General features: G+C 45.1%; 4 protein-coding genes, 3 long non-coding RNA genes and 1 other non-coding gene across 25 annotated transcripts in view; 4 read left to right on the top strand and 4 right to left on the bottom strand.

The window, feature by feature from the left end:
- The window catches only part of HIPK2 (homeodomain interacting protein kinase 2), a 195,666-nt gene extending 21,926 nt beyond the window's left edge, over nt 1-173,740 (bottom strand). For 6 of the 15 annotated variants that reach the window (XR_012002448.1, XR_012002449.1, XR_012002446.1 and 3 more), the window contains exons 1-13: nt 173,526-173,718; nt 114,894-115,977; nt 46,540-46,663; nt 46,158-46,277; nt 44,036-44,122; nt 42,034-42,218; nt 36,448-36,610; nt 32,424-32,550; nt 31,398-31,519; nt 22,075-22,217; nt 19,180-19,359; nt 15,557-15,838; nt 3,775-4,019 (exon numbers count right to left, since the gene is read on the bottom strand). Coding sequence is in view for 10 of the 15 variants with exons in the window: in XM_072762902.1 (XP_072619003.1) it covers nt 3,775-4,019; nt 15,557-15,838; nt 19,180-19,359; nt 22,075-22,217; nt 31,398-31,519; nt 32,424-32,550; nt 36,448-36,610; nt 42,034-42,218; nt 44,036-44,122; nt 46,158-46,277; nt 46,540-46,663; nt 114,894-115,977; nt 173,526-173,544 (2,881 nt within the window). In the remaining 5 variants the exon portion in view is untranslated. Of the gene's footprint in view, nt 1-3,774; nt 4,020-15,556; nt 15,839-19,179; nt 19,360-22,074; nt 22,218-31,397; nt 31,520-32,423; nt 32,632-36,447; nt 36,611-42,033; nt 42,219-44,035; nt 44,123-46,157; nt 46,278-46,539; nt 46,664-114,893; nt 115,978-145,919; nt 146,036-173,525 lie in introns of those variants that run through there. The other 9 variants (XR_012002447.1, XR_012002445.1, XM_025982135.2 and 6 more) reach the window with 4 other exon arrangements.
- On the top strand, nt 25,975-26,081 carry LOC112907074 (U6 spliceosomal RNA). Its single transcript, XR_003232691.1, has one exon. It is a non-coding gene; the product is annotated as a U6 spliceosomal RNA (small nuclear RNA).
- Nucleotides 173,741-174,273: 533 nt separating the features above from the next.
- Nucleotides 174,274-177,181, top strand: LOC112907013 (uncharacterized). The gene is made up of 3 exons (XR_003232679.2): nt 174,274-175,883; nt 175,970-176,193; nt 176,461-177,181. It is a non-coding gene; the product is annotated as an uncharacterized lncRNA (long non-coding RNA).
- A 27,001-nt stretch (nt 177,182-204,182) lies between these two features.
- Nucleotides 204,183-366,889, top strand: TBXAS1 (thromboxane A synthase 1). 3 transcript variants are annotated; one of them, XM_025982180.2, is made up of 14 exons: nt 204,183-204,312; nt 213,065-213,233; nt 249,397-249,490; nt 252,299-252,351; nt 281,579-281,675; nt 293,858-293,974; nt 309,317-309,405; nt 311,104-311,252; nt 312,988-313,118; nt 317,403-317,717; nt 357,948-358,039; nt 362,340-362,477; nt 364,075-364,237; nt 366,714-366,889. In XM_025982180.2, exons 2-14 carry the CDS (start codon nt 213,145-213,147, stop codon nt 366,786-366,788), a joined length of 1,602 nt encoding a protein of 533 aa, XP_025837965.2. In that variant the 5' UTR covers nt 204,183-204,312; nt 213,065-213,144; the 3' UTR covers nt 366,789-366,889. The 3 variants fall into 3 exon arrangements, with proteins under 3 accessions (XP_025837965.2, XP_025837964.2, XP_072618995.1); XM_025982179.2 differs by lacking the exon at nt 204,183-204,312 and having other exon boundaries at nt 212,967-213,233; XM_072762894.1 differs by lacking the exons at nt 204,183-204,312; nt 357,948-358,039; nt 362,340-362,477; nt 364,075-364,237; nt 366,714-366,889 and adding an exon at nt 353,691-353,994 and having other exon boundaries at nt 212,967-213,233.
- Nucleotides 366,890-369,611: 2,722 nt separating this feature from the next.
- On the bottom strand, nt 369,612-408,931 carry PARP12 (poly(ADP-ribose) polymerase family member 12). The gene is made up of 12 exons (XM_072762893.1): nt 408,114-408,931; nt 404,070-404,205; nt 400,826-401,126; nt 399,120-399,221; nt 391,551-391,674; nt 387,854-388,049; nt 384,145-384,286; nt 381,114-381,210; nt 374,928-375,003; nt 372,967-373,097; nt 371,922-372,073; nt 369,612-370,732 (listed from the first exon to the last, which is right to left on the bottom strand). Exons 1-12 carry the CDS (start codon nt 408,440-408,442, stop codon nt 370,407-370,409), a joined length of 2,112 nt encoding a protein of 703 aa, XP_072618994.1. The 5' UTR covers nt 408,443-408,931; the 3' UTR covers nt 369,612-370,406.
- A 96-nt stretch (nt 408,932-409,027) lies between these two features.
- Nucleotides 409,028-422,382, top strand: LOC140599604 (uncharacterized). The gene is made up of 4 exons (XR_012002444.1): nt 409,028-409,384; nt 411,114-412,305; nt 414,736-414,826; nt 422,269-422,382. It is a non-coding gene; the product is annotated as an uncharacterized lncRNA (long non-coding RNA).
- On the bottom strand, nt 420,149-498,528 carry KDM7A (lysine demethylase 7A). 2 transcript variants are annotated; one of them, XM_072762891.1, is made up of 20 exons: nt 498,208-498,528; nt 464,437-464,522; nt 458,104-458,221; nt 455,184-455,344; nt 452,833-452,974; nt 452,337-452,523; nt 450,988-451,150; nt 447,309-447,396; nt 445,735-445,841; nt 441,806-441,897; nt 439,492-439,581; nt 432,158-432,367; nt 430,584-430,708; nt 430,217-430,371; nt 428,697-428,794; nt 428,033-428,181; nt 427,689-427,897; nt 426,276-426,361; nt 423,139-423,412; nt 420,149-422,555 (listed from the first exon to the last, which is right to left on the bottom strand). In XM_072762891.1, exons 1-20 carry the CDS (start codon nt 498,399-498,401, stop codon nt 422,461-422,463), a joined length of 2,829 nt encoding a protein of 942 aa, XP_072618992.1. In that variant the 5' UTR covers nt 498,402-498,528; the 3' UTR covers nt 420,149-422,460. The 2 variants fall into 2 exon arrangements, with proteins under 2 accessions (XP_072618992.1, XP_072618991.1); XM_072762890.1 differs by lacking the exon at nt 420,149-422,555 and having other exon boundaries at nt 422,866-423,412; nt 498,208-498,521.
- Nucleotides 498,529-547,288: 48,760 nt separating this feature from the next.
- LOC140599603 (uncharacterized) lies at nt 547,289-574,474 on the bottom strand. The gene is made up of 4 exons (XR_012002443.1): nt 574,428-574,474; nt 568,629-568,735; nt 567,182-567,267; nt 547,289-547,458 (listed from the first exon to the last, which is right to left on the bottom strand). It is a non-coding gene; the product is annotated as an uncharacterized lncRNA (long non-coding RNA).
- Between the last annotated feature and the right edge of the window lie 2,242 nt (nt 574,475-576,716).

Here is a 576,716-nt window from a genome sequence, read left to right as displayed (position 1 = left end):
GTGTGGCTTCCAGTGGTCTAGGTCCTGGGAATTCTGGGTCCTGCTCAGCCTGGGATGTGGTTGTTGAAATTTCCTTCAGCCTTCTTGATTCCTTCCAATGAATTATGTGTCTTAAGGCAGCACAGAGTTCATTCTGTTGCCTTCCAAAAGAACCTCAACTCACCTAAGGGACCCAAGAAGGTTATGTGAGCAATCCCCAAGGCTCCTTCCCAAGCTGAGAACCAAAGGAGGGGTGAGTTCTGGGAGAAAACTTGCCTGCACAGCATTTGTCCTGACTTGAACCCAGGCAACACCTGGGAGCTCCAGTTGTGGTGGTGGGGGGTAGGAGGGGCTATGACCTGGTCACACTGGGACCTCTCTGGGCCAACTGGGCACTGAGATGCTGAGGAAGGCTGCTTTCCTGATGGTTCTGAGCCTTGGATGACTTTGTAATGAACGGTATATATTCGTGTTGAGAAACACCACAGGCTGGGGATGAGTAGGCACCAGCATGAAGTTCCTGCTTTTTACTTGTCCCCAGAAGGACTGTGCAGCATGTCTTCACAGGGGAAAAGAAATCTCTCTTTACAGGGAAAGTTATACCACGGGGCTCCCCAGAGACAGCAGCACTGGCTGCTTTAGAATCAGTAGCCTTACCACAGAGAATGACCCCCCCCCCCCTTTATTCTTTTCGGTCAGAAACATCCCTCTGAGACTCTCAGCTGTTCAGATATCACGCAGTTCTTGTGGAAAGGCAGTGGGGGTAAGCGCTCAGAGCCGCCCCCTGCCCACGAGCAGTGGGCTGATGATGGAAGTGGTTAATGTAACTTGAAAGGCGTGAAATGTGAGCTCCACAAAGCTGTCTTCTCCTGCCTTTGTGGTTTCCAGACACAAAACTGCTGTGATGCTGACAAAGCCAGCCGGTCCTCAGTCTCATCGCCTGTCTTCACTAGGGGTTGGATGAGGTGGTCTAAAAGTTTCAGTAACTCTCCTCAGAATTGTGTCACCTTCCACAGAATGGCACCAGGACCAAAGGCGGACAAAGCTCCAAGCTGGAGGATTTCTAACGTGTGGAAATCTGGCCACTCTCTCATGCTGATTTAAGAGGCCAAGAAAAATTTAGCACCAGCCACCCTTAAAAACAATTAATTTGTAGATGACCTCAAGAAGATCTGTCTTGAGCCAATTCTTATAAACCATTACCCATATTTTAAAGCGAACGTTACAGTTCCCCCAAGGTGTCTCAGAACAGGGGCATTCTCAGTGGAACAAAACTCACGGACTTGTGCTGTAGGTCTCAATCTGTGATCTAAAATCCCTGAGGTCACACATTTTTGAAATTCAGAATTTCAGATTTTAGAAAGGTTCAATATATTAGGTTATGCCCCACAGAGTCTTGGGCACCACCCTGTAATCAAAGACAGGAAGGTTTCTGCTCCAAAACCCAGGGATATTTTACTAAGCGGCACAAATGACTATGAGGAAGAGACTGTGAACAGCTCCTTGCTAATCTGGGTTGGGCTTCACCACTAATGAGTTTGCTATAAACTTAAAATTTGTTTTTTGGAGAGGTTTTTTTAAACTTAAAAAAAAATATTTATTTATTTGAGAGAGAGAATACAGGAGTAAGGGGAGGGGCAGAGGGAAAAGCAGGCTGCCCACTAAGTAGGGAGCCCCAAGGGATCATGACCTGAGCTGAAGGCAGATGCTTAAACTTAACCTACTGAGCCACCCAGGTGCCCTGGTTTTCGGATGGCAGATGAAGAAGGACTATATCCTCTTCCTGCTCAATAAAAGGGTCAGGCTTCCTACAACATGGTCTTGAGATGTTACTGTTAATGAAGTAGGAGAGCCCTTCACACCAAGCTGTATGCATTGCAGGTTGCAATCTAATTTTTTTTTTTAAGATTTTATTTTTTTAAGTAATCTCTACACCCAGCGTGGGGCTCGAACTCACAACCCTGAGATCAAGAGTCATACAGTCTTCTAAGTGAGCCGGCCAGATGGCCCCTCAAGGGCTACAATGATAAGCCAGCACATGTAGGGCTTCTTGAGGACTCGAGGGTATTTGGTAATAAAGACTTAAAGGGTCAATTTCCATATTTTGAGTTAGCAAATGTTATCTTTCCTCAACTGATTCACCAGCACTAACATCCATTGGCTTTCCTTTCCTACCTTCTCCCTCACATCCACGTGTCTCCCATTGCTTCTCTCTCTGGGAAGTTACTACGGTGTACTGCCTCCAGGTGTGAAAACCCTGACCAGCTCCTGAGGGACGGACAGTCCCTTTTTAGCAAAGTCAAGCCGTCTTTGGTAAGAAACACTGAAGACAGTCCAGTCTCATTTTATTCAGGCTACAGGCTCTTTGGAAACTCTCTACTCTATTCATCCATTCATGAAACAAAATTCAGAGGTGAGGTGGCTGTCAGAGGGAAGCCACTTCTGACAGGGGTGAATCAGTGTAGCCACTTGGCTAATGACAAGGAGTGGCTGCTTCTAAGGCAACAGGGCTGTGTCCCCCTGTATTGGGTAAGTTGAATCTGTAGCTCCGAGGTTTTGACAAACATATTTAATACTTCAACAGTGACACAACATATGACGGAAATGATATCCTTTGCCATATCGAAACTTAAAAATGTGCGACGTATATAGTTTGAAACAATTATTTCAGGGACAAATGAGTAGAAAAGTCTGAGGGCCACTGCTCTAAGGAGTCCTGTCTCCTGGGTGAACAACTTTGTTTGCCTTACAGATTCCTTTGGTTCTAGAGAGTGTTCTTCCTGCCAAGGTTTCTACTAAACCCTTGCCTGAGTAGAGATAGAGGGTTCTGGAAAGAGATGTCCATGTGTCCCGCACTATGTGGACTGGCCTATGGTACTGGGCTGGAAAAGCCCCGAGAAAGACCCCATCCTGAATTCTGCTCTTCACTTTCACGTCACTCTCAGTGGCAGAACCTGAATGGCCCATGCCCAGCGGGTCTTACATGGTGGTGACCACCCCAAGAAGGATCTGAGGTGACATAGACGGGGGTCCTTCCTGATGACTAGCTCCCTGAATCTAAACAAAATCTTTTTTGCCCGGTCATACCTCTTTCCTTCTAAAGAGTGCTATTGTGAAGGTGCTGCCTGCCTTGAATGGCCTGATGACAGTTCATGGCAGAAAAGCAGATGGCTTCTAGTTTATTCCCTAAATTCTTCCACTGGTGAGATACTACCAAAGCTGAGGGGAGCCACTAAGCTTATTTGGAAGGTTACGCTCTCAGCCTTTATTCTAGTCCAATTTTCAGGCCTTCGTGGGATAGAAGGGTTCCTTTTACTCAAGCAGCGTGTCAGGAGATAAGCACACTTGTCACTACGACCTGTCCTCCCAACAGCGAGCTCTGAGGGGATACCAAAGTGAGCCTATGTGTCACCCTCACCCGGCAGGACTCAGAGAAGGTTCTTCCCACACAGGAAGCTGCTCTACCACTAGGGCTTCTTCATGCTCAGTCGGTCAGGAGCAGCCTAAGCCAGGAGGGAGCTGGGTAGCTTTTATTTCATATTTATGCACCTAATCAGTGGGAGATCCACCGTAAAGGCAGCGAGGGATTAATTATAGAATGAAAAAGTGAAAACACCGCTTCTACAAGGTGACATTAAACAGAACCCTACCCTGGCTGCTTGAGCGTAATCCTTGGGTAAGGAGCTACAGTAACTGGGGCTCACTAGTTCTCCCACAACACGGCTGCTTGTTGGCAGAACCCAAAAACACCAGCCTGCAGACAGGTGCTCCTGGCCTGCCCCGGCCCCAAGTTACCTGGCACCAGGCTATCACATTCCACCAGCACTTCGCTGGCCTGGGTTTTCAGGGGGGGCACGATGATAGTTCGGGGGTTCCCAGTGCAGTGGTTCTCCAGGCTCCCCTTGGCGTCACAGGCGTTGCCGTGGTGCCCAGCGCGGTGCTGCACGGAGTAGGGGCTGGTGTTGCTGGAGGAGTCAGAGTACGGAGAGTCGTGGACTGTGACACAGCTGATGACGTTTTTTCTCTGCTTGGAGACAGTGCTGAAAACAGAAAGGGAGAAATCAGGATTGTGAGGCAGCTGTGAGGTGAGACACCAACCAGCATTCCAGAACCAGCCATGTGAGAAGCCCCTTGGTGCTCTGGGACACGTGTGTGTGTGTGTGTGTGTGTGTGTGTGTGTGTAGGAACGTGACGTCTACTCTCCGGACTCTAATGTGGAGACTAGGGACACAAGTGTTGCCCATCCAACCAGCAGGGGGATGTGTGAAGACATGAGAAGGGCTGGAGCTGGGGCCCCGGCACTTCTGGAAACGGGAGAAGCTTCCAAATGGCCCTGGGTTCTCCCCCAGCAGGAGAACTGCAGGGGAGGTGCCTATAGCCCACAGCTGTGTGGCAGCACCTTCTAAGCCACCACAAGGGGACATCCTAGCATGTAGAGAAAGCCCAAGAAGACCTTGGCAACTTAAGGCCCCAGTTTGCAGAAGGACACCTCTGAGAGGAGAGCCATCGTCAGCTTAGGTTCAGGGCCTGGGAGATCCACTGAACTTGGGTGCGAGGGAGCAAAATGTCCAAGGGGAAGCAGGATGCAGAGAGAGGCGTGCATGAAGAGCGGGGTCTCAGGAGGCTGACCACACACAACACAGTTCAGAGACACTGGGAGAGAAAAACTGGGAGCTGGACACCACACCATTTGCCACCTCTTTGCTAGGACGTCATGTGGAATGAGTGGGTGGTGCAGGCTGCCAGGACATCTGAGGGTCCTCTTCTCGAGGGGGAGGCCTGGCCCCTCTGCAGCCTCCCTAGAGCGGGAGCCAAGGGTCAGGGAGGGGACAGCATGGTGTGTAGGTGAGGTCAGAAGGGCTCCCTTGGGGATGACGCCTACGAGAGTGTTGCTCAGCAGCTGTGGTTTTCCTCCTGTATCGGAAACTTTGTTCTATGCTGATAGGGAGGAACCAGCTTTGGATGGCTCCTGGCCAGCACATTTTCTTTCTTGAGATATTTATGTTGGTGTGGCTACTTTGGGAACCCATTCTGGCTGCCTCCAGGGCAGGTGGGTGGGATGATGGATAGGGAATTTGTTGCTTATTGTGAGGGTTTTAAAAAAAGATCTACATCTATTTTTATATATTGATCATCTATTTTTAAGAAATATTGATTGCCTAGGTAAGACAGGGTCAGTTTCCAAATAATTTGCTAAGAGAAGCAGCTGCTATTTATGGAGGGCCTAATGGAACCACCACCCCCACCTCCAGGTGTCTTGCCCAAGGTCACGTGGCCAGTCACAGGCCAGACTCTTTCCAAGATAGATCTCTGCCACCCTAAGGGCAGCAGAGAAGTGGGCAAACTCGAGAGCCCCAGGCAGCCGGGTAGAAGGTAAGTGGAAGTTCATCCAGGCTGCTAAAGGCTAGAGGGGCTGGGAGGTGAACCCACAGAAGGTCTGAGCCCCTGCTCCCTGAAGCCTGGCACTACTGACATCTAGGCTGAAATATTCTTCCAGTGGCTGCACATTTTGTCCTTCCCGGTTCAAGGTAGAAGAGTCCCTCCCTAACTGTGTCCGTGGGTCAGAACACAGGCCCTGCAGCAACTACTTCGCAGTTGCTGGTTGTATGGCCTTGGGCAGCTAGCTATGCAACCTCTGAGTGATTGTCTGTCTCATCGATCAAACGTGGATAATGACACTACCTACGTATATAGGCTTATTTTGAGAAGTGAGAACATACAGGGAAGTGCTCTGAATAGTGTACATATGAAAGTTTGTGGCTATTATCACTGTTACTGGTTGTGCTACCTCGTTTAACATGTGAAAACAGGATTGCAAAAATAGATCCAGGCAAAGGGGATTCTATCAAGGCATGGATTGGATGGAGAAGTTTTTAGTCTACGAATAAACCAGAAGATTGATATGAAAGAAATGAAAACTCGTTAGTTAGATATCTTGGAGATCTGTGGTAGGTGCCACGGGGGATTCCTGTACAAAGAGCTATAATACATGCCTCTGCCCTGGAGGTGATTAAAATTTCAGTGGGGGACTGTATAAAAACATGACAAGTTAAATAGTAAAAGCTTTAAAATAATCGGTTAAAGAGAATAATGGATGTCACAAAGCCTTCTGTGATGAACTGTCAAATGAGCTGTACCGGTGACAATTGCTAGGAACTCAAAGGCAGATGAGGAATGAAGTGACTGCATATATTTACAGCTCTTCATATTAACTTCGATAAAACAGATACATTTTAATTAGTAAAGACCTATGCTTCCCACTCATAACAGTTGGAATGCAAAAAATCCCTATATGCTTGTTTCTCAAAAAGCCACATAATTACCATATGACCCAGCAATGCCACTGGAGGTATTCATGCAGAGGAGGGGAAAGCAAGGACCAAAATAGATCCTTGTGTGCCGGTGTTCACAGCTACATCATGCATAAGAGTGTAAAGGTGGAATTAACATAGGTGTCCATCAACAGACAAATACGTAAGCAAAACGTGGTCTATCCACACAATGGAATTTTAGCCATAAAAACGAATAGAGTTCTGATATGTGCTACAGCATGGATATACCTTGAAAACGCGCTAAGTGAAAGAAGCCAGACCCAAAAGGACAAACACTGTGTGATTCCACTTACATAAGGTATCTAGAATAACCAACCTCCTAGAGAAGGTAGATTCAAGGTTACCAGGAGCTGGGGAGGGTGGGGCATGGGGAGTGATTACTTAATGGGTACAGAGTCCCTGTTTGGAGTGATGACAAACTTCTGGAAATAAGTGGTGATGGTTGTACATGCTGTGAGCGTACTTCATGTCACTGAAACGTATACTTGAGAATCAGAAAAGCAGATGGGATCTGTGGGGGGTGGAAGTGGGTGGGGGGCATGGAGATCTGGCATAAGAACTAGGACATGGGGCATAAGGAGATAGTCCCTGAACCTGGAAAGTAGGGAGGAGGAGTCCAAGAGAAGCAAGAGGTTGTGGAAAGCTGTGGCAGGAGGACGTGGGGCCGCTTCCTGGGGCGATGGAGCCGGATGACAGAACCGACCTCTCTGTGTATGGTCTGCTGCGTACTAAGATGCTACCGAGGGGGATCCCTGGGTGGTGCAGCGGTTTGGCGCCTGCCTTTGGCCCAGGGCACGATCCTGGAGACCCGGGATCGAATCCCACGTCGGGGATTATATGAAAGTTTGTGGCTAAGAGGGAGCCTGCTTCTCCCTCTGCCTATGTCTCTGCCTCTCTCTCTCTCTCTGTGTGACTATCACAAAAATTAAAAAAAAAAAAAAGATGCTACCGAGGGCCCCTTCTCCCTCCATGCATACACCATCAAAGTGGTCCCAGGACCTGGGGAAAAGGCCCCGGAGGCCGTAACTCTGTATGGTGTCCAGTTCTGTAGGGGCTGCAGGGAGATGTGATGCCTGTCCTTCACTCTCGGCTTCCATCATAGGTCATAGCCAGGTCTGCATAATTAACCCACATACACAGTGGCTTAGCAGGTCATCTTACCAAACACAGGTGTGTTCTGCTGCAGGCACACAGTCTGTGGGTGGTGGACCCCACATGAAGAACAGAGGCTGGCTTCCAACCCCAGTCCTGGGAGCTGGTGTTCTGGTCCTGGCTCTACTATCCATTCACTGGTGTGACCCTGGCCAGTGGCCTAGATATTAGTGTGACCCTAAACGTCCCTCTACTTCCAACCTGCTCTGACATCCACTGGGGAAGAGTGGCATGAAAGGATCCACTGCGAGGGTCCCCTAAAGACTCACTATTAAAGACATTTAAAATAAGATTTGGTTTACTCCTAATTTGGAGAGGAAATAGATGTGTATAGTTAGTGTGCCTTACATGTAGACCCAGACCTGGCCAGTTCCTGCTGGCCAGATCTTCCTTGTGTTCCAAGTTGTTTCGAAAATGAGCAAATTAAACAGACTCATGGACACATAGCCAAGCTGTAATAAAATTCAAATTTGGAAATTGTGGAGAAGCTTCAGCTCAGTAGGAGTAAGAATTTAAACACACAATGGGGCCGCTTCATGAACCAGTGAGCTTCTTGTCACCAAAGGATGGCTTGTGGGCAAGAATCTTTCAAAAGTTGATAGTTTAGTCTGGATGACCTGTGAGAATTTAGGGCCATCTCCTGCTGGAAACCCAACAGGTAGTGAGCCTTTCTACAGAGGCTGAGGATCCTGCATGTCAGTATCTTAATATCTATCAACGAGTGTGGGATAAAATCTCTATAAAACAGCTCATGGGTCCCATTCCTTTGTTTTCAGAGCTCATTATACCTAATGAGCAAATAGGTATAACACAGTCCAGGGCTAATTTACCTACCTCTTTGGATTTGCCCGTGACAGGCTTGGAAAAGGTGAATTAATCTGATAGCTCTGTTTTTAATCTCTTCTGCTGTTAAAAACATCTCTGTGCTCTACCCGAATATACTATGCAGATTTGAGAACAAATGGGAAGCTGTTAAATGAGTCACTTTGAAAATGAGCATACATTTGACATTACCGCTATGGGTTCTTTAGGCTCATATGTACTGATTCTACTGGGATTCATTCCACTACAGTGTCTAATTATTATTGATAGTTTATCAATCTCATTAATAATTGGTTAATGGAACTGAGAGAGAGGAGCAGAATGAGAAATATTTCCTCAAGTGTCCTCGGCCAGAACATCACTTCTGAATAAAGAACAAAGCTTCCAGAGTTCACAAATTGCTTTGTGTTGTCATGGCGATAGCTGATTTTCATCATTTTAAAATGATGGAAAGAAATAAGGAGCTTGGAAGTAGAGAAATCAGCCCCAGTGGAGGAAGCCCTGCCGGAGCAGCGGACACAAGCCTGTGACTCCTGCCCTGTGGGGCCCTACCTGGAACGTGTCACTGATTTCTAGTTGTCAATCTCAGTCAGCTCCAACCTTCGAGACCAGGGTCAAAACTCATCTCCACCAATAAACTTTACATGACTTACTTCACTGCCCTGATTTCCAGTCAATGCTGTGAATGAGAAACACCACTCTTCTCTTACTGCAAACACTGATTAATAACCACAGGTAACATTTGTTGGATGTACGACTACTGGTCGAAGGGCTCTGCACTGTCCCCATGCTCCCCACTGCAAAACTGTAAAGAGTGTTGTAATATACTGACTGCATGAGTACTTAACTGGAGATCTACCCTCTTAACAAAATTTTCAGCATACAATACAGTGCTGTTGACTAGGGTCTAAGTGTTGCCTAATTCAAGCGGATGGCAAGGGAGATCCCACTGCTTGATTCTATGAACTTAACTATTTTAGAAGCCTCTTGTTAAGAGGTTTTTTTTTTGCATATTGCAGAATTTCCCTCTTTTTTTTAAGGCTGACTAGAATTCCACCGTGTGTACATGCTGCATTTTCTTTACCCATTTGTCTGTGCACTCCTTTGATGGACACGTAGGTTGTTTCCACATCTTGGCTATTGTGAATAATGCTGTGATGAACATGGATGTATAGTTATAGCCTCGAGGTCCTGATTTTGCTCTTTTGGATAAATTCTCAGAAGTGAATTGCTGGATCAATGGTAGCTCTATATTTAATTTTTCTGAGGAAACTCCATACTGTTTCCCAGAGTAGCTGCACCAGTTTGCATTCCCTTTCCACCAATAGTGTGCAAGGACTTGAACCTCCCTGTATTCTCATCCACACCTTCTTTTGTTCTTTTGCTAACAGCCATTCTGACAGGTGTAAGGGGATATTGTGGTTTTGATTTGTGTTTCCCCGATCATTAGTGATGCTGAACATTTTTTCATATAGCTGTTGGCCACTTAGAGTCTTCTTTTAAGAAATATCTATTTAGGTCCTTAGCCCACTTTGTAGTCAGGTTATTAGGTTTTTTGCTGTTAAATTAACCTGGGCTTGCACTCACTTAGTCACTATGCCATACTTTATCTTTTATCCTCCCCCCTCCTACTCACAAGCACTGAAAATGTATATCAACTGTGCTCCTCCTCTGGTCCCGATGACAGTGGTCTTTTCTAAGCATGGGGCATGGGGCTGTTCGCAGGGGCAGCTATCTCAGCTGATGGAGATGAGAGCTGCTGACCCGGCCACCTTCAAGGGGATGTGTATGGCTTGCTGTCCTGTTCCCATCCCCCTCCACCCAATTAGAGATACGTGGCTGAGTGCACTTAACTTTGTGAGCAGAGGGGCCAGAAGCCAATGTCTCCAGGCCAATGTGCTCCTTCCCATGTATCACACAGCTCTCAATTTAGAGTCATTAGGGAGAACAAAAAAAATCTACAATTTAAATTTGGTGCATACATTCAAGTTATATTATCCACACATTGATATCTATGTGTATGCCTCTCTCAATGCACGTGCACACATGTACATATCACTGAGAAGATTATCGCACATGACCATCTTCTAGAGAAATCAGAAGCAAGGAGTGGAAGGAGCCATGGGCCCAGTCCCCTACACACAGCAGGAGTAGGTATTCAATGTCCTTCCACTTCCTTCAGTGATCTGGCCACTGAGCATGGCTCTGACCTGTGGTAGCTAGCCATTTGCCCTCTGCCTCTTCCCCCTGCCCTAGGGAAGTTGCGACGTGTCAGTGAGGGCTCTGTAATGTGCTGAAGTGTCAGGACAGGCTGCTGGGGATAGTCAGGTGTGGTGTTGCTTCTTCAAAATGCAGCCCTTTCGTAAAATGCGGCCCTTAACCACACTACTCAACCCGCAGGGGTGTTTTGAAGGAACAAGAGGAGGTGAAGAGGATGCAGTGAAGTCCACTTTGACAAAACATCCTCCCATCTCCCGAGACGAGTCAGATGATTGAACTCTCTCCTTCAACCTTGGGATATCTGACAAGTCAACACTGCAAAATGACAAAGCCTTCAAGTGGTACTGTGTGTTGGGTTCCTGTTTCTTCACTCCAGCTTATGAAGCAGGAGGAGGAGGAAAGGAGTGATGCAGTGGGTTGCAGGTGGCCATGGACACGGGGTCCGCTTTGAGTTGACTCTGCCTGTGTAATAATAAATGAGTGTGTGTGTTGCTCTCTGTTAAGCAGATGTTAGTTTTCCAGGCCAAAGTCTTTTGTGGAGCAGTTTATCAGTTTTCCGACTGTGCCTTTTAAATAGAGTAATTGCTCTAGATGTTCAATTTAGTATAAAGAACAACATTTTGGGTCAACTAGTTTTTGTAAAACCATTTTAAGAATGATCCCTCTTCAAAATACTGGGGGATGTGAATGCATCAACTTTCTTCAAGTTTTTGTCTTGGTAACATTGGTTGTCATACTCTGGAGCAGCTGCTCACACACACAAAGTGATGCTGAAAGGAACAGTGCCCCGATGACCACAGGAAAAGAACCTGGGTACCAGAAATATCCAGATAATTAAATGAATGAACAAATGAGCGAATAAGGAGACTGGACGAAACAGTTTCTAGTTGATTGGCTGAAGTGAGCCACTTTAGCGACACACTTTAAAAATTACCCTCATGACCGGAGGTTGTGTGGTACGGCCTTGAAAGGACAGTTTCAGACCAAGGCAAGGTTAGCAGAGGGTCTGAATAAGACACGCACCAATAAACTTTGTCCACAGAGATTTCAAGGGAGAGAAGATGGCTTATTCAGCACATATAGACAGTCGGATGCTCCTCTCATCAAAATCATTTATAAATATTTAAAATCAGACTGGTTCTACTACTTCATCCTGGGGGACCCAGAAAAATACCAGTTTGGGTTTTCCATCTTTAGAACAATTCTCTAACCATAGCCACAGGGTCCCCTATTCCAACAGCAACTCACTGAGAAAAAGCAGGTTGCTGGGCTGTGTTGGCCTCCTCATTTTAAAATACTTTCTCGAAGAATCAGAAGAGCTGACCTCTGCCCTTCTTGCTGCTAGAGCTTCAGCACTCTGACCAACGCATGGCACCTGGTCAGGACTCGTGAACATACTGTGGATTCCCCACAGCCTTGGCCTGGTGCCCTGCACACAGTGGGCGTGACCCTGGGGGAACATGGAGGTGGTTGGAGGAGGGGGCAGGCCACAGTTTACATCTGTCGAATTAATGACTGAAGAGAAATCAGTTGTTTTTGCTAATAATCGAGACTGCTGTGTTTTCAACAGCATGGGAGCGGATTCCCGATTCTCCTATTTAGAACCTTCATCAATTAGGGCGAGTCACTCACTTTTCCTGGGTCTTAGCTTCCTCACCTATCAAATGGGAGTGGAACCACTTGCCTTGTACATCCCATCAAATAATGCATGGGACAGTGCAAATGAGAACACTTAGTGTTCTAAAGGGGAGGGGTCCCCTTTCATCTGCTCTCTCCCAGCCTGGCCTCTCTTGCTTTGGGGTCTTCCTCGTAAGTAGGAACTGCTGACCATCCTTCTGCTCTGGCAACTAACAGTGCCAAGTATTGGGGGTCAGGAGAAATAATTTTGCTTTGGCATTCGTCTAAAAATTCTAGGCACTGTCATCTGGTCCCAGAGATTTAGTGACACCCTCAATCAGGTCTAACATTGTGAGGATGCCATAATTTATCTCACGCTGGCTCTAAAAGATATTGGCGTGCAGGCACTGCTATGTGATGCCACGATCACTATCCCTGTAGTGTCATCGGCCCCTTCACTCTTGACTTGCTGTGCTGAGGCTGCGTCATGTTAGGGCAAACAGCATTTTCGACAGAGTCAGGGTGCTAGTCCTGAGGTGAAGAGCAAATAGGAAATGAGGTTGGGAACACAGCAGATCAGAATCAAGATGGTCACAGTGCAGGAGAAATCAGGTTTGGGACAAGCAGGGAAGTCTTGCTTGTTCAAATGGCAACACTGACAGGCTAGAAAAGCTTCCAGCTGGATGGGGGTCCAGCGGCTCCCCGATAGGCTGCACTTGGGGGTACATCCTTGTTTTCCCAGGATGGATGCTTTCCTGTGAGCTTCTCAGTATCTCCTGAAGCTGACCATCTGCACTGAAGGGGAGACCCTCAGATCCTCTTTCTATTCTGGAATCCCTGTCAGCCTTGCCTCCCACTCTCACTTTGATCAGCTGCCCATCTGTGCTCCTGGTCCTACCAGCCTACCTCTGAGGCTCCAGCTCCACCACCTGTCTCACTGGAATCGGCAGTTTCACCCCCTTGCTTACTTATCCACACCCTTTGGCCCTTTGACCTTAGAAAATCCCTTTTTCCCTTCTCTTTCCTTAAGCTACTTTCCCTTTGAAAATCCACAGTACTCTGCTAGTTATTACGGGGCTGATATTCCATTTTGGGTGATGATTTGTATGTGTTGTATCTCACTTACTACCCTGCAAACCTCCCGAGGACGGAGACTGTCTACCTTATTTATGTAACACTTGCATTCCTAGCATCCTATCTCACACTCACAGGTCCAGTAAATATTTACTGTGTTGAATTTTATAATTCTGATTTTTAAGAACAAGCAATTATATTTCCTCCCCGTTTTTCTCTCCAAAATGTAGTCACGATAACATGATCACATTATACAGTGGTTTCTCTACAAATAAAACAGCTACGGGGTTCTGTTTTATCCTGCTCAGACTCAAATACGCTTTCCTGTCTTCTTGTATCTTAAAACATTTTTTAAGGCAACAGTCATTCGATCTCTCCAGAAAACGTGACCATCTCTTTCTGTGAGTTTCCCGTCACAACCAGACAGCTGGAGCCCTTCATGATTACTCTCTGGCTTCAATTTACAGTTCTCCTGTTCGGTGTAACATCTCAGGTGGGCCTCTGCATTTTTCATCTTATGAAGCTTGGTCCTCAGCAGCCCGTGTCACTACTGGTGGTGGTTCCTCAATGTGCACCTGCCCCTTGACTTGCTCCCTGCCCTCCCCTGCTGCTAAGAATTTCAGTTTGGTTTCTCTCTGGGGCTGTGGGGATGGCCGCAGAAACAGTGTGTGTTCGGCCCTGGCAGCCGTGTGCCTGGTGGAGAGATCACTCTCTCATCCTCTTTCTTCTTCCTCAGACACAGTATTCAGTTCTCTTCTGAGCACATATGTTGAGGTTCTGTGTCAATTCAAATCTCATACTTAAAAAATGCTAGGGCCAATCTAGTTGATTGTCAGATTTTTAAATTGCTTTTTCTTTTCCACAGCTGTAGCAAAGGGCTGTGTGGGGCTGCCCGGCCTGTTTTATGGCTAGTGCTACAAACATGTGGACCGGCTGCTCTGGGCTCAGAGAAGCCTTTCTCTTTGGGATGGGACCACCCGAGCCCACAATATTCCGGGGCTGGGGAGCATGGCATGATGGTGAAGACGGAGTATTCACTCAACTTCGGGTTGTTATCAAAAAAAGGAAACGGAGATGCCAGTCCCAGCACAGGTAGGTGGGGAGCGAGGAACTGTGTCTGGTGTCCCCAGTGCCATGGCCCCTCTGGCATGAATGATGGCAGGACCAGAAGGGCTCTAAAACATCCTCTTCTGAGATGCCCTTAGGACCAGGGCTGAGACATCAAACAAGGACAAGGGACACTAGAATGAGACATATACTAGTTCTCTCATGGAAAATAAGCAAAATACTGAGTTCATTATAAAGATGGGGAGGGGATAGCCCAGGCAGGAATAGCTATAGGGAAAGTGTTTTAATTAGCCTATCTGTACATTGAGTAATGATTTCAAGTGTGAGAATTTATTATTTAATCAAGAAGATTTGTGATTACTAATTAGTGACATTGTATCCAATCAGGAATTAATCATTGAGGCCTAATTGTGAATGGTAATGCTATGCCTAGTCGTGGTCTGTGTGCAGGCCGCTAGCGCTGGGCTCAGCAGTGGTGGGCCTCCCTCACCTTCCCTGACTCTTGGTCCCAGTTAGAGAGGCCAGCAGGCTGGAGATGGGGTTCTGAGGCTTTGGGATCTACAAGGGTCCCTCGGGGTGCAGAAGGCCAGGGGACTGACTGTTCCAGAAGGGCATGGTCCAGGGGCTCATCAGGCAGCCCAAGTACAAACCGCACTCTATTCAGGTCTGGCTGGGAAATGCAGGACAACAGGCTTTGGTGCCAGGGTTAATAGTCTTGCAAATACAATAAATATTCCTTTCCTCTTCCCAGGAAGCATACACAGCGTAAAATGAGTTCTTGCTACTTTGGAATAAACAGTAATGCTCTCTGAGTGAAGAGCCAACTGGCAGTTTGAAAGATTGGGTTAATCAGACACAGAGAAATTTCTGATTAATTGGACAATTATTTCGAATTCTGAGAGCCAAGGCAATGCTAGAGAAATATCCTGACCAACTGGGAAAAAATTCAACAGCCCAGGGCAGAGATTTTTAAGCTTACAGGAGTTGAGATACATTGGCACTGCATACAACTGGTCTCAAGTCCCCCAAATGTATAGAGACTATAAGTGTTTTTCAAAACCAAAGTGATTCAAAATTATTTCGGCATTGAACAATTACGGAAATCGGTCTGACATTCTCTTGAAATCACTCTAGGACTCTAGGACATGGCAAAACCAAAAAGTAGAGGCCAGGAGAGAGGGAGAGAGATCGTCGTGTCCAGGTCCATGGAGCACTGCGTGTGTGAGCCAGCGGCACACAGCGCGCCCCCCTGTCCTGCCCCTTCCTGCAGTCTCAAGGTGGCACGGCCTCACCTGGTGGGGGCATGCTTCTGTTCCTCCTCCTCGTCCGTGTCGCTGCTGATGGTGATGACGCTGACCGTGGGGCTGGGGGTGTCAGGAATGACAATTGTCTGCCGCTGCCTCTCCCTGGTGGTGCTGGAGGCCCCGTCGCCCCACCCGCACGTGACTGAGGAGCTGCAGGCTGGGCTGCTGTGCACCAGGGCGCAGCGGGGAGGCGTGTTCTCCTTGACGCGCTTGGACCGCTGAGGGGAGCTGATGGCCTGTGAGGAGGACACCTCACAGGTGGAGACGTTTCTGTAACGACACAGGCACACACGCTCGTGGAGGCCCCGCACCTCCTCCCAAGGAGCCCAACTGTCTAGAAACACCAGCTTTGCCAAATCTCCATTAAAAAGTTAGAAGTTCAGGGGGTGCCTGGTGGGGGGGCTTGGTAGGTTCAGCGTCTACCTTTGGCTCAGGTCATGATCCTGGGGAACTGGGATGCAGCCCTGCTTTGGGCTCTCTGCTTGGGGGGCGGGGGGGGGGAGTCTGCTTCTCCCTCTCCCTTTGCCCTCCACCTGCTTGTGCGCTTTCTCTCTTGCGCTGTCTCTCAAATAAATAAAATCTTAAAAAAAGTTAGAAGTTCAGAACATTCAGATGTTTTCTGTAACTGCAGAAATGGCTGCCTCTTGAGCTCTTTCTTTCAGCTACTTGCTACACAGATGGCGACAGCGACCTGGCTTCCCCTGGCCTCAGGTCTAGTGCCATGTGCCTATTCCCAGCAGGAGAAAGGGAGCAGCCAGGGGTCTCGGGAGAGAGAGAGGACGTGTATCCAGGATTGGGCTGTGGGAGCAGGTGCAGTGCACAGGGTCTCAGGGTTGCCGGCCCCCCGCCCCCCACTCTCAGGGTCAAGGTCTGACTTCCTGAGCTCTGTCCTGTCATTCTCCAAAAGTACATGGGTCTTGTTTTGAAGGGACTTGAAAGAAGGAAGTGTTATTTGCCACATAAAGCTTTGGTTTCCTTGCTGATGGCTGTTCTGCCACTTATGAAACTACAACACTCATGTCTTTGACATCTGAGCCTCATAGGAAGTTTACCAGTCTGTCTGAACTGTAACGGGAAAAGTGGGCAAAATGCAAGAGGAAAAGGCGTAAACAGGGAACTTTTAATCTTGATTTTGATTGACTCGAGACCCCTTATCAAATTAGTAAACGTAGTTTCTGGTAACTTAAGGGAAAAAAATACCTACCTTTACCCCTCCCCACCAACTCTTGCTGACCTTGGTTGTATCTGTACCGTGAGAGCCCAACAAAACTTTTAAGACTCTTATGTGTCCTTGGAGATTCTAGCACTTTCTAGCTAAAAGGAAAGCAGGAAGATGAGAATAATTCTGTAGCTTTATTTAATTCTCTATCTAGCTGGTGTCAGATATGTTGCTTGTGCCTTTCTGGGGGCTGGCAAGATTTTTTTCTTAAGATTTTATTTATTCATTTAAGGGAGAGAGAGAAAGAACGAGAGAGAGGACAAGTGAGAGGAAGGAGCAGGCTCCCCATTGAGCAGGGAGCCCAATGTGGGGCTCGATCTCAGGACAACCACCCGAGCCCAAGGCAGATGCCCCACACAACTGGGCCACCGAGGCACCCCACAATAAGTTTTACTGATAAGACTGTTCCACTGTTTGCACTTAGCATAAACCTATAAATTTATTATTGTTACTATGTTGCAACTTTGAGATGATGTTTTCACCACTTCAGCAGTTAAAGTATCTCCACTTGCTGTTGTTAAAGCAAAGTGTGCCTGGGTGCACCACCCAACAAGGGAGAGCCTTCTGTTTTCCTTAAGGCATTGGTCTTAAAAATAGGCAAATACAAAACTTTCCGTATAATTATATTGATCTTGAAATGCACTGGCAATAAGCCTTCATAAAGCCAGCTGGGGTGGGGTGGGGGGGCAGTGAGCAGGCAAGAGGGAGGGACTTGTCAACAGGTTGGGAGGCTAAGTGTTCTTACTGCCCCTACTTGACAAAGTGAGCCATGAGGATGCCGAAGCTCAGCCCAGGGTCAGACTGGTATTGTGTGATCACCCACACCAGGACAGAGCAAAGGGTTAAGATGGTGGCCTCTGTCACCACCCAATCTAATAATGACATGGGTGTGTTGTCACAGGGCTGCCACAGATCTGAGATGAATTTCCCTGAGTTGTCAGAAACACCCAAATAAAGAATCTTGAAGAAGAATGACAACTCAAAGGAAGTCATTCTTGGGTTAATCTTCAAAAGAGAATGAAAAAAAAAAAAAAGGGCAAGCCTTGTTTCTGGCACCGGGTTGGACGAGGAAGTAGGAAACCAAAAATCACTAGACAGTTTATATCCTGGACTTTTTTACCTTGATTAACCTATTCCAAATAAGCAATTAAGTGCTTTCAGGTCAGTGACTCTGGAGAAAAACAGAGGAGCAATTCTGCAGCTACACAATCTTGATCGCAATTTTTTTAAGTTTGGAGCTCTCTTGTTTTTTGTAATAATCAAGCTTATTGAGGTATAATTCACACATAATAAAAGTCGCCCTTTGGAAATGTTTGATGAGTTTTGACAAATGTTCTTGTAGCTCCTGACAATCCAGAGAACTTTGTCATCACCCTGAGAGATCCCTGATGCTCCTTCCCTTCCACTGTTTCCCCCCCATCCCCGTAGTCCCTGGCAACTCCTGATCTAGTCTTGCCTTTTCCAAAATGCCATATAAATGGGCTCATGCAGTATGTGGCCTTTTTCTTGTCTTGATTTTTTTTAAAAAAGATTTTATTTATTTATTCATGAAAGACACAGAGAGAGAGAGAGAGAGGCAGAGACACAGGCAGAGGGAGATCCTGTGGGGGTCCCTGTGGGGATCACGCCCTGGGCCAAAGGCAGCCGCTCACCTGCTGAGCCCCTCAAGGCATCCCTCGGTCTTGATTTTTAAGAGTTCATTGTGATGAGACTGGATTGAAATGGAACCAGAGAGATTATTCCGGAGGTAATGTCTTGGATTAACCGCAATTATTGCGTCTACTTGAAGAAGCAGCTAAATGAGTCATATTTCTGACCTTCGATTTCAAAGAAAGCCTATTTCTCTCCCATTTTAAAAAAGAACATTATGATTTCCAAAGTGCAACTTCAGAGGCGAGTCTGGGGTTTTTTTTTTTTTTTTTTCCTCTTACAGAAGTGAAAGGACACGAACGGGCGGCCCGGGTGGCTCAGTGGTTTAGCGCCACCTTCGGCCCAGGGCGTGACCCTGGAGTCCCGGGATCCGGTCCCACGTCGGGCCCCCGGCATGGAGCCTGCTTCTCTCTCTGCCTGTGTCTCTGCCTCTCTCTCTCTCTCTCTCTGTGTCTCTCATGAATAAATAAATAAAAATCTTAAAAAAAAAAAAAAAGAAAGAAAAAAGGCAGGAACGGTTTCAGAGCCAGGCGCTGAGCCCGCAGTCCCGGCCCTCCCCGGGGGTGCGGCAGGGCAGGGCAGCGAGCGAGGTGAGGGCCTCCTTCGAGCCCCAGCCCGTCGGCGGCGGCCGGGCACATTCTGCGGGCCGCTGCCTGTCTCGTGCCTGGGACGCAGCGGCCATGCGGAGGCTCCCGAGCGCCGGGGCTTCGCGCCCCAGAGGAGGCCGCCGCTCACCACCCACCTGGCAGAGGACTGGTGCTGCTTGCTCTTCCGGGAGGAGGTGGTGCTGGTTGGCTGCTGCCGCATCACGTGGGCCACGCCCACATTCAAGGGCTGGGCGGCGGGGAGGGTCACATGACCAGTCAACAGCGCGGGCTGCTGCATGATGGGATTGTAATGGCTGCCGTGAGCGTGCGTGTTCCTGAGTGGGAGGCGGGAAAACAAGGCTCTTTTATTGGTTTGAAGCATATGCGGCTTTTTTTAAGATGAAAGTCCCCCACCCCCCGCCCCAATTAAAAGCCATTAAAAAAAAAAAAGCCGGTCCTCACGAGCTCACGGGGTTGAAAAGATGAGCTCGCCAGGTGGTTTAGGGGCTGCTCTGAAGGAGTTCGCGGGAGCACAGTCGGTGAGTGAGGAGGCGGGCACTGCAACTGGGAAGAATGCAAGCTGCGAGTTCAGCTTACGTTCTGGGGAGAGGAGACAAATACTCCTCCCTCTACCTTTCAAGGTCCCCAAACAGGTGACCTGTGCATTTTATTTTAAACCTACAAGTGCCTTTAATGGGTTCTTGCGCTCTGTGACTAGGGTGTCTGTGGCAATGCCATTTTATAAGTGAGAAATTCATAGCTTATGTTTACAACAAAAAACAACAAACCCTTGAAATCTAGGCGTTGTAATGTTTCTGCTGTTTGGAAATGCTGACATTCCTTTGAATTCTTTCCGTGGCTCGCACGAGGCTCAGGCATGGAGCAGCTGATCAGTTAATTACATGGTTGCTGAATGGACACATTAACCTGAAGGTTGACTAGACGTGTATAGAATTTGGTACTAAGTCAAAATTAATAAAGAGACGCATGGTGATAGAAGTCCTACTGGCAGCCATTATCCTCAAAGTGGGTTCTCTTTCCAAGTTTTAGGATCTGGGTTGTGGTGGAGCTCAAAGGCTTGTTTTCCCACAGAAATATTTAAAGTGATAATCGATTAATTCAGAGACTTGGCCGTGAGAGCCCACTGAGCACATAATAAAATTAAAAAGTTAAAGGAGAATTTCTTTGCATTTAGAAAATATTATGAAATTCATCACTGCAAGTTGAGGGAAAGATGAATAGGAAAAAAAAGAGTAGGTAGCCACTTTTGTCAAGATTTTGATAGTGTCTTTTGGACATTAGCATTTAGAAACTGTTGTTACAGCTGCTTTGCAGTTGCTGTTTCTTCTCCAGACATGGCATTCTTTTGATGTAAGTCTAGCATCAGTACTTCTCTTTTGTTTATTAGCCATGATTATGGATGTTCTTTGGCCCACACATGAAATGGAGAAGAGACTGCAAAGAAAGTCGGCTTTAAGCGTTTCTCCTGTGGTAACCAGGTAAGAGCTGAGGAGGGAGGAGGAATAGGAAAATCTGTGAGTAGGTGAGTTTTGCTGGAATTAAGTGAGCTATATAAATGCTGAAAGACAAGGGGAAAAAGTAGCATAGGATGTATGTGTGGTCTTTTAGGAGAAAATGGGGTGAGAAAAACAGTGGTCGGATAGGTATCCACTTGGTTGCTGTTCTAGTGAGCTGGGGAGGAAAGGCAGTTTCACCCAGCATGAGCCCATGTGAATGGGGGAAGGGAAGAGAACTGATGATTTATTGCCTGTCATGTACCAGGTGCCAATATAATACAGGTGAGATACAGGTCACGTGCTTTGTATTCTATCTTTATTTAAACCTCCCAGCAATTCTGTGAGATAGGATTCTCCCCACTTTACTGAGGGAGATACTGTGATTCATAGAGATTAAGCAACTTGACCCAGGTCATGCAGAGCCAGAATTGAAGCCAGTTTTACCTTCTTTGAAAGAGCTTCCAATGAGTGGGGGTGGACGTGGTGGGTATTGTCAGTGGGAAGTGAGTGGTGCTACAGGAGAGAGCCTGTGTCCTCTCCTGTTCCTACCAGTCAGGAGATTAAATGGAGGACTAGAGGGAGCTGCATTTGAGGCCTGACTGGGAAGGTTTCTCTCTCCACCCCCCGCCCCCTTCGTTTTTACAGAGAGCTCTTCATTCACAATAGCCTTCTAGACAAAAAAAGAACTTCAGGGAGGCTCCGTGGTTGGGTATGGAGACTGTCAAAAGATGGGGGGATGCCCTGATGTTGGTATGGAGAGAGCCTGGAGGGTCATGGGAAGCTGGTGAAGGAGGCACAGTGATGGTGCTGGAATGGTATGGTGGAGAGTACAAGGAAAAGTGCAAAGTGGCCATAGAAACAACAGAGCAAGGTGTTGGTGAGAAAGTCAGTGAGTAGGATGGTGGGGTGCTGGAAACAGATACAGGGGGTGTGGTGTACTGGTAGCTGTCAGCCGCAGGCCTCTGGGGTCTGTGGAAAAAGGACTTTGAGCTCTCAGATATGACTATTCACCGAAGAGACACATGCAGCAAACATGCGACAGTTTACCCTTCCAAGTAAGCCCCATTCTGTCAAGCTTTCCCCTGACAGGTCAGATATAACTCCAGTGTGCCCACGTCTCAAAACACTTTGAGAACACCTTCTAGAATTGCTTAGGAGCCTCAGGAACTCCCATCTGCAGTCTTTAACTGCTGACACATCTTTGTTTTTTGGGAGTGGAATTTAATTCTGAGACAAAAACCAAAAATCATCCAGAGGCAAGTCCGTGAATTACACTGGTGATCAAACGATGTAACTGAATTTATGGTTGAAAATGGCAACTGACCATAAAGTAATGATGCTGATTTTCTTAATATCCTGGTACATTTATTTAAAAATTAACTCCCATTACACTGCAGTTATATTCCACATAATCTTTTTAATTTAAAAAGTTCTCAACAAACCACAGAATTCACAGTACAGGCCAGCCTGGCAGCTCTCTGAATGAGCAGCGGACATGCCTCCCATCCTAGACATACCTACTTTGCTGCTTACCTCCAGTCAGCCAACTGCTGGGTGCCTGCCATTGTCTCGGGAATCACAGTTGCGTGCTGCACGGATGTGTGGGTGGCCACTCCGGTCAACTGCTGCCATGCCGGGGGAAGCAGGATTTGCTGGGTCCCACTTGGCCAGGCCTGCTGTAGAGCAGAGGATGTATGCCATCAATATGTGTGTTAATCACATAATCTGTCTGCCTGAGTCAAGTCCTTATTGTGTGCCCAGGGTTGTGGTAGACCCTGTAATGAGTGTGAAAATGGAGACCTGGTCGCAAAAATTAAGTTACGGGGAGATAAAATTAACATCTGTGACCTACCTACATAGAAGATAAAAAGTAGTACATGAGCAAAGAGTCGTATGGAAGGGACTTATTTGTGTGGAAGAATGATTTGTTTATAAATTTGCTTTAAGAACAACACTCAAAGTTTTCAAAAGTTCACTTATTGGGCCACACAAAGGTAACTTTTTGCCAAGAAATTTTCCATCTAATATCCTCTATTTATATTTTGCCTTTTTATTAATTAGAATCTAGACCTCCAACTTGTGTGATCTGAATCTAAAGTAACATAATTATGGGGCGCCTGGGTGGCTCAGTCAGTTAAGCATCTGCCTTTAGCTCAGGTCATGATCCCAGGGTCCTCGGATCAAGCCCTACATTGGGCACCTTGCTCAGAGGGGAGCCTGCTTCTCCCTCTCCCTCTGCTTGTACTCTCTCCGTCAAATAAATAAATAAAAGTTTAAAAAAATAAAGTAACATAATTCTGAGATCACCAGATACTTGCCCACATCAGAGAGCAAGCATCAAGTAAAATTCTTAGCTGGGACCCTAAGCTTAATTAAGAACTACCTTGATCCATCAGAGCAAAAATGAGATGTAGTTAGAAAGTCAGATTGATTCTTCATAAATGTTAAGCTTTTTCTAAGAACTCTGAAATGAACTTTACTGATTTTTTTTCCTTGAATAGAGTCACTGGGGGCAGGAGGGTGTTTGGGGTACCAAGCTTTCTATATCTTCAGTCACTTTTCTGCTTGCCTCTGGTTATTCAATGATTCAGACTGAACACAGCTGTCCAAACTTGGACACTTAAAGGAATACCACTGTGGTAAAATACTTCTTGGGCAGGTCAAGAATTTAAAGATCCAGTTACTTGTTCTTTGCATTGGGCTGGGTATCACTAACCTTGGATAATTTATTTAATATAGTGCTCCACAAACTGCATCTTTAATATGTGTGTTTTGGCTCATATGTACTAACAAGCACTTCTGGAAATGAATCACAAACGTGAGTCAGAGCTTAACAAACAGTGATGTGTATAAAATGATACAACGACATTTTAGATCTGAGTGGCGGGTTCACCTGGTCCAGTCCTCTCAGGGGGCAGATGAGACCCCGTGAGATCTCTTATACTTTTTCACATTGCCTGTTTGCTTTTTTTTTTTTTTTCCTGTTTGCATATTGGTGTGTTTTGGATACAGGCAAAAAGCTCAGGGACCAGTTTATATAGTAAGTGCTTAATTAATAAATGTTTGTTGATAAAATGAAAGAAGCAATTCAACCAAGGCAATTAATTACAGTTAACTATATTTCAAGTTTACTGAATTCAGACACAGCAGAAAAATAACTGATTAAAACAGTTTATGCGCTCAAAAAGTTAAATGAGTGACAATTTCATTGGCATAAGATTTATATTGACTTTGAGACTCACTTCAGCTTTCATGAAAAGCATGTATTCTGACTATTATACTTTTAAAAAATAAATCTTGATATTAAGCCAAGGACATCATTTTTTCCCTCTACTTCCCTAAAATGGATAACATTTTACCTCAGAGAGAAGTGTAAAGGCTGTTTTAATTTTTGACCCTCTCAGTGAATGACAGGTTCGACTCAGGTGAGATGATACTTCACACTTGTGTAATTACTTGTACACACTTATGTAGACTTATAATTTATTACTACTTTAGATAAGATTAGAGCCAATACATTTTTTTAAAGATTCTATTTATTCATTTGAGAGAGAGAGAGAGGGAAGCACAAGCAGGGGAAAGGCAGAGGGAGAGGGAGAAGCAGGCTCCCTGCTGAGCAGGGAGCCTGACGCGGGGCTCAATCCCATACCCTGAGATCATGACCTGAGCCAAAATCAAGAGTCGGACGCTCAACCAATGGAGCCACACAGGTACCCCAAGTTTCTGACTTCATCTTTTTTTTTTTTTTTTAGATTCTATTTATTTATTCATGAGAGACACAGAGAGAGAGACAGAGACACAGGCAGAGGGAGAAGCAGGCTCCATGCAGGGAGCCCGACGTGGGACTTGATCCAGGGACTCCAGGATCACGCCCTGGGCTGAAGGCGGCACTAAACCGCTGAGCCACCTGGGCTGCCCTCTGACTTCATCTTAACACCAGTTCTGTGAGGTAAGGGCTGTTATTTCTCCCCATTTGTTAGATGGGTAAACTGAACTGCAGAGAGGCTAAATAACCTTCCCAGAAATATAGTAAATTAAATATTTATTGCTCTTTGTAGCAACTGAAATGATAGCAAAGGAATAAAACAATACAGAGATCCATAAGGACAAAGACAATACAGTTAACAAAATCCTGGAAGCTGGAAAACAGAAGGGCAATTACTGAGTTAGAAGACTAGGAAATCTACAGGCAAGTCTGCACATTAAACCATGACATTCCTTTATTCCTCAGTTTGCAGACCCTGGTGGGTGGAGGATTCTCTCTAGGAAAACTGAGAGTCCAAGAGAAAAAACTACAGATACATTGGAGGATCAGGAAATTTGCCAATGAAAATGCTGGGTTCGGGGCACCCAGGTGGCTCAGCAGTTGAGCATCTGCCTTTGGCACAGGTTGTGATCCTGGGGTCCTGGGGTCCTGGGGTCGGGCTCTCCACAGGGAGCCTGCTTCTCCCCCTGCCTGTGCCTCTGCCCCTCCCTGTGTGTGTCTCATGAATAAATAGATAAAATCTAAAAAAAAAAAAAAAAAAGGAAAATGCGGGGCTCATTCCTTGTCAGACTAGAGAGAAGCCCTCATTCAATAGTCCTTTCCCTCCTGTAGCTTTCAAATTAGTTTTTTGTGCTTCAGTCTTAGAAATGAATGAATAGCCAGATAAAGGTAGCTTCTAACATGGAAGAGTCTAAAACAAAAAAAGAAACTCAGAGAAAACAAAAACAGTGTAGAAATCAGAAGAAAATTTCCAAAAACTGGGCAGCCCCAGTGGCTCAGCGGTTTAGCACTGCCTTCAGCCCAGGGTGTGATCCTGGAGACCTTGGATCAAGTCTCACATTGGGCTCCCGGCATGGGGCTTGCATCTCCCTCTGCCTGTGTCTCTGCCTCTCATGAATAAATAAATAAAAAATCTTAAAAAAATTTTTTTCCAAAAACTTAAACTGTCCTCACAGAGTCAAAAAAAAAAAAAAAGTGTGTGTGTGTATACATACAGATGAAACATCATATACAGGAATATATATCTATATCTCCATATCTATATTCAGAGAATAAGAAAGAATTCTTAGAAATGAGAACTGTAACAAGTTAATTCCATAGAAGGTTTTAATTTTTGTAAATTAAAAATTTTTTAAAGATCTTATTTATTCATGAGAGATAGAGAGAGGCAGAGACATAGACAGAGGGAGAAGCAGGCTCCTTGCGGGGAGCCTGATGTGGGACTCGATCTCAGGACCCCGGGATTACGATGTGAGCCAAATGCAGATGCTCAACCACTGAGTCACTCAGGCATCCCTCCATAGAAGGTATTTTAAAAAAAGTTGAGAAAATGTCTTGGAAAGAACAGCAGATAGAACAGAGAGAGAAATGGGAAAAAAAGATGAAAATCATTAGATTAATTCAGAAGTACCAACACCCAATTAATTATCACATAGAGGAAACAGAAAGTGCTGGCTTGGGCAGCACATATACTAAAATTGGAACAATACGGAGAAAATAAGCATGGCCCCTGCCAAAGGATGACACACAAATTCATGAAGCATTCCATATTGAAAAAAAGGAGGAGAAACAGAGAAAGTAGAAGGGAAAAAATTAAAGGTAAAGAGAAAGAAAAACTTCTAGACTAAAAGGGCAGTGTCTAAGACAATGTGTGAAAAAAGACCCATGAGGAAGCATATAGTCATGAAATTTCAGACCACCATGGACAACGAGAGTCTTAAGAGTCTTAACCCAATGAAAAAATGAAACCACCATTAACTCCAGAAAAAACAAGTTGCATAGGAAAGGAACAGAATCCTAATATATTATGAGGCTCAGCTGAGAATAATATTATATAATAACGATAATAATTATGTAAATAATGCAAAATGGTTGAATAAGAAACTTCCATGGGAGGAATGGGAGAAAGGAAGAGAGAGTGAGAGACAGAGTGCATGACTAGGTGGGTACTGTGAGGATGGGGTGGCTAAGTCTTCATCTTCCACAGCAGGAAGACAACTGATACCCAAAATGGAAATAGTAGTAAAAATTAGTGTCAGTATGTTATTTAGAAACTTGGGAGTTAAATAACAAAACAAGACAGTTAAAAAGTTATTTTGGGGGATTGGGAAGTGGGAATGGGATAGAGCAAGAGCTACTATTTTCTAGTAAATTTGTGGACTCATGTAACTTTAAAAATTAGGTATATGTATTATTTTGAAAGAAAAATTAAATTCAAAAATAACTTCCTTTTGGATAAATTCAAAAGTCCTATAGCTGGTAAGTGGTGGGACTGGCCTCTGACTTGTAGGCAATCAAATTCTAGAGCCCATGCTCTCAGCTAGCATACTGCCTCTCTTTATGGAGAGGATACACAGAAATGATGGCTCTGTTGAGGACCAGGGACTCGTGGTAAATGCATAAAAGTAGCATGGAAAAGTCTTTATTCAGTAACAATTCAAGCAGCATGCAAGACAGAAGCAGAGAGCAAGACAGAATGGTTGGACAGACTGGTTGCTGAAAATGTTACCAGAGGAGGTTTTGTTTTGTTTTGTTTTTTTTTTTTCCAGAGGAGGTTTTGAATGAGAAGCATTGAAGTTTTGTAATTTGGACAGTTTAAGAAGTTCCAGCCAAATGTTTGTCCTTAGGGAAATGTTTAAAGGGATTCAGGTGCTATGACTGGACTGGCTAGGAGAGGGCAAAAACCATCGTGGAAGGCTACAGTCTACAAGGATATGGCAAACAGGAATCTCCACGTTTTGGGAGGTGGGAGGGCACTCAGAATTTTTGTTCCAGCCTTTCTAGTAGTCAAAGGGGGTTTTGGATCCTGGCATTTGGAAAATGAGATAAATTCAGTATTGCCTCATTCAAGAACTGGATTTCCCACCTCTCTACCTTTACCCACTCATTCACAATTCCTGATGGTGGTCAATATGTGAGCTCTGGCTTGAGGCTTGGGAGGACAGGGGGGACAGTACCGACAAGGCTGTACTCGTAAGGACAGTCTGTGACGCTCACTTCCAGATCACTGAAACAAGAGGGTGTGATTTCACTCCAGCTTTACATGCACATATCCTTGGGGGCACCCCAGAGAGATGGTTTCCCTTTGAAGGATGTGGGATGCTGCTGGAAGGTGGGGAGGAAAAGGCAAAGCAAATAAAATGAACATGAGGAATGGATTCAAAAGACTCCGACTCTAAAGTTTCACAAGTAAAATCCTTGGAGAGCTTTAAATTTTAGTAAAAAGAGTGATACCCACTTTTTGGATATACTTAAAGAATAACATTTGAAGTGCCTTTGCCTGATACCTAGAAATTTACCCAGAGAAAAATGAAGGCACTAGTTTAAATGTTTAGTTCTTGAAGTTAGCTTACTTTCGTCCTTTGAAGGGACCACTTAAAAATACCTAGGAGAAAGCTGCACCCTTCCAGGTTAACATCCTGGCATAGATTAAGTGATAAACAGAGAACGAAAAAGCAACCGATGGACAGAAAGACACATGGTGATACTGGATAGCACAGGAAGTTCTTTTAACCCAATATAAGAAATCTTTGCATGTCAAGCCACATTGGTCTACCATGCCCTTTTTAATAGCTACACGGTGTTCCATTTTATGCACACACATCAATTTATCTAACAAATCTCCTGCTGATGAACATTCAAATTGCTTCTAGTAGGTCCCTGTTAGAAACACTGTAGTGACTAAACTCTTTGTACAAGTATTTTTTTGTTCCCTCTCCCAATTACACCTTTAGATTAAATCCACTCGGGAGATTTACAGCACTCTAGGGACTCTTTTTCAAGTAGGCAAAAGGTACAGCTCTTCCCTGCTATGAATAAAGGATAAACAAATTCAGAAATGCTGAGCCTACTGGTTTTCACCAAACTGAATAATGAAGAATGTCTAGGTTAACTAAGAAGAATGTTAATTATTGTTTCTTTCAGAACTGATTTCTGGCCTGCCAGGGTTAAGTGGGCAAACAAAAAAGATCTGTAAGTATGTGTGAATTCTATAGGTTCTGGCTCACAGAGGAGGAGCACTGGGAGGCTCATCTGGATTTCTGCCACTCAGAGAAAATAGGAACAAGCTCCTTGGCCCCTGAAGTGAGCTTGCAGTTCTTTCTCTTGGTCCTTCTTGGCTTTTTCCAACCTTCCTACTACCAAACTGTGTGAGCAAAAGGAAGCTATGAGGACCAGTGGGACAGGTAGAAGTAGAGGGTCTGCGTACAGAAGGTTCTGTGTATAAACTTTCAGCAACACAACTTTGTGTGCCATCAGAAGCTGGTGTCAGTGGTCACTGGAGTGTCATTTTTGACTTAAGAACAGAGATAAAGAATAGTTAATATCCACCTTTAACAAGCTGTTCCAGAACATAGAAGGAGAGGGTAAGAATATCCAACATATTTTATGAGACTGGGGTGACCTCGATGTTCAAATTAGATAAGGATTCTATAAGAGAGAGAAATTATATGCCGTTTCTCACTTCCGAACACAGACGCAAAAACACTAACCGTGGTATATACCAACAATCCAGTATTGAAAAGCATAAAAGCCTGACAAACAAATATGATCAAATACAGCTCATCTCAGAAATGTAAGGATAGTTTAACATTAAAAATCTGTTAATGGGGGCACCTGGGTGGCTCAGTGGTTGAGCGTCTTCAGCTCAGGGCGTGATCCCGGGGTCCTAGGATCGAGTCCCACATTGGGCTCCCAGGAGGGAGCCTGCTTCTCCCTCTGCCTGTGTCTCAGCCTCTCTCTGTGTGCCTCTCATGAGGAAATAAATAAAATCTCACAAAATAAGGTATTTTTAAAAAACCTGTTAATGTAACTTTTCACATTAACAGATGAATGAACAAAAAAAACACATGAGTATTTTAATAGATGCAAAAAGAGCATGTGATACAACTCAGTTCATGCCCCAAGTGGGGAACTCCTGCTCAGCAGGAAGTCTCCCTGTTTTGTTGCCCCTCCCTGCTGCTCGTGCTCTCTCTCAAAGTATTTTATTTTTAAAAATATTTATTTGAGAAGGGGAGGGGCAAAGGGAGAGGGAGAAGCAGACTCCCGGCTGAGCAGCGAGCCAGATGCAGGGCTTGATCCCAGGACCTAGAGATCAGGACTGAGCTGTAGGCAGATGCCTAACCGACTGAGCCACAGACACACCCCTAAATAAAACCGTAAAAGGACTACTAAATAACAAACTCAATAGGCTGAAGTCAGGTTTCATCCTAGAAACCAAAAACAGATAATTGGACAATAAAATTAATAAAATTATTAATAGCAACAAAACCTGTAAAATATTTCACAACTATTCCAACAAAAGAAACCTTTAATGAAAAGAGTACAAGATAAATATAGTTATGCTGTGTTCATTCATGAAATTACTGAATACTGTAAGGATGTCAGCTTTTCCTCAAGTAAATATAAATTTATCCCAGGCCCGGCAAATACACATCAGGGCTTTTTGTTTTGAAGACAGTTGCTAACTGCTGTGTGATTCTGAGCCAGTGCTTGTTTTGTTTGTAAGAGTGACACGGTTAGAGGCGCCTGGGTGGCTCAGTTGGTTAAGCGTCTGCCTTCAGCTCAGTCATGATCTCAGAGTCCTAGGATCGAGTCCCTCATTGGGCTCCTTGCTCAGTGAGGAGTCTGCTTCTCCCTTTCCCTCTGCCCCTCCTCCTCCCCCATTCTCTAACAAAATCTTAAAAAAAAAAAGTGATGGTTAAATTCATATGGAAATGAAGGGACAAGGATAGCAGGGAAATTTTGAAGAATGAAGTGGGAATAGGACTTTCCCTACCAGACCACAAAACATGTGTTAGTTGTAATAGTTAAGACAGCAAGACATTAGAAAGACCAATGGAATAGAGAGCCCAGACAGACCTATGCAATTCCATTATTAAAATTAAAACCCCAAACTTCTGGTTCAATATAAGATACCATAAATAAAGTGTCTGTAGGAACACTTTGAGAAAAGGCTTTGGGAACCTACCTTATTTTAAAATAAGTGTGCTTTCAAACTAACAACATTTAGGTTAAGCTGTCCTTGCTGCCCAGTGATGGAAATGATTATGTAGAAACAGTATAGCCTGGTGGTTGAACACAGATGCCAGCATCAGACTCCAGGGTTGGTGTCCTGGTTCTGTCACCTGACTGTCGTGGGACTCTGAGCCAGGGATTGTGCGCACTTCCCCTGTTTGTCAACTGGAAACAAATACCTTACTTATCTTGCTGTTGTGGGGATTAAATCAATTAACAACTATAAAGTGTCTGGCATAATGATGATGTATTTGTTCGAGTGCCATTAAGGATTGATTACTATTATCATTGTGTCACTCTGTCACCTTAAGTTTCCACAACACTTGACACATTTTCAACCAATTTCACCTCTGTGTTCTCATTCTACCACTGGAGTACCTATGTGAACGGATAAGGAAGGTTCCCGCTCACAGCTTCTGTGATCCTGGTTTTTCGACTATTATGAAATAAGGAGATAATCTCCAAGGCTCCTTTTGGCACTAAAAAAAAATCATTTCTATTTTATAAGAAAGAAATTTGAGGCAAAGAAACATTAACTGACTTGCCTTAGGTCGCAAAGTTATTAGCAGAGTTAGGATTAAAACCTGTGTCTCCCATATTAATTTACATTATAAAGCTACAATAGTAATAATAATAATTTCCCCAGACTCTCCCTGTGTCTAAATTTCTTCTTGGAATTATAAGCAAGATACCCAGGAAGGTGATTCACCTGGGGATCATTCAGAATATTACTGATATATTCTAATGAGTTGAAGCACCTAACTCATCACCAAGGAGGGAATTAGCAGAGATCTATCTCTTTTGAGAACATTAACATGGATAATGGCAATACCAGTAATAATAAGGAAAGAATTACCTGGGCAAGCAGACCTGGTTGGATCTGAAGAGGCTGTGCTCCCGGGGCTTGAGTGACGATGGGCACCGCATTCTCCATTCTCACGGAATAGCCAGCGTGCTTAGAGGGCGAGGCCTGCAACCCTATTTCAGACCCGGGTGAGGGAGAGAAGAGGGGTTGTTGAGTGGTCAGAGACCACTGGATGCAGAGAACCTTCCTAGCCAGCTGGGCAGGTCTCATCTCCCCTTTAGTTTCTAACTTAAAATTTTAAAAGCCACAAGAAAACAACTTTGAATGTTTTCAAAGACTAGAAGGTCAAATTAGGGAGTCTGTGAAAACCAAAAGTGGAATAGCTCTGCTGGTAAATTACAGCAGAAAAATGGCTGCTGACATGAAAATACACTTGTGGTATGTCAAAGCCAGGGCTGTTGGGAAGAGTGCCTGAATCCACTGGAAAGGCACGGATTCGAAACCTGAGCAACCACACACAGGCTTACACCAGCAGGATTTGCTTTGCAGAAGCAACTACTTGAGCTTTCTGTATACACTGTAACTTCATACCCAGTCAACTCCTGCTTCTTAGAACTTTCAAGAGAAGAGTGTTGGGGTGCATGGCTAAAGAATCATCTGGGGGACCGGCCTGGGAGATACTTTTCAGACAGATTGATATTTTTCATGAGAATGAGGCGAGGCTGGCTGTCCAGAGTGGCAATTCCCCATAGATAACCCGTCCAGAGGACAGCTCACTGGAGGAAATTTAAGCTGACATCAGCGTAACAGTAAGAGCACAAACAGCACACTTATTTACAGATAGCTGGGCCTGGGACAAAAGCACCAGCAGGTGGGGAGAAAAACAACTTGGTGCAGAAGCATAAGTCCTATTGTTTCTAGGCTGGCCAGAGCAGGAGGCGGGCCCTTCAGTTCAGTGATGCCAGTGCTCTCAGGAGAGTGAGGAAGCCTTTAGTCCAGGGACGTCACTGCGGGGACTGGTGCCCCAGAGGTCCCCCGGTAAGAAGCAGGTGAGGGGCTGTGTCTGCTCAGCCTTACCTTGGAAGCCGGGCGGACACACGATGAGAGCTTGCTGGAAGGGGTCGGGCCGGGCACAGATCTGGGCTGTTCCCGTCTGCAGGGGCATGCTCCGCTGAGCCACTGCAGCCATGGACGCTGCTGAAGGCTGGTAGAGTGCAGATTGGTAGTTTAGTATGGAGACTTCGGGATTGGCTAAGGAAATAGTGGCACTGGTGGAGGTGGGAGCCTAAAGGAATGATGGGGATTAAACAAAAATAAACAAAAATAAAAAATGAGGGAGGTGGTATGTTGGGAGACACGAGTCTAAATCAAATAAATGAACTCAAAAAAGAGCAAATGAATAAAAACCAAGAGCAAAAAAGCAAAGACAGAGGGGAGTGGAGACACAGCTGAAGTCTCAGGGAAAAGCAGGCACCTGCAGCCACAATAGAGAGAGTCACCGCTGGTGCTCCTCCCCAGGCCAGTTCTTCACATTTGTGGGGCCTGGACAGGAGTGCAGTTGGAAGCTTGCATAATGTCCTTCTAAAGACAGCAAGCAACCTGGAAGGCCAGGTTTGAATTGAGGACTCTTGGATTCCTTGGGTCCTACACTGGAACATGGTGATGGGCGGGGGGATGGGCGGGGGCTGGTGGTGGTGAGAGGTGACCTCCTGCCTTCCTTCTCCTGCCCCAGCTCTGTCCCACAGATTGGGGGCTTTGGGGGCACATATTTGGACCTGCCAGCCTGCATGTGCAAGCTCTGTTCATGCTCCTCTTCCATTGGGCCTGCTGGTGCAGTCCGCACTTGGGAGGATGACCCCAGGAAGACGCCTCTCTACAGAGGGGCCCAGGGACCCAGGGGCCCAGGTCCCCAGAGCTTGGCATGGAAGCACATACACACAGAGGAAGCCTGAGACAGGCCTTGGAAGGGGATCACCTGCTCAGGTCTAAGGGGGAGTACTGTTTACAGATACCCTCAGATGGCTGCAGAGCACATTACTGAAAATCAACACACCATAGAAATAGAGCACCAGGGAGAGGGACCCACTGAGCCTGGAGTTTCTTGTTTGAGTTTGGTGCGTTCTTACGCTGGTGTTCAGCTACAAAGTCTGAAGGCCAGAAAGGAGAGATGCCGGAGGGTCAGGAGAATTTAACTGGAGAGGAGTTAAATAAACTCTGAAATTATGTCCTCTCTCCTGTCTCTCTTGGAAAGAGACAACATTTGGGAATGAGCTTCCACGGGAAGCAAGGAATCTCAGTTCTGAATTGGGAATTCTCTGGCTTTGCCCCATCTTAGCCTCTTCACACTGATCCTGCAGCAAGATAGGTGGAGGTCACCAGTATCTTTGAATTCAACAGTTTACTACAAGTCTTGCTATTAGAGGTTACCCAGACTGAAGGCTACGGGGGGAAAGAGCCGCAAGGGTATCCTGGATACATGCAGAAATAGAATTTTAGGAAGGGTATGTCTACATGTCAAATTTGATAAAAGGGATAAAGTCTCATTTTACATTTTTTACTAATACTTAGACTTTACACTGATTTTTAGTGCAAAGCAAATTGGTTTGTTTGGAAGTAATCACTCCGTTAGGTAACGCACGTGCTTGTATTTTAAAATACACAGTGTCACAGTAAGTGGCTCTTCTGGGGCTCCAGGTAGTGTGACTGAGAATGCACGTGTGATGTGTGCGGGGTGTGTGTTTTGTTACTGATGATGTGCCTTGTGTTTCCTCTCTGTCCTCCCAGCAGCCCCACTTGTCCTGGAGGCTCCCCACCACACATTTCCGTCCCTTGGGCTTCTCTCGTTGGGGACTGGTATCTTCCAGGGTGCCACATGGGTACTCGACTGTTCCACCTCCTGCAGCTGCCTCCTCTGAACTGTCCCTGGAATCTCACTCTTCAATTGCTACTTCCTTAGCTGAAAGTCTCTCCCCTGGTGCCTGGACTCTGTTTAGTGAAGTCCTGGCCTCCACTTTTTCCCTTCGATTCTTCTTGGGGAATGAGGCTAGAACATTCTTTCCAAAAGACTACTTTGAGCATGTCACCACCTCTGCCCCCAAATATCCAATTACTGTCTAATAAACACTATAAATGCACTTTGCTCTGGCACTCCTTTCCCATGGTTTGGCCAAACCTCCCTTCCAAATTTATCTCCTTCTGCACTCTGTGCTCCTGGCACCAGCCAGAGTCAACTCACTGTTCGCAGAGCATGAGTGCAGTTCCTGCTGACTCACACAAAGCATTCTCCGGCCCACAGCATTCTCTCCAGGACTCTGTGCTTCAGGGTCTCGCCTGGGTCCCATGTGCCCCACACTGAAACTCTCCCTGACACTCTCAATTTAAATGAACTTCTCTGTTATATTAACCCATCTGGGGGTGCCTGGGTGGCTCAGTCAGTTAAGTGTCTGACTCTGGATTTTGGCTCAGGTTGTGATCTTAGGGTCGTGAAATGGAGCCTCGCGTCAGGGTCCACTCTCAGCATGGAGTCGGCCTGTCCTTCTCCTCTCTCTCAAATAAAAAAACAAAACAAAACAACAAAACAAACCCTTCTGCCTGCTGATGTAATGGTGTTCTGGTGATGAAAGACAAAACCATGGTGGTATTTGGTCAAGGAGCTCATAGGCCTGGCTACGGACACCTTAGCCTGAGCGCTGGGCCAGGCACTGGGAGAGACCGTTTGTTCCTCTGGACTCTGGGTCTTAGAGAGCATTAGCTCTTCCCCCTAATGGGAGTTTTAAGAATACCAATGGCCCCGGTGGGGGGTGGGGGGAGTGGGGGCAGATTCCAGGTGGCCTCTCCTGGATATAGGCAAGGGGAGAGAGGCCACGGAGGAAAAGCTTGGTCTCAGCAACTCAGGGTGCTGCAGGACTGGCCTAGAAAATAGGCAGAGGAGGGGAGAAGGAGATGCGGTGGTGCTGGAGGCTGGGGTCAGTGCCTCTACAGTGACAGTAGGGGACCTGTCAGAAGAGAGTGGAGAGTGGAGGGCCAGGCAGAGGTATTCATATTTCAGGATTAGAACATATACACTCCCTTCCTCCGCAGGGGTGTGTGCGCACGTGCATGTGTGTACACACACACACACACGAATGTTGAGGCCATTGCAGACTGATAGTAAGGCTGAAAAAAATTTAGGGACAGTCTTTTGGGGAAGTGGTTAAGACTAGAATTTGGGAATAAAAGTCAAAGTCTCTTAGATGTCAGAGGGAGGCAGCCTGGACTAGGATTTGGAGGTTATTCACTCTGTAAATATTTCCTGGCTATAATTCATATATTTTTTAAAGTTTTTTAAAAAAATTTATTCATGAGAGACACAGAGAGGAAGAGAGGCAGAGACACAGGCAGAGGGAGAAGCAAGCTCCATGCAGGGAGCCCGATGTGGGACTCGATCCTGGGTCTCCAGGCTCACGCCCTGGGCTGAAGGCAGGCGCTAAGCCGCTAAGCCACCCAGGGGTCCCCTATAATTCATATTTTAAAAAGCCTGTTAGGTGTGGGGTTCTGCTCTTTTTTTTTTTTTTTTTGCAAGAAGATGGAAATCTGTGAGAAGAAAACCTCACTTTCCGGGTCCCCTCTGGTTCCAGCTGCTGGGGTTCTACTGGCAGACTAATGAATTGGTTTTCCCTGTAACTTGGAGAAAGGACAGGTTTTATCTGTCCCAAGAGGAGACTATGTGTGCAGGGACAAGGGGGAGGGGTCTGAAACTGCATGATCGCCAGTGTCCCCTCAAGTGCTAGAATTCTTCCCCAGGCACATATGTCAGACATAAAAACATGACAGGAGGAGGCTTTACATCACTCTCACATCGGGATAGAGGGAAACAGTAAGAGGTGCCATCTCCGTGGGACCAGCAGTCCATCCAGAGTGTAGGTCTCTCCAAAGAAATAAGCTTGGAAGGAAATACTTGCTTACATCGTTAAATATGACTGTAGAGGAACCTTGTGTATGACACTGTCTCTTGTATATGGTATCGGAGAATTCTGGACTCCTGACTAGGTTCGCAGGGAAAATACAATTCTTGCTGCTCGCCGGTACCCTTGCCTGCCTTCCCCCTCTGCTCCGTATTTACCTGGTTGTGGACAGTGTTCAGCTGGTTGTTGAAGGTCATGGTCAGGTTGGTGGATGTGCTGGGGGCCACATGTGTAATGAAAGGGGTTTTGCTCTGGTTCACCGTGTCATACATATTCACCCGACGCTTGCAAATCTCCATGTTCTGGAAACATGATTTGACGCTGTTCATGCAACAGGCAGAGGCGTGGGGGAAAGAGAAGAGGATACATGGGATAAAGGGGAGAAAATGGAGAGAAAAAGGAGAGAACAGTTAATGTAATAAACAAGACAACCAGGGAAACTTAACTTTAGGTCTAAACTTCCTGGATTTCTCACGCAAAGTCTGCATTTCCAAGAGTTAAGGTTATGCAGATGAATTTCCCCTGCTGTCTTCCTCCCCCTTTCCCCATCCAGGATGGGTGGAGGTTCTCCATCGCACAACGGACTTGACTTGACGGGACTTGTTGGCCCTCGCTGTCTCTTCCTCAGATCCCTGATCTGCTGAGCCAACCTCACTGTTCCTTCCCGGCTTTCAGGGTGGTTTCTCGGATGGGGGAACAGGAAACTGTAGCTTCTGACCAGCCTCGATCTTACCGAAGACAACTCCTTGTGCTTCTGGGGCACCGGCGCCATCTAGGGGATGGCCAAGGAATCAGCCAACCCAATACCATGTCCCTGTTGCCACTCTTGGTCTGTCCGCACTGGAATTGCACGTGATACTAGTAATAATAATAGTGGTTCCCATCTATTGAGAACCGTGGCAGGTGTGTTTGCAGGCACCCTTTCACTCAGTCCTACAACAACCACAAGAGGGAGAGAGGATTGTTGCCCCTATTTTACGAGTAAGGATGACGTTTGAGAGAGGATAGAGAGGTCATCAGCCAGTTGAAGAGTTAATTACTAGCAGTTTCTTCACATGTGCATATACATCCTCTTTTGCCTCCTGATTCATCCTCCCTTTTGCTTTTCTCATTCTTGCCCAGTTACATGAAATAAAATTTCTCTCCCTCTTTTTCTTCCTTCATTGCACTTGTGAATCAAAATTAGGATTTCCTACTTAGGAAAGTAAAGTATAAAAATGTTGCTGCCACTGGCCTCAAGGAAAAGAAAACCACAGTGGCCTCAACCACTGAGTTCTTGAAAATCCACCACAGAGTGTCCTTTGGGATTTGTACATTGTTTCTCATTCACTTGTCTTCTCATTAAACTGACTTTTCCTAAATGCTAATAATATTCAGGATAGTGAAACAGCATTTAAACTTCAATTCTCACTACTTACTTTAATTATAAATAATATAATAAGTGAATATAAATAAAATATTAATTTTCTGCTACTTAGGATTACAAATGTAGAGGTACCTGGGTGACTCAGTTGGTTGAGCATCTGCCTTTGGCTCAGGGCCTGATCCCAGGGTCCTGGGATCGAGTCCTACATCGGGCTCTCTGCTCAGTGGGGAATTTGCTTCTCCCTCTGTCCCTCCCCCTGCTTGTGTGTGCTCTTTCTCTTGCAAATAAAAATCTTTATTTTTTTTAATTTTTTTTTATTTATGATAGTCACAGAGAAAGAGAGAGAGGCAGAGACACAGGCAGAGGGAGAAGCAGGCTCCATGCACTGGAAGCCCAATGTGGAATTCGATCCCGGGTCTCCAGGATCGCGCCCTGGGCCAAAGGCAGGCGCCAAACCGCTGCGCCACTCGGGGATCCCAAATAAAAATCTTTAAATTAAGAAATTAAAGGATTACAAATGTATACTATGGGTAATCTATATTTTGGGCCAAGCAGGTGCTTGTGGGCTATCCCTAAACATCCTTTCCATGAAAGATGTTCCGAACTCAGACATGCTCAGAGAAGCCTTTCTTTCTGAGTTAATGACTACTTAGAATGGCCACACAATGCACACAAAATAAACACTTACTGACTGTGACCCTGGAGAGAAAGGAAAACCTATTCTATGGTAACTAAGAGCTAAAAATACTACTAATAATGCTGGTAATGCCAACATGTTTTGAGCATCTACCAAGTACCAAGCAAACTGCTAAGTGCTTTCACATGGAAGCTGAAAGAATAAAATGATGGATTTTGTATTCTTATTGGAATGTATTTAAAGCATTATATGGTTTTGTGACAATTCAACCCAAAGCTTTTAGACTCAGAATTTTCTAATTGAAATGGTCTGAGTTTTGAGTTTCAGGAAGACAGGCAAGCAACCTGCACTTTGGGTTAATTCTGTGAGAATGGTTTTTAAGGAATCTGTGCTCTAGAACCCTGGTATGGAGAAATGGGTGGGGTCTCTTTCACCTGGTAATCTAGATGTTGGGGCAGCTCTGACCCAGCCCCAAGGATCTTCAGCAGTGTGGGCTGGAGGTTTCTCCTTGCCCTGTAATTCTCACAGTCTTCCCAGCCAGTTCTAGGGACTCTTATAGGTTAGGCCTACTCTCAGGTAAGCCTAGGTGTGCTCAGAGACCTGTCTTTCCTTCTGGGGCCCATTTTCTGAATTCTAAATTGTTAATGATCCTCCTGGATCTACACCAAATTCTGAATTTGAAACTGATGCCCATGGTCTCCACGCTTGGTCTTCACCAAGGACAGTGAAGCATTCTATTGTGCTTCCTTAACAGAACCCAGATGTGACAGGGCTCTGAGGTCATTCAACTACGCCCCTGACTTTATGTGGGTGACTGTCTCATCGACTATGCAGATGGCTAACGGGAGCCCTCTACAGAGCACCACTCCATCTCCTACCATGCCGTTTCACAAATGTCTCACTTGGCCCCTGAATATAAAAAGACCGGTCTCACGGGAATCCTATTCAGTAAATCACCAAGTATACCTTCCTTCTGTTGTGCAGACTGACTCCTTGATTTACCCATGCCACCCCAGAAACAGGACATATCCTATAAAGAGGGCTTGCCAGGGAGGGGTCTGAGTTCCTTCTTTGTACTGGAGATCAGTTGTTTCAAACATGGTTTTAATTTAAAGATGCACCGTGTGGTTGCTGCAATATGATCTCACTTACTCAGCATCAACTGATAAGGACCAGCATTGAAATCAGAGGAGGTAATGCGGGCACCACCCACTCATTTCTTGCAGCTTCGGATAAGGTCAAGTCCAGCCTTGAGACTCGGCTCCATCGGAGTTTGGCTATGGCAGGCCCGGCCAGGACGTGCAAACGTCTCTTATCCTCAGCCCCTTCATGCATCCCTGTGTTCTCCTAACCCTAACTAAAACCTGGCGCTCCCTTGAGCACACAGCACCTACCTGCAGACATCCAGGGAGGGGGCTACTTATTCTTTAACATCCTAGGTCCCTGGGGGTGGAGACGCTAAGGTGAGATCCCTTGTTACCCTCTGTTACAGGCTGGACTGTGCCCCCAAATTCACACCTTGAAGTTCTCAGGCCCCAGGACTTCAGAATGTGACTGCATCAGGAGAGGGGATCTTGAAAGGGGTAAAATGAGGCCAGCAGGGTGGGCCCTAATCCAATTCCCTAGGAGGAGGAGGAAATTAGGACACAGATGCAAACAGAAGGACCCTGTGAGGCCGTAGGGAGGGGATGGCCATTCACAGGCCAAGCAGAGCAGCCTGAGAAAAAACCAGTGCCACCAAACACCTTGATCTTGGTGTTTGGTCTTGGTCTTCTAGAACGGTGAGAAAATAAACTGCTGTTTAAGCCCGTCAGCCCCTCCGTGTGCTTTGTTACCACAGCCCCTGCAAACCAACGCTCCTCCCGTTCTGGCACCACTGCTCCCTGTCAGTCACTGAAGCCTGGGGCACCTCGGTCCTCCACCTCGGTCCTCTGCGGTGCCCCATGCCCTGCTCGGTGGTGGAGGCTTCAGAGGTCAGGTGCTCTGGCCTCTTGGCTACTTCTCATCCCAGTGGCCTGCTGTCGATTCCAGCCACCCATTCCCGGGCAACCGCAACCACTCCACTTCCCCACACTGCAGATTCAAGCACCCATCTCCCGGCCACGCTTTGGCCCCTCTGGATCTTTTGGCTGTCGCTAAAACCACCAATCTTTGAGGTGATCAGACCGTTCAGCCCGTCTGGCCCCTTCATCTTTGCTTCCTCTCCCTGTCACAGCTAAGCCTCCCACAGCCATCATTTAGATTACAGCACTCTAGTGCCAACGTCCTAAGTCTGTCAGTTTGTCTCCTCCTCTTAGCAGCCTGGCAAAGTTCCCACCTGGATGACCCCAGTTAACTGTCTGTCGTCTCCAGGCCCTCACCTGCGGGGTCCGGTTACCCTCTACACTATTCACGTCCAACCTTCATGCTCCGCTGCCCCATATTGCTCTGTTGGGCTTGCTCTTCCATTTCCTGTCCTGACTACCCAGGCTTTCCTACACTCCTTCAGCCCCCCAGCCACCTTGCTCTCAACAAAAGACAGGAGCTGCCTAAAGAACACCCTCGACCCCCCTTGTCCAGCCCTTCTGGCGACAATGGCCTTGCAATCCTGGCCTCTCCCGACGTCTCAGGGAACTTCTGTGCCCTTCTCTGCAATCCTTCACTCGCCGCAGACACTCCCTGCCAGCACCTTGACCTGTTCCAGTCTCTTTGTATCAGAAGAACCCCCCCTGGGCCCCTCTAGGCCCTCCCAGTTCTCTCTCCACCCACCCTGAGCCCAGCAACTTGCCACGCTGGCTGCTGCTTCCCCTCAAACAGCTTTCAGGCCGCCCACAACTTTGACATTGCCCACCTCGACGGGCACGTGGTCTCCAAGCTCCTCTGACTTGATGATGAAGCACCAGATAGGTCTTTGTTAAACGTATCCCCTGCTTAGAAGTCCTCTGTGACTTCCACTGTTCTTAGGATAAACACCCAAACCATGAACAGGGCGCCCTGTCCATTTCCTCTTTCCCTGGGACCCCAGCCCCTCTGCTGCTCATGTTTGGGGGTCCCCACCTGGCAGTGGCCTTCTTGCCTTTGCCGGCCTTTCCACTGGTTACCTATTGCTCGTTTTCTGGCAGTCATTCGTCAGGGGCTGGCTGCCCTGCCGTGATTGCAGCCTACTTTCCCTGGGAAAACTCTGCTTCTCTGCAGATCACCTGTTAGGTGCCTTTCTCTCACCTACAGGCTGGAAACTCCAATGGGCAGGGGCCCCGTCTGCTCTGCCCCACAAGGTACCCACATGTGGCGCAGCTCGCAGTCCGCTGGCTGGCTGGCTGAATGCACAAACCCAAATCCAAACTAGAGTGAGTCCACTTCCACTCCAGAATGGTTCTGGGAGTGACCTCTGGCACTGGAAGGGCTTTGCCTCATCGACGCTGCTGTCTATGGACGGCACTCCTTTCATGCTCAGGTCCCAGGGGCTGGTTCAGCCCGCCTCGCGCTCTCCTAGGCTCCAGCATTCCCTCCTTTTTGGTGTAAAGCACAGTGCAGCCCAGGGCCACTCAAGCTGACTGCCACCTGTTTTTACAAATAATGTTTTATTGAAATGCAGTCCCACTCACTGGTTTCGTATGGTCTACGGCTTTTTTCAGCTCTAACGGCAGAGCTGAGTGGTTGTGACAGAGACTGCTGTATGGCCACAAAGCCTAAGATATTTACTATCTGATATTTTAAAGAAGTTTGCTGACTCTGGTAAAAAGCACTGAGCAAGACACCTACTGTGTACTGTGGGGAAAATCGAGGAGGTGTGTCATGGTGACAAAGGGGTGGTTCAGGGTTTCGATGGGAGTGATTCTCTTATCAGCATCTATGGTCAGCATCTTCTTTAACAGGTCGATGAACTCCCGCCGGTCTGCCTTCTCCACCAACATGTCACTCCCTTCTAGATCTGTTGTCATGTTCACCTGGAGGGAAATCCAGACAGGTTACAAAAACCCCTGCTGTGTCCCCCTCCCCGGACTTCCTTTATCTCTGCCCAGGACTCTGTCCCTATCTCTCAGTTGCCCCTTCCCCATCCCCAGCAGGCTGTGGGTGCCCTGCTGCAGCCACTGCTGTGGGCTGTCACTGCCTACAGCCTGTGGCTGCTCCCTCCCCAGGAAAGGCAGAGGGAGGCCATGCGTGGGGAAGGCAGTGGGCCACTGATGATGCTTGCAAGTACAGAGAAGTAACAGGATGTGCACTGCTCCTGCTTCGATCAGCTAAGTTGAAATGTACCTCACATCACACCTCATTGAAAATAATCACAGGATGGAAAGACTTCTTCACCCTGGTTGCATAACAATGTGAATGGACTTGATAGCTGCTGAATTAGACACTTAAGAATGGTTAAAATGGTCAGTTTTATGCTATGCGTACATTGCCACAATCAAAAAACAGTAACTACACCCAAGTAGTAAAAACTGAAATGCCAAGAGGGTTATTTATTTAACCTGCAGAGGCCTATGTGGCCTCTTTGTACATGCACAGTGTATGTGTCCTCTGGCCGTGCCCTGAGTAAGGGCCAGAATTAATTTAGGCCCCGTGTCACTGGGCTTACCTCTGGCCAAGACAAGCTGAGTACCTGAACACAGGATATTTCTTCCAGGAGCAAGCCTATGACAGCTTTTGAAAGACTTGTTTTGTGGTGCTTTCTATTATTTTCCCAGGCATGCTCTGGAAAGCAATTTCAGTTTTCTCAGACAATCTAAGCTTCTAATCAACTGACAAGTATCCTTTACTCAGAATCATGACTTGGTTACACTCGCCTCAGTAAGAAGTGTGCTGAGTCGATAGCTTTACTTTGCATCGCTTTTAAGAAAAACTCTCTTTGGGTTGCCCTGATTTTAGACTAGTCTTTACACTAAAAATAGCTAAAGTTCTAGAATGTTCTCTGGGCACAAAGGTGAAAGCCTGTGGTCCCTCCAGTGAGCTGAGAGAGACTGACTGAAGTGGGTTGAACAGTGTGGCAGCAAAAGATACGTTTAAGTGCTAATCCTTGGTACCTGTGAATGTGACCTTATTTGGAAACAGGGCCTTTGCAGATGTCAATCAAGTGGAAATGAGGCCATACTGGAGCAGAGCTGGCCCCAAACCAATGACTGGTATCTTTATAAGAGAAAGAGGAGAGATTTGGTGCCCAGATAGGATGAAACTCAGGGATAAAGGCCACATGAAGAAGGATAAAGAGGTCAGGGTGATGTAGCTACATGTCGGGGAACACCCATGATGGCAGGGGCCAGCAGACACTGGGGCTGGGGCTGGGCCTGTTTCTCTCTAGAGCCTTCAGAGGGAGTATGGCCCAGGGTACTTGAATGTCGAACTTCTAGCTTCTTGCACTGTGAGAGAATAGATGCTGTCTTAAGCCACCCAGTTTGTAGTGTTTGTTACAGCAGCCAGAGGGAATTAATACACTGAGTTCATGGACATGAGACTCAAATGTGCTAATGAGTTTGAATTCTTATGAAAACATCACTAAGATTGGCCAGTACCTTTTTTTTTTTTTTTTTAAACAAATGGGAACCAATAAACTGAAGCTATTTTGAAAGAGCTGGTGTAAAGTTTTGAAAATGTTCCACCAACCCAATGGTATTCTTACTAAGAGTGCATAGCATTGTTCAAGGTCAAGGTCAAGCACCACAAATGAGTAATGTGAATTTCTACCTGCCATCTTATGTTATGCGGGAAGTCTTGCTGTGCTTGGTTTGTAAAGGGCTAACATTGCATACTCACCCATGGGGCTTACCTGGGCCATGTCATCTAAACAGTTGAATATGTACTTTCTTGCTTCTTTCGACTTAATCCCCGTCTCTGCTTCATGGTCATCTGGTGTCTGGTCAAAAGAGGCAAAAGCTGATTGATTGATCATGTGAATCATTTCCTTGTCACTGTGACTAAAACCCTGGAGCTTTTGCTTCTCATGAAGGGTCCTTTCCCCACCTTTCAGAGGACACTTTGATTCCTTTTAAAGTGACCTGCTCCTTAATTACTTTCTTTGTTCATCCTCCACACTAACTCATCTCTCTTCTTTCCTTCCCACAAACACCTGTCAGAGGCCCACTCTCAATCAGATCCAGAGAGTTCCCACAAGATAGGCCACATCCTGATAAGCCTTCATTCTCCCTGAGTTTAAGCAGAGGCCTTTTCTGCATGGTTTTATAAATTTATTTTTTATTTATTTATTTATTTATTTATTTATTTATTTATTTATTTATTTATGATAGTCACAGAGAGAGAGAGAGAGAGGCAGAGACACAGGCAGAGGGAGAAGCAGGCTCCATGCACCGGGAGCCCGACGTGGGATTCGATCCCGGGTCTCCAGGATCGCGCCCTGGGCCAAAGGCAGGCGCCAAACCGCTGCGCTACCCAGGGATCCCCGGTTTTATAAATTTAAGTTTTATTTTATTTCTCAAACTCTCATGCAGATAGCTCTCACTGCATGCCAGGCACTATTCTAAAGCACATGAGCTCATTCACTATACTTCACAACCATTCCAGGTTGGATGATGACCAATGCATATCCTAGAGGGAGAAAGAGGAATGGCAAGCTTAAGGAGTTTGTCAAGGCTGCATGACCAGGGAGCAGCAGCTGGCCCCAGTGTCTGCCTGGGGCCGAGGCATGTACATTTGGTGGTCTTGGTCTAGGAAGCTGCTATCTCCAATTACTACAAGGTTTCTAGACGCATCCACGGATCATAGGTAATTAATCCTCAAAATCTCACTCAAGGATGGCATACCTGGAGTCACTAGTCTCCAGGCTCTGCTATCCCAGGAAGAGCTGGACAAGTAGGCATAAACTAAGTAAACATAAACCACCTATGTCATAAAAATGAACCCTGTCCCTGCCTGGTCTCACCCTCTTCCACCCAGAACTCTTTTTTTACTGGGCCTGACCTAGAGCTGCTCACTCTCATAGTTGCCAAATGCCAGCCCTCTCATCAATAGCCTTGGAGTGCTTGCTTAGCTCTCAAATCTCTTTTCTAGATCTGCAACTACTGGCCACACTTTATCTTTAAATCATATCTGTGGTTTATGTAAAAAACAAAGCAAAACAAAACAAAAACAAAAAAAATCCCAACAAACAAACCCCACCCACTCTCTTGCAAAAAAAGAAACACCTAAAATGAACATAAACAAACTTAAGACTTGCATTATTTTCTCCTTCCCAGGAAAATACATAGATTTTAATTATTAGGCACAGATCAAAGTGAAAGCAAAATATGTTTCCGTTAAAGTAAAACCACCCAAGAATTTACGGTGTGCAGTGGTGCGCTATACCACCTGTCGGCTGGGACAAACAGATCCCTCCCTAGAGCCATGTGGTTGGGGCTGTTTTCTTTGCTTGGAAGACCCTCTTCATCCTTTAGGGTCCAGCTCAAATGTTCCTCCCTGACCCTCTGCCACAGGCAATATTCAAGGCCCCACATTCTGTCCTACCAGGAATGTGGGGACTTGTGACAGCAGGGGGTAGGTGGGAATGGGTGGGTTGGGGGGAGAACTTGGGCTCACCACATGTGTCCAGGCTCAGTTTGGGTTAGGAGCTCCTTAAAGGTGGTGGTTCATTTCTCTCTCCAGCACAAACCCAAGAAGTCATCATGGTTTTTACTGTGATTAAATCCCAGGAGTTTAGCCACCAGAACTTGGGATTTGAGCTTCATGGGCAGCAGGCCAAACAAAGTGGGGCTTTTGAACATTCAAATTCATCCAATCCCATGTATCAAAACGATCACCCCCTCTCCCATGCTGGCTGAATCAATGCGAAATCCAGGATCGACGTGCTGATGGCAATAGCTCCCCATTAATCAGATGGTGCCCTTCCTCCCTAAGTGTCGGGTGTTGGTGAGGAATGCAGGGGATGTTCTTCCTACCTTCAGCCTCCACAAGGGATACGGTGAGTCTGTGTCACGGTTGAAAAACCTAGTTGTCTTTGTCCCTGCGCTTAATAAATATTCAGCTGGCAAACCCTGTGTTTGTGAAATATACCGAATCTGCAAGAAAAGATGAGAATGAGGTCAGGGTGTTTCCTGTCACTGTACATATGGTGTACTAACGGCTCTAGCGCCTTTTAGAAAAATGACAATTTTATAGGGAAAGACAGAAGTAAGAGAAGAAAAAGGGGAAAGAAAGGAATAAGAAAAGCACTGTTACAAGAAGCAAGGTTTGAGAGACAAGGAAACACCTATTACCCCATCCACGTGTCATGTTATAAAGGAAGTGCTTCTTGTGAACGCCTGAGCTACGTGGACCCACCTGATCGTACTCGGAAGCTCCTGGATAGAGCGGCCAGCCCAGGAACAGCTCAGCAATGACACAGCCCAGGGACCACATATCAATTGCCTCGCAAAATGGTAAACCAAGGATGATCTCAGGAGCCCTGAAAAGGAAGAATGGGAGAAATCATTAGCAATTTGGAAGGGAGGACAGCTACTTCTATATGAACTCTACATAAAATCCTGTCTTTCAAATCCAGGGTGCCATTACTGTTTCCCTCTAGAGGACCTATGGTTCTTGCACTGTGTGGGAGTGATTCCCCCTGGTCTTGGGCCTGGTGCTCCCCATCAGCAGGGAGTATGGTCAGACGGCTGGCTGAGATAAAGGGTGGATCTAGAACAGGGAGTCACATCCATCAACTTCATTACCATTACACTCCAACCAGATGAGCTAATAACCACTTTAGAGAGACCCAGGGGTTATCTTTTGTAACTGAAAACCCAGAAAACCCATCTTTAGAGAGTGCCTGGTTTTTACAAAGGAATTCTGAAATGCAGACGTTCTACTTTCAGCAATACAGAAGACAAGTTGCCTCTACCCAGAACAAGGGGATCAATCCAATACCCATTAAGCCAATGATCCGTCCTCTAAGGAGTCTGAATCACACTTTTATAAGGAAACGCTATTTTTTTTTTTTATCATCAGCTTCTAAAAAGTTGGGCTCCTAAAAAGTCCTCTAATATTGTTATTATAGAACCCTGTTCATGAATCCAGTCTGGATACCAGTCAGAACTCCATTCTAAACCCATTTCCAACTGCAGGACTACGTCCCTTCAAATGAGAGGCAGGGTTATATGCCGGAACTTCGGAAGGAAACCACCTAAATTCAAAGAGAAATTTTCACATGTAGTTAGTAATGAAAACCAAGGAGACCACAGAGTGCATTTTCTTTTCTGAGAATGTGTCATGATTAAGGAGGGGTACATTTTGGAGAAAACCAGGTTCAAAGTATGAGGTATGAACACAGCTTTAAAAACTGTGGCTCAAGGCGCTCTGCTGATAATGAAATGCATTAGCCCAGCTTCTGTTTTCTCTGTAAATTTCCCACTTGATTAAGCAATGCCAGAGGACGCCACTCTCCTCCCCTTTCCGGAGCCTGGAGTGGGAGCAGTGGGAGCTGGGCAACTGCACCGTCTGGGTTATCTTCACCCAGCTAGCACGGGAGGAGGGAGCAAGAGTGTGGTCAAAACATCTCCACTTGTTGCGGAGCTTCGAGCTGGATTCTCCCCACTTAAAAAGCATCTCCCCACTTTGCTCTTTTAAATTTGCTCTCATGGCTAATCTTTTTTCCTCCAGGTAAGAGCATTGAAAAACAAACAAACAAACAAACAAACAAAACCCAACATGTTTTGTAACAAAGTCTTGATTTTTCAGAAGTAAAAGGGAGTCTCCTCATTTCTTAGAGCTGGAGATTCCTCCGCACTGCTGCCAGGTGCTTCTAGAGTGCCACAGTCCTCAGTCTGCACTCACTACATTCTTTTGCCAGAGTCCAAGGCTGGGTGGGTCTTCCCAGGCGTGGTAGGAGGGAGTTAATGTGTGTGTGTGTGTGTGTGTTTGTGTGTGTGTGTTGGGGGGGCAAGCTGCCATTGGCTCTACTTAAATGGTCTTCCCTGTCCCCTCCCTGCTGGCATCTTCAGCTGCCAGGGTTGTGCCTGGCATTTCAGCCTCTCGTAGGTTTTGCTGACATGGGACGCTGCTCTTGCCCTCTGGCGCTGGTGCACTGGGGATGCCAGAGGTTCTTTTAGGATCTGTCCCTGCTGGACTGTCCTGTGCCATGGGGCCTTCAATCCCACAGCGGCCTGGGTCACTGTGTCTAGGGTTGCCGCCACACACCAGGGCTTTCCAGAGTCACCCAGAAGTCCCCTGCCAGTCATCTGCGTTGCAATGAGGGATGCCGTAAACTGATGAGATTACTGCAGGTTGCCTCTAGCAATGGGGTCAGAGCCTGCCTGCTTTTCTGTCCTCTCTGTTCCAGAGCGTCTCATGGGCAGACTCAGGTCTGTCCTCGGGGGATGAGCTCCTGTCCTGGTTCCTGTGAAGCTCCCCCCAGCAGGCTGCGGCTGCAGGATCCAGCATCTCCGCCCCTGTCTCCATACTCCTGCGACCTGGGCTTTTGCCCCTCATAGCTTCCAGGTTGGGTCTTAGGAACATGCAGGGCTCGTCTCATGGGATCATCTCTGGACTTGACCATGGGGCTGACCTTCCTAAAGGTCGTGTGGAGTCTGGAAACCCACTCCCAGATTCTGTTCCCTGAGGACACACAAGACAGGTGCAGAGGGCACTTCAGTGACATTCTCTGGCAAGAAACACCAGATGTGGGTTTCGTCAACTGATGTTACGCACATAGGGCCTGTGAAGGCTGCTCTCGGTCCGTTTTCTATTAGAAAATGAAGCGGCAGCCGTTCATGGCACCAGGATATACACAGCAGAATATTTTTCTAGGTGTGGCCACAATGAAGAATGCTCGAGAATCAGGCTAGATGGTGGGGGGACCAAAGAACAGGAGGCACAGTCCTGTCCCCGAGGGGTCCCAGTACTGGGACGGCAGCAAGGAAGGCTGGACGCTACAGGGGTGTGCAACACAAACACGCAGACACAGAAACAGCTCATTCAAGCACAGACAGGCTCTGGATTTTCTCATTTAAAAACAAAACAGAAGACCAGAACAAAGCAAAGCGAACACAAAACCAAACCCTTCCTCCATCCCTTTGTGTCCCCGCGGCTGTTGCCTTGTTTCTCTGCACCCCCCAATCTCCAGGGCTGTCTCCTGCAGTTCCTCCGCTTGGCCCCCCATCTTCTCGCCCTCCTCCCACCCTCTGCCCCACTCAAGGGCAGTGCCTCTCCAGACCAGCACGGCCACGTGGTCACGTCACAGCCACTGGTCAACTTCTCAGCTCTGTGACCCAAGAGCCACACATCTTGACCACGGGCGACCCTCTGATCCTGTCCCCACTCTGAGACACAAGGCTGAGCTTTTCATGACACCACATGCTCCCGCATCTGTTCCGCCTCTCCGATTCTTCTGCTGGCCTGTCCTCCAGCCAACTGCTCTCTGATGGCAAAGCCCAGGACCCCTTGCCTCCTCTCTTTGTGCCCTTGTTCTAGGTAACTGTTATGGGGTGAAGGGTGTCAAATGCCAGAACAGACATGCTGAAGTCCTAATCCCTGATACCTGAGAGTGTGACGCTGTTTGGGGATGGGGTTACTGCAGATGTAATCGGTGAAGATTATGTCACGCTGGAGTAGGGTGAGCCCTGAAGCCAACAGGACAGGTGTCCTTACAAGAGGGAAATGGGGACACAGACGCAGCAGCGGGAGGACGGCCACGTGGGGACGGAGGCAGAGGGGGCAGTGATGCTGCCACCAGCCAAGGAGCGCTCGGGGCCACGGAAGCTGGAAGAGGCATGGAAGGATCCTCCCCGAATGGCTCCAGAAGGAGTGTGTCCCTGCTCACACCTCGATGTTAGACTAGTCACCAGGCCCGTGGGAGAGTCAATAGCTACTGTTCTGAGTCCTGCGATCTGCGGGGTGGTTCCCGCCACCCTAGGAAGCCGACAGCAATCGTGTCTGCTGCCACAGGTCTAGACTCCATTCAGATTTCCAAATGGCCCTCTCCACGTTTGCCTCGCCTCGGCTCCAGGTTTACGTGCTGACGGCCCAGCACCTCTGTGGGAATGACCCACGGTCGCCTCAAACTTGTATGTTTACAAGGGGCCTCTTCTCGTCAGCCTCCCCTTCCCAGTGCGCTCCTCCCTCCGTCCAGCTCGTGTCACTGAACCGACTCATGGCCCCGATGGCCCGCTGCTTGTGCTGGAACCCGGGACACTTTCTGGTTCCCTTCTGTCCCTTCATCCCCACCACCCGTCCATCCATGGGGCCGCCCCCGAGTATCTCGCAGACTGGTCCTTGATTCCCCAACTCTGGTGCCACCACACTGGCCCTGACCAACCCCCCCCGCCCCCCGTCTCACCTGGAGCCCCTCTCGGGTCTTCCCTTCCTCCTGGCCGCTCTCTGCACGGCTGCCAGCACGGCCGGGCCACCTCTCTCTCCCTTTGCTCTCAGGCCTGCAGAGGCTCCCCGCTGCACTCAGAGTGAGACCTAATTCCTTCCATGGCCCCCGGGGCCACTGCGATCGGGACCTTGCCCTGCTCTCCACTGTCATTTCAGTGACAACTTCTAGAAGACCCCAGCTCCTTCTGGACCTAGAGCCTCCATGCCATGTTGTGCTTCTGCCTTGAATGCTCCCTCCGCTGGTGCTCAGATGGCTGCCTCCCTCTCATCCTTCAAACCCCAGCTTAATTGTCACCGCCACAGACAGGCCTCCCTTGACACCAGTTAGTCTCTATCTCCAGTGCCATAAATGTCACTTTACAGCACTTCCCAATAACCTGCTTACTGTCTGTCTCCCCTGCTACGTCCACAGGGCAGCACAGTGCCTGGCATTTAGTAGCCATTCAATCAATCAGGATTTGGTGATTGAATAAACCTTTATTAAATATAAGAAAGTGCTAAAATATGTGAGTCAGGTGGAAAGTTCTAAGGCGGCCCAAAGCAAGGAGAGCAGAAGGGGTAAATCTTTGTGAGGGAATGGAAGCTTGGCTCAAGGGGCAGGATCCCACCCAAGGAAAGCAGGAAGCGTGGGAGCAGGGGGCCTGGAGAGGGCTCATGTGTGTGGGGTGCCGGCGGCAGGACTGGCCCCAGGGCCGGGGTTTGCAGGGGGCCCCAGGGTCCTGAAGGGGCTGTAAAGTCCTCCGAGCCCATCTCTTCTTAACTCTCTTGGAAGCTGGCACCGCCCTCAGCAACCAGGGATCCCAGCAAACTTGTGCCTCTTCAACTCAGGCCTCTACTCTAACACCATACTGGTCTCTTGTCTTTGGTTCCAACCTTTTCCCAAACGACCCCCAAACTCTCCCTCTTTCTGAATTCTCCTGCACACGTGATACCCTGATCCCATCTCTGCAATTGCCTGTCCCGTCCTGGCCTCCTTCCCCCTCAAACACACGCTACCCACCTTCTCCTGTCCTGGCCACACCAGGGGATGAACTCATGAACACCAATAACCAGCCTGATCCCAATACAGATGAGCCAAGCAACTACTGTTCTAAACACATGTTTGCATACCTGCCCCCATTAAGCCTTCTGGGGGACAGGGTCTCGTCTGTGTCTCACGTGCCCCATAAATGCCTGCTCAACACCCAGGCCATGAGCCCTCGGGTAAGGAATGTGCTTTCCCACCCAGCTCTAGTAATCCTCGGCGGACTGGAGACCCTTCTGCTGTGATCTCACACCTGCCTTGTTCCCTGTTCTGCTGGTCCATAAGGCTCTGAGCCCAGACAAGTTTAAAGTCAAGCCTAAAATCTGTTTCTTTTTGTTCAGCACACCTGAGGCACGTCTGACAATTGCTCAGGCTCATTTACTCCTGACTGAAGTGAAAATCATTCTCACCAGTGGTTAGTCTGAGCGAGAAGTTGGCTCCAGCTCCACTTATTCACTCACTTACTCGAAGATCCAAACTGCCATTTCCTAAGTGTCTGCTATGTATCATGCACTGTGCTGAAGATGGAGAAATAAATAAACCGGACCCCATGGCTCCTCCAAGAGTTCACTGTCTAGCTGCAGGTGAGAGCATGCCAACGGCTAACATACAACGTGCCAAGTGCATGCCCAGTGCATGAAGGGGGGATGGCCAGGGGGTGGGGAGGCAAAGTAGGGAGGGCTTCTTGGGAGAAGTCTGAGCTGAGTCTTGGTAAGTGTGGACAGGCGGGGTGGGGGTGGGGGGCTCCAGGGCACAGGGCAGGTGAGTGCATGCCCCACCTCCACCCCGTCCCCATGTCACCGCTGTGTCTGCAGCACTGAGCACAGTGCCTGAGCGTGGTAGGTGCTCCCTACACGTTTGGAAGGAACCTTTCTGTTTCAACCCCACACCCTTAGTGGGCAGCAGTTTCCCCTGAAGCTGGCACCATCTCCTTGGCAACATGCCCTATGACAAGAGGCACACTACTTGGCCTTTCAAAATTTACATACTTAAAAACAACAAAAAAACCCCATTCTGGTGTCTTCCATGGGGGCTGTTTCTGTTTTCAGTTCCATAGCAGGTAAGACTGCTGGCTTGGGAACTGGGCTTTTCCCATTGGGCTCCAAATCACCCAGGTTCTGTTACTGACTCATCCTTCGTTTGCCACCCCACGGAATCATCTTACACAGTCTCCTCATTGCTATTTTGGGACATCAAAAATACTTTAAACATACACAAAGTGTCAGACAAAATTTGCACCTAAGAAAGAGGGAGATTGTTCCTTTCCAACATTCCCATGGCAAGACACAGAAAATTCTATTTTTCTATAGAAAGATAATAAACAACTGTCATTTTCGACAAATCAATTATTGAAGCTTTGGTATTTCACTCCATTAGCTTTTCTAATAGCACAGCGAGCTGATAGGGTATTCCCAGATCACGTCCAGACCATGGGACCCGGTGAGGGAAGTGACCCCAACAGAGGTGTGGAGATCACACAAGTTGAGTGGGAAATGACCCCCACTTGCAAGTGGAAGTCCAGTGCCGGGGGTTCTAGCTGTGTGCCTCGACTTCCTGAAGCTGGTAGAAGGCTGAAATTAAACAAAGCACCAGAAGGGACACATCTAGCAGAGGGCCTGGCATAGAGCAGGCAATCAAGACATTAAATCACTTCTCTGTGATAAGTCTGTGTCCTAGCAATCGAATAAAGAGCATCCTTTTCCCTCATTTTAATTTTTTAAAAAGATTTTATTTATTTATTCATGAGATACCCATATACAGAGAGAGAGAGAGGCAGAGACACAGGCAGAGGGAGAAGCAGGCCTCATGCAGGGAGCCCGACGTGGGACTCGATCCCTGGTCTCCAGGATCAGGTCCTGGGCCGAAGGCGGCACTAAACCGCTGAGCCACCCGGGCTGCCCTTTTCCCTCATTTTTAAAGCTCACTTTTGGGATGCCGGGGTGGCTCAGAGGTTCTGCGTCTGCCTTTGGTGCAGGGCGTGATCCTGGAGTTGCAGGATCGAGTCCTGCATCAGGCTCCCTGCATGGAGCCTGCTTCTCCCTCTGCCTGTGTCTCTGCCTCTCTCTGTGTCTCTCATGAATAAATAAAATCTTAAAAAAAAAATAAAGCCGACTTTCTTCCTTATAAGTGAAATATTAGGAAAACTGTTTAAATATATTAAAGCACATATATTAAATATTCTCGTTTCATTTATTTCTATAAAAGGACAAAGATTAATACAAGCAACAGCCAAAAACCTACCACCTAGCTTTAGGAAGAAAACTGCCTATCCACAAGCTTCTTGCTTCCCCTTGGCATGGGAGATGCTCTCCTAAGCCTTCATTCCCCTTCACGGTATAATCTCTCGCTCACCTGGCCTCTCTGGCCAACTGGATGACCAGAGTTGATGTCTCGATCATTTTCACGCTGCACCAGGAAAACAAGTGCAAGGTTCACGGCCACTCCCAACTTGGGCAATAAATCTGCAATGCTAATCAGAGAGCACAGAAAGAACTGTGCATTTCTGGAAAAATGTTACTCAATTTCTCAGAGTTTTTATTTCACCATTTATAAAATGTGATTATTAATCTCTCTTTTTTTCCTCTCGTGTCTCTACAGCAGCGTATGAAGATAAATGATGGTCGGTAGAATTATAAAGCAGTTTGAACTCCTTGGAACCAAGACACTCTATTAGTCCATGGTATTTTATAATCACTGATATTATAAGGTGTACTTGAATTGAACTGCAGTGAAAAAGCCCATTCCCACAAATATATGTAGATTGAAAGTAACCTCAGTATGGCTGGGGCAGAAGCAATCAAAATGTAAAATTGTATTTCAGATGGGTTGTTCAATCTTATGTTTCCACTGCAAATATAAGGGGACTCGGAAATGCTGACATGAGCTCTGAGCCACTATTTTGTGCTGGTGACCCGAGGTGGCAGGCAAGGGGTCACATCAAAGCAACACAGGACCAGAGAAATAGCAGAAATCTGAGGACTGGAAGAAGGCTATTTTACAGAAATTGAATCACAAAGCTCGAGGGATCTGCACACAAGAGAGCCAACACGGTGAGTGCAGGGGAGCACGCGAGGGCAGCCAGATGGAGGGAGATTATATCCTCTGGTCACCAGTGGGTCGCTAGGAAAATGGGGAGCAGCACCCCTGAAAGATGCTTTCATACCAGTCCCCAGGGGACCCAGGAAAGTCCAGTGGAGAGCTAACTGGTGATCGAGGCCTGGCGAATCTAGGGCCAAGCTGGGATTTGATTTTGAGAAAGATACAGCTTCCTTGGTGAATAGGACATGTGAAAGATAGAGCTTTGTCTTTGACTGGGGTGCTGGTGGGTGAGAAAGACAAAGGGACTGAGGGAAGGTGCTTCAGGGATGAGCCACAGGGTGAGGATGACCAGAAGCTCACCTGTTGAGTTAGCTTGTACTCAGCCAAGGTGATGAGGACTCTGTCCTTGTGGTGGCCCGACCAAACACAGGGGACCTTAAGATTTCTAGACACACTCCACAGAAGTAGTTCTGCCCTGTAATAAGCTGAGGACGGCACTGTGGTGGAGGGCGGCCGAGGGAGCAAGGTTCTCACTCTAAAAGGAGAGCTAGGAAAGACGCCCCAATCATGCCTGTGGGCACGTCCAGCTCAATGATACACATGCGGCAAAATCACTACACAGATGTTCTAGAAGTTCGACCTCAGGCGAAACTGCTGATGTCCATAACACTGTGTTCTGATGGAGATCATTTCAAGACCCTCACCAGTGATTCTGTTCTGATTGAATGTCTCCAGCTATCATCAGTAGAAATGCTCAAGACACTAGAACGATTCATCACATCCATATGGAAGGCTGACTGTAATAACCACGGTTTGGTCTAGATGTTGTCATCATTCTCGTGCCACACTTGGACAATCTCCCAAAGGAAGCTGGCTTCTTTGATTCAACTGACCATTTCCAGTGTAATGCTGGAATCAGAGTGATGGTTTTTTGATCTGTACGGGCAATGAACATCTTGGCTTGGAATGAGATTTTCCTGATGTACACTAAATACATACATATACAGTTGACCCTTGAAAAAAATGGGGTCGGGGCACCAACTCCCGCTCCATCAAGCAGTTGAAAATCCACATATAACTGGACTCCCCCAAAACTTAACTACTAAGAGTCTATTGTTGACTGAAGCCTTATAACATAGAGTTGATAACATTTGTATGTTATGTGTATATACTGTATTTTTACAATAAAATAAGCTAGAGAAAAGAAAATGTTATTAAGAAAATTATAAGGAAGAAGCAAATATATTCACAGTACCGAATTGTATTTATTAAAAAACAAAACAAAGCGAAAACCAAAGCCTGCATATGAGAGGACCATGCAGTACAAACCCATGTTATTCAAGGGTCAACTATGTTCTCTACCCCATTCCACCCCCCACACTGATCCTTGTGTCCTGGTACTGCTTCATCCCTGCAAAGTGCAGCACCAAAATCTAACTTTCTTGCTTACATACTAGAAGAAAAGGTTGGATCTGGAACTTAATCCCCAAAGGCTTCTAATGATGCTGGAATAAATTCGAAACCAGTTCTCAGATGTCTGTAGTATATTCTGAAGGCAGCCTCTAAATTCCTTCTAAATTTCAATGAGAAATGTTCCTAGGAAGAAATCAGCTTGGACCCCACCATGGGTCATTTCAAAGATACTCACACTGCCTTGTAATTCCTTACCCTGCTGACAGGCGTTGTGTCTCCTTTGCCCGTAACCCCCAGTCTGGTCTGTAGTGCCTTGACTGTGAAGCCAAGGGTCGCTGGACGAGGCCTGGTCTTGCATCCCACACCCTACAGGACTATAACATCATCAGGTTTTATGCTTTCCCTTTTTGCCAAAGTATATGGTCAGTAAATGTCTGTGTAAGTGCCCCTCAGCCAGGGAAAGAGAATCAGAGGTTTCTGCATGTATCTACATATAACGATCTTTTCACTCATATACTGCTCTGGGTTCTTTTTTCAAGTCTTTTTTATTAAATTATTTTTTATTGTGTAAGATAAGACACATACAAAGGAGTGCACAAGGCAAAAACATATAGCTCACCGACTTATCAGACAGCAATGACTAGTGTCCCTACCAGCCAGGTGAAGTCACAGAGCACAGTCAACACTGCAAAGCCCCTGCGTATTCCCTCCCATGCGTCATCCCCTCTCCGCCTGCACTGGCCCCATGCTGCCCCTGCATCGGTGGGCAGCGTGGCCCCCAGGCCTCAGGATGCTGGTGCCCAAACGGCTACGGGGAGTTCCAGCTCAGGCTCCCAGGGCTCAGCACAAAGACCCAGAGCTGGGAAGATGACAGAGCTGACTCAGAGAGAAAGGAGACAAAGCCTCAGACGGTCTTTAGAGTTCCTTTTGTTGATTGTTTTTCTTCTGCTTTGTTGCTCGTCTGTTGACTAAAACTGAGGGCTGCACTGTGCATTTAGAGCTTCCCTGGGGAGCCTGCCCATACTCCAGTCCCGCTGCCACCTGCTGCCACCTTTCAGCATCCGGAAGCTGCTCCTCTTTTCTCTGCACTGGGAGGGAATTTGGAATTTCAACTTCTGTGGATCAATTGTAAATGCAGCACCTTCACTTGATTCAGAGAGGTGATACGTTACCCACCAGTGGAGTGAGAACGAGGATGTCAGGCCAGGGGGTAAAAGGCTGGCCTCGTTCACACTAATCAATCAATTCAAGGCTCTCCCTCTACCCCAGATAAAAGCATACAAAGAAGGTAATATTACTTACTTATGTGCAACTTTACTGATTTAAATGTCAGGAAAACATTTGGTTAATATTTAGCTTCAGCTGGCTCATAGTGAGTCCTCCAAGATGTTTATTGGATGAACAAATGAACCCACACGGGCCTGAAGAATCCTGATGCTTTCCTGCTAGGGGGTCTCTGGGCCTGGATGAGAGAGGCCCAGGGGTTCACAACTCTTAGCGAGTGAACTGCATGTAACAAGGACAAGGCTCATCCTTAGCACATTTCCTTTCCTTACGGCACCATGTGATCATGTGGCGCGTGGGGCTAAATCACAAGGCATTCTTTACAGCTAATGGCCGAGGAGAAGACACAGGGACTGAAGAGGGAGACCTGCTCCTTCTCTGAAAGGGAGATGTGTTCAGTGTCACCAACTGAGACACAGCAATTCAGAGAGCAGAAGCTGGAGACCTGAGATATGAGAGAGAATCCACTGCGTAAAGATGCCAAACACATCCTGGAGGGACAATTTCCACCATGCCAACAGGGATACTCCTATAACGTCAGAAGAGGCCTCCTTCCCGGTGCAGCACTTTGGGGAGAGGATTACCGAGAAAGAGGAGCTGACACCTGCTAACGCAGCTGGCCTAAGCCAGTTTTCATACAAGGACAGGAGCCGTTCTGGCCTATGCAGCAGGTTCCAACCCAGGGAGTACAGGACGTGTCCTGTCCGCAAGCACGCAGGTGTGAGCGGGGCCAGAGGGGCCAGGTGGAGGAGGCAGGCCTTGCTCCCAGGGGAAGCGCCTTGCCAGGAGACCAAACCCACAGAGGAGGACAGAGGTGAAGCTTTCACCTAATTCTAGGGCAGGAAACACCAGTGGACTTAACCACAGCCTGTTAGGACCTGCCACTGTCGGGACAAGGGAGGGAGCTCCCATGGAGGCTGGCTGGTTGTTCCAGCAGGATTTTTGCCAAAAAGAAATGGGCATAAATTTTAGGTCTCCAGCCAAGGGCAAAAACCTTCCAACACTCAACTTTTCCTAAGGGAGCTGAAACAAAACCAACCAAACAAAGCTCAAGTTTGCTTTCTGGTGTTTGGGTCACCAAGGAAAAAAACACAAAGCTGGCTCGCTCCAGCTTACACTAGGGGGTGCTGAAGCGCAGCAGACACATGCTCTGAAAGGCAGGGGAACCTTCAACCCCAGGGGCCCTGGAGGGATGGAACCCACTCCACCCCCTACCCCCCGGGGTGGGCCCTGGACCTCACAGAAATGCACAGCCAGCTGTAGAGTGGAGTACAGAAGATGTTCCTGTCGGTGGAAGGGGAGTGAGCATCCCCCCAGACCAAGACAGCACTGCCCTATCTTCCCATAAACTGCTCTTCTCACCCTAACAATAGGGCCTCTTTGTAATCCCCGGAGCCGGGACTCTCCTACATGCCTGGGAAATGGAGCACCCTTCAATCAAAGAGATTAAAACGTTCATTTTGCTCTCTTGCGCACCAAACACTACTCCAGCCAAATGGGCTAACCAGCGCCTGGAATTGGGGAGATGCCGAGGGAGCAAGTGGAACTCAGGGCGCAGAGTGAAAAGAAAGGAAGGAGGGAGGGAGGGAGGGGCTAAGGTAGAACCATCCAGATGCTTCAGAGGGGTCAGGATGGGGCCCCCCCGCACCCCGGTGCTCCCACTTTGCCTCTTTGGAAAGCACCTGTTCTGGCTACCCTCTCGGAAGCCTTCCAGGCTCTCGGCTGGAATGTGCCTCCTCCAGGAGCCGTCCTGCTCTGTCTTCCCACGGCACACCCCGGTGCCCGTTCAGTTCAGCTCTTCCACCCCGAGCTTGCACGACTGCTGGGATTTTTTAAAACCAGCTTCTCAATGTGACTGGAAGCATCCTGAAGCAGCGGATGTGTTATTGATCTCTGTGGGCCTCTCAGCACCCAGCAGAGTCCTGGCTGTCTTGCTTTACACTCAGGAGCTGGAAGATGTTGTGGCTTCGTGCTTTTACCCCCTACTGCCAAGCACGAGGTGAGAACAAAGTAAATGCTCAATATGCGATGCTTGCTGACCTGGACTGATTATCTGAGGCAGAAATGAAAACAGGGATGCTTACTCTTTGCCTGTTCGTTCATGTACGTATGGGCTTTAAGGTAGGAGAAGGGGTAGGGAGCAAGCAGCTTTTTTGAGGTCTTCTCTGACAACTGGGATTTCCGTGGGGGAAACCTGAACAGAAACCGATAAAGCTCTATTGGTTTTTAACGGGAGAAGCCTGGCATAGGAAGTTTTGGATCTTTAAAATACATACAAGCGGAGGAGTGGTGGGTGAAAAGGAGAAACTATCTATCTGGAGACGAAGAAAGAAATAGCCAGAGAAAATGGGAAGAACGGGGGTAGCTAGGGAGATTTTTTTTTAATATTCAACTAAAAAAGCCCACGGGCAATTAAGTGGATGCTTGAAAAGAATGGCAGTGAGGACGGGTGTGAAGAGTGCAGTTTCTTTTTTGCTGAAGAACAGAAGTTCTGAACTATCACTTACAGTCACCGAGTGAGTGCCTGCTTGTCATGCTCGCCTCTGTGGAGCGTCAGCTCTGTAAGTAGGTCTAGGTGTGTATGCATTTAGGCCTGCCCTGGATTCCCCCATGAGATCAGAAGTTCCTTGAGGAGAAAGAACCTATATTTGCCTCCTTAGGCGGGTGGTGCCTCTGCACACAGCAGGTGTGCAATCAGCATTAACCAACTAAACGGACCTAACCAAATTCTGTCCCCAGTTTGAAAGGCTCTGACACAGAACTGTCTAGTTCCTTTTCATTTGGCCTCAAAAGATTTGTTTTTTCAAGAAACAAAACAACCGCAAATACCCCAAACATTCAAGTCTAGAATTCAAGTGCAAGGCTAAGTGAAACTCTTCTGCTGCCTCTTTAACGATGCTTATTTGTGTGAAAATCAGACAGAAATTGTCCTTCTTTCTCTCTTCTGGGGTTCTCTGACTTCACAGAGGCTGACAGAGTTCAGCTGAACCTAGAGCCCAAAGTTACGGGACATCACCGGGACTCAGAGTGCAGACCAGGAAATCGATGGTGGTAGAGGGAAGGGAGGAGGGCACAACGCCGAGGGTTTCAGGCTGCAAAGAGGGAAAAAAGGACGCATGACACACATTCCCCAGGCCCGGTATTCCTTTTCTCCTAGGATTGCACTGATGGCTGAAATGCGAATGAGCATCATTCCTGCATGCTCGCTGACATCTGGTTAAAATGACGATTCTGCAAGTGGGAGCTTGCGGTCCGTCGCTGGCTCTGTCATCTTCCTACCAAACAGCCATGTGCTGCACACTTGCCAGTCCACCTGCACCATTACCAAAGACCATTCTCAGGAGCGTCCTGCTTGGCCGGGGAGGGGTGGGGGCAGAGGGAGCGAAAGGATGCTGCAGGACGATTTTCCTTCCCTGTACACACTGTGTTCAATAAGGACAAATATTTGTGTAGCCTCTGTGTTTACCGTTAATACTGGGACAAAGTAATTAGCAGCTAGACGATTCTTTGGGAAGCAGCAAAGCATGGGGGTGGGGGGAAGCAAAGCTCCAAACGGAAGAACAGAAATGCCAAAAGCTGGCATCTGAAGGTATTATTCAAAAACAATATGGGAAAAAGGCAGAACTGTATTTCCTCTGTTCTTCTAAGGGGAAGTTCAGAAAAAGGTCAGAAAGAGAACAATGCCGGCCATCTATCACGGCAGCCTCTAACCTAGAAAGGTTACTTAGCACGCTGCAGCCTCATTGCTCAATTCTGTAATTACTACCCCCCCTTGCGCAGATCGCACACCACCTCGGCCTTATGAATTATACATTTCATTTCCATTTGCCAACGCCCCGACTCGATGACCACTGTCAAGGCGAAGTGGGTGGGGCTTGGGGGGGCCGGTGACGCCAGACCCCTCCCCAGGTGCACACGCCAATGCCGCACAGCCCTGCAGCCCCCGGGCACGCTCCTGGATTTGCCTGTGTTGACCTTCAATTCCCAGCCTCAGGTTTTGTTTATTGAACAAATAAGCACTAGCTACCAGTGGGGATTTTCCTCGGGGAAATCATGTCAGGGCACCTTTCCTTCCCCATAACATTTTCATTCAGGTGAAATCTGGTTACAATGAATATTAAGGGTGGTTCTTGAAGAAGGCAAAGGTAACGTGCAGCCTGGTGTGTGTGTGTGTGTGTGTGTGTGCGTGCACGTGTGCAAGTCCCAGCAGCGCCCACTCAGTCCTGCTGTTTGAGTTGGGGTGGGAGGCTGGAAAGGAGGTGCCAGAAATAGATCCCCCGACAGGAACTGGAGTAACCCCTCTCTCTGTCTGCAGCTTCTGATTAACTGGCGCCCCCTCCTACTAATTCAGAGGGCCCCGGGGAATCTCTGGGGGCTATTTGTCTTCACAAATGCTATTAATATATCAAAGGGGTCCTACTCTTTATTCAGGATGCTATTTCTTGGGGATTTTCCTTTCAAATCCTTAAAAAACATTAGGTTCAGTAGAGAAGTGTCATCTCAGGCAACCGAGAGAATATGAGAACAAGGAATACCCCGTGAAGCAGACAGAGGTAAGCAATAATTGAAAGGGTTTCCTTGAAAAGCAGCTGGTACACCTGAATCTATCACTCTAAGAGGTGATACAGGTAGGTTTTGAGAATTATTTTTTAAAAAATGATATGACATATTTAGAGAAGACAATTCTAAGATGGGCTATAAAAATAGGATATTTAGGGGCCCCTGGACAGCTCAGTCGGTTCAATGTCTTCCATGGGCTCAGGTCATGATCCCAGGGTCCTCAGATAGAACCCCGCATCCGGCTCCCTGCTCAGGGGGGGAGCCTGCTTCTCCCTCTCCCTCTGTCCCTCCTCCATCCTCCCCGCTCATGCTCTCTTGGGCGAGAACGTGCACTCTCTCTCTCAAATAAATAAAATCTTTTTTTTTTTTAAAGGATATTTAATTTCTGAGGCTGATTTCAAGAACACGATAGTGAATGGGATGACTATGAGGTACGGATCACTATGATATAATCGTTATTCCCCTATGTTTTCTGAAAAACTACTCTCAGTGTTGGATCATTTGTTTAAAAAGGATCTACTGGGGGGGAGAGTGTATGGAGCCAGCCTCCACGATGGCTCCCAGTGATGCTCACCCTCTGGTATTTTCACCGTCCTCCTGTGGTCTCCTCCAACACTGAACATTTGCAGAAATGATGACATGCAACATGTGAGATGAGGTCATAAAGGACGCGGCGGCTGTGCACACCCTGCTCTCTCTTGGATCACTGGCTCTGGGTGAAGCCAGTGCCATGCTGTAAGGACACTCACTCAAGCACTCCCATGCAGATGCCCACATGGCAAGGAACAGAGGCCTCCTGGCAGCCACCAGCGCGGCCGGCGAGCCATGAGCGTGAACCACCGTCTCCCAGGAGAACTTCAACAGAGCTGTCCAGCCAAGTTGCTGCCGAGTTCCTGGCCCATAGAAACCGTGAAGGAATACGTGTCTATTGTGTGAAGCCACTGAGTTTTGAGGTCATTTGTTGCACAGCCACAGGTGATGCCCAAGTGTGGGTGCACCTCTAAGGGAGGACAGGGCACAGAAAGGAAGTTGGGGACTCATTCTCTCCTCAAGCCTTACTTGAGCATCTGCCCGGCCCCCAACATTGTAGCAGATACTCTCTTTGGTCCCTTCCCTGCAGCAGCAGAGGCTCTGGATGGGAATTAATTAAACGGCCCCTAAAACGGTTGGTGGCATAACAGAAGTGATGTGAGAGGGGGGTTTTCAAGTACCCACAGGCAGCAAGGCTGGAAGGGATGGGACCAAGCTTCCAAACGACCCTCCCACAGAAAAGTATCCAACAGAAAGCTGGAAGCTGTTTGGCCCGCAAAAGATTTAACATTTTTTCTGAATTAGTTATTAACATTTAGAAATCAGGTGACGTTTCCTAAAAGCCTGGATTCTCAGCTTCTCCTGAAAATCCAAAGCCCTGGTGAACTCTGTGCTCCGCATTTGTGCTTGGCAACAATTTGCCCAGGCTGACCAGTGCTGCCCCTGCCACCCCCTCGCCAGCTCACTGCCGGTACCTTCCCGGCTCTATGGGCCCCTGATTTTGAGAGCCCAACAGAGAGGCAGAGGCAGGAAGACAAGTGGAGGAGCGAGGCAAAAATTACTGTTTGAGCAGTGTCCTAGGGGCTTCTGTGGGATAAAAAAACTAGTTTTCTCTTATTAAACTACCCCAGAAGCAAGGGACACCTTAGAACTTGTGAGGACTGTGAAACAATTCCACTTTACATTAAACAGCATGAACTTTAATAGGAGAGATCCCACATTAAGTTTGTGCAATGTTTGTTTATGAAGGTCTTCATTATGGAAGACCTCAGCGGAGAGGAAGTGCAATGCCGGAGTCCCACTTTGCTGATCTGGCTTTCCACTCTCACAATAATTTACAATAACAGAAGAAAGGAAGGCTCTGGCGCCGTAACTCAGTGAATATCTGCTGGATTCTCCCCTCCTACGAGATACAATAATATACCCTTTTTGGCCTTCTCCCAACTCTCCATTTGAAACAGGATTATAATCAGTTTTCAAAGTGGCTTACTCAGGAATTAACTAGCCAACCACTGGATAACGGATTCTTGAACAATTCTATATGGTCCTTTGCAAATTTTTAGAAGAGGAATGTAATGTTAACAGCATCGTGTTCCTGATATCCTCCCTAAATAGTCAAGTGCTGGTTGGGAGGAGGATGGGGGGCCCTTCTGCTTGCTGAAAATGCTGCCCTGGGTGGTTTCAGATGAGAGAGTAGGGGCAAGACACTCTGCCTGCTTCCTTACCCCCACCCAGCGCTCAGGGACCATTACTGAGTGATTATGTAATAAACTTAATCCCCAGTATTTACTGAGCTCCTAGTGTGTCCAAGACTCTGCTAGAGGGTGATACAAAGCCATGGCTTCTGTTCTCAAGAAGCTCAGCATCTGGTGTTGGCGTATAGAAGAGGATTGCAGATGGAAGTAACATAGGACAGCAATCGCTGCCTTTCTGTCAACAAATATTTACTGAGCATCTACTATATGCTGGTCGCTTGGTATTTGGTTATTAACAAAAAAGATGGTTTCTGTCCTCACAGAGCTTAAACTCTGTTTCTTTTCTTTCTTTTTCTTTTTTTAAAGAGGGAGGGAGGTAGAGAGAGGGAGAGAGAGAGGGGGAGAGGAGCAGAGGGAGAGAGAATCCTAAGCAGGCTCCATGTCCAGTGGGGAGCCTGACGCAGGGCTCTATCTCATGACCCTTCGATCATGACCTGAGCCAAAACCCAGAGTCGGATGCTTCACCGACTGGGCCACCCATGCGCCCCTGGAGCTTAAACTCTAGTGGACTGTGGTGGACTCCATGCTACAGGGGGAGAATTCCAGGAGGCAGGCCTTCAGAAGGCCATCGGGGATACGCAGACTTTAGCGAGTCCTGAGAAGGGCCAGGGCCTGCAGGCCGGGGGACAGTGTCAGGAAAGGCACAGAGACAGAACACCGGGAATGTTCAAGAGAACAAGAAAAGGACATGACAGGCTTAGCCTGTATGAGTAAGGGGCAGAGGCCACCAGGGCATTAAATACTACTACTGTACTTCCTGTGCCCCGGCCTGGAGGTAAGACAATGAGCTATTCTTTGATTCTTTCGCTCAGAAAGTGCAGACACAAGGGCATTTGTCTCTCAACATGAGTAACTGGAAAATGCAATGCTAGGAACTGTTAAGTGCTGTGACATGGTCAGTGGGTTTAGGGATTTTATGGGACGAGTCACACCTCCCCATCGCCACACGCAGACCTAGGGGAGGGAGGCCCCCGCTGGAGATGGGCCACTGGGAGCTGATGGGCAAGCAAAGGACAGAAGCTTCCAGAGCTTCAAGAAGCACAGTCTGGGACCTCTGACCCAGGGTCTCCAACTTCTCTGCTGCCTCAGCAAAGCCTCCCCACCTGTACAATGTTTCATCCTTTCCAAAGGCAGGTGGGAAGCAAACGACGCCTCCTGGCCCCCAACACCGCATCTTTATTAACACAGAGACAGTTTTATCTGTGTGCCGCCTGGTGTGTTGAATGGCAAAAAAAGTAAAACGGGGTCCCGATGGTGCAGGGACCCAGTGGGCCCACAATCATACGCGTTTAATAGCATGGGACACACACGCTGCTGCACAAATGAGGTGCTCCAGGTCCAACATTAAAAACACATCTTTGGAACGGCCTTTGCATTTAGGAAGCAGAGGCGTCCTCGCCGCACCTCTGCAGCAGTCGAGGCTTCACTGAGCCCGTCGCCAGGCCCCTGGGCCTGCCCTGTGACAGCACCCAGCGCTGTCTTCCCGGAGGAGGGAGTGGTGGGCGAGGGCGGAGAGCCCACGCAGGAAGGACCAGGCCGCCGCCGCCGCCGATCCTTACAAGGCCAGCAAAAGACTGGTTTTTAAAAAAAGCCTGCTCCTTCTGATGTTCCTGGTAATATCAACTCTCCAACCACTCCTGAGATCACCCACCCGATATTTATTTTGGGGAACAGCTTAAATCAAGGAAAAAAAGCTATTAATAAGTTAAACAAAAGCTGTTGAAGGGAATTCCTGTGAGTGGGCGGCTGAATAGGGTGATTTCTGAAGTCCTTGCCAACACCGTGATTCTAGGATTCTAGCAATGCTTTCCTCTGATCCCAGGCAATCGTGGATTCACAGGCAACAAAGAGCAATGGAAACGAATTCATCTGCATAAGGGATGTCATGACCAGGGAGGAAGTCCCTTGGATAAAGACGTGCCTGCAGGAACGAGGGTCCTAAGCCCGGAACTGAGGTGCGCAGGGGCGAATCCAAGGGCCCATGGGGGCACAGGGAATGGCACTGACCAGGTGTAGCTAAGGGAGTTACGAGAGATGCAAACCAGGGAACTCGGAGGGAACTACTGAGAAGGGAAACAAATCACGAGCAAACAAAGCAATTTATGATACATAAACCGATCTTGGCCTCTCCTTTGGAATGATTAAGCCATAAGTGCAGTGCAAAGGAGGTTCCTGGGGACGTTGTGGGGAGACCCCAAGTGAGAGCTTTCTGCTGGAGGGAAGGCGGCCGCCAGCAGTGGTCCGGGCGCTGAAGACACGGGGCGGAGGTCTTACCCACACTGCAGGGGAGTCCTGCCCTCCTCCTCCTTTTCTCCTTCCTTTTTTTTTTTTTTTTTTAAAGATTTTTAAAAAATTTATTCATGAGAGGCACAGACACAGGCAGAGGGAGAAGCAGGCTCCATGCAGGGAGCGCAACGTGGGACTCGATCCCGGGTCTCCAGGATCACGCCTTGGGCTGAAGGCAGGTGCTAAACTGCTGAGCCACCCCGGCTGCCCCTCTTTCCTTCTTAAACGGCACTGCCCGCCCCACCTTCCCTTCCTTACTGCTCTCTCCTCTCCCACCGACAGACGCTTGTCCCGACGTCTACACACCCTTCCTTCAGTTCCAAAGCAACTCACAAATCCAATCTAAAGATACTTTAGACTTGTATTTTAGAAACACAACTGGTAACTGATGATGATCCTAAAGAAGGGGTGCTCTCCGGACAAGGAGGCCCACTCTAAGGGAAGGAGAGGAACCGCTTTCATGCACTGCACCTGCCCTCCCACCGAGCGGCTCCCCTGGCCTCCTCCTCCTCTTCCTTCTCCACCTCCTCTTCTTCTTCCTCAGTTCCCATCCTGTGCTTCCTCCTCTCCCTTTGATGACGGACCCTGATGATCTCCAACCACTGTCAAAATCCCCTTTGGTCTATGTGTTTTCCTGGACCTCAAATGATTTCTCCCCTCCTCCTCTTCCCGGTGCTGGCTCTGGCTCCTCTGCCTTGTCTTGCTTCCTTACCCTGCGCCCCCCCCCCCAGGCCCCCATCTGGGACCCACCCGTTCACTGCCGGGGGTCAACAGCCAGCCAGCTGCACGCCGGGCCCCACTTTCTCCTTGGGCTCTTCGTCTGTAATCTCAAAGCCTTAGTCCCTATTTGGATGCCTCAGATTGATCTATCACCTCCCCTCCTCCAAAACGGGGTTCCTTTCTAAGCCACCCCATTTATCGAGACAGAACCACTTTTCCTTCATCTCCAAAGCAAGGCCCTCAGGAGTTCACTCCCTTCCTCAAGAACCAATTTGCTTATCATGTGAAACCCAAATTCTAATGGTTTCCCAGGCTGCAGAGCAGCCATTCCTATCTCTTTATCCCACTGGGTTTCTATGTACGAGTCCTTACTTCCTCTTCTCATTCCCCTGTTCCCTCTCCTAAGAGCTCACTTCGACTGCCACGTCTACGAGCTGTCCTTCCAGGCTTATCCAGGCTTCCACCGTAACCAAGAGCCCCCGACCTTGTCTGCTACTGCTTCACACCAGCCCAGAGTCTTCCGTGGGACAGTGTTTGCCTTGGCATTGCAGGTCACTGTTAGAATGTGCTGTTAGAATGGCTCAAGATGACCCAAATGTCCCTTTAGACCTTGTCTATTTGATTTTTCACTTCACTGGTCCTAATCCTCAGGCCTTACCTATACTGAGCTTTCAGATCTCACCTTCGGCGTTTTCATCTCTACACACCTCGACACATAGACAGGACCTGTACCTTCTGCCTTCAAGCAGATGATCCCTGGCCACAAGCCCCTGGTTGCTAGACCAGCACTCCTCTTGGCCTCTGTCTGGTTATGCATGCCTATTTCTGCTCAAGATTCACTTTCAATTCTTCTCCCAGGAACTTTCTGAGTGCAGAGAGCCCAGAACTCTTTTCCTTCACTCACCTTCCATTAAATATAATTGTTTGTAGGTAGAGCAGTTTGGTCTCTCCAATTTAGCTGTAAGCTTCCCCGTGCAAAACTATGGCATCTTCTTTTCTTAGATATCCACATCACTGAACACAGTGTGATTATATGATATGTGCTCACCAAAACACGAGTACTTGAGTTATTTCCTCTCACACCATGTGACTAGCCACCATTCTTCTAGATGCCCTTTAAGAGTTGTTCTTGATCAGGGAGTGCCTGGGTGGCTCTGTTAGTTAAACATCTGCTTTTGGCTCAGGTTGTGATCCCAGGGTCCTGGGATTGAGCCCTACATCAGGCTCCTTGCTTTTTCCTCTTTCTCTGCCCCCTCCCTCTGCCCGTTCTCCACCCCGCCCTCTCAAATAAATAAAATCTTAAAAAAAAAAATTTCTAGATCAAGTATGAGACCTGGGTTCTTTTTTTTTTTAATTTTTATTTATTTATGATAGTCACACAGAGAGAGAGAGAGAGAGAGAGGCAGAGACACAGGCAGAGGGAGAAGCAGGCTCCATGCACCGGGAGCCCGACGTGGGATTCGATCCCGGGTCTTCAGGATCGCACCCTGGGCCAAAGGCAGGCGCCAAACTGCTGCGCCACCCAGGGATCCCCCCCCCCCTTTTTTTTTAAGATTTATTTATTTATTCATGAGAGACACAGACTGAGAGAGAGAGAGGCAGAGACATAGGCAGAGGGAGAAGCAGGCTCCCCACAGGGAGCCCGATGTGGGACTTGATCCTGGATCCCAGGATCATGACCTGAGCCAAAGGCAGATGCTCAACCACTGAGCCACCCAGGCGTCCCGAGACCTGGGTTCTATATCAGACTTTGCCACCTACCTACCTCGCATTTCTGGTTGAGTCTCTTAACTGTTATTACCTATGTTTACTCAACTTAAGATGGTGAGAATAATTCTTACTGATCACATCATACATTGGGGTAAAGATCAACTGAGTGTCAATATATAAGAAAGATTTAATTATAAGCTTAATTCACTCAATCATTCCATGTACGCTATAGAAATGACCAGGCTATTAAGGGATAATGAGCCAAGCATTTTCAATTCCACGAAATTATTTTCATGGAATAATATCCATGAGAAATGGGAAAGCGAAACCAAATTTTCTTCATAGAAACGAAAGTTAATGCCAACTCTCCTGGAAGTTTCAACATGGGAAAGCCTTTGGAAGCACAGATTTGGTTTATTAATGAAAAGATTTAATCCCGGGTAGAGACAGGAGACAGTTGTGACAGAGCAAATTCTGCAGGCGCTTCAAAGGTGGGATAAGATCTTGTTTCGCACGGGCCTAATTCCAAGGGTCCACTATCACAGCTTCTACCTGCCATCTTCGTCGGACAGAACCCCAGTAGGTTGCTAACACGTTTGCTGATTTTACACTGGAAAGCCCGTCTTGGGTCATGGCACTGCCAGTCTTTGTCACAGGGTTCTTCATCTGAACCGTCAACACAGAGAATCATCTGAGTAACTATCACCTTCTAATGCAGCATCAGGAATCTGGGAGAGAAATGGATTCAGTTCACACAATGGATTCCTCGGGGCAGGAGGACTTAACTCTCCCCTGGAAGCCTGGCTGGGGAAGGCAAGATGCTGACTGGTGGACATATTTCTCACTCAGGCCAACAGCACGTGGCTGATCCAAAACAATAGGGTCCCTGTTTCTCTGTGGCCACCAAGGGCAAAGGGGTCGGGAGGGACGTTCTTGGCTAAAGAGCACTACACCTTCCTGAGCTCAGCGGCTTTTCTATGTCCCTGGTGTCCACAGTTCCTCACTGCCCTACTTCTTTCCTGGGAGTATCTCTTTTCCTAACCTCCTCCCTGCCGCATGTCACAATTAAGCCATTCAAACCAAACCCTCTGCTCCATGAGTGTGCCCAGGTACGCAGCTCATGCAGCTGAATTTAATGCCATTCAATTCCTTCTGTACTCTTTCAAGTCATAAGCCGCCTTTCTCAAGTCCATCCTGTTGCTAGATTCTCCAGGCCCTGAGCCCCCCGCAGGGGTCAGAACTCTGGTTGGTAAACCCAATTCCAATCCCAGGCTGCGGCTGTAGCCTTTTTTTTTTTTTTTTTTTTCTATCTGAAGTGGGATTCTTCCCTGGGTTCCTGGCCGTCCAGGTCAGGCCTCTGGTTAGCGTGATAGTCATGTCACCTCCTGTCATTCTAGAGCTTCTGCTGTAGGAATGCCGTTCCTCTTTATTCCCTGTCCGTGGCCTGTACCACAGACGTCCTTCTAAGGGCGTGTCTGCAGCCGGTAAACTCCTTTCTTTTCTGCCCTTTCTTCCTGCCTTGTCCTCATTCTTTTATTCGGCTCTCCCTGACCCCTCTTCACCCCCCCATCATCATACAGGGAGCTGGCTCATCTTTACTTGGTTTGGCTGTAGGCACAGCTCTACAATACTTGACTGCTCGTTAACAGCAACACCTATACCTCCACTCTCTTATTCATAACTTGAACACTGAGATTCAGAGTTGCTTGCTCCCCCGGTTCTAAAATCACCTCTGGACGGGTAATTTTGGCAAGAGAAATGCTTATCAAATACAAACAGCTTCCCTGGCTGCAAATATGAACTTTGCTGGAAAGGCCTCTCACAGTTATAGAAGCTCATATCTGGTTGTGGCCCAACCATTCCTGGGTGCTATTGTCTGTCTCCTGGGAAACCAAAAAGGGGAGGGAGCGGAAGCAAGGCATTATGGGGGAAAACAGAAAAGCCTCTGGGGTTTCAAATAGTACATAGTAGACATATCAGAAAAGTAAGAACAATTTTTTTTTTTAAACTTAGAGCCTCAATAAGCTCAAACAGAATTTGCATGACCACGGATGATTTGCCTAGCACGTCTACCACAGGACATTTGCTTTTTCCTTTTACGTGATGATTCAGACTTTATTCAAATCTTTTCTTTAAAAAGAAATGAGAAATAAACAATAGAATTAAAATCACTATTTGCTCTCTGCCATAAGGCAGGGGGCCCGGGGCTGATCTGAGGTCAACCCACACAGCCCTATCATCTGTACAGGTACTGCCATATGGCTTGCAGGGCTCTGTTACATCCGTGAGTTGGACCTTGCACCTGTAATCACGTGTTCTCGACAGTCCAGGTGTTTCCGAATCCTATTTCAATGGTTGAATTCATCTGTGATTCAGTCCTTTTGGCTAGTGGCTGAGAATGGGCTGGGAACCACCTCTTGCATAGGGCTAGCCAGTCTAGCTATATAACAAGGAAAGAATTATGCCAAGAAACAGGAGACATTCGAGTTTCTCCGGCAGATCTGGTGACAGAGAAACTCACAGGCCCCAGATCTCGGCAGAAGATAGGCAACGGTTTGGGAACCAACAAGGGGAGCGGTGTACAATGAAGAGAAACAGAATCTGGAAAAGTCCAAAGGACATAAACACGAACGTTCCCTTCCCCGATCTGCTCTTTCACATTCCAGGGGATCACGGCTTCTAACAGACACTCTTTATTCTGGGCCGTATCGGTGGTGTGGGGTGCTGGTACACTGCTGCTGGGGGTGCGGGGTGGGGGCAGATTCGTAACATTTGGGGACTTCTTTGGCATAAAGGCTGCCCCCATGGCTGACTTCAAGCTGCCAACAGTTTCACTGCTAGCTTGCAACATTCCTGATTATTTAACAGTCAGCTCCTGCAAGCCGGTACAGGCCAGCTCCAGCACACGGCTGGGTGACATACGCTAGAAACCATGGGAGTACAGCCTTAGACCCACATGAAAACTCTCTTCTCCAGAATCCCTGACAACTACTCAGCAAACCTCTGTCTAATCCTGCACTGATGGGCTGCTCGCCGAATCGGAATGTGCCCACCCTGGAATTCCCTGCGTCCACCGCTGACCAGTGTGCGACAAGTCTCCCGGTCGGTGGGGTCGCCAACACGGCACCGTTCTGCATATTGGGAGCTCGTTGTCATGAACCCTGAGGTGTTGCTCCTTCATGTTAAACGCCCCAGATTCCTAAACCACCACCCTTCACATCGAAAGTAAAATTGCTCCCTCTCCCAATAAGAGTGTGATCAAAGTATGATAAAACAAGACGATTGCCTCCTTTGTTCTAAATACTGTCTTTCTTACTCTGTCCAAAGACCGCATCGCCCCTCGGGACAGCCATTGGATACTGACCGCCCACCCTCATAACTGTCTCCCCCCGAGCCTTTCCCATCCCCAAATCTTTTAATATGTTCTACCATTAATTCAGGTTTCCCCCATTAATTGATTTTAAAAAAACATGCTAAGACTAAACGAGTCTTACTACATGTTATATGGTTAACTTGACTCATGCTTCTGTCTTATTGAGATCTTTTTCAATTTTGATTTTATCATTCAGGAACTTAGGAGTTCTTCCAAAGTTTGTGTTACCCACAAACTTGACAAACAAGCCTCTTCTGTCTTCATTCAGTTCACTCACATGGACAGAATCCTGTGGCTTTAGGAGACTTTCCTCTGAGTGAAACAAATCTTTAATCCACGCTCTTCGACTGAGGGGCCTGCCAGCTAAAAGCCACCCAACTCTTCCCCTGTCCAGTCTGTATTTGTCCACTCTGCTCACAGATTCTCAAACGCTTCTCAAGTGCTGAGATGAAATTCAGAATGTACTTTTAGCCGGAAAGAACCACATAAAGGTAAGGATTTGCCTACTGTCCGCCCCTCCCCCTGCAGACCTATCCCTCCAAGAATGCTGTGCAGAAAATAAATGGGTTTCATTTTGCATGCTTTTTTCTCAGGGAAGTCACATGGGCATCTTATGATTGCTCCATAGTTTCTTATAAACCACTTGCCAAATAATCCCTGTTAGATCTTCCTGGGAATCAATGACAAGCTTACCACTCAGGTGCCTGCCTGCGTTCCTGCAAGGCTTTCTCTAGCTCCCTCTCCTCTATGCGGTCCTAAGTGTGCTCCCCAACTCAACTCTCAGGGCCCTCTGTCATCCGGCCCCACCACACTCCTTTGGCTCTATCTCTGACAGCCTCCTTTGTGACCACTACTAGAGATGCACATTTCTGCTTACACCTGCCTCAGCCCGTACACTCTCCCCCTGCCTTCTGCCTTGCTAATTCCTACCCTGTCTTCAAGGTACACCTCAAGCCTCTTCCTCCATGAAGCATCTCCCCCTCAAATCTGGTCCCTAGTGACCTCTTTTTCTTTTTTTAAGACTTTATTTATTTATTTATTAATGACACACACACACACACACACACACACACACACACAGAGGCAAAGACACAGGCAGAGGGAGAAGTAGGCTCCATGCAGGAAGCCCGATGTGGGACTTGATTCTGGGACTCCAGGATCATGCCCAGGGCCGAAGGTGGTGCTAAACCACTGAGCCACCTGGGCTGCTCTGACTTCTTTATCCAGTATTCATGTAAATGCTTCCAGTCATGTATGCACAGAATAGTGGCCTTTGCAACCTCCAATACCAGACTGGGGCGGGGGTCACCAAGTGGAGCTCTCTCTCTCTCTCTTTTTTTTCCATCCAGAGAGGCGGCAGCAAGGGGCACCTGCAGAGCCACAGGGCCTGGGTCTGAAAGACAGCTCTGCCGCTCAGGAGCTGGACAACATCAGGGGCTCCTCCATGCCTCAGGTTCAGATGCAGAGACTATAATCAAAGCTCTTTAGGAACTGAGAGGAGCCACACAGCTGTAGGCTACTGGTAGTATTACTAGGACGCCTTGGCTAGAGGATAGAAACCACAGAGTGAGTGACGAGTGAAGAGGGGGCTTTAAGGCAGGGTTGATCCTAATGCTATTTATATGCAGTTGGGACCAAATAAGCAAACTTCAAATAACAGTTTCTGGTAAAACTGGGTTCATGAGGTGCTGGATACAACACCGTGTATAAACACCATGCAGAAGTTAAATTCAAGTAGGCTTTGGGGTAAAATTTAACTCCGATTAGTATTCTCCACGTGCTGAACCTTTGAAGCCTAGAGACTCAGTAACTGGTAAGAACCAGCTAGCCCAGAAACCTCCTCAATTCTCCTTCCAGGTCCTCGCAAGCCCACTGAAGCCCAGTATCTTGTTTCACGAGTGCTTGGGACTGCTTTTCGGGGTTCTCGCTCCAGTAGAGGTGGCAGGCAGGCGGGGGTGGGGTGGGGGTGGGGAAGTGGTGCGGGGGCCTCCAGGTGGCCTTGCTCCCTGAAGATCCACCCTCCTCACATTTGGTCACTGGCTTCTTTCGGTCACTGTCCCTCCTTCATGGCCAGCCACTCGGACTCCCCTTCAACTGAGAAAAGTCCTCACCTTAATCATCTTCCATCTTTTTCTCTCTCAGTGGCTTTGCCTGTTCTCCTTTCCCAACTGCTCCGATAAGCCTTTTCTCCCCAACCCTCTCCATTCCTACCGTGTGGGTTCTGTCCTCCCTGCCGTGTTACCACGTCCCCTTGTGAGGACACTGGGCGTCGCCTCTGCTCCAATCTGCTTCCCCAGTGAAGTGAGCCTGAGGCCACGCTGCGGCCCTAGAGTTCTGTGCCGTCCCTTCCCTCCTCCACCACTAACCTACTCCTCCCCTTGACTTCCAACTACTTTCTCCTTCTGCATTTTAACTTATCCAAAACACAGAAGACTGACAAATCAATCTCTGGCCCTAACTGCTCCTCAATTCTAAGCCTTAATCGTCCGCATGAACATCCTACGGATACTGGATATTTACAACCTACTGAAATAGCTCAGAATCCCTCCTCTGATGTCATCGCCGGTCCCCTGTCCCCAGCTTGTCATCCACACCACCTTAACAACAGTTTCCGGAGGCTTAAAATTCCTTTTGGCTCTATCCCTTATAGTCCCTCCTTCTTCCTCCTTAATGCCACATTTGATGCTCTATGAAGCCAAGCAGATTCTTTTCCTGTAAAAGGTGTGACTTTGCTGTGTCTTCCCATTCTCCTAGCAGGTGTTCAAGCCGGGCAGGCTCCGGCCGTGTTCTCCTGACGGGGCCTCCTGTTTTCAGCCTCTTGGCCACATTAATCAATCAGCCCATCACTTAGTCACAATTTTTATTCCATTACCCACTTATCAAACATCTACAACTGCTCTTTATTCTCGTCACATCACCAAACTCATCTGCTTTAAATTAGCACCTGGTACTTAACTTTCTCTGACATGCGTGCGCACTCCGCCTGGGACACCCAGCGCCATCTGCTTAGCTAATCTGACTCTGCTGCTCATTTGTTCAAGATCACCCAGCTTTCGGTTCAGCAAATGCTTGAGATGTGACCTGTTCTTCTTGAACTTTGAGAATGTTCTCTAGTTATTCTGTTTTCAACTAGACTGTAAGCTCTTTACAATCAGTAAGCAGATCTACTTTTTCAAACAGCGAGCTGCCCAGATGGTGCCTTCGATATAGCAATTACTCAATAGGCCGCGCTGATGGGCAGTGACTGTCGGGAGCCAGAAGCTAGTCTCTGTAAGGGCTGGCAGTAACATGCCATCCAAAACACATCAAAAAAAGGATGGAGAGGACACCGTAAGCCTGTTTGTGGAGACCAGAGTATTTCAAAATAATTTATTGGTGTACATGAAGAGCAAGTATTTTACCTGTTTGGGCCCTTTGTCCTTTAATTAGAAGGTCAAGAAGAACACTCATTAAATCAGAGTTTTAAAATGGGGTGCGAATGCCAAGCTGCTCTTTAGCCTGTGACCGAACGATCGTGGGTTCAGGCATTCTGAGATTGGCGGAGAAGGGGGCTGGCCATGGTGTGTCCTCCACAGGAGGGACTGTCCCCATGGTCACACGGAGAACCCGAGGCCCATGGAACCGCGAGGCACCCTCTGGCACCTTCTTAAAATGTCAGAGGTCAGGAGGCCAAATGTCAGTTTATGCCCTGACAAATACCATCTTCTTCCTGGAGGGTTTAAACGGACAGACAGGACACCACACCAGTATTCTCCCAGTGTGTAAATGACTTTCTGGGAGTTGGTAACAACTGTCAGAAAATGCAGCTGCTCTTTCAGGATGGCAGGAGTGGATGTGTTAATTGGCACCGTCATGCCACGAGGCACCTTATTTTTGCCGATGCGACATGCAAGTATTGGCTGATCTGTTCGGTTCTGCCTCATGGTGAGTGGCTCTATGATGGAAACACATTAAGAAATGCATTAAGCCACTTTGTAACAAAATTAAAAAAGCTAAATCAGGGGTTCCTGGTGACTCGGTCACTTAAGTATCTGCCTTCTGAGCTCAGTTCAGGTCATAATCTCAGCCATGAGTTCAAGCCCCGTAGGGGATGCCACACTGGGTGTGGAGCCTACTTAAAAAAAAAAAAAAAAAAGAAAGAAAGATAACTAAATAAAAAATCTGTATTCCTGCTCTAACACCATAGGGTTTCATTTAAATTTTTATACCCAGTTGTAATCATAGTGCACATACATTTTATTGTTCTTTTGTCACTTGCTGGTTTATAATTACTCTTGCATATTTCTAGCCTTTATACTTATAATCCAGAGTCCACCAACTATTAATACTCCAGTTTTTCAAATTTTGATTTTTCATTGCTCATTTGCTGATTTTGGTTGTCTCTAATATTCAATTTTTATAAATACCAGTTAGATAATCATACATACACATACGGTTTTTTTAGAATTGACTACTTACAATTTTAAGAAATGAGGTTATCAGGTGAAAGGATATAAAAATATTTATGGCTGCTGGTGGGATTTGCTTATGTAGCAGGACTACATAAATATATAATTTTAAATTCAATTTTATAATTTTTGATCTACCTCTTATGCTGAGTCACTGCTGCAGGATCCTAAAATAGTGACTGCCATTTCACAAATGGCACTGACTTGTTGGCTTTTATAATAGGGAAACAACGGGAAAGAATGAGCTCTTTAAAAAAATTGCCACATTCCCAGGAAAACATCTGTACATTTGTATAATATACAAAGCATAATTTCTTTTGCACTTTAGAACAATCTGGTTTCATATGTAGTAAGTAGTAAGTAATGAATATAATTCTACTTTACTTTGGGTTATCTTTTAGGTAGGAGGGAAGACTGCATGTATGTGCATATGATGCACATCAGTTAATCAATAATACTTTAAGGAATAATAGTGAGATAACCTTAGTATTAACCAAGTAAGTCTGATTAATGTTAAATGTTGGGAAAGACATGAATTACTTTTGTTGTGGGTGTCTGGTAATACCTCTCTCATTTAAAGCACTGCTAAATGTACTTTATTATATTTATTTCTTCTAGACTGACCAGAAGAAATTAGCAAATGAAATCAATTCTGTTAAGAATATAAAGCTACTAAGTTTGTGATTAAAAGTTACAAACATGGGCAACCCGGGTGGCTCAGATGTTTAACGTTGCTTTCAGCCCAGGGTGTGATCCTGGAGACCCAGGATCGAGTCCCACGTCAGGCTTCCTGCATGGAGCCTGCTTCTCCCTCTGCCTATGTCTCTGCCTCTCTCTCTCTGTCTCTCATGAGTAAATAAATAAAATCTTAAAAACAAAAAAGTTACAAACGTTATTCAGATTTTCTGGGATGGTCTGGGTTAATGTTAAAATTGCACATTAGACTGAATAGTAGCTGTTCTATTTAGCTGAGACAAAATCCAGCTCTGAACCCAAGAGGTTAAAAATAGTGATGTGTAAAAGGGCTGATGGCTGTCTTTTTTTCCTTGAAATGTAACTATTTACATTGATTGGCTTTTGTCTATATGCCTTTCAAATGTCAAGATATTTTGAAAATAATCAAATAACCATAGAAGGATTCAAGTGGCAGGATCAACCTGTGCCTTCTTATATAAGGTAGTGAATTTACAGAAAGCCCAATTCAATTTTCTTATCAAAAACAACAAAACCAAGGACACGGCCTTAGAATCCCTTGCTTTGGGTCAATCCCTTTAGCTAACAACTGTGTCAAAAAAATTGAGGGCTTATCATCCTGGGTAGAGAGTGACCTTTTCAGAAGAATCATGGTGTCTTCCTCCCACCCAGCAGGCCACAACCTGTTCCCCAGGCCAGTGGGTTACTGTGCACTCAACCTGATTTTAAGTCCTTTAAAAGGATAAGCCACAAACAGGAGCCATGAGCTCTCACTTGGAGGAGCTGGTGATGTAGTAGGGGAGATAAAACTCAAGAGGGGAGATAGCTATACTCATAAGTTGAGATGGAGGGAATGTTAGTAAGTCCATTTTGTTCTTTTGTAGACTCAGAGAAAGATCTTAAAATTGTCTCTTTAAAATCAGCCTTTTGAGAGACATTTGTGAAGGAGAAAAGACTGTAATAGGTTCTCCAAAAATTATCTGTTGAGAATGGTTCTTATACAGACAAATTTGGGAAATGGAGAGATGACCATGAGGCCATACACATGCAGTGGGAAATTCCTTGGTCTCACTGAACGTTGCATTAGCAACACTACCACAGCCACACACACAAAGGTGCTAAAGCCTAGTATAACCAAATAGAGTATATCTCATGAAAACTTCAATAATACTAAACTACATCAATTATGATGGGGGGAAAAAAGGACCACAAACATTGTAAATGTGTTAGTATGGCTTTTAGAGGAAATGGATTAAGGATAAAGAGCTATTGATGGCAGTCATATGGCAATGAGGTCAACACTGCAGCCAGGCACAGACATGCCCCCGGCTGGATTTTAAACTGGGATAATTAAGCTTTATTTACTTCATGCAATGCCCATTATTTTAACCTTCTATTTGTGGGAATGCCAAGACGCAGCAAAACACAGCACAATTAATAGGTTAAATTTATTTTCACTGGATTTACTAAAATAAAAAATTTGGTTTAAATTATTCTCAAATTGCTTTCAGACATTTGGCAAGTGAGAATTGATACAATAAAAACTAAACATTTTCAACTTGTTACTGGTTTGAGAGGCTGGCCAGAGAAGGTTCAGAAATCATACAAGGAGGCTGTTCTTCCAGAAGTGAACGTGGGGCTGGTGGAGGGGTTCAGAGTCAAAGGGTCTCCACAGGTCTGCACCCGATTAAAACTCTGGATGCCCTGCCCAGCTCTTTACCTGGCAGGAGCAACCTCATGTAATTATTGATCATGCCTGTTGCCGGCAGCAAAGGAAGAGGGTCGAGCTGCACCTCTGTTTTCCTGATGGTCACAAGGGGTTCTTTTTCTCTCCCTTCCCCCTGCCCGCCCCTCCTTGGATTTCTTGCAGCCAAGTTGAAATCTCCCCTAGTTTTGATTACAACTTGAAAAAATAACACTTCCAAAACCCACAATTTGAAACAAGGAACCAAAAGAATAATTTGCCACAGAAAGAACATTAAGATATTTTTATAATACTTTAAAAACAAAGTATTACATCTGGAATTCAGTAGAGTGAAACTGGCACCTCAAACAATAATAGAAGATTATACAAGTAAAAGGTAGAATAATGAAAAGAAATAGTAATTATACCAAAGACAGGTTTATAGAAAACAACACTGGTGAACTTTGTATTCATAGACTTACTTGAAAAGAACTGCTAACGTGACATTTTCTCTAATATTGTCATTGCTCTGCACCTATCCTGACGCCAGTCTCTATAAACACTGTTGAATGTGGATCAGAAAATTAAAGCCGATTAAGAACTATTTATATGATCTGTGTGCCAAAGTGGATTAGACTCTCTGATAGTACTTTCAGTTGGGAGTAAAGTTTTAATGAAGTGACTTCAATGCATTTATTAGAAACGGGCATTGCCAGACTCTAGGCATGGAAACCTGTAGTTCAGAGGGGCAAAGAATTTTTGATCATTCCCACTTGTTCTGTATTTATGGTTCTTGTTTAAAAGTACATCTTCAGATTTTAACATTGTAATATACTGTTCTGGATTTTTATAAAGAGATGTTTATTGATTTAGTTTCACGTATACACTCACTCATTCAATATTTATCCAGTGACCACGGTGTATGTTGGCACCATTTTTGAAACTAGAGACAACACAGTGGATAAAAGAGACTCCTCCCGCCAGACATCCCTGCCCTCATGGAATGGACATTCTTCCTCAGAACAGGTGAAATGCTTAACAGCATGGATCAGCCTCTGACTTAGTGATGTGAAAATGAAATGTTACATTTCTTTAAATTGGTAAAAAATGATAACATATCGTTGACGTGGGAAGCCCAGTCAAGTTTACAATAACAGCTAAGAAAGTTCTAAATATGTCTTATCAACTAACCATTAATTGCTGTAAAAAGGTCAGCTCAGGCCCCAACTTCACAACCTGGGGACTTCAAAAACAATAATGAAAAGTAACATTTTTATTAATCTTGGGAATTAATTAAGATCATTAGCCCAGAATCACAGTTTATTTATTCATTGTGGGCTGTTACATGCCTACCTCATCTTTAACTCCTATTATTATTTATAAAGAATTTACACTTTTACTCCTCTCAGTCAGGGCATGGCTTCATATTTTTACAATCTATTCAGTATCCTCCTTGCAAAAAAAAAAAAAAAAAAAAAGCAAGTTGGAGCAAATCCCATAAGGCAGAATTTACCACCTGCAACAATTAAGACAAATATTTTAATAGCAATAAATCTGTCCAGAACAGAAAGTCCTAGTGGTTAGAACAGTGGTGATTACAAAAGCAGTGGTTAGAACATTTTTTTTATGGAGAATAAATAAAAGGAGGGGGTGTTGGGGAGGGGATGGCCACTCAAGAGTATCTGAAACCTTGCTCTGGGGCCCGCGGTGGGGGGAGCTAAGACTGCCAGGGGAAACGAACAGAAGGAGCGTGCTGGCTAGCAACAGATGAAGACAGTAGTGCAGGCGTCTGACCTTGACAGGGATGCACCCTTGTTCTCATTCATACTCTGTCAAGTTTCTCTCCCTCCCTCAGAGGACCAGTCAGTCTGGTCGGCCAGATCCCCCCCGCCCCCCCAGCTGCAGCGCTGACATCTTCTGCTTTTCATCGTAGGACTAAATGCAGGAGGATGAGGGCTGGGGAGCCCCCGGGGACTGAGGTCTAGCAGGCCATCTGCGTGAGGGCTCCAGGGGGCTGGGGTCTGAGGTCCTCGCTGATGCTCGTAGGGAGGGAGATCCGCCTGGGCAGACCCCGGGGAGGGGGGCAGGGTTTGCCCTCTGAGCTCCCGTGGTTGTTCTCGGTGGGTCTTCTCTGGCCTCCTACTTATAGTGGCAGGAGACATCCTGAGGAAGTCTGCTTAAAAAATTTTTATTGCCATGGGGTGCCTGGGTGGCTCTGTGGGTGAAGCATCTGTCTCCAGCTCAGATCATGATCCTGGGGTCCTGGGATCGAGCCCCACGTAGGGATCCCTATGGAGAGTCTGCTTCTCCCTCTCCCTCTGCCCCTTGCCCCCTGCTTGTTCTCTCTCTCTCCCAAGTAAATAGATAAAATCCTTAAAAAAAGTATTTTTATTGCCAGCAAACTGGCCCAGGGTAAAGCTCACTCATAAAGGGTGTTTAAAAGCTTGTTGATTTCTGGTTTGGAGATCTTCATGATCAGTGTAGTAGAGAAGCTGAGATATTCGTAGCCAACGATCGTAATGACGCCAGTAGCCAGAATGTGCACAACACTTTCTGGTCTATGGAGGTTCCCTTCCACTGTCTCATTTGACCCTGAGAGCCCAGATGAGGTCTGCTCATCAGCTCAGTGAGGTCAGATTTCACATCATGTAAAATGGAAGGGGGGATTTTTGTTTTGAATCTGTTAATCTCTTTCCATTATCCCATACATAAAGTAATAAGAAAAATTAAATGCTAAACTGTATGGTATTGGTTAGGTAAAATGATGACCTAAAGAAAGTCTGTAAGGGCAAGACAGTCCGAATCCACCCAAAGGATGAGCTGTGGGCTGAGCCTGGATACATGAGGATTTAGAGAGAAAGTGCTAGAGACACGGCCTTCCTTTGTGGAGGGACCAGGAACCAAAGCACAGAGACGGGGATTAGGCCAGCTACGCGGAAAAAGCAAAACTGACTCCAGGCAGAATGATCTAGTCTAGCCCCAAGCACCAAATCTGGCTTGGGCCAAATACTGGCTCCTTTCCACAGAAGGAAGAAAAATGAACACAGTGATCATATTAATCAATTAGTCTCCTGTTTCCAACATCAATTCCCAGAGCGAATTAGTTACTTCGTTAAGTAGAAGAGTCTCCCCTGATTTAGATCATTAATGAATATTACTAAGTAGAACCCGATTTGTATTTCCAAAACTTTTGCATTTCATACCCTCGATAGGGCTTAGGGTCACGATGGGGTGACTTTGAGGCTCCAGACCCGCCGTCACCTTCTCTTCATCCCCCAGGCTCCTCCCTATAGGAGCCATCTCACTGAACTTGCCCTAAAGTCCAGATGCTTTAGCATTCTGTCTCTATCAATCTTAAAACGAACACTGGGATAAACGCTATCATCTTGACTGTCTTGATGCTGCGTCTAATTTTAGTTTCATTGTACCAAAATGACTGACGTGGGTTTAACTGCTTTTATCTGATGGATGTTGGTGCATCAGACAGATGCTTGCTCTTACAATTATTGGCCTGCTGGATTCTGACTAATTTATGGAATGAGATAGGGTATATTTCCTCCAACAACACATCCTGTTCAATGACAGTATCATCAACAAACATCTAGAAAGGTCTAGTTATGTTCAAAATATTCGCTAATCACTGAGAGAGGTGTGGCCAAGGCCTCTGGCCTCAGGGGACGGACAGGTTGTGAGATGGGACACACAACTACACACAAGCAACGCTAAAGGTGAGAGTGTGACCAGTTAGGTGGGGTTGATTTAAGTTTTCTGGAAGGAGCTTCAGGGTCAGACACCAAACTAGTGACAGGAACAGGGAAAAGGGTGAAGGTTTCTAGTCCAGGGGACAAAGTGTGGCAAGCCAACTTTCAGGTAAGACTCCAAACCATGCCTTTCTTCGACGATACCTGAACAGATGGCTACTGTATTATCCTCCTGTTTTTTCTGCACCCAGTACCGTCTCTGAAGCTCCACCCCACTGAAGCATTCCCATATTAACTTTCCTAAACAACACCTCTGACCATGTCAGAGACAGCCACGTACACACTGTCACTTTACAATATGGTCCCCCTGCAACTGTGCCCTTCGTTATTTATTCCTCTAGAGCAGAGGTCAGCAAATTCTTTCTGTAAAGGACAGATAACAAATATTTTTGGCTTAGCAGACTATATATGGCAACTACAGTTCACCCTTAAACAGCACGGGCTAGAACCGCACCAGTCCACTTACACATGGATTCTTAATTTTTATTTATTTATTAAAAGAGTTTATTTACTTATTAAGAGTTTATAAGGGAGAGACAGAGGGAGAAAGGGAGCTAGGGGTGGGGAGAGGAAAGGACAGAAGAGGAGCAGGGAGGAGAGGGAAAGGGACAAAGAGACTCACACTGAGCGTGGAGCCCAATTTGGTGCTTGATCTCAGGACTCTGAGAGCATGACCTGAGCTGAAACCAAGAGTTGGCTGCTTGACTGACTGAGTCCCCCAGATGCCCCCTATGTGGATTTTTTTCTAATACAGCACTGTAAATGTATTTCTCTTACTTATGATTTTCTTTTTTTAAAAGATTTTATTTATTTGTTCATGAGACACACACACAGAGGCAGAGACATAGGCAGAGGGAGAAGCGGCTCCCTGTGGGGAGCCCCATGTGGGACTCAATCCCAGGACTCCGGGATCATAACCTGAGCCAAAGGCAGATGCTCAACCGCTGAGGCGTCCAGGTGCCCCTGCCTTATGATTTTCTTAACAACATTTTCTTTTCTCTAGCTGATTTCAGTGTAAGAATACAGTATGTAATATATACGACGTACACAATATGTGTTAAATGACTATTTAATTACTGGTAAGGCCTCCAGCCAACAGTGGACTATTAGTAGGTAAGTGTTTTGGGGAGTCTAAAGTAATATACAGATTTTCAACCATGCATAGGATTGGTGCTCCTAATGCTTGCATTATCCAAAGATCAACTGTACTCATTTCTGCTGACATAGCACAAAAGTTGCTGCAGACACCTGGTGAACAGCAGATGAGGCCGGCCCTCGGGCCATGGTTTGCTGACCACTGTAGGAATCCCAAGGTTCAACCATGCTGAACTCTAGGCTGTTCCCATTCCAGGCTGTCCAGGCTAAAGCCTGGTCTCCTTCCCTGGAGCACTCTTACACTCCCTGTCGAGGTCAAGGTCCGACACGGTCTTCTGTTCACCTCACAGGCCCCTGCCTCGTGACACCTTTCCTTTCTTGCTGTCCCAATCAGCTCCTTCATCGGACATTTGTCGGCTGCCCACTGTGTGCCAAACCCTTGCTGAGTGCTGAGTATACAAAGTGAATGGCAGGCTGCTGTGGGTGAGCATTATAATCTAGTAGAGGCAGGGACAGGCAGTAGATGATGTCAACAGAATGAAGAAGTCAGACGAAGTTTCCCGTCCCCTGACTTGCCGTACCACCTTGGGTCCACAATGAAACACCACGCGCCTCTCTGTGCATACAGCCCACCTCACACGGATCCGTGCACACAGGAGGTACTCCAAAAACACTTACGAAACCGAATTAAAGTAAGTTGAAATTGACAGCGCCTTCCATCCACCTGACACACGAGCACAAATTTTAGAACCTTAATATTTCTCAGTGTGTAAAAATACTGTGTCAAGGTGAGGGGACAGACTTCTAAAGAACGTGGATGTCGCAGAAACAGGAAACGAACAGGAGCCAGAGGCTGATCTCTTTCCTCTCCCTCTCCCTCTCCCTCTCCCCCCCTCCTTCTCCCCCTCTCCCCTCCCCTCTCTCTCTCTCTCTCCCCCTCCTCTTTTTTCTTTTCTTTCTTTCTTTTTCTTTCTTTCTTTCTTTCATTTCTTTTTTCTTTCTTTCTTTCTCCTTCCTTCCTTCCTTCCCTTCTTCCTCCCTTCCTCCTTTCTTTCTCTCTCTCTCTTTCTCTTTCTTTCTTTCTTTTCCTTCCTTCCTTCTCTTTCTTCTTTCTTTCTTTCTTTCTTTCTTTCTTTCTTTCTTTCTTTCTTCTTCCTTCCTTCCTTCCTTTCTTCTTTCTTTCTTTCTCTTTTCTTTCTCTCTTTCTTTTCTTTCTTTCTCTCTCTCTCTCTTTCTCTTTCTTTCTTTCTTTCTTTCTTTCTTTCTTTCCTTTTCTTTTCTTTTTTCTTTTCTTTTTTCTTTTCTTTTTCTTCTTTCCAAACACATTCAACAACAATACAACAACAACTCTGTGATCATCCTTGCCAGGTGAAGTGACTTCTTATTCAGGGGAACACAATTATGAACATTACACTAAGGAGATGGGACTGCCCCGAGGAGATCAGAAAGGAGTAAATGGAACCCTGGAACCGTCTTAGGAACACCATATGTTTTCAGGTACCAATCTTTAAATTAAACCACCTATCGAACCACCTTCACGGGGCACTGCTAATTATAAATGGGCTCCACCTGACGGGCGGGGAATCCTAGGAGAGCTTAGGACTCTCTAGAAGCATTAACAAATCCCAGCCGTTTCATTATTTGTCATTCAGTGAGTGTTAATATTTCTTTTTGTGTTCCTACTGAAGCTTGAAATTAACATGGCTTTTTGTTTATTTCTTCATTTCTGCATCCTTGTCAGCTCATCTCAGGATTCCAGTTTGTTAGGTGGCCGCTGCAGAGCCGAATAAAAAAGCCCAAAGACACGCGTTGACTAGTAAAAGGCTCTGCATGAAAATACATTTCTTTTTTTCACCTCTCAGAAGTAGGATGGTTTACCTTAAAATAAATATTTAGCACCAAGGACGCCTTTATCAAGAATCATTTCGACACGGACCCTAGGCTCTCTCATCCCCAAAGGCAGAAAGGGCGGGAGGCAAAGCTTTCTGCAGATGATGACAAAGAAGAGTGTGGGTGGGTATGAGAAGGTGGGAAAGCAAGGGGGAGCCCATCTCCCAAGAATGCTCCACCCTCACCCCAAAGACTCCTGAAGCAGCCTTTGGCGGCAGTCATTCCAAATCACTCTGGGAAGGAGGGCCATTCTGCTGGATTCCAGTGGATTCCACTGCCTCTTCCTTAGGACCCGCAAACTCTGACATCAGGTACCCAATGTCGCTCACTTGGAACGCTGCCCCACAAGGTGCCTCGGGTGTTGAGGGGAAGCTGTCCTATGAGGGCTTTTATGGGGCAAGAGATGGTTCTTAAAGGACAGACCACGACACGCATGGGTATCTTGAATGTCCCCAGGAACAGAATAATCAGGGACTCTATCCAAAACTGGCTTGAAGAAATGCCTCCAACGTGGCAACCCATTTTTAACTTCACATTAAGATCAGCCAAGAGTCTTCAGAAGACGGAATCCTTTTCATGTCTGTGGGCACGTGTATGTTTAAACGTGCTTCCTGAACTTCCCAACCAGGACGGGAGGGCGCAGCCCTTCTGTTTTGGAACACAGCCACCTGACAAAGCTCAGCGGGCAGCCTGACGGTGGGCCTGTGTATCTTCTGAAGCTTGCTTCCACAGGCTGTGTCTCGGTGTGTCATGGGGCCCGGGGCCCCAGTTGGACCACACGGCCACTGCCTTACATGGCACCCCCACCCCAGTGTGCCTGCCCGTGAATTTCCCGTGCAGAATATCATGATGCTATATTCATCCTTCCTCTTGGCTGATGTTGACTCACTAGATGATAAAGCTGAGCTGACTCACTATATGATAAAGCCACTCTTCAGTCTCTATTTTGGGTAGACTTTGCACTTTGGGGGAGCTGGTAACACACCTTTCCTAATATAAATGTACAGGCGAGGCCATTAAATGCAGCTCTCTGATGGAGCCTAGAAGTTTCAATTGGGTCAATGCCTTCACCACTATAACACACAACCAATTTGAAAAGGAAATTTGCAAAGTTCTCTCTGGCTTTAGCTTTTAAGCCTTCTCTTCCTTGGCTTGCTTTTGTACTAGAAGCATGCTGCCATCCCAAATGAGGACTGGGGATGGGTTGGAGGTGGATGGGGCAGGAGGTGGTAAGCAGTCCTGCTATTCAGTCGTCTTTATTAAAAGCTGATCTCAAAACTTGATGGTGAATTTTCAGAACGCCAGACACCTCTATAAATAAACAGAAGCACATATCCACTTCCACAGCTGAAAGATTTCTGGATTACCTGCCGTTTTACATACTGAGGCCTGGTGCTCCATCCACCTTTCCATTGCACCCCAGCCTTAGTGTGGACAAGCAAGAGGTGACTGTGAAGGATTATCTCCAATGGCTGCTAAACACCATGTATGAAAAAAAGGCTCATTTTCTGTGAATCTAAATTAAGTTGGTTTGCTTTACAGGACAATGAAGGATGTGTGGCAACCACCAGGAGCCCATCTAAAGATCCTTGTGTACCAGCCCTGGTACTCCAAGAAGAAACGGTTCTTGGAAGGCAGCCTGGACTCTGCACTGCAGCCACCACCGCTCCAAGGAGTAGAAGGCCACAAGTTCTCGGAGCTGGTATATCCTTGTATTTCTTTGTCTGTGATCTGGGGCCCTGCTTCCAGGACAATCTCTCCTGGGACCTGGAAATGCCCCAGGTCACAGTGGCTTGGCCTGAGTGGGCCCTGCTCTTTCTAGCCCAAGAATCATAATGGCATTCTTTGAGTCTGGTTCCTCCCCTTAGTTTGCCACCTCTGTGAGTGGCCCACTTTGGTACAGATCCCAAGCCATGCTGGGGCTCGGCTCAGAGGCAGGGACCAAATCGGCTATGCCCCAGCTTCCACCCTTTATATGGTGTAGACTCCAGGCCATATTGCTTCTGCACTGGAAGAAAAATGCCCTTACTGCCAATTAGCTGTAACATCCATGGCATTCTAGACCGTTGTAATTCAGTCCAACTTACCTCCCCAGGCTAAGCCATCACCACCATAGGTTTGTTCTTTCATTCATTCATCCACTCATTTAGGGGCATCCCCTGAGGACTTACAGTGAGTCAAGCACTGTTCTTGGCACCAGAGGCTCTAACTAGGGGTAGAGGTGGCCGGACCTATAAACATACATGTTCAATAAACAGTCAGCATAAAGATTGGGGCACCAAAGAGGGAGATGTCGATTCTACCTCCACCAGGGCTCAGCCATCGCCTGTAGGAAGCTTTCCTTAGTCACCCCCAGCTGTATACTTGCCTGGCCCCCTCTCCTGGGTCCTTCGGGTGGGCACGGCAGCAATGAATATGCTCCACAATGGCCCCCACAAGAATTAATAGTCCTTGAGATCAGGAACAGTGTTTTTGCTCAGCTTTGTGCTCTCTGTCGCTAATGGCACAGTGGCTTGTACACAGCAAGTGCTCTGTGCATGTTAATTATTGATTTGAATGCACCTAATGGTAAATCTTAGAATCAGAGTCAATAGCCAATGTGCTGAACATAGAACACTTAATGTTACTTAAGAATTCCAGTTTTAATTTTTATTTATTTATTTATGTATTTATTTTTAAAGATTTTATTTATTCATTCATGAGAGACACATACACACTGAGAGAGGCAGAGACACAGGCAGAGGGAGAAGCAGGCTCCCTGCAAGGAGCCTGATGTGGGACTCAATCCGAGGTCTCCAGGACCAGGTCCTGGGCTGAAGGTGGCGCTAAACCGCTGAGCCATCTAGGATGCCCCTGGTTTTAATTTTAACAAAGGGTATGAGTAGTAAATCATCTCCATTCTGTCTCACTCCCTCATCCATGTGTCAAGTCCATCGCCAGGCACCCCTTACCAGCACCTGGAGGAAATACTAGTCCCCTGGACCCTTAAACTCGCAGACCTCAAGGAGTAAGGGTGGTTCTAATAATTAGCGCCTCTTGCCCTAAACTGAATGAAATTCTGGCTAAAACCATTCATCTTTGTGCTTAATAACAGTTCTGGAGCTGGTGGATGGCTGAGGGAGCGTGAAAATAATCTAGATATGAGATGAAACAAAATTTCCCACAGAGAGGGCAAAGATCTCTGGGGAGAACCAGGTCTAGTGTCCTTCTCAGCCAAGCTCTGGGAAGTAGAGTCTGAGCACATCCAGGGGGTAAAGTCTACCCTTATACCTAAGCACCCCCAACCTACTGTGAGGTGCTGCCAAGGTCAGGTCAGCAAAAACAGATGGCCTACGAGGCCTGGAAGGATGAATCCAGTGGGCCACCATGTGCAAGTGTGCATGCACGCGTGTACACACACACACACACACACACACACACACACACACACACACACTCTGCCCCTCTCACTGCCCCAGAAGTCTGGCCAGACCCAGCCTAGTGAAGTCTTGCTCCTTGGCCACGTGAGTCTGCCACTAATGACTCTCTCATGATCAAGATGCTCCCCCTTTGCATTCTCTTGTTTCGCAGGCTCCTTGCGCTTCTCTACAACACCCATCCTTCCCAGCTCCTGTCCTCATAACTACCTCTAACTGGGAATGACTGTCAAGTAAATGATAACTTGGCCTCTGAATGTCAGAAGCAGCCAAGTGGCAAACACAGACTGGAAGACACAGAAAGGTCTGAAAGCAGTGGCTTCTTACTCTCACCTCTAGAGTCTGGGTCAGATGTGAAGGGTCGAAGGAGAAGCTGATGGCTCCTGTCTGGTTCTCTTCCAAGGGCTTTCCTGGGGTGGTGGGGGGGAAGGGGTCTGATCCCAGTTATAGGTAAATATCTCAGAGGGCTGGTCTCCTATTTATTTTCAACTATGGCCTACAATTTTAGCATCAAATGCTTCCCTGCATAACATGGTACAGGATAATATTTGTGTATCTATCGTACGTCTCTGGTGACTACTATTTTTAACATCAGAGATGAATTCCCATGTAAAATTACTTTCCCTCTTCCCACCTCCCACTCAACCAACACCCAGACAGCAAACTTAAAAATACTAACGTTCATTACAAGGAGAATTCAGCCTATGTGTATATTTAATGTTACCAGCACAGAACCTGAAAAAAAAAGTCTGTGAAAAGGATCATTAACTCAGAAGACTTTGGGGTACTTTCAGGAGCTTATGTATACTAAAATATATCACAATTTTATTTTCAGTTTAATTAAGAGCTCATGTCTTATGGTATCACCGCAAGTCAAACCCTAATATTCCCAAAGCATGGGAAGAGAAATTCTCAAAATGAGAATGTTCCTAATTGCCAGCTGGTGACCCAGAGCAATAGCTAAAGATTAATCTCATTACAGCTTGGAGGTGCCCGGTGAGTGCTATGAGCCCTGTGGTCTCCTCCCCAAGAGCTGTCAGGGAGGCTCTGCTGGGGGGTGAGGGGGGGTGGTGGCGGACACACTTACCAAGCCGGACACGCGCCATCAGACACAAGTGGTTTGCATTATGCTGGTGTTAATGGGACAGCCTAATCCAGCCACCACAATAAAGTTCATGGGCAAAAGAGAACCCTGAAGTTCTCAGCATTAAGATTTTGCTAGTTTAAGAGCATCATATTGAAGTTATTTACGTTATACACTCTCTTATGAGAAAGAATCAGCTTGCTCCCCAATTTGGAATGAAAATAAATATTTCATGTGAAAAGCCCAGAATTATTTTCACACATCGTTTATGCATATTAGTGAAACTGGCAGAGGTGCCCGGTGCTCTGCCTGTTACAGGGGAGCTGCTCAGAGGTGACTCTCACCTATGGAGCCCTGATGGGACTCCTCTCCTGCACACACCTGCCCACCTCTGCCTGTCACCGGCTTCCCACTGGCCTGAGGGTAATATTTGACCTCATGTTTAGTTTTGTGGCTCAGAACTCCAGAATTACGGCTTGAATGTTGCCAGACAAGAGTCAGGACTAATTGGGGTCTAGAGATTTCTAACTCTGAAATTAGAAAAAGAGGAAAAAAAAGAAAAAAAGAAAAAAAGGAGCAGGAAAAGGACAGAGTCCAGAGAAATGAGTTAGTAACCCTGGGAGACAGAGCATCCCTGACAGGGACAAGGACCGAGACCGAGATGGCCCAGGGGCACAAGGAGGCCCAATGCCAGGTACTCAAAAAACAGGGAGCAGCAGAGACGATAGATTTTAAAGGGACGGCAGGGCAAGTTCCTCCGGAGCACTGCAGAGCACCTGTTAGCTGGCATGAAGGAATAGAGACCACGTCAGCCCACACCAGCCCGCGGTCCCCTTGTAGAGCACATCTGCCTATGTTTGGTGTCATGAGCACTAGACAGGGAGTCAGGGAACTGGGCCAAAGTCCTAGAGCTGGTCCTGCCCAATGGACAGAGGAGGGGCACACAGCAGGCCCCCTACCAGTCAGGTGTCTGAATCTGGCCAGTCTGCCTCACAGGCCTTTGGTCTGCCTTTGCTGAGGACCTGGCCTTTTCCTTAGCACCTGGCCAAAGTGCTTAGACCTAGTATGTGTTCCACATAAGGGCGTCGAACAGGATCGGCTTGAAGGAGGTGGGGGGATTAGGTCACTGTCAAGATGGCTTTGGTGCCCTGATGCTGGGGTTCTGTGGGAACCGTCCTCCTGAGACAAAAGGAAAGCTCCCCTCCTTGTTATCCCAGCCCTGGACTGGCTACATATGTGGTTAGCTGCAGAGCCTGGCTTGCACGTCCCTATAGTCCGATCGTTTCTATTGTGCAAACACCTGGCACTGTTGCTGACAAACCCAGCATCCAATAACGTGGCAGTTGCTGGTAATTCAGACTCAGACGAGCCCTTTACCATTCTAGTTAATAAACTTCAGCATCCATGTCTGTGGAGGGGAGGCCAATGAATTCATATTCTCTTTTTATACAATAAGGCTGCACAGGAGAGAGACGATGTCATTGAGGCTTGCTCTTCTGAGGTTTTGTGGGTTTTTTCCTCCGTACCAGTATTATATTGTTTAGAATCATTTGAACTCGGACCTGGCACTTCTGTATGAAACACAATGTATGCATGAGGAACTGGACTAAACTGGAAGCCCGGTGTCAGGAGAGCTGGCTGGGGCTGGGGCCGGGCTGGCATGACTCCCACCTGGCTCTGTGTCCTGCAGCAAAGCAGCTTCTCAGTTTCCACACGTGTAAGTGGGGATGAAATGGAGTGGGCTCTGATGATTAAATGAAGTAGTAGACATGATTGTACTCTGTAAAGTATCAAATTAGGTATTAAAAAAAATTAGGTATTAATGAATTAAAAACTGTGTCTTAAAGAAACGAACCCAGATATTTTTTGGAATGGAAATGTACTATGAGATACACTTATTTCTCCTTTCAGGGAAGCTATTGAATCTATCACACCCAGCTCGTATAAAAAGGGGAAAAAAATTCCTATCTTCCCAAATAAAATTTATGAAAGGTGAATGGATTTTAATGCACCAACATGCATTCTACATATAGACAGTTGTCTTTTAATTTTTTTTTTTTAAGATTTTAAACATTTATTTACTCACGAGAGACACACAGAGAGAGGCAGACGCACAGGCAAAGGGAGAAGCAGGCTCCCTGCAGGGAGCCCAATGTGGGACTTGATCCTGGGACCCCGGGAACATGACCTGAGCTAAAGGCAGGCGCTCAACCAATGAGCCACCCAGGCACCCTGATTCTTTTAATTATTTATTTTTTGAAGAGTTTATTTATTAGAGAGAGTGAGCATTCATGCATACAGAGGGAGGGGCAAAGCACGAAAGAATCCCAAGCGTACTCCTTGCTGAGCACAGAGCCCAACACAGGGCTCGATCTCACGACCCCAAGATCATGACTCAACCCACTGAGCCACCCAGGTGCCTCTGTTGTTGTTTTCAAAGTTTCAGTAAACCAGTATTCAGAGAACTGACCAATCTGGTATAATTTCTAACTACAAAGTATCTGACACAGTAGTCTCTTTTTAGTAGAGATTATATATAAATTTAGTAATGGTTGGAGCTCATTTATTTGGCATCAACAACTATAAGGACATAAACCGGAACCCAGAAGTAAACTCCAAAAGGCCTTTGAGTACCACAAACAGGTATCCTAAAGTCCATGCACAAAGATCATGCACGATGGCCATGGAGAGGCCTCCTCCAGAAGCCTGCTTCATACAAACACCACTCTGTGAGGGCGGAGCCATGGATCTGGCTCTGTGCCCCCTGCATGGTGTTGCCACATCCTGGACATGCACAGCAATCCTATTACTGTGTGCAGGCCAGGTGCTCTCTCTGTGGTGGGGACTACAACCCTGGATATCAAGTGGAAGCCCATCCTCATCTCTAAAATCAGGGGTGTGTGGGGGGGGGGCAGTCAAAGCCACATGATAACAACTGTACTTTTATTTTGTTCCAACAGAAAATATAAAATGCCAAAAAAGCTGTGGCACCCACATAATGTTTTTCAATATATTAATCAAAATAGCATCTATATGCATCAGAAAAGAAAGCTGTGTGCATATGTACTAAACACAATTCAGCCTACACACATTATGTGGATGAAGCATACAGAAATGCTCCTACATGTGCAGTAAATGCCTAGGCAGGGAAGCAGGGACTAGGGGTTTACACTTCTAAAACTTCCAGGAGTTAATGACTTGTTCAAGGTCACAGGTCCAGCCTGAAGCTAGGATCCAAATCCTCTGGCTCTTATGCACTATTTTTTCATTACCTCTAACAAGTTTGGTGACTTGTTCTGCAGTCATGAGCAGGTTAGAACATCGCATTGGGAGGTGGGGGAAGGGGTTGGCATACTGACAGCAGTGAGCAGAGGCGGCTAAGGCCTGAGAAGACCAGAGACCGACTGCTCTGGGAAAACATGACAGGTCTGAAAGACCCAGCTCTATCACTTAGTGGTTATGTGATCGCGGGCAATTTCGTTAACCTCTCTGAGTCTGTCTCCCCATTGATGAAACAGGCAAAATATTTAGCTGCAAGAGTCGTGTAGAATAGAGATGATGTGCATATATATATATATATAAAGTTCCTGGCACATAATAGGCACTTAATAAACGGCAGCTCTAGTTATTATTTTAAGAATTCACTGAACAGAGATAACAAGAGCCTTTTAACTTTGGAGCAAAGAGAATTAAATATCTAAAAAGAATGCCGAAGTGCATCTCTATAGATGAGCACATCTATCACACTCATAATGATAACCCTGCGGGATTAGGAAAAGGCTCAATGGGAGAGAGAAAGCCCCTTGGTAGAAGAAGCATGTATGTGGGAATCAGACACATCTGGTTCAAATCCCAGCAGCTACTTACTACTAGCCTTGTGCCACTTGGCAATTGGTTTCTTGAGATTCAATTTTCTCATCTACTAAGTGGGGCTGATAATGATTGTCACGAGGATTAAATGTAGGCCTGTGGCCTTTAGCAGGTGATTGCTAAATGTCAGTGCCGTTCTCCCTTCGTCCTCTACTCTGATTCAGAAGGCAATGGGTGCTATGGTGTCTTTTGCTTAGATTTCTGTCTAGAAAAATGAGACCATTTTAAGTATGGTGTTGAAATGGGTTTCAATCACTTGGAAAACATATACACATAGGACATTCTTTACTCTCCAATCCTGTGACTTGTGTGAACATTTCCAAAAATACCTGCATTCATCAGAGTATTAAAATACAGTATTCAGCATGCAGTAGGCACTCAATAAATGGTGCTGCAAGTTAAAGACATGCAAGGCGTAATAACTCGATTCTAAAAACGAGCAACTTCTGTGTGCACAAAGGGTACAGTCTTTCTAGGGAGTAATTAATTCTAAATGGAGATGGAGTCTGCAATGGAAAAAGCAGGAACATACTTCCCAGCCCCCCATTCAATAAGTAATCAAGAACGGTTAAACCTAAGTGTTCTCCATTACTCAGCACTTTGGGTGAAGCAGACTATTTGATTTCAAGTTAGCAGAAATGCATCTGATCTTCCTGACTCACGAAATAAATATGTTCACTCAACTGTCCCCTGTAGCTCTCCCAGCTTGAGAGACACGCACTCACAAGCTGACCCAGACTCAAGGTATGTCACCCGGCCCAAGGAGGAATATCCCCATCTCCACCACAAAGATGATGTGGCATGACAGTGACACATCCCAGCCACACTCAGGTCGGAGCTCTGGAGAGTGTCCTCCTGTAGGGCAAGACTGAAGGCACGTGCTGAGGGATAGCTCTTGTCCCAGCACAGGACCACCTCCTGTCTCTGGAGCCACACCGGAACGCTGTCCTGCTCTACCTGGGTCTCGAAGGGCCACCAGCCTGGATTCAGGGGTCGGGACAGGTCTCTCATTCCCTGCTGGCCAGCGCAGCCATGGTCACACAAGAATAGAGATGGATGGTAGGCCGTGAGAGATGGGGGATGTTGTGACTGCTCTGGTTTGGCAGAAAGGTGTCAGGTGAGCAGAGGGAGGGTGGTTGGATGAGGGCCGTGGGGTCCAATGGAGGGGACACTCCCATGACAACCCCAGGGGAGGCGGGTGTCAGAGTCACTTATGGGGAGGGGCGCAGCTGGAGCCACGTGAGAAATCCCCTGCAGACCCGCTGAACGGTGGTACTTATCTGCCTCAGACGACAGTTACAGTATAAAAATTCACAGGCTCCTCCCTTTCTATATGGCCTGCCATATGACCGGCATTTCTCCTACCTGGCTGCTCCTAGCACACCCTTGCCTCTGGCTGCAGGGTTCGCCATTTTGTCAAGAAAACAAAACGCCTGTCTCTAGCTCAGCGCCTGGACTTCACTCACAAACACCATCTCCATGAAAACCTAATAAAAAAGCAATAAAAGTGAAATATAGTTTATTAATATTCATACTGTCTCCCACTGCCAGCAGCCACATGTGTTCGGTCATTAAGGAGGAGGCTGCTTGTAGCCTGGTTTCCAGTGAACAGCAGTCCTTGTCATCAAAGTGACCAGCACAGTGGGCAGCCCCAAATCGGAGAGAAAGGCCTAAATATAAGTGCACGACCACTGAGAGGTCCAGGGCTACCTTTCATCGCCGGCTGGCTGGGCGGCCTCGGGGGATCCTCCACACCACCTCCCGGGGCCACCTACCCGTGCGATGGCGCTGATAATGCCAACCCAATTACGTGACATCTGTGCCACAAGGGAGGGAAGTTCTGTATCCATGAAACAGAAAGGGATATATCTGAGCTGGGGGACACTAAAAAAGTTTTCCAGGAGGCCAGAGGAAGGCGAGGCACCAGAATAAAGTGGAGCTGTTTGGTACAACCAGTACAGATTTCCAGGAAGAGAAGGCACACACACTCCAGAGAAAAACTTAGGGACGGGAGATTTACAAATAGACACAAAATACACCCTGTGAAAGAGGTTTTGGACAAATTACCCAAAATTATGGGGAAGCGAGACTGGGGGAAAAATGGCTACTGAAACAGAGTTTAATGAAATCTTAGCCCCCTTAATAGAGCTTTTCTGTGATCACAGTGATTTCTCACTGTCCTCGAGGGAAAGGGCCTCCTCGTGCTCGTTACAGCGCGCCGCCCTGCTACAGTGGGTGTCCAGGAACTGCCTCCCGATGAAGGGGGAAGGAGAAGGAACAACAAATCAAGATCTGGAGAAGGGTGGACGTGTGACTGGTTAAGACGTGGGCGAACCGGCCAGAAGGGGACAGCGTACTGCAGAGTAACAGCGGAGGCAAGGAGACGGTGCCTGGAAAGCCACTGACAATGTCACGTTTGTTGAACTTTGGTTGGTTTTCTCGATGCAGCAGAGAAAGAACACAATATGCAGATCCACATGTGGTAATACGCCAATTTCTTTCTCATCTAAAGGCCCAGGAGATTATTCTGGAGAGAATAATAGCACTACCTCTGTGGAACCCAGGGCTGGGGAAGGTGGAAAGGCCGGAGTCTTTATCGGCCGGGGAAGACAGCTGATGAGAGACCCAACAAGACCCAGGTACTCTGCACCTCCCCAACGTGGCAGGGCAAAGGAAGTATGTGACACCGGGGACCAGACACCAGACTGAAGGGACCCCCTGGAGTCAGCACTCCACAGGTGACACCTGCTTTAGAGGCTATGCTTTCTGGGTGCTTCCACAGGCCCTGCGTGGGTGCTTTACTTGGTCCTCACGTCCATACGAGGGCGTCAGTCTCCCTAGCATAGGGACCCACAGAGCTTAGGCACAGGATGGCTTTGTAACCTGCCCACGAACGCAGAGTCAGGAAGGGGCAGGACTGGAGCTTTATTTCAGGGCTGCCAACTCTAAAATCAGCTCTACCGTATACTTTGGGAATACTAAAATATCATAAACAAAGGTCTTTTTTTTCCCCAGACCAGGATTAGTTCTCTTTAGAAGACAGAGGGAGAATGAAGAGTCAGAGAGAGAGAGAGAAAGAGAGAGAGAGAGAGAAATGGACAGAGGGAGAGGGAGAGAGGGAGGGAGAGAAAAGGACACACACACGCACCCCACAGAGACGCTGGGAATTCCTGGCTCACTGTGCAGATGGAGCCCGGCCTTCAGGTAATCTCGCGTTCATCAGGGCACCACTAACCTCCACTTTCATTCGCCAGGGTGCCTGGAGGCCACAAAGACAGCTAGGATAAAGCTGTTTCTTTTCTTCCCAAGACAATGAAAAAAGAAAACCCCCAATTTACTCTAGTGTTTCAGCCTAGCACCAGAGAAGTATAAATCATCCTCAAAATTCTGCTTTTTTAAGGGTTTTTCAATCCATTCCTATAGCTGGTGCACGAATACAGCTCTCAAAACCACTCCTATTCTAGCTGGCATTTTTTTTTTTTTTTAAACAATTCTAGGTCCAATGTACAAATGAATCCAAAAAGGCTTCAATCTCGGTTCACAGTAAAATCCCATCCTATTCCAAATCCTCAGCCTACAAAAGTTCTTTCTTCTTTTTAAATATTTAACTTATTGAAGTGAAATCCACAGAACATAAAATGAACCATTTTACAGCAAGCCATTCGGTGGCATCTAGTAACCTCACAACACGAGGCAACCATCACCTCTCTCTAGTTCTGGAACATTCCTACCGCTCAGAAGTAAAACCCCTTCTCCACCAGCAGTGGTTCCCCCTCCTCCCTCAGGCCCTGGCAACCAGCAATCTGCATAAATTCATCTGTTCTGGACATTTCATATAAAGGGAATCAACAACATGTGTTGTGTCTGGCTTCTTCGGCCCAGTTTGGAAGTTTGTCCACATGTAGCACGTATTAGTACAGCCCAGGCTTGAACAACACAGGTTTGAACTGTATGGCTCCATTTATGTGTGGATTTTTTTTTTTGTTTTTTTAATAAAGTATAGCACTATACATGTATTTTCTTTTTTATGATTTGCTTAATGACGTTTTCTTTTCTCTAGCTCACTTTACCATGAGAATATAGTACATAATACATGTACCATACAAAACGTGTTGACTGTTTATATTATTGGTAAGGCTTTGGTCAACAGTAGGCTTTGAGGCAGGGGGCAGAGGGAAAGAGAAGGAGTCCCAAGCAGACTCCATACCCAGCATGAAGCCCGACCTAGGGCTTGATCTCCGAGATCAAGAGCTGAGCCAACAAATCAAGAGTAGGACGCTTAACTGGCTGAGCCACCCAGGTGCCCCAACAGTAGGCCTTTGGTAGTTTAGTTTTGGGGGGAGCTGAAAGTTATATGTGGATTTGACTGAGGGGGTGGTCAGTGCCTCTAACTCCACATTGTTCAAATGGTCAACTGTACTCCTTTTTATGGTTGAATGAATGATACTCCATTGTATAGATGGACTTTTTTTTTTTAAATTTTTTTAAAATTTTTATTTATTTATGATAGTCACACACAGAGAGAGAGAGAGGCAGAGACATAGGCAGAGGGAGAAGCAGGCTCCATGCACCGGGAGCCTGATGTGGGATTCGATCCCGGGTCTCCAGGATCGCGCCCTGGGCCAAAGGCAAGCGCCAAACCACTGCGCCACCCAGGGATCCCTGGACTTTTTTTTTAAAAAAAGATTTTATTTATTTATTTATTCATGAGAGACACAGAGAGAGAGGCAAAGACACAGGCAGAGGGAGAAGCAGGCTTCCTGCAGAGAGCCCAATGTGGGACTCGATCCCAGGACTCCAGGACCACGCCCTGAGCCGAAGGCAGACACTCAACCACTGAACCACCAGGCGTCCCTAGATGGACATTTTGTTCCTACATATGCCCACTGATGGACAACTGGGCTGTTTCCACCTTTTGTCTATTGAATCATGCTGCTACGAACATAACGTATAAGTTATTTGTTTGAGTCCCTGCTTTCAATCCTCTCAGGTGCAGACCTAGGAAGTGGAATTGTGGGGACTGTATAGAAATTCTACTTTTCTGAGGAAGCACCAAGTTGTTTTCCACAGTGGCTGCACTGTTTTGCATTCCCACTAGCAAGGTATGAAGGTTCCTGAAAAAGCTTTTTAAACACACCTAAATTATTTAAAAAAAAATTCCTGAAATGATTTTCATTACTGCTGACCTTTGCAGCTCATGAAAGGCTTAGGGGATTTATAGAACAGCTTTCCTTTAACCGGCCTTGTGAAATCTCTAATCCTCAACTCCCCCGATCAAGTATGGAGAATATGTTAATCACCAGAACGGACACCCAGGACATTTACAGTCTAGCTGGTTGCCCAAGACTAACACCCAGGACAAATTATAAAACAAATGTAAGTCCAAAAGTTCTCTCAAATGCAAGAAGGCATAAAATACGAATTTTAAATGCAGAGAGAATTTACAACAGACGAGGGAGAGATGCATGGAGAGCAGAGTGGCCAGGGAAAGGTGAATAGGGAAATGAAGCCTAAGTCCTTGAAGGACGGTTATAATTAATAAGAAAAACAATAACTGCGCGTAGCACTCAGCACCACAGCCCTCCTCGATCCGCTCCAATGGCCTGTCTCATGGACGGGGGCGTCCAGTCTGTTAAGGCAAGGTAGCTGGGGTGGCCAGCAGCCTGTTTAGGAGACACCGGAGAGCTGGGAGTCCTCCACCTCCCTTCACCAGCGCCGGGCACCATCTCCTTTCCCAAGGGCGGTGGGGAGCACATCTCCTGCAGAAGCGCTCCCCTCCTACCTGCTAGGAAAGATAGTGTTGTCATGTTTCGTTAGAAATGTTCAATTTCCGTGGCAAAACAAACCCAGCAATTTACATGCTGTGCAGGCAAAATTGAAAGTATTTAAGGGTGGTGAGTCTTGCCTGCTAGATGGAAAGAGGGATAACGTGAATATGTACAGTCTCTCCTGCTTCCTCTTTGGTACCTGGAGAACACGACCACACTTGAGCCGTATGTGTCTGCCTTCCATAGCGAGAAGTCAGGTCTGGTGCAGGGAGAAGTTTTACGGGAAAGCAGGGGGGTGTGAGGCTCAGCACACCCTGCTGTCAGCGGGCAGGGCGGGCCCCGAGTGGGGTAGTGCGGGTCCCTCTGTCCTGTGCAGGGTGATCCCTCCCAGTGCAGGAGCCTGCAGGGCCTGAACTTTAGCATCATGATTAGCCGCACTCATCCTGTCCTCAGTTTTAGGGTAGGCTCTTGGGGCCAAGGCTGACCCGATGCCCGTGTCCACTGTGGGGTAATGTGCAGATGTGTGGCACGCCCTGGCAGATCGGGTGCGCGTGTGCATGGTGGCTGTGTGCCCGTGCCATCTGGCCTCTGACCTGAGCGTGTTCATTTCACAGTGGGTGCGGACATCGTCCTGTCCAGGGTCAAGGACACCACATTTCACTACCACTAGGACAGGGAGGGAGCAACAAAGAACACCAAGAGGTATGTAAATCCACAGTGTCCACGCAGAGCGCACATTCTGCTCGGGACTCCCAACATGACAAGGAATTGTGGCTCCTCGGCACTCTCTAGAGGACGGGACGCCTGTCTGTAGGAGGGTGGGGAGGGCAGGACGACAGACAGGAGACTGCTCACAGCAAACGCATTTCTCAGCCTACCCAGAAGCCCCCGGCCTGCCTACAGCAGCTAGAGGCTGTCCCTCTGCATCCCTCAGCGTTCCAAGATGCAAGCCTGGAGGTCCTCGGTGGGGAATCATCTGGATGGAGTGGGACATAGGCTGCACTTGTGGGTTGGTCACCAACACACGTGTGGCCCCAGACAAGTCACTGACCCCACAGTGAGACAAGGATGCTCCTGCTGTCTGAACCACCTTCAGAGTTAGGATAATGGTCACACAAAGCCACATTCCTGGAATACTCAAAACATGAATGACCATCATACCCATAGGCCTGGGCAAATACAGACTGTCACTTTCCCGTCCCAGAGAGAGTCTGGTCCACTTGGCCCTTGGGCTAATTTCTTTGGTGCCTTCCATTTCTGCGGCTGTCATTTAAATGTGTATGCTCAGAAGAGATGTTCTTTCCAAGGATGCCACAGCACCCTCCCCAGATCCAAGCGCAGTGTCCCCTTAGTGTCCACTGTATTTTGCACACAGTCCGTGTTCCATATTACTTGCTGAATGGAGCTTATAAAGAAAAGCAATGAGATGAAAATGGGTGCCTTTCCATTTGAACCATGACACGGAATATAAACATGAGAAGTTGGGGAAAAAAACTTTAAATGGCCCATTTCTCAAAGAAAATCTATCTTCAATCTCATAGCTTGTTAGCACCAGCAGAAACCTTGTTTGGATCTGCATGGCCCCAAGTCGAGAGTCACCCATGGAGACGTTTCTTATAGGGGCAGCTCTGGCACAGGACAGAAAAGCAATCAATGGACAACACTCAGAAAGCTGGGCTCTTGCTTAGCTGTCTCCTCCCCCCGCTCCCGCCCTAAGTACATGGTGTCTAAGACTTCCATCACTGCTGGTATGTCCACTTGGATTAGCTCGGGAGAACCCTGGGAACACACGTAGAGGGAAGAGAAGTAAAAGGAAGAGCCAGGAACATCAGAATTAATAACCTACACACACAAGCCTCAGGGGAGCTGTGTGAAGCTTCGACACAGTACCGCACACATACAGAGACCTTCATGGGTTCCAGTGCCTTCACAGAACATCATGGGATCCAGAAGCCGAGGAAATGGCTAAGAGACTCACCCTGTGTTCCGCATTTGGTGGGATGCTGGGACCCAGGTCTATCCCCCTGTCATCTCCCTAGATTGAGCCAGAGGTGGCTAGTGGTGTTAGCTCACCATAAAACCAGTTGATAACATCAGCCCTGATTCTTCCATGGGGTTGAAGAGCCAGACCCTAGCCCCAGGAAGTGTACAATTTCCTTGAAGATCAGATGGACGGATGACTAACAAGGCAGATTACACTAAATCCAAATGTTTTGAGGAGGGGAGAGATCACTTCCGGTCATGGCAGTTTCACAAGGGCTGGGCTTGGGGCTCCGGGTAGTGTGGAGGGCAGGGGAAAAGTCTAAGCAAAGGTGGCAGTGTAGGTGCCTGGCAGACACTGAGGCCACATGGGGTGAGGGGAGGGTTGGGGCCCTGGGACTCAGGGCTTTGAATTCCAGGTTAGGACCCGGGATGTGGGAGCCAGAGCAGGGAATGGAGTAAGGGCAGGGAATTAAGGAAGGAGATGTGGGGAGCATCTTAAAAGAGAATGTTCAAGAGCAAGGAAGGCTAGCCCATTGCTCCTTGGACCTAATGCAGAGAGAGCAGCCTGAGTAGTGTAACAGGGACGAGGCAAACAGGGGCAGTGCGGCCGCGAGCTCAAATCTGCAAACCAGCGGACCTCTCACTGCCAGGAGAGCCACAGCAGAAGACCTGTGTCTTAAACTGGCTGCTCTGAGCTGCAGAGGACACAGTGACACGATGTTCACATGCTGGTGACCCTCTCGTTTCATCCAAAGGAGCAAGTGAAAAGCTCCTGTCAGTGGGGAGGGAGAAGAAGGAACGTGGCTCTGTGCCCAGCATGTGGCCTTGGGCCATGGCCCAGTTATTGGGGTGCATGACCTGGGTCCTGCTGCCAGAACTGGCCTTGTCATGCCTGGGACGACTGCTGGGGACAGGGGCCCCTCTCCAAGGTCTGACACTCAGACACAGGCGAGACAACCCTCTGCATCCAAGATGGCACGCAGGCACGCCCTCTCTGTGGGGGGACACAAGAAAATCCCTGCAAAACCAGCTACTACCCTGTAACAAGCATGAACATCTCCTCACAACGGGAGGCCCACCACACGGAAAAGCTGGTTTGGGGACAATCGGGTTGGTTCACACATGGGTGTGCTGGTCGTGGCCACAATAATGGGACAGCCAAAGGCAGGACCCTGTAGGCATAATAAAGCTGGATGACCGCTCTCCACAGAGACTTAATCTTCTTTCTGGACTCTTGACACTTCAGAAGGAACAGTGTGTCACTTCTCTGTTCCTGGCGGTCACTGTCCTGAAGTTTTAGAGGACAAGTCTATGACCTATACACGAAGCAATGCACAGAATAAAGAGACAGCCTGATAGAAGTGCTTCCGGCCCCGGCAGCTGTTTATTCCCCGGAGCTGTTTCCATGGGTTCCCCCATCCGGCCATTGCCAGAAATGACTGTTACCCTGCTGGCCATCCTGTGACAGGATGAACAAATTTATCTCTTTTGCCCCAACGCAACACAACACAACAAAAACAGGAAGAAAAACCAGGCAAGATAAGGTTTAAGGGTTTAATGGCATCAACAATTTCCTTAAGAGGTCTTGAAGGGTAAACAGATTTAAAGGTTTTATTTCTAACATTTTAATTTAATTTTTTGATGTAAGTAGCCTGAGTTCTTAGTCCTCATGTGGATTTGCAGCTCCACTGCCACGAGCAGGACACAGAGCTCTCCCATCGCTCGAGACCATCCTGCTGCTGTTCAGGGTGGATAGTCCATTTTCACAAGAGAGGACATCTGAGCTCAGAGCCAAGTCTATTTATATTCTAGGGGGTCACTACTTGGTGCATTTTTATTTGCCAATAGAAGTTCTAATTGACAAAAAAGAGAGCTAGAACTCCTTCACTGGAGGTCAATAGAGGACGAACAACGTCCCTGGTGTTCTGGCCACAGAACTTTTATTTTACGGTCCACGTTTACATAAATGAGGTTGTGTGAGACTAAAGAGTACACGTCCCCAGTCACAAGGAACAGGACCAGAAGGGGCGCCACATACAGGGGATCCCACGGACCAGTCTATCTGCTGCCACTGAGCACACACCCCCCACGCACCTCTACCAACACACATGCCAATACACATCCAACACACACACTCACATATCCAACATACCAACACACCCAACACACACTCATATAGGCCAACACATACTCACATCAACACACACTCATGCCAATACTCACACACCCAACACACACACATACCCAACACACACTCACATATCCAACACACCCAACACACACTCATACATGCCAACACACACCTGTACCAATATATACCCACATCAATACTCATATATCCAATGCACACACTCCAAAACATCGAACACACACACACCAATACACACACACATCCAACACACACAACACATACTCATACAGGCCAACACATACCCACACCAATACAACACACACCCACACCAACATACTCATACACCCAACACCCACACCACACACTCACATATCCAATACCCACATATACCCACTACCAACACACGCTCACACATCTAACACACATACACATCCACATCCCCACTCATAGTAACACATATCCACACCAACATACACCACACCAATACTCATATAATACATACACCAAACACATTCAACACACAATAAACCCACAGCAACACACTCACACATCCAGTATCCACACACAAGCACACCAACACACACAAATGTAACACACATACAATACAGTTATACATACCAACACACCAACACCCATACCAGTACTCACAATACCAAACACACATTCAACACACACACATCCAATGCACACACATTAGACACACATTCAACACACACCAACATACACTCACAAATCCAACACCCACACCAAAACTACTCACATCCAACACATGTACATACATACCAATACACACACATGCACACACACCTGCAGGGGGTCTCTGAACAGTCTCTCAACATCACTCCATTCTTGGCTCCCTGACCCTCGTGATGTGGGTAGAGATGGGGAGTAGGATGCAGGAAGTCACAGCAGGTGTCAGATGCAATCTAACTTTATGAGGCTTCCAGCGTGCCGTTCCCCACTCTGGGGCTTCTGTGTCCAGCCTGAAGAGTGCAGGACCTCAGGGCTGTTCTCATGTTCACCAGTGGCGGCAGCAGGATGGCAACAGCCGGTGCCCTCAAGTCAGGAACAGCACCCCCGCCTTTCTTGCCAAGCCAAAACAGTTCTGTCACCTGTCCTTCCCAACTCAGAGGGGGAGATGTCACTCCTCTCCTCAAATGCTGACCCCTGCCTTCACTGTTGAGTTGGATACTGTCCCTTCCTGACACTGGAGGAAACCCACCAACCATGCTCCAGCACGCAGGCCCTCCTTCAATTTGGCACCAACTGAAAGTAAAGCATGTGCTTGGCCTCCACATCTACAGAGATGAAAAAGAAATTGTGCGTGATCCCAGGAAGCTTGGGAACACTGGGGATGCTGCTCACTAGTGACACACTGACCAAATGAAACAGATGCTACACCTGACGCACGTTGTGAAGGGAGCCCAAGGGGGAGAGCATGATGGTCATGAGAAGCGCCCCAGGCCGGGGGGCAAGGTACACACAGGTGCATCAGACACAGGCTGCTCCCTCATCCAGTCTCCATAACAGCTTCTGCAGCCATTGTGATTCTTCCCTTATTGGAGAAGAGAATGAGGCTCAGAGAGGCATGGGAACTTGCCTAAAGTCACACAGCTATAATGTAGCAGAGCTGGAATTCAAAGCCAGGCCTGTTGCCACATATGGTAACGATGAGAAGAATAATGACAATGATAACAGTAGTAGCAGTAAAAATATTAGCCGCTAACATTTACTGAGAACTTCGCATGTGCTGAGCACATGTGGAGCAGTGTACGAGCAGCCCCGTTCTCCGCAGGAAATCTTTGTTCACGAGCTCACAGGTAGGATGACTAAGTTAAGGGAGTCCTGTCTAGCATGGGTGTAAAGTCCCCCAGATGGAGAGGCTGATAAGAGGTTAGAGGCCCAGAGGACGGCACCATCTTCACACCCTCAAGGCTCTCCAGTCGGATCGTGCTGTGCTCAGCCCCTGCTCCATGCTAGGGGAGTCACTTCTAATTTTCTGCAAAGGTATAATGGGACATGACAGATGTTGGCTGATTTCAGGGAACTAATCTGTTAAAAGCCGAGTCAGCTGTCTTCAGGTTTTAAATTGAAATCTCACAGGTGGAAAGGCAAGATGGGAATGAATGTTTCTGGTGAGATGTGTACACTCCCAGGGGGCTGCAACTGGGGTCCCGTATGGTCCAGGGTTCGGAGCTCCCGGATGCCAGGGGCCTGGGTTTTAGGTGACCAGTGAAAGACCGCAAGAAATCAGGCAAATGAGGGCATCTGCCGTGTGGCAGTGTGAGCTGGGCTAAGACACACGGGGACACTGGTGCCATTCACTCATTCAACAAAGGAGCCATAGGGAATGGTGCCAGCACACCTACTGCCCGTGAGTGCAGAACACAGGGAGAAGAGCAGCTCCTGCCACCTCCCTCCCCTGCTTCTGACAAGCTCCCATGTCAAGGTCCTCAAGCCGCGGCCCCCGGATATTCTTTTCCAGAGCCCAACCCATCTCCCACCTCCAGCTGGCACTTCACCAGCTACAAATGGGTGGGGTGCTGGCAAGATTCATTAATTTTAGTTTAAAAAAAATAGCTTTTATCAGATCTTCAACTTCCAAACAACCAAAGTTTAGAGTTCAACTCTGAATTCTTGGCCTATATATTCCTTAAATTTGCTTGAAAAGGTATTCCCTTTTATTCTCTTTCCATTTAAAAACAGGTCACATGTAATTGGTGGGGAGGACCTGGAGGTCTGGGCAGAGTGCTGCAGCACACACCTTGGGCCCTCCCAGGGCGTGTATTGCGTTCCCTCTGATTTCAGCCGCCGTCATGCACCACGTACCTTGCTTTTCTGCTTCAGCCTCCTCTCAGTCTGCCCTAGCCCACCCAGTCCTCACACCAGCTTGGCCCGCACAAAGGTCCACAGACCTCAACCTCTCGGGGACCAGAGCCCCAGCCTCTTACCCTCTGGGGCCCAATCCCAAAGGCCTTCAGTGGGCTCCTTGGAGGTAGAATGGGGCAGCCCCCTAATTATGGTATCACTTCCCCATTCCCTTGCTCCTGTTTTCTGAGATCTTCTCCCGAAAGGACTCTCTGCACCCAAGCTCTGTCTCTATTTTGGCTTTGGGGATCCCCAACCTAAGACTTTCATTACCACAAAGCCACCATCTCCGTCTCTGCCTGGGAATGAGGGCCACAGGCCAATACCCAAGACTAAGAGCCCTGACCCTCCATCTAGCTTTAAGATCAGCCAGCAGCCCAAAGGGCTGAAGGTGAAAGGAGAAAGGAGACTCCAGGCTTATCTTGTACCTTCTCCCCTCTTGGTTTAATGAGAGATGTCTACACTGGGCAGGCAAGGACAGTAGAGCCTGGCACACCCAACCACTGACTCCCCTAGGACAGCTCATTCCATTACAGATTTGGGGGCAGAACTGCATAGTTGAAGGCACTCCTACTCATTTCTTCAAACCTCAGCACAAAGCACAGTGTCTGGCACATCTTCGGAATTCAAAAAATTACTTGTTCGATGCATAAATGGGGATTATAGCTCCAAACCCAGCTGTGGCTACAGGGAGAGCCTGGTCGCCACCCGGCAGTAAGTGCTATGTCTACTGGAAATCACCCAAAGAGTGACATACGTTGTCATCTCTGCTGCTCATCTGCTATCTCCCCCCACCCAAGCAGCCCACCTCTTCCTAACCACCTGCTTCCCAGTTCACCAACACACACACCCTCTCCTATCTTACCAACTATTCTGGGATCTTCACTGTCACCACTGCTGGGGCATAAAGGGGTCTGACTGCAAGCAATGTACCAACTGTGCCCCAGAGAGGGATTGTCAGCCACTCAGGTGAATGATCCATGGCTCAAAGCCAGGTGTCACTGGAGGCTCTGCTTCTCCCATCTCGACAGGGCACATGGTACACCTGCCAAGGGGCAGAAAGGTGACAGATTCTGCAAGCCCCACCATCTAGAGCCACAGTTCTCAAAGGATAAAATCATGATGATGATGATAATGATGTTGGATAAAAAGGGTGGGGAGAAACTTGTGGAGTTGCTGGATCGGTTTATGGCATAGACTGTAGTGATAGTTTCATGGTATATACTTATCTTCAAACCCATCAAGTTGCACACATTACCTACACACAGCCTTCTGTTTGCCAATCGTACCTCAGTAAAGTAGTTTTAATAGCAGAGGTAGCCGTAGAGTTTGTTTAAATGCATGGCACCTGGCCCCACTGCCAGAGAGCCTCATTAGATTTGTTTTGCAACCAAGGACTCTGCATTTTTGAGAAGTACCTTCGTGGTTCTGTAGTAGGAGGATCCTTGGATTACACTTTGGAAACAACTGGTTTATACCTTGGGCTCCAAAGTGGTTCCAGGCGCACTGCCCACTGTCCTGGACGTATAGCAGGTATCCTTGCTGCAAGGCAGGAAACTGGGCCAACTTTCTGGGGCATGGACACAGCTTCTGTGAGGTTGCTCAGGTGTGCTCACATGGTTTGTGAGGGTGCAGGTTACTTCTGTGTCTCTGAATGGAAGGTGTGTGTGTGTCCTTGCATGTACACGCATGTCTGCTGCATGTCTGTGTGTCTCCTTCCATGTGATGCTGTGGTGGACACTCACATCTGCATTTGCCATGCATGGGCTTATGCTGTGCTACTGTGTTTGTGAGTGTGAGTACTTGCATATGGGTGTGAGCATGCATGTGTGTGCAGGAGGGAAGGGGGCACCTGGGCAGATATACTCAAGTACATGCAAAGCTTCCCACTCTAGCTTCTCGCTAAAGAAAATTTTAATTTCAAATTATTTCACCTTACAGTTCAAGGTCCTAGAGACAAGTAAAGGGAAACTGAAGATAATCTAACAGCCAGATGACTTACTGGTTACTTCTCCTTGGAAAAGCAAAGCTGCAACCGAAAAACTTTCACATGTTTATCACCGTCTCCCTGGGTGGATGAGATTGTCAGTGGGTTGAATATTTCACCGAATATCCTCAAAGTGTAAACTAGAGCCTTTTCCTGTTATTATCAGCTAGCAATAAAAGTAAATTAATTGAAAAAGCTAACGCCTGCAATGTGATTGCTTACAGGGCTCTTCTTTTCAATCAAACCTAACGTCTAGTCAGGCACCCTTCCCTTTATACTTTTTTTTTTTTTAATTTTTATTCATTTATGATAGTCACACACACAGAGAGAGAGAGAGAGAGAGAGAGGCAGAGACACAGGCAGAGGGAGAAGCAGGCTCCATGCACCGGGAGCCCGATGTGGGATTCGATCCCGGGTCTCCAGGATCGTGCCCTGGGCCAAAGGCAGGCGCTAAACCGCTGCACCACCCAGGGATCCCCCCTTTATACTTTATTATCTGCACAAGTTACACAATTTTTGAAACTACTGATGTTTATGGCTTTATGAAGCTGTGCCCCTTTTCTGAAGTGAGAGTATGGCATTTTGGCATGTGCCATGCCCCTTGTCCCCAACTGATAGGGAAGAGATTATGGAGGGCTCCCAGTTTGGGCTGAGGAGGCCAAGCTAAACCCACAGGAGAAAAAACAGTCCCGTGACCACAGGGCAAACCATCAACTCTGACCAACCACATGTCCCAAAACAGGCCTTGGTCATAATGGGGTCCAGATGCAGGAGTGTGGATGGCTCACTCTGACGTTCACCAATGACTCAGTGGAACACAGTCAGCTGGGGACACACAGGGTGAGCACTGGGGTGGAGCCTCCTGACTCCCCCTCTGGAACCTATCACTCAGTAGCAGGGGTGGAATTTGACACCAGGTTCCAAAGAGACCAGAGCTTCCGAATTGTGCTTTAGAGAAAGCAAAGTCAATAAACAAAAGAGAGCAAAACAAACACAGAAAACTATCCCCTCTGGGCCAATTACGCAGTCACAGTACCTGGAAAGTTCAAAGCACTGAAAGTGTTCACATTTATACGGTTGGGATGGGCATTATAATCCAAGGCCTCTGCCTTTTATTCCTGAACTACTATTGTCTCCTAGCCTAATCTAGGTTCCCCCAACTTTTTTTTTTCCCATTCCATTTGCTTAAACTTCCTTAACATCCTTAACTTCATTAAATTACTCTTGTTAGATCCAAGCCAACACCTATATTAATATTCTCCCCTATTAGACCTCACTCCCCTAACCTTTACTTTCGGACCCAAGACTTCAACTCTTTCCAGATATCACCATCTTCCCTTATTTGTGTCAATCCTGGGGCTCCCAGGCTCCCTCACCACTGTCTCTCACTGCCTGTAAGACCCACCTCAAGATTCCTTCAATAAATCTTCCCTATTAACCCTTCTGGCAAAGTCTTTTCATTGACTTTGAATTTCTCTAACTGATTATTCTCATGATTTGTCCCCTACAGGTTCAATGAATATCTACAGAGTGATCAAACATTTGCAATATCATAGCATGAGATTATACTCTAGGGGATTTGTTTGTGTCCTCGATCACTTCAGAGAGACCATAAACTCAAGATTAGAGATCTTCCTTTACTTCCTTCCCATTAGCAGATCTACCACAGGACACACAGTAGGTGCCAGTGAACAGCACATCTACCACAGGAGACACAGTAGGCCCCAGTGAATGACTAATGAATTGGATTAAAACAGATCTCCACTCTCCCTCGAGCAACCATGTATCCAATCTGAAGATAATCTCTGCAACCAAAAGAATCAGACAAAAATAGGTTAGATTATTCTGAAGATGGAGACTAGTGGACATTTATGATGTTCTAAATCTTATGCCCATTTTTTTTGAGGTCTCAGTAATGGTCTTAAGTGTTCTAAATTAAGTCTAGATAGGGTATTTTGAACAGTCCAGAGCAGAAACAAGAAAATCTACACATTTTAATCACTGACTATCCTTTGCCTGAATGGTATGTCTTTTTGTTTGTTTTCCCGGAGAGTAGAGCTTAATATTTGGTCTTGTTTTTAGTTTCCTGGTCATGCCAATAGTGGAAATACCCCCCACATCAATTTATTGCTTGCTGTCCCTCCACCGAAACAGAAAGAAAGAAAAAAAACCAACAGAAAACCCCACAAAAACTGGCATCAGTGTAGACTCACATAGGGAAATGGCAGGGACTTCCAAGGTGAGGTAACGGGAGTACCGAGGATTACCTACAACTCCATTTCTGGGGGTGTGAGCACGTGAAAGGTGACACCATTAAGGAAATCTCTTTCTCCCCAGCAGTGTTTCTCAGAAAGGGCCTAAGACCACCTGCACAAGCTCACTTCCAGTTCCTTGCATTGAACTCTGTGGGTGTGTGCACATGCACACACACAGGGTGGAGACTTTCTCTGGGGGCACTCTTCTGGAAATTCTGATTTGGTGGGTCTGGGGCAGGATCTTGGTGGAAATGTGTTCTTAACAAGCCCTCCTGGTGATTCTCATGCACAATACAGTTTGAGAAACGGCACGATTTGGCAGTTAACTACATAAAAGACCTTCAGATTGGAAGGTCAAGTAGGAAGAGGATACTCATGCATCATATGTAAAAAACTAAAAAAGGAGCCTCTGTTTCCTGAAAAACACATGCTTGCGTCTACAGGAATATGCCCCCAATCTTGGCCAACCAAATGCTGGAGTTCCCTCCCTGTGACACCACCTTTTTTTCCACGTACCTCAGATCAAGGACAGGAACGTTTCTCTGTCATACCGTTTCCATGTCACTTGTTGGGGAAGAGAGCACGGTAAGACATTTAATACTGTCCCATTTACAATGAGGGACATGTAAGTTTCCTCCCCTTTGAATGTGAGAGGTCTCAGTGGATGATGCATCCAGTACAGACAGAAGGGGTGCCTGGGGACCCCAGGCCCCATGGAAAGCTAGATCCACAGAGTGTTCACTTCCCTACCCCAGGCAGCTCAAACACAGGCACAGTGTCTCAAGTTGTGGCTGAAAAATGTCTTCCTTCTCGGATAAACAATGGACAGTTGGAGGGTTTTCTCCTGTCCTGTCCCCTGCCCGCATAAGAGGCAAAGCAATTGGGAAAATCAACATGATAAACATGGTCTGGAGTTGGCTGTCCCTCAGAGACAGCTAGGACTGGCACAGACAGAGCTGATGACCGTCCTCAAGCACCTGTCTTGCTTGCTATGGTAGCACACTGCTCCGGGGTTCAGATGAGGTGGGGAGGGTACAGAATGTGGCGTTCATGTTGACCATGTCCTTGAGACCAGAGCTGGGCATGGAGGCCCATAATAGGGATCCAAAGGACACTCTTTTTTTTGGCCAAGGTGACCACGAGGAGGAAGAGGTTAGCCTGCCCGGAATTTTAGGCAATAGTCATCTAAAGAAGGAGGTGACATCATACCCAAAGGGAGGGTCTTTGAGGGAAATGGGGGTACAGGGGCCAGAGGTAGAAGACAGGGAGAGGAGAGCTAAGGAGTGCCCTGAGACCATCTGCAAACAAGCCTTCCACACCCACCGGACTCCCTGAGGCTGGGTCCCAGGCACAGGGGCAGAGACCATCTCGGGGGAGAAGGGTGGGAAGTGTCACTGGGGCACAAGATGAGGATGCGAGGACAGAAAGACTCCCAAAGTCAATTTACATCAAGTTTTGCCCTCAGTGTGCATTGCCTTTTAAAGAGTTTTTGAAAGTCTCTTTACAAGTTGCCATGCTTAGTTTCTAGTAGAGATGAATAAAACTGGTATCTGTTTGCTAAATGGCAACCGAGAGTAACTGAGTAATAAAAGCCCGAGCACCAGCTACTCTGCAGCCGGGCTGGTGACCCACGAAGATGACCTGTGCTGCTGCAGCCCAGAGCTACCTTTCAAAGAAAGGCACTTTCTAAAGAGAACATGTGTGGCTGTCTCACCCCTGCACATCCTCCTCCTTCAACCCTTCCCCCAGGGTTCACACAGGGCCCTCTCCTGCAATGTCTAAGCCTTCCCCCCAACCCCACTGTGGCCACAGCACCAGGCTCCTGGCTTCTCTCTCCATGTGCTTCCAGAGCTGAGGGACAGACAGCAATGGTGAGCAGTAGAGCCTTCCCTCCTGGAGCTGGCAGGGAGGCAGGGAGGCTGGGCGGCAGAGGCCGGCAGAGGCTCCTCCTCAGCTGGGATGGGGTGATGGTGCGGCTGGTGGACAAAGTGGGAAAGGAACACTGGGGAAAGATGGGAGTAGAGGCTAGAAGGGTCACTGCAGCTCAGGAGATGGCAGGGGTAGGGGTGGGGAGGGGAGGCAGCGCAGAGGCACAGCAGGGTCCCCGTGGATGGGGGGACACGACCTGTGGCTCGGATCTCTCAGGAAAGGGGGTGTGAAGTTATCCACCGAGACTCACAGGCTGAGGATGGGTAAAGGGGTCAGCTATGGGGACAGGTGACCAGTCAGCTGGGCCCACGTGACGTAGCCCATTTTGCAGCGTTTCTCTGTGGCCTAGAGGGAAGGGTGGAGAAAGCACACCTACGATCAGAGTGTCAGGGCACAGGGGCTCAGGCACATGAGTCTTGGGACTCTGGTTTTACGGCCTATGTGGCAATCTCTTAAATGCGTGCCAGTGCTATCTTCTCACGGGAGTTTTAGGATGTTTCCTGCTAACCTCCACAATCACTGGACTGCTCGACATCCCCTCAAGCACAGCCCATCAATGTCTCCCCAGAACAGACTCTTCTGCTTCCCATTTCTCTCCACTCCTCACGCACTGACCACGAGCTGGCCAGTGAGGGAAGCACTCCGGCTGCGGCACTGCGGTCCACTGTCCCAGCAACCCTAAGGCTGGTGACCGGACTTCCCCAGCTTATGGGTGAGGAAGTGAAGGCACAGAGAAACAAGGCAACAAGGCTATACCACACAGCTTACTGAGTGTGGGGATTCAGGCCAGCCTTGGGTCTCTCGGACTCTAAAGCCAGTGTTCTCTCATCTGGGTCCCCACAGAGCTGCTGCTCCCAACCCCAGCTGCGCACTGGGATCCCCAGAAAAGCTATTAGAAAACACCCATGCAGGACCCCACACCCAGAAGGGTTGATTCAGTTTGTGGGGATTAGGACCCAAGCCAGGTTAGTTTTCAACCCCGTCCCTCACCCCACCCCATCCCCCATCCGACGCACAGACGAGGTGGGGAGCCAGTCCACTGGAGACTCCAGGATGGCGAGGGCCTGGCCAGGGCTGTTGTGCCACATGCTGGTGCCCAGCACATGCTGGAGTTCTTGCTGAGTGAGTGATGGAGCGTAAGCTTTGCACTCCCTGCCTGGGCGGCCACAGGCCTCCCTCCGTCCTGACCAAATCCAAATCCAGAGCTCTCTACGAAAGCCATCTTCCCAACATCACTTTCACCCTGTTACCTGTTCCGGCACCTCAGTGCGTGCTCCATGGTTGCAACCCCTTAGTGTGATATTTAAGATCCCCCCGACACCCTGCTACAAGCTACTCTTTCAATCCCATCAGCCACTACCCACAGATTCCCTGCTGTGGACTAACGGGGGGCAGGTGTCCTCCTTACCTTCCATGTGAGTCTTGGGTGTTCCCACAGCAGTGATTTCAGTAATGCATGCCCCTCTGGCCCAGCCTGCCCAGGTCTGGATCCTCCCTATGTGTCGGGGGACCTAACTCCCCCTGCCAAACCCTGCACCCTAGCCTCTAGGCATCCCTTCGGACTCTGAACATCTATGCCAAGGAGCACACTGGCTCCCTGCTTCTAACCATCATTTCCATATACATGTCCTAATTGTCTGACTAAACGATGATGCCTTGAGGGCAACCCTGGAGAAGTGTCATTCACACCCCACCCCCACCCCAGCAACCACCGCGCAGCGCCAGTGGGCCCTCAGCATCTCCTGTCCCTGAGCAAGCGCTCTTACCTGTAGTATCTGGACTGCAGGTAGGTGGAACACACAGCCTTGGACACATGACTGGCCGAACCGAAGTCGATGACCTTTACTCTGTAGGGCTGTCGGGAAGGATCTACCAGCATGATGTTTTCTGGTTTGAGGTCGGCATGGATGAGACCTAGGCTCTTCAGTTTCATCAGGGCTGTGGCTACCTGCTGGAGGACTGGGCGAATGTATTTGAGGGGCAAGGGGCTAAACTTGTTCTGCTTCAGAAAGTCATAGAGGTTCTGCTCCAACATCTCAAAGACCAAGCACGTGTGGTTCTTGTGCTGGAAGCATTCATAGGCGCGGACAAAGTTGTAGTCGTCGGCGCTCTCTGTGCTCAAGCGGGCCAGGATGCTCACCTCAATCTGACCTTGCCGGGCATATGACGGGTGGTTCTTCAGGATCTTGATGGCCACGATTTCGTTGGTGCCCCGTTTCCAGCACTTGACCACTTGCCCAAACGTCCCTCGGCCCAGGAATTCTAAAACTTCGTAAGTGTTGGTCATGGAGCACAGCACCTCATGCTGGACCAGCTGGTAATCACCTTCACTATTAGAGCCACTGTTTTTGGAGGTGGCAGTCGATGTGGTGGCAGTGGCTACGGTGGCCCCACTTGCATTATTCTGAATCATGGGTGGATGCTCTTCAATGATCTGCACGCTGCTTGTGTTCTCAATCTCCTCACTCTTACGCTTGAGTCCACATTTTTGGTAGGTATCAAGAAGGCTCACAGTGCTTCGACGCATTAGGTTATGTGGTCCGCCAAGGACTTGCCCAGTGACAGAAGTGCTACTTGCTGATGTTACAACTATGTGCCCGGTGCTTCCTGGGAAGATGATGGTCTGCTCGTAAGGTAGGCTTGGGTTTGGGATCGGCAAGGAGGTGCTGACGGTTGTGGTGGCTGGCTGAGAAGGTGGTACGTTCTTGCTCTGGCTATACACTTTGCTGTGGGAGCCGTACCCAGTCATGTCCCAGGTGGAACTCGGCTCTACTTTCAGTTTCTTCACACTACAGAAGGCACTTGATTGAAGGGTGTGAGGGGAGAAGACTTGCACATGTGAGGCCATACCTACAAGAAAAAGAAAGGGAAAAATCAATATTTTAGTCACCACTGAATGAATGAATTCAGCGATTTGTCTCAGTTCTGGCCAATGGCTTGGGTCCTACAGAATACTTTCCCTCTACTTCAAAGCAAGGTTGGGAAAGAGAATCTATTCCCTCCCACCCCCCCAAGCTCATTCTGGCCACTCAAGTTTGGGTGGGGCCAAGGAGTTCTGGTGTTCAGCCTTGCCACAATTAGGGGGATGGGGGAATTGTGGAATCACTCAGGAATACAATCAAGATTCAGATACAGAATTAGAGTATCAGGACTTTGTTCATTACTTATCTTTTTATAAATATTGTTCATGATAGAAACAGATTCTTCCTCAATTCTCACTGGGCTGCAATCCTACTAAAACCAACTGTATTAGGTGACCCAGGTAACTGTTATATACGAAGTTGTCCCGAATGGTCTACTACGCCTTGTCACACACCCTGTCAGGTTAGCTCATTTGAAGAAACATCTTCCCACATAGGTCTAATCATGGAGCCACTCAAGATGTGCTAGCTTCTGGATGAACCATAAGTACCCCCTGGGATCTTAGACATCTTAAATGAATTCTGTAGAGCTGAGTAGATCAGCAGTCGGTCTGGTTTTTTTTTTTTTTTAAATTTTTTTTCGGTCTGATATTTTCATTTAGGTGGCCTAAACAAAACATCTGATCATTTATTTTATATGTTTTATAACATTAAAATATTTATTTATTTTGGGGGAGGAGTAAGTAGCACCATTCATGGGCACTCACTAACTTTTCCTGCTAAATTCATCTATTAATATGTTTATCTAGAAAGTACTGTTATTTCATACCAACACCTCAGCCACAATAGAGATAACCTCAGAAATCTGTAAGACCATAACTCTGGAATAGTTGTATGATTTACAATTATGGTGATTCTAGAAACAACAACAACAACAAAAGTCAAGAAAACTACCAAGAAAAAATAAGACAGTGAGGAAGGTAAGTTCTTAGAGATGAAAATAAAGACAAACACTGCTCATCATCTAACTGCAGCTGATAAACATTTCTCATAGAAGCACAAGGACAGCTGGGTTTCCGTCAAGCATCACTACTATCTAGCCACCCTTATGTTCATGTCTCTGACTCCTTCACATTAGCTGGAGTGGTCATTGAACATTTTCCTTCCCACCCTGTCACCTGTCACCCTGGCCACCCTCCCTCTCCCAGCAGACATCTTCCACTTTGTCCAGGAGTTCAATGTCAGCAACCTTGCTTCCCACCTTTATTCTCTTCATTTCAGAACATTGCAGACTCTATATCCACCCCCATCCTTTTTTCCTTCTCTCTGGTCTCAGAGGAAGCTGTGTCTCTCCTTTCCAACACCAAGATATCCTCCCATTTTCATGATTCCTCCTTTTGGATTCCCTCCCCTGTCCTCTCCTTCTCTTACAGCTTTCAATTTCTGCCTGTTAATTAGATCCAAGTCCTGACTAGGTACTTAATAAAGTTTTGCCGAGTGAATCAATGACTTAATCTTTTTCTTCTGCCTTCATGTGTGTGTGCACACACACACACTCCCAACTTAGAAGCCAAGAGGAGTAACAGCCATCCTCTTCCCCTTTAATTTTTTCCTTCTTCTCACCTATAATCAGTGGTCATGCTCCCTTTCCCTTTCAGGCTCATTCCTTAATCTATGCTCCCTCCCACCCCTGCACATCCACACACTATAGTTCTGTGTTCTTAAAGGTAAACGACTTCCTAATTGCCTAACCCAAGGGCCTTTTTCAGCCCCTATTCCCCTTGACCTTCCTGAAACATCTGATATGCTGACCACAACTTCCTTCTTGATGTTCTTATCTGTGCTTATGAGAATCTGTAATCTCCTCCTCCAATGTGTGATTGCACACTGTGTGCCTCAGTGGTTCCTTTTCCTCTTCCTCCTTCAAATAGTTGGCATTTCCAACATTTTGATTCTGTTCTCTCTGGAAGACATTCATTCAAACAGTTTGAGCTGTCATGTCTATGCAGGCAACTCCTGCCTTTATCATGGGCAGGCTCTCCCTCTTTCCTTCCATTAATATATTTCTGCCTCCTGCTACATCAAAGACTATCTTCCAAAGCTGAATTCCCTTATCTTCTCCTAAAAATTTAACCATCTCACACCCCTTTCTAACATCCCCCTTTCTGTTCACAGAATACTCTTCTAGTCTCTTGGTTCCAAAAATGTGGATTTACCTTTGATGATTCTTCTTTTATCCATACACAAGAATGTGCTAAGTTTTGTCAAAATGTCTTTTTGTATCCATCTCTTTATTTGTGTTCTCGCTGCCACTTCCATAGTTAAAACATTTCTCACCTTCTGGTAGGACTAGACCAAACATAGACATCTGGTCTACCTGAGCAGTCTTTTACCCTTTAATTTGTCCATATTCAGCCACCAGGTTAATCTTCCTAGAATATATCTAAGCATGTTACTCCTCTGCCCCCCCAAAAAAGAATTTTTTTTAAGATTTATTTATTTTAGAGAGACAGAGACAGAGCACAGACAGTAAAGGGGAGAGAATCTTAAGCAGACTCTGCAGGGAGTGCAGAGCCTGATGAGGGGACTGATCTCTCCACCCTGAGATCATGACCTGATTCAAAACCAAGAGTTGAATACTCAACCACCTGCACCACCCAGGTACAGCTGTCCAAAAACATTCAATGATCCCTATAGTGTCTATGTGATCAAGTGGAGGGCTCTTTCATTTAAAACCATCACATTTGATTTCAATTACCTTGTTGGCTTCATCTCCAACTAGTAACCATTCTCCAACTTCAACTAGAACAGAATTAAGCTGTTTTACTGTTTCTAGAATGTCTCTTACAGGTCCTACCTCCACACTCTTACAACATTCCCTCATCTGGCATACCTTCACAATTTCTCTCAAAGTATTCATAGACAAGACAATTCAGATCCCTTCTCTTCCCAGACCTCTCCAAAACACAGTGATCATTCCCACAGCTCTTTCCCTATGGCACTTACATATATACTATCCATTTGGCCACAAATTGCACTTTTGACTTGCAAAATCTCTTTCATCTTGTTGAACTGAATTACTTACCTTTTGTGCTATTTCACTTTTTACACATTTAGGTCATGTTTCCATAACCAGGCTAAATTCTGAGTCCAAGAGATATGTTTTATAACTCATATTTGTGTTTTTCCCAATATTAAGCTAAGTTTGTTATCCATGGTAGGTACTCTGTTAATGGAATAAAGCACTCTAACTGGCCAGGCCTCCTGGAGAGCTTAGTTCTTTGGCTATAGAGCAATGACCAGTCACAGGCACCTACAGAACCTGGCCTTCTTCTGGAGAGTAAAGAAAAACCTGCTAATATTTTTCTGCCAAAAACCAAGACTTAAAACAAAAACAAAACAAAACAGGGCAGGGGCTAGGCAGCTCCTGTCCTAGTGTCAGCGCTTCCATTCTGTCTGTACTTCAGTCTGGATGTGGTCTTCCTATAAGAGCACATCAGTCTGGATGTGCCCTTCCTATAAGCAGCCTCAGCCTGACACTCAACACATGCTCTGAACCCCACCTTCACCTGGATCCCATTGACCTGACAGAGGCTTGCCTTCTTGCTTGGATCTTAAACCCCAATACCTACCTATGCAAAATGACTACACCTCCATATACATCCTTCTGCCCGATGAGACTGTTTGGTTTGCTTATTCAGAATTTACCTATTTTTTGGGGGCGCCTGGGTGGCTCAGTGGTTGAGTGTCTGCCTTTGGCTCAGGTCATGATCCCAGGGTCCTGGGATTGAGTCCCACATCGGGCTCCCCGTTGGGGAGCCTGCTTCTCCCTCTCCCTGTGTCTCTGCCTCTGTGTGTGTGTGTTTGTGCCTCTCATGAATAAATAAATAAAATCTTTTTAAAAATTAATTAATTAAAAAAAAGAATTTACCTATTTCTTCCTACTGCTGCTTTTTGTGCATCAACCTCCCCCAAATTCTGTAGTAACACTGTTTTTACCTGTAGTTATCAGTATTAAATATTCATATTGTTTTAGATGTTGTATACAATATAGAAATCACCAAACCAAAAAAAAAAAAAAAAAGAAAGAAAGAAAGAAATCACCAATCCCTTGACTTATAGTAACTTAACCACTGGGGGCAAAGCAAATAAGCATCTCCTTTGTCCTTTGCTACCTAGTTGATTCCTCATTCCTCAATCCTCAAGTACTTGGGGAGGGAAAGAGTGGGTGGCAGCAGAGGAAATATGCTGATGTTACATAAAGGAGAAGTGGCTCTTTTCTCTATTTTCACTGTTTCAAAAACATTTTGGTAGAACGGCCAGGGTGCTGAAGTGGAATTTTACAGACGGAAAGAGGATGGCTTATGACTTATTTGTTATTGGGATGACAGCCAAGGGTCATAAAATTGTGGAAATCATCGCTGGCTACCTCTGGTGATGGATGCCCAGAATCAGAGAGGAGATGTGCATGGCTAGAAATGCCCTTCACCACGCCTGCTGCCTCAGACTCAAACACTATTCCTCAGGGTTATCACAATTCTCCAGATTTTAAAACCCTGAGCACCTAGCATGTACTAGGCTCTGAGCTGGATGTTTTATGGAAAGGGTGAGCACAAGCCAGACTCTGTAGGACAGTCCAGAGTTACCCTTTTCAATTCAATCTTGCAAGAATCCTATTTTGAAAGTTAGGAAGTCAGCTGATGGGTTTAGGTTTCTAGGATAAATGGAAAAATAAGACCTTGATTCTAGAAGTTGAAATCAAGGTAATTCTATATACCTCTTTGTCTCTGTCTTAACAGCTTAATAAAAAATTTCGTTTTCTAGGGTTAAGGATAATTTTTTTCCACCTGAAAAGAATTATAAGAATAGTTAAGAATAGTTATAAGAATAGTTAAAAATCTTATAAGAATAGTTAAAAGAATAGTTATAAGAATAGTTACTTATAAGAATAGTTAAAAATCTTCTTGATTTTCCTGAAGTCTTAACTCCTAAGATTTTTTTAAGATGTCATTTATTAAAGGATTGGCTCGTTTAGTTCTTTTTTCCCCCACTTATTTGCTTAGTTTTTTCATAATTTTATATTTCACAACTAGATGAACTGAAAAGTTGCTTCACATCTGAGTACATTTCCTTTCCATTTCACCACCCCAAAATTATCTACTGGAAGATCAGACTCTGGTGAAACCACGGGGATGAGTGAGGGTTCAACTATGATTTAAAAAGAAATTACACTCAACTCAACTTCACTGAATTCTACCAAAGCTTGAGAGAAGGAATTATAAGTAAAATAATGGCACCATTTTCAGCAGTGGATAAAGTTTAATTGTGGTTTGGCAGATGTAAAACAGATTACCATGCAGAATCTAGTTATATTATTAAAGAGAACACAATTGTGAGCACCTCAGAGTAGGAGGTACAAACTTCCCTACTTCCCCAAATCCTCTGTTGAATTATAAGTATTTGATAGAAACAATCAGACCTCGAATGATTAAGTCTCATACTCAACGGGACGCTGTGTCTGTCTTAGGGATCACATTACTCACATACGATACTACAAAGTTATAGAATAAGTCAAAAGGAATGTCAAAAATATACGAATGTTAGAAATATGCACTGGAATGGACATTTTTAAACATCTAGAAAAGAGTTAATCTGAAAACCTCTTGACTACCTTGTAGAACACGGTAATTTGAGGCCTCAGGGGTTGAAAAGTATTAGAAAAAAAGATCTTCATGGACATGCAAAACTATATTCATAAAATTTTAATGATAGTCATCCTGCTTATCAAGTTTATATTTCACAAGTAGTGCAAAGATAATTTCAGATTAGACAATTTTCAATGATACATTTCTAAAACAGTGTATATTAAATGTCTATGGGGCTTTTAAATCGTTTTCAATCAAAGTCTGTTTATCCACTAGTTGTGTAATGTTAAATATATAGTGTATTCCATCAGAGCACAGTTTAGGATCAACCAAAGCTCTACAGAATTCTTCCATCAATAATGATGATAACAATACTACTGATTGCATTAAGAGCTCTCTATATAAAAAAGACTGGGGTTGGGCACAAAAGGAAACACAAAGAAATCTAACACATCGGCATCATCCTAAAGGAGGTTAAAATCTCATGGGCGTTGCCAAGTTCATTGCGAATTAAAAAGAACAAACCGGCAATTCTAACCAACATAAGCAACCTGCCAAAGTAAACATGGTAGGAGCTTAGAGGAGCTAAGTAAGACTTGAGCTGAGGCTAGAAAAATGGGGTATCTTTTGAAAGGCAGAAGGACTCTGTTCCAGATCCTGCTAACCAGTGTAAGCAAATTGCAGGGATCAGCTAGCCCTATGGTCTACGCCTTCAGAAAGTTTAGGCTTTGTTTGGAGACAACAATGTAAGAACATTTTACACAGTAGCAAAACATGAACAAATGCTAAACCAATGAACAACCATGTGCACCAATAACCTACTTACCCAGAATTATCCTCTTCTGATAACTTCAATATTCTAGAAGTTTCGAAAACTCAGTAAAGCTGGGGTGAAGCCCTACTGCTACTACTGCCACTCACTTCAAACCTTCAGCCTTCACCTGGTCTTACCGGTTGTCCTCTAACACACAATCACACTGCAGAGGGACTATCGTTGACTTTGCCCTCTGTGTCAGACTCCAGAGGCTTACACACCGCAACTGTAGGGTGGTGTGCATTCTATTTTACAGATGAGTAAATGGAGTTTTGGGAGATGACCTCGTTTGTCCAAGGTCACTTTGCTACTAGGAGCAGGGCTGGGATTTGAACTGAGGTCTGCCTGACTCTCAAATCTATGCTATTAACCATTCTTCTTCATTTTTTATGTTCTTGGACTAGGAGCACCAAACAAGAAGACGGGGTACAGCAATAGGCAAGGAGAAATAGAAGCTGACATGTGAGGTGCAACAGATGTAAAGTATGGGGCACACCCAACTGCACACCACCTGCTAAAATGATGGGCACCCCCAACAGTGATCCTACATCATCTACCATTTCTGCATCATCTATTTCTGATGACATTCAAGAAATACGACCAAAATTGTGCAAATAAAATCAATTTACCTCATTAAAGAGGTAAACTTCACTTAGACGATGCACAGTGGTACAGCGGACAGAGCACTGGTCTGGAGTAAGAATGATCTGGGCTGTCACAGCAGTCCAGGGGTGAGGCAGTGAGGATCTGGACTAAGGAACTGCTTGAGAAAATACAAAAGAAGGAGCAGAAACATAAAACTTTGTAGAGAAGAGAAGGCAAGACACACTGACTGACAGGTGGGATGTAAGGGCAAAGGAGAGAGAGGGATCAAATACGTCTGGCAGACTCAAAGGAGTGGGGTTCCATGATGGAAAGATGGGAAATGGAAGCAAAGCTATCTATCTGGGGTGATGGGATAACAGAATAGGTTTTCCACAAGTTGAATTACAAGCACTGACAAGGTATCCAAGTTGAAATGTTCAATGTTCTACTATTCATACTGAAACTCTGAGGCAAGAAGTTGCTTAATTTACCAAAGTTAAGATGTCAGGGGCCACTGACATCTAGTTCCCATTTGTTGAGTTGAATCTTGAATGAGGATAAACCATTTTGAAAAAAGAATGATTTCAGTAGGGTGCACTAACCTTGCACAGGGTTAATCAGAGGAAGAGGGAAGGGTAACCCTGAATCAGCTTATGCATATGCCAAAGACAAAGGGACGTAGCCAAAAATATTGCTAAACAAAGAGCAGCAGGACAAAGTGACAAATATACCAAAAGGGGAAAAGACTGAAATCAAAAGTTCACATCCCAAAGAGACTAAGAAAGCAATGGTGTTGCCAATTTTGAGAAGAGAATCCAGCTGGAAGAGATCTATTTTGGATAGATTTTATTGTAGGCATTTAAAACAACATAGAGGAAATGTTCTATATGTACCAGGGAACGACCCACCAAAAACCTGGGACAGGAGAATGGACGAGAGAGAGGTCGTGCCTGGAGATATTGACCTAAGGACTGTCATCAACACCTAGATGGAAATGGAATCCATGTGGGTAAAGCTGTTTCCCAGGAGAAATGGTGTGGAAAGTAGAGCAGATGGCAAATAAAGAAATCCTTGGGGGCACAGACATGGTCAAATAGTATGAGGAGGAAAGTATGAGTCACAGGGAAAAGTCAAGGATAAAATGATGATAAACACAATTAAAGGATTGATCCTGGAGAATGAAAACAGAGAAAGAGCTACTGGGCCTGCCTGGAAATAAGCCAATAGCTCTCTTTTTCCACAGGGTCAAGAGGAGAGAAAGAAGGGGTGCCCTCCTGGGAAGAGAACCAAAGGCACCACGTTATCTCCTTGCTTTTCCAAGAAATGTGATTCTCTTCACGACTTGCAAAATCTTTTGTTCTTTTCCTTGAATCTACAAAATCTACCACAGGCTGGAATCCTTCAATTGAGAAAACACCCTTTACCCAACATTTGCAAATTCTCCATGTATCTACCTACCTACTGGCTCCTTATGTGTCAATATCAACTCTTCTACTCTTCAGGCTTACTTCTCTTTCTGAAAGTTGCTAACCTCACCTATGACAGCTTTGAGCCTCTCTCAAATTCACCTTTCCGTGGTTTGGCCATATTGCCTGAACTAAGCCATAAACCATCATGGATGAACCAGCCTTTCACTGAAGTGGTTAAGTACATGTAGTCCGCAAATGGATTATATGGAGGCCATGTTACCAGTTCTTCTCAGGCAATCTGAAAATCACCAGTCTAATATAATTCTAGTGAAGAAAAAGAATGATACTACTAAGATATACATGCTTTTAAAATTTTTTTTTAAGATTTTATTTATTTATTCATGATAGTCACAGAGAGAGAGAGAGAGAGAGAGGCAGAGACACAGGCAGAGGGAGAAGCAGGCTCCATGCACTGGGAGCCCGACATGGGATTCGATCCCAGGTCTCCAGGATTGCGCCCTGGGCCAAAGGCAGGTGCCAAACCGCTGCGCCACCCAGGTATCCCGCATTTAAAATTTTTTTAAATTCAATTTCAATTTCGTTAACATCTACTGTATTATTAGTTTCAGGGGCAGAATTTAGTAATTCATCAGTTAGTTGCATATAACACCCAGTGCTCAGTCCATCAAGTACCCTCCCTAATGCCCATGACCCAGTTACCCCATCCTCCCCACTGACCTCCCCTCCAGTGACCCTCAGGGTTGTTCCCTGGAGTTACGAGTCTCTTTGTTTCCCTTCTTTATTTTATCTTATTTTATTTTTCCTTCCCTTCCCCAAAGTTCATCTCTTTTGTTTCTTAAATTCCACGTATGAGTGAAATCATATAGTATTTGTCTTTTCTCTGACTGACTTATTTTGCCTAGCATGATACCCTCTAGTTGCATCTATATTGTTGAAAATGGCAAGATTTCATTTTTTCATGGCTGAGTAATATTCCTGTGTGTGTGTGTGTGTGCGCGTGCGCGCACTTGTGTGTGTGAGTGCGCATGCATGTGTGTATCTGTGTGTATGTGTGTATCACATCTTCTTTATCCATTCATCTGTCAATGGACATCTGGGCTCTTTCCATATTTTGGCTATTGTGGGTATTGCTGCTGCTATAGACATGGGTGCAGGTGCCCCTTCAAATCACTATTTTTATATCCTTTGGATAAATACCTAGTAGTGCAATTGCTGGGCTGAAGGGAAGACACACATGCTTTTCAGTTTCTTTTTCCAGGAAACCGGTAGAATCGATGAAAGGAAAAACAAAATAACTCCTTTGTTTTCCAAACAATAGTTGCATTAATTCCAACTCTTAATTATTTTAAAAAAAAACCCAAACTTCTACTCCTAAGAGTCATTAGTTTCCCAGGGCTGCAATAACACAGGACCACAGACTGGGTGGCTTGCACAACAGAAATTTGTTCTCTTGTAGTTCTAGAGGTTGGAAGTCAAGATCAAGGTGTTGGTAGGTTTGGTTCCCTCTGAGGACTTGTTCACAGGATCTGTACCAAGGCTCTCCAAGGTCTGTAGGTGTCTGTCTTCACTCCCTCTTCTCTCTATGCATGTCTCTGGATCCAAATTTCCCCTTTATAAGGACACCAATCATGTTGGATTGGAACCTACCCTAACGACCTTACTCTAACTTGATTTGCTCTGTAAAAATTCTATCTCCAAATAAGGCCACTTTCTGAAGTACTGGGGGTTAGGAATAAGACAATTTTTTGGGCATGGGGGGAGGAGGCACAGTTCCACCATAACAATAGTTTTAAAGCATCCAAAAGCGTTCTAGTAGAGTATAATTTTCCTAGGATATAGAGTCAGGATATTCCAAAAGAGCTCTCCTTGGAGAGAAGACGTCTCATTTTGTGATTTCTCTATATCTTGCCTCAAAGAACCTATGAAGGTATTTCAATTAGTCAAATATTACATATGGAAACAAGCACAAGCAATATGGTTATTTTAAATTAAATTCTGCAGAAGTGTATGTTACAGCACTTCTGGGAAAGGCCATGCAGGGACGTACCTGTAATGCATAGTGAGGAGTAACTGTAGTCAACTTTGGTATAAAGGAGAGTTGGCAATGATATATCAATAACTCCAAAATGGGACAGAGTCAACTAAGTTTATAATTCTAATTCTGGGCTTATCCAACATTTCTGAAGTAGGACATGAGTAAGCACAAAAGAGAAATCATTTGTGGATTGGGCAGGGGATGGAAGTTTCTTCTTCACTTCCTCCTTGGGTCAGTCTTGTCTCACATGCGCTAATTCTCTCCTGCTATCCCTACTGTCCTTTTATTTTTCTTTAAGAATTTTATTTATTTATTTATTTGAGAGAGAAAGAGATAAACGGCGCAAGCGAGCACACAGGGGAGGGCAAAGGGGGAATGACCAGCAAACTCTGCAATTAGCACAGAGCCCAATGTGGGGTCTGATCCCAGGATCCTGAGATCATGATCTGAGCTGAAATCAAGAGTTAGACACTTACCCTACCAAGGTGCCCCCATATTGTCCTTTCCCTGCAAAGCCTGTAGAGGCTATTATTACATTTCCCAACTTTGTATTTTCCTTCCAACCAATGATCACCAGAAAATAATCCTTCTAAACAAACTTGGCAGCATGGAAAGGGTAAACATCCACAAATCATAAAACTCAATGAGCTATATATACTTCTGGTTTTTTTTTTTTTTTTTTTTTTTTTTTTTAATACTTCTGGTTTTAACATAGATGAATTCCATTCAAATACACATTTTTCAAAGCTCTAGAAGGATCCTCCTTTTGCTCCTGAAACGTTCTAAATAAGACAGTTAAACTTTCAATGGTACTAGTTTCCAAGTGTTTGTGTCACAAATCTTTGCAAAAGCCTTGTCCCTGAATCTTTCAGCTGCATCCCCCTTCCTTCACTGTACCAAAATCATGACTGACCACCTCAAGACACGAGTGAACCAGAACTAGAACAGGTATTGGGGAGGCTAGGTATATGTCTGGCAATGCTATGTAAGCCTTAGATTCAATATTTATTTTTATTTTATTTTTTTTTAAGATTTTATGGGACGCCTGGGTGGCTCAGCAGTTGAGCATCTGCCTTTAGCTTAGGGTGTGATCCCAGGGTCCGGGATTGAGTCCCACATCCGGCTCCTTGCAGGGAGCCTGCTTCTCCTTCTGCCTATGTCTCTGCCTCTCCCTGTGTCTCTCATGAATAATAAATAGAATATTTTTTTAAAAAGATTTTATTTGGGGGAGAGAGAGAGAGAGAAAGAGAGAGACCACGAGCAGGGTAGAGGGGCCAGAGGGAGAGGGAGAAACAAGTAGACTCCCTGCTGAGCATGGAGCCTGACTTGGGGTTCAATCCAAGGACCCTGAGATCATGACCTGAGCCCAAGTTGGATACGTAACTGACTGACCCACCCAGTGCCCTATCAATTTCTCTATCTTTTAGAAATGTCTTATAAACTCTAATTCAAGACTAAAAATCTGGTAGGTTCTTTACTCTTTTATACAAAAAATAATTCGTTATTCTTAAATGTTTGATACCATATTGTAAAGTTAAATCAAGTGTTTTCCTTACTCGACTCTCACTCATTTCATGCCCAGCCCACAACTGATTTGTCTTTTTGAGCTTATTAGGTTCACCTTCAGAAATGCTTGGCACACTCAGAATCGGAACTAGAAACCTACTTTACTCCTTCCCATCTGGTATTCTACTACTGTGCCACTGCCATCTCTCCTTTATACCGAAAAAGTACATAAGTTCCATTACTCTATGTAATTCTATTGCCATATGTCCCCACAAAAGATATGCTGGGGTCCTAACCCCCAAAGCCTGCGAGGATAACCTTTAGAAATAGGGTCTTCATGGATGTGATCAAGGTTAAGGCGAGGCCATTAAGTGACTCCTAATCCAGTATGACTGGTGTCCTTACAAGAGGAGGAGGAAAGACACAGACACACAGAGAATTAATTCCACATAGTGACTGAGGCAGAGATCAGAGAGATGCGGCCACAAGCGGAGGCATGTTGAGGACTGCCGGGAGCCACCCAAAGCTACGAAGAGGCAAGGAAGTCACTTCAGGGTACTTTAATATGACAGTAGCGCTAGGAAACTAATATACTCTAATATAATTTGGGATGTATTTCAGTGAAAAAATACGGGTGTGTGCAAGCTGTGATAAAGTAACTATCACAACCACGGGGTCATGCTGGCCAAATGGCAGACTGCCCTTAGAGTCTGTCTTTGCCTCCTGGTTGAAAAGCACTAGAAATATCCTCAGCTGTACTCCCTTGTCTTGCTTACCATTCTCACCAGCCAGGGTACAACACATCTTTTTGCGTGCAAATGTGTTTGTCCATCATGACCCACGTTTGACTTTAAAATTACAGAATGTGGATCAAAAGCCTGCGAAAAGTTCATTCTGTGCTCAGTGGTGACGGAGTCCGGGGCCTGCCCTGTAGAAGCCTCCACTCCTTGCTGTTATACAAAGCAACCAGGACAAAGGCCCACCCCCTGCAATCTGCTCCCACTGCAACACCTGTCTGCTGCCTCTTGGGCTCATGTTTATGTATTTCTTTGATCATTTCTCTTGTAGGCTATCATCTACACACAAAGAAAACTTTGTGAAAGAAGTCACACAGCGGTGCCTACGATGCTAAGTGCACAAAAGCCTCTCTCTTAGGGTCTCTTCAAATCCAGGATCCATCCCACCCTCCTCTTAGGGCACAGGAACACACCCCTCTTCCTTGATGTAAACGGCTCAACTGCCATTCACGACAGTAACTCTACGTCCCCATGCCTTTGTTCCCTAGTAAGTTTTTTCATTCCTCTCCTTTGCCTTAACTGACATCTCACGAAACTCAATCAGAGATCACGTTGGCAAAGGCAGAGAAAGCGCCGCTCCCATGGTGGGAAGAGAAGAAGGCAGGTGGGGAGACAGCAAGAAAGAGAAGTCAGAGAAATGGGTGGAAAGCAGGCAAGGGATGCTGGGAGGAAGGGAGGGGAGGAGGAAAAGGAAAAATAAAAGGTGAGAGAAAAGTGAGAAGATGCTTGGCAAGTGAAAGTGTGCTAGAAGCACACTCGGAATAATAAAGTAGTGCGGCAAAGTGCCCTGTGCGCTACAGGCACACCAGAAGGATGCGACGCTGTCTTCTTTGCAACATTCAAACAGGTATTTGTGTGTGGATGTTGTGGGGGTGAAAGCTGGTCAAAGGGTCCCTTGGCAGTGCAAGGAGCCGATTCTAAGCTGTACAGATTAATATTTTTTTTAAAATTTTTTTAAATTTATTTATGATAGTCACAGGGAGAGAGAGAGGCAGAGACACAGGCAGAGGAAGAAGCAGGCTCCATGCACCGGGAGCCCGACGTGGGATTCGATCCCGGGTCTCCAGGATCGCACCCTGGGCCAAAGGCAGGCGCCAAACCGCTGCACCACCCAGGGATCCCCTAAGCTGTACAGATTAAAGTGGGCTCTTTGGTCTGCCGCAAGGACATTTTCATGCTATGAGTCACTGTCATCAAACCAGTCCCGGTGTGGTCATTAGCCAACAACCCCACGGCGCTGGGCCACCTGCATACGGCACTGAGGGAAGGTGCCCGCTCTGACCGCACCGGGTCTTGCAGTGGGGCTAACACGCAGGACAGCGTGCCTACATCCTGCCTTATAACACAGGGAGGCCCCTGGATGGTCCGTGTTCTGAGAGCTCATTCCAGATCGGCTCTGCCTCCATGGCAATTGTGGGCTCTGCCCCTTGCTGGGTGTGTGGTCTTAGCAGGTTACATGGCCTCTTTATGCCTCAGTGTCTTCATCTGTAAAATGCAGATAATATTAGTTTCCCTGGGGGTCCCCTGGAAAGCACTCAGAGCAGTGCCTGGTGGGAAGTCGGCCCTAACTACGTGTTCAGTGCAAGGGGAGGACGGTGAGGTCGGCTGGCTCGCCAAGGGCTAACACACAGCATGCCCGACACGCTGGCTCTCTGCAGGGACACTCGCGCTCCCACTACTCTGCACAATGCCTGCCACATACAACGGGTCCAGTATGCTATCTTCCAACGGACAAAGGACACAGAAGAGCAATGAAATAGGACTCATTTGTTACTTATCTCAAATGCTATTCCGTGAGGAAAGGCAGGTTTGATCAAGAAGAAAGCAGCTTCCAAGGACTCAGAGAGGATGCCTGGGAAACTTCGAGAGCTTGAGAAGATTCAGACACAGAGCCTGTATTTTACCCATTTTACCTAAAAAACATAGGCATTCTTTTCCTTGGAATGTTTTCTATAGAAGTTCTACCCCGGGGTGCCTGGAGGGCTCCGTCGGTTAAGTATCTGCCTTCGGCTCAAGTCATGGTCCCGAGGTCTTGGGATCGAGCCCCGTGTCAGGCTCCCTGCTCAGCGAGAGGTCTGCTTCTCCCTCTCCCTCTGCCTTGCCCCCTGCTTGTGCTTACTGTCTGTCTCTTTCAAATAAATAAATAAAATCTTAAAAAGAAAAAAAAGAAGTTCAACCCTGGTCATATCTAGGATCCAGTTCCTTTTTCTTTTTTTAATTTATTGAGGTATAACTGACATGTAGTATTATATTAGTGTCTGGTGTACAACGTGGCGACTCAACATCTGTATACACTGTGAAATGATCACCACAGTGAGTCTAGTTACCATCTGTCACCTCACAGAGTTAATACAATAGTACTGACCATCTTCCCCCTGCCGTACATTATAACCCCATGACTTGTTTTATAACTAGAAGTTTGTGGCTCTTAATCCCCTTCACCAATCTCCCCATCCCCCTCCCCTCTGACAAATGCCAATCTGTTCTATCTGTGAGTCTGGGTTTTGTTTTGGTTGGTTGGTTTTTGTTTTTTCGATTCCAAATATAAGTGAATTCATGCGGTATTTATCTTTCTCTGTTTGACTCATTTCACTTAGTATAATACCTTCAAGGTCCATTCATCTTGTAACAATGACAAGATTTGTCCTTTTTATGGCTGAGTAGTACTCCATAGTGTGTGTGTGTGTGTGTGTGTGTGTGTGTGTGTGACATCTTGTTTTTTTTTTGTTTGTTTGTTTTTTTGTTTTTTGACATCTTGTTTTTTAATCCATTAATTGTTTGATGGACATTTGGGTTATTTCCATACCTTGGCTCTTGTAAATAATGCTGCAATGAATACAGGGTGCATATATTCTTTCAAATTAGTGTTCATTTTCTTTGGATAGACACCCACCATGCTGGATCATATGGTGGCTGTATTTTTTATTTTTTGAGGAATCTCCATACAGTTTCCATAGTGGCTACACCTAAATGTACATTCTCACCAACAGGGCTCAAGGGTTACCACTTCTCCACATCCTCTACCAGCACTTATTAATTTGCCTCTTTGATACTAGCCATTCAGACAGGTGTGAGGTGATACAACCCAGTTTCTAAGTACAACATACTCACTGCAGATTTGTATCTATTACATAAGCTATGATCTTTTTTTGATTAAGCATGTGGTTAAACTAAACATTTCTAATACATGTGATATTTGTTTTTAATAAATTATATACATTCTATTTTACTACCATAGTATGTTTACCAAAAACACAATAGAAAATTTAAAAGGATGAGATAAAACAAATTTCCAATGTTTTCTTCTGTTTCCCCATAAATTGTCCTGAGCCCTTCACTTTGAAATCCCTTGCAAAGGGATATCTGATGACTCAGATATCCCAAACCAAGTAACTGAAGAGTGAGCCTTGGCCACATGGGTAACTTGAGCCAATAAAAAGTTGAGTGTGAAGTGTTGTTTCTGGGCAGAAGCTCTGCAGAGCCACTGTGTGATGTGCCTATTTGATCCGCCTGCCAGTGACGATCCAGGGGCAGAGGCTCCATAGCCTGAGAACTGAACATGGAGAACAAGGAGCAGAGACCCTAGCTAAGTCCCCACAAGGTGCAAAGGCAGCGTGGTGGTGAAACAAACCGTCGCTATTTGAAGTCCCTGAGATATGAGGGTTGTTTGTTGCCACCCACCATATAACTTAGCCCATCCTCACTAGCACTATAATCTTCCTTAATGCCGCGCTCCCAAATGAGTCTGAATTAATGAGGTTGAATGTAATTATATTTTGATGCTCATCATGCTCACACATCAAAAGCAGAGCACACATTTTTAGAGACAACTTTAAAAATTCTAAGTGTTCAATCCCTACCTTCCACATTTAGGCATCACTTCTGTGCTCTGTGAAAAAGCTTTGTGAGATCAATGTGTAAATGATGGAACGAACAGCTATGATACTCAGAGCCATTAGGGGTTTCAGGTGTGCACACACTAATCCCCCCACCCAATAATGTCTCAAAACACGGGGATGGTATAGGATCCTCCATCACACATGCCTTATTTGGCTTGGAAGCTTGGAGACAAATGACATCCTAGTCGCTAAAATGGGAAGGTGCTCTTCAAATTGACCATGGGAGTTTGACATGGCTGCATTCAGGCTTTTGTGCCTAATGGGAGCATCAGCTTATGCCCTCTGCGGCTGTTTTCCTGGGGAAAACAGTCGTTTCACGCCCTGCCCCAGTTGCATGATGCAATGCTTATGTTCTTGGTAAAGAATCCTCAAGTTCTGACATCATAATAACCATGGGTATTACTCACGATAAGCTCACAAGCCTGGCAAGGCACATTCTGTACCCTCTTTATCACTTAAGTCAGCAATGGGTTTAAAAATAGCATTTGCTCCCACACCCAGGGTACCACTGATTCATTAATGGATGAACAAACACCATTCTGGACTCCTTACTTACATGGAGTTTTAGACTAAGACTCCTAGAACTAATACACAGCATCTGTCCCCTCCCTAGTAGAGGTGCTATGCTATACCAACTTATGAACAGAGGTCTGCAGATCCCCAAAGACAGAAATTACAAGTCCAGGATTTAAGATGCTGTCGTGTTAGTGACTCAAACACCATCATCCTAAAATGTAATTAAGGAGAATATCTGCAAACTTGGGAACTGTAACATGCTGAATGTATCAAAATAAGGAGGGATGATGTTACAGTGATAAGGGGCAGTCATCTGAGCGATCTTAGTGAAGTCTGAGATTTTTCATTGTTAAAGGAGAGAGAGGGTATTTGATTTTAGATGCCTGATTCAGGTTCTTTGGGGAGAAATATCCCTAGAGAGCATTTTCATAATTTATAGTTACCTGCAAAAACACATAATACCTTTTGCTCAAATTCTACGCTCAATAAGCAATCTGATAACTTGCTGGGGTTCCAGAAAGGCCTCTCTAATTGAGGAGGAAATGCCTAGGCACGCCCAGCCTCTCTCTGTAATGATCCAGATTAATCAGTCTTCTAGAAGATGAGTTACTACAAGTCAGTCCTTCAGAACCTCATAATCCTTAATGAATTTATGGAGTCAGATCTCCAGATCTGCCCGGCTGAGGATTCAATAGGCCACAGTGAGCATCTGGAAATGTCTGCTGAGAGCCTACTATGTTCGAGCACCAACCCGAGGGCTGTGAAAACAACACGAAGACACGGGTGCCATGAGAACAAATAACTGACCACCCAGGGCTGCTGTAACTGTGCTGCAGGGTTCGGAGGGAGGACGGTGTGCAGAGCACAGGGCAGAGCACCCCAAAAGGGAGCAGGGGGGTATAGAAGCGTACAGACCTGCACATCAGAAGACATGCACTGCAGCTAGGGAATAAGACTAAACCCATTTTTATTTAAGATTTATAAGCCATCTACTTCCCACAGGACCTGGAATAGTTTGCAGATACAATATAAAAATAAGATAACTTAAGATACAACAGGGATAGCCCTCTCTGAGGGGAACTCGGGAAGAATCAGAATGCCTGTATGTAGCGGAGGGCTCCCATAGGGAGCAGCACATACATTTGGAAAGATGAGCTGCAGTCAGATGTGGTTTCAATTTTATCCTGGAGGCAGCGAGGAGCCGTGAGAGGTGCTTGCAAGGGAGGAGAGGACCAGTCAGGCAGCTGAATGGAACATGGCCTTGAGTGGTCAGGGCCAAGAGGCTCCCAGCCCGCCGTGGAGGAGCATCTGTGAGGGGGTAACATCCTGAACAAAGGGAGGAGTTAGTGGAAATGTAAGGCAAGGCCACAGACAAGAGATGGAAAGAGCAATCTAAAGCATGGTGACTGGCGGGGAAGGGAGAAGCAGGGGAGGAATCCGGCACACTGTGGAGCCATGGGGACAGGTGACAGACCAGGGGCACTTGCTGGCTTGGAGCGGCAGAAGGAGGCACACCCTGGTGTTCGTGGCCAGGCCTGGGGGTTCTCTCAATCCCCAGAATGAGGGGTATGGCTGTGGTAATGACCCCTCCAGCCTCCCAGATTCCCCGTGAGCGTGTCTCTAAGGCCGGAGCTGACCTACAATGAAATCTGCTCTCGGACTGCATCTCTGAGTTACTGTCCTGTGACACTGATCTCCAGCCACAGCTGGAAGGGCACTTGAAGGTACCATGAAACCATGATCCCTAGGCCAGGGGTCCAGGAGTGACAGGGACCTACAACCTTCGAGCGAAAACACTCAGCAACACTTCTAAATGCACACAGGTCAATCAAAACCATCTGGCCAACGAGGGTACCTCTTGTTACACAAGATATTAATGGAGAACATCCAAATTTCTGTGTTCCTTCTGATGGCAGGTGCAGCGAGAGCTCTCTGGTCTTTCACTAGCATCAAATACATATACTCCACCGAGTCCCCCACCAAGGGAGCCAAGTGGACCCAGGGCTCAAAGTCTTCCGTATGTCAGTTCTCAAAAGGTGGTGAAGGCCGAAACTACACCGCCATCCTGCACCACATGGCTCTCAACTGCTCGCCTTGTGGTCTTGACCCTGCCAGCCAAGCCCTTTTCATTCTTTTTTAGTTAAGCAGAAAATGAACCATCAGCTCCATTTCCACTCTCTCTGCATGAATCCTTTTCCCTTTTCTTTCTTGGCTCAAACTATATGGCTCATATAGGATTCCCACCGTGTTCTTCAGTGACTCTTACCTTGCTAAGTATTCTTTTCTTCTAAGAAATGCTGAATCCAAATAAAAGGTGGGAGAGAGTATGAGAATATTCTAAGGGGCAAAGACGAGAAAGTAAGAGAATAAACCTGTTGATGTCTTGTTCCCCAGTTCTGACTCCCACAAAATGCTAGGAATTACTGGGGGCATGTGGGGACCTCTATGGAAGTGAAGTCAGCAGCCTGGGAACCTGTTTTCCATGCTTATTCATGACACTGAATCCCATTAAATCGCAAGGAAGCCCTGAGAGGATAAGCTCTAATACCAGTCAGCTCAAAAGTAGAAACCAACTGCAATTTGTTCTTTTCTCCCACTCTTCAACCAAAGTGCAGCTGAAAATCATCAAGATTCAGCCTTTCCCTCAGGCCAGAAAAAAGTGAGCCAGCGATGCCCAAGGCTGGGGTGGGGGAGCACTTAGGAATGTGCGATGGACAGCACGGGGCCTACAGACCTGGCCTCCACGCAGGAGGAATTTGGGGCAGGAAGCTCCTGGGTCCTGGGCTACATGAAATGACTCAGAGCTATGGGATCACAACTCAGCCACAGAACAGAAAACAAATGAGGACCAAGACGAGCCTCTTTTAGATGCAGGCTAAAATTTGGGAAAAGGTATCAGAACAAAGAAAAATACTGTGCTAGCTAGCAGGACGGTTTCCTTTTACTTACAGGAAACCTTTCCTGCTGATTAAAGAGAGAGCCCCACCAGCTCAGAGACCGAATGTCAGTGCAGGAGGAGAGGGGAACTGCACCTTGCTTTAGCTGGTGACACAGACACCAAAACAATTCTGAGCAGGGGAGATGCAAGCTGCCTCCAGCACACAAGCCAAGGCGGTGGAAAGAAGGGCGGGAGCAAAGGACCCTGCACACCCCGGCATCAAAGCTTGACCAATGGCTTCAGCTCCAACGCCTCCCCTGGGCGCAAACCACACAGATTTGGGACACACACAAGACTGAAGACCTCATTCCAAAATGAGTGAGAACATTACTGGGTCAACTGACAGAATTGGGATGAGAACTGTCAGATAAAACTGTTGCATTGGTGTCATGTTCTCTAACGCTGGTGACTGTGCTGTGTAATTCAGGGGTGGGGGGCAAGTACCCTACTCTCAGGAAGCACGCAGACCATGCTGGGTTTGGCAAAGCAGCACCGTCCACCTGAACTCCATGTGATACTAGAAATGCTCTTTAACCTCTGCGGACCAGCATGGGAGCCACTAGCCACAGGGGCTACTGAGCAATGGAAAATGTGGCCAGTGGGACTGTGGAACGCACTTTTACATTTGGTTTCATTCTAACTTAAGTAGCCGTGTGGGGCTTGTGACTCATGGATTTGATGGTGCAGAAATAAAGGGCCATGACACCTATAACTTACCTTCAAATCATTCACTGAAAGTACATGTATATGTTAATATATATGTGTGTATATACACACGTGAGCACACATGTGACAACAAAGAGGAAGTGAGTGTGCATCATTGCGAGCATGCAAATGGAGTAAAATGAAAATGCTCGATCTGGGTAAAAGGTATGGGGCTATCCTTTGTAAGCTACTTTTATTTTTGCAAATTTTCAGGAAGCTTACAATTATTTCCAGACAAAATATATTTTTTAAATGTATGAGGGTGAACATTTATTCATTCATCAATGAACTCTAACAGGTTCCAACAGGAACTTACTTCTAGGTAGGGGTTTGGGGCCAGGAGATTCAAGGCATCCTAAAATTTTGAGCAAACACAATAGGTCCCACAGAAAATTTGGGACAAAGCACAAAGCATTGCTCATTCAAACCCATCATTTGGTGCTTCTTCCCAGGGGCAGGATCCGTACTGCTCCTCTCTTGCTGTGGGCCTTTCTACCTCTTTCCCTTAGCCTACGTATGTTCACAGAGGACTTGACTACAGTGGCAAGTTCAGGGCAGTTTTTACCTAATAGCTTTGCCGACATATAATTCACATATCATAAAAGTCACCTCGTGAAAACGCACAGCTCAGTGGTTGTAAGTGCATCCAGTTGTGGGACCACCATCACTACCGGACTCCAAAACATTCTCATCATGAACCCCCCCACCCATCAGCAGCCACTGCCCGTTCTCCCCTTCCTCAGCCCCCAGCAATCTCTAATCTGCTCCCTGTCTCTACGGATTTGCCTATCTGGGACATTTTGCACAAACAGCCCTGTACAAGTGGCCTTAGGTGTCGGCTTTCTCTCACTTAACATAATTTTTTCAAGGTTCATCTGTGTCATAGCCTGTGTCGGCATTTCATTCCTTTTTCTTGCCAAATAATAGTCCACTGAATGGACAGAGCACATTAGTTTGTCCCTCCATCAGCTGAAGGACGTCTGGGCGGTTTCTGCTCTCTGCCTGTTTTGAACAACACTGCTGTGAGCCTGTGCACGAGCCCGTGTGGACAAATGTTTGCACCTCTCCCGGGCTGGGTCGCGAGGGCACTCCAGGGTCAGCCTTCTGAGGAGCTGCTGCGCTGTGCTCTGAAGTGGCCTCCTGGCGTCCCCAGGAGCTGTGCCACACAGCGGTGCCCGTTAACGCCCGCAGAAGGCGACTCTCCAGAGACGGCTGCCCTTCTGTCATCTGGGAACTACCGAGCCTGCATTCAAAGCAGGAGTCAGGGTTTGTTTGACTCGAGGTAAATAAATGAGGGGAAGCTGTGACTCGCTCGGTGCCAGCAGCGTGCTTAGCCTCGCATCGTCCCGGAGAACGAGCCAGCACCTGGCATGGCAGACGAGGCCTGGCGCCGCGCGGCTGCCGGAGGAAGGGGCTGGGCTGTGTGTGTGCGGCCCCGCTGCGGCGGGACGCGGCCTGGCACCCTCTGACTGTCCCCTCGCCGTGGCAAAGCTGCTTGTGCCACTGGTCAAAGCCTCGGCTAGAGTTATTTACTGTGGCCCACGGACCGTGCTCCTGAAAACGCCTGCGGGGCCTGTGGCCCGTTAGCCCGGAGACGTTCCCGAACGAGGGCAGAGCCCGGCCCCGATGCAACCGGTGATCCCTATTGGGCCCGCGGGCCCTCCCCGCTGCTGCCGAACAGACGCCACACGGGCTCCCTGTTAGGGCACCGGACCGGACCCCTTGGAAGAAGGAGCGGCTTCCAGAGCTACACAAGTTCTGAGGCTGGACGACGGGCTGGGAGGCAGGATGGCCTTGGCAGAGTAGGGAGAGAGAGAGGTCCTGGGATGGTCGGCTCTCCGCTCCGCTCCCCCGACAACTAGGGGAGCCCCTGGGGATCCCTCTGCCATTCGGAGCCAGATGCTTGGCACCGTCCCACCCCCTTGCTGGGGTCGACCTTTCTGCCCCCTTTCCCGCCTCAGGACCGACCTTGTTGCCAAAATCTTTTATTTATTTTATTTATTTATCTTAAAGATTTTATTTATTTATTCATGAGACACATAGAGAGAGGCAGAGACAGGGGAAGAAGGCTCCATGCACAGAGCCCTCTATGGGACTCGATCCCAGGACTCCGGGATTATGCCCTGAGTCAAAGGCAGATGCTCAACTGCTGAGCCACCCAGACGTCCCCAAAATCTTTTAAAATAAATTGTATTCCAAAGGCGAATTGCTGCTTCTTTAATAAAAGGACCTCGACCACGGTTTCATGTTGTGAGGATGCAGAATGGACGGAAGCTGGCCTGAGATGCCAAGTGTGTACTACCTTGGCCACGGCCTGTCCCCTGGGCCCCAGTCGATCTACACCTTCTAGCCCATCCCTCCGTCATCTCTTCCTCAATGTCATGAATGTTTAGCGCTTTACTATAGCTCTGAGTGTTCCCAGGTAATTGCTCCTAACTCCTGCTCATTCATTCTTTCTGTCATCATTCAATAAATAGCAGTTATAATCTATATTCACTCCTTCGTTTTTAATACGCTCTGCCTTTCAAAAGTCCTAGATCGGGGGGCGGAGGGGGAGCGGGCCAGGGGCGAGGCAAGCAGCAGGGCCTGGTGTGACGAGAACAGGGAGAGAAACACGGACTTGATCTTTATGTATATTATCTCAAATAATTCTCACGACTTCCCCGTGGGGTCATTATTGTCATCCTCACTTTACAGAAGCAGCGAGACAGAGACATGAACAGGCTTAGCCGCCCACGGCCACGCGCCAGTCAAATGGCAGAACCGGGGTTCCCACGCTCGGCGGCGGGACTCCGGAACCTGCGTTGTTTTCATTACTAGCATAAATGACAACATTTTCAATGCCACACACCCTCATTCAAGCGTGACAGGATTATTATTTGTAGAAAGGACAATGGATTGGGAGTGAGAAAACCTGATTTTAAGTCTGACTCTTTGTTGTTGACTTTAAGCAAGTCACTTAGTATTTCTGAGCACAGGTTTCCATCTCTGTAAAGGATGCAATGTTTCCCGAAGCATGTTTAGTGTCCTGTGAGCTATTAATACTTACTATGGAAAAAGGAGGGAAAAAGTGAGACTCAGATGGCTGAAGAAACGCTGGGTCCCATCCAAGTGAGCTTCTTTTGCCTTCAATCCACTGATGAACACTGTGCGTATCCGAGAGGGTCACACAACATACTCTGACCCAAATTTCTTTACCAGAGGAGAACAACTTTTTTTTCTCCTCCACACAAAATATTTTTGGTCAAGAAAGGAGATTGGAAAATTCAGGATTGGAGAATCCCCAAGGAACCTCCCAGCTCTAACAATGAAAAATTTATGATTCATCTTATCCTTCCGACTAGATGGCACACTTTCTGAGGGCAGGGTGTGCTTCTCTGTGAAACAGTGGGAGGATGGCCAGGGAGAGTGGGAGGCAGGTCCGAATGTTCAGAGGAGCAAAGGGAGCCAGAGATAGCTCCCCTGTGGACGGTTGTTCCCTACAAAGGACTAGCATACCAAGAGGTACCTCCTATCCTTTCCTTAGTTTTACAATAAGTCAGCAACATCTAAATGCAAACTGGGCTGGCTTTGTTCCCCCAAAGCAAATTTCCTGGGCATTAAAGAGATTTCCACCTGTCCTGACATACTTAAGAGGAGGAATCCAAAAAAAAAAAAAAAAAAAAAAAGAGGAGGAATCAATATTGTCTGTCCATGACCCTTCAAAGCCACATCTAGTCTTTAGGGCAAATCTGTGGGTTGGCAGTTTGGCAAATTGGTGGAGACGGCTCTCTGCAAGGGGCAACCCAGGCCTCCACTGCTCCACAGGCACCTTTTCCCCCTGGTGTGTAGGAAGAAAAGATCCTAACCATAGAGACCCCACTGGGCCTTGAGGGATGGTTATACATGCCAGGCTGGAGGGATGGAGAAGGAAGATAATGGGGGCAAAGGTAAAGGGGCAGCAGAGTATAAAACATGTCTCAGGACACAGAGTACAGTTTTCAGAACAGAGGATAATTTCCAGGTCTTCAAAGGTTTCCCATAAAACTCCCTTCTTTTTAAAGCGGAAGGAGCCTCGGTGTCCATCGAAAGATGAATGGATAAAGAAGATGTGGTTTATGTATACAATGGAATATTCCTCAGCCATTAGAAACGACAAATACCCACCATTTGCTTTGACGTGGATGGAACTGGAGAGTATTATGCTGAGTGCAGTAAGTCAATCGGAGAAGGACAAACAGTGTATGTTCTCATTCATTTGGGGAATATAAATAATAGTGAAAGGGAATATAAGGGAAGGGAGAAGAAATGTGTGGGAAATATCAGGAAGGGAGACAGAACATAAAGACTCCTAACTCTGGGAAACGAACTAGGGGTGGTGGAAGGGGAGGAGGGCGGGGGGTGGGGGGAATGGGTGACGGGCACTGAGGGGGACACTTGACGGGATGAGCACTGGGTGTTTTTCTGTATGTTGGTAAATTGAACACCAATAAAAATTAATTTATTAAATAAAAAAAAAATAAAGCGGACCCATGATTTTCCTTGGGACATTTTTATATATGACTTAAAATTGCCAGATCACTCTTGGAAAAATATGCTACTCATCTTGGCAGTGGTACCAAAGAAAGAAGCTGATGTTCTCAGATATATCCTTATGTGGTCCTCAGCCTCAACTTCCAGATGCCCACAGCATACAATGGAGGATACCCTGGTGCAGTAGCAGCAAAAAACCCCAAAAACACAGCACAATTACCCCCTAAGTCCTCTCCATCTAGAAAAAAAGCCCAAGACTTAGAAATAGAACTAGCTACTGCCCCCATAGATTCATTCGGAGCTCATTTCCAGGCCAACTATCCCCTGCTGTTTCAGGTTCCAGATTTGGGTTCCAGGATCAGAGTGCCTCATCAGAATGGCTCTGTGCTAAGAAGAGCTCTGGTCAAGACATAATGGTTTAGGACTCAGGATACTGGGGATTCAACGTCTGAGCAGTTAGTTCCAGATGTCACCTCATAGGCTATAGACTTCTGTGAGAAACCTGGAGAGAGGAAGGTACAATGACTGCATGCCTATTTAAAACTGCATGCCAGGCACAGTATCCAGAATATATTAAGAACTCTTAGAACTCAATAATGGAAAAACAAATACCCATTTTTAAGAAATGGGCAAAGAATTTGAATAGACCTTTCTCGAAAAGACATACCAGCAAGCACATGAAAAATCTCATTATTAGCCATTAGAAAAATGCCAATCAAAACTACAATGAGATACCAAGAGAACTGAAAGCATATGCCCACACAAAAACTTGCACACAAATGTTCATGGCATAATTCATAATAGCCAGAAAGTGGAAACAATACAAATGTCCATCGAGTGACTAATGGACAAACAAAATGTGGTACGTCCATACAGGGGAGTATTACTTGACAATGAATAGGAGTGAAGTGCTGATAACATGAAACAAGTGGCAAAACATTATGCCAAGCAAAAGAAGCCAGACGTAGAAGACCACATACTATAGGATTTTGCTTATATGAACTATGTCCTGGACAGGCAAATCTATAGAGACGGGATGTAGTTAGTGGTTGCCAGGGACTAGGTAGGGGGAAGGGTGGGGAGAGACTGCTAATGGGTGTAGACTTTCTTTTTGGGGTGAGAATGTTCTGGAATTAGATAGTAGTGATCAACACAACTGTGAGAATACACTAAAACCGAATGAGTTCAGGGTACAAATCAAGGCATTTCAAAAGGGGTAACCATATGGTATATGAATAATATCTCAATAAAACTGTCTAAAACAGGGCACAAACACAGATGCTTGATGCATAGTATCATCCGATGAACCTGAAACGGGTATTAACATCCCCTTTTCACAAGTGAGGAAACTCAAGGATCGGTGAGCTACGGCTCATCACCAAGAGTCGCAAAGGTCGCCATGAGACCGAGGGGGTTTAAGCTCGGGTCACTGACACCAAAGCCCACGTTCTGCCCACCTCTCCATGCTGCTTCTCGTCAAGGTGATAAGCTAACTAGCAACTGCAGGACGGTTCCTATGGAAAAAATAGCACTCCCTGGACAAAGAATCACTGACCGACATAAAATGCTAGTGTGGGAAGTCGTGTTAAAGGGCACCTCGCCAAATCCCTTCAATTTACAGATGAATAAGCAGAGCTTCAAGGCAGTCAACTGACCTGTCCAACCAAGGCGGCAAGGCTGGTGGGAATGTTCACCCCTCTCGTTTTACAGAAGACAAGCTGGTGTATTGTTCACTGCGATTAGTTAGGAATCAAAAGGTAGATGGAGTTCACCCAGTTGGGGCATGCAGGTCAACAGGTATTCAGCAACCTTCAAACACGCCAGTCTCACATCCAGATCCCAGCTAGAAGATCACTCAGGCCGGTTATAGCTCACATTATTCTGCAGTTACCCTGAAATTTCTCTCCCAACCCCAGGAGTGCTCTGAAAAGTCCCACCAGGGTGCGACTGTTCCAAGGATCCCTCAGAGCTTTTGAACTACTTAGCAGGAACGGGGAGTTCTGGATTTAGCATTCAAGTGTGAGGATAAAGGCTCGGGAGACTTGAGCAACATTCCCCCCGCCAATCCGAAGTGACTCTATGGGGAACCACTTGCCAAGGAAAGGAGAGGAGAGCTGGAGCCAAATGAACTCCCACTGTATTATGGGGCCCTGAGTACTCCCCAACTGGGGGTTTTTAATGCCTGCGAAATGTCTCCACGGGGATGTCCTGTCTCATACTTAAAATGTCCCAAATCAAGGTCATTACCCTAGGCTCATCCCACAAAGCTACCCCTCCCTCGTTTCCCTTTCTCCCACGACTATACTATCCTTACGTTCCCCCAGCGGCCTGGGCAAAATACCTAGCTCGCCTTTCCCATCCTGCTCCTCTTCCCGTTCTAACTCCTCTTGGGCTCCAGGGCTGGAGTCTGCCTCCTGTGCACGCTCATGGCAAGTGCTGTCCTAGGCGCCATATGTTTCCTGCACTGAGGTCGATCCCGCCCACTAACTAGGTAAGTCCTTCACAGCAAGTAGCAGCCAAGACTATTTAAACACAGAAGAAGAGATAGATGACCTCACATGAGCAGGTCACAGAGAGGTTATTAAATAAAAGATAGAGCCAGGAAGAGCAGAGCAGATGGGGCCGTGAGCTGCTCCTTGCATGTATTCTGCTGGAACGGAACGGCACACCAGCACACCGGGGTCGCTGACTGCATCTGCAAATTATTAATGATTTCTAGCGTGGTCCCTCTGAACTCTCCATCTGCTGATGGCAACCACAGTCAAATAAGGACATTCAAACGGAAAAACCTGTGACCTGTGACTTGCCTGTCGTACCAGGTTTGACACTCGCTGTCCCCCAGCTGTGCCTTGGGCATCCGTGCCTGCAGCAACATCGGGCTGCCTGGCTGCCCATCCAAATCAAGGCAATCCTTCAAAAACCAGATCAAATAAGGCATCTCTGGTCACTTGGGGCCCTCTGGGTTTTCTCTTGATGGCACTCATCACAAATTACCTTGCATCACTTGGTATCTTTAGTTGCTTTCTTTAATCCCGTCTGCAATGCGTTTAGAAGTTCTTGGAAAAGAGAGAGCTGGTGGTCAAGTGGGCAAATATGGGGTAGCACTGTATGAGCATTAGTACTATTAGCCTTCATTGCTTACTGGCATCCCCCGGGTCCCAGGCAAGTGGCACCAGTTACCAAACAGGTTGAAGGCTGACAAGCACTTTTTTCTCACCGTCTTAAGCGAAACCCTTGCCCTCCAGGACCCAGAGAGTCCAGCTGAACATCCATCCGCTCACCATTTGATCAAGCATGCTGCCCTTTCCTTCTACAAGATCCCGTTCCACTGCTTCGAGTCTAGTCCGCCAGAACGCAGGGGGGCTCAGGGAGAAGCAGGCATCATTCCGCCATACAGTGTCTCCGCATGACACCCATTATTTGTCTCAGGGGCTAGAAAAACCTAAGACTGACGAACCTTTTACTTCTCTGTGAAATCAAAATGAAAACGAAGTAGAGTTGGAAAAAGAAGGGATTTTTAAATTATACTGGGCACAGAGCCAAAGCCAGTGGTGAGACAATGACAAGTCATTTATCCAGGGCTGGCCAAAAACATTCACAGGGGTGCGTTCTTTTTCATCTAATAATGCTGGGGTTGGGGTTCCGTTTTAGATTCCAAAATATCCCTTGTCTGCTCTCTCCAAAACAGCATCCTCTGGGAATATGTCACATGCAATGGTGCCAGTGAAGGGGCGGGGCAAGGGAGCCCCAGTACCCTTTACCAGGCATCTGCATATAACCAACCTAATACCAAAGACTCCAAGGGAGAACCTTCTGCCTTCAGAGAAGGTAGTCTAATCTGGACATCTCTGCAGTCCTAGCACTGGACCACCGGTCCCACGAGGTACATCAGAGCCAGCACACACAGCCTGAAAACAGACCTGGACCACAGACCCAGCTTCCCCACATCCTCCTCATATTCCTTACTCTGCCCTGCTTCTCTCCTGAGCACTAAATAGCGTAAGACAATTTGGATTCTGAGAAGTGAAATACAACCCTGTATTAAGCATCTTTCAGTAAAATCTCTAGAAGATTCTCCTGTGTTCTTCACTTTCAATCACACCAAAGCCCCTATAGCTGAGGATGTGAAGGTGATCTATGAGCCTCATGAAAAACCAGGCAACAATGTTTTCTTCTCTGGGTCCTATCCCAATATATGCCTCTGCTCTAGAGCCACACTGTCCAATACAGGGGCCCCAATCACTGTGGCAATTTAGATTAAAATTAAATAGAATTTAAAACTTAGTTCCTCAGCCACACCAGCCACGTCTCAAGCATTTAACAGCCACATGTGGCAAATGGCTACCATTTTAGTGAGTATGGATCTAGAACATTATCATCGGTGCAGAAAGTTTTCTATTAGACAAAACTGTTCTAGACAGTGACATTTACACTTGTAGGCTGGCAGTTTTCAAAAAAACCTGTCACCTTGTAGTCTGGAAGAAAATATATTTCCAACCCCAATGGGCAAACTGCTTTATCTGAAACACCCCATGAGGTAAAAGCTCACCTCAGAGCAATGTCCTTCGTATAACAAGCACTCACATTCTTCAGACATTGGTCTGCTTGTCTGTACTGCTTGTCTTCTTTCTACTTCCTCTCTGCCTTCCATCTGACTCCACACTCCTATGGAAAGTATAACCAAAGCATGTGAGTGACTCTTCCATCTGACTCCACACTCCTATGGAAAGTATAACCAAAGCATGTGAGTGACTCTCGTTTCTCTCCGGAGTCAGGAAGTCACCACCTCTTCATGGGCTGGCCCTGTGTTCATCTGCCAGGGCTGCTGGGACCCAGAACCAGAGACTGACTGGCTTAACCAGCACTAGTTTATCTGTCTCTTACAGCTCTGCAGGCTAGAAGTTCAAGATCAAGACATCGGCACGGCTGGTTCCTTCTGAGGCTGTGGGGGGAGAATCTGTTCCGGGCCTCTTCCCTAGCTCCTGCTGGTTTCTGGCAATCTTCAGTGTCCCTTGGATTGTAGAAGCATCACCCCAATCTCTGCCTTTGTGCTCTCATGCAGCTCTCATGAGTGTGTCTGTGTCCAAATCTCCCCTTTGTTTCTAAGGATACCAGTCATATAGGATTAGTTCATTCCTGTATGAAGTCATCTCTAACTAGTTACATCTGCAATGACCCTATATCCAAATGAGCTCACATTCTGTGATACTGGGGGGTTAGGACTTCAAATATAAATTTGGGTGGGGGGAGGGGAAGGGGGACACAATTCAACCCATAACAGGCCCTCAAAGCCTCCAAGAAAAAGCACTCCTCCTGGCACACCATCTGTTTTCCATTATTCTATTAATATGAAAAGATCCATAAGAAGTTCCTCGCTACTCAGCTTGGTGGGAGCAGGTGGTGACCCCAGGCAGAGGCTTATACTGCATGAGGCTATTTCCATTATACATAAAGTCAGCTCAAGCCCACTGTACTCGATTTAACGAGGTCCAAAACACAAGGACAAAACCACAGATTTTTGGCAGAAGTGCAAAAGGAAAAGTATGACAACTGTCATGGTCACAAAATAACCTCTGCCGTGTTTGTCTGGCTGCACTACCTCACCATACAGGACGTTCTCCAGGTGGCACGGCAAACACACGTGGGAGAAGTCTCCTGAGCAGACTCCTTAACAGAGCGCTTGGTTGTCATAGTCATCACAAAAACCCCTGCCCAAGCTGGTCAGACGTGAGCATAAAGAGCAGGAAGGCATGCATCAGCACAGCGCACCCAGAAATGTGCCAGAGTTCACTGCCCAAACATCTCAGGGTGAGATATGAGAGCTACCTATAAATGCCGGTAGCAAGGAACAGAGAAAAAAACCAACACGTTCCAGGGCTAGAAAACCTGATTTGAATCCTAGCTTTGACACTTATTAGATGACAAATCTTGGACGAGGTAGTTAACTAGCATCCTCAAGCCTGTTTGCCCATCTGTAAAACGGGGAGCATGAGGTCCACCTCACATTACAATGTAAAGAAAGATCTAGTGGTGGCCATCCTTCTAATAACTAACCTTTACTGAGTGTTGGTGACGTATTCATGACCCCTCCCAATCCAGTTGGTGAGGTAAAGCACCATCTGCCCCAATTTTTTTGAATAAAGGAACTTGGCCTTAGAGCCCAGAGCTGAGCTGGATCCCGTAATTGCAAAGCCACACTCCTAACCATTTTATGATATGCCTGGTACATAGTAAGAGCACTATAAATGCTCATTCTCTCTGCTTCCCACCTACCCCTTTCACTGGCATCGTGCATAGTGTGTAACAATGCATGTTGTACTGCCATTCAAATCTGCACAAGGACACAAGATCATCACAAGTCACTTGGAATAATTATCACCTCTATCAGGACACAATTATTGTCTCGTGTGACACTTCCCCAAACCCTCTTTCATACCCTTTATACTACATATCATTCCTAGCGGTCTGTGGTGTCACTTACAACACTCCCCTCTTCCCTACTGCCCTGCCTCAGTCTACCTTCTCATTCTCTTTCTCTGTTTATACACTTGAGACAATAATATGCAATGGAATGGTCTGGCTTTTGACTCCCCTCCTCTTTTTAACTGCTAGCCTGTATACAGAGGACACTGTCCCTGGGTAAATAGTGGTTTCTTGGTTATGGACTCATGGTTTTAACAGTTAGGCTTTGTCCCTGGGAGTGGTTAAAGATAGATATTAGCATAGTTTTCCACCCAATTATCCTATTTACAAAAATAGAACTCTCCTCTGTGAATGTTTCAAATAGAGTCCTTAATTTCTACAGAAGATGTCAACCTTACCAGGTCGATTCCTAAAGCCTCAATCAGTGAGCAAGAAAGAATACAGCATGGTCAGCAATGGAATATAACCCTGAACATACATATATATATAAGTATAAATATATATACATATATATATATATATAGAGAGAGAGAGAATTATGAGAGCATATACAGATACACACATATATCCATTCATATACACACACCAGAAGTAACGCTTATGAAGACTGTCTGATGGATATGGAGACGAGCAGCTCTGCCGGGTGTTTTGGGTTCTAGCATTGCATCAAACTGCACCCTTTGGAGGCTAGAATTCCTTTTGCCAGGATGCATTTTGATGTTCTGCCTTGAGCTTCCAATCAGGACAACTGTGAGAAAGAGCTCTAAGAACCCAGCTGTTCATCTGCTATGGGAATGTTACACCCTGTTCATGATATTACTCGGTTCTTCCTCGATGAAAAAAGTCTACATGCAAAATTTAGGTTAAAAATGGGGTGCCTCTAGGGCACCTGGGTAGTTCCATGGGTAGAGCTTGCTTGATTTCAGCTCTTGATTTCACTCTTGATTTCTTGAAATCACTCTTAATTTCAGCTCAGGTCATGATTTCAGGGTTGTGGGACTGAGCTCCCATGCCAGGCTCTGCAACTGGGCATGAAGCCTGCTTAAGATTCTCTCTCTTTCTCTCTCAAAAAAAAAAAGTGGTAGTGGGGTGCTCCTGGTTGGCTCAGTTGGTAGAGAAGACTCTTGGTCTCATGGTCATGAGTTTGAGCCCCACAGTACAAGGACAGTTAATAAACAAACACTCTTTGCTTCTCTTACAGTTTCAGGATGTCTTCCTTGTCTGGCAGCAAGAATTACTGCACTGACCGCATTTTCCCCTTCTCTTTGACCCAATGAAGCTCAGAGACATGAGGCTAAGCTAGAGCAAGGTAGAGGTCTCTCACTATCTAAATATATGATACTTTTTCCTCCTGCTTTTGAACGAAATTTCATATTTGTATTTTTCCTGTTCCTGTTCTTAAATCCTTTTTTATAGTGTAATGGTTATTTTATGTGTTTATACTATAAAATAAAGCATAATTTATAGACTAAGGTGAGGTATAAATACTTAGTTGGATAGAACTCAATGAAAATAATTACCATAGCAAATAGACCCAAATTTAGAGAATGCCCATAGTTTAAAAATATGAGACAATCAGAGAAAATTATTAATATGTTGAAGCTGACACCATAAGTTGCCTTCCTAACATCCATTCCTGCTTTCTCTTCTGGCAGAATGCTGATTAGATTCAAATGTCACCCCCAACCCCAACCCCACCACCGCCACCGCCAACCACCTCCCATCTTCCCCCTTGGTGGCTCAGGATCCCATCTTGATTGGTCTAAGCTTAAGCACTCCTGTGACTGAGAGGCACTGATCTGGGCTGGGCTGTTAGCAGTTTTACCCAAGAGAAGGGAGAAGAGACAGCTGGGGGCCTTTAGGGAAGGCTTCCTTGTTTGATGAGTGGATTATTTGCATGGCTGGATGGACGGAAGGACGGACGGATGGACAAACATGGATTTCTGCAGGGCCAACCACACTAATTTTTACCATCAACCCATAACAGGCCCTCAAAGCCTCCAAGAAAAAGCACTCCTCCTGGCACACCTGGCTACCATCATTAAGTGCTAGGTACTAAACCGCACACTTTGGGAGGTCCACGGATAAACGAGAAATGACAAAGGGCTGGAGGAGGTAGATGCCGTAAGAACAACACTCCTCGAAAGGCTCCTCCAAGTGCAGCTCTCCAGGAGCTCCCCTGAACCTCAGGAACGCCAGGAGGTTAATGTCAGATAAATGCTTTGAGAGACTCCCCATAAACACCAAATTCTCCACCACTACATAGGCCTAGCTCCTGTTCTTCCTCAAAAGAAGAAAGGAGGAGCAAGGGAAGGAGGCGAGGAGGAAGCCCAAGAAAGCTTGCTAGTCTGTTTCAAAGGACATTTGCGTCTTCTCCGGACCAGGTAATGGTGCTTCTACATTAAAATGCAACCGTGCTCGGGTCACCAACAATCTGCTTTTTCTCTTAGAGACACCAGACACACGTGGGCCTGCCCACACGCGTGGAAACTATTTGAGATGTTCTCCGACCCACCTGCTCGGCCGCCCCCTCCCCCCCACGGACGCATCTTCTTCTGGTGGAAGAAGTCCAAGTGCTGTTCCGTCTCTTTCCTCGCTGCCTCCCTGCTGCCACTGCGCCCGGAGGTCAGCGGTGTCCCGCGCAAGCCTTGCTCCCCTCACCATCTCCAGGACACCCACCGAGGTATCCCGGAGACACCTGAAATGTAACCCCTCACACAACTCTCCTCCACTCTCCGAAAAATCTCGCACATGGCAAAATACAAGGATGTTCTCTCATCCTCTAGTAACTCTCGACGGCCTGGCTCTGCATGGCCTCCCGGTGCGCCCCTCGTTCCTCGGGGTCTCTGCACATGTGCTCTCTTGCTTCCACACTCACCTCTCTCCCTTCTGCACCAGATCACGTCCACCTCACTTCTGAACTGCTGAAAACCCCAAATATTCCCGATTTAGCGCCCAAAGCTAATTTCTTGAGGTTAGGACCCCTACACTCAATATTCCCTCAGTCCTCACATCTGTAGGCTTCTTTTGCTTTTGAGGACAGCATTCTCCAAAGTCACCTCCTATAAAGCAAAGCCTGTTTCTCACTGACCTCTATGTCCTCGCAGCAGAAACAAAAACAACCAACTGTGCCGACGCGCGTGGAGGAGCGGCTGCACCTGCTCTGCTGACGTATGGGGGGGATCCCCTCGCCGGCCCTCCAGCCGGACTGCAAACGTCCCCGCTTCCAATTAGTCTGACACCACCCTTGAAGCCTGCACTTCGGCACCTCGGATTCTGTCCCGAAGGGGGCCTGGGTGACAGATGAGGCAGACAGGAGCACAGGGGTGTCCTCACAACCCGGAAACTAACTCCAAGGGCGCGTCCCACAAGGGGGCGTCTCTACCTACACACAGGAGGGCCCAGGGGGGTATGTGTCCCAGGGATCCTCTGCTCGCCTTTACAGTGACCCAGGGGCGTGGTCATGTTTTCTATTCCATTTCGGGCAGACTTGCCGCATCTCACACTGTTCTCGGAGCCCAGCCGTGGCACTCACCTGAGGCTGGGACGTGCAAGAGGAAAAGGGGAAGGATCAGTGGAGAAAGATACCAAATGTCGTGAGTGCTAAAGCACATTCCGACTTGGGGCAACACACAGAGAGGAGCTCTTGGCTCACCATGCATCTGTTCCTGCAAGATATCAAAAGCCTTGTGCATATAGTAGCAAGCCTGCTTCAAAAAACTTTTTTTTTTTTTTCTGGTTGAGCACAACAGGGAAAGTTGTAAAAGTAAAACTTATGTCTGTTTTGTTTTAAGATTTTATTTTTAAGTTATCTCTACACCAACGTGGGGCTCAAAATCACAACCCTGAAATCAAGAGTCATGTGTCTTACTGACGGAGCCAGCCAGGCACTCCTGTCTATGACTCCTAGCGCTTCTGCAAACGATCACTTGGAGGACCAAAGGACGGGGTATTTGTGCATGTGTGCATGCGCACACCCAACACGGGCCCCGGCCACCCGCCCCAATCCAGCAAGGTACAAGCAGTTAAGGGTGAGCCTGTTCCTTTAATGATGCCAATCGTGAGATGGGGAAGGCGCCAGTGGAGAAGGCATTTAAAGCAGATTGCCCCATTTAGGGAGATATGATTCTTGGAAATGAAGATTGGCACTCTTCCTAGACTAAAGGTTGCGCTGAATAACCAAGGAGCAGGAGGGCGACAGCACTGCCCGTTGGGCTGCAACCTGACTTCAAAGACGGGAGCCAGAGGCAGAAATGGGAAGAGAGGATGGGCCCAGGCCTCAGACTGTGACCTGTTCCAAGTGAGCTCCGAGGCCCATCATCTGAACTGGCCTCTCCCTGGGTGGCACCCTTAGGAAGTGGGAGGAAAAGCTGCTCAACACTCAGGCCCCAACTGAAGGGCTGGGAGAAGAGAGGGCCCATCAGGCCCTGGTCTATTAATTTCAGAACCATTTCAACAATAGTTCTTTTACCTAAGTCTCTCCCACCATACAGGGAGCACAGATTCTAGGTGCTCAAGAAATGCCGTCACCTGGTTTTGGGTAAATGAAACACCTGGACTGAAGCTTCATTTTGCATCGCTAGAACACAGAACTGGGTGTATCAGACCCTTTTGCATGGAGGTCATGAGGAACAGAGCCGGGACCACATCCTTCAGTCACATTCTATCCCATCAGGACAACCATGTTCTCTGTCAGAAGGAATTTTAAAGGTCATCTCATCAATCATCCATTTTATCCTGGACCCTACTCTCCAGCAGGCCCAGCAAGAGATGCTCATCTTGAATTCCTCGCAAGGAATCACTGTTCTCCAGTACTGGCCATTTGTGGGGAGATTTCAGCATTATAACGTTGTTCTTTACAGTCTGATTAAATCTACTCCCTGTGGCTTTCAAATCACTGGTTCAAGTTGGATCCACAGCTACTTTTTTTTTTTTTCCTTAATCCATCTGCCCTTCAGATATTGCTTCTGTCTCATACAGTTCAATTCTCAGTTCCTTTCAGACAAATGTTTCCTTACAGCAAATGCACATGCTTCTGACCCCTGTTCTACCTTCCCCATCTCAGGCCCAGACACTTGAGGAAAATCAATCTGTCTCAGTCAATGAATGAGGGAATGAATCAGTGAATTAGTCCATCTGTCTCTCCCTCTTACCCCCAACCCAAACATGCCTAATTTAAGGGTAACAATCATGCTCAAAGTCACATATTTTGAACAAAATCATGGTGATATAAAAATTCAGGACTGTCAGCCTCCCCAAGTCTCCTGCAAACACACATATGCATACACATACACATACACTCTCTCTCACACCTATTTTTATAATTAAAATATCTTTCTTCATGCACTGACATTAAGGAAAAAAATAATCATTTCTTATTCAAGATTATTCTTCTGTCATTTAATTATTTCCCTTTTCCTTTAAAAAATATTTATTTTGGTTATCTTCTCTTTTAGAAAAAATTTAATATAGACATTAGGTTCACAGCAAAAATGAGAAGGTACAGAGATTTCCCTTATACCCCTTATCCTACACATTCATCAGCTATGCTGTTAAGTATTTATTTTTTTTTAAAGATTCATTTTGAGAGTGGGGAGGGATGGGCAGATGAAGAGGAAAAGAATCTCCAGCAGACTCCCTGCTGACTGAGGCGCCCAAGGCAGAGCTTGATCGCAAAACCCTGAGATCATGACCTGAGCTGAAACCAGGAGTCAGATGGATGCACAACAGCCTGAGCTACCCCAGAGTCCCTATGCTGCTAAATATTCTCTAAGGCTAGCTTGAGACCTTAATCTTAATCAATATCACTTTTTTCTATTGTTAAATGTGATCTGTGTCTATGTAGCCACCTTCTAAAGGAAACTCTAAAACACAGCTCTTGGTAAACTTAGGACTTCTCAAATATATGTGAGCTGATTGGTCTCATTCAAAATACCCTGTTCCCAGGCCCAGAACACCTTTACCTAAGTTCTTATCTTCATTTTTTATATGTTGCTAAGTAGTCTCCAATAACAACAGAATCTACAGCTTAAAATCATCCTCCTGAAAAGATAATGAGCCTCTTAGACATATGTACCAGCAACTCTCATTCATTCTAAAGCAAGAAAAATTAATGCTCATCATCACAAACCATGTATCATACAAAACTGTCTTTACTGGGCTGTTGGATTAACACATGACTTTCCTAGAGGGGGAAAAACCACCCTCTAATTATATTTTGCCCACAGTAAAATAAAATTTAATTTATATGTGCTAAATCACATTTTAACTTTAAAAAGTAGAAGTGGCCCAGAAATATAATAGAGCCAATCATTCATTAAATAAGACTTTACTAAATTTCAAATATTTGCCAGGCATTATGGTAGACACTGGGGATTTAGTAGTGAAAGCCTACTACTCCCTGTCCTCATGATGTCTCACTGGTGGGGGAAGGGAGGGTGGTGTTGGCAAAAGGAAACTAAACATATAAAGAAACCAGCAAATCAGAGCCACAACAAGATACTGCTTCACATCCACAAGGAAGGGCTATGATTAGAAAGACAGACACCTGCCACAACATGGCTGAACCTTGAAAACATTACAATAAGTAAAAGCCGCCAATTGTAAATAACCACATGTTGCATGACGCCATTTATAGGAAATTGTAGAATAGAAAGGAGATTAGTGGTTTCCAGGGAATGAAGAGAAGGTAGGACAGGGGAATGATTATCAGTGGGTGCAGGATTTCCATCTGGGTTGTGAAAATGTTATAAAATTGGATAGTGTGGGGATGCCTGGGTGGCTCAGCAGTTAAGCATCTGGAGTCCTGGGATCCTGGAGTCCTGGGATCGAGTCCCACATCGGGCTCCCTGCATGGAGCCTGCTTCTCCCTCTGCCTATGTCTCTACCTCTCTCTCTCTGTGTCTCTCATGAATAAATAAAATCTTTAAAAAAAAATTACGAAAGTACAAACAAAAAGAACACATGGAAAGAAAACCCGATCTTAGATGAGAAGACTCGATCTTATAATCTGTATGTGATCCCATACAGAAATGCCAACAGGTTTTTCTGAATCAAGACCTGTGGATTTCTCAAATTCATATGGAAAAAAAAAGAAAAAAGAAATCAGGGAGGAGAGCCAGGAAAATTCTGAAAAGGAAGAGTAATGGGGAAGAACTTCCATATCCTTCAGATATTAAATAAAAGCATACACTCAATAATGGACAACAGACCAACCAATGGAAAAGTATAGTCTAGAAACAGACCCCATGCCTACAGGAATTTAATACTATGGGTACTATGGGAAAAATACAAGCTTTTCAGTAAATGGTATTGGGATAACTGAGTATTAAAAAACAAAGTTGGCTCCAAACCTCAGAACATACCCTAGTTTTTAAAGAGAACATGAACCAAGATGTAAGTGGAAAAGACGAAATGACAAAAGTGCCAGAAGGAACTTAACAACCTAAAATAGGAAATGTCTTTCTGATTCTGACTCAAAATACAAAAGCTGTAAACAAAAACATAAATTTCATTTCTTACAATTAAACAGACTTATGAAGGGTAAAGTCACCACCATAAGGAATCAAAACACACACAGCCAACTGGAAAAAAATATTTGCAACTCATATCACAGGCAATATAACATACAAAGAGCTCTTAGAAATAAAGAAGACGAGCAACACAGTAGGAAAATGGATAAAGTTCAAAACACAGTTCAAAATAACATATATATGATGACATTTACATAAATGAAAAAATGCTCCACCTTACTTATAAAAGAAATGTAAATTAAAACTACATCAAAATATCATTTCTCACCTATCAGAAAAAATCCACAAAAGTCTGACAACAGATTCTGTAGGAAAAACTCTAGGGAAACAGGCACATTCTTTTATTGTTTATTTGAGTGAAATATAGTACTAATCTTAACAGGAGGTATTTATCAATATCTCTAAAAAAAATTACAAGACATACTCCCCCATTGGCTATCCAATCCCACTTATAGGATTATATGCCAGAGATACACCTACAGGAATATCAAATGACACATATATAAGCTTATCCATTACATTAGCAGAGGAGTGGTTACAATCCAAGATTATGTTAATATTCCATAAACCACAGTATGTCAATAAAATGGAGTACTTTGTAACCATAAAAAAGACTGAAGATAATCTCTGCATACTAATAGGGAGAGAAAGCTAGAATACATTATTAAAAGAAAAAAGTTAAGATGTAGAATATATAAGGTACATCACCTTTTGCATAAACAAAGGAGAATAAGAATATGTATACACACACATAGTTTGAATCTACAAAATGAAAGACTTAATTAACAAGACACTGACAAAGATGGTTATATGAGGGAACAAAGCAAGGGCTCACTGTGCATATCTTTCTATATACAGTTATCCCCTCCTTCCCCCATCCATGATTTCACTTTCCCTGGTTTTAGTTACCCAAGGTCAACTGCAGTAAAGCAGCAGATAATCTTCCTTTTGACGTAATGTCAGAAGGTCAAAAACAGCCTGACGCTATGTAGCCATGCCTACGTCACTTACCTCACCTTCATCGCATCACCCAGGCATTTTATCATCTCACATCACAAGGTGAGTACAGTACATAAGATATTTTGGGAAAGAGAGACCACATTCACATAACTTTTATTACAGTACATTGCTATAACTGTCATAACTGCTGTTACTCTTTTGCTGTGCTTAATTTATGAATTAAGCTTTACGATAGGGATATATCATAAAATGTAGCACATATAGGGTTTAGCACTATTTATAGTTTCCACTGGGGGACTGGGAACGTATCACCTGCAGATATGGGGAGACTACTGTAGTTTAATTATTTTAACTTACAAACATAAGAAATATAGAGAAAATAATAAATCCCTATATACCTTTCATCTAGATTTAATATCTACTTAGTTTTGACCTTTCAGTCATATAAATGCATTCCCTATCCCAAAAAAGCTAAATTAAAAAATTTCTTAAACTGAAAAGATATGAGAAGAAATGAATCTAACATATGTCAAACCGAAGACACAATTACCCCGAGGAAGAATTTATTTTTAGGTACTTTAGAACACAGTTTTTAATTGCACATCCTTAGGTGGACACATTCTAAGGACAACAAAAATGACAAAGATGTGTTAAATTCTCCTTTGTAGTTTTTGGTGTTTCTAATAATATAGGCATTGGTATTCCAAACTTTATTCTTATAAGTTAAACAAGAAATAAAGATTTTTCTGTAGAACAAAAAGGATTTACAATGACAAAATTGAGGAAACTGAGTGAAAGCACAGGCAAATGTCCATCGAAACTCTAACTTTTAACAATATGTATCTTTTAGTTCTGTGAAACCAAAAAATCTAGTTTCTGAAACTAAATTTTCAAAACAAGTCACCTCTATAGCAATACCACTCCTAATGCTTGAACTGTGGTCTCCTAATGCTTGAAAAAGGTCTCACTGTCTGAGACCACTGAAAAGTCCAAGATGAGCCTGGGGCATCTTGCATTTAGTAAGAAAGCTTTTCAGGCTTATGAAGGGCTTGTCAAAACATTATAGTAGCTACCAGAAGGGGCCTCACTGCTTGAAGATATAACAAAAAGATTAACAATTAAAACACACCAAATCAATAAAAACCCATGCCTGTACAATGATACTGACAGAAAAAAAACTAATTTCTTCACCATTTGAAAAAGCTACTACACAACTCCTTTCCTTGAAAATTAAGGAAAGAAGATTAGCAAAGATCCTGCCTTTCCTATTGGAACTATTATTTTGGGGTAACCAGACAGCCCCCAAAAATGAGAGCTCTACTTTATACAAGAAATGAAAGAATTACAGACATCATTTCACAAAACCTAATGAATGTATGATGATGGCAAGACTCATACAGTACTACAACCATTTGATAAATAGTCTCTATACCAAAGTTACACCACATAGATCACTTTTGGCATCAAAAGGAAAAATGGAACTGGACAGTGAAGGGTTTGGGGTTATCACAAACCTAACCCTGGGGGCCAATCTTAGCTTCACTAATAGTAGTTCAGTGGAAGGTAAATAAAGTGCACAGAATCACCTTCAGGGATTCTAGCATAAAATGGTGAACCTGAACCCATGAAACCTTTAGATAAAGCAAATACGGGAGATGGAGAAGCAAGCCCAGCACTGTCCTAAAGAAACAAGCCCACAGGGATGCCTGGGTGGCGCAGTCGGTTAAGCATCCGACTCTTGGTTTTGGCTGAGGTCATGATCTCAGGGTGGTGGGATCGAGCCCTGTGTCAGGCTCTATGCTCAGTGGGGAGTCTGCTTTAGATTCTTCCTCTAGCCCTCCTGCTCCCGCCCTCTCCTGAGATCTCAAATAAATCAATCTTAAAAAAAAAAAAAAAAAAAAGCAGTAACCCACAGATGGAAAAGTAAGAAGGTAACTGCCCATTTCTTCAATGAGAGACTATGCCAGATTCAGAGACCAAAAGGAAGTTATAACCAGACATACTGCATGGGCCCCAATTAGATACTGATTTCAACAAACCAGCTTCAAAGGACATTTGGGGGCCAGCTAAGGACATCTGAATATGGACAAGGAATTAAATAAAATGAACTTAACTGAAATACAAGGCTGGAAACTATTCACTGAAAAAAATAGTTAATATAACTAACCTTGGCTTTTCTAAAAAAGTATTTATACATGTATATGCATAGGAAAAAACCTGCAAGATACAGCAGTGGTAATCTCAGTGTGTGTGTTTTACTTGCCTATACTTTCTTTTTCCACAAGTAGTATTTCTATAATACATTTGAAAAAAAAAATTACAGGTGCCTGGGTCACTCCGGCAGTTGGGCATCTCTTCAGCTCAGGTCATGATCTTGGGGTTCTGGGATCGAGCTCTGCCTCGTGCTCCCTGCTTCAGTGGGGAATCTGCTTTTCCCTCTGCCCTCCCCCTGCTTGTGCTTTCTCTCGCTCTCTCTTTCTCACTCTCTCTCAAATAAATAAAATCTTAGACAAAAAAAGAAGTTAAATAGACTTGAAATCTCACCATGCTAATCTACAAAAGGCCATCTAAGAAATGATGTATTATCTTTCCAAAATATGTTGTCTGCCCATCTCTAGCATGCAGGATTCCTGGAATGACTGGGGAACAATCTTTAATTTGGAATTTCATTGCTAAAATGATTCTCTGACAAATCAAAGATTTCTTCCCCAGACTAATACCACATAGTCTTTAAAAAAAGTGCCAAATGCCTCCTCAAGCACACTTGATCCCCACTTCCCTGTGAGAAAACATTACCAGCAGAATTAAAAAACTCTCCAGGAGCAAAGGGAGCCCAGCAGGACTTTACTCAGCACTCAAGTCCCAGGGAGAAAACACGGGACTGGATATACCTGTTGGCAGAACACACCCTTGGACAATAATGACACATTCACACCCATTTACAAATCCACTTCTCAGGGTGACTTTTCAACCATCACGCAACCTTAGAAGATATACTATATGCTCTAAAAAGGGTGACTTTTTTAGGTCTCTATATTGTAGCTTCAACAAAAGTCTGTGTGAACAGAAACTGTGCCATACACACAATCATTCATTGATTTAGCAAGTCTTAGGAAGTGTGTGCAATGGGTGTGAAGAGCCCTTGAGCAGAGAACAGACACACCAAGATGTGTTCTTACCCTCACAAAGACTGCAGTCCAACGGGGGAAACAGGTGGAAGACAAACCTGAATAAACAGGTACCTGAAAACTCTAAGTTCTGTGAAGGAAAAGAACAGGGTGCCTTGAAATCAGAAGAGGGATACCCCTCTAATTCACACAGGAGGAAGCAACATTTTGGGTATGACTGCAGAGTGAGGAGCAGTTAGTCAGGCAAGAGGCAGGAGAGGATTCCAAGCAGCAAACAGTCACAGACCTAGAAGAGGCCCGGACAGGGCAGAGTGGGGAAGCCTGGCATAAAATGAGATTGGGCAAATCAGCAAGGGACCCTGGTATAGCCATGAGAGTCAAGATTCTGGATTTTATCTGAAGTGTGATGGAAGTGTCTGGACATCTGAAGTGGGAGAGGAATCAGATCCAACTTACACTTAATATGGATATTGGCAAGAGGTTCAAGAATGGCCATGGGTGATAGGCAGGTCAGGAAGACAATCCAGATGAGGCACTGTGGTGGGTTAGATGATGCTGGCAGGGTCTGGGGGCCAACCCAGCCAAAGTCTGTTTTGTAAATAAAGTTTTATTGGAACACAGTCCCACCCACCCATTTATGTGTCTACAGCTGCTTTCACAAATGCAGAGCTGAGCAGCTGTCACACAGACCATCTGGCCGGCAAAGCCTAAGATACAGCTGACCCTTGAGCAACACAGGTTTGAACCCTACTTGCATACTTACTTGTATGCGAGTTTTTTTACATCGTCCTGAAAATGTATTTCCTCTTCCTTATGATCTTAATAATTTTCTCTTCTCTAGCTTATCTATTGTAAGTAGACAACATATAACACATATACAAAATATGTTAATCAACTGTTTATAAGTAAGCTTCCAGTCAATAGTAAGCTATTAACAGTTTGGGGGGAGTCAAAAGCTATACATGGATTTTCTACTCTGTGTTTTAATGTCCCTAACCTCATGTTGCTCGAGGGTCAACTGTACCTACTATCTGGCCCTATTCAGAATGAGTTTGCTGACCAGTGGGCCAGGGGATGGCAGTACAGGGAGAAATGGATAGGTTTACCATATACAGGTGGGTCTTCTTCATGATCCAAGGACTCCGTATCTGCAAATTCACCAACTCACTAGAATTTATTTGTAATCCCAAAATCAGTACTCAGAGGGTGCTCTCACAGTCCTTCCCAGACATGCATGATGCATGTGTTCCCAGCTGAGGTCAAACGAGGCCATGCTTGCCTTCTGGGTTCTGTTCTTGTACTATATGCAAGTACACTTTCCACTCACTCTTTAGTACCATGTTGTTTGCATTTTTTTGTGGTTTTTATTGGAGATTTAAAAATGGCCCCCAAGCATAGTGGTAAAGGATTGTCTAGGGTTTTTTTAATGCAAAAAGGCTGTGATGTACCTTACAGAGAAACTATTTGTGCTGGTAAGCTTCGTTCAAGCATGAGCAAATAATGTTCTACCCTGTGAATTCAATGTTATTGAATTAACAATATATATTAAAGAAGGTATCTTTCAAGAGAAGCACACATAGACAAGGTTATGTATTGATAGGCTGACGAAAGTGACCAGAGGCTTGCAGGATGCTAACCTAGGAGCACTGGTTCAGTATTTGCTAATTCAGTATTTGTGGCAGCTTTACAGAACATAACTCTGGCAAGAAACAAGAATGGCTATATTTGGGAGGCAAAAATCAATAAAACTTGGTGATGGATTAAATGTGAAGTAAAATGAAGTCAAGAATGACTCCCAGGTTTCTGATGTCAACTACTGGGTGGAAGATGATGCCATTTATGGAAATGAAGAATTGTGGAAAAGGCACGTATTTCAGAGGGTTGACCAAGAGTTTTTCTTTGTACACGTTAAATGTGGTACCTGTGGGACATCCAAACAGTGATGGCAAATAGACTGTTGGCTCTACGACTTTGGAACTCAAAATATAACTATAGGTAGAGATAGAAGTTTGGGAGTTACTGATACATGTAGATGGCACCAAAACCCTTGGAAATGAGGAGAGAGGACCCAGTCCCTAGAGCAGTGAGGAACGTTTCCTTCCTGAATGAAGGTCTAGGTAAACTTAAGGCTTTAGGTGGTTTGATTTATTTAATATATAAATACTTTGGGAGGAACATCATCTAGAGCCCAATAAATGTTCATACCCTTTGACTTACTAATTCTAGTATCTTGTGATAGTAAACCCAGAAATAACCTTAACATTTGGGGAATGTTACACTGATAAAACTATTGATGTTTTCCTCTATAATTTCTTCCACACATTCTAAGCTTAGAAATTTCAACTCCTTCAGAGGTTTAATAAATACCCGCTTCTAGTTCTTTCAAGCTTTAAAAAACAAAAACAAAACAAAACAAAGGATTACTTCCCTTTACTTGCTCAAATGCACACTGCTTCAGGTAGGGGTTTTTGGCCTGTTTTTGCATTGCAGTACACCCAGCAGCATCTAGAACAGTACCTGGCATGTTGAACGTGCTCAACAGATTTTTGTTGAATTTAACATTTTAATCACATAGAATTTATGTTGGTATAATGATGTGAGGTGAGAATCTCCGTTGAGATTTTTCAAATTGCTATCATATGGTCCCACTCCCATTTGTTAAATCAGGTTTCCTTTCGCCCACTGCTTTGTGGCACCTCCTTCATCATCTATTAAATGTTCACAGACAACAGGGCCTTAAATCTGGCTCATGCATTCTGCCCCACTGATGGGTCTGTCAAATTTCGTGCCAAATTTGATGCTTTATGGTTTTAACACATGGGAGAGCTAGTCCCTTTGCTCCTCTTCTCTTTCAGGCCTGACTGCTCTGTGCCTACCACCTCATCCTTCAAGACCAGCAGAAGTCAGTTTCTCAAATTTTAAGACATATATGTAGATTTTTGAGTGAAACAAAGAACATCTACATTTAGAGAAAAACCAGAGAAGACCGTATTTCCAAATTTTACTCCCTCTTCTAGGAAGGGGTTGGGAGGACTTCCTGCCTTGTGGTGAGGGGTGTGAGCTCTGTGTCCACAGTGCCTGGGGTCAGGGTCAGCTGTGGGATTCTCAAGCCATGGAAGCTTTCTGTGCTTCTGAACATCACAGTGGTAGCAGAACCTACCCTACAGCACTGCTTCAAGGATTCAACGAGTTAACACATGTGAAACCTTACAACAGAACCAGCAACAGCTAGGGCTTGACAGGCATTAGCTGTTGTTTTCATCTTTTCATCACACTTTTTTCTTAGAGGTCTCAGTAAGATTGTTCTCAGATGTTTTATCTGTTTTGCTGCTCAAAGGGGGTTCATGTCTTGGCTGCCTTTTATTATATCCATCCTATAGGCCAACCAGCAGACTAAACACCAGATCATGTTAACATGATCCTGGTTGATGAAGAGGAGGCAAATAGGACAGCAGAGTCTCGGGAAGGTGTGTGTGACATTAACACTCTAGAACCATCTGCCTCCACCGTGGCTACCCCTTCTCCAGGGATCCTCATGGTGTATCTCATTGTGTGGTGCACGGGCCACTTCAAATCACCTGTGAGGCGCAGGCTGGGCTGCCAGTCAAGACAAGAGCATGCTCTAGTTATCAGGTGGAGTGCAAGCCCTGGCTCTACCAGTTGCTTATGAGACCTGAGACACATTATTTAACATCTCTAAGCCTCAATGTCCTCTTGTACAAACAAAGAAGATCACAGAGCTCTGTTAGTGAATGGAAATATATTATCATCCCAAGAATGATGCCTGTCCAGTCTACTCTGGGACCCCAGGGCCAAACTAGATGAACTACAGACTGGCTAACTCTTGTAGAACAAGAGACAGTAGGTCACACCCTGGAGTTTTAAAATGGGGCCTCTTTTCTCTTGCAGCCAGAGGCAGGAAGGCCAAGGGGCTGGATCTGTACATTGTCCTATGGCTTCAGGAAGTTACCGCCACGAAAGGGCAGTAGAACTGAAAATAATGCTAATGTCGGGTCTCTGACTCTCACTTGTTCAAGGGAAGTTGTCATCAAAACAACTACCATCTTATTTTAAACAGGTCCTGATTTTTCATTCTGAATACATTCATTCTAAAACAGGGGTTCTCAATTAGAAATGCAAATTCTCGAGCCCTACCCCAGACCTACTGAAACAGAAACTCTGAGGGTGGGGCCTACTGATGAGTTTTAACAAGCCCTCCAGGTGACTGAGGATGCCAGAGTCGGAGAGCCACTTCTCCCAACAGTGCCCGACACAAGTGGACCAGGAGGTTCCACATGTCCCTCCACTTAGACCCTTGCACCAACAAGTATATCAAGGCGAATGCATAGCCAAGGTACACAAAGAACAAACAGGTAGGTAGGTAAAGGAGCCTGGCTGTGGACAGATGAGTGGGAAGTAATAAGTAGGTGGAAGCAGAGAGGTGAGATGACATCAAGGAAGGAGAGGAGAGCCTGTGCACCTCAAGGGCTCAGACGAAACAGAAAAGCTGTAGGATTTACTAGGCTCTCTGTCAAGTTTCACTGTGGGAGGGACATACTGGTTATTGAGCTACCTTAGCAAGCAACAGGAAATGGGTCAGTTTCACCCACTATGCTTTATGGAGCAACCAGCATGTAAGATCCAGGCTGAGGAGGGAGAAAAAGGAAAGCCAAATATCCATGAAGCAATCACCAGCCCTGGCTTGTATAAACAGGAAACATTTCAGGTTGCTTTCGTTGCCTCAGATTTTACAGCAAGAAGTCCCCTTATCGGCACTGCCCACAGACAGGGGGAGGGACGCATCGTGCTCATCTCATGGGCTGGGCCCCGTGCTCTTCTGACCATCCTCCAGGTCCCTGGGACCCAGGGAATCCCTGCCCGAGAGGCCTTATGCCAAGGGTCCCAGCCAGGCCTTCCCCAGGGCCTCTGGCTGCAAGTTCTGGTTATGTCAGTGCCCGGGGGGGGGGGGGGGGGGGGGGGAAGGGGGGGGGACACAACTCAGACTCTGAACTGTACCTGGAGAATTAGAATTTTAAAAAAAAGCTGCTTAATAGCTAGACAGTACTCTGAAACTCACCATGGTTGTACTGGTTTCTCTTTTGTGACTTCTCTGTTTTTGTTAATAAGTTGCTCATGATGACAAGCTGCAAACTTTCTCAGGGAAACATGATGAACACCTTCCCAGGAGAAGACTAAGCGCTGGAGCTGAAGGCATGGGACCTTGCTTTCCTTGGGGAAGGGGGAGATACTCCCTCCCAATGAGCTCAGTGAGGCACTGTGGGCTGCCAGGACCCAGGAGAACCACCCCTCAGCAGCTCCCTTACAGGTGGGTCTGGGGGAGGTTAGTGGCTCTGAGAGCCTTGCTGCAACCACTACCCCTGGAGCTCCACCTGCTAGCGCAGCCCAGGGAAGCTCCCCGCCTCATGGGTTCGGGGTTCTGAGCCTTCTGTGCACACGCTAGCCCTGCCTCCTCCCTTCTCTCTAGGTTGACACCAGGGCAGCCTCTTCACTGTTCTCGGCCTGTTTCCTCCTGTCAAAGGTTGATACTACTGTGTGCAGATCCCACTGGGTTTATACTGTGCCCGGTAAGATCCCTGAGATACCCTGACCTCACTGTGAGAGAGCCCATATAAAGAAGAGATTCTTCAGAAAATCAGGATAAATACGGTACTGCCAACCCCTGCAAGCCTTCCTGATGGCCATAAGGTGTGGGAAGGAAAGCGAAAGGGAACACGTATTGAACCCCTGGGTCAGGCATGCTGATAAGTGCTCTACACATGTTCTCCTATGTGACCCCAACAAAAGGCCCAGTTCCATCTCCACGGTGCTCACACCTTCCCCTGCAGCACACAGCCTCCCAGTATGGCTCACCCTCTGGCTGCCTCATTCTACTATTATATCCAGGCCAGGAAAAATTACCTTGTTCAAGTATCATTTTGATTATATTGGTCCCCTTCTCCACACCATAAAATGTCTCTTGAATTAGAACCCCTTTTAAACCTTTCAACAACTGATCCCAAACACTTACCGTTCTCGTCTGCTGGTCTATTTTGTGCTTACCACTGTAGCCAAGCAAAAATTACTTTGCAAATGAATTCCATTATGCACTCTGCTTATTCACCTTGTTAAGCTAGCACAAGAGTTTTGGCTCTTTTTGTCATCTCTTCGTATAGGAATACCTCATTTATCCGACATCCTTGAAATCAGCTGATCCACAAAATTGATCAACATAAATCAACTACCCATCTTCCAGAAAGTTAACCCTTTAGGCAGCCTTAAATCCGTTTTTGAAGTCACGGTACAATGAAATGAGAGCTTCTTTATTTTAACTGTTTTCTAAAGGAAACATTTCTATAATATATTAGAGAACCTCCCAGTCTCAGTTAACGGAACATAATGAATATCGATTAATCTTTCCCTGATGGGGCAGGTCATACTTAATGAATAACAGTCATCATACTGTGCTGGAGCCGCGAGTGTAGATGGTTCAGGGGGTAACGCTGAATGCATGTGCAAGCGTGCTTGCTCTCTCTTGACTGTAACAAGCTCCCCTGAAATTTAGTTTCCTGCAGAAGCTGCGATCAGCCTGGATTCTGGGGAGTAGGTGCAGTCACATAGAACTCAGGAAAGTGTAACTTGCTGCCTTTCTGCACAATTTCAAGAACTTACATGCTGGTTTTTGTCAGTGCTCCATAAATTCTTCATTAGAGAGAGAGAAAGGGGGGGGGGGGGAGCATATACTTCCACAACCAGCAGTAAACCAGGGTTTTCCAAATCTCCTTGTCATAGGACTTTTAACAGGACTGCAGGCACACATACCATTAAAATTTTTTCTTTAATACCTTCTGAAACTAGAAGTTCTACACAGAACTGGCATGATGGATCACTTTGCTTATCATAAGCTTTTGGAAAAATCATCTTATATTGTGAATAGCAATTCCATCGGTTGACTCAATGAGGGAATACTGATATGAAGGAAAATGGTAAAAATACAGAAACAAACCTTATTGCATCAGGATGCAATCTGTAACTGCGTGAACCAAACGCACTTTTCTACCCAATGTTATGGCAGCTTCCACTGTGATCTTTCCCTGAGGACGGGCAGCACAACCTGGGAGGAAACGCTCCTTTTGCTCACATATTAGGCTGCATTCTTTTTGTGACAGTGAAGGTTTTATAAAGTCTACAGCATTAGCACGTGCAAGAGTCAATCAATCTTAATTCTGCTTAAACACAGTGGCATTTAATTAATCAGAACCTACTAGAGCAAAAGAAGTTAGGCAAGAATTGCTAAAACAGACCGCTTTCAAAACACTACAAATCTCTTCAATGCCATGTGTAGAAATAAGTGGCTGTAAAAACCACAAAATTATTTTGCCGTTTTCAAGGTTTGCTCTTTTTTTTTTTTTTCTTTCTTCACTGGCAACTATTTTACTAGCTTACTTTGTAATGGTAAAGTCGCTCATCAGAAAGTCATAGGTTGAATGGCCCTGTCCATCAGTATCTTTCGCCTTTTCTGCTGTTGGCTTGAGACCAAAGACAGGAAGGAATCCCGGCTGCCAGGCTGACTGGTAGCCACTCTCATGAACACTTAGCTTACTCCTCACAGAGAACCTGGAAAAACAGGTATGGCTTTAGCTGACTCAGAATCTGTAAAGAATTTGACAAACTGTCCTTTCTAAACCTGGATGAACTGATATTACACTGAATCATCCAGATTCTTCTGTGTCTTCTCTTCTCTTCTTTCAAGAGCAGTTCAACTTTATACACTTGGGTCCCTGCATACTGTCTGTCAGATCTGTAGGAAGATAAAGTTCTAAAGAGCTGGAAGTAGAGGGGTGAATTCAAAGTAATCAAGCAGATTCAGAGTCAAGCAGAAGGTGGAACAGTTGGGGTAAAGGATGGCTCGATATGCACAGAAGGCAAATAAGGACTCAGGACCCAGGTGAAAGCAAGCTAACTATCAGTTACCAATCCAGGGCTGGTGTGATGTAAGTTATTACTTAGCTATATTAAAGGAAGAGTCAATTCAACAACTGTTTATGAAGTGCCTACTAGGTTTAACCAACTGCCCAGCTACTGTGGGGGATACAGAGATGAATCAGATTTGGTTCTTGCCCTCCAGGGGTTCGCAATGATGCAAGAACCTTGAAGTCATTTTTCTTGTGTACACTGTACTAATGAGACCATTATTAAAGAACTGTATTCGGTTTCGACCACCACCAATCTTTTTTTTTTTTTTTTTTTTTAATGTGGAGAAACTAGAGAGAGTTCAGAGGAGGGTGAGGACACAGAACAGGCTCTATGTGGAAAGAGCTGTAGAGACCCAGTTATTATCTTCAAATATATGGAAGGTTTTAGAGAAAAGAACGGAGCAAAAGAAAACAGGTTTGAACGAAGGCAGGTGAGATTTCAGGCGGACTCAGGAATTTCTTGGCATTCGGGTAACCTGGAACTGGTTACTGAGGGGGTTCCTAGTGTGGCCTTTTCCTGGAAAAAAAAATTGTTTTGATGAACTGATGATTTCAAGTTATGGACATTCATGTTCCTGAAGACAGGAGGATGAACTACACATCACCCGAGGTCCTCTCCTGCCCTGGGTTCCAAGCCCCCTGAGGGACGTAGCTGGGTTTTCCTCCTTCTATGACTCCTGGAGTCATCTGCTGAGTGACCAGCCCATCTACAGCCCCACGAATAGGTACCACAAAACCACCTGGAATATGAGAGCTCAGGCAGGTGGCAAAGCCAGGAGTTAATTCTCCAGCCACCTATGATGCAGGGGGTCCATTCACAACAGAACCCAGAACCCTAAACACCAAACAAAACAAAACAAAACAAAACAAAACAAAAACCGAACATCTCCCAGCAACCTGTGCAAATTAAAAACATATTTACATTTACAAGGATACAAAATGTAAGTAATGAAAGAAGGAATGAAAGAGGAAGAGTTGGTAATTAGAGATGGTAATTTCTAAGGAAACTTGTAACAGGAATTTCCTACATTCTGAGATACTTGTTTGATCCAAATAAAAGCAAATATTTCAAGAGAAAGTAGGGAAATAGGGTCTTCCCTTTACACCATGAGAACGATCAGTGAGTTAAGAATTAAAAAACTGCAAGGGCGCGTGCATGCGTGTGCACACACACACACACACACACACATATTCTATCTTGAGTCAGGCCACGGTCCAGTGAGCCCACGTGTACTTCTGACTTTCACTTCCCATACCCCCGGACTCCTCGAGGACAGGGACCCTACCTAGATCTTGTTAATGAGTTCATGAAAGCTGTGCCCTGTCTGTAAAGCGGGGTGACAGCGTCCCCCTGGTGGGGCTGGAAGGACAGTGAGTGACTTCATGTGAGTGGAGTGCACCGCACAGACTAAGTAGAGCCTAAGTCACGCTTAGCGCCAATGAACTTCAGGCATCTCCGTTTCTTTTAGAGGAAAAATAAAGACCTCCCTATACTCCAGCTTTTCAGTTTTTGTTCATTTTTCCTTTTTTTCCTCCCCCCACAGAGGATTGCTGTATGAAATGGAACTATTACGAGTTTGGGCCTTTCAAGTTCACACTCTATCGATGGTTCCATGAAGTTGGCTGGCATTATTCTGAATCCGGTCTTTGATAGCAACCCGAAGTGCCTGAATTGTCATCATAAGACTACCAGAAAGCACTGGCAAATTACATTGTTCAGAGAACAATAAAAAATGGTTACATATCATACCCTCTTGATCATCATGACTTTGTTTCATATAAACCTCAAAGGTGGTTCCCCCAGATTAGTCTCTATGGGAGGAAGGAAGAGAAATGAAGAAACATTAAAAAAATTAAATGTGAAGACTAGAAGCAGCCGTAACTTGCATAAAGCACCAAATGTCTTCTGGTAGGAAAACTATGTTGAATGCATGATGAGCCAGACCCTGGCCAGGGGTGAAGCGGGCGTCACGTCCCCCCCCCGCCCCCCCAGGAGGTCCTTGGTGAGCCACCTCTGGCAGCAACCTTTCCTGGCCTGCCTGGGGTAGGGATGCATCCTGGTCAGGGGTGAAGGTTATCTTTTATACTTCGGGATACTTTCACAGAGGCAGCTGCAGCCCCTGAAACTCGGCTCTAACGGTTTGTTTCCTCATTCTTAAAGTGGCATAGAATGAGAAACTCTACCTGAAACCAGCAGCAACTCAGTGGGAATAGACATCTAGAAAGGTCACAGAGGGGGTTAAGAAGGCTCTTTCTTCTGTGGCCATAGGGGGTTTATTGTTGCTGGTGCCCAAACTGGAAGAGGAATAGCAGGAGATTAATAATTGAAATGTTGCTATTATTGGTTTTCTAAACTATTTGCGGGCTCTTCCTTCCCTGGAGTCATCATGCCTGTAAGCAGCCCCCCAAAACAGAGGGATTTAAAACATACTAACAAAATGCCCGCTACAGCCAGGCACTGTACACGTACTCAATTCTAATGGAATCCTCACACAGTCCAGTGAGGCTTAAGATGAAACAAAGCTCCAAGAAGTTAAGTAACATGCCCAAAGTCACACAGCTAGAGTCGAACCCAGGTTTCTCTGATTCCAGTACTCTACCACACTGTCCGGAATCAAGGGTAAAATTAATGAGCCTTGATTCACTACCCAAAAGCGGTGAGAATGAAAACAATATTTATACTTACTCATTTTAAAAATATAAAACACAAACACAGGAAAAGATATTTTAGAACATGTGTCATCAAATTCTTTTAATGGAAGATGATTCAGAATCCATTTCTTGGTAGGCATTTCGGTAGGTGTCTTCAGACCCATCTGATGAGAGATTTCAGTATTAGAGTTTTGGGAAGTCTGTGTAAGCCAATACTAATTGACATGACACATCTCAGGGATGGTGGAACATAATTAACTTGGAATTCAGGGCCCTCTAATTCAGAACCCATGGCAATATAGACCTATGTCGCTGGCCTTTGCACTACATATTGAAAATAGCCTTACTAAGCAAGTTGATGGAGTAAACACAATTGCAAGGCAAATGTTTAACTTTATAAAGAAAATAAACCCTTTCAAAGAAGTTTAACTTAATCAGTACCAAGTTCCTGAAAACGAATGTGCTATTTATAAATCTAACATTAAAAGCAAGTAGCGGGAGACTGCCAACACTTTGCTACCCATTAATTTGTATTATCAAACATACCCTTTTTCAAAGACTGAATTTCTCTCTAAACAGCTGGCAGTTCAGATGCCTCACTGTTGCATTCAGGCCTTTCACCCCACAGCCTAACCTGGGGCAACTGCGCCCCACTTAAATGAATGAGCGCGCGCCCGAATTCCAGCTGAAATGCCTCACCTGTCATTATACTGCTCCTAAGAAGAACCCCATGTTCGATTTTTTTTTTTTTTTTTTTTTTTTTTTTAGCAGCTTGGAAACGATTAGAAATCTTCTTGGCAAATTCCCCAGGAAAAGCCCTGCTCCTTCAGGATACACACAGGGGGCCCATGCATTCTGACTGGGATGTGGTAAAAATCCGGCTCACTGAATCCAGTGGATATCGCCAAGAAGGGAAAAAGGAGGTCACCGGAGTCTTAGAAGCACTCATCAAGCTAAGTGAATGTAGGTTCCAGGAGTACAATCCTTTATGGAGGTCACCTGTCTGTTTTAGAGCATGACCAACAGGCTCCTTCAAAAAGACCTAGGCCTGAGCTTGTGCCCAGTGAGGCTGGGGAGAGGAGGGGGGTGCTCGGGAAAGAAGGATAAAGAGGCCCAGAAACTCCAGCAGAGGCAAAGAGTACAAAGTGTAGGGACAGTTAAGACAGCGCACAGACAAGACTGAGAGAAACTCAGGGTGGAAAGAGGTGACCAGGTAGGTCAGCTGGAACAGGGAGTGAAGCCTGCAAATAAAAATAAGTGAGCTCCTGAGACCTTTGAGATCCACGATTATGCTTAAACCTTAACATCTTACACACCCACAATTCTTTATCTGCTGTAATGCACTAAAAGAACACTGAAGTCAGAACGAGAGTGCCAACCAAGTCTTAGCCTCGAGGGTATGGCTACCTTCCGTATAGATTTAGAACGAAAGGAATGGGAGGTGAGCAGCACAGTTCCCGAGACAGGCTTTCTACAAAGTTGACAAAACACATCCCAAACCCACGGACCCAGCCCCTTGCAAAAGAGAAAGCAGCCGTCTACTATAGTTCTGAATTCAATGCCAAGTTCCCTCCCTCATGCACACCCGGAGTGTCCAGCAGAGGGAGTCTCAAGGAGGTACTTAATAAAGAGAAAATTGTTTCATTTTAACACTCCATAGACAGTGGGAGCATTGACTGTAGCCCCCTCCCATAGACACAGACGAACAATGAATGCGCGACATGGGTTCTCCTAGCAGGTTCACGGAGCCACCGGCTCGTTCCATTCTGCGTGGTGGAGTGATCAGAAATTGCGTTTTGTTTTGTCGAATGGTTAAATGGACCTTGTGTTCTTCAGAATCAAAGAGGAAAGCCCCTGGAATAACATCGCTCTGTTGCCTTCTAAACAGCCCCTTTGTTTCTAAGAGAGTCTGAAAAAAAAATATTTACAGTCCATAGGTTATTTACAGCCTCATTATCCAGGGCCTGACTGGTAACTTTATTCCATCCAGAAACCAAATTCATTTGGAGCCCTGGAACTAATAACAGATTTTCTTTTCAGATAAGTTTTTTTTTTTTTTTTTTTTAATCTGCCTCTTGTAACAGAGATAAAAGTATTAATGCGTTCCCTGTCTCACTCGCCAGCACTGTTCCCGGGATTTATAGGAGGATTAAACCCTCCTCTCCCCGCCCCTCCTCTCTACTCCACACAAACCCTTTCCCCTCTCATTTGCTGTTTCGTCCACAGAATATCTGAACAAAACCGAAAGAAAAGCCAGATGGACCGACGCTAAAAAGTATGTAAAGCCTGCTCTTTCAATGATTTCATAAGAAAAACATTTCCACGATGAAATGACTGAAAAACTCGGGCACCCTTTGGTTTAAGATTCCTCCTACTACAAGCACACAAAAACACAGCGAAGTGTAAAAAAAAAAAAAAAAAAAAAAAAAAAACTTAGTTGATTCTGGTTTGATTTCTGGCTGGAAGCTGACAAGAACTGACTGAAGAGAAACGAAAGAGAGAGAGAGAGAGAGAGGAGGGCAAGGGGAAGTGTATATAGGGCTTTTGCCCTCCCTTCTTTTTCTTTCTTCCTAAAGACAAATCCGAAAAATGACCCCAGGCCAGGGGAAGGTGCCACACGCAGGTCCTGCCCAGGCCCACCGAGGGGAACCCCTCGGCCGCCCCCCCCCACCCGGCGCCCTCCCTCCCCCCCAACCCCGACCCGAAAACCTAAACTACATTTTCCCTTTACACACGCTAATGCGGGGAGATTTTAGCCAATTTCATTGTTCTGCCTGTGGGTCTGAGATGGACTTTTCCCTCCGTACCCTCCTCTCATCACCCAGCCCCATACATTCCGATTCCATAGAAACCCCCCCAAATAATAAATAAATAAATAAATAAATAAATAAATAAATAAATAAATAAAAATCAGAGGCTCGCGGAGAATAAAGGAGTGTGGGGAGGGACCGGAGGGGAGCCGGGGACAGGGTAGAAGGATCACCCTAAAGGTGAATTTTCGGGGGGGAGGGGAGGGGGAGGGGGGAGGGGGAGGAGGGGGAGCCGGGGGAGAGCTAAACCGCATCACCTTTATTTATGCCAAATAAATGAAAAGCACCGTCACGGGTCTGTGCCCCCCCGGCGCCCCCTCCCAGTTTCTTTCCTTCGGGCAGTGCCCACCCTGGCGCCCGCACCCCTGCACCCCCGCCGCCTCTCCCCTCCACCCTGGAAATAAGATCCTGCCGGATTCCGGCTCGCGGCCGCGCCGTGGGCAGCGGCGGGGGCGGCGGGGGCGGCGGGGGCGGCGGGAGGGGAGGGGCGGGGCGGGGCGGGGAGGGAGGGGAGGGGGCGGGCGGGGGCCGGGGCCGCGGCCGGGGCAGCCCGGGGAGGGGCGCGGGGGCTGCGGGCCGGGGGCTGCCCGGCGAGGGGCCGCGGGCAGAACAAAGCTGCGGGGGCCGCGGGGCCGGCGGCGCTGGGCGAGGGGGTCGGCGGCCCGGGCGCCCCTTACCTTCGTACACGGGGGCCATCGGGGCCGGGGTGTCCGCGATTCATGGCAACGGAGAAGGGAACGCGGCGCGCGAGCTCGGCCCCCCCAGCCTCAGTCGGAATCTGCCATCTTGAGCCTGTGTCTCCGCTCTCGGCGCAGCCGGGGCCGCCAGCGCCCGCATCACCGCCTCACTTGGCCGGCGCCGGGGGAGGGGGCCGGGCGCCGCCGCCGCCGCCGCCGCCGCCGCCGCCGCCGCCGCGGTCGGGCCCTGCGCGGGGGCTCCGGGCGGCCGGGCGGGCGCAGCGGCCGAGGCCGAGGGGCCGGGCGGCCGCGGCCCCCGAGCGGGTCCGCGGGGGGGCGGGAGCCGGGGCGGGCAGCGCGCGGCCAGTGCCCGGCCGGAGCTCAGCTCAGCATGGCTGTGCGCGGGGGCTTCGGCAAAAGTTGCACGGGAGGCGGAGGAGGGGCGGGCGGAGCCGGGAGGAGGGGCGGGGGCGGGGGCGGGGGCGGGGGCGGGGGCCGCGGCGGGGCGGGGGCCGAGCGCGAGCGAGCGAGCGAGCCGCGGAGCGCGGAGTCCGCGCGCAATCGAGCGCCGATGGCACGGATGCGAGGCGGGGAAGGCCGAGCGCGGGGCAGGCGCGGCGGGGGGGGGGGGGGGCGGGGGGGCGGGGCCCGCGGGCGAGGTGCGCGCGGGGCGTCCCGGCCGCGGACGGGGGGGCGGACAGAAGTTTGTGCGCGCGCGGGCGGGCGGGGCGGGCGGGGCGCCGGGGCGGGGGGCGCGGCCTCGCCCGCTGCTAGGTGTGCGGGGAGCCGGGGCCGGGCGGGCGCTCGCCGCCTCCTCCGCGCAGCAGCTTTGGAGACCCCTGGAGGTCGGAGGTGCGGCGGCGCCGCTGGGGGCCGGAGCCCTCGGAGCCCTGCGGGAACCTGCGCCGCCGCCGCGCTCTCGCCGCCCCCCCCTCGCCGCCCCCCCGCCCCCGCCCGGGCCTCCACCCGACGGCCTCCTGACCCTCCTTCCCCCTCCCAGCCCGGAGCCCCCCGGGCCCACCCCCCCATGCCCCGCCGTCCCCTCCTACGTAAGAAGACTCCAGTCCGCCCCCAGGCAGCGGTTTGAAGCTGCGGGTCGCGACACGTGAACTGAGCATAGAATTAGTTCAGGGGATGGGGACCACCTTAAAAAGAAAAAAAAAAGAAAGAAAGAAATGTCAGGGAATAGACAATATTAGGATCCATTGTCCTCAGCGAGGGTGACTATGGTTTCAGAATCCTTTTGTTTCAGTTTTATATATATATACACTGGACAACTGTACGGACCATGATGTAAATTGTATTTTCTACTGTGGGTCAAAGGTCAAAAAAAAAGTTTAGAATCTATACCTTGGGGGCGGTAAAGTAACGGATCACTGTAGAACTTTCTTGAAAACAAAGTCACGATTTTCTCACTACTTTATATCCTTCACAACCTCCATACCCCCGTGACGCTCCCCCCCACTCGCCACAGCCCCCTAAAAAAAGACAAGCCCTTCTCGAAACACACCTGGTTTTGTTAGTGGCCCATAGTCCCCCCCCCCCTCCTGTGAGGGTGACCTTTGACTCTGCCATCTTCATCGCCCCTATATCCAGGGCTACTGCTTCCTACTCCTACTCCAGCCTAATGTTAATTCACATTTGCAGAATCCTAGACCACCCCTTGCTAAAAAGGGCCTCAGACGCCATCTGGGCCAACCTTCCCTTTTAGAACTGAAAAAGTGAGGCCCATGGAAGCGAAGCCGATTGCCCAGTATTGCACACCATTAAATCTTAAGGTTGCATTTTTTTTTTTCGTGTGTGTGGCTCCCACTTTGGGGTTCTTTGCTTCGCACCATTCGCTCTCCCCTTCCTTTCTATCTAACCTGCCGTCCTTAAGTGGACTCAGTCCAGTCAGCCCTAAGCACCGTCACCTCCATAACACACAGTTCTGACGGTGGTAAGCTCCAAGGAGCCAGCGTCTGCTGAAGTACCCAGCTCCTTGGCTTTTTTTTTTTTTTTCTCCTTGGCTTTTAATCAACGCAGGCAGGCCCTGAATTACCATTCCCAGTACATGAGTTCAGCAAGTCACTGCCTCTCCAGGGAGACTGGTTTACCCGTGGACTTCCGCCAGCCTTGCCCATCTGAGCCTTTGCTCAAGCAGCTACTTTACCGCCAAGGGTGCCTTCTCTATCTTTTCTCTTTAACCAGATTTTCTACCTGGGCCCAACCTGGTTCCTCCGCAAAACAGCCAGAGGCAGTGTGAGATTAAGCTAGACCTGGGTTGAGAGCTCAGCTCTTCCACTTCGTAGCTGTGTGAACATAATCAAATTGCTTAACCTCTCTGAGCTTCAGTTTCTGCATCTGCATCACAGTGAGGTAGCAATGATTACGCTGTTCTTCCCTTGTACCTGTGTCTCTCATGACCTTTGCTGTACAGGTATTATCTCTCTTCCCCTTTCCAGTGCCACCTAATAGAATTTGCTGCAGTGATGGAAATGTAACCATTTGTGGCTGTTGAGCATATGAAACGCAACTAATGTGGCTGAGGAGCTGAATTTTTCATTTTCACAGCCACGTGTGGCTGGCGGCTACCATATTGGATGGTGCAACCCTAAGCTGCGTGGTCAGCAAGGGCAGAAATCACGTTGATCTTGCTTGACATTACATCCCCGGCGATGAGTACAGGGTAGGTACTGCACAAATACCCATGGAGTGATGATAGCCACCACTTGTTGTGTGCTCATTGTGTGCACCAAGCACAACACTAAGAACACAGTATGAGTTATTTTGTATGGGGCTCCCCACGGCCCCTGAGGTGGGATTAGATTGGAGATAGAGCTTGTATAGAGTATTGGCAGAGAGTAGAAGTTCAGTAAAAGGTGGTTGTTATTACTATGAAAAACTCCATGTGACCTATGTAATTGATTGTTTTTTTGTTTTGTTTTGTTTTTAGAGAGGAAGAGGGGGAGAGGCGGAGAGAGAGGGAAAAAGAGGATCCCAAGCAGGCTCCATGCCCAACACAGAGTCCAGTGAGGGGCTTGATCCCTGGCGCCTGAGATCATGACCTGAGCTGAAATCAAGAGCCTGATGCTTAACCGACTGACTCACCCAGGTCCCGAATCTAACTGGTTTTTATCTCTTCTTCCAGGCTTCCAGAACAGTGCCTCTCACATACGCTGTGCTGTCATGTGGTGTACCCCACCCTAGATGTCTGACTCCCCTCTCCTGTGGAGGTCGCCTATCTCCACAACTGGGCTGGGAGCATCTTGGGGCAAAGTCCATGGCGTACTTGTTTGGATGTCCCTCATTCATATTTAGTAACTGCCTCTCACTTTGTCCCAGTTGTGTCAAGCTATGAGTGATTCTAGGCAGTAGTACTCCTTGGAATATCCCCTGTTTTCCCAAAATTCATATGTTGAAGTCCTAACCCCTGGTTCCTCAGAATTTGACTGAGGGTCTTGAAAGAGGCAATGCAGTTAAAATGAGATCATTCAGGTAGGCCCTAATCCAATATGCAGACATGTAGAGGGAAGACCATGTGAGACACGGGGAGAAGGCAGCCATTAGGAAGCCGAGGGCAGAGGCCTTCAAAGAAACCAATCCCACTGACACTTCAATCTCAGACATCTGTCCTCCAGGATTGCGAGAAAAATAAATTTTGGTTGTTAAAGGCACACGGTCTGTGGTACTTTGGTATGACAGCCCTAGGAAACTAAGATACCCTCACGGAAGGTGAATTAAAATGAAGAAAGGTCACTTGTGTCACCTGAAAACATCTTGAAGGTGGTCTCCTTTCCCATGTGCCCACCTTGGGCATGGAAAGTGAGTCCTATGAAAGGAAAACAAGATGGGGCCAGACAGGTAAGCCCACCTTCTCTTCAGACCACTAGGACTAAACCGGTACCTATGTGATGCCCAACTGCAGCAAAGAACATTCGATTGAGCTAGCACACTTGGTGTCATGTAGGTGGGGAAGTGTTATTTAAATGAATTCAGATTGTTTTTTTCTCATGAATTGGCAGATTGATACGCCTATTTGTCTCCCTTCCCTCCTGTGACTACAGTCATGTGGAAGCAAGATATAAACCTAACTGTGAACTGCCACAGAAGGAGAGCATGAGAGCGGGAAGGGGACAGAATCTGAGACACAGGCCCAGGGAGCACCAGTACTTGAAGTAAGGGAAGAGGAAGAAGAACTCCCTGGTGGAGGAGAGGACAGGGAAGGAGAAGGACAACCTGAAGAGAATGGTACCTTGACATCGCAGGGCAGTGACCACTGCAAGGGGAGCTGTGGTCAGCAGTGCTGTGTGCTCATGAGAGGTCACATGAGACACAAGTGGGGAGGCATCCACTGGATTTAGCAACAAGGTGACTCTGGGGAGACTACTTATGGGGGGAAATGTAGGGTTCTTAAATTTAGCCTGAAATAGAACGTGCAGGGTTTATGATAGGAGATGAGAGGATGAAGAGGGTTGACAAGACTCCAGAAGAGGAGGGTTGTCAAGATTCCAGAAGAGGGCACTAGAGAGTATTCTGGGTAGAGACAGTGCAACCAAAGAAGTCACAGGGTGAGACAAGGAGCTGGCTCCAGGGGCCATCTCATTTGGCTAGGTTAGTGTGCACCATGTTACACTTACTTAATAAACACATTAGCACTTAGTGTCCTAACAAGTTTGCAAATATTCACCCATTTAATAAATCCTTTAAAAAAATTTTTTTGCACTACGTGGGACTCTAGGTTGCCGTAAGACCATGTAACTTCAGTGTCTTTTGAGAAATATAATCAACACAGGAGAACTGGAGAGGATTTAGTAGCCATCTGTGTCAGGTACCTTGTCTCAATTTGTCTCAGTTACCTCTTCTCAATTTTCTTTCTACAAATGGTATGAGTAATAGCTTTCTCAGGAGTGGCCAAACGTGGGGGAGTTTTGACCTGGTTTCAAATTCGTTTTGCTTATAGGGCAAATGAGAAACCACCTTTTCTTATTTATGTCTATAGTTGTGAAAATGCACAACATCCCAATATCTCCAAGACCACAAGACGGAGATATTTGTTTGGGGGGTATCTATATTCAGGCGTTCGTGTCTTGTTGTCACCATGGGGTGTTTGTAGTGATATCTGTGCAGGTTGTACCTTATCCGGACTTGGTGAGCAATGCTCTCATTTTCCCGCTTGGTCCTTCTTTCTGTGTTGAAGCCTCTGGTCTTTTCTTTGGAGGATATGCCTGGGGAGAGGCGGTTCACTTTCTCAGGATCTGGCTTTTGACACCCTCGTCTCTTCTGGTGTCTGGCTCTATGAGTGTCCGTTTCTCTCTCTCTCTCGAGAATGTATGTGCCTCGTTTTCTTTTCCTACGCATCTTCCTATCTCGTCCACACACGATTTCTTCTTTCTCTCCTTCCCTCTCTTTTGTGATTCATGTCCTAACGAGTCATAATATCAACCTACACTTGTTTTAGGTATTCCAAAGACAATTACTTGATATTTCTGCCTTAAACCTTTGATAGGCTTAAATGACACATTTTGTAAGAGACTGGTGTTTAATAACTGCAGGACTCCCCAAACAAAGGCTTCAGTGGCAGGAGGGACGCTGACAGGGGATGTGAAAGAGTAGACTTTGCATTCAAATTAGGAACAATAAGAGCTACAGCTTTAAGGGCAAAGGGTAGATAGAGCAAGGCTTGGCAAGGTGAAGGGAAGCTGTGGAAATGGCAGTCTTGGAGAAATCGCACTGGCAAAATCAGGGGAATACAGAAACATCATTCATTTTCTGCTTCTGCTCCTAGAAGAAAAAATGATCAGACATCCGATCACGGATACAAGGAAAGGCAAGGAGAGGCCCGAATGGCATTCAACAGAAAGGAGTTACAGCCAGAAGAATAAATGCAATCAGCCTGTGAATGTAAAAGAAGCACGGAAGATGGAGTGATTCTGTTGGAGGTCTCAGGAATGGCAGATTAGGACAGATTTGCACCTGAGAAGCAGTTCAGAGAAGCAATCCCGCCTTGCAGAGAAATTTCCGTGATGATGAGAGATGCGTAATAGCTCGGTTTGCCTGATATCAAGTCCAGGCTGAACATGGACAAACTAGGCAGGAATGGCACCAGAGAAGCCTCTAGCTTGAGTGGAGACAGAATAGAGGGGAGGGGCGCCTGGGTGGCTCAGTGGTTGAGCGTCTGTCTTTGGCTTAGGTCATGATCCTGGGGTCCTGGGATCGAGTCCCACATTGGGCTCCCTGCATGGAGCCTGCCTCTCCCTCTGCCTGTGTCTCTGCCTCTCTCTATGTCTCTCATGAATAAGTAAATAAAGTCTTTTTAAAAAAAAAAAAAGAAAAGAGGGAAGGGACACCTGGGTGGCTCAGTCAGTTAAGCATCTGACTGGCACAGGTCATGATCTCAGTGTCCTGGGATCGAGCCCTGCATCAGGCTCCCTGCTCAGCAGGGAGTCAGCCTCTCTCTCTCCATCTGCTTCTTCCCCAGCTCATGCTCTATCTTACTCTCACTCTCTCTGTCTCTTTCAAATAAATAAAATCTTTTTTTAAAAAAAGAAGGTAGATGCAGGAGAGCTCTTTCAAAAGCCTGAGGATCCTGTTAAGCCAAGTTAAGCCTAACTCACTGATTAATCAGTGGACTCGTGCATTTTCTGTGCTGTGTCAACTTTGTATTGTGAAGTTCCCTCTCACTGGCATGAAAGAGCTTGCCCCTATGTGGCAACCCCTGGAGGGGGGGAAGGCCATAATGGCAGCGGGCTGTTAGGACTGCCTGTGCTCTGAGGTTGCCAGTGACCTCTCCCATGCCAAATCCAGTGCCCTTTCTCAGCCTCTCCCCTGCTTGATCTCTAAACAAACATTAGTTAGACACTGTTAATCCCTTCATCCTTCTAGAATCAATCCTCTCCCTTGACTTCTCATAATAGTGCACTTTTAAAATTTCTTTTCAATTTCCCTAGCCATTCCTTCTCTCTCTCTCTCTCTTTTTCTTTTTCCACCAAAAAATTCAAATCATCAAATGTTCAGTGACTGCTTACTATGTGTCAGATTCTAGAGCAGGAGCTGGGAATAGATAGATAGATAGATAGATAGATAGATAGATAGATAGATAGAGATATAGATTTTATTTATTATTTCTTATTTATTATTTTTATTTATTCATGAGAGACACAGAAAGGCAGACACATAGGCAGAGGGAGAAGCAGGCTACCTGCAAGAAGCCTGATGAGGGCCTTGATCCCAGGACCCCAGGATCACAACCTAAGCCAAAGGTAGACGCTCAACCATTGAGCCACCCAGGTGCCCCAGGAGCTGGGAGTATAAAAGGGAGTAAGCCACAGCCCCTGCTTTTAAGGAGCTCAAGTTCAAAACCACCAGGTAGAATATAATATATTATAGTGGGTGCAGCAGTAAAAGGATGTTCATAGTCAAAAGCTAGCACAGAGGAACAAATGGAAAAGAGGTGTTTACAGGGTGGGAAGAGCTGGCCTGTGTCCAAGAGCATGAATTCTAGTGAGGAGAAAGCGTGTAGAAAACCACATGTGTTAAGGATCTGTAAGAAGTCAGCATATTGCTAACCACCAAGAACAAGGTCCAGGCAGTGACCAGGAATGTGGCTGGAAGTAAAGGCAGTCTTGTGTTGCCAAGACAAGGAACTTGTACTTTATTCTATATACACCAGGTGTGGGGAGAAAATGAGTTCAGTTTTGAACCTGTTGAGTTTAAGGTTCCTATGAGATATTCACATAGGGATGCTCATTTGCCAAGTGAGTGTGGGAGGCTGGAGCTCAGCCAAGAGTTTTTAATAAGAGAGAGAAATGTTTTTGAGTCATCAGTATATCATGAGTGGCTAATCCATAGGAGTGAGGAGATCACACAGGAAGAAGTTACTTGGTGTCAGTTCTCAAAGTGTGGTCTTTGGGTCACCTGCATCAAAACCCTGAAGGGACTCTCTAAAGATGTGGATTCCTCAGGCAGAAGAACCCCAGTCCTACTGACTCAGGAATCTCTGGCAGGGGTGCCTGAAAATCTGCATTTGAAATTTACTCTCTAGGGGAGACAGTTATAACAGAGGTATCCAACAGCCACCAGTATGGACCACCCACTGGTGTGAAAAGTTAAGATGCAAAAGGCTAAAACTTGGAAGAGAAAGACCCAATCATTTAGGAGCTGTGTGGTTTCCTCTGGGGTAAAGGTGCCAACCCAGAATCCTGACATCTTGGAGATGAGCCACTGACTCCCAGGCTTTTCGTTAAGTCAGAGAAGCAAGATCTTTATTAAGCCACCTTTAGCTGGGCAGACTGTTACTTACAGCTAACAGCATCTTAATTAATATGAGGAAGGATTTAATTCTGTGATTTCCAGATAGTGTTTTATCATAGTCCATGTGTAGATCTTTTAAAAATATTTTAACAGCCTCAAAGTGTAATTTAAAAAAAAAAAAAAAACAAAAGATCTTGGGTATGCAATTCTGAGGATTTTCACTGTACGTGTGAGAGGAATTTGAATTTTTAAAGAATTTCTCTAGAAATATGGCAGTATCTTTAGCTCGCATTCCATTTGCCCTAGGTGATACACTTAATCAACATTCAGAAACTGCTGATTTGCTTATCTTTTCTGTAGGAGACATATAGTGCCTGGCTGATTTGAGCCAGTTTGTCTGGTTGAGTTGGATGTTTAAATAGAAGGCAGAACTACAAAGATTTAAATATATTTATTTTTGAATTTCCTTGTGCTCTTTTGACATTATTTTGTTGATTTCAAACTTCTGAATGTTAAATCCTATGTGACATAACCACCAAGAGAGGATGGTGGTGAGCAGCAGGGAAGGCCCAGAGTCCTTTCATCAGCGAATAGGCTGGCATCGCTGGGTGCCTGAGCCTGAGCTCAGGGCAAAGTCCACTGAGAACGGCTGAGATTCAGCAGGGCATTAGGTAAGAGACTGACCCTGCCCACTCTATTTAGTATGGGAACCTATCCCCCAACTCCCACTGCCCTCCACTGCACCTCATTTCCCCTCGCCTGGTGGTCTTAACCTTTTCTGGTTTGTAAACTCCTTCAGTAGTCTGGGGGAGCCTGAGGAGCCCCTTCCTGCAACACTGTTCTTAAATGCATTTAAAAAATACAAAAAGTTACCAAAGAAACTAATGACATGGAGATACAGTTACCAAATATGTTTCTTTATTGATACATTAAATAACTAGATGTAACTGCAGGTCCAATAGCTACAGAGTAGCGATAAGTATAAATAATAGTTCAAGGTACCTGTAAAGACTGTCAATATAATGTAAAAATACCTGTGACTTTCACTGGTAGCAGAATCATAGCTGCGCATTTCCTCAGGTGGCTTGGTTGCCTACAGTTAGATTCAAAGGTTTAAGGTTAATGAGAATAGAAAAGTCTTTTTTTTTCCCACTCAAGTTCACAGAACCCCCCCCCCCAATTCTATCCACCGGCCCCTGGTGGATTTGGGCTCTAGGATAGAACCCCTGTCCTTTTCCTGTTCTGCTATTCTTGCATAGTATTTTTATCTTTCAACATCATATATTATTTACTTATCTTTTAAGTTCGTTTCTTTTTATTGTCTGATTCTATTAAAATGCAGTTTCCACGAAGTCAGAAGTCTTTGTCTATTTTATTCACTGATGTGTCCCAAGTATTTAAATAGTGCCCAACACTTACCAGAAGCTTCATACAATTCTGGTCAATAAGACCAGAATGCACTGACATCTGAGTCTGGGCAGGGTGGCAGAGAGTTCTCTTGTCTTGTCTCTTATTTCTCTTTCTCCTCTCTTCCTTCTCTGTTTTCCATCCTCTTTCTCTCACCTGTGTAATCTCTCTTTCCTTCCCCTTCTTATTAGCTTCTTTCCATTTCTCTCTCATTCAAGTAATTCATTCAACAAAGGGGCACTTGGGTGGCTCGGTCAGTTAAGCGTCTGACTCTAATTTTTTTTTTTAAAGATTTTATTTATTCATGAGAGACACACACACAGAGGCAGAGACACAGGCAGAGGGAGAAGCAGGCTCCCTGTGAGGAGCATAATGTAGGACTCAATCCCAGGACTCTGGGATCACGACCTGAGCCAAAGGCAGGTGTTCAACCACTGAGTCACCCAGGTGCCCCGAGCATCTGACTCCTGATTTCAGTTCAGGTCATGATCTCAGAGTTGTGAGACTGACCCCCACATCAGGCCCTGTGCTCAGCACTGAGTCTGCTTGAGATCCTCTCTCTCTCCCTCTTCCTGTGTCCCTCCCCTCACAATTAATTAATTAATTAATTAATTATAGAAAGAAGAAAGAAAGAAAGAAAGGAAGGAAGGAAGGAAGGAAGGAAGGAAGGAAGGAAGGAAGGAAGGAAGAAAGAAAGAAATTTGACAAGGATTTTGACAAGATTTGACAAGGATTTCCTGAGAATACATTGTGACAAGAGAGACCCAGACTTGAGGCTCCTAGAGCTCATCATCCACTGGGCAATGGCTAAGAACATGGCCTTTGGAGTTACACCAACCCAAGTTTAGTGTCTGCCTCTGTTCAGCCATGGGCAAATCTCTTAACCTCTCTGTGACTTAGTTCTTTTACACCATTTGGCCACTCATCAGTTGATTGTTTGAGGGCTTACAATGTGCCTGGCTTTGTGCTAGGCCCTTGTGGTCTAACGGGGTGAGAGATGAGGAAACACACAGTGGTATGACAAGTGCTCTGATGGGCAAAGGGACAAATGCTAGAAGAGATAACTCTTCATATCTCAAACCCCATGAAATGTGGCCATAGTGCACTGCCATAGTCAAGGACAGTTCATGAGCTCCACCTAATTTCAAACAAATTCCATTGGTATTTGCATTTCTGAAACAACATGAAATGGAATTCAAGTTCATAGTACATGACAAACATTACTAAATCTTCCCTTATTCCACCCCAGACTTCATTTCCTTTTCCCAGTCACCCCAGAATTTCATTGTGCAGATTGACTTAAATTCTTACTTCCTTTGGAGTGGAAGCAAGGGGTAGGCCAGGAATATCAGGTAGGGCTGATTATTTCAGGATTCTCTTTGGTAGACAGTAGAGGAGACAGGGCTGTGCATGCTCCCTTTGCACTAATTTTGCCCAGACAGAGGAGCACACAGGATGGTGGACATCCTGAAGAAAGTGGAGTATAAACCACAAGGTTTTAGAGGCTCCTCCTGTTGGCCACCGAGTAGAAATATGCTGGAGGGCCATAAGACTGGGAGATACGGAGACCTGGGCATGGGGATGGCAACAGTTAGGAGAATGACTGTCTTTCTGACACATTCCAGAGTTGGAATTTGCAGGATTTAATGACTCATCAGAGCGGGGAGGAGGAGGAGATGTTAGGAGTTAAATTGTGCACACACCCCCAAAAGGAGATATGTTGAAATCCTAACCCCCAATACTACAAAATAACTTTATTTGGAAATTGGGCCATTGTAGATGTAATTCATTAAATTACGATGAAGGTATACTTGGGTGCTCAGTCATTTAACCATCCAACTCAGGTCATGATCTCAGGGTCCTGGGATTGAGTCTCACGTTGGGCTCCATGCTCAGTAGGGTGTCTACTTGTCTCCCTCTTCCTCCACCCTCCCCTTCCTCTCTCTCTCTCTCTCTCTCTCTCTCTCTAATAAATAATTTCTTAAAAAAAAAAAAAAGGTGAAGCCTTGCTGGAGTAGAGTGGACACTAATCCCATATAACTAGCATCTAAGAAGACAGCTCGTGAAGACGAGACACAAGGAGAATGCCACGTGAAGACAGAGAATTGGCAAGAAGTGTCTACAAGCCAAGGAAGGCTAGAGATGGCCAGAGAACCTCCCGAAGCTAGGAAGGGGCAAGGATGCATTCCTCTACAGGTTTCAGAGGGAGCGTGGCTCTGCAGGCTCCTTGATTTCAGACTTCTAGGCTTCAGTACAACGAGGCAATAAATTTCTGGTGTTTAAGCCACTCAGTGTGTGGTACTGTGTTATAGTAGCTCAAGGAAACCGTGCCAGTATGGTGAACATTCAGGCTAAGCTCAACTTATTATTTTAAATGTGACAGAGCAAGAAGAGTTGGGGATGAACAAACAATAGGAACAAAAAATTAAAAGGAAAACCCCAAAATGCTTTCAATCGGTTCAGAAATGCCTAAAGACCCACAGCTCTTGCTGGAATTCGGCATCCTCACCCCCCAAGGCAGGCCGGGTGGTTTAGATGAGGCGATGCTCGTAAAATCGTTTCACACACATAAAGTGCTCTAGGTACGTTCAGCTTTGTCTTCATTTTAATTAAATAAAAACACAAGGCCATGCGTTGGAGTTGCCCACATGAATGGTTCTGCCCTACAGGCCTGACGACCTAATTTGGAGAGCCCAGTACAAAATGAAAATGTGGGCCCCTTCTTCAGAATTGAAGAGTTTCAAGACAGCAGAGTATCAAACCAAGCACACGCACACTGTCCTGGTCCTGTGCACCTGCGCCCATGAAGCCACCCTACTTTGGGGATGGGAGCCAGAGACCTTTGTGATCTCAGAATGTTAACTTCCACTCAGAGCACCAGAGGACTGGACGTGTGGAGGGAGGAGGCGAGGGGAGGAGAAAAGGCAGAGGGCTGGGAATGAATGAGTGATCATGGTGCACTGAATGGAGGTGGCCCTGTCCCCAAAACGGGACAGATGTTAGGCAACAGATGATACAAAGTATGTGTAGAGTTAGATGGGTCTGGATTGGAGAGGGCATTCAGTACCAAGCAGAGATATCTGACTATTTCTATAAGCAGTGGAGAAGTACTGAATATTTCTGAGCAGGAGTTGGAGATGGTGGAGAGTGAGAAATAGGAAGAGAGGATTGGAAACCAAAACCTATAAGGTTTTAAGTCTAGGTAAGTATCCACCTTACAAATTACTTATTAAAAAAAGATATATAACCTTTCTCTCCAGTTCTGTACATGGGACACCCGCTTATTTGCTGAATGAGAGTGCTTGGCGTGAACATCCCTACCTACTGTAGCACCCACTAGCACACATACTCACCTTTTTTGACTGCTTTGTAATAATTTTAGAAATTATAGAAAAGGCCTGTACTTTTAGTATGTTTAATCTCTTTGTTAGTAAAATGTGTGACCCAGTGGCTAGGATTTGATGGTCCTTTTACCATGTCTTCAAACCACGGTATCCTGTACTATTCTTCTTTCTAGATTGTTTTTAGGTCTTTTCATGTACTTCTAGGCCAACTTTTCCATCAATCCACACTGAGCGCAACCTTGTAATCTGAGCAACATGGTTAGTGAGGCCCACGGATGACATGCCAAAGTCACCTGTTACACATTCCATTATTTCCTCCTCACCATAAAGCATGCACAGCTCTCCACAATGATTTCCCTTTATCTCACATATCTGGGACCAAGTGGCAATCCTTCTGTCCCATACTGCTGCACCAAGATCTTAGGTTCACTAAACAATTCCTCTTAGCTATAAAGTCAGTTTAGCTTTAACTTAAAACACCAGCAGGGACCATGAGGATCTTTTGGGATTCATGTCCGAATGAAACATTCAAACTTTTACTGCTACTCACTCCTACCACTACTACTAACAGTATTGGGATGGCTTTGAGAAACTGGAACAATCTGGGTCCTGCTAATTTCCTTTAATCCTCCTTTCTTTCACTCCTCCCACTGTTCTCTATGCATCCTTCATCCTGCCTTTAAAGCAATAAAAACTGAAATAATTGTGTACAAACTTTCTACTACTGTTCAAGACAACGAAATGTACGTAGTGTGAGTGCTTAGGGAAGAACAATTAACAAAAAAATGCACCAAAAGAAAAAATGATCCCTTAAACTCTTGGAGAAAACAAATCGAAATAAGTTACATAGGAATAAGGAAAAATTTTAATGTGAGAGCTTTTCCCCCCCTTGCTTTATGTATTCATTCTCATGGATAAGGTAGGTGGGTTAGAACTCCATATTATGTTTGTATGAATCAGTGGATATTAAGAGAATGTGTAATAGTAACTGTAGTACCGATTGATACAGGTTCTGGATTTTATATCTGGTTATTCTTTAAAAAACAAAAACAAAAACAAAAAAACAACAACAACCCAGGAACGCTAATGTAGTTAATTAAGTAGCACAAGCTGCTGTGACAGATAAATGCTAACAGTAGCCTAACACAGTGAAAATTGATTTCTCACTCTTAACAGCAGTCCAGAGTGGATGTTCAGTAGTCAGCCTCCCACACGGTGACTCAGAGGCCCAAACTTCCCCCATCTGTGTGTGGGACCCTGGGGTCCTTCACTTCCAGGCAGCAGACAGACAGGTGGAGAGAACAGAGGAGCCCTCATGGGAGTTCTTTATGGGCCAGGCAGGAAGTGGTGTCCTGTCTTCGGCCCACAGTCCAAGGGCAAAACCCAGTCACGTGGCTATACCTAACCACCAAGGGAGGTTGGAGAGTGGGTCTAGTTGAGTGTCCAAGAGAAAAAGAATGTTTTGGTGAACATCACACCATTCCTGCCCCTGTAGCATAAAGCTAAACCATGAACAGTCCAATTTCTGCCCTGAGTCACATTCAAAGAAACAGAGGTTCAGCCTTCAAAACAATTAAGATGAGAAATTTAATGTGAACCTCAGCTGCCTCATCCAATGAAGCTTCAAAGAAGAATTATATTCTCAATGCACAAATTTCGCGAGTCTTCTTCTCTTGTCTGCCTCTGCATGTGTGTATCCTGTATACGTGGCAGCTAGCTACCTGCCCAAATTCTCACCTTCCTACTCTGAGCTCCCAAATTGCTTTGCAACTTAGATCACTCAGACTTTTTCTTCCCTCTCATCCTAATTGTGCCTCATTTAACCCTCTGGGTTTCAATTTCCCCATCTGTGAAATGAGAAACTTGAACCAGATGACCTTCATGTATTGAACACTCAACGAGTATTTATTAAGTGCCCACCGGGCTAGGCCAGCTCAAAAATTCTCACCTGCTATGAAAAGGGCAAAATGTTAAATCAGAGGACTTCTCCCACTGTGGTTGAAGTTTTAGAAGAATTCACATGCCATGGGTTTAACAGCCCCTTCATGTATTAGGAGATATATGTTTCTGACAAGAATAAGGTCCTTATCTTTCTATCATTAGGAAATAGTCAACAAAATTCACTGTAACTTGTGTAAACAGCTTATAGAACTGGAATTATCATTTCTTTTGAAAAGGCATTGACCCACTTTGACAGGAGTGTTTCAAGCTTGATGGTTTGTATAGTGGCTAAAGACTAGAATTGACTGGAAGTAAGACACCGGGTACATGTACCTATTCCATGGAATATGACATAATTATTAAAAGCAATGAGTTTAAGTTCTATCAATTGACCTAGGGGGAGTGACTGTGATGCATCAAGTGAGAAGAGTTAAGTTTCAGAGTCAAGTGCATTACATAATCCCATATTTATAAAAGAAGTTAAAAAAATCTCTAATTATGCTGTATATCTTAGTATGGCCCCGGTGAAAGGTATAGGAGGGTGCACACCCAGTCTGTCCACGTCTATTACTGCTAGGCTGGGAATGGAGATCATGAGAGAGATGTGAGAGGATTAACTTTTTCTTTACACATCTGAGAAGTCTTATTTTTAAAAATTTCTTGCAATGATCACATACTTTAGAATTAGGAGAATTTTAAGTATGATTTTAAAATACCGAAACAAAGGATATTTTATAATGACATATGTAAATGGATGGTAATCCCCATGAAATGCAGAAAAAAAGTGAAGAAGAAGAATGTGTCTATGTGTCTCCACACTGTAGTATTCTTTTCCCTGGGAAGATCTTTTCCAAAGCAAAGCAAGGCTGGTGTGTATATCAGACTGCACTATTCCACATAGAAGTATACCCTAAGACTCTGATTCCATGCCTAGCAAGCTCTCCCCTCTTTAGAAATGTATGCTATCAGTTTCACGTATATCAGAAAGTAATTGCCCTGACCCCAAATTTTTGGGCCCTGGAAAGATGTATCTCTCACTCTAAATTAATACTGTGATTGGGGGAAAAAACAAAGCCAGTCTGTGGTTTGGTTAGAATGAATCAACTCATTGGATCCTGATAACTCTTGGGTAAACTGATAAAATGGACTACCAAAACCACAAGGCTGAGACACAGACCCCTGGCTCCAGAAGACGCCACAGAGATACAATCCCTCTGAGGCTGAAAGACCCAACCAGCCTCACCCATGATCTTTTTGTGGCTTGTTTCTGACCTGTGTTATCACTCACTTGTCTATTCTCCCTGCAGTTTCCAGAGGTTGAAGACCCTGTTTTCTAAGTCAAATTTATCAGAGAAGTTGGCCTAGCACCTGCCTACAGTCTATTGACAATGAAACCAACAAATCAACAATAGAGTGGTAGAGTCGTGGGTGGTTATTTTTCAGGAACTCTGTGAAGTGAAGGTGGGTCATTGGCTGCCAGTCCCCTTCACCACTGGGGATGTGGGGCCTCATGGGTTCAGAGGATTGCAGGAACTCAAGTTTACTCTCACCCAAGGCTTTAGCTAAGTCAGCTCTGCTGTGGAGGTTCAATGAGGGAGGAAGAAAGGGTCTCTTTCACTCCTCTCCCCCATGAAATTGTCTCAGAAAATGCATTTTTTTAAAGTTGTAAACATCATTTAGTGTCATTTGAGGCTGAGACAAGAGAACATCAATAGGAAACAAGTCCAAATGGTAAAGGAAAAGAAGAACAATATGAATACTTGGTGTGACATTATCTGACCTATACAAAGAAGGACCACATGGGTTGTCTGCACCCTGCCTAATTCATGGTGAGGTAGGTAAGATGCTCAAACCAGATCTTGTTTCTAGACACATAACTGAATGATTATCTACTATGTGAATGGCACAAATTAAAAGTTTATAAGGAAGAAAAACAACAAAAAACATCGCAGGAGGAGTTCTATTAGTAGTACATTTAAAAAGTATTTATTGAACACCTACTACATGTTAGACATCATTTTAGTGTCTAGTGTCCATCAGCGAGCAGCTCTGTCTCACAGTCTTGTAGTAAAAGACAAAAGAGAGACCAGAATAAATGAACAAATGAAGAAATCTTGGATTTTGAGCCAGACACTTAAGGATGGATTTGGTTGAGAAAAGCAGAAAAGAAAAGGAAACATATTTCCCATGAGATGGCACAGCATAATCATGGGAACTTTCACAAAGTGCTTTACAGTTTGCATGGCACTTTCTCATCCATGCTACAGAGGTGAAAATGAACAAAGCTTTTCGGAGCCCACTGCTGAGATCAACCTGACAGATCGGAGCTAATCATCCCTCCTCTCCCCTCTGCCTTCATGGTTTCGTACCGACTTGCTAATCCAAGCCCCTTTAGAGGGGGGTTTAGTCCACACAGAACTGGCAAAGGGAACCAAGGGGCAGGGTTGCTTCTGTAAATCATGTATGTGTGCGCACCTGTGTGCCCACTAACAGTTGGCATGGGACATTTTCTATTGAGGGTGACCAAGAAATTCTACAGTTTATAAGCCCCACTTAAATATCTCCTTGACTTTGAAAGACATCCCTTTCTTAGCCTGCTTTACTCTTCATCCCTTGCTTCAGCAAACCATGTCCTACCACCATCCTTCAGTTTTTTTTCCATCCTTCAGTTTCTAAATCAAACCCTACCACCTTCATGAGCTATTTTCCAGCTATATACATGCAACTGATGATGATTTGCCCCCCTCCCCATTTTTGCAGTGGTTCGTGATATTGGGAGGAGGTGGACTCTATCCCTTTGAAGATTTGATGTATACCTTGGACCCTGAGCACGCAGAAAATACATGTCTAATTTCAAGAGATGTGTATTCCCCTGAAAATATTGCTTTTCTAGATCACGTTTGTTGGGTGCCAACTATGCACTTTAATGCACTAAAATATACTTCTATATTATTTTGCCTAACATATGTCTTATCTTCATAATTAGACAAACCTGGAAAATAAAGCCATTTTAGTTTTGTTTTTTTTTTGTTTTTGGTATCCCTCATAGAACTAAGTAGAATGTAGAGCACATGGTGGTATTTAATTAAAAAGAAAAGAATGGATAAACAAACTGTGGAACATCCATACAATGGAATATCACTCAGTGATAAAAATAAATGAGCTATCAAGCCACAAGAAGGCATGAAGAACATTAAATGCATATTAATAAATGAAAGAAGCTGGTATGAAAAGGCTGTGTGCTGTTATGATTACAACTATGTGATGTTCTGGAATAGGCAAGACTATGGAGACATTGAAAAGATCAGTGGTTTCCAGGGAGGCAAGGGGAGGGGATTTTTAGGGCAGTGGAATTATTCTGATACTGTAATCGTGGCTACATGTCATTATACATTTGTCAAAACCTGTAGAATGTACAACACAAAGCGTGAACCCTGGTGTGAACCATGGCTTTAGTTAATAATAATGTATCAATACTGGCTCATCATTTATAACAAATGTACCACGGGAATGTAAGACGTAATAACAGTGGAAGCTGCCAGGATGGGCAGGGTTATATGGGAACTCTGTTTTCTGCTCATTTTTCTGTGAACTTAAAACTAGTCTAAAAACTAAAGTCTATTAATTAAAAAAAAAAAGAGTTTTTGATTTCTGACTGTAGCCTCTAATGACTATTGGGATAAAGACTATTCATTTCCCTAAAGCAATGCATGTATCTCAGCTTTCCAAAAGATGTATCTGTTGGTGTGAAACCTGCTGCTTGACATCATGTCGACACAATATGCAGGATTTTTAAATGAACTAACTGAATGAGTAAGATATGTTCTCATGATACAGATTCAGTCCAATCCTAATGTCAATGGAAGCCTCAACATTTAACACACGAATTTCAACACGAGAAAAAATCCATTAAGGTATAATTAGCGAGTCTTAGACATAAACGGAAAGAAAGCCTACAAAGACACTGTTGTCATTTAAAATAGTTCTCTCTTCTTGTTCTGTCTTTGCATGCTTAATAGACGCGCTGAGGAAAAAGCCCTATCTATCTGGAACAAAATATTCATTCGGGGCCCCCAGGAAATCAGTTCAGTGAGTAATGGAGTCAAATTCAAATGGAACTGAACTCAACTTTGAAGGAAACAAAGTTGGGATGACTGACCCAAGTGACTCCTCCCCCCCCCCCCCCAAAAAATGATATCTGAATTGATTATTCTGAGAGCAGACAAGGATTTTGGCCATAGGATTAATCATTTACCCCACATTATCCTTACATAGCATCTTCTTGTCTGGTTATTAAAAAGGCTGAAATGATGGAGTGAGCTCTTCCAAAGTCCTATTATTCTGTCCATCTCAACAAGTAGGTTGGATTAAACGGGTAATGATTCAGCTGCTTGGGTAGGAAAGTGTTTCGTTATGAGATGGGGAGAAGGAAGGCTTTCCCTCTACCTCACCATCTTTTTCTGTCTCCAGCAAGCCTCTGAACTCTTCTTAACTCTTTACATTCCTGTTTGCTCTTTGGCTTTGTGGGGAAAGGAGAGAAGAGAGAATATTAAGGGTAGGCCAACAAAGACTCACAGATGCTAAGTGGGCTGCTCGGAAGCCCCCTGTGTCCATTCACAGCTGAGCATGATACAGCCCCCAGGCCTCCTATAGAGGGCCACGCTGCCCTCATGATGACTCCTTTGACCTCAATCGCTGATCTGGCCACACAAAGCGTTCATTTGATGTCGTTTTTGGGTTGTTGTTGTTTTTTTTTTTTTTTTTACCTTCTTCAATAATTACAATAATAATGTTTTCCAGAAAAAACAAAGAGGCTGCTTGCTTAAACTCTTCTCCTCAGCACGCTCATGATATGCATTCAAAGTGCATCGCCTGGGGGTCGCCATTGTGTACACACAATAAATCTTAGTTTATCTGGAATCCAGGCAGTCATGAAGCTTGGATGACAAGAATTTTTTTTTTTTTTTTTAACAGACAGAAGTCAGGGAGGGCAGTCATTGCTCAGACAATGAGATTCAAGCAAGTGCTGTTCTGAATCTATGAGCTCTGTGGGGGAGAAAATGGATGAGGCCGGCAAAGTGAGAAAGAAGGCGAACCAGAAGGGGGAGAAGGAAGTGGGTGAAGCAGGGAGAGAGGAAGAGGCACATGGAAGAAGCAGAGGGGGGACGGTTGTCAGCAGTGGAGGTGAACCAGGGAGAGCCCAGGGAGACTGGATGGGTGGGGCTGTGCTCACTGAGCTGAGAGCCTGGAAAACCAGGTACACTGTTCAACAAACCACATCATTAGCTGCCTACCAGATGGCTTCCGAGGTACGTGAGAGGGGAGAGGCAGAGAACAAAATGTGAGTCAGCTAACACTGAAAGCAACAACAGAAAAAGATCCGGGCAGATCTTGAAAAGGGTGAGGCTAGAAACCTTGTAGGCGGGAGATGAGTGTCTGGCCGTGTCACAGATCACGGATCCGAGAGGACATTCGTTCCCAAACCATGGTGGTTTCGTGCCAGCCGTGACTCCTGCTCCTAACAGTGACCCTGAAGCATGACAGGAACCTAAAGGAAACTTCTAAATTTCCAGAGGAAGACAAACGATCTCGAGTGTGGTTTGACTAGTGAATGCAGTTTGAATGTTAAGTGTATGTTGCTGTATTCTAGTTTTTGGAAAATCGTGAATCCATGTCTGAAAGGCAGGTCAGGCCGGAGATCCAACAGCCCGACGGGTGTGGCGAGAAGGCCGGGGTGGCGAGGTGTCCCAACGACACCTGACGTTATCGTTAGTAGCTCCAGCTGGATAGCAGGCCTTGTTGTGACTATTTTGCATTGTATTTCTTAACCCCCACAATAACTCCGTGAGGTGTATTTTATCACTATCCCCATTTTGCAGATGAGAAGACTGAGGCTCAGTTTGAAGTAAATTAAGCGCATAATTCACAGAACTAGGATTCAAATCCTGTCTGGCTCAGGAATCCAGAGTCTGAGCTTGTGTGTTAGATTCTATGTCACTGCTGTGCCATTTCTTCATTTACGCCTCTGCCTGTCTGGTGTGTGCTGGTTGCAAACTGGCCCCTGGGGAGAAATGGAGGAAGAGGCGGAGCAGAGCAGAGTGCACAGACTGCCAGGTGGCAGGTGGACCCAGCGGAGAAGCTTAGAGGAGTAGCGCTCTGCATCCTCCCGCCAGGATCTTGACAGTTGAGAGAGGGGCCTTTAGGAGGCTTACTCACATATTCAGTCCAGGGCCTCAAGGTCACCCTCCTCTCCCAAGGCTACCTGCCTCCTTGAACACAGCTCCCTCTCTGGGAACCACCTCAGGTAGAATGTGCATTCCAAGGACAGGGACAGGGGAGGGGTGGGGAGCCTCCGACTGCCCACGTCCAACTCACTGGTCACGCAGAGCTTGAGTCCTCTTGATGACCAACACTATTGGTTGAAATCACCAGGTCAGGTTTCTCAGAACATTTTAGGGAGGCCAGTTGCTTCCTGGGGTGGCCGTGCCTCGTTTCTGACCCTGGAAGGGGAAGGATGCTTCCTTCTCCACCAGCCTCTCCTTTGTCATCCTCGCTCTCCTACAGAACCAGGAGGGTCCCTCTGTCCACTTCCATCACTGGACACACATCACTTACTGGTAAATCCAATTTTGGATCTTCCTTCTCACTTTGGTTCCCCCCCTTGCCCTAACATCTAGAACCAACTGTGGATCTGGGAGCATCGACATGGCATATTTTAATACTTCTTGGCCACAGGGCGGGAGATCCCCTTATTTTTTATTTTTATTTTTTTTACAGAAATGGTGTGGATCCTCATGCTGGTTTCTGGGGCTGGGGGTTGAACGTCTATGCTCTGCACCTCTCTTTCCAGGTCTCTCCCCAACTCCTTCTCCCCTTTCTTGAAACACTCTTCTTCTCTTTTGTTGTCCATTATGCTTCCTTCTCGTGGCCAGCTAGTCTGAGCCATGCCTCCTGAGCCTCTTCCTGGACTCCATTTCCACAGGCAGCTTGCTTTGCTCCTCTGCCCCTCCCAGCATCTTGTACTTCTTCCTCTAGACTCTCTTCCAGGGGCCCTGTGCACCCAAGGTTTCGCCACCATCCACCTGCCCATGGTGCCCATTTCAGGGCCCCCCACCCAGATGCTGCCAAAGCTCCTTTTACCCGGCCAGGTCTCTGCTGGATCTCATAGACCAGACACCACACAAGTCCTCTGAAGGCTCCAGCTCTTCAATGTGGCCTGAAAGTTCATGTGGGGTTTGGTATCCTGTCTCCCAGGTCCCTGCTGCCTGTGTTCCCCCTCCTTCTGCACAGCTTGGAGATCCCTGCCTTGATCTTGAATGGTCTTGCCCCTACCTGCTGGTAAGTGGCCTCCCGGGGATGAAATAATCCCTCATCTGTAGCACATGTGGCTTTTCTGGTATAAATACTCCCACCACGCCCCATTTCAAACCTACATGGTGTCATTGAACATGAAGTTGAGAAGAGATGGGTAGTAGCCACCATTAGACAGTATTTTCACCAGACATGTACCACAAACCAGGAAAAAAACCTCAAGAGCACAGGTATTAGTAAAATGTAAAATAATCAGGGACACATTTTTCATATTTATTGTTTTTGTTTTTATATGGTTTATTCAATTGCAAACTTACATAATTTGCTTTTTAATAATTATAATAATTGAAGCATTTTTGATGATTTAGTATTTAATAATTTATGACCACTTGTAATAGCCAGCTTGCAAGATGCCCAAACATTTAATGACTGGTTCTCATGAGCTCATTCAAATCCTCTCTAGCACATCATTGACCCCTTTCCCAGAGACCCCGCCTCTCCACCAACATCTGGGCAATGCTCATTTTTCCTTTAAGGGTCAGCTCTGCTCATGCTGGGAATATACCCCTCTTCTGTCTCCATCATTGCTCCTACCACATGGCCATGATCTGTCTCTACACCTGTCTCCCCTCCTACTGCATGGGTCTCTTGAGGGCCGAGGCTGTGTCCCCTTCATCTTAATCCCAGTACAGTGCCTGGTACACAGCAGACACCCTGTGAATTATTGTGTAAAAAATTGATAATGTCTTTGCTGTTGGCCTCCTCCTTCCTCCACCCATCTCCCTTCTGATTCACTATGGGAAAGGCAATGGGCTGCATTATGGAGCAGCGAGCCAGGTCTCAGTGAAAACAATGCTTGTGATTGGATTAGCTGATCCACTGGACTAGAGCATTGGTAGCTATGAATAGTTTACTCATATATTCAAGGAAGGAAAGGGTGTGTTCTCCCAACTAGTCCTCAGACATGGAGTCCCGATGCCAATGACTACCATGGCCTGTGCTGACACTATATAGGATGCAAATTCATCCCTGGTGGAAAACGATTGTTTAAAACAGTTGTACATTTGATGTCCTTCAGCCCTCCCTGCTCAGACCTACTCTTTTTCACTGAATGAGATGATCATTCTAGATCATCATGCTGACTGACAGAAAATCAGAACAGTCCACCAGGAAGTACAATCTGATGGTCTGAACAAGACAGCAAGGAAGCACCTATTACGTAACAGGTGTATTAGCAATGGGAATGGATCAATGGAGCAGGAATCTATGAATGTACTGATGGCACCGATGATATTTTTGCAATTTTTCAAGTGAGTGCTCATTGTTTGAATGACAGACTCCAATTTCTCAACATTTTTTTTTTTTTTTTTTAGTTGCTCACATTTTTTGGTAGCTGATTAACCGCCTAGGCTGTTATCTGAGGGTACCTAATTTACCGCACATCTGCAGAACTTAGCTCCAGCCGAACAGGGAAGGGGTAGCAGTGCATTCACTAGAATTGTTATTTTATGCTTCACTGGGATGACTTGTTTATATAACTGAATCTTTTTGTTTTCTAAGAAGATTCAGCAGTTCCATTAAGCAACAGCGAAAGCAGTAGTCACTTCTTCAGAACAGACTTCAATGTTAGCAAGATTTATATTTCGCAAATAAATATTTAAAAGCAAATCATAACAGAGTGAAAACCAACACTATCACACATACCCAAACTACGCCAGCTAGTCTGGGCCCATGTCTCGTAGGAATTAAGTGTTTATAAAACCTATGTCAATTTTCCTCTGTCTCTAAAGAAAAGCTTGGTGTCTTTAAGATTCTGTCTGCAGAGACATATCAGTCTGAAAAGCAAAATCAAAAGACTGAGGTCACACGAATTTCATTTGAGTGACCTCAGCCTTTTGGTTTTAATTTTTGAATTCAATTTGAATTCGAGTAAGCGGAATCTGAAAGAACTTGTTTTTGACTGGATTTGACCTAAAAATATTGAGACTTCTTAAAAATCTCCTTTTACAGGGAAACGTTATTTCTTGCCTCTGATGGGTACCAATCTGTACACACTCTGCACATATAGTCAGTCACCCTGTTACGGTGGACAATGGGCCACACCTGAAGGGAACAACAGATGTTTCCCAAGAGCCTGAGACTCACGAACAGAGGTGTGGTGTGAGGGGTAGGGGTGAAGCTGTCCTCAGTAGATATTTCAAAGAGTGAGCTGTGCCTCACAACTAGTCTGAAAGCCAAATTACCTCCATTGGAGAAGGACAGGAAGGCATGAGCAGACTTCCCACGTCTTTGAAAACACCATCTTTGGAAATCTAACAGTTCATTCTTGACGATTCGGGACTAGAGATGATTCTGTGGCATGATCTGGGCTCTTGCAGAGGGAAACCGTGGAACTTATTTCCGTAAGAAAAATCTGGATGCAGACTACAGAGTCAATAGCTAATTGTTAAAGCCACAAATGAAGAAAAAGAAGAAAAAGAAAAGGACTTTTTCACTTAGACAAGAACCACAGGAGCAGTTAGCCCTAAAGATGGAAACAGCAAATGACCTTTGGTGAAGGATATTTTCTGAACATTTGAAGCAGGACCTGACTGCTTTATGATACTTCAGATGGCATGGAAAACACTCTATCGTGAATGAGAAATCCTCCCCTTTAAAATGAGCAAGGCCCTAAATTAGTCCTCACGACAGTGTCTCTGTCCAGGTGGACTATTTCAACCGTGCACTTCCTGGTCTGTATCCTTTAGAGCAATTGCATTTCATAAATTTCAGGAACGTGCCTGGAGCAGGTGGGTGAGTCATAAATCTGGGGCTCAGTGGCTTCTAGTTCCCAAATTCAAGGCTCTCCAGTGCTAGTCTTGGCACAACCAGAATTCATGCCATAGAATAGTCTTCCACAGGTGGAAGCTCGGTATCTTATATTCATTTCTTGTTGCCATCCTAGAAAAGCAGCAGCATAGAGGAAATGTTAAAAGAGCTTTCCTTTTTCAGGGCACTGTAAAGAGCTAGATGGAAGCTCTTTCCAAGGCAAAGATAATTAGGTTGAAATGTTCTACATTTCGTGGCCAAGGCTGAACTCGTACTGAGCAAAAAGACATGAGCACAGGGAGATGATATCGACCCCACATCTTTGGGGTGAGCCTCTCGGAGAAAGTGAGATGGAGTGAATGAACACGTCTGGGCGCCGTTATCCTCCTATCAGTTGCTTGCAGCCCAAATAAAAATTTTTTCCAGAACTTCCCCCCACCCCTTTTGCAAAAGTAATAAACGTTCATTCTAGATTTTTGGAAGTGCAGATCAACATACAGAAGAAAATTTCCTTTGCTCTCCCCATGTGTACTCCGGGAACCCTAGAACTCATGGACTGTGAGTTTTCTAGATCTTTCCAACCGTGTTAGATGTTAACAGATACTAGGTTCATTGATGACAGATGGAAAGTTACACCTTTTTCTGCCAACAGCTGGTATAAATCAGAATTGTGGTATTTGGGACCCGGACTCCAAGCCAGCCAGGATGAATGAGGTGAAGGCTGAATGGGAACTTACTACCTCCTCTCTACTCTGGACAAGCAAAGTCTTTGCCACCAGTCTGTTGGTGCGGATCTGGCTGTTGTCTGTCTGTCTGGTCCCCTATGGATGGGTGTTCCTTTCGGACTGTTTCTATGGCTTTGATGCTGCCTTCCTCCAGGACCACCTTTGCTCCCTGTCTCTCCTGGATGAAGCACCACGATGTTGGAATAGTGTCAACCCTTCCCTAAACAGAAAGAAAGAGCCTCTGACTCCATATCTCTAGCTAGAGTGTGAAGAGCAGCCTTCCCTTTGACCCTCACCTCACTTGCGCATCGACTCAGAGCCCAGGCGATTGGCCTGTTCTTCATGAAGGTCGAAATTCTAGGGCCCATGGTTCTAACCCTCACCTTCTCACCCAGGTTTGTTGGAAGATTAGTAGTGTGGTGGATTTCAAATCCAGAAACCTGGAGTCGGGACTGCTCTCAATGCAATGGCAGGTATATAATTGTTGGGCCAGGAGTTGAGCAACCTGAGTGCTGATCTTGTCTTTCCCAAGATTCATGGAACCTGGATGAGACTGAATATAACTGCTTGGTCAAGTGGGCACTCTCCGACCCTGCCTAAATCACAGGGTGATTGTCCCTAGCAGATGAAAGGGCAGATGTGGGAGTGACTGTACGGGAGAGGCAACAGCCTTGGGGAAATCCGAGGCAGGTTCTGAAGCTCTGCAGTAAGAGAAGGGCTACGTCACAGAGAATTGAGCTCCCAAGAATAGGAGGAAATCAAGCAGAGGCCAGTCAACTAGGTGCCCAGGATGCTATGAAGGTGGAAGACTGGACTCGGTGCCTGTAGTCTTTCATTGGTTTCCCAAGATGGTGATTCTTGGCACTGATCTAGAGTCCTCACCTGGACTTTGCATCCTGTGGTTGAGGCTCAAGTCTGGTGTCCTGGGTCACCGAGTGGCAAGCTCCCCGAGCACAGGGTACTTCTCTTATCCTTCCTCCTCTCCTGGCCCCTGTTCTGAGCTCCTCACCTAGAGGATGTTCCAGGATGTTCTCTAAATGGGTGATAGCGTGCTGGCTTCTCTGAACTCGGTTGTGAGCCTAGGTCTTGTCTCAAACCTAGAGTGGCTTGACCAAGTTACAGAACTCGCTGGGAGAAGGGGGGGGAGTGTCCACATGACAGTGACAATGAATGTGATCTGAATCTCAGTTTTACCATCCAGGCGTTCTGATGTGAGAGGATACAGATTTAGGGCAGACATTCCAGGCCTGTGAGGGTAGCAAAGGGAGCAGGACCGATGGAAAGATGGGACAGACGCGAGAGAGCCGACTGGCCAGCCAGATGGGGAGGGTGTTCCACAAAGCAGCCCGTGGTACAGGAGCCCCAGGTAGCAATCAGGCCTTAACTTGGCAATTTCCCTCGTAGAAAAATAGTGGTCACTTCCATGAGGGGGTTGCCTCCTTGGAGATGTATTTGTGGCTCATTTGACAAAGCAAAAGCAGAGACTAACACACCCCAACCTGATTCTGTTGGTAAACATCACCCAACTGTTTTCTTATTAATTTACCTTGGCAATACCTCTCCATTATGTAATTATGTGGGATTTCAGACCCATATTTACTTCTATCCCCCACACACCTTATGTTACCTCTCCTTTCTACTAACGTATTGAGAAAAAGGACACACTTTTTTTAGTCTCTGCAGAACCTCGAATGATTTAATTGGCAGGTGAGACGGATATCTACTCCAAGGCACTGGGTGGCTGGAGAGCACAGGGGTGAGACCAGGGTTGGAGTAGGACGAGCTCACGGCAGAGAAGGGAGGCAGGGGGATGGACGGCTCCTGTTCGGCAGGTAAGCAGTAAGCAGGCGCGTCCTGCCCATGGGAGATGTAGGATAGATATTTCTGGAATGTCTAGAAGATATCTGGAAGAGCTAGAAGCAAAGTGGCAAGTGCTTAGCGTGAAAGAACCAAGTTTGAGAAAGTTCATGTTGCTTCTAGGGAGGACTGGATGATGCTGGCCAGTCTGGTACTCCTCTCAGGGAAAGAGGGGACATTGAATCCTCTCCTGGGGGATAGAGGGGAGTGTTAGAGACAAAATGGGGGCAATTCGCAAATAGAAACCCAGCAGTTTGCTGATACGCTGCGGCTCAAATCAACGGCCTCCTCAGACCTGAGCTGTCTGCAGGGGTGCGGTCTTTGAACCTACCGTGTAGGTGGAGGGAAGACATCCAGATGTTTCTTCTACCTGGATCCTGATTCATGTGGTTTGGGTAGGGCTCTGAGAGTGGTCCTGGAACCAGCAGCATCAGCATCGCCAGGCAATTTGGTAGAAATGCCAGTTCTCGGGCCCAGGCCCAGATTTATGGACTCAAACACCTGCAGCCTGTGTTTTAGCAAGCCCTCCCTGTGCGTCTGACACCCGCTTTTAAAGTTCGAGAACCACAGCATTGAGGATGTATGAAACTCGGGATGCTCCTCCTCTTAAAAGGAGGCCACCTTTCATTGTCCCCGTTTCACTTGGAAACCCCATCCCATCCCTGTCTCCTGCACCCAGGCTTGGAACCCGGGGTCCCACCCCGCTGGGGAGCAGGGCGGGCATGGACTCCCTGACTCTGGGGCCCTATTCCCCTAGGAGCTCTGCAGACCAGACGGTTCGCCGGCAGGTGAAAGTCGAGTGTCCTGGGGAAGTCAGGCCTTTTTCTAATTTGCACAAAGGCAGGGTTTGGCCCAATAGTGGGGCTCCTTGCTAGGCTCTTGTCTCCCCCTCTCCTTCCCAACCAGTCATTCAATCCTGCAGGACCTACCTGGATCCACCCTGGGCCCACCATCCCTGACACCCCCAGGCTGTCTGGTGCCTCAGCCCTACACCTTAGGTGGCTACAGTGACCCCCTACCTGCACCCCGTGGGTCTCCCTCGCTTGCTCCTCCCCCTGCCCCATCATCAGTCCTCCTCAACTCCACTTGGCACACATCCCTCCCTCTGCATTCCGCTCCCCTTTCACTCATGCTCACGGCCCGCCTGCACACACATGTGTGCATCGCACAAGAATCTTTGCCGGCTACTCCGTTGTGCGTGGGGTGGAGTCCACCTTCCTCAGCTGGTATCCAGAGGTCTCCTCCCGCTGGCCCTGCCCTGCCTCCAGCCTTATCTCTCACGAGCCCTCATACACCCTCCTCTCCAGCCAAACTGGTCTATGGGCAAAACCCTGATAAGATAAGCAGGTAAAATTAGAGCCAGTGAACCCGGAATAGGTACAGACAGCCACAAGGGTGTCAGGCTGGGACAGCTTCGGAGACCTCACCCGCTCAGGACTCTGAATGGATCCTCTAGAGCCTTCAGTTAAATAATACCATGAGATCACGGGGAGAGGGGTCCTAAGGACTCACCGACTCCTTGGTGCTTTCTCTGTACCTCTTCCTTTCATTATGGTATTCCGTTTGTTACATCTCTGGTACGAGGGCTAGTTTGATCAATGCTTTGGTGGTTATTTCAATTAACTGATACATTTTATAGTAAAATAACCAAGTGTTTGGATTATGGGAACAGACCTCAATTTCTTTCAGGGGTTCTATGAGCAGTTACCCTCATAACCCAAAGAGTACTATTGCCATCTGGTGGCTGCTACCTGAAGCACAGGCATTCATTCCTTCACGCAAGCATTTCATGAACACCTACTGAGTGACAGGCGGGCTTTCTCCTTGCCACTGGGGCTGCACTCTTGAATCAGATACACACACCCTCTGTTCTCAGAAGACTTACATCTAGGGTACAGATAGATAGGCAACTAGTCAGGCAACTTCAGTGGAGAAAGCCTGGGGTGTTATGGCAGGACACAAAATTGCCAGTCATCATCATGGGTAGTCTGGAGGGCTTCCTTGAGGAGGTGACATCTGAGTTTTGAAAATACACAGGAGGATTCTGGCCTGTTGGTGGGGGGTGGGTGAGGATACAGAATGGCACGAAGCCTTTCATAACTCATAAGGGCACAGGGAAAAGGCAGGCTGGGACCTCACTCAGTAGTACATGGACCAGTGCAGACGGGGAGGGAGCTAGGCCTCGTTAAGACAGGGCTTGAAACAACATCCAAGGTACAAAGTCGACTTCTGCAGGCAGAGCAAATATTTCTTATTCACATAGTCCTATGTGCAGGGAACTGATTCAAGTAGCACCACAATCTAAGAGGATCTAGTTAGGTGGATTAGTCTAGTCTAGTTGGGCCTGGATGAGCACCACACAGGGAGGCTCCAATGGCCTCACAAAGCTATGGGCAAGCTCCCAGCTGCGACTTTAGAACAGAACCCCAGCTAGCAGGAGCACCATGGGAAATAGACTCAGCAGAGAGAGCCAGAACATAGTCGGAGGGCAGCACCCTGTCATCTTGCAGGCTGGTTGCTCTTTTTTTTTTTTTTTTAATAATATTTATTTATTTATTTATTCACGAGAGACACACAGAGAGAGAGGCAGAGAGAGAAGCAGGCTCCATGCAGGGACCCGGACATGGGACTCAATCCCGGGTCTCCAGGATCACACCCTGGGCTGAAGGCAGTGCTAAACTGCTGAGCCACCAGGGCTGCCCTGGTTGCTCTTTATCCTTGATCCTGAACTGATTGGGCTTTGGCTTTTTTGGGGGGACCTCAATGGAATCACCTTCCACCTTGTTCTAGCAGCGGCTTCCTAGGCAGGAATCATTGGCTGAGAACATACTCAGGATGGGAACTACCTGTGGCAGGAATGCTAGGTGTTCACCCAGCTGTTTTCCTTTTTCTCCTGGGCCCACTCCATTTCCAGCCTCCTCTGCAGGTAGGCGTGGCCGTGTCTGAATTCTGGCCAACGACATCAGGATGGGCATGTTTATGCCACTCCCAGGCCTGACCTATTAAAAACTTTCCTTACACCTTTTCTTTTTCCTTTTCCCCTTCACCAGCTGGTTGCAGGATGATCGAGCAGAGGCATCTGCGGTAGTGGATGGAGGAGCCTGTGTCCCCAGATCACCGCGTGGAAGGCTGCCTACTGCACACCCACATTTGGACTGTTGGGTGAGTGAGAACGAAAACTCTGTAGTTAAACCCTTGGGATGTGGAGCCTTCTAGTTACGTACCTATTCTGTCCATCTTCTTTCCAACCCCACCTCACCACGACTCAGTTCTCATTTCTGTTGGCCGTTCTGGGGCCTGGGGTCCTGCTACCCACTCATGTATGTATTTCCTTGAAAGCTTTGCTGCCAAAACTTCCGATTATCTTCTGCTTTGGGATCCGCATTATTAGGCCCCATGCATATGTCACCTGCCCTCTTTCCCCTGCGTGGGGACTTCATGGTGCTGACTTGCTGGGGATACCAGTCCCGTCTGCTGTCAGACGTTGGATTCTGAATTTCTGCATTCTGGCCATGCAATGACCAGAATTTCTGCGTTCTGCAGTCTGTCGCTGCAATGCCTGCCCCAGCTCCAGTGATTCGAGGTGAAAAATGGCTGATCCGGGCACTCACTTGCCTGAAAGCTCCAAGACTTGCCTTAAGGCAGCCGAACCATCTGCTGACTCTCCATGTTCACAGACAGAGCTCTCCGTAATCATCAACATGTAGCCACATTCAGCCACGCTGAGCGCCAGGAGAGATTCAGTGATAATTTAGAAAGTGCTAACATCTGACAAGCTGAGATCATGGGTGACATAAATTGATAGAGATGCTGAGATGTGAAGGACATAGGGTGGGTCGTGTCTGATTAGCGATATCAAGAGCTGCCTGCACTCAAGGGCATCTCCCACCTCCCGATGACACACGCAGTCAAGGTCTGAACGGTAGCTTGGCTCTGGGGCCCCTGCTGTGTGGCTGGGGCACCTGGCGACATGTGGATGTTAGACTGCTATCTGATGAGCTCCACACTCATTTTCATAGTGAAAGCAGATGGGATAGAGTTGGCCTAAATTGCATTATGTCACTTCCCTGCATGAAGCCTTTCCTTCGATGGCGTCCCGCTCCTTTTGGAAGGAAACAGTACATGTTTCACACGGCCCAGCAGATTTTAGGTGTTCTGACCGCTGGCTGTTCTCCTACATCGCCCAGCCTCACATTTCCCCTTGCTCCATGCCTCCCAGTCATGCTGGTCTTTATGCTCTGGTTAGGGTGCTGGGCATCTCACACAAGCTCAACAAATAAACATTGATGGATGAACGAGAGGCACAGAAGCCCCTAGAAGACTACTGCGGCCTAGTGAGAGATGATGATAATGAAAGAGCTGGGATCTGGGCAGTTCCTTCTCTAGATACAAGCTCTGTGAGATGGGACACCTAGCTTGTTTCCCGCACCAGTGAGTTCCCATTGCCTAATACTGGCTAGATGCTGGCATGTTCATTAAGCCAGTGGGGGGGTGGGGGGGAAGCCAGTGGAATGAATGTAGGAATGAACAGATGGGGCGCCTGGATGGCTCAGTTGGTTAAGTGACTGACTCTTGATTTCAGCTCAGGTCATGATCTCGGGTTCATGGGATCGAGCCCTGCCTCGGACTCTGTACTCAGCGAGGAGTCTGCTTGAGGACTCTCTCCCTCTCCCTCTGCCCCTCCCAACTCTCTGTCTCTCTCTCTCAAATAAGTAAGAATGGCTAAAGGGAGTAGTGACCAGAATGAGAAGGACTTCACAGGTGGAAACAACAGGGCTCGGTGATTAACAGGATATAGGGGTGGGGAGCTGGGAGAGAAGGAAGAGTCGAGGGTGAGCCCCAGTTTCTGACTTGGGAGGGGGAGGAGGCATGATTCACTGGCATGGGGAACACGGGACGAGGGTGAAGCATTTAACGGAGGAAGGGGGCTGTGACAATGAGTGTGGCTTTAGACATTTCAAGTCTGTTAGCATCTGCAGGGTATCTGTGGGAAGAGGACCAGTGGGCAGCTGGCTATACGTCTGAACCTCAGGATAGAGAACTGGGCCGGAGAGAACAGGTTTGGGAGTGATTGGCTCATGCTAATAAAAGCTGTGCGGGTACATGAGATCGCAGCGGGCCGGGTGGTGCGGGTGCACAATGATGTATAAAATATGGTCCCTGCCCTCACCACCAACACAAAGTCAAGATGTGACATAGACCTTAAAACTGTTCACAAACCCATCCATGTCTCCATAGCAACCTTGAAGAGAGGAGCGAGTTCTGTCCTCTCCGCTGGAGGGGAAACACACAGATGGCCACTGTCCCCACGCGGCTCCCGAGAGGGGGTGTTCGCACCTCACCTGGGCCCCCCAGTAGCGGCACCTGCAAATTCTCCTCCAGCCAGGGCAAACGTGCGACTCCTCCCACCTCTCAGCCGTGGGGGCCACAGAATGACCGAGGAGGCTGACTCAGCTCCCTCTAAGCCTCCGTCTCCCTGGTTCTGGGTCTCTGCACCCCCCGCTGCACCACAGCCATCCTGGGGGCAGCGGGGGGTAGAAGGACCCGCATGCCAAATCCAGAGATGCCTCGGTAACCACCACACTTGACCTTTCCGCGGCATTCACACCCTGGGCCGTTTCCTGCTCCCTACAACCGTTCTCCTGTGGCTTTGGTGCAAACATCCCCGACCGCATGTGCACGTGCTGGCTGGGCTCCGGAGCTCCGCTCAAGCGGCCAAACGGGCACCTTGTTTCCCCACAACCGCCTTGCGAAGTGCACACCATTATCCCCACCTCACCAGGACAACCCAGGGCTCAGAAGGGCTGCAGAGCTTTCCCACCGAGAGAGCTAAAGAACCCAGATCGCTTGAGAACAGAAAGCCACATCCTCATGCACTAACGGAGGGGTCCCTCTGTGGGGTTTCCCAGACTGGTCCTCCTCAATTTCTTTGAAAGCCCCATCTGGCACCCCATCACCCCCAGCCCCTTGCCCACCTTCTCCCCAAAGCTGCTATTCATGGCATTCCTTCCATGGCCCGCTTTTGAACACTCCACCTCTTCTCTGTGGCCAATTTATTCTTTTTTTTTTTTTTTTTTAATTTTTTTTTTTTATTATTTATTTATGATAGTGAGAGAGAGAGAGAGAGAGGCAGAGACACAGGCAGAGGGAGAAGCAGGCTCCATGCACCGGGAGCCTGATGTGGGATTCGATCCCGGGTCTCCAGGATCGCGCCCTGGGCCAAAGGCAGGCGCCAAACCGCTGCGCCACCCAGGGATCCCTGGCCAATTTATTCTTATGGCATCACCCCACCTGTCGGCAAATGGCTCTCGAAACGAAAACGACTTCCCTGCTTCGGATTTCTCTCCTGACCTGGCCGCCTCCCAAGCACCTTTACCTGTGTGGCCCCCCGGGGCTCAACTTGCTCACCACGGAAGCCACGCGAATTCCCCTCTACCCAGTCCTCCTGCCAAGTCTTTCCTGTGGTGCATGGCACACATGGGCTCAATCAATGGGGCCAGAAATTGGGGGCGCTCTCCTCAACAACCCCTTCTTCTTCCCCCCTATGCTCCATCGGTGACCCAATACTGTTGATTTTGCCTTCCCGGTAATCCCCAAATGTGGTCTCCTCTTCCCCATTTCTGGCCCTACAGCTTTATCTCGTACCTAGAGGGCCACGCAGCCTCTTCGCTGGTCTGCCCATCTCAGGTATGACCCAGCCATCTGCCTCCTGAGAGAAACTTCTCAAAGCAAAGCTAATCATGTTGCAGCTCAATTTAGGTCCTCCTCTGGCTTCCCACAGATCCTAGAATAACGTGTAAACTTTCTGGCATGGCCCACAATGGTGCGTGACCTGGCCTCTGAGTGTCTGCCCATTCGCCCTATTACTGCCAGCTTCTGAAGCCTTGGAACAAGCCTGAGCTGCGCTCCCCCTGCTAAGCACATCTGTCCCGTTCCCATCTGCTCAGTGAAATCATCCGTCCAGTCTAAGCTTATGTGTCATGTGTCCCAATTTTTTCCCAATCTCCTCCCTCCTGTTTTTTGCCCCCTTTGTGCCCTGTACATATTTATGTCATGGTACCTATTACACTGAAGCCACTTAGGTATTTACATATCTGCTTCCCTATCCCAGGAGGTGAGTTCTGGGGGCAAGACCTTGGTCTTATCCACTGGGCTTCGATTCCCGGTGCCTAGGGCTTAGCAATCGCTCAGCAAATGTTACTTGACTGAAGAAATGGATGAGCCCTCCTAATCTGACCTCACGTTCTCAGAAAGTGGACAGAGGATCTCTAAGATATTGGATGGTGTTGGGGAGGTTGTTGTTTTCCCCTTCCAAAAGGGGCCCTAGTATCTTCTGCAAGGAGATAAAGCAGCTCACAGGCCCACACCATCCCTCCATCTTCCTTAACTATAGCAACACTTTATGGTAACCCAGGGGGTAACCATAAAGATAAATGGTATCGCATCCACAGGCTGGCTTGGAGAACTATGCATTTTTAGATTTAGTGGGGAAAACACTGGGTTTCAAGCTAGAAGACTGGGGCTGAAGCCCGGCCTCCAGAATTTATTAATGTATGATTTTAGTTCTGTTACATCTCTGAGCTCAAGTCATTTCTCTCAGAGTCCAGGCATGAAAGGTCCTGCTTACCTACTCCTCAGGGTTGCTCTCGGCTCAGATGAGGTTACATGCAAATGTTCTCTGAACTTCCGTGGTGCTGGCTAAGCCCCATTGTCCTTTCACCCGGGGCCCTAGTTGGCAGGGAGAATGTGCCCCATGCCTCAAGCCTCCCAGAGACATCAGGCTTTGGGCTGGCCAGCTGGGAGTCTTCAGAGAGAAGGAAGGCACCACTTAGACATCTGCACAGGCAGTTTTTAAACACAGAGAACATGAAGGAAATACCACAGAATTTATGGAGTGAAAGCTTTAAAAAGAAACACAAGACTTAAGTCAAAACAGTTGACTCAACTCTGGGGGAGGTGTCTGCCTGGATGTAGGAGGAAAAAAAGGATGGACTTGGGGTGGGTTGAGACAGAAGGAGAAAAACTGGGGTGTCCCACCAGGTGGGCACTCCACACACAGCTCGAGGGAGGGAGAATCGAAACTGCTTCTAGCACCCACCAACCTTTTTGGAATGCACATTTTGGGGGCGGCACTACCACTTCTAAGACTTTTGCTTGGGATGTCCTTACCCAAGGCCATGGTGATATGTACAAGGATGTTCACTGCAGCCTCATTTGTGGTTGGAAACAATTCAAATGCCATTCAGTGAAGGACAGGCTAAATGAGTCACAACACATCTGTACAGTGGGATCCTAGGGAGCCAATGACATATATCTATCTCTAGCTATGACGTAGAAGGGTATGCATGCTACAGTAAGTGTACAAGACCAGTTGCAGAAAAGCATGGGTATGGCGATCTTGTTTTTTTAAAAACTATGAATATATCTAGGTTCGTATTTGCATAGAAAAGGATGTGGAAGGATATACACTAATTTGTTAACAAGAGTTCATCTCTGGGAGTTGGAATTATAAAACACTTTTTATACAGTTCTATGAAGTTGATGGTTTTTAGTTTTTAGTTTTATTTTTTATAAAGATTTTATTTATTTATTCATGAGAGACACACAGAGAGAGGCCGAGACACAGGCAGAGGGAGAAGCAGGATCCCTGCAGGGAGCTCGATGTAGGTAGGACTCGACCCCAGGACCCTGGGATTACGCCCTGAGCCAAAGGCAGATGCTCAACCACTGAGCCACCCAGGTGCCCCAAAGTTGATTGTTTTTAATAGATAGACCATTAAAAAGAAAATATTTTGAGAGTAAAGGCCTAATGCTTAATTATGGTGAGCATCATGGCGACAGACTGTCCTTTATCATGGGAAAACTCCCAAATGTTCCTACATTGTGTCATAGATTTTTAAAATTGATACATTCCTAATCATGTTACTCTGATAAAAATCCTTCATATCTCTCATATTGGACCCTTCCACTTCATCTTGGTTAATTTACTATCCATACCTAGCGTGGAAAGGATGGGATGATCTCTCCGCAGCATTGACAGCTCCTCCAAATCACAAATCACATAGAAAGGACTCTAAAAATATTAGTCAGAGGAATGAATGAGTGAACTCAGTCACTTGGGGAGCTGGCAACCCCTCAACAAAGTCAGACATCTTTGAACTGGCTGCTAATACTCAAAGGTTCTCTGTGAACAGGGCGGGACCTGTGCCAGGTGCATGGGGTGACGTGAGGAGTGTATTCTAGATGAGTCTGAAGAGAAGCTGGGCGACCCAGGTTCTAGAACTAGGCAGCTGTGGGACTTGGTACCAGTCACTTTCCCTTTCTGGGTTCTTTTTTATTCCTTCCTCTGTAAATCATAGTTGGGTTTGGTCAACATTTCTCAAAGCACGTTCCTAAGAACACTACATCTGGGATGTGTTCATGAATGCCCCTAACAAGAATTTGTGGTCAAACACAATGCTGCTCTCTGCATGCCACTCTCGGAGCTTCACCATGCACATTGGCCAGTTCAAGTCTTTTTCAGGAAATAAGCTAACTTACACCAGCATTTTCTCATATTTATTTCACCTTGGAGTCCTAAAAATAAAATTTTTTTCATGAACATCTCCTTGACTGGCCTTCGTAATATCTGAGGTCCTTCCAACTCTCTGAATCCATGGCCGTGACGACTTGCTTCCTCCACACCCACTTGCTCTGCCCCCAAGCCCCATCCCATGGCTCCTGTGATTGAAAGCGTCGCATCTCAGATGACTGTTGATGAAGCATAGCTCTGTTTTGTGAGGGGGGGGGAATACACAGATCCTTTAACATCTCAGCACAGTCCTGATCAAATGCAACAAACGACATGTGGAATATGAGGAGAGTCATGGACATCCAAAAGGGCTGGGCAGGAGCATGAGACACTTGGGGTGCAGCTGTTGGGGGCACCTCAGTAGGAATGCAAAACAGGGAGGCAGGGCAAATGGCCAGAGAAAAGGGAAGTATTGTGTGGTTTGTATCATATTTGTGGCTGTGGCTCATCTGTTCCTCTGTATATTGATGCCTTCCATATTGGAATATAATCTTTTGATTAGGAGAATGGACTTTGGAGTCATGTGTCCCATGTCTTAGTTTCTTTTCTAAAAGGGGGTTAATAGAAAGCTTGGCTTCATCGTGCTGTTTAAGAGGATTGAACGAATTAACACATATGAGTGAATGCTCTTAGAATAAGAACTGGCCCATAGTTAGTGCTCCATAAATGGCATTTTTGTTATCAATCATTATTATTTATGTTTTCAGCGAAGATTCCTCTCTGACTTCACAGCTCCACTCAGATGGCCCCCAGGCATCTCAGACTAAACAGGACCCAAGCCAAACTCTTGATTTTTCCCACCAATACTCCATCTTCCCCACCTCAGTGTCACCTCTATGTATACACCCACAGCTCAAGTCAGGAGCCCAGGAGTCAGACTTGTTTCCTCCTCCCCCTTCCTCGCACATCCAATCCGTCAGGACATTCTGCGGTCTACTCCTGAATATATTTCAAATTCCTCTACTTCTTTCTACGTCCACTCCTGCTCTGTCTGCAGGCTCATCTTAGGATGCATGAAGAGTCTTCTAAGTGGCCTCCCCGCTCTTCCTCTTGCTCCTTCCCACAAGTTCTCCACGTGCAGCCAGAATGCTTTCACCAAACATAAATACAAGTATGTTAAAACCCTAAGTGGCACATAAAATGGAGCCCACGCTTCTCACTGTGGCTTTGTGCTGTCTAGCCTCTGTTGACAGTCTCCATCTCTTAGGGAAGCGATGTCTCCCCGAGCTGGCCCATCTGCTCCAGCAGGACTGCCCTCTTTCCAGTTCCCACACACAGGAATTCCTTCCCACCTTAGACCCTTTATCTGTGTCACCCATTTTTGCCCAGAAGGCTTTGCCCATGGCCCTTTCCCTAGTGGACTCCTCTCCAGCTGAGAATCGCAGCTTCAAGCTTTTCCTTTCCAGAGATTTCCCCTGCAACACTCTCTTAGCGGGGTCCCCCCAGCTCTTCCTACTCATACCCTGTGTTCATGACCTTCACAGCACGGCTCTCAACTTGCAATTACTTATTTATTTGTCTCCCTGTTTGTTGTCTATCTCTCCCGAGAGAAATTTTCCCGGAGTCTGGTACTACTTCTGTTTTTCAAACACTGTACACTTAGCCCAGAGCCTGGTCCCCCATACATATTGATGAATGGATGAATATCATGGTGACCGAATGACTCTCTCTCCGAGACACCCTCCCCATTACTGAAAGTGTAGTACACTGACTAATAAGCGAAAAAATGATTCAGTCTACTTCAGTCAGATAAGCTCAGAGCTAGAACAAAGGACACGTGCATGAGCCTATGGACATGCTTTTAGACATGTGAGAAATCCTGCAACTCATGATGAGAGTGCTGACACAGGGCAAGATCTTTGGTCTATTCCATTGGCCAGTCACCAAAGACCCCCTGGGTCCTAGGAACCAATAAACTTTGTGGGATGGATGTCCTCAGTTCCATCAGCATTTTCCATCAGGCTGATATCTGACCCCAAATTTTTCTGGGATATTCAGGGTCTCTGGATCCCGTGTCTTCAGTGAATTATGAATTAAGTTTTTGAAGGGGAGTCTTTCTTCATAGACAACTCAAGGGAATCTATGGTTGTAACCATTTCACGTCTCTCGGCAAACATGGGACCAGTTCTGCTGCTAATTCCCAGGGAAGTTAACATAAATGTTTATTGACAGGGCGGTCCTCAAGAAAATAAAGTTGCTGATTCATTGCCTTACACTGAAACCCTGTGTTTTTTCCCTCCTCTTCCTTCCTCTTTATAAGGAGACGCTCTGACGGAGAGTACATTTTGGGGACCCACTTGATATGATGCGGTCTTGGTTGCCTAGTCCTTCTTCTCTCTGCAGATTGTGGTCCCTGTAACAGCAGGAGGACCAGGCTCCCTCTTTCCTCTGGAGGACCAGTCTTCTAGGGACTCTGAGGAACAATGGAAGTCTTGAGTTTTCTCAAACTGGAAGTGAATGGCCCCATGGTGACAGTGGCCCTCTCTGTGGTCCTCTTGGCCCTCCTGAAATGGTAAGTGCAGCCAGCAGGTTCCCATGACTGTGACACTGTCAGCAACAGCAGCCCTGGAGCCTCGCTGGAGCCAGGGCGGGGTATGTGGGAGTGTGTTTTTCTTCTTTTCTAATCTAGAGGGAGTTGAGTATTAACACAGCTTCAGAATTAAAAGCAAACAGCCAGGTTAATCTTTTGCTAAAATGCAATGAGATCGAGGTGTCAGGAAAGGCTGGTGATTCAGTGACGGAGAACGCTACACATAATTAAGTTTGAAAGAGATGGAAAAAGAAACACATTGGAGAGATTTGGGGAGAAGTATTTTCTCGTACATGTCATTTCTTCTCACTTCACTTTTCTGAGATCCTCTCCCTGTGGCAGATATACTGCGGCTTCGGCCTCTCGGTTCATATGACATTAAAAACAAAAAGGACATAGGAGCTGTCTGGCATCGTGGGCCACTTTGCAGGAGGCCACTGACAGGGTTTTCTGTAGGTGGAAGGACAAAGTGGTGGAACTAATTTCCTAGTTTTCTGATATTTGATAGAAGGGAATGGTTTCTGATGAATGGAGTGTGTATAGTGCCCACACTGCACTCCCTGAAAAACTCTCAGATTTGAACTGAGGGCAGTTCCCTGTTTCTGGTTAATTCACAGGAGGCTTCTTGGAGTCTGGCCCTGTCGAAGGCCTGCGTCTGTAGATGGACGGGCCCGCAATATGCTCCATTAATGCATATTCACCTGGCGGGTTAAACTTACTACAGCTACCCACTCCATCCAAAGCACCTGGATTTAGGTGGCTCTGGTTTTTGAGGGGAAAGTGGAAAAATTAATGGGGAACTCAAGTTTGAACAGAATTTCAATTTATGTTTCCGGTGGTAATAAAGCCTCCCCTAGATTAATAACTGGGAAAGCACTTTGAAAAGCATCAAGCATTATGCAAATGTGAGGTATTATTCTTTTGGAATTTGCATAGCTGAAAATGGAATTCACGTTTGATGTTCTAGGATGATGAAATGACTTCTTGGAAATTGGCTCTGAAACCCAGCTTCAGTCCCAGTGCTGTTTTTGCTTTTTTAACTGGTTTAATTATCTTTTGAACTTTTCTCAGTATAGCTTATCTTGCCTTGAAACCAGCCACATGCAAATCCAGGAGCAAGGAGCAGTTCTCATTCCCTGCCTCGCCGCATTCACCCATCTCAAAGTGCTCCCATGCTCAGGGCTGCACACACCACAGTGCAGACACATAGTAGGTGCTTAGTAGGTGTCAGCCAGCATCATTAACCACCATCTCTGTCAGCTAACTGCAGAGGAAAGGAAGTTGTTAGTGCTTCAGGTATATTTTAAATTTCTCCTTAATACGATTATGAATGTATTTTCCCATCAAGAGCTATGCTCTGACTGTGGTTCTCAAAGCGTGTCCCACCTGGATCTTCCAGGTGGTCTCACAGCATTAATGCTCATATTAGACACTTTTCTACACATTTCTGTTTTTGTTGTGGGTTTTTTTTCTTCCACTTCTCTGTTCTCAGCTCCCAGCTCAATGCCTGACTTACACCATGGCCTCGATAAATGTTTGATGAACGAATGAATGAATTGCATACGTTAATGTTGCTCTGGTCATGGAAGGGGGCATGTGTCCTGACTGATAAGCTGCTGTAACTGGATGTTTATAATCAGTGTAGATCAGGGAGTCACGGACAATGACACTGTACCATTCAGCCAGGCAGCTGTGCATTTGTAATCTACTCCCGGGGCCATATTAATAACCTGGGTCAAAGACACAGAGATTAGATAAAGGCACGAAGCAGAGGTGGTAAATAGGAAGTGAAAGCTGACTTCCATTTGTTATCTCAGAAACATTTGTTGATCTGTTCATGTATGCCAGGCATGGAGCGGAGGCTCTCTGGTACAAGGTCAGGAAACAGGAGGTTGGGATCAGATGTCCAAGACAGGGGGATACATGGAGGTTCTGGGGTAAGCATGGTGTCTGGAGAGAAGAATGCTGAAAGAGAGCAGGTGACAGAAGAAGGTGGCTCTGGCCGTGGCTCTGGATCCTGGGGTCTATCCCTTGATCCAGCTCAAGGTAACCATCTTCAGGCTCTCAACCCTCCTCTTCCCAGGCAAGGCTCTAGGTAGCCTCTGAGCAACGGACTCCCGCTTGAATGTGGTGGGGCCTCCCTCCTGCTCCATTCTCTTGAGAGACACTTGTGGGAGAGAGAGGGGTGCTCAGAGAAAGCTGGGGGTGGACAGATCCCCACAGCCAGCTCACTCCTAAGAAGAAACCGTGGAGGGCGGCATGTCATGACTGTTCAGACTCCTTTGTCTTTCCTTTGAGAGTCATCTTTGCCATTGGGCCAGGTAAGATTGTCACAGGGAGCCTTAACTCTGAGAGAATAAAACTATGAGGATTACTTCTTGCCTCCTCAACCAGCCTGTGAGTTCTTGCAAGGGAGGGGTGAGGTCTCACATCTCTTTGCAATTCCAGAAATTTCTATTCATGGCACAGATGTTCTTCTAGCATTTGGTTCAATGGGGGTAGAGTTAAGAAGTACACATTCATCAGCCTAGCACCCAGGCCTTAGGGTTTAGCTCATGCCCTTCCAGGGGCCTCCTCTCCCCCATCCCTCCCCCATATCCTGTTCAGAGAGCCATCATGTTGCTATATGCGTCCTTCCTTTGCCCTTGCAAGTCTCCATGCTTGGAATTCCCTTCCTCTTCTCTTTCCTTCAGTGCTAAGTTCAGGGACATCTCAGGGAAGCCTCTTCTGTTTGTCCAGGGCACTTCCAAGCCCCTACCAAGTGCTGCTTTTATCATATCTCTCATCACCCTCCACTTCCCTGCTCCCCAAACCCCAAAGCCCAGCAGGTAACATTGGTGCATAATAAATGTTAGCTGAAGGCTAGTTCCAGCCTCTGATTTCTGCTGGTATTTTTCTTGCTGGTTTTTCTCTTAGCCTTCACAGATCAGTACAGATCTTAACAGTTTTGCCCACAGGATTCACCCATTTTCCTGAAAACCTGTTGTATTTTCAGTTCATACCAACCTGGTAACCCCTTTTTAAGCTGTTGCAGGTGGACTGTTTTTGTATCCCTACCCACCTTGTAGAAGAGAGACCATGCTGTGTACTTAATAAAGACTTCTTAATTATGAAGTGTGTATGTGAATTTGGAAAGAAGAAGACAAAAGAGTCCATTTCATGTAAAAAGAGATCATTATAAAATAGGCAAAACATATTTCAATAGTCTTCCTCAAAGTGCATTTGACACAAATTTCAACAATGCTTATTTAAATTGACAGGTGACTGAGTAGTATGAAGGGGCATATCAGATCAGGGCTGTTCCACTGGGGCTGAGATGGAGCAGGCATATAGAATATATTAGCTAGAAGTACATGAAGCACATACAAAGGTGATTAACACACCTGACAAGACATTTTAAAAGCTCTTTTTTTTGTGTAAAATTGTTTGAAAGTCTTACTTCTGGAAGAGATTTGATGTACAAGAAAGAAGTTGTGTCAACTGAATATGGCTAGAGGTAACCTTAACTCCTAGCGTATTTCAAGCACATCTAATACTTGGCAATTGGATTCCCATTGATTAAGATTCCTTTATTCTTTAAAAGAGTATAAGGAAGTGGCCCAAATATTAACAGTGGTTTCTTCTTCCTTGGTGGGGTTATGGATGATATTTATTTCTTTTTTAGTTTTTCTAGATCTGTCACATTTCTTTAATGAGTATGAATTACTGAGCAAAGACTACAAAATAAAAATAAAGAAAGAAAGAAATTTTATTTAAAAGAGGAGGAAATGGCTCTTCTCTAGTAGTGAAGAGGAAACCAGTTGGATGTTTTGGGTGTGGAGATTTCAGGACTATAATTTCATTATTTCTACCAACAGAGGAGAGTAGAAGGGGAATCTGTAGTAATGGGAGAGCTTCTTGACTAATGAGGCAGTGTGAAAGGTAAACTGTAGCAGTTTCATTAAGTAGCTAAATAGTCAAAGCAGATAAATATATGACTACACTAGCAGCTGAGAAGTGCTGTCTTGGAAAGATGCAAGGGCTTTTAATGCCAGGCTGCATTTAAAGCTCAGGAGCCCGAGACTCAGAGGTATGAATTGAGTGGTTGTTAGAGTAGGAATCAGGAGGCTTTAGGATTCTGATCAAGTCTCATTCTAAGACCAGGTTAAGGTAAAATGTTATGGGTGATTATGAAGACTTAAGACTAGATTCTAATACTAAGCCCAGACCATATCTAGTAATCTAGATATTGAGTCCTAGACCATATTTAAAAGAAACCATTGCTCCTTGGGAGGCAAGGAAGGCTTAATATCCACAAATCACTCAACATGACATACTACACTAGCAGAATGAAGCAAATAAAACATATAATCATCCCAATACATGCAGAAAAAGTATTTGACAAAAGTCAACTTCCTTTCCTGATAGAAATTCTCAATGAATTCCTGTAAAAGGAATATACTTCAATATGATAAAGATTGTATAGGACAAGCCCACAGCTAACCTTATACTTGGCAGTGAAAAGATGAAAGCCTTCCCTCTAGGATCAGAATAAAACAAGGATGCCCATTATCACCACTGCTATTCAACAGAAAGTTGGAAGTCCCAGACAGAGCAATTAGGCAAGAAAAAGAAATAATAGGACCCCAAACTGGAAAGAAGAAGTAAAACTGTCTCTGTTCATAGATAACATGATCTTAAGTATAGAAAATGCTAGAGACTCCATCAAAAGCTGTTAGAACTAACACATGAATTCTGTTAAGTTGCAGGATCAAACATACAAAATCAAACATACAAAAATCTGTTGCATTGCTTTATACTAACAACAAACTGTGCAAGAAGAAATAAAGAAAACAATCCCAGTTACAATAGCATCAAAAAGAATAAAATACTTAGGAATAAATTTAACCACGCAGGTAAAAGATGGGTACACTGAAAATTATGACACTGATGAAAGAAACTGAAAAAGACACAACTGAAAAAGATATCCTGTGTTCATGAATCAGTTAGATAGATATTGTTAGAATGTCCATACAACCCAAAGTAATCTAGAAATTCAATGCAATCTCTATCAAAATTTCAACACCATTTTCCACAGAAATAGGAAAAAAAAATCCTAAAAATTTTATGGAGCCATAAAAGCAACGTTGAAAAAGAAGAGCAAAGCTAGAAGCATCATACTTCTGGATTTCCAACTATATTACAAAGTTATAGAAGTCAAAATGGTATGGTTCTGGCATAAAAAGAGCCACATAGACCAATGGAATAGACTAAGACATTCAGAAATAAACTCATGCATATACGGTCAATTAAGTTTTGATAAAGGAGCCAAAAACACACAGTGGAAAAAGGATAGTCTCTTCAATAAATGATTTTGGGAAAATTGGAGAGTAACATGCAAAAGAATGAAACTGAACCCTTACTTTCACTATATGCAAAAAAAAAAAAAAAAAAAAAAAAAAAAAAAAAAAAAAAAGCTCAAAATAGCTTAAAGACTTAAATGTAGACCTGACACTGTAAAATTCCTAAAAGAAAACATAGGGGATAGCTTTTTGATAATTTGTCTTGGCAATGAGGTGTTTTTTTTTTTTTTGATATGATACTAAAAGCACAAGCAACAAAAGCAAAAATAAACAAGTAAGAGTACATCATCCTAGAAAGTTTTTGCACAACAAGGAAAACAGTCAACAAAGTGAAAAGACAACCTACAGAATGGGTGAAAATATTTGCAAATCATATATCTGAGATGGGGTTAATATCCAAAATATATAGTAGCAATAGTAACAAAACAGAACAAAATAACCCACTCAAAAAATGGGCAAAGGAACTCAACAGACATTTTTCAAGGAAGACATACTAATGGTTAACAGGTATAGGAAAAAGTGACTAACATTACTAATTATCATGGAAATACAAATCCAAGCCGAGAGTAATCACTTCGCACTTGTTAGAATGACGATCATCAAGAAGACAAGAGATAACAAGGGCTGGTGAGGATGTGGAGAAAAGGGGACGCTCGTGCACTATTGGTGGAAACATACTTTGGTGTAGCCACTGTGAAAACAGTAGGAGGTTCCTCAAAAAATTAAAAATAGAACTACCACACGACCCAGCTCCTACTCATGAGTATCCAAAGGAAATGAAATCAGCATCTTGAAGGGATATCTCCACTCCCATGTTTGTTCAGCATAATTCACAATAGCCAAAAGATGGAAACAAATGTTATTGACCCATGAATGGTTATATTGTGGTCTATGTGGACAATACTATATTATTCAGCTTTAAAAAAGAAGGAAATCTGCCATTGGTGACAATGTGGAGAAACTTGGAGGACATTATGCTACATGAAATAAGCCAGACACAGAAAGACAAAAATGGCATGATCTCACATATATGCACAATCTAAAAAGTCAACTCGTGGATACAGTGAGTAGAATGGTGGTTGCCAGGGACTAGAACATGGGAGAAATGAAGAGATGTTGGTCAAAGGGTACAAACTTTCAGTTATAAGATGAATACGTTTTAGAGATCTAATGCACAGCATTAGTAACTATAATAATAATGTAGAATATGTGAAATTTGCCAAGAAGGTCATCTTAAGTGTTCTCACCACACGCACGCAGATGGTAACTATGTGAGGTGATGGAAATGTTAGCTTAATTGCGGTAATCATTATACAAGGTATACTTATATCAAACATCAAATTGTATACCTTAAATATATACAATTTTCATTTGTCAATCATACTTCAATAAGGTAGCAAAACCAAACAAAACACCCCTGGGCTGGAATACAGAGCCCAGCTGAGAACTCTTGAGTTTGTCCGAGCAAGGAAGCCACATCAGTGTTCCCTGGTATAATCAGAGGGAGAGGGAGAGGGAGAGGTATCTAGCTGCAGAATGAGGGTATTTGAAGATCAGTTTGGCTACCATTTCCCAAGTTCTGTTCATAAAAATGTTTGGGAAATTAAATATAAGGTAAGACTTCTTGGAGATTCATAGCATACCAAGGGGCTGAAAAGTTCTGCAGTAAAGAAATCTCTTTAACTTCATTTGACCCAGTTTCCCCTGAATGTATTGGATTAAGAAACGCTGAGTATGGCCATAGCAACAAGGGCGATCTCAACTAGCTGAGACTGTTCCTTGACAAGGGTGTGTTGGTGGTGGTCAGGCAGCCGCACAGCCTGGTGGAAACGGAGCGGCTGCTGACCAGAGGAATAAAACCTCAGAATGATCCGTTTGCAAGCTTTGAGGCTCTAGGGTTGATGATGTTTACTTCAGGCCATAGATGATATGGAGTCTAGAGGGCAAAGGAGGGCCAATGCACGGGCCGGCTCCAGTTCAGCATCAAAGTAAACAAACAACCACAGCTGTCTGGCAGTGGCAGGAACGCTGCCCTGGGAGGTGGGGAGTAGCCCTCGACACCCACCAGGAGTGCCACCAAAGCACTTCTTGCATGGTGTGGGGCATTTGGCACAGATGACCACCGAATGCCTTCTGGATCTAGACTCCAAGCATGGGCAGGTCTGTACGAACCAGCTACTGCTGGTGAGAAGCAAGTCAGATAAAACACAAGTGGTCCACTAGGAACTGCTCCCTCTTCCTCACTCATCCTCAGCAGTAGTTCCCATGGAGGGGAGAGAGTGTCCTGGGAGCTGGGAAACATTCTCACAAAGCAGTTTTTGGGGGGCTTCATTAGGCTGTGTGCAGGACTCTCTTCTTGCCTTCTAGCCCTCACTCCTCAGAATTTCTGGGTAGCCAGCCTATCAGAGGTGGCTTTGGGAAGCAGAAGGGTCTCAGGCTGGGTCTGGAAATATAAGGAAGAATTGATGGCAGAGGAGAGGAGGGAGAAAATTCCAGGTGAGGAAGAGTCACCATGTCAGGGTGTGTAACATTTGGTAGAACAAAACATTAAGGGTGTGAATAATGGACACATTTTAGAAATACATTTTAAAGGCCATGGATAATTTCCAGTGCCCTAGAGCATCTACAGAGGGATGCATGCTATTTCCATTTTTTAATTTTTTGCACTTTTTGTTTAGGATATGATGCGTACTTTGGTTTAATAACTCAGCGATGAGCTTGGAGATAAAATTGAACCTGCTTAGGAAAACTAGGTCTGTGCTTCCTCGAGGACCATTTCGCAGAATATTATTTTTTGTTTTCTCTCTTTTAAATAGTTATACACAATATTCCTAGCCTTCCCCTCACTTTATTGATTTTCCAGAACGAGAGTACGAGGCGTGACTATAAAGTAACGTGACTGATTATTTTAGCATACACACCAGAACTTATACAGCCAAATGAATTTTATGACCTTCAAAGGCATTTTCCTGATAGGCTAAACCTTTGCAGCAGATATGCCACTATCAGAAAACGCAGTCTTAGCACTTTTCTTTAGGAATGGTCCTTGGTGTCTAGAGGCAATCTTTTGACAGCCTCAAGGCAACCAATTGTCCTCTGTTTTAAGAATAGATCGATTTTTTTTTTTAACCAGTCCAAATTTTGGCAGATTGGTGATTAGACAGGCAATATTAGTTTCAACTCAAAATAAAAGGTGATTCTAGAACAATAAGGCTTCTTGTTTACTCAAGAGGTTTTTGTATCAGGAAGCCAGGGGATGCTGTTAAGGAGCCACACTCACGGGGCATATGCATTGGTTCTTTGCTTTTGATTTTAAGGAAATTAACAGCAATAATCTTAATACTTGTGGTCATACTTTCTCTTATCTTGTGAGAGTTTGGGCTTCTCCTAGCATCCACTCTTTGGGAAGAGATGAAAGAAGAATCTCATTTGTTCTATAAACAAAGCAAATAATCGGATTTATGTTGGTGCCTCCCTGTGATGCTTGAGTATATGCTTGGTGCTGTTGTCCCTGGGAGAACAGTGGCTCTTCCAGAAATAAAGTTACTGACTGAACCCTTCCCTCCACCCCTGGATACCATAATAACAACCATCTTCTGGGCTGTCATTTGCCACTGAGGATAAGTGCCCTGTCTTTGGGAACCTGAGCAGCGTTACAGGGATTTGTATATATAACGTGTATCTGAACATGGGGATGGAACTCTGGAGAGAGAAGGGACAGGGAACAGTTGTTCATATTGCTGTGCATCGGTGTTTCAATTATTAAGAGCCACCTTGTTCCTGGTTTGCCGGAAATATGTGACATTGCACAACTTCTTTGAGGATGGGTAAGGGTGGAGTGTTGGCTAAGTGGGGAGATCCCCCACGCCCTTGGGTCTCCTTGTCTTCCATCTCCTGGCAGAGTCTGGCGCTGGGCCACACTGCAGGGTCATCCTCAACTTCTATATGTCCTTGCAAAAATGTGTCTTTAGGTTTCAGCTCAGCAGACAGCAATTCCTGAACGTGTCCCAGGAAGGGGACAGCTCTTTCTTTGCTCAAAGGCACCTGGATGGCCTGAAAGCAAAGCCAACCTCTACACATAGTGGCTTCAGCCAAACCCCTGTTTTCTGAGCACTACACACAGACACCCCGGGGAGAGCCAGCACCGTGCACCAAAACCAGCCTCTGCCTCCACATTTCAACTGCAAGTTGCCCTAAAACTCTCCCCTGGCATTCCCCTCCTGCTGGCACACAATATGCCTATTCTCTTCCCTGCTCCTGCTCACTCATCACAGTCCCTGCTGTCTGGATGTCCTCCTCTCTCTGTTTACATCCTGGCCATCCTTCCAAACCTTGCCAAAGGCCACTCATCTAGAAGGTCACCTTGACCAGGCTAGCCCTGAGGAGCTCTGCCCACCCGGAACTTCCATAGTGCCCCGTGGTCTCTAGAAGTCACCTTGGTATCTACCATGTTATTTCATTGTGGATGCATGTGTCCTACCTTCCTAGCCTGGCTCTAAGCCCCTGAAGGCAGGGCTAAACCTTAAGCCAGTGAATGCCTTGGGCACAGTAGGTACTCAGTAAACATCAGTGATGGTCACTGAGATGACCATGTGAGATGCCTCAGGTCACTGAGATGCACGTGTGGGCCTTTGAGTGCCGAGGATGGCTGGGTCAATCTCCCTCTGACTTGCTTGCACACTAGTGGCCCCGTGTTCCCAATGCCTAGCAGAATGCCTTGCACGTGGCTCATGCAAAGAGTAAATAAATGACTTCTTTGTTCACACACTCATTGAATGCTGAAGGTTTTCAAGGCTGCGCGCTGGTTCTCCCTCATTGATGTGCAGTGGATAACATTCTCATGAATTCAGATAGATAAAGCAATTGTCACATTCGAAATTGAAGAGCAGGTCTTGGATGCAAAAGGAGAGAATGGGACAGAATGTAGGACATGGCCATTTAGAGGTGGCATATCGGGGATCACAGAGCTCTTGGGGTCTGACCAGGGCACCCTGACAATCCTGCGGTGGTGAGGGGGTGATAGGAGGCATCCAGCCCCCAGAAGAGAGGCATGAAAGGACAAACACTTCCTCATTCACAGTCCTATTGAACACTAATCCCCAGTTTAAAGCAATGCTATCTAAACTCTTTACCAACATCCACTGTTTATATTATTTCCCCATAGGTCCCATTGTCTAAATAACAATGCATATTTAAGTAATGATTGATTTTCCCATTTTAATCATTCCAAGACAATGATAGAAGCTCTGCCAATGAGAATAGCTGATCAATGAGATAACCAGCATTAGTGTACCAAGTTATATTTCCGCTCCAAAGCAAAGAAACTTGGCATTTTCATTAACCTGCGCAATCTTATTGTCAATAACTGCGCGATTTACATTAGACCCTTTGAAATGTTGGAAATATCTCATGTATCCCCTTCCTGTCTTGGCAAATCAATAGGCAGCTGGGAACCCCAGGCTGTAAACATTGTAAAGCATAGTCAGTTATATGTTTAAGTGTTTGAATTCTATTTGTAACAGAGAGTGACCAAAATTGGGAACATCATCTCATGACAAAAGGGATGATAATGGAAGGTAATTGGAAAGTTCTCAGGAGAACTATGGCACCGTGCAAATCAGCTAGGCCTTTCTAGTTTAGGACAGATACACTTTTTCCACCAGAAAAAGTCATTTCATCCTTGCTAGTTTCCTCATTAATAAGAGAGGGCTGACAGTCCCTGCCTCTCGGCATATGGCACCTTTCTACCTGGCCACCCAGGCCAGCTCTCGCTCACCCTTAACGGTCAGCCAATCCACATTCTTGCCAGTCTTGTTTCCTAAGGGGTCCTTGAATTGTTCTTTCCTCTATCTCTGCTCTTGTTCTACTGTAATCCAGGATTTCGAGAATATCCCTTGGCAGGAAATAGCCTCCCAACTGGTTTCCCTGTCTCCTGCCTGTGTCCCTCAAATTTGTCCTGTAACTCTACAGCCAGAATAAACACCACAGGAGCTCACCACATAAACCCTGTCCTGCATAAAACCTGTCCATGGTGCCCTTCCCACTCAGGGAATGAAGTCTCCCTAGCCTGCTGTGCCCACCCCACTCCACCCCACCCTCACCACCCCACCAGGCTCCTTCCCCCTCTGCCTATTCATCTCCTTTTGCCTCTCACCCAACACTCTCCTTTCTGGTGCCCAAAGTTCCTTCCAGACACCATGTTGTTTACCACCCATTTCCTTCCTTCTACTGGGGTGCCCTCCCCTGCTTTGTTCAGGTGAGAGCTTCTGCATTCCCTGTGCCCCTGGCCCACTGCACCTGGTCCCTTCTCTCACTTACCACTTATCTAAGGTGAGCTCCTCAAAGGTGAGCTCCTCAAAGGACTGGGCCTTACACACCTTCCTCCTCGAGGGCTTAGCATCATGCCCGGGCCACTCAATACATTTCTATTGGGTAAACATTCACTCAATTTTCTGTTGAGTCAAACCAAGCTGGGAGATAATATATACAATTTGGTGCACCACGGACTTGGCATATATAGACTCCCAATACATGCTAGTTGTTCTTTGCTGCTCTGAATATTATCACAGAGAATTTCCATTCATTTCTGGCTGCCTACCACTGCAACCAGCTACCACTCTTATTTGTTATATAACAAAATGTCGTTGACTTGAACTCTGGATCTTAACAAAAGATTCTGTCTTTCTAATTTAAGCTAGCCTGGGCTGTGGGTGAAGTTCATCTCTGTAAGGGAAGAGTTGCTAAACAAAATCATAACGCAAAGGTGACTGTGGCAACCTCTTAGGAAAGCAAAGGACCTTTGAGCACTTTGGCAGTGCATTCGTTCTTCAACACTGTCTTTGAAAACTCACTAAAAACCACTTCACTCTTGGCTGCCCTTCTGCATTTGTGCAATGACCCAGAGCTTGAGCTTTGGAACCAGATTGCCTGGATTCAAACCCTGGCCAGCCTCGTAAACTTAAGCAAGTTTGTAAGGTCTCTGTGTCTCAGTGTCCCCATTTGTAAAATAGGGATAGTAACTGTGCTTACCTCATAGTACGTTTGGAAGAGTCAATGAGTTAAGACATGGAGTAGACTTGCCAGGCCCAGTAGCATTCAATAAGTGATAGCTATTTATTATCTGATTACTGCAGGCTTTTAGTCAACAATAATTATGTAGCTCCTGGGTAGATAGCTCATGATTTTATTTTTAATTAATGTATTAATGAATTTTAACACCACTCAGAATTCTCCCATGATCTTCAGGAATGCGCTGAAGTGAAAAGTGAGGAGAGTTATACTCTAAACAAGTGTTCTTGTTTTGAATGATCTTGGCCTTATATCAGCAGGCTGCTTTTGACCTTGAATAAGTAGGATGAAGTTTCAAAAACCTGTTGGATTTGGCAGCTAAAAAGTTTTAGGTGCTGTTGGAGATGGCCACTGATGGGGTGGTGGGAACAGGAGCCAGAATGCAGCAGGTTTAGAGGTGATTGGGAAAGCAGGCCATGGAGGAGAGATGGACTTTTCTTTCAAGCAGAAGATCTGAGATGTCAGTGGCCTTTCCAAGCTTCAGTTTCCAATGATAAAATGGAGACAGAGTAGAGTCATCCTTCCCTTGTCTCCTTAAAAGGGAGTATGAGTACATTATGATTGATAAATCTTACATCCATATATATTATTATTAGTCTATTATGGCAATTGTGTATCTCTTAGTTGTAGGTGTTTAAAAAGAAAAGAAAATCTATTTCTTGAAAAGTGCTTTATAAATCAAGTTTTAGGGATGCCTGGGTGGCTCAGTGGTTGAGTATCTGCCTTTGGCTCAGGGCATGATCCCGGAGTCCCGGGATCGAGTCCCACATCAGGCTCTCTGCATGGAGCCTGCTTCTCCTCCCTCTTCCTATGTCTCTGCCTCTCTCTGTGTGTCTTTTATGAATAAATAAATAAAATCTTTAAAAAAATAATAAAAAATCAAAATAAATCAAGCTTTAAACCCAATTCACTTTCTAGAAAAATTTAACTCTCCTATGACAAAATTTACATTTGTCCTCTGATTTGAAGAGTAACAGCACAATTCTATTTGCCATTTGGTCTTTGTTTCATTGATTGACACATGCCTCGCCCATGAATGTGAGAACTGGAAGTGTAAATGATGCATATCAAATCAGTACATAGATCCTGGTAAGTCTTCCTCCACTCTCTCTCATAGACCAGACCTTTTGTTTCCTGTACAATCCTATCTAAGCCCTTATCTTCATTATCCCTTAAATATGGCACTTTGTTTCTTTGCAGATTCTAATCCCTCTCATCTTAAAACATCCAAGTAAACCAGCCAGCCAACCAACTAATCAACTACCCACCTCTTCTTTGACTGTGTGTTCCACTCAGCAACCGTTCCACCCATCTTTCTATTTCCAGTTAAGAGGCTTCAGAAAGAGGATCCCACACTTGCTCACATTCTCATCTCCCATTTGCCCTTCAGCTCCACTGAAATGACTCTTTCCAAGGCCACTCATAAATGGATTAACATTTCCCCATCCTTGTCTTTCTTTAGTGATTTGTAATAGTTGACTCTAGTATGTTTAGTCTCTGTTGTTATTGGGTATATTCCAGGGACCTCAGTAGAATAGGGGTAAAAAAAGAGGTGGAGTACCTTGTTTATAATCCAATGGCCTCATTTTACAGATGGGGAAATGAATATGCAGAGAAGTCAAGTGAATTGACCTGTATTAGCTATTGCTGCAATGCTGTGTAACAAACCACCCTAAACTCATTGGCAAACAACATCATTTCTTTTTCTCACAGTCTGTGGGTTGGTAGGGGTAGCTCTGTTCTAGGCTGTGGGTGGGGTTCAGATCTGCTTCATATGTGTTTGTAATTAGGCCCAGACTGAAGAGCATGCTGGGGAAAAAGCTCTATTCCTGAAAGATCACAGGAATGCCAAAGATGCCAAAGGAAATAATGTCTCTTGAGGCCTCATCCCGGAAGTGGTTTAATGTCACTTCTGCCCATATTTCTTTTGGTAAGGCAAGTGGCATGCCCAAGCCTAACACTAATGGGGTGGGGGAAGAAGACTCCACCCACCATAATGGGAGGTTCTTGAAAGTCATCAAGTAAAGGGTGACGATATAGAATTTTGATACAAGAAGAGCATGAAGAATTGGAAGCAATGATTCAATCTACCACATGCTCCAAGATTTCACATCTGGGTTCTGATCTCTGGCAAAGCAGAAAGACGTCATAAGTGACAAGACAAAACAAAATAAGAAACAAAAATAAAAACAAACAAAACCTTAAAGCTATTAGACGCTTGGATTTTTACTGTAAATGAAAACAATAATCTCTGAAAAAAGAATGGACATTGATGGGGAATTTGGCAGCTGAGACACCGACATGGCAGGTCACGGTGGGTCATGGCGAACTAGTACCAAGAATACTCAGGGTCAGGGCTCAGGTTGACCCGAACTGAGCCTGGGGATGTGCCCAGGAATTTCTAGTTGAATAGGCAATAGAGGCCAGGGGCTGACTGATGACAGAACTGGAGCATACTCTGAGAAGAGCAAATATTGATTCAGGAAAGGAGGTGGGAGAAGGGAGTAGCTGACCCATAGAGGACCCAGCTCCAGTCTGGAAAAGCAGGATGGAAAGGAGGCATCACTGAAGCCCAGAAGACCTGAAGAAGACTGGGTGTGGAAAACCTAGTGTGGCCATCCAATCCTGAAATATATTACAACCAGAGGACATCCTTGTAGATTGTGAGCTGTGTTGTTTAGGATAAATTTACTGTTCTACGCTGGGCAGTAAATTTATAGATGCTGTTATGCCAAGAAATGGCTATGGCTGAAAACATAAATAGCTCCAGAATTGTTTTAAATATTCTCATGGGTGCAAAGGCCTACTGTGTTATTAAAAAAAAAAATGTTTTAGGATTATCTCTTGCCCTTCAAGAAGCTACTCCTTGGTGCTGGCTAGTGGTTATAAGAAGAAAGGGCATATCCCAGTCAGAAGGCCTGTTACACGGGGTGAATTTCACTTGGGTTTTCAAAGACAAAAAGAGACTTTTGACTCCCTTCCATGCTCCTCTCTGCCACACACTTGTGTACACTGTCTTCGGTGAAGTTGCTGGCAAATTTGAACAGGGGACTGCTCTTGCAATCCAAAATCAGCCACAAAATTTCATTTCCTTTTTCCTTATAAACTGTATGTGCTGAGTAAAACAACCAACTATAGATGAGTTAATGTAATGATAAATACCAAAAGAGCCAGGGCGCCTGGGTGGCTCAGTCAGTTAAGCATCTGACTGTTGGTTTCAGCTCAAGTCATGATCTCAGAGTCATAGGATCCAGCCTACTTTGGGCTCTCTATTCAGCGGGGAGTCTGCTTCCCCTCTTCCTCTGCCCCTCCCCTCACTTGCACACTCTCTGTTGGTTTCTTGCTCTCAAATAAATAAATAAATAAATAAATAAATAAATCTTTAAAAAAAAAAAAAAAGATCCCCCACACCCCAGCAGGCAAAAACAAAGTATGACATTCAGAATGAGCTGGCAAAAAAATATTTTTGAATTAGTGTCTTCTTTCATTAGAGCAATTTCTTTCTCTCTCCCCTTTTCTGCCCTAGAGTGGCTAGGAAGACCCCTCCCCACCAACACGCACACATAAGTTACTCCCTTCAGGCTCATTTCAGAGCTGCTGACAGCTCTAATGGTCTATGCACTGGGTTTAGTAGGTGTTCCCCCAAAACTCATGCTCACTGGGGATCTCAGTATGTGGCCTTGGTTGGAAATAGGGTCTTTGCAGATGAATGTAAGTTCAGATGAGGTCACAATAGATTCGAGTGGGCCCTAATCCATGAGTGACATGCTTATAAGAAGAGGGAGGGACACTGGATGCAGACACAGGTAGAGTGAGGATGATACGAGGGCACAGACACTCAGGGAGGATGCCATGGGACAGGGCAGGTAGAGTTGGAGGGATGTGGCTCCAAGCCAGCAACTCCAAGGATCACCAGCAACTGTCAAATCTAGGAAGAGCAAGAAGGGGTCCTTTTCTAGAGCCTCAGAGAGCATGCCCCTGCTGACACGTTGATATCAGACTCTGGCCTTCAGAACTGCCAGAGAATATATTTCTGTGGTTATAACCCCCCCCCCACCCCAGTTGTGGTGCTTTTCTTTTGTTCCTAGAAGACTCTTATCATCTCCTTTTCTCCATCAACCTTGCTGAACCAAAGCAGATCCATCAGGGGCCCAGCCAGAGGGTCAGGCCCTTCCATTGGTCAGACCAGGCCTGGGATGCACCCCTGGGGCCATCTTCTAAGCCTCAGCTTCCCCATCTATGTGATGGACATAATGAGGATGTGGGTAGAGATGAAAGGACACAGTGATTACGAGAGTTTGGTACAAGGCCTGACCCATAGCAATTGCTTAGGAAATGTTCCCGACATGAGCCATGTGATTTCTGATGGCTCTGCATCCATTTTCATCCTCCTTAGTTGGAAATTTCCTTGATTTTACTCTTTGGCAAAAGCCAAGAAGGTCCTGTGTGTTGTCTTGGTGAGGTGAGTACCTGGCAGAGGGTCTGGCACAAAGGAGGCACTCACTACATCTTTATAGAATGAAGAATAGAATGACCAAATCCTTTTTTTTTTTAAGTTTAAATTCAATTTGCCAACAAATAGTATAACACCCAGTGCTCCTCCCATCAAGTGCCCTCTTTAGTGCCTGTCACCAGTTACCCCATCCCCCCACCCACCTCTCCTTCTGCAACCCTTCATTTCCCAATGTCAGGAGGCTCTTATGGTTTGTCTTCCTCTCTCATTTTTCCCCACTCAGTTTTCCTGCTTTTTCTGATAGTCCCTTTCACTATTTCTTATATTCCCCCATATGAATGAAACCATGTGATGATTGTCTTTCTCTGATTGACTTATTTCTTTTTTTTTTTTTTTTTTTGTGACTTTGGTCTTATAGTTTCATTTTTTTTAATTAATTTTTATTGGTGTTCAATTTACCAACATACAGTAAAACACCCAGTGCTCATCCCGTCAAGTGTCCACTTCAGTGCCCGTCACCCATTCCCCTCCAACACCCGCCCTCCTCCCCTTCCACCACCCCTAGTTCGTTTCCCCGAGTTAGGAGTCTTTATGTTCTGTCTCCCTTCCTGATATTTCCCAACATTTCTTTTCCCTTCCTTTATATTCCCTTTCACTATTATTCATATTCCCCAAATGAATGAGAACATACACTGTTTGTCCTTCTCCGATTGACTTATTTCACTCAGCATAATACCCTCCAGTTCCATCCACATTGAAGCAAATGGTGGGTATTTGTCGTTTCTAATTGCTGAGTAATATTCCATTGTGTACATAGACCACATCTTCTTTATCCATTCATCTTTCGATGGACACCGAGGCTCCTTCCACAGTTTGGCTATTGCGGCCATTGCTGATAGAAACATTGGGGTGCAGGTGTCCCGACGTTTCATTGCATCTGAATCTTTGGGGTAAATCCCCAACAGTGCAATTGCTGGGTCGTAGGGCAGGTCTATTTTTAACTCTTTGAGGAACCTCCACACAGTTTTCCAGAGTGGCTGCACCAGTTCACATTCCCACCAACAGTGTAAGAGGGTTCCCTTTTCTCCGCATCCTCTCCAACATTTGTTGTTTCCTGCCTTGTTAATTTTCCCCATTCTCACTGGTGTGAGGTGGTATCTCATTGTGGTTTTGGTTTGTATTTCCCTGATGGCAAGTGATTGATTGACTTATTTCACTCAGCCTAATACCCTCCAGTTCCATCCACGTCAAAGCAAATGGTAGGTATTTGTTCTTTCTGATAGCTGAGTAATATTCCATTGTATACATACGCCACATCTTCTTTATCCATTCTTCTTAGAATAACCAAATCTTGTTTCAATACCTCATCATAGGGAGGAACAGCATACAGACCTTACAAGGCTCAGTAACCAGCCTGAAAAACCCAGGGTGAAACTTTGGAAGAAGGATGTATTTTAATTAAATTTGCCCACACTGGGGCATGGGCAATGTGGCAGCCAGCTCCCAAGACAGCCCCTAATGATCCCTGTCCCCCAATTTTCACAGCCTTGCACAGCACCCTCCCCCGCTGTATCAGTCAGTCAAATGACCAAAAAAATACAGCAGAGGTAACGAGATCTTCTAAGTTTAGGTTTTAAAAGACTGAGGCTGCCATTTAGGGCCTTCCCTCCTTCCCTTGGACTGCTTGTTTAGAAGGAAGCCAGATGCCCCATTAAACAGCCCTACAGAGACTCACATGGTGAAGCCTTCCAACAACTACGTAAGTGAGCGTGGAAGCAGATTCTCCAGGCCCAGGCAACCCTCAATCAGTGCTGCCTCAGAGGACAGCTTGACTATAACCTAATGGAAGACCCCGAGCCAACACCACTCAGGTAACCTGAGCCCAGATTCTTGACTGTTATACAGAGACTGTGTGAGATAATAAATATTGGTTGTTTTAAACCACTAGCTTTTGGAGTAATTTGTTACACGGCAATAAATGACCAGTACAAAAGATGAGCCAAGACTAGAGCAGGAGACAGTAATTGTATAAGGGATTATAAGGTGCAGGAGGCAGGCAAGAGACCAAACCCAGATGGGTCGACCATGGGGAAGGTCAGGCTGGTTCTATAGGTCTGCACATCTGAACCAGAGCCCAGAAGAATAAGAGCCAGAACCAACCCCACTAATGAGCAAAGGACATCGAGACTCTCGGTGATCTTAGACTGGAGCTATTGCCTTCTGACCTTTTTCATACAATTTCCAGTTAGACCTGCAGTGGATCACTGTAGCTAGGAGATGAACAAAGGCCACAGGGTCAACTTGCTAAGAGTTAGGTCAGTGCAAAGATTTGGGGATTATAGTAACAAACAAGATGCAGTGGGATTATTAATATTTTTGAAACACTCACAATATCCTTTTGTTATTTCGATTGCCTAAGCATTTTAAGCCATCTGCTAAGCTGGGAGACAGAATTGGGTTTCCCTAGCCTGTTCCAGGCTACTGGGCAGGTCATAGTTCAATAGAAAGATGGGAATATTGTCTGGGTTTATGAAGACATAACCTCACATCCAATTGGCAAATATTTTTTGAATGCCTACCAGGCAAGATACAAAAGAACAGAATCATTCTGTGCACCAGTTCCCAATGCCCCAGCCTACCGACCTTGGCTACTTAGAGATTGAAATTCGTCTGGCCAAAGAACAGCTCTTCTACTCTGCACAGGCCAGGCTTCACTTTGAACTTACCTGTCCTTATTTCAAGCCTCGTGGCCCTGCTGACTCAGTGACTAATCTGATCAATTGATTTGATCCCAGGGGATAACAGAGTCCCATGAATGGCATCTGCCTTTTCACAGGGGTCTCAGAGTCCTTAACCCACAGAAGTGAGCAGGGCAGGCCTCTCCGCATCTCCTGTTTAGTAGATGGGTTGGGTTGTAGGCAATTTACTGCTCTGCAAACATAAAATGAAAGACAGTAGAGGCTGCTAGCTAAGAGCACAGACTCCAGAACCAGACAACTCAGCTATTTACGAGCTGTGTGACCTTGGGTGAGTTACTTAATCTCTCTGAGCCTCAGTTTTCACATCCGTAAAATGAAGATGATCATAATAGCACCACTAGCACGGAGTGTGGAGAGGAATAAATGAGTTAACATGTGTGAAACACTTAGAACAGCTCCTGGCTTGTGGGAAAGATTCTGTAATAGTTCGATATTATTATGCAGGACACAGAGACAGGAGTAGCCCCCTCTGTCCTCTCTGGGCTCTAATTTAATTGTCTGTAAGGGTTCACCCAAGGCAGATGTCTCTCTCTCACAACAACATCTAAAGGGTTCTTTAAGGACTTCATAAAAACAAAAGGATTAACTACAGATGACTAAACCCACATGATGGAAACAGAACCAGGTACAGTAAATAATGAACTTAGACAGGATTATATTCCTACAAACAATACACTGAGCTTTCCTGCTCTTCATTTGCAATCCGTCTGCATTAGGGAGCTGGTGGTCAAAGAGAACATCTCTATGTGTCTAGGACAGTCTGGGTGGGCTCCTGGGGGAGATAGCCCTGTAGCAGAAACCTGAAGAATGACCAGGACTTTCCAGGTGGGGAAAGAGGGCAGACACACCAGACAGGGAAGAGTGTGCCGGGACCAACCAACCGGAGTTAAGCAGGCACCTGGGACACAAGATTTAAGGAGGCACTCACTCTCAGGGTCGTGCAAGAGCAAGGTTGGCACTTGCACATCCCTGAGAATGAGTGCCTCCTTAAATCTTGCACCCTAGTTCCCTCACTTGTATCACCTTAGTCCTGGCCCTGGAGAAGAGCATGGGTAAAAGCCTGGAAGGGTAAAACAAATTGGTGTAACTAGAAATGTTCCATGTCATGCAAGATTGCTGGGGTCTAAAGGCAGGGGAGGAGACCACTTGGAGTGGTGCTGAAGAGTCAGACCAGGGCCAGATCATCCAAGGCCATATGTGCCAAATAAAGGAGTTCAGTGTTTAGTGACAGGGAGCCAACAAAGAGTTCTGAACTGGGCCACGGCGTGGTCAGACTTGCGTGTTAGCAAGATTCTTCTGGCACTAGAATGGATGGCAGATTGTCGGATGAAGGGAGAAAGCAGAGGCGGGGAGGCCAGGTCAGGATGCTAATGAAGACTCCATGCCCCAGGGAGACCAGGAGGCTGAAATAGGGCAGTGCCAGTTAGCAGAAAGGAGAACACACCCGAGATGTTTTGAAAGCAGAACTGACGGTACTTGAGGGCTGACTGCTGACGAAGATTGATGCAAAGAGTCAAAGATGACACTGAGGTTTCTATTTGGAGTTCTTAAGCAAGAGAAGAAGTACCTGGAAGACTGTTGGTTACCAGGGCTTCCCCAAGTCAGAGGGACATCCCCTGTCCCCCGATTTGTTTTCCATAGGATGTACTCTCTGGGGGCTGGGATGCCTTACTCACCCCTTGTGTGGCAGCCACCCACACTCTCTAAGGGTCGCTGAAATGAACTGGGAGGCTTCCGGACCCCAGCCCCTCATCCTGCTCCGTGGTTTGGGGGTGTCACGGTTCTTCTAGGATGGCTGTGCAGCTGGGGTCAGGACAGCCTCCCATTCTGGACCTGTAGGGCAGTGGGACTGGATGCCAGGGCAGGATCTGGGCTGGCCCGGAGCTCTAGGAGGTAGGGAGAGGAGGGGGAGAGGCAAAGGCAGTGAGGGCCTGTGGCGAGGCTGGGGAAGTTGGAGTTGTCAGGTGAGGAGAGCCAGTTTGAGGTCAGAAAGTCGGCCGGAGAGCAGGCCGAGGGGCAGTGGGTTGGGGTGAGCCCAGAAAGGCTGAAGCAGCTGAGCTGATGGGAAGGGGGAGGTGTTCCGTGGCACCCCAGACACCAAGCCAGGGCAAGAGGAAGTGCTGAGGCCACAGGGCAGCGATGGGAGGCAGAGGACTTCCTCTGACCCAGGCTCAGCCCCACACACTGACCCCGTGATTGACGAAACCCCCAGATCCTCTTCTATGGAGTCAAGTGAAGCCAGGCCTCCTCTTTCTGCTCTGCGTGCATTTTACCTCGTTTTCATAAAAATAAAGTGAGTAAAAAAGCCAGTCTGAGCTCTTTGAAATATTAATTAAAGACACCACCGTTTCCTTATTTAACTGAGGGTTGCTACCTCATTTGGGATTATTAGCAAAGCAAGACAGCCTTTGTTGTGCTTGACAAAGTGATTAATTCAGACTGTAGGTGAATTTTGGCTTTCTTGACATCTTTTGATGTACTAAGATTCCCCAGCGAGGACAAACATCATCAATTACTTAAACAAGCCATTACCTTGAGAGCACAATTATCAGTGAGGCCCAGGCTACTAATTGGCAGATGGAGAGATAGAAATGAACTCTGGGCTCTGGCCTGGACCCTTACCTGTCTACGAGGAGCAAGAGTCCTTTCTTTTGTCTCATGGTGATGCTCCTGCGCATCTGGGGCAACCCAGTTCTTTTTCCACCTCTGCAAAAAATACATCTTGGGTGATGGTGTCTCTAGATCAAGAAGCAGCCTGTGTCTCTCTGATGAGAAACTCTCTCTGTGGGCAGGGCTGCAGGACTCAGCAGTGGGGCAACTCGAAAGACCCAAGTTCCCAGAAGCAACATTCTTTCTTGATGGGAGTTTGTAAGAAATTTGGGGGCTTGCTTTTCTCCTCTCCTGAGGACATACATCCTCTAGCTTCTGCTGGGTGCAGCAGGATGGGGCAGGGGCTCTTGTAGGATGCCACGTCTGGGCCTATGGTCCCCTGACACATTTAGGCCTCCCAAGGCCCAACTACAGGAGACAGCACTTCATTTTTAAATATATAAACATATAAGATTAGATGTAAGTCGATCTGCACTTCAAATTTATAAGTTTAAATATATTTTATTTAATAATATTTACTATACATTTTCTTTTAATGCATGAAGCCACTAGTCTTTTTTTTTTCCTCCTCCATGCTGGAAGAGAAGTTTGAGAGGAAGGTTTTATGCCTGAATTTGTTTATGTCATTGTTTTTTCCAGTGTGTGTATGTGTGTTGAGAATGGGACTCAGACTAGTTAAATTCAGTCAAGTAACCGACACTTAAGCAAGAATCTGGAAGTATTTCATAAATATCATTCACTTAACTGATTTTATGACATAATTCAATTGCTTTTCTCTATTTTTAAAAAAGATTTTATTTATTTATTCAGGAGAGAGAGAGAGAGAGAGAGAGAGAGGCAGAGACACAGGCAGAGGGAGAAGCAGGCTCCATGCAGGGAGCCTGATGTGGGACTCGATCCCAAGACTCCAGGATCATGACCTGAGCCAAAGGCAGATGCCCAACCACCGAGCCACCCAGGTGCCCCTGCTTTGCTCTATTTTTAAAATAGAAAGCTAAGTTGTTGCGTTTTCATCCTGTGAAACTTCTCTGGGCTACCTATCATTCTCTTTAATTCTCGCTGGTGCAGAAGGGTAGGGCCTGCTCCCAGAATCTCTCCGTGGCCAACTGTGATGTAGGGGAGAATCACAGAACAGAGGTTGAGGTGGCTTCACTGAGCCCCCTCCCTTCCTGACCACCAGCCCCGACTCCAAGCCCTTTGCTGCCTCAGCCCCAGGGATGCCAACTAGTCCCTGCTCGTTTGTTTTCTTGGGGATGAGATGGGCATTGGAAAGCCCGAGAAATCAAGGCCCCCTGAGGGTGCCCCCATGCTTCCCATTTTTGGGCCTCCTGGTTCACCAGCCGTTCCAAAGCAGCCCTCTCTTTCAGTGCCTTCACCTGCTGTGGGTGACCCGGCTCTCTTTAGTCGTGTCAGCTTTGACATCTCTGTCCTCAGTTTCATGGTTTTCTGGAGGTTGGTCCTCTTTGGAGAGCCCTATTGTTTGAAAACTAGCCTTGAGGGGAAGTAATAAGCATAAGGACTGCTTGTCATTTTTTTTTTCAGCTTTAACAAATACCATCCAGTAGTTGGACAGAGGAAGTGTTCGTATCAAAATACAAAGCATACATTTCAACCGGTATGAGATGCTTCTTCACTGCAAGAATCATAATGTAAATGCTTAATTAACTGCTTGTCATGAGCCACTGAAAGTCTGTCTGGTCCGCTAGGCTGTAAGTGCCACATCCCTGCAGCCTCCCTGGCACCCAGCACTGTGTCTGGTATGAGACATGCAGTGAATATGTGTCGACCCAATGATACTCTTCATTTGTAACATGTCAGTTAACATTAGCCCTAACAGTGATAAAGCACTTCACTACCAGGACCTCTCCCCTTCGGGAGGAGGGTAAACTACTATCATAGTTTAGAATAAATGCAATGGCAGAAGCAGACCAGCTCTCTCCAGTCCTGAGAAAGAGAAATAGAGGACAATAAGATTCATTTGCTCTAATTCTCCACGTGCACTCTGAGAAAGGTGCTTCATCATTCTCTGGCTGTGGTGTTAAGCTATCAGCTGAGTTGGGGCAACTGAGACAGAGCACATTAAAAAATGTGCTTGGACCATCTTCGAGAGCCAGGTCTTCCCAGCAGTGGAGGATGGACTGCCCGTGGCAGGACAATATTTTTAGGGGGTTCACAGACTTAAAGAATTTTCCATGGTAAAGTGTTGATTTTTACCATTACTTTTTATTCATGGAAGTGGTAACGGTTTTCATTTATGGCCATGACATAAAGTTTCCTTTTAAAATAAATGCATTTAAGTTTATTTAAAGGAAAATGGTAACAAGCAATAGCACAGGAGATTTGCAGATATGCAAAAACTGTAAAGACGTTATTCAAATGACTGAATTTAGAAGATTAACGTCTTAATACCAATTGAGATTTGTTGACTCAACTGACTCACCTGCTCTGAAAAGTTGGGATAAAAATGGAAAAGTTAGGTCTCTGTGCTGTAACAGTCATCAACTGGATGACTTAGTCTTTGTTTAAAACAATTGTAGTATTTTCTTTAAAATATTTATCTGTTGGCTATTTAGGCAGTAGGGCCAGCAAAGCCTAGTTCAGCGGTACCCGAGACAGAGGCTCAGTGTCACTTTGAGCTTGAGCTTGCCTCCACCCCACCCCCAAGCAGCTGTACCATCCAGTTCTCTCTAAACAGGAAGCCCTGGTGATCTCATAGTCCCACACAGACACTTCCCCTTTTCAGGCACACTCCAAAATAAAGTCAGGATGTATACACAATATAAGGTTGTGTGGTGCTGAATAATGACTCTCAAAGATGTCCAAGTCCTAATCCCTGGAACCTGGGAATGCCACTTTTATGGCAAAAGAGACTTTGAGAGTATGATTAAATTAAGGCTCTTGAGATGGTGAAGTTGTTCTGAATTCCCCAGTTGGGCCCTAAATGTAATCACGAGGGCCCTTATAAGAGGGATGCAGGAGGAGTCAGAATCAGAGAAGTTAATGTGGCTACTGAAAGTAGAGATTGGAGTGACATGGCCATAAGCCAAGGAAGCAAAGAACCAATACTCTCCTGGACAGAAAGAACTGGCCCTGTTGACATCTTAACTTTAGGCTAGCAACTCTGATTTCGGACTGCTGGCCTTCAGAACCTTAAGATAATACACTGTTTTGTTTTAAACCATTAAGTTTGGGGTTATTTGTTATAGCAACAAGAGGAAGCTAATAGAGCTGGGAAAACGTACTTTAAAAAAGTCCTTCACTCTCTGATAGGATTCATCGTATTGATCTGTTATATAAGGTACTACTATACATTTAAGAGAATACGAACTACAGAGGATTCAATTAAAAAGTTTCAAGATCTATTTAAGTTTTGGAATAGGCATCCATGTGATTGAAGTATCAAAATGGTATCATGAAGTATCACCAAAAACTACAGTGAAAAGTCTTTCTCCTGTTATGATCCCTAGATACCATTTTTCACTAAATAGAACCAGGGCTTCTTGGGGGTAAGACATGTACAAGATGAACCTGGAACATCTCATTGATTCAGAAAGTGATAAAGACATTCTATTAAAAGTACTCAGGAGCAAACTTACACATGGTCCCATTAGCTAAAGATGTGACAATTTGATGAATAAAATTATCATTGCAATGGGTCAAAACACATCAAACATACTTAAATCCATTAATTCATAAGGATACAAAAATATCATTAGTTACTACTGTAAGATGTCACAGAATCAACTCATTATTTTGAAAACTAACAATAAACGGAAAGAATCAAGCATTGATCCACTTTTTTTATATGAACTCTTCCTTAGGGTAATCATAGCAGATGAGAGTAAATTCAGAATTATTGCAGCTAATAAGTGCAGAAGGAATATCACCGTTTTGCAGCTACTAATGAATTAATGGATCTAGGTGATAATCCTCACAGCTGTTAAGATCATAATAAAAGAGAAAAATAGACATAATCAATCTCCTATAGAGCAGTCTTACAGAAAGAGCCTCTGGATCAGTGGTTTCCAAACTTGGGACACTGCAATCACTTGAGGATCTTTTTAAAATTCTAAAGCCCAACCCACACCCTCACAATTAAGTCACCATCTAGGTCTGGGGTAGGACACAAGCATCAGAATATTCTGAAGGTCCTTGGTGTGCAGACAAATTCAGGAACCAATGATTTAGATCTCACTACCAGACTGGGGTTGAAGAACAAGTTGAACTACACCAGGGGATGCAACCAGTGAAATTCAGACTATGGGAAACCCTATAAGACACAAGCTGTTTATTAAAAATGCAAGAAGAAAAAAGGTGGGCAGGGAACGTTGAGGGGAATTTAGAGACTTAGAGATACTTTTTAAAGCATCTGACCCAATTACAACATATAGAATTTATTTAGATCTTCATTCAACAAACATACTGTAAAATTATGAGACAATTGAAGAAATTTAAATGCCGACTATGTATAATACTGTATCTTGATGACTTTCCATCTTTGATGTGTAGTATATTATTCAGTGGATGCATAATGATTTACTTAAACAGCCCCAACTGACAGGCATCTAGGTTGCTTCCAATCTTTTGATGTTATAAAAATGCTAAAATGAATACTGCTCTACATATGTATATGTTCAGGTATATGGGTAGAACAAATGCCTAGAAGTGAATTTGATAGGTCAAAGGGAAATGCATATGCCAGGTACTAGCAAATAGCCCTTTTATGGTCCTGTACCAGGGTAGAAGCAGTGGAAATGGAGAGAAGTGGGCAGATATGGAGAAGGAGCTAATTTGAAGATATAGCAGTGGAAATGGAGAGAAGTGGGCAGATATGGAGAAGGAGCTAATTTGAAGATATAGCTAAAAGATATAGAGTGTATGTAAAGTAAGAAAAATGAAAGAGAAGCATAAATCAGGTCTAATATCAGTCAGGTACAGGTAATTTTCACATGGATAGCAACAGCCTCCAATCTCAGTGATTTACATCAACATCTATTTACTTCTTGTTCATACTAAATGGTCCAGCATGGACCACTTTGAGCTCTGCTCCTCATTATCTTTATTACAGGACCCAAACTTCAGGAACAGCTCTCACCTCGGAGACTAGGTCTCCTGGCAGAGGGGAAAATATTAAATGTCTCACCATGTACCACTCTCTTGACTTTTGCTTGGACATGGCACATATCATGTCTGTTCATGCTCAGATGGCCAAAAAGTCACATAACCAAGCCTATTGTAAATAGGCTGGAGATGTATAATCCTCTAACTAAAAGGGATAGTCATATTTTAAGCAATCACACACTCAACCATGTCTCAAATGTTTCTGGCTTGAGTAATTGGTGGATTGTGGTTATAACAGTGACATTGAGATGACTGAGCAGGATCAGATTTAAGGGGAAAATTGAATTCAGATTTAGATATGTTAAGTTTAAGTGCCTAATAGACATTAAAAGGGTGCAGCCAATTTGGCACTTGGGTAAGATTAGTTCAGTGGAGAGAATGGAACTAGAGACACAAATGTGGAAGTTATTGATGTATAGATGGTGTGTAAGTGATGAGACTATTAGAAGAAAAGGAGCCAGCAAAAACACGGAGGAGCAGCCTCTGAGGTAGGAGGAGTGCTGCCAGGGAGCATGAGCAGGAGAGTGTTTCAGAAGAAGAAAATTTCAGAAAGAAGAAAGTTGATCTGTGTTAAATGCTACTGAGAGGTCAAGTACAAAGACTGACAAGAAGTCACTGGATTGACAAGATCAGAATCATGGATGACCTTGACAATGGCAATCCCAGTGAAGTGATGGGTACACAAAACCTACTTGGGATAGGTGAACATACCAGAGGTATAGAAGGGGAGAGAACAAGTCTAGATTATTCTTTCAAATGATGTTACCAGCAAAGAAGGAAGAAAAATAAGGCAATAACTGGAATCAAAGGAGTTTGCCTTTTTCCTTTAAGATGGAAGACACTGCAACATGCCTGTATGTGGACAGGAATGATCTAATAGAAAAGGAGAACACAACACAGCAGAAAGAAGAAATAGTTGAGATCTCTGAGTAAGAGACGGGTAAGAAACAGAAGTGAAGGGGTTGGCTTTTAGACAGACAAAAGCTCTCTCATCATGATCATCAGTTAATTAGTATCTGTTATTATTATACCTTTGGTTTCAATAAGCCTGCCCTTGTTCTCAGCATATTCACTGTATATTCTCATGTGGTGGTTTATCCACAACATCCTAGCCTAGAGGGTGAGAAGGAACAGGTTAGTGGAGTTAGTGGCTACCAGCCCCTGTTTGAAATGTGGCAGACTTTGTTTCTACTTTGACTCAATCACTTAGCAGCACCATCACCTTGGGTACATTCCTTAGCCTCCTTAAGATTTAATCTCCTAATCAGTAATATGAAGATAATATTGATTTATATCTTTATATGATTGTTAGAAGGCTCATGTAAGACAATGTATAGTTCATTGTCTTTTGACAAACAAAAGTCAAAGTTCTTAGCACAGTCCCTGCCATGTAGGAAACATTAAAAATTATTATAAATTATAATAATAGTAATGACTATATACGTCTCTTTGTATGTCTGTATAAATGTATTTTTCTTGTGTTGTGACAAAACTGTCATGAGGTTAATGATTACAATAACTAGGCTTTTGTGGTTCTTACATTATTGGGGAAAGAAATACACATCAGTCAAATATTTATGTATTTATTCAGTACCTCTTCATTTTTTTTCTTGTAGTGGGTTGAAGATTATAAGCAGTTCCCCTTTCTGGATCTTTGGATTCAAATGATAATGAATTTTACTTACTATGTCTTAAGGATAAAGCTGGGCAGAACTGAAAAACAGTAGGAAGGTCTTATAATTCTAAAATATCTCCCTCTGATTTTTGCTTGTGTGCATCTTATCTCACATTTTCTGTTATATTCAGAAGTTTTATATTAGAATGTAACTATTAGACAATGAAAGTACTACATTTCAAAATGTGTGGGATGCAGGTAAAGAAACACTTAGAGGGGGATCTATGTCCTTTATTTATTTTTTAAAAATACTAAAAAAATAAGTAATAAAAATTAAAAAATTTAAAAATGCTGCAAATAAGTGAGCTAAATTGTTAAGAAATTAAAACAAAGAAAACTCAAAGAAACAAAGAGTAAACCCAAAGAAAGTAGAAGGAAGACCACAATAAAAAAAAATGGGTATAAAGTAATGAATTATAAAATAAACTAGAAATGATCCACAAAAGCAAAACATGGTGCTTTGAAAAGATTAATAAAATAGACAAGCCTATAGCAAGATTAATAAAAAAAAACTTCTCTAAGCAAAGAATAGAAGAAATGTCCTTAACCCAATAAAGAACATCTGTAAAAAATCTGCAGCAAAATCTCACACTCAATTTTCTTTTTTTTTTTTTTAAATTTTTATTCATTTATGATAGTCACAGAGAGAGAGAGAGAGGCAGAGACACAGGCAGAGGGAGAAGCAGGCTCCATGCACCGGGAGCCCGACGTGGGATTCAATCCCGGGTCTCCAGGATCGCGCCCTGGGCCAAAGGCAGGCGCCAAACCGCTGCGCCACCCAGGGATCCCTCACACTCAATTTTCAAACAATAGATAGACTCTCACAGTCAGAAATATGAAAAGGATGCTCTCTTTTGTTGTTTCTTTTAAATATTGTACTAGAGGTCGTAGCCAATATAATAAGGAAAGAAAATGAGAAATTAGACAAAAGGAATAGAAACAAATAGTACTGATAGTATTTGCATAAAATATGACTGTCAGCATAAGAAATCAGATATTCCACATGTAAATCAGTAGAACTAAAAAGAAAGTTTAGAAGGATCATTGATTATAAAATTGGCATAAAAAACAAACGATGAAGTCATATGATATTTGTCTTTCTCTGCCATATGTGGGATTTAAGAAACAAAACTGATGAATATAGGGGAAGGGAAAGAAAAATAAAATAAGATGAAAAGAGACGGGAACAAACCATAAGAGACTCTTAACTCTAGGAAACAAACAGGGTTGCTGGAGGGGGGAGTAGGTGGGGAGATAGGTAACTGGGTGACAGGCATTAAGGAGGGCACCTGCAGTAATGGGCACCAGGTGTGGTATACAACTGATAAATCACGAAATTCCACCTCTGAAACTAATAATACAGTATATGTGAATAAGAAAAAAAATAAATGGTGCTCCCATACATGAGTAATACCAATAACAAATATATATATATATATATATATATGGCAAAAAAAAGATACTCTTCTGTACATAAAATTATAAAATGTCTCTGCAGGACAGAGTTAATGGAATCAACGGAGAGATATAACACATTCATATCAATGTTGTGATAATGTTGGTACTCTAGTTTATAAATTTAATGCAGTCCCAATAAAAAATATTTCAACAGAATTTTTCGTCAAATCAGACTAATTCTAAAATATGAGAAAGATACTAAAAAGTATTACAGAATTATAATATGTAAAGTAGTGAGGCATTTCCATAAGCCAGACACATGGATCAAAATAGACCCAAGCACCTCTGTCACAAAGTTGTATGATAGAGGTGGCACTACCAATTAGTGGGGAAAGGGGACTGGGGCAGCCAGCACACTCTGTCTTTGCCAACTCTTTATAGGGGTATGCTTGGCTTTAGGGCAGGATTATTTTGTCAGGGTCCCAGTGACATACTTGCTCCAATGAGCCACCTCTCATTATAGACCCTGGCTCAACACATGACCCTCTGATTGATTTGGTTTCTCAAGTACTTGGAAAGTAGGAGCTCAGAGTAGGGACATCGGATTCTTGTTCCTGGAAAAGGACACCTACTCTTACAGATTAGTGAATGAACATTCTGGTTTGCAGGTTATATCTTAGTAGATAATCTAACTCCTAGTAATTGGGCCATGAATGAAAGTACACCAGATGACTTCCAGCCCCGAGGGCAAGCTGAGAACAAGGTCTTGAGGGAATGGGTTCTAGGAAAGGGGACTGAGGATAAGGATACTGAAACAGAGATGAAGTGCTAAGAGGGGAACTGGGTGACCTCATCTAGAAACTCAGTATTTCCAAGGAGCTCCTGCCTGGAGGCATAACCGATGCAATTCCTAGGCTTACAGTTTCTGTAGTATTAATGGGGCAAAGGAAGGAGAAAGAAATAGAATTTAAAATCAACTAACAAGGCTGTAGTGAGTTATTTTCTAAATAAAAACTATTCAAAATTCGTCTGCTTATCTTCCTCTCCCTGCCTAAATGTGTGCTTGGAGTCAGCCTGCAGTCACTTATCAATGACTGTTCAGTTTCCGATTAATTATTTAACCAGTCGGTGTGGCACAAATTATGCCTGCCACCTAGATAAGCCATGGTAGAAATTAGGGGGGAAAGAAAGAATAATTTCAAAGTTGGGAAATATTTTTTAAATTAGAGAAAAAGAGATGGCAAAATGTTCTTTCTCAAATAATGAAAGAAATGAGGAGATCAAGGTACATTGATGTGTCTACAAAATTAGAAAAAAATTTATGAGAGCCTGTGGCGAAATGGATACACTGACAGTGAGACTTGCTGGGACAAACTTTCTGGATAGCATTGTGTACCAATGTTTGAATCCAGTGACCCATGGATTTCAGGTCTGGGAAAGCTCCATACATAAAGTGCTGGAAAAGCTTGATGTACAGAGATATTCACTACAGTAACATAACTTAAATTAGCTAAAAAATAAGAACACTCTAAATATTTTTAAAAAATTTTTTTTATTTATGATAGTCACACACACCAGAGAGAGAGAGAGAGAGAGAGAGAGGCAGAGATACAGGCAGAGGGAGAAGCAGGCTCCATGCACCGGGAGCCCAACGTGGGATTCGATCCTGGGTCTCCAGGATCGTGCCCTGGGCCAAAGGCAGGCGCCAAACCGCTGCGCCACCCAGGGATCCCCAACACTCTAAATATTTAACAAAAAGAATAGTTTAGTTTATTATGATACATCCTCAAGAGGAATATTATACAACCATTAAAATCATATTCATAAAGGATTAATGACATGGAGATTTTCCATTATATTAAAAGAAAATAGTAGAAATACAGAGAAATAGAAATAGAAACACATTATAGAGAATGTAATCTCAAAAATAGAAACAATCTTCAGAGAAAAAACTAGAAAGAATTAGAATAAAATGAAAGTAGGTGTTGTCTCCAATAATTGTAGGTTTTTTGCCCACATTTTTGTCAAAGCTAGCCAACCTCACATTCTGCTCCCGTGTCTTAAAATCTTTTGAGAAGGTAACTATTGAACGCCTTGTTTCTAAAACATTTCCGATGTGGCCACAGTTTTTAATGGAATTGATGGTCATGCATGTTGCAAGCATAGAATAACCATGACAAAGGGCTTTCTTCTCCAAAGAGCAGGACAGGAGGTTTACCTGGCTTCACTGGAGAATCATGATTTTTATTCCAGGACATGTGCCAAAGTAATCTTTCAGCATTTCAAAAACATCGACAGCCTCTGAATCCTACCAAGGAGAAATTCTTTGATAGCATTGATGAGAACACAATGGATGAACCAAGGAGTTGGTTGTTTCCAGAAGCATATAGCGGAGAAACCATTTCCTCTATAGCTGCTTAGGATATGCAATGAGGGAAATCTTGGAGGGTGGACCATCGTTTGTCTGTCTTCTCTTGCTCGAAACCTCAATCAACTCGACTATCTCTTTAATGAATGATTCATCAAACTATCCCTCCCCACTTATCACAAGTAGCTTCTTTGGCTAACCAGTAGGCTGACCACTTTTGTTGACTCTATCAAGAAAGGGCTTTGTCTTGGGGAAAAGGAAATATTGGAGAATTTCTAGGCTTTAAATATTGAATCTTACTTTGAAAATGATCCATATGGTTCAATTTATTTTGAGGATGGGCAGTATAAGGCATACCACTGGCTACTGCAGGAATGTGTGTGTTGTAGCAAGAAACAACCACTTTAGTTGTGAAATGAAACCAAAGGAGGCTACCTGAAGCTACTACATGTATTTTCTGATGTCATTTTCCAACTCAAGTATCCCTAAGGTAAATAATGATAGATGTCCATAATCATAGTTAAGGGATATTTCCATTAATTCCCATCAAAGAGATGGGAATATTCTAAATATCACAATACAGTGGTGGCTGTGTGATGGTTGCATATTATCTGCTTTTCGTGGTAGCATCTGAGGCCTGCCTTTTTTGCATTTTTTTTTGATGGCACAAGACTTAATGGCATAATTTGACATAAAAAAGAAATTTCTTCCACAATGACAATTTTTAAAGAAGCAGGAGGAAATTTTTGAAAAATTTTTTTTCATTGCGTCTCTAAAACTCATCTACGGGTATTCTCGGTGTATCATTTTCCTAGGGACTGCCATAACAAAGTACCACAAACTGGGCTTAAAATGCCAGAAATTTGCTGTCTCATAGCTCTGGAAGCTAGAAGTCTGAAATTATGGTTTTTGCATGGGCTGTGCGCCTTCTGAAACCGTAGGGGAAAATCCTTCCTGGCTTCTTCCTAGCTTGTGGTGGTTTGCTGACCATCTTTGGTGTTCCCTTTGGTGCAGCTGTGTGACTCCATTCTCTGCCTTTGCTATCACATGGGATTTTCCCTATGTCTCCAGGTCTTCATGTGGCCATCCTTTTATAAGGACACCAGTCATAAGGATTAGGAATCCACTCTAGTATCACCTCAACTAATCACATTAGCAACCACCCTCTCTAAATAAGATCATATTCTAAGGTGCTAGGGGTTAGGACTTCAACTGATCTTTTTTGGGGGTGACATGATTCAACCCATAACACCTGGAGTCCATGGGTTATCCAAAGAGCCTTTTTGAGACAGACGGAGGGCAGCATGGGAACATTGGGACCAGGGAGTACGAAACACGAGTGCAGAGAAGGAAGTGGGAACAAGACAAATGGAACCCATTTTACAATTTTGCCTGGAAGTCAGGGCAGTGATCTTTCCCTGTTGATTTTGGTGCAAGAACTCTGGTTACTGATGGCAACTTTTGGCCACTTCTCATATGAAGATGCTTGAGTTCTATACTTGAGTGCTGGTTGCAAAGTGAAGTTTATGGTTGTGTCCAGAACATTCTCTGCTGATGCCATATGTTTGAAAATGTCTGAATTTTGTGCAGACACACACAAGCAGTGTTTTTGTAAGTGGAGTTACATAATTAGGGCATGGACTTGCATAATAATTAGCACATGTAATTAGGCACAGACTTCTTGTCCTTTAATTAGACAATCAAGACATCTAATTACAAAATTAAGATGTAATTATGTGGCCCAAGATCTACATATTTCTTTCCATCCATTAGAGATCACATTTAGAAAATAATTCACAAAAAAAAATTGATGAAGAAATGAACCCAGAAACCCAGAATCAAGGATGTTGAGGAAAATCTTAAGTGGACTGGTAAGTCTTCTTTGGTCTAGGTTCCTCTTAGGTGTGACGGGAATTATTTAAAATATCAGTCTACTTGAATGAATAACTTGTACACACTATGCTGTTGACCTTTGGGACACACACTAATGAAGAGGAATGTTGGTAAGACTAATCCGTGTAATTCACACATGGATCTTGAGTGCGGTTTGTAACCACACTTGAACATGGGCTTACATGTGATGTCCTGGGAATTCTATTCAAACCCAGTAAAGCAGTCAGGTGGTGGAAACTTCCTTCCCATTCTTGGTTCTTCCTTGTGACGACTTTATAAAAGTAGACCCATTGCTCAGAATAACACAAACCAACACTTTGGTCGTGTTGTCCTTTCCCTGAATATTTGAATATTCGATGACAAGTTCTTATTTGAAGTGCTCCTTATTGGGCCATACGTGGGAAAGGGAAAGGTCAAAGACTATGGCGAACATTCCATCTTTCCAATGATAAGTGTGTGATTTTTAGAGCAGCATTTTGCTCATCTAAATTCTAGTACTCCTAGGAAGCTTGGCTATAATGATATGCTCTATATTTTTCCTTGCTCCTAAATTGAGATTTGGCTGATCTCTGCATGATGCTAAACACCCAGTTTGACTCATTAATTTTTCTGAACTAACTGAACTTTTGACCTAATTGGCTGGCTGATTAGGGATTACAGCCATATGTCCAGGTTTTTCTAAGCCAGCTCTGACTTTAACTGTGTTATCCCTCTGTTCCCATAAACTGGTGGAACATCCTAGTAATTCCAATGTTTTGACAGCTACACTGCACTTCTCAGACTGCTGCTTTCTCCTGGAAAGTGGCACAGAAATCTGTCGGGCCACGTTTCCTGGTTTTTGGTTAAGAAAATATGCTTCCCATATGGTTTCAGGCCATGAAAACAAAGACATGAAGAGGTTATAAGCAATTGGTGATGAGGTCTTGTCTCCATGGTGTGTGTGTTTTCTCCCTCCGTATTTTGGTTTTTCTTGATTAGGCCACGGAATGTGATGAGGGACAAATTATGTGCAGGGGTCAGTTTTGACCAGCAAAACACAAATTGCACAGGGAACTTATTTTTGCCATTGTGACTTTTTTCTTTTGCCTTGCCTTCTGATTATTGTTCATGGTCAATGCAGAAGCAAAGGAACTGAACTGGGGAGAGGTATATTTTTTAAAAACAATGAGTGTATTGATGAAAATTTAAGGTGGGGAATGAACATTTAGACTATAGCATCACTAAGGTGTCTTCCACCTGTGGATTTTAGGAATCCTCAATCTCCAGCCTGTCACTGGATCAGGAGGCATTTCCTGAGGTCTATTCCACTCACTCACCTCTGCCCCTGTATCTCTTCGGTCCTTAGACACTGTCAACTGGAAACCACTACTTCCACCTGTCCTTGAGGAGAACTCAATAATTCAGTGTATGAATGAATTCTCCAATTTTTTGGTTTTTAAGGTTTGCTTTTCCCCTCAGGTACTCCACATCAGCATTTTCAAGGTTGGAGAAATTGGGCATCAGACATCCCAAGCCTTCTCCTTTTATTGGAAACTTGCCATTTTTCCGCCAGGTAAGAACAGTCTTCCATTGTCTTCAAGCATAAGATACACTGAGCCCATGGCAGCTTTACCCATGAAGCACTGCTTCCATCTAGGTCACCTACACTGGGCGCTGTGTGGTGAGCCCTCCCCTGCTTCAATGAATTCTCACGTGATGACAATGATCCATTGCTTATCACCCATCAACATGTGTTGAGTCCTGCCATCTTGCCATCCATTTATCCATCCATCCATCCATCCATCCATCCATCCACCCCAAAACCCCCTGGCTGAGTATCTAGACATGCCAGGCCCTGGGATGTGGAAGAAGTAGAAGTTATTATGCCCTCAAGTGTGCACATGAAATTACAATATTCGGCACTGGATGGGATGTGCCCTGCACTAGATTAGGTGAGAGAGATGGTAGCTGTGATGTCCTTCAGAGGAGAGGGAGATTTGTCAGGGTTAGAATCACCCTGGAGAACTTCCTGGAGAAGGAGCTCTGGCAGGAGCAATAAACACAAACCAGGTGGGGAGCAACAATGTGCATGATTGCATTTAAATGAGAAATAGAGCACAGCTTGATGAGCAGCCTGGACTGACTGGAAGCCAAGGATGGGGGAGGACTAGGACAAGCACCTATGTGAGAGAGCAACAGGCTGGATAGCTGGCGGTCTAGAAAGGCCAGCCTACTATTCCTTTTGAGCAAGAGAGGGACCCTGAAGTAGAAGGTTACTCTGTAGGAGTGAAGATTTAGTTTAAGAAGCCTAGGTGAGGGACAACTGGGTGGCTCAGCGGTTGAGCACCTGCCCCTGGCTCAGGGCATGATCCATGGTCTCAGGATCGAGCCCCACATCAGGCTCCCTGCCTGGAGCCTGCTTCTCCCTCTGCCTATGTATCTGCCTTTCTCTCTGTGTCTTTCATGAATAAATAAATAAAAATCTTAAAAAAAAAAGAAGTCTAGGGGAAGTGGTGAGGACTTGGCCCAGGGTGAGGGTGAAAAGAGAAGGACATTGGGGGCAAACTTAGTAGCTCCTGAAACTAATTTAGTATAGAGAATTCAAGGCAAATGAGCCAAAGCATCGCAAAATGTTGAGCCAGGTTCACAGGGAGAATGGCCATGAGTTGACAGAAATAGAAGGTCGAGAGGGCAGCTGGCCTGGGGAGATAGCTTTGATTGGCCAGAGGGACATGCAAGTGGAAAGGTCCTGTAGGCATTTTTAGATAGAGGCCCAGCACTCTATCTTCTAAGAGTATTTTGTTTTCCTTCATTGGGTTTTCTCAGAAGCCAGATGGCTTAATCTGCGAACTCATGGTGTTGCAGCCACCAGACCCAACATCAGGAGCCAACAGATCCTGCGTGTGAAGAACTACTGAGCTAAATAGAGACTAGAAGGGCTAAGTGGGCCATTCCTGGTCATGTCTGGTCAACATCTCTCTAGGATTTCCCCACCCCCACCATCAGAAAGGCTGGCCCTCAGCACAACACAGATAACAATGTTAGGGGTTTCGTTTCCCTCTTCCTCAGTTTCTTTTCTCTTCCTTTCTGTCCAACACTCTTTTCCCTCTTCATTGTTGTTGTTGCTGTCTTCCTAGTGTTTTAAATACCTTTTCCTCACCTCCATCTCGGGGGTGGTGTGTTCACAACATTAAGCCCACAAACAGCAACCCCACCAAGGCTTCCTGTGAGTCCCCGAGGCAAATGTGAGAAAATTTCTAAGTGTCAAAAGAGAACACACTGGATAGGAAATTAAAAGTAAATGGATTTCACATATTCCTGGGGTGGGGGGAACGATCAGTTGCATTCAGTTGAGTAATTCAGTATTAACAGTTTGAGGAAAAATAGTAGAACTGTCCATGTGAAGAGAACATGGTGCTCCTGCCTCTGGTTAATTTCCACATATGCTCCTTTTCAGCTCGTCATCCTTGTATGTACAAACCTTGCCAAGTTCTTTCTAGAACATAGTAATTTCAGTGACTATTTTTATATTCATATAAGCTTTCCTTGATATATGGCAAACTTAGACTGTGAAAGTAGATGTAATAAGAATGGGATGTATTTCCATTAAGGACATCCACCTCTTCCAATGCCCCCCTACTCTCTCCTCTTTCCCACCCCTCAGATGTCTCCCATGTACTGCATTCCCACAACACAGAGATCTAGCAGTCTTCAACCTTTCATCCCTCCCTACATTTCCTCCATCTATATTTGTACACACACTCCATCCCCACTACATTACTCCAGCCCTATAGCACAAAGGGTGTAGCATTTTCTGACCTTCCACCCCACGCATATCTCTAGGTATACTTGTTTCCCACTACAAAATGTGTCTAATGTTTTGTCCTATATATAGTTACTCTAAGGTTCTTATGTTTTGACTATGTTGTTTTCAGTTAAAAATTTAACTTGGATCATGATAATTCAGAATTTGTGATAATTTGGATAGATTCAGGCATTTACACATATAGTGACTGTCAAAAGAGGCTTTGCCAAAATTAATAATAATATAAACCAAGTTGTAGAGGGGAATGTTAACATAGTTGAGAAAGCAAACAGTTTTCAAATATTTTAGCAGCAATTACACACAAATACTTGAAGTACAGATGATCTCCTTCTATCCATTAAAGCAGAGTTGACCGAGATTTTTCCTTGGCAATATATTTTTTAAAGCTACTTGTTTATTCTAATAGTTCAAAATACTTGAAAGCAATAGAACTTGAATTCTTTTTTATTGTTTATGTAATTGTGTTCTCACAGTTCCAGACTTTTTCTTGAATAAATTTGAATACTTGATATTTTGTTTAATCTTTTTCTTACGATGGTGCTATGTTTTCCACAGGGTTTCTGGGAAAGCCAAATGGAGCTCAGAAAGCTATATGGACCTCTGTGTGGGTAAGAGTGAACTCTACTCTTCTACCATTTATCTTGATTTCTGCATGTTCTGATAAGGAAGTAATAACCAGAATGGGGATGTGGCATGTGTTTAGATCCTTTGAGGATCCACAAAGAGAGAGCCTCGCTGTATAGATGAGGCTCCAGGAGGAGGCCTCAGGGTTGCTCAAAGGGGGCCCTATGGGAGGCTGAAAGAACATGAGCTCTCAGCCTTTAAGACCCTAACTAGTTAGGTCAATCCCTAGATGCCTTGACCGTTTCTCACCACTACTGCAATCAGACACTTGAGAACTAGTCTAGTTCTAGTCTAGTTTGCCTTGAGAACTAGATGTGACTGGTCTTTTCTCATGAACTTACCTAAACCAACTCTGTGGATAAAACATCCCGTCAGCTATCTGACCATATAATCTACCATCCAATACAATACACCGTGCTATTAACAATCACCCCAGGACAACAGTGGACATGAAGACTGTCCTGGATATATTGGAACATAGGGTCACCCTAGTTCTCAGCCATGTAAAGTAATAGAGCCCCTCTTTTTTTCTTGAATTTTTCTTTTTTATACCCGAGAATGCTCCTTCTTAAAAAAATTTTTTTTCAGAATCTGGTGAACAAACATATGTTAAGAGCATTTATTCTATTCAAGATTTGACAGACTTAAATCATATTGATTCTCAACATGTGTCTTTCTCCACTGGAGTCCTAATTGTTTTAGTCTGTTCTTGTATCGCTCCTCCTCAGCCACTGGGTGATTTTTAGCAGCTCTTCTCCAGACCACCAGGTCTGTGTTCACTGTTTTAGGTGCAATAAACTTCTGTTGTGTTCCTAAAGTACATGCTAATGGGGTCCAGTGGTCTGTGAACCCTTCTATCCAGTGGATCCATTAAACTTATTCTCCCAGTGATGATTTTCAAAAGATTGACTTGTATTCTGTGGAAATGGTCCCACAGTTTTGGCCTAGTTGCTCTCATTGCTGTTTAGTTATATGATCCTGCAAAAGTAATAAATTGTCATACTAGATGATCTCCGTATTAGTTTTTATTGATGCATAACAAACCAATCAAAAACACAGGGACTTAAATTGTTATTTATCATGTGCCTAAGAGGTGGCTGGAATTGATTAATCTAAGCTACACTTGGCTCAACTCAGCTGGGCTTTCTGGTGCATCCGCTGGTCCTCTGGGCAGGTAGCTCATTTAGGGCAGGCTCAACTAGGGCTCTGCTCCATATACCTCTCATCCTTCTTGAAATAGCGAGCAACCAGGGAAGGCTCTTCTCAATGTGAAGGCAAATGTTCAAGAGAGCAAGCCTAACAGTGCAATAACATTTTAAGTTTCTGCTGCATCATGTCTGCTAACATCCCATTGGCCAAACCAAGTTATATGCCCAGATTCAAAATCAGGACAGGAAGCACACTCTGCCCACAGTGAGGCTGAAGTGAGTCATTGGCCAAGCCTGACATCGATGGGGCAGGGAAGCCATTCTTCTGATGGAAGGGCAGGGAGGTGGTGCATATCTTTCAATAATGAGCAACTCTACTTAATCCTCTAAGATTTCTTTCAGCTTGGTCTTTGCTTTTTTTTTTTAAGTGCATAGCTTCTTACTTTAAGCATGATAGATACTTAATAAAGGCTCAAGGGATTGACCCATTTACCTGTCTTACTTTTGTGCTGCTCTATTGCTTTTTAAAAGTTCTCATTCCAGTTCTCTTTTTCCAATGGTCTCATTCTGTGGTTGACTTGACACTGACCTTGGAGACTGTCCCATACATTGCTGAGACACAGCACTGACTCAGAATGACAGAAGCTTCCCTAGAATTAGGAAAAAGGCTAAGTTTGAATTCTAGGAATCTGTTCCCTTGAGTACTTCTTGTACTGATTTTTCAGAGTAAAACACTTGGGTATTTTAAAATAATTTTAGAATGTCAGATGAAGAGTTTAAAGGGCACTGTATTAACTGGTGGGTGGTGTGGTATGCATGAATGTATGGGGGGAGGAGGAAGAGAGAGAATTAGTTTCCTTGACGACAAGATGTCCAATCAACTTTTCCCCCAACTTTAAGTTAACACCATTTATTCTTTTCATTTCAAGAAAACGTAAATCAAAGGGAATGATTTCAAATGAGGTTTTAGAGATAGAAATTGCAGTATCATCTCCACTTTTTGTTCCCACCTCTGGTGAAAAGAGGGGAAAAAGAAAGGTGATGGCATGTGATGGCATAATTTCTTCATTCAAAACTGTCAACTTTTTTCTGCTTTAGAAAAAAAGATGAACCATATAACGCCAACTTCTTTTTGAACATGTCCATTCCTGAATTTGGAGGCAAAACGGTGGTGGGGCAAAGAGTTGACTAGGCTCTGTAATCTTGACGTGACTCAGTGTGCTCACCTTTTAAAATGAAAAGGATGGATGAGCTTATATTTAAGGTCCTTTTTAGCCCCCCCAAATTATTTTGTTACTTAAATTTTCACAAAATCTTTTTGCTGGTTGGGAATGTCAAGGATAAACTACATTTGGTAAAAGACCCTTCTTTTACAGTGATTCCATGTAAGTTATAGTAATTTTTAGACTTAGAAAATATAATCAAGACCAGATTGGTCCTCTTAAAAATTCAAATGATAGACTGATTGATTCACCATTTGGCAAAGGAAGCCCCACACTGTTGATGCCATAAAGAGAACCACTGTATTGTTAGGTGACAGTACACTACTGCACATTGGGAGAAACATGGACAGATAAACAGAGAGGATCTCCTCTTTGCTCTGGACCTGAGAGCCAAATATGGGGATCATTATGCTTATTATCTGGTTGTTATCATTAGCAACCCAATCAGAGTTTGGGTCCCCAAACTGGAGATCAGCTCCTTATCCATTTTCCCTCCCACTCACTGCTATGGGGAAGATACTGCTAGAGAAGCTTTCTGCCAAGAAGGGTTGACAACATCACTGTCTATTGTTACCACTACCACCACCACCACCACTGAGAACAAAATGTCTTTACCAAGTATCTAATTATGGAGCCTGCTTTGCCACGCGCTGTGCGGATAAAACTACACATGTCGTCTCTGCTTCCTTTGAACTTGAATGTAAAGCAGATGGACTGGCATGCATACCTATCCAGTTTTTATTCACAATACTTGATTTGAACTCTTTTGAATTGCACAGTAGTACCCTTGACAACATAATAGGAAAAAAATGCAAGGCTTTACTGCTTTAGAGAACACGCCGTCAATTAATGATTACGGGTTGGCTCCTTCACTCTGAGTGTGAGCCCCAAGGTGGATTTATATTCCTCCCCAACCCCTAAAAGAACAGTATCAGCATAATCATCATACATTTGTGATTGGGTATAAACAGGATGGAGATTATTTTCCCTTCCAATTTGTAATTGACTTTATAATCCAGTGGATGACAAGCTATTACTATTAATTACTTTTTTTAAAAAGAGATTTTATTTATTTATTTGAGAGAGAGAGAGAACAAGCAGGAGTGGGGGTGGGGGAGGTGCAGAGGAAGAAACAGACTCCCTGCTGAGCAGGGAGCCTGATGTGGGGTTCAATCCCAGGACCCTGAGATCATGACCTGAGCAGAAGGCAGACACTTAACCGACTGAGCCACCCAGGTGCCCCATATTACTATGAATTACTTATAAATACTAATGGCACCTAAGTTCAGCTCATTTGTGGCTCCTAAAGCCTCCTATCCAAAGCTTCTTTACACTTCTCTCTTTTAAGTGATAGTTCTGTAGCTGTTCTTTTATTTGGTCTCATCCCACCTCTTTTTGCCCTCACATCACTTTGACCTTGATTTCTAGTATAAACTTAGTTTCCTCTTGTTGAATTTGATTTTCATGCCCCTTGGCATTCATCATCTCTGCCTCTCCATTTGATTAGTGGCCCCTCATTCCTGTATCCCTTTATCAAGCCAGATTTGTTCAATGATCTCATATATTCTCATTAGAATATTCAGTTGTAAGTAAGTAAGAATGCATATTGTATATAATTCAGAAAGTACAAACAGTATATAGGAACAAGTAAAACTGACTCCCTTCTTGGACCCTTAGCCACTTGTCATCCACTGGGTTATAAAGTCAATTACAAATTGGAAGGGAAAATAATCTCCATCTTGTTTATATCCAATCACAAATGTATGATGATTATGTTGATACTGTTCTTTTAGGGTTTGGGAAGGAATATAAATACACCTTGGGACTCATGCTGTGACTGAAGGAGCATGTGATTGCCATTAAAATGTGGTGGTCATGATTTTAAATCTTTACCACTTGATGGTAGCTTTGATTTGTGCTTTTTAAATTATGAGCAAGCTTGGATATCTTTTCATATGCTTGAAATCCATTGCATTCTGCATTCTGAAGAATTCTTTGCCACTTTTCTGTTGGATTAGTGATCTTTTCCCAATTTAGTTGTAGAAGCTCTTTATATATATTAAAGAAAATAGCCCATTACATCCATATACATTGCAAATATTTTCTCCAGTATATTGTTTAACTTGGTTTATTGTGAAGTTTTTCAATCAGAAAACATTTGTTTTCTTTTTATTGTTGAGTTTAATCAATTTTCATGGTTTCTACATTTTGGATCTTACTCAAAAAATATATTTTTAACTTTCATTTTTCTAGTGTTTTTTAAATTTCATTTAAAAATTATATATTTAATACATTGGGAATTTATTTGAAGCTAAAGTTAGGAGGCATTCACTTTTTTTTTTCTCAGATGGTAGTGTTCCATCTGGAAATTCATCCTTTTCCAACTGAAATGAGTGTCATTTTTATTATTTATTAGCTCCCATATATATTTCTGACTTCTGTGCTGCATTCCCCTGCCTAATCACATGCCAGCGCTGCACCAAATAACCTCATTTGGATATCATGCATGTAGCACCTTCTGGTACCTAGCAGCAGTAGAATGTTCTCAATGTTTTTGCAAGTTTCGGAATCTGAAGCAATCTCTCAGGGAACCTTGAGCCCCTGAACTGAAAAAAAAAAAAAAATCAATTTAGCAAACAAATAAGGCTTTGGTATAAAAGACCTAGCACTTAGACACAAGGTTCATGCCCACAGGAGGTAGAGGTGTCTCATATGCTTCCAACCTAGAGGTTTTTAGCACCATTTTTATTTAATTAACTAGCACACGTGAACTAATAGCACCTTGTCACCAGGCAGTGAGAAAGTTGAGAACTTTGGGATACATATGAAAAAGCAACGAAAACAGTAAGGTCATTTCAATGTTTTTTAAAGCTCGGATTTTGTTGTGCCTAGGAGAGTGTGTGTGCTTCAGGAGTGAGTACCATAGGAAACCTTCTCAAGGAAGCACTCTTGGCCATCACACTTGCGTACTTTGTAGGTGTGGCCGCAGAGCAGCACCCACAAGGTTTGCTTTAATGCCATCAGATGGCTATGTTGTCAATGTATGGGACATTTGCTGGCCTACCTCCATAGATCCAGAACTCTGGGAATGAAAAGGCTCTAAAGGACTGAGCCTGCTGCAGCCCTGTGCCCCCTGGTTGTTCCCTAAGAAGATGCAAGGTGGAAACTGAAAATGTGGCCGAGGATAGGGCAGGGTGGAAACTATTGCCTTTTTGTTCAAGAAAATACTAGTGTTCAGACTCACTCCTGGACAACTGATATGGGGAGAGGGTTCTCCTTTTTAAACTGGACTGAGTTCAAGAGAAGCATACATAGGTGTTGAAGGGTGGCGGAACTCTTAGGTGGGAATGAAGCCACTGTTGCAGAAAAGTTGCACAGATGCTGATGCTTAGGATCAAATATGTAAGTTTCTGTGGTTGATTTGCAGAGTGTGCCTCAGAACGAGTGTCTTTTACTAAGTGTGTGACCTCAAAATGTGACTCAGTTTTAAGAGGAATTAATGAAAATGAAAACTACTCTGACCACGGAGAAGACACGATATCCCTGAAACTATGGCATGAAGTACAGACATCCTAAATTATTTTAACATCTCTGGTCATGAGGCCTGACTAGGGGCAATATTTGGGTCTCCTAACTTGGTAAAAGTTGAGTCTTTCATGACAGTGTGGAAAACAAAGCTTAGACTCACCATTTTCAAGTAATATGAATCTGAAAGTGAAATTAGTATGAGACCTGGTGGTCCATATGCCATAATTATTGAGAATCATTCAGTGAGTTAAATATCAATATTCTCACTGGTCAACAGAGATCAATCATGAACCATCAGCTTTCAAGGGTACATTTTTAGATGAGTGATTACACTGGTATTGCATTTTAGGGGGCGGTGCATTGTTTTATTAAAAATATATATTTAATTGGCTGATATTTTTTCTAGGAGGCCTTTAAGAGCAGGAAGAAAGTTGTCAGCAGGAAAACACACGACAATTATCATCAATTGAAACATTTAGCCCAATAGGTAGAATTATCAAAGCAACAATTGTCCTAAGATTTATCTTAGGTGACCTAGACCGGAAAGAATGGGATGAATTCCATTAGCATTCCACTTCTCTTGAATCAGCCTTGCATAGACTTTCCACCTCTCCTCTCCGAATCATGGTCTCTTGTTATTCCCAATGGTGAATTACCACAAAGTGTCCATTCTTCCTGGTGGCTTGAGATCACCTTTTCTCCCCCTAGTCTTTATCCAAAGACCTTTCTGACGTTTACCCATTTTTTCCCGGATTTTGAATCTCTTCTTTTAGCCGCTATTTCACACCACTTCCTTCCTCCCTCCCCCCCCTTATTCAATGACAACCCTTAGGTGGTGGTTGCTGCATAGTTAAATGACTACTACTGTCCAGGAGTTAGGATCAAGGGTCCATATTAATTCCTCTTCCTTGGGTGGCAAAACATCAAACAGAGCATGCCAACTTACAGTAGAAAACTGGACTTCAACCTCCAGCCCCCCCAAAAAATTAAAAAATTAAATTAAATTTAAAAAACAACATCAAATTCTAGCTCCCATTCTCTTATCTGCTACTTGTTAGTTTGATGGATTTAAGCCAATCTCTTCTCCTCTCGAAGCCCCAGATTTCTCAAAATAAAATGAGGGATGTGGACTATATCAGTGACTCTGACCCTTTAATTTTGGGCCCTGGTGAATAATATATTTTGCATGGTGATCCAAGACACACACACACCTGAAATAAAAGTCTTACAAAAGAACATCTTATTTACTATAAGAGGCACATTGACCTATTCTATTATATTATTTCATGAAAAACAAAGCAAAACAAATACAAGCTGGTCACGACTCACTAAATCGGTTTTATAACCTCTAGTAAGTCAAGATGAGCAATTTGAAAAGCAAAGGGCCAGATGATACCTGAAACCCTTGCCAGCTCTAAATGAGGTGGCTACAAACCAATGGCTCAACCCCAACAGTCTGCACTAGAAAATTTTTATAAGCCCCTGCTTTTATGGTGGTTTAAGACTCTGAGAGATCTCTGACAAAATCTAGCAGAAGTAGAATAGAAGCTGAAACCATTCCTCCAGAGGTGGGGCTTTTGCCCCTGACTGCAGAACCAGAGCTAGCACGCGATGCCACACAGCACCTTACTGCTGCTGCTTTAAAAATCGCAAATTCAGGCATTATTACAATGATTTCCCAATCTTAACCCAGAATCTTTCAAGCTAAAAAGTTTAACAAAGGGATGCCTGGGTGGCTCAATGGTTGAGCGTCTGCCTTGGCTCAGGACGTGATCCTGGGGTCCTGGGATCAAGTCCCATATCAGGCTCCCTGCATGGAGCCTGCTTCTCCCTCTTCCTGTGTCTCTTCCTCTCTGTGTGTGTCTCTCATGAATAAATAAATAAAATCTTCTTTTAAAAAAGCTTAACAAAATATAGGGGTTGACAATTTAAAACATCTCTCTGTAAGATTTTTGCACTGAGTGTAAATATCTAAGTAATTCATGTGAATATCCTGTCTCAGCTGGTTTGGCCCTCATTGCTTACTTCTGGGAGATAAGACAGCAGAGGCAATGGCCTAGAAACTGGAAGTAGCCCCATTCACTGGGGGTGACCAGGTATGGAAAACTGACCAGGCTATGGGTGCTGACCAGAGCAGCTTCCAGCTGGTGAGCAAAGCACAGTGTTTAAAGGGTAAGAAATTGGCAGCTCCCCATTCTAGCAAACACTGGCCAATGTGAACAGTCCAGGAGAAAGCTGCCCACAGAGAAGGTGTCAGCTGGATAATAATCAGACATCCATAAAAGCAGGACTCAAGAAGGCACGTCAGTGGACAATAGGGCCCCAAAACAGGGTGTTCCAGGCCCTGAGAAAGGAGTCGGGGGAGAGACCTGAGAACAAATCACACACAGGCACTCAATCTAAGACTTGGGAGCATGATGTGAGGTGCAGAATGCAGAAACCAGACCCTATCCTTGTTATCAGCTGGGGACAAGAGATCTATCCTGGCTGCAACAGATCAAGGCTGAGGACAGGACGTTGGGGACAGGCTGGGACTGCAGGTGGGGGATGAGCACTTGGCTGGGAAGAGTGGAGGGCTCAGAGGCAGGAAGTCAGCCTCAGATTTTCAGTTTTACACTCCTCGATATGCGTTCCCCAAATCTACCACTAGAGCAGGTTCAAGGTGGAAGGGAGCTCATTCTCCATCAGTGACAACCACGTATGGCATCAATAACTTCTATATCCCCAAGGTGACAGCCCTGCACAAATGTGCCCCCAAACAATAGAACATCTCAAATTAAAATTGCATAAAAGCTCTATTTCCAGCTAATATTTTCAAATAATAAATTCCATATTTAATTGAATTGTACCTGCAACAAATCCAAGTTGTTCAACCCAAAATGCAAAAGAGAATTATATAACCTAGTCATGAATCACTGTGGCATTTGCCAAGGCATTCTCCCATCTGGAAGCAGGTCCAGATAACACATGGCATTACGCAGACATCATGTCTAGAACTCTTTTCCTCAGATACTCTCAAAAATTGCACACACTTACCCAATTCTTACGGCTCTCAACCCTAATTAATTGAGAATGCAAATAGCATTCGTAGTCTGTCCAAAAAGAAGAATGACAAACCCTCTTTGATTTCATGATTTTAAAAAAGCCATTACTGAACTCAAAGGAGCAACTAATTCTCAATTTACACAGAGCTTAAAGTTCCTCTTCATCCCGATATTGGGAGCGGAGAAACTTTTTTCAAGTTCTTGGAACCCTTAATGGATTAACAAAGAAAACCATTTTAAATCTTTGTTACTCACATAGGACAGAAGGCAAAGGCATCTAAATGTCTACACCAAATTAACTCTAGATATATAGTATAAACTTTCAAACAAACAAAAAAAATCACTTATTACACGAATTTGAAATTCTACTAAATTTTGCATTATCAAATTTATCTTTAAAATGAAGCATATAGGGGCACCTGGTTGGTGCAGTTAGTTAAGCAGCCAACTCTGTATTTTGGCTCCCATGATGATCTCATGGATGGTGGGATCGAGCCCCGAGTCAGGCTCCATACTCAGCGTTGGGAGGAGGGGAGTTCTGCATGAAGATTCTCTCCCTCCTACCCCTCCCCCCACTCACACTCGAATGCTCTCTTTTGATAAATACATAAAATCTTTATTGAAAAATAAAATAGGGGCACCTGGGTGGCTCAGCGGTTGAGTATCTGCCTTTGGCTCAGGGCGTGATCCCAGTATGGGGATCAAGTCCTGCATCAGGCTCCCTGTGAAGAGCTGCTTTTCCCTCTGCCTGTGTCTCTGCCTCTCTCTGTGTATCTCTCATGAATAAATAAGTAGAATCTTTTAAAAAGTATATAAAATAAATAAATAAAATAAAATAGGCCATATTCTCTTTCTTCCTCAGGACCCTTCAATTTTCTAGATTTTGGGTTATTTACTGTGCATTCCAATTACTCCTGGTCAGACTTGTGCGTGACACTTCCGCAGCTGTGCACATGAGGCAATTCCTAGTAAGGGACTGCCAGGATTTACGATGCCTGCATGCCTGGGGCAGATCATGGCAACTTAATTACTAAAATAAGTTCCTTGATTATTGTTTGCATTTCAAGACCATGCTCCTCACAACTTCTCCCCCATCACACCCCCAAACTGCAAGAATTTTGTGACCTACTATACGAAATTTTCCACTTGGAGTGAGGCTTTCAGTGTACTGGCCGACTGACGAAGGCCTGATTCTCTGACATGCTCTCCAGGCTCCCCACATGAACCACTAGGGAGGCACTATTAGCAAATGATGCTATGTTGGCCTCTGTCTAAAGAGGAACTCATAACCTTTGCCCTGGGCCTTTGGCTGATGGATGACCCATCACCACATGGTAGGTGGACATGGTGGACATGGTGAGGGTGGTCTTTTGTGTTACAACACCTACCAGCACCTCTTGATACTACTCAGGCTACAGGGAAAGTAGACATCCAGGTATTATCAAGACTTCTGCCCTCCCAACAGGACCCCCCCGGGGAAGGATATCCAGGTCCCATCAGGGTCATCCCCCTCCATCTTTTCCATTGCTAATGCAGTGTCCGGTGCATATTAATCACCAGAGAGGCCATTCCACTTTCCTTTAAAGGGTATCCCCAACTCTCCAAGTTCTCTTCTCAGATTCATGGGCAGACCAAGGGATGGTTTTGCCTTATGACTGACATGGCCACTGGATCCTTCCCAAAGACTCCACCTAAAGATTCTCACCTGCTTTCCCAAAGTCTTAGATGTCTCTGCTAGAGCTTGGGTCCCTCAGGCCATCCCAGTTCTTTGTCCCCCTTAGCCTGGGAACCCACTATGATGCTATCTCCTGAGTGGACACTTAACATCCTGAGGTCTGCCCTCCTCCAAATCCATACTTGTTATTGAGCACTGTGGGCTTCAGTGTCTGAGACTCCACAACTGATACCCACAGAAGAAAGATTTCATCTAAGTAGGTGGAATGGGTGGTGGTAAAATACAACATAAAACACCATCTGAATCCTTTTTAAGTGTACAGTTCAGCAGCATTAAGTGTATTCACACTGTTGTGCAAACATCTCCACCACTCATCTCCAGAACTCTTTTCATCTTGAAAAACAAACTCTATATCCCTTAAACAAAAATTTCCCATTCCCCCTTTCCTCTAGCCCCTGGCAACCACCATTCTACTTCCTGGACATTATGCTAGGTGAAATAAGTCTGTCACAAAAGGACAAATATGGTATGATTCCACTTATCTGAGGTTCTTAGAGCAGTCAAAATCATAAAGCCACCACAACAAAAAAGCCCTCCAGCCAAATGTCCATGTCATCCTCAACACCTGGATCTGACCAGGCATCAGGGGACCCATAAGTCCCACAGCCACAGGATGTGGAGGCAGGAGAGCCCATTCCACCTACTTCATCTGTCTGTGGACACTTGGGCTGCTTCTGCCTTTTGACTATTGTGAACAATGCAGCAATGAATATGGGTGCACAAGTAGCTCTTCGGGACCTCACTTTCAGTTCTCTTGGGGATATATCCAGAAGCAGAACTTCTGGATCATTTGGTACTTCTCTTTTTACTTTTTTGAGGCACTGCCCTACTTTTTTCCATGGCAACTGCATCATTTTACATTTGGAGAATGTAACAATGCTTTACTATTCCCTCTGACTGTTGGCTACATGACCACTACTTCTTGCCTTCAAACCTTGAGAGTGAACTCCAGGCGAAACTTAAACTTTCTCCTTGTGCTCTGGAATCCAACTGGTCAATGTGAACCACACATTTCTAATTGGAATGCATGGCCTCAGTCATCTTGCCCCGACTTCCTGTTGACTATAGGCCAGCGAGCACATTCCTTACCAGACTAGCCCTGTTATCAACAAATGCTTGAACTGCACCATAAATTCAGTTCGTTTTAATAAATTCCCAGTAGTCCCCTCCCAGAGCCCCTTCTCCTCTTATCTCACTCTCTGCCAAACTCTTTACAATTTATGTGTTTGCTTTTCAATTCTGCTTTCAGCCCCTCCAAGTTTCCTCCTTCCTGCCAGGTCACTGTAGCCTTTGTGTCTCGTATAAATTTAGTCCTCTGTGTCTGGGACTCTGGTTGATTTCTCCTTTCTCCATCATAGGGCCACTCCTCCTCACCTGGGCACCGGCCCTTCACTATCTGGCCTTCCCACCTTAAGGAACTTGTCAAGATAGTGGTCTTGCAATTTGTAGCTTGTTCTTGTTACTTTTCCTTCCCTGTGTTTCTCAGCTATGTCACAGGCATGCATTCAGCTTTGTGATGATTGGCTGGAGGACGCACACTGAAAGCCCCCCGCTCCGTCCTCACAGCGTCTGCACTGATGTGCACTTGCAGAGAGAGGCTGGAGGGCTTCACAGCCAGTCATGCCAAGGAGGGATGGCAGGTGGCCCCTGGAGAAGAGTGCACTCAGGTGCGTCAGCCTGTGAGGAGGTTGCAGGGGATTTTGGCTGAGATAGAGATAGGGAGAGAGTACCAGCCAAGGGTGTGCTAGGCAAATGTGATCTTGGGGGCCGTGATAGAGAGCATGACCTTGGCAATGCAGGGGAGGAGTCAGACCCAGCCGTGGTGCAAAGGAAGTGGCTTACTGGAAGGAAGTTGTGCAGATGCCAGAGTAGAGAAGCACAAGGCCAGGGGTGCGTGGTGGTGGGAGGGGGCCAGAGGAGGAGGGAGATTATAAACAGACAAACAATCCTTCTAATGGCCCAGGGGAGGAATGATAACGATTTGGCCCATCAGAAACGTGAGATCGATAGGAGAAGAATTTTATACAGGAAACGTCCCGCAGCGTCCGACACGAACATTCACCCATCATCAGGAAAGAAGACACGCATCAACCCTCACTGCTGAATGCCGGCTTTGAGTTCTGGAGGGAAAATGATCATTGCCCGCAGACAGAGGAGGGGAGGATGGCAGAGGGCAGCTCCGTGTTTGCTGCCATCAGTCACAGCTACAGATGAGCCACGGGATCCCCAGTGACTTTAGGGGCAAAGCACCGTAAGGATCACGGAGCTGCATTAGGAAGGCCACAGGAGGGTGCGAATCCCAGAACATGCTCAGAATCTGGAGTCTCCGGCCTCCCCTCCTTCCACAGTCTAGCATCGCTGTTTCCCACAGAGCGTCCTTTGGACCATTTCCACGGACTATAATAATTGTCACGTGGAAAATAAAAAAAGGGGGGGGGGTTCTCCTTGGTCAAATGCTGCAAAACGCCAGGTCAGTCGAAGGAACACAGGTCTCTTTACCGTGGGACTTCTCAGAGGCTTTCGTGTAATAACGTGCTTGGAACATCTCCAAGTGACACATTTGGTATGCAGGGTTTATTTGACCACAGAACTTTCTTTGTTGTTGTTTTCCAGAACGTCTCTTGGGACTAGAATATGGAGAACTGGCTTTGAGAGAAAACACTGATCTAATAAATAGCCTTTTACTCTCAGCTATTCCACATGAAACAGAGCCATTGATGAGAACAGCTTACTTCACCATTGACGAATTATCAGGGTTGCAACCAGTAATTCCTAATTACCTCCACTTCAAGATTTTCTCTGTCTCTGTCTCTCTGTGTGCGTGTTTGTGTTCATTCTGAGACGCTGTGGAGAACAGGAAACACGGTGCCATGCGTTTTGCATGTTTATTCATTCCCTTTTATCCTCATACCTTTCTCTCATTCCCTTCCTCTCCCCAACAGACAACCATTCCATTGTCCTTAACATGTATTTTTTTGGGCACACGTTCTTGCAAACTGTGTGTTTGTGTGTATTGTCTGTAGCTCATATCAATGGCAGTGTCCTCATTCCCTGCTTTGGTTCTTTCACTTGGTGCCATGCTTTGCAGACCGTCACATCACTGGGCTCCCATAGAGCGTGTGGCCTCCATCCGTCCTGCCTGTCCCCTCTCCCCCCAGAGGGGACACCTGATGGCCTCCAGCAAGCAATGTTGCAGTGGGACTTCTTTTACGCTTTATGGACTTGTGTGTGCATTCTATGGGTATATATCTTGCCTTTATGACTCTAAGAGACATGTATCTTTATTCCCTGGGGCCACTTACATAGTAAATACCAATCCATAACTATTTTCTGGTATCTGGATCACAATACCTCATGTAACCATCCCAACAACCTTGCAAGTTTGGCTGGGCTGACTGCATTATCCTCAATTTATATGGAAACATATATGACAAGAATAAAATGTGGTTGGCAAGAGGTGAGTGCAGGGCTGTGCAAGTTCTCCTTTAAAAAAAAATTTTTTTTTTAAATTTTGAGTAGGCTCCACACCCAGCGTGGGGCTTGAACTTACAACCCTGAGATTAAGAGTTGTATGCTCCTCAGACTGAGCCAGCCAGGTGATCCCAGGTTCTCCTTATTAATCCAAAGGCTTTTCTGTTCCAGTCTCCTATTGTCTTTCCTTGGCTGCCAAATCTCCTGCCTTAGGATATTGGCCCTAATGCCAGGTCACATCATTATTTGTTTACTGCCCTGCTCTCTTGACAGAATGCCAGCTCTATGAGGACACAAAGTCTGTCTCTGCTTTTCTGGGATATTCCCAGTGCCCACAACAGTGCCTGACACAGAAAAGGTACCCAGGAAGTATTTATTGAATGACTAAAGAAATTACCCCTGAGCATGTGTCTTTCAGGACAAAAACCTCAACAGGAAAGTCTTGTTATTTTGCTGATTTGGGTAATTAGTATTATTTCCTTGGGACATAATGAAAGGAATTGGGGGAAAAATCTCTCATATTAAAATCAAGGTTTTGGGTGGAGGGGTCTATAACCCTGCCCCATCAGTGACTATGCTTCAATTCAGTTGTGAGCCCATAAAAGTACAAAAATGATTCACTGCCATGTCAGGCCATCTTGGGGTCCATGGGATAAACAGATAAGGGGAAGGTAGTGCTCTCATGACACACTCACAGGGCTCCCCTCACTCAGGTCATTCATCGGTCTCTTATGGGGTTACTAACCCTTGAGGGGTCTGTCTAGGGAGCCAGAGAGAGCACTGGATTGCAAGCCAGATCTGGGTTCTGGTCTTAGCTTGGATGTTTCCAGCCATCGGACTAGACCGAGTGACTTAACCATCATCCCCAACCTTTAAAAACATGTGAGTGCCTGTCTCTTCCCAGATCTGACATGAGAATCAAAGGCGCATGATAGTTCATGCAGCCTGCCAAGGAGCGAGGGTGATTCCTCTGCTCCTCAGGTCAGTTTCTGAAAGGTGTTCTTGAATGATCTGGGGCCTGGGGAGAGTGCCAACTTCAGGAGCCGTCCCCAGCCAGGTGTGGGGTGATCGTCACTCCCTCCTGCTGCACGTCCTCAGGAAAGCTGGGCAGGAACGCCTCTGGCCTTTTGCACCTCTCGGGGAACCCCTGCCCCCCCTTCTCCTGGCCCTGGCAAGTGTCCAGGTGGTGCCCACTGGTCACCTCACCTCTTGGGGCCTTTATTTTCGTAGCCAAGCAATGAGGGTAGATGTTGGGATAGAATGGAGTTTCTTTCTCTAAACCATTATGATCTAGACTTTATTTTTTTTTTCTCCTGCCCTTGTTTCTCCCCTGCTATGTCTGAAATCCTTCTGCCACTGAATTTTCCTTTCTTTGGAGTCACACACCTGCTCTGATTCCTAGCCCAGGACCGAGCACGTGTCTCCCTGACACTGGGGCTCCTCCCTGACCTCATTGTCTTTTTTAGAACTGACTCTAGCTTTTGTGAAGCCCCACTATTCATATTCGGAGTCCACATGGCATTCGGAGAGAGGAGATTTTGCTACAGAGTCTCAAACAAATATATGCCCTGCACGTACTCTCTGCAACAGGACACACAGCCACCAGAACACACACACACGGTCCCCTCCGGCGCCCAGGAATCTACATGCCTGGGCATCACTGTGTGGGCGCAAATATTCAGGGACAGCCAAATGACTATTTTAATGTTTCTTTGTCCCTGCAGTGCCATCTAACTATTTATTTAGTAGCTTGATGCTGTTTGCATCAACAACTTTGCCTTATAGGCTGTTCTTCACGTTTATGATTCTTACTGTGAAAAAAATTGCTTGCCTAACATCTGTTCTGAATTTGTTTTTTCTTTATTTTTATTTATCTATTCCCTATTGAATTAAATTTGCACCAAGGACAGTAACTTGAATTGGACTCCTCAGTGTCCTTCAGGATTTCTATACACTTCAATACATCTCTTAATTACTCTTTTTTTATTGTTATGAGCTAGACATATATACCCATGCTCACATAGGCAGATTGGTTTGTAGCTTACCTCTGCCTGTCCCCCTCTGGGGAATAAGTTTTATTAACTGAATAAATTAAATGGGCGGGTATATTCAATAGAGTAGAGAGGTTTATCGTTATAGGTTTGTTTCAGATAATTTTCCCTGTGCTGCCCAGCTCCCTTTTTTCTGCCATAGCTCTGTTCCGGAGAAAGCTTGACTATAGCTTGACAGTCACAACTCACCAGGACTGGAAGGGCCACTTCATCTTACAGATGAAGAAGCTGAGGGTCAGGGCAGAGGCTAACTTCCTGCCCCAGAGCCAGACACTCAGGACAAGTAGGATACAGCCTGAACCTGAGTCTCCTGGCTGCCAGGCCTGGGGTTGTTCCTAGGCAGCATGAAGCCTCCTGGTGGACCCTGCCACCACCCACACACTGTGCCATTGCCGTGGACTTGGGCCCCTCACAAGCACGCATTTGCATGTTTTTCATGGGTGTGGCTGGCACGGGTTGGGTGAGGGATGTGCAAGAGATGGCATGCTGGCAGGGTGGGTCATTGGCAGGCCTGGCACTCGTGGACTCCCCTGGGAGCACTGTGGTTCTCTAGCTTCTTCCAAGCTGGCTTGTGTGAACTCAGCCTGGAGTCCTCATTCACCCCCTACTGTTACCACCAGAAACCCACCCTAGGACCAACAAAGCATATTCCTGGCAGTAGCCAAGAAGGTCCCTAAAAAAGGGTAGTGAAACCTGCTTTTCTACTTGATAACCTGGGAAATCTACCAGGTTTAGGAACTGTGACCCCAAGACTCAAAGGACTAGCTCAAAGTCACAACATTCTAACTCCTGATGCAATGCTCTTTCTGCCACCAGTTCTTAGCTCATCCTCGGAGGGGCATTCCCTTCTCCCCTTCTTTGTGACCTTTCCGACACTCCTTTCAGGGTCTGGGTCCCTTTCTTCTGATGGCACAAAGACAGAGGGGACAATTTCTCCCATGTCTGGAAGAATTCACTGCTGGCTCCACCTCAGGCATTGTCCACCCAACAGATGTTTTAGTCTTGGCTATCTGTGTATGTAGCACCGAGCTGATGGCAATAGGGAGACCATCCATCCCTTACACTCACCCACCCACACACACCGACACCCACACCCCCCCACACACACACCCACACACACAGTATCACTCATTTCTTGTTTCCTAAAGAAACATGGCATCTAATTCAGAAGAAAAATGTGGCCATGGGCCAAGTTATGCAAGAATGCCAGGTAGTAAGTGACTGAATACATGATTAACCAGACAACCTGAAGCCATGACTTGGGTAAGAATCATGGGCCAGTGAAGGCAGATGCTTCCTGGAAGAGGCAGTACTTGAGCTTGATCTCGAGGAGCAATAACAGGGAGATGAGGATGACGAAGGAAGAGTCCTACCCAATAAGAACAGTGAGAGAAAGACCTTGGGGCAAGAATGGTTGGAGTAAGAGAAGTTGACCATCTGGACATGGGAACAAAGATGGGGCAGTGACCTAGTCCATATTGACCTATGACCCTGAAATGAGATTAGAGGCTCTCTGCTGACTTCACTCTCAGTGGCTGGACAAGTCTTCCCCTAAAGGGGGATCTGAGAAGCTCTTCTCAGTGTCACTACATTACAGAACGTCTGATTCAAATGCAATCTTTGGCAGAGCCATCGAGTTGGAGTGGGGAGGTGATCTAAGAATTCTGCATCCTCAGCTGTCCCCCAGGTATCTGTGCAGAGCCAGAACTGAGATCACGGTGACAGCCACAAAGGTAGACACACAGTGAAGAAGCCAGTAGAGCAGCCCTGCAGATGGACACTTCTTCCATAGCTGTAGAAGAGAAATAGGAAGACTGGGCCACAGGTTTTAGAAGGAACAGGGACCGGGTGTCTTTTGGAATGCAGGATAAAGGTGAATAAAGAGAAATAAGATCCTGAGGTTTCAAGTCTGGCTTCAAATCAGCTGGCCTCAGGGTTTGGGAAGTCAGGAGGATATGAAGTGATTTCCCAGAACAAGAGAGGCAAATTCAGAACCATTCCGCCATTTATTCCTATGTATGAGGTGCTCTACTAGCTTCTCAGGGATGCGAGGGAAAAAAGAATAAGGCTTTATGCTCAAAGAATTCATAGTAGTAAGGAGCTCATCGATCAATAAAACAGAATGAGATACAAATCCATGGAGGAGTGGACCAGGTGCTATAGAAACTGCAAGGCTCCACAGAAGATGGGACAGGTGACTCAACTATCAGAAAGGGTTTTCCAAACTAACAAGATGGAGCCCAGGAAAATTGCGTGTGAAAGAATGGGGCATGGAGGTACACTGCAAATTTGTGGGAACACAGATAACCCTTTTTATAGCAACTGTATGTGGCTGTGGTTCCCAAACTATGTGCTAAGACAACCCAGGGTGCCCCGGTGAATTAACCGGGGCTTCCTGGGACATTTTAAATATTCATGAGGAACACAGTGACATCTGTTGGTCACTGTGAGAAGTAGTTCCAATTTATGTGGATTCCTTATTCCAATATCAACTAAATTGTTAGAACACGAATAACTATTGAGTTGTTTGGACTGTTGGGTACTTCCTTTGGCTTTGGGGGTGGGCGGGCTGTGAAAAGCTCCTGAGTCACTATGGGTGCCATGAATTGAGAAAATTTGGGGACCTTGGTGGAAGGAAATAGGCAGAGAAAGAGGTTATGGCTCCTGCAGGGCCCCTTGTGACAGGCCAAGAAGCTTGGACTTGTTACTTCAAACAATGGAGAGACAACATAGGCAACTTCTGCTTCCAAAGGTAGACTTGGCTTGGAGGGAGGAGTTGGTTTGGAGGCAGAGCCCATTGGGGGCTACCGCAGTGGTCCTCATGAGAGAGGCATTAGAGGTTGGCACTGGAATACCCATTACGGAACTCCTACTGCATGCCCACAACTATAATCAGGGCTAGACACCAAAGATAAATAAAATAAGGTCCCTTTGTTCAAAGGGAAACAAGTGGAAAGTGGAGAACCGCTAGCAGTTAACCAGGCAGGAAAACAAGAAGCAGGGCTACTGTTCCAGAAAAGTGGAAGGAACAGCATGTGCAAAGGTGTGGAGGTGAGGGATGATGGAGAGTTTAGGTGAATCGTCCTGGCTCTTGGGGTGACCGAGAATAGGGAGGGACAAGGCTGAAGAACAGGCAGGGGCCAGGTTGTGAGGGATGCTGTTGTCCATGCTGAAGACTCCCAGAGGCCTTGATGGTGACCAACCACTGAAGGGTTTTTAAATAAAGGAGCAGTACAATTAGATTTGCGTTTTACAAAGTCCTAGGTGGATAACTGAGTCGGGATCCATGTGTAGACAAGCAGCAGGTTTATCTAAACTTTACTGGGGGCAAAACATTCTCACGTTTCTCATCCGATCCCCATAGTAGGCCTCTTTTATTTAAGACCCTGGCTTAGGGAATGCTGTGGTTTGCTCAAGGTGACACAGCTGTTAAATCACAGGGCAGAGCCTTGAGCCAAGTCTCCGCAGCTGCACCCCTGCCAACCCCCACCCTGACTCTTGAAGGGCCAATCCAGTGAGACATGCCCCCACTTTTTGTGTTTTTCTTATTACAAAAGTCACACACACTCATTATAAAATACTGGGACATTAAAGAAATACACAACGTGAGAAGTAAATACCCCCATAACTTCCTGCAAATATATCTCCTTCTAGACTTTTTCCAGGGATATTATTAACGTGCCCTAGCATAGTGCCTGACACAGAGTATGTGCTCAATAGATGCTTGATGAATGAACTAATAGTCAGTTCAGCTATTATTCACTGACACAACTATACGTACTATTTTACAATGTCCTTTTCTGCTCAGCTGTGTAGCCTGGGCATCCTCTCGCGTTGGTTTCTGTAGGTGCCTCCGATGAACAGCCCAGAGGGCTTGACCGGCCCTTCTGGAACAGGGCCAGGCAGCCCAGAGGCCAGTACTAGCAGGCTACCCTGCCTCGGTGCCCCGAAGGCAATCATCCACTATCTTGATTGAACTGACTGATCAGTTTAAAACAAACAAACAAACAAACAAACAAACAAACAAAGGAAACCAAAACCAAAAAAACCTGCTAATTAAACAAACAGGTGGATTTTCTTGTTTGCACGATACCTCACTGATTTGCCGAAATTTTCTCTTCAACCAGTCGCTTTGGAGTTCCATAAGCAAATTCTTCTGTGCATAAATAAATCTAAATGAATGATTGGCCAGGAGCTTTTACCTCAAAGGTGAAGCTAGAACTTACCTTTGGTAATTGGGCTGGCGGGGCAGAGCGGGGGGGGGGCGGGGGTCTGGGCCACAAAACAAGAAGATGCTCTGAGTTTCCTCCTTTAAAAGACCTCACCTAAAAAAAAAAAAAAATAATAAATAGAATAAAATAAATAAATAAATAAAAGACCCCACCTGAGCAGGTGGTGGCTCGGTCTCACACACCTGCTAAGCCCTGGGGCTGCTCCACCAACCAGGCGGCCTCGCAGAAGCGCATCCCCTGGAACCAAACCATCCCCATGCCCAACTGTCGGTTGGGCAGTGGGGAGGGGCTCTGGTTCCACCATTGTCCTGACCTTGGGCACCTTCTTTCACTTGGTCTCAGGGTCCTCTTCTGAAAAGTGGGTACAGTAACTACCGCCTCCATGTCCCAGGAGGATGAAAGGAGATGACGCGGCCAGGGCACCTAGAACCAGGCCTGGCAGGGAGTAAGCACTCAGTAAATGCAAACAGTGGTGGTTTGCTCCAAGGTTCTGAGGACGGTCCCCAACCCAGCCGAATACTTCACTGGCTGATTTCAGGGATCTAGGAAGTTCCTCCACGCTCTATAGAGAGTAGACTTAAAATGCCAAGACCTGTGATTTCCTTTTTAATTTGTGGGATTACTAGCATTCGAAGCCACACCAGAGTGCAGAGATTGTCCTGTTTTGCTCCCATATTTCAGAGACGAGGAAGCTGGAGCCCAGAATTAGGCTTTACAGAGTTTGCCTGTGGTGGTTGAGCGAGTTGCAGTGCTGGCTGAGTCTAGACCCAGCCTCCCGGGCTCTGGTGTGTATCACTGGGCAGCGTGCCACCCATCTGGGGAAGCAGTAGGATGCCCCCATACATTCACACTGATGTACAAGACTGAGGTCAACCCCCCTCGGGGAAATGTTTTGAACAGCAGAAGGGAATCAGGTATTCACAAAGTTGAGGAAAAGGGAGCACCATATTGGTTAGGACTTCTGGGTTACAGATGGTAGATGCCCAACACAAGAGAACTGAAGCATACAAGCTAACTGAACTGTGGAGGACCCATGGGTGGCTGCAGCAGGTGGAGCCTCAAACCCAACTTTGTACTTCCTCGACACCCTGTTTGTCTGAAATGTCTGCTTGTCCCTGTTAGCCCCTCCTGCAGGCAGTTCTTACCATGTGGTAGAAAGATGGCCAGCCATAGCCCTATACTCACAGATTCCCGAAAGTTTAGCAGCTTCAGGAGAAAGACAAAGCTTTCTGCTGCAGTCCCCATGTGTCCATCCCAGGAAGGATTCCGACTGGCCCTGGTTGGGGCACGTGTCCACCCCAGAACCACTCACTGTTGCCAAGGAGATGAGATACCGTGATTGGCATGGCTGGGTGGCGAGTCCATGCGCATGGTCGGATGCTGGGGATGGACTTGGGGGCTGGAATGGCAGGGTGCTATCACTGACCACTCCTCCGGGGTGCACACAATGGGGGAGGGTCTTCCTGAAAAAGGGCTGGGCACACAGGAGCTCTGGAGCCCTCCCAGGCACCCAAAGGGAAAGTCTGAAAAGCAATCTTTGTTATGTTTTTCTCTGCTCAAAAATCTTTCCAGGAGTTCCTCAAACTACAGATGAGTGTTTGTGTAAATATAAATTCACAAGATTACACAATTTACATGTAAAATGGGGCCAGTTTTCTCACGAGGTTCATAAACCAGCTCTGAAGCAATTCTGAAGGAATTGTGACAAAATTGTTTTTAGCATTAGCAATATTACTAGAAAAAAAGCACAAAGACTCCCAAGGTGCTCACTTGGAAAGGACAACTTCCATTTGGGTGTAGAAGTATTTTGTTGTTGTTGTTGTTTTAAAATCCAGATTATATGTAAAATTATTTCAGTAATAACTAAATCAAAAAAAATAACTAAATCAATACAAACACATGATCAAAATGTGTGTACACCCTAGTGTAAATGCTTTTGTTTTAGGTCTAAGAATATAGGGAAATGAGAGTGAGTGTGAACTTTGGTTAAACATAGAGCAGGATTTTTAACTTGGGGTTTGTGGGTCCCCATCCTGGTTAATGTCAGTTACCTCAAGACTCCCTTGGGAACTTGTTAAAATTAAAGGGCCTGGGTTCCACCGCAGAGACTCTGGTCAGACAGGTCTGGGTGGGGCCAGGTATTATTTTCTGAGTTTTGATCAGCCATTAAGGCTGAGAATCACTCCCTTCAGACAGTATTTCCCAGAGTGTGGGAGTTGCCTCTTGGCATCAGAATCTGGAGAGCCTATGATAATGCAGATTCTTGGCTCCTCCCAGGCCTACTGGATCTGACTTGGTGAGGAGCAGAGCTGTGACTGTATAGTTCATTAAGCTCTCAGGTAGCTTAAAACATTTCTTTGTTTTGTGATAATTATAGATTCATAAGAAGTTGTCAAAAAAAAAAAAAAAAAAGGTACAGAGAGGTCCAGGGTGCCTTTTGACCCGTTTCCCCCAGGGATGACCTCTTACATAACTAGAGTACATTATCAAACCAGGAAACTGACACTGGTACAACCCACAATGCTTATTTAGATTTTATCAGGTTTACACAAACTTGTGTGTGTGTGTGTGTGTGTGTGTGCAGTTCTAGGTGATTTTATCACATGTGTAACCACTACTGCAACCAAGATACAAAATTGTCTCATCACCACAAGCCTCTCTGGTGCCACCCTTTAGAGCCACACCAACTCCTCACCACTCCCATACCTATCCTTCTAGCAACTACTAATTTCTTCTCCTTCTCTACAATTTTCTTATTTCAGATATAAACAGAATCTTATGTCACCTATCTAGATTGGCTTTTCTCACATAATTCCCTTGTGATCCATCCAAATCATCTCATGTATCAATAGTTTGAGTTTTTAGACCGTTGCATAGTATTCCACTATGGGGATGTGCCACTCTTTGTCTAACCTTCGTCTGTTGAAGAACATTTGGGTTGTTTGCAGTTTTGGGATCTAGGTCTACGATAAGAGAAACTGCCATGAACATTCATGAACATGGTTTAGTGTGGACATAAATTTTCATTTATCTGGGATAAATGCCCAAGAATGCTATTGCCAGGTCATGTGGTAAGTGCATGTTTAGTTTTATAAGAAACTTCCAAACTATTTTCCAAAGAGGCTGTACCATTATATGTCCACACCACCAATGCATGAATGACCTGGTTTCTCCACATGCTCATCAGCATTTGATGTCACTATTCTTTTTTATTTTAACCATTCTGATAAATGTGTATTGAATTTTCATTGTGGTTTTAATTTGCATTTCCCTCATGACCAATGATGTTGCATTTCCCTCATGAACATGATGTTTTCATGTGCTTCCTTGGCATCTGTATATCATCTTTGGTGAAATATTTTTTCTTGACTTTTTTGCCCATTTTGGGGTAAGATTGATTTTATTTATTCATTCATTCATTCATTCATTCATTCATTTAGAACATGCACAAGCAGGGAGAGGGGAAAAGGGCGAGACAGAATCCCAGACTCCCCACTGACTGTGGAGCCTGACATGAGGCTCCATCTCATTGTCCCTGAGATCATGACCTGAGCCAAAATCAACAGTGAAATGCTAACCAACTGAGCCACCCAAGCACCCCTGCCCATTTTTTATTGGATTGCTTTTTAACTATTGAGTTTTAAGAGTTCTTCATATATTCTAGATGGAAGTCCTTTGTCAGATATATGGTTTACAAATATTTTCTCCTAGTCTGTCAATTGTCTTTTCATCTTGATAGGGTTTATTTTTATTTTGATTAAGTTCAATTGATCAATCTTTGTCTTTTATGGATTGTATATTTGTTCTTAAGCCTAAGAAGTCTTTGCCTGTCCTAGATCCCAAAGATTTTCCCCTTTTTTTCTAGAAGCTTTATGTTTTACATTTAACTCTGTGATCTACTTTGAGTTGATTTTTGTAGAAGGCGTGAGGCTCATTTTTTTGCCAATATATGGCCAACTATTCCAGTTCCACTTGTTGGAAGGCTATGCTTACTCCATTGAGTTGTTTTGTGTCCTTGTCAAAAACCAGTTGAGGATATTTGTGTGGGTCTATTTCTAGGTTCTCTGTTCTGTTCCATTCATCTATGTGTCTATTTCTCTGCCAATACCACACATTCTTGGCTACTGCAGCCAAGTCTTGGAATCTGGTAGACTGATTCCTCCCACTTCACTTTTTTTTTTTCCAAAATGGATATAGTTATTTGAAGTCCTTTGCCTTTCCATATATATTTTAGAATAAGCCTATCTATGCCTACAAAAAGTTTGCTGTGCTTTTTATAGGAATTGCACAGAGCCTATGGATCCGTTTTGAAAGAACTGACAGTGTGGAGTCTTCCAATCCATGAACATGCTATATTTATTTATTTAGGTCTTCTTTATTTCCTCTACATTTTATTTTTTTTTTTTATTTTTTTTGAATTTTTATTTATTTATGATAGGCACACAGTGAGAGAGAGAGAGGCAGAGACACAGGCAGAGGGAGAAGCAGGCTCCATGCACCGGGAGCCCGACGTGGGATTCGATCCCGGGTCTCCAGGATCGTGCCCTGGGCCAAAGGCAGGCGCCAAACCGCTGCGCCACCCAGGGATCCCTCCTCTACATTTTAAATGGCATTGTATTAATTTTGGATTCAATGTGTTCATTGTTGGAATATAGAAATACTATTGATTTCATGTGTTGATCTTGAATACTGAAAACTTGTTGAACTCACTTATTAGTTCAGGATTTTTTTTTAATTCTTTGGTATTTTTCTATGTGGACAATGCTGTCATCTGAGAGTAGAGGACAATGCTTGTTCCTTTCCAATCTAAATGTTTTTTATTTATTTTTTCTTGCCTTATTGCAAGTTCTAGAACTATGCTGAATAATAGCAGTGAGGGTGGACATCCTTGCCTTGTTCCCAATCTTAGGAAAACACACTCTTTCACTGTTAAGTGTGATGTTAGCTCTTTTTTGTAGATTTCTTGTAGATACTTTTTAAGTTGAGAAATTTCCCTTTTCTACATGAGAATTTTATTATGAACAAGTGCTAGATTTTGTTAAATGTTCTTTTCTACATCAACTGAATAACCACGTAATTTTATTTTTTATGCAATTTATATGTAGATCATTTTGATTTTTAAAAAAAAAATATTGAACCAGCCTCAGCCTGGAGTATTTGGGTGGCTCAGTCAGTTAAGCATCTGACTCTTGATTTTGGCTCAGGTCATAATCTCAGGGTCATGAGATTGAGCCTGGTGTTGGGCTCCATGCTCAGTGAGGAGTCTGCTTGAGATTCTTGCCCCCTCCCCTACCCTTTCCCCCACTTATGTTCACTCTCTCTCTTTAAATAAATAAATAAATAAATAAATAAATAAATAAATAAATAAAATCTTTGTGAAAAATATTGAACCAGTCATGTATACCTAGAATAAACACCACTTGGTTGTAGTGTATAGTTCTTTCTATAGATTGCAGGCTTCAATCTGTTGATATTTTGTTGAAGATTTTTGTATCCAGGTTCTAAGAAATACTGATCTAGTTTTCTTTTTTTGTACTGTCTTTTTCTGGCTTTAGTATCAGGGTAATCCTGGCTTCATAAATGGAGTTGGGGATTATTCCTTCCTCTTTTATTTTCTGGAAGAGTGTGTAAAATTGTTAATTATTCTTTAAATGTTTGGTAGAATGCTCCACTGAAACCATCTGAGCTGGGAGACGTCTTTTTCAAGAAATTTTAAATTATGGATTCAATTTCTTTTATGGCTATGGGATTATTCACATTGTTTATTTCATCTTGGATGAGTTTTAGTAGCTTGTAGTTCTCAAGGAATTTGTTCATTTCTTTTAAGTTGTCAAATTTATTAGTGTGACGTTGTTATAGTAGTCTCATAGTATTTTAATGGTTGTAGAATCTGTAGTGATGTCCCATTTCGTTCCTGATATTGGTGATTTGTGTCTTGACTCTTTTTTATCTTTGTTAACTTGTGTCTTGACTCTTTTTATCCTTGTCAGTCTTGCTAGCTGTTTATTAGTTTTATTGAGTTTTTTCCAAGAGCTAATTTTTTTTGTTTCATTAAATATTTTTCTGTTTTCAATTTCATTCATTTCTGCCCTTGTCTTTAGTATTTCCTTCCTTACATTTGATTTAGGTTTTTTGCTCTTTTTCTAATTGCTTGAGGTAGGAACTTAGATTATTCACTTATGATTTTTCTTTTTTTCTAAGATAGTACTTAATGCTACAAATTTCTGTCTCAACACTACTTTAGCTACAGACATAAATTTCAATTTGTTATCTAATTATAATAGAGTGATGTATTTGTTTTCTTTCATTCTATTTCTTGTTTCATTTGTTTTTCCTTCTTATGGGTTACTTGAACGTTTTTTAGAATTCCTTTATGACATTAAAATTTTTTTCTATATCACTTTGTGTAGTGTCCTTAGTAGTTGCATAAATATACATATGTAATTTTTCAGTCTACTGGTATACCACTTTGAGTGATGTGAAGAAATTTTACTTCCATTTTGGTCCCTTTACCTGCATTATTTCTTAATATAATTATCTTAAGCATTATCTCTAAGTATACAGAACCCCATATCATATGGTGTTATCTTTTTTTTTTCAACCATCAAGTATGATCTGAGAAACTCATGAGAAGGTTAGTCTGTTATTTTTTAGGCACTCCATATTATTCTTTCCTTGCTGAAGTTCCAAGCTTCCTTCTGTTATTATTTCCCTACTGTTTGGAGAACTTCCTTTACCATTATTTAAGGGTAGATCTGCTAGTGACACATTTTCTTAGTATTCCTTCATCTGAAAACGCTGTTATTTCTTCTTTCCTGAAGTATATTTTCTCCTGGTATAGGACTTGTGATCGACAGGCCTCTTCTTTCAGCATTTGAGAACTATGCCACTTTCTTCTGGCCTCCATGGTTTCTGATGATAAATCTGCTTTCCTTTGAATTGGTGTCCCCTATAAATAATCCATCCATTCTCCTAGCTGCTTTCAAGATTATTTTTCTGTTCTTAGTTTTCAGAAGTTTAATTATGATATGTCTTGACATGGGTTTCTATGGGTTCCTCCTATAGAGGATTCACTCAGCGTCTTGTTTATGTTTTTTGCCAAATGGGAGAAATTTTCAGTGATTATTTCTTCAAATCCAGGTGGCTTTTAAGCATATTTTATATTTGAGAAGCTTTGCTCTAGAGTGGATTTCAGGGGTCCTGGAACCCCTCAAATTGTATACAAAATGCTGTAAATATCCATGTTTCTTAGGGAATGTCTGCAGCTTTCACTAGATTCTCTAGAGGTCCATGAAACTCGCCATAAATTTCATGAAAGGATGGTTTTATAGCCATATTGAGTTGTTTGTGGTCTTCTTGATTAAGAAACAATAAAAACTACTTGGTATACTTTCTTTCCTTCTACCATATCTTTTGAATTTCTGTTTCCCAAATATTGCCCCCGCCCCCAATTTTGGAAAATATGATCATTCAGGTGAATATTTTCTGAGTGCCTAATATATGCCAGCCAAATTTTCCCCCCATTTTCCCCCTAGTCAGTGAGAAGAGGAGTTTTAAAAATTAAAGCCATTTTTAGCTTTTGAAAAGTTCTCAGTGACTAAGAATTCAGAATAAACTTTGCTGCTTTCATATCTTGTGACTTTACTCTTTAAAATCTATTCCTTACTGCTCTGAGCTGAACATGACAATGGTCACATTATATCCTGAAAGTACAATTTTGTAGACTAAAGACATGGCATTATGCAGTGGATCCATTTATCATCACCACTCAAGTTTGCTTCATACAGTTGGTAGCCAAACACTCCTAGTTTCTCCAAGCAGACTCATCCCTGGACAGTTGCACACAGATCCCTCACCCTCTTTGCCACTCACATTCCTAAACTAACCCCTGCTTATCTTTTGGAATTCAGTTTGAGACGCACCACCTCTGGGAAGCCTTTATTCTCCCAGCACCAAGTTGGATGTGCCTCCAATGTTACCCCTGCTTGCCAGATGTCACACTGTGTGCTGATTACCTATCACTCCCATCAGACTGTGCGACCCTTGACAACTGTGACTGGGTCTTTGTTGCTTTTATGCCCCTGGTACTTTAATAAACGTAACCAGACATGTACTCAAGTGCCAATTCCACTCAGAGTTCACTAACACCAGCTGACTGGCTGCTCCTTTCCTCCATTTCTTCATTAATGTCAGAAATGTCTGCTGAACTACTTCATGCACAGGTGTGGCAACCAGATGTTCATCCCTTCATCAGCAGATTTGATCTTTCCCAAATTTTCACAGAATTTATTAATTCACTTTAGATTTTTTCCAAGGATCAATATATAAGTGTTTTGGCTTTTTTTTTTTTTTTTGCTAGAGTATCTGTCTCCCCATTTTTAGACAATATGGACTACACTGACCTCTGCCATTTTTACTTACTACTGGGTCTTATGAATTCTTTAATATTGTGGTTGCATTTACAGATATATCTTTTCTATTGGGCTATGAGCTTCTTAGGATGCTCTGGGGTGGGGGGGAGGATCTGGGACTCTCCCCAGAGTTTCCAAGGCCTGGTGCAAGGTGGATTCCAGAAATGTTTGTGGAATGAAATTTGATGCTAGATCATCACAGCTATACTATTCCTCATGATTAGCACACGTATTTCCACATCTTCTCCACACCTTTACTTCCTATTTGTCTTTTATTCTTCATTCTAAGCATGGGGAATTCTTTTTGGAAAGGGGAAATTGGTAGATAAATACAGAACATTTTAAAGTAATTTTTCTTATTCCCTCAGGTACTATCTTGGTCGCCGGATGTTTATTGTTATCTCTGAGCCAGACATGATCAAGCAGGTGTTGGTTGAGAACTTCCATAACTTTACCAACAGAATGGTATGTAGTTTTCTCTCTGCATATGGATGAATGGGGAATCATTTCTAAGATTCAAGGACTGCACATCACATCTAATAGGGATGTGATTGGGGCCCTTATCGGGTTTAGATCAGTTTGACTCAAAATAGCTCTCCAAAGAATTCAGGTTTTCAAAAGAGACGCACAGGACTGGTAGAAAAGAATGGCATTTGCATTTAAGAAATGCTTCAAGAAAGCTAAAGCTCAAGAGAAGTTCTGGCTAATAAAAATGCTAAAACCAGAAGGGTTTTTTTAAAGCTTGTGCTCAAAGCTAGAAGAATCCAGAGGGCGCAGGTCAAGTGACTGAGGAAGACAGAGGAAGGTTAATAAATATCAGAGGGAAAGCAGAATTTCAAGCCTCTTGTGCTTCCATCTTTCCCAGAGCGTATAAAAGTCTTAAGGCCAGAAGGGGAAGACAAGCAACATTACAAGGGAAATTTGTCCCCTTGTAGCTGGAGAAGCCTGTAAGAGGGCTCCCCAGGGTCAGTTCAATCCAATCCACTAAAGAATGTGTACATTCCATCTTTTTGAGAAAGTACATATCCTCCTACTTTTTATCTTTGTTGAGGACTCTTAAAGAATGAAAGAGTTGACTAATAGTGGCACATGTTAGTGTTGTTCCTATTCCCCAAAGATGAAGAGGATAGGAATTCTAGCAGAGAAGACCACTAATCTCTATGTTGATTCTTGGAAAGATTCTAACATGAATGAATGAACACTTGCTTGTGAAAATTGAGGGAATCACAATCTTTTTTGGGGGAGGGGACAAATTAAACTCAACTACCATTCTTATAGGAATAATAGGTAATATATGCACTTTTCTCAGTTATTTGGCAAGCTTTTGCACACCCACCATATGCCAGGTGCTGTCTAGGTGCTGATTTTAAAGAGCTAGAAGATGCAGGCTTGTCCTGAAAGAGCTCACAGTCTAGTGACAGTGGGAGACAGGTGAATAAACCAGTATTCTATGGTCTGGTTATGTGTGCTGCAGTGGGAACCACTGTGCCATCCAGGATGGGGCCAGGGGAAGGCTTATTAGATAGATCTCTGGGGCTGAGTCTTAAAGGTATTAGCATAGCTCCCCTGCATTCTGTGCTGGTTGAGCCACCCAGAGTGGGGTTTTTTTCCTCATAAAATTTCATGAGGACGTATGAGATTGGTACAATTATCATTTCTATTTTCTAGACAGGGAGACTAAGACACAGAGGGCTTAAGTGACAGCCCTGGTCACGTGACTAACAGGAGGAAGAGCAGGGAACCTCGTGCCACCCCCCCGACTCAAGTCCTTACTGCCCCACTACCAACAGCTGCCTTGGGTGACACTTCAGGATTGTCAAGGTGTCACTGAGTAGTTAGGTGCTCACCCCCAACAAGCTCATCTTCTGGCCCCAGGGTGTCATGCCCAATTCCAGTTATCACATGGCCACTAGAAGGAGGTGACTGCCTGGCCTGTTAACACTGTCACCTCAGGGTAGCTAAAAGAATTGCAGAAGTTTAACTTCTCTGCTGCCTCCCCAAATGTGATGTTGCTACTCTGCTGTTCAAAGTCTCCTGAAGTTCTCTTCTGGGGTGCTGCTGGGATCTTAGGGACGGAGGCTGATGGTCAAGTGCAGTTGTAGCATACAGCTCTGCCGGATTCAGTAAGGAATGTCGATTAAAGAAGCGGGGAAGCCAGTGAGTCCCAGGACCTGGACCCCCAAGTTGCATCCCAGCAGGCAGGGAAGGCACCCCTGAGCCCCCCTGGCAGTGACATGGGACCTAGCAACCACATATCTCTGTATTGCTTCATGTGACACCCGGATGTCTCCAGGGCATGAGCCCCTGAGAGCTGACCTGGAAGAGGGCTGTGCACTGACATGCTGGGGACATACGCTCAGCACACAAGTTCAAGCAGGGAGCACAAAAGAAAGTTGCCTCAGCTTCAGCCAGTTTCTACTGCAAACCATTTGTTTGTCCTGACTTTTTCCATCCCCTAGATCATTTTTTTTTCTACTTCCCAGACTACGATTCCCCAGAATATGGTTCCTTTTACCTTCTTCTACTGCACACAATGCCCTTGGGATAAAGTTCAAGCTCTCCAGATGAGACTGAAGGGCCTTTGTAATTTAGATCCATGACATATGCTCCAACCTGGCCTCTCACTGCTCCCCAAGGCAGGCTGTGGCTCCAGCGGGACCAACCCCTCCATTCTCTCTGCGTCCTGCTCTGGAGAGTCCTGCCCCTGTGCCTTTGCTCCGGCTGCCACACTAGCTACAACTGGAGGCAGCGTAAGAGTGGATCTTGTGTTTGCTAGCAAAGTGAGCTGGAGTAGATCATTCAGCTTTTTAAGCTTCTCATTCCTCCTTTGGAAAAGGGGGATCAGATCTACCTCACTGGGCTGCTGTGAGGCCAACTGAGGTCACGCAGACAACCCCGCCTTCTACTCTGCAAGCATTAGCTGCTCTCAATAGGAAGACCCTCCACTCCTTCTACAGCCACTCGACCCTTCCCCAAGGCTCTCCTTAAATTCTGGCTCTTCCAAGAAGCCTTCCCTACTTCAGTCCACATTTGCCTTTCCCCTTGTTCTGAACCCTCGCAGCATTTGTCGTGTACACCACATCATCATGGACCCCATTGTGCCTTCTTTTTTAAATATTTTATTTAATTTATTTATTCATGAGATACACAGAGAGAGACAGAGAGAGGCAGAGACACAGGCAGAGGGAGAAGCAGGCTCCACGCAGGAAGCCTGACATGGGACTCGATCCCGGGTCTCCAGGATCACACCCTGGGCTGAAGGCAGGTGCTGAACCACTGAGCCACTCAGGGATCCCCACCCATTGTGCCTTCTATTTGCAGTTAAATGAAGGTATGGCTTCCATGCAAACTTGATTATTGGCTCCTTCGGGGTGGTGTTCTTTTTAATACCCATGGCCCAAACACAGGATGACTATTCAGTACCCAATATATTCTTGTTCAAATGGAACTAAATCTCTGTCAACTTAACATCCTCCCCAGAAGAACCATTCTCCCCTACCTGAAGCTGAAGAGATTCGATCCACACCTCCTCTTCTCGACCATTCATAAACACGGAAAAAGACCCATCAAAGATGAGATCTCTAGGAAACCCCAATGTTTATAGTTTTCCATCTGGGAATGTATTCATTTATCTTTAGCTTTGTTTATGGTCTTTAAGCCAATTCCATATTCATGACAAAACAATCCTTAGTGACTCAATTTTTTCAAAACCATCTTTAGAGTGGGATTTTCTCACAGGTTTTTGAAAGTCAAATTAAATCGGGTTCTGTGGTTCCCTCTTATCCATATGCTTATTTATCTGCTCAAAGAACTCAAGGAGATTAGTGAGGCGTGCTTTCTTCATACCGACACCACGCTGCCTTCTCTCTAATAAGCCATGTTTACTTAAGTGTTCAGCAATTCAGCTTTATTATACATTCATTCAGTAAACATTAAACGCTTACTCCATGCAAGCTTCTACCAAATGGTCCCTTGTGATACGGAAAATACCTCAGCATATTAGTTGGATACATTAAGTTTGAAGGAACTTAAATAACGCATGGTTTCATTTTTTTGACTGAGAGCTTGTCTCCTCACAAATCCAGGCTTGACTTAGGCATGTCCCAGAGCAGCCTGGTGGAGGATGGTTGTCATGTGGGAAGGTGGGTTTGGCTCTAGCGTTTGATGTGAGCTGTAAGCGTCCCACGAGGGACCAACAGCTGGAGGTGAGGTGACACCACGGGGAACTCACTGACACACATCCGTACAGAGCAAATAATTTGAATTCAAACTTGTTGAATGAAATATTTTTTCAAACTCAAGAACCCTGGGCTGAAGAGACCATGAGTCAGACGCAGTTCTCGTATCTAGCTTTCCAACTGGCGTTTCTTAAGGCCCTCACTTCCGTGTGAGGTCTGGGCCGCTCCTTGTCCATTCTCTGGATGGCCTCCAATCCATGCCCTCAGCACTTCCAGAAGAACCTCCATGGTGCTGCAGCCACACTTCACGTTAAACCCAAATCAATCTTCTCAGCATTCCTAGAACTTCAGTTGTCCCGCCTCAGGACCTTGGGGTTTTTTTTTGTTTTTTTGTTTTTTTAAAGATATTTTTAATTAGCTCCCCTCTGCTATCAGGTACTCAATGAAGCCATGAGGGCAGCTCTTTTAAAAGAAAAGTATCTATGGAAACTGGAGTTGGGCCCACATGACTCCACAGAAATGGTCATAACCAGCAGTGGGACTTCCTATTCCTGGCCTCCCCACTCCAGGCCTGGAGAGGGAGAAGCTGTGGGAAGTTGATAAGAGGTAGGGTGGTCTGTGGTCCGTGTTAGATTGGTTTGGTTGGACGGGGTCATGGAGAGAGCATATTCAGTCACTAAACTGCTATCAGGAGCTCTAGGTTCTGCTCCAAAATGACAGCATGGACCATGGGTCAGGCTGCAGGCATGCCCATCTCCAGTTCTGCCACTGGCATGGGGAGTGGAGGTGGCAGGCTGTGGTAGTTGGGTGTATGTGTGTGTGTGATATGTGGTTCCAGCCCTCAGGTCCTCACAGGCAACACGAGGTATCCCCTGTCCAGGCACAAGTCCAGCCACACCACCGACTCACAAAAGTCACACCTATAGTCACATAATGGATTTGATGAATGGTTTTATCCAGAACCATAAAGACCCAAGGGCCTGGGTTGCCCCAGGTGCTACCTCTCCCCACAGACACATGGGAATCATTGGTTTCCCTGTGAAACCACAAGCCCTTGGTACTGGCAAAGATTACGAAAGTACTAAGGCAACTGAGTCACTGAAAACCTTATTACTCCCTGAAGCAGCACCCCATTCCAAAGAACAGGAGCGTATGGGCTTGTTACAGAGCTCATGAGCACAGAAAGCTCCATCCAAGGCTCCAGATGGGGTGGGCCACCTGTGTGGGGCCCCAGGGACCTGCCCATTGGTGTCCACTGAGGCAGGGGCAGGTAGGCTCCTCAAGATTGCCATAAAATTGCCCCCTACACCTCTCCAACTGGTACCTCTCCACTGACAACTTTTGAAAACTTGGCTTATCTAGAATTTCTGATCCTCTTTCCCTTAAGTAAGACATTGAGTGAATGAAGCCATTCGGTTTTCACATGTGAGCCGTGAGACTTACACTGTGAGAATGGTGTTTGGACCTGACTTAAGGAAGCTTATATCACCTCAGTCAAGCCTTGAATGCTATTTTTAGCTTTGTGGGGTTAATTTTTTATTTAAATCCCAGTTAGTTAACATACAGTATAATATTAGTTTCAATGATCCAACACTTACATATAATACCCGGTGCTCATCACAAGTGCATCCCTTTTTCTTTCTTTCTTTCTTTCTTTTTTTTTAAAGACTTATTATCTAATTTAGAGAGAGAGAGAGAGAGAGAGAGAGAGCAAGCCAGAGGGGGTGGGGACAGAAAGAGAGGGAAAAGCAGACTCCTCTCTGAGCATGGAGCCCAACGTGGGGCTTGATCCCACGACCCCAAGACCCCAACCTGAACAGAAATCAAGAGTCAGATGCCCAACCTGCTGAGTTACACAGGCGCCCCACAACAAGTGCCCTCCTTACTCCCCATCACCTATTCCCCCCAACCCCCTCACCTCAATCTGGTGACCATCAGATTGTTCTCTACAGTCAAGAGTCTGTTTCTTGGTTGGCGTCTCTCTCTTTTTCCTCATGATCCTTTGTTTTGTTTCTTAAATTCCACATATGGCTAAAATCACATGGTATTTGTCTTTCTCTGACTGACCTGTTTCACTTAGTAGCTTTGTCTCTCTTGAGAAGGGTCAGTGCACATGATAGGCCCACAGCCCCGAGCAGGGCAGAAGTTCATACTTAAAACCCAGACTGCCGAAACCCAGAAACAGATGTGCGCAACCCCATTGGCCTGAGCCCTATTTTGAGCCAGGACTCTTTGATCTCACACACTGTGCTGTGCACAGGAGACCCTCCAGCCTGAGCTGGGAGCATCTCATCCTGGGATGGGCTGCCCCTTGGAAGCCCCTGCATCATAGCCATAGTGAGATCCCCACACCCTGAGAGCCTCCCCCTTTCATCTGCTTTTCTTGTGTCTGGACATTGACTGGTATGCAAAAGCCAGGCCCGGGGCACCACACGTGATCGGTAAAACACACTTAGCTCCATGCTTTCAACTTGGTGGGGGAAGTGTGAACCCTAACATTTTTAAAGGCACTGAGTGCATCCTGAAGCCTGACGGAGGCAAGAATAGTGCTAAGTGGTATTGATTTGAATGCTCCAATGCTCTTCTGTCAGAGTCTTGCAGAACTTTTTCAAACTTCAAGATCTTGCTGAAAATGATTTCACATCTCATGTGTCACCTGACCCTTGCTTCAACAGGAAGCCAGCTTCACATTTTTTAAAAAGAGAGATAAGTACAATCTCATTCTTATATTTAGGCCTCCTTTCTTTAACTTTTGTGGTGGCTGAAGTAGAAGTAAGTGTATAAACCAGGAGATTAAGATCTAGAACTTGGGAGAGAGAACAGTAAAGGAGCCACAGAAGCAATTCCGGCACCTCGGTGGTTATATTCCTGAACATCTCATGAAATCAAGTCACTGTGCCTGTGAGTCCTGCCCCTCCTGCTCCTCCTCTGCCCTGATCTCTTTTAGTAACACCCTGTTTCTCCCCCGTCCTCCCCACCTTCTGTAAGCCACGGCCCAGCAGTATGGTAAAAGGCACATGGCTTGAATTTAAAGAAATGAAATCAGATTCTGGATTTGCTGCCTTTTGTTAGCTGAGTCTCGTGGACCAGCCCTTCAACTTCTCTGGGCCCATTTCTTCTGTGTCGAGTATGAGCGTCAGACGAGGTACCCACCAGGCGTGTTTGGTTCCCAGTGCAGGTGGCAGTCGGCACCATTGGGTAAACCATGGCATCCCACTGGCATCCCAGAGAGCCATTTAGAGCTTCAGATGCGAGGGTCCCTCTTCGGGCCCACCAGGAGAGTTTCTTTTCCCAGCCAAGCACAACAGGTACTAAGTCAGAGATACCTTGTCCTTCCTTAACACTGCTTCTGGCAAGAAACTGCTGAGAACTTTCGAAGGTGTTCCTTGGAAGATTTAACAAGCCCCCCTGGCTCCCTTCCCCTGTCAGGAAGAGGCCATGCTGTGGGGCATGGGGCTTGCAAAAGCACAGTTCCAAGCCTGTGGTTTCCTCCTCTTTGGTGGATAAAATGCTAGGAACTCTCTATCAGGCAGGACCACCAGAGCCCATATCAGGACTTTGTCCAATTTAGAAGAGGTCCCCTTCCTTCCACCAGCTGATACCGAGTTGGCAGACGGATCCCGATCTGGGTTGTGCCCCCTAAGCCAGGCCCTCACTCGGAGGCCAGGCTCTCAGACCAGTCAAAGTCTAAGGCAGAGAGAGGAAACAAAGTGTATCCCTTAGGATCATTTTCTATGGCCAAGACTAATGGATGAAAACTGTCCAGTGGAGACAGAACACTGTTCTGTTTCAAAGCACCAAATATAAGCCCTTTTTGGTTAAAATCTTTGTACAGCCAGATAGCAATTGTCTTATGTTGCAAATAACATATCATCAGGTGTAGAATTTGGGGTGATCCAGGTGAGAGAATTCTAGAGCTTTTGTTGATTAACATAATAAGGAGCCATGCAAGAGGATTCATGTATGCAGGTGAGGAGAGAGGTCATGCCATGGAGCTTCCTCATCTGTGCAAAGTTGTGCAAGAATTTGAAAGTCTGCAACACTGGGCCTAGCATTTTTGTGATCATGGCATACTTTGATATTTATATTCTTACAGCCTCCTTGACATACGTTACACTGAACGGGTTGGTAATTCTGGCATTGTGACTGATGATTTATAACAGTATCTTGGAGTCTTCAAAAGCATCTCATTCTGTTTACCTACAGCTCCGTGTAGGCCATTGAAGAACTGTTGACTGCCCTGCCAGGGCATCATAGAGATCGTACACATCTTTTTTTAAAAATATTTTATTTATTTATTCGTGAGAGACACACACACACACAGAGAGAGAGAGAGAGAGAGAGAGAGAGAGAGAGAGAGGCAGAGACACAGGCAGAGGGAGAAGCAGGCTCCATGCAGGGAGCCTGACGTAGGACTCGATCCCAGGTCTCCAGGATCATGCCCTAGGCTGAAGGCGGCGCTAAACCGCTGAGCCAACCGGGCTGCCCAAGATCGTACACATCTTAAGTCAAAGTTCTTACATGTTTCAGGATGCAAGAGAACTTTTTTTTCTTTTTGGCTACGGCTTCATATTCTATTATACTTCTTACATATTTTTCATCATGACATGCATACTCAATTATAGCAAACATGCACTGCATGCATTTTGCAGCATTTTCTAGGAAGGGCTGGTGGTTCTCATGGGGCTCTCTCAGGCCAGTTGAGAGCCACGGGTTTGGCATGTGCTAACCACCCAATACATGGTGCTCTCTTCACATCAACACGGAATGCCGAGGTTGTTGGTCTTCTTTGATAACTTGTTCCTCAGAATGATGTGCTTCTTTGAAGTTTAAAGCTTATGCTTAGTTGGTCTAATAAGAAGCTAGACTCTATTTTAAGAGATCTTAATTGAAAAGACAAACACATTCAACTGTCCAAGGGAAACTTAGCAGGGGAGCCATGAGGCCACTACTGCTGCTTGCCAAGGCGCTGTTTCCTAATTCCTGGAGAATTACCCCAAGATTAATGAGTGTGAAAAGCACTTTGTTAGCTGTAAGATCAACAAACACTGGTTGGAAACCACCCCATTCCCACCCTCCAAGTCAACTGTGAGCTCCTTTGAGGGCAAGGATTCCATTCCTTATCTTGATGGCTTCAGTGCTCCATAGCACCTGGCACATAATAGGTGCTCAAGAAATGTTCACAGGCTTGATAACTTTTAACTAACAGGATTTTAGCTGAGGAAGGGGGGGTGACTTCCAATTTGGGGGTTTAGGTTAGAGTAGGCTTTTGGAATTTTTTTGACTGTGGCCTACAATATAAAAAAAAAAAACCACACTGCACATCATGACATAGAGTACATAAACACACTTTATTTCTCTCTCTTTCACACACACACACACCCTATTTTGTTTTCAAAACAAAATACTTATTCATACTTTGTGAAATGTTTCTCAGAGTATCTTCTACTCTGTTCTATTTATTTCCCTTAGTTTTTCTTTTTTAAAATATTGTTTGCAATCCACTGCATTGATTTCATGGCTGGTTTTGGCCCGTTGTCTGGAAATCCCTGGCTGGATGGTGATTGGAGGTACCTTCGCTGAGACTCAGGAGACAAAATTGGGTGGACAGACAGGAGTCTAGAAAGCCCTGTTTCTCTGGATCTTCCTCCCTGAGACTCATGGTCCCTTCCTGTCTCAACACTTCCAGTTCTGCCCTGTCAGATCTACTAGTTCCGTACCTCATTCCTTCAGGGGAGGTCCCTCTGTACGGAGCCCTCAAGGCATCACTCAGTAACACTAGTCAAGTATTATGTGGAAACAGGGCTGGGGGAGGGGGTGGGGAGTTAGTGTTTGCTAGGCACAGAATTTCAGTTGTGCAAGATGAAAAGCATCTGTGGATAGATGGTGGAAATGGTTGCACGGTGTGAATGTACTTAATGTTGCAGAACTGTATGCTTACATGTGATTATGATGGTAAGTTTTACATTATGTGTATTTGGCCACAATTGAAAAACATATATATGAAGACAGACAAACAAGCCTGCAGTGGTCCCCTGGAGATGAAGACTCAGGGTTGGAAGAGTTGTTAAGGGTCATTTAGACTAACCCCCCTGGACGCTCAAGCCTCTCATGTAGAATTTCCCCAAAATGGTTTACAGTCATCAGTGATGGAGGCTCATTACTCAAAGCAGGTTATTTTTATCTTGGAACAATTCTGACTTTTGACTGTTCAGAAGTTCTCCTTTAGGTGAGCTGAAATTTTCCTCAAAGCTTTCACTATGGAACCCACTTCCATCCCTCAGGGTCACTAAAACAACCCAAATTTTCTCTCTCACATAATATGCATTCAGTAAGGTGTTTTTGTTTTTTGTTTTTTGTTTTTTGTTTTTTTTTTGGTGCATCCTAAGTACCACTCTCTGATCTTCCAGTCTTCTCTTTCCAGATACAACATTCAAAAATCTGCTCTTCCCTCTTACAGAGTCGTCTCTAGAAACAAAAATTCAACTCTAACCAATGCCCTGAATTTTCCCATCACAAAATGGAGAATTTTAATGGCGGTTGTAGGCTGAGAGGAGCGTGTTGGCATGGCAGGTTGATGAGGGAGATATTTGAGGACGATGCTGACATATTGCATGGAAGACTAGATTTGTCCTCTGGGAACAAGATTAAAAAAAAATCTCATGGATCCAATCCTTAGGTCTGAAGGACAGATGCAAGATCCAATCAACCATGACTCTCAGCTCTAATATATTCTGTTCTGTCGGAACCCCATAAACCACTACCCAGCTCTCCTTGGAGTGAAATGCTTTATTACATGCTGCGTGGCACAGGGCTGGGTGTTTGCCAATATGTAAATTTACATAATGTGCCATTTCCTCCTTTGACTCTGGAACCCAAACAAATGGGTTATGTTCCCTAGATTCCACAGAAGTGTGATTCTGTATAGGGACCATGGCACCCCTAAAGCATTTCATTCTAAATAGGAAGAGGGATTTCTCTGCAGAAAAAAATATCTCAGCAACTTCGTTCTAATATATAATTAAATCCCCCCTGGATACTTTGCAGTTATGTTTTATAGCTTATTTTGAATGTTCATATTTTATCAGAAAATTATAATTTTCCTCTAAACACGAGTTTTTACCAGGCTTTTGAATTATGATAGCTGGCTTCATATTTCAACTATGAAACGGTGAAAAGAAATAGCAAAAGTGTCCATCACACGAGGTGCCAAAGAGTGCCTGGCCTTTCAATCCCCCTGCCTTCCTGTGCCCCACAGCCGTGAGTCTGGGGGCACTCCAACCAGGTGTGGGACCCCAGTTTTGATGACCTGGTAAGAGTAGTTGGCTTCAAGATGGAAAAGAATAGCCTAGGAAGAAGGGAGAGGAGATGTCATGCTTTGCATGTTTTCAGACTTGGCTTGAATAACTCCCCTCAGAGCAGCCTTCCTGGCCGGTTAGGCCTATCATCCTCTCATCTGGCTCTATTTCTCTCTCCAAACGCGCGTACTTGTTAGTTTAGAGGGTTACTGTCTGCATCCCCAATAGACTATCCAGTGAGGGCCAGTGCTATGTTTTCTTTATTCGACACTATGTCGACAACTCCTTCCACATATGAGACACAACAAATGTTTGCTGAATAAGGAAAATGAATGAATAGAAGAACCCAGAAACATAATGACAGGATTTCTCTTCAAAGCAGATCTGTTCAAGGGTGCCTGAGTGGCTCAGTTGGTTTAAGCATCTACCTTCAACTCAGGTTATGATCCTGGGGTCCTGAGAGCTGATCTGGGGTCCTGGGATTGAGCCCCACATTGGGGGGGGGTCCCTGCTCAGCGGGAAGCCTGCTTCTCTCCCTCTGCCACTCCCCCTGCTTATGCGCTCTCTCTTTCTCTCTCTGTCAAATAAATAAAGTCTTAAAAAAAAAAAAAAAGCAGCAGTTCCATTGGGACATACTTCTGAAAGATCTCTTTTTGTTTTTCCCTTTCCCTCCTCCTACACTGCCCATGTTCTCTCCCCACACACACACGTCACCAAAGGCCCAGTCTGTCATCTCCCGGCCCAACCTAACCAACCCAGCCACACAAAACCCCTCGCCACAAAGTTCAGACATGAAACTCAATGCCAGTATAGATGAGCCCATCTGCATGAAGCCTGCTGTTTGGTCCTTGGGGAACCCTGGCCCAGCAGGGGGACTGCAGAACACACAGAGGCCACCGAGTTCATTGTACAGTGATGACCACATTGTAACTGGTGGAACTGGGTGGAACTGGGTCAGCAGGGCCTACCCACCTGCTGCCACCAGGCCCTCGGCCATGAATCTCCAGATCACTACCTACGAGCCTTTGCAGGCTCCCTCTGCATCTTTGCAAGAGCAAGCTAATTCGTTGATCATTGGTGGACTTTAACCAGAGTGTTTATCATAGACCCGAATCATCACCAAGGTGGCTTTGGCTCCCTTGTGTCCTAATCCTCTGCTTGTTTCTCTCAGGTGTCGGGCTTGGAGTCCAAACCGGTAATGGACAGTGTCCTGTTTTTACGCGACAAAAGATGGGAAGAGGTCAGAAGTGTCCTGACTTCGGCTTTCAGTCCCGAGAAGCTGAACGAGGTAAGGCAGAGGGAATGCAGACTCACATGGACGGCTCCCTCCCTCCAGAGCGCGATGGGGAGCAGGTTCACATGGCATCACTTGTCTGCCTGGCACATTGAAATGGCCCATGCACAGGGGCCTTTGAACCTCCCCCTATGACGCCAAAAAGCCAGGGTGCCGTATTGGATGGAGTGTGTCCCACTTCTCCAGCCCCCCACACCTCCAGTTGCCAGGAAGCAACTGTGAGTCTACAAGCACTTAGGGCACATCTGTGGGGACACTTCCCAAGACTCTGCCCAGGAGAAAACCGGAGCAGTACCTCTCATACTTCCAGGTCTGATGGATCACCTGGGGGTCTTGATAAAATGCAGATTGTGATTCAGCAGGTCTGGGGTGGGGCCCGAGATTCTTTATTCTGAACAAACCCCCAGGTGATGTGGATGCATCTGAAGGGTGAAGCATCTTTTACAGAGCGAGGAACCGGGGTACAGCTTGAAACAAGGGTGAGCTGTGAATCCAGTCTGAAGTAGGGAGGGGATGGCCGTGGGTCATGGGGGAGGGGTGAAGTGGGGGGACACAGGCATGCCCAGGGTCACCATAGAGCCCAAGTCAGTGGGACAGGAGCACAACACACTGCCAGCTCTTTAAAACCCTGGGCCCCCTCTGCTCCCCACCCAGAGACCCGCCCTCTTCTTTGGGCCGTCTGGCCTGCCTCTTGGCCAAGTTCTTCACCAGCTGCTGGTCTGGCTTTGGTGTCTGCTCTCAATTCTGCAAGAACTTGGGACCGAGCACTTGAGCCCTTCTGATGGGAAGTATCTCAGTCAGAGTCCCAAGTACCTGTGCAATTCCAGAGCAAGTGTCCTTCCAGAGCCATCCATCAGAAAGCCTGGGCTCAGAGCGGCCTGTCTTCAGGTCAATAAATGAAAGCTACTCTTCAACCCAAGATGTTCACCCATCCAGTCCTGGGTAATTCCTATAGATCTTCTGACGTCCCCCAGAAGAGGAGAGGTCCCAGACCTCATAATTAATCCCATCCAATCAAACTCACTCAGAAACCAGGGATCCTGCCCATGTTCAGCGAGGTTTGGGTTTGTGTCTCCACACAGCCTTCAGTGTTTGAGGGCAGAGGGTGAGCTCAGCTTAAGCACCAGCTAAAACTCACCAAGCTCATATCTGTGCCAGGCACCTCTCCAAGGGCTTCCTAAATACCTTAACACACTTAATCTCTAGCACATCCCTGTGAGGTAAATGCTCTTATGATCACTCTCATTTCACATATAAGGAAACTGAGGCACAGAGAGATTAAGTAACATGCTCCGTGTCACACAGCTTGTAAGTGGCACCACCAACATTCGAATCCAGCTCCGGAATGTGCTTAGCCTCGTTTGCCCACTTCTCTTACCTCCATGTAATTTTCCAACGTTGTTCTAAGGCTCCTTAGGATGGTCCCAGGGGCTGTCTGGAGGGCAGGGGGAAGGAACAGGGAGCAAACGGAGCCTCTGTGGAAACCCAGGGGGATCAGAAGCAACACTTCTGTCTTTTCTGCCGAAGTTTGGAACCAACTAAGTTTTGGAAATGCGTTTCACACAGAGGAAACACAGATTTTTCCATTCTTACCGGTAAAGCCCTTGGAAAAATGTAGCTCTGCGGTCTGCTCCTGCGGGCCTGCTAATGCTTCACCCAGAATGGAACACTGCAGCCTTACTGGCAGGAGGGCGGCAAGGCATGTTCGAGAACGGGCCCAGACGCGCGTGGGGCTCCCCACGAATGCTCAGTTCCCGCCTCCGGGCCGCAGTCTCATCAGGGAGGCCCCCCTCTGATCAGGAGACCCAGCCCCTGCTCAGCAGCAGGTACACATGGGAATCACCTGGGAGCTTTGAAAACCACTGCTGTCTGGATCCTGCATCTAGAAGTCCTGATGAAATCGGTCTGGTTTGGAATGCAGCCCAGGTTGGAGGGGTTTTGTGGCTCCCTGGGTGATTCTAATGTAAAGCCAGCACTGGGAGCCACCCCTCGTGGAAGCTCCCCTCAAGGAAACACAAGGAGGGGAAGTCTGGCTTCAGCCGGAGCAATGCGCCCTGCCCCATGCTCCGCTGTTACACACTGAGACTGCAGGTGAGGATTTATTTCAAGGAAGGACCTGCTTCTTGAAAACCTGCAAAGGGGCAGCCCAGGTAGCTCAGCGGTAGAGCATCTGCCTTCAGCCCAGGGTGTGATCCTGGAGTCCCAGAATCGAGTCCCACATCGGGCTACCTGCATGGAGCCTGCTTCTCCCTCTGCCTGTATCTCTGCCTCTCTCTCTTTGTGTCTCTCATGGATAAACAAATAAAATCTTAAAAAAAAAAAAAAAAAGAAAGAAAGAAAAGAAAAACTGCAAAACCGCATTTTGACCACCCAAACAAGGTTAACCAGAACCTTCCCTTCCCGGGAGGGGAAGAGAAGTGGGTGAACCATGGGTTGACATCACTCGCTCAAACATGTTGCATCAAATTTCACTGTTCGTGAGTAAACAGTGACTTGGCAGCGCTACAGATGCAGAATCTGATCACTTGTTAAAAAGAAATTGGTAAAGGGTGTCTGATTCTTTTCTAAAGTAAGCAAGAAAGGGGAAAAAAGCTTTCTCGACAGATTTGAGCTACGTTTCTTTGGGAAAAATAAATAAATCTGGATCTTTTTTCAAGGTCTAGATTTCTTTAGCACCTTATAGGGTGTACTCGGGAAATTGATATGATGTTGTTTCCCAAACAAATTCAGTGTCCCTGGGATCCAAAGCATTTTCTCCTCTGGTTTGCAGAAAATAGAGTTCCTTCAAGTGGTTTAGTGCAGAAAGGTACCTAGGGGAAAGGGCGAGGTTGTAGATGGCAGGAGGGAGGCAGGGTAGAGGGGAGGGCATGGGGAGGGAGAAGAAATGTCACACACCAGATTCCCTGGGTTTTGCTTCAGTTCTGTCCCATTACTTAACATAAACCATGGGTAAACTTAGCTCTATTGAAAATCTTCCTGGGATGCCTAGGTGGCTCAGCGGTTGAGCATCTGCCTTTGGCTCAGGTCATGACCCTGGGGTCCTGGGATTAAGTCTTGCAATGGGCTTCCTACAGGGAGTCTGCTTCTCCCTCTGTCTGTGTGTATGTGTCTCTCTCTGTGTCATGAATAAATAAATAAAATCTTTAAAAAAAAAAAGAAAGAAAATCTTTCTGCTCAACACAGTTAACTTTAAGTTCTTGGGTTTCTATTAGAAAGGATGCCACTCCAGTGGAAGCAATAGTCACCTTTCTTCCTGCCTCTGGGGCATTTAGACTGGGTGAGTTAAGGTTCTTGGTGGAGGGGGGTTATCTAAATAGATGCATCAGCAAGTAGTTGACAGCAGATCTGGAGCTTGGGAGAGAAAAGCAGGAAAGATGGTCATCAAAAACACAGAAATAGGCGAGGTCACACCCAGAGTGTGTGTTGTGTAGGAAGAGAAGAGGGTGGTGGCGAGAGCCATATTCAAGAGAAGGGTGGAGGAAAGACCTACGAGTAAGACTCAGGAAGATCAGCCTGCAAAAGAAATCCAGAAAGTGAGGAAGGGATGCATTTCAAGGATGAAGGAGCAGCCAGAGGTGTTAAATGCTGCTTAGGTAGAAAGGAGCACCGCCATAAAAGAATTGTGCAAAAAATAATATTTTCAAATATTAAAGCATGTCTGTGTGTGTTGTGCTCCACAAATCATGTTGCCTGTGATTTTCCTTCCTGCACTGAATCAGTGGTGCGTGTTGCTTTAGAAGTACGCAGGGGATGCCTTCCAGAACAAGGAGGTCAGGGCTCAGGTTTGACCTGCATGCACACCAGGCTTTCTCGAGCCCTACTGAGACAGTGGTTTTAGAAGCTAAGCTTTCTTGGGAGAGAAAACAGTTTTCCTAATTCTAAAGGCAGCTCCCCTTGGAATCTGAAGAGCAAGGTTTGGGATTCTGAGCATGGAGCATCAGTCTACGCTAAAGTGTAGGGAGGATGGAGGATGTCACCAGGGGGTAGCTTCTATCCTGTGGAAGATGGGTGGAGGGGAGGAGGAAGGGAGGGCAGCGTTCAGGCCTTAGTGCCCCTGATTGCCTCCTCCTCCAACAGCCTAAGTGACCCTCTAGGTTTCTGGATGCTTCTTTGAACTTTAACCTTCCATTGGCTTTTGCTCTCTATATCACTAGTTCTGGAACCCCATGTGACCAAGGGCTGCACCAGAATCACCTAGAATCCTTGCTAAAATACATAATTCTAGCCACTCTAGGACCTACAGAATGAGAATTTCTAACGGTGCCTGAGAACCTGTATGTTTTACAAGTTCTCTGCTGTAATTCTGATAAGAGCCAGAGTGGAAAGCACTGGCATGAGTCTTCCTCTTGGTCCCTTGCCTGACCATCTCAGACCCAAGGCTTCCCCAGACCCCTTCCCTGCTTTATTTTTCTCTGTAGCACTACTGCCAGCTAACAGCCCATTGACTCTACCCCTCTTTTCTCTGTCATTAACTGCATAGCACTAGGCACATAATGCGCACTCGATAGTGATTTGCTGGATGAATGGATGGATGGATGGATGGATGAAGAATCAAAGAGCCAGGAAGCTTTCTACTGAAGGATATATGTTAAGACTAAGACAAAGGAAAAATAAAAGGGAATAGCTTTATCAAGGAAAAACTAAATAAGGGGATGAGGCAAATCATTGGCTTTCTCTCTGGAGAGTCACAGGTATATACGTGCAGAAATAGAAAAAGCAGGTCCCAAAGACAGAGAGGAGAGTGAGGCACACAGGACATAGGGTGGAGGAGGGAGAGATGACAAGAGGAGCTCAGACAACTGACCTAAGCCTGCTCTCCACTTGGTCACGGACACCTGAGTCCATTTTCCCCGAAATAGCTTTGGAATACCAATATCTCCATTCCTTGCTGAATTCATAAGTAGCTTGGGGACTTTTAGCATCAAACTTCAGAATTCATTCTTGAAACAAAGATTTGTTTTCCCTTGGAATTGTGCAGCTTGTTTCCGTTGGCACCTTGGCAATCTATGCCCTCTACTACCTGTGTCTGGAAGCGTCATTAATATTCAAAGGGCCCAGATAGCACAGTCTTGATCCATGTGCCTGTTAGGTAGCCTAGGTCAGCAGGTCGACCTCGACCTGGTGTTTGGATGAATACACGAGGGGTCTCTGATGAGGTAGCCTAGGTCAGCAATGCTCAGAGATTACTTTAAAATCAGCATTAAATCACAAAGTCGTATTTTTATTTAAAATAAAAGCGGTTTTTGGCTTCAGGTTAGGGACAACATAGAAAGATAAGGCACTGGTGAAAATTTGGTTGCTGCGCTCCTGATTCCAGAAAAAGAGGCCACAGAAATCATAGTCGAGTGACAGCCAAGCTATTGAGGCTTATATTACAGGATTGCTGAGCACTGCTGGGAAAACAATGGATTTTTTTTTTTTTTATTAGGGAACATTTTGCTCAGTTGACCTGCCAGAGTTCTTGCTCTGTCCCCTAAAAGATTAATTTTTTAAAAAGGGCAACCAGTGGATTTTTTGAAATTTTTAGTGTCTTGTACTAGATTCTCTACCAAAGACTATTAATGAGCAGCCCTGGGGTTATGTAAAACTTTATTATGGGCCAGAAAGTAAATAGATTTAATTTTACGAAATAAAACTGGGGCTAAATTAATTCTTCTCTGAGGGAAAAATATAAATAATGGAGATTCCCAGGAGACCCAGGTTAGCTCTAATTTTATTTTTAAATTTTATAATTCATCTGAAAGAGGGGGCATAATGTGAAATCTACACATTCCTGTAAGCTCTTCTGATTTTACAAATATTAAATCAATTAGAATAAGCTTCTAAGACTCTTCTAAGATTGTGTAAGTCAGCACAAAAGTGGCAGCTAACTTTCAGTGTAACCAAGAATAAAATAATACCTTTAAGAGAAAAGCATCAAAACTATACTTATATGATAATGAACTTTCAAGCTATGAACTACTACCAAGGAAAAGGATTTGAAATTGTTGAGGACTGAAAAGGGCCCATGGTCATACAGTTCCATAAAATATTGCCAACCATCTTCTTTTTTTAATTTATTTGAGAGAGAGCAAGAGAGAGGGAGAGAGTGCGCATGAGCAGAGGGGCAGAGAGAAAGGGCCAAGCAGACTCCCCACTGAGCAGCAAGACTGACTTGAGGCTCAATCCCAGGACCCTGAGATCAGGACCTGAGCTGTCAGACACTAAACCAACTGGGGCACCTGGGTGGCCCTTGTTATGTACCTTCGCATGTTAATGAGTTGGGAGAGTCTGCAGTGAAGAAATCTGTTTAACATCGTTTGTTCTGGGCTCAGATAAGTTGAAAGGTGAAAACATGGGTGGTTAATGTCCAGACTGGCTCCTGGGAGAAATGAGGCCATGGGACACTGTGACTTTGGTGGTAAGGTCCATAGAGGATGCCATTTGTAAGTGCCTCTAGCAGAGACCAGGCTCCAGAATGGATGGACCATGGATCCGCCCCAGTATGGTGGCTCATGTCTTCTCAGTCCTCAAAGCACTGTAGAAGTGACGAATGTTTCCTCATTCGCCCACAAAATAAGCTGACGGTGACCCGCTGAGCAGATACTGGACAGCCGGCAGCTTCATACATGAGAGCCTGGGTGTGTCACTCAACAGGAAACGAGCCAATCCTATCTGTGTGCACAGGGACTCAGTTAAAGACAAGCCAGACCGACAGGGAAGGCTGGTATCTCTCACAGTTGCTGAGAATCCAGCTCTCTGCCTAATTTTTCACTTTCATCCAGATGTTTCCTGTCAGGAAGGCACAGTCAATAATGTATGAATCTTAAAGGCGGAGGCAGATGTGGTTATTATTCCCTCTAGGCCTTTCCTGCCTTGGAGAAGACATATTACTCCAGAATGACTACAATTTTTAAAAATTTAAGTTGATATAGCCAGCTTATGAGTAAACGCATAGCTGCGATCATTTCAGTGCAAAAGTCTTCACAGGATTACAGTCTTCATCATGGTTTGGCTTGGCCTTTAAATTTTCAGCGTACACGCTTCAGACGATCGTGCACAAGGGCTTCTAGAACAGAACCCACTCTCCCAGTAATGTTGCAGCAAGCAGCTTTCTCTCGGCGGCCTGAGCCTCCAGCAGTCTATTTTTAATATTTGCTTTTATTTCTTAATCCTTCCAAACAATAAAAATGAAAGTCATTATAACCAAGTGTGGCTGTGGTAATAAATACTTTGGAGTCCAAAAATACATTGTCTCTGCCTGACCAGTTGCCCATTTTCCAGAATGTCTGGGTATTTATCTAGCAGCAAGAGACCATTATCCTTCGACACAGTTGTATTCCACTGACACCTAATCTCCTAATTAAAATCAGTATAATGATGGACTGTTTAAATTCTGGTTAAAATGTTCCTTTTCCATTTGCATTTAAAAGAAAACACACTCCTCATCACGGGTACCCCATCCTGGGTTATAATTTGGCTTTCCTTTTGCCAGAATCATAATGTCACTCTGACTTGCCACTGGTTAAATCTAAACGAGCATCTAAATGTGCCTCCCAGCTTGGCTGTTGCTTGGCAACACCAGCAGCCACCTCCTCATCGGAATGAGTTCTAATTGGTCACAACTCTTGACAGGAGCCACTGACTTATTAGAAATGACACTTGATTATTCACCTAGATGGCTAGAGCTGATACTTATCAGCAGGAAATTCTGCATAAAAATAAGTCATGGATGTGTTTAATATCTCGGTGGCAGAAGGAGGTAGTAAGTTTGGTTAACTGATATTAATTTTATATTTGTTAGCCACCAGTTTAAAGCACTTTAAGGTACTAATTTTTTTAAAGTCAACAATATGCTTAAATGCCATCTCCCACCCCCATTAGCTGACTCTTATTTATTCAGAAAATCCCCCTCTGACATCAGTTCCAAAACAACATTGCCCGCAGGTCTAAGAATGCCAAATAGAATGAAACATTAAATTTGTAAAATGCAATGAAGATTTATTAGTTCCTGTCTATAAAGGGTTTATAATGTAGAAGGGTAACAAAGTACATAAATTCCTACATTATTACTAAGTAGTGGAAAACAGTGACAGAATTGACGTCCTTTTTCGAGCATAAGAAGCCACTTTGGGGGGGGAGGGGGCGGGCAGGGGATAGCACTGGAAGTGAGTCCTGAAGATTTTACTGGGTTTTGACAGAGGGAGAAGGTACATTGCAAGTGGAAAGAGCTACAAGAACAAAGGCATCTGGACAAAAAGTACAGGATGTGTTCAGGGAATAGAGGAGTACAAATTGGCTGGAACACAGAGTACATGTAACGGATTAGCGAGAGAAAACTGGAAAAGTAGGTTGAGGCACAGAGGGTTCTGTGCTAGGGGGAGTGTTTTGTGCAAGCTTCACTGGAGGGCGAGGAGCTATGAAGTACTTGAAAGTGAGGGAGTAAGGAGAGGAGTTTCAGCCTTTCAGCCTGCAGGATGTGACACTTCCTCTAGACCCGTGCGACAGACACTGAAGGAGGAGGTGAGGACAGTTGCAAGTCATACCTGTACCTCTGGAGTCTCCACTTTCCATGGCCTCAGGGGGTCAACTCCCAGGGGCCATATTTTTATCTCAGGGTGGTACCCTCTGCTCAGGCTCTTTCCTGAATCTCCTTTATACTAGACCAATGAGTCAGCCCGCCTACACACCATTGAAGGGGGGGGGGGGAGCATCTCGGTTTAGAAGTAGAAGATAATGAAGAAGGGGTCCTTTCCTTCTCTCTCCCTAATCAGGAAATGTGTTATCTCTAGCACCCGGGCTAACTCTGTTATCCAAAGTTTCAGGGGTCCCAGAGGCTTAATGGTGTTTATTTGTTTTGTTTTCCAAGTTCATGGCATCATGCATTAAGTGAAATTATAACCTAGAAGTAAATTGACTGAGGAACAAAGAGAATGTGGATTCTGATTTTGGAAGAGAGAACAACAGGAGTCAGAGGATCTGAATTTCTAATTCTCACTTTTACTAAGTTTTTGAAACACAAAAATAACCAGATTTAGGTCTTTATGTAATTCTGAAGTCAATGCATCAAAGAGATACAAATTGAGTTTCTTACCACGGATGGAATGTGTTGGAGCAAATAGAGAGGCTCATGGATTCAATCCTTTACTGCGCCAAACTGGGAAGTTGCCTGCTCTTTCCATGGTTCTTAAGTAACTCAATCTGATGCTTAGTGACCTCACTCAAATCCTAGAATGGAAAGGGACTTTATAGTGCACTGCAATTAGCCCCTTGTTTGAGGGTGAGGATCCCAGTTCAGAGAGATTCAAATGACTTGCCTAAACTAAGAGGTAGAACAAGCATGAGTACCAGGTCTTTCGCACAGAGCCAGCTCCCTGCAAACTGCACCACATTCATGCTAAAATAGAAAGAGCTCTTCGGTCAACCCATGTTCCTTCTATGTCAAAGCCCTCAAGGAACATTCAATCTGTCAGCACCTAGATAGTTCTAGAGACACAACGGAATATGTTGCACTAAGCTCATTCCTGATAGAACAAATATCGAAAACTTTAGTAATGTATGACAACTTACAAGAGTTGCCACAAGAAGGTGACATGGCAAATGTATTAGTTATCAATTGCTGTGTAACAAATTACCCTAAAATTTAGCAGCTTAAAACAGTAAAACTTTATTAGCTCATGGTTTCTGTGGGCCTCTGCGTGCAGTAGTCAAGCTGTTGGCCTGGGCTATGATCTCATCTGAAGGCTTGACTAGGGGAAGATCTGCTAAGCTTATGGTTATTGGCAGGATTCAATTCTTAGTGAGCTTTAGAAGGTAGGATAACAAGCTTGTTCTACGTCCTTCAGTCAATGGGGATGGATACTTAGATAACAAGTACTTTCATTAGACCGGTCTGGTGACTAAGTACAGACTGGATTGAAAAGTGAAAAGAAAGGAGGCTATGAATCTCTTTGAAAACTATTTTTTAAGGGTCCTGGGTGGCTCAGATGGTTTAGCATCTGCCTTCACCTCAGGCTATGGTCCTGGAGCCCTGGGATCGAGTCTCACATCAGACTCCCTGCTCAGTAGGGAACCTGATTCTCCCTCTACCCTTCCCCACTGCCTGTGCTCTATCTCTCTCTTTCTCTCTCTCTCTCTGAAATAAAGTCTTTCTAAAAATCTATATAAAAAAGAAAACTTTTTTAGTCCATCTATGTGTTAGACACTATACAAAGTATTGAGATTACAACGTTACTTATGCTGCTTTGTTCTCAAGAAGCAGGATGATAGCCACGTTCCAGGTGACAGACAGGTGGCAAAGCCTGAATTAGAGTAATTGGCAGGGAGATAAAGATGAAGAGACAGAGACAAGGAACTAATGATAACATGGTGAGGCAAGAACAGGTGGATCCAATGGGGCCTTGTCTCTAAGGAATAAGAGGAGAGGAAATGGTGCCAAGCATCCAAACCAGGGGTCCTCCAGAGGACAGCTGTCATGCCTTCTAGTGCCAAGCCTTTTACATATTTCTAATCACTGTCACAACTCTTCAAAGAAGATCTCATTATTCCCATTTTGTGGATGAAGAAATAGACTCACTAAAGTTGAGCAATTCCCCCAACCAAGGTCGCACAACTAAAAACTACCAAGGAGAGGAAATCTAATAACTGGCAGTGGCTTTGAGGATTTGCTCTCCCAGGGTCAAGTGTACTTAACAAGGTCAGCATCTTAGTCTCAGAGAAAGAAACTCCACTGATGAAATTCTGTGAATCACCTAAAAAAAAGAGAAGAAAGCCTATGAGCAGGAGAAATCCTTAGCCCTTCTTTGTCATTTCCCTATGAGCTGTCTCTTTTGACCACTCAGAAAGCTCTTCCACCTTGTAAAATTAACTCTATTGTCCCCTGTCTATACCTTGACTCAGAATTCCTTAGACATAGTCTTAAAAAAAATCCATTTTTTTCAACTGGGCAATTTAGTAATACAGCCAACTCCAGCTAAGCAAGGACTTCCTTCCTTGAAGAATTTCTTTCCCAGGCTGAGGAGGGTACTTTACCCTTGATGGTGACTGCTAGTTACCAAATGGCTGAACACCATACACTCAGCACCATCTAGAATAAAGCCAATCAATGTGAGAGGTGAGAGAAGCAAAATGGGAACCTTTCTCCCTGGGCTTGGCTGCTAGACTGTCATTCCCAAGAAGAAATCATTCTTTTAAAAGCTAATAACATTAATATTTTATCTGATAAGTATCACATATGTGCCTTATGAAAAATGTGGGAAAAAACAAAAATAAAAATTTCTCATTATCCTACAAAGATGAAATGTAACCATCAAATGAGAATCTTTTATTAAGATCTGACGATAGTATTGTGTGTTCATCTGTGCTTGTGTGTTTGCACAAGCCACCTATGCCTGCTTGTCTGCGAATCTAGGGGAATAACTGCTGGGCTTGTGGATTGTATAAAAATGATTGCAAGCCCATCAAAGAGAGCTTTTGTTTGTATGCAACTCGTGTGAGAGTGAATATTCCATAACTACTTGTGTATAATGCAAGGAAGAAAGCCTGAAACGATGCCTATTGGCCAACATACAGAGCATGCTCCACCGTCTTATAATATCTTCTCTGCATTGCTTCTTAAAACATTTTTCATATTACATGCCCCATCTCATATCACATTAACCCAAATAAAAATGTCATTACCCATTCAGTGCAACAGACAGCAGGCAGAGCGTGGTGGAAAATTACAATCATGCCAGTCAGCCGCAAAGCATTCTAGTTACAAGCATATAGAGCAACCAATGGTGGGTGGTGGGTCCAGCCCCCCATTGCACTGTCCAGCATACGATTGGATTCAGCACGGGTGGACCCCTTCTACACGAGGCATGCTTCTGAAGAGTTCAGTGTAAATCCAATTTTATGTTGCATACCATTTTTGTTCCATTAAGGAGCTGTAAGCTTCCTTTTTTTTTTTTTTTTTTTTTCTGAAGCCAGAGTTTATTTCTAGGTAAGCAATACTCCTGGAACGTTCAGAGGCTAAAAGGCCCCGGGGCATCCAGGTATCTAATGTTAGAGCTGGGTGCTAGCCATGGCTGCTTCTACTTCAAAACCCTCTGACTGACCCCGGGCGGGGTGACAGCCCTCTCCTTCCTCCTGTCCCAGAGTGGCGTATTCCTCGGAGTTTTGGCGTAATTCATACAGGGCCATCCCTCCAATAATGAGGACAAAAAGAACTCCAGAAGCCATCATTGTCAATATATTGACAAAATATTTTATAAGTTCACTTGTACCACTAAGCTTATTAAAATAATGGAAGAATATAGCCCGGGAAGGCAATCACAGAAATATGGATGAAGTAGTAGAATTCTCCAAACACGAAGGCAGGCTAAGATTTTTCGAGAGCAGTGGCCCAGAGGCCATTAAAAGTGACCCATTTACACGCACTTTTGTCCTGATGGATTTTTAAATTGACAGTGTGTGAGCATTTAGAAGAGAATGCGGTTGTCATGAAGAGCCCACCCAGAGTTCCCAGGAATAAATCAGGATAGCCATTCTCATCCCTGTTCTGAGTGGACGTCAGGGTAGGCATATGAGGTCAATTACATTTCTATCCCAGCAAATCATTTGACAAATTCTTCCCCAGCCAACTTATTGAGCAGTTGCTGCCTGGCTGCACTTCGGTTCGTGAACTTAGGTTCATGCACAGCCGGCCAAAGAGCCAGAATCAGTGACGGCTGGCCAATTCTGGGGCTACCTAAAGTAGCAGACCAGCAGAGGGCCACGGGCTCTGTGTCTGCTCCTGTATACGTGTTGCTGGATGGACCGAATGAAGGCTTAAAAGGCACACTCACCAAATTTCAGATGGAAAAAGCAGGAATAGCCAGTGTTGTAGGAGATGAGATTTGAATGCATGAGTGTACCCCTTGGCCCACCCACACTGAGCACAAGCACTCTAGTGCTCTAAGCCCTTGAAGCTTGATGAGCAGAAAATCCTTTTTCCCCAGAATGTTCCTCTCCAGATACTTCTTCCAAGGAGTCTTGGCAACAAAGGAGACTCTCCGCTGCTCTGCTGTCTCTCCATCGAGGGTGTGGGTGTATTCTGCTCTGCACATCTGCTCCTTGACCTGCTGCGTGGTTGCCCATAAGTGCTGTCCAGGCCGCTGTCCCTGCTCTGGGAACTCACACAGCCTACAGCTCACTCTGACTCACCGGGAGTGCCTTTCGGCTTCTCAGGACCATCTCTCCCACAGCAAGCTGTTGGAAAGAACTGGTGTCCCAGTTCTTTGGTGACACTGCAGAGCACATGGGGTTGACTTGCAGAGCCTTAGGATGGAGGGGCCCAACGAAGCCATGTGTCCCTCCAACATCTGGCTAACAGCCACCCAGGCTGTCCCACTGTGCCAGGCTTCTCCAATCACTTGAATGTTTTAGGGGAGTTAAAAGATGGTTCTGCTCAGAACACACGGCAGGACTTTTTACAGCAACAAATATAATATAAATGTAAAGCCTTTCTAATGAATGGAGTCTGAAGTGTCAAAAAAATCAATTGCATGTGGTGATGATGCATGGAAAAAGACCTTGTGGTCTTTGTTGACCTGAACCTCAATATTGTCCTGTCATACATGTCTTCTTAAAAAGTCAACATACACCTGGGCTTGTGATTGGCATGCAGGGAAGTGACCCATTTATGATTTATGGGATCTTACCTGAAATATTGTGTTCCATTTATGGAGCTGCCTTCCAAGAGTGACACTGATGAGAGAGAGAGAGAAAAAGAGAGAGAGAGATAAGAAAGGAGAAGTGCATGTAGACCATGTGCCACAAGGAGTGGTTGAAGGGATGGGGAACAATTGTCTAGGAGATGAGGAGGAGCAGCATTTGCTGTCTGAGTATTTGAAGCATTACTGTGTGGAAGAAGTCAACTGAAACCAGTGAAAGGTTGTTAGAAGGGAAGATTTTGCCTCAGTACAACATACCTTCTAACAAGTAGATTAACATCCTATAACTTTCCCCAAAGCCTCAAGACTTTAAGAGCCAAGACTAGGGATGCCAGGGTAGCTCAGTGGTTGAGCCTTCGGCTCAGGACGTGATCCTGGGGTCCTGGGACCAAGTCCCACATTGGGTTCCCTGTAGGGAGCCTGCTTCTCCCTCTGCCTGTGTCTCTGCCTTTCTCTGTGTGTCTCTCATGAACAAATAAATAAAATCTTAAAAAAAAAAGGGCCAAGACGGGGTCTTAAGTAATCATTCAAATTCATTCCCTCATTCAAAAAATAATTACTACGTGCTAGGCATTGTTCTAGGTTCTGGGGACATAAAAATTAACAAAAAGACAAAAATCTTCCCTGCCCTCATGAAGTTATGTTCTAGTGTCAAAATAGCAAAATCATAACATATTTAACATTTTAAAAATGTTTTCCAGAAGAAAGGCTCAGAACAATGGTTTATGGCATGTTGCTTTAGCTATGGTGTTACTGTAGAATGGACACTGGTTAGAAGGATTCCCCTCGGCGTTTCTGAGTTGGCTTTGCAAATATACAGGAGAAAATATAAGGTCACATGTGCGGCCATCAGGTTCCACAGAGAATCCCACCCCCTCGAGCCAGCGGCTGGGGTCAAAGTGGTAGTGGCCAAAAATGAGATCCAAACTTGTCGAAGCTGGACAGTCATTACACAAACGTTCACGATACCATTCTCTCTGTGTGCATATGTTAGACATTTTCCATAATGAAAATATTTTAATATTAAAAAAAACTCAGCAATTTCCCTGGGTGGGCATGAAAGGTCTCCTGAAGTCAAGGACTCCCTTACACATACGTATTCAAAGGTTTAAGCAGCAGATGCAGAAATGAATAGCCATCCATCAGAAATGTTCTAAAAATGATTTTCGTATTGAGAAAAAAGTTGAAATGGACGATCGTACGTTCCTTTGGAGACTACGATTCTATATTCTATTGGAAGATCTAAAGTATAATTGGAACCAAGCAAACATGGATTTGGGCTAATTCCAGAGAGAGTACATATGGATTGTGGGCTATTTACTCTCTAATGCTAACCAAATGTCATGAAACTAAGTACTGATTCTCATTTCTGTCTAAGCACTTAATGATCATTTTTGTAATTATTTCACAGTATTTACTCGAAATCCTTTCTTCTTCTTGCTTCCAAAAGAACAGATTGCTTAAGCTAAAATAGACGTTTACAGCTATTGTAGTTTACGATTTTTGTGAAGTTCAGACCCTCCTCTTGAATCTTCGCTGCATGAAAGTTACCTTGAAAACAATGTTTTCCCAGGAAGCTCCACACATAACCTCTGTATCTGCAGCTAATTTAGGTGTGCTCCCTGCCTGGTGTCCTAATTACCCCTTTGTTATCTGCTATCAGATGACTCCCCTAATCAGCCAAGCCTGCGATCTGCTCCTGGCTCACTTAAAACACTACGCGGAATCCGGGGACGCCTTCGACATCCAGAGGTAAGGGTGCTATGTGGCCACAGGATAGATGAGAAATCGGACTTTTGAATTGCTGCTTCTTGTAACTGTACATAATTGCTGGACAATTACCTCGGGACCAGCAAACTATGGAAAAGCTAGAAGCTCATAAAAAGCATGGGTGGACTGAATAATAAGAAGAAATGAAACCCACGTAAAATGTGCAGAGAATGGGAACAAAGCCCAGGGTAGGTGTGGCATGTGGCAGGAAGCCTTGGGTGGGCAGTGGCGTGTGGGTGGACACGCCTTGTGACCTCTGCAGATGCGGGAGTGGGCAGAGAGGACAGGCCTGCGGGGGAAGGGGAAGTCCATGCATTTTCACCGAATTGCAAGAACTGCAATGCACCCCAGCCTAGGAGCCAGGACTTAGCGGTGGACACCAAATTGAAATGACTGATTATCTGGCTTCCCCTCCACGTGTCCTCTGCTAAGTTATGGCTTTTGGCACCAGAGGAGTAAGGCGAGAGACTCGGGTCAGCCAGAAGCCGACTCGTTCTTATTATCACTTGTAATGAAATAATAACATAACCATCACCAGCATTCAAATTCTGCCGTGGTGTTTACAAAATCCTCTCACACACTTTCTCTCTGGCCATGAGATGCATGAGTTGGCTAAAGAACAACTACAAAAGCAAAATAAATAACTTAAAAACCCTTAACTCTTTGGCCGTGAGGATCAGAGGGAATTGCATTCAGTAGGCAGATGGCCTTCGTTGTAGCGGGGACATGTGCAATCAATTGTGGAAATATTTTCGATAAAGCAGTCAAAATAAAAGAAGTCATCTGGGGATGTCATTTATTCCTTAGTGATAAGCTGTTGGTGAAAGAAAGGAACTCCATGTGTGCCTGCGTCAAGCCACAAAAATAAGAACTTTTCTTTATAAAAGGATGTGCGTACCCCGTTGCTAGCCTTTTTTTTTTTTTTTAGAAAGAACTGCACCTGACTCCTCCTGCAAGATACCAACGGAGGATCATTCTGGTTTAAAATGGCCTTTTGAGGGCAGGTTTCCTAGAGCCTAAGAGGTTAATTTTTCTGGAGCTGTTGCCAGACACTTTTCCTTCTGTTTGTTTCTAAAGTGCAACGTGTGTTTTCTGTAATAATATACATATGTTCACGAAGCTGGTCCCAAAGTTTGTCTTGTATTTATTTGAGTGTGAAGCGCCCTTGTTTTTGGTTTGTTACTCTTAGAAAAACTGTAAAATCACTAGGAGGAAGAGGGGGACAAGCTAATAAAACTAGATGAACAGGTTGCTAATTCATCAACCCCCAACTTGTTCTGTATCAGTTAACCGCTCGATCCTGGCTTTGGACCGACTCTGCACAGCTTTGGGGCAAGATGCATGGGTTTTGGGTCAACTGTGTTCCCTCCCCCACAGGGAGGAAAATTTAAAACATCCTTCTTGGAATTTGACTGTGGCTGGTTGATTAAGGCTGCCTGAAGCCTGAAAGTTGAGGACATGATGCTCTCTTACCCTCCCCAGTCTTTGTTTGCATGAGCCATCTGATAGGTTCTTGTGTCTCCTCCTGAATTCTGTTGCCAGGCTCAAAGGATCTCAACCCAGGGGTCCTTTCCCACCCCTTCACTTCAGCTCTGAAGTGGTGCCTCTTTAGGGGTGTGCACGATGGCCAGGCCAATGGCAGGGCCCTTACCATACCCAAATGGCTCCCTCTTCCCGCAGGTGCTACAGCTGCTACACCACAGATGTGGTTGCCAGTGTCGCCTTTGGCACCCAAGTGGACTCCCGACGGGCTCCCGGGGACCCCTTTGTGAAGCACTGCAGGCGTTTCTTTGCATACTCCATCCCCAGACCTATCCTGGTTTTAATCTGTAAGTGCAACTCTTGCCCAGGGTGGGAAGACCGGGGTCCAGCAAGCTGGCCAGATGCCCTGACAGCTGGGAGGGCTCAGGCAGCTTTTGGGGATCACCCCGACCACGAGGGGTCTCTGAGAGTCACCCTACAGAGTCCACCCCACAGAGGCCTTATGCTCAGAACCACCCAGGCTCCTCTTGTCACCAGCCAGGGCCACTCATTACCAAGGCAGGTAGCTCGGGCCTCTCTCACCACGGCGGCAGAGAGAACAGTGCTGAGCGCTTTGCTTGCGCTGCCTCCGAAAGTGCTGCGTTCACCCTGTGGGGAAGTATTCTCATCCCCACTTCACAGATGGGAAAACTGAAGCTTAGAAAGGCAGAGCCAAAACTGGAGCTCAAAGGATCTCAACCCAGGGGTCCTTTCATTTTCTACATCATATTGCCCACCCTATCCCACCCCCGCCCCCAGCAAAACCCTCTTCAGAGGACCTCTCTGCTTGAAGCACAGTAAACTAGAAATCACATGAAGGTCCTGACAGGTTACCTGATACCGTGGAGACTGGTTGATTTATTTTATTTTTATTTTAGAACTGAGGTTTTGCCCTCTGGCCAACTCCAGCATCTTCTTGCTTTTATGGAAGTATTGAAGTGTTGCTATTGCCATTATTGATTATTGCCCCAACTTCTGACCTTTTTGCCACGCTGCTAAATTGTATTCACTCCTTGGTCAGTCTCACTCCCATTTCTGAGTCCATTTCTACGGAGTCCCTATCCCCTTCAACAGCCCCACACTGAAATTGTAGGAGGGGTCGCTGAGGGAGTCCCATCAGCCGCCCCTTTGTCCCTCACCACCACCACCCCCACCCCCTGCCACCTCCAGGAGCTGCTCCCCTGAGTCAGCTCCCCTTGCCACTGACCACGGACACGCCCTGCAGTGGCCCCCTGTCCCTGTCGCTACTCCCACTCCTCTCTCGACCACTCTGAGCCCACGTTGGTTCAGGCTCTGGGTCTTGAAAATGGACAGAGTGTTCTGAAAGCTCTGAGGGCCCAGAACTTCTCCTCCCTGCCCCCCCCCCCCCCAGCTCCCAAGCAGCACCTGTGCAGGGCGGGCCTGACCTGAGCAACCCTGCGGCTGCTCGGCCCCTTGCCCTAAGCCACCCTCTAGGAGAAGAGAAGTGTCCTTGGCCCAAGGAGCCCTGCCCAAGGCCATGACAGCAAGGACATAGGCTGCATGTACCTGGCACAGCAAGGACGTACCCACAGGGCCAGTGTTCTTGCCAGCAGCTGCCGTGGCAGCTCGTAGGGACCATTCAGGCGGTAGCTCTGGGGACAGTGACCCTGTGGGAAAGCAAATGCAAATGGCCCCCAAGTTAAGAAAATAGATCAGCTTCCACCACTTGCTCAGGTTTGAAACAAACCCTATAACCCGTCCTCATTGATGGAATATGAAGACCGTGGGCCTCCCTCTCTAAGACCTGGAAAACTAAATTCTAAGGATGAGATTGACTTCTTGGGGGCCAGATGGAGTGTGGACTCAGTTGTGCAGACATTTATCATGTGCTTACTGAGTGGCGAGTGGAATAAGGCACAGCACCTGCTGGAAAGCATGCAGATCCCGGCGGGGGAGGGGGGGCGGCCTTCTGATGAGGACTCTAAGTCAAGGCCGGGGTCTGCTTCCCTGGCAACAAGCATCGGGTAGCCCCGGGTTACTGTCACCCCGTTTTCAGTGCCACTTTTGTTTTTCTCTTTCAAGTATCATTTCCATCCATAATGGTCCCACTGGCCCGGATTTTGCCCAATAAGAACCGAGATGAACTGAATGGCTTTTTTAACAAACTCATTAGGAATGTGATTGCCTTGCGGGACCAGCAAGCAGCCGAAGAGGTAAAGTATCTTAATAGGACACGGCGTCGAAGTGGAGTGGGGCCTGATTTGGCACCCCTCCCTCTGTCCTGTCTCTTCCCTCCCAGCCCCGCACACACCGCGCTGGCCCTTGCTGAGGCCTACCGCTTAGAGCTTTCCAGGGCATGAGGAGGAAAGGAGAAGGGCTGAGAAGGGGTGATCACAAAAGAGAAAAGAAAGGACAGAGGGGAAGGATGGTGGACAGAAGCCCAGAGCAAACGGTCCAGGCTCTGACATGGGCGCCCCACCCCCAAACTCACAGCCTCTCTATTTCAAGCACCAACAATAGCAGCCCCAAAGAATTTTCCAGATAAATGTGCCCTCGTGGACTTTTCATCGGCATATCCTTTCTATTGAAAATCGGCAAGATGGATTTTACAGCATGAAGAGCATCAGCCGTAGAGAGGGGTTGGGGCAATTGGCAATTGATCTCACACTGGCTTTCAGCATGGATGACGTGGCTATGAAATTTGGGGGTGAGGGCTCTCTCCTGCTGCATCTGAGACCCTGAGACTTTTTCCTCCTTACAGACTTGCACCACACTTGGCACATAGGAGGAATCCAGGGAATATTTGGCTGAGAACAGAAATGGGACTTTTCAGTTAGGAAAATAATTTCACTGTTGGATACACTCATGCACGCCTAATGCTATTCTCTAAGGGCCTCGTTGCATTCAAGAAAGTTGCTTCAAAAGGAAACAACAAGGGCTGAAGTGTCTTCTCTGGAATTGAGTTGTGCGAGCTTTAAAAGGGTTGCTTCAAAGACTAGCTCAGAGAGATTAATAAGGGACAACGTGAGGTCCCATTGCTGCGCTGGGGGGGCCCAGAAGGAGATCGGGGGTCAATCAGTGGCTGGATGCACCAGCAGCAGCCTCGTCTCGCCTGGCGTCCCCCCGCTGGAGACTCGGAAGCAAAAGTGTCCTGGTTCAGAAAGCAGGGGAAGGTGTGCAGAAGCTCACAACCCCTTGGCCTACACCACCGTGAACTGCACTTGATGCCCTTGGAAAAGAACCAGCTCACTGGTGTCCCTGGCCTGGCTTTGCCACCTAAAAGGACAGAACATTCTCATCCAGATTCATGCGTCTCCAGAATGAGGATGAAGCCTACGGAAGGAGGGGCGGGGAAAGCCACGTTTCCAAACCTCAGAATCGCTCTGAAGAGCTTTCTGATGACAGTTTTGTCACACACACACACACCCGCCCCTCCCCCAGCCCGAACCCCACAGGCTGTGGAATCAGGCTGAAAATTCTAAAACTGTTGCACCGAATGGCTTACTATGAGGTGAGGGGTTTATTAAAGATCCAATTACTGGGATTGCCTCGAGCTCTTCCTTTTATAAACTCGAGAGCTATTTGTTTCAAACAATGAGTTGATCTGAGAAAAACCTCCCAACCACAAATCCAGGACTGCCCGTGTCAAGACAGAGCTATATGGTTACTAAGAAAACTTGCTTTAAACCCATCTAAACTCTGTAGACATTCCATCAAGCAGATGTGTGTTTGCGCAGTGGAAAATGCAGCACAGATGTTAAAAGGTAAATATTTTTCTAAGCTCTAGCCGATGGGTGGATTAGACACCTACATCTATCAGGGTGCGTATTTTTCTTGGATATAACCATAAAGCAGCACTGTTTCGGTCCTAAATGGGCAGTGTTCAAATAGCCTCTGTGATACAGTGCAAATAAAAGAAACCCATCTACACTAATGCTCTTCTCCAGCGCCCAGGCCCTAGGGAGCAGCCCTGTCCTCTGGCCTTTGTAGCTGGAGGTGACAACAGAGTTCTAACCATGCTCGATGGCCCTCTAGCAGCCTGTCAGAGCAGGGATGAGAGGAAGGGGCACCAGTCGCAGTTCTACCGCTGGGAAGAGCCCCCGGTGCTCTCCTGCCCAACACCGTCTCCACCCCCCTCCCGTAAAGCCAAGGGTGAGCCTCAGGGACAACTGCGTGGCACCCTGAGGAGTTCTTTCTTCTTTCTTTCTTTCTTTCTTTCTTTCTTTCTTTCTTTCTTTCTTTCTTTCTTTCTTCTTTCTTCTTTTTCTTCCTTCCTTTCTTTTCTTTCTTTCTTTCTTTTTTTAAGATTTTATTTATTTATTTATTCATGAGACACACAGAGAGAGAGGCAGAGACACAGGCAGAGGGAGAAGCAGGCTCCATGCAGGGAGCCCGACGCAGGATTTGATCCTGGGACTCCAGGGTCAGGCCCTGGGCTGGGTCAGGTGGGCGCTAAACTGCTGAGCCACCCGGGCTGCCCACCCTGAGGAGTTTAACACTCCCCAGCTGACAGGCCTGGGAATTCTCATCCAGGAGCCAGGGTAAAAGAAAGCACTCACCTGCCACATGTGCCATCATGCCCTGCCCCGTCCTGACTCTGCTCCATGGGACCACAGTAGCCACCCAGATGTTGGCCAAGCATCAGGAAGGAATCTGGGGAAAGCCAGCCCTTGAGGATGCCTCCTGGAAATCAGTATGAGCAGGGCCAGGCTGGAAAGAGGCAGCCAGCTGTGGCTCACCTGAGCAGGCTGGTAGGACACCGAGGCCCTGGCTCCTGAAACTCAAGGTACTCGATGTCCACAGGCTTAGCTGTGAGCCCCGCTGGCATCTCAGCAGACGTCCTGCAAGGTCACAAAAGCTGGAAAGCAGTGGAGCTCCAAAGGCCTCAGTCTCCAAGGGCATGCATTTGTAAGCAAATCCAACACAGCCTTTCTCAAAAAATGTGTTTACCGCATTGCACTGTTATTTGTGGGATTATTTATCGCAGGCCTAACACGTGCTCAGCACCACACCAGGCATGGGGGTGGGCCACAGGGTCCTGCCCTGGACTCGCTTATACTCTCGTGGAGGAGAAAAAAGCAACAGCACGTGAAGTAACAACAATCTTATGGGTTGGAATTAAGCACTGACACGTGGGGCAGGCACGGATTATTTAACGCAATAGAAATTCAGAAGCCAAGGAATTGTGCACACGTTGCACCAGGTACAGTACTTTGGAATTATGTTTCTCCCAGTGGTTCTGACTCTCTCCTTTGGCTGTTTAGCTCCATACACTTTGGAAAAGAAAACCAACATATTGGTTGTCACTCATCACATTAACGAGCTTTTCGAAGAACGGATAGGCCAGGGATACACTTGGTCAACTCGAAAGCAATACATAAATGCTTCGATTGTTACAATTAGTGGTAGTAAAAATATGAAGAATATGCAAATTGCTGCTAAGAAGATAGGGGAGAATGGTAAGAAAGCTCTAAGCACATAAATGAGGCAGGGGATCCTTATGGGAAGAGGGACCCAAGGGTGGGGGAGGTATGGGCAGGCCAGGTTCCCCAAGGCTCATTCCCTCCTTTCCCTGCTTCTGCCAATTTCCTACTATGTGAGGAAAGTGAATGGCCACCTGAGTGAGCCCCGAGTGGTGTGTAAGTGAACAAGGGAGCTTGTGCTTTGCTTTAAATCTATAGGTGCTTTGCTTTCTTGTTGGAAAACCAACCAGCCAACCAACAGTACAAACATGTATAAAGTAAAAAAAAAAAAAAAAAAAAAAATCAAAGCCTCCACCACACCCCGGTTTTCCCCCTCCTCCAGCTCGCTGTGAACTGCCGGGTTTAGATGTTGCTAAACATCTTCTATGCGTGAACAAATACGTGTAATTATGTGTATTGTACATGTACCGTTTTTACAGAAATGAGGTTCCACTGTGTGTATTGTTCTGCAACTTGCTCTGTTTTTTTTTTTTTTTTACTTCCCCAAATGGCTTAACACGTTTCCCAATCAGCCCAGATAGAATGGCCTCATCCTTCTTAATGGCAGCATCACCGTCTGCTGTTTGCTGCACCAGAGCCTGAGAACCCAGTGCCATATAAAGGACATTTGAGGCTTCCAGGTTCTCACCATCTCAGATAATCCTGCAGTGAGGGTGCTGGTCCCATCAATCTCATTAAAAGTTACACATATACACGAGGTGCCTGGGTTGCTCAGTCGGTTAAGCTTCCAATTCTTGATTTCGGCTCAGGTTATGATTTCAGGGTCACGGGATGGAGCCCCATGTCAGGATCTGTGCTCAACACAGAGTCTGCTTGGGGTTCTCCCTCTCCCTCTGCCCCTCCCCACTGCTCACACTCTCTCTGTCTCTCAAAGAAATGAAAAATATCTAAAAAACAAAAACGAAAACAAAAAACAAAAAAACGCTATATATGCATGTCTTTTTTTTTTTTCAAGAAGTCTCATTCATGTGACTCAAAGGTCTAGAATGGGCGTTTTCTCCGTTTGTCCCTTAGAGACGGAGAGATTTCCTCCAACTGATCCTGGATGCCCGACATTTGGCCACCTCTCTGGGTGTGGACAGCTTCGACATGGTCAGACAAGTCTTCTCCTCCACCGACTGCACCGTGGGTCCCTCCCGGCCACACCAGCCCAGACACCTGTCCCAGCCTCTGACTCTGGATGAGATCGTGGGCCAGGCCTTCATCTTCCTCATCGCTGGCTATGAGATCATCACCAACACACTCTCTTTTGCCACCTACCTCCTGGCCACCAACCCTGACTGCCAAGAGAAGCTTCTGGCAGAGGTGGACAGCTTTAAGGAGAAATATGTGAGTACCGTTGTCCATTGGAAATCTGCAGGACACATGATTTTGTGTTGGTACAAGTGAAACTTATTTTTGATAATCTCCTCACTAAAACCGCATTCTAAGTTTATAAGATGAAACTGGGGTGTTGCCCACCTTCTCTATACCTCTGGGTGAGCAAGTAAAAGGAAGTGTTCAGGACAACAGAAAAAAAAAAAAAAGAAAGGAAAAGAAAGAAAAGAAGGTGTGTCGTGCACATGCCTCTGCCGTGTGGGGTGGTCTGTGGATCCAGGCCTGCCTCGGGAGGCTGCAAAGTCTTAGCTCTGAGGGAGGGTCACAGAGCCAGGGATGGTAAGGAAGGGGGAGGTGCGGTTTCCCAATGCTCTGACTGTGGAGTCAGCGCTCTTCCTGGGAGGCAGGTGTGAGGCCGGAGGGGAACCCAGTCCTCCTGGCACAGGAGCGGACCGAAGGATAGACCAAGCCAAAGCAGGAATGAAACCTGGGTGAGCATCGAGGAGGAAGGCCGTAAATGGAGTGAGGTGAAATGGGCTGGTTGGCACCGAGCCCAGATTCGGGATATTCCTTCTAGATAAGCCTCTTCTTTGGTGGAGTTGAAGCGAACTTTCAAGGGTGCTGAGTAAGGCTACTTTATCACCCCATGTTTTTCTGGATGCTTTTATGCACACTGCTTTGAGTCACAAGTTGTTAAAAATCTGTGCTTTTAAAGGGAAGGACACTCCAGTAGACTTCATTACATTCTGATATAATTATTACATTCACAATTTGGGGGCGGTGGCCTGTTCTTAGAATCCTTAGAAACTTTTCTTTATATACTGAGCTGATAACTGCTTTCAGAAAAATCCACTTCTTTATCCCACAAGGGAAGTAGGTGCAAGGTCAGCCTTTCTTTGTGAATGCAGTTTTCAAATATTTTGTTATTTCAAATATTTGAAAACCTCATTAGCTATGTTACTAATTGCCTCAACTTTTGGCTCATCGTGAGCCAACGGTCAACTTTAAGTTCTACACTGTTCTGACATCTGCTGGGCCAGGTCTCCCCAGGGCACTGCTTATCCTGTTGATTTCTTTGAGCCTGGATGCAAGAGTTTATACTTATCCATACTGTTGCTCACATCAGTCAAAATAATTTTGAATCTTGGTTCTGCCATCTGTCATATTAGCAAGTCTTCAGCTTGGAGTCGTCTGAGACTTGGTAAGCATGCCTCCTCTTCCACCCAAGTCATTGATTAAAATGTTGAACAGGACAGGGCTTCCCTCCAGGTTGACATTGATCCGTTAATCAACATTCTTTGGGCATGGAGTCTCAATAAGTTGTGCATCCAAATAACCCTGCTACCTATTCCCACCACCCATCATATCCTGTTTCCTGGGTACTTGTGATGTTTGTCTGTCTGTCTGTTTGAAGAGGGACTCACGATGACTGGGGTACATGACTGCAAGAGAAAGCTGAAGGGCATATCTAGCAAGATACATTTAGTGGCACCTAACAAAACCCAATCTAAACCAAAAAAAAAAAAAAAAGAGGCAGTGGGGAGGTGGGGTTACTTATTAGTACAGATCACAGAGCAGCCTAGGAAGAGATGTGACTTTGAGCAAATCTTTACCCAGGCCTCAAATGTGTGCGCAGATCCCAGTTTCTCCCCAGTTCTTGGTTGTGCATTCTTAGTACTGGCCCCACTCTCATGTGCTTTCCTCTCAAAGTCCGGGGAGCCAGCCAAGAATGTTTAGGACTACGGTAGGCTTCCTTGCTCGTTACCAAGAGAGAAAAGAATCTGTGGCTCTAAATTCTCAGCAGGAGTCATCAGGCTCACCGTAGTTGGGATGCTTACTTAGGTCACTGCCCATTCTTGAGCCAACCATTGCAGCCATGGGAATGGCAGCGTGGAGGGGCTTAAGCCAGTCAATCCCACCCCCGGAGTTGATCATACCCATGTCATAAGACTGAGAACTTGGGAGAGCACATGCCAGAGGAAGCTCTGGCTGCTATCTTGGGAAGGCAGTAAAGGCAGTAGAGGGTATTCGCCTCATGGTCTCAAACAAACCAGAAGCCAGCATCTAGAGAGTGGTCAGCAGTGTGGGAGACATGGTGGTGGGTTGAAGAGGGAGGTAGAAGTCATGATCCACACCTTCAGGAAATGTAATCACCAATTGAAAAAAAATAATGTCTATGAAAACAATACCCACCCTCCCAAATGAAACCTTCCTGGGCAATAGAAGGCAGCAAATAATCAAGTCTAGAATGTGTGGTGTCATTGAGAGAGCTCATGGGGCTCTAGGAGTCTGTCCCACCAGCTACACCATAATTATATCCGTTATGTTCATCTACCACGAGGACACAAGGAGTGTTCCACTGGCTTCCATTCAGAGGCCCTCACTCACACAGCCCCTCAGCTCTGACATAGCCTCAACTGACCATGACCTCAAGGAGGGTGATACTGTATCACCAAACCCAGCCTACTTCCAATCCCTCCACCCCCCCGGGGTGGGGCTTCTTTCCCCCAGAGAACCGTCTCCCCGGGGGGCTGTGCAGAATGTGGCCAGGCATTGAGACTCCATGAGAAAAGAAACAGATTTTGGTAGGTAAAGTTTTTCAAAGGGGGAGATGGCTTAAAATGCAGATGCCAGGGCTCTTTCCTCATAGGTTCTTATTCTGTAAGTCAGGGCCAGGCCCTAGGAACCTGAATTTTAAATAAACATATCAAATGATTTTGATACAGGCGGTCTCTGGTTCCACCTTTGAGAAGTCAGCCCTAGACTCTCAGGGCCCAGACCCCTCTTCTAAGAAGAAACAGGAGCCAAAGCCCTGCCCCAGCCATGAAAGCCCCCCCTACCAAGCTAGGTCATTTTCTTTCTCTGAGTCACAGCTGGGACTGTCTCTGAGAAATGGGAATACATAGGGGTTGTCTTTTTTTTTTAATTGATTAGGCAATCACAATTGTGTTAATAGCCGTGTAAGTGTTGTACATGATGACCATTCAATGATATTTGTAGGTTCTTTTTTGTTTTCCTTTCTTTTTTTCCCTTCCTTCCTTCTTTTTCCTTCCTTCCTTCCTTCCTTCCTTCCTTCCTTCCTTCCTTCCTTCCTTCCTTCCTTTCCTTCCTTCCTTTAATATAATCAGAGTTCTGTTAATAGGGGCCATCTGTCAGGACATGGAAATGCAGATTAGATGTTCACACATTTGTTATATTCCTGAAAATTTGCATGTAAAGTATGACTTGTTATAATTTTCCTGTTGCTTTCCATGCAACAAATATTTCTGAAGTGCCAATTAATGCCAGACTCAGGCTCCAGACCCTACACCCAAAGATGCTCTGACTTAGCTCTTCCACAATGTCCCTGGAGAGCCTTGCACAACTCATCTCATGGTTTCCCTCGTATTTGTCAAGAGATCGCTGGGTTGGAGCTCCGGAGTTTCTTTCCTCTGAGCCATATCTTTTTATAGCAATGCCCTATGAGAATGTGATGAAAGCTATGTCCCTCTCCCCAAGAATAGGAGTGTGTATGTGCATGGTATCAATCAGGATTCTTTCTGTTGATAAGTGATAGAAACCTTAACCCAGATTAGCTAGGGAGTTTATTGATCCACACAACAGAAAACTCCAGAGAGGAGATCTGCCTTCAGGCGTGGCTTGATGCAGGGGCTCAAACTCTGTCACTGGAACCAAGGTTGTTCTCTCTCCTCATCCTTCAGCTTCATCCACTCTGGGCATACTCCATCCCCAGACAAGATCTCCCCTAGAGGTCTTAAGACAGATGTGGAACCAGTATATTGAACAGTCTGGACTAAGTGAGGTACAGACATGGAAACTTTTTGTGTTTTCTCCAATCACCTCTTTTAAATGTGCTCTGATGCATCTCCTTTTCCCTCTCCCTGATGATACCTCCAATAGGTCTCAGAGATTTCTGGTCACTTTTAGACAATTAAAAAGTCCAGACCAGTCTAGTCCAGTTTAAAACTTCAGTCTCAGATCCAATTCAGTGCCCTTCCTTTCAATTCACCCTCCTTCCTATCCTCTCCCTGCCCCTCCTGGGCCCCCCACTCCTCCCACGGTTGGGGCCTTCTAACAGATCCCCAGCCTACCTAACTGAGGCTCCTCTCAGCACCTCCCCTGCAGCGGCCTCTGGCGTGGGACCCTGCAGGAGCTGCTCCTGGGCCCTCCCCACTGCACGGTTCCCTGGCAGGGTAGGGGTGCCAGCTGCTGCCTCATGGCCTGGGTGTGGGGTCTCTAGGCAGCCAGCCGCCCTCTTGAGCAGGCAGCCACCAAGATGGCTTGCTCTGAGCTTCCAGGCCTTGTGCAGTGTCCACGTGGCCCACGGGAGACACCCACTTCGGCCACGCCAACAGTGGCTGCTCCATCTGTTCCCTCCCTCTGCCCTGACATCATCGCTCTCCAGTTAATCTACTTCTGCTCAGATTTGGGTGGATGGGGGGGGGGGGGAGGAGAATGGGGGGGGGGGGGAGAATGGGGGGGGGAGAATGGGGGGGGGCAAAGGAGCAACTCTGCTGCGTCAGCAGATGAACGGGCTGGAGAATGCAATGCCAGGCTCAGCCCGCTGCCCCCAGGCTCTATGGGGGGTGGGTTGGCGGGGGCCCAGGGAACACTGTTCTCCGAGCTGGTGACTCGTAGCTCTGACAAGTGTCCCTCACACCGTCGAACCTTTCCAGGGGCTGACGGGGGCCCGCCGGAAGCGCCTCAGCCACAGCGGGTTCACGCCCCGCACCGAGCGGAAAAGAGTCTCCTTCTGCGAAGCCCCCACCGGAAGTGGCCGGGCCTCTCCTGCTGGTGATTGGGCCGCGCGCCCACCCCTCAACCAATCACCGGGCCCCAGGGGAACGCGGCGCTCTGATTGGCGGAGCCCTGGGTCTCTTGCTCCATCCTTGGAGCCGGCGCCTGGGGCGGCCTCCCCTGGACCACTCCGACCTCAGGGCGGGGAGCCGTGGATCCCCGAGGCCCTGTTCCAGGAAGTGGGGGGAGTGGACGCAGAATCCAGTGTGTCCACCCAAGGACACAGAATCTCTGGTCCACTTTCAAATTTCTTGTCATGCAACCGCACCCTCCTTTCCGCTGGATCTTTAACACCCAGCTTCCCGGAGGCACGGGTGCAAGTCCAACGGCCCCAGCGCTGCCTGCCCTTCCGACTTCTAAATCCTGCGTCCGGCCCGCTCTTAGGTGCTTGTTGTGAACAGGGAGGCCACATCATACCAAGTGTCCTGTGATTGCCACAGAGCCAGTCAGTGCTTCCTTATGGGTGCGGCTACAGTGGGTGGCAGTTGGCCTCCCTGTATCCCTTGCCAGTCAAGATGTGAAATTGTCAGCGGCGAAAGTCCATAATTTCAGGCGCGCTACTTTTAGCAGAACCAAACTGCTGGCAGGCGTAGGGATACTTGAGGGTCTTCCCTCCCAGTGAAGATTATCTTGATACGTGTTTTACAAACTCACACGTTCTGTCCAGTAATACTCCATCTCCTGCCACCTGTTCTGAGCCAAGTGGCCTTGACGTCTTTCTCCTTTCGGGGCATGGATTTCTGTTTCCATTTATAATATGGTTATAATCCACTTTATAATTCATGCCTCTTGGTTGCTTCGTTCCAGAGACACATGTGTTTTCTTCCAAATCATCTGGCTTTGGAATTTGTTCTGGCTTCCCTTCCTCTCATTCCACCACCAAAATCGCGCTTAAAACTTTTCAAAGTCACCCAATCTCTTGGAAGACTCTCCCGTTGCCCCATAATTCCTTAGTCAGACTGAAGGGGAGGTACCTTCCCTAAATTCCAGCACTGAGGAGCTGGGAGAGGTTTGTACTGCTTGCACCACTCACAAAATTGAGAAAGCACACCAATTATTTTTTTTTTAATTAACTTTTATTGGTGTTCAATTTACCAACATACAGAAAAACACCCAGTGCTCATCCCGTCAAGTGTCCACCTCAGTGCCCGTCACCCATTCCCCTCCAACACCCGCCCTCCTCCCCTTCCACCACCCCTAGTTCGTTTCCCCGAGTTAGGAGTCTTTATGTTCTGTCTCCCTTCCTGATATTTCCCAACATTTCTTTTCCCTTCTTTTATATGCCCTTTCACTATTATTCATATTCCCCAAATGAATGAGAACATACACTGTTTGTCCTTCTCCGATTGACTTATTTCACTCAGCATAATACCCTCCAGTTCCATCCACGTTGAAGCAAATGGTGGGTATTTGTCGTTTCTAATTGCTGAGTAATATTCCATTGTATACATAAACCACATCTTCTTTATCCATTCATCTTTCGATGGACACCGAGGCTCCTTCCACAGTTTGGCTATTGTGGCCATTGCTGATAGAAACATCGGGGTGCAGGTGTCCCGGCGTTTCATTGCATCTGTATCTTTGGGGTAAATCCCCAACAGTGCAATTGCTGGCTCTAGGGCAGGTCTATTTTTAACTCTTTGAGGAACCTCCACACAGTTTTCCAGAGTGGCTGCACCAGTTCACATTCCCACCAACAGTGTAAGAGGGTTCCCTTTTCTCCGCATCCTCTCCAACATTTGTTGTTTCCTGCCTTGTTAATTTTCCCCATTCTCGCTGGTGTGAGGTGGGATCTCATTGTGGTTTTGATTTGTATTTCCCTGATGGCAAGTGATGCAGAGCATTTTCTCATGAAGCACACCAATTATTTAATAAGGTCTTTGTAATGTTGATGCTTCATTGTGTTCTCCAATATCTAATTTTGAAAAAAAACAGGAGAAAAAACAAACAAACAGCTTCTTTCCATATAAATTGTTTTTGCTATAGCTCTAGCACTTTATGTGGAAATTATTGACTTTTGATCTGGCCAAAGCATTCTCTTTTCTTCTCTTTGGTGCTGGACTGTGCCAGCTAAAATTTATGACCCATTTTCCTTCTGTTTAATTGTTGTTATAAATCTGCTGTGCAGAACCCAGTTGTAAATTTATCACAAATTGGGCTGGATGGATATACAGCCCCTCTTTAGGATAATTTGAACACAGTTACGCCTTAGAAGGAAGGCCAGATTCTTAAAACTTCTCTTGAAGAGCTGTTTTGTAACCATTATAAATATCTAATTAAAATACAACTTGCTCTTTCTTTTTCTCTTAAGGATAAAAGCATTCCATGCTGGGTATTTCAGCTGATTAGCTCATGCTGCTAATGTGAGCAAGGTTGAGGATTTGTTCCTTGAAACAGCCAGAGGATCTCAAAGAAAAAAAAAAACACATATTTTGTGGCCACACACAAAAAAGAAGCCATTTTGCCCCCAACCAGCTGTTTCATAAATATACATACTTTGTCACAGGAGGAGGGTTGAGTAAAAGAAATGTGAGTAGCTTAACACAAATCCATCCTCACTATGAAAAAAAAAAAATCTCCCAGTTTGGATCATACCTAGGGTGAATATTCAGGGTCGGTCATCTTCACACTGGGAGTAGGGCATAGCTGACTTTAAGATTCAAATGAAAAAAAAAAGATTCAAGTGAAAACTCGAAATGGGGTTTTTTTCCCATTGGGCAGGTTTCTCCACTTTGCCCAGGTCTGCTTGAGTCCTGCTGTCTGACATTTTAGGAGGAATAAGCTCAAGTGTCCTCATCGACTCCTTCACACGGCGGTGCATCTAAGCCCTTCCCCACAGATCCTGTAACAGTACAACAGAACACAAAGCTGAGAGGTACAAGGAAAGAGGCAGGAACTCAGAACAGCCCTACAGCCCTAAAGTTAAACCAAAATCCTGGGTGGCTCAATGGTTGAGCATCTGCCTTTGGCTCAGGGTGTGATCCTGGGGTCCTGGGATTAAGTCCTGCATCGGGCTCCCCACAGGGAGCCTGCTTCTCCCTCTGCCTATGTTTCTCTCTCTCTCTCTCTCTCTCTCTCTCTCTGTGTGTGTCTCTCATAAATAAATTAAAATCTTTAAAAAAATCCAAAGACAAGAACAGTGATACTAGCGTGGCCAGATTCACGGCAAAAGACCACGGAAGTTTCATGGGGGGCCTGAGATTCCACGTCTCCAGCAAGCTCCCAGGTGATGCTGATGCCACAATCCACAGCCCACACTGCGAGCGGCCTTGTTCCAAACCCTAAATCCTGCATCTCCCCCAGTTGTGCTATAGGTAGCAAGTGCTTATCCCTAATGATAGAGCTCTGATACTCCACAATAATTTACCTTCTGTTAAAACAGTTTCAAAATCATTCCAAAGAGAACGATGCCACTCTCACTTTACTGAGTGAGAGAGACAGTGATGTGGGAATCTCCCCATCCTGGGTATGTCTTTAGGAGTGTACTGCCTATAATCCTAAATCTTGCTTCCTTAAATAGTTTTCTCCAAGGTGGGAAGCTAGGGGGAGCTTCTGGGTAGATGCCAAGTCATTTTCAAGGCGAATGAAGGAAGCAACCAGAGCCTCCTCCCAGGATATATGTGTAGACTGGAGACCTACCACCTCTAACAGGTACCCAGTGGACTGGATCTTTTCAGCAGGGAGCTCCCCCTAGATCAGATGGTATATGGTAGTTTTAAGAGTCTCCAGTTGAGAGTCCATGTAGAAGTACTGTGGTCAAAGAGAACTCCCGTGATGTTCTTCCCCTGGGACCTGGAGCAAAATCTGCACTATTTTCATTGCACATGTAGGAGCTGCAATGAGGGGAACCTTGGAACGTGTCCAGCTTGTCCACTTTCTGTCCTCCATTCTGGAAGTGTCTGACCTAAAGAACAAGTTTCTCTCACCCCTCCCTGGCATCCCTGTAGCTAATATTAGAGAAGTCTTGACAACCTACAAGAGGGGTCTCTCTGGGCCCTAGAACTCTGTGTTCTGGGCCCTCTCTGTGTACCTAGAACTCCATCCTGGAAGTCATCTTTTGTGGCCACTGCTATGAACGTACCAGCTCCGGGAAGGAAAACAACTCAAGACAAGTCAACTCAAGAGTCCTCAAAGCGGGGTGACCCATTACCCTGGATGAGAAGATGGTAGCCCCAGTTTTTAACTGCCCATGTGATTGTTACTACATACACACAAAGATCTTCATGATCTAGGTCACTGGCCCATTCTTTCCTTGGGGACACCTGCAGGAAGGTAGGGAACTTGTGTGCTATGCATGACTGCGGCCCAGTGCCAAGACCTCCATGTGCCCCCACCCAGGGATCTAAACCCTTCCCTGTTGCTTGGAGATGCCCAGAGCCCATGCCCACACTCCCTGACTTTGAGCCACTCCCACGGGCCTCAGCAGTCACAGCCAATCCCCAGGTGTCGCACCATCCAGGAACTCTGAGAAGCTCCATTGCTTTCTTGTCTTTTCTCTCCTTCTCACCCTGCTACCTTCCTTTCTTTTTTTAAAAAATATTTTATTTATTAACCCATGAGAAACACAGAGACATAGGCAGAAGAAGAAGCAGACTCCCTGCGAGGAGCCTAATGCGGGACTCCATCCCAGGACCCGAGATCACACCTGAGCCAAAGGCAGACGCTCAACCACTGAGCCACCCAGATGCCCCATCTTGCTCCCTTTCTGTCTCTTCTCCTCTCTCCCCAAAGTACACAACACTATTTACTCTCCTTACCCTTGCCCTCGTTCTGGCTCCAGACCCCAGATCAGAGAGCCACAGAAGCTTCCCTGCTCCACCTCCTGACCCACTGCCCTTGGGGGAGCCCCTGGCCACCCCCAGAAACCTGAATTTTGTACAGTGATATCCCAAATGCGGGCAATGGGGGCGATCAAGTGAGAGGCAGGTTGAAGAGCAGAAAGGACTTGCAAACTTTTTTCCTCAGCTTCCTTGCTTAGCAGGTCAGCACTTTGAATTTTTAGCAATTAATGCTCCAAGCACCTGCCCGCCCCCCCACCTGAGTCCCCACAGAGCAATTGAGGCTCGGCTGAGGGGGAGGCGACTTGCAAGGAGAGGCTCCTCGGGGAACAGGCCACACCAGTCAGCATATATTTGGTGCCTTTCATGTGGCAACTCCGAGTATTTTATATTCAATATCTGGGCCTCTAGAGGGGCCAAGCTTTGCTAAGCAAATAAGCTGGTGGGGTCGGTACACATCAATCCCGAAAAGCAAGAATTAAAAATAAACTTGGGAAAGTGGACCGCACAGGTGAAGCTCCTCGTTCTGTGGGTCCTCTTGGCACTGAGCTAGATTCTCAACTGAATGGCTCGTTTATTTAACTATTGCTCACATTATGGGCTCTTAAAACATCAAAGGTATGGGCTGTATTCCCAACAATTCGCTTTTGGAATAAAAGAAGAAACACACACACTTTTTTTTTTTTTTAAACTTCACTGGACTCTATTGACCAAAGCCATTCTGACCCCAATTGAGCAAAAACTTCAGAATGGCATCATCTGGTAAAAAAGACATGATGAAGACTCCTGCTCCTTTGTCCAGCCACTCATCACTAGGTTTAAAATCTCAGCATTCGGAGGTCCTTCCTCCGAATTCGGAGGTGCAACCCAGGATTTTGGTTTAACTTTAGGGCTGTAGGCTGTTCTGAGTTCCTGCCTCTTTCCTTGTACCTCTCAGCTTTGTGTTCTGTTGTACTGTTACAGGATCTGTGGGGAAGGGCTTAGATGCACCGCCGTGTGAAGGATCCAACATGGTATCCAACATTATTAAAATGCCCCTTACTCTTGGGAGGAGCAGCTATGCTGCAAGTCCCCACGAGGATTCGAGCCTCATGAGGGTGAGGGCTTGTCTGCTGGGCCCTCCAAGGGCATCCAACAGTGCCTGGCACGTAGCAGGCTCGTGATGGATAGGCGTGGGGGGAGCCAATGAACGAATCACGTTTGCCCCTTCTTTTCTAACTGCAGATGAAATGAAAGCAAATTTGAGTTGGGGGAAGGGTATAGGAGGGTGCATGGGAGAAAACGTGGTTCCTGCACCCTGGAAGGAAGGAGGTAGACGGGAGTCAGAGAGACAAGGCCGCTGCCGAGGGAGATGCGGGCAGATGAAGGCAGCATCCCGCCGTCTACAGGGCTGTGACTGTGCTCCCACAGGGCTCCCGTGGGGCCCAGAAGCTCATGCCCAGGAACAGAGGGATCCTGGGCTCTTAGCCTCCGAGGGGATCTTATGGGGTGTCTAGGGCAGCCTCCTACCCAGGACAGACCTCTGACACAAGATCGGGCCACTCTGCTCGAACACTCCCAGGAACTTACTACCTTATCCTTACACTGAGTTGAAATCTGCCTCGGTTAATCGTCTGCCCACTTGCCTCCTTGTTCTACTCCTCTCTCGGCTCATGGTATTTGTCTACGAAAGTCCGCAAATCGCTGAGGTGGACACTTGACGGGATGAACACTGGGTGTTTTTCTGTATGTTGGTAAATTGAACACCAATAAAAGTTAAAAAAAAAAAAAAAAAGTCCGCAAATCGGTAGCTCCGGCCTGGGGTGGGGGGCACTTCCCCCCCATGAGGAGCCAGTGACTGGGCAGCTCAGAGATGGAGAGAGGATGGTGGGAAATGGGGAAGTCAGCAGAGAATAGGGACCTTTCTAAGGTCCTGTTTGCTTGTGGCCAAGACATTCAATTTACTCTGTTTTCTGCTAAGTGTATGCTGCCTCGGGACTGTAGGCAGCATTATGTTTTATTTTGGGTGTTTTGTGTGTGTTGCATTTGTTTTTTGGTTTTGGGGTTTTTTTAGCATTTTGTTTTACAGTTGAATATGGTATGTGTGAAGATAGCAACCACACGAGCCTGTTAGCCCAAGCATATGAATATTCCAGATCAGAAGGGATGTTTGACTCCCCGATGAATTGCAATGTGTAAGGTTTATAAAGTTAAGCACTTAGAATTCTGTCTTTAAAATTTAAATATTTAGATTGGGTCTCTAGGACACAAAAGGCAATGCCTGTTTCTCACTCGCTTAATTTGATTTTTTTTTTTTCTTTTTCGTGGCACAAGTTGTTTTTCAAAGCCTCATTCCTTGAACGTTCCCTATAGGAGGAATGTAATTAAACTCCACTGGCCTCCCCCTGCTGGGACCGAACTGGGGCCAGAGCTGTAGGAAGCATAAAACAGATACCCCGCGAAAAGAATCCTTATTATAAAGATGAGAAGAGAATCAACTTCCCTCTGGTTATGAACAAGAAGCTTTAGAAAGCCACCCAGGCTCTTTTTGCAATGGGCTTAGTCTCCAAGACATTTTAATTAGTAATTTAAGACTGGAAGGCAGAGGACAAACTCCTCACCTCCTTAGCTATAGGCAAGAACTTCAACTCGATGAGAAACTGGTTCAAGCGGCTGAGGAAGAGAGGGAGATCCGGGGGGAGGATGCTTCATGGCAAAGCACAAACTTTTTCATGAAAATGGCTTAACCAGGTATCCCAGCCTTGTCAATCACTATTTGGGGGCCCCCATCCCTCGAAGGCTGTTCTCACCCCCTGGCTGGCGACAGGCACCGCCTCTTGCTGGTTCACCTGCTGGGAGCAGAGTCAAGAAGCTCGCCACCCAGAAGAGGGAACCCCAAAACCTGAGTGCCAGTGGCGCCCACAGAGGCACTGAGCTGCCACTCCCTCACAGTGTGACATGGAGGACTGGCATCATAATCTCTGTTCCTCCTTCTTCCTGTCTGTAAAATGGGGATAACAGTATGTTGCTTATAAGGTTGTCTCGAGGTTTAAGTGAATGAACCCCAGTATGACTGTGGTCACAGGGCCTTTGCACAGGCACATTGTACTCTCATCTCCCTTTCTGTGCCTCAGTTTCCTTACCTATGAAAGGAAGGGACTGAACCAGACTTCTTCACTGGCAGTGATGACAATGATGATGCTTGAATGTTTATATGGCAGGCCCTAAGCTAGGTACTTTACATACAAGACTCGACTCTCACAACTCTATGAAGTAGAACTACCACCATTCTCATTTAATCGATGGAGAAAGAGAGGCTATATCAGTCAGCGATCTCCAGAGGAGCAGAACCAATGGGGGAAGAGGGGAGACAGAGAGAGAGAGAGAGATCTTAAGGAATGGACTCCTTTGATTGTGGGGGCTGGCATGTCCAAACTCCGGAAGGCAGGCCCGCAGTCTGGAAACTCAGTCTGGATTCAAAGCTGCAATCTTGAAACAGAATTTATTCTTCTCCAGGAAACCTCAGTGTTTGCTCTCAGGGCCTTTAACCGATCGGATGAGGCTCATCCACATTATCGAAGGTCATCTTTACTCAAAGTCAACTGATTGTCCAATGTCCACATCTACAGAAAATCTTCACAGCCACGCTGAGACTAGCGTTTGATTCACTATGGGTACTGTGGTCTAACCAAGTTGGCACAAAAGACTAACCATCACAGAAGCACTGAGAAGATAACTCGTTAAGGGTTCTACACTAGGAAGGGGCCTCGCTTGGATCGGAACTCACATCTCCCATCCACTTAGTCTCGGTTCTCAGCATTGTCTCTTGTGTTCAGTGACTCAATAAAGGGGCGTCCTCCTGATGGTGTGGGTCAGTCATGGCTCCAGCACTTCAAGAAAGGGGGGCTTCTGGGATGCCTCTTTGGGGGGGGGGGGCGCTTGTAGCTATGTCTGTACCACACTTTCATGGCACTGAGAAGATGTCAGTTGTCAAGCAGATGGGGGCACACACCCTTGTCTGTCACCTTTGTCTGCACCATCTTTGGCCTGTCATCCTGGCTCTCTGCTCTAAGGATAAGTTTGCCTAGAAGGTCTTAGGTTTGTAGTGGCTTCCCCGCCCCCCGCCACCTCCCTTCTGGGACAGGTTCAAGGCCCATTCTCTGAGTCTATAAATGCTCTTTCTCTGGTCCACACAGTTCAAGATGAAGAGTATTTGGGCAGCTTCTTCACTGACCTGCCTCCCTAGATGCCTACCCTCTGAAGCAGGAATGTTCCTGAAACAAACATCATATCCCAGGGCTGCTTTCTCCCTCCACAGACACTGTTCTCAGTGCTTTTCTCACTTTTTCTGGGACACTGATCCTGTCTCATGTATTGTAGAGTTCTCCAGCCATCGCAGGTTTTCTTTTTGGGTTCCATGACCCTGGAATTTCCCATTAGTTGCATTTCCTTGTGATTCATTTTCATTGTGTTCTTTGGTGAAGGGCATGAAATATCCATCTGAGACATTTGTCTTGCAGCCTAATCACCAACCTGGCCCTCTTCTGCTCTTGACTGTGCCACAGTAGAAAGGGAGTTCTGTCCTCCCTCTCCCTGGGTCTCTCTTGGGCACCAGACTTGATGCTTGCCTGGCTGGAACCAGTCGTTAACAGCTGCCAAGGGCCATTTTACTCATCCTGACACTATGGGGTGCTGCCTGTCTTCTGTCTCAGAAGGATGCTCTTCCTGCCCAACTCCTCCCTGATCTGCCATGCTCCCCTCTGAGGACTACAGAGAGTGCTCCCCAAATCCCCTGGGTCTCTGAATGAAGTAGACCAAGGCCTGGGTTATAGAGCAGATCCCAGGCCACCTGTAGGCAGACTCCTCAGGCAACCAGAGACCTCTTAGCAATTCCTTCTACTATCCACGCGGCCACTGGGACTGAAGGCCATGTGCAAATCAAGGCCCAAGAGCAGCCGGGGCTATTCCCTGCCCTTGAGAACTTACTAGAAACCACAGATGTTTGGGATCCACCCCCAATGATTGTGATGTAGTTGGCTGCAGCAAGGCTGGGCATCATGCTTCTTTAAAAGTCCCCAGGTGATGCTAAGCTGCAGCCAGGCCGAAGGGCCGGTGCCGTGTTCCCATGAGGTATATCTGCAAACTTAGCATTAGCAGTGACCTTGGATTGCATAATTAAGGACAGGACTAACTTTATAAATACTCTGCATAATTACTGGACTTGCTTTTCACTTCTTTAGGTGTCACTCATTTGGTCAGCAGGAAATAGTAGGTTTTCTGTGATTGTGTTATGGTTTAGATCCATCCAACCCATCCAGAGAGCCAAGAAACAAAAGCATTGGCTGGCGAGAGCCACGAGGTGATTGTTCTGGAACATTCAGCAGAACAGCCTCTTTGAAGGCACCTCTTAAAATTATGATCTGTAGACCTGGAGGATCCCAAATCCAGAGGTCATCTGGTCCGTGCCCCACCTCCAGGGTGGAAGGGGCTGTTTCTCCATCTTCTGGACAAGACAAGTGAGGCCCAGGGAAGTTCCCTCAGGCCACATGTTATCTCAGAATGGAGGGAATGTGTTTCTGGCTGCCCAGAGCATGTCTCTCCTCTCTCTCTCTCTCTCTCTCTCTCTCTTTCTCATCCTCTCACCTTTCTCTGAAAATCTCATTTAATGATTCCCCAGCCTGGCTGCAAATTCAGTGATTTGTAGGCCTGAAAGCTACTAATGATGTGGTCACTACCATCATCATCATAACAGTAAACATTTATGGAGCGCCATAATTATTCATAATAATTTTATGTGTTAAATAAATCTGACCTAACTCTGTAAAGAAATGGGCCCTGTGAACCAAGTTTATTACGTAAATTAGAAATCTCTTAGAAACATCAAGTGGAAGTGCCTCAAGTTCCATGTCACATGTACCATCTGACAGTTTTTTTCTGGGCTTGAGTCATTGTGAGTCACTCACATGATTACAGGGGGTAAGTCTGCTGAAGAAACACCCTGTTTCCAGTTTGTTTTTATCAAGGAGTGATCCTTTGGGATCAAGTATTCAATATCAAATAATATTGATAATAATGATGATGGAAATAATCATAAGAATTACAATTCATTGAACACGTATTCTGTGCCTGGTCCTGGGCCAACTCATTCCAACAACCAAGTCAGTATTTCCAAGTATAGAAAATATTTCCCTAAAGATTAGGGAATTGAAACTCAGAGATTAAGTGAATGGCTCAAGGTAGAAAGAGAGCCTGCATGTAAACTCAGGTCTACTAGCTCCTGGTTCCTTGGTGCTGTCTTGGGATGACCAGTAGGTCCATAGTAGATTGTTCTATGAGAGCAGATGGTTGGCCAAAGTGCGTTAACACACAGTCAGACACATTTAGGACCATTATGTTAGCACTGTGATAGCCAGGTCTCTCTCAGGATGTCAGGAAGTTCCCAGAGTCACTTCTCTTCCTCTCTTGGGTGATCCTCTCCTTGTCTTCTAACACCAAGTACTTAAGGTCATTATCAGAATAAATGGCATTTTCTGTTTAGATCTTTGGCTTTGAGGAACGAAGAAATCCTAATCAATCACGATATGTCAGACTTCACTATAAAAAATTAATTAATGTACTTCAACCACCAATAAACAGATCAAACAACATAAAAATCTATAGCAAAAGAAAGGAAAAAACCCTAAGCCAAGAAGTATATGGTTTCTTTTTACTTAATATCCAATAAATTTACATTCTCCTCATCTGCCCTTGGGTGTCTTAAACTAAAATTCTATCAATATTTCCATGTAAAATAATTTTTTCTACATAAAATCCACCATATCAGAATCCCTCTATTCATTCTGTTTCTTGGGTTTCAGCAGACAGTTCCTCCCCTCGGGAATAATTCATATGTCAAACCTGTCATTTATCATTGTATCTGGTAGCATTTTTCTCCCTGTCCCTCAAATTTTAGCTTAAAGCCCACTTAATAAGGTCTGTGGGTATCCTGACAAACACCCTTCTCAGGCTTCATGAGATTTCTGGTGAGACAGGCCATAATCCAGCAAAACAAATCCTGTCCCCTTGCCGGCATCTAAACAGTATCCTGTTATGTGTCTATACCTGCTTTTCTTTTCTACAACTGGAAGGAAGGATGAAACACCACCCATGCCTCCAAATCTGATTTCCTATATCACACTTGACAACCTTTGAAGCTGCGATGCACATTTCTTCTGATTGGTTCACTCATTTCCATGTGAGTCAGGTGAAGTGGTCCATCGGTTTAAGGCATCCCTGCTGGTGCTCCATGTTGGAGAGTCATTTCCAGAAAGGAGCACCTCCTCCTCATTGTCCATGTCGGGTCATTAGAGACCTTTGCCTTCTCAGCTGGGAAAGCCAGTGACCGAGAAAGCAAGATTCCTCCCTCCACCCCTCCCCCTCCCCCCAGGGATTTGTCTTTCTCAGCCGTTTTTCAGAAAATCGGGAGTCAGCAACCTTAGAAAGAATTTCATATCATATCCCCTCCTCCCCCGTCTCCCTCTCTTCCTCCTTCTCCTTGTGCTTCTCTCTTTTTTTTTAATTTTTATTTATTTTTTTATTTTATGATAGTCACAGAGAGAGAGAGAGAGAGAGAGAGGCAGAGACATAGGCAGAGGGAGAAGCAGGCTCCATGCACCGGGAGCCCGACATGGGATTCGATCCCGGGTCTCCAGGATCGCGCCCTGGGCCAAAGGCAGGCGCCAAACCGCTGCGCCACCCAGGGATCCCTCCTTGTGCTTCTCTTAGGCAGGATGACACGCTTCTGCTTATTGACCCCTAGACAAACTCAGCTGCTGGCATCATGAGCGCAATGATCTGTCATCACATCCAGGTACATGGTAGGGGCTCAGTGCTGGATGAATGAATGAATGATAGCTGGAGTTGAAAGAAACTTAGAGATGATTCGATCTAATCCCTTTGTTTTACAGATGAGGAAACTGAGGCAGGGAGCTTTAGGAGACCACCCAAGATCAGGCTATCTGGGTGTGGTCTCTTGACTCCAGATCTCTGCCTGTCGTCCTCTCTCTTAAGACCCAGAGTAGCCAGGGTGCCCTTGCCCCTACACTCCACCCTTGGAGCAGCGAGAGTCCACACTTGTGGTGGGAGAGCAAGCCTGGTACGGCTTCCGGCATGACAGTGTCTGTGTTTTCTCTTCTGGATGAACAAAGAGTCCCCTTTTAACTGTACAGCCCTCACCTGCCTTCCTCCCGGTAATTCCTGCTGCAAACAGCCTGTCTTCCAAGCCTGGCCTGGCATTCCTCAAATATTCCTCAAAGCCATCTGCTCCCTGTCCGGCTAAGCTTCAGCTCTGGGGATGTAGTATGCCCTTAGCGAGATTTTACTCCTCCCACCCTTCCAAAGCAGACACTGGCATTTCTTGCACGGACAATATTCCACAATTTAAAAAAAAAATTATAGAAGCTGAAAAAAAGAAAAAATGCTGGTGGCATACCAGAAGTCTCCAAGAGGGTGACGGTCATCAGTGAAAAAAATTAAGCAAATCAGCCTCTAATGTTTAAGCAAATAATTCTCTAAATGTTAAATTACTCAACTGGTGGACATTTCTATAGTGAGGCTGTAGAAAGAAAACAACAGAAATTGCCTTTTTCCCTTTGTGTATAATCGCCCGGCAATGTGAAGGCACAGAGATGAAAAACCAAATCTTGCTCGTCCAGTTAGGCTAACCTTCACACTGCACAGTGCTTACCAGTGGGAAATGGCCAACTTCTAGAGGAAAGGCAGGAAGGTTCTCTCCTGCTATTTCACCACTGACCTGCATTTCATCTGAAAGGCATGAAAATGGAGGAGGGAAAGCAGCCCCCGGCCACTCCCTGGGATTGTTCTCGAGGATCTAGACAGACCATAAGTAATTCAGTGAGCCCCTCACAAAGCCCCTGGCCCTGCGCTGATGTGGCTATGGCATATTCAAGCGAGCCAAAGGTAATCAGCACCACCAAAATGCAACACAAAACTCTTATCAGAAGATGCCATTTTTTTTTCTAAATGTCATATATACAATTTTTATTGGAGCATGATGACAGATAGTGAATAACTTAACATAAATTTGCATAATACAATACAGCTGTTAATTTATGATCATATTAAGGCACAAAGTTTTGTAGTTTGGGCACTTAAAGTCATAATCTTTGCAAACTTTCCTTCCTGTTTGCTCTTTATTTATTACTTACTTAGGGTTGCCACATAAAATACAGGGGCTGGTTAAATTTAAATCTCTGATAAACACTGTATGTTTCCTAGTGTGAGCATGTCTCGGGCAATATTTGGGACATACTTATACTAAAAAATGATTCATTGTATAGCTGAAATTCACTGTTAACTGAAGGCTTCTATTTTTATTTTAAATCTGGCAACTGTATTCTTCTTCATAAACACCTTAGCCCCTACCAGCTATGTGCTCCCAGCGGGGAGAAGGGGTGTTGTGTAGAGAAGGGTGCTGGCGTCTGGGCCTTTGGTGTCTTTATGTGAAGTCAAAGGGATCAGATTATGGAGGTACCAGTACAGAGGGGGAAACTGAGGTAGGTAGCATATCTGAGTTTTCCTGGCAGCACTAGAAGTGTTAGAGCGATGGTTTTCAAACTTTTTGATCATAAAGCATCTTAAGAAATGTATTTTCTAAATCAGCCCCGTCCGGACGCATCCATGTAACTGAAACAAACGTTTTATGAAACGACATGTATATGTGTGATATATTCTGTGCTCTATTCCATTCTATTTCCTTTTTTAAAATGCTGGCCTTAATCCCCTAAATTGAATTCACAATTCCCTAAGGCATCATAGCCCAGATTTTGAAAAACACTGGGTTAGAGGATTTTATAGCTCAGGAAAGTAAACGAAGAGATTTTTTTTAAAAAAAAAACCCGCTATACAAATGAGGAAATGTGTCTGATCGGTTAACTGACTTTCCAAGTCCATTTCACTAATTGCTAAACTAGGAATAAAACTTAGGTCTCCCAACTCTCAAGCCTGCGTCCCTGGTTTCATTCTACCACACTTTCCAGCATTTACTTTCTCAATCTCCAAGTAAGAATAGACATTCTGGGATCTGCATTTTTTTATACCTAGTTTTAGTACTTCTAAACCATTTTGTTATCACTTTATATTCTAAAATCCCCAAGATTTATAGCATTGCTGATCCAAACTGATTATATTCCTGCTTGTGGCATCCATTTGACACATCCACATTTAAATTAATTCATCTTGGCACTTACCCTTTGATCTTTAGCATCTTACTTCCCTTCTGACCCCAACTTTGTCCCACTATTTTGGTGTCCCTGGAGACCTTTACAGTACATATTCGATGGGCTCTCCCCTGAGACAGGCATTGTCTGAGATGTAAGAAAGACCTCAAAATGGTTATTATTATTTGCTACCGTTGGTTCTCCCTAACCTATGAAGTTGAATAGAGTATCTCTTACAAATGTTCCCTTTTGGAATTGAGAAAACATAGGTTCAGAGAGGCTAAGACCCTTTCTCAGGATCACACAGCAAATGCAGACTGGAAGAGCTCAAGTCTTCTTGCTCTAACTCCTATGCTCTGCCGTCGGGACATGGAGGTCTGCTGAGCGGAGGTGCCCGCAAACAAGTACGCTGGCAGGAAAAAGACATCACTCCCAGAGATATCCGTGTATACACTATATTTTTCTCACATACTAAGTCTAGATTTTCAAACCACTTTCAGAACTTTCTGGAATCTGATAACCATTCAGTTTACCATCCTCTAGATCCTATGTCCATTCACTCCACACATCCTTTTGTCCTAGTCGTGATGACAAATTCCAAAGTAATGTGTGGTCCCCAGAGCACTTTTCCCATTTCTTTTTTTAATGATTTATTTATTGGAGAGAGAGAGAGAGAGAACACAAGCAGAGGGAGTGCTAGAGGGAGAGGGAGAAGCAGGCTCCCTGATGCGGGGCTTGATCCCAGGATCCTGGGATCGTGACCTGAGCCCAAGGCAGACACTTCACCGACGGAGCCACCAGGAGCCCCTCCCACCTCCCCTCGTGTGGCCCTGCAAGAGTCCATCCTGCCTGTAGAATCCGAATGCCGGGCTCCTTCTGGTATTTTTATTAGCTCAATAGTTTTTATTAGTCCATTTATGCAGAGGAGTCAACTTGGCGCTCTCCCTCCACCCTGTGAAATAACCTCTCGGCCCCACCAGGACTCACAGGACTGGGCACAGGGAGCCACAAGCCACCTCCTCAGGGATGCACAAAGATGCTCCTAGCAAGACTCAGACAGCATTTTGCAGCTCCCATGGCCCTTTCTCCAATTTATCCTCTTCCACCCTCAGGGGAGCTGGGCTGATGGCTAAGGCTCCAGGTTGGATTCCCTGCCTCAAAGCCAGGCTGAAGCCCTGAACCAGCCACATGGGCCTAAACCTCAGTTTCCTCCACTGTTAAAAGGGTATAATAAACATATCTGCTCCGTTCCGTTGGGGCTGATTAAATGAGGTGACGTCCAGAAAGCACTTAGCGTGGAGCCTGGCACCTATGCTCTCCAGAAGCATTTGGTTTTATTGTGTTATTGTTTTGATTCTTCCTATTTCCCGTCATACAGATATCATCCCAGAAGTCTTAAGGAGTCACATGTCCCTTCACGTGCCTCTGGTCCACCCAGGTCCCGGCATGTGCATCCGTGCCCCTCGGCCAACAGTCCCTTCCTTGCCACTCCGGATCCCCTTCCAGCCTGGCACGTCTCCTACCTCCTTACCTTGCAACAAACCTCGCTCCTTCCACATCCCATTTCCCCAGGACACTATTTTCTGCTAGGGACCAACAAAATAATGGTCGAACTACCAAGACCTGAGGCCTTAGAAAGATTTCAGCGATTGCTGGTTGATCCCGAAGGCCCTCTCCTAGGCCCTGGCTCAAGACCCATCATCCAGCGGTCACTCCAGGAATGAGGGGCTCATGTCTTCCATGTTTCACACACTGGGCCCAACCATTTTTCCACAAATCCATTTCCCTATACCTTCCCCCAGTCGCTTCAAACTCTCCGCCCCCATAGAATGACCCTTTACAATATGGAGACTACACCTCTCTGGCTTCTGTATATTTTCTCCATGTGGCAGAGTTTCAAGTCTCCTGGCCATCCAAGTCTCCCTTCCACTCTAACTGGGTCCCTCTAGAGGGTGATACAGCCAGAGCGGCGGGCCGGCCCAGGATGCGAGCAGATGGTGCAGAGGAGGGCACAGTAGCTGCTTCTGTGAGTGGTTTCTGATGACTGGTGGCCCGATTAATAACCCGTTCTCTGGTCATCTTCCCTGACTGTGTTGAAATATATCTCAATTATTGTAATCCTGTAGAATAAGAAGTCCTACAAGTTTAAAATATACTAGCTAGGAAAGGTACTTCCTCTTACTTGCTCCCCAAAACTTAACTCCTTCAAGCATTCCGAAGCAGGGTAAACAACTTCGTACTTTACCCTCTTTAGATCTTTTCTTCCAAACACTTAGATCTTTGGTGGTTTCCTGGGTATGGGATTAGTCTGTCTCTCCCACTGGACTGGAAGCTCCACAGAGAGGGACTCACCACAGTAGCTCCAATGGCCATGGGCCAACCAGGGGCCCTGAGGAATGAGTGGATGCACTACTTTGGCTCTGATCTCACCCTAGTTCATCCAACCCCATCTCCTTTCCTGTCATGTGCCAGACAATTGAGGGTCTGAGGTCCTGGGTTGGGGCAGCACCCAAGAGCCTGTTCCCAGCATGGTGTCACGGTAGGGCCAGTCTTCAGGTATGGCGTGAGATGCCAAGTGGGCATCCTAGGAACATCTTGAGGGAGAAACCAAGTCAGGGAGTTGGTCAGGCCTACCAGAGGTTGGTCAGTCTAAAGAGGCTGGCCAGAGGGGAGGACCCCCGGGGTGAAGACAGCAGGATGGATGTGGGTGAGCCACACACAGCTGCAACTCTAAGCAGTAGTGTGCACCCACCCAAGACTTACTGCATGCCAGGCGTGGGCAAGTGCTGTCTGTGAATAGGCTTTTTGCCCACTACAACTTTTTGGATCTTAGAATTATCTCCATTGTACTGAGTGAGAAACTGAGGCTGACCACGGTCACACAGCTGGTAAGCAGTGAGACACAAATTCATCCTCAGGCAATGTGACACCTGTGTGCTTTTAACCACTGAACAAGACTGGCTCCCAAGGTGGACGTGTGATGTAGAAATAGGACGCAGACCTGAAAGAGTTCCCCAAGCCCTCTGTACAGAGCTAGACTTTCTAGTACCTTCTAGAAGCCTGGCGCTCAAACAATGCCCTGGGAGCTTCAGGTTACACCTGAGAGCTGACATGGAGCCCCTGACTGTGGCAGGGCTTGCAGGGCTTCTTGCAGGGACATCACAGGGTCCCTGGGGACTCCAGGGTGCAGCTCAGCTTGAGAACCAGTAGGAATCAAAACTCGAAAGGAAGCTGCTCTACCCTGCACTTTCCACAGCAGTGCCCAGAGGCCGGGGGGGACCCCAGAACTGGAGTCTCACTTCCACCCCCCAACAGGGACAGGAGTCACACCCCGACTGAGAGGCCAGAAGGGGTCAGGGCAGAGGAAACGTGCTCTGGCCAAAGACCACCTGACAGTCCGACAAGCGGGTACAGAGACTGCACATGGCTTTTCCGTTGCTCTTTGTTGTGCTGTTTCCAACTCATCTGGCTGGCACAGGAATGTTGGGGACCGAAGCCTCCTTCCCTGCTACATACATGTAAAGCCTCACCCCGTCTTTCCTGGTTTCACTCCCCATAAATCAGTTTTCAGGGCCTCTGAGCCTGTAACACGTAGCTATATAAGGCACCTGTTTGATTATAATGGGATCCTCCCACTGAGAGTACTCATCAGAAAGAAAGGTGATGCACAGGAACACCAAGAGCCTTCTGAAGTGAATCCCAGACGTTCTTGCTCTAAATCCGTATGATTATGGCCCTATGTTTCATTTACCTTAAAAAACAAAAACTGCATTAGGAAGCTAAGTCATGTGGGGTCCCAAAGACCAGAGCAGACTTCCCAGACCAGCCTGGCCTTGGCCTAGAAGACAGCGTGGGCCACAGGACCGCCCTGGAGCACAGGGGGCACTGGCACTGCCGTAACAATGTTTTCTCGGCCGGGGGATTTGACCAGTTTTACAAAACTCCACTCCCAAACTACAGACTCAACCCTGTCTACCATCAGTCTCCGTTTTTGGAAAAGACTCTCTCTCTTCTTGGATCACTGGGGAAAGATCACAGCATAGCACGGCTGGGCCAAAGGGAGCAGACATCAGAAGGATTTCTATGGAAGGTGATGGCTCGTTGTGGGGTTAACGAACCTTGAGAAAATCCCACAGGGGCCCTCCTCCTGCTGTCATTTGAGTCTATTTCCTCCTGCCCTTCCCTTAGGAAAAAAAAAAATGAGAACAGCTGGGCACTGTTCCATTTTCAGTAAACTTTGCAAATACACTTACCGGCCTGGCCAGGACCCTCGGGGGCAGCTCCCCACTGGCCCAGGGACATTCTCAGAGCAGCTGCTCTTCGGGAAGAAGCCAGAGCTGGCTGGGGCCAGGGAGAGAAGAGGTTCACGCGACCTGAGATGAGGAGCCCTGGGCCCCAGGGTGGCCCACGGCAGGGGCTTCAGCGCAGAGCAGTGGCCTCCTCACGGGCCTGTGCCAGAGAACTCTCCAGATGCTCAGGGGGGTTAAAGGTTCATGGCTCAGGAACAGGACAAGCAGAAAGTCTCCGTATCTAGCACACCAAGAGCAAGGGTTGCAGAATTCTCTGAGGCCCCCCCTCCTTTCCCAGGGAGCACCCATACACACCCTCGTCCATCCAAGATGACACTGGCCCTTGAGAGCCCGAGCACTTTGCCAGGCACCCAGGAGGACCCATGAGGCCCCTCGTAGGGTTTCTCCCAGTTTAGCTGGGTGAGGCCCCCCTGCACATGCCCTATCTCCCCGCCGGGGTTCATGATCACTCAGGATCCCCTGCATCCTGCCCTCCCATGCAGCACCCCCCGCCCCGCGCTGGCCTGAGGGCCCAGTCCCAAGCAGGCCCGATTCTGTGCTCCTGGCCACCTGAAGCATCGGAGCATCTGCCTCCATCGCCCCTCGGCAGCTCCGCCCTGCTGTCCTGCCTGAATGAGGAAGAGGAACAAGCCTGCCTTCCTCGCCTTTAGACCTGGGCGGACTCAGGTTTTCCTCACTCCGCCTCTTTCCACCAAGCTCCATCCTCTCTGTCTACCAACCCTGCACATAAAGCCCTCCGGGCCTCAGTTTTGTCATCTGTAAAAATGGAAACTCAGCTAAACAATCCACGTGAAACTCGCCCTGTGCCTGCCCCCCAGGCCTTGGGTCAGTAAATACTCTCAGTAACCGTGAACTTGCCCTTCTTCGAAAGACACTGTTGGTTCCACTGTCTGCCCCGCCCCCAGGCCAGGCTTGCTTTCTCTGGTCCCCACATCACCTTGCCTGGCTTTCCTGCCCCTCACTCAGGGCCTTGGCTCTGGGGTAGACATTGGAGGTCAGCACCAGGTAGCAGGTGGCAGCTGGAGGGGGGCACCGGGATGTGTCCGGTCCCAGCACCCCACTCCCCTTTCAGAGCCCTACACGTGGGGCTGGCATTTATGGGCAGCTTACGGCAGCCCCGGCACCAAAGCCACCAGCAGCCTGTGCTCCTGAAGAGCGTGGCAGCTCAAGAGCCTGCAGCTCGATGGCAGCTTGCTTCTCAGACTGTCCTTGGGTGGCAGGACGTGACCCTCACCTCCTCTAGGGAGTCCGGCCTCCTTCTGTCCACTGGGAGGTCATCCCACCACCTCTGGTCCTGACCCCTGGGGCCTCCTGTCCAGGACCCCATAGAACAGCAAGGCCCTTGCCCCATGAGCTCCTGGGGGCCATCTGCTGTCACTCTATGGTGGCCAGGAAATACAACCTGGCAGCCGTGCCCGGCCCAGCTCAGCCGTGCCCACCTCCTCAGGACTGCGTCTCTGTCCCCAGGGACCCCAGCTCCCCTCCCTGCCCACAACTCCTCCCCGGCCTGGTCCGTGGCTGCGGACCTGACCCCGGGCTGCCTGGACCTACGATCCTGCAAAAATCCCTCAGCCTGCGGGCCCCTGCCCCGGGCCTCCCAATGTGACAGTCACCTGTGGCACCTCCGAGGTGCCCCCACCCTAAGTCCAGCCCCTCTGAGGAGCCTCGCTGCGGGACAGGGGGATGCACCCCGCACCCGGCACCCACAGGGAGCAGCAGACACAGAAGACAAAAGAAACAAACGAGTCCTGAAGATCCGAGGCCCCAACAAATGGCCATAATTAACACGCGCCAGCGCCGCGCTGCCCGGGCCGGGAGGCAGAGGCAGGAACCGCAGAGAGCACGCGCTCCAATAAAACGGCAATAAACGACGTGCCTGTGAAGGAGCCCGGTTCAATTCGGCTCCAAAACCTTGTTTAAGCGCTTTTATTGTTTCTGTGTGAAAGAGCACAAATGCTTTTTGAAAATTGCTTCGGCATAAGCCTCCCCCTCTCCGGGAAGGGTTTCTGATCCCCCCCCCAACATCCCATCCGCTGTCCCCACTGTGTGCATCCCTCCCACGGAGGGTTGGGGGGGCACAGGGCTCCTCCCCCTCGGGGGGCCCCACTCGCCCACCGGGCGGCACCCTCTCCCTCTGCCAGGGCTGGCACACAGCAGGCGCGGGGACGCACTCCCGGTGCAGCGGTAGCCTGGAAGAGGTGGCCTGCAAACCTCACGGGAGCCCCAGACGTTGCTAAGGGGACCCCTGAAGGACAGCTGGAATTCTTCTTAGCAAAGATAGTAGAAAGATATTTAAACACGTAAAATGAAAGCATAAAGATAGGAACGCGTACACAGAATCGTTTTCGGTGGGGGGGAGGGGGTGGTGATGTCCGTTCATGGGGCCACAGTCACCTTTTTGGGATTTTGTCCTACACTAGAGGAGCAGTCCAGTATTGGATAAAACAAAAACCAAAACAATGAACAAAATTATGCTCCTAGTCGGGACTGTGTTGAAGCCCCCCAGGGCTCGTGCGGGCAGCTCTGTCCACAGGACACCCCTAACTAAAGCCTCAGGGGATGCCTCTGAGGCATGCCTCAGGGGTCCCTGCAGGTCTGGTTTGTCCAGCAGATGGGGGACGGGGCGGGGGGGGGGGGGGGGCGTGAGTCTTGCCTGGGAGAACTCAGCCTCCCATTCCATGAGACCCTTCTCCATTCCGAGAGATGGGGTGTGTGGGTCTCACTTGCAGGGGAGTCTTCCTGTGACCCCCCCTTCCCCTCCTGCAGAGGGGATGGCAGCAGAAGGATGGCCCAGAGTGAGCAGGGAGGTGAGCCCTCCACATCTTGTAGTGGGGCACGAGGGGAGCACCTGCCAGGCCATTCCCGAAGGCCCGGGGGGGCTGAACCTTCCCCCTGGCCCTCGGCAGCCCCCTTCACCTTGAGACTCCAGCCCCCACCCAGAAGACCAGAGGCGGAGGCATGGATGCAGCATCTGGGCCCCTCCGAAGGGAAACCACTATCGAGGCTCTGAGGCCCAGGCAGTCTGTGATTTAGTGAGTCTCCCCCCACTCCCAAATTTAATTACAAAAAAAGGGGGGGGGATGCCTGGGCGGCTCAGTGTTTGAGCACCTGCCTTCGGCCCAGGGCGTGATCCTGGAGTCCCAGGATCGAGTCCCACATTCAGGATCCCTGCCTGGAGCCTGCTTCTCCCTCTGCCTGTGTCTCTGCCTCTCTCTGTGTCTCTTGTGAGTAAATAAATAAAATCTTTAAAAAAAAAAGGGGGGGTTCCCCCAAGAACCTCATCTTCTGTATCCAAACCCAGTTCTCCTGCTCCAAGGGGACGGAGGGACGCTCTGTTGTGCCCTCAGGTCCACTATGTCGGTGGGGAAGCTCGTGTCAGCCATTATTCTGCGGCCCATGTCTGCTTGGCTCTGCCACCGTGGAGGCCACCACACTCAGCAAGGAATCCTTTTCCACTACTGCCGCCAGCTGCAGAAATAGGGCAAGGGCTAAAATCGCATCAGGTGCAAGAGGTGCCGAGGCAGCCACTGCCGAGGCAGCCACCTGTAAGAGGTGGCCCTGGAAACAGGCCCTGGCTATAGGCCAGCCCTCCCCACGTCTGGCCCTATGGCCTAGGGAAGCCACCCAAGCTCTGGAAATTTCTGTCTCCTCCTGGGCAGAGTGGGATCTTATAAGGGGACAGGAGGCATACTGCGAGGCTCTTAGCACAGGGAAGAGTTGAGGCAGGTCTCTAAGAGCCTCTGTCATGTGTCCTAGGATTTACCTTCTCGTACCTTCCTTCCTCCTTTTCTGATCACAGGAATGGGGTCTCTCAGCATCTCCCCTAAGGCAGCGCCACTGAATTCTTAATTCTCACTGGTACAACTATTTCCATGTCTGTGGGGACGGCCCCACACCTGCAGCTGGTCCCTGACCAGCATTTTTAGAAACAAGCAAATCTGATACGTGCACTTGCCACCTCCTGTCCAAAGCGAGAGAATTACAAACAGAGCTTCAGGAAACCCTGACCGGCACTTGATGAGGAGTCCTCACTACCAGCCTTCCTGGTGTGATCTGCCCCCATTTCACAGACAAGCAGACTGAAATCCTGGTGAGGCTTCATAACTTGCCCCCGGCCTTGCAGTCAGATCTGTTGAATTCCACATCTCTGCTTCTCCACTTACAAATCTGCCTGTGGACCGTGAAATTCAAAATCTCAAGAGTTGATTATAGAAGAGAAAGACAGTGAATTGCTCCTGATGGGTTTTTTTTTTTTTTAATTTTTAACTTCAAAAACTTACTCATAACTAGGGTTGGATATATTTTAAAGCTTAGTGGGGCTAAGGGAATTATTTTTTGTAAGAGCCGTAAATGAGCATTCCTTCGTGAGCACACACCTCTCTGAGCTGTGGGTCCTCGCTCATACCATGGGGGACGGGGAGTTGAACCCATGGACCTCCAGAGTCTCTGAGTCTCTTTACGGTCCTGGGACTAACCTCCCACTCATGCATCGGCTAACAGGGTTGGTCACTCTTTTCCCCGAAGCCAGCCAACAGACATCCTGCACTTCCCCGTTAAAATCTGGCATCAGACTCCATGTGGGCCTCTGGACGGCATTCTTGGGCAAAGGAGCCTATTTTTCCTTTTTTTTTCAGCTTGGGCCTAACCCTCCCCACTTCTATCCTGAGATAGGAAAATGGACTGAGCAGGCAATAGGGAATTTAAAATGAGCTGGGGGAAAAAAAAACCCTGCCACAATAAATCGCATCGCAGTGGAGATCTCTATCTAACCAGAAAATTCTCAGCCCAGACAATGGCTCATTTATTTCCAACAATATTCAATACAACAGAATTCCAGGCCGACAAAAGGATTTCTACAGGTTCTCGGACTTGGTTGCAAAGGGATTTAACCTACATAGAGAGAGCTGTTCAATTATAGATTCCCAGGCGTGAGGGAGACCTTTGTAAATAAATTGTAAGGGGGTCTGCTGCACATGCGGCTGCTTCCCCTGGGGAGCGTCTCACCTACCAACGGTGCGTGCATTCGAGGCAGAAGCACCATGGCCCTGCCTGGAGGACGTTTGGGTAAATATTTGGGTAGAGAGGCTGCTGCCGGGATGGGGAGCAGAGCCGGCCATCGGAGGAAGTGACCCTCTCTCCAGGCCCGCGGATGATACATTTCTATAAACATCCAGGCAGGCAGCCTCTAAGGACGCCCGGGCTTTCCAAACACATTTCCTATTCCCTGGTCAGCCTGGCCGGGAAAGAGCAGGCCGCGAACAGGCGGGCAGGGAGGGGGCTGGAAGCCAGCCTTCTAAATTTAACACGCAGTGGCTTTTAGGCCGAGTGGATAAAAAATAAATTCCAGTGCTTAAAGCTCTTATCTTTGTTTACCATTTCCCCAAACAGTACGTGACCTGGGCTCTGACTCTTGGACCGCGTGATGGAGACGCACACGGGAATGAGCGATGGGGCTGCGGGGGGCGGAGGTGGGGGTACCTAGAGCAAGGGGATCACTTTCCACCTTTGTGTGACATCTCCTCTGCCAGCAAGTGCTCCGGGATCCGCTAGTGTCACAGGCTGTCCCTGGGGAGCTGGGGTGGGGGTGGGGGTGGGGGGGGTGGTCATGATGCTTCGGACCATCCTAGACGCACGCAGAAGGCCCCACAGGGCCACTTGCAGTCCCTCCTGATGAGGGATCCATGAGTATCCACCAGCGACCTTTTCAGATGCTCAGCGACAGCTTTTGACAATCTCCAGCGGGCCTAGAGGCTGCCTGTTTCATTAAGTTCTAGTCATTTGAAAATCCTTGCCTGTGTTGCCTCAAAATCATTCTCCCCCGGCCTTACACCATCGGGCCTGGGTCCGCCCCACTAACTAGAGGAGCAGCACATGCTTTTCCTTTGTCACACGGCTGCTGCTCGGTGGCATTGCTTCATATCTGCCCGTGGTTGGCTCGGTCCCCTCCCCCCCCCCCCCCCCCCCCCCCCAGTTCTTGCATTGTGCCTGTGGAAGTGCTGCCCGGCCCCAGCTTGCTCCCACTCGCTCCATCCCCTCTCCTGTGCTCCTCAGTGAACCCCCCTGCTGCTGGCTTTGGTCTCCCCACCCCCCCACTCCCCCCCACCCCCCCGCCCCACTCAGGTGACTGATGCCATGTTCTTTCCTGGTCCCTAATCTCTGTGGCTATGTCTGGGAGATCCGAGACTGTCCAGAGTCCCTTCCTTTCCAGGCTCTCAGCCTCCTTTCCTGGGCAGCCCTACAGTTCAGGCCTCAGCACCCGGCTTTCCTTTCTGACCCCCATCCCAGGGGACTCATCTCCCTCTGTGTGGCTGATCTAGACACCATATCCCCCGGGGTCCCTCCCCCACAAGCCTGCTAAAGCGGAGCTCTCCTGGAAGGGCAGCCTCACCCGGATGGTCCTCTTTCTATCTTTTGGCCACCTGGGAATGAAACCTAGGGATCACTTTCATCTCTTCACTCCCTGCCCCCTTACATCCGAAGACTCACCTCCCCTGGCAAGTCTCCTTTAAAACTACGGGGACACAGGGACGCCTGGGTGGCTCAGCAGTTGAGCATCTGCCTTGGGCTCAAGGCATGATCCCGGGCCCAGAATCGAGTCCCTGCAGGGAGCCTGCTTCTCCCTCAGCCTGTGTCTCTGCCTCTCTCTGTGTGTCTCTCATGAATAAATAAGCAAAATCTTTAAAAAATAATAAAATTATGACTCTGTATCCGGCTGCACATGAAAATCTCCCAGGGAGCTTTAGGAATACTACCAACTTCTGCACACCAATCCATCAATGGTTGCTGAATGTTTTGGGGTGGGGCTCCAGCTTCAGTGGGGAGCAGCCAAGATAGAAAATCACTGCTCATACTACTTCCCTTTCAACCCCTTGCCCACTCTGACCACTGCACCGTTATCCGAGCTCCGAGCTCCTGCCCGGACTATTACAGTAATCTCCCATCTTCTTTTCCTATTGACCAGCTCTTCCAACTATCTTCATATACCATCGTCAGAGCACAAAATACCATTTTCATTATGTCACCTCTACTCATCAAACCTTCATTGGCTCCCTATTACCATAGTAACAAATCTCTGAACAAACAAGTAAACAGTGTCCCAAATACAGAGTGAGTTGAATATATGGGGTTGTGTCTTACCCCCGCCGCCATGCCCTCACACTCTGCTCGGGGCATGTCACACCCATGTCATAGACATACTCACTATCTATGTAGGGAGAGAGTGAACAAAAACAATTTCTCCGCAAATTAAATGCAAAACCCTCTCTCCCCACTGCAGAGATGGTGAGCTAGGTGATCTAACTGTAATTTATTTAGGGGCTTATTTCTTTAAACATCATATACAATCAGCTATTAATGGAGAGATCAGAATCCTAAGTATTACATAACAGCAGATAATCCAAAGACTCTAGTTGATTTGGGAATGTGTTTTATGCTTATGAGTACTCATGTCTGATAATTGAGACCATTTTTTAAAACCAGGGGATTAGATGTGTCTTGTTTGTCCCTACCTCCCCTTTTCTCTATATGCCCCCACTAGGGATAAATAACTCTGCTCCCCAAATAATACACTATTTCTTCTCTCAACCCTTTCCTGGAATACAGACAGTGGTTGGGTTTCAGCGTGTTGGGGAGGCAAGTGGAAGGAAGCAGGTGGAGCCCCAGGGAGATTAATAGAGGGACCTGACATTTGTGTCAACAAACTGCTTTTCAGCTGGTTCACCACTAAAATTTTAGGCAATTGGTACAACCAATCTGTAAAACTGTCCAAAATATCTACTAAAGCTGAACATACTCTTCCCTTACGACCCAGCAAATCCATGCCTAGGTATACACTCAGCAGACGTGTGGACACACGTCCACCACAAAACACATACGAAAATGTTCAGCTTTATTTATAACGGCCCCAAACTGGGATAACTCAGAGGTCCAGCCACAATTGAAAGGATGGACGCCACGAGAGTGGACGCCCTTCAGCGCCACGCCACACCAGGAGTGTCCAACACACAGCACCACGCTCAAGCAGGCATGGGCAAAGGCCTACATCCTGTGTATTCTGTTTATGTACAGATTTTTAAAAGGCAGAGTAATCTCTTGTGTTAGAAGGCAGGATAGTTGGGCAGCCCCAGTGGCTCAGTGGTTTAGCGCAGACTTCAGCCCAGGGTGTGATCCTGGAGACCCAGCTTCTCCCTCTGCCCGTGTCTCTGTCTCTGTCTCTGTCTCTCTCTCTCTGTTTCTCATGAATAAATAAATAAAGTCTAAAAAAAATTCAAAAAAAATAGAAGGCAGGATAGTGGTTGCCCTTGGTGGGGGGCCTGGGACCGGATGGGGTCACAGCGGCGCTTCAGCATGCTGGCAATGTCTGGTGTCTCAAGCTGGCCGTGGGTACACAGGTGTGCTCGCTTTGTTAAAAGTCACTGGACTCTGCATTTTAGCTTGTGTGATATTTTTTTCTGTATGCATGTTATTCTTCCATAAAATGTACCTAAGGACAGCAGGTGGCGGGGGGGGGGCGGTGAGGGAGAGAGGGGAGAGGGAGGGAGGCATAGGCAGTACAGCATGAGGGACAAGTCCTGGAATGTGAAGATCTGGATTTCATTCTGACTCTGCCATTCACCAGCTGTGTGACCTTGGATGAGCCACGAATCTCTGAATCTTTGGTTTTCTTCATCTAACAAAAGTAGGCAGCAAAAACTGCCCTACCTACCACATGGTGCAGTTGTCGTGAGGACCAAATGATACAACAGATGTAAAAGTCCCTCTGTGCACAGTAAAATATTGCAGGAGGCAGAGCGCTATTGTTATCTTAGGTCTCTGAAGACAGGAATTCCTGCTGAAAGTCAGGGACATCAATAAAGCTCAACCCAGGGCCTTCGGTGGTGAGGGCTAGTGTGTGTGTTTGTGTGTGTGTGTGTGTGTGTGTGTGTGTGCCCGCGTGCGCATGCGCGCACATGTAGGCGGGTTTATGTTCTTTCATTATGATCTCCTCACCTAATCCCTTAATGGCCTGGCCTGCAGAGTACAAGGGCACCTGGAATAATCCACAGGTTTATGTGGACGGGTTCTGTCTCCTTTCTTGTAAAGTGGGTGTAAATAGATCCCATACACAGTCTCCTAATTACTTTCTCTAAGGTATGGATGCATGTCTGCATCTAAATCTACCAAATGCTTTCAATTAGCATGCAGAACTTTCTGGGCACTGGCTAGGAAGATCCCCCGCCCCCCTTCTCGTGGCCCACTCCATCCCTCCGACCCCCACTGCTTCTCGCCCCAGCCTGGACCAGCTCAAGTGGGCCCATCCCTGGGCTCTCAAGCCAGCAAGTTAGTGTCTCTGTTTAGAGAACTGGTTGGCACGGAGCCCAGGTCCCCACTCGGGCCTTGCCGCAGGACTGCGTGCTCATCTGCGGGGCTGGTCACGAGGGGAAGGGCTCTTCTGGGCTGGTGGTCAAAAGGGCAAAGCAAAGGTTGCCACATTTTCCACGGTTTGGTTTCATATTCTCATCTTATGTTCCCCAGAGAATGAGAGCGAATAGAAATCTTTATCCTTCATACAGGCTGTATGGCCCCTGGCTGGCCCCAAGCCGGAGAGCCGGGTCTTCGGGGATGTCACGTTCCCTGCTTCTGGAGGGCAAAGGCTGGCACAATGGAGCTCACTCTCTGTAACACTGCATCTGGTGACAAATGCCACATTACCAGCCCTGTTCGCTGCTGCTGTTACTACTGCGTGGGAAAGACCAAACTGAAGCCGCCCCCACTTCTGTTTCCTTTAGCAAAATAAGAAAACGTTAATTTTTCTATTAAGTCCCTGAATCTCCAGGAAAAAATCTTTTCGAAAGCAGTGACATTTTGTTTTCTGTTCCTCCTTAATTCTCCATGTCCTAACTGCACACGCATACAGCATGTGATGTATGTGTAGGTGTGAGTGACTCAGGGGAGGGGCGTGTGTGTGTGTGTGTGTGTGCATATGTGTGTGTGTATGTGTGTGTGTAGCTCTCAAGAAAATGGCACACAAGAATCTAAATGTAGCCAGAGGACATGAATAGGTCAGGGCAGTATTATTTCCTATTTAAAAGGATTTATCCATAGATTTTCCATGAAGTTTCCTTAACCATCAGGTTTTTCCATTGCATTTAAATATTGGTTTACAGATCTAAGCGGTATGATAAAAAGACAAAGAGACCGAGGACCTTAGAAATAAAAAGAGAGGGACTCGTGAGTGGCTCCATGGTTTAGGCCCTGCCTTCGGCCCAGGTCGTGATCCTGGAGTCCCGGGATCAAGTCCCGCATCGGGCTCCCTGCATGGAGCCTGCTTCTCCCTCTGTCTCTGTCTCTGCCTCTCTCTCTGTCTCTCTGTGTCTCTCATGAATAAATAATTTAAAAATCTTAAAAAAAAAAAAAAAGAAAGAAAAAGAGAAGTTACTACCCACTGAAAATCAAATATAGGTGGAAAAAACCTTCTGGAAAATTTGGATTGAAAATGTAACCCATGAGGCACAGGTTCAGTTTATGTTTTACTCTATATTTCCCCCAATAGTTAGTAATCAAATATTTACTATTTAATCCACATTTCCCACTATTGGATATTAATAAATATTTAATATTGATTTTCAACCTTCTGAGAACACAGCTATTTGTTTTATGAAATAAGTCCCAGCTGAAATAAGTTCTATAAGATTTTAAAATCACTTTCTTCCTTAACACATCCTTATAGAGTCATTTAACACATGCCGCAGAAGGCCCGGTGCTACAGTGAGCTCCCTGCCACCCAATATATTCAAATGGAAGGATTATCTGCTCATTTGGTGCATTATGTTTTCCAGAGACCTGTCACCTTACCGGCTCCTTTGCCCTGCCCTGCCAGCCGGGCAGGACCCCACTTTACAGACCTGGTGACCTGTTGGTGTTGCCTTGGCAACTGGCCCCAGGCCACAGCCCCCTGGGGTGCATCCAGGGCCGAGACCCTGGCGGGACACCCCGAGTGGGCACCCCGAGGCATGGCCAGCGTTGGGGACAGCAGGACAGGTTGATTCTGAGTAATATGGGGCCGTGCAATGGAGTCAGAGCCCTCGGGATCGCTTTTTAATGTTATCTTCTGGAAACACAGAAGCTTAACGTGCTTCCTGGCTTGAAATGAGAGGCTACTCTGCTCAGACCCCGCTGGGTTCTCCTGACATCCCGGGCCAAGTGGGGACACCAAGGGTCTGAGCGCCAAGGGCCACAGCAAGGGAGGAGCTGGGCCAGAAGCCTCAGCTCCCGGCTCCCAGCTCCCGGCTCCCAGCTCCCAGCTTCCAGCTCCCAACTCCCAGCTCCCAGCTCCCAGTTCCCAACTCCCAGCTCCCAGCTCCCAGTTCCCAGCTCCCAGCTCCCAGTTCCCAACTCCTAGTTCCCAGTTCCCAGCTCCCAACTCCCAGCCCCCAGCTCCCAGTTCCCAGCTCCCAGCTCCCAGTTCCCAACTCCCAGTTCCCAGTTCCCAACTCCCAGTTTCCAGTCCCCAACTCCCAGCTCCCAGCTTCCAGCTCCCAGGTCCCAGTTCCCAGCTCCCAACTCCCAGCTCCCAGCTCCCAGCTCCCAGTTCCCAGCTCCCAGCTCCCAGCTCCCAGTTCCCAGCTCCCAGCTCCCAGCTCCCAGTTCCCAGCTCCCAGCTCCCAGCCTCCTGCCTGCGATGCTGCTGCTGCTATTTCAAACATTTGGGGTGAGCCGGCCAGCCTTTTCTTCCAAGGGAAAACGTTTTCTTGCCTAAGCTACCCTTCCTTTCCCTTTCTCACTTCGAGTGAATTCTACACCACTCCCCCCGCCGCACCCCCCACCACCAGCATTTTTTAATTGTGTGGGTTTTTTCTAGATGCCAAAGAAAAACACATCGCGCCCATAGAGCATAACTACCTTTTCTGTTTCATTTCTTGCCAGCCCTCCACCAGGTCCCACGCCCACCACACTTCTTCTGACTCAGCCCGAAAGGTCGCCCCGCATGGGAGGGCTTTCTGCCTTCTGTGCCCGGAAAACTGCCAACTGTCCTACAAGATCCGGCTCCAAACCACACCTCTCCCACTCGGCCAGCCTCGCAGAACCATTTTTAATTCTTGAGCGCAGCTCCAAGTCTGTGCATGGGGCGACTCCACACGCTGTTGTTATTTACATTTCTATTTGGTGTTTTAGCTTTTTGCAAAGGAAAACTTTAAGCTGTATAAACTCAAAGGCCACTTGGGAGAACTCAGTCCCCCTCACCCAGCACCCACAAGAGTCTGCTGCGGCCACTCTGCTTCTGTTCCTTTCCCCACTTCCACATTAAAAAAAAAAAAATCCCAGATGTCCTATCATCTGTAAATATTTCATTCTGTTTTTTAAAACAGAAGGGCTCTTTTCCAAAACGGGCCCACCATCCTATCATCACACTGAAAACCAATGAACCATAATTTCCGAAGTGTTTCAAATATCCAGTCAGGATTCAGGATCCTGTGATGGACTCATGGATTCTTTTTTTTTTTTAAGACTTGTTTGGTGGAGCCAACATCCAAACAAGCCCACCTGCTTTTCAACTGGCTTCTTCTTATTCATCATAAAGATCTCAGTTTGGGCAACCCTTCCTTCTGGCAGCTTCCTTGATCCCGAATGTCTGGGAGGTGTGGCCTTCTCTGTTCTCCAGCAGAGCCTCATGCTCACCACTCCCTAATCCTTGCTGTTGGTTCGCATCCTGAGATAGACCATGAGGTCCTGGGAGGGTGGGAAGGGTCTGCATGTTATGAGCTCTATGCCTAGTCAGGGCCTGGCCCACCATAGGCACCAACTTAGCATGTGTCCTAAAGATTCATGAATGAATTAATTCTTTTTTTAAAATTATTTATTCATGAGAGACACACAGAGAGAGGCAGAGACACAGGCAGAGGGAGAAGCAGGCTCCCTGCAAGGAGCCAGATGTGGGACTCGATCCCAGTACCCTGGGATCACAACCTGAGCTGAAGGCAGACAGACGCTCAACCACTGAGCCACCCAGGCGCCTAAATGAATGAGTTTTCAGAACTGTATCCTGGTCCTCCCAAGTCCATTCTAGAACACGTTCTGCATTCAGGATAATGATTAGCTTAGAAGTCTGCTTCCCCAGAGATCCAAGACTTGCTCGTTTGGGGATCCTCAGCACCTAGCCCGGCACCTGCCAGGTAGCAGGGGTTCGGGGCAGGATTGCTGAATTAAAACATGGGTTTTCTGCTTCACGTTCTAGCTATGTGCTTTTGGTTTTGAAGGTTTTCCTCTCTGGGTCTCATTTTTCTCATCTCTATAATGAAGAATTTGGATGCATGCATGATTCCCAAGTCTTTTTTGGGTCTAATTTGTGATTCTGAGCAGGGGCCCAGCGTCACCGGGGAGTCCCCCATTTGCCATACACTTGCTGCCCTCTGCTGGCAGGACTGGTGCAGGACCCCTTTATCCCTGATTTTCCCGAAAGAACTAGGTCCAGGCAAAGGTCCAGATGGGTGGACTGGTCTGTCAATGGGACAGAGACTTGAATTTCATTGCTTCACTTGGGTTTGATTAAAATGTGCAGGCGCGAGCCTCCCTCCGCCCCATCTGCCCACTCCTCCCACGGGAGGGATCACAGGTAGATGGCCGAAGGGCTAATGAGTGGTCTCTCCCTGGGGCTCACACTACAGTGGCCAGTGGCCGAGCGGGATGGGAGAGCTGGTGCCCAGGCCCCACCTCACACCCACAGTCGAATCCTGGGGGGCAAGGCCCAACCATCCTTAGACATTAAAAGCCACCCCACTGCCTCTAATGTTCAGCCACCTTGAGAACCACTGGACCAAGCTGATATTTGCATGTGGATCTCGAGCCAACAGCTTAGAAGCACAGGAGAAAGCTCATCCAGAGAAAGAATACACGAACCCTTTGACTTTATAATATCCAATTCCCCTAGGCTGCTTTCAAAAGTTTTCTTTCTCTAATAAATGCTGAGAGCTTCCAAATCACAAATTCTGTTTGGGAAACCGATACCATCTACTGTTAGGGACGCTGCTTCCAGACCTGGTTTCTCTTTGAGATATAGTTCTGTATTTTGGTGCACAGTGCCACCATTTCTTTTTTTCTTTTTTGCATTTTCTGCATTTGTTACGTCTCCTTGGGTTGCAGATGACAGAAGTAGCTGTTGCTGAGGCCGTTAAGTGAGAAAACACTGTGAGAGGACTGATCCACCCACCACCCACGAGGCTACTCATCCCGGAGGGTGGCAAGCAGAAACCAGGCTCTAAGGGACACCAGGGAGCCTTCTCCAAAGGCAGAACATGGTCACCAACAGTTCATGACTCACCTGTGTTCACTTTCCACCCGCTTCTCTCTCTCTGCACGCGATCCTAATTCCAGACAGGTGCCCTTGGGTCGGAGGCTCACATCAACCATGGCCTGCGTGGCCAACCACGCAATTGTTTTATACAAAATGAAAATATGTGGCCCCTCATTCAAAAGGCAGGGGAGAGTGCCAACAACAGTAGATACAAAGGTTCTCTCTTCTTCTTCTCTAGCATGAATCTTACCATTCATTTTTCTATCATGCAATGCCAGTTTTTGTTTTTTTTAAAAGATTGTGTTTACTTATTTGACAGAGAATGACAGAGAGAGGGAGGGAGAGAACACAAGTAGGGGGAGTGGCAGGCAGAGGCAGAGGGAGAAGTAGACTCCCTGCTGAGCAGGGAGCCCAATACGGGGCTTGAACCCCGGACCCCGGGATCATGACCTGAGCCAAAGACAGATGCTTAACCGACTGAGCCACCCAGGCAATGCCAGTCTCAAATGTAAATATCAGAGTGTTTAACTCACATGCAGAATCACTGAAATGACACAATTTGTATTTTGTGACTCACAGGCCAGGAGAAACAAGCACAAATCAAACCACTAAACACAGAAAGGAGAACAGAGGTGCCCAGACTCCCCCAAGGAGGCTCTCCCCACACGGGGATGCTGCGTGGGCCGAGGAGTCAGGCCCTCACGTGTGTTTAGGGGCCCTGAACCCTCCTGCCAGCCACTAGACCCTGGGGGGCAGCCCCGTGGCCGGCTGCAGGCCCCAGTGGCTCCCGGGGGTGGAGCAGGGCCCCCCGGGGGCCATCCACCGACAGCTGGGGGCTGCAGCCTGGACGGGCCCTCTGCGCTCCTCAGGGAGGGGAGGTCAAAGAAAGCAACGCCCCGCCGAGGCCTGCTCTTGCATCAGCAGCTATCTGGGGCAAGGAAGGAGGCTGTCCCCTACCAAACAGGGGACCACTCAGGCTCTGTAGGACACGGGGCGACAGGGAGGATGCGGGGAAACCCAGCAGAGCAGCGAATAAGCCTCCATGACCCCATTCCGACCCTCACACCCACATCCTGCTCCCAGCTCACGTCCCATGTGTCCCTTCCTCTCCCACCGGGGCACAGTCCAAGGGTCACTGAGGTCCCCCCAACACAGGGTGCTGGGTCAGGCCTCTCCACACCTTCGCCCTTTAGTACCTAATCTACATTTCCTGGCCTCTCCTGCTCTGACTGGCGAGTAACGAACTCTCCTTTTCATTCATATTTTTCATCATGGCAACTTTATTTCTCCTTCTCTGCTTCGCCTGTTCATAGTTTTGACCATGTTCCTAGTTCCTTTTCTTGCGGATTTATAAGAGCTCTTTGGGTTTTGTCACTATTCATCCTGTGTGTTACCAGGACTCTTTTTCTTTTGCTGCGATGTCACTCTGCGTCTCTTAACTTTATGACATACCAGTTACCGCCTCCGTGGCCGCCCCTCCGAGGCTCGGTTTCTCATCTGAGAGATGGGGGAGCAGCTGCCTCTTGGGGTGCGGGGGGACTGACCCAGGTCGTGTCTGTGCTACACGCAGCCACCAGGCTCCGGAAATGCTCCCGGCTGCACCTGCTGCCACTGCCCTAGAACCAAACCTCTCTGTGTGACACTCAAAGATCCCCCAAGTCCCAGGCCGGGCCGGCTCGTCCTCGGTCACATACAGCACCATGGAACAGGGACACCAGGACACGGGGAGCGCCGGCCTACACTGTGCATTTGCGGCATCTCCATGTGCGAGTCTGCTAAGCGGGAGTGGGACTCTAATGCTAATGGAGAAGCCAGAAAGGCTGTGTGACTCGCTGTAACTCGACTTTCTTCCTTTGTCACAACCCCCGCACCACCACGACCACCATCACCAGACGGCCCTTGACTACTGCAGCCTCCAGGAAGGCCTGCCCTACCTGGACATGGTGATTGCGGAGACCTTGAGGATCTACCCCCCGGCTTTCAGGTACGCCCCGCTCCCCATCCCCACCCCGAACCCCACCCCAGCCCGCAGTCCTCCAAAGCCCCTTTGGCATCACCGTCTAGGATCCTCACTAGACATCAGTCACCCTTTGTGTGATGCCAGACTCGAGTCCCTGGAGGGCGAGGCCTGAGCCTTGGGTTTCTCCGTATCCCCTGGGGTGCAATAGCTTCCAGAGAGTAACCCTAGCAGTCAATGTCTGGCTCATTTTCCTCTACCTTAACCAGCTTCTCAGAGTGTCACTGGTCTTTTCTTAACATGACCTTCCTCCCCAATCCAAGACCATCTCCTTGGCCTCCCAGCCTTGAATGGCTTCAGCTAGTCCCCCTGCCTGCTTGTCTGTTCATCCATTTGTTCATTTGGCAACTATTTATCAAGCCGATGCTATTCCAAACACTGGAAAATCAGCAGATGAAACTCCTGCCCTTGGAAGTGATGCTCCAGGGGGATCCTTTCAAGGTCTGGAAGGCATCTCCTCATTCTCCCAACAATTCACCCCGGCCCCTTCCATCGAGGTCCAACCCGAGACTCACAGTTCCAGGCACTTTGCCTGTCCTCCCCCAGCATCTTTGCACAGACTGTACTTTCAATTATATTCTCGGACACTTCTCAACCCCTCTGCAATGTTTCACCCGGGGACACCCACTCACACTAACCTGTGAGTGCCTGGAGAGCAGGAATCTGGTCTTCTGCTTCTTTCCAACTCCCCCTAAGCGAGGCAGTCCATGGAGCACAGGGTCTTAACTTGGGGCCCCAGGCCCTTAGGGAGGGAAACAGTGGCCAGACTTCAGTTTCTAGAAACAGAAACAACACATAGCATTTAGCCTGTACATCATAAGTTCCACTCTGCATGCCTATGAATTCATATACCATATAATCCAGAAGGAGGTCCCTTTAGCCATTTTTTATTTATTTTATTTTATTTTATTTTATTTTATTTTATTTTATTTTATTTTACTTTATTTATTCATGAGAGACACACAGAGAGAGGCAGAAACACAGGCAGAGGGAGAAGCTGGCTCCCTGCAGGGAGCCTGAGGCAGGACTCAATCCCAGGACCCCCGGGATCACCCTTGGGCTGAAGGCAGATGCTCAACCACTGAGTCACCCAGGTGCCCATTTTAAAAAGAGAAAATGTGGATGCTTTGAAGGTGTCTCAGAATTATATTCCAAACCAAAAACATCGTCAAGAGTGTGATTGTAGCTCTTGTCCAAAGCGTTCAGACCCAGAGCAAATATAGAGAATTCTGGAGATGTGCGTGAAATCGCATGGTCCTCAAGCACACAGGCTTCCGCCCCTCAGAGCAGTCAGCCCCGGGGCCTGCCTTGCTGCTCTCCTGCTGCTGCTGCTCTCTCTTAGTGCCTCTCCTGGTATTAAGACCGACTTTACGGGCCTTCTCTGATTTCCTTGGGAGCCATGGAGCAAACTGTCATTCAATCTTTGTTTTTTCATGATTTATATCCAGCTTCCTTCCAAGAGAACTGTGGGCAGCTGCTATACACATTAAAATGAAGCTCCAAATAAGACATTCAGTGATAGAACAAAGGCTGTCTAGGGGAAAGAAGCCTTTACGGGACCCCAGAGAGGGCCGATAACTGGGGTCAGGTCCCCACTCGGTTGCAGAGGCTCCTGCCAGAGAGGAAAACCAGCAGAGTTGAACAGTCGTGTTCTCTAGTGAGAGGAAGGTCTATAAAGTGATCAAAGACATGTCATTTCCTGGATCTAAACCCAATCAAGAACTCATCGCAGGAGACCTGGTTGAGAGGATGTGTTGAGTGACAAAGTGTATAGGTTCTTCGACACCAAAATGCTCTGATCGATTCTCCCCGTGACCCTTTATCAACAGTACCGTGTAAAAGGCAGCTGGTGAAGGCATTGCTCTGGGGAGCCAGGGGCTGCTGGTCCCACTCCAAGGCAGGCCAGAAACTAGGGAATTCGGATGAACCGGTCGATCCCCTCGTAAAATCACATGCAGTGCCAGGCCTCCATCATCACAGAACAAATTTTGACAGAAAGCCACGACGGTCCTCACATCCATGCCCTTAGTTTGCTGTGTGATCTTTCTTGGGTATGTTCTGGGCTGCTCTGTGCTTCTGCTTCCCGTGTGTTCAGTGGGCACCCAGCGTCTGCTTGGCCCACCCCAAGGGTGCACTGACAGTGGACAGAACATCTGAAAAGCCGGACACTCTAAGTGGTTGCCATGCAAGGTGTGAGGTGCAGAGAGGAAGGCCCGCCTTCCAGGCGAATGGCCAGCTTCCAGCCCGCTCCAATCCTGGGCGAGCCGTGATCTCCTGGGCCTCACCTTCCTCTGTACCTACTCCACCAGAATTTTTAGCCATATCAGCTCTGCTGACTTCTCTCTGCAAGCCATCGTTATTCTCAGCCAAATGAGAGGCCAATTCACTTCGGTCCAGGCAACAGATTTCGGGGTGAATACAGAGAGAATGGCGAACTGTATTTATTTTTCTTTACTATTTTAATCTCAGAAAAGTGCATTGGCTTTTTCCAAGCCCTGACACACCTTGACAGATAACCATTATCCACACAAAAAGCTCAGAATGGCCCCTGTGGAAAACATCCCAACTCTTGTTGAAGTGTTATCAATGTGAATCCAGGATTCTAAATGGTATAATCCAGCAGATTTTTCTATCCTTATCTATGGCCTAGCCTAGCGAGACAGGAGGCCCCACTACATACAGAAGGGAAAGCTTATTTTCTGGCTTCTAGGGGGTCTTGGATCCTGGTCCAGGATATTTTCCCAGTAAAGATGAAAAAGAAAAGGATGTCACAGTATAGCCTAGTTTGACCCTTTAGAACCGAGGCTGTGGACATCAGAGACCCCCACCTGCTTGCTCTGATTTGAGCACCGGCGTTTTGCCACCAGCTCCAAGCACATGTTAATTGCACTGGTAGCTTAAGATCCGAATAAGGGTCCCCCAGGCCTGGCCTCTCCTGTTACATTAAAGGCTCCTAACCAAGTGACAAATGCTGCAAGGAGCCTCGGGTTGCTCTTAATTTATTTTATAAGCAAGAGTAAAATATAATGATAATTAGTATAATAATTTTATCTCCCCTACGATATTTAGGAAAGTCCAGTTCTACAATCTGAAATAAAAGCCAGCATAGATAGTTTTTCATTTTAAAGTAATTATCTGTATCACAAAAATAATATGCTTATACTTTAAAAAAATCAAAAACCAAAAAACCTAAACAATACAGAAGGATCCAAAGAACTGTTGGCACTTCTGGCCCCCTGCCATCCTCCACCCCAGTCCCTTGGAAGATATCATGGCTGAAGTTCAAGTATTCTTCCAGAAATTTTATGTTTATATGCAAACATCTGTGGTCTAGCTCTTAAAAATACAATGTAAATGGGATTGTGCCGTGGCGCTTGGTAAACAATCTGACCAGAAGTTTTCCCCTCTAGTAGAAATTATCCATGGTGATATAGACAGTGAATGGAGATCAGGGGCCAGGCCATTTATTTATTTTATATTTTTATTTATTTGAGAGAGAGAGAGAATGAGCTGGGAGAGGAGCAGAGGAAGAGGGAGAGGGAGAAGCAGAGGGAGAGGGAGAAGCAGAGGGAGAATGAAAGAGAAGGAGAAGCAGAGGTAGAGGGAAAGGGAGAAGCAGAGGGAGAGGGAGAAGCAGAGGGAGAATGAAGGAGAAGGAGAAGCAGAGGGAGAGGAAGAAGCAGAGAGAGAGGGAGAAGCAGAGGGAGAAGGAGAAGCAGAGGGAGAAGGAGAAGCAGAGGGAGAAGGAGAAGCAGAGGGAGAAGGAGAAGCAGAGGGAGAGGCAGAAGGAGAGGGAGAAGCAGACTCCCTGCTGAGCAGGGAGCCCAGTGCTGGGCTTGATGCCCGGACTCCAGGATGGTGCCAGGAGCTGAAGGCGACGCTCCACCGATGGAGCCCCCAGGCACCCGCTGGGCCAGGGCAATGTGAAGGGGCTTGACCACGAATGGCAGATGAGGGGGAAGCGTGGCTGGGGAATGACCCGCAAGCGCCCCCACAGGAAGAAGCCCTTGGGAGGTACCTGTGCCCCCCTAACCAGGCCTGAGACAAGCTCTTCGGGCTTCATGCGTGACGGCATTTCATCCAAGGCCGAATGAGTCTAAGGAGCCTAGAGGCTGCAGGGTCGTGAGCAGTAGGGCGCCAAGGGCAGGGGGTGGAAACCATCCTGGTCACCCCTGCCAGAGGGCCGGGCCTCCTGTCCCCGTCTCCCCCTACACTCTCCTCATTGCCGCTGGCCATCAAGGCAGGGGTGACCGACGTGTCCCCACAGGTTCACACGGGAGGCGGCGCGGGACTGCGAGGTGCGGGGACTGCGCATCCCCGCGGGCGCCGTGGTGGAGGTGGCCGTGGGCGCCCTACACCATGACCCTGAGTACTGGCCACAACCGGAGACCTTCAACCCCGAGAGGTGAGCTCTGTGGGCCTGAGAGGGATGCGAGTGGGAGGCACTTGGAGGTGGCCAAGGGGAGACAAAGATGTAGCAAAGTCATCCCCAAACCGTTAAAAGTCCTAGCAATCAGACATCTGAGAGACAGGATTGCCAAAGGAAATAACTGCACTGTCTTTAAGGCCCCAGAGAGAATCCAGAGATTTAGCATTTCGGCAGCCTGACGTGCAGGCAACGAGGCAACTTCAGCTGGGCGTCCTGTGTGTCCCAGCCAAGAAACAGGACACGGGATCCTATTTCAGGCGTGCGCTGGAAAATAACAAAACATCATGTCCTTTAAAAAAAAAAATTGGAGCTTGTTCCAAAACAAGAGTAATTAACAAAATTTCTCCCTGAATTCATGGGATCCAGCTGTGCTAACATGCTAGCCTGGCTCCCCACGCCCCTGCCCCCTACTTGGGGTTTGGTTCTAGGCTCCCAGATTGAAAATGTCTGAGCAGGAGGCCACACCGTCCTCATCCAAACGATGGACACCCCTTCCTGGTGTGACCTGGCAAGTGGACACTGTGTCCACTTCTGGGCCTTCCAACTTCCTGTGGAAAGAGGCCACGACTCTCCCCCCCACCGCCCCCCATCACCGGGCAGCCGGACCTTGATAAATAATACCCCGCCCGCAGCAGCTCTGGGAGCACAGTGACTGTCAGGCGCCAGGGCTGCCGCTGAAGCCAGCTGGTCACTACGAAAACGGTGGCGGACCCCTAGTGCTACTGTCCTGGGGCCCACGGGGCACACGCTATTCGGTAGCAGGTAGACTTTCTGCAGCAGTTGGAACAGAGAAAGCCCCAGGGGCCCCAGTGTCATCGCTTGGACCAGGGAGGCAATTGTGGGCAGGGGAGACAGCCGCCCGGTGTGGCAACGGCGGATAACCCGCGGGACACGGGACACGGCCTCCTGGGAGGGCCGGTGCCCAGGGAACCTGCGCAGGAAGCTGGTGGTGGCTGCTGCCCTCCGCTGGCTCGCGGGGACTGAAGCCACAGGCCCAGGTGAGGGGTGTGGTTTCTGAAGACTTTCATCCTGGTGGATCCTCAGGAGCCTTCAGATCCACTAGCAATCAGTTCTTAAGGGGAGGGCCCAGTGGGCCTTCCAGGTGATTCAATTTTGTATTATTTTTAAGATTTTATTCATTTGAGAGAGAGCATGAGCAGGGGAAGGGGCAGAGGGAGAGGCAGGCTCCCCGCTGAGCAGGGAGTTTGACGGGGGACCCCATCCCAGGCCTCTGAGATCATGACCTGAGCAGAAGGTAGATCTTAGCCTATGGAGCCACCCATGCTCGCCCCCCACCTGCCCGCCGTGATTCTTTTGCATCAGCAGTGCCCCTAGGGCTTTGGGACACAGAGCAGAGGGCAGGACTGAAGCTCGGGGATCAGTGGCCACCAGCTCCAGGGCCCCAGGGACAAGGCCATGGGACAACGGATTCTGTTGAGCGCAGTGGGGTTCAGGCCCACTTGTCAGGAGCGTGGCCTCCGATGAAGGGGTCCCTGGGCCACAGCAGTGGCTGACCAGGCCCCGGGAAGGGAGGCGGGTGTCCCTGGCCCACCCTGACCGCGTGACCCCGCAGGTTCAAGGCCGAGGCGCAGCGACGACAGCAACCCTTCACCTACCTGCCGTTTGGCGCGGGCCCCCGGAGCTGCCTCGGGGTGCGGCTGGGGCTGCTGGAGGTCAAGCTGACGCTGCTGCAGGTCCTGCACCAGTTCCGGTTCGAGGCCTGCCCGGAAACGCAGGTGAGCCCCTGGCTGCTCCGGGCGCCAGGGTGCGGGGTCGGGGGCTGGGTGGGGTGCTCACCCCGGCTCTCCCAGTCGAGTTCTTGGCCTCAGTTTCTTGATGAGTGTTTAGGGGGCTGATAACAAGAACCCCTTCTCCCTGTTCCTGCTGCGTGAGGATTAAATGGGTCCACACAAGTGCTCAGGGGTGAGCCCGGCACGTAACCCAAGGCTGCATTCCTGTTACTACGATTGACTGTCTCTGTACAGCGAAGCTGGGCCTGCAAGGCCGCAGCTCTTCCTTCTTCAGCTAAGCGAGCCGGTGATTTCCCCAGGGTAGGTCTCATTATTCCCATTCTTCGGGTGAGGAGCTAAAATAAAGCTCACAGAGGTTAAATCACTTGCCTACGTGGACCGCAGGCTCTGTGAGGAGGGCAGGAACGTGCGTCTGTCGGATTCCCTGCTGGAGCCTCCAGCACCAGGCTCTGGGGCAGGTGCTCACGCATTCGCTGAGCGAATGTTCAGGAGCAAATGCAGGACTAGCCAGAAAGTGAAGAGACGGGCTCAAACCCGATCTGGCCCGCTCCGCACCCCAAGCCTTCCTTCTCCCTCTGCATCCAGCCACCTCTGGGCAGTGTCTGCTGTTCCCCCTCCGGCCTGAACACTGTGCCCCTTCGTGCTTGTCCACGGCTGGACGGGAGGGCACGGGGCGCAGGCGCTAAGTACGCAGCGATGAATGGTCAACCGTGGGATTCAGAGAGTGGCGCTGCCTCTGCAAACAGGACGGCGTCCAAGGCTGGAGACAGGCAGGGGCAAGTTGGGACCACAGAGCCAAACAGAAGAGCAGGCCCCCAAATGACTTGGGTGCTCCGGGTGCAGGACTTCCTTTTGGGGTTTGTCTCATTTACCCTTGATCTTGACAGACAGGACAGCAGCCAGACCGTGGTCCCAACACACTGCTTAGGCCTGGCATTCCCCAGCTCAAGAACCAGCCATGTTCAAATCGAACTCCAATAAACAAAAATATACAAAAAAAAAGAAGGAAAAAAGAACCAGCCATGTGTCCCCGAGCCTGCTGGATCTAGAGAGAGCCCGTCTGAGCCCACTTTGTATCCCCAGCCCTATCCTCCCACTCCAGGAGGGTTTCGCGTGCACTCGTCCCTACTTGGAATGCCATCCCTCCCACTTCCCTGTCCCCAGACTAATCCCATCTTCCAAATCTTTTGGTGTTCCCTCAAATCCCGAGGTGGCCCCTGAGAAGTCTTGCCCACAAGGCTTCTCCTATTCCTAGCCCCAGCCCAGGTGTCCACTCCTCCAGGAAGCCCTCCCTGACTTCGTTAGCCCCATTTGATCTCCTTTTTGGGAGTCCAGTGGTGTTTCCAGTTTTTCTAGAGCGGTGTTAATACATTAGCTGCTAGTCACATGTGGCAATGTAAATTTTGATAACCAAATAAAAAATTCAGGGGATCCCTGGGTGGTTCAGTGGTTTAGCACCTACATTTGGCCCAGGGTGTGATCCTGGAGTCCCGGGATCAAGTCCCGCGTCGGGCTCCCTTCAGGGAGCCTGCTTCTCTCTCTGCCTGTGTCTCTGCCTCTCTCTGTGTCTCTCATGAATAAATAAAATCTTTAAAAATAAAAAATACAAAATTCAGCCCCTCATTTGCACTAATCATATTTCTAGTACTCAGTTGCCACATGTGCTACTGGCTGGCTACACCACAGGATAACGCTAGTTCATCTTGTTTCTTGGTCATATAACTTGTCTCCCCTCAAAGACATCTGAAAAGCCCACCAAGGCCCCAGCACTAAGGCAGGGTGATTCTTCATCCCCTTAAAGGATTCACATTAACCACTGAACCATCGTTTTACACAGGGCTCAAGGGGACACCCTGCTTCTTGAGTACTTCTCTGGCTTTTCTTCCAAGTCCCCAGTCCACCATCAATCTGCCTTGTAAATTGGACATGAGGAAAGCTTTCTGAATGGCGGTGAGGCTAGACCACAGCACACGTGAGAAGGGGACAGCCACTCTCCCAAAGCCCCTTGGAAGGAAGGGGGCGCTGCTCAGTTACTGCTAGGGCACTGGGGAGTGAGATGAGAAGAGGTGAGAGAGTTTGAGGATTTACCCTTCACTTTCCAGTCATGTAACCTTGGGCAAGTTGCTTGGCCTCTCTGAACCTCCATTCCTTCACGTGCAAAGTGAGCTGCTACTACCTCCTACGCAGGCTTCTTGGGAGGACAAATGCAGGACTGAGTACCTTACTCACCGCAGTATTTTATTAACTTGGGAAAGAGGGTCAAGCACCAGGGTGCTGCTGGGGCCCCAGCACCCAGTGTCCCCGAGACACAATTTTGCTGGCTTCTCAAGGCCCTGCCAGGGAGGCTGCTTTGCTCACTCAGTATTGCTGTCCCTCATCTCCAAACCCCGCTTCAGGCCCAGTTCCAGAGTTTTCCCGTAGGTGCGGTTAGCTGTAAGCCATCTATCCATCTCTCTTTCAGGTACCACTGCAGCTAGACTCCAAATCTGCCCTAGGTCCAAAGAATGGCATCTACATCAAGATTGTCTCCCGCTGACAAAAGCTTCATGTGGGAACTCAGAGTTGGGGGAAAATATCACTGAAACCATTGAAAGGGTGCCTGTCATGCAAATGCTTAATAAATGTTTGTTGCACTTAGTTTTGACTCTGCTGATGATATATGAGCCGCTGATCCACTTCGCTCAATCAGAGATTGCTGGTAAACAAGCAAAAATGTAATTTTGTCAAAATGAGCGTCTGGGGTTTTGAAGGAAGTCCTGGCCTCAGGATGGAAGAAGGAACCTACAGGGCAGAGGGACACGGGGACACTCAGTGAGCTGCCCTGATGGCACCAGCCCCTGGTGCACTTGTGGCGTTTGACTTAAAAAAGGACATTTATTGGAAGCCCAGCTTCAATAGTGACTCAGAAGCTTCCTGATGCTTTGATTTTCCTACATAGGAAATACTAACTTTGTAAGGTTTTAATGCACAGAAGAGAGGAACAAATGTACAAGGCATTGTGACTTCTCTTAATTTTGATCAAAGTGTCAAAATATAGAAGTGAATGTATTATAACTATCGTGTTGCTGAGAAGTTGAAATTCAATGAAGAGCTCGCAAGTTGAAGCCCACACCTGCCACGAGCTGCATGTGGTCAGGGCTGCTAGTCGTCCCACATCCCTGTGCCTCCGTGTCCTCATCTGGAAAACAGAGCAGCAGACCAGGGTCAGAGCCTCGTCCTCTACGTACCATCTGAGCAGCGCGGAGGGGCTAGGTGTCCTGTAGATGGCATCTTGGGCAGGAGTTTGTGAGCGCGGCTCCCAGAGGCTGACCTGCCTTAAGGCTGTTTCAGGAGAGCTGGCTCAAGAGGGTTCCACGTATCCATGGCTGTGGATGCTGCCTCTGCCGTTGGGCCCTCTCCCACTGCAGCTCGGAACACCCCGGGCTCCCCGAACGTCCTCTCCTGGAGAGCCCTCTTCTCACTTTCAGGCTTCCCTGGAGGCAAGAAGGCAGCCTGGACCCCAGCACGGTCCCAGCTCTAGGAGCTGCCCGGCCAGCCCATCACACAGCTCTCTCTGCACCCCTGCTGTCACCACTGCTCCTCTCTGCGACCCAGCCCTTTCTAGATGTCTGACCCTGGGGCTCACACTCACACTCAGTGTGTGAGAAAGTCACACATTCCCATTCCTGGTGAGCCATCTGCCCTTCCTGATGGCTCTGTCTCCCGTCCCTGACCCTCTGTGGCCATCGCAGAGCCTCATCCTGCAGAAGGGCCCAGTTGAGCACCTGGCTCCCTCCTCAGAGCACAGCCTGTGCCCGGCACCCCCCGGCCTGTCAGCTCCATTAGCTGCCCTCACCTTCCTGTCCAGGTGCCTACCACCTTCAGACACAGCAGCGAGGCTTCCTACTGTCCTAGAATTGCTGGGCTTGGCCCCACTGCTCTTTCAAGCCACAATCCCCAGTTCTCCCGAAATGCCACCATTGATGCACAACACCAGCTACCAGGGCAGGAAATGGCATGGACTGGGCCCTCCACAGGACCCTTTAGCTGGATCCCGATCAGGTCCTCAGGACTAGTCATTCACACACTTGCCGTGGGTCCCACCGCCTCTTTGCACCGAGAGAGTTACCGTCATTTTGACTTCTTCCCATCACAGTGCCCACCCCCTCCCAGGCTACAGCCTGGCCACATGGACCCCGGCCCTCTCTCAAATTTCAGGTCCAAGCTGGTATTCCTTCTGGCTTGCCTTCTGAAAGGTGAGCAAATCCAGCACCTCTGCAGTCTTCTAGCTCAACTGCCTTTTCTGGAGCATGTGATCACCTCCACACCAGGCTTCTCCAACCATTCTTCCCACCCACACTCCCCACTGGACCATCCCTGCTGCCCACCACTCAGCTCCCAGCAGCCAGATAGTTAATGAGCAGGGGATCAGGTCCATGTAAGACTCAGCAGGCAAGCATCTGACTTAATGGTTCTCCCTGACACTCCTCTGGCTCCCCACCTCCACTGTAGTAGGACCAGGACTCAAATCGAAAATAAAATTTCAGGATCAGTCAGGGTATGGCAGAAATATCTTGGGGCCTCTGAAAAATCCTACCATGTACAATGAGGTGACCGGCCCTGCAGGTGGTTAAGGTAGTACTGTTGTTGCTGCATTTTTTTGGTCATATAATTCAGTTCCTCTATGCCTTGACTAGCTGACCTGGGTAAAGTTCCAGGGCACCCCCTAACCCTGGTCCAGAGATGGAAAAACTCAACAACCTTAGATCTGAGAGCTCCAGGATAAAGTGACAGAAGCGGAGGCGTCACGTGGAGTGGACACACTGTATTAGGAAGGTGGGGGTGGGCAAGAAGGGTGTAGGGGAGGAGGGACAGTCCACTGCTAAGGACCCAGAGACCAAACAGTACAGCCACCTCAAGACACGGAGCTGCCCTGCCAGCTCCTCCTCCCCCAGAGCAGAGCCAGTCAGTGCCCAGAGAGACTCCCATCAATTGCTGTGAGTGAGTGAAAGATGCACAGGATGCACCCACCCCTCCATGTCCACAACACCCTCTGCTCAGTAGTGAATCTGGGTTTTGTGGAACTTGGAACTACAGGGGTTGGGTGGGGAAGAAAAAAAATACAAATATGTAACTTTTGCAAATATAACAGAGATGTAAGACCATGTGGCCATATAGTTAGGGCCCCTCCTAGGGTTGTGGAAGGTGCCCCGGCAAGTGAGAGGCCCTGAACCTTCAGGCTCATCAGCTTCAGGATAAGTCCACACACAGCCCCCAAGGGCAGTAATGGGGGCTCTGTTATAGCCCAACACCCAGAGAAGTGCCTCTACCCAGCAGGTGCTCGATAGACGCTGAAGAATGAGCTTTGGTTGTCGTGCACTTCAGATAAATATTCTTTTATTTCCATACTCCATCGTGACATTTGCAGCACAGGTATCCAAATCTCACAGGAACAGAAAACCCATATTCAGAGGGTATCCAGTGTGCTTAGGAGATGTGGGAATGGGCATTCGTGGGCAGAGCCCTGGGGATCCCTGGGGGCAGCCCCTCATCCATGTCACCTTCCACTAAGTGATGCTGACCCCTCCAGGACAAAGGGAAACTGACAGGGCCACAGTGATACCACACAGTAGCCACTTGCTCTAACACCAAGATAGATGGGCCAGTTCCAAGGGCAGGAGCCCAGGAGAAGAAGGGGTGCCTGGATTAAAGCCAGAGCAACAGAGTGACTACCTCCTGGACTGATGATGGCTACTATGTCATTTTGACAAAAAATTAAACAAGATGCCACTGAGACCCTGAAAAACCAAATTACTCACTGCAGAGGCAGAAAGTTAAATTTAAAATCAATCCATAAAATAGTATCTGGAAACTCTGTGCCTGGTGCCAATCAGCTGCAAAGTCGACAAAGAGTGTAAATAATAAAACTTTAACCCACTAGTAAAAAGCAATAACAGGCCCACCTATAATCACTTCTGGTTAGTCTACTAATGAGCCCAAAAGTGGCTTAAAACAGAACCATTATTAGTGAGATTAAGACTGTAACTTCATCAGGAAGTCAACATTAAATGAACAGTTCATTAAAAGTTTTTGTTAAAAAAAAAAAAAAAACCCTTCCCAAATAGCAACGCCAAGGAAGACATGCCTGAAAGGCACCTAAAACACCCTTGTGTGCTCACTGCCGGCTGCTAAAGAAAGACGCCAAGGAGAAGAGGGTGGAGGTCCCCGTCGTGGGCTTGTTGGAGCTGGCATATTGGATCACGTACTCCGGGTAGACCTGGTGCTTCTCAAAGATCACGAAGATGGAGGGGTCCGACATGCTGTTCACGCAGCTGTCATAGAAGTTGTTGCCAAGGCCCTCCTTGGCCGGGGGGCGGACGAAGGAGGCGTTGCCTCGGATGAACTCCCCGACCAGCACCCGGGCCAGGAACATCGTGTGGGACTTGGTGTCAGATTTGCTGTAGTGGTGGGAATAAGCTGCGTCTCGGGCAAAGTAGCTCCCTGCAAGGAAGGACACGTGTGGGCTCAGTGGGGTATTGGGGGGCACAGCCCGCAGCCTGGCAGGGGAGGCTCAGGTGTCCTGTCAACCAGGAGACATTCCTGTCTCCCTGTCCTCCCTCTTTCCTAGCCTCTACCCTCACGAAGGGCATTAGGGGGAATCACCTAACTCTGAGACAGAAAACTCAAGTTCTGCCTCTCTCAAATCCTAAGGGTCCCCTGGGCACATCACTACTTAGCCCCTAAACCTCAGTCTTCTCCTCAGCTCTAAAATGGGGCTGTCATGCCAGCCTCATGGGGCTGGTGCAGAAAGGTAACAAGATCCCATACATGGAACCGTAGCCACTGGCAGCCTAGCAGAGATTTCTGAAGCTCAGCAAACAGGAACCTGCATCAGAGACTGCCACATACACATATGCAGAAATACGACCCACCACCGGCTTCTGTCCATCCCACCCCCACAGCTGTTGCCACACCTGATTCAGGCTGACTGATGGACAAGTGATAGAGTCAGAGGGGGACTGCTGATGACAGTACCACAAGATGCTTCAATTTAGCAACCATGTCATGGCTATGGCAAAGAATGTCCTCGTTCTTAGGAGGTGCTCAAGGGGGAAAGAGCAGGACCTATGCCACCTACTTACTTGCAAATGAGTCAGAAGAAATAAAGCCAATGCGGCACAATGTTAAGCTGATGAATCTAGGTAAAATTTATGCAGGAGTTTTAAAAATATTATTCTGGAGACTTCCCCGAGTTTGAAATTATTTCCAAATAAAGTTTAAAAATAACACAGGAAAATAGAGAACTCCCATTATGGCTGGAATGATATGGACACAAGCATCCCTCAAGTATTCAGATTCTCATCCTAATGATCATGCAGGCAACAGCCTGGGGCCGGGCTCGGGGCTGGGAAGGCACCTGGTCTCCCCTGACTCATGCTCACCATCTCCAGGGCCTCTACTCCACAGGGACACAAAACCCTGCTCCAACCTTGGGTGAGGCTCCCAGCTGCACACAGAGGAGTAAGGGGGCCACCGGCTAGGCACCCCGCCCCCCCCCCGAGGGCCAGGGGTCCTCACTCACTGAGTTTGACCCAGCTCATCAACTCATGCTGGTTCCCCCATGCCCTCCATCAATTTGCTCTAAAAGAGTAAAGCCAGGTTCTGCCAGTGGGGTCACCTTTGCCCTTACCCTTGCCATAGGAAGTGCCATGAAGACCACAGACCCTCCAGTCAAAGTTCTGCTGGCAGATGGCATCGACGAAACTGGCACTGGTGCCGTGGAAGAGCTGCCGCTCATCTACCATCTTCCCTCCATTTCTCTTCTGCATTTGCCCTTTTTGCCTAGAATCATGGGAGAGGAATGTACGTTGGAGGCAGAGAGTGCCTGCTGCCAAATATAGGCCACTCGACCCAAGAAAATACATTTTATTAGAAGCATCAGGAGTCCGGGCCCATGAGACCAGGCAGGCGCCAGGGCATGGGAAAGAGGGTGAGCAACGGGACCTGGGTGAAGAGCAGAAGGGAAGCCTTTCCCTCCACAGATCTAGATGTCGGCAGCTTCTTGCACTCCCACAGCAGGCCAGCCGCTGGCAAGCACACACACCACCTCTTCTTCCTCACCACCTTGCTTCCCGATGGAGCTTAGCCAGGGAAGCTGGGAGATGCTGGTCAGTTGAGGGGCCATCCCTCTACCTTCTCTAAGCTACCCTGATTTCATCCCTGGGCCCAGAGTACAGATGACACTGCTCCAACCCCCTCTTCTGGGGACAGGTCAGCAGGACCTCGGGCCCTCCCTCCCTGGTGACCTGCTGCAGACCTTCTCTCTACAAGGACAAGTTGCTGAGCACCCAAGAACATGCTAGTCCTCAGGCCCGAAAATGAGGCCTGGCTCCCTGGCTGTCAGGACAACAGCTCTATGTGCCTTGGGGCGCAGGTGGCTCCTACTGACCAGTTCCACGCAGGGAGGCAGAATGCACATGTGCAAGTGCGGGCTCTGTTACTAGGGCAGCTTTAGTCCCCTTGGCTCTGAGGAATATGCCGACACTAAGCCGTAAAGATGGAGAGATGGTGAGGAAAGCAGGGACACAGCTCCTGATGCCACCAACACCGGGCAAGCAATGGCTGCCATCTCAGGTTGTCCCTCAAACCCTGGACACATTTGGCAAGCAGCTAGCCTACCGTGTATGGATTGGAGGGACAGTCACCAGCCCACTAACAATGAGCCCCTAACATACCACTGGTAGACTTCCCAGAGGGCCAGATTCTGGACTCGCTCAATCTTCTGAACAAAGTAGAAAGGCAGCGTACGGTTAAAGAGGTTCCAGACCTTTTGATACTCGTCCGATGAAGAACTGAGGGTAATTTTCTACAAGAAGCAAACATTTTTTCTCTGTTATCATCAAAGTGTAAAATATAAATCAGTCCCTTCCAGGTCTGCTCATAAAATGCTAGAACTGCAGGCAAGACCAGAGTGATCACTACTCTCCCTTGGCCCAGACATGTAGTCTCTTCAGGTGTAATGGGGGGGTAGGCAGTTTGTGGTCACTTTCCTTTTGTTCACTGTGAAATCCTCCTAAAGGGCAGATACATTATGTTCATGCCAACACCACCCTGGGTGTCCCCATTCCTCCTCGGTACCCATAGAGGGCAGACTATATAGTCTATAAGACCAGAGCTGGTGTCAATAAATGTGGAGCACACTTGTTTGGTGGAGGCGGGCAAACCCTATTAAAGCAGATCTGGGCTCACAGGCAGCAGTGTGGTGGGAGCACGCCACACTGCAAGTGCTAAGGAAGAGGCAGGCTGGTAGATGGGCACACATCAACTCAGGAGCGCCATGAGATGTGCAGGGATGGTGCCTGGTGCTACCGCATCCTCCCAGGTGAGCCTACCTCTCCCTTAGTGTCTTGCTCAGGGAATATCACTCCCTATGCGCCAGGAGAGGCCCAGAGCAAGGGCAGCTGACATTTGCACAGTGACAATCCACCAATTCCTGCACTTGCTGTCTGCACCTAACCAGCCCCCCTGTTCCCAGCTAAACAGGCTTGGCCCCATGACAGCACATTTGGGAATTCCTGAGAAATCCCTCTGTACCATGGCCTTCCCCTACCCTGTGTTCAGTCTGAATGTCCATGGGTCTCCTGCAACTGAAATTATGACGCTGAAATGAAATTATTTCCCTGCTCCCATCCCATGGGAGGACACCAAATTCCTCTTCCTCAAATATGGAACCAGCCTGCCCCTCCTAGACCAGACTGTCAAGGGCTCCCATACCTGCCATGGCCTTCAGCTTGGCCTCACGACCAAGAGCTCCAGAGCACAACCCTGACCTCCCTCTTGCTCCCCCAGTGTCTGTGCACACCCTCCATCTGGACCTGGGCTCCTTCCCTATGCAATTTCCATTGACTTGTATGTTCTTCCCCTATTTCTGCCTGTACGAGCATCAGCCATCACTTAGGTGTGGACCCAGTGAAGCTTTCTCTATTCCCCTCAATATGGTCACCTCGTTCTGTGACACTGACTACTATTGTTCAAACTCGCCTAGCCCTTCTCACATGTGTCTGTGTTGCTGGAGTCTGTGTACATTCTGTACAACCCAATGAGAGTCGACATCTCACGGCAGACAGACACAGAGCCTGTATGCCCAGTGCCTGACAGGGGGCCAGCATCAGAAGGCCATCTGAGTGCCCTCACATTCAAGAGGTGGTAATGGACAATGGCCTGAATACTCTACAGAACTCAGCATAGGTCTCATTAGCTGGCAGGCCCTACATGAGCCATCTGAATTGATGTTCCCTATCTTCTAGTATCTGGCACCTTCCAACAGCAACTCCCCCTCTACATATCCCTCATCATACTCAAATCCTCCCCTGGTTTTTCTTTTCTTGCTTAGTAAAACTAATACTTATTTGGCTAAGCAGCTGTTAAGCTCCTATTTCTGCCCTTTCCAGAAATTTCCAGATCATCATCCTCGATCCACAATATATTCTCTCCCCTTGGGGCCACAACCATCTTCTTCTGAATGGTGAGCATTCAGCCTTAAAGTCCCCACGACCTGAAAATAAAACCCCACATAGCTATAGCTCCTCTCTCCTGCCCTTGCCTGACCACACAGCTTCCTCAGTGGTGGAGTCGGCTCACTAACTATGTCTAAGAACACCCTCCTCCATGACCCAAGGCAGCGCGAGTCCCATACCTTAAAGCCAGGGTCTGGCAGGGCTGAGGGGTCCCAATGGTCTGGGATGCTCTTTGGGCCTTGAAACTTGACGCTGCTACAAAATGTAAACAAAAACACTGAAATATTTTGTTCTTAGACTCCAGCAGATCTACTCTAAGCAGCTTCCACTAGCTGGTACCACCAGTCTTGGGTCTCAGTATACCATTTTGTAAAAGCAGGTAGAAGGTGAGGAAGCACCTAATAAGCACACTATCCACCATGTAGAAGTACATCTATCTTTGCTCATGTGGCCAAAACCCAAACAATCAGGCACGAGGAATCCATTTCTCACCTGTATCTCAACTCTTGCATGGAAGGCAAAGAGTATCTGATAAAAGCAGCATGTACAAACTTTTATCCACAATTTTAAAATTCAAAGAATTCTTTTTTCAAGCAGCCTCAATGAGGTATAATTGGCATACAAAACATTTTTAAAGAACAGAAAATTTACATCAAAACTCATTTGGCAGGAGCACCTGGGTGGTTCAGTCAAGTGTCTGACATGAGATAGAGCCCTGTGTTAGGCTCTGCACTCAGCAGGGAGCCTTGTTTGGGATTCTCTTTCTCCCTTTTCCTCTCCTCCCAAAGCTCAAGCTCACACTCTCTCTCAAAAAATAAATCAATCCTAAACAAACAAACAAACAAACAAACAAACAAAAAAACCCCACCTCATTTGGCAGTAGAAGTTTGACTGGAACTGCTAAGGGCATATGGTTATTTCATACTGCTGCGATATTAGCATGCTTAATTACAGATCTCACATAACACAAGCACCATATCTTTCCAAAAGATAAAATAAAGTCTAAGCTCTAAAAGACACATGACCCAACAGGTCTAGGAACAGGGACTGTGTCACTATAATTCCAAATCTTTCTGACTCTGTTTCAGAATGCTGTTCTTCCTACAATAGATCTACCTTCTGTTTCTACGGGCATGAGACATGTACCTTCATCCTAAGCCTCAAACAACTCCCACAAATAACTCTCCTAGAAAAACAGCACAGTTTAAAAATAACTAATCAAGGTCCCACAAGCAAGAATCAGCCAGAAACAGACCATGAAGACTTAAGATGCTGAAATTACAAGGCAGATTATAGCACAACAATTATTCTTTCCATGTTTGAAGACGTAAAACACAAACTTTAAAAATATATGCAAGAAACTGAGCTATAAAAAGATGCGGAGGGTTTGGAAAAGAACCAGGAAGAACTTCCAGAAGTGAAAGATACAGTCCTTGCTAGTAGAGGTTCCAAAGACATTTGTGCAAGCAGGGGAAACCACCTGAGGAGAGAGGAGTGAGCGGAACTAGACAGCAAGTGTGGTTATCCAGAATGTGGCCCCAGCAGGGAGGAGACAGTAAATGTGGAGAAGCTGGGACACAGAGGAGAGATAGAGAAGGCCAAGATCTAGTCAGAACCCAACCAAAGCTCCGAAAAGAGGAGAGAAGAAAGGCTGGAGGCAATTTTAAAGAGAACAAAGGAGACTCTCAGAGTGACACAAAGGTCTAAGAAGTCCCAAGAATCTCCAACAGGATAAATAAAAGCACAAGCCCACCCACACCAGGTTAATAAAAGTGTCTAGCAGCAAGACTGACACAATCTGAAAGGCAGTCAAAGGAAGACAAGAGGGATTCTGGAAAAGCTCCAGTTAGACTAACAGCTGATTTTGCGAAAGCAGCAATGGAAACCAGGGGACAGTGGAATGTTCTAGGAGAAAATAACCACAACACAAGATGCTATACTATAGCCAGTGAAAATATCTTCTGAGATTGAGAGCAAAGTAAAGATATACTCAGGCAAACAAAAATACAGTCTTCCAACAGACCTCCATCTAAGAAAATGTGAAAAGACAAAGTAGTAAAATGTGAGTGAATTTAATGCAACATTCATAGTATAAAGTAACAGTACCTCATGAAGTTTAAAAACAAGAGAGGAAATTAATGGAATAAGGTATATGAAAGCCCTTCTATCAGCTGATGAGAAGACAAAGACACTGATCAACTCATACCTAAAAACACGTTATAATTTCTAGTATGACCTTTAAAATAAAAGGTAATATAGTTTGTAACGTCCTTTATTTTTTAAAAATTTTATTTATTTATTCGAGAGAGAGAGAGAGGCAGAGACACAAGCAGGCTCCATGCAGGGAGCCCGACATGGGACTCGATCCTGGGTCTCCAAGATCATGCCCTGGGCTGAAGGTGGCACTAAACTGCTGAGCCACCCGGGCTGCTCTAGTTTGTAACTTCCAAACTAGTAGAAGGGGAAAAAAATGAAATGACTGAAAATATCTTCATAAAGTGGGAAGAAAAAATAAGATCCAATCACATGAATAAAACATTTTTTTTGGAGGATACAAGGACAGTAAGGAACTAAAACCAGAAAGCTGATATACAAATGCCATTTCAGGGATCCCTGGGTGGCGCAGCAGTTTGGCGCCTGCCTTTGGCCCAGGGCGCAATCCTGGAGACCCGGGATCGAATCCCACGTCAGGCTCCCGGTGCATGGAGCCTGCTTCTCCCTCTGCCTGTGTCTCTGCCTCTCTCTCTCTCTCTCTGTGACTATCATAAATAAATAATAAAAAAAAAAAGCCATTTCAAACTCTACATCAAATTCTCATATTAGAACTCTGGAATGTAAAAAAAAAAAAAAAAAGAACTCTGGAATGTGGGAATGTGGAGATCATATTTAGGGATCCTGTCATTTGTGTAAACAGAGAAGTTGTTTCTGAAAGTGACCCACTCTACAAGTCCCAGTTGGCCCCAGAGCCCCCAGTGGACTCGCTTGCTAGAGTTACATGGCTGCTGTCACATGGGTTATCAGAAGAGCCACAAACCTCACTACATTGACTCTGTGATTCTCAGGGTATGCAGTGGGGAGATCCTGAATCAGTCATATCTTACTCTGAATTTGACCAAAATGATCACTTTCATTTCTGATGTGCGTTGTCTGTGGCCCTCCCTGAAGACTATGTTACAGTCATAATAAAAGATATCCAGTCTCAGAAAGGAGACAGATTTTTCCACACTGTATCTAAGGTAGACTCTGGTTAGGGAAAGAATCAAAAATAACTTCCAGAAGTAGAAGTAGTCACAGTTAACTAAACTGTAAATCCAGAAGCAATATGCAGAAGGGATAGATACATTTCACTAAAAAATAAGCAATTCTGTGGGTAACACACTTTATAAACAAAGCTGAGAACTAACAAACTAAGAGAAAAGGTTTCTGATTTGTTATAAGAAACTGAGTGCTTGGGGATCCCTGGGTGGCTCACAGCTTAGCGCCTGCCTTTGAGCCAGGGCGTAATCCTGGGGTCCCAGGATCGAGTCCTGCACTGAGCTCCCTTCATGGAGCCTGCTTCTCCCTCTGCCTGTGTCTCTGCTTCTCTCTGTGTCTCTCATGAATATATAAATAAATAAATCTTAAAAAAAGAAGAAAGAAACTGAGTGCTCATCTCCCTAGTAGATAAAAGGCTCTTAACATTTAAGAAAACTAACAAAAAGGCTGAAAGAAAATTGAACAAAAAGACAAACTGTCCAAGGAAAAAGAAAGGCAAAAGGCTGTTACAGTTAGGAAAAATATTAAACCTCACTTGTAAGAGAAAGCAAATTAAAATAGGCTGAAACACCCTTTGCCACTCATGAGAATAGCAAAAGTCCAAGAGATCGATGATTCACCTGTTGGCAAGGCCGAGAGAAACAGGTACCTCAAGCATCCTGAGGCAAAGTGCATAATGGTTCAACCCCATTAAAAGGAACTTGCATTTACCTTCTAGAACTTTAACCTCCAAGAATATGAAACAGCACATACACCAGATCATCCACTGTGGCATTACCCTTGTAACAACAAAAGATCTAAAACAATGCAAAGCATCCCTTCAAAGTGGACAAATTAAATAAACTAGGGTATGTACAGATGATGGAGAGCCATGAGACAGATTTCAGAAGATTTCAATGTACTAAAAGGGAATAATTATTTCTAAGTGGAAAAGAATAGTACAGATAAAATGCTAGCTTTAGTGCAAGAAAAAGGAAATCAGAAAACACTTTTTTTTTTAATTTTTATTTATTTATGATAGTCAAAGAGAGAGAGAGAGAGAGGCAGAGACACAGGCAGAGGGAGAAGCAGGCTCCATGCACCGGGAGCCCGATGTAGGATTCGATCCCGGGTCTCCAGGATCGCGCCCTGGGCCAAAGGCAGGCGCCAAACCGCTGCGCCACCCAGGGATCCCTAGAAAACACTTTTATATTTATGCATTTGCTCATTTTTTCCAAAAGAAAAATACAGATAAATCAGAAATATATGCAAATAACTATTCATTGTGGAAATGCTGGAGGCTAGAGGGAGGAGCATACTAACTACCAAGTATATCCTCTCCTTGGACTGATCATACCTTTTCCCTCTAGCTCCTATCAAATTCTTCTTTAAATGATCATGCTCCACAAATACAACCACTAATATCCATCTGTGAGACCCCAGAAGAACCAGCAGAGAAGCTATCAGTTTGCCGTGCAAAGGCAATGAGCCTGATTTCTCTAGCTAACAGAAGCCATAGCTGGCTGTCAACAACATGGTCTGAAGTCCCAGCTTAGGCTGTGACACATCCAACTGTAACTGGTGCTGTGGTACCTCTTGCCATGCAGGCCATTCTCCCTCAGTAGAATGTGGGGGACCTCTGGGAGGGCCATGCAGATGGAGAAAAGGACCCTTCCTCCACTCCAATCTCAGCACATCGGCATCCAGCCTAAAACTACTGGTTCAGAAGGGGTCTGATCAGAGCAAAGATCATAAATATGCCCCCATCAGCTGCAGGAGGGCCCTCTCCTGCTCTTAAAAAAAAAGGCTTACAAGGCCAGGCGCTCCCCTAGTGGCTTTTGGCAGCCACAGGGAATCCACCCTGAGGATGAAGCTGGCCGCTTGACACCTGCAGAATCTATATTTGGGTTTGTGGCATACCGTGATATTCAAGTACTGAAATACATGGTTTTTACTGGTATAATCCCATTATTTTCCTATCACTTCAACATTTTCAAAGACTCAAGTCTATGATTCAACTATTCAACTGAAAATACAAACTGTTGAGCCAGCTTCAGCCTAGACTGGCTTGCAGATCACAATAAGCAGCCTTATAATTGTGTATCTCAAGCCTTCTAGCTACGAAGATAATGCTCTGGCCCCAAGCCTTTCCCAACTCATGGAATATAGAGGACTGTAGTCAAACAGCTACAGGTGACTCGGCATCAGAACTGGCATTCATACATGACACAAGTGGAGAGCAAAGAGTAATGTGCTTTGTTAGAAGTCAAGATCGCAGCTCACTACCAATAACAAAACCCGAAGAGTTACTGAAAATATCCCTTCCATGTTATTAAACAAAAGATATAATAACTTGAAGACAGAAACAGAGAGAAAATATGAGGAGTGATTATTATTATTTCCTAACCATTCTCTAAATTAGTCTAAAGTCAGGAAGAACTTTTTTGGTTTCTGGAAAAGTCTACACAAGAATACCTTTATGACTCTGTAACATCACTGGCACACTTAACAGTTAAAATATCTAATTATATGGAGCATGCATGGGTGGCTCAGTCAGCTAAGAGTCCCACTCTTGATTTCGGATCAGGTTATGATCTCAGGGTGGTAGGATGGAGCCCCACATCAAACTCTGTGCTGAGCATGGAGTCTACTTGAGATTCTCTCCCTCTGCCTCTCCCCCCACCACATGCACATTCTCTCTCAAAACAAATCATTCTTTTTTTAAAATCTAATTATGCAAATTTTTTTCAGCATCTTTGTTTTTTTTTCCCCCCTTTATTTTATGTTGCATTTAGTTTGGCACTTTAATGCTTTATTAATTAAAACCTGCATTGTATTTATCATCTTATAATCTGTACTAATACTTCTGTCTCTGAAATGTGCTAAGTGTACCCTGATGTTCCAGGTTCATGAATTCTCAGACCTTTTCTGAAACACTGATATTAGCATCAGCATTATGGTATTAAGTGAAGGAAAGTCTAAAAGTACCTGGTGCAGGGCTGGGCACTTGGAGACAGAGCACTGGTACATTCAGACACAAGTCAACAAACCCTCTTACTGCGTTAGCCAGTCTGAGGAGGTTTTCTGTACCTGCAGCAGAGCACACCCCATCCAATACACATGCCACTTACCAGGCTTGCTTCACCTTCACCTCCTGAGGAGACACATACTTGGGTCTCCGGCAAACCTTTCTGACCGTACCATAGACCAGGTTTTTCTGAACGAACACTGGAGAAACAAACAAACAAACAACAAAAACACCAAATGTATATACACACATGGGATAGCACTGTTTCATAAACACAAACTAAATGGTTGGAAAATGTGTAAAGCCTATATTCAGTCTGTTAAAAAAAAAAAAGGCAATTTTCACATTTCAAATATTCACAAAGAAAATAGGTATCCTTAGGAGACTGAATTTAATGAACACATGAATGATGAGTAATTGACATATCAATTATACATGAGTACCTTTAAATTGTTCCTTCCAATCTTGTTTAAACTATTATTTTGCTTAGCAATTTTTCCCAACTTGGATATGAAAAAGCTTCAGCTCAGCCTGAGACCAAATTACATCTTGAGTCAGTGGGATTTAGAGTTAATATAATAATTTTACTCTTATGACTTTTTGAAATTTGACTAAACTGACTCCGTGGCAGTATTTCTCAATCCTTTTAAACCTGTACCATCTTTAATAAACAAAATTCTTGGGGCAACCTGGGTGGCTCAGCGGTTTAGCACTGCCTTCGGCCCAGGTTGTGATTCTGGAGACCCAGGATCGAGTCCCACATCAGGCTCCCTGCATGGAGCCTGCTTCTCCCTCTGCCTGTGTCTCTGCCTCTCTCTCTTTCACTGAGTCTCTCATGAATAAATAAAATCTTTAAAAAAAAAATTCTTGCCCCATACCCACCCCCCAAGATCCTCAAGTTCATCCTTAAGGTGGAGGGGACACTGACCCTCGAGTTGAAAAATCACAAATTCCTATGAGTGAGATTATGTGTCCCTAGTCACCAGGAAAACCCTATCTTTCTGTACGGAGAGTAAAAACCAGTTTCTTTCATTTAAAAAACATTTCAATATTAATTTGTAAATGTCTGTAACTTATGTTACTGCATTTCAGCTCACACTGTGTGATCATCTAGGTATGTGTCCCTCATGCTATAGCCCAGATGGTCATCAAGATCGGGACTCCCAGAGGTCTCCCCACATTCTGATTAGGAGCCCACACACCAAACATACATGGCTACAAAGCCCTACTGTGGTCCACCACTCAACTCCCATCAACAATTAGTATACTTACAAGGGGTTTTTACTGGCCTCTTGAGTGACATCATGATGAACTTAAATGGGCTTTCACTGGTAAAACTTCAGGATATGCAAATTGGCTAAATAAATGTAAGACCCACTCCCTAGCCTTCTGTGGACAGGAAAAAGTGAGACCTTTTCCCTAATTTACCCTTACCAGAGACACATTAGGCTAAGTCCCTAAACAACCTTGACCTTGGGGATTCCACCCATCTGATGCCAGCTAACAGATGTCAGAGTTCTGCCTCTGGAATCTTGGCATTGGCAGTGGCTTTGAGCAATGCTTGTGACATAGGTCTCTCAAATGATAGCGCCAAGTCTTCCTCAATCCTACAGAACCAACCATTTCACCTGCTGTGTTTCTTAACTGTACTTGTTTCCTAATATTTGGTTCATAAATGTGTCTGGCAGATTTGCTGTGTCTGCTTGGATTTGCTTTCACTACACCTCACACAGTGAGACAGGAAGCTAACTCACCTCAAACTACTTCTGTGACTGCTATTATCCACTACCAACAAAAAGAACTGTGCCTATCCACGTGGTCCCGGGTCAGTGTGGGGTGAACACACTTTTTCTTGCAGTTTGCAGAAAACGGCATGCACGTTGCTCTCTCCCACTCTTATTCTGTTTCTCTGTTATGTCCCCTGAGGATGGGGCCTAGAGGTTGAGAATGATAAAACTTGCGTCTGACAATTCTGGTTTTGATATTTTCCAGATACTTAAAAGAAGTATTTCAAACAGTTGCCAGCAGTAGATTGGTGCTAGGTGTATAGACTTGACCCTCACGTCTCTTGCTGGCCCCTTATATGCACTTGTACCTATCACACTGTGGACTACAAACCACCTGACCTACAGCTAGTGTTCCTGAGCAGATGCTAAAGGTAGGTAGGCAGGTCTCGCTGCAGAGCAGAAGAAACTTTTAAGTACTCTGTAAGGGCACATTGAGGCGGCAGAGATTCCACTTTCAGCAAGATAATCAGCACTCCAAAACCATAGCAGGCAGGTAAAGTGGTTTTAGGATAATTCACCACATACAGTTTTCTGCCCTCCACATAGAAGAAGGTCCACAAAAATAGAGAAAACAATAAACCATATTTAAAGGAATGCCCAGTGAATTCCCTCAAAAGGTTCTGAACATTCAGAAGGATTCAGAGTTAAAGAGAGCTAGACTGATAAATCCATGAGGAAATGGCTTAAGAGAAGCCACAGAAAAAACTAAAACTTAAAAAAAAAAAAATCCTCCCAAATCAGTTTCTTGGATGAACTGAACCCAAGGGTTGTGGGACCTGTTTCTGTCTGCAAAGGCAACCAGGACAAGTCACTTAAAGTCCAGTATCAGGACCCCACAAGTACAGGATAATCTGCTTCTAGCAACTTTTAATGAAAGTGTGTGTCTAGCACGCATTCAATCTGTAGCCCACCTAAGCCACAGGTGCTGACTGAGAAGTTGATGTGGAGCCACCATGCTGGGGGGATGAGGCGGGGTGCACAGAAGAACAGTTATGACACTGGTCAGGGACTGAGGCTAACCTAGGACCACAGGGACTCATCGTTGGCCTACAGGACCACCACCACCGCACACATGCAGACCCACCTGTTCCCCCAATCCTCTACAGGCTCCTCTCTCCTCACCAACCCCCTCCCTGGGCAGTTTCTCTTTTATCCCACTGAGCTGGCATCATCTGTTTAGTTTGTCTCCCTTTCCAGGTGAGCAGCTCTTCAGGAGCAGGGATCATCCTGTCCTTTTCCATCCTGGCCCTCAATGTGTACATGGAGCTTCTACAGGGTGAAGGCAGAAAAGACAGAGCCAAGAGATGGCCAAGCCCTGCTCGGTGAGGGCAGTGTGTCAGGAAGTACCTTTGAAGTCTAACTCGTATTTGTGCTTTCCAGCCTGGAACTTCAGAATGGCTGCCTGGGCGTCAGAGCCTGGTGCACAGTACGCCAGGTAGGCCTTCTCCAAATCACTGCTGTTGATGGCGGTCACAGGGTGCTCCATGCCCTGTGAGGGAAAAGCCAGATACTTCGTGAAGGCAGGAACCTACAACGATGAATAAAGCTGCCAGGTGCGATCCACACCACACTGCAGACATGCCCATGGTGGATATCCATGTTTGGGGGGAGGCTGGGGAGTGAGTGAGAAGAGCCAGGGAGCAGGGGTGTGGCAGGAGAGGGAGGCATGAAATAGAAGCCAACACGAATGTCTCCTAAAAGCTGCCCAGGAAAATAGTAAATGCAGGTCCAGCTAGCCAGATGGTAGCAAAAGAAGAGAGAGCATTCAAATTATTCATAATGGATGACACAATCATTCGAATGAAGGTAAATGCCAACACTGAATTCTCCAATCCACATGGAGGGATGGCCTGACACAGCTGCCTCTTCCCTATCCATTCTTGTACCCACCATCCTTCAGAGCTCAGGCCTCCTCTGTGTCCTTTTCCTGGGCCCGTGGAGAGCTCTTCTATTTCTGAATTGCCCATTTTGATCCCACACCTTCTCTCCAATTACCTATAGAACATCTAAGATTTCAGGATGGACTGAGTTTGAATTCTGGCTCCTCTACAACCATGGTAAGTTATTTTAACCTCTCTGAACCTCAAGATCTCAACAGAATGGTAATAGGAACAGTAACAAACTTACATCATACCCTTATCATGATATAAGAGTACATAGCACCGTGCCTAGAACAAAAAGCAAAGATGCCACAGAAATACCAGGCGGGTATCTAGATAGACCAGTCTGAACTTCGAAAAGGAATCTGGTCTGGAAACAGAGATGTAAAGATCACTTAAGGTGGCTGCTGACATCAGAAGAATGGGGGCATGGGCTGGACCCTGGGACACCCCAACATTCATGAAGGGAAGTAGAAAGCATCAGCCCATGAAGGAGATGGAGGAGGAGAGCAAGACAGCCAGGTGAGAAGGGAGTGCACAAAGGCTGGAAATGCCACAAGATTTGGCACCTGGGCCCTTGACCCTTCACCAGCGTACACAGCACAGTGGGGGCTATGCCCAGCAGGATCCCACCTCCTGCAGGCACTCTATGAGAAGTGACTAGATAAACAAGTAACAATGATGGCAGATTTGGGTCTGGCTAGTGGAGGAATATACAGAGGTCTTACCTTTCAAGTAGAGATGGATATGTTGTTCAGGTACAAAAGGGTGAGGGCAGTTGTAGAGGTTTTAGATCAAGGCAAAGAAGATCACAGGAAAGGGAAAAAAAATGCAAAAGGCCAATCGACATAAGAAGCCTGTTGTGGATGGTTCAAAAAGGATACAGGTCAGGGTTAAGGCATCCTGGAGCCCAATACCTCAGGGATGTCAAGTTTAACACAGGAAAATTCAGTGGCCAAGAACAGTAATACCCTAGGTTACAGACTGAGCTATGCCACCCCCTTTGCCTAAAAAGGTAAGTTGAGATCTTGATCCTAGTACCTCAAAACTTGACCTTATTTAGGAAAAGGGTCACTGCAAATGTAATTAGTTAAGATGTGATCATACCAGAGTAGGATGGACCCCTCATCCACAAAACCCATGTCCTTATGAGAGAACGGCCACGTGAAGGCAGACACAGGGAGAAGGCCAGGTGATGACAAGGCAGAGACTAGACTGAAGCACCTACACGCCAGCGAGGCCACCAGAAGCTAGAATGAGGCAAGTAGGATTCTTACCAGATTTCAAAGGGAATGTGGCCTTGCTGACACCTTGACTTCGATTTGCATCCAATTGTAAGGCAATAAATCACTGTTGTTTCAAGCCACCTAGTTTGTGGTACTTTGTTATGGCAGCCTTAGGAAATTAATATAGGGCGGAGGCAATTTGGACCTAAAACTGGGCTGTACATTCTGAGCTCAGACAGGAAAGAATCTAGCTTCCCTGAATCAAAAGAACATGGTCCTAAACTGGCAATTAGCAGAAAACTAAGAGATAAATCCAAATATGGGGTGACACCAGAAGTGTGTGGGAAAAGAAGAGATAGAATGGACAGGCCACCCTAGGAGAAGATCCAGTCGATGGTACCAAATGAGACCACACATGTCCACCTGCACTCCACCATCAAGTGGTGCATCAATGATACCCAAATACAGGTCATTCCCAGAGATTTCCACTCTTCTAAATGAGGTTATACACTCTGACTATACTGCAAGAAGTAGCAGCCTAGACAAGAAAAAGGAAAAGCCCTAAGTGTGGGTGTTTGGTGGAGAAAGGACCCCACCTTCTAAAACTGTGACAATCCAGTTTTGCAAAGTCACCTAGGGAAGCATACTTTTGCATAAGTTGACTACAGGGTCTAAAAGTGTCTTCCCACTCATCTCCCCAAGAAGTGGGACAAATCAGAAAACAAAACATGAGAGGTCGTCACATTTGCTAAGTGCTTCTCGCCTGCCATGGGTTCCTTCATGATGTCACCAAGTAAGCCCCATTCACAGAGCATAATCAGCCCCACATTCACTCCTGCTCAATACCAGGCATGGCCTCTCCTCTCCTGCTTCTGATCAAACCAAGAGTCTCCATGAACAAATCCACATGGCAAGGAAAGTGGAAGAAGCCCCAGGATGCTCAAGAGGGGGAGATGGGTGGGAAAGACAGACAGAACAGCTAATGAGAAAAGGCTAGCCATGGAGGACACGGAGGGGAAGCAGATGAGAGCGGAAGGGAGGCCCCTGCTGAGAATGACCACGTCCAATCAACCAGAGGGCAGCTATTACTCTGTTCTTCAGCCAGCCAGTCTATGCCCTGAGGACCTGCTAGGCACAGGCACTGTCCTCCACACAGGGGCACATCGATGACACAAGAGACAAAACTCTCTGCTCTCATGCAGCTCTAATTATAGTGTTCCCAGAGAAAAAGAAATTCCACGTGCAGATAAGAGTAAGAAACCAAAGCTTTAATATAGCCTCTTACAATCCAGAGAGTATAAATGTCTATCAGACCACATATCCCAGTTTTCAATTGGGAAAGCTGTCCCTATAGACATGGTGACCTCCCGATACCTCTACAGATCAAGGGGCTCCCTTCAATCTGATCCAGCCAGGAATGTCATCAAATTATTGACAGCAGCAGTTATTAGATCCAGATTCCAAATCAATACCTGAAATAAATCCATTTTCTTACACTGGCCCATGTTCTGTGGACTTGCTGCTACACAGAAGGCAGAAAAGCCAGCTTCAGAAGGTCTTAAAGTTTATTATGCAGCTACACAAACTCTCCTGCACACACAGGCACTTGGTCTGGAGTTACCTACTCAACAGTAAGAGAAGCATCTTTCTACGCCATTTAATAAAACCAATGAAGAAATGTCATCTCACTGTAATTTATAGTAATTTAGTTCTCATGGAGCCAGCAAGATACCTAATCATTCAAAGACACAACCTCATACAAAGGAACAAGTTAATAGTTAGTAGTTAGTTTTGCTCTAATTTCCCTAAAGCAAATGAGTCACAGTGGGACCTGGGGATCTTTGGCTCTATCAAGGACTCTCCAGAACAACCCTTGTGCTCATGTCTGGAATGGCTCCTCCATCATGGACCCTTAGCAGAAAACATTTGCCCTCTTTCTGTGACACTTACTTGTTTTCCATATTCCTGCCAAGAGCCAAACTCGTCGGTCCAGTACCAAACCCAGTCAGTGGTGAGGATGAAGTGTGGAGGTTTAGTAACTGAGGAGGCTGTGGAGAGGCGGCGGGCTGGGGCAGCGCCGAACATCATGGAGTCAAAGTCTAGACAATCAAAGTGAAAGTTGCTGGCTGACTCAGCACACAGGATCCTGCAGAAGAACATGAGAGGTAAACTGAAATCTCCACCTGCCAAGTGAATACTCAGGTTCCACCTGTAGTCTTGTGGATGTGAACATAAATGTGACACTCCTTAAGAAAAAAAAAAAAGCTTCCAAGTGGGAGGAGGAGAGGACAAGCTGGTTCTTACTAAAACAAGAAAAATATTAATAAAATTAAACCTCTGTAAGATGAATCAAGAAAAAAAAGAATATTAGAAATACAGAAGGTAGGACCCCTGGTTGACTCAGTGGTTGAGCGTCTGCCTTCGGCTCAGGGTGTGATCCTGGAGTCCCAGGATCGAGCCCCACCTGGGTTCCCCGTTAATCAGGGAGTCTGCTTCTCCCTCTCCTTCTGCCCCTCCCCCTGCTTGTGCTAATAAATAAAATCTTTAAAAAAAAAAAAAAAAGGCCAAATATTCCAAACATTCACTCATGCTTAAAGTGAAACACTTATTAATTACTCCTTCTAAAATCAAAGGGAAAAGGAAAAAAAGATAATATTCCAGCTATCACTACTTCTATTCAGCATGGCATGGGAGGTCCTAGTCACGGTAACAAGAAGTAAAATGAATAAAAACAAACAAGAATAAAAAAATTAAAATGCTACTCACAGATATTAATTTCTAGATAAGTAGAATATATAGATAACTATACAGGAAATTCAAATGAATTATCAGTAGAGTCTTCTGAGTTAAGATATTTTAGCAAAGTTGCAGAATACAACTGTTGACAAAAGTCAACTGCGTTTCTATGTATCAGCAGAGAGAAAACAAATTTCTTTTACTGGGAGTATAAACATGACAACTATAGTTAACAATGTTTTATAGTATATTTAAACTTTGCTAAGAGAATAAATTCTCAAAGTTCTTATCATAGAAGAAAAAAATGTTTTTTCAACTGTATGAAGTGAGGGAGGTTAGCTAAATTTACTGTGCTAGTCATTTTGCAATGTATACGTAGTCAAGTCACTATGCGGCACACCTTAAACTTCTACAGTATTGTGTGTCAATTATATCTAAATATAAGTGGGGGGGAAAAGGATTTATCTAGCAAAAGACATCAAGATCTTAATGGAGAAATTACAGAACTACTAAAAGATATTTTTAAAAATTTAAATAAATTAGATGCTATTATGTATACGAAGACACAGTCTGAGCATCACTATGATGTCAGTTCTCCCAGGACTGACAAGAGTCAATTTAATTCTAATTTCAAAAATCACAATGGAGATAAGCCAGTGAGATTTAAAAATTCCTAAAGAGGAACAAACTACCAAGGGCTCAGGCAGTTCAAAGACGGACAAAATAGGGGTATGCCTCACCAGAGGCCAACACTTACAATAAAGCTCCACCAGGTGACAGTGTGGCAGTGACAGACAAACCAATGAAAGAGAAGAGGCCAGGAACACACTTGGATGTGTTTGCTAACTCAGCACCTGCCTCGAGTGGCACTGGAAGTAGGTGGAGGAGGGATGGCCTACTTAAACAAGTGATATTTGGCACATGAGTCTCAAAATAAGCTATAAAAGGTGGCAACATTTTACCAAATTTGGCTCCGTTTTGCCGTTTTGATGGATTTAAAAATAATCACTTGTAATGAGTGGTGGGGACAGCCACACAACAATGTAAAATGTGCTTAATGCCACAGAAATGTACCCTTAAAAATGAGTAAGATGGCAAATTTTATGTTATGTATGCATTACCACAATTTAAAAATTTTTTAAATAAACATGTTTTTAAAAAGTAGTTTTGGAAAAAAAAAAAAAAGTTTTGGTAAAACTGGTTAATTCATCTGCATAAGAATGAAATGGGACCCATACTTCACGTGACCTGCAGTGAAAGATGAAACACAGTGCTTAAAACATTAAGACTTTTTAAAGAAAATTCAGAAAAATTTCCCAACAGTCTTGGGATAAGAAAGGCTTTCTGAGGACTCAAAAATTATAAAACCATAAAGGGAAAGATGGATAAATACTTCTCTATATTAAAATATACCATAAGTTGGCAGGAAGAGTTTATTTTCAATGCACATTTAATATCCAGAAATTTAAAGAATTCCTAAAACTAGGGATGCCTGGGTGGCTACCACTTTACAACCCCAGGCTGGGAAAAGTTCAGACGGCAAATAAGACCAACATTAGGGGGATTGTCAACACAGACTGTGAATGGTGGTGGAAAGCAGGCAACCATCACTTTGGAAAACAATTGAGCATTACCTGGCAGAGCTGAGGATGGCCCCAGCCTATCTTCTGGCAGTCTCATCCCTGAACACCTGGCCCAGAGAAGCCCACACACATGTGCCAGGATACCAGCACAACTTGACAGAGTCCTGAGAACAGTGTGCTGAGCAGAAGGCACTAGATGTGGTGGTAGAGAGTATATGGCTCCATTTAGATGGGGTTCAACAAGCGAGATTAATCTGTGGTGACAGATGTCAGACCAATGGTAGCCCATGGAGTGGGCACTGATGGGAAGGGGACAGGAGGGGACTTTCTGGGGTGATGAAGATGATCTCTATTTGGATAAGAACGTCCACTACATGAGTGCATGCATTTGTCAAGACTCAGTGAACTATACAATTACTATCTGTGCACTTCCCTGTGTGTAAATTCTGCCTCAGAAAAAGAGAGATAGGGGAATATGTGAGCCAATTCATCTTCCAAAGGGGAACAATTTGTTTCACATACTTTAGCAGTAGCAATTTGTGCAAAATTGCACTCTAAGCACAAATTTATTTTTTCCACTTAAAAAAGTAGGCTTAAATTTTCTTCTTGGCAACATATTTTAGCAAGTTCAATCCATAATATGAGAAGTATTTGAAACTAAGGCTTCCTAGGACTTGCCAATTTACTCTAACATGACTAAGTGAAAATAGTAGGACACACTTAGAAAAATTGAAAAGTTAAAGGCCGAACAATAGGGGATCCCTGGGTGGCGCAGCGGTCTGGCGCCTGCCTTTGGCCGGGGGCGCGATCCTGGAGACCCAGGATCGAATCCCACATCGGGCTCCCGGTGCATGGAGCCTGCTTCTCCCTCTGCCTGTGTCTCTGCCTCTCTCTCTTTCTCTCTCTGGAACTATCATAAATAAATAAATTTAAAAAAAAAAAAGGCCGAACAATAAACAGAAGGTCAACTCAGGACTTCTCACATAAAAGCTAAAATTTCACAAATGACTGCCTCTCGCTTTTCTGCAGTAATCAATGTAGATATATGTACATGATCAATGCCAGCAGCAAATAACTCAAAACTTACATGGTACCACCATCGCCTTTCCCCATAGCTCCTCCCTAAAGGAGAGAAAGGTGGGAAAATAGAGGCACCAAACCAGAGTATCAACACTCACTTCCAATTTCCAGCCTAGAGCTTTCACCTCCAGACCTGTTTACTGATGTGTGTGTGTGTGTGATCAAACCTCAACTCTGTTGTGTCCAAACTCCCCACACTACACACAAAAGCCCTGACACACAGCAGACACAAGTGATATATTTCATACCTGTCTTTTCTGGGATCGCTATATGCCTCTTCAATAAGCTCCATTTTATCCAAATCCTTCCACTTGCCTCTGTCCAAGAACTGCCATCGATATGGTAAATGGAAATGAACTTTATTGCACTTATCTAAAATAAGAATATAAGGAAATAAGACACCTTACATAGCATGACCTAGTTCTGTGGTTCTCAATGAGTGTGGTGCTGCCCACTGACGTGGGAACACTCTAGAGATCTGTGGAGAAGTCATTTTTAGGGCAATCATCCTGAACATCTAAATATTGAAATACCATGTGTCTTATTATACACACTTTTCTTTTATATCTCCCCTTTAATAGGACATTACATCAATTTTTAAAAACATATATTGGTAGGTTACATTATGTGTGAGTTTCATCTCATGAGTAAAAAAGCTGATCGTGTAAAGGCCAATCAGGAGGCAGTCGGATGACTGCCTCCTGATTATCGCTGGGCATGCAGCATGTGGACAAGTGGTGGTCATACCAAAAACAGAGGCAGATTCATCTCTACTAGAAACCCACACAAACCCTGACACATCTGACCACAGGTAAGTCAGGAGCATAGTTCTAGCCCATTTTGATCTTCTGGCTAACATACTCACCACCTCAACACAACCCCACATCCCTAGAGGTGTTTATACACACTGCCCTGCCCCTGCCAAAATACACAGAATGGCCCCACCCTCCAGTTCCCTGCCAGTTGCTCCCCCTACATCTTCCTTGTGCTCCCTGGCACCTCTGTCACTCCTCACACATCCTGCCAGCCTTGCCTTGGCTCATGCCAGCCCCTCACCCAACACTTTTCTCTCTACCTCTCAGTATCTTATACGAGGTTCTGGTACAAACTCCAGAGAGGAAAGGCAGACTGGAAAAAAAAAGCAAGAGGAAGCTCTCTGCACCCTGAAATAGACCCACTTTTAAGGTATATGCTATTAGGTAAAAAGACAGACAACAAGATCCAGAATGCCTCTATGGAGGGGGAAAAAAAAAAAAGAAAAAATTAGAGCTACTCTGACTGAGCACATATATACACACATTCCTTGAAGAGAGGAAGTGGGTCACCAGGGACAAAGTTATGAGGAAATATTTCTGTTGTTTTCTATGTCTTTTGAATTTTGAACCATAAGAACACATTCCAAAAAAATAAATGTCTATGTAAGTGAAAAAAGATACAAAATAGTGTGTATAGTGCACCTATGTAAGAAGGAAACCCACCAGAAATATATACTTGTATATATACATGAAATATATACATGTATAACATCTTCATGGAAGGACAATCAAGGAACTAGTAACAATGATTGTTTCGGGGCGGGGGAGCTGGGTGCTAGAAAAAAGAGGTATGAGGGAGACATTTCTAACTGGTTGTCCTTTGTGCTTCTTTAATTCATCTTTCAAAACAATGACAATGAAGTGGCTAATTTGACACTTGAAAAAATTAAAATTTTCTGAAGTTCTATGTAGGGGCACCTGGGTGGCTCAGTCCGTTAAGCATCTGACCCCTGATTTCAGCTCAGGTCATGGGATTGAGCCCAGTGGGGTTCCATGGCTTGAAAGATTCTTTCCCTTTGGCCCTCCCCTGACCTTGCATGCATGCATGCATGCATGCATAAATAAATAAATTAAATAAATAAATAAATAGTAATAAAATTATATGCAGCCTTTCAGGCACATCTCAATGCCATTTCTTTTCCATAGATTCTACCTTGGACCATGGAGGAAGGTGGGCAGGTTGCCTGGGCTTGTCAAAGGCCAAGCCTGAGACTAGGCAGAGCAGACAAGAACACCCAGCCAAAGGATACAAAATCAATGCATAGAAATCAGTTGCAATTCTCTACACTAACAATGAGACTGAAGAAAGAGAAATTAAGGAAGCAATCCCATTTACAATTGTACTCAAAAGCATAAGATACCTAGAAATAAACCTAACCAAAGAGGTTAAAGGGTCTGTACTCAATAACTACATAACACTTATGGAAGAAATTGAGGAAGACACAAAGAGATGGAAAGACATTCCAAGTTCATGGATTGGAGGAATAAATACTGTTAAGTATTTAATAATAAATGTTATTAAAATGTCTATGCTACCCAGAGCAATTTACATTTAATGCAATCCCTATCAAAATACCATGGACTTTCTTCACAGGGTTGGAACAAATAATCCTAAGATTTGTATGGAACCAGAAAAGACTGTGAATAGCCAGATGAATGTTGAAAAAGAAAAACAAAACTGGGGGCATCACAATGCCTGACTTCAAGATGTATTACAAAGCTGGGATCATCCAGACAGTATGGTACCGGCACAAAAACAGACACACAGATCAATGGAACAGAATAGAGAACCCAGAAATGGACCCTCAGCTCTATGGTCAACTCATTTTCGACAAAGCAGGAAAGACTATCCAGAAAGAAAAAAAGACAATCTCTTTAATAAATGGTGTTGGGAAAATTGCGCAGCCACATGCAGAAGAACAAAACCAGACCATTCTCTTACACCATACACAGAGATAAACTCAAAATGGTTCAATTATCTAAATGTGAGACAAGAATCCATCAAAATCCTAGAGGAGAACACAAGCAACAACCCTTCTGAACTTGACCACAGCAACTTCTTGCAAGATACATCTATAAAGGCAAGGAAACAAACGCAATAAAGTACTGGGACTTCATCAAGATAAAAAGTTTCTGCACAGCAAAGGAAACAGTCAACAAAACTAAAAGCCTACATAATGGGAAAAGATATTTGCAAATGACATATATGATAAAGGGTTAGTATCCAAGATCTATAAAGAACTTAACACACACACACACACACAAAAAAGAACTTAACAAACTCAACACCCCAGAAACAAATAATCCAGTCAAGAAATGGGCAGAAGACATGAAAAGACATTTCTCCAAAGAAGACCTACACATGGCCAAGCATATTAAAAAATGTTCTACATTACTTGCCATCATGGAAATTAAATCAAAACCACAATGAGATACCACTTCACACCAATGAGAATGGCTAAAATTAACAAGACACGAAACAAATGTTGGTGAGGGTATGGAGAAAGGGGAACCCTCTTGCACTGTTGGTGGGAATGCAAGCTGGTGCAGCCAATATGGAAAATAGTGTGGAGGTTCCTCAAGAAGTTAAATTAGAGCTACCCTATTATCCAGCAATTGCACTACTGGGTATTTACCCCAAAGATACAGATGTAGTGAAACAACAGGACACCTGCACCCCACATGTTTATAGCAGCAATGTCCACGACAGCCAAACTATGGAAGGAGCCATAATGTCCTTCCTCAGATGAATCGATAAAGAAGATGTGGCATACATATACAATGGAATATTACTCAGCTATCAGAAAGGATGAATACCTACAATTTACACTGACATGGATAGAACTGGAGGGTATTAGGCTGAGTGAAATAGGTCTATCAGAGAAAGACAATGATCATATGGTTTCACTCATATGTGGAATTTAAGAAACAGTGAAAGGGACCATAAGGGAAGCAAGGAAAGTGAGTGGCAAAAAATGAGAGAAAGGCATACCATGAGGGACTCCTAACTCTAGGAAACAAAGGGTTGCAGAAGGGGAGGTCAGTGGGGGAATAGGATAACTGGATGATGGGCATTGAAGAGGCCACATGATGAGATGAGCACTGGGTGTTATACTATATGTTGGCAAATTGAATTTAAAAAAAAAAAAAAAAGAAAGAACACTCAGCCAAGATGATTCAGGGAATAAGAGAGACTCCAAACAACAAAAAAAATCCCCAAGTTCATGAAGGCTGGGTTCAGCCACTCTTGGGACTGAACTTATCCAGAGTTAGAGCATGGATGGCTCACACCAAGCCACACCTCTTGGACTCTACCAGGGTATATAAAATAGAATGATAATGAAGGGTCCAACCTGGAAAGATAAGGCTACAGATATGGTCCAGAGGTCACAACCAGATTAGATTTCCTGTTCCCTCCCTGAAGGGCACTAAGGGAATGATCAGGATTAATGTCAGTGTTCAGTCACTGCACCTATACACCCCAGCTCAGGTGAGTCCTGAACAGGCTGAAGAAAGACTCTCCCCTTAGAAGGCCCCCATCAGAGAAAGCATACCACCCACTGCCTTCCAGGCTAACACTTCCTTGGGAAGGACACAGGGGCCAAGGGAAGGCACTGTAGTCAAGAACTGGGGGCTCCAGTTCTTAATGTGAGCTCAATGTGGAGCCCATATCACTCACCAGCCAAAAGGCACCCAATAAAAGAGGGTGCAATGCAGGCCACAAGAGCCATGGTGGCTGGCGAGAGCAGAGTCCCAGATGATGAGGCCCCTTCTCTGCCTTTCCTGATCCTCTTATCCCCTTTCTCAATTTCCTTTCCCTCCTTCCTAGAATCTAAGCTTTCTGGAAGGTGAGTTTCAAAAACCAAATTAATTTGGGAGACAAAAATACTACATCCACATCCCCTTCCTCCCCACATCACTTGAAATGACAGGCTGGAGAGAAGAACACATCTAAAAATGCTGGAAAACAATAAATAGTGCCATCAAAAGATCAGATTATTGATTCCACTGATTTCATCTATTGATCTATCCTATTGATTTATTCTATCGATTTCAATCGATTGAAAATAATTAGAATTATTGGAGAGTCCCTAAAATATGAAGCACACAGAATCAAACTGACTGAGTTAAAGACAGAAAAACACATGTAAAATACATAGAAGTGGACCTTCTGAAAGTGGGAAGTATTGACCGGTCCTTAACAAACTAAGAGTTACATGTAACAAAAAGCAAGAAAGACACCTGGTCAGTCCCAATGAGAGTAATTCAGACCCACCCACTAGAACAGGCACTCCCTCCATGCCCTGCTTGTGCCCCACAACCTTGCTATTTTCCCCAAGGAACACGGGAGTGTGGACAGATGTGGAGAGAGAAGCATGTAAGAGAGCCATGAAAGTCCCCACCCCACTCCAAGGATACATGCCAGCAGCCTATACCACCAAACAAAACATGCTGCCTCTTCTCCATTAAGCCTGGGTCAGAATCTGCATGACCAGCAGACACCAGGATTCTCAAGGAGACCACCAAGAGTCACCCAACACATGAGGAAAAATGGAAGCTAACTCACACAGAAGAATCAATATCCAAGGAATAATTATTAGGGTAAACAGCTCAAGTAACAGTTAGACCTAAACATAAAAGTGAAACCTATAAAACTTCTAAGGAAAAAAAAAAGCATAGAGCCACTTTTAGAGGCTTGGAACAGGTAAAGATTTTTCAGACACAAGAAACAAACTACAAAAGAAAAAGATACTAAAACAATCATCAATAGTGTAACTTTTATTCCTCAAGACACCATAAAAAAATGAACATGAAAGAGACAGACTGGAAGAATATATCTTCAATACCTGTATCTGACAATGAATTGTATAAATAATACTCAAAACCCTCAGTAATGAGAGATCAAACAATCTAATTAATAAATGGGCAAAATGGTACAAAACACCACGTATTGTGATTCCGTTTACATGAAACATCCAAGCAAATCCATAGATACAGAATGTAAACCTATAGGTGCCCTGGGGAAGAATGGGTGGAGTCTGCTAATGGGCACAGCATATCTTTGGGGGTGACTGACTTGATAATAGCTGCACAATTCTGTAACTAAGCTAAAAACTATTAAATGGGTGAATTGTATACGAACTATACTTAATACCTCAAACTGTCATATAAAAAACTAGCAGAAAATTTAAACAGATATTTCACAGAAGATACACAAATGGCCAGTAAGTACATGAAAAAAATTAAATATCATTTTCATAAAATAAATGTAAATTAAAACCACCATGAGATATCACTACTCATTAATTACAATAGCTAAAGTTTAAAAGACTGACAATACCAAGTGTTAACAAGAACACAGAGCAATGAACTCTCAGACATTGCCAGTGGGTAGGTATACCCACTTTGGAAGACAGTGGCCATTTCTTACAAAGTTAAACACATAAACATTCCAGAATTCCACATCTAGGTCTTTACTCAAGACAAGTGAAAACAGATATCCGCAAGAAAACTTGTACATAGGTATAAAGACTATTTGTAAAAGCTAAAAACTTAAAACCCATCACATAATGGATAAACAAATTGTAGTCAATCCATGCAACACAATACTATTCAGCAATAAAAAAAGAGCTAACTACTGATTTGCCAACCTGGACAAATCACAAAGGCATGCTGAGCGAAGACAGGGACAGAAGAATGCATGCTGTATGTTTCCATTTACATGAAATTCTAGAGAGTGCAAATCTATAGTGACAAAAAGTAGATCAGGGCCTGCATGGGGTCAGGAAATTAGGGGGTGAAGATGAATGGTATTGGGACATAGGGACACTTTGAGAATTAGGAAGCTACCATATCTAAGGTGTTATTATCAGAACCCAGTGTATACTTAAAAATGTTAAATATTTAAAATGTCACTGTGTGTAAATTGTAGCTCAATAATGTTGGTTTTAAAAAGCATACATGTATATATGACACATATATATGCTTGAACTGGCATTCCATTTTCAGGAACCGAGTTATAGAAATATACTTGAGTACTCAGGTGCTCAGTGGAGTATCACTCTAACTGGACACTACAGTTGTTTTTTAAAAACAAGGTGGACTTACACATACTATGGTGGAAAAAAAACTCCAAAACACAATGTTAAGTAAAGGAAGCACGCTAAGGAATACCTATCACATAGTCCCATCTGTTGAAAAATATGCAAAACAAGCACCATGACCACACGGCATGTGTTTACCTTTGGGGAAGGCTGAAGGAGGACTTCAGACTTTATTCTGTATTATTGGATTCTTTTACAAAGTGAAAGTAGTCCTGAATTGCTTGGGTGGCTTTTAAAGACTGAAAACGAAACAAGAAGTTTGGTGGTTGTTTTTCTAAAAGTCATCAAATTTGAGAAGGAAGCTTTCTTCAGTCAAAGCCCAGAATAACAGTAAGAAGAAAACAAAGGTTTAGTGAAAATACAGACACACATGTACATAAAAGAATTGTTACTTATGATAAAAAGAGGGACCACTAAATCCCCAAGAGGTTCTTAAGTTCTTCTTCCCCACCTTAAGTTCTTGTTCCCCAAGAGCACACACAGGCATCTTTCTCAGGGAGGGCCTTCTGGCTTCTTGGGGCATTTCTAAGTCTACAACCACCCTTTATGAGGGATGCTCACATCTGTCACCACTAAATGGGGCATTTGTGCAGATCTGTGACCTCATGCTAGGCTGATCAAGGGTCAATACTTGACACTTGCTGCATGAACTAGTTATGTTCCCAAAAACTCATCTACAGTCTAATTTCCAGAAATTCAATTCCTACCATCCTCAACTCCCCAACAAAATTGCTTCAGAACTGTTTGGCAGAAGTGCCACCCCAGCTCACAATTAAGAAGGCCTCAACCCTCTCTGGATGGGGGAGAGGACCTTGAGGCATGACCTCAGGGCAGAACTCTTAAAACAAGAAGCAGCTGTCCCACCTACAAGTGGATGAAGGGGATTCCTCGAACTTACCTTGAAAGCTACAACTTTTCCGGATATGGTATAAGCAGATCTGATCACTCTCCTCTTGGTTAGCAGTGTTTGGGGACACAGAACCTGAACTATCTCTTCTTTCTATGAAGAAACACCACAAAGAGGTATCAGCATCCATCAAAGCTTCTGATATAGAGTCAGAGTAGTTCAAGATACAAGGAGAGAAAAGTGGGCAAGGCAATCTCACAAAATCCTATGACATTCAGGATGAAATTACCCCATTATGTAAGTGGACCCTCTGTTTTTTAGGGAGGAACCAGGGAGCCCAACACCATGCAGCTGCTTGCCATGGAGGGGCTCTTTTTTTCCTCAGCTCTGGCTGTGCACCCAACCTTAAAATGAAACCTCCTTAAGTAACTTTAGATTAATTATAAGAATTTTAATATATAACAGGCACAGAGGTGATTTCAAAGTTTATCTTTACTAGTAGTGCTTCAATTAGATGTTACCTAACAATTACATTTACCATTGCCCCTCCACCATACAAATACATAAAACTCACTCACAAACCCTCCTTATTCAGTATCACCAGTTATTTTGTTATTCATTTTCCTTTTTGTTTTTATAGGCTCCCCAGACACTCACAAGGTGGGCCTCAAAACCCACAACTTGGGGGCCTCTGAGATCACCCCCAAGGGCAGGTATCCTTCCCTCCCTTTCTAGGGCCATAATCCAATTTACACTGTTATTAAAGATCTATTTAAAGCAAAACCTATCTAGCTTCCTACTATTGAAAGAAATTAACCTAAAATAACTGAAGATAATGTAAAGAAAAAACATATATGGCAAAGACAATTTTTAAATATAAAAATCAAATAAGATTAGAGTGTTAAGTTTGTTTGCTGGTAGTCCTAGCACTCATCTGATATTTTAGGAAGTAGTCTATTAAAAATTCTAGATAACCTCTATTAAACATCTATTAAAATCCTACAGCTAACAAATGGTTTGATTGTGCATTCTGGGGTGGTGGGGGTGGGGGCGGACTATGTCCTAGTCTCCAATGTATAACCAGGGCCCAGGCCAGTGGCTAGCACGTGGCAAGCATATAAATTTGTTAAATGAATGAGTGGATAACCAGAATGGCCAGCCAACAGCCAATACTGTGAAATCCAAAGGACACCAATGTGTCATAACCTCTCCAATGGACTACATTATTAATTTCCCACATAATATGTGAAGAAATGCTTATTCAAGAAGCAGTCTCTGCTTAAAACTCCCCCATCTGCTTGTCATTAAACCTGACATTCCTTTTTAAAAAAAAAAAAAAGTATCCTAGCATGCTCGATCACTCAACAAATAAATGTCTGAGTGTGGGCCAGGCACTGGCTAGGTGCTAGAGATGAGCAGTGAACAAAGATATTTATAGGGTCTAAAATATTCCATTTATTCATGTCAAGAACAGACAAGATTCCATTTATTCATGTCAAGAACAGACCTGAAATTAAAACAGACTTTGTTCACTGCAGATCAGATCTGTCAGGAATGCATTTATAGTAAACATCAATTGGTATTTGTCTAGAATATCTTGCTTTTTCATGACCATGATTTCAAGTCATCTTTATAATGCCTACTAGCTGGGAAGGAATCACCAACAGCACTTTTCTAAAAGCAGCACAGACTTGCCCCAGGTCACACATTATATTAATGGCCAGGTGGAATCCAAGGGCCCCAGTGCAGAGCCTTACCAGAAGTCCCCTGTGGGCCTGAGGTAGGAGGGTGCCCTCTGCTGGGGGTGGAGCTCTTGTTCTTGATGTCATGAGCATTTCTGTAAATGGAAGGCAGTCTGCTCACCAGATCTGAGTTCATGCCCAACTTCTCCAGTTTTTCCAGATTCTCGGCATTAGAGAGATCATGAGATCTCTTACAGCTAGTGCCAAACTTGCATTCGCCCTGTAAAAAATACTGGCAGATGTGGAGTTTGATACACTGCTTTTGAAAGGAACAAGAGCCGTAGGGTCCATCTCCTTTGTTATAATGAAGGCAGATCTGTTAACAGAAAAGGAAAAAAGCACCAGCTTAGGAAAACCTCACAGGACACCACCTCCCCTCCAGACCAGTCACAGTCGGAGGAGGTTTCTCTAAAGACCTAGCCAAAGCTGTGATCCTGTCATCCTCACAAGCCACACAGCTATGAGAATATCCCCCCACTCTAGATAGATGGCTAACATATGCCCTTGGATAAAATGGAAACCGGGTGGAAAGCAGACTGTGCAAATCCAAAGAACTTCCAACTTATCAGAACTGCTCCCTTCACAGGAGATGTTTCCATGTAACTCATAGAGCAGCATGCTAACAGCCCTTATACTCCACCTACAACCTTCCCCCACTGACTCACCAACTCTCCCTAAGCCAGGTCCCATATCCCCATCTTCTTTTTTTCTGAAATTCAGGGTCAAGGAGGTTCTGAGTGTATAAAGTGTCTTCGAGAAAGGCCAAATACAGCCCTTTCATTTATCAAGAGCAAACTGAAACTCAGAGAAGTATACCTACTTGCCCTAGGTCACACAGCTATCTACATCTGGCATGCTCAATGTCTGTTGAATTGGACTGTTGGTAAAGCTGGGACTTGAATTTGAATCAACTGCTCCTTTTCTACCTTCCAAATTCCTAGAGATGAGAACCTGGCCAGAGACCACCAATGGCCTACCCAGGCAATTCAGAGGCATTACACTGAGCAAGAGGTAGAAATGCAACAGAGGGCTGTAGAACCAAGACTCAGATCAGCAAGGACTCTACTCTGGGGATGGAAACCCCAAGGGGAAAGGCCAGACAGGGTTATGCCCTAACCTTGATTTTGCCACTTAGGAGATGCCTGACCTTAGGCAGGCCACTCGCCAGCTCTGAGTTTCAGCTTTTTAATCCCTAAAATGGGAATAATACCACCTACATCACCAGGCTATCATGAAGACTGAATGGGAAATACACAAAATGGCTAATACAAATGTCTGGGGCCATAGTGGGTGCTCGATTCATGGTAGCAGCCCCTCAATATTCATCTGATAAGGACCAGACTGACAGCAGAAGGTCGGGCAGGAAAGCTATACCAGGTCCCAGTTTACGGTCACAGCTCCCAGTTGCCGGCACTGTGTTCTGAAGCAACCTGCTTACACAAGTACACAAGAGGCTACACAATCCAGACTGGTCACCTTCTGATTCACTTTTCATACTATTGACAAGATGATCTCTCCAAAACATTAATGCCCACTCTCCAAACACAACCCCCGACGCCAACTCCTTCCCATGATACTGAAGCCTGCATGGATGAGTCTCTACTCACCCATTTCTCCTTCTCCCCTCTCCCACTCTAAATCCAAGTTGTCCCCCGGATAAATACATGCTGTCCCCTGACCATACTGGTTCTGTCTTCTCTCTGCCCATTTTTCCCAGACCTTCATCCTCCACACGTCCTTCAGCATTCAGAACACACACCATCTACCCTAGGACACCTTCCCAGGCGTCCAAACTGTGCCCCTGAGACCACAGTGCTGACTTTTACTGCAGTATCTAGAAAAGCACCTTGCAATCACATGCTAACTTGTCTGTCTCACCCAAGAAATGCGCCTCCTGGAAGGGCAGAACAGGGTCTTTTATCTCCGTATCACCAGTGCCTCACTCATAGTGGATAGTCAATAAAGGCTAGCTGAATTAAATCAATACTAATTTTCAAAAAGCAAAAAAAAAAGTTAATACCTATTATGTGCCTGTCACTAAGCTATATATAGCACCTGTCTCAAATGTGTGGTTTTAGTGGAATAATATGTAGCATTTTCACGAAAACAGGTTAATCTGACCTCTGTAATCTTATCCCAGAAACAGTGTCAGATCATCCCACAAATCTATGCCGGCCACAGGAACACACCACTCAGATCTGCTGCAGAGCGCAATTAACTCAGCTCAGCTGCTGCCCTCGGGAGCCACCACCTTATTCACACAAAGACCATGCTCCCACTGGCTGCTCCCAGGCAACGATGAGCTACCTTGGCTCAGAACTTCCCACTGGCCAGCAGAAGCTCTCTTGGAACTGTGCTACAGTCAGGGTCTCTTCCTACCCAGTCCCTTCCTTCCCGCAGTCCTGCCACATCACTGCCCAAAAGCTTCCCACTTTCTTCTGCTCCCTCTCCACTAAATCTCCTGCACTTCTAATCCCATCTTGGTGTCTGCTTCTCAGAGGACCCAAACTAGTACATAGCCACTGCAGCGAGGTGCATTATGAGAATCCACATCAACTAAAGTTCAAAATTCCCTGGGTGTAACTGATTTAGTAGAGAGGGCATCATCTGCCTGTCAGCATCTCTGAGAAGTTTCCTCCTGGGAAAGATGGCCCCTCCTGGGTCTGGCAATAACGCAGAGTTTCAAGTCCTGCTAGATGGGGAGGAGCCAACTGGAATCTCTCATCTCCTCATCCCCATGTAAGGAACATCTTGCTTCAGCCCCTGATCAACCAGACACCCCCAACCTCTAAGAAACCCTGCAAAAGAGGAACCAGTCCCAATGACATAGAAGGAAAGGCGGCTTCTAGAAGGGTCAAGGTTTTTGGCCCAAGGTCACTGGTCTAAAAATCAATAGAGAGCAGCCCGGGTGGTTCAGCGGTCTAGTGCCACCTTAAGCCCAGGGTGTGATCCTGGAGACCCGGGATCGAGTCCTGCGTCGGGCTCCCTGAATGGAGCCTGCTTCTCCCTCTGCCTGTGTCTCTGCCTCTCTCTCTCTCTCCCCTGTGTTTCTCATGAATAAACAGTTTTTAAAAATAAATAAACAAATAAATAAAAAATAAAAATCAATAGAGCCAGGAATTCAATCCAGGTCTCCTCCAAGCAGATCCCATGGTCGCTATCAGGTCCTAGGCTTCTCTTCTGCCATATTTCTTATCTTCCAACCTTCTAGCTTCTCCCCCATCACTTACACACATACACACCCCCTCCTGGAACTCACCTCTGGCAAAAGCCAGGGGTCATTCTGAAACAAAAGCAGGCAGAGCTCACTGTAGTTGAGGTGGTCAACACCATGAGTTCTCAGCACACTCAGGTTGTGATCTGTCGTCAAGCTGTGACTGTTTCTACAGTTCTTCCTGCAAAGAAGCAAAGCTGGTGTCACAGTTCAACTGTGCCTCCCCAAAATTCTTATGTTGAAGTTCTAACCCTCCCGTGACTGTATTTGGAGATGATTTTTATACAGAGGTAATCAAGTTAAAAAGAGGTTGCTGGGGGGGGGGGGGGGGGGAGGTCTAATCCAATCTGACTGCTATCTTTAAAATAGAGGAGGAAATTAAGACACAGATGCGTACATATGAAGAAAGAAAGAAGATGCCATCAGTAAGCCAATGAGAGAGGCTGCAGAAAGAAAGCAACCTTGCCAACACCTTGGTTTTAGACTTCTGGCCTTGAGAATTGTGAGAAACTTCTGTTTAGCCCCCACTCTGTGGTACTTTGGTATGGCCGCCCAAGCAAACTAATACAACTAGCAAAATCAGACTTTAAAATAATTTTTCAGGAACAGTTCTTGACATTGTTTATTAGCAGCACCAGGAAAACAAAACAAAACAAAACAGCATGTTCATACAATGAAAAACCTCAATGCTTATTTACAAAGGAAGAGAGAACACCTTGCGAGTTCTAGGGTCCAGGACAGCACTTCTTATCAGTATCTGGTAAGAATCACAGGGCCATTCCCCAAAGAAGACTCCCAGTATGCCAGGCAGTGGGCACTTAACAGACACTTAAACAGTGGCTGAATAAACAAGCCTGGACATCTTTGGTTAAAGGTATGTGTATACACCCTGAGGCCCAGCCCTTTTCTCCACTCCCCTCCTCCATCATTTCCATTAACAAGCAAGCTCCCGTTGAACATGCATAGTGAGCCAGGCACTGGCACCACGCCCTGATGATCCAAAGACTTCAAATGATCGCCCGGGTCACCAGGACCCGGAAAAGTCAGGCACATATCATTTGCTTTACTCAGATGCTGCCAAACCTCCAAAGTCATGTTTGTTTTAAGCATTCCAAAAGAAAGCTGAACCCCTGATTGACTTCCCCAAACCAGCACCTTCCACAGGCTCCCTCATCTCAGTAAAAGACAATTTCTCTCTTCCACTGCACAGACCAACAACTTTGGGAGTCATTTGGCCTCTTCCTCTGATCTCCTCTAGCGGAAGTGACAGATATGGAGAGGACTCTAAAATAGTAGGTCAAGTGTAAGGTCACCCATGCTCAGAATACATCCGTGCAGACAGGAGAGGCATCTGAGCCTGACAGAAGTGGAGAAGCAATCAAGGGATGGTGCAAAGCCCAGGCCAAATATTGAGGCAGCACAACCAGGCAAGGAGAGATGAGAAGAACATTCTAGGCAAACTTGGTGCCACTAAGATGATTATGACAACAATGATGGTAACAACAGCTGCTAAAACTTGTTGAGCATTTACCACAAACCAGGATTACCTGAAGGTTCTATAAGTCATTCAGTCCTCAACAAGCCCATGAAGTGTGTGATATCCTCATTTTGCAGATAAGGTAACTGAGGCTCAGATATAAAGTCGCTTGCCCAAGATCACGCAGCTAGAGGGAGCAGAGCCAGGTTTGAAACAAGGTAGGCTTGTCTTGGGGCTGTGCTCTTAACCACCATGCTCACTGCCCCTAAGCACAGGATGGAAGTCAGGGACTTGGGACCCTTCCCAGCTGTCACCAATGAGTAAAAGCAGAAGCCATGATGTTTCTGAAACAGGTGACCCTGTGGTTCAGGAAGTCACAGGGAAAGCATCGAAAGTGCAGCCAACCGCACCTATTCTCCCTTATGTGACCCAAAAGCAGTCAGAGAAGGAAGGTTCTAAAAACCGTCATGTGTGAACCACAAGGGAAATGGAACAGCGAAGAACGAAAAGGAAGCTCCGTATCATCTAGGCCAGTCGATAATCAGACTTCCAGATTTCCGAGACAAATAAAATCCAACCCCAAATTTTGGGAACTAGCTGCACAAGTAAGGCTGCTCTATTTTTATTGCGTATGGACATTAACAAGATGCACCAATTATCCCTATCACTCAATTCATCCTTCCACCATTTATCATTTATCGTGTCCACCTTCTCCAGCTGCTGCTCCTCATTTTCCCCCAAGGTCAGACACTTTTCCAACAGTCCCTGAGGGCCCAGCTTCCCGACAGTTCCACCCTCAGGCTCCACCTCAGATCTGACCCGCTCCTGGGGCTGCAGCCCTGGCATGCACCAACCAATAACTTCCAAACCAGCACCTGGGACCTTGGCCATGCTCCCAGGCTTCAGACAGACAGCTGTCCCGGGACACACTTCTCCTGCTCTCTCAGCCAATAAGGAAGAAAAGGAAGAATCATCCCTCAGTCAATAATAAGGGGGGGGGGGGGGGCGGGGAGTATGAGTCATCTCTGTCAACAGTAAGAAAACAGCCATCACCTCTCTGCCATCCTGTCACCACAATCACACCAACTCCCCCTCTCTCAAATTTCTCACACACACATCCCTCCTCCTAAGACCTTAACTAGGTCTGGGAATAGTCTCATCTAGATATTTCTCAGCAGCTGCTGAGGGGGTAGGGGGGCAGCAGCTGCATTTCCCACTCCCACCCTCCTGCATCTAGGCCTGAGGGGCGCAGGCAGGAGACATCCAGGGGATGTGTGGAAAGGTATCTACCACCTGCACACCCTGTCCATAAAAACTTCCCTCCGGCCTCTACTGTCCATCTTTTCCACCTGCTCCCTGGAACCTCATACCCAGGATGGCCTTAAGAGCAGTGGGCTGAGGAGGCTGAGCTGAGGTCAGCCAGACCCAGGCCCTGAATGACTGCATGGATCCAGACCCCCTACCTCCTGCAGACTAGTGCACCTGATGTGAGCAAGAAATAACATCTCTTGTGTTAAGCGAGGGGGGGGGGGGGAAGGGAAGGGGAGGGAGTGAGGGAAGAAAGAAGTGAAAGGAGGGAGGGAGGGAGGGAGGAAAGAAGGGAAGGAAGAAAGGAAGGAAAAAAGGAAGGAAGGAGAGGAAAGGAGGGGAGGAAGGAGGGGAGGAAGGAGGGGAGGGAAGGAAGGAGGAGGGGAGGAAAGGAGGGCAGAAAAGGAGGGAACAAAGGAAAGAAGGGGAGGGAAGAAGGAGAGGAAAGGAAGGAAGAAAAGGAGGGATGGAGGGAAGGAAGGGAAGGAGAGAGGGAGGAGAGGAAAGGAAGGAAGAGAGGAAAGGAAGGAAGGAAAGGAGAGGAGGGGGAAGGAAAAGAGGAAGGAAGGGAAGGAAAGGGAGGAAGGAAGGGAGGGAAGGGAGGGAGGGAGGAGGGTAGGAAAGGAGAGAAGGAAGGAGAGGAAAGGAGGGGAGGAAGGAAGGGAAGAAAGGAAGGGAAGGGAGGAAGGAAGGGAAGGAAGGGAGGAAGGGAGGGAAGGAAGGGAGGAAGGGAGGGAAGGGAGGAAGGGAGGAAGGGAGGAAGGGAGGGAAGGGAGGAAGGGAGGAAGGGAGGGAAGGGAGGAAGGGAGAAAAGGAGAGAGGGAAAGGAGGGGAGGAAGGAAGGGAGAAGAGGAAAGAACAAGGAGGAGCCCACTCCTCCACAGAAAGGGGCAGGCTTCTGGACAGAAGCCACCTGCGCCCCGGAAGCGAGCTGGAGCTGAGGCGGCCTGGGGGGTCGTCCTGCGGCGGCGGCGGAAGCCCTGGGCGCCGAGGCCCCGCAGCTGAGGGGAGCGCGGCGCCCAGGAGCCCCGCAGCCGCGCGGCCGCTCTCCCTCCGAGAGCCCGGGGCGGGGGGAGGGGGGCCGCGCCCCGAGTCGCCCTCCGAGACGAGCCCCCGGAGGAGCCTGGGGGCCGCCGTCCAGCGCGAGCCCTCCCACAGCGCTCGGCAGCCAGGGGGGACTCGGGAGGTGCCCGCTGAGGAGCAGGGAGGCGGAGGCCGCGGCGGCGCCCGCCCCAGGGGCCCGGAGCGGGCCTGCGGGGGGGCCCTGGTCCCCGGCCGCCGTCGGGCTGCGGCGCGGCGCTTACCCGGCCCTCAGGAACTTGCAGGCCCCGTAGACCAGGAACTTGCAGAGGTGCAGCTGCGCGCACAGCCCCACGCAGGCCGCCTTGGGGCTCTGGTGCGCGCGGCACAGGCGCAGCGCCGACACCGCCAGCACCACGCGCCCCGGCGCCGCCGCGCCGCCCGCGCCCGCCCGCGCCGCCACCGCGAAGCGGCCGCGCTCCCGCAGCAGCCGCTCCAGCGCCTCGGCGCCGACGCCGTCCCGCAAGCGGCGCCGCAGCTCCTCCAGCTCCAGGGCGCCCCCGGCCGCGCACAGCACCTGGGTCACCTCGCCGAGGACGGCGGCCTGGGCCATGGCGGCGGCGGGCTGCCCGTCGGGGCGCGGCTGACGGGACGCGGGCGGCGGGCGGCTCCCGCGGGGCGCAGACGCCAGCTGGAAGCGAAAGCGAAAGCTCCCCGGGGCCCGGGAAAACGGAACCCGCGGCGCCTCACCACGCCCACCGGCCCGCAGCTGAGGGGGCTCGGCGCCTTCCGGCCTCAGGGCGCCCAGCTGCGCGCGGCCGCCGCGCTCCGCGGCCCGCTCCCCGGCTCCGGCGGCAGCCCGGACGGGCGGAGGCGGGGGCCGCAGGCAGACGCAGGCTCGTCGGTCGGGGCAGCGCCTCGGGGCTCTCGCGGCGCCTTCACCTAGTGGCCGGGGGCGGCGACGCCCGGGCCGTGCGCAGCTCCGGCTGAGGCCCCGGGCCGTCGGGGAGCGCGCGGCCGCCAGGCCCGCTGCGTCTCCGCCCGCGCGCTGCCGGAGCGCCCGGGACGCCAGCCCACCTGCGGACGGAGCCCGGCCGCCCCGACGGCTCGGACGACGCGGGGCCGCGGGCGGGGGGCGGGGCGGGGGCGGGGCGTCGCGGCCAGGCCCCGCCCTCGCCCCGCCCCGCCCCGCCCACGTGACCGCAATCCCTCGGGATTGCCGGCGGGGTCGCGGCCGCGCGCGCTCCCTCCCTCTCTCCCTCTCTCTCCCTCTCTCTCTTCAGGGCTCGCCGGGAACCTCGCGTTTTAAGCTTGAAAGGGTCGTGTGTGTCCTCGGAGAAAGCGGCCCCGTTCCCCCCCAGCCCTGCCGCACGGAGGGACCAGGTGTTCCGGAGCAGTCGGAGCGCAGGCGCGCACGCTTGGGTCCCCCCCCCCCCCCCCAGATGTGAGCTGTTACAACCCTTTGGGAAAATAGTCCTTAAGGTTGTAAGTGCGCCTGACCTTTGACCCAGCAGTCTGCCCTCTGGGAATCTTCTAGAAATAAAAGCAATAGCAGGTAAGTTTCCTAGTTAAGTGTTGGTGTGGGGGGAGCCCTAGTGCCGGAGTCGTGGATCCTTATCCAGGCCCGTTCGACGGCTTTAAACCAGCAGGTGGGCGGCCCAGCGCCGCCTTCAGCCCAGGCCCTGATCCTGGACACTCCGGATCGGATCGGGATCGGGATCGAGATCGGGATCGGGATCGATCGAGTCCCACGTAGGCCTCCCTGCAGGGAGCCTGCTTCTCCTCCCTCTGCCAATGTCTCTGCCTCTCTTTCTGTGTCCCTCATGAATAAACAAATGAAATCTTTTTTTAAAAAATGTGGATTTTTGAAAAATTGTGTAAAAGGCTTTTTTTTAAAGATTTGAGAGAGAGAGCTCGCGCACGATGGGGGGGCAGAAGGAGAGGGAGAGAAGCAGACTCAACCTGCTGAGAGCCCCACCCGCCCCCATAAAATTGTGTAAAAATTTTTGCTGGGAATTTAATTTTTAGGGGCGCCTGGATGACTCAGTGGATTAAGTGTCCGTCTTCCGCTCAGGTCATGATCCCAGGGTCCTGGGATCAGGTCCTGCATGGGGCTCCGTGCTCAAGGAGCCTGCTTCTCCCTCTCCCACTACCTCTGCTTGTGCAGTCACACTCTGTGTCAAATGAAACCTTTTTTAAAATTAATTTTTTAATTTAAATTTTTAATTGTGATTTTAATATTGATTTGCAATACAATATTTCTCAGAAGGGTGACATCAGTGAAAGTGGTGGAGTAGGGACCTCAAAACGTTTGCCCGTCAGTGGCAGTGTGGCCGCAGTGAAAAGCTGGCAAATATGGTCAGAATCCATACTTTCAGAGCTTTGGAAATTAAAGTCTTAACAGCAGCTCATTTAGCATTTAGTCAAGAAGAACAGCTGCGTCAAAGTGAAAACATCAAGCTTTGTGGCATTTGCACTTACCCTGCTCCCATCTCCTGAATTTCGTGGCAGCCTCAAAAACTAAAAGCCCACACTCTTGGTACCAGTACCAGAGACAGCAAAACAGGGCTGGAGCTTTTTCAAAAAAAGCATCGTTTGGCTTGTCTACTAGTTGCATGAAAGGCCCCCCTGAAAAGGCTTGTATTTATTCATCCTCACTGGAACTAGCCCGGTCCCAGTGGCTTTTCCCCAGGGGTAGTTCAATGTTTTAATATCACGGCTGGCTGACGCAATGGATAATAGTTGAGGCAAACAAAAGACTAACCAAAAGTTTAAAAGGAAAAGCTGAAGGATGAGATGTCCATTGAGGCTTTGAAAAGCTCGACATATTCCTAGGAATCTAGAAGGCTGCATGCACGCCTCACTGATTGTGTCTCCCGCAAGTCACAACAAAGGTTCTTGCCCACATTTTCCCCACTCCCTCTGCCTCCTCCCCAACACGGGAGGCCAGCACACCGACCCTGCAGTGTGCCGGCCTCCAGTTACCAGGGGTCTGTGAGTATTAAAAGCATCTTTCATAGCAGACCTTGCCATGTGCACACGTCCTACCATACCTGATTAAAACACCTCTCTTGGGATCCCTGGGTGGCTCAGCGGTATAGTGCCTGCCTTTGGCCCTGGGCATGATCCTGGAGACCTGGGATCGAGTCCCGCATCGGGCTCCCTGCGTTGAGCCTGCTTCTCCTTCTGTCTGTCTCTGTTTCTTTCTCTCTCTCTCTCTCTCTGTCTTTCATGAATAAATAAAATCTTTAAAAATAATAAAACTCCTGTGTTTTAAAATGCAGGTCCTGAAGGAGTGTAAGGTAGAAGAAGAGTTAGAGGATTCCTACTGGACATCCAGGTGGAAATGCCCGGCCTGCCCTTGGATCTGTGAGTCTGGCACTTGCAGAAGAGGGCAGAACTAGGACTGTGAACACGCAGATGGTTAAACCCACAGGACTGATGAGATGGGTCAGCAAGAATATCCACTGAGAAGAAGAGTATTCCAAGGATCTGCCCCTCTGATGAAGAAGGCGAATGAGAAGACCGAGAGGGGGCAGCCACTGAGGTAGGAGGAAAACTAGAATTTGGGAATCGTGAAAGCCAAATATTTAAATATTTCAAGAAAGGATGATCAATCGCATTGAGCGCCATCAAGAGACTGAGTGAAAGAGGACAGAGAAATGTGTTCTCTATTGCTGTGCAACAAAGCACCCCAGAACGTGGTGGCTGAAACCGGTGGTTTCTTTTTCATGGTTTTGTGAGTTGACTGAGCTCAGTTGGGTGGTTCTGCTTTACACAGTATAACCAGTCATCCCTGGGGCTGCATCCTGCTGGGAGCTCAGCTGGAACAGAACATCCTGGATAGCCCCTCATCCCCCAGGGTCTCCAGGTGGCTGCTCACTACTTAGTAGTCTGTCCTGAGCTTTATGACAGCGGGCGGCAGAATGGCAAGAAAGATGATTGGAGGGGGCTGAAGCTTGAGCGGGCAGTGAGGACGAGGCAACAGCAAATGGAGATAGTATCCGCAGGAAGGTTTGCTGTAAAGGCAAACAGGAGATGGTGGTTAGCAAGTGACCTTACTGGAGGGAGGAGAGGGAGGTGGGGTCAACGAAGCTTTCTGTTTAAGTGTTGTTCTAAGATGAGGTCTTCATAGTTTCATTCTGTATAACTTATCCAGTGGGGAGATTGCTGACGGCTGAATCATTTGTTGGGGTGGGGAGGGGGCAGTTTGAGGACAGCATCCAAGAATCTGGCTTGGGCAACTAAATATTGGTAAGGTCATTCACCAAGACACCTGTGGGGATTTGAGATCTGATACAGAAGGGTAAGGTGTCCACCACGTGGAGTTGATCTGGAGTTGAGGAACCAAGCCTGAAGCTGTGTCTCTTGGTCCTGCTCTTGACCAAGCTTCTCCCTCTGACCAGTCTACTGGGCTCAGCGTACTTATATGCTGGTTTGTGACCAGGCCAACGGCATCATGACTTGTCTTCCAAGGTGAGACCTGCTAGCCCCTGAGCAACTCCCTTTCTGACAATCACACTGCCCAAGAATAAAGCAGAGCGACAGCACCCCTGAAGGGTCCTGCTTCAAAGCTCTGAAAATACTGCTCAGCAGAGTCAAGTAACTTTCAGCAAGCTCTTTTTTCTCTCTTTTATTTTTTTTTTAAAGATTTTATTTATTCATGAGAGACAGAGAGAGAGAGGCAGAGACACAGGCAGAGGGAGAAGCAGGCTCCATGCGGGGAGCCTGACGTGGGACCCGATCCCAGGTCTCCAGGATCATGCCCTGGACCAAAGGCGGCGCTAAACCACTGAGCCACCCGGGCTGCCCTTCCCCTCCTCTACATAGAAAGGCTTTCATGATGAGGTACCACCCAATTAATTTGTTTTGCAGTTTTACACATCAACTTTTACGATATAACTATTGCTGTGTGTTCAAAAGCAAGGCACACCAATATAAACTGATGTTTACAAAGCAATTACAATAAAAATTTTAAGTTTTAAATGTGAGCTATATAATCAGTTTATTTCATTAAAGAAAAATCTTTACTATCACCTTTTTCTTATTGTAAAGAAACTTGAAACATTTGTTTTTATAATACCACATTGGTGAGTTTCCAGTTTGTTTTTATTTTACTTTATTTATTGAGAGTACACGTAACTGTGCTAGCAGGAGTGGGGTGGTAGGGAGCCACAGGGAGAGAATCTCAAGCTGAGCACCAAGCCAGCCGCCAGCTCAGTCTCACCGTCTCAGATCATGACCTGAGCTGAAATCAAGAGTCTGACACTTAACCAACTGCGCCCCTCCACAGTTTTCCAGAGTTGACAGAAACAGAATTCAACAGTTGAAGGTTCTTTTCTCGTTGTTCTGCATCTTTGTTTTACACCTCTTCCACTGCCTCCCATCCGATCCCGCTGTGAGAGCGAGAGCGAGAGAGAGGAAATCACAGCAATAAGAACTGTGTTTATGTATTTATTCAGTGTATTTTTGGTGAAATTGGTGCTAAACTCTAGAACATGTCGAGGATAAAGGAACACATTTGGGCTGATAGTTCAGATAGACAAAAAAAGGAAAGTACACACTGCAGAGTGAGAAGTAGAGCGATGGAAGCACAGACAAGGCAGAGGGTAGGCGAGGGGGGAGAAGGAGCTCCCTGGTGACCCACTCCCCAGCCCCACTAGGCTGCCACTACAGCACCCCAGGAATACAAGGGCCTGAGTGCTGATGGTTGTGAATAGGCACAAGGGTGTAAGCAGTGTGTTCTTGGGCAGCTAACCCATACCCTGTGGTAGAGCACACTTGCCTCTTTTAATTACAAATTCAACAAGTTATTTGAATTAGGAAAAACAAAAACAAAAACATAAAACCTAAGTGTGTACGCGTTCCCAGGCTCAGTGATCTCCCCATTCTCACTCCCAGGTCACCAGCCACCACTGACTTGATGCAGGTTATTACAGACACAGATGTATCTCAAGTTCCTTGGGGCAGCTTCTAGAGTGAATGATTTAGGGGAAGGTCAAATACTACTCTTACTGTGGAGAATCTTTCGTTCCAGGTTTTATTTTTTAAACTGTACACGTTACTTCCTATTTTTAGGGCCCTCATTTTTTCCTTTTCTCCACCTGTGGCATAGAAGGGCCACAGCATTTCAGAATTAGCACTTGAAAAGAGCGTAAAGGGTATTATTTCTGGGACCAAGGTTGGGAAGAGGCCAGGAAGAGGGAATGGAGAACCTGGAAGGGAAATGAAGATGAGGACATGGATGGGAAGGAGTTTTGGGGGTGGGGGTAGGAGAGAAGCCAGGCTCTGGAAGGCAGGCAGGCAGGCCTTTTCTTTCTCCTTCCTTATCTGGACTGGCCTTATAGAGCTGAGGGGCACAAGATGGCAGGAGAGGCTTCGGCGTGGGAAGGGCAGTGGCCGAAGCAGCGAGGGAGGCAATTGTGCCCTCACGTGGGGGCCAAGCCCGTGGAAGCCGTGCGCCGGGCACGGCCTCTACTCACACCCTTGGTGTGTGGCTTTGGCAACTGCTATTAGGTTCATATATTTTAACAGTATCCTGTGCCCACTATTTACAGCCTGTTCTCCACTAGACGATGATACCCTAGCAGATAAACCACAGTCTTCCATGTGTGCCTGTCCCTGGGAAAACTAGACTCAAAGTTTAAGTAACGGAAAACTTCTGAAGAAAATGTATTTCAATCCAAAATGGGTACCTACAAAGAAATATTTAGAACATAAACCATTCCTAAGAACTGTCTAGTCCTATTTAATAATGGAAAGTATGTATAAAGTAATTAGAGAAAGAAATTCAGAAAAAAATACCATAGCTTTTATTTAGGCTTTTGATTCAAAACTCAGTTTTACTTATCAGAGTGTGAACCTGGACATATTATTTACCCTCTCTGGCCTCGGTTTCATCTGTAGGATGGATGGACAATGTAGCACCTACCTCTTTGGGTTAGTCGGAGGAAGAAATGAAACTATGCCTTGTCTACAGGAAATACATGGAATAAAGGTAACGAGGTCTTCTGTTCAAAACTCTGTCCACAGCATAGTACCTGATTCTTCTCTATTTAAAATGAGGGGTGTGTAACACACCATATCACACAGTGATGGGTCTGTCCGCCTCACTGCCTGGTGCAAACACAAAAACCAGGCTAGAAGTCTCAGGAAAGCAGGTCCTGATAACTAATAACAAATGAGCCTAACGAAGGGTAAGCATCCCACAGGTATACAGACAGTCTGTGGATTTTTACAAAAGAACAGATTAGTTCAGATTTAGGTCTCAATCAGCTTGGACCAGAGCAGGCCAGTTAAGAAAGAGGAGGTGTAAACGTGCCTGGGGTAACACTCTTGTAAGTGTGTGTACTCTGGTATAACTACTGTCTTGCAGGTGTTAGGTATACGAAGAGGACAAGTCTGTGTTCCTTCTGAAGCCTTGGTTTCCATGACCAATCAGGGTCCTCCTCCAGAGTGGACTCTCAGCCACTTCCTGCCCCCGCCCCCTCCCATCCCAGGCTCTTCTTTCTGCCCTGAAGTGTTGCCCCCAGCCCCTCACTCCTTTCTTGGTCTGTAGCTCCCTCTTACTTCACCACGTATCATCCCAGACCTGGCTTTGGGGTCTCTCAAAGCACCAAGGCTGACACAGAATTTGTCTTTTTCGTTAAACTAGCACTTCCCTTCCACCTTCACTGAGGCAGCTGGTCACCATGGCACATCTCTCCCCCAACTTTCATGTCTACCATAAGCTCCCTGAGGACTAGGGCTTTGTTTCGTTCACTCTTGCAGTCCCAGCACTAGAAAAGGACTTGGTATACTGCAGGTGCTCAATAAATATTTGTGGGGTGCCCGGGTTGTGAACAATGAGTGCTCTTAAATGTTCCTCAGTAAACACCCACATCATGGCCAGGGTACAGCAGTATCTTGCCAAGTACCCTTTTGTGTTCCTTCCTCTCTCAGCAACTGCTTCCCCAGCAATACGTCTAATAAAAGAATAAGACACTTTACTTTTCACATTTAAATCTTCAGAAATAGTAAGAAGCATAAGTTTGACACAGTTTTTCACATTCTTAAATCTCCTGTGAGTCAATAAGCACAAAAAGGGAACGGAAAGTCAGAATTAGATATAGAATTCAGATTTTTTTTCTTTCAAAGACACATTTTATACAACTTTCAACATTTATACTTCCAAACAAAATAAGCAAAAAATACACCGAGTGCTAAAAAATCAAAACAGAAGTAATACAATTTTAATTTCAATATTTTAAAATACAGAAATTGGAAAGAATACTAAATACAACTTTAAACAAGTCACTTGTCCTCCCCTATAATAACCAATGTAAGCTACTTAAAGACTTACAAATTTAAAACAGAAACAAAATAAATACTGTACACTTTCCCTGCCTGCAGGCAAAAGATGGGAAATACTGTTATGAATCAAAAAAAAAATGCTCTTAAAGCTTCAGCATCCCATTTCCCAGCCACACCCCACTCTGTTGTCACACCGTGTGCTTCTGTATTCAAAGGACACACATGTGCACACATACTGACTGCCTATACAAACAGACAAGACACTACTCCGCAGACACCCCAAACGAGAAAGGGTAACAGTCACCTTGGACCATGGGCATAAAAATCAGTTAAGGAAAGTCAGTCAGGCTAGCAAAACATTACTACAAAACTAGTAAATACTATAGCCAACAACTGTCCCCTTTTCAAATTTCACAGATTTAAAACCCCTAAAACCAATACTACCCCCACATTGCCACCCTGTACACCCCCACCCCCCCCCAAAAAAAAAAAAACCTGCTGAAGCACTGGCAAAGTTAGACATTTCACAGTAAATGTGAAAATTCATATTATATAATCTCTTAAAATGAACCTTTTCACCCTCTTTCCACAGCATGAAACTGTTATGGCTTAATTTATATTAAAAGTAGAAAAGTCTTTTCGGAAGGAAATACAGTCTGCAAAGATGCATATGTGTTTCCTGATCAGTGCTATTTCATACCTAACAACTGCATGACTTGCTTTTGCAGTCAGAAGCTGTTTTTGAAAAAATTGAGGTTATAGCTTTTGATTCAGTCTAACCATAAATGTAAGGCCCTTAGTTTGGTTTAGTTTCTTTTGCAAGATAAAATAACCTTGGGGTTCACTTAGCAAGTTACACCTCAGGTCCCTGACTATAATGTGGAAGTCTATATGTATGCTTTGTAAAAATAAAAGGTTACTTATGAATCTTAGAGGGGAGAAATGATTCCGGGGAAGGAATCAACTCCTCATTATATATCACACTTAATGCTGGTAACTTACCAACCAAGATCCACCAAAGAAATATAAGAGTATGTCTGGGTTACTTTATTCCTGCAAAATATTATATATTCCAGCACTTATGATCATTGTTTTGGTGAAAAATCCTGGGGAAAAAGAGCTGACATTTTGAAAAGGAAATGGCCTAAATAAAACTGGGTGGAGGCAAGGTTTATCTTTATGGTTTTAAGTTCCCTTTAGGACTGCTTTGTAAAATAAAGAAAAGTGAATTCAGAATGTCACAGGTCTTGCATAGGTAAACTACTTGGAGGTCAAGGGCTACGTGGTAGCCAGGGTTTATTAGTGAAATAGTGCAGAGCAGATAAACTTGGAAGAATCACTGAATACAGTTTCAAAAAGGTTTTAACAAAAAATTTAATCTTGCACTTGTTAAGACAAAGCTTTAGGACACTAGAAAGGGCACCAAGGGTGAGCAGGAGAGTCTAAGGGATAGAATGCAGGCAAGTGAGTATTATTTTCCCCTACCCAGTATAAAGGGGAAAAATACTATAAAAGAATAAAACCACAGTCATAAGCTAATTGCTTTGGAAATAGGCATTTACTTAACAACGTTACTTTAAAAATTTTATGTAAGGGTATCAAATATTTGACTTATGGCATGACGTTCCCTGGAAAATAAAAGGGTTTTTTTTTTTTTTTAGTAAGGCTACAGTATTAAAATTACATTACGTTTCATGAGCAATGTAGTAAGTATATTATCTCTCCCCCTTTCTTTCCACCTGACATGTAGTGAGTGTATCATCCACTGGATGAGCAGAGGCTGCACAATGTCACACAATAGGGGCTGTCTCAGGAAGCAAGGTACCTGATGTCTGGGGTCCACCATGACCCTGGGCACGTCACTGCCCTCCTGGCTTTCATTGGTCTCCTTTACTTACTGGCAACACTCTTTTCCTAAATTCAACTTTCTCCAGATTGCTTTAGATAAAGGCCTAGGACATCTGAAAATGACTGATGAGTTGTAGCTTCTCTTTTCAGAAGGAGCAATTAGCTTAATATTTAATGGGGGAAAAATAAGCTTTTGAAAAAGTTTCAGATTTACACTAGTAAGCCCTCATTTCTTATGTGAAATTGTAAAATGCTTACATACTGCAATTGTCACTTCTGGCCGAGGTCCAGGGGGCTGTACAATTACTCCTCCTCTCTTTGGGGAGTAGCCGTCACTACGGAGGGCATCTCTCAAAAAGGGCAGAAAGAATCTTCTCCTTTCAAGATGTCTGGTCAAGTCTCCTTTCCACGTCTATAGTGCTTTCCCCCTACCAGCTGCTTGCTGTTAGCCAACTCTGAGCGGTCTTCGTTGGTTCTCGTCTTCTAACCACCTTATATTTTTCCCCTAGCTCCTTGGGTAATTGCTGCATCATTTTAATTCCATAACTTATTTTACCTTTATCTAGCCTCTGAAGGGTAGGCAGGATCTCTGGCGCAGTACTGTCCTAATTCCTCTTTGAGCAAAACCTAAAACCATCTTTGAATTCCTTTAAATTATTTTAATGATTACTTGGGGATATGCCTTCTCACTCTTATTCATAAACTATCTCACTTGTTTTTCTTTCACTTCAAGCATGGATTTTGATTTTAATTCAACACTTTGTTAGAGATTCTTCAGATTTTTTAGGTTATCATGATGCTCTGGGCATATACTTGAGATGAAACAAATTTTATGAGTAACAGTTTTCACTTAACAAAAAAAGGCATATAAATGTGCTTTGTCAGTTGTAACTTAAATAATGATAAATTCTCTGCAAGCATGAAGTGTCAATAATGCTTTTCTGTGTTGTTCTTAACCACATTTTTATCCAAACTTACAAATGAGAAAACCAAGACTCAGAGTAAGTGACTTATTTACAGTCACACAGCTGATACATAAATGACAGAACTTGAACAAAAACCCAGGTTCATGCTCCCTTCCATGCTATGTAACACACCCCTCTATTATCAACATTAAATTATTAACTTTTGAAATGTTTAAACTTTAAAATTTTTTAAAAATTTACTTCCACTTCTACAGTTATACATTTCAGTTGAAACTAATAAAATTATGCTATCTTTCTTAACACATGGGCCCTCTTTTGCTTAAAGTTTGTTTAGAAATGAAAGTAATACTGCTTATTTCCTGGAGAAGATACCTTCAAGAGCAGAAACCACAACTTCAGCCTTCTATCTCACCACAGTACTAAGCAGTGCTGGGCACACAGACATTGGATAAATACCTGCTGCCATCATATGAATCAATACAGTAGAGTTCATTTAAAAGGCAATAATTAAGATTATTAAAAAATAGATCAGTATTGAAGCTAAGTAAGTCGTGATAACGATGGTCTTGTTTTCTCTGAGTTTCTGTGATTTCGGTCAGAATTTTTAATTGTGTGCTTAAAAATTAACTGATGCTTATGAAATTCAGTGTATTTCTAGGATGCTGAACTACTATAATCTGCCAGCTTTGTGTTGTTTACATCATTAGTCAATCCTGAAAAGTGTATTATGTGACATTATGAGTTACAGTACAGGGGTTCCCAGGTTAACAGAAGTCCCTTTTTGAATCAGTACTGAAAAATCATTATCTACCACTACCATTAAAATTGCATATTTTAAGTCACAACTGTTTTATCTATTTGCACATAACTAGCTAAATGCCACCAATGTCTCCTTATCTAAGCTGCAGCATTTGTGTGGTAGGAGGGTTTATAAATGAGACTAAGGAAAACATAGAAGGTTGTCTATTACAGCCAAGTCCAGATACTGGCTGCAGTCGCCTCAAAGTCCAGCCACTTCCATGAGATAAATGGATGCATCACAGCCAGTAAGTTTAGAACAAGTTTGACTTGGCAACTCACTGGGCCAATAGGCTGAATTTTCACCAATTTGGAAAAAGGTACATGAATTCTATTTCAGTAGTTAGATTATCGTACTCAAAGTGTTGTTTTTTTTTTTTTTTTAACTTAGCCAGTTCATGGGCAAAACCTGCCAAAAATTAATCCACAGTAACTTCACTTACTACTAACACACACTGGCTATTTAAAATTAGATTTATTGGGCTAAGTACGCAGGGTAGATAATAGTCATCATTTTAATTCATAAAAATAAATTGATTTTAATTTTTATAGCTAAAGAAGTCAGGTAATTAAAGATACTTAGAGCTATAAAAAATGTAAAGAAAACAAAAGAACCCAGACTGTGATGTAGCTGGAAGAAGGAATTAGAATTATCATTTCTTAAACCAAAACAAAATCATGTGAACTCTAACACTAAAACAGTGTCTACAGAAAACCAAAACATTATAATAGTATGTCAGAAGGTAGGAGAATCAGTCAAGCCCCAACTTTTGACATCTTGAGATCCAGTGACCAAACAAATGACTGATTATACCCATCTCTTAACCAGTTTTGGGATAGTGTAGACAGAGTTTGTAAGTAGGCCCTTTACAGACATTTAGTATTTCCATAAAAAAATTTTTCCTGACACCCAGATAAGACCCAGAATTCGGTCCAGTCACTTGGACCCAAAAGGCTAACCTATAAGCTATTTTGTATTTATTCCATGAGATATTGTAATGGAGACAGAATAAGAAATATTTCTCTTTGAAAATACACATTTGATTGCAACCATAAAAGATGATGGTATCAATGTTTTTCTTAGTTCTTCAAGCAATACTTAATACAGATGGGAGAGTCCTGCTACCTTGCCGAGTAAAAAAAAAGACAAATCCATAGTATGGCCATATTTCTTCTCCATAAAAATAAATCTTATCCTATTTGCCTATGTTTTCTATGTAGAAATTTGTAAAATGTTCTTTCATCAGAATTGGGACTATCTCCACCTCAGCCCCAGAAATCACTTATTTGATGCCATGGGGAGGAAAAGGGAAAATATAAGCTATTACGAGCAACTGAAAACTGGCATTTAGTAAGAACTGTGCATAAAGGAGAGAAATGATTCCTTAAAACTCAACCAGACACTTAATCTCAATATGCACTGGTTAAGTTAGGACAGATGGAAGCAACTGCAAGAAGCACCCATTTTACTCCAAATTTGTATCTTAAATAGTTCTTTAGAAGGTTAAGAAATAAGAAACTAAACACACATACACCCAAAAGATCTACTCCAACATGCTTGCTTCTATACAACTTAATACAGTATAGTCCTATTATATTACGGCTTATTATGCAGATTTGAATATACTAAGTCAAACCATATCTCATATTTTCCAACAAGTTAGGTACACAGAATAAAAGCGTCATAAAATATAACCTCTATGGCAGGTGCTCATCCTGCCCTCCAACACCAGCAGTATGAAGAAGGCCCTCTGTAGTTACAAATGTATTTGAAAAACTATAAACATGACAATTTAACCAAAATTATCATCTTTTTCCCACAAGTAGGAAAAAGATATTAAAGCTGTTCTCTTTGGGACCCAGTTATCATCAGCAAAAATGAAAATGCAAGAATCCTATTTTTATATAATTAGAAGAAAACTGCAATGTCAAAAGAAATGAGAAATGTGGGATCTTTTATGTAATTCTTACACATTGGCTATGAAAGTGTTTCCCTGCAAAGAGAAAGAGTCTTGTTGCGTCGTCACAAAATGATGGGGAGTGCAGAGGGAAGGTGGGATATAAGGTAATCAACCTGGGTAACAGTATGCACCTTGGATGTTAGCAAAAGCGAAGCTAATAGCTTATAAAAAACACATGAAATATATAAAATAAAATGATTTTCATATACATCTTAATTTAAAATAATTAATGCATCAAATCCCTGTTTAAGACTTTAACCTGAATATCAAATTTAAGAGTCCAGACTAGTTACTGTTACTGTGGCTCTTCCCCACATGTAACATACACACTATCAAAAATAATTTAAAAACTTTCACATTCTTAAATCTAAATTAGTGAGATATTTCTCCAGAAATCTTCCAAATAAATAGCTTTAAAAAAGAAAGAATTTAAAAGCTGTTAACTTTAAAAAAAAAATCTGTTAAATAAATTATTGATAATTCTTTACCCTACCACTGAAAATAAATCAAGACACTACCAACAACAAAATGAAATTCAAGCCCTGACAAGAGACCTTTTCCAGTTCAAGGTCTCTTTTTAAGGTTCTACCCTCCTTCTTCCTCTCCCCCACCAGGTCCAAAACGGTTATTGCTGAGTGGGTGTGGCACAGTGAAAATGCAGCATCGGGTTCATTTTGTTCTTCGGGCAGTGTTCTCTACTGTACATGCAAACTGCTTCGGGCGGGGGCTCGGCGGGAGCTCCAGGCTCCCACGCCTCCGAAACTAGTCCGGCTCCAGAGGGAAGAGAGGCCTCCACAGCAGCTCCGTCACACAAAGAAACGGGCGTGGCCATTTCTGTTCAACTTAAGAATCTTCCCAAGACGCTGTTTGGCGGTTGCCATTCCTTTTTTTGGACGTTTACCTAGAAGACACCAACATCAGTTTAAGAGTGAAGATCATTCTTGGCAGACACACCTGCAGACGTGAGGGGAGAGCGACAGGGAAAGCAAGCCTTTTGGGTGTTCGGGGGGGCAGAGTCACTATGGAGCTCTGCCCTTTCAAGCCTCCTGGCTCATCAGCTGAGAGAGAAAGGCCAACCTCCCTCAGGCTGCCCACAGCCTGACCCCTGCCTAGCACCTGAGCAGGAGCCCTGACCGAATCTGGCATCTAACTGTGCATCAGCCACCAAACCGACTGCAGTTTCATAGAGCCCACGGACTGTTTCTCACCTGTACCATTGGCCACGCTATCTCCTTGACCTTCACTGTGGTCTAGCCTGTGTGGCTAACCCCTTACCATCCTCGTCAGGATCCACCTCCTCTCCTCCAGGTTCCACCTGGGTACCCTGGTCTGTTTCCACACTCACCGCTGCATACTGCCACCACTGCGCCATCCAGTGTGCATCAGGGCACGCTGAGGGCAGAGACCACTGCGTCTAACTGAACTGCCACTGTCACCATCATACACGGTCAAAAACATACTCAGCCTACAAACGTGCAAGTTACCTTTTGTTGCCTGGTTGCTGATAGGCGGTGGATTGGATGCAGGTCTCTTGGTGGGGTGAAGGGGCACTGAAAAGGAAGTTTCACCGACTGGCCTTTCTGGGCTTACGCTGCCATTATTTATCTGGCACACCCCTGAAATCAAGCTTGAATTCTGTGTATACTTTCCATTTTGCAGGCTTGAGCCACTGCTGTCCACAGAATTCCTACTTTGTACCTTCTGACTGATTTCTGATGAACTTTCCTTTTTGATGCATTTCTGGCCTCTACTTAGGTCCTAGAAAAGGAAGGAAATAAGTAAAGCTGTGTTTTTAGAGTTCCTTTAAGGTACGTGAGCTATTTAACCTCTCTATGCAATAGCAAGTCAAGAGAGAGAACAGACTATGAACTTTGGTTTTCCTAACATATAGCAGCCACAGACTACACCTTCAGGGTGGTCATGTCATTCCCAAACCTAATAGCACGAAAGGATTCCATTTTTTTTTTTTTTTAAGATTTATTTATTTATTCATGATAGAGAGAGAGAGAGAGAGGCAGAGACACAGGAGGAGGGAGAAGCAGGCTCCATGCCGGAAGCCCAAGGCAGGACTCAATCCCAGGACTCCAGGATCGCGCCCTGGGCCAAAGGCAGGTGCTAAACCACTGAGCCACCCAGGGATCCCCAGAATTCCATTATTAAAGTGTGCATCATAACTTAAGTCTAGAAGAAAACATTTTTATTTACATATATATATGAATTTGGATATTTATATATAAATGTATATAACATTTTTTTAAATTTTTATTTATGATAGTCACACAGAGAGAGAGAGAGGCAGAGACACAGGCAAAGGGAGAAGCAGGCTCCCCGCAGGAAGCCCAATGTGGGACTCGATCCCCGGACCAGGGAGTCATGCCCTGAGCCAAAGGCAGACACTTAACCCCTGAGACACCCAGGGGTCCCACATATATTATTATAATATGGCATTCTGCATGTGCCATGACATGCACTATGGGAAGAACCTGTGGCTGGGACATGGACCTACCATTTCCTCAGCACATCACAGCTCCCATGTATCTGTCACAGTGTAGTGCACCATTTTTTCTAGAATCTAACTTCTGTTAAGGTTCAACTCCATTGTATCTAAATTGTTTACGAAAAAAAAAAGCACCTAGATGCTGAGCGCTAAGTCTGGTTTTTTTTCTCTAACAATTCTTTCTTCTGTTTATTTAAAAGATCACTGAATGAACCATCAGGAAACAACAATGCTACTTATGGGTAGGTCTTGAAACCTACCCAATGCTACTTATGGGCAGGTCTTGAAACCTACCCAATGCTACTTATGGGTAGGTCTTGAAACCTTGAAACCAATAGAAGGAGCATGACCAGAATTAAAAAATAGAAAATACAGACTTGAACATACTGCAGATGTGATGTTTCATGAAACTAGCTATATGTGTGTGTGTGTGATGTAAAATTCCTGATTCTGTAATGGTCAAATAAGTTTTTAAAACTGCATTAAGTAGGGCAGCCCGGGTGGCTTGGCGGTTTAGCAAGGCGTGGTCCTGGAGACCCAGGATCAAGTCCCACATTGGGCTCCCAGCGTGGAGCCTGCTTCTCCCTCTGCCTGTGTCTCTGCTTCTCTCTCTCATGAATAAATTAATAAAATCTTCATTAAAAATCAATAAAACTGCATTAAACACAGACTTGCTTTAAATTAGTCTTACAAATATGCCTGAGTATGAGAAAACAATTGTTATGATTTGACAGGCCTCTCTATAAAACCTCTCTGGGTTATAGGCAAAATAAATGTGATTTTCTCTAAGGTGATCTTGCTAATCATCTGTCCTCTACTTCTTTATTTTCAAAGACCAAAACAATAGCTAGATTTAAATAATGGCTTACTTTTTTAAGAGTTTATTTTTAAGTAATCTCTACACTCAACGTGGGGCTCAAACTTATACCCTGAGATCAAGAGTGGCATGCTCTACCGACTGAGCCAGCCAGGGTCCCCAGTAGTAGCTTACTTTTAATACTGAATCCTATAATGCTCATTAAGTTGTAAACGTTATGATCAATGAAGCACTGTAAAATCATACACTGAATAAGTGAATTACTAATAGTTAAGGTATTCCTTCCTTGACCTTTGATTCTGGAGTATATTTTATTAAAAGGACTTACACTACAAAACTCTGCCTTATAAAAATAACTTGGCTCTTTTGCTTATTGTAAAATGTCTAAGTATTTAGAAAATGTAGATAAGCCAAATGAAGAAAATAAAAACCATGCATGAAGGGGTGCCTGGGTGGCTCAGTTGATTAAGTGTCTGACTCTTGATCTTGGCCTGATCTAAAGTTGGTGAGTTCAAGCCCTGCATTGAAGCCTACATCTCAGCATGGAGTCTACTTAAACAAACACCTGTGATTCCACTACACACTATATGCTTAGTGTTGGCAAAGTTAGGGGACTCGACTCTACAGCATATGAGAATTTTGATTCTTTCTATGGTTGTCATTTTCCAAAGCTTGTAGCAAAAGATCATATGGACTACTGGAAAGCTGTGGCTTCTCAAAAAGCTTTTGGGGCTCATTTTGTTTGGTATAACTATTAATATGCTGGGATCCCAAGACATCAAGTGTCTTCTCTTAGAGCAAAGGCTCTTAATCTGGAGTCAATGGATAGTCTGAGTAAGGGTTTCTCACAAACCATGAGAAAATGCATGCAAAGATCAGTATTTATGATGAATATTTTTCTTGTAAGAGAGTCAATAACTGCATCAAATTCTCAAATTTACTATCTAAAAATGTTCAAGAAACAATGTCAGAGATTAAAAAGAGATCTTCATGGTACTCCCCCCCACCCCCCCCCCACCCTTCCTCCTAGCTAGACATAACCGAGAAGTGTTGGCTGCCAGGACTTTTTAGCTTTCCTTGAATCAACTATTCTTTTCCAGATCACATTCCTTCCATGACCCTTGCATTAGGTGTTACATCAGAATTCCTAAAAACAGATAGTTGTTCAAATTAAATGTGCATTTAATTGTAAATTATTTTTTAGCTTTCCAGATCCAATTACTGGTTGCAGTAAAAAAAATAGAAAGCAAAAGCACAGTTAATGACGACCCTAAATCTCCTTTTGATGTTTCAAGCCTTGCATATACCTGAAGATGAAATCTGGAAGTTGTATCAAATTGTTTAATCCAGGAAGAACTCCTCAAGTCTTGATCTTCAGTCTTGACATGGTACCCTAAACAAAAGTTTTAATTAAATTATATCCACACAAACTTAATCATAACAAACAAAATTAACCTAATGTTTGAAACTGAAAGTACATTTAGATTGACGTTTTATTAAAAAATGAGTTTACTCATATACTTTTCACCAGGCTGCTTTCCCTCTCCAAAACAAAAGAGTCATCAGCTCACAATCTAACATGTTAATTCTTTCAATTCTCTCAAAGACTGTCTTTATATGACAGGTTTTGTGCCAGATGCTGGAAGATCCAGAGTCAAATTCTATGGCCATCTGTTATAGACGGAAAAGCCAAATGCAATATACTCTCTCTAAAACGGGTATATTTTTCCATATAGAATAAAAGGCATATGTTTGCCTGAATCCTGCAGTAATTTCATAGAAGCCTTCTTTTCAAGGAACCAAAGAAATGACAGGGAGAGAGAGAGGTGTGGACAAACCCAGATCTGAATTTGAGATGTTCCATTGCTGGTGCATCTTTAATTATTTAACCTCTCTAAGCGTCAGTTTCCTCTTATACAATAAGCCAAGATCTTGAGATCAGACAGCCCTGGGTTCCAATTCTAACACCAGTGGGTAAGAACAGCTATGCAAGTACGGGCAAGTTCAATTAGCTTTATTAAGTCTTCTTGCCTCTACTTGTAAAAGTCTTATTACATACACCAAAATGTGGTTTCAAGAATGAAGTGAAATGGATGTCAGGTTGCTGGCACACAATTAACACAACTGGGAAGTGAACACAATTTCTACAACAGGCATTTAGTTTTAAGGTGGTACCACTGGTACCATCTTTTCCCCCACCCTCCTCAGACTTTCAGGCAACAAGATTTCCCCCAAAGGTACACAGAACAAAACACTACATGGCATCACTGGTACTGTCACTGAGTCTTCACTTTCCCAATATTTCTTTTTCAACTAAGAGAATGTCCTCACCCAGAAACAGATCAAAACTTGTTTTCCCTCCCACGAAAGAAAAGAGGGATTGATGGCTCAAGCCTAGCGGACCATGTAAGACACCTCAACCTGCCTTCCACTCTGAATAGCTTATAAAAGAGCACTAACTGTCTTGCAAAAGCAGTGGTAAGATTATGCCAGTGAACACAATTCTCCAGCCACTAATATACATTTTGACTTCTTATACTTGCATCTTATATTTGTCAACATTATGTATTTTCTGGCCAATATGCTTAATACCATTTCCAACCAAAGATGTGCAATTTATAGTTCTTACTCATAATCTCTAACCTCAACTAGGATAATACAGCTATGAAGTTGGGGCTCATATGTGACTTTTTTAGAGACTGATAATTTATGTTTCTTACCACAGTCCACTGGTTTATCACAGCGATACACCTGTCTAGCCTCATGATTACTGCTGTGGCAGCCGCCGGGACCCTGGAGAGAGTCTTTTTCACCACTGCAGTCTGTGCTTTGTCTTTGCCTCTGTAAACATGTGGAATAGTGCAACCCAGCCATAGACAGCATGCCCTGAATAGCTTCTTCCTCTGTGCTCGTAGAGGTAGGACATTCCCTAAAGAGAAGGTAAGCAAAAGGACAAGAGCTTATTTCTTCTTTTGACATTTTCAGTAAAATATAAAATTAAAAAATGTTTTCATAGAGTTTATAATCACAATGTAATGAGACCACTAACCATCAGTAAGCCTACCTTTTAATTGGAATTTCACTTCTAGATGGCTTCTGGCCCTTCTGAAGGAAGTTCCTCATCACAGTAGAGTCCTCCTTGAAGTCTGATGTTATTTCTTGTTTTTTTTCATCACCTGAACTTTCAGACTCTTCAGTGGTAAAGTTATTTTTCTGAGATAATAAATAATTAAATGGAAGCAAATCTATATAAGAAATCTGAGTAAGTTTCTACTAACCAAAAACATTTTATCAGTCTAGGCAAAGTTAGAATCTTAACTATCATGGAATTATTTCTGTATTTCCTGTGACAAAGTTAAAATCTGTAGTAATTACAGTACATAATTCCTTAGTTTAAAAAAAAAAAAGGACAATATAGGTTTTCTTTAAAGTGAAATGAAATATAATCTACGAGAAATATGAGAAACCTAAGAGTAGCATCCATCCATCCCCCCTTTCTAAAACCAGAGACAAAAGCCATATTTAACAAATGTAAACAGTCACAGGGTGTGTGTGTGTGTGTGTGTATACGTAATTGCCATTACAGGGAAGACCTTGTGCCACAAAGGTCATGGAGACAGGCTTTGGGAAGAGCTGTCATTTCTTCCCCCTCCGCCCCCGCAGGTGAAAGAAAGTAGATATTCATCTTTCCATTAAATAATGCACAAGTCACAAGGGTTTGGGCATACCAGTGCAGTGCAATCAGGTCCAGAGTCTTCTGAATCAGAAATATCAGAATATTCTGATGATCGATTCCTGAGTTCTGATTTCACACTTGTAAAAAACCCTGCGAGCAGGAAGAGAGTAAGAGAGACAGTCCGTGGAGGCTTACAAACAGAATGGCACCTGAGTCAGACCAGTTTCCACACAGGCCTCGCCTGCCCCAGCTCCACCCTCCTGCACTGCTTTCATCTTCTTCCTTTCCTTCTTCCTCCAAACACTTTCTCCCTAATTGATCAAGATACAGACTGAAATGTACTCTTAAAATGTTTGTGGCATTTACTGAGCATGATGATACATTCCTCATTTGCGTGGAAATTTTCTCTTTCCAGAAAAAAAACCTCCAACGCTAAAATTGGCTACAAGATGCTTTTTCCTTTCTCTTTTGCATTGTTTCAACAGAAAACAAAAAGATAATTCTCTTAAACTTATAAAGCACTCAAGAAGATGGTGAATTCAACAAACTTAACTAAGATTTACCACTGCCCTTCTCTCTCATGTGGCCCTGCCAAGTAACAACTGTTCAATAATGCCATCGATTAGCTGCCTTACCCTGGCATGTGAACACATGCAGAGTCACCAACTACAGCAACACCAAATTTATTTAGAATTAGCAAGAATAGAAGTATTCAACATGGATGAAATGTTCATTTTTCTTGTCAATCTATCAAAGTATTTAAGTACTTTTTAAAATAGAAGGGTATATGGAGGCCCTGAAAAATGCTAAGAAATTAAGACTTCACTCAAAGAAAAATAATCTAAAGGAAGAGGAGGTGTTATTTTTTTGTCACATGGATGATAGCCAATTACTAACCAAGTAGAGGTCTTCCTGTCAACAGGCAACCAAACAGAACAACACATGGATTACTCGTAGCTTCAGAGAGCTAATTCTGTATGTCTCCTAATTCTGACAACCATATATACATGTTAGCTAAAATTATATAAGAAACTGTATTAAACTTGTGACTATTTTAGTATTTGGAGTAGAGGCCCATAAAATGCACAGGCTTTCATGTGACTCTTGTAAAAATCTGTCACCCAACTGACTAGCACATACCCTCCCTTGTCACTAAAAACGTCTTCCATGGTCACTACACCTCACTTGGCATTTGCATTCACATTTCCCTGACGGATAAACTACTCAGAAATACTTCAGATTTCTCTAGAGTATTAGGGACATGACAATTTTCAATCCTACTACAAACTTAAAATTTTTAAATTAGCAAGTGACTTTACATATTATCACATAGGTAATAAGTAGACCTTTTAAACAACCATTAAAACAAACATACTGGGGGCACCTGAGTGGCTCAGTCAGTTAAGCATCTGCCTTCGGCTCAGGTTATGATCCCGGGGTCCTGGGATGGAGCCCCGCATTGGGATCCCTGCTCAGAGGAGTCTATTTCTCCCCTCTGCCCCTCACCCTGCTCATGCTCTCTCTCTCTCTTGCTCTCAAATAAATAAAATCTTTTAAAAAAATAAAACATACTGTTAAGTGGTTTTTGAGACTCTTCATTCTCCACTCCCTCTATTCCTGAACTCTCTTCCATCTTCATTTTCGCCTTCTTTGTCCTTCTCTTGTCCTCCTCATTTTCACTATCTGCTGTATAAAGACTTGGATCTGCGAAGGGGTGTCTCTCATCTCTGCACATAGAGGAGAAAAGAATCAAGTCACAAAACAGTCTGACACTGCAGCCACATAGTATATCCTCCCCCTTCATCTCCAGTTGGAGTGGAGAACTGAGACACTTTCCCCATATCTGAGTCAGATGTGCACTAGTGGGTACAGGGACTAAACGAACAGAGGGAATCCACTGAAAACTCATCTGTGTGACGCTCTGATCTACTTGACGTACTTAATGATCCTTCCATTTGTCAGCAGTAACCGTAGATCATTGTCTTTTGCCCTCCATTCAGGTACCGTGGAAGATGGCTGGAGATGTTTGTTAAATTTTCCATTCAGTTTAGAGCTCAAGATGTCCTTAAAGTATAAAAACAGAACTTAATGTCTGCCCTCGGATATACCTGCCTGACCAAAGGAACACAGTACACCACCACCTTCCACCTCGGCCCTACATCCCAACCGTGCAGTGTGCAGCACTAACACTAACCGGTTCCTAAAACCAAAGCATGAATACATACGGTTCATCTTCCTGTAGGGCCACTAACAATAAAACACATTCTATAAAGCAGAATGTAAAATGTACATAAAGTGAAGGCAAAGACATTTCACTCTTGCAGAAAGCTCAAAAACTGGAGAAGCAGTGCCTTCATGTGTTTTAATTATCTTTTCCTTGCTCCTAGGGGCACTAGTTGCTGGGTCCTGCCCAGTCATCCTATCCTTGACCTAATCCCCAGTTTCCCAGGGAGGCACTGTCAGCAACTTACAGATCACCACCCTGCTATCGCTGGGGACAAAGGCCACCATGGGGCATAAAAGTGCAATGACAGTGGTTTTTTAATAAAAAGTATTTTCTTTTTGTGGTAATTTTTTTCTTTCATAATAAATACAAACTTTCATAACAAGCTAAATCTTCTCCCAGATGGCTATGGGTTAAAGAGGTTCAGAACAACAAAAGCTTAAAACAGTATCAATACAATTATATAAAATGTAAAATGTTTAAGTTATAATTTCTAAAGAACTTCTTCAAATCTTTTAATTCAGAAATAGTTCTATCTTATTCATTTTAAATTATTCCTGTTCTTAAGATGTAAAATGATGGATGACTCACCATAAACTCACTACCATGTTTTACAAAGGCCCCCTCCCTCTTGTCCATTAAGCCAGCATTTCCCAAACTTGAACGTGTTTATTCCAACAGTCTCCCGGTCCAATAGTTTCTCATGCTGGTACTGCTGGGTCAGGAGTAGGCTTTCTGCTCTTCACTCTGTTTCCTCAAATCTTTGTATCCACTTGACTTCTTCCAGTATTTGTCAGCTCAAACCTGAGAGGTTCTCTGATGAGGGTAGGCGGGGAGCTAAAGTAGCCATCCACACCCCAGCCCTTTTATTTAAACTCTCCCTATACTCTTCCAGCTTCCTTCATAGTACTTACTACCTGAAATTATATTATTTTAATATATATCTCATCTCCCATTCTTCCAACTTGAGCTAGGATGGAAGCTACACAATGGCAGAGACCAGTTTTGCTCACTCTGGTATCTTCCCCAGAGCCTAGAAGAGCATAGGGTATTTGGTAAACACTCAATAAACATGTCTACCAAAAAAAATGAGATCTACTCAGCCTACTACACTGATGCCTAGAAAGCTGAAACACATTCCCTGTCACGGACATCAGTACTGTTGGCCCCTACAATACGAGGCAAAGATTAGAAAACAAACATCACCAGACTATTCTTTTTATTATCCATTTAAAGAACTTTCAGGAACAGCCAACTCCTTTTCTGTAATCATGAAATATAATACTTGCCTCTTCCCATGGACACATCTCTAACCTTCTGAGGACCTCCCTTGTATGGAGCTCTAGGATGTCTAGGTTAGAAGGAGTTCGGACACTATGATCTCGAAGTTTCCTCATCTTTCTTCGGGAATGGTACGGGGAAGTTGCTTCATTTGAGGATCGTGAAACTGGACACACAGTAGGAATTCCCTGAGATTTAACTGGTTTGCCATTTTCCTCCTTTAAGAATTAAATTCAGAGTTTTTATGACAAGGCCACATATATATCTGACTAAATAAGCAGCCATAAAAATATTTTAAAACAAAAACCATATAAATAACAAAGACCAAATTGTAACACTCATAAGATTCAACATAAGCTTTACTGAGACCTTTAATCCCTTCTCTCCCCCACGAAATATACTGTGCACCTATTTCTTCTTTGATTTTAAATATCATTGTAAAAGCTGCGTAGTGTTCCACTATACAGATAGAGCATAATTTACTGACCTAATACTGGTAGTTATTAGAGGCTGCTTCCAGTTCTTTCCTATGATGAAGATTCTTTCACATATATATTTGCATAAATCAGTAACTGCTTTTTAAATCAAAGTCACCAGTCTATGCAGTTTTAAAAATTAACTCTATAAATGTATCACGAAAAGCAGCAGTCTACTCTCCCCCATCCCTGATTCCCATTCTCCAGGAGCAACTACTTGAAGGTTCTTTTTATTGTGATATATACATAATTTTATGGCACGTACATAACTTACCATTTTAACATTTTTAAGTGTACAGTACAGTGGCATTAAGGACATTTCACACTGTTGTGCAACCACATACCACCATCCACCTTTAGAAATCTGTAATCTTCCTAAACTTAAAATCTGTGCCCATTACCCAATAACTCCCATTCCTCCTTAACCACCGGCCCCTGGCAACCACCTTCTACTTTCTCTATGCATTTAACTCTTCTAGGAGCTTAATATAAGGGGAACCACACAATAGTTGTACCTTTGTGACTGGCTTATTTCACTTAACACAGTATCTTAAAGTTTCATCCATGTTGTAGTATAGGTCAGAATTTCCCTTTTTCAGGCTGAATAATATTCCACTGTACATATATTATGTGTGTACTACTTTTTGTTCACTCATTCCTCCATTATGGACAATTGGGCTGCCTCCACCTTTTGGCTGCTGTAAATGCTGCTGCTATGAACACCTGAGAAAACCCTACTTTCAGTCCCGTTGGGTATATTCACAGCACTTGCAACTCTTGTAACTGTTTCTGTTGTTGGTGGTGTTATTTGTTCAGTTATTTGCCTCTAAATTTCTAATAAAATGTTTTAACTGTTATTTCTTGGTTTTCAGTTTTTTTTTTTTTTAAGATTTTATTTTTTAAGTAATGTCTATACCCAATGTGGGGCTCAAACCCACAGCCCTCAGATCAGGAGTCTCATGCTCTACTGACTGAGCCTGCCAAGCACCCTTTCAGCTTTAGAGGTTACTGAATTCTTACTATGCAAGATGAAGTCTCAGTCTTTTCACACTTTTCCTAAGTGTACACATACTTCCTGTCCTTCAGTAAATTGAACTCAGTAAAAACTATAATCCAGTGCCACATAATGTATTACTGTATTTCCTTTCTTTTATATCCTTTGATTTTCCCTTAAATTTATAATTGTCTCACTCTCTATCTGCTTTGTTTTCTATGTATTTATCACTAGTTGATTCCAAATTCTTCACTGGAAGAATGCAAACATTCAAACACATTAGGTAATCTACCAATTTTATACTTTTCTTTGGAGACATCCCTTCGAGGCAGGAATGCCAGTTGAAGTACAAGATGCCCAGCTAAATCTGAATTTCAGATAAACAACAAATATGGAGCCCTTCATTTGCCTGTTCTATCCTGGACTTCTAATTTCCAAGAACCCCTTTTCTTTCTGGGCCTGCACAGGTCATCAAAAACCTTTCTTGCCCTGCTTTCACTCTACCATTTAAAAATGCAACCTCCACCACCATCTCTGGCTGTCACTCCCCATCTTTTCCTCCTTCTGTATTGTTCTTCATAGCACGTGTCAATTACAGACACATTAAAATATTTATGGCTAACCTCTTCCTTCTCAGCTCCATGAGGGCGGGGCCTTTGTTTTCTTCACTGCTCTCTGCCCACCTGGGTAATCCAGATTTGTTGCAAGAATTTCAGAGCTTTTTTTCTAGTTCATTTCCTCTCTTTTGGAATAGCACTCCCTCTAAGAATTTCTTGAGAAGGAGTACATGGGAAGTAAATTTTTTGAGATGTTGCCTCTTTCATATTTTAAGATTTTATTTATTTACTTGAGACAGGGAGCACAAACAGAGGGGAGGGGCTGTGGGAGAGGGAGAAGCAGACTCCCACTGAGTAGGGAGCCCAATTTGGGGCTCCATCCCAGGACCCTGAGATCATGACCTGAGCTGAAGGCAGCCTCTTAACTAACTGGACCACCCAGGCACCCCCACCCCCACATCTGTATTTCACCATATTTAATTTATAGGTGGCTAAATATAAACTTTTGTAAGCTGATATCCCTCCTACTACCCTCTTCCCCCAGAATGTTAAAGACTTTGCTTTAGTGTCTTCTAGTTTACAATGTCATTGTTAAGAAATCTAGTATTATTCTGATTCCTGATGCTCTGTATACCACTCATGCTTGCATAATGCCTTTTAGGATATATTCTGTTACATGTATTCTAAAATGTAACCACTATGTACCTGGGCATAGGTCTTTTCTCATCCACAGTACTGGGCATTCTATAGGGTTCTCCATCTGGGAAGATGTGTCCTTGAATTCTAAAACATTTTCTTTATTCCTCTGATAATCTTCTCTTTGTTTTCTATGTTATCTCTTTCTGGACCTCCTATTATTTTCATAGTGACTATGTAAAATGACCTTTGAATTTTTCTGTCCTATCTTGGTCTTTTTTTTTTTTTAAACTTTATGGGAGAGTTTCCCAATTTTATATTCCAACGATTTTACGAAATATTGTTTCTATTATACTTCTAATTTCTAAGAACCCCTTTTCCTTCTTTTTTGAATGTTCCTTTGTTATAGCTGCCTGTTCTTTTTTCATGGAGGCAATATTTATGTACTCTTTTCTCTTGATATCAATTATATTTGGGTTTTAGTCTAAAGAGCTTATTTATTTCCTTCAAATATTTTCCTTTATTTTTGGTCTTTGTCTTCAAAATTCTTCTTGGCTTTCCATGCATTTTATTTTTTTTAAGAGATTTTATTTATTCATTCATGAGAGACACAGAGAGAAATAGAGGCAGAGACACAGGCAGAGAGAGAACCAGGCTCCATGCAGGGAACCTGACATGGGACTCAATCCCAAGTCCCCAGGATCATGCCCTGGGCCGAAGGCGGCACTAAATCGCTGAGCCACTGGGGCTGCCCTCTCCATACATTTTTTTTTTTTTAAGACTTTATTTATTTATTCATAGAGACACAGAGAGAGAGAGAGGCAGACACACAGGCAGAGGGAGAAGCAGGCTCCATGGCGCTAAACCACTGAGCCATCCGGGCTGCACTCTCCATGCATTTTAAAAGAAAAAGCATTAAAAAGCTAAATGGTGTCAAGATACAGTAGTAACTAGATAAACATATGGGAGGAAAATAATGCCTGAAATTTACCTTATGCTATACACAGAAATTCAAGATTAGCTATTTATCCAAATGTAAAAGTTTACAGGAGAAAACAAAAAAAAAGTACCTTCAACCCCTGGGGTGGGCAAAGGTTTCTTAGGGAGGTCACTAAAAAATACTAACTATAAGCAAGAAAACTAATTTACAAATTGGACTTCTTCAAAATTAAATATTTCTGCTCATAAAAAGACACCATTAAGATAATGAAAAGGCAAGCCACAGACTGAGTAAATATTCACTATATTCACCATATATGAATGCATGCGTGCATACCAAACAACAAAGAACTTGTGTCCAAGATACATAATGAACTCCTACAAATCAATAAAAACAACATAATTTCTTAAACAGGCAAAAATTTCAAACGGGTACCTCATAAGAAAAGATATACAAATAGCCACACACAAGAAAAGGTGCTCAACATCATTAGTCTTCCGGAAAAAGCAGATTAACAATACAATGAAATAGTATTTCATACTCTCTAGAAAAGCAAAAATTAAAAGACGGAAAACACCAAACACAAGCAAGAATACACGACGACTACAATTCCTACAAAGTACTGCTGACGGTGGCACAACCACTTCGGAAAATAGATTCTTACAGAGCGGAAATTCAGTTACCATATGACTTGAAAACTCTATTCCAAAGGTACTTATTATCCCCTAAAAATGAAACCCCATGTTTACCACAAGACATAGGCTGTTTATAACAGTTTTATTCATACCAGCCACATCTGTATATGACCCAAATATCCATCAACCGAAGAATGGAAAACACATCATGGTAATTCATTCAATGGAATACCATTCAGCAACAAAACAACAACAAAAAAGAACTACTGGCAGATGCAATAACATGGATGAATCTCAAAAGCATTATGTTGAAGGCCAGACACAAAAATAGGATATACTGTAAGACTGCCTTTATTTGAAATTCAAAAACAGGCAAACTAATCTACGATGAGAGCCACTGAGGTCTGAATGGTGGTAGCTCACGGTAGTAAGACTGACTAGAAGGGGGAGAAAAGACTTTCTGGGTGACAAGAGTGATTTATAGGTCTCAACTGCACTACTGGTTACACAGTTTTTGTCAAAACTCAAATTGTCCTTTTATGATCTCTGCATTTCACTCAATGTAAAAAGAAAAAAGCTAATTGGGAGCTCTGTGTGAATAGGGCTTTGCAACTGGTGGGTTTCACTGTAGGAAGCTGCCTGCATTGTTCCATCAGAAGGGTACAGTCACTATGAGTAGATCTTCTATACTGGGAGGTATAGGCCAGGTGCCAGTGTTTGGAGAGTCAAGTGGAAAAAGAATCATTCACTATGTAGACTGTCACCTTAACCCTCTTGTTTTCAGTATGGTACTTGTTTTGATGTCTCTCAGCTGGGTTCAGTGTCTCAAAGTCCAATCTCAAGTTCAACCTCTCAAACACCTAAACATCAAACTTTCTGCATGTGTTAAGATAGGGATTTGGAGATGAATTCATTTCTTAAACAGAACTGTTATCAATCCGACCTCTCCTCTTATATTCAGAGGGTCCTAACATCCCTAATTCCTGAGCTTTTTGTAGGTTCTCCTGTATAAGGAAGACCTACCTCTGGGCCTCTCTCTGCATGCCAAGTTGGTGACCATTTGTACATTTGCCTTCCAGCTTCCAAAACTGTGCTAGACTTCATCTGTGTTATTCTGTTTTCAGGAATATCTTTTTTATTCTTTTACTATCATTTTAGTTCCAAGAGGTGAGAGCAGTAAGCAGGTATGGTCAACCTACCAAATAATTTTTTTAAAGATTTGTATTTATTTATTTATTTGAGAGAGAGAGACAGAGAGACAGAGAGAGACAGAGACAGAGGGAGAAGCAGGTTCCATGCAGGGAGCCTGATGTGGGACTCGATCCTGGGACTCCAGGACCACGCCCTGGGCCAAAGGCAGGTGCTAAACCGCTGAGCCACCCAGGGATCCCCCAATCTACCAAATTTAATTAGAATCTTATTTTATTAACGGGAAAATGCCCAATTAAAGGATATGCCATTTAGAAAGCACAAACTAATATATACCTGCTAACCAGCAAGACAAGAATATAGAATTTTATCTCTGCCAATTAGATAAAGGATCATATGAAATCAGAAATCATCTGGCAGAATGTGGCTGAATACTTTTTCATACACTGAGAACATTTTCATATTTTTATATGTTTGGCATTTCTACTTCTTCTTTAATGATATACCGGTTTATTTTCTTTGCACATTTTTCTACAGCCATTTTGCTGCCTTCTGTACTGTCAACCCTCCAATTTAAAAAAAACAACAACAACACTTTGTTGGCTATTTTTGCTCAATTATTCTTACAGGTATATCTTACCATTTTCAATTTAAATATTAACTTGGAATTAACATATTTCAGAAATGACATTTATTCAACTATTGTTTCATTTCCCGTAGTAAAGATTTATAGTTTTTTCGTATAGTTCCAGACCTTTCTTATTGAGTATATTCTTAGCTTTGGTTATCACATATGAGATTTATATATTTATACATATACATATATTTAAGATTATATCTGTGACTTTTGATTTAAAAATAAAATCTACTTATATGGGGGATCCCTGGGTGGCTCAGCGGCTTACAGCCTGCCTTTGGCCCAGGGCGTGATCTTGGAGTCCCAGGATCAAGTCCCACAACAGGTTCCCTGCATGGGGCCTGCTTCTCCCTCTACCTGTGTCTCTGCCCCCCCCCCCCCGTGTCTCTCATGAATAAATAAATAAAATCTTTTGAAAAATAAAAATAAATAAAAATCTACTTCTATACAATTACTACCACTCTTTAAAATTAGGAACTATTAAAAAAAAATAGGAACTATTTTTCTACGGTATCTTAACACATTGAGGATTATATAAAATATTCTATCCAAGGACATTAAACACAGCATTTCATTATTTCTTTGATGTACACCTCTATCTATTCTCTAAACACAGCCCTTATCTAAACTATGAAACTACCAGTTAGCCTCCACTCTTCCACTTAATTTCCTTTCAGTTCAAGCTAGACACTAACAAAAGCACCTTCCTGAAGAATTACTTTAATTAAAATCCTTTCTTTAATACCCAGAATAGTTCCTAATTAATAAATTAAAACACCTAAATCTCAGATTTTATGCGATTTTGTCAAAGGGCATTTACCCAACCCAAAGGGCATTACCCAAGTTGTTCTACTACTTCAGTCAAGGGGGTCTCCTTGCCTCACACCACTAAGAGCATCCCTCTTTTAATTTTTTTTAGCATTCCATCTTTCCAAACACCCTTCACCTGGCTCTACTCACCCACCACCTCACATTTTCTCTCCCCCTCTAATTACTTAACAGGTATTCATCTCTGCAGAGCAGAAATAAATGGGATCTGCAATTTTGTGTATGCTGTGTTTCTTATTCTTGGAGTAAGCTGAAGAAATAAGTAACTAGTAACTGCTTCCTTATTACTTCATTAGGATACAATACTCTAAATTTCTCCATAGTACTTTGGAAGCTTGAAAACCTAAGGCTCCTTCCAAGACACAGCTCACTCTATATCATCTTAAGAGTCATAGTAAGGGCTCTCAAATGTATGTAATGGGATGGCAGATTTATTTGCTTCTTGAAGTAGACAGTAACCAAGCATTCAGATGATAGTTTCCACTCTTACCTCTATTGCTCGAATTACTTTTGAAAGTTCTTTAATAAGATGTCCAGGTCTGACATTGTCTGGGATCTCAAAGGCATGTTCAGATACAAGCTGTATTTGGATTAACAAAGATAAAAGTTATTTACACTATAGTAGGTAAAAAACAATCTACTAAACAAATTTTGGATTCTCTAGATTTTACAGACATAACAAAATACAGTAAGCCAGGTTGCAGAGTTCATGTAGTTGGTACAATACTCTTTAAGGAGATCCTTATTATTAACTTATAAAATCCTCTTAGCTTTAATGGACTCTCAGTGAATTTTGCTTTATACCGAGAAATAACCCTGTACTCTATCCCTCAAAGCCTACTGTAATTCTTACTACTCTAATTAGTAAAGTAACTAATTAAGTCCAACATTTAATCCATCATACATAAGGATTTGTAAGTGGGAACACAGGCACTAAAATAATCCTATTTCCTATGGGAGGTCTAATTTGAGTAAATTTTTGTAAACTTTTTTTCTTTTACTAGGGAAAAGATCCTATCATAGGACAGAGGCATCAGTGAGTTACCATATCTATCCAACTGCAAACTACTGTCATTATTCCTTATATCTATTTCTAAATATTAACTTTGGTATTAAAGAACATTTTAATATTTTTAGACACATTCAATATACTAGTTTTTACTTTTGCTTTACATATTCTCCTCAGGTTTAGCATGATTTGTAAAAACAAACTAGTAACAACATTAAGTGCTAACCATGTGCCAGTGAAGATTCTGTACTGGTAAGCACTTTACCAGTATTAATTTATTAATCCTTTCAACAACACTATGACAGAGATACTACTACTATTCTCATTTTATAGTTGAGGGAATGAAAGCACAAAGGTTCACTAGTTTATTAGTAGCATAGCTGAGATCTGAATCCAAACATCGGACTCCAGAATCCACACTCTTGACCACTATGCTGAGCTGCTTCTCATCATGGCACAAGGTTAACAGATAAATGCAAACATCATGCTTTTAAAAGAGCACTTCAAATGTCATGAATTAACAGTATTTATTACTGATGAATTTTACTATGCATCAAAATTACCTACAAAGTGTGTTAAAAACAGGTTCAGATCCCACCGCTAATCTTTTAAATCAGTATCTCTCAGGAAGGATCCAGGGAGTTTATTTTTTAAAATACTCTGACAACACACAAGTTTGAGCGTAACTTATCTAAACCCTTCAGCAGGTAGCAAATTACAGAGTTTTTGCAACATATATTTTGTTATTATCTTGTTACATAGTTTTGTAATCTGTTTACCCCTTTACTTGTCACCTAGGTGATGTCTCTGACACTGGAGAACACGATTTTCACTTTCCTGAAATGCTTCCACAGTGCCTGCCTTGCTCTAGTGACTACACAGCAATGATAATAAAGTGAAACAAGTAAGAATTATTGGGAGGGTAACCTATTAATAACCGTCTCCAATATCTCTAAAGAGCAGGATTTTTATTTCAAATGGCCATTCAAAAAATTAGTATGGAAATGTGTTTCCATCAGCTCACGTATTTATCACTTATTAAAGAGTAGCATGTAAAGTTCGAGAGAGAAATTAACATATCAAGTCCCTGGTCTTCAACAGCTCATAAACCTAGTGAAGGGGCTAGGAATATATTACTTTAGAGACTTTATAAAGTACACTGGCACAAAAAAATATGCTACATAAGCATAAGGGAAGGACATGCTGATTCCAAATGGAGATCTGGGATGACCTCTTGGAGGCAGTAGGATTCAAAAGCAAACAGCACATTTTAGTGAAAATGAAAGCTCCTGCTTGAACCTTGACTTCCTTTTTCCTTCATTTTTATGAAAATCTAGCAGATGGATAAGAGTACGTATGGATTTTGCAATCACAGAGACCTAACTTTAGTCCGAGATCTACAAGTATTCTTGGGCAAGTTACATAAAATTCTTTGAACCTCACCTTCTCTATATGTAAAAGGGGGATAATGAAAGCAGATGTGAGCTCAAAATTATTTATTATTATTCTGTATCTACATGTTCATTTTCTAGTCAATATGCTAAATATATTTGAGTTACTTTCTTTCCCAGATTAAAGATTAAAGAAATACTTAGGTACTCTATTCTCATAAATACAAACATAAGCCAGCACATTTGTATACACTGTACAGTAAAATGCAGGTTTTATCAAAACCGTGATTTCCATTCCCTCGACTGCTGCCACTCACACTGCTGCCAAAGCAGCATAAGGACTCTTACTTTCAATCTTGCCACAGAAACAACAACAATGATTTTCTCCAAAGAAAACTACTTACTTCTTTCTTCATCCATAACTTTAAAGCAGCATGCAGTGCTTTCACTCCCTGTACTAGGTAAGTTTGAGGCTGGAAACCATCTTCTCTTAGTTCTGTGGAAATAGAATGGGGAAATAGAATAGAATGGAAATAGAATGGGGAAAGGAGTTAAAGCTCTCTGCAGGTACCAGGGTTAGCCTCAGGTGCTGAGCTACCACCAACTATCAAACTGTGTAACATTCAAATTCCCAGAGAAGGGAAAAAAGTGAAATAAAAAGCAAAAAAGAAAAAGAAATGGAATGACATGAAATGTGGTTGTAATGAATATTCCAAGCAAAAGGAAGCTCATAAACAGTGCTAAGAGATAAACCATGGAACAATGTGGGTATGGATGTATTCACATCAACTCTAAAAATGGAAACCATTAAACTATTTTATCATTTGTGACACAGGTGATAAAACTGAAGAAAAGGATTATCACAAAAGTCAGAATAGTGGTTCTCTCTAGAAGGTAGGGAAGATGGTGAAATGGGAAAAAATAACTGGATGTTTCAAAGGTACCGTCAAGGCTGAGCCAGTAGCGTAGGTGACTCAAGTGAGCCTGATAATTAATATTTTTTTAAGATTTTATTTATTCATGAGAGACAGAGAGACAGAGAGAGAGAGGCAGAGACACAGGTAGAGGGAGAAGTAGGCTCCACGTAGGGAGCCCAATGTGGGACTCAATCCCAGAACCCCAGGATCACAGCCCTGGGCCGAAGGCAGGCGCTAAACTGCTCAGCCACCCAGGGATCCCTGATAATTAATATTTAAACTGTTAGGACTGTGTATATGTATGTAGTGTGTGGTCCATACAGTCAGCTATGGGCAAGACATATTTCATGATTGTAAAGGTAAACGCACACACCTTTTTTGGGGGTTTTTAAATCATCTGAAACTCACATAAAATATATCAGACACAGTCTAAATTCATGTTGAAGCAAAAGCAAAAGGTTTCACTTCTGTCCAATGGCTAATTTACCTACTTAGATCCAAAATTAGTTCATTGTTTTATTATTACTGACACTACACACAGTTAAGTTTCATACAATCTATCCTCATTTAACCCATCATATAAGCCTTGTAACAGTCTGAGAGCTGGTAAATAACAGGCTACAATGGAAACTTAAAAGATCAGGGATGAGGCAGCCCTGGTGGCTCAGCGGTTTAGCGCCGCCTTCAGCCCATGGTATGATCCTGGAGACCCGGGATCGAGTCCCACGTCGGGTTCCCTGCATGGAGCCTGCTTCTCCCTCTGCCTGTGTCTCTGCCATTCTCTCTCTCTCTCTCTCTCTCTCTCTCTCTCTGTCTCTATGAATAAATAAATAAATCTTTAAAAAAAAAAAAAAAGATCAGGGATGAAAGAACCTAATATGGGATAACAAGACCACCATCCCTGCTTCCAGGATGAATGCCTAGGATAATGGCAATTAGTACAATTTGGCCCTAGCCTTAGTGGGACTGGATTGATTCCTAGTATTGCCAGGTATCCTATCCTGTACTGATCCAGCTGACGAAATAAGAATATTTTAAAACATAACCTACCAATATCCTCTTTACAGTAATCTTTTTTAAGTCATTAATGTATAGGGTCATGTTTTCAATTAGACCTCAGTATTTCTGAATTCTCAATGGCCTAAAACAAGGGCTAAATCATTATTCTAAGACTAAGCAACTTGTTTGTGGCTGCAAGAAGAACAGCAAGATTTCATCTTTCAGATAAATTCTTAATTTGTTCTAAAAAATTGATTGATGAACCCTTCTTGGACATTAGGAAAAAGTATCACTTGAGGGGTGGGTGTATGTTAGTGAGAGAAAAGATGGAAAAAGGCTCTGAACTTTCCAAGTACTGAATTGCCAATCTCTTATCTGGAGGGTTCAGTAACTGGGTTTTATTTCCAAAACACAAGGACATTTATAAATGTTTCTGTAAGTATTTGTAAGTGTTCCTATTTTTTCTAGGCTTCTACTTAGATAGGAGACTGAAAACCTTACTGCCCAGTACTTTACTGGAAATCACGTATGGCAACTCTAGGTGTGGTCCACTGCGAGATTCCTGCAGTCAAGACACCCAGGCACACTAACTGAAGATGAATGAGGCGGCTCAGCCTCGCCGATACCTGAAAACACTGAGTGAGTCAGAGACTCATGATAAAAATGCACATCTGGAGAGACTGGTCTTGCGGAGAAAGCACCCAATCCTCTTCATCCACGGGCCCCTTCCTCCATCACATATATGTACCTGCACCATATCAAGACACTGATCTCTACAAGGTGCAAGGTGTGGGATGGAGCCCTATTCTTCTTTCTCTCCAAAGAGAGTGAGATTATTGTTTTGTTTGTTTGTTTGAGGAAAAAAGTCACAAATGAGTTTTATCATTTAATTCCATGCATGCTACCCTGGAAAGTAAGTTACTGATTATTTTTCATTTTACCTTTCCTTCTTGTGCAACTTTTAAATGGAAAAACAACCTGTATGTTTAGAACAGACTTTACTGTTTAATCTGTTTATATCTGTTCTTCTGAGAGTTAATTATAATAGTAGCACTATTTATAAACTGACTAGGAAAAAAAATATATATATATATAAACTGACTAGGGGATGCCTGGGTGGCTCAGTCGGTTAAGCCTCTGCCTTAAGCTCAGGTCATGATCCCAGGGTCCCAGGGTTGAGCCCCGCATTAGGCTCCCTGCTCAGTGGGTAGCCTGCTTCTCTCTCTCCTTCTCTGCCTGCTGCTCCCCCTGCTTGTGCTTTCTCTGTCAAATAAATAAATAAAATCTTAAAACAATAAATGAACTGACTAGGAAAGTCAGACAACACAAAAACCAGACAAACTGTATTCTCATGGGCACAAGCGGAAGAGCGGAAAGAAGTAGATGTGACAGTCTCCAACTTGACTGCTCAGAGAGAAGTAAACCAAAGATAAAAACATCGAAATGCCTGGGTGGCTCCCTTCGGCTCAGGGCGTGATCCTGAGGTCCTGGGATGGAATCCCACATTGGGCTCCCTGCATGAGCCTGCTTCTCTCTCATGAATAAATAAATAAAATCTTTTAAAAAAAATCAAAATGAAGTTTCACATAAAAAGGGTAGGTTCTAAAAAAAAAAAAAGAGTAGGTTCTACGTTTAAATAAAAGAATGTCCTTTCCCACCAAAACCATTTTATTCAACAGGCTCGTAGCCTGACATTCAGGTGGTCTGTGCTCACAGGTGCCTTGGACAGGCCAGCAGCACAGTCCTAACAGTAATGTTACACACACCACATGACGCTCTCAGGATATGAAACATTCCCTCAATTTTCTAAAGCAAACATTCGGGAACACACCTTATAGTAATAGTCCCGTAGCTTAAATTGCACCTTTGTGAAGAGGCACCTTGACACATCTGACAACGTGTGCAGGCTACTAGAGTCCAAGAGGAAATGAATATTTTCAGTACTCCCTGTGCTGTTCTGATGCTGCTCTTCATAGATCTGATTGTAAGGCTATGGACTAGAGATTCTGATTTGCTAAAACAGTTCATAGCAGGGGGAAATCATGCATTTAAAAAACAAAACAGGGGATCCTGAGGGGCTCAGTGGTTTGGTGCCTGCCTTTGGCCCAGGGTGTGATGCTGGAGACCCAGGATCGAGTCCCACATCAGGTTCCTGGATGGAGCCTGCTTCTCCCTCTGCCTGTATCTCTGCCTCTGTGTGTGTGTGTGTGTGTGTGTCTATCATGAATAAATAAATAAAATCTTTAAAAATAAATAAATAAAAATAAAATAAAATAAAATAAAATAAAATAAAAAATAAATAAAAAACAAAACAGGGGCAACAGCTACATCGTAATAAAAAAGGGCCCTTCTTACTATTGGGGGCTCTTCGTGAATTTACAAGCATCATACATCATAAAGTACAGAGTATTAATTACCTTTCAACGTTTCCAGCAAATTTTTGGCAACAAACCAACATATGGCTTCAAAGAAAGGGAATTTGAAAAGATCTGGTGTTTTTAGCCTTTTTTCCATCTCGTAACACCTAAAGAAAATTTGAAGAAATTCAGTATTAAAATTAGCACTGCAAAGTTAAATGGAGGCAACAAACTTAAGGAAAATAAAACAAGCAGAGGCCACAACATGTGAGACCAATTGGGTAGTGTGAATTACCCACCACCTCCACATCTGACCAAGAATGAACTGTAATCTTACCCTGAACAACCTGGGTCCAACCTGAACAAATTTTCCCCATACTGAGGGCTTACACACTCTTCCCAGAGATCAGAACCTTGGAATTTGCATCGCAGTTTTAGCAGAAGGAATTTTACAAGGATTCCACCATAACAAATATAACAGTATGCTTAAAACAGCTCCCTGTGTTGGACAGCACCACAACATCCACTCAGGGAGTTTTCTTTAGGCTCCACGAAGCATTCAAGTACACGGACACCTTGGTGTGGGTCAAGGTGAGAAGACAGGAACCACAGCTTGCCAGAGCGTTATTCTTCTGTGGGAATCCTGGCAGTAGTTCCTACAACCATCTTTCCCCCAGGGACACCTCAGGTAAAGAAACAAGATTCACATTTGACAGCTGTGGAAGGTGCCCCTGGCTTTGAGCTTCATGCCCAGTAAGAGCCACTATTTCTCATAATACCTCCACAAACACATAGCTTCCAGGGTTCCCTGCGAGCATGCCAAATTATAAGAGTCACCACATTCAGAAAAGCCCTGACTAGGTATCTCTAGTCCTGCCAGTCCTGATGCAGGTAATCAATCAGAAATCATTCTGCCACAAGCAGTACAGCCTGGTAACATTCTACTCTCGTTAGGCTACCAGGAGAACAGTCACCCAAAGATGAAACTCTCAGACCGAAGGAGAAATAGCTGCTAATCCTTTCCCCACGGCAGAACTAAAGCAGGCGTTCTGACAGCAATCTTAACTGAGGATTACCTCCCCCCAGCACCACGTCACACCTGAGTCTGACCCAATTGTGTCATTTCCCTAATTATAACAACAGCCAAAGGACAGAGCCCACACAGTTTTATAAAATTTTGAAATTCAGGGAGGCCTGGGTGGCTCAGTCAGTTGGGCATCCGCTTTCAGCTCAGGTTGTGGTCTCAGGGTCCTGGGATAGAGCCCCGTATGGGGTCCCTGCTCAGTGGGGAGTCTGCTTCTCCCCCCTCCTTCTGCCTGTGTTTGCTCTCCCTCTCGCTGTCTCTCAAATGAATAAATAAAATCTTAAAAAAAATTTTTTTTTTGAAATTCAGGGATATAATGTCAAACTGAATAAATGACTCTCCTTGTTTTTAGAGTTGAAATGCATCAAGGAGTCTTCTTGACAAAATTTTACCATAATACATTTGGTTTAAAGGTCCTATTCCTAATAATTTCTCAGGGCCTATCGCCATGAGATCTCAAAATATATTGCTGATTTATTTTGTTGAAACCTTAAAATAATGTCTTATTTAAAGAAAAACAAAAGAGCCTTTAAATACTGATGACACAGACCTGAGCTGCATGCCAATGTTAAGGTTGTGCAGAAAGTTCCCCCCAAAAGCCATACAATCCTGAGATGTGAGCACAGCATGAATCCACCCTGAAACAGTTAAAATATAAGTCAGTGATTTTTTAATATTTAAACCACACAAACATGATATCTACCTGTGAAACAAGAAACTCAAAACACCAACATCAATTTAGCTCATCCTCCACCAGAGCTGGAGAAGTTAATGCCTATTGTAATCTACAGACTCATTCATTCATGTATTAAATGCCTATTATATGCCAGACTCTGTGCTGAGTTTGAGGAAGCAAACACATCAAACCAATCAGACAAAATCATGGTACAGAATAGGGGATGGGTTTTGTGGTGGTTGTTGTTTTAGTTTTTTAGTTTAAAAACACAATCCAACTTTACATGGAAGATGTTACTCTGAGAGGAGTCAACCGTGCTAAGAATGAGGTGAGCACATTTCCACTAAATAAACATGGGACTGGCTGAGCACTTCACTTCTTTAGAGTCATCCTAAAATGAGCAGTGCCCTTAGGCATTAAGTAGAGGAGTAAGAGTGAAACTCAACTGGAGAGCTGGCTCTAAGAAGAAGGTAGATCACCCACGTTTCACCATGGAGGCTTATGGGTCCTAAGATATGAACGTTGGCAATTAAAATGATGTCTTATTTTCCCGTAAATATGTTTTCAAAGTAAGAAACATTTCCAGGAGATGATGCCTAACTTTTGTAAGAAATATCCATAGACTGAACATAAGGCCTTCATATAAATATGAACACATACGTTTGCATGTAAAAATTAGCTATTAAAATAGATGCCATTTTCTATTTTTCATTTTTTGATCTCTCATTGTGCTGTGACACAACAGGAAAAAAAATTCCTTTAAAGACTGACTTTCAAGTGGTGCCCTTTGAGCCCAAGCTCAAAGGCACAGAGCTTTGAGCTTCATTCTCAAATCACAAATGAGAAACTTTTGTCAGCTACAAGTCCTACAGATCAGTGGTTTTCAACTGAGGCAGCACTGCCTGTAAAGGACATTTTGGAAAGTTTGGAGGACTTTTTTTGATTGTCTCAATGATCAGGAGGCATTAGTGTCATTTCATGAGCGAGAGCCAAGGATGCAATGAGCAGGCCATTCTACATAATAAAAAACAGTTGTGCTTTACTCAGGACTCTGCTGGGCATTGACATAACTACAAAATCTGTCATTAATGGTCTAAATCTAGAAACTCTAAGCCCATTATATATGAAAATAAAGTATTTTTTGCACAGTTTTGGCAGAATTTTCCAGGAATACAACTAACTCTGTAAATTGAAGGAAACTACAGTTTGTTTGGAAATTTATCAGTTGCTACCCTGGGAAAAAGCAACAGTCCCTATAGGATAGGAGTGGTTCTCTAATTGTGGTCCCCAGACCAGCAGCATCAGCCATCAATTGGAAACCTTTAAAAATGCAATTATCAGCCCCACTCAGGTCAACTGAATCAGAACTGCTAGGGATGTGGCCCAGCAATCTTTGTTTCAATAAACCCTCCATGTGATTCTAATGTTCCATGACATTTACACCAATGCTACAGAATTTGAGTTGCCAATCATACACCTGTATGAGCAGGCATATTTTGCGAAAATATTTTATTATAAATTGCTTTTTAATTTCTTCCTTTTATTCTAGTTAGATCATTACATCAATTTCAGGGGGAAATAAATGGTATAGGTTATACCATGAATGAATTTGAATTCAAGATTTTGAAGAGGGCATAACAAAATATTTATTACAAAATCCTATTCCTAGGAAGAGGATTTAAGGGAGGAACTGAGCCCACTCACAATAAAATATTGATACTTATCTAGATTTATAAATTCTGGTGGTTTGGGGCACTTATTCAATACATGTTTATCATTAAATACACCAGAGGCAAGGCAAGAAAGCAAGGCCTGTGGCAACAGATCCCTATGAACTCTACAGCCATTAAGAGGTCACCTGAATCAGAAAAACATAATTCCCAAAACCACTGGCTGGGAGAGTCCACACTCCACATTCAGTCACATCTCAAAGTGACACGTCTGATACCTATACTTGAGGCTATAGCTAAGGCTGGTGGTATTCAGTCCCTTCCCAGGGTCCCTCAAAATATCCCCATTGCCTCCAATGTCCCTGGACAGCAGCCCAGATTCTTAGAGCAGACTTGACCTTTGAGAGCAATGTAGAGCCAACTAGCTAAAATTGAAAGCATGTCACCAAATTTTAAATTTTTGTGCAAAGGGCATTACAAAGAACATATAAAGAAAGTGAAAAGATAAGCCACGGAATAGGAAAGTTACTTGCCAATCATATATGTGGCTAGATCTAGATCATATATCCAAAATACAGAATATATCAACTTAACAATAAAAAGACAAATAACCCAACTTAACAATGGGCAAAAGATTTGAATAGACACTTCTCCAAAGATATACAAATAGCCCATAAGCACAAGAAAAAAGTTCAGCATCATTACTCATGAAGGAAATGCAAATTAAAACCACAGTAAGATACCATTACTTCACATCTGTTAGAACAGTTAAAATAATAAAAGATGCAGGCAGCCCCGGTGGCTCAGCAGTTTAGCACCGCCTTCAGCCCAGGGCCTGATCCTGGAGACCTGGGATCGAGTCCCACGTCAGGCCCCATGCATGGGGCCTGCTTCTCCTTCTGCCTGTGTCTCTGCCTCTCTCTCTCTCTCTCTCTCTCTCTCTCTCTCTCTCTCTCTGTGTGTGTCTCTCATGAATAAATAACAAAATCTTTAAAATAATAATAATAAAGATAATTACAGTGCTAGTAAAAATGTGGAGAAACTGGAACGTGTGTACATTGCTGGTAGGAACGTAAAGTGGTGCAACCATTTGAAAAACAGTTTAGCAGCTCCTCAAAAACTTAACATCATAAACTCTATGACCCCACAATTCCATTACTAGCGAGGTATATAATCAAGAGAAATGGAAACAATGTCACCACACAAAAACTTCTACACAAATGTTCAAAGCATCACTATTCATAATAGCCTCAAAGTAGATATAACCGAATGTCCATCAATGATGAATGCATACACAAAATGTGGTCTATCCATAGAGGGATATCACTTGGCCATGAAAAGTGGAAGCACTGATACATGGTACGTGGATAAGCCCAGAAAACATTAAGCTAACTAAAAGAAGCGGGATACAAAAGGCCATGTACTCCACACATTACACATGAAATGTCCAGAACAGGCAAGTCCCTAGAGACAGAAAGAACATTAAGTGGCTGCCAGGGGCTCAGAGGAGGGGGAATGGGGAATGCCTATTAATTGGTAGAGTTTGCTTTTTGAGGTGATGAAATGTTCTGGAAGTGGTATGTGTACACAACTTTGTTCAACAAAAACCACTGACTTGTACACTTTGAAAGGATAAATATTATGGTATATGAGTTTTATCTGAATAAAAATTACAATGAAGGCAAATTACATAAAACACAATTCCAAAACAGGTCCTAATTGTAAGAGAAGCCCTCTATAGGACAAAGCAGTGAAAAGTCCAAGATCAGAATTCTTTTTCAAAGCTATTTCCAAACATGTTAAAGCCAGAGAATCTAATAAAAAGCTGGCTCCATATGACTGAGTGTCAACTATGGGGAGACAGTATGGGATCAAAGCCTTACCTGTAGGAACAAATAAGGTATGTCCCTGTTTTACCACACATTTGTAGCATTTATCCACCTTATCTCCAAAGAACACCTCACTCTGGGTCACAGATGAACTCCAAGACTCATAGAGTGCCAAGTTTTCATCTGTTGGCTTTATCAAATAGAAAATCTTCTCACCCTAGAAGGAAGTAATCACACTATTTTTGAAAAAAAAAAAAAAAGCCATTCTTAGGATGGCCTATGCTGATGCAATTTTCCAATACAAGGATCTAAGTTAAATTAGGTAAATATCAAGATTTTTTAGGCTCAAGAGGACACCTTTCACAAACCTGATATTCAATAGCTATTGCCTTAGTAAGGATCTTTAAAAAGCTAAAGCTCCCCCTCCAAAATACACCCAGGGTCAATAAAGTAGTGTTGGAGAAACAGTTACAAGAGAGGAGGGTAAAGAATCACAAGCATCTTACTGATCTCATTTTCAAGGTATGGAAGTAAATACATGTTAATATATCAGGTCAGAGAGTCATCTCTGCAAACTTTGCCCTTGCCTCTAAGATCTATGACTATTTTTTTAAAGACTTGTAAATAAACTTCCTTTAATCAACTAACTCCTTGCCTTCTCATAGAGAAGAGGAACAGGAGCTCAGGACACAGCATCGAATACAGTCCAGAGCACTACTGACACATAGGCACTGCATACAGATGAAGATCTTGTTCTAGGCCAGCACTGTCCAATAGAACACTGTGTGACGATGGAGATGTTTTACATCTGCACTATACAATACACTGGTCATAAGTCACATGTCACTACTGAGCACTTGAAATACGGCTAGTGCAAATAAGGAATTGAATTTTAAATTATATTTAATTATAATTATTTAAATTTAGTCACAGGTGGCCAGTGGGCTACTATGCTGAATAGTATGATTCTAGATAAAGCAAGTTGCCAAGAAGAATTAGTATTTTCATGGGCATGCCTGACTTATGCAACTAGCTGTCCTGGCCTACCCTTAAGGTCAGAGGCAAATATTACTGTAATTTTGCTGTAATCAAATATTTGATTCAGGGATTAACTGACAATTGACTAAGGCAAAGAGGAAATGAAGGGACAAAAGGCCAAGAGACCAATTTAAAAGATGGGGACAAAAAAGGAATCTAAATATAAACTAAAAAATCATAGTGGCCCCTCCATTACCTGAGGGGGAAAAAAAGCATAATATTTACAATGATAGATCCTACTTAAAAAGTACAAAGACTTCCTTCTTTATAAATGTCACTTACAGCAAATGGATTCATTCCTGGAAAAAATGTCCAGGACTAAAAGTTTCTGTCAATAAGAGAACAAAGAAATACCCCAATCTTACCCAGAGGACATGGTACCAAACTGAAGTTCCACCAAAGTCAATGTGGAAATCTGTGTAGCTGTCTTGAACTCCCATTAAGCAATATTTCTGAACAAATGGCTTAGGAAAAACTGAATCATCTGGCCAATAATTTTCCACCCAGGAAAGTTTTCTGGCTATATCAGGGACCTCCACCAATTCAGACATCCTTTAAAAAAACAAACACACATATACGCACATACCCACATCATGCAAATTAAAAGTTCTTAAAATTTCATCTCCCATCTCAACCCAAACCAAGAGATTAAATGAAACTATGTTAACATTACTTCAAAGTTTAAAATTCATCATATTTCTAAATATTCTCTGTGCGTGCCAAAGCAAAATGTACAACATTGCTATTTACTGGACCACTTTAGAAGTCATAATTCGGTTTCTTACTAAAATAAATTTATCATTTAACTCTACATTTAGCTAACACTGAGAAGACTAAACCAAAATGTCCAGAACTACTCACTTTGTATCTGAAAATTCAAGGCTGATCACATTTAACACTTTTGGTCTGTTAGGATTCATGAAGTATTTAACATAATTGTGAAGTGTCATTTTGCTGTCTGCCTGCCTTGCCACATCAATGACATCTATCACTTTGTCACCACCTGCAGAGAAAAATTATAGTCTTATTATTGGGCTTAAGGGTTACACCAATAGATGCCCTAAACAAAAATGTTTTAAAGACCATATTTACTTAAAGCCAACCATAAAACTACATAGCTAGACAAAGATTCCACCTGTATCCTTCTTTCTAAGTCCAAATGAAATTGTTGAAAAAGGGGGAAAAAAAAAAAAGAAAAAGAAAAAGGGAGCTGCTTTTGAGGGAAAGAACAAAGCAATTAAGACAGTTACTAATTAACATTGAATGTGAAAACTTAAATGTTTACAAAGTTTTCTACACACTGATTTCTTGTGTGCAGCTCACAGTGATAAAAATGCATTATACTGGTATATGGGAACTGTGCCGCATGCTCTGAGTTTCCATATCCTCATGCATAAAATGAGGGGAGTGACTTCTTCCTTTCACTTATATAATATCTAAGATTCTATCATTTAGAAAAACCAGTCGGTATCCCTGGGTGGCTCAGCGGTTTGGCCCAGGGCGTGATCCTGGAGTCCCGGGATCGAGTCCCGCATCGGGCTCCCTTCATGGAGCCTGTTTCTCCCTCTGCCTGTGTCTCTGCCTCTCTCTCTGTGTGTCTCTCATGAATAAATAAAACTTAAAAAAAAAAAAAAAAGAAAGAAAAACCAGTCAGTCGCTGTGGAATTAGTGAACAAGGTAACCACAACAGATAATTTCTGCTTGACAAGTGGTGTCTTCTCTTCTAATATTCTGCTTGAAGAAAAAAATCAGTGGTTAGGAAGCAAAACTCAGATCATATTAATGCATGTGAAATGGTTTTTCCTATAAAACCATGAGGTGGGGCATCCCGGGTGGCTCAGCGGTTTAGCACTGCCTTTGGCCCAGGGCATGATCCTGGAAACTCAGGATCGAGTCCCACATCGGGCTCCCTGCATGGAGCCTTGCTTTCTCCTTCTTCCTCTCTCTGTCTCTCATGAATAAATAAATAAAATCTTAAAAAATAAATAAATAAAAATAAATAAATAAAACCATGAGGTGTTGCTTGCCCATCACTGTACTGTCACCCCAGGACAAAGCATAACCAGTTTTGCCATGTCCTACAGGGCAAATGGAATTCAAAATATGGCAATACTTAATCAATCTGAAAGAGAAATCAAATAAATGCCATTTTCTTACTTCAGTGTAACTTTATATCAAAATACTGCCTGGTAGACTTTATTTTATACTTAAGAGGCAAAACAGTTCTGTTAACCTAAGCAATTTACAGTGCTAAAAAGTAAACTAGTCGTCTGAATATTTCTTCCTATACTTCTATTACACTAGCCACTTATTTTATAGTACTACTTACGCAAACAGGCTCAGGTTAATCCTCAACCTCATCCCCTAGTTTATCAAATAATCCAAAATTAGCTGAATGTGAAGTCATGACCCTGAACTGGGTTTCCTCACTGAAAGAGTTATCCATGAAAACTGTCGCCCAATGGCTCAATAAAGGGACAAGTTCTCAGACATTTCATACTCAGGAGATAATACATTGCAGTCAATGTACAGCTCAGAGCCAAGGTCTATTTGAGATCTAATCCTCAAAAACCCTCTATCTACAGCTGACAAGGAACGAGATCTACATATAGTCAGTTTTATCTAGAGAACCATGATGAGAATGAACAAAATGACTAGAAATGTTAGGAAGATTGCAACAGATACATGGTTTCCAGCCTTGTTTTTATGGCTTTCTGGGCCTCAAGATCACACACTGAGTCCAGATACCATGAAGGGGCAGTATCATCAAGTCAAGAATTTGGAAACAGGCTTGAAATTGGCCTCCTCTTTTTCCTAGCCTTTCTCTAGGCACCAGAGGTCAATGGTGCAGGATCCAGAGATTCTGCTTCTGAATGCTGCAGAGTCCTAGAACCAGTCCAATTTCCCGGTGGCTCCTTCCTGGGATCTACAGTTACGCTGAGGTGTAACTGTTGCTCCTAAGCAAGCACCAGAAAATGTGTTGACAGCAAAAAAAGTGGCATAGATCAACTGTTTCATTCTGGTTTTCTGACAACGTTAGGTTTGCTCAGAGAAATAAATAGTTTTTGACATAGGTGATACTGCATTTCACTTTTCCTGACCCAAAAAACTGAACTAAATTAACATCTCTTCACTCAATTTCTAATGGTATTAGAACAATACTACTACTTTTACTGCATTTTCCCAAGTACTTAAAGGAATCAAGTGCGTACCTACATAGCGTTCCACATCCATGACAGAAAAAGTAGGTGGAGGAAGCCTGAGTCCTAGATCATCTAATTTGGGGACCATAATAGGAACTTCAAATCCATGTTTCTCCAGGTATCTTTGTGTCAGCTGGCTGCCATGCATCTTTACAATTATTTCATCGGCACTAAGGAAAACATAAGAGTAAAATGTTGTATCTTTGTTTTTAAGTTTACTTAAAAAAAAAAACAGTCTGGTAATGGGTTAATTCATATACTATACTCTTGTCTGTATTACCAGTTCTTAATCTATCGTATCTGATTCTCCTTTCTAGAACAAATGTTTTATCAAGTCCTTTTTACTATCCTAAAGTAAGTCATAGATAATTACTTCAATACATATAACTGGAAAAATATATATGTATTATATTAAATACCTTCACCAAAACAGAAAAAATTACTGTATAATAAAATATATTTTTGATATGTAAATGTATATTTGATATGTAGGTAAACTCCCTAGAAGAGATAATGTAATAATAGCATGATTACAACTTGTAATGAGTGACTGAATTTAAGAGAAGTGACTAGATCAGAAACCTCTGAACACAAGCTGTATAAGAAATCAGAAGAGCAAAAGGTGGGGGAGGGGAGGACATATTAGAATAAAAATTAGTGTCAGGATAAGTAAAACATCAGATTCTATCCAGCGATAAAATTCTACACAAATATTTGTTAGACATTTCAAAGTCTCATGGACATAGAACAATCAATTCACTGGTGTCCTGCACAATGGAGGATGACTAGTTCCCATGGTCCCTTATCCACTGAGACAAATGTCCAAAATGAACTCCTGATTTATCTGTTACAGCCAGCATTTCATAAGTTTCAGTAAGTGATCACCTTAAGCCACTATAAAGGGATGCTGAAATCCAGCTGTCTGCTCTGATGAGTAACAGGTCATAAGCATCATACTCAAGTGTGGTTTGTCCCTTTCCTTCTACTCTAACCATAAATCAAAGATCTCTCTACACAGGGATGTTCTAGATTTTACCTCCCAATTGCTCGCAGAATGCAGCTATTATACATTCAAGTAAGTACAACATTTGCTTTATAGATGAAAACACAACAGTTTCCATTTAGACAATCAGACCTTGACTGTCTTTTAACGTCACATGCAGCCCAGGTGTCAAGCAGAAGACAGGAGGTACTAGTTCTCTGAATCAGTGGACTCTGATCTGTCCACCTTCTCAACAAGAAAAGGTCAGTTTGAGGCTCCCCAAAATGATACACTCTCTGGATAGTGTTGCATTTGGAGGATTTAGATCTCCTTCATCTGACTCAGTTCTGGACTGCCTTTCATTTCCCCAAAAACTGGGGAATTTGGGGAACTGGTAGCCGCTTTTGGCTCTCTGCATGGAGCCTGTTTCTCCCTCGGCCTGTGTCTCTGCCTTTCTCTCTCTCTCATGAATAAATAATTTTTTTAAAAAATCTTTAAAAAAAAAAGCTCACACTAAGTTGTAAATGGGGAGGTGGGTGAGATAAGCTATTCACTTTATTTTATATACTTCTGTGTTAATCACATCAAGTATGTGTAATTTACTTAATTACTGTCACTCTATATAAGGTTTTAAATGTTATGAAGGTTTATGGAGCTAAATAAAATCAAACCAAAGACCCTTAATTAATGGTAATTACAGTTAAGACATTTGTGACCATCTCTATAGCCTGCTCTCATTTGTGATGACTTTGGCAGAGAAGTCACAAGCATCACTAGGCCAGGATTGTTAACACTGTTCTTTTGGGTCACAAGCCTATTTGAAAAAAATAAAAAATAAAAGCTATATGGCTTCTCTTCCTGAAAAATGCATATTTCACATATTGACACTAAACTATTTATACAGTTTTAAGAAACTCACAAGCCTCTCTGAAGACAGTCCCTAGACCCAGGCTGAAAACCCTGGCCCTCAGCTCCAAACCAATCAAGGAAAACAAACATTCCTCCAACCACTTTAAAACTCATAAAAGAGAGTATTTGAGACAAGGGCCTTTAATATCACAAAAGTTATGTGGAAACCACTGTGGAAAGCTCAGCAGACCTGAGTGAGCCAACACTAGGTGCCTATCAATTATATGTTTCTGTTTAAGGATTAAGGCCTTGGGAGAGGGAAGAGAACAGGAATACTAAAGACTGTGAAGAAATAAGCAAGGGTTTTATAGTTACAGGATCTGAAATAACTCCATAATAGGCTGCATGTGATGTTGTGATTTAAATTTAAATTGTGCTTCCCCTCTTTAACAAGCCTGGATATGATCTTGTGTAAAAGGCTATTAAGCATTATCACTTTAAATAGATGTCAGGCAGTGAGCAGGAAATGATCTAAATTAGCATGATTAAATGCAGTGTCATACTTTTGACTCTCTTTGAGCCACAGATAAGTCAAACACATTCCATTATTTTTTAGAAATCAAAAAGCCCAGTCCTGCTGCCACCAGAGAGAATGAGCAATGGTGATGGGTACCTCTACTGGACCTAGGGTAGAAAGAGAGATAGGAACATAACATAAGGGAAAAAAAAGTTGGAAAATCAGAATAAATGAGGAAAAAGGTTCAAAGAAGAGCAGCAGCTGCCCATCACGAGGAACCCAGCACTGGGAACAACCACCTTAGATTAGTGTGTTTCAAATTTTCTGGACAGAGAGCAACAGTTAGTGCATTTTTACAAGGTGACCCCGTACACATATGTAACAGAATAGTTCCATGAAGCTGTGCTTTTTTTACTCCTACTGCTCATAATGCGTCAATATGTTCTATTTCATTTTTTAAAAAAATAGTAAAAAGCTGATAATAATGGGTTGCAACCTGAAGTTTGAAAACACTGCTTTAGATAATGCCACTTTATTAGTTAACATTCTCCATTTTCTTTGGTCAGAACAAGATTCCATACCTTGGGAAGACTCGAGAACGTAATTCCTTAACAAAAGTCCTAGTTCCGGCTTGCACTGGTTTGGAGCCATCATCAATCTCTGTGTAGTCATGCCTATGCCAGTTCCTCCTCTTTTTCACTGGGTTTTTAGAAGATAAAAAAAAAAGAAAACAGTTGTGATAAGTGGTAATACCATATACTTTCTAAAAGGTATATTCTATTATGATTAAAAATAACAACTGTACGTACAATCAAAACACTCCCTTTTGAATGCATCTCCAGGATGAAGAGGTAAATTTTACTTTGTGTAATGCCACAATTATAGGCAATTAACTGGGGGTTTAAAAAAATCTACTCTTGTATGTTAACTAACTAGAATTTAAATAAAAATTTGAAAAGAAAAAAACACATGAAAAATTTTTTAAAAATTAAAAATCTACTTTTTTTATTTCCAAAAAATTTTAAATCAACAAATTCAATTAGCAGATGGAGCCTATTATAATAGTCACACTTACACATACTATAAAATAACACAACTATTTTATTTACTTATTTTTTAGGCACAACTATTTTAAATCATGATTTTCACTAAACCATTAAGTCATAACATGATTTTTATGGATCATCCACGTCATCCTCTCGAGATAGGGTCTTTGATCCTACATCAGAAATCTATTTTAACAGCACAGTTCCCTTCTTTTTTTATGTCAAGATCTATTCCCAAAATAAGCATGCTTTCATTGCCACAAAAGAAGAGCTGGTGGCTGCATCACAATTAAAGGAAGACAAGAGGAATGAAATAACTTTATGATTAGCTCTAATGCCCAGATACGATTCTACACCTCTGGGCAGCTACAATCTTGAAGAGTCCTATGGCAGTCAAAATCAGGAGACTTGGATTTGACTCCTAGGTTCAGCCATAACTTCCTCTGCAACCTTGGGCCAAGTCATGTGAATGGGTCCAGTTTCCTCAAATGAAAATGAAGGGAGGAGTGCTGGGTTTCAAACCATGCTGAGGAACCCTTAAGACAGGGGAAGATGTGGAAGAGGCCAAAAAATGAACTCTGGATCTCCTTCTGCTTTCGACCAGGGCAGCACCACCTACAGCTCTTTTGTGTGCTACCAATAAAACGTCAGTTTTATATCTTTTTTTTAAGTTTGAAAATCACTGTTAAGCCTAAAACCTTCATGATTCTGGGAAATGTACTGAAGTCTACAACTAGCTTAGAGAACCCATCAAAAAACTAAAATGGATAGATACTTAAAAAGACAGTGAGACGAAAAAAAGAAAAAAAAAAAAGACAGTGAGACAGCTACAAAGACTGTGTAGTAAAGCAAATAATGTAAAATGTTAATAGTAGAGTCTAGGTGGTGAGTATGGAGGTATTCCCTGCAAAATTCAACTCTTCCTCTATGTCTGAACATTTCCATAATAAAACATGGGGCAGGGCAACTCTATGAGTCTAAGTTATTTCAAACCATCACTCTAAAAGATCATAATAATAAAATAATACTGGATCCTCAAATGGATAAGGAGAAGTCACACTAAATAACCAAAAGGGGAAGAAATTGGGCTTATTCATTTCTAAAAGTTTAAAACAAGATTCTCAAGTAATTCATGGCAGTCAAACCCTCAATATGGAAAAGCGTAAATCCCATTTTTTTAAAGTCTCATGAGAAAACCTGAGAATCATAAAGCAACCTTCCTAGAAAATACCATTAAGGCATCCTTTGTGTGTTATTTTTTCTCATTTAAAATTACTTTTAAAATTCAAGGGTGTTTCATTACAGGCTTCTGTTCTACATATATATAGATACATCACCCCATTTTATTTTCAACTGGGATCATGATGTTCATCTGCTTACCTTTCTTATTCTATCATGAGCCTTTTCTCCTTATTAAATATTCAAAAGCAATTTAAAAGCAGCCTAGAATTTTAAGATGTAGATATAGATGCATCACTTTATAAATCCTTTTCCTGATTCTTATGCACTTAGCTCATTCTGAATCTTTCTTCAAACAAAGTTGAGATTAATATTCATATACATAAATCTGTTTCCCTCATTAATTCCTCAGGATAAATTCCTAGAAATGCTAGAAGAAAGACTCCAGTATTTTTAAGATACTTGCTACACATTTCAAAACTGCCTCCAAAAAAGTGGTAGGTAACTCACACTCTTACCAGTATATATAAGCAGCCTATTTCAAAGCCCTGGGTCAACAGTCATTTAAAAAAGGGAGGTGGAGGCATCGGGGTGGCTTAGTCAATTGACCATCTGACTCTTGATTTCAGCTCAGGTCATGATCTAGGGGTCTTGAGATCAAGCTCTGCATCAGGCTCCCCACTTGGCAGGGAAGTCTGCCTGTCTCCCTCTTCCTCTGCAACCCCCTAACTTGCACATGCTCTTTCTCTCAATTCCTTTTTTTTTTTTAAGATTTTATTTATTTATTCATGAGAGACACAGAGAGAGAGAGAGAGAAGCAGAGACACAGGCAGAGGGAGAAGCAGGCTCCATGCAAGAAGCCCGACGTGGGACTCGATCCCGGGTCTCCAGGATCACACCCTGGGCTAAGGCGACGCTAAACCGCTGAGCCACTGGGACTGCCCTCAAATAATTCTTTAAACATTTAAATTTAAATTTAAATTTAAAAAAAGAAAAAGGATAAGCTACCCACTTGATAAGTAAACTACAGTATTACATTGTTTTGATTTTCATTTTGGCAGAATAGACTAGAATTAGAATAGACTTGGGATTGGACAGTTATGGGCTCAAACTCCAGGTCTGCCAAATAACTTTATCAAAGAGCTAGTTAGATAATTTTTCTCACCTAAGCATATTACAAATATGGAAGGAAATAACATAGGTCAAGTACTTCTTAGCATAGGGTCTGGGGTATCCAATAAGCTGCCAATTACTTCTCTTTCCTTTTAAATGAGATTTGCACAATATTAACAGAAGGCTACAACTGTCCTGATAGGCCAACATGCTTAACACGTAAAATCAGCCACTTTAAGAAGCTGATTGAATTTCTTAAAGGAAGAAATATTCTAGTAATCGTCCTAGGGAGAGAAAATTTGAATTTAGAGTCCATGTGCCTGAGGAGCCCTGAGATATGTAAGTACGGGGCTTTTTTGATACTTGTCCTTCAAAAGAGTTCTTAACTCCCATAGAAGGGTCAAATCTAAATTCACCATATTACACTAACTAGTATCTCCAATAAGGATTCTCAGGGATCCTGAGAGAACAGGAAGCCCTGGTGGCAAGCAAGAGAGGCTTCAGAGCAGAGGGAAAGGGGACAAAAGGGATAACCCAAGTTGAAAGTGGAGGGTGAAGGGCAGGAAAGGTGAACCTTAGAGCAAGATAAAACAAATTACTGGATCTTGGGTATGTTCCCCGTGGGTATTTAGCGTTGGACTTTTGCCCAGATGATAACCAATGCCTGATCTTATGTTATTCAAGCATGAGAGGTATATGAAGGGTCACACAATAATTAAGCTTCTCTCTGAAGGATTGTTATTCAAAGTGCAGGTTGTGATCCATTATGGATTATGAAATCAATTCAGTGAGTGTGACAAGCTTTTTAAAAAATTAAATCCTAGAGGAAAAATAGAAAACAGAATACATCACATAATATAGCGTTTTAAACACAACACTGTTCCGTCTCATACCAACCCACTTAATATTTCATAGAAATTAAATTCAAATCATTTCATTTGGGGATTATATACTTAAGTTCTAAACTAAGACTGTTATAAATTTTATTTCTGTTTCCTTTCTTGAGATAACAACCCAGGATTATTTATTTCCTCCAAGAATTACACTTGGTCAATAATTATTCCAAGTTATATAATACCATATACTTCGCTGCTACACAAAATAAGAGCTTCTAAAAACATTTATGACAATAAACTAGTAAATTACACTAACAATTCTACCAATCTTCTAACCTCAAATTTTATACTGTGTAACTAATAAAATGGATAACTGCATTTTATTATGAAATTAAATATTTTAATGTATTCTTTTTTTAAAAGATTTTATTTACTTATTTATGAAAGACACAGGGACAGAGGCAGAGACATAGGCAGAAGGAGAAGCAGGCTCCCTGTGGGGAGCCCAATGCAGGATCATGTCCTGAGCCAAAGGCAGACACTTACCACCTAGTCACCCCAGGCATCCTTATTTTAATGTATTCTTATACCTTGAATTTCTAAATCTCTTACAAAGAAACTAGATAAAGGGATCCCTGGGTGGCGCAAAGGTTTGGCGCCTGCCTTTGGCTCAGGGCGCGATCCTGGAGACCTGGGATCGAATCCCATGTCGGGCTCCCGATGCATGGGGCCTGCTTCTCCCTCTGCCTGTGTCTCTGCCTCTCTCTCTCTCTCTCTGTGTGACTATCATAAATAAATAAAAATTAAAAAAAAAAAAAAGAAACTAGATAAATTGCTAATATTCCTAACAGATGAACAGTCAGTTGCTAGTAAGTCTCTTTTACAGAATTACTTGCCCACAACCTCAGATAAAAATTTTTATTTAAAAAAAAAAAAAAGTCCTAGGGAAATGTCTCAGTGGCCCAATAAAGTTAAGCATCTGACTCTTAATCTCAGGGTTGTGAGTTCAGGCCCCACATTGGGCTCCACACTGGGCATGGAGCCTGCTTGAGATTCTCTCTCTTCCTCACAAAAAAAAAAAAGCTTAAAAAAATAATAATAAAACAAAAGAGGTTGTATAGGTCACTTCCATCTCACCCCTAAAAATTTTTTTAAATAAAATAAAGTAAAAAAGATTGTATGGGTCACCTATATCATAGCACCCAAATATGTATCAAAGTATGTTCAGGAAAAGGTTCTTTCAGTTGTAAAATGAGTAAGTCTATAGTTTTTCCCTTTATTTTTATAAACACAAAAATACTAGTTTGCAGTCTAAATTTTTTAAGAAATTTTATTTATTTATTTGAGAGAGAGAATACACAAGCAGGGGGGAGGGGCAGAGGGAGAGGAGGGAGAGGGTGAAGCAGGCTCCCCCGCTGAGCAGGCAGCCTAATGCGGGGCTCGATCCCAGGACCCTAACATCCTGACCTGAGCCGAGGGCAGACACTTAACCGAAGGAGTCACCCCGGCACGTGCAGTCTGAATTTTTTTAAAAAGAAAGTTATAACTTCCTTCAAAGCTTTTTAAATGTTATCTCTACTTTCTATCTGCGCAATTAACATTCCAATCTATTCTTCTGAAGCATCTGTAAAAGGCTAAGGATAAATACCATTTGATGTGTGATACTGGTACACCCCAGAGAGTATGTGAACATTCTGGCCTGTACCCTGCCTCTCAGGCAGAAGAGGGCAGGCAGGCACTTGGTCTGGCCTCTGCTTCCTCAGAATGGGACTGGGACAGGGTGCAGTTTCAGGTTGAGGCAGGACTCCAGGCCATACTCAAACTGATAACCAAATTCAGAAAACAGAAGTAACATTCCAGCATACTGATGCCTGAATTTCCTAAAAACATAATGCATGTGTGTGCATTAAAGTCTTATCCTATACACTGTCCCAAATACTACTGGAAAGGTTTTTTTAATTTATAAAGAGAAAAAAACATTCGAAATCAGTTTCCAGAATCAGAAAACTTCACTTTTCCACATTTCTCAGGTTGAAAACTTTGAATATACGTCCTTAAGTTTAGGGGCTTTGCACTGGCAATTAAGAATGGTAGTATTCTTGGGGCACCTGGGTGGCTCAGTGGGTTGAGCGTCTAACTCTTGATTTCAGCTCAGGTTGTGATCTCGGGGTCCTATGGGATCAAGCCCCCTGTGGGGCTCCATGCTCAGTGGGGAGTCTGCTTAAGATTCTCTTCTCCTCGGGATCCCTGGGTGGCGCAGCGGTTTGGCACCTGCCTTTGGCCCAGGGCGCGATCCTGGAGACCCGGGATCGAATCCCACATCGGGCTCCCGGTGCATGGAGCCTGCTTCTCCCTCCGCCTGTGTCTCTGCCTCTCTCTCTCTCTGTGACTATCATAAATAAATAAAAAATTAAAAAAAAAAAAAAAGATTCTCTTCTCCTCCCTCTCCTTCTGCCCCTCCTTGCCATTCAAGCATACTCATTTTCTCTCACACTCTCTCTCTAAAATAAATATATCTTTAAAGGGAAAAAAGAATGATAGTATTTTTTTCATTTGATCTTCTTGACTTATTAAATGTTATTCAATAATTCAGACAGAAATTGTATTCTCAGTATCTTCAGAAAAATATTCCCTATAGTTCTTGGTGGGTATAACATAACTAGTCAAAGTATTATTAAAATATTATCATGTACATATTAAATTCTAAACTTCAGTTTTTATTTAAGTTTCTAGTACTTACTCAAGGAGGAACCATGTAGAACTGCACAGTTGGGACAGTGGTAAAGGTCAATGTCAACAGCATGATGTTCTTCTACACCAACACAGCTAAGATAAAGAAAAACAGAGTTAATAAGTAAATAAGTTGAAAATCTTTACTTAACTATAATAGATGGTTAAAATTTAGCTGGGAAGTGTACAACAACCTCACCAACAAATTTTGTAGATTACAGAAACATATGCAAAAATAAGTTTTATTGTCTTCCCTGTACACTTGCTGAATAATTAGGGGGGATAATATGCCCAAGTACATGGGAGATGATTCACTATTATCAACAGTAGAAACATCAGAAGTAATGTAATTACTAAGCCATAGGAAACTCAACCAAAGTGTAAATGCCACCTAGTGTGGACTCAATGTTTGTATTCCTCCCAAATTCACATGTTGAAGCTGTAACCCCCTCAGTGTGGCTATTTTTAGAGATAGGGCCTCTGATGAAGTAATTGGGATTAATTGAGGTCATAAGGGTGAGGTCCTGATGCAATGGGTTTAGCGTCCTTATAAGAATAGACACCAGGGGTGCCTGGGTGGTGCAACTGGGTAAGCATCCAACTCTTGGTTTTGGCTCAGTTCACGATCTCAGTGTCGTGATCTTGGGAGTCATGAGAGCAAGCCCCAAGAAGAGTCCCACATCAAGACTCCAGACAACCCCCATGTTAGACTCCATACTCAGTGTGGAGTCTGAGATTTTCTCTGCCCACCTCACTCATGCTCCCTCTCTCACAAGTAAATAATAAAATAAATCTTTTTTTTAAAAAAAAGAAGAAATAACAGAGAGTTCTCATAGCTCTCATGATCTCATTCTCTCCATTTCCTTTCTCCTCCCTCTCACCCCTATCCTAACATTCTATCAGCCTAGCATTCAGTATTTAGTTAAAATAGGTTTCAAGAAGAAGAGAGAAGTATTTGTAGTCAACCAAAAACTGAGAGTTCACCTCCAGCCAACCCACAGTAAAAGACATGTAAAGGACATACTTCTGGCAAAAGGAAGATGATCACAGAGAGGTCTGGATGCAAGAAAAAAGTGAAAAGCTTAAAAAGTAATAATAAGGGCAGCCCCGGTGGCTCAGTGGTTTAGCGCCGCCTGCAGCTCAGAGCGTGATCCTGGAGACCCTGAATCGAGTCCCACATCAGGCTCTCTGTATGATGCCTGCTTCTCCCTCTGCCTGTGTCTCTGCCTCTCTCTCTGTCTCTATGAATAAATAAATAAAATCTTAAAAAAAAAACTATTAAAAAAAGTAATAATAAATATATGGGCAAATTTACCCATGAATATTCCCTACATAAAATAACGTCATGTGAGATTTTAAAATACATAAAGAACTAAAACACATGATACCAGCGCATCTGAATCAGGAGAGAACAAATGGAGTTATAAAGTCGTAAGGCACTTATCCTGGAAGGAGAGGAAAGGTGATGATTAACATTGGACTTCTGTAATAAGAATGCCTATTAGAATCTCTCAGGAGACAACTGAAAGAAAGGAAATAGAAAGTATAACTTCCATACCAGTACCAGCATGGGGACAAAGAATTTATTTTAAAAATCAATTCAAAAAAAGGAGGAGAGAAAAAGAAATGGAGAGACTAAAATAAGGTGAAGTTATAAATTTAAATACATTAAGTACTGTTAATTATATGTAAATTGGTTAACCTACTCCAGTTAAAAGACACAGGTTACCTGGCTGGATGTAAACACTACAATTCACTGGTTGTAAAAGATACACGTACAACAAGAATACAGAAAGGCTGAAGTAATAGGATGAGCAAATAGCAATTTAAAAAGTACAGCTATATTAAGATTAAGCAACATAAAATCTAAATTAAAAATAGGACATACATATATTCAGTCTAAAAATTTCAATTTCCCAGGAGGCTATAACAGGAACGATTATAGTGGGAGATTTTGAGAACTCTTTCAGTAACTGATAGAATAAGCAAGTAAAACAAAAATGTATGAAATATGTAAGATTTGAACTTTAGGATTAAATAACATGGCCTAGGAACACCTAGGTGGCTCAGTCAAGTTGAGCATCTGACTCTTGATTTCAGCTCAGGTCATAATCTCAGGATCATAGAATACAGCCCTGAGTTGGGCTCCAGCCCAGCACTGGGCTCCACATGCAAGGAGGGGCCTGCTTGAAGATTTTCTCTCTCTCTCTGCCCCTCCCCCCAACTCACATGCATGTGAAAGTCTGAAATCAGAAATTCTCTAGCCACAGTTCAATTAAGCCAGAAATTAATGACAAAAAATGAAATGGAAAATCTTCATATATTTAGAAACTAAGGAATAAACTGCTAACGAACCCATGAGTCAACAGATAAATTATAATGAAATGCTGAAAATTATCTTGAAATGAGAATAAAAATACTACATAACAGCATTTGTGGGATGTAGAACTTATAAACAGAAATGCACAGCTTTAAATGCATGTATTAGGAAAAAAAAGGCTGAAATAAACTCAGAAGCATCTACCTGAAGTTATAAAAAGAATAGCAAAATAAACCTTAAAAACATAGGAGGAATAAAAAAGCAGAACTGATGAGATAGAAAACAAATTATACAATAGAGCACCAAAACCAAAAATTCTTTGAAAACACAAAGTTGGCAAACCTCTCTAGTGAGTCTAAGAAAGAGGTAAGACATGAATAACCAATAGTGAGAATGAAAAGAGGTGCAGAACTATAAATTCTATAGACATTAAAGGTAAAAGAACCTTTGTTCATTATGAAATGAACCATTTTATGCTAAGAGATTAGGAAATATAGATAAGATAGGCAAACTTGAATCACAAAGAAACAGAATATTTGAATACTCCTGTAACAGTTACTTTGTCATTTTAAAAACTGTTCCCCCAACACACACAAATATCCCAGTCTCAGATGGCCTCACAGGTAAGTTCTATCAAATACCCGAGAAGTAATTCCGATACTATATAAAACTTACACCAGAGAATAGGACAAAAAGACTTACTCCCTAACTCATTTGAGGATAGCACAGCCTGATACTAAAACTTGGGATGATACAAGCAAGGAAAATTACAAACCACTTTCATTTATGAGCAAAGATGCAAAGAGCAAGTTTGGTCTACCTCAGGAATGCAAGGTGGTTTTAACTCTAAAAATCTTAATCAGTGAGGGATGCCTGGGTAGCTCAGGGGCTGAGGTCTGCCTTTGGCTCAGGGCATGATCCTGGAGTCACAGGATCGAGTCCCACATTCGGTCTCCGCAGGGAGCCTGATTCTACCTCTGCCTGTGTCTCTCTGTCTGCCTCTGTCTCTCTCTGTATCTCTCATGAATAATTAAATCTTTTTTTAAAAATTTATACATCTGTATGAAAAAAAATGAAATTAGGCACCTAATTCACAACAATAAAATTTACTGCAAAGTAGATTAAAAACCTAAATACACGTGAAAGGCAAACTATAAAGGTTGTAATAAGATAATATGAAAATAGGGGTGCCTAGGTGGCTCAGTCGGTTGAGCATCTGACTCTTGATCTCTGCTCAGGTCTTGATCTCACGGTTGTGAGTTCAAGCCCAGAACTGGACCCTGTGCCAGGCATGGAGCCTACTTTAAAAAAGAAAAAAAATATATAATATGAAAATATCTTTATGACTTTGTGCTGGTAAAGGGCTATCTTAATCAAAACATAAATGCCATGTCCATAAGAGGGGAAAAAAAAACCTCAGCTAATTTCAGTCATACCAGAATAACTTCTGTTCATTAAACTATAAGGAAAGAAAGGATAAACCAGAATGGAAGAAGATGATTCAGTACAGATTACCACCAAAGGAATTATATCTAGACTATAATAAATTCTTACAAATAATAAGGGAAAAAAAGAACCCAATAGAAAAAATGGCCGAAAGACATGAAGAGGCACATTATAAAAGGAAACCCAAGTGGGTAATATACACATGATAAGGTGTGTGACCTCTTTAACAACTGGGGGAAATACAAATTAAAACTGCAATAAAATACCACAATATGCCCACCAGATTGGCTAGTACTAAAAAGTCTGATGACACCAAATGTTGAAGATGATGTGGAAGAGTGGAAACTTGTATACTGCTGGCTGGAGTAATCTAGTACAGTCATTTTGGAAAATAAATTTGCAACAAAACTAAAGAACTGTATTCTATGATCAGGCAATTTCTCTTTAGATAAATATATCTTAGCGAAACTCATGCACATGTGCACCAGGATATCTACCTAAACAGGAATGGTTATAGAATTATTAGTTCCCAACAGTAAAGGGAATGAATCACAGTATACTCTCACAATTATAGTATATACAGATACAAAAATGAAAGAACTAAAGCCCCATGCGATATGAGTAATATGAGTAAATTCTTTTTTTAAAAAAAGATTTTATTTATTAATAAGAGACATACAAAAAGAGAGGCAGAGACACAGGCAGAGAGAGATGCAGATTTCCCACAAGGAGCTCAATGCGGGGCTTGAACCCAGAGCCGGGATCACGTCCTGAGCCAAAGACAGACACTCAATCGCTGAGCCACCCAGGTGTCCCTGAACAAATTCTGTAAATGAGTGATAGGTGTGATAAAGGAAAAAAAGAGAGAGGGAGAGAATATATACAGTGTATTCTATTCATAAAGTTCAAAATTAGGAAAAGCTGAACCACAGTGCTTAGGGATTAAACTATAAAGGAGAGCAAGAAAGAGACAGATCATAATAGTAGGATCAAGGTTTCCTCAAGGGAGCTGCAATCTGGAAAGGTGTGTCTTGGCATCCCGGGTGGTTGTTATATGTTTGGTAATTATTCATTAAACGGAAGATTTATGTTTCAAACACTTTTTTGTGTTATTCTGTAAATTAAAATGCTTTTAAGGGGATCCCTGGGTGGCGCAGCGGTTTGGCGCCTGCCTTTGGCCCAGGGCGCGATCCTGGAGACTCGGGATCGAATCCCACATCGGGCTCCCGGTGCATGGAGCCTGCTTCTCCCTCTGCCTGTGTCTCTGCCTCTCTCTCTCTCTCACTGTGTGCCTATCATAAATAAATAAAAATAAAAATTTAAAAAAAAATAAAAATAAAAAAAAAAATAAAATGCTTTTAAGGATAAATTTCTATCCTACCTATTTTTACAACCATGTAAAAAAATTAAGCAAACAAAATCCTTAAAATGTAGCAATCTAACAACTATAACAAAATATAAAAAAAAAAAATCTTAGAGATATCCAGATATCCCAAAACAAGCCTACTTTCGTGTGTGAACTCCATCCAATACATCTGCTACCATAAGGTCTTTCAGAAGCTGAGTAGAGCTCACTGCAACTAAGTCAAAAATGTCAAAACCAGTTGTCAAAAATAACATGACACTACCATTCAAATATTCAATTAGTGAAATCAAGTAAATGCAATTCACTTTTGAGTAGAACCGAAACTTGCTTTATTTGTCCAATTTAAATGTATTTCATTTATTTCCATAGAAAGCAAAAGGTGAATATGCTGTTTAAAAACCTAAAAGTTTATTTTTTAACTGAAAGACTATCAATTTCCAAATCAATAAAATAAACCCTATGTAAAAGCACATTTACATAACATGTCCTAGGCCCACAGTTTCTTAAGCCCAAAAGGGTGTCTACAATCCAAAGAAAAGGTTAAAAATTATTGGGCAGAGGATCCAAACTTCCAAATTTCAAAACTTATATACAAACTACAGTAATCAAGACTGTGTGGTGCTAGCATAAGAAGAGACATATAGGATGCAACAGAATTGAGAACCCAGAAATAAACCCCCATGTTTAGCATCAATTGATTTTTGACAATGCCGAGACTATTCAATTGGTAAAGAACAGTCTTTTCAACAAATATCCTCAGGCATATAGACATACAAAAGACTGCATCTGGACCTCCACCATACACATATACAAAAATTAACTCAAATGGATCATATATCTAAATATAAAAACTAAAACTATAAAACTCTTAAAATAAAGCAGAGAAGTAAATCTTCATGGCCTTAAATTGGTATCCAACCACAAAAACACAGGAACAAAGGGGAAAAATTGATAAATTGGACATCACACTATAGCCTGGAAGTTTTTGTTTTCTCAGCTTAGTCTGCTGTGAGAAAATCAGCTGAGTATAGAAAGTGTGAGAAAAGAAAGGTGTGAGGTGTGAGGAGCTAGGAAAAAAAGTATAAACTCATTGATCTGAAGAATAAAAGAACAAGAAACACCGAAATATTGCCAGGCAAGGTTGACAGTCCAACTGTAGTCTGTGATCAGAAATTCCAAATGAAATCACTTCTGCACAGTTGTGTGGTATTTTTTTCAGCAATGCTCAACACAGGCCCAAGGGAAGAGGCTGGGTCTGTCCGGAATTGGGGTTTTGTAGACAAAGACTAGAAAGAGAGTTGAGGATATTTACAAGGAAGTTAATTTAATGATGGTCCCAGCAATCCAAGCTGCTGGATGAAGGGGCATGAAGACAGAGGAAGGTAAAAGGTAAATAAATGTTGGGGGAGGTCTCAAGGTGTTCCTATCACGGACTCAGCTGGAGGCCTTAAGCCAGTGATCTGTAAGGGGATTATGCTCAAATAGTGGAATGTGCAGAATATGAAATATCCAATGTAATATATTCCTTAACAGTGATAAGTTGTAAGTGTAATAAAAGCAGGCTAAGATGGAGCAAAGAAAAGGTCATGAGAAGAGTGAGATGTGTGAGAGCAATCTTTATTCAATGAGAGCTCCAAACCAAACCTCTCTTGGTTCATAAAGTGTGAGTAGTGGGGGCTGCACTTCAACCAGAACAGAAACCCAAAGCCACAGAGCCAACTGGACACTTCCAGAAACTCGGATTTGTTTCATCGTAACTTAACTATGGTCACATTCCTTACTCTTAAAAAGTGATGGCTAAATTAAGTAAGAAAGCAACGTTAGATGCGTCCTGGAAAATCTAAACCAGTATGTAACATAAACTCATCTATCAATATCTAAGATATATAAAGAAAGGTGACTTCCACAAGGCTTAGGGAAGAAAAGAGAAGATAGGAACATTCGAATTAATTCAGGACACTTTGGGCAAAACTTAGCTAATAATCCTCAAAGGTCCCTGGTTCCTCTCCCCAGCATCTACTCTTTACTCCCCCACCCCTGCAAACAATGTCCCCTCTTATACTAAAATGCCAGTGATGTCTTCAGGCTTTGACAAGTATAAACATTTTAACAGTATTTATTTTAAAATTTCTGACTTTAGGGACGCTTCAGTGGCTTCAGCAGTTGAGCACCTGCCTTCAGTCCAGGGCTTGACCCTGGAGTCCCAGGATCAAGTCCCCCATCAGGCTCCCTGCAGGGAGCCTGCTTCTCTCTCTGCCTATCTCTCTCTCTCTCTCTCTCTCTCTCTCTCTCTGAGTCTCTCATGAATAAATAAATAAAATCTTTTAAAATTAATTAATTAAAAATAATAAAATTTCTGAATTTAATAGTAAATTCAGTATACTAATTTTTTACAACAGTAAATTGATAAATTAGTAAATATTAAAAGCTTTAATCATATAAAAGATAATTTTAGAAAGTAAAATTGAACTTAAAAATTAAATGTTCCTAAGCCAAGAAGTTTATTTCAGATCTTTGAAGGGCACCAAAAGGAACTACTAAATATATTTCAGTTTCTCTCCCAGAAGGGAGAATAAATAACTTGTCCCACCCCTCACCCTACATTAAAAGAATTCTAGAATTACTATAATTCTATAGTATATTCTATATATATATAGTATATATAGTAATTCTATAGTATATTACTATAATTACTTTAACAGGTATGTTAAAAGCAAATATAGTAGGACACAAAAAATGCAAAATTCTGAAAGCAAATTTTATAAGAATCACTTTCAACCCGTTAGTCTCTCTTACTCCCTTTATTTCTCTTATAAAACTTTCCTTCATATACAAATCACCCTACTCTTTCCTAATAACAAAATGTTCAATGTTTATTAGACCAGTGCGTGTACTTTTCTGTGTTGGAGGTGGTTTTCTACAGGGGTGACAATCTGACCTTTGCTGAATAGCTTCCATCTATAGAACAGCCCCACTGCCATTTGGTGAGTGGGACAGTGACAACTTTAGCACTTTCTATTGTCTTAATCTTCTGAAATTGTTGCTTAGCTGGCTTTTTTTTTTTGGACACTTGACAAGAACAGAATTGAATTAATGACTAACCAGAATTCCGTAGGATCTGCCAAACATTCTCTTTTTTCTTCTTGGATAATGCTCCCATTTATATTCTCTACTCTTGTTGTTGGAAGAGTGGGTGGCCAAATTCTTTAAGATCTTACTGTCCTGTGGACTTCATTAGATATTCCTCTGGTTTCAAATTCTCTCCCCATTCTTCACCAAGCAATCCACACTACCTAGAGTCTTCAAAGCCCAACTCAAATTCCAAATCCTTGGTGAAACTTCACTGGATCACCCACAGAAAGTCCTTGACATTTTATTGATATACATTTCTACATATTGATATTGAGCTATTTTATATACTTTTTCCTGAACTGAGCTCAAGACTTCTCTCAGTACAAAGTACAGTGTGCCCACATCATGATCCCAGTAAATTTCTACTGATTATTAGCTGTGCAGAAAATCTATTTGAAAAGCAACACATTGTGGTAAAGCTACAAGCAACTTTTATTTTTAAAGTTCATTCAGCTTAAATTTTTTTAAGAATTTGGTACAGGAACTAAAGGCAACAAATGGTAAAAAGCCAAAGATCTTTCAACATAAGAATTAGTAGATTTCTCATCCTTCCTTGGATGATAGAAGGCTATAGTAATGAAATTTATTCATTTAAAATTTTCATTCCTTACAAAAGTTTTGCCTGGGTATCAGAAGTCCACCTTCTTACCCAAAGCATCAAACTGCTGACTGCAACCTCCAAAGCCCCACACTAACATGATCAGAAGGCAGGTGCTAAACCGCTGAGCCACCCAGGGATCCTCTGTTTTCAATTTTTTAAAAATGTTTTCAATTTTTTTATTAATTTTGATGGTTGAGTTCTCTGGAGTCAAGTCTGCCTATGTTGGAATCCAGCCTACTCTACTTAGTAGTTGCGTGAGTTTGGGCAACTTAACTGTTTTTTGTCTTATCTGTAAAGATGGAGATAATGGTATTTGTCTCCCTCAAAAAGTTAATAAAATTAACACACATAAAATGCTTAGAATGAAACAGAACATTGGTTTTGCTGATCCAGAAACCTTGCTAACCAGTATTAGCTTAATAGGCTGATGTTCCTACTGAAAGTAAAAGGATGCCAATAGGCATTTCCACTTTTAAATTACGTTTTGTGGGGTGTGTTAGCCCTATGATACTTTATTACCAAATATCAGCTAAAGTAAAAATTTATAATTTGCATATAGGAAAATCAAATTGGTAATTAATAAAATTAACTCTGTGGTTCTGAAAAAGTCCAACTTCTGTTATTTTCTTGCTGACATATAAAGCTATTTTCATAAAATTAAGTGCTTTTGAGTGTGGCATATTTCAACTTTTGTGAAGATTCTATTTTTGACACATTAAGGCTATTTATTGGTATATTATGTGCTTAACCAATTTTAATGAGGGTTTTGCGTAAAGGGCATACTCTGAACCAAATTCCTTCAGTTCATAAAATCAGAAAATTAGACAATTTTTCCACCTCAAACAGCTGGCTTATGCTTCCTGCTGTTCCAGGTTGCCCAATTTATTTCTGACCAGCTGACAGAAACATGTATGTTACCAAGGAATTGAACAAAGAACATGAGAGAAAAATAAGGAGTTGAAGAACCAACAAGTGTGCTCACTGGTACAAAATGTACCTCACCACTTAAAATTCAAACTTTCTGTTAACAAGTCTTCTAATAAAACTTGTTTCAAGGTGGTCAATTTGTGAAATACACACACAAATACATTTTAAATGCTGATACATTACACTTTAAGATTTTAATTTATTTATGGGGGGCGGTGGGCAGAGACCCAGGCAGAGGAAGAAGCAGGCTCCCTGCAGGAGCCCAATTCAGGACTCAATCCCCAAACCCTGGGATCAGGCCCTGAGCCAAAGGCTCAGCTCAACTACTGAGCCACCCAGGCATCCCAACACTGTTTGCTTCTTGAGTGCAAAAAACACCCTTCTGCTTGTCACTGTGTGACATCTAAGTACAGAGTAGGCAATGTAAATATGGTAAATGGATTAAATGGATCTTTACAAATAAGCACAAATAAACTGTTCTCTCTTGAAGGCAATATTTTCTATTAGAATGTTCTAAAGTAAGGAAAGGTGCTTTAAATTTCTGAAATACCCAAAGAGCTAAACATATTTGTCTTTCACCAACCTGTGGTCATTCCACCAGCCATTCAACCTCTTAAGCTAATACTCTCACTTCTCTTTGGCACCCTACTTTCTACCTGTCTGGCTCCATATGAGGTATGTCTGTAGAGACTAAGGGGAACTGTAATGCAAACGATGTCCAGAGGATATGCTATTTCATGGAGATAGATTATATTTCTATCTTTACCAGTGAAACAGCAAACAAATGCTGGCCCCAAAATGAATATTATGTGAAAATTTAAGAACCCTCTAAATTATCTTAGGGGAGAAAATACTTGCCATGTTGATAAAGGATAAACAGTAGCAATTTCACAGAGGTTTGCCCCACAATGTTCTTAAGTCACCAAAGGAAGAAATTTAAAAGTATGTTATCAGTATGCATATTAGTATGCGCTTCTGTCTTAATGTATTTTTGACTGATAAATTTTACCTAATAACCATAACAAGAATCATTATGTAAAAATTTGCTCTAAAGCAACCTGAATCTAGAAGTACATGAAATGTTTGCTGAGTCTAATTCCTTGCTATGAAATGCAAGACTTTAAATTATTAACATTTCAAGAAAACTTTTCTGAACTCTTTTAACATTTAGACTATTTGTGGCTCCCAAACCTGGCTGTGCAACAGAAGCCCCTGTAGAGCTTTTATAAGCTGCTAGGAAGCAGCTTTTCAAAAGAATGAGGAAGCTCTGTAAGAAAAGATAGAGAAAGATCTTTAAGATATGCTGGAAAGCCAGGTGCAGAACAGTCTGTATAACATGCCCCCACCCCCAACCAAGAACGTATGCATGTTTGCAAACCCATGCTGACCGTAAGTCTGGAGCAATACACAAAAAATTAGTGAAAGTGGTGCCTCAGGTTAAGAAACTGGGAATGGATGCAGAATGGAGAGGGAGAATTGCTTTTTACCATAAAACCTTCTGTATCTTTTGTCCTATGCATTGCTTATTTCTAAAAAGAAAAACACATTCTTGAGCCCCACCTCAGATCTACAGGGAGAAGTTAATGGGTGGGACCCAATAATCTTTATTTTTAACAAGTTCCCCAGGTAATTCTTTTGCAGCCAGCTCAGCAAAGAAATGGTATTTGGGCACAGAGGCCAGCACAATACCTTACTCTCAATTGTTTCCTATGAGAACTCTGTGATTCCAACCAGACTCTAAGTTCCTTAAAGTCATGAGTAATATTTAATAATTCAGAATTTCCTATCCTCCACAGAATTACCTGAAGTTGGTTACATAAGAGATGCTCACGAAATATTTACTGATGGACACAAAGTAGGAATTCCAAGCACATCTAGGAGGCATTAGTTTGGGCTACTATCCTGAAGCCTGTTTAAATATGAATCTTGCAAATATAGGGGTAAAAAAATGGATGTGAGGGAGAAAAAAATAAATAATTGATGAATTTTTCTCTTGAGATCTTATTTTGAAATGTCCATAGTTTATGGCAATGCAAAAGAATGCAGTATTCCTATTTAGGTTCAGTCACAGGTATAATCACATTGTACGGAAAGGGTCCCTATTTGTTACAGATTTTTATATTATGACCACTTATTTTGTTTTCCTTTCATGTAGCTCCTAAGTGTCCCTATTTTGATTTCCCAAATAGAGTATCTATTTAAAGAACAGATTAAATGAATTATAAATAGAAGTAGATTTTTAAAGATGAACCAACAGCCATCAGAAACATTTCAAGCCAGTTGACAGTCCTATTTCCCACTGTGAATATGGGAAAAGGAAAGCTATATTCCTAGGGTCTAATGACACTTACAGAAGATTTAATATATTCAGGACTAAGAGATCACACCCTAGGATAAAAGATAACAGCAAATCATAAACTTTTACATTGAAGACACTCAGTGATAAGTCAGCTACAAAAAACAGGAGTCAATGCAAACACATCTATTCCCTTCATAACCCTTCTCCTCCTGTAAAGTCTTCAGTGCCAACATCTAACAGCAGAGACCACATTCTACCCTAAGCCAAGAGAAAAGATTACTATTAGAGAACTTCTTGTGACAGAGTCTAAAGTAGCATTCTGAGGGGGACCACTAACATCCTTAGTAAGCTTCTTCATTTTCAGTGACGGATGGATGAACTGGAATAGGGCTTTGGACCATGGAAAGCTTGACATAATTCAGAAGAAATATCCCTACATGGAATTCCATATATTACCCAGAAGATCTGGGAGAACTTCAATTAAAAATCAGAAGTATCCATCAGAAGTGAAATGGGGACACCTGGGTGGCTCAGTCAATTGAGCATCTGGCTCTTGATTGCAGCTCGGGTCATGATCCCAGGTTCTGAGATCAGGCCCCTGTGGGCCTCTGTGCTAAGCCGGGAGTCGGCTTGAGGATTCTCTCTCCCTTTGCCCCCTGCTCAAATAAATAAAATAAATCCTAAAAAAAAGGGGGTGGGGGGAATGGGTAGTCCTGAGTTGTCTAGAAAAGCTCAACAGTAAAAGACTGGACCATCCTATTTCAAAACATACAAGTAGGGTAATTTAAAACATAAAATTTGCCTTGACTAAGTGTCTCTGGCTGTGTATCTTGAGTCTCTCAAATGGCATCAGTGTTAACATTCCTTCTATCAGTTATTTATTATTCCATTTATGCACAATTTAAATTATACTTCCAGAACCATCACTTTTTGTTTCTGCTGCACTTTCACCTTTATTAGCACTTCCTCTTTTGATAACCCGGTTTTGCGATGTGTCATGTGGGTTTATCACTGAGAGACAATGAAGGAGCACAACAATATGCTTTCCTGTCTGTGTATGAACTGAAGAACAGATGCACACCTGGTTATTTACAAACAGATTTGTTGACCACGTATGGGAGAGCTGGTAGCAAAGTTTGTGCTTTATGCAGTTAACATATCATGGTCACTAAAATTTGAATTATGTTATTGGGGAACTAGTGCTATTTAACTAGTGCTGTCTTGATAGAAGAAGAAATATGTATTTGGTCTTTGTCCCTAGTTCCTAGCAGAGTGCAGAAAACCCCTGTTAATTTCCTGATAAGGGTGAAAGTAAAGCCTTTTGTCATTCATAACAAGCCGCTTTCTATGGAGCCTGAGTTTATGCTAATGGAGGGCTTCAAGATGGGGACTGGTTGCCAAAGGAGCCAACCATGGGACCACAGGGTTGTAACTTTTAGCCCCACTCCCAACTGCAGAGGAGGCCAGGATAAGTACCAGGAACGGAATTAATCACTAAGAGCCAACGGTTCAATCAGTCATGCCTACGTAATGGAACCTCTATAAAAATGAATGGGTCTGGAGCCCTTTGGGGTTGGTGAGTGCACTCAGGTGCCAGAAGAGTGGCACATCCCAAACCCCAACAGGACAGAATCTCCTGCATGTGGGACTCTTCTGGATCTCACCCTAAGTACCTTTTCATCTGGCTATTCATTTGAAACCTTTATGATATCCTTTATAATAAACTGATAATACTGTTTCCTTGGGTTCTGTAAGCCATTAGAGCAAATTATCAAACCTGAAAGGTTCGAACAGAAGCATAGGTTACCTAGGAACCCACTATTTGTGACTGGTGTCTGACATAGGGAGACAGTCTTGTGGGACTAAGCCCTTCAGGACCAAACCTTAAGTGAGTTCTGCACTAACTCCAGGTGGTTAGTGTGAGAATTGAATTAAATTATAAGACACCCAGCTGGCATCTGCAGACAACTGGGTAATTGCTTAGTGTGGAAAATCCACACATTTGGTGTTAAAAGTGTTTTAAGCAGAGAAACAATTTTCCTTTACATGGTAACTGAAATCTGTGCATATCGGAACCATGCTAAGTGAGGACTGCGTGAAGAGCATTCTCCAAAAGAGCATTTCTTAAACTGTCCCACAGGATAAGGTTACTCAAAGAACAATTCCATAGTCAAATAAGACCGCATAAGAATCAAGACACACCATCTCACTAGCCTAGCCACCTGAGGGTCTTCTGGGTAAAATTACCTATGTGCCACGACTACCCTTATTCACCAGGCAGAGCTTCTGTCCCAGGGTAAAATAAGAAGTCAAAGCAACTATCCAGCTTCACAAGCACTCTGACTTTAAAAATTCTAACCTTGCCTGCCAGATCTATTTAAATGACACCTGCTAAATCCCTTTTGCATAGCTCGACTCCATTCCTGGCTAGGCTCATCCTGTCACACAAATGTATCAAAATGACAGAGCAGGTAATTTAAGAAGACCTGTTGTCTGTTTCCCCACTGAAATCTTAAGTTTCTCTCCAGTTAAGAAAACACAGAAAATTAGAAGCATTATGTAAGAGACAGCAAGAAGGTTCAGCAAGAAGGAGATGAAACACTACCAATAAATACCTCTGGTCTGGGGCAATTTAGTACACACACAGTCCGACACAGGCCAGCAGCCCATACCTACAGCAAACTAAAGTGCACGACACTTAGTCATCAAAATTAAATAGTGCAATATTCTCTGTGAAAGCGTAATATATCCACCAATATCCTTCTACAAATAATTGACATAAGAGGAAGTATATCTCCTGAGCAACTTTTCTGAGGACATTCAACCACATTTCACAAGGAGAATCTTCAGTTATAGGAAAATTTTATTCCAGCAGACCGCATCATTCCTCAAAGATGGCAACGTGATTGCTATTTTTTGTATGCTAATTAATCTGTAAAATGTTAACACTTCATCCCAATTGTACCCATGCTAAAGGTTACTTCCAGTACATAGAATGTTTCTAGCATTTTGAAAAAGAAGGGATTCGAAAAGAATAAAGAAGGGGAGAAATAAAACAGTAGCAAACAGTTCCAGAGTAAAATCATATCATATATAAACTTAGGGCACGATATCTTTTCCAGGTAGCAGGACCAGAAAAAGAAAACTATTCAGTGAGGTAGGTAAGTAAGCAGCCTCCATAGTGTACTCTGCAAGTCATGTCCCTGGTGCACCTACAGGGATTACATCTACGCAGATACAAGAAAATGAATGCACACTTATTATAGTCATTAATATGCATATATGACCATCACGTAAAAAATCTGCTATTTCATAAAGGGAATCCACATTCTACTTTCAAACCCAGTATCTCTCACTTATGATCCTTCTCTCATTAATAATTTTCTACTGCTTTAGGGTGGAAGTCTCCAAGAAGCAGATCCTGATACACAAATCTGAGTGCAGATGCTCACATGGCAGGTGATCCCTGGTAGCACTAGTAGAGAAGTGTAAAAGTGAGACAGAAAAAAGCCATAATGCATATGTACCCTAATGAGCATTTACCCCTTTGGGGACATCTGGAAGACTATGGAGAAGGGGCATGGTCCAACCCAAGGGAAGAAGAAGCTAGGTTATTTATCCGGTTTCCCAAAAGACAATGGTTGATGGCTATCCTAGGGGCATTACCTTCCCAGCACCTCCAGCCTGCTTCAAATACAAGTTGCTGAGCTCCTACAGCTGGACAAAGTCCTCAGGCCAAGTCTCAAGTGCTTTCAGCAAGAAGTCCACAAGAGATAGAGACAGATAGAAATAGAGAGGGAGGGGCGCCTGGATGGCTCCTTTGGTTAAGCGGCTGCCTTGGCTCAGATCATGGTCCCAGAGACGGCAGGTTGGCTCCGTGCTCAGAGGGAAGCCTGCTTCTCCCTCTCCATCTGCCCTTCCCCCGCTCATGCATGCATGCTCGCACACACGCGCGCGCGCTCTCTCTCTCTCTCAAGTAAATAAACAAAATCCTTAAAAAAGAAAACAAAAAAAGAAAAGAAACAGAGAAGCCAGGAGGAAAAGGGAGGTGCTCCTACAGAGCCTGCTACATAGGTAAAATTCCAGTCTAGCCAAACTACTGTGCATACCTACTTAACCTGTTCATTCTTTGTATACTACATATGCTCATCTTAATACTCATTATGAAAAAGAAATACTCATTGTGTTCATCCTTCTCTATTATTACTTCTCCACTGTCTCTAGGATAAACACCGAACAAGTATATACATAAAATACGTATCATGAAGTTAACAGGGGTAAACAGGTATGGATTAAGTAAATAATAGTAACATGTAATATTAATTAGTAAACAATATTTAACATTTATTTCCTGAACAAAAATTAAAGTTGTCCAATTTGATGAGGAAATCCGCAATTGTGTAAGGGGGAAGAACCATCACTGGACCTCAGCCATTCTCCGGAAGGAAAAATAACCATTCCTAGTGACATGTTATATTTCAGTTCCAGAGATGTACATAAAATTGATGAATTTTCAAGACAAATTTTGTTCTACCACCAAGAGCATTCTCAGCTCTGGGCTGAGCTACCATGAATCGCTTATGAGCCTGGACCGTCGTGTAGAAGAACGAAGACGTGGAGCAGATGGAAAGAGGGCAATCTTTTAGACAAAAGGGATTAAAATATCTTATCTATCTTAAGCAAAGTTCCACAGAGAAAAGTAGCACTTCAGGAACTATTTTTAAATGAAGGAAGAAATCATGGTGATGACTAGGGAATTTCCAGAGACTTGTGTTTAAGAGGAAAGTGCTACACTAAATTACATTTATGTATCTGCGTGCATGTGTGTAACAAGGGGGATGAGGAAAGGGAGCATATAGAAGGGGGGAGGTGACTCTGAGAATGAGAGAAGAAAACAAAAGAAGCAAGGATAGGGTACAAGAGATTAGGTCGCAAAGAGACCCCTAGAGGGCAATGTCCAATGTGGGAAGTGAGGGCAGGAAAAAGAAATATGAGCAGGTGGAGGTACCAGCTGTAACACTGGTTTATTATTTAGCAGCCATAACACTGTATGTGGGTAAAAGACACACTTAACACCATCTTCCTTCCTTCAAGGGATAAACTTCGTACTGTAAACGAACCCAAAATGCCTTCTATGACTCAGCCATTCACTCATTCAAGCACTATCAGGACCCCTGAAATATAAGAATGACAAAACCAAAAAACCAAATGTCTACACTCTTGAAGCTTACACTGTATCTGGAAGAGACAGAAAAACAAACAAGTAGCTATACCATAGATGTCTGATAATAACAAGTGCTACAGAGGAAGAAGTGTCCCAGAGGCTAAGGGATTTTCTATTTTCTATCAGTTAGGGAAGGCCTGGCTGAGAAAACCTAAAGAAGTGTGGGAACAGGCCCTGGGGTATCAGAGGAAAGTGGCTCTAAGCAAAGTAAAAGCAAATGCAAGGGCCCTAAGGCAAGCCTGACCCCTGTGCAGGAAACAGAAAGCAGGCTGGTGCAGCTGAAGCATGGGGGTGGGGTGGCAGGGTGGGGGGAAGCAGGGGAGGTGACATCAGAGTACAGACGACCTGCAGGTCCTTAGGGGCCACAGGAAGGCTTTTACTCTGGGAGAGATAGGACTCTCTGCAGGGCTTCCTACCCAAGAGTCACCAGACTTAACTCACAGTTTTAAAGTGTCACTCTGGTTTCGTGCTAGCAGGAGGGCGAGCAGTGAGAAAGCTCCTGCAATAATCTCAATTGATACAAGGGAAGGGATATGAAGGGATGAGATTACGAAGGTAAGCCAACAAGATTTTGCTGAAGAACTTAATGTAGATTCTAAGAGAAGAAATAAGGATGGTGCTAAAGATTCTGGCCTTGGAGGAGCTGCCATAACCAGGGCAGGGACAACTGCAGGGGGAGGAGCGCGGCTGCCAGGGAGGAGAGCTCTGGCTTCTGCTGTGGACGCGCTAGACGACAGGATGACTACTGCTCATTCGAGCAGAGACATAAATTTGACAATTACCTATTCAAGAGGAGAGCTCAGGAGAGAGGTCTCTGAAGGAGATAAAAATTTAGGAATCAGGGGATCCCTGGGTGGCGCAGCGGTTTGGAGCCTGCCTTTGGCCCAGGGCGCGATCCTGGAGACCCGGGATCGAGTCCCACGTCAGGCTCCCTGCATGGAGCCTGCTTCTCCCTCTGCCTGTGTCTCTGCCTCTCTCTGTGTGTGTGTAACTATCATAAATAAATAAAAATTAAAAAAAAAAATTTAGGAATCATCCACATACAGATGACAGCTGAAGTCATGGGATCAGATAAATGCTAGAAAAAGAGAACTACTGAGGACTAACCCTGCAGTCCTCCCACATTAAAAGATCAGGGCGATAAGAAGGGACTGCAATGAGGAGCGAGAAGGGAAGAAGTGAAGCTGGAGAAAAACCAGCAGAGGGATTCCCCCAGAAGCCGCAAAGGGGAACTCCCTGGTCACTCCAACAAGACTGCTACCACTCAGTAGTAAAGATGAAAGTCCGTCCAACTGGGTTCAGAGAGAATGGACCTTAATTAGAAAAAAAGAGATAGAGGGGCACCTGGGTGGCTCAGTCAGTTAAGCGCCTGCCTTCCACTCAGGTCATGATCCCAGGGTCCTGGGATCCAGCCCTGCATGGGGCTCCCTGCTCGGAAGGGGAGCCTGCTTCTCCCTCTCCCTCTGCCTGCCATTCCCCCTGCTTGTCCTCTCTCACTCTCTTCCAGATAAAATCTTAAAAGAGAGACAGAACAAAAACAAAACTGGAGACAGTACACGTGGACACTTCTTTTGATGAATTTTGCTATAAAAAGAGTAAAGAAATGGGACTGCAGATGAAGGGGGAATGTCAGAACAAGGATGTTTTCTTCTTTTTTTTTTTTAATGAAGGTTATATATAATTTGCTAATGAGAAAAAAAATTATATGGGGGGCAAGGGTGCAATTATTGAAGCCAGGTACCTGAATAAACAAAAGGGAATGGGTTCTAATATATCTAAAGATAATTCCCAATGACTTGCCAGTTTCCTTTTCTTTCTGAAGCTACATTTCCAGAAACTTTCTAACTCTGAAAATATATCTGATCTCTGCATACTACAGCAAACTTTGGCAACTGTATCTCACATATAAATGGCTGAATGCAAGATGTGCAGCACTGACACTTCAAAAACAATGATTAGACTTAAAAGTACTAAAAAGAAAATAATATCCTTTATTTCAAGAATACATGCTATTTTGCAAAACAGATAGGCTACCTGTACTCATTTAGGGATTCCTTTTCACAGGGTGTGTATATACCCTCTAGTTGCTTTTTACTGACCTAGCTCAAGGTCTCCCAGAGCACAGAGTTATGCATACCTGGAGGAAGAGGAGTCAAGAAGGCTTAAAGCCCGCTAGGAGGATGGTACATCTGAGAAAGTGATCTTCGAGTCCCCTCATTGTGCAGAATAAGCTACGGTTGAGAGCAGTTCCACACACTTGCTGGGCAGGCACAGTCACCAATGAAACAGGAAGGAACACCAGCCGAGCACCCCAGCACCACCCATCACTGAACCTGATGCGATCCAGATCCCAGATGGCACTGTACTGGCAACAAGACACGTGTATGAGAACTGAAGGCCAGGACAATTTGTCCCGCCGCTGGGCTTCCTGCTGTATAAAGCCATTCTCATTTGGTTAAGTTCTATCCCTTACTTCCCTCAAAGAAAGAAACGTGTATTCTTCCCTGTGTCTGTTACTATCCTTTCATCAATCACCACCAGCCTTCTGACATCTCACATGTACGCATTTTATATGATAAAGACTCTTTATCTCAATAAATGCAGCTTTTCTCACAATTATTAAAATATGTGAGTATCACAAACATGTGATTTAACAGATAACCTTTATTCAGAACAAAATTAAATTAAAAAAACAAAATCCATTCAAAGTTGTTTTAAAGAAAAATGCTAAATAAATATTGCATTACAGAGATATATTAGAAACCATGATGGTGGTGATGAAACAAAAAACCACTGATGTGGTGGAGAGGAAGAGCTAGAAAGGGTCACCCACATCCTAACATCACTTGATCTTAAAGTCCTCAGAAGCTTGTGTCTCAGTCTTCCTATGCTCTGTCCAAAGAGACAAAAGAACTGCTCAGAGCACTGGAACTGGTGAAGGACCCATGCAGGAGGCCTGGGGCCAGGAGTAAGGCTGCAAACAAGCACTCTGCAACTGGCAGGAAGTGAGTAAGTTCCCTGGGTAGGGTCACACTCCTGAAGAGATGGGCAGCCCCAACAAGGTGATGCCAAGAGAAAGACATACACAAAAGGCTCCGGAGAATCAATTCCAACAAGGGGTTCAAGAACGAGGACACTAAGAAAAAAGTTTCACCTCAGGGGCTCTTATCTCCCCTACCTCCAGCTGGTTGCCCACAGAGAGGCAAGAACAAAAAAATTAGGGAGCAGAGTCCAGCACTGACTACCTGGCATTTGGATGGATGGAAAAGCAGGTCTGAGGAAAGAATTACCTGAATCAAACAGAAGAGACTCTGCTCTCCAGTAACCATGGGATCTGATCCTTTGATACACAGAAAATAAGGACAGGCTAGCAAAAAAGTAAAGAAAATGACTCAAGGAACAAGGCACACAGAAATTAGCTTTAAAAAAAGTACTGAAATAGAAGGAATGTAAGAGAGAAATATGACTCAGACCCGTGACAAGTTAAATTAAGTAAAAAGACTTAAATTCCTCTAATCTGCAGATAAAACTATTTATACCCCAAGATTCCTTCAAAAAGCGGAAAAGTAAAAAGGACGGACCACATGTCTCCAGTGTAGTGTGTGTGATAGGTGAGGCACTGTGGGAGTTCACAGAGAAGAGGAAAAACCCATGACCCCACAAAGCAGTCTCTGGGGGAGAAGGCTCTAATGTGGTCACCCCAGAGAGTCTCTGACATCACAGATGGGAAGTGGCCAGAAAGCCGCTGCTTCCAGGGTACCTTGTGTCCCATACTTTGTTACTCACTAAACCGCTTTAGGACTCTATCCAACTGATTCATTGTTCTGACTTTAGTTCACAGTGGGGTGTTTTGTTTTGTTTTTTTCAGTCTGTGGAATTCCTGAACAGTGAGAATATCCCTAGGATCTCCAGACAGATCCCCAGGACTGTTTAATCTTCGTTTTTTTATATATATATTTATTAATACTAAAGTATCCATAAGACACTACATAAATCAAAAGAACCAGAGTGGACATCATTCCAATTTCTTTGTCAAACAGTGACCGCTTATCTGACAACAGCTTTTGCACATTAAAAAAAACACTGAATTATCTACAATGGTATCTCCCAGCTTGAACAATGTCGTAATTTAACCGCACATGATGTCAGACAGTTATGATTACTAACTGATAAACACGAGTCAATACTAGAGGTCTGAAATTTGTGTGTTTTGTGCTCAAGGAAAACTATACTTCTAAATTACAGAAGATAAGTTCTCCACTTTTTCACAAAACATTCTGAAAGTGTTTTACTCCCCCTCCCCAAAATAAAATACAAATGAGATATGTCATTGTATGTTCTTTAACATTGATTTCTGATGTATTAGAATTGGAGATGGACAGTCCTTCCTCGTGGGGGCTGTGCTGTGGAGGATATTTAGCAGCATCCCTGCCCTTTACCTACAAGATTCCGGTAGCAATACCTCTGCCCTCAAAAAAATGTTTCTAGACATTACCAAGCATCTTCTGGTGGGAGATGAAACCCATTCAGTTGAGAACTACTGCTACAGATTAAAAGACTTACAACATATGAACTAATCACAGTGTGTAGACTATTTGGATCTTGATTCAAGGAGCATAAAAAGTAATGACATTTTGAGACATTTGGAAATTTGAACAATATTTCATGATTTTAAGGAATTGGCAATTACTTTTGATTGTGGTAATAATATTTTTCTAAGAGGCCTTATCTTACAGACATATGTGCTGAAATATGCAAATATGCACAAATATAATGATATTGTCACAAATTTGCTTCAAAATAACTAAGTGTGGGGTCGCCTGGCCAGCTCAGTCAGTAGAGCATGCAACTCTTGATCTCAGAGTTCTAAGTTCAAGCCCCACGTTGACTGTAGAGATTTCTTAAAAAATTAAAAATCTCAAAAAACCAAAAACTAAATACAATAGAAGGAGGAGGGTCAACTGAAGCTAGACTGCTCATGAATCAACAATCACTGAAGCAAAGTGATGGTTAACCTGGGAGTACATTATACTATTCAGTCTACTTTTGTGTATGTTTAAAATTTTCTCAGAAAAACATTAAAATTAAAGTCAAAACCATCATGGTAGCTAGCAGTACTCAGCTGAATGACAAACCAAACCAGTAATTCAATCTTGATAACAATCAACCGATTCCCACTAACCATGATTCCCACTAACCATGAATACTTGTTCCTATACACACAGAGGCACCCAAGCTAATCTACTAAAAGAAAAAAAATCCTCCTATTTTTATAAAACAAATTAAAAGAAATAAACTCCCAGGATACCTCAAACCCTTGGGGTTCACAAAAACAGGTTAGAAAATGCTGCTTTAGAAAAATTCCTGGATCATTAATGCTTTAAAGATTCCTATTATATTTACATACATATATATATACACATTACTTGCTCAGTGGTTTTTTTTTAAGATTTTATTTATTTATTCATGAGACACACACACACACACACACACACACACACACACACACACACACAGGCAGAGACACAGGCAGAGGGAGGAGAAGCAGGCTCCATGCAAGGAGCCCGATGCGGGACTCGATCCTGGGACCCCAGGATCACACACACCCTGAGCCAAAAGTAGACGCTCAACCACTGAGCCACCCAGGCATCCCTTGCTCCATGTTTATGTGTTCCTCTATGTCAGTTCTATTTGTCAATTTTTTACACTAAAAATGACCAAAAGTAGCATTATTTTTTTAATTTATTTATTTATTAAAGATTTTATTTATTTGAGAGAGTGTGCAGGTGGGGGATGGGGGCAGATGGAGAGAGAGAAGCCGACTCTCCCCTGAGCTGGACTCAGGGCTCAATCCTGGGATCAAGACCTGAGCAGTTGTTTAACCAACTGAGCCACCCAGGTTCCTCAAGCAGTGGCCATTTTAAAATTTTGATACAGAATAACATTTTTAAACTTAGACACAAAGCATCACCAGAATACAACTTAAATATCCAAGTGAAGCATGTAGTGAAAAATATTTTTACCTGAGGCTGTTCTCAGCAGCTATCTCCACCACTATTTAATACTGTAAGGGATATAAGCCTGTGAAATTAAATGTAAGAGAATTCTTGGGGTACTAAGTGTAAGAGAATTCATTTAGAGGCAGAATTGGAAAAAAAAAATAGAGGCAGAATTGGTAAGGAAGCAAAGAAACCTATCTGCATATGATAGGAACCTCCAGTGAACTGATGATACAGCTAACACTAACAATTCTTTTGGTAAAATAGCAGAAAAGTAAAGTAACAATGAAAAGTCAAATAGTCATATATACGACCAATAACCAATTAGCAAGCAAATGATAGAGAAAAGCTCATTTATAATAGTAACAAAGAAAACAGTATATAGGAATAAACTAACACATGTGCAAGATCTATAGAAAAAAATTTAAACATATCTGAAAGTCACTATTTTTTTTTTTTAAGTCACTAGATTTAAATAAAGAGGCATCCCTGTTCTTGGATAAAGACTCAACATCACAGAAAGTCAATTCTCCCTAAATTAATCTAGAAATTCAATTTAATACCAATAAAATATTGAGAAGCTTTTTTTAAAAGTTTTAATTTTGGGATCCCTGGGTGGCTCAGCAGTTTAGCGCCTGCCTTTGGCCCAGGGCACGATCCTGGAGACCCGGGATCTAATCCCACGTCGGGCTCCCGGTGCATGGAGCCTGCTTCTCCCTCTGCCTATGTCTCTGCCTCTCTCTCTCTCTGTGTGACTATCATAAATAAATAAAAATTTTTTTAAAAAGTTTTAATTTTAATTCCAGTTAGTTAACATACAATGTTATAGTAGTTTCAGGTGTACAACGCAGTAATTCAACACTTCCATAAATCACCCTGTGCTCACCAGGACAAGTGCCCTCACCTATTTCATCCATTCCCCCTCCACTCCCTCCCCTCTGGTGGGATTGTTCTCTATAATTAAAGTCTATTTCTGGCTTTAAAATATCAACAAGCTTTTAAAAAAAAATTTTTTAATTAATTGAGACAGAGAAGATGCAAGCACGGGAGCGGGGAGAGGGGCAGAGGATAAGGCAGAGGGAGAAAATCTCAAGGAGACTCCACACTGAGCTCAGAGCCCTACTGAGGGCTCAATCCCACGACCCTGAGATAATGACCTGACCTGAAACCAAGAGTCCAACGCTCAATCGAGCCACCCAGGTACCCCAAGATATCAACAAGCTTTTAATGAAATTAGGCAAGTTGCTACTATTTTTTCATATGGAAAAATAAACCTGCAAGAACAGCCAGAAAAACACTGAAAATAACAGACTACAAGGTTGAGACTTTCAAGTCTTACCAGACTTCAAAACATACAATAAAAGCCTCCATAATTAAAAGTGTGGTAGTGATACAAGAGTGTGGAAAAGAACAGAAAGTGCAGAAACTGGTCCAAGTATAGAGAATTTCAGCTATGACAAAGGTGGCATGTCAAATTACTGAGGTAAATATGAGTTTTAAAAAAAAAAAAGATTTATTTATTTGAGAGAGCGAGCAAGCTAGAGCAAGGCACACATAGGCAGGGGAAGGGCCAGAGAGAGAAGGGGAGGAGGAGGAGAGGGACAAGGACAGGGACAGGGAGAGAAAATCCCAAGCAGAATCCACCCGGAGCACAGAGTCCAAGGCCAGGCTCCATCCTAGGATCCTGAAATTATGGCCTGAGCTGAAATCGAGTCAGATGCTCAACCAACTGAGCCGCTAAATAAGAGCTTTTTAATAAATAGTGCTGGGACAGTCAGGAAAATTTATTTAGGAAAAAAATTAAATTACATCCCTATTTGATACCATACACAAGAATAAATTCCAAATGGATTAGGGATCTAAATGTAAAAGGAAAAAAAAAGAAAAAAGAAAAGAAGAAAAGAAGAAAAGAAAAGAAAAGAAAAGAAAAGAAAAGAAAAGAAAAACAGAACCATACAAGTTCTAAAAGAAAATACAAGTAAAAATCCTGTTTAACCTTGGGGTAGAGAAAAGCTTGCTAATCATGACTCAAAATCCAGAGCCAATAAAAGACTGATAGATAGGACTACATAAATATGTTTTAATTTGCATGGCAAAGAAAAAAAATCACCAAGACAAAACAGAAAAAAAAAACAAAAACAAAAACTACAAACTTGGAGAGAATATTTATATATGGCATAAAGGCCCAGTAGCCCTAATGTAAAGAACTCCAAGAGAGCTCTTTAAAAAAGAATCAGAAAAAAAATAATAAAATAAATAAATAAAATTTAAAAATAAGAGAAAAAGTTATAAACAGATTTTTTTAAAAAAGAAAGAAAATGGCTGTCAAATATATGAAATGTTCAAACTCACTTGTAATTAGAAAAATCCAGATTAAAACATAAAACATTTTTCACCTATCAGATTGGCAAAGATTAAAAGATAAGAAAACACAGTCTGATAGCAAGAATATGGGGAAAAACATGCATTCGTACCCTGTTGGTGTAAATGCAAACTGGTCCAAGCATTCTGGAGGGAAATCTGATAATCTTAACAAAACAACAGATACACTTATCTTTCGACCAAGTAATCCCACTTCTAGGAATCTAACCTGAATATACCTTCAACAATATGAAAATACACATACACAAGGTTGTACCTTTTTGGTAATTATCTGCAATTGCAAAATATTATAAACAACCTAAATGCCCATACACAAGAGAATGGATGAATAAAATAGAGAACGTACACATGAAGGAGTATTATACAGCTATTAAAAAGAATAAGGAAGAGCTCTATGAGCTGACATGAAATGTTTTCCTGTATATATTATTGGGGGGGGGGGAGAAAAAGCAAATAAGAGTACTTATCAGAAGCTACCCTTTTGTAAAGGAAGTAGATTAAAGAAAATACACATTCATCTGCCCATTTGTGGGAAAAGAAACAAAAACTCCACACTGAATAAACCAGAAACTAAAGAGAAGTGGGTGGCAAAGGGATGGAAAAGCATTGGAGAGATGAAGAGGGTATGACACTTCTTCGTATACCTTTTCATATATAACCCTAACTACTTAGAACCCTGGTATTATTTTACATACTCTACATATAAACCAATAATTAAAACTAATCAGGATGTAGGAGGAATCCAAAATGCAACAAATAAACCAAACATTATTACAAATAAGTGATATAATACCCTAAACTGGGGAAGAAAAGAACAGAACCTAGATTAAGTGTGGAAAAAGTGTCTTACTAGCTGTTATAGCTATCTGAAAATTATAAGCTAGATATTACTGATAAATTTATTAGATACAGTAAGGCTAAAGATAAGGCTAAAAACAAAAAGAACCATAAAGAAATACTGTAATTTAGTTAAAAAATTTATTACAAGAATATGAGTTAGCAATTCTAGAACTACTTTATGTATACACTAGGATGGAACAAAACATAACTATATTGTAAATAATTAGAGCTAGATTTCTCAGTGTTGGACAAAACAGTTACAAGTAAGGAAAGGGGGAAGGCTAAAATGAACCATGTGGTATTGGATTAGAATCAAAGTTATCACTAGAAAACTCTTAAGTTTTAAAACATATAAGTACATAGAACAGAAACAAAGATGTGTCTGCATAGTAAATTTCTTAGCTCTGTCCACGGAAAACGCCTGCAGCAATGAACCCTCTAATGCCAGGCCTTGGTTTCTAAAAACCATTCTCCAATAAAAGGAACCAAAGCTCACAGAAACACATGCTAAACTCATCCAGGTTACCATTAAATCATACTGTAATTAATGGGAAAAATTAGAGTGTTAATATTAGTGGGAAAGTAAGTAAACAATTACTATATTAATAAAACATCACTTCCAAAAAGAATCAGAAACTTGGTAGCAGCTGCAAGATCAACACTGGCCAACTGCTCAAAAGCTGTGCAAATTATTGGGGAGTTGAATTGCTCAAACCAACCAGTTTGCTTTATAATCAAATTCACCTACACCTGTTCCATTATTCTTAAGCTCCCACTTTAGATCATCAAATATAAAGGCATTCTTTCCCTTTGGATATTCAGTAAACTCAATTTCATACCTAAGAACACAGGACAGGAGAGCATACCAAGCAGAAATCTGCCCCAAACTGAAGTTAAAAATTTTTAAAAAGCTTGATGAGAGAACTATATGTCACTGCCTCCAAGCAGCTTGAGATGAGACTCCCACATCAAATCAAATTTTGTTCAAATAGCAAGATCCAGTAAGATCCATATGTCTATATATATATATACACACACATATATGTGTGTATGTGTATATATATATATATATAAAATACACGTATACTTGTATTTAGCGAAACACATGAAAATAATACTCCTATTTTTTCTTATGATAAACTGTTACTAAAAAAAAAAAGATATCGAGAGGCACCTGGGTGGCTCAATTGGTTTTGGCTCACGTCATGATCCCAGGGTCCTGGGATGGACCCCTGCATTGGGTTCCCTGCTCAGTGGGGAGCCTCCTTCTCCCTGTCCCTCTGCCACTCCCTTGCCTTACGCTCTCTCGCTGTCAAATAAATAAAATCTTAAAAAAAAAGATACTAAGAAATTCTAGTCCTGTTCTGTTACAGGAAGATATATGTTCACCTAGTAAGTTTACGTCATAACACTAAAAGTAATTTCATCAGTACAAGGAAATGTATATAAAATCAATTTTAAAAATATTTTAACCCTAATTTAAAAAATAAAAATACATTCCAATAAGAAATCCATTAGAATAAACCTGAAAACAGAGTTAAATTATAAAACTTCTCAAATATCTTATAAATACTGTTCCCAAAGCAGTTATGACCATTTTTAACATATTCACGCTAAAGACAATAACTTAATAGAGAACAAAAACAAAAGTATATTGGTTCTAGATGTACCATTCTCTCTGGAACCCTGCTGCATCTGTTCCACCTATGCCCCTTCACACCCCAGGATAAAGACAGACAAGGGAGAAGAAACCCAGTACCACCTACTACTGGTCGAGAGAGTGAGCTCAGGAGTCAGCGACCTGAATGAAGTCAGATCGGCTAGCTCTATGACCTTCTAGCTCTGTAACCCTGGGAGAGTTACTGGCCTCTCTAACCCTCAGATCCCATCTGCAAAATAAGGACAATAATAACACTTACCCAGCAAGGTTAAGAAATAGAAGTTGAGAAATAGATGAGCTAATTAATACATCTAACACAATCAGAACAGTACCTCACACTTGGTGAGTAAGTGTCTGTGTGAATTCCAGGACTCTAGAGTGACTACCTCAGAAACTGCTACCCAACAGCACTACTCAGATAAAATGTTTCCATTCTCATAAAGGAAGCTCCTCATTCATTCAAGCCTCAGAAATAAAAATTATTACGACATTTGAAAATTACCAAAACGGACTCCAACTTTTAAAATCATCTCTCACCTGGATGATTACAATAGCATTTTCCTGGTTGGCCTATCACCTTTGCCTCCCCCCAGTCTATTCTCCACATAGAAGCCAGAGTGAACCTTTTAAAGGTTACAAATCATTTACTCTTCTACTCAGAATACATCCATCATTTGCGCTGAGTAAAATCCAAAATATCTTGTGTTCAAATGCCTCCTTCTGAAGGCCTTCCATAACCTCGCCATTTAAATAGTAGTGGCCTTCTACTATCCCCCGGGGCCCTTCTTTTCTCCTAACTCAACTTCCTTCTCTTTTTGTCATATATATTTCTCTCTCTTCCCCAACTAGAATATAAGTTACAAGAGAGCAAAGACTGTTTGGTTCATTGCTATATTCCTAGCACCAAGAACAGCGCCACACATACTGCAAACTCTGGGCCAAAGCCAACATTATACTTAACAGTAAAACACAAGGGGCAATCCCATTAAAGACAGGGACAAGACAGAGCCAAGAAACAAAGTCACAAAATAACACATGTCAGCTGCCAAAATGGTAAATTATTAATTTTTCTTTTTTAGCGTTGAAGTACACTTCAACCATTACAATCATTTTTGAAGATCTCCAGTACATATATATATGTCAGGGAATTTTTACATCTGCGTACACTATATGACCACCACCCAAGATTAAGATCTAGAACATTTCCTGCACTTCAGAAGCTCCCTTGATAGGGCCTCCTTGGTAAACACCCTTCCAGAGGTAAGCATCAGTCTGACTCCACTCACCCAAGTAGGCCTGCACCTGAACTTCATATAAGGAGACTTCAACAGCATTCACTGTTATGCCTGACTCCTTTTGTTTAGCCTGTGTCTGTGACATTTGCTGGTGTTGTGACATGTTTCCATCTGGCATTCTTTTTTTAATCACCGGGTAGCATTCTATCTTATGATATACCACATTTTATCCCATCTACTGCTGATGACATTTACACTGTTCCAGTTAAGGGATAATATGAATAGCACTGCTGTGAACAATCTTGGGTATGTCTTTTGGTGGAAATGTTCACTATCTGCAGACTGGCAAAGCGTTTCGCTGGTTTTTTGGGGGGAGGGTTTAATAACACCTTAAGGTTGGGGATGATGCAGGGAACTAGAAGTGAGCACTGCTGGTGAGAGTGTAAAGTGGAAGAACCTTTCTGGAGGACAATATGGCAATAGGTACCAGAAGCTTGAAATTATCTGTGCCCTGAGACCAATAATTCTACTTCAAGGGAATTTCTTATTGAGTACTCACAAGTGCTAGATCTTCTAAGTGTTTTACGTGTATTAATTCACGTGATTTATTCTGAGGAAATAATAGGGATGCTCACAATGGTTTAGAAGGATGTCAACCATCCATCACTAGGAATTACAAGAAGTAATAGCTTAATACCTTTTACAACATAAAAAACTAACAAAAGGGGAATGATTTTAAAACACACTTCCGTGAAATTAAACATTATGCAACCAATGAAAATGTTTTCAAACAATATTAAAGACACAAGAAGACGTATACGTTAATAAGAGAACCTAGGTTTTAACAGTGGAATGCACAAAACGAATTCCAGTTTTTTTTTGAAATATATGCATATACCTTAAATGTTAAAACACTGATAACCCCTGGAAGACAAGGGTACTTTCATATTCTTAATACTTTTCTGTACTTCTCATTTTTTCTATGTTAATTTTGTCAATCAAAGAGAATACGTGACTAAAAAAGACTAATAAACAAAGGTTTTTACATTCAAATAGGGAGACAGAAGACACTAAAACACGATTTAATGAAGGCAGTATAGGACAATATTAAGAGTACTAAAGAAAGACCTCTAGCCTAGAGATTAGGGAGTGGGATATTATCAGGAAAGATCTCCATTGTCTTACTTCCACCAAGGGTCCAGAGAGGAAGAACTCCATGTCTAGGAAGTAACCTTCCCAGGAAAATCCTGTTAATTCCTTAGCTCACTGTCCTTAGGATATCAATTACACATTGTACCCTGGCAAGTATTCTTTTCCCCTCCCACTTAGAAAAAAGCCTTAGGGGACCTAGGGGATAGGAATTCTGAACACCAAGGAAGCAGTAGTTCAACACCCTCAAACTGGGAGGAAGCCGGTCCTATTCACTCTGGCTGAAAAGTGTCAAGGAAGAGCCCCTCTTTCCCTGTCAGGCTAAATGAAGACAAAAACTTTTCAGATTTCCAGATGTCTGAAATTCCAGACAGAATAAACCCAAATTTATACCAAAACTCACTGATTCCTTGAGTTTGAAAAAAATTCTTCTACTTGAAGTAATAAAATCATCAACAAACTGTCCTGGTAATTAATGGTAATTCTCTATTATCAGCATTCCTATTCCCCCTTCCTCCTCTGCAGTTGGACCCCTCCCTAGCCTCCCCCCAAACCAAAGAAAAGAGGAGCATGGACATGATTAACTGTACCTTAGTACTTTAGGGGCCAAGTCTCACTTAAGCAAATGATATTTGTTTAAAAATTAATACATGAGGAACATTTTGATGTGTTCCATTTGTTAAGCAATTACCTATTTTACGGTACAATAAACATTATTTTCTCTAACATTACCCAAATGACCCATACTTCCTTAAGAAACTTGCTAAGAAGATAACTGTCTTTGCATGACAGGGCATTATTACTAAATTTTCTAACTGTTCACATCTGAACCACATTAAACTCTCAAGGACCACTGGTCAAAAAAACACACATTTCAGAGTCACTTGCACAGATATGAAGTCATACAAATTAATGGGATAAAGTAGAGCTGATTTGTTTTGGCCTCACTCTTCCTCCTCCTTACATGCCCTCTTTATTTTCCCCTCAAACTTCTTCTGTTTCCAAATTTATACTTGCATGTCATTACGAAATTTTCCATAAACCACCTGCAGCTCTTCATGGTTATAGTGTTAAATCACCTTAAATTAAGGTAAATAAAACTCTAGTTTACAATTTATTAACATATTGCATTTCTACATTGCACAACAGAACAAGTTTCTCAGGCAGCTAAAATAGTTCTTTGGGGAAAAAAAAGGAAGTATTTACATAATCACCAGGGATTCTGGTTTTATCCTATATGTAACCTAGATTTTTGGATAATCTACTCTAGTTGCCTAGGGTATGTTATGGGAAGAGAGGATATAGAAATAGAACTGGCAAGATCTGCTATGTTCAAATTTCAGTTTTACATGTCATCAAAATACGGGGGGGGGGGGGGAATCGATCTGGAGTAATAAAAAAAAAAGAATTTTAGATAACTTATTCTTAATTACAGGTTGACAAAGTTGTTATAATTACTCCCCAAGCTGAGACCCAGACTGTGAAAGATTACCTGATAGACAAAATTAGGATGCTGTCCTCTTTTTACAGTGACAATTTTAGGGGTGGTTGTTTGTTTTTTTTTTTCCTCCCACTGTTGTTGCTGTCAAGAGCTGTGCAACCTGATTCAGTAAAACTCCTCGAAGATGAAGAAGTAAACGTACCTAGCACTAAAGCCTGAAAAGAACGCTGCAATGTAAGCGGTTTTCTCTCCCAGGGCCAGTAGAGGGAGACTCAGACATCTGGCCTGGTCGCGTAGTGTTTCTGTAAAATTGGGGAGGGGAGGGGAGGAGAGGGGAGGGGAGGGGAGGGGAGGGGGAGCGGAGGCTGCATTTAAATGTCCTGCTGTCAATCAAAGGACACTTCCTACAATCACAGTCACCATTTCTGCTATTAGCCCCGAGCGGACTCTCGTCCACCGACGACCCCACACGGCGCCCGCGGAACCTGCTTCACCCAAAGGTGACCGCGGGCTTTGCCACGACACCCAAATAAGGACTTTGGGAGCCCAGCCCCAACTAGTTTCTTTGTTTAAATGCCTGCGAGTCCCTCCCACGCCGGAGTCAAGAGGCTGTGGCGCCGCCCTTTATTAGCCTCACACTTTGATTACAAAACACACGAGTCGACGGCTCGGCGGCGGAGGCGGCCCCGAGCTCTCACAAACGTCAAACCCCAAACGCCGGCGGCCGCGGGGGCGGAGGGCGACGCTCGCCGCCCCCGCCCGGGCCCGCGGTGCCCGCCCCCGCCGCAGAGTTGGCCCGCGCCCGCCCCCGCGCCCCCGCGCCCCCGCGCCCCCCGGCCGCCCCGCCGCCGCCGGCCCCCCGGCGACGGGAGATTTCACTCTTTGTAAAGTTTGAGCCGCGCCGCGGGGGCGACGCGGGGGGCTGGGGACCAGCGGCGGTGTCCTCCCCCCATCTCCCCCCACCCCCGGGGCCTGCCGCCCACGCCCCCCCCCAGCCCCGCCAGGACCGGGGGCGCCGGGGCGCCGGGGGCCGGGTCCGAGCCGACCGCGCGCCCGCCGGCCCGCCCGGGACCCCCGCCCCCAAACTTCCCAGTGGCATCCTGAAGTCCCCGAGCGCGCCTCATCTGTTGCTCTGTTTACTCCTCCGGGCCCCGCCGGCTGGCGCTGCCGACGCCCCCGTCCCGGCGCCCCGCGGCCGCGGAAGTTTGATGAAGACCGGGGACGGGGACGGGGACGGGGCGCGACCGGGACCGCGGCGGGGGAGGGGGCGACGGCGATTCCCGGAGCCCCGGAGCCCCCGAGCCGGGGCGAGCCGCCCGCCGCCCGCCGCCCGGAAGGAAGGAAGGAAGGAAGGCAGGCGCTGCGGCCGGCCGGGAAGGGCGACCGGCCGGGCGGCGACTCCGGGCCGGAGCCCCGGGCGGCCGGGCGGCGGGGCGGCGGGGCGGCGGCCGGGCTGCGGGCGCGGCGAGGGGCGGCGGGCCTCCACCGGCGCCTGCCCCGGCCGCGTCCCCTCGCCCCGGTCTCCGCCTGCCAACTTCTCGGCCGGGCCCCTTTGTTCCCGTGTGTTGTGGCGACTCTTCTCCCGGCCGGGCGAGCCCCCCGGCGCCCCTCCGCCCGCCCGGGGCCCCGTGCGCCCCGCTGCCCGGGCCGGGGGCTCGGCGCCTGGCGCGGCGCGGCGGCCGGGCGGGCGGGCGGAGGGGGGCGCGGGCGGCCGGCGGCGGCAGCGGCGGCGGCGGCGGGGCTGGCGGGGGTTTATTTACCTGCCGTGGAACCAGTCCTTGCAGATATCGCACTCGATCATGAAGCGGTTCACGTCGTACGGCTGCCGGCACACACAGTACACCGGCGGGGGCGGCGGGGGCGCCGAGGCCCGGCCCGGAGCCGCCACCGACACGGCTGCCGCGGCGGCTCCAGCTGCTGCTCCCGCGGCCACCGCCGCCGCCGCTCCGGCCATCTTTAAAAAACACACACACGCTCGCTCGCTGCTCCGCTCGCCGACTGGAGCGAGCGCAGCCGCCAGCCAGCGCCGCCTCCTGCAGCAGCCGGAGCAGCAGCCGCGGCGGCGGCGGCGGCGGCGGCGGCGGCGCGGCGGCGCGGCGGCGGCGGCGGTGGTGGCGGCGGCGGCGGCGGCGGCGCCTCAGTGCGCGCGCGCGAGGTCGCGGCCGGGGCCAGAGGGGGGGCGCGCGCACGACGCGCGAGGCTGCGGCCCGGCTCCTTCCGGCGCTCCGCGCGGGGCCGTGCGTCTCGCGCACGTCGTCCCGCCGCCGGCGCGCGCGCCCCGCTCCCCTCGCGTCGGCCGGGCGGGGGGAGCCGCTGAAGGGCACGCGGGGCGGGGGAGGCGGAGGCAGGCCGAGGCTCCCTGAGGACACGCGCGGCGGCGCGGGGAGCGCGGCGCAGGGAGCGCGGCTCCGGGAGGGGCCCGGCGGGAGCGTGCGGGGAGCGGGCTCCGGCGTTTGTGAGCCGCCGCGGAGGCCGGGGAAGTTCCTGCGCAGTGGAGAGCGGCTCGCGCTGCGCCTGTGCCCTGCGGGGGGAAGGCGAGAAGTTAGAGCCGCGCAGGGCGCCTCCCGAGCGGGGAGCCCCCCCCCCCCCGCCCGAGCCGGTGGCGCCCCCGAGGGCCCGGAGCGCGCCGCGGAGGCCCGCGGACCAACGGAGACGTCCCACCCCGGTTCCCACCGGCTCGCCGCGGGGAGGCCGTGTCCACGGAGCCGCCGGTTCCCGAGCCGGACTCCCTGACGCCCGCCAGCCGAGAGGGACCCGAGCGGCGCGCGGTTGGTGCCCAGAGGACCCGGCGCGACTCGGATGCCGACGCTCTCGACTCCCAAGTTGGGAAGAAAGGGGCAAAATCCTAAACGGCAGGGAGACCTCGGAAAAGGAATACTACAAAAGCTGGATAATACGGCCTAGTAGGCCATTAATAAATATTTTTGAATGAAGGGTGAGATCGATCAGAATAAACACAGCTAACGGGGACGCCTTGGAGTCATAACTACGCGAACCGGAAGGCATGTGGAGGATTACCGAGTCGGGTGTCTGTAGCTGAATTTCACAGGCATTTCTGTTCCCGGGGAAAAGCCCTGGGGAGCTCCCATCTCACCCAGCCCCGGGCAGAGAATCGCTGATCTAACCTCTTTTTAATCCTGGAGGAAAGCGAGGAACTTGCCTGAAGTCTCCCAGATAGGAGCTGGAGCTAAACTTTGATGATGCACCCAATCCTTTTCCTTACCTGGTACGTCTTTTGCAGGAAGAAACACCTGGAAATCAGAGTTGACCACGAAGTGAATTGAATATGTTTGGGCATACTTCTCCTGGAGAAAAAGGAAAAGTTACTCTGATGTTGGCATCATGTTTAGAGGCATCATAAATTGGTGGAGTGGAAAGCCCTGCATTCAGACCCTGCTTTATATAAGCCGTGCAGCCAGCCGTGGGCAATCACTCCGTTTCTCTTGAGCTAGATCGTTAGAGATCTGTTCAAGGAAACATTATGGATAACAATACCTCCTTAACTACCTCACAGAGGTCTTATAACAAGCAAAAGAGAGAATGTATTTTTAAACGTACATTGTAGACGATGTGTGTTGGGGGACAGCACAGCAAGTGTGCAACGGAAGGGAAGGCAGCAGCCCAAGCCGTCATGTTGGACTTGGGGTGAAAAGGGCATCCACACAGGGAAGTGGCCTGGTATACAGTGCTCTCCTCACCTTGCTGGAGGGGCCATCTGGCCTTAGGAAGTCAGTATGGGTAGATGAGAAGGGTAGCCAAGCAGAGGAGGGGCCAATATCAGTGGTGGGAGGTAGGTTATGTTCAAGAATATTGATCCAATATGTAAGGGAAATGAGAATCAAATTTCTTACTGTTGAGGAAGAGAGGTACAATAGAAAGAAGACTAGAATGACCTTTTCAGTAGTGGACTGATAATGGAGGTTATCAATATTAATATAGGTGTATAAGTACATATATACTCTGTACACTGAGAGAGTCTGGGAGTAGTCACAAAACTGAACAATGAGTACATCTAGCCCAGATCTTGGCTTCTCAATACCATTCTCCTCAGTTTTCTTCTTTGGCAAAATGGCTGATTTCAGAACTTGGAGAAGTACGGGTTGAGCCTGGAGCCTCTAGCTGTGCCAGAAAATAAGGACATGCTCAAAGAATAATGGAGCATGTCAAAAGGACACAGGCCAACTTGTGTCCCACTGGCCAAATCTTTGACAAATTCAGCTTCAAAATAAACAATGATAATTTATTGTAACCCACTGAATAGCATAGGAAAACCCACATATGTAAATAAGCATAAACTGAAAATTTGAAAAAGATTGGAATATTTACACGCTTTCAAAATAACGCCCCCATGAAGTTCTTATTCGGTATAAAGGGAATTAGAGTAATGTTACAGCAGAGAGAATCTGGCAGACATCATCTTAATCAAGTGCCATCGGTAATGGGACAAATCAAAATCATGCACCGGCAGATAGGATCCAATGAGAAGCATACTAGCATCACTTCTATTTTTTCCCAGTACTTAGATGAGTCTCTAGCTTGGAAATGCAGCGTTTTAAAGGTACATCAAGAAATTAGCAAGAATGAGAACCCGATAAGGCATACAAATCTGTAAGGAAAGATTAAATTGTAAACACAAAGATTTGACCTTGAGAAGGAAAGGATGAAGGCTAGAAGTCTGAATAATGCCAAAATTTTAGTGACAAGCTCCATGCTTAGGAATTAAGAGCATATGCTTGGATTCCACAATCTACTATCTCTATGACAACTTACTATTGGGTTTTAGTTTTTCTCATGTTAATGGGGATGATAAGAATAACTACCTCACAGGGTTGGGTTCACCAAAGGAAATGACAAAATGCTGGCCATAATTCTTAGTACCTGATAACCCACATAGCTGATAGCTATAATTATGAATAATTATTTTACTTGTTTATTAACAATAATAGGAGTGAAGAACATCTAGAGAATTAGAAGAGAAGCTTAGGATAATATTATCCCAAAATCCAGGGGGAGAGAATTTCAGAAAGAAAATATCTCAAAGCAAGACACCCAGCTCCATGCCAGCATTCGTTGGCAATGACTGTGGGGCTCCCTCTATCTCCTTTGCAAGTACTCTAGTACCTGCAGTAGAGCTTCAATTTTCATATCAAACCTAAGCTGCTTTGTTGGTTGTTTTTAACACTACACTTGCCCTTAAACCCTCATTTCCCTGGCAAGAAACGTATTCTCCAACCTAACAACTCTGCTTCCTACTGTTACCGATACTTGTCTCTCTCCATGACCATGTCTGCTATTCTCTTCCTTTTTCTTCAAAACGCTGTTCAAAACCCACACCTAGGCCTCTGACTATACTGTGTACCTTTAAACACATAAAAATTTAATTTGCATATTACTTGTGTATTACTCAGATTTTTGGTCAGTGCCTATACTTTTTTTTCCTAGGGGGTGATTTCCTTCTTACAAATTCAGGAACTGAAAGAGCCTGTTTTCAAAAAGCATTACATACTTAAAGGAAAAACGTGAATAATTAGAAAAGAATTTTAACAAAAGAAGGGATAGTAGTAGGACATTTAGCAGCAGCTATGGATGCTTCAGTGGTGATGAAGGTTAGAAACCATTTGTCCTATGCAATTTATTTGGGGATCCTGAAAGAAATTACCTATCCCAGGTGGTTTTCTTCATCAGCCTGCCAGGGTGCTCAAAAGTCCCTTAAACAGAGTCATCCCTTAAAGGTAGGTGTATGTGGGGTCTTCTATCCTCAAGCCTCCCTAGCAAATACAGATATAAAGCGTGAGAGGTATCCCATTCTGGGGATTCTGAGAGGTATTCTGGGGACTGTGGGTTTTCCATAGTCAAGTAAGTGTGAACAAGGCTGCGTCCTTTGTGTGTTTTCTGGGGCACCTGGGTGGCTCAGTGCTTGAGTGTCTGCCTTTGGCTCAGGTCATGCGTGATCCCAGGGTCCTGGGATCGATCGAGTCCCATATTAGGCTCCCCGCAGGGAACGTGCTTCTCCCTGTATGTCTCTGCCTCTGTCTCTGTATCTCTCATGAATAAATATATAAAATCTTTTAAAAACTCCTGCATCTTCTACAGTTAAATAAACAAACCTAACACCTGGGTAACTGACTCCGCATCTCCCAAAGTCATTTGACCTCTTAAGTTGTTGTGGTTCTTTGTTTTGTTATTCATAACAGCCATTAAAGTCCCACATAAGAAACCTATTTGGGGAATGCTACATGAACCATTTACACGTGTTAAAATGATAGTGATTTGCTGCTCTTGGATAGCAGTTTGTACTACTTGATTTTCACAATTGCCTGTTTATCAGATTAACTACAGTAAGAAAGGAACAACCTGCTAAAGTTGTAGTGAGAAGACAGAAATTTTAATTTTACAGAGCAGAAGGGGAAAGGAAAAGTCTAAATAGAAAACATCACTCAGGGAGAACAGATCTTGAAGAGGTAATGTATTGCTGGTGCCAGGAGCAAGAGCCTAGTCCCAGAGAGAAAAAGGAACCCCAACACATGAAATTCAGCAGCTTTATCATAGTCAGCCTAATTTTTCTCTGCTTCTGTCCTAGGAGCTGGGGAAAATTCTAAACTGACAGCCCAAGATTAGGGTATTATTAAAGGAGGACTGTCATCATGTTGAACATAGTCGATCAAAATGCATGTCTGAGAATAAAACAGTGAAGAGAAAAGAGTAGAGATGAAGACAAACCAGATAAGTGACATCGGTAAAGAAAGTGAATTTAAAAATGTACCCTGTGAGGGATCCCTGGGTGGCGCAGCGGTCTGGCGCCTGCCTTTAGCCCAGGGAGCGATCCTGGAGACCCGGAATCGAGTCCCACGTCGGGCTCCCTGTGCATGGAGCCTGCTTCTCCCTCTGCCTGTGTCTCTGCCTCTCTCTCTGTGTGTGACTATCATAAATAATAAATAAAAGTTAAAAAAGAAAAAAAATGTACCCTGTGAGATATAGTATAAAGTACACAGCATCACTTATGAAGTATTCTTGCTAAAAATATTAACTTGAATGTAATTTAGCCTTTAGACTTAACTTCCAGCTTACAGGAAATTCAAGAGATAGAGTAACAAGTTAGTTGCATGATGCCACAGGGAATTCAGACCTATCCAAAATGTGAAACACTCTACAAGACAACTGGCTCAGTTTCTTTAAAAAGTTGTTATTAAAATAAATAAATAAATAAATAAATAAATAAATAAATAAATAAATAAATAAAAAGTTGTTATTAAAAAAATTTTTTTAAAGAAAAGAAAAAAGGGGCAGCCTGGGTGGCTCAGCGGTTTAAGCACCTGCCTTCTGCCCAGGGCATGATCCTGGAGTCCCAGGATGGAGTCCCACATCAGACTCCCTGCATGGAGCCTGCTCCTCCTTCTGCCTGTGTCTCTGCCTCTCTGTGTGTGTCTATCATGAATAAATAAATAAAATCTTTAAAAAAAGAAGAAAAAAGGCATGAGGGAAAGAGCACTGTTATAGATAAAAAAACCTTAAGAAAATAACCAAGGGGGGCCTGGGTGGCTCAGTTCGTTGACTGTCCAACTCTTGGTTTCAGCTCAGGTCATGATCTCAGGGTCCTGGGATCCAGCCCCACATCAGGCTCAGTGCTAGGCATGGAGCCTGCTTGAGATTCTTTCTTTCTCTCCCACTCTCTCTGCCCACTCCCCCGACCCAGAGTCTAAAAAAAGGGGGGTGGGGGAGAAAGATAGAGGTGAATAAAGACAATACAATAACATTAACAATTGTCAAATCCACATAATGGTGTGTACATAAGTATACATTGTACTCATCTTTCAGCTTTTCTGTATTTTTGTAATTTTTTATAAGTTTAAAAATAAAGCCTCTTTCTTGAGTCTGTTCAAAAGTTAAATGATATTTATGTAATCGATGATTTCCTATTCTGAATATCTCTACAGTTTATTTTCTTATTACAATGCCTTCTAGAGTTACACCTGTCTTCCAGAGATCAAAGTACCTTGGGACCATTATTTTGTTAAGCTCTAAAACCCAAATGTGGCCTTTCTAAACAGGAACAAAGAGGGGCATATTTTTAGACCATCTATATACAATCCAGAAAGTTTCCTAAGTGCTCCTAACTGTGCCTCCACCCCACCATCTGTCATCTAATGGGAGATGTTACTCAGGGGCGTGTGCCACACATGTGCCCAACGTAGAAGCAGAAAAAAGTTGATAACCACCATATTAGATTGTGTCTCCTCACAAAAAACTCCACATGTGCCCTAGTCTAACCATAAGAAAAACATCAAACAAATTCCTATGGAGGGACATTCTACAAAGTACCTGACCAGTATACCCAAAGTGGCCAAGATCATGAAAAACAAGGACCAAAAAAAAAAAAAAAAAAGAAAACAAGGACAGCCTGAGAAACTGTCAAAGCCAAGAGGATACCAAGGAAACATGACAAATATAATGCAGTATCCTAGATTGGATCCTGGCTAGGGGGGGAAATGCATTAGGTTAAAACTAAAGAAATCTGGAGGTGCTTGGGTGGCTTGGTTGGTTGGACTTCCGACTCTTGGTTTCAGCTCAGGTCATGATCCTAGGATTCCAGGATCGAGCCCCACATCAAGCTCTGCGCTCAGCATAGAGTCTGCTAATTCCTCTCCCTCTGCTTCTTCCCCCTAGTGTCTCTCTCAAATAAATAAATACATAAAATCTTTTTAAAAACTAAAGAAATTACAATAAACCATAGGCTTTAAAGATAATGTATCAATATCTGTTCATTAATTACAACAACTGTATCAGACAAATGTAGGATGTTAATAATAGATGAAACTTGGTACCTGGTACAAGGTACCAGGTACATATGGGAACTCTGTACCACTCAGTTTTTCTGTAAACCTAAAACTTTTCTAAGAAATAAGGTTTAGGGCAGCCCGGTGGCTCAGTGGTTGAGCACCTGCCTTCGGCCCAGGGCCTGATCCTGGAGACCTGGGATCGGGTCCCACATCGGGCTCCCTGCATGGAGCCTGCTTCTCCCTCTGCCTGTGTCTCTGCCTCTCTCTCTCTCTCTCTCTCTCGAATAAATAAATAAAATATTTTCAAAATAAGAAAAAAATTTTAATAAAAAATAAGGTTTATTCAAAATTAAACAAAAAAATTTTATTTTTCAGGAGCCTAGAGCTTTGAGCTAACCCATAATCACAAATGCTTTGAATCTATATATTATTTTGGTCTATGAAAACACTGTTGTGTACATTACCTATAAAGTCTCCATATTTCTTTTTTTTTAAGATTTATTTATTTATTCATTCATGATAGACATACAGAGAGAGAGAGAGGCAGAGACACAGGCAGAGGGAGAAGCAGGCTCCATGCAGGGAGCCTGACGCAGGACTTGATCCTGGGACTCCAGGATTGCACCCTAGGCCAAAGGCAGGCGCCAAACCGCTGAGCCACCCAGGGATCCCCTCCATGTTTCTAATACCTACCCAATTGCTTAAAAATAGTTATACAGGGCACGAGATCATGGTTTCCCATTCTGAATTCTGTGGTACTTTAATGCAGTTTAAGAAAGTATACCTGGTGAGATGAGCAACATATTATTATTTTTTTAAAAGATTTACTTATTCATGAGAGACAGAGAGAGAGAGGCAGAGACACAGGCAGAGGGAGAAGCAGGCTCCATGCAGGGAGCCTGACATGGGACTCGATCCTGGGTCTCCGGGATCCGGCTCTGGGCTGAAGACAGCGCTAAACCACTGAGCCAGTGGGGCTGCCAGAGCAACATATTATTAATTATTAAGTCTGGGAAATTATGGAGGCCCGTGTCCATATGCGTAGCATTAGCCTGAGGGATTGGCTAAATTTAAAAGTAAAATAATTTATTTATCTGTCCATTTATTCATCATTATTGAGTGGCTACTACATACGTCTATCTGGTAGTTGCTAAGATTACAAGGATAACAGACACATCCTCTATCCTCAATGGGATCTCACTGTAAAAGAGATAAACAAGTAAACATAAAACCATAACAAAATATGACAAGTGTTGTGGTGGAGAAAAACACAAAGAGTTGTGGCAGCAAGTAGGAGGGACAGCTAATCCAGACTGGAGTAGGTCAGGGCATGTTTAATTCTAAAGGGCAAACATAGAAAGTTCTATGTCCTTCACCATCCCTATTTCAGAAATATTGAAAATTAAAAAAATAAAAAAAACAAAAAAATAAATAAATATTGAAAATTTTACTTTCCACACAGTATAATGAAGTTTTACTCTCACCTCAAGTAGATATATATATATCAAGTAGACATATACATATGTATAGAGATATATATACATATATATCAAGTGTATAAATATACTCTTTTTTAAAGGTTTTATTTATTTATTCATGAAAGACACAGAAAGGCAGAGACATAGGCAGAGGGAGAAGCAGGCTCCCTGCAGGGAGCCTGACATGGGACTCAATCCCAGGACCTGGGATCACACCCTGAGCCAAAAGCAGATGCTCAACCACTGAGCCACCCAGGTGTCTCATAGGTATTCTTTAAATGTATATATATCAGGTACATATATACTTACACATATACTTGATATATACCATACATATATATATGATATATACTATGCATACATATGATATATATTATCCATATATATTTATGTATCTACTTTACTACTATGTGTATATATATGTATAATGTGTATATATATATATACACATATATCTCAACTATATATATATATCTGAAGTACATATATATATATATATTTTTTTTAATTTTTAGGTTAAAAGAAACCAACCAATCAAGGTAGTGTTTACTAGTAAATGAGTTGGGGTGTGTTTCTTTAAAGGGGACTGAATGAGGGGTACCTGGGTGGCTCAGTGGGTTAAGTGTCTGCCTTCAGCTCAGATAATGATCCTGGGGTCCTGGGATCGAGCCCCAGGGCTCCCTGCTCAGCAGGGAGTCTGCCTCTGTCTCTGCCACTGTCCCTCCCTATCCTCTGCTCATACTCTCTCTCATGCTCTCTCCCAAATAAATAAATGAAATCTTTTTAAAAATTAAAATTAAAAAAATAAATAAAGGGACTGAATGTGAGATAATGGCAAAACCAGTAGTGTTATCAATAGCCACAGACACTTATTCAGCACTCGAGGCAGCATGTTTAGCAAAACTGCAGATATAAAGAAAAATTGAATAAATATTGTAACAGAAAATTATGGACAAAGTCTTAATAAATTTTGTTTCCATTCTCAGTTCAGGGGTGATTCATCCTCATTTCTGATTGATAACAATCAGTAGTCACTCCTAATAACCTATAAATATTTCCAAAATGTGAAGAATCACTTTCAAACCCAAACCAAATGACAATTCTTTTGTGACCTGAAAACTGCAGCATTAAATATATATGTAATAACTTCAGATATTGTTTCTTGTCTTCAAATTCCTCATATATGACCTATGGCCTATGCATAACTAACTTACATTCTATTAACTCTGTGAATTTAGTTAAATTATGAGTTCTGCCTCTTGAGTTTATCACCCCATGAATTTATTCCTCTCTAGGTCCCAATTGAGAAATTAACGTTAAAGCCAAAATTGAAGTTTTTGTTCTGTTTTCTAATTGCTTAAAAGCTGTAAAATACCACTGAATATCTTTCTTCATAATACAGGAGTCAGAGTTCAGAATTCCCAGCTCTCTTTATCCAAGTATATAAAAACAGTAATTAATGTATAGTCAGCCTTAATATTTAGGGCCAGTTATCGGAAAGAAGTTTGTATTTCCATATATTTGAGAAAAAATGGCTTTAAAGATGCTCTTAACAAATGCAGTAAGAATTACTTTAGCATATAATAGCAAAAATAAGTTGGGTTAATAGGATTTTACTGAGGTCTGTTTCATGTAAGGCATTATGCTGAATGTCATGGAGAAAAATGAAAGAAATATACAAACGGTTCCTGCTTCTAAGTAACTTATAATTTACAGGAGTAAAAATAGTGAGCAAAGGGCTAATCATGTGATACACAAGGAGCCCTGAAAAGCCAAGATTTTCAGAGAACTTGGACAAAGGGACATTCAACCAAGAACAAACACAGAATTGCAGCACAGACTTATATAAAAGGTGTGAGGAAGATTAAAGCATAGGATGAGCTAGGCCTTGCCAAAATAAGTTAAGGACAACTAAAAGGACTCTTTAATCTATATTTAGAGTGAGAAGAAGAACAAGATAGGTGTAGGCATGATGCTTGGGGCTGATGGTGTGATATTGACAGATGATAAAACCAAATTGCTCACTATCTATTTCGTTTTCATCTGCCTTATCAGAAGAGGTCTCTGAGCTAGAAAATACTCTACTCTCTGCCAAAAAAGATGGTACGTGGGATTAAGTACTGATTTGACCCATTTATTTGTAGCAGGATTGAGAAGACTAGAAAGGTTCTCTGTTTAAAACTAGACTTAGCTTCTTGAGTGGACCAAAAGGAAGTATCAGAGTATGAGAGAGGCAGAGGTAGGTGGTGCCAGAGACAGACCCAGGTATGGCCTATTAATGTGCAATCTAGGGGATCCCTGGGTGGCTCAGCGGTTTAGCACCTGCCTTTGGCCCAGGGCGCGATCCTGGAGTCCTGGGATCGAGTCCCACGTCGGTCTCCCTCCATGGAGCCTGCTTCTCCCTCTGCCTGTGTCTCTGCCTCTCTCTATCATGAATAAATAAATAAATAAATCTTTAAAAAAAAATAAAATAATGTGCAATCTAAAGGGTAAGAAACTTGAGAATCAGAGGTGCCCACTGGCATCATAGACGTCTGTGAGCAGCTGCGAGGGCCCCCTTCATGGGCCTGGAGTTTAAGGGTACAGGGGCCTTCCAGGGCAAGGTGACTGGTAAGAACAAAGTGTGGTACTAGGCCTAGGTTGTCTTCAATGGATCAAAAGAGTGACCTAATCACATGGACCAGGCCAGAAAGCCAGGAATTTGATGTACAATTCAAGGAAGGATGACTTGATGCTGACCTGCTCAAGTACTTCCTGCTAAGATTCCTGCAACGTGGGAGAATGGTAAGGGAAACCCCGGGACCCCAGATGAGCAGAAGCCTGCAGAGCAAACCTGCCCAACAGGAGAGGCGGAGAGGCGGGCAGAAAGCTTCAAGAGGAAGGTCACCAGGGATTAAAACAATGAAACTGACAGATTGCTGGAAATGGCCTTTTAAACAAACAAAATACGACTGATGAGAGTGTGACAAATACATTGGAGCATGGGGGAGGGGGGGATTAATAAATAAGTATTTAGAAAAACAAGCAAATTTGAAAATAAGTTGATTTTAACTTTAGGACAAACTCACATTGTAAGAGAAAAACAGGGTACACTATGGGGTTCTGTAGTGAGTCCTATTCAAACTCTGGCTATTGGTTTTTTTAAAAAATAGTAATAGAAGTGTCCTTAGAAGACAGAGGTGGAGAGAGGAGGGTAGATAGGGTGGAAGAGTTAAAATGCTCAATAACAGTAACAGGAAATCAATACATAATCCCAGAAGTTGAGAAGTCGAGAAATAGCCCTATAAGTGTGTTATTTAGAAATACGGAGTTCAATAACAGCAAAATGGCTGAAAGGGTATGAAACAGTTGCCAGTAGAGAATGGGTCTGGGTGGCTTGGGTCAGGGGAGCAGGGTATAGGGATGTCAGCAGAAGATCGCTTTCCTCATTGCAAGTCATTGAGTACTATTTGATTTATTATTTATATCATTATGATGGAATTACTAATTTTTTAAAAATTTGTATTTATTTATTTGAGAGAGAGAGACAGGGAAAGTATGAGTGGGAGGGCCAGAGGGAGAGGGAGAGAGAATCCCAAGCAGACTCCACACAGAGCATGGAGCCCCACCTGGGGCTTGATCCCACAAGCCTGAGATCACGCTCTGAGCCAAAACCAAGGGTCAGATGCCCAACCAACTGCACTACCCAGGCACCCCAAATTGTTAATTTTTTAAAAGCAGATGGTATTTGATTGAAAAAGAAAAAAGGAGCAGCCCAGGGGGCTCAGCGGTTTGGCGCTGCCTTCAGCCCAGGGGGTGATCCTGGAGACCTGGGCTCAAGTCCAGCATGGGGCTCCCTGCATGGAGCCTGCTTCTCCCTCTGCTTGTGTCTCTGCCCCTCTCTCTCTCTCTGTGCATCTCTCATGAATAAATAAATAAAATATTAAAAAAAAAAAGAAAAAGATAAAGGAAACCACACCACTCAGGAATTGTGAGTCACTGGTCAATACATTTAAAGAAAAGGAATGAGGTTTATGTATACTATGGAATATTCCTCAGCCATTAGAAATGACAAATACCCATCATTTGCTTCAACGTGGATGGAACTGGAGGGTATGATGCTGAGTGAAATAAGTCAATCGGAGAAGGACAAACATTATATGGTCTCATTCATTTCGGGAATATAAATAATAGTGAAAGGGAATAGAGGGGAAGGGAGAAGAAATGGGTAGGAAATATCAGAAAGGGAGACAGAACATGGAAGACTCCTAACTCTGGGAAACGAACTAGGGGTGGTGGAAGGGGAGGAGGGCGGGGGGTGGGGGTGACTGGGTGGCGGGCACTGAGGGGGACACTTGATGGGATGAGCACTGGGTGTTATTCTGTATGTTGGCAAATTGAACACCAATAAAAAATAGATTTATTATTAAAAAAATAAAAATAAAAAAAATAAAGAAAAGGAATGAGCCATGGCATGATCAGTAGAGTAACTCACTAAAGAACTTGGGAACCAGCTGGAGCGCCTGTACCCTCCCATCCCCTCCTGCCGGAAGCTGTGGCGTTGCCCCAGGCCAATAGGTGTCAAACCATGGGGCTTGTTTTGGAGCTTATTAAAACCTAGATTGCTGAGCCCCACCCCCGCCCCCGAGTTTCAGTAGGGCTAGGGTGGGGCTCAGCAAAGAATCTGCATTTTGAACAACTTTCCAGGTGATGCTGCTGCTGCTGCTGCTGCTGCTGGTCTGGAACCATGCTCAGAACCAGGGATCTCAGCTGAAATTATTAAGTCTCCCTAAAGAAAATAGGCTGGGCACCTGAGTGTCTCAGCCAGTTAAGCGTCTGCCTTCAGCTCAGGTCATGATCCTGGGGTCATGGGATGGAGCCCCGCACCAAGCTCCTTGCTCAGCGGGGAGTCTGTTTTTCCCCCCCTCTCTCTCTGCTGCTCCCCCTCCCTCTACTGCTCCTCTGGCTTATTCTCTCTCTCTCTCTCTCTCTAATACATAAATAAAATCTTTAAAAAAAAGAAAACAGAATAAGGGGATGGAGGGCTAGGCCAGAAATGCAGCAGAGCTTAAGACAAGTCCAGGCCTCTACAACAGCTGCTAGGAAAAAGAAGGAAGAGAAGAAGGAGGAGTAAAAGACAAGGAGAGAAACACACTAAAGTGCTATTTTCAAAGAATAAGGCCCTTCTTGCTCTGATAATTGAAGAGGTCCCCAACCTGCTGGCCTGCTGCCCACATACCCAACCAGAAGCCAGGCCTGTAAACACCCCTCACCCACTGACCTCAAAGCCACAATCAAGACTCCCATGCGGGGAAAGAACCGTGTCAATAAACTGCAGAAAGCCCAAAGCAGCCACACGCTGACAAACAGGAGCATGCATTATAAATGTGAAGGGACAGAAAGGTATGTGAGGAAAACCAACAGGATGCAAGAGAAGGATTAACGTGGAAAACACATACAAAAACAACTCACCCTTGGGGTGCCTGGGTGGCTCAGGGGTTGAGCGCCTGCCTTTGGCTCAGGGCGTGATCCTAGGATTTGGGATCGAGCCCCACGTCGGGCTCCCTATATGGAGTCTGCCTGTGTCTCTGCCTCGCTCTGTGTGTCTCTCATGAATAAATAAAAATCTTTAAAAAAAAAAAAAAAAACAACTCACCCTGAAAGAAACATAATTCAGGAACATAAGGGAAGTTTGTTTTTTTTTCTGAATTCTAGTAAGTAACCTCAGAGATAAACTTGAGAGAAAAGTTCAAGCAATAGGAGCAAACCTCTATAAAAAAGGAGCCTCGCTCCTCACAGAGTTTGAGGAACCTAAAAAAATAGGATGACCAAAGCTTAAAGAAAAAAAAAAAAGTGAATGAGCAGAATAACAAATGAACCAAGCTAAAGGCCGAATTAGTGACCTGGAAGATAAACCTAAGGACATCCCCCAGAACATGCCACAAGAGGCAGAGAAATACAAGATATGTGAGGGGAAATGAGACAGAAGAGGAAGGAAGGCCTGTAGTCATCTAATGGAAGCTCTTCAAGGAAGCAAACAGAGAAGGGGAAAAGAAAACCAGAGAAACAACAAGAAAAAAATGCCCTAAGTTGAAGAATGAATGATTTCAGAGTAAAGGGGCCCAGAGAATGCCAAACCAGAGCAGATTAAGGATTAAGAATTATTGGGCAGCCCAGGTGGCTCAGCAGTTGAGCACCTGCCTTCAGCCCAGGGCGTGATCATGGAGTCCCGGGATCAAGTCCCACATCAGCTCCCTGCATGGAGCCAACTCCTCCTTCTGCCCAAGTCTCTGCCTCTCTCTCTCTCTCTCTCTCTCTCTCTCTGTGTGTGTGTGTGTGTCTCATGAATAAATAAATAAAATATTTTTTTAAAAAAAGAATTATTAAGATTCTGAAATGGCAGAATTTTTAACCAGATCGGGTCTGGGCTGGGGGCACTTCTAAGCACGTGGCCTCTTATTTCCTTTGTATTCTTTTACTTCCTGATCCTTCCCAGCTACCAAGGTCTACAGTACCTCATGCTATTTTCTTTCTTGGAGAGAGCAGGTCCCATGCCAACAGAGACAGTCCTGTTTCCAAGTTCTGAGAAGCAAAGATTTGAACCTAACATTCTCTACTCAGCCAAACTGTCAACTAAGTAGATGGGCAAATAGAGATGTTTTTGGACTTGTATGAATTTAGAAAATTTACTTGATGCCTACCCTACATGAAAAAGGTATTTCAGTGGCTTTTTAAAAAGCTTAGAGCTACCAGAAAAATAAATCAGGACTCCAAGAAATAAAGTGGCTTAAAATACCAGACACCCAGTGGTAGCTGGGGATGACCTAGAAGTAAAGGGAGATGAAAAGAAAGCAGGGGATACATTAGGTATTGAGGCTTAAGTGATTTTTCTTTAAGCTTCAAAGGTTTAGTGACACTAGATTACGTTCCTTCTCTACAGAGCCAATCATTGTTGGTTCGGTGGTAAATAATATTTAAATAATTATAATACTGTAATGGCTTTTTCAATGATTTTTATTCTTAGAATCAATCTATATATGTCAAAACAGACGAAAAATCATTATGATTACAGAATGTAAATATTAATGTAATGTAAAATAAGAATTCCTATAGAGAAATAAGAGGTAGATAAGAAAAGCAGAGAGTCAACAGGATTTGCTTGAATTTGAGAAATCCAGATTTATCAGGATTTGCAACAGGATTTGCTTGAATTTGATAAATCCAGAAATAAAGGTTTGAGTATTTTATTTGAAGTTGTAAAATACCCCATAGAAAAACTAAAGAACTGAAATAATATATCTAATAAAAACTGGTTAGGAAAAGTAGGTGGCATTATAAAATGTATTAGATTCTTCAATTTCATAGCAAGGAATTAGTAGATCCTTTCCACATTTATAAATCAAGAAACAAAGCTATAGGCAAATCATTTCAGGTTCTATCATAACTACCATAAAAATTTTAAACAGGAAATCTTGACGATGGGGACTTCTAAGGAGTGAGACTGAGGGAGCAGTTTGGGGAAGAAATATAATGTTTATTTTTCATTTTATACTTTCTATACTTTTCTGTATCATTCTAATTTTGCCATGTGCATGCACTATTTCTCTCATTAAAAATCAGTTCAGCAAGAAAGGAAATGGGAGCAATAGGAACCAACAGGAGTCAGGATGGCTCAATGACTTTGACTTTCCTCCCAGTTACTTGCCTGCTACATCAAGAGAATTATTACCATGTTCCAGATCCTCTTCAAGGAGCTAAGGATGCAGTAAGTGAAACTTAAAAAGAAAAATGAAAAAGAAAAAAAAATGAAACAAAAAATTGCCCTCATGGAACTTACATCCAAGTGTAGGAGGTTGACATCCTACGTGATAAGGTCTAAAGAAACTTCAATGAGGGAAAGGTCAATAGATGCCTGGGTATTTGGCGGTTCTGGACTGGGTGACCAGGGAAGGCCTCACTGATAAAGGGATTAAATGACTAAAGACAAGAAAGTGATAAGGCAGTGGTCAAGTGGATACCTGAGGGGAGGTATTCCAGACAGAATAGCCAGTGCGAAGGCCCTGGGGCAGGAATATACCCAGTAAGCTCCAGGAACCCAAGTGGCTGGAGTGGAGAAAGCAAAAGGGAGCATTGTAGGAGATGAAATGAGAGACGTAAGGGAGTAGGGGCAGATCACACAGGCCTTATCTGCTCTCTGAAGCACTTTGGTTTTTCTTGTAAACAAGATGCCAAGAGCCCTGTGATGGAGTAGAGCACAGAACTTCTCAAACTATGAGCACTTGCACCACCTAAGGGGCATGTGAGAACACAGAATCTGATTCAGTAGGCTTGAGGTGGGCATTGAGATTCTCCAGTTCTTACATGGTCCCTGGTTATACATCGCTGGTCTGAAAATTGGCCTGTGAGTAGCAAGAGTAGCTCACCCAAGCAGAAATAAGCCTCCCTAACCAGCTTTCATCAGAGGGGGCCATGCTACTTTTAAGACCTCTGAGCACCAGAGACTTTATTCATATGGCTGGATAGACTTATGTGCCCCAGGTAAATAATACCTAAAGAACGAGCAGGTTCTTTCACTGGACTTCAGTCAAAAGCCAGTGAGGAGCTGAGGTCCTCAGGCCAACAACCTACAATGAACCGTATCCTGCCAACTACCACTTGAGTGAGCTTGAAACAGAATCGAGCCCTCATCAAGACTACAGCCCTATCAAATACCTCAATCGCAGCCCATGACAGACCCTGAGCCAGAAGACCCAGCTAAGCCACATTCAGATTCCAGACCCACAAACACTGTGAAATAATAAGTGCTTGTGGTTGAAACCACTAAATTTCAGACTAGTTTGTTACACGGCAATAGATAACTAATACACCATTACAATTTTCTTTTAAATATATGGGGCATTTATAAGGCTCTAGCCTGCATTATCAAGCATGTCCTTGATAGGCAAGAACTTCCATTTCTTTTTTCTTTCTTATTCTTTTTTTTTTTTTTAGGATTTTATTTATTTATTAATGAGAGACACACAGAGAGAGGCAGAGAAACAGGCAGAGGGAGAAGCAGGCTCCCTGCAAGGAGCCCCATATGGGACTAGATCCCAGGACTCTAAGATCACGGCCTGAGCCAAAGGCAGATGCTCAACCGCTGCACCATCCAGGCATCCCAAGAACTTCTATTTCTTATAGGCTTTGATGAGAACCAAATCATCGGTGTAAAACTCACATACCTGATGACTGAAAGAATTTCCCACTGACTAGCCTCTGGCTCCATACACTTAAAAAAAAAAAAAAAAGTTTCTTCTCCCTTATCCACATATTTCAGATCAGATCACTAATTCTAGCCCTGAACCTTCATGTCATAAAACAGGGGGAATCAACATAGTGGTAGAGGTGCTCCTGGTAGCATTCACATCAGCGATGTGATGGAGCTGGCTCATTGTGGCTCACAAGAACTGTTAGCTTTTCAGGAATTTTGGGAGGCCGTTGTTAATCATAGCCATTATTAAAAATTAAATGACATAAACTTACAATGAAATACTAAAGCAATACTAAAAACAAAGATAATAAATTCTCAAAACTCATCATTTCCTAATTAAACATCTCACTATTCCCATGCTCTTGAAGTTATTTACATCTATTGTATTCCTATGGTGTCAATACTATATGACGGCATATACTCTTTCCAACCCTGCACACAGTGATGACACACCAACAGCTTAAAATAGGTGGGAGTAATTTATACCACAGAAATCAGCAAACACTACCAACCTGGTTCTGAACATTTACTAGTCTATCAGTGCCTGGTAGCCATTCCTACTCCAGGACCACTGGCCATAGCATAACTCTACACAGATCTGACTACGACCCATATAAGTATGTCCCACAAACCCAAACAAAAGGAGACCCCCAACTCAAATGTTCTCTATCTGGGAGCCACTCCTATACAACTCAACAGGAGGATACATGTGATGGGGAAGGAACTGGAGTGGAAAGAGATGTTAGTTTTAACCGATCGCAGTTAAAGTATGTTTTTGCAAATTTTGCTCAAAACAAGAATGAATATCTTGCCAGGGCCCCTCCTGAGACATTGGAAGAAGCTCCAGCAAGTTGGAGGCTCTGAAGCTAAAGCTTCGTCATTGGCCTCATGGTAAATCCACCTCTGCTCCAGAACTTTATGGATGCTTCCATGGCTCCTGAGTGACTCCCACCATGGTTGACTCTGGACCGGGGAGCACGGGGGAGGGGACATTGAGTGCGCTAGCACCTGACATGTTTCCGCATGCTTGGCTCTTGTGCTTACTCTGGTGAGTTCGTGACACACGCACACACTGGAGGCACTTCCCCTCCAACCTTCCTGTCTGAAACCAACTGCCCTGGGGGTGTGTCTTTCTCATTCTTTGTTGCCTAAGAGCCTTTAGCTTGCTGGGGCTGCCACAACAAAATACCATAGACTGGAAGCCTTAAATAATAGAATTGAATTTTCTTACACTTCTAGAAGTTCGAAGTCTAAGATCAAGATGTTGATAGGTTTATTTTCTTCTGAGGTTTCTTTTGTTGGTTTGAAGACCGCCATCCTCTTGCTGCACTTTCACATGGTTATCCCTCTGGGATCTCATGCCTCTGGTGACTCTTTGTGTCCAGATTCCTTCTTCTTAGAAGGACACCAGTCAGATTGGGTTAAACCTACTCTAAAGACCTCATTTCAACTTAATCATCTTTTTAAAGACCTTGTGTCCAAATACACTCATATTCTGAGGTACTGGGATTGGGACTTCAATATAGGAATTTGGGGGAGGAACAAAATTCACTTCATAATATTATCCTTTCCAGATACACTAAGCTCAGCCTCTTGGCCTTGCATTAATAGTGATGAGACTGCCGGAAAATGACCTCATTTATCAAAAAGGAAAATACAGCAGGGGTTCCTGGGTGGCTCCATCGGTGAAGCATCTGCCTTCAGCTCAGGTCATGATCTCAGGGCCCTGGGATGGAGCCCCACATTGGGCTCCCTGCTCAGTGGAGAGTCTGCTTCTCACCCCCACCCTTCCCCTCTCCCCGTTCATGCTCTCTCTTTCTCTCAAATAAATAAATAAAATCTTTTGTTAAAGAAAGGAAAAAAAAGAAAAAAAGAAAGAAAGGAAAACATAGCAGTATTTCAAAAACTATCATTCTGTTACAGAATTATTCAAGAGATTCATAGAGAATAGGAATGAAAAGGAGGACCTGGTGTTTGGGAGCTACAGGAAGACAGGTTATGAAAGTCTGAAAGTGCCATGCAGAAGTGGTACCGCCTGGTACCCAAAGAGCTCTCTGTCACCTGTGCATCAGAGAGAGGTGCCCAAGCAGATGCTGGAAAACCAGTCTGAGGGGATTCATGCACTAGATAAGGTTTTAAATTAGATGACCTTCCAAGACTCTACCACCCGCACGTTCTCCAATTTTTTCTCAGCCGACATGGCAACCACACCACTAGATTTAGCAAATCTTTTATTTTTAAAAAATGTGGAATATTTATCATTTCAAAGTATACTTCAAACCCTAAAGCTATTGCTACATTGATTCCCTTTAAAATTCTATCTGGAAAAGATCTGAAATGATTGAAAGGCAAAATAGAAACAAAAATTCCCCAAGCTCCAAGATTTGAAATTCAAGAAAAATGTTCCAGATCTCAGCATGAAATGATCCAAAATAGGCAATATAATTTTCACATCTCTTGGAAAAATACTGAGTCATATTGCCCACCCACATCTTACAAAAATAACAGAAATCCAATGATTCAAGCAAGATACACTCTGCCATTGTCTGAAGCAAACATTTGAGTCATTCAGGAAAACGAGGAGCAAAGTCCCCTTGGTGAAAAACATTTAAATTCCATGTCCCAAGGGAAGTTTTGTAATGAGGAGTTCTTTCCAGCACCAGACATTCTGTTTTCTCACGTCCTGGGATCCCTTCGGGCCAGACATTGCCGCTGCGTGAGAACCACAAACAGCACTTGAACAGAGTGCAGCCACGTGTTCGGTGAGCAGCGATCAGGACCAGTGTCCCAGGACAAGTCGCCTGGGACAAGGGTGGGAAAGACTTCCCAGAGATGCTCACGACCCATGGGGGCGGAAGGAGGCCACCCCTGGTCTGAGTTCCCGTCACCTCCCAGACCGTGTGTCTTTCTTGAGGCTGGGCAGCAGCAGGCTAGCCCTACCCCCGTGATTCCCCCCCCCCCCCCCCCCCCCCCCCCCCCCCCCCCCCGCTCTCCCTCTACTTGCCCATCCTGCTCTGCCTATGCTTGTGTATCCTTCCTTCCCTGCTCCCCTTTCGCCACACCCTCTCTCTGCCAGGCCAGCTTTCCCTGCCCCTGCCGAGCAGAGTGTCTGATGGCACCAGCTGCTCAACAGAGATCTGACCTGGGCCAGTGACAACACAAACAGAAGGAACGCCACAGGGGCACCTGGGTGGCTCAGTGGTTGAGCGTCTGCCTCTGGCTCAGGTTCTGGTCCCAGGTCCTGGGATCGAGTCCCACATCAGCCTGCTTCTCCCTCTGCCTGTGCATCTTCCTCTCTCTGTGTGTCTCTCTTGCATAAATAAATAAAATCTTTAAAAGAAGAGGAAGAGCAGGAGGAGGAGGAGGAGGAGGAGGAGAAGGAGAAGGGGGGGAAGGAACATCAAATAAGCTGCTCCTGAGCTTGCCACTCCTAAAGGAACCCACCCAGCCATCCCCCTCCTGACCCATCACCCCCCAATCCCTGGCCTTGTGGTTGGCACCACTAGGGAATTACCAAGAGGGCTCCCCGAATGGCACCAAGGACCCACTGATGCCAAATGAGGGCCCTTGGCCCGTCCTCCTCCTGCTCAGTCTGCAACACCAGGCAGCGAGGATGATTCACTCTCCACAAGAGGTGTCCTTCCGTCTGTGCCAGCAGCCCTGGTTTTCCTCCCAATTCAACCAGCCAATGTCTGCTCGGCCCTTTCGCTGCATCACCTCCCCTTTGCCCTGGCCTTCTTTGCCAACTCCTCTTTCTTTCCGCTCTCTGCACACCTCAGACCTCCTGTCCCTCCAGAGAACTTGGCCTTAGAGCCCCGGAGCCAAGCTCCGTCTCCAACTCTGCTCAGAAACGGCTGCTTTACTTCCTCGTTCATGCACATCCCCTGTCCCCCGGTCTTCCTCGGTTTCCATCAGGCCTCACCACCCCACCTTCCGTGCCCTCATCCCAGTCACACGTATAAGAAATAGGCCATATGAAGTCTTTACCAGGCCCTATGGGTTCTTTCCTTAAAATTGTCTTTCTTACTGACCCCTGCCTCCCTCCCATCCATTTCCTTCCTTCCTACCACATGCCTGGATTCCTGCGAGTCTTAGCCTCTCATTCCTCCAGTTGGGCCTGAGGCATCTTCTTAAGACACCCCACTGATCCGTACTGCCCTACTGGAAACCTCAGTGGGTCCCTGTCATTCCTTGAATATGTAAATATATATACATATACATATATATATATATATATAGAGAGAGAGAGAGAGAGAGAGACACGGGGTGAGGGAGATTTATTCTAAGGAACTGGCTCATGTGATTGTAGATCACGGAGGCTGACAAAAAAATCTGGGTAGGCTGGCAAGCTGGAGACTCAGGGAATAGTTGATGTGGCAACTGGAGTTTGAGGCCAGTCTTTTGACAGAGCTCCCTCTTCCTCTGGAGAGGTTAGTCTTTGTCTTCAGGCCTTCAATTGATTGGGTTGGGGCAACCCACATTATGGAGGTCATCTGCTTTCTCAAAGTCTACTGATTTAAATGTTAATTCCATCCAAAAAAATACTGAGTTAATCAACTTGTGCTGCTATAATAAATACCATGACCGGGTGGGTGGCTTCAACAACAAATACTTCTTACAGTTCTAGAGGCTGGGAAGTCCAAGATCGAGGTTCCAGTCAATTCTATTCCTGGTAAGAACCCACTTTCTAGTTTGCAGATGGATGCCTTATTGCTGTGTCCTCACATGGCACAGAGAGAGAAGTTATCTCTCCTGCTCTTATAAGGGCACTAACCCTATCATAAGAGCTCTGTCCTCATGACTTAATAATCTGACAAAGGCCCCACCTCCAGATACCATCACACTGGGATTAAGGCTTCAATGTATGACTTTTAGGAGGACACACATTTTCAGTCTATACCAAATGCCTTCACAGAAATATCTAGAATGGTGCTTGGCCAAATATCTGGGTACTGTGGCCTACCCAAGCTGACACATAAAATCGACTCTCAGTCTCTTCAAAGTCTGATGTTGGCTTCTTCAATTCAAGACACCACTAGGCTCCCTTTGGATTCCACTTCCCTACACAGCAGGTAGGAACTCTCTCCAGGTCGTAATCTAGGAGAATATAATGATGCCTCTCCTTGGTTTCAATTCTTTCAGGCATCATGATTTTGCATTGCCTGTCATACAATGTCTGAAAACTGTTCTCTCATATATTCATATATTTTGTCTGGTTTTAAAATTGTTTTAAATTTTTTTTTTTTAATTTTTTTTATTTATTTATGATAGTCACAGAGAGAGAGAGAGAGGCAGAGACACAGGCAGAGGGAGAAGCAGGCTCCATGCACCGGGAGCCCGACGTGGGATTCGATCCCGGGTCTCCAGGATCGCGCCCTGGGCCAAAGGCAGGCGCTAAACCGCTGCGCCACCCAGGGATCCCTTAAAATTGTTTTAGGTGGGAGGGTGAATCCACTCACTGTAGCTCCATTGCAGCTAAAGGTAGGAGTTTATTTCGACATCATGCTATGAAGAGTGCTTTGTTCAGGGGCACCTGGGCAGCTCAGTCGGTCTAGTGTCCAACTCCTGGTTTTGGCTCACAACCACGAGATCGAGCCCCAAGTCCAGCTCTGTGCTCAGCTTGGAGTTGGCTTCAGAGTTTCTCTCCCTCCCTCTTTGCTTCTCCCGCTGCTTGCTCTCTCTCAAATAAATACACAAAACCTTAAAAAAAAAAAAAAAAAAGTTTTGTTAATCTAAGCTCATTTTCACAAAATAGCATTTTTTAATTTAAAAATTAATCTGTTTAGGGGCACCTCGGTGGCTCAGTGGTTGAGAGTCTGCCTTTGGCACAAGTCATGACCCCCAGGGTCCTGGGATCCAGTCCCACATCAGACTCCCTGCATGGAGCCTGCTTCTCCCTCTGCCTGTGTCTCTTGTTTCTTTCTCTGTGTCTCTCATGAATGAATAAATAAAAATCTTTAAGAATAAATTAATCTGTTTATCATAGAAATGTCTAAACTACAGAAAAATACAAAGGAAAAAATAGTTTACACAAAACCTCCCACCCTTTGGCTGCATAATCTTTCTCTCTTTATGAATATATTATTCTCTTTCTGAACACATTTGTGACTATACTATTAGTGGGATTATTATTACCTCGATAAATAGTTTTGAATGAACATGTATGAATTGGTGCTAAGATAGTTAGGGATCACACATGCACGAGTTCTCAGAGAACTAAGTGGGAAGCAAATCGCTACCAAGCAGGTGGACGCAGCTGCTTGACAAGGAAGCTCCTTCTGTGGGAGGTTACTTAAGGAGTTTGGACAACCGGAGTCAGAACAGAGAGCCCAAACCTGATCAGCTTCTGACGTGTGAGCTGCTGTCACTTGGCAGGCCCCAAAACCTCTCTTTCCAAAACAAAAATTACTCCCCATCCAGAAAAGGAAAACAGGACGTCTGGTTGCGTGCTAAGGCAGTCTAGTCTGAAATGGCTAATTGGAAGGAGGGGAGAATAGATCTGAGAGGTCAAAGGTTCTGGGTCCTGCAGAGGCAATGCCCCCCCCCACATCCCAGGGAGAAAGGGACACCCTGAGTTTTCTGACCTCACGGATAGAATGCCCTCACTCCCTCCTCCTTGTGCCCTGCTCATCGAAGGCCGACCACGAACATTGGTAGGACTAATGAATAGAATATATAAATAAACATAACAGAAGGTCCCTGAGAAGCCGGATCTTTTTCTGGAAAGCTTTGTCTCTTCCTGATGGTTTCACCTCAGCATAGTGTTTCCGTAGCTCTGCCAACATGGGATCTGAGGTGTCTTATGCTCATTGCACAGGGACAGAGGTCCAAAAATTAATGGGCTCACAGATGCACAAGTTTTTATAACACTTTCAGTTTTTAGTTGTCTGACACTTGGCCACCGTTTAGGGGACCAGCCCGGTGTCCTTTGACTCCTGCCATTGACCTCTGACTTCTCAGTTGCTTTTGGTGGCTCTCCAGGAGTAGCAGGAGAGGATAAGGGGGGAGGTAGTTCAAGCGTCTACCATGCAGAAGTAGTTGAAATTCTCTTTGATAAGAATTCAATAAAAAAAAAAAACTTTAAAATATACAGCAAGAGAATAAAGAGGGTAAAAGGGGTGCTCTCTCCTGCTCAGTGCAGGGAGAAAGAGGTAGAGAAGGAACCAGATCCTTTTTTTCTGGACTGAGCACCGGTGACCCTGAGACTGGAGACAGCCAAGCAGCCTCAGATCAAATAAGCTCAGCCAAACACAGAACATCTTACGTGGTAAAAATATCTCATTTCTCAGGGCGCCGGGGTGGCTCAGTTGGTTAAGCACCTGCCTTCAGCTTGGATCATGATCTCAGAGTCCTGGGATGGAGCCCCAAGGTGGGCTCCCTACTTATTGGAGAGTCTGCTTCTCCCTCTCCCTCTACCCCTCCTGGCAGCCCTTGCTTGTGCTCTCTTTCTCTCTATCTCTATCTCAAATAAATTAAAAAATCTTTTTTTTTTTTTTAATCTGCTCTTGTTGACAGGGCTTGAGAAAGAGCTCCCATTTCCCTCTTTCTCATCTGGCTCATAGAAGGTAGGATATTAGGGTAACTGAGGGCATAGGCCCAGAAAGTTACACACCAGATTTTGCATGCTGGCCCCACCACTTAACACCATTGTGACTTTGGGCAAGACCCTCATGAGCACAGGGGAGCAGAATTTCATAGCACCTACCCCATGAGGTTGCTATGAATCCAGTGAAGTAAAGTGTTTAGAATGTCCCTGGTATTCAGTAAATCTCAGGAAATCTGAGCTGCTATTCTTTTATTTCCCAGATACTTCTCTTTGTACCTTCCTTTAATTACCTGGTTTCTTTTTCTTTTTTTTTTTAACCTGGTTTCATTTAAAGAAATTATGGGGGTAGAGATGTAGATTATTATGAAAGATTGAAGATGTGATGACACAAACATTTCTGAGAAGGGAACAGAGAAACTTAGGGGAAAAAGAAATATATGAAATAGGAAAGATACAAAAATGCCCTTTAAAAAATGAAAATTACTTTGATGTTTGGGGACATTAAAACATCCTGTGTGTATAGCTTGCTCTTCGAACGCTTTACACAGTAACTGTAAAAGCACAGCTTGATCTCAGCATTAACTATAAATCTATCAGTTGACTTAATTATTATATGTCTTGAATTCTTGTTGTGAATGGGGCTACAAGAGGTGGAAGGAATCAGAGTTGTCAGTTTGTGCCTATTTGTGAGAATCAAACAGAATCTAAGAACCGGGGGAGAAAGTCAGCCTTACAGTAAAACAAAGAAAGTCATTATGTTCTCTGCACTCAGTGTCCTCCACTGTTTCAAAAAAGATACAGAAAGCCCTGGTTTCCAGAAAAGGAGCTGAGAATAAAATGAACCCAGATTCACAGAGAACATCTTTTTTTTTTTTTTCCCACAGCTCTAATTAGTCTTGTTTTGTGTGCTGCCACTAACACACATTTCTGCCTTTTCGTTTCTTTTTTATCACCTTCAAGGATTTTTGGAAGAACGAAATTTTGTCCAAACTAAAATTAATCGTCCTATCTTTCCCATACTAGAACATTTACAAGTTATATTATTTCTAGAACAAATACAAGTCATTTGTGTCTTCACTCGATAAATATAAAGTCCCCCTAGTGTGGCAGGTGCTCAGTGCAGGGCACAAGGACATACACAGCCCTTGCCCCTGAGCTGCTCACGGGCTGTGCCGGAGAGAGGCTAGTGAGGAAGTCAGTGTACTGGAGAGTTATGGGAGCAGAGCCTGGTGCTTGGGGGGCGGGGGACACTCGGGAACAGGGCCCATCCAGAGGAAGACGAGGCTAAGTCTGCCCATCCGTGGGAGGGTCAGGAACATTCTCGGGGGACACATTTGATGACTCCTCTTCAGACATGCTTTCCAAATAGACCTCCTTCTTTCCTTTTCTGTAGGACTTGGGGGCCTCTGGGGTCATCAGGAACCACTGCTTTGCAAAGGCCTCACAGAAATGTGGGAGTATTTTTACAATCTCAAAATTAGCTGACATCATCAGCATGATTGGTCAAGAAGCCCATCCTCCCCACCACCCCCCAATCAGTATTTGTCGATTCCCTGCTGCGCGCCCCTGCGACTAGTTATCCTAATTTCCTTCAGGGAGCTCCCCCTGGTGAACCCAAGTCATTCGTCCCCAGGATAGTGATCCCCCCTTATATACACTAAGTCCTTCAGTACCTCATGTGTTCACTTCAAAGCACTCTTTGCTTTTCACAAACATTCACAGCACTTCTTAGGGGACCCTGACCAAGATTCACTGCAGGGTTTCAGTGTTGGGTTTTTTCCCCATTCTTTTCTTTGTATTTCTTCCTGAAGATGGCGTCTACTTGAGTGGCTTTTAGGGAGATGACCAAAGGTCATGTCTGAGGAAGTGTGTGAAGGGAATAGGAGTCCAGATGGAAGGAGTGAGAGGCTGGGTCAAAGTCCTGGAGAGAGCAAGCTATGGAACATCAGAGCGGGCGGCCCAGGTTACAGGAACAAGGAACCTGGACAGAGCAGATGGGGAGAGGCAGTCAGACTCCCCAGGACCACCCACCTCCTCCTCTGTGGGAACACCAGGTGCTGAGCTTAACTTATTTTTTTTTTTTAAGATTTTATTTATTTATTCATGAGAGACACAGAGAGAGAGGCAGAGACCTAGGCAGAGGGAGAAGCAGGCTCCCTGTGGGGAGCCTGATACGGGACTCGATCCCAGGACCTAAGCCAAAAGCAGACGCTCAACCACTGAGCCACCCAGGCGTCCCTAAGCTTGACTTCTAGAAGCATTTATCACCTGTTCTGGCTTCCCCAGATTTAGGGACACACAGGTTTAGGAATCAGGTTCTGGGGCAATCAGACCGGAGGTTACTGGGAAGGCCCTCAGGTTCCATGGCTGACGGGAAGTGAGAGAAACAGGACTGGGTTAGGGGTCATTGAGCTGGGGTGCAGTGACAACAAGGCCTCAGCACCCCCTGCGGGGAGCTCTGGACCTGGGATGGCCCTTCAGTGTCTAGCATTGGGGCAGGGAGGCCATACCCCAGCACTGTCCAGTCAGTGGACGTGAGCTGCCCCAGGAGAAGGAGGTGACATTGAGCAAGGATGGCAATTTCTGGAAAGGGACTCAACCCAGAGCCAGCAGCCAGACCCCACAGCTGAGGGGGATGGTCACATAACAAAAGGTCCATCCTTACCTGTACTTCTCATTTTGTTTCTTTGTTGGACAATAAACATGTTGTGGGAGAGACTTGTCCTTCCAGCTCTGAGTGTCCCCCACGAGTGTCCCCCCACCTCTTGAAGGCTCCCTGGACAGGACTACTAACCAGGCCTACACACACCAAAGTCCTTTATGCTCCAGGGCTGCTGGCCACAATACACGGGCATGTGGGGGACCGTCCTCCTGGCTGGCGATGCCTCATCTTCCTAGAACCCTGGAAATCTGCGCCCCAAGGCCCACTAGAAGCTCCTACAGCGGGTCTCAGTGTGGGCTGCAGGCCCAGCAGCCTCCGTGTCACCTAGGAACTTGATAGAAATGCAAATTCTGGGGCCGGGCCTTGAGCCACTGCATCAGACACTCCCGGGCGGGGTCCTGCGATGTGCAGCCGAGCAAGGATGCCGGGCCTCGGGCTCTCCGGTGGCAGAAGCGGGCGCTGGTGACGCGGCTCGGGAGTGTGGGACGCAGGAGAGCCTGTGAATCAGGCCCCGCGGGGGCTCGCACCTGGCCAGGGAGGCAAAAGAGACAAGAGAGGGGACAGCGGGGTATCGAGGGCCAGCGTGTCCGGCCAAGAGCACAAGTGTGTCTTCCCTGGCTCCTGGGCCGGGCGAGGAAGCTGGGCAGGCCCTGCACGTGGTGCATGCCTGATGCCCCCCGAGATGGGGGCGACAGAGGTGGGGGGCCTGTGTTGGCATCGGGCATCCGCAGGGGCTCCGGGCCGGGTGGGAGGGGGTGCCCTGGGTGCTGCCTCCTGGGCTGTGGGAAGGAGAAGTGAAACGGGCCGCGGGCTGGGGAGGAAGGGGGGCGGCCTGGGCTTCTGGGGGTGCCGAGCCTTGTGCTTTCACCTGCAGCACCACCACCTCCGAGACTGGTCCGCCTCTGCAACTGCCCACGTGGCTGGGATTCACTGGAATGGGCCACTCCGGTGGTGGCCGCAGAGGCCTCTCTGACAGGGGCCGGCAGCCTAGCGAGAGAGGGCCACGCGGACCCAGCCTGTAACCGGGAGCTCAGAGACCGGGTGCGGATCTACACGGGATGTGTCAGGGAGGAGCAGGCCCCGAGACGGAGGTGACCCCGAGGACAGGCCTAGGAGGCCAGAGAAGCGGAGAGAAGGCGCGGGGCCAGTAAGTGCAGGACCAGAAGCCGGGAGGCAGGGAGGCCAGGGAGGCCGGGGGGAAAGGAGTCCCATGGGCTGGAGGCCCTGCCAAGCAAGCCAGGGGATGGTCAAGGCCAGCCCAGGTTGCCAGATAAAACACAGGGCACCTAGTTCAACTGGAATTTCAGATAAGCAAAAAAATAACTTTTAGCCTAAGCATGTCCCAAATATTGCAAGACTTTTTGTTCTAAAATTGTATCCACGGGTGGCCTAGTCCGTTAAGCATCTGCCTTCGGCTCGGATCATGATCCCGGGGTCCTGGGATGGAGCCCGCGTCAGAATCCCTGCTCAGCAAGGAGCCTGCTTTTCCCTCTGCCTCTGCCACTCCCCTTGCTTGTATTCTCTGTCTCTCTCAAACAAATAAAATATTTTAAAATATAAAAATCGGGGATCCCTGGGTGGCTCAGCAGTTTAAGCGCCTGCCTTCGGCCCAGGGCATGATCCTGGAGTCCCGGGATTGAGTCGCACGTCAGACTCCCTGCATGGAGCCTGTTTCTCTCTCTGCCTCTCTCTCTCTCTCTCTGTGTGTCTCATGAATAAATAAAACCTTAAAAAAAAAAAAGATAACATTAAAAAAATTTTAATAACATATAAAAATCAAAAATAAAAATAAATAAAATATTAACTACTGTTTATCTGAAATTCAAATTGAAGTGAGCATCCTGTCATTTTATTTGCTACCTCAGGCGACCCTATTCATCAAGTACTTATATTTTATAGCTTCTGGCCCCTCAGTCGTACCTTAGGAGGTGGTTCTGTTCTCACCATCATCCCCATTTTACAGTCGAGAAAACCACATTGCCCGCAGCCGCACAACTAGCACGTCTGTTTCCACAGCTGGTGCTCCTGGCCTCTAGGCTACCATATAGAGCTAAGAATCCATCAGACCTGAATTCAAAATCTGCCTCTGCCACCTACTAGTAATGACCTAGTGACGGTGACCTTTGGCGAGTCCTTTGCCCTCCCTGAGCCCCCTTCTCCTCATTAACAGTGCCTGCCCTGCAGTGTTTGGTGAGAAGTCAGGGGGGTGACTAAATCCACAGGGAGCGCTCGGTAAATGGCACTTGGGTGATGATGACCACCATGGTGTTGACGATGGTGGCAGTAGTGGGGGTGGTGGGTGCTGAGGAGCCTTGAGACCCACACAGAGGAGCCGTGGTTGATGCCCCAGCAAGCGAGGAGCCACGGGCAGGCTGTGCGATGGTAGCAGAAGCCCACGGCCTCCCTTCTCACGCCTGCCTCCTACCTAGTGCCTGGCCTGCTCAGCTCTCTAACTTGTCTCCCTGCCCCCGATCCTTAAGCCCTGAACCAGCCCATCCTGCACGTGTCAGAGGCATCCTGCCCAGACCTTGGCTCAGAGTCCAGAGTCCCTTGTCGCCGGTGGTAGGGGTTCACCGCCTGCCTCTCCAGCTCCCGCCCCCGACTGTAAGCAGTCCAGGCCTCTCCACTCGTCTGCCAGCACTGCCCAGATGTGCCTACATCCCAGTTCTCGCTGCCATCAGGGAGAAAAGAAACTCAACAGATGGAACATTTTGCACCCATCTCCAACCACATATAACGAACGGGTTCTCCTCCCTCTTACATAACTCAGCCTCATTGAGACTGCCAGCACGCATGCTCTGAATGCCTTCCATCGACATATCTAGTGAGTAAAATCAAGACAGAAAAATATCGGATGATTAGGGGCAGGTTTAGTCACTTCCTGCCTTCTCAGCACGAGTCAGGTAGAGGTTAGTTCCTGGCCCCTGGGCCCCCCACGGAAGCCCCTCACTTCCCTGGGTCTGCGCTGGGCAGGCCATCCCAGGCGCAAGCTGCCTGCGTCCCCGGGGCAGGTGGCCGAGGTGCTGGGGAGCCAGCCTGCAGCAACGATGCCTGCTCCCATCACCGTCGACCTCTTTATTATTCCTTGTGAGTTTTTTACCACTCATGCTCCAGGTAGGCATTCATCCTGGTACATAAACTAAAAAAATGCATGGCCAGTCCTCTCCTTTGAATTCTCTCTCCAACGGGGCTGAAGGGATCACGATCACCTTGACCTTTGCATCACCTTCCTGCTGCTGGCTCTTCAGTCTGACCTGTGCGACGCTTCTGTTCCAGGTCATGACGAGATCCCTGCTCTTATGAGGCCATTAATGTTTTGACCTCGATTCCCACCGTGCACTCACTACTGGTCTCTACTTAGCTCCCCCTCTTGACTTTTAGCACCAGGGGCCCCTGGCTCCAAGTGGCTCACCTGGCTCTGGTATGTGCTTCCCTAACTGCCAGCACTGATGTACATCTCTGGTCTCGTCTGTTCCCCGTGCCCCCCGCTTGTTCCCTGTGCCCCCCGCCTGTGTGCTTGCTGGGAGTTTCCAGCCTTCTTCAGGCTCTCCCCAGCCTCGTGCTGAGTCCTACCCCCAGGACCCTCAGCCAGCCACCCTGCAGCACTGACGACGCCCGAGTCCACCCATCTGTCCCTCACAGTGTCCCTGGCACCATGCCGAGCCGCACCACAGATTGGCCCCTGGTTGCCTGGGCAACTGTAGGCTGAACTGGCTGCCAAGTCAATGGAGGGTTTCAGCCATGTGGTTGGCCACCTGGGCAGAAACCTTGCTGATTGCTTTCTTACCTATCACTTCCCCTTTGTGAGCTCTGAAGCCCAACCCGATCTGAGTCACCCAGGGCCTTAGAAACCTGTTCCTTTGGAGTCATTTGTAACATGGAAACCCAGCTTCTGGGTCACAGGCACCTTGGACATCCGATGAGTGTCCTGCGTTAATTCAGTCTTTTGTACTCTGAAATCTCTCATCTTGGTCCTGGTGTTCATCCAGGGTGTCCCAGGCCCATGAGAGCTGGACTCCAAGAACAAGCCACCCCATTCCTAGAACCCAAGTCTCTGAGTCACCAGAATCTTGGTTACTTTCCCTTGATCAACAAAACCCTGTTGCTATATCAGAGTCTTGCTTTCATTTGCCCTGCCCTGCCCCACCCCATTCACCCACTTATCCATTCAGAAGTTGATAAAGCATGTGTTTGGAGCCAGATAATATGTTAGTTCAGGCTCCCAATAAGGAATGGGCAAGACATGGTTTCTGGACTAGAGGAGCTCATAGTTCAGAGGAAGCATCAAAGTAGATCTAATTTGTTTCAGCCATGTAAACTGCATCACAGTAGGGTTGGGGGCAAGTTCAAGGTAACAGGGAGCACCTGGGAAGGACATAACTCCTGCCCGCGGGTGCAGGGGATGTCTCCCATGGTGAGTCTAAGCTGAATCCTGAATGGCAGCGAGAGCTCGTGAATGAGTCCAAGTGGGAGGTGACACTCCAGATCTCATGTGTGAAAACTCAAGAGAGAGAGCAACTCAAAATGGGAAATGAAAACTGTCAACATGACTGGGGCAGTTGGAGAGGTAGGAAGAGCCTGACCATCCAGAAGGAATTGGTTGGTATCCTGAGGGTGATGGAAAGGTACTAAGGGATTCTAAGATACACCCACCTCAGTTGCTCTATTCTTCATGCTCAGATCCATACTTTGGGAAGCTTGCTCCACCATCATGATGGAGAATGAATTAGAGGAAGGCAAGGTCCTGGGCAGGAAGAGGTATTCTGGCAGGATTCCAAGCCTATGATGATAATGGCCTCAACCAAGGAAGTAATAAAATGTACTGGGAGCATAAGATCAATGGGACTTAGGATTGTGCACGAGGTGTGAGGGAAAGAGAGGCATCTAGAATAATGTCCAGGATGGGAGCATGCTGGTGCCATGGACTGTCATCAGGGGACAGAGGAGGAGGGGGTCAGGGAAATGGGAGGCAGGAAGGGCAGCACTAGGGACTGCTCCTGGGAGGGAGCTCCAAGAGCCATCTTGGCCAGAGACAGAGGTCTGAGATTTAGCAGCAAGAGAGCAGGAAGCGAAGCCATGAACATGGTTGAATGGGAAGAGCAGAGGCTGATGACGGAGACAAGGAAAGATCAGCATGTGGACACAGAAATTCACATAGTCCAAAGTAACTCCCATAAGTGATACTTATTAATCTGATGGGAAAACAGTAACTTTACAATGGAGACACCTGGCAGTGACCACTGTGACCAAATGATCAACATTACCATCACCAGTAATGGGACGAATAGCCGTCACCTGCCTCCGAGTATGAAGCACTGAGAAGGACACAACATCACTTCTGTAATATTCCTCCCAAAATGCAGAATCTGAATCTAATGGTGAGGGAACATCAGACAAACCCTCACTGAAGGACATTCTACAAAATAACCGGCCCATGCTCTTCAAAGATGCCAAGATTATGAAAGACAGAGAGAGGGGCACCCAGCTGGCTCAGTCAGAAGAGCATGAGACTCTTCTGACTGATTTTGAGGACGTGAGTTCAAGCCCCACATTGGATGCAGAGAGTACTAAAAAAAAGAGAGAGAAAAAAAAATTTTTTAAAGAAAGCTGAGAAATTATTCTGGATTAAAGAATATTAAGGAACAGACATAAAAACTAAAGAATTCAATGTATAATCCTGAACTAAATCCTGGACCAGAAGAAAAAAGTCTTTCAAAAATTTTACAGCTAACGTTACTTACTCTGTGGCAATTAGCAAAATTTGAAATATAGATTAGACAATAGCACTACATCAGTGTTTTTCTGAGTTTGACCATTGAATGGTGTAAGAAAGATAAAGATAAAACCAATAGAAGTATCTAGGGGTAAAGGAGAATGATGTATGTAATTCACTCTCTGTGGTCCAGGAAGAAAGGCAAAACAGACGGATAGATGGATAATGATATAGCAAATGTGAGAAAATGGTAACATTTCAGGAAGCTGAGTATAAGTGTACTGGAATTCGTTGTGGCATTCGTTTCAGCTTTTCTGTAAATCTGAAACTATTCTGGGGTTGTCTTAAGTGCTAAATACTCTTTAAACAAAATTGAAAACAGATTTCTTTCCCTAAGAACTTCAACTTCCAATCTCTACCTTCTCTCTCCTTTGCAATGTAACTATTCCTTCAAATAGTATTCTTTTTTTAAATTGTGGTTTTAAAAAAAAAAAATATATATATATATATAACATGAAATTTGTCATCTTAACCATTTTTAAGGGTACAATTGAGTAGTGTTAAGTATATTTACACTGCTGTGCAACAGATCTCTGTAAGTCTAAAATTATATATTTTTAGGGGAAACTGGGTGGCTCAGTGGTTGAGCATTTGCCTTTGGCTCAGGTCATGATCCCCGGGGTCCTGGGATTGAGTCCCACATTGGGCTCCCTGCAGGGAACCTGCTTCTCCCTCTGTCTCTGTCTCTGCCTCTCCCTCTATGTCTCTCAAGAATAAATAAATAAAACCTTTAAAAATAAAATTATAATTTTTAAAGATTTTATTTTTAAGTAATCTCTACACCCAGCATGAGACCTGGCAACCTTGGGATCAAGAGTCACCTGCTCTACTGACTGAGCCAGCCAGGCATCTCAGGCTGAAAATATTTTCAAAGAAAAGTTAAAAAAAGAAAAGAAAAGGCAGAAGAGGCACCCAAGGAGGAGACAGGAAGAACAGGCACAGAAGGAGACAGAGGAGAGACAGTGGATGGTGAGGTGGGAACAGCCTGCGGAGGAGAGAGTGTCAAGTGGAAGTTTGTGGTCCGAGGGATCAACGCTGAGGAAAGGCCACATAAATGTAAGGGGGAGACAAGACAAACAAACCTCAACCCTGCAAGTTTTGCTCTAGGAAAGCTCTCCATTCTCCATCCACAGGTGCTACTGGTGGGGAGGGAAGCCTAGAATATTCTAAGAAACCACTGACTCCATGAAAGAGCAAATGGCTCCAGAGTTCTGACAGTGTTCCAAGAGGCTGGAGGTAGAGACCCAGGGGTAGCCTGTGTTTTGGTTTGGAAGGTGTCTTGTGGGCCCATGGCTCATCCCCCAGCAGCCTCCCATCACCTGACTAGGGGGGTTGACTCCAAAGGGAATTGAAGTTACCCAGTGTGGAACTGGGTCAGGGTTATTTCATGGGCCCGGGTGCCCTGGTGACCCCAGAGACGCGACTTTGGGACGGACCTTGGCACCATGGAAAGCTAATGAATGTGGAGGAAGTTCTACGTGGGGAACAAGAAGGTCTCCAGCAACAAAGCAGGAGGCCGGCCAAGAAGAGAGGCTGCTGGAAAGAGGTTCTGCTGGGCCGCTGGGCCACTGGCCTCAGAGCTGGTGCTCTCTACGTTCCTCATGCCGTAATTCCTGGGAAGCATCTACAGGCTTTAAGAATAGTCTTTTTTGGCAGCCTGGGTGGCTCATTGGTTTAGCGCCTGCCTTCAGCCCAGGGCCTGATCCTGGGAACCCAGGATCGAGTCCCACATTGGGCTCCCCGCATGGAGCCTGCTTCTCCCTCTACTTGTGTCTCTGCCTCTCTCTGTGTGTGTCTCTCATGAATAAATAAACAAAACCTTAAAAAAAAAAAAAAGAATAGTCTTTTTCCACTTGGAATAGGACAGGACTGCTCTGGAGAGAAACCTGCAAGAGTTTAAAGACATAGGCAAACCACATCACCTCGAAATATCGGGGATCACACCCCACTTATACATGTTACTTACACCTACATGCTGAACCTTCTTTGTTAAAGAGTGAGCTCAGGAAGTCAAAGGAACTAGGGCCACTTGGGCCACAGAACCGAAACCGGTCATGGGGATGCTCATGACCTTGGCGAGAGCAGACTCGGCCTAGAGCTTTGGCACAGACCGACCCGCAGAGAGCCGGCGAAGCACGGGTGGGGAGAAAGGCAGCCCACGGACAACTCGTTCGAGGTGTATGGCTGTAAAAAGGAGGAAGGACGTTGGGAGCGAAAGTCAGCTCCCTAGACACAGAATTTTGTTTCAAGATGAGAACGACTTTGAATATGTAGTTGATGGTGAGGGGGAAGTCCAGTAAGGAGGGAAAGACTAAAGGCTTAGGGCAGAAAGTAAACAGTAGCAGTAGGATTTGGTTGGTTCTAAGGCTTTGCTCATTGGAACGAATACCAAACCCCTACAGGATAGGGGCTCGGCCCAGAAACCGTCAGGGTGATGCTCCAGGGTCCAGTGTCATCATTTTCACCTTGAGCCTTGGGATCTGATTGGCTGAATCACTAAGACCAGGCTGTTCCACTTTACCTTTTCTGTTTGGTGGTGTGGGACCCTCCACTCAACAGATGACACCAAAGTAGACTGACACTTCCTCATGGCCAAGCTTCATGTACTTGGTCATATTTACTTCTCACAGCAGCCCCCCAAGTAGGCTTTATTATCCCCATTTTATAGATGAGCATATTGAGGCTCAGAGAGGCTGAAGACCAAGCAGCAAATAGCAGAAGAGGAAGACAAGCCTGGCCCTTATCCCAAAGTTCGTTGTGTCCGGCTACCTACAAAATCAATAGTGGTACCAAGCTGGTTAGCAGACACCTCTCTGGGTTTTCTGAATTACAGAAACGTGTGCTTCTATCTCCAGAACCATGGAAACCTGAGCCCACATAACCTGTTCTATTTGCTTCTCTCAAAACCTAGAAACTTCTCGCCATTGGTCCTGGAGTTTCTCCCCGGGCCACGGAGCTTCAGAACTGCTGGATCCGTGGTAACACAACAAAGCGGAGAAAAAGGGAGCAGGTCCTGGCTTGAGCTTCTAGGAATCCCAAATTTTTTTTCCTTTTTTTTTACTGAAGCAACTGAAGCTCAAAGAAATAAAGTGATCTGCCTCAGACCCGTCCCACAGAGAGTTAAGTGATTTACAAATCCTGATAACCCGTTTATTTCACAGCTACGAAGTCCAGCTTTTTTTTTTTTTTTAAGTCCAGCTTTCTCTGATAGAAACTGTGAAATGCCTGCCCAATCCAACAGGAGCACTGCTTCTTCCTCTTGGTAACAGAACCCCAAATTTATTCAGAGTAGCATTACACCTGTTAATGGACTAATTTCCCACCTCCTTCAGCTGGGTCTGGCCATTAAGTTCTAGCCGGTGAGTTGTAAGCAAAAATATAGTATGGTTCATTCCAGGAAAGTCTCTTTAAAAGAGACTTTAAAAGAAGCTATAGGCCCTTCTCCCTTTCCTCTTTTCTGCTGCTTAGAAGTCAGGTGTGATGGCTGGAGCCCCAGCAGTTATTTTGCACCCCGAAGGATGAGGCACACAGTCTAGGGAGGGCAGACAGAATGCTGGAAAGAGCCTGGGTCCCTGATGGTGGTGAAGCTGACATAATACAACTGGACTGTGTACACAAGAAGCAATTTAATATATCTGGTTTAAGCTGATATTGTGGCAGCTGAATCTAAACTAGATGATATAAATCAGGAACAGTTTCCATCATTTTCTCTAAGCCATGAGCACAATCCCCACTGGTATGGCCTGGAATGCATATCTGGGGCCTGAGAAGGTATGACCAGCAGCCTTCCATTCATTCCCGAAGCCTTTGTGTGCTGTGTTTCCAGGGGCAGGAGGCCAGCCTAGCGGCATTACTCAATCCTTGGAGGATCAGGTCATCCAAGCTGCCAATACAGGCTCATCGAGGATTTGTATATCTATGTCTAGGTTCTATTTCCAGAACTTTGAAAGTCCAACCATTTCCTGAGCCTTCAAGCTGCTGTTTTCCCTTAACGTCAGAAAACCCCTGAGGTTGTACGATCGTGAACTCCAAACAGGGATCACTGAAAATCACAAGAAGTCAGGGGGAAAAAAACTACTTAACCTTATTCCCAGAAACTCACAAAAAATACACTTAGTGGTGTGCGTGAGCCAAAACAAATCTGTAAATATAAAGGGGTTAGAATCCAATAGTGATAGAAATAGCTAGAATGGGATCCTCAAGACTTCACTAAAGAGTTTCCCATGAAGGCAACAAACTCAGTCTTCCCTGAAGAGACCAGAATGCAGGACATTTCCTTCCTCTTCCCACTGATGAGGAGCACCTGAGGACACGCAGCCTCTGTCAGGAGGTCAGCAGCCCCTTGGTGGTCACACCAGCCACGTCATTCCTGGTCCAGTCCCTGGACCGGGGATGAAGAAGGTGTGGGGAGATGGCACCTGTCAGCAAGAATGCATTAAGCAGCTTCTTAGCCTCGCTGTCAGGGAGACTGATGGGTTGTAGGGAGAGCTGTACTGGTCCCCAGATTCATGAGCCTGAACCAAAAGGAAGTCTACCTCCTAACAAAGCTGAACTAACCACCACATTTGCACCCATCTCGACTACAGAGGCTGCAACAGAAAGGCACTTGCCCTTGGAGAAGGTTAGCCCCAGTGGAGGTGGTCCAGAGGCAGGTGAGAGGAGCCCAGGCCCCTGACACTGAGCACCTATGGTGCATACAGGGATCCTCAGGTGGAAAATCTAGAGAGAACTCTGGTCCCTGACACTTTCAGCACGGGGTGGGGTTGGGGGGTCCCCCATGTGATGTTGGATGGGACCTCATGCCTTACACCCTCTTTCTGTTCCAGCTGTTGCTGCAGTGACCAGCAGCTGCACGAGGTGTCACCTATGCCGTTCGTCGCCCCGTGTATCTCTTGCTCTCTGCCCTGGGCTTTCTCCACCGCCTGCAGGAACCCACTCACCGTGGGACACCCCTAACTACCAGGAGACAAGAACCAATGGATATTCTCCTGGTCCTTCACTTGGGCAAACAAGTCTTAGGCATGATCTCCACGGCTCCTCGGAAGGCCCCCCGGCAGGACTGAACCCTGGTCACCCAAAGCCAATCGGATTGACCTTTCCCTTTCCTCTTTCACACTCCCTGGTCCTCTCTCCTATTCCTTGGGATCACTTCCCAGAAGAGATGACCTGCCTGCAAGTCTCCTTCTCAGGCTCCACTTTCAGGGGGAATCGGAGGGCAGGAAACAGACAGGTGCACAACCATGGGCAGATCCCAGCCTTGTGAGGTGACGGTGGGGCAGGTGGGCTATTTACAAGAGTACTCAACGGGAAGCTAATAACTCTCGTCACTGGAAATGTGTCCAAGGGCCCGCAGCGGGGACGCTGAGCTCCGGGACACCGTGGTTTGCATGCATGCTCTTCGGGCTCCATCCTCTCTCTCCAACTCCTGGTCTCAGAGCTCCTCTGCCCACAACGTTTCACGTCTCCAGTCTACACTGATGGATACCAAACACTGCATCAGTTCTGGTTCCATTTTTCACCCAGACCCCGGGCTCATTCCAAGGCACCTTGCGGACAGAGTCTTCCTGATAACCTGTCTGTAAGAGAAACATCTCTTCTTCCCAATTTCTTCTGTGGATGTACAACTACCAGACTTGAAGGTTCGGGATCATCTTCAACCTGCTGTCCTTCCCCCCACACATCCCCCCTCCAATCAACCAACAAGTCCTGTGGTTCCTTTAGACATTCTTTTAAAAATTTATTTATTTGTTTGTTTGTTTATTGGGGTTGGGGGAAGGGGCAGAGGGAGAGGGAGAAGCAGGCTCCCTGCTAAGCGGGGATCCCACACGGGGCTGGATCCCAGGACCTTGAGATCATGACCTGAGCTGAAGGCAGACACTTAACCAACTGAGCCACCCAGGCGCCCCTAGAGACATTCTTACTATCGTCACTCCTTCCCCCACAGCCTGGCCCTGGCCTTCCTCACCACCCCACCCCCCCCCCCCCCGCCACCCCACCCCAGCACTGCAGTTCCTGACACAGCTGGCCTCACCAGTTACCCCATCACTAGCCCGCCCTGCGCCCTGGGATGGGGCAACGCTTACACCACTTGCAGTGCTCTCCGGCTCACCTCACGGGGCTCAGAGATCCTTGGCTCCTCCTGGGGGGGGCAGACAGAAGGGCCAGTGGAGACCACAGCAGCCTGTTCACATGGGAGCAAGTGGAGACATGGGTCCCCGGGGGCTCACCAGCACTAAGGCTGCAGGCCACACCGCAAAACCTCCTTCCTAAAGCAGAGCCCCTGCCTTCACGAAATGCTAGCACCCAGGGTCAATCCTAGCAGCCCATTTTCAGTTTTGACAGTTGTAGTTGCTGCAGAGTTTTTTTGTTAGTTTAAGCCCATGCAGGTGTCGCTGTAACTTTTGCCCGTGGGCTCTCGTCCTGCGCCCTGGGCTCGTCTCCGCTTTGCTGTGGGCTTACACCAATCAATCTCATCCCTCCTCCATACTGTGGCTTTTCCTGCTTGAAGACAGCTCTCCTGTGCCTTCCTCCTACCTGAATTGCTTTCCGCTCCTCCTGCTACTTCCTACGTGACTTGGTTTCCAGGTCTTCCATCATCCCTGGGATTCATTCCTTTACCCAATAAAGGATTATTGTGCACCCCCTTTGTGTAGGTCTTGTTGGACAACAGGACATAACATTGAAAAGGACAGACTTGATCTGTTTTCGTGAAGCTTATTTAAGTCCAGGGAGTTCTCAAGTTTACTCTTGCTCCTTTTAAAATGTGATACCCACACTGAATGCAATAAATCCTTCATACTGAGGACCAGTAAATTGTACAATAGGGCCGGTATGTCCCCTGGTACCTTCCTGCAACTTGAATTTTGCGTTCAGTGGAAATAGAAAAGCACTGGACCTGGGGTCTAAATCCATTTCCATTGCTAAAAGACATATGCTTCTTTGAGACTTTGAATCCCCATCCATAAAATAGGGGGGAAAATACCCTGCCTATCTCCCTGAATCACTTGGAAGAAATTACACATGTGCACCCAGCTTGCAGCAGCCCGGGGTGACATCAGATCCCTTTTAAATTGTTACTCCAAATCACAGTGATTCTGAGGCCCTAGGTGAAGGCAGGAGCTCAACCCCACCCCTGGATGTCTCCCCTGGGTCTTTCAGAGAGTCAGCAAAAGGGTCCCCCAATTTGTCCCAGTCGTGACTGGGTCCTTCTGCCCTGGCTTCTAGGAGCCAGGGCTACCGCTGCCAATGGCACAGTGCCCATGGTGAGGCTGTCAGGCTCCAGGCCGGGGGGGAGAGGGGGTCTTCCATGCCCTCGAGCCCTACCCACTCCAACCCCGCATGACCCAGCCGTGGCTGATTCTGTGCATACGTGCAGAAAACATACCTTCCACCCTCGTATGCTCCGCATCTCCCACAAGCAACTTTCAGCAAATCTCCACCCACCTCCTCCCCGCCCCCCCCCCCCCCCCCCAAGAAAAGAAGCCAACCGACAAAAATACCAATTTCCACAAGAGCAAGTTTAGGAACCGCGGGCTCTCCAGTCATTTGCACCCCCTGGATTCAGACTTGCTCATCTTGACAGAGGATTAACATGCTCAAACCAGCACTGTGAACCTCTGCAGTCAGGTGAGATGAACAGTGGCTTGCCAGAGGCTTCCCCTAGGACAACAAGAATGCACCTGTCTGTCCTGGCGGCCTTCATGAAACAAAGAGAGATGTTGCCCCAAAGGTGGATTGAAATATCCACCTCAAAAAACCAGAAAGCTGCTGGCCACATCTGAAAGACAGCTCCTCCCCCTTCCCAGCACCTGCGGCCTATGCCACCTGTCCACACTGCAGCAGGAAGCCAGAGGACCCTAGGGAAAAATGCGAGGCAGAGGGAGTACTGTTGCTCGTGGTGCGGCAGAGACAGAAGAGCATGTGGGAACATAGAGGGGCAGAGGAAATCAGGCGAGTGAGGAAAACAAAGCTCTTATTAACTCCAGCAGGAGAAAAGCGTTGTGGAGAAGGGAGCGTGGTCAGAGGCCAACAGTATCTACCTAATCCTGATCGCAGGAGAGCTGCCCATTTCATCAAATGTTGTAATAGGGGGAGATGGCAGGGGGCTAGCTCCTCAGCTACCATGGTGGGAGTCAACAGGTAATGTCCAAACCTGAAGAATCAAGAAATATAGGAGCACCTGGGTGGCTCGGTTGGTTAAACGTCTGCCTTTGGCTCAGGGGGTGATCCCTGGGCCCTGGGACTGAGCCCGTGTAGGGCTCCTTGCTCTGCAGAGAGCCTGCTTCTTCTTCCTCTGCCTGTCACTCCCCCTGCTTGTTTTCTCTCTCTAATAAATAAATACAATCTAAAAAAAAAAAAAAAAGAAAAAAAGGAACACCGGTCAGTAATAATGTCAACCTCACATCAAAAAGTAGAGCTGGAAGGTTCTACTAATATAAACATATTATTTAGGAAAACAGAGGTAAAAAAAAAAAAAAAAAAAAAAAAGGCTATCCTGTTGAGTCATTTCCTCCTGGGGAGAGAGGCCACAGGGCAAAAGACAAGGTGGTTGTTACTTTTTATTACAATAAATATGTACTTATTCCACTTAACTTTTAAACTGCGTACATGTATCATTCTGTGTGTGTGTGTGTGAGAGAGAGAGAGAGAGAGAGAGAGGAGATACTTTTGTATAAAACAGGTCCTCTCGGGGCACCTGGGTGGCTCAGTTGGTTAAGCATCATCTGCCTTTGGCTCAGGTCATGATGCCAGGGTCCTGGGATGGGAGCCCTACATGGAGCCCCTGCTCAGTGGGGAGCCTGCTTCTCCCTCTCCCTCTGCCTGCTGCTCCCCCTGCTTGTGCTCGCTCTCTCTCTGTGTCAAGTAAATAAATACAATCTTTAAAAACAAAACAAAACAGGTCCTCTCAGCTGCTACAAAGCAAGGTTTCAAAAATTGAGGGGCTCTACAGCCCCCAGGGCACCTGACCCATGTGTGGCCATGTGTATCACCTTGCTAAAGCCGCTGCCATAGAGTACTGTGCACCGAGTACCGCGCACCGAGTACTGTGCACTGAGTACCGCGCACCGAGTACTGTGCACTGAGTACCGCACACCGAGTGGCCTAAAAGCAGAAATGTACTGTCTCACAGCTCCGGAGGCCAGAAGCCCGAGCTCAAGGCAGCGGCAGTGTTGCTTTCCCTGAGGGCTGTGATGGAGAATCTGTTCCAGGCCTCTCTTCTGGCTTCTGGTGGTTTGCCAGCAATCTTTGGCCTTCCCTGGCTGGCAGACACAACACCCTGATCTCTGCCTTCATGCTCACACAGCGTTCTCCCTGTGTGTGTGTCTGTGTCCAAATCTCCCCTTTTGGTAAGGACACCAGGCATATTGGGACCCACCCTACTCTGGGAGGACCTCATTCTAACTTAGCCAACTACACCTGCAATGAAGTTATTTCCAAGTAAGGTCACATTCTGAGGTCTCAGGGGTTAGGACCTCAACCTATGAATTGGGTGGGAGGATACAATTCAACCCATAAAGCTGGGTTATCCAGGCGGGGTGATACTTTGAAACAAATTGGCCACCCTGCAGGTCCCACCTCTTACTGTGGACACCTTCCTATGAGACCCTGACTCTCATGCTTGCCTTCCTCTAGAGGCTCCTGCCGGCCTCAGCAAAGGCCCCATCTCTCTTTGTCCTCCCCTGAACACACACCACTAAAAGGCACTCCTGCTCCCCCAGCAATGGAGCCAGTCCCAGCGTCATCCCACTGCGTCGTCTGTCCTGGTTCCTCTCATTGATCCCTGCTAGGCCGGTGGACCCTTAGCTCTTCTTCCCCTCCCTCTGATTCAGCCAACCCCTTTTCAAAAGTTTCCCCTCAGATTCAGACCAAGAAATCCTGAACTTTCCCCAGGACAAGAACTTGTGAATCCAATCTCAGCAAAAAAAAAAAAAGGGGGGGGGGGGCAAAACACTTCCTTCCCCATGTGTCTGAGTGACATGGGCATGAGCGGGAGCCCCCGCTTGGCCACTTACCAACTGGGTGACGGTGGGCAAATTAACCTTCTTGTAGCTGCTTCCTTGGCTGGGAACTGGGAATAACTGTAACCCACCTCGTAGGGCTAAGTGATGAGAAGCATGTGAAGCCCCTAGCACAGTGCCTACAGCGTGATAGGTGTTCAGTAAATACCATTTGTCATTATTTTTTTTTTAGAAGATATGTTACTCACTCCCTGACATATTTTAATTTTTTTTTTAATTTATTTATTCATGATAGTCACAGAGAGAGAGAGAGGGGCAGAGACACAGGCGGAGGGAGAAGCAGGCTCCATGCACCGGGAGCCTGACGTGGGATTCGATCCCGGGTCTCCAGGATCGCGCCCTGGGCCAAAGGCAGGCGCCAAACCACCGCGCCACCCAGGGATCCCCATTTGTCATTATTTTTTTCTTATTACCATGTGTTAACCCCTTGATACCTTCCTCCATCTTTTCATTTTAAGAGCAAAAGCCTGGCTGTGCTAGGCCTCCCACCAGCCTCTGATTAAAGTGAGGCCTCATTCAGGCCTTACAGTGCTCTGTTAGCAGTGTTTCTGTGGCTCCTGCCTCCTCCCCGTCCTGTCCTGCTAACAGCCAAGCAACGGGGCCGGCTCACCTGTCATCCCCGGGGCTCCCAGGGCACATCCGTCTCCAGGACATCCTCCACTGCACTGCCTCACTCAGATGATTTCCTAGTGCCTTCAGGACCTCCCCACCCCCACAGAAGCACTTTTAAGACATTTGTTTGTAAAAACAACAAGAAGAAGAACAGGCACCTGGGTGGCTCAGTGGTTGAGCATCTGCCTTTGGCCCAGGTCATGATCCCAGGTCCTGGGATTGAGTCCCGAATTAGGCTCCCTGCAGGGAGTCTGCTTCTCCCTCTGCTATGTCTCTGCCTCTCTCTCCCCGTGTGTCTCTCATGAATAAATAAACTCTTAAAAAAAAAAAAACATTTCTAAAAAAGTAAACGAGCTGGTGAATGTTGCTTTGTTTCGTGAAATTTTAGGACAAAGTCAAGTTACCTTATCCTTGTCATTAACACACACACACACACACACATTCCATTCCATTTTAAACTCATAGGCATCAAAGCACCCAGCTGAGGTCTGAACAGCATGTTTTTGCTAAAGGTCTCCAGTTGGGAAGGAAGCATAGTGGATCAGGTCTGGGAGGAAATCTCTGTGGGAAAACTAGAGTACAGTTTGTCTTGGAGCAACTTGCTCTGGAGTCCAACTCCCAATACCATTTAGAGATAGCTCTAACCAGGGGAAAACAAAACCCTGAACGTTTCTGAAAGAATGTATCAAGGTCTGCTGCCTATGATCCTGTACAACTTGCCATCATGATAGACAGAACTTTTATGGTTATTATTTGTAATAACTGTGATCCAAAAAAAAAAATCAATAACTTTTCACTGTGCAGTTACTGTGTGCCAGGCACTGTTGTGCTTTGTGGGATGTGATTCATTTGATTCATTCAGTTAACTGTTAGTGGAGGAGGTGCTTAAGAAGAACCGTTCTCGGGGATCCCTGGGTGGCGCAGCGGTTTAGCGCCTGCCTTTGGCCCAGGGCGTGATCCTGGAGACCTGGGATCGAATCCCACGTCGGGCTCCCGGTGCATGGAGCCTGCTTCTCCCCCTGCCTGTGTCTCTGCCTCTCTATCTCTCTCTCACTGTGTGCCTATCATAAAAAAAAAAAAAAAAAACAACTTATAAAAAAGAAGAAACGTTCTCAGGGAGCCTGGGTGGCTAAGTCTGTTGAGTGGCTGACTTGGTTTCAGCTCAGGTGGTGAACTCGTGGGTCAAAGGACCAGGCCCCATGTCGGGCTACTTGCTCAGTGTGGTGTCTGCTTGTCCCTCTCCCTCTGCTCCTTCCCCTGCTCATGCTCACTCACTCTCTCTCATAGAAATACATACATACATACATACATACATACATACATACATACATAACTTAAAAAAAATAAGGCAGGTTCTCCATGGGGCAGCTATGTGAACCCAGACTTTCAATTCCCCATCTATAAAGTGGGTGACACCACCAGCCAGAGGCAGTGGTTGTGAGGATTAGATGAAATCATGCAGGTAGAGCATGTGAATCCAAGGTTTTTCACTGTCATTTCAGAGGCATGGAGAACTAAATGATACATTTGAAAAACATGTACTATATTGATTTAAAAAAAAAAAAAAGCAGCAGAAAATGGGAAAATGTAAGATTCTAGAGGATCTCAGTCCGCCCTTCCCTTCGGTTTGTGGGTCCTGCTGGAGGTGAACTTGGGAGTGGTGTTTGATGCCCTGGTCCCCGGGGCCAGCCTCTGCCGCCGGGTGTCATTCCACATCAAAGGAGGGGGGCAGTCAGAGGCACCCAAACGCTGCCCACACTTCAAAGGCAGTTCCTCTTCCGGAAGCTGTTACAGCCTTTCAAGGAGGGTTAACAGGTTAACAGCAGTACTACAGCTCCGGGACAGGGACGGGGACGGGGACGGGACGGGGACGGGACGGGGACAGGGACAGGGACAGGAGGGACGGGGACGGTTAACAGGTTAACAGCAGTACTACAGCTCGGGGACAGGGACGGGGACGGGGACGGGACGGGGATGGGGACAGGGACAGGAGGGACGGGGACGGTTAACAGGTTAACAGCAGTACTACAGCTCGGGGACGGGGACGGGGACGGGACGGGACGGGGACGGGGACGCACCGCCGGCTGCCACGCCGCGCCTGGACCCTCCTGGGCGCGCACTGCCCCCCTCCCCGGGACTTTACCGGGGCGCCGGGAGGCCCCGTCCGGGGGGGGGGGCCGGGGGCCGACGTCTGGCCCCTGCACGCGGCGCCCCCCTTCCCCTCTGCGCCCCGCCAAGTCCACCCGCACTGCTCTGACCCCGGGGCTTCCGCCGCGTGGATCACACACCCGACGGCTGGGTTCAAAATCACAACCAGAAATAAAACACCCCCTATTTGGGGGCGCAGAGGGCGGGGGCAGGGGGGTGAAGAAGGTGCCTCGGATGCTCTGCTTTCCCCTGAGCAGGTGCTCTGAGCGCAGCATCTGGAGCCCCTCCCGGGACCCCCGCGGGCTGGCGGCGTCCCCACCGGTGTGCGGCCCACTCCCTGCGGACAGAGATGGGCCGAGATGGGCAATTTCGCAGCGCTCCCCGCCCCCCCCCCCCAAAAAAACTGGTTAGGGAGGTGGGCAGGCGTCGGCGGACCCTCTCCTGGACCCCGGGCACGGGGCACTCGCTCGGCAAGCTCGCCCTCCCCCCGCCCCCCCGCCCGGCCGCGCCCCCCTAGACCCTTCAGCCCCACCCCCACCCCTCACACCCTGCTCAGCCCCTGCCCGCTCGCACCTCCCGGACCCCCAGCACATTCCCGCCCCCGCGGCCCCCTCCAGCGCCCCGCCCGCGCACCCCGCGGGGCCGGACCCACCCCCGCACCCCTGCAGAGCCGAGGCGCAGACGTGCCGCACGTGCGCCGCGCGGGGATTGGCGGCCGCGCCCCCCCGCCCCCCCCCCGCCCCCCGCTTCCCCCCCCCCCCCCCCCCCCCGCCCCGCGCCCCCGCCCCCCGCCGAGCTGCGGGCTCCCGCCCCGCTCCGAGTCCGAGGGAGGGCCCCGGCCCGGGCAGCCGCCGGGCAGCTGGTCCGCAGGGGTGGGGGGGGGGGCGGAGCAGCCCTTGGGGAGCGCCCCTCGCTGCGCCGTGTGGGCTCGGCGGGGCCCAGCGAGCTTGCTCCGAGGAGCGGGAGATGCGGTTCCTGCCGAGCGCAAATACTTTCTGTAAGTGATGAGAAAAAGTGTCCCCTTGATTCGGTTGTCTGGCTGGGGCGCCTGCGCTCTTCGGGAAGGAGCCGCGGGGGGGGGGGGGGGCTCCCCGCCCCTCCGACCCGAATTTCGCGGGAGAACCGTGGAGAAGGAGCCTGAGCCTTGCAAGGCAGCTGGCGGGGCCTGACAGTGACAAAGGCACCGCGTGTGCGTGGCTGGGGGCTGGTTCCCCAGGGTGTGCCCATTCGGGGACTGCTGATGCCGGGCTTAGCCCGGGAGGGCTCCCCAGAGGAGGCGAGCTGAGCGGAGGCTGTGGGTGCCCGGGACCCGCAGGACTTGAAGAGCAGCCTGGGAGGGACAGGGGAGCGCGCCGGGCGCCTTGGGGGCGGGAGGCAGCAAAGGTGCCGGCAGGTGAACCGCGCAGGGCCTGGGCTGCTCCGCCCAGCTGCGGTCAAGCCAATGCAATCAAGCCAAGGGAAGACAGACGCAGGGAACCCCCCAACCCAGCCGAGGCAAACCCACCGGCCTGCGGAGGAACTGCCACTGAAAACATGTAGGGACACCTGGCCAAGAGGCTCCTCTTGCGGGCTGCCTTTCCAGAAGCCCAGGACAGGGCTGTACCAAGGGCCAAAATAGCAGGAGCCTATTCGATTACTCATTCTTTTGGAGGAGGGTGCCTGCTGCGTGTACAACCAGACATACACGGTGAGGGCAAAGGAGAAGAGGAGGGCAGAGGGGAAGAAACGTGCCTCCTGACCTGACCATCTTAGGAGCTGGTGAAGGGTTTCTCCCACTGTTCTCCCTGCCTCCCCTTCCACGCCTTAAAGCTTAGCGTCTATTTGTGTGATGCGTTAGTTTCCAAACTGCTTTCACATCCGTGATTTATCCAGTAATCCCTATAACCTATAAGACAGGTTACTCATATGTGACCAGTGGAGGAAGTGACAGATTAGTTCAACTGTGTACCCAGAGTGATGCAGCTGTTAGGGATAGCTGTGGGACCAGAACTCGGGTCCTGGCTGCCAATCCAGGGCTCTTTCAATACATCCAAGGAAGGAAACCAGGCCTGCTTTATGATTTCTGGTGCACGGGGCACACCCAACAATTAAAATGAAATCCAGAAAGACAAGGTTCTTTTTTTTTTTCTTAGTCATGGCTCTTTCAAATTGTCCCCTTGAAACACAGGTTGGCTCTGCTATTACACACCTGCGTGTGAAGAAGGGATTCCATTGAGTGACTGCCAGGAAAGCCAGCACTGGAGGTAAGAACAGAATGCCGTGGGGGGGGGGGGGGTGAAGATGGGTCACTGTGACTTGCTTCCTGATCCATACTTATGGTTAGAGCCATTCGAGATCTGGGGTCCTCTGTCTCCTCTCCTATTGGTTGCCCACTGCAGATGTTTTTTCCTGTCCTGGGCTGGGCTACACCCAGGGGGACCTCTGAAGCCTCCACCTCCTCCACTCCCACCCCTGAGGAAACAGAAACACCCACCCCTCCCATGGCCATGGCAATGTCGTTAAAATGAGTTTTGCTTCTAGAGGACTGTCACTTGAGCACTCACCATCTTTCTCCCACGTCAAGCTTTTTAAAAACGCACATCACTGAGCACGTCTCTGGGTTGGGATTCAGGAGGTCCTAGATGTGCGCTATTTGTTTTGTTTTGAATACCCTGACGTGGTTTGGACGATCGGCCGGGTTTGGAACACACAGGCGTAGCACGACTTTCACCTGAATTGGTGGATCATCGGCCAGGTCAGGAACCTGTCACTCAGACGTTCATATTGCCTGGGAAGGGGCAGAAAGACAACTCCATTCATAAGAGAGCCCAGAACGGAACTAAAAGTGCTCACGGTAGGAAAATGCTGTGTTGAGTAGAAAGAAGACCCTAGAGGAATATAGGGTTGGGGAACTGAGAATGGGTGGGGACTAAAATAAAGTGAGAAAGTCAGTACTCTAAATAGAGAAAGGTCAGCGGCTTATATTTACATGACTTCTGTTCTGATCAATGGGCCGCGTTGGCTTCAGTTCCTTCCTCTCTAGATGGGCACCCCCCCACCCCCCCCCCACCCCGGTAGCCACTGGCCATATGTGGGTGTGGAGCCCTTGGAATGTGGCTACATTTCAAGGTTCTGTCCACGTCCACTGAACACTGGATTTCAAAGACTCAGGAACGGTAAGAGCTCAGGGACACCTCTAACACTGATTATGTGTTAAAAGCGTATTTTGGGGGCAGCCCGGGTGACTCAGTGCTTTAATGCTGCTTTCAGCCCAGGGTGTGATCCTGGAGACCCGGGATCGAGTCCCGTGTCGGGCTCCCTGCACGGAGCCTGCTTCTCCCTCTGCCCGTGTCTCTGCCTCTCTCTCTCTCTCATCAATAAATAAATAAAATCTTTTTTAAAAAAGTGTATTTTGGATCCCCTGAGTTAAATCAAATAAACATTATTGAAATTCATTTCACCTGTTTCTTTGTACATGTTTTTACATGTGGCTCCCAGAAAATTTTAAGTTACATATATGGCCTGTGGGGGCTGGAACCGTTCTTGACCTGAGTGATGGAGATATATGGGTATGTGTGTACATGTTGAAGTTCATCAAACTGTGCCCGTGAGCCTTGTGTACTATACTGCTGTATATAAATTAAAAATAGTTAAAAGAAAAACAAAAAACTAACAGTGGCTTTCTGTTGCGTTTAGAGCAAAAGCTAAGCTCCTCTCCATGGGCACCCAAGACCTGGGTGCGGGTCTCATCTCCCTCATAGGACATCATTTCCCCCATGGCTCATGGACCTTGCCACTTTTCAAATGGGCCTGGCTCGTACTTATCTTGGGGTATTTGTATTTACATTTTCCTCTGCTTGGAAGGTTTTTCTCCCATATCGTCTTTGCTCCCATTCGTGTCTCAGCTCAAACATCTTCTCCTTCTTCCCTGACCATCTCTATCAGTTTTTGGTTAAAAAGAAACAAGAAACCCAAGTTGGCTTAAACATTGACGGGAATTTGTAGGCTGTGAAGCGATTAAGTTCAGAAAAGAATTAGGCACCAGGCAGGGTATAATCAGGGCCCTGGATCCTTTTCTCTTTGATTCTCTGGGGGCTCCCCTCAATAGGTCACCTTTATCCATTATCCTCATGTTAGCAGACTGGCTGCAGCAATCTCTAGCTTCTCATTCATATCCTACTTCATCCAGAAAGAGAGTTTCTTGTACTTCAACGCTCAAAAGGGAAATCCTGCACTCACCTAACTTAAGTCCTGCCCTTAGCCCAGGAGAATCCCACACACTAATTGGTGTGATCCTGAACCAGTCCCTGCTCAAAGGACCCTAATTAGGCTTAGGCCGTGAAAGCCCCATGCCACCCAAATCTCAAGGCTACCACGTATTTGAGAGATTCGGATGGGTGCTGGGGAGGCAGCAGATGTGTCCCCAGACCACCTTACAGCCTCGAGTCCCTGGCAAGACCAGTACCTGGCAAAATTTTCTGCCAAGAAAAATAGTAGATAGGGACACCTGGGTGGTTCAGTGGTTAAGCATCTGCCTTTGGCTCAGGGCGTGATCCCAGAGTCCCGGGATCGAGTTTTGCATCGGGTTCCTTGAGGGAAGACTGTTTCTCCCTCTGTTTGTGTCTCTGCCTCTCTCTCTGTGTCTCTCATGAATAAATAAATAAAGTCTTCAAAAAAAAAGTAAAATGAAAAGAAAAATAGTAGATAATTAAGGTTGGCATGCTTCCTAAGGGTCTCTTTATTTCGTTTTATAATCCTTTAAAATATATAACTCGTTCTTAGCTCATAGGCCTGGGCCAAGGGCCAGACCTGACTTGAGGGCCACAGTCTGCCAATTCTGACCTAGACCACTGTGACGCCTGAGATGTCTAAATTGACCTTGTTGACTTGTTCCCCGGCCTAACTACAGTGTAAGCTCCATGAGAGCAGGAACCGTGTCTGTCTTATTCGCCACTACCTTCTCAACACTTAAAGTGGGGTTGCACACAGATATGCTCAATAAATACTCACTGGATGGATGACGATGAAAACTTTACGGCAGAGTAGTAGGACCCAGTGCCTAGCTCTGGCCTGTATTTTTCTGCTCTCGCCGTCTAGAGGACACAGCTGCCCCACACTGGGCAGGACTGCTGCTGGGCCATGGGTCGTCATTATGTGAACCAGGAAAAGGTAACCCCTCTGGCTGATGTAGCCCAGCCCCCAGCACTGGGGTGAGGGGCCAAGGGCTGGATTGTGGACAGCAGCTCTGGGGTGGAGTTCTGAGTCAGAGTTCTGAGATCTCATGTTCTTGTGCTGTTCCCACACCTCTAGGCCAAAATCCTCTGCGTGTGCTCTGCTTGCTGCTTTGACTCTTTTTTCTTTCACCAAGTCCCAATACCCTCTTGTTCCAGTTTTCAACAAAATGATTGCCGTCTGCATATATTGAAGTGAAATTCTCATTTGGTACTTGGAGCCGCATCCAAGTATAATAGAATGTGGCGCAGGGTCAATGCATGGTTGGGGAGCAATTTCTGTCCCGCACGCTTGCTATACCATGGGAACTCAGAAAAACGGCCAGTCAACATTGCCAATAGAGAAACTACCAAAAAATACAGAGTAATAATGTTGAGGGTTCTTCTATCTGGGAAGATAAAAGCTAAAAAGGAATTACATCTGGGGCCCCTGGGTGGCTCTGTCAGTTAATTGTCTGCCTTCGGCTCAGGTCATGATCTCAGGGTCCTGGGATCGAGCCCCAGACCCACTCTGCCCCTCCCCCTGCTTATGCTCTCCCTCTGGTGCACGCTCTCTAAAAGAAAGATATCTTTTAAAAAAAAAAAAAAAAAGGAGGAGGGGAAGGGGGAGAAGGAGATAACACTTGTGCGATCACAAAACTATGGTTAGGGTGGTCATGAACTCATTCCCCAAATCCTGAACCAGACTAGGGTGCTCTGCTTAAAGCTGGAGAGAACTACTTGCAGGAAGAACAGAAGAAAAATCTTCACTCTGTGGGTGGTAAGTAAGCTCATGGAACTCATTACCCCAAGCAGGAGTCAGGCAGGAAATAAAAATGCCCAGTGATGCTGTGGAAGACTGCTGTTGACAGATTTTAACGACTTACAAGAGAAATGAGGAATGCCTTGGGATGTCAGGATGTGCTCTTAGAAGCAGCAGACGGGGAGTGTAGCTAGCTGTTCACAGGGCCTCCCTCCATACCCCCCCGCAGGGACCGAGTTCGAGGCAGGACAAGACCAGGAGGCAAGGCTGCCCCCCACCCCATACCCCAGGGGCAGTGTGGAAGATAGCCTTGCTCAGGGGTACGGGCCCTCACCCCTCAAAGAGTGACTTTGCCGACGTGGGGTTTCCTAGGCCAGCTACAATCTATTGCTGGGAATCTGGGGCTCACGAGACAGTGAAATGATGTTTGCGGAAATTTTACGTGTCTACTCACTGGGAACTCATCTGTTGTCATTACAACAGCTAACGTACATCGTGTACCGTGTGCGGCTGTCAGTCCTTACTCATTTAATCCTCAAAACAACCCTGTCGGTACTCCTATTTCCCCATCCTATTTGACAGATGGGGAAACTGAGGCACACAGCAATAACTTGTCAAGGCCCCACAGCCAATAAGTGATCCAGGATTCAACCTTAGGCTGATTGATTCTGGAACCCATCATTTCCCCATGAATCTGCTACAGTTCTGCTGAGGAAGACACTGCTCGGCTCCTGTCATAAGGAATCCCTGTGACCATGCACACTTTTTCAAGAGAAGTCATGAGAGTCAACACTGGGTTCTGGATCAAATAAATCGGGCTAAATCCAGCCTGAAGTCATCTGGCTCCTGACTCCTGCTCCACCCACACCACCTCTCCAGCGACATGTTTTACAGGATGCTGTTGTCCACGTCTGTGGGCGACCAAGTTTCTAGACGCACTCTGAGGAAAGCAGGGGAGACCGGTAGGACAGACATGGGGCTGGGGTGCTTCTGTGACTGGGAGTCTGTCCCGATGGAACAGATGTGGTGCCCCTGTCACTCAGCGATGACTAGTAATCTGTGATCCCTTGCAGTTCCAGGACCCAGTGAAACCACCGATGCCGTCACAGGAAGCAGCATCTAAGGTTCTAAGGCAGAGAAAGGTGTTTGACATGTGGGAAGAGAGGCTCTGTGGCATATCTTGACTGTCCATAATAGTCACACAAATCACACAAAATGTGCAAATTGGCAAGGCAAGAGTGAGGAGCCTGTGGCATCAAGTGGAGCCTTCATTCAGGGTCACCCCGTAGGGTTGGGCAGGTTGTGCACTGCACTTCGCGTGCACAGGGAAGACAGGGGGCCCTTTTCTAGTTTGCACAAAGGCACTATTTGCTAAACGGAGCACCCTCAAGGCTGTGTCTGCCCACAGGGGACCTTTTCTAATTCATATCAAGTCTCCATAGGTACCAGGGGGGCCCTGAAGAAATTTGGGGCACTGTGCTATAGCACAGAGCCTGATGCACCACCGCAGGGCAGGGCTCTGAGCTCAATGATAGGACGGAGCTCAGGATGCCCAGGATCCAGAGCTGTCACTCCCCTGCGCCCCAAGCAGTCCCCACAGATCAGGGCTCCTGGGAGGAGCAAGAGGGAGGACAGGGAGGCCAGCCCACAAGTGGACATTGTTCAGCTTCCTCGTTCCACCCCCCAGTGAGGAGAGCACAGTCCACCCAGCCCCTGAGTGCAAGAAGTGGGGGAAAAGGCTGCATCCAGGCACATGACCCTTTATTGCACCAGAGCCCCATCCCTCATAAACGTGGCTGAACCGGTGTCCTGGATCTCAACCAAACAGATGACAGCAGAGGAGCGGGCTGGAGGCTTTCCCTCCCCTACGGAACATGGTTTTATTTGATCCTCACCATTTCCCTTTTCACAGGTCAGGATGCTGAACACACATTCAAGAAGGATAAGGGAGTAGGTCAAGGTCACATAACTAGGAAGTTGCAGCCTGAAGCAGACGCTGTGGCCTCTGCCCAGGTTCCCCTTTGAGGCTGATGAGAGCTCACAGTCGGTCCCTCCCCAGGAACAGCCCTGCCTGAAGGGAGCCACCCCATCCAACATGGGCCCCTTCCTGGGGTGACCCCAATCCAACTCAGCCCTGCTGGGCTGGGGGAAGGAATACAAAGAATCCAGTCCCCTGCTCCAATGTGGGACAATTCTGAAGGGCCATCCTGGCTTCAGAGTTTTAGTTACAGCTGTTGTCTGCATCTCCCTCAGCCCATTCCTGCTCCCCTCACTCTTAGAGCTACTGCTGGGGGGCATGCTCCCCAATAAACTCTCTGCATGCAAATCTCCCTCTTATAATTGGCTTTGGGCCATCCCACCTAAGACCCCTGCACTTCCCACCTTTATGAAACGCTGCCTCCCACCTCAGGCTTGCCAGGATGGAAGAATCCAGAATCCAAGCAGGGAGGGTGAGGCAAACCAGAGATGAACAACAGCAGGAAGCCACTGCCACCCCCAGGCTGGGGGGACAGAAGTGGGGGCAGTGTTCTCTGAGCCCAGGGTTCGCCCAGCAGAAGCTAGAACCACAGTGGGTCACAGCAGATCTGTCTGGCTCCTCTCTTCCTTCCTCCTTCGATTTTAGGATTATTTACATTTGCACGTATTTAGGTAATATTAAAAACTAAAAATTTCAAGTCAGTCAGGGTCCCTTTTGAAAGGGAATCATCACTGTAGAATGATGGAGGAGGGCCCCCCAAGGCATCATTAGCCTCCGCCCCAGTCCTGCACACCCTTAACGTCCAGACTTTCTATTGCTTTGATCCCTTGTGGGGGGAGGGTGTAGCCCAAAACAGCCCAGGGAGCCAGAGGATTTTAGAGCTGGAGAGTCCATCCTCTGGAGGGGGGCCCTATAACTTTAGGGGACCATCACTCCAGGGGATTGAAGTCACCTCCAGCCTTTTTAATCTCAGCCTAGAAGGGTGAATGGAGAATTCCCATTGCTGGAGAATGACTGGACATCTTTTAAAATGCTGGAGAATGACTGGACATCTTTTAAAATGGACAGGAGTCATTGGCATTGGTAATAGATCGAGTGTGAATATATTTGGTTTGTCTTGTGTGGGGAGAAAGCTCCTCTGGCCTGTCCCCAGGGAAGGAAAGCAAGGTCCAGTGGAGAGAGAAGGGCTGAGGAACCCAACCCAGGTCCTAGCTTCAAGGAAGCCAGGCTCTGCCCTGGAGACCAGCTGCCATCCGTTTGTTTTTCAGTGGGCTGGGGATCTGGGCTGAAGGCACATCTGCTTCTGTTTATTCTTGCTCCTTATCTTAATGGGTCCCCACCTACCACTCCCTGTTACCCCTCAGCACCCCTGGGGCACTCGGGTGCCTCTTGCTGCCCCGGCATAGACTCGGGGTTAGGGCAGGGTGGCGGGGAGGAGAACAAGCTGGAGACTTGGTGTCCTGGGCGCAGCCTCCTCACTAAAAACCACCCCAGGCTCAATTGGATGCTAAGGTCAAAGAGGCAAAGGGCAAGAGGAGTAAAAAAGGCCAAAGATTCTCTTCCTGAGAAGGAAAGCAGGAAACAACTGGCAGGTTGCTAGGGCCAACCTTAGCTCTTCGCTCTAAGAGAACTGTAATGATGTTTAAATTTCAGGTTACACCTAGGCTAATAACTACAACTGGCAATTCCTGTGGGAAGGAGGAAGTTTTCTCCCATGAAGTGGTAATAGAGAGGCACTGGCCCTTGAACCCAGAACAGTCAGCTTCATACAGGAAGAACTTTGCTCAGATAGGGCCCCTGCGAGCCTAAGGCACCTTCGTGCAGATTTGAAAAAAGGGCCCCTTCATCCAGGCAGTTCCCCCTCTCCCTTCCCAGCACCCCGGGGCAGGAGAGGCAGGACACATAGTCCTAGCAGCCCTCCCCTCCTCCCTCCCCTCGCTCTCCCTTCCATCAACCTGGACAGCCAAGCTCTGAATAGATCACCCTGCTGGTGGTGTGAGAAAAGCTACCAGCAGAGAAAACCCGCTGGTAGGTGTGAGAAAGGCTTGAAAGGCTTTTAACACTAACTTGGTCCAAAGTCCCTGCTCCATTTCATTCCATGATAAGGCTTCTCGTGGAGTGGTAAGAAAGCTTTCTCATCACATTCCAGCCCTGACCTGGGTTATCCTAAATTGTGATTATTGGCAATTTAGAATGCATGAAAAGGTACTAGATTTCTCAAGGACTCCCTTCTTCAAATTTTGCCTAATGCCTGTCATCTTCAAGCAGGGTTTTGGTTTTTGTTTTTAACTGGAGATATCATGAGGTTCTATTCTTTTTAATTTAATCTTTTTAATTTGGGGTAGCAAAATTAGCAATATGGCATGGTGGTTCCAAGCTTGATTTTGGGGTAAGAATTATGTAAGTTCCAATTTTAACTCCCTCACTTGCTAGCTGAGTGGCCCTATGCAGTTTACTTCTCCAAAGCCCAGTTTACTCATTTGTACAATGGCGATAAGTAAAAGTATTTACCGTAAAGACTTGGCCCATGAATTAAATGAGGCAATGCATGGAAAACACTTGGTGGAGAGCACACAGCACCTAAGAACCATTAGCTATTCTGAAGCTTTTTTTTTCCTTTTTTAAGATTTTATTTATTTGACAGAGAGAGAGAGAACACAAGCAGGGGGAGCGATGGGCAGAGGCAGAGGGAGAAGCAGCCTCCCTGCAGAGCAAGGAGCCCAATGTGAGACTCGATCCCAGACCCCGAGTTCATGACCTGAGCTGAAGGCAGACGCCCAACAAACTGAGCCACCCAAGTGCCCCTGAAGCTTATTTTAAATAGGTAAGGAAACGGACACCTTATTTTGGGGTAATTGAGAAGGATGACCATGTTTTCTGTCCTTGGAAAAATGGCTGATTTTGTTTGGGGGCTGAGAAAGTGAAACTGGGGCATCAAATTGTGCCAAAAGACTAGAAAGTGTTCAAGAACATAGGAGACATTAAAGGGGTTCTTGATGGCCACATTTGGGAAGTTTTGAGCATCAGAATGAATAATGACTACATTTGGTAGCATCACGAACAAAACAAAATCCATGTGTCCATAGTGAGTACTCAAAATCACTATAAGGGACAGGAAGAGAAAGAGCCAATAAAAATGGAAGGAATCACAGAAAAAAAAATGGAAGGAATAATAGAATTGGAAATCACTATTTTACAGCCCCCAATCAAATAAGTGATTTACACCAAGATAATCTGTAGAGAGTAAGATGTTCACATTGCCACAGATGACTTATGTGTCACCAAGGGGGAAATTTCCCTTTACAACAGGGAGATCTGGGGCTCACCATCTTAGCTGAGCCATCAAACTGAGCATCACCAACAACACAACAGTTATGCACCTGCTGATGTAATAGAATATGAACAACACAATACCACCTGTGGATTATTCCTGCCAACATAGCTAACATGAGTCTAACCCAGCCTCGTGTCTACATCCCAGTGTACAGGAAAGAAGGACATAGGGGAACAAGTTAAATTATACCAAGAGGAATCGAGACTACCAATTCACAGTGTGGAACACACTATAAGACAACTGACCCGTGACAAAGGCTCTCTCCTTGGCCAGACTCGCGTCAGGCTCCTCCAAACATCTTCTAATGATGTCTTGACCTTGGTCCCCACTCTGTCTTGGGCCTGCCCAGATAATCTTGGCAAAGAATCTTGCTAAATCATCCCCCACCCTTGACATCCGACCATCCTTGACTTCTGATCAAGGTCCTCATCCCCCAGCGTTGATGTCTACGCTCTTGACCTGCCTTCAGCAAGAGTCACATCAGGTCAGTGTAGTAAGAATCCCCCTACCCTCTCTCCTTGACATCTGCCCTTTGTCTATCCACTGACCCCCTCCTCCTGCTTTTTTTTTTTTAAGATTTTACTTATTTATTCATTCATGATAGTCACACAGAGAGAGAGAGAGAGGCAGAGACATAGGCGAGGGAGAAGCAGGCTCCATGCAGGGAGCCCGAAGTGGGATTCCATCCAGGGTCTCCAGGATCGCGCCCTGGGCCGAAGGCAGGAGCTAACCGCTGCGCCACCCAGGGATCCCTCCTCCTGCTCTTTGGCTATAAATCTCCACCTGTCCCTGTTTCAGAGTTGAGCCCAATCTCTCTCCCTTATTACAATAATCTTGAAGTCTCCCTTATAGTTCAAGCATAATTTTTTCTTTAATAGTTCAAAAATCAATGTCCTTAAAAAAAAAAAAAGGTGGATTACTTTAGAATAAAAGAAGCTAGAAAGATGTATCAAATGAATATATAAGATAACTGTGATCAGATTCTGCTAAGAAGAAAAAAAATCTACATAAGATGTTTGGAGGACAACTGGATCCTTTTGATTACAGATCGGATATTATAAAATTATTGTTAGTTTTCGTATAGGTGATAATGGCAGGGCTGTGCTTTGCCTGAGGTTTCTTGAGGAAGATCCTGTCTTGCTTCTTCCTACATTTTTTGGGGGGGATTGCTGGCAATCCTTGCTGTTCCGTGGCTTGGGACAGCATTAACTCCTTTCTCTGTCTCCACAGTCACATGTCCTCCGTAGTGTGTCTGTGGCTTCTAATCTTTCTTTATAAGGACACTGGTTATTGGATTTAGGGCCTACCCTACTCTAGGATGCTCTTATCTTAACTTGATTACACCTGCAAAGGTGCTGCTTATGAACAGGTCACCTTTACTGGCACAGGCTTTAGGACTTCAGCCTGTCTTTTCGGGGGAATGTAATTCAACCCACAACAAGGGTGAAATGTCAGGATGTCTGAAATCTACTTTCAGCTCTTTCGGGAAAAAAAAATATAGCTATAGAAAGAGCAAGAAAGGAAAAAACATTAATGTAGTGAATGTTATCATTGTGATTCCTTAAGCTCCAGCTAAGCATGGATCCCAACTTGGGGATTGATCCCAAGACTCTGAGATCACAACCTGAGCGGAAATCAAGAGTTGGACGCTTAACCAACCAAGTGCCCCGAGCATCACTATTTTTTTTAAAAGATTTTATTTATTTATTTGACAGAGAGTGCAAGAGAGCATAAGCAGGGGGTGCAGCAGAGGGAGAGGGAGAAGCAGACTCCCCGCTGAACAGGGACCCTGGTGCAGAACTCAGTCCCAGGACCCTGAGATCATGACCTGAGCTGAAGGCAGACTGAGCCACCCAGGCGTGCCCCTCAAGCATTCCCATTTTTAATAAGGTGATCCTAACACAACACTAGGGTTGAAAAATACTAAATGCTAACACCATACTATTAAAAATACTACTAATACTAAATACTAAACATAAATATATACAAACACTAAAACATTAAATATATTTTAGGAAATATGAATACTAACTACCATAAACACTAAATACTATTTTTATACTTATAACACTAAATACTATAAATATCTACTATAAATACTATAAAAATAAATACTAAAATATTATAAACTCACATGGATGTATTTAAATCCCCTGCCCCTTCTTTCTACCCACACACTCTAAGATGTGTTCTTTTTTAGAGCATAAATTTATGTAAAAGTGTACCAACCAATATTTCAGCGAACATTGACCCATGTAACAATGTTGAACAATTTATTATTAGATACATACTTCACAGTAGGGAGATATAGCCAAAGTTTATTTCTCTTGAACATCAATAGGCTTTAGCTAGGATTTGTTTTTCCTCCCTGTCTCTGTTCTTACCTCTCTTATAGGGATAGGCTTTTCTTTTTTAAATCTCTTTACTCACATTTTAGTGAGGTTTGGAGAGGAGGCTAGGGCATATGCACATGTTCAATCTGCTATGTTTAATGGGAAATCCTCAGAACCCAAAGTTTTCAACCCTAATTTTATTGAAATAGGCTTCCTCCTGTAAACCTAATCCCAGTTTCAAAATGGAAGTCAAGGAGAAATAAGACTTGATTCACATAGTTTGTAGACCACTTTCCAAAAATGCACTGGCCTCTGTGGTTTAGTCTGAATGATCCATCTAAGTATAATTGTCTGACCGTCATGTGTGGACCATGTATATACAGCTCAAAGCCAAAGCCCCAGCCTCATCCCTTCTGGTGAAACACCAGTGCCCACAAACAGAAGGTTCCCCTTCTCTCACCCTGGAATAAACAGGAAGGTCTCTTGGGGCTGTGGTCTTAGGGCTATAGCTCTGCCCCTAATTTCTTCAGACCCTTTACTAAGAACTGAGTCATTGCAACATCACACCCAGCCAGCTGTCTCAGCACAAGAAAAGCTTTGCTGTGGTATGAGGTTTTGTGGGCTGCAAACTCCATCTAGGTCAGCAAATTAAACCCCCTGGTGTGGTTACAGAGTCCAGCTCCATCTAGCTAAAGGGCTGTCTGACTTTACTCTATGGCCACCGGCTCTTTTGGTGCCTGGGATATTAGGCCCCTTGGCGGCTGTTTAAGGTACAACACTTCAAGCCTAAACCACTGGATGACATATGCCTAAACCCAGAATCTTGTTTTCTCCACCAGGGCTCTAGGGTATATGAGAATAGCAATACTCCACCACCCCTGCAGACATGGAGGTTTGTGTGTGTGTATTGGGACAAATGGGGAAGATAGAAATGTGTTTCTTCCTTAGTTTCGCCTACTACTTGTGTTTTTCTGCTGCCGTGTTGACCCAAACATGAGCCTTTCTTCTCAGTTCTCTTTCATGGAAGTTTTTAAGAATCATTTCACAACAGATGGCCAACTGGTATACCTAGATTGGGTTTTACAAAGGGCAGTGTCTCAATGGTGTGGAGTCACCTTGGCTCAGGAACTGAGTCTCAGATTTATAGTGGATAAAGCCTTCAGAAACTACATTATGTCAAAAATTCAAAACAACTCAGCAACTACATATTTGAGGGCCTGCTACTATCCAGGGCTCAGGAACACAGACCTGAAAATCAGAGTTGTCCCTCAGGAGCTCTTTGACATTGGAGGAAGACCAACATAGTAGTGGATGGTTATACTTTTTACTACCTAACACCTGCTCCTGCTTCTGGAAAAAGTACCCCAAGTTCACTCTGGGGAAATTGCCCCCCTCATCCTCTGTGTGCTTTCACTGGGACTGAATCTGCCCCTAGCTCTAGAGCTGAGGTATAGACTCATGCCTGACCACAGTGACTGGTTTAAAGATGGGCATGAAACCTTCAAAGCCAAAGATATCCATGAAATGTTTGCTGATACTATTCAGGCAGAGGTACTAGGTACTTTTTACTAGGGTTGCTACCAGTAAGGATGATACGAGAATAGAATTGCCAGAAGCCGCAAGATGGAAACCTAAGAATGAGGCCAACACAGCAAAAGACAGATCTGAATGAGAGAAACTGAGCTCCTCGGTCATGCCATTTTTGAAATTCCGCATATTCCTAGACTTTCCTGTCAATCGTCCCAATATCATTTTTATTTACTTAAGCTACTTAGATGGGGTTTTCTGTAGTTTGCAACTAAAACAGTTCTATGTAGTAGGTTGAATAGTGTCCACCAGAAATTCACACCCACCCAGAACTCTGGAATGTAACCTTATTCGAAAACTGGGTCCTTTAAGATTTAATCAGTTAAAAATGTTGAGAGGATATCATCCTTGATAGATGATGTGTCCCAAATCTAATGACTGGTGTCCCTTTAAGATGAGGAGAGCCAGGGGCTGGGGGAGTTATGCTGCTCAAGGCCAAGGAGCACCTGGGGCCACCAGAAGTAAGGAAGAGGCAAGGAAGGATCCTCTCAAGAGCACGTAAAGGGAGTCTGGCCATGCTGACACCTTGATCTCAAACGTCTGGCCTCTAGAACTGTAGAATGTCCACTGCTCTAAGCCACCCATACTTTATTATGGAAGCTCAAGCAAACTAATACTCTCTAATATATGTTATCATTTAATAAACACGTATGTGTTTGAACAAATCTCAGCATAAAATCCAAAGGCTGCTGAGAGATATTTGAGCTGGGACATTATGAAGCCCGAGGAACTGACTGTCCCACCAACCTGCCTGGCCATGGGCGCCCCTGGAAGGCCCCTGGAGAGTCTACACAATTCATATTCTGTAGGCCTCCTCTTTTCTAGATTTCTTGCAGGCCACTGTCCTAACGCAGGCACTTCTTTTTCTTCAGCAGGGAAATGAGCTCTGTTTGATAGACATTTAAAACATTTCTCCCAGTTTGTTTTCTGTCGTCTCACTTTGTTTGGAGTAATAGTTGCCCTGTAGAGTTTACATTTTTATACATTTTCAAATCTATCCATTTTTTTTTAATATTTTATTTATTTATTCATGAGAGACACACAGAGAGAGAAAGAGAGAGAGAGAGGCAGAGACACAGGCAGAGGGAGAAGCAGGCCCCATGCAAGGAGCCTGATGTGGGACTTGATCCCAGGTCGCCAGGGTCATGCCCTGGGCTGAAGGCGGTGCTAAACCGCTGAGCCACCTGGGCTGCCCAAATCTATCCATTTTTTAATGGCTTATCATTGTTGGCCTTTTAAACATTCCCCTATTTTTATCTAATGGGCTATCCTACCTAATAAGGTAGCTTTTTTTTTCCATTTTTTTCCTTATTGTAAAAAAACATACGTAACAAAATTTGTCATCTTAACCATTTTTAAGTGTACGGTTCAGTGGCATTAAGTACATTCACATTGCTGAGCAACTGTCACAACCATCCATCTGCAGAACTCTTTCCATCTTGCAAAACTGAAACTCTATACCCATTAAACAATAACTCCCCATCTCTTCCCTCCCCCTGCCTCGGGGAGCCATTCTACTTTCCGTTTCTACAATTTTAACTACCCTAAGTATATGGCAGCTTTCTTTTATATTTGCCTCTACTTGCCTTACGCTGCATTTCCGCCACCTTTTATTAGGTGTTCCCAATAAATAGCAGCAGTGGTAACAGCTACCGTCGGCTATGTCCAGTCATTGTTCCCAGGCTCTACATCCAATGGCTCTGATCTGCTGGTGTCCCTGCCAGCTACGTGGCATTCTGTGCATTTTACAGATGATAAAAGTGTGACCCCAACAAGCTCTACAAATTGCACTGATTAAAGAGTCTCACACTCTTATTTGGAAGAGGGAGGATTTGTGCTCTTGTCTGTCCAAGCCAGAGCCACGGCTCCCCCCACAATGCCATTCTCAAAGACTTGCTTGCATGCCCTCAGAGTGACCGGCTTCTACAGACCTTGTCTCTTTTTTTTTTTTTAAAGAGTTTTTTTTAGAGGTTATTTATTTATTTATTTATTTATGATAGTCACAGAGAGAGAGAGAGAGAGAGAGGCAGAGACACAGGCAGAGGGAGAAGCAGGCTCCATGCACCGGGAGCCCGATGTGGGATTCGATCCCAGGTCTCCAGGATCGCGCCCTGGGCCAAAGGCAGGCGCCAAACCGCTGCACCACCCAGGGATCCCAGACCTTGTCTCTTAAATGTTGGCCATTCATGGCTTTACTCCCACAGGAAAAACTCACTTTCAAATATTGCATGCAACTTTTTCACCTTGAAGCCTGGTTACAAAGTACAACGCCATTGGGGCACCTGGGCTAGCTCAGTCAGTAGAGCATGTGACTCTTGATTTCAGAGTTATAAGTTCAAGCTCTACATTGGGTGTACAGATTATTTAAAAATAAAACTTTTAAAAAACAAAATAACCCCAAATATAACTCTATTAATATCATGGGAGAATAAGAGGAAACAATTATTAAAAAGCAAATTCTATGACCATGGTCAAGATTCCAAAGTGGAAGACTGTGGTAGCCCCAAGTGGCTCCCATGGGCGTGTCCCCACTCCACTTTCTGCTCTCTCTCAGGTGGCTGGCCTCTAGTTGCCAACTTATCTTGTCCTAATCACAGGAAAGCACAGAAGAGTATGAACTTTGCCCTCATGCGAACTCTTTTTCCTGTGTGAGAGCTGTGTCTTTTTTAAAGGAAGTGTAAACAATGGTGCATGATACTTGTATTAGTTTGCTAGAGCTGAATGAAGTAGCTGAAATGACAGGAATGTCTCACAGTTATGGAGACTACACCTTTGAGGTGAAGGTGTTGGTGGGGATAGTTTCTCCTCAGGCCCCTCTCCTTGGCTTATACACAGTGGTCTTCATAGCATGCACTAGTGTGCTTGGGCTGCCATCATATCTGTTTTCTCACAGCTCTGGAGGCCGCAAGTCCAAATTCAGGGTGTCAGCATGGTCAGTTTCTGGTGACAGCCCTCTTCCTGGCTCAGAGGTGGCTTCTCACAATGTCTTTGAGCAGTAGAGAGGGTTACTGTTGTTTCCTCCTCTCCTTAGAAGAGTGCTAATCCCATCATGAGGATCTGTCTTAGCTCAGGCTGCTGTCACAAAACACCACACACTGGGGGGCTTATGAACAACAGTCGTGGAGGCTGGGAGGCTATGCACAAGGTGCCAGTGTTGGGCACATTCTGACTGGGGCCTTCTTCCAAGTCACAGAGCACCTACTAACATGTGGCATCCTCATGGGGCAGAGTAGAGAGAAGAGGAAACAAGGTATCTCAAGACTCTTATAGGGGGCACCTGGGTGGCTCAGTGGTTGAGCATCTGCCTTTGGTTCAGGTCATGATCCCAAGGTCCTGTGATGGAGTCCTGCATCGGCTCCCTTCAGGAAGCCTGCTTCTCCCTCTGCCTATGTCTCTGCCTCTCTGTCTCTCATGAATAAAAAAACATCTTAAAAAAAAAGTCTCTTATAAGAACACTATTCCCATTCATGCAGGCTCTCCCCTCACTGCCTCATCTAACTCTAATTACCTCACAAGAGCTCTACCTCCTAATACCGTCACATGGAGGGGTCTGTAGTTTCAGCGGATGATTTTGAAGGACACAAACATCCTGTCCATAACAAGGCCTCACCCTCATGACCTCATCTAAACCTAATTATTGAAAGCTAATTATCTCCCAAAAGTCTACCTCTAACTAGCATTACATTGGGGTGAAGTGTTTGTGGAGGGTGGTTAGGGCTCCAACACATGAATTTGAGGGTTGGGAGACATAAGTATTTAGTTCATAGCACATTGTCTTTTCTCCTTCCAGTGTGCAAATTTCTTCTCCTTATAAGGACCCTACCCCCCGCAGTGACCTCATTTGACCTTAATTAGCTCTGAAAAGGCCCCATCTCTAAAGAAAGTCACATGCGAGCTACTGGGAGTTAGGATTCCACGTATGAATTTGGAGTTGGGGTGGGAGGGACACAATTCGGCCCAAAATACTACTCTGAGCCTCACAGAATGAAGAGATTTTTTCCAAGTCTAACATTCCTGACCCCTCCCACGCCTGTGATATGATCAGATTCACCAGGTGTCCACTACTTTCAGCCTCACTCCCAGCAGCTTATTATTTTCTTTTTCTTTTTTTCTTTCAGATCTTATTTACTTATTTGAGAGAGAGAGAGAGAGACAGAGCATGGGAGGGGGGGGGCGTTGGTGCAACGGGAGAGGAAGAAGCAGGCTCCCTGCTGAGCAGGGAGCCCAATTCGGAGCTCCATCCCAGGACCCTGGATTCATGACCTGAGCCGAAGGCAGATGTCCAACTGACTGAGCCACCCAGTTGTACCCCCGTTACAAAAATGTTCAAACATAGAAAAGTTGAAAAAATACCATAATGCTCACCTGTATGCTTATCACCTAAACTTCACCATTGTTGACATTTTGCCACTTTTGTTTTATCTGTATACATGTGGTGGGGGAGGGTTGCTAAATTGCTTGAAAATAAATTTTGGAACTATTTCACTCCACATGTTTCAGTATGTACCTCCTAAAAATAAACATAGTGCCATTTTCACATCTAAGAAATTTTATAGTAATTTGTCTTTCTTTCTCTCTCTCTTTCTTTCTTTTTTCATAGGCTCCATGCCCAGCGTGGAGCCCAACACAGGGCTTGAGATCAAGACCTGAGCTGAGATCAAGAGTTAGACACTTAAAAAAAAAAAAAAGAGTTGGACACTTAGGGGTGCCTTGGTGGCTCAGTCAGTTGAGCATCCTCTTTTTTTTTTTTTAAGATTTATTCATTTATTTATTCATGATAGATATATAGAGAGAAAGAGAGAGGCAGAGACACAGGCAGAGGGAAAAGCAGGCTCCATGCCAGGAGTCCGACGTGGGACTCGATCCCGGGACTCCAGGATTGCGCCCTGGGCCGAAGGCAGGCGCCAAACCGCTGAGTCACCCAGGGATACCCGAGCATCCTACTCTTGATTGCAGCTCAGGTAATCTCAGGACTGTGGGATTCTCTTTCTCACTTTCCCTCTGCTCCTTCCCCCTCCCCTGCTCATGGGTGCATGCACACTCTCTTTTTGAAATAAGTAAATAAAATCTAGAAAAAAAACAAAACAGTTGGATACTTAACCAACTGAGCCACCCAGATGCCCCTATATTAATTTTTTTAGATATTTTTAATTCTATTTAAATTCAACTAATTGACATATAACACATTACTGATGTCAGAGGTCAAGATCAGTGGTTCGGGATCCCTGGGTGGCACAGTGGTTTGGCGCCTGCCTTTGGCCCAGGGCGCGATCCTGGAGACCCAGGATCGAATCCCACATCAGGCTCCCGGTGCATGGGGCCTGCTTCTCCCTCCGCCTGTGTCTCTGCCTCTCTCTCTCTCTCTGTGACTATCATAAATAAATAAAAATTTAAAAAAAAAAAAAAAAAAAAAAAGATCAGTGGTTCATCTGTCTTATATAACACTCAGTGCTCATTATATCATGTGTCCTCCTTAATGTCCATCACCCAGTCACCTCCAGTAATTTCTTAATATCATCCAATATCTAGTCCATATTTAGATTTCCCTCAAAATACATTTTATAGCTCTTTTTTTATAGAACCAGAATCTAAACAAGGTTCACAAATTGTATTTGGTTACTGTGTCTCTTTTATCCCAGAAAAATCTCTCTCACCATTTAATTTTTGACATTGACTTTTTAAAGAAACCGAGTTAGTTATTTTTGAAAACCCACATTCTGGATTTTTCTGATTGTTTCTTTGTATGCCATTTAACTTGTCCCTCTATCCCTTTATTTCCTCAACTGGGCTTTTTCAACTGGGGTTCATCTGTACTAAAACAATTCTAGATTCATAAGGAGAAACTAATTCATTATATACAAAGGAAGCTGAGATGATTAATTGTATATGTCAACTTGTATGGACCACAAAGTGCCCAGAATTTTGGTCAAACCTTATTTTATAGAATATTTTATTTAAATTCAATTTGCCAATATATAGTTTAAGTGCTTATCCCATCAAGTGTCCTCCTCTGTGCCCATAACCTTCGGTCAAACATTATTTTAGATGCTGCCATGAGAGTGTTTCTGGATGAGATTAACATTTGAATTGGTAGACTTAGTAAAGCAGATTGCCCTCCCTAATGTGGGTGAGTCTCATCCAGTCAGTTGAAGGCCTGAAGAGAACAAAACCTGACCCTCCACTGAGTAAGAACGAACTCCTACCAGACTGCTGCAGAGATGGGACATTATTATTTTCCTGCCTTCAGGCTTGAAAGGAAACACTGGCTCTTCTTATGGCTTAAATCTATTGACCTTCAGACTGGAACTTATACCATCGGCTCTCCTGGGTCTTCAGCTTGCCAAGTGTAATTCCTTAGACTTCTCAGTCCCCATAATTGTAGGAGTCAGTTCTTTATAACAAATCTGATACACACACACACACACACACACACACACACACTCCCTTATTGGTTCTGTTTTTCTAGAGAACTCTAATACAGATGCCTTTAAGTCACTGGGCTTATTTCTTTCCCAGAACCATGGTTGAAAAATTTAGATGAATAGATTAAGATTAAACATTTGGGGCAAGAACATTTCACATCATGTGACATCAGGAACCCCATAATATGTCCCTCTAATAACGATGCTAAATTTGGTCACAAATTAGCAACAAATCTGTTGATCACAGATTTTTACTTTATAAAGCTTCCCCCCCCCACTTGTGATTAGCAAGTGATTCTGTGGGGTTAGGCACCATGCAATTATCCTGTTCTCAACTAATTTTTACTGAATGATTTTGGTACTCATTGAGGATCCCTGCCTGAACCAGTTATTTCATTGGTTGCCCTCCCAACAATTTAAACTTTAAAAAGTTTGCCCCTCAGGCCACCTGGATGGCTCAGTAGTTGAGCGTCTGTCTTTGGCTCAGGGTGTGATCCAGACCCACATCAGGCTCCCCAGAGGGAGTCTGCTTCTCCCTCTGCCCATGTCCCTGCCTCTCTCTGTGTTTCTCATGAATAAATAAAATCAAGAAAGGAAGGAGGGAGGGAGGGAAGGAAGGAGGGAAAGAAAAAAGAAAAAGAGGTCAGACTGAATGGCTCAGTGGTTTAGCGCTGCCTTCGGCCCAGAGGGTGATCCTGGAGACCAGGGACTGAGTACCACGTTGGACTCCCTGCAGGGAGCCTGCTTCTCCCTCTGCCTGTGTTGAGAGAGAGAGAGAGAGAGAGAGAGAGAGAATAAAGGGAGGGAAAAAGAAAGTTTGCCCCTCAAAAGGCTCCAGCTTAATCTCCTGTGATTAAGGTATGTACCAGGGCCAAATCTCTTACCCTTAGAGGGCTTTCTCTTTCCTATGAATCCTCTGATAACTGCTTAGTCCGTGCAGACCAGGCCTGGCTGGTTGATTTCCTGGTGCCTGGAAAGTAAACATTAGGGGAACATTTTGTATCTTTGGTTGTGGTGCCTGAAAACAAGAATCAGAACCATTTGTGGAGGTTGGTGGTGGGGGCAGTGCCAACAGGAAGTGAAGCAAAGCTGGCATATCTGAATTAAGAGCAGGCTAAACTGAAGATGCCAGTGGGAATGAGGGACTCAGGGAAGGTGAGATCAGAGGGCCCCGTCAGAGAACCGGCAGGATGCTGAGCATCAGCCACGATTGGAGGGAAATGTGCTTTGCGTTGGGGCTCCCCTGTGGGAGGGGAGGGTGGGCAAGAGGGGGGAGTACTAGGGCAGGCTGGGGGTCTATGGAACAGAGTGGGAAGACTCTGAGGGCAGAGGATGCGGCACCCAGGTCAGGGACAGGCTGAGCTCACACCACACTTCATCCGAGCAGAGAAGGGTTAAGGGCAGAAGCTAGGGAAGATCAACAATTCGTGCCCCAGGCAGGAGGGACTGGCAGGAATCAGAGAGCCCTGGTGGAGGTGACCCCGGAACCAAGCACTGCAGAAGCAGAGAAAGGTGGCAGTTCTCGAAGGAATTCTATGAAGGCAGGGGAGCCAGAGAGGCACAGCCTCTGTGTACAGGCCAGGAGGAAATCGGTGGTCACAGGGGCCTGCAGGTGGGCCAGGGATGCTGGTCCTTCTGTCCCACCTCTCCCTGACGGCCTACACCCAATGCTGGTTGCTGCAGGTACCCCCCAGGAAATGTATTTGTGGAGCTTGAGGGACCCCAGGGCAGTAGAGCCCAGCTCTGCCCTCTCAGAATGACACTTCCCTCCTGCCCCTCCCAGAAAATGCAGCAGGAGCTTCCTACAGCCTCCCTCCTCCACCCCCATCACCTTAGCATTTCAGCCCCTGGAAAAGATTAGTGTCACTGGCAAACCTGGAGAGCTCATTGTGCACTTCCTCTTCAATGTGATTTGTAAAAAAAAAAAAAAAAAAAAAAAAAAAAAGCCTTGAATGAGATCAGTTCCAGCACTTTCCCTAGGGATCCATGTAAAGTCTACAGAGAAGTGTCCATTTATCACTACCCTGGGGTTTCCTGTTTTGAACCTGACCTGTTCTTGGCAGACCCTCCACCCTGGTTTCATCCAGTGGAAAACCCTGGACAGACTTTAACCCTCTCTTTTCCCTCATCCTTCCTTGGTCCCTGCCCTGCTCTTTCCAAGCTCGGGGCTCGTGGGCAGGACTCAGGCCTCCGGGGACCCACAGGGCAGGGGAGGCAGCGAAGGAAGCCACATGCTGGCCACACCCCCTGTAGTCTCTGCACCAGGCTCACCCCTTTCTTTCCTGGGTAATATTTCATGGAAGTTGGGGTGCAGAGGAAATGCAGGCCCACCTAGACAAAACGTGCCTGGCGATCTCAGGAGCAGAGCCGTCCTCGGTGTGGAGTGTGGTTTACAAAGAGCGGACAAATCCAGTTTGAAAGCAAACACCTGGCTTGGCCTGGACCGTGGAGAGAACAATGCAGAAGTGGTCATGAAATGGGGAAGGTAAATAATGGAGCTCCATCTATGACTGCCCCGAGAAAACTGGGGAGGGTGCCAGGAGTTCACTTTTCTCTTCATTAAGTCAGGATTGTATCCTGACCACCTACCAATACTGGTTTGTCCCAAAGCCCACTGGTGACCAGCTGCTTCAGATATCAGGAAGTAATCCCATCCCCCTCTAGGGCCAACACAGGTATGCCTTGCTCTACAGAAGCTTCCTAGCTAAATCCTACCTGCCAATGTCAGGACAATTGTATGTCTAGCCAGCTTCTCCTAGCCCCAGACACCAACCCACCAGCTATAGAGTGTGCACATGACCTGGGTTGCCAATCATGTGCCCCATCCCCCTGCCCCGGTGCCCAGAAGCCAAGAGAGACCTAATGCAATTAAGTGGTTGCAATTTAAAAGCAGGTGTGGCAGCCTGATGGTTGCTTCCCTCTGATACTCATTCTCTTCTTATTCCTTAGTAACAGAAGTCCAATTTTTAAAAGATTGTGATAACATTCACAACAACAAAATTCACCCCTTTAGAGTGTACCATTCAATATTTAGTACACTCGCAAGGTTGCACAACCCTCACCACTATATCCAGTTCCAGAACATTTTCATCACCCACAGGATTTTTCTTAGGGCAGCAATGCTGCCAGCTGCAAGACTTCATTTCTCATCTCCCGCTGCAGCTAGGTGTGCTTTGTGGCTAGGTTTAGTCAATGAACTGTGGGCGGAAGCTAAAGGGGCCCCCAGGGAAGGGCCTTACAAGGAAGTGGCACCTTTGTCTCTCCTGTTTCTTTCTTCTGCTGCCTTTAACATCAGCTGTTTTTCCAAGGGTTTAATGGAGGAGCTGGCCTGGTTGGGGTTTTTGCCCCTGGTGTGGGCAATACAGGTCTTAACAGGGAGTTCTGCTGCAACTTGCTACGGATTAAATCAGATCCACACATGAAGACCAGCAGGTGTGGCTCTTTGGAGAGCCACCAGTATAACAGGCTGCCGGCCCTGCCCACAATCCTTGGTTGTCTCCTCTAGAGAACCATCTCTAATGTATTCCTATTTGACTTGATTTTTCCAACATAACCTATAATATAGTCTGTCTCCAGGCAGCGTGAACTTTGACCACTAGATCTCCCATCCAGAAGCTGCTAAGCCCATCCTTCAGAGGCAGGTGTAGCTGCCTGAGTAATAAGCTTAGACAGCACTCACTCTGCACCAGGCTTTGATAGAAGCCCTTGATGTAGATCAGCTCTTGTAATCCTTATAGTAACCCTACGAGGTTAGAATCGTTTCCTTTTTAATTTTTTTTTTTTTTATGATAGTCACAGAGAGAGAGAGAGAGACAGGCAGAGACACAGGCAGAGGGAGAAGCAGGCTCCATGCACCGGGAGCCCGACGTGGGATTCGATCCCGGGTCTCCAGGATCGCACCCTGGGCCAAAGGCAGGCACCAAACCGCTGCGTCACCCAGGGATCCCCAGAATCGTTTCCTTTTTAGAGACTAGGAAACTGAGGCACAGAGCTCATTTACCTCATGGTGTGGCATTTTGTCCTAAAACAAAACACAGGACAAAAGGCCATTTGGTGACATCCATGCAAATCCTCCTTCCACTTTGGTCCTCCCCGCCACCACCCCTGTTACCATAGTTCCACACAGCGACTGGGTGGCTTAACAACAGAAATTTATTTAACTGGTCCCCTACTGGCTGTTTCCAAACTTTTGCTGTTATAAACAACACTGCAACAAATATCACTGTATATATAATTTCGTCCATGCGTGTATCTGTTAGATGAATTACTAGAAGGGGGATTTCTGAGTCAAAGGGCATGTGCATCTGTAATTTTGATGGCTACTACTCTCCATAGAGATTGGACAGATCTGCTCCACCAAGTGTTTGAGGCCACCTATTTTGCTATTGCTTCATCAACACACCAACAAAATAGTGTCAGACTGCCAGATGGATAGGCAAACAAATAAATAACTCCACTGTACTCTAACTTGTCAGTTGTGTGTGATGAGTTAGATGGAGCATCTTTTTACCTGTTGGGGAGTCGTGAGCCCAGGCTGGGGGACAGCCATGCCCTCGGGCGGGCCAGGCCTCAGGCACAAATACCCCATCTCTACCTCCAAAGTAGGAGCTGCTTCTCAAGGCACCAAGTCAGATGCTTCTTTCCAAATGGCAGGGCTGCCGGGGATGAGGCGCCAAAACCAAAATAGCATGCTTTCTTGTTTCTAGTTTTAATATTTTTTTCTAGTGCTAAAACAACATACAACCCTGGACAAAAAAGAACATGAAAGAAAATGTAGGGGCGCCTGGGTTCTCAGTTAAGCATCTGCCTTCAGCTTCAGGATCTCAAGGTCCTGGGATAAAGCTGCTCACACCACCCCCCAAGTCAGGCTCCCTGCCCATTGGAAAGTCTGCTTCTCCCTCTCTCTGCCCCTCCCCCCATTTGTGCACTCTGCGTGTGTCTCTCTCTCTCAAATAAATAAATAAAATCTTTAAAAATGAAAGAAAGGGGCACCTGTGTGGCTTAGTCAGTTACGCGTCAGCCTTTGGCTTGGGTCATGATCCCGCAGTCTTCAAATCAAGCCCCACACCGGGCTCCCTGCTCAGCTCTTCCTGTGTTCTCTCTCTTTCTCTCTCTGTCTCTCTTAAATAAATAAATAAATCTTTTTGTGTAAAGTTTAAAAAAAAAAGAAAATGCAAATGACCATAATTGCTTGACACAAAAATATATGAGCAGCTTGACCCAAAAATATATGAGCAACATTGTTGTGTTATTTCCCACCAGTTCATTTTTCTAAGTGTGTATTTGCTTTTCCTTTTGAAAATTGTATTTAATTTGACTCAAATACAGGTATGTATTCTCACGAAAAAAAGCACAAACCAGCCTTACAAGGGGAAGAAATCTGATGCAAGTTACAACAGCATGGATAAACCTGGAGGACATTATGCAAAATGAAATAAGCCAGTCACAAAAAAAAAGGCATAAATGGGGCAATTTACCTCTATGCGGTACTTAGAGTGGTCAGATTCACAGGAACAGAATAGAATGGTGGTTGCCAGGGGCGGCAGGAAGGGGGAATGGGGAGCTGTTTAAAAAATATTAGAGTTTCAGATGTTCAAGATGGGAAGAGTTCTAGAGATGGTTGTACAACAGGGTGAATGTGCTTGATACTACTGAACTGTACACCTAAAAATGGTTAAGATGGTGACTTTATGTCACGTGTATTTTACCATGATTCACAAACATTTTTTAATTTAAAATAGATTTCCATTTTGTCCCTCCTTTTCAAAGAAACAATAAACTCTCCACTTGATTCCATTATTCGCTAGATATGTATGCTTCCAGAACTTTTCCTGTGCACAGACATGCTTATGTGAACATATAAAAAATATACTGCTTCGTGGGTGACATAGGTGATGGGGAGTAAGGCGTGCACTTGTGACGAGCCCCAGGTGATGTATGGAAGTGCTGAATCACTATATTGCACACCTGAAACTAATATAGCGCTGTATATTACACTGGAATTAAAAACATAAAGTCATACAGCTCTGCAAAAAAAAACCCGCATATATATATGTGTGTATATATATGCACAAACAAATATATATACACAACAATGTTGCTCATACATATATATATCTTCATTTTGTGTGGGTGTGGTTGCAATTTTAACATTCATGCTGTTCTAGAACTTGTGTTTTTCACTAAATGAGGTGTCAGAGAGCTATTGCCTAATTAGTACACGGTACATATAGTACATGTCAGCAGCACAGTATGAAACCAGACTTCTGTTTTGTGGTGTTGTACTGCCAATTCCCTTTTATTGGAGATTTATAGCATCATCATTTTTTTTTTTTACCTAACAAACAATGCTCCAGGAACATCCTTAGGCATGCATCCTTGAGCACATGTGCAAGTGTTTCTCTGAGGATAAAGGCCAGGACGTGTGACTGCTGGGTTGATGGGTATGGACGTGGCAAATTTGACTAGATTATGCTGAGTGACCTTTCCAAAAGGGCTGTGCCAATTTATACTTCACTGAGGAGTGTTTGAGATTATCCACACCTCACCAGCACTTAATAATATATGCCTTTTATGGCATATATATAATAGTTTTTTTCCAATTTATTTTTAATAAACATATATAGTTATATATTTATGCATGTATGTGTATACATACATGCATACATATATATATATATGTTTTTAATATATGTTTTTAATGAAAAACAGCAGTTCCCTGCCCTAAGCTATCTTACCATCAGGATCTACTTCCCAGAGGCAACCATTGGCAACCTTCTGTTTTCTCTGGCAATTAATCTCCATATTTATGAACACTCTGCTTCTACTGCTATTTGTTAATTTATTATTTTTAGATAGTATTCATGGACTCTGGTGCATGAGTCCCTAACTCTCCCACAGGTACACCCATCACTTCCCCTCTCCCATCACCCCAACATAGCCCTAGGACACTTTTTGGGTGAACAGTCAGTATTTAAGTTATAATGACTATGATGGGCCAAGTAAGCATTAATTAGCTCCCTTGTTGTGCAACCCTCCGGTATCCCTAAAGTCAAGGATGGCTTCTTTTTTATTCACTTTGCCTTCCATTACCTATCATTAGTGTTCTCTAAAAGCTTTCACATCTCTGCCAAGAGCCTTTCTGTGATCTTTCCATATGTTCAAGTACATGAGTCCCATCATCTTCCTGGAGCCCCTCAGGAGTGTTCCTTCGTCCTGCACTTGGAGCTGGCTAGGCTCTGACCTAATGCTCTACTATATCCGGGGACATCTCTTCACACCTTCCTGTGTTGAATACCTAGTCCCTCTTTTAGGGATCCCATCTCCTTCTCTCTCTCTCTGCCTCCCTCTTTTTTAAAATTTAATTTTTAAAAGTAATCTTTACACCCAATGTGGGGCTCAGACTCACGACCCTAAGATCAAGGGTCACAACCACACTAACCAGATGCCCCTCCATCCTGCTTTTTAATTTTACTCCCTCCTTTTGATGACGCATATTCTCTAATAGTATCCTAATAAAAATCACTTGGGAGCATACTTGGAAAATGTGCTTCAGAGAAAAACTATGTATTGTTTGGAGCACATCCTTTGGAGTTATGTGATTTTTTAAAGATTTTATTTATTCATTAATGAGAGACACAGAGAGAAGCAGAGACACAGGCAGAGGGAGAAGCAGGCTCCACACAGGGAGCCCGACATGAGACTCAATCCCGGTTCTCCAGGATCACGCCCTGGCCAAAGGTGGCACTAAACCACTGAGCCACCCAGACCCCCCATGATTTTTATGCTATGGGGGCTCTGTGCCTTTTGCTGCCTTTGAGCTATTTTACAAGTCTGTAAATTGTAGATAAATAAAATAGCAATGCAAAAATAATTCATATCTATAAATATGCAAATAAATAATCCATGTCCCTCTCTCTACCCCATACAAAAGGTCAGTTTCATACCCATTTGTAAATTCATTTGAAAATTCCTCTATTCAAAAGAATTCCTTTATTCCATATAAATTTGTGCTTCTTTGGCTTCTTTAAACTGGTTGTAACATCTTACTAGTTCCCTCATTAATAATAAGGTAAGTACAACATTTAACACATGTTCACTTTATATTTCTGAGAGTCATGATGATTTTACCTTTAAGAAAAATTATCCTTGGGGTGCCTGGGTGGCTTAGTCAGTGGACTGTCTCCCTTCGGCTCTGGTCATGATCTCAGGGTCCTGGGATCAAGCCCCATGTCAGGCTCCCAGCTCAGTGGAGAGCCTGCTTCTCCTCTGCTATTCCCCCTGCTTGTGTGCTTTTTCTCTGTCTCATTCTGTCAAATAAGTAAACTTAAAAATCCTAAAAAAAAAAAAAAGAAAAAAGAAAAATTATCCTTTAACAGAAGTATTTTTTCAAGTCACATCTGAAAATACCCTTGTTAAAAAAAAAAAATACCCTTGTTCTACCTTCATACTTGATTGATAGATTGGGTATAAAATTGTGGGTTAAAAACCTAGTGCCAATAAAATAAAATAAAATAAAAAGCTAGTGCCCTTTTGACTCCTGTTTCTTTGCATATTTAACTACTTTCCAACATTCCCCCAACCCTGTTTTTTTTTCTTTGTCTATGAGATTCAGAAATGTCATGATAATATACTTTGGTGAGGGTCTTTTGCATTCATGTTGCCATGTACTTCAGCAGACCATTTACATAGAGAGACACCTGCCCTTCAGGCCTGGGCATATTTTTATATTATTTCTTTGGTGATTTGTTCCTCTTATATTCCTCTCCTCTCTCTTGCTGGAATTCCTTATATTTGGATGCTGAATGCTTAGATTTGACTTTCTACTTCCCTCCTCTCCCTGATCCCCATTCTCACTGTTGTATTAATTTGTTTCCCTGTTTACTAATGAGGTTAAGTAGCTTTCCATATTTAATTGGCCACTTAGCTTCTCAATTATTCTTTTTCTATTAAATAGAATTTTAATGAAAACAACTGAATATAAACCAATAACTTGTTAGTGTATCATTGCATTTCAAAGGATGCCCAACTTAGAGCAAGATTCATTTATGTCATCTGGGTAAAAATGGTATCCTACTTGTCTTGCTAGCCACAGAATTCCCAACACTTTATACATGTTCTGGCATATAACAGTTGCTCAACATACCTTTGTTGACTAAATCTTTAATTTATAGATTACAACATATCTTAATCCAGTTCTTCCTCCAGGGTTAAATAGTAAATGGTCTTTAATTTTTCATCCTGAAAAAATAAAAAATAATCTTTACTGACTACTTACTCTTTGTCCTGTTCTTTTTTTTTTTTTAATTTTTTTTATTTATTTATGATAGTCAGAGAGAGAGAGGCAGAGACATAGGCAGAGGGAGAAGCAGGCTCCATGCACTGGGAGCCCGACATGGGATTCGATCCCGGGTCTCCAGGATCGCGCCCTGGGCCAAAGGCAGGCGCCAAACCGCTGCGCCACCCAGGGATCCCTCTTTGTCCTGTTCTAAGCTCTTTAGGTGTGGCAATTAATTTCATCCTTCCAACAATACAATGAGATAGGTACTATTCTTATCTGCATTTTGCAGGTCAGGAAATGTATCTGAAAGTTTAAGTGGCTGAACTGAGATTTGGCTCACACTTTTAACCACCAGACTAGGTGCCTCTTTACTTGGCTCAGCTCATATGCCAATTCTGATCTATTTATAGTAGCTGTCAGGCACATATTGTTGTGAAGAATTCGGGGGCAGCATCTCAGTTCCATCTCAGTTCCAAAATCTGCCTTGATTGATTAATGATGTCTGCTATAGGCACAGGAATGGACAGTCGGAGTTACTTTTTTTTTTTTTTTAATACTCTGCTTAATAATTCCTTGAAGAAAAAATACTATCTTTGGGGTTAAACATAGCTTTAGTGCTTTTGAAATTAGGGCATGTTGACATCCAAAGTGTTTAAAGGCTGCTTTGTTTCTTTGCTGTAGCAAGAGAATTCTTTAACTGCCTGTTTATAATTTATCTGAGAAAAGCACTGGTAATTAAGCATCTGAGCACTCCTCTGATTCTTTCCCTTCTTCCTTTTCCTGTGGCAAAAACAGAAAAAATAATCACATTGCATCATGATACCAGTGGGCCTTATAAAAAGCCCCATGATGTTATTTTTCCGATCATTGGTTTCCTCGGCAGCCAGCATTTAAGCCATTCCAAATACCCTTCCCATCAGATCGTTAGAAATGACCGTACAATTGGTCTCTTTACTAACCTTTCTCCATCCCAAACAGTTTTACAATGTGGCTGCAGCTGCAGGGCAGCCCAGCTCTTCCCAGAACATCCATTAAACAGAACTTAGCATAGCTTTAAAAGTGGTATAAAGTAATTTTCTCCAATCTCTACCCACTTTCCAAAGTGCATTTTTGTCTTACGCTCAGAACCAGCGTCCATG

This window comes from Vulpes vulpes, chromosome 7 (genome assembly GCF_048418805.1).
Source record: "Vulpes vulpes isolate BD-2025 chromosome 7, VulVul3, whole genome shotgun sequence".
Taxonomy (NCBI): domain Eukaryota; kingdom Metazoa; phylum Chordata; class Mammalia; order Carnivora; family Canidae; genus Vulpes; species Vulpes vulpes.
Note: the sequence above shows the minus strand (reverse complement) of the source record. Positions and strands in the feature narration are given on the sequence as shown.

Coding starts and splice junctions, on each gene's coding strand:
- TBXAS1 (XM_025982180.2), top strand. CDS start 213,145: ATGGAAGTCTTGAGTTTTCTCAAACTGGAAGTGAATGGCCCCATGGTG. Junction 252,352..281,578: donor CTATATGGACCTCTGTGTGG/GTAAGAGTGAAC, acceptor TTATTCCCTCAG/GTACTATCTTGGTCGCCGGA. Junction 313,119..317,402: donor ACCAGCAAGCAGCCGAAGAG/GTAAAGTATCTT, acceptor TTTGTCCCTTAG/AGACGGAGAGATTTCCTCCA.
- PARP12 (XM_072762893.1), bottom strand. CDS start 408,442: ATGGCCCAGGCCGCCGTCCTCGGCGAGGTGACCCAGGTGCTGTGCGCG. Junction 388,050..391,550: donor AGCGATCCCAGAAAAGACAG/GTATGAAATATA, acceptor GTTCTTCTGCAG/GATCCTGTGTGCTGAGTCAG. Junction 372,074..372,966: donor CTCTGGGAAGTCTACCAGTG/GTATGTTAGGGG, acceptor CCATGATTCTAG/GCAAAAAGGGCAAATGCAGA.
- KDM7A (XM_072762890.1), bottom strand. CDS start 498,401: ATGGCCGGAGCGGCGGCGGCGGTGGCCGCGGGAGCAGCAGCTGGAGCC. Junction 452,975..455,183: donor GGATGTGGAACGCTATGTAG/GTACGCACTTGA, acceptor TTTTCTCTGCAG/GTGGTGACAAAGTGATAGAT. Junction 423,413..426,275: donor CTTCCAGATTTCATCTTCAG/GTATATGCAAGG, acceptor TTCCTTTTCTAG/GACCTAAGTAGAGGCCAGAA.